The sequence below is a fragment of the Zootoca vivipara genome, chromosome 17 (genome assembly GCF_963506605.1).
Source record: "Zootoca vivipara chromosome 17, rZooViv1.1, whole genome shotgun sequence".
Classification (NCBI taxonomy): domain Eukaryota; kingdom Metazoa; phylum Chordata; class Lepidosauria; order Squamata; family Lacertidae; genus Zootoca; species Zootoca vivipara.
Window position 1 is genome coordinate 16,467,097 of NC_083292.1, and position 570,011 is coordinate 17,037,107.

Below are 570,011 nucleotides of genomic sequence, written 5' to 3' on the forward strand. Positions count from 1 at the left end.
GAAAAGGCCGCGCCTGAGGGGGCAACTTGGGCACTGAGGGTCGCCAGGCTGATGAGGCGGCCAGTAAGCTAGCCTAGCGGGCGAGCCCCGCGGCTGCCCCACGAGCGAGCGAGCCAGCCAGCCAGCCGGCCGGCCACCCTCCTCCTCCCTCAAGCGCGCCGGGCCCCCGCCATGTCACATGCTGTTTATTGTTGCCGGCTAGATGGGCTTTAACCCTTTCCTGCGTGGGCTCCCCCGCTCCTGCCGCCAAGCCGGGTTCCAGCGGCGGGGCGAGCGAGGCATGAGGCGCCAGGTGGGCCCATGCAGCGGAGGGAGGAGGGCGACCCTGTCCTCCGCCCGGCGCCCTTGACCATGGACGCCGCCGCCTCCTCCGTGGCCGCCTTCAGCAGGTAGAGCAGGACTAAAGCCCCGCCGGCATCCCCCGGCACGGCCCCCCGCCTCCGGACCCGCCTGAGAGGCCAAGATGGGCCCGGGGCCGGCCCCCCGCCCGCCTTTGTTCCCCGGCGAGGCCTTCTCCCTCGCCGGCCCCGTGCGCCCTGAGCGCACAGCGTTGTTGCGCGCCGCCTTTGCCGCCGCCCTGAGCGCGCTGCCCGGCGGCGGGCCGGCTTTTATGCTCACGCCGGCTGCCGCGGGTGGGAGGAGCCGGGCAGGTTGTCCCCGGCGCTGCTGCTGCTGCTGCCGTTGCCCGGCCTCCTCCTCCTCCTCCTTCCCCATCATCATCTCCACCTCCTCCTCCTCCTCCCCGCCCGGCTGAGAGGGGTCGGGGGAGGGGGCAGCATGGCCTGGCCGTCCGGCCCCTTTTCCAACGCTCAGCTGCCCCGGGAGTGTGGCGCTGCGCCTCGCAGGGAGAAGAGGTCCGAATGGAGACAGAAGCCAGCCAGCCCGGCCTCGCCTCCCCGGACTCCCCCCACGACCCCTGGTACTCGGCCCGGCCCACCCTCGCCTCCGACGCTGCTTCCTCCTCCTGCTCCGACGCCGACGCTCTCGGCCGGCCGGCAGCCTCCCCGCCATGCCCGATTGCTGGCGGCGGCGGCGGCGGCCGGGGCAGGCTCGCTCTCTCCTCTCCTCTCCTCCTCTGCCTGGCTGCGGGGAGCCGCCAACATGGCCGATTCCCCCGCGCGCTCGCCTCCTCCATCCACGCCTCCGCCGAGCCGGGCAGCCCACTCGCGCCCGCCGCATCCCCGGGGCGCCCTGCCGCCGCTGCCGCCGCCCCGATCCACCATCCTGAGCGCTCTGGAGGCGGCGCACACACGCCCCCCCCTTTCCCCAACGCCACGCTCGCCGCCCGCCATGGACGGAGGAGTTCCGGGGGTCCCCCAGGCAGTCTCCCGTCCTCTTCCCCCTGCGCCCGCGCCGCCCTTGATCGGGGGGCTTTTCCCTCCTCTCGGAATACGAAACGCTTAACTTTTATGGCCGTCTTGTTGCTCTCGCGTGCTAATTTAAAACCCCGTGTCTCTCTCTCTCTCTTTGTGTTTTCTTCCCTCTCTCGTTAGCAAAATGTTCATCGGGGGATTGAGCTGGCAAACCACGCAAGGTGAGAGCAAGGCGGCGGTAGCGGCCCGGCGTGGGGAGTATTGGGGCGGATGGGGGGGGGGGGAGGGAGTTACTGGGCCGGGGGCAGGGGCTCTTCTGGGTTCGGTTCTGACCGAGTCGCACCTGCAACCCAAACTTTCCCAACTCCTCTGACGCCTGTTCTCCTGCCCTTCCCCAAATCTCTGCGATGTACAGAACTTAGATGCGCCTTTTCATGGCGGGGGTGGGGGGGAGCGGGCTTCTCCCATGTGGGTCTTTGTGATCAGCTTTGGGTAAGGGGCGCTGTTCGGACTCGTTTGCAAGGGTTCCCCCCCCCACTCCCCCTCTCTCTCTGTGTGGGAAGCTTCTCCTCGAGCATGCCCCTCTCCCTCTTCTCTCTCCACCTCCAAGTGTTGTAGGATCTACCCCACTCTTTGCCAGCAGAGGTCGAATAGCCCCCTCCCTCTTTTCTGTAAGCTTTGGGGTGGGGAGGAAAGAGGCATCACCCGGGGACACCCCCCCCCACGGAGCTGCCACCTGCCTAGGGGACCCATTTGTGTCCTTCTCTTGTGCTTTGCAGAAGGCTTGCGGGAGTATTTTAGCCAGTTTGGCGAGGTGAAAGAGTGCCTGGTCATGAGGGACCCGTTGACAAAGCGATCCAGGTGAGATGCCCCCACCTCACTCCCCCCCCCCCCCCGCGATCCCTCCTGCACCAGATCCATTCTTTCTAACCAACTTTCTTTCTCTCTCCTTCCCACCTCCTCTCCCTGGTCCAGAGGATTCGGGTTTGTCACTTTCATGGACCAAGCTGGTGTGGACAAGGTACTGGCCCAATCTAGACACGAACTGGACTCCAAGACGGTGAGTCTCCTACTCCCATCTCAAGAGCACTCTCTCTCTCTCTCTCTGTGTGTGTGTAATAACCAGCGACCTATCAACTATTGACTAGAGCTATATTGATCCTGTCTGGCTATTGGGTTTTGAAGCAGGCAGTGAAACCAACGGCTTCTCCAGTCTGTGCAAGGACCTGATGTGTTTCTTGGCTTAGGGGTTGTGTTTTTCAAAACTTTTTAACTCAGCAAAGTTATCTTTGCAGAGCAGTTCTAGGGAGGTAATGAATTGAAAAGTATTGTACTGGGGCAGGCTGAATGTTGTAGGAAAGCCTGTGTGATGCTGGTCGGATATTTTGGAGGAAAGTCAGTGGTGGGGTGAGGGCAGACCCTGCCTAGGCCTTTTGTCTGGCTTGGCCCATGGGGTGCTGCTGGAGCTTTTGCTGAACCTGAGACATACTGAAGGATGCTTGATTTCTCCCTGAAGATTAGGCCTATTCTTTTGGATCTTGGTTAGGCATCAGAAAGTGGCTGGGTTTTTTTTTTCTTTGAGGGGGGATATTTGATTTGGATTTTGGATTTTCCACCTTGGCCTAACCCTTTCAAGCTGGATCTTCTTCCTCCAATATCTGGGGCCTGAGTGGTTGACTGGCAGATCCCCTTCTCACTTGCAAAATAAAAATAAAATTAAGCTCTTTTGGTCCAAGGTTGTGTGGAATGCCAGCTATGATGTTTCAGGGTTCCCTCCCCATTAATTCTGGGTATTGGAAGAAGATTGACAGTGGCTCCGTTAAAGAGGGAGAGTCACTCTGCATATGGTCAGAGACACAGTTTTCAAACATTCCATGGATGTGGCCCTGGGGCTCATGTTCTGGGTCTCAAATGGAGACATGGCTTTACAATGCAATGTTCTTTGCAGTAGCGAAGGCCTTTTTTTATTATAAGAAACCAGTAATTTTCCAAAATAACATATGCAGCAATAAATACATCTAAACAGCATAGCTAAATATAGCAATGCATGATAATTTCAAATCCCAGGTGCAGGTGAGGAGAAGGATTTCTAGAGTATATACCATATCTCTTTTGCGTTTCTCTAACATTTAGGTCACCTTGGGGATTATTTTTAAAAGTAGCATCTCCTAACTTCTGTTACAAATCAGAATGAACCTTTCGTGTGCATCTGTGTCTGGGCTGGGACTTGTCTCTCACCATCTTCCTGATTTAACGTAAGAAATAAAGTCTTTCGAAAGTTGTTGAGAATTAGTCTGTAGGCTTCGCGTTTCTGAGCAGCTTAAGGAGGCATGTTAGTTTCTCTGTGATTGCCAAGTCCCGAAGTTCAGTGGTTCTTTTTGATGACCAACAGGTGTTGGGGACTTCTCTCTCTCTTGTGAAATTGGGGATCTTGTACACTTAATTTACCTAAATGTTTAAAAGTTATCTCTTGTGTACCTTTGCCGTTGTGGCTGGGAGAGGTACCACAAGAAAGCTGAGGTGGGAAGAGTATGTTTGGGGAATCTGCAACCTTTCACCTGGGAGTCATCCTACTGCCCTTGGCAAATGCCCCTCCTCCTAGGAACTGCATAAATGACTTTCTGACATATTTCACCAATCACCACCCTCCCCTCAAGCCTATTTGCATGTTCAGCGAGCAAGAAGACTTGCCCTGGGGTGTGTGCAGAGGAAAGTAGCAGGTCTGGAAGCAAAGAACTAGGAAGGAAGGCGGGGAGGGGGGTGGGCTATAGAAGTGATCAACAGCCAGCACAGCTGTTCCATTCCTATTCCCAACATATGGTGGCACTTTGGTTGTCTAATAACAGAGAGCTGAGTCCAGATCCAACTAGTGTCTTAGCCCAAGTAGATTTGGGACGCTGAGATGGAAAATCCAGATGAGAATACCCAAATTAAATCCACTCCCGACTTTCCAAATTTGGATTTTCAGATTGTGTTTTCTACCGGTACCTCTAGGCCTTAAAATGACTGGACCCCAAATAGTTGGATTCCCCCCTCCCAATTTTTTTTGGGCCTAAATAGGGACTTAAAATGCTTGTTCAAGTTGGAATAAAATAATAATAGTAATAATAATAATAATATTTATATCCCACCCATCTGGCTGGTTTCCCCAGCCACTCTGGGCAGCTTCTAGCACATATAAAAACATAATAAAATGGCAAACATTGAAAACTTCCTGATACGGGGCAGCCTTCAGACTTCTAAAAGTTGCGTAGTTCTTTATCTTTGATATGAACTGTTGTCACCCAGAGCTGGGTTGAGTGCTCTTTTGACTAGTTTGTGAGACCTGTATTGCATCATAGTATAGCATCATAGAAATATAGAGTTGAAAGGGGACCCTTAGCATCATCTAGTCCAACCCCCTGCATTGCATGAGTATTTTGCCTAATGTTGGGCTTGAACCCGTAACTGTTAGTTTTTCACTCTTAGTTTTTCGGGGTGGTGGTGGTGGTGGTGGTGGTGGTGTTTGTTAATGATACACATTTTGGTGATGGATTACAGTGGCTGGGAGTCTTTTACTGAGGTTACTTTTAAGTCATTTTTCCTGTGGTTGAAATCCGAGATATGGGGCTCAAGGTCAGAACTCTGCCTAGAGGAAACAATGTCTCCCCACCCCTTGCAGGGCATGACTTTTAAAGGAACAATTCTGCTCAAAACCCACAAAAACCAAGGGGAACCTATGCAAGTCCCCCTTCATTTTGGAGTGAGGGGTTAACGAAAGAAAACTCTGCCAGTGGCTAATGTCACACTACGTGCCGTTTTAATCCAATTTCTGGTAGAATTCAGTATCCAAGGTGAACAGAAGGCATTCCAAAGGTAGACCTTTCCTTGAGGCTGCCAGGGGGAGTTGCAGAAAAGTTGATCACTGCCCTCCTTTCTTCAGGGGATTGTTCCCTTTCCTGTGTCCAGGAATCTCCTCTCTCTGCCAAATGCATGTGCCCTGTGTTCCTTAAAAGTGTAATGAAAGTTTATCCCTGAAAGTTAGGCACAAGTTTTCATCATTATTATTTTTTTCCTTTTTAACCCTTTAAAAGGACTTGATACAATGAAGCAGGCCATGCAAGTTGTGCTGTGATAAATGGGTTAGTCTTTCAAAAGTCTCTGTTAGTTTGGGAAGAGGATATGATGGTCTACTACTTGGAAGCAATCCTCACCTAAATCACTGAGGTTGCTGTAGGATTGGGTTTTAATAAAGCTAGTCCTATTGGGGTATGTATGCAGAGTAGGGTTTTTCCGGGGTGGGCCGGGCCATCTCCCCTCCCTCTAAACCAGCCTCCAACCAGGTGTCCCCCAGCTGTTCTGAACTACAACTCCCATCAGCCCCAGCTGACTGGCTGGGGCTGATGGGATTTGTAGTCCAAAACAGCTGGAGGGCACTCGGTTGGGGAAAAGCCTGCCTCTGAACTTTGCTACTGTGCCTAATCAGCTAAGCCCATCCTGGATCTCTGTGGGAGCAGCAAGGTCACCCCACCCCTGAAAGAAAGGAGTGAGTGATGAATGAATATCCATGGCGGCTGGCCTAATCCTTGGGAACTGTTTCCTGGGGATACAAAGTGAGATGAAAGCTGTGGTCGCTGATCCCTATTCTTTTCTCTGCCTCCTCCGAACAGTGCGCTCTGTCTCTCTCTCTCTCCCTCTTGTCTCTCACAACCTTGCTGTGGGGCCTCCCCTTCGAGGTGGAGCGGTTGGGGGGAGGGGTTAAGTGAGCCGAGGGAGAGAACAGAAGGGGTCTCATGCTGTACGGATTGGTGGGGTGGTTGGCCGGCTATTGAAATTTCCTGATGTGTCTGCTTTGCTGGGTTGAGGGGGAGGAGGGCAGGAATTGTGGGGAGCAATTTCAGCAGAGGAGAGCCCTCTTTTTCAAAAAATACCCACCCTCTTTTGTTTGGAGCTCAAACCCTTCTGAGCTATCTATCCTCTTTCTCTGCCCCACCTGGGTCAGCCAGTGTTTCAGGTCCTGAGATGGAAAATCTAAACGGCATTACTTACACACACACACTTAACATCTTCTGGGACATTCTCTTGCTCATACCCCATTGGAATGAATGGGAGTTGCAGGAGAGCACAGACTCCCGCCCACATCAAATCTTTCCTAACAAGGCGTATGTAGAATAACTTCACAGTATAGTGGTACTTCGCAAGACGAATGCCTCGCACAACGGAAAACTCGCAAGACGAAAGCGTTTTGCGATGTTTTTGGTGACTCACAAGACAAAGTTTTCTATAGCCGTGCTTCGCAACACGATTTTTTTTTTGCATTTTTTTGCGTTTTTTTTTTGCCGCAGCAAACCGCCCTTGTGTTTATTTAGTTATTGCGTTTATATCCCACCTTTTTTTCCAAAGAGCTAAGGTGTTGTACATGGCTCTTTCTCCTCTCATTTAATTCCCACAGCAACCCTGTGAGGTAGGATGGGCTGAGAGAATGTGACAGCCCCAAGGTCACACAGCGAGCTTCATAGCTGAGTGGGGATTTAACCCTTATCTCCCAGCTCTCCCATACTTTAATGGTGCCTTGAAACTGCCACCTTGCCTTGTTTTATCGCGAGTACACCTCTGCTCCTTCCTTCCTCTTTTTTCTTTTTCTCTTTTAATAACACTTTTTCAGATGTTAGACAAACATAAAGAGCAATCAATCTCTCTCCTCCTTTTTTAAATTAAAAAAGTCTGTTTGAAAACATTGTTGAAAACATGTGCACAACCTTAGGTTGGTGCAAGTTTCCAATACTATTTATTTGTTAAGTGTATATTGTGTTATCTAACCCATGCTAACCCTGGAATTTAGGAAACATTGGAGTAGGGATGTAGCTCAGCAGTGGAGCATTTGCTTTGCACGCAGAAGGCCTCAGATTCAATCCTCAACACCTCCAGGTAGAGCTGCCTGAAGCCCCGGAGAGCCCCTGCCAGCCAGTGTAGACAGAACTGAGGTACATGGACCCCAAATGGTCTGACTTGGTATAAGGCCACTTCCTGTATTCCTAAAACATCCCAAGGGCATCAGGTTGGCAAAGGCTGGTCTTCGGTGACTTGATAGTGGCTTTCTAGGGTCTCAGACAAAGCTATTTCCATTTACCTCCTACCTGATCCTTTTTAAACTGGAAGTGCCCTAGGGTTAAAGCTGAGACCTCCAGGATGCAAAGCCTGTTTTTGTTTTTTTTACCAAGTTCTGAACCTTTTTGGGAAACCTTTTTGGGAAACCCTGGTCCAGACCTGGTCCAGTCTGAGTTCATTGACCACTTTCATGAGCTTATTAAGCTTGCCCCAGTGTTAGAAACTCAGATAGAAAAGCTAATTGGCAAGTGGCATCTTAAACCTAGGTTGCGGTAGCCACAATGGAATGTCTAGTCGCCTTTTTTGCAGTGACATTTATTATTATTATTATTGTTGTTGTTGTTGTTGTTTAGTCGTTTAGTCGTGTCCGACTCTTCGTGACCCCATGGACCATAGCACGCCAGGCACTCCTGTCTTGCACTGCCTCCCGCAGTTTGGTCAAACTCATGTTCGTAGCTTCGAGAACACTGTCCAACCATCTTGTCCTCTGTCGTCCCCTTCTCCTAGTGCCCTCAATCTTTCCCAACATCAGGGTCTTTTCCAAGGATTCTTCTCTTCTCATGAGGTGGACAAAGTATTGGAGCCTCAGCTTCACGATCTGTCCTTCCAGGGAGCACTTTAAAATACAAAGCGTTAAATTATTATTAATTTCATTTCTGTAACGCTTTGTATTTTAAAGGGAAAAAATCTCACAGCAGTTTACGACACATTAAAGCATCAAATAAAACAAACTCAAGCTTCAAGGAAAATATTTCAGATCCTTCTCTAAGTGACATTCGGCTTTCCCCATATTTATTTACCTACTTAATTTATATAGCTGCCCCGTAGCAGAAGTACTCTAGGGAGCTAGTGTGGGGTAGTCATGAAGCTCACTGCATCTTAACCTACCTCACAGGGTCATTGTAGGGATTAATTGAGGAGGGGGGGTGAACCATGTAGTCCCTGGAGAAAAAGGTGGGATATAAAGGCAATAAATAAACTATTCTGATTACCTGCTTATGAAAACTGGAGGGGCCAACCAGATGGAGATGTCAGTCGCCAGCCTGACACCCAGAGAGATCGCCATGTGATCACAGTTGGACCTGTGCCAGTTGCAAAACGCACCTGGCGCCTGGCTAGTTTTGAACACTGCTTATCCCCCAACCCAAATTATTAGAAATGTAAGTGAAATAACATCAAGAAATAGCAATACAATTTTTTTTAGCAGCATGATGTGACGGTTGTGTTGTGTAATTATCTTATTCATCACAGAGGTTTCTCGTTGGCAAGGGAGTGCACTCTGTACATGCCCATGCCCTTGATTTCTGAGGCTCATAGTTCCCGATTAATTTTTGTTGCGCTGTACCCTGTGAACTTCTTTTTCACCACTAGACCCTTGCTGACCCCCTTTCGACCCCCGGGTCTTTAATCACCCACTGCACAGTCCCATTGGCCACTTTAGAGACCCTAGTCTGGGAGGTGTCTCCTGATAGGAAGCTGAGCAGGTCCACATACACTTCCCATGTGACTTGATTACTCTCCAGCTGACTGGCTGGCAGCTTCACATGTACAAATGGGGTCCTGTTGAAAGGCAGAATTGAACTCAAGTAGGCGAAGTAGGCATTCCTCTCTGGTGATGAATCTGTTCCAGCTCATAAGAATGTAAGAAGAGGCTGCTGGATCAGGCCAGTGGCCCATCTGGTCCAGCATCCTGTTCTCACAGTGGCCAACCAGTTGCCTATGGGAAACCTGCAAGCAGGATTCAAGAACAAGAGCCCTCCAGTGGTTTCCAGCAACGGGTATTTAAAAGCATTGCTGCCTCTGACTGTGAGGGCAGATTAGAGCAGGCATCCCCAAACTTCGGCCCTCCAGATGTTTTGGACTACAATTCCCATCTTCCCTGACCACTGGTCCTGTTAGCTAGGGATCATGGGAGTTGTAGGCCAAAACATCTGGAGGGCCGCAGTTTGGGGGTGCCTGGATTAGAGCCATCATGGCTAGTAGCCGTTGATAGCTTTTTATCCTTCATGAATTTGTCCAATCCTCTTATAAAGCCATCTAGGTTGGTGGCCACTACTGCCTGCTGTGGGAGGGAGTTCCATAGTTACACTATGTATGAGGAAGTCCTTTGGTTTTTTTTCCTTGTCCTGAATCTTCCAACATCCAGCTTCATTGGATGTCCATAAGTTCTAAGGTTATGAGAGAGGGAGAAAAACCTTTTCTTTGTGCCATGTATCTTATTATAAACTTAAATCATGTCACCTCTTACTCTCTCTTTCTCTAAACTAAAAAGTCCCAAACCCTGCAACCTTTCCTCAATGGTGTGTGTGTGTCACTCTGTCCCCTTGATGATTTTTGTTGCCCCTTTCTGAACTTTGTCCAACTCTATAATCTCATTTTGGAGTTGAGGCAGCCGCAACTGTACACAGTATTCCAAATGTGGTTGCACCATTCAGCAAGCCCATTCAGTTTTCAGTGTGGCCGTGAAGTGATGAATGAGCCTGTGTGAACCAGCCCTGATGGCTGCTGGCCTCTGCATTTCCCCCTGCTCCCTAGGAGCCTGGAGTGATTTTGAGGTGGAAGAAACTTAAGTGCAGTGTTTCCTCAATGGCCTTTATTTGTAAGCAACGTAGAAACACGCTGAGGTCTGTTTACGCGGAAGTTGAGTCTTAATAGGTACCTTTGCTAGGCTGGAAGATAACCATTGCTGAGGGGGCAGGAGGAAAGTGGGGCATTTTGGATTCAGGGTGAAGCAATTTGCAGCATAGCTGGCACCACAGGTCTTGCCGACGTGTCTTCCGTGGCTCCGCTTGGCTACGGCATCGATTTGGCAATAGATAACCTCAGAGGATGATTCCAGCAAGTTAAATGTGGTTACACGGGCTTTAACGGTAATTACACAGTGTTTGGAGCGGTAGTAGGATTGCGAGGAAGCGGATTGTGCCCTTGGCCCCCCCCCCTGTAAGGTCACTAGTCTTCATGATTAGAAGTGAGAGCAAAGGGTATTGGTTCAATAAGGTGCCTTTTAAAAAACTCTGCATACAAATAGGGTTCTGGAGGTATTGAGAGTGCTTCACTCAGTAGCCCTTACAATAGCCTTGTGAGGTTGGACAGTCTTATCCCCCACCCCGAGGGAAAAGCCAGACCAAAAATGAGTACTGTGGGTTGTTTTGCAGGGAGGATTGGTCAGAGGACGAAGAGTTAAGGACCTCATCCTGCCTGCCAGTCCTTCCCTGCAAGCAGGAACCCCACCCCCAAAATATTAGTAGCTTTATTTTTTATTATTACATTTGTATCCCATCTTTTTCTCCAAGGAGGTCAAGGTGGCATACACTGTTCTCCCCCATCTCATTTGAGCCCCCACAACAACCCTGTGAGGTAGGTTAGGCTGAAAGGCTGTGACTGGCCCAAGGTCACCCAGTGAGCTTCACATGGCTGCATGTGGATTTGAACCCTGGTCTCCCAGGTCCTAGACCAGCACTCTTAACCACTGCACCAGGCTGAGGGACGCTTGGGTGTGATGTCATTCCTCTCTGATGCCACCTAGTGGTGGAGGCATGACTCGCACCAGCAGCTTCCTGGCGCACATCTCCCCTCCTTATGCACAGTTTTGGGTGCCCCGTCAGATGCAAGGGGAGAGGGCAGAAGTGCCTTCCTCCTGCCCTTTGGGTCTCTGCTGAGTGTCCACCTGGCTGGGTTGAGCTGCTTATTTCAGGAACTGTGGACAGCCAGCCTCTGCTTTCAGTTCCCAGCTAAAGCAATGCACTGGCTGGCCTGTCATAGGAGGTTTATGGGGTTGGTTATAAGGCCACCTGAGATAATGTTTCCAAAAGAACTCCAGGCATGCTGGAACACTGCTGCATAAATATTAACAGCAATTATGGTGATGATTAGGGTTGCTCTTAGCTGGGAGGTGAATAACTTCTCCCTCAGCCCTGGTTTGCATGGATGTATTTTTTGGAGAAAGGAAGGAGAGGGAGGGAAGTTTGCCCAGCCTTGCATATAAGTTACGAAAATGACTAGCCTGCAAAAAAAATAGTAACCAGACAGAGAGCTAAATTTCTGTGCTGGGCTTGTGGAGGAGGGGCTCCACTCCCCCCATCCTGAACCTCATTGGTTTCTATGCTGGCCTGCTGGTACATCTGCCCAGGACGCCATGCACTCACCTGCCTGCAATTCCTTGTTGCCTGTGGCTACCAGCTTGGTGCTTAACCTGATATAACCTTTATGTTTTAAATCTGAGATGGCCTTCACTTTTCATAATCTGTTTGCAACTAAATGCCCAACTTAAATTTCTAGACTTTGCTGCAATCGGATCAGGTGACCCTGAGAAAGAGCTGAGCAAGTAGTAGCCAATATGGTTCCCCTCTAGATGCCGCTGGCTCTAAACCTCCCTTTATTCCTGACCTTTGGCCATCCTGACTGGGACTTGCGGGAGTAACTGTAGTCCAACAATGGCTGGAAGTGATTGGCTCTCACTGCGGGATGAAGACTGGGAACTCACAGCACCGTTTCTGCCAAAGGCTTTAATGCAAAAGTCAACAGGTACATAAGAGGCATGGGGCTTCAAAAGGCTATCTGCGCAGCAGCGTTTGAAATTCACCAGACTCCAGGCACATTTTGCACCTGGCTCTTGGCCACTTGCAACCAAGTGGAGATGCCCAGGCGCCAGGATGTCACCCAATGTCTCCACCATCTGGTGGTGCATGCCTGGGGATCCTTGGATCTTGCCTGTTTTCATACACCGGCAACATATCCTGTAGAATTCTATCCGTTACATTTTATCTGCACAATCAGAATGAATTTCAGGAACTAAAAAGTCATGTTGAAAAGTACGACTTTTGAGCCATCTGGCCCCCAAATTGCAACTAGGCATTCTGTTTTGGCAACTGTAGCCCTGGTTAAAGGAGCCATTTGATGCCTAGCTTATATATCTGAGTTTCTAATACTGTATGCACAGCAAACAATCCAAGTCCCGGGTCTGGGCAAACAAATGGGCACTCCTTTGAGTAGGTCGGCTTTTCAAGGCATCTTCTCACTGGTGCTGACTCCAGCATTTCCTTGGAGATGGGAGTGAAGTCAGGACTGGCTTTGCATTGGTCTTTCAGTTTCATCTCTAGGCGGAAGGGGCTGTTTAATGACAAGAGGCAGCATCAGGGATGGCTCCATTGCAGGTCATTTGGGGCTTGGGATATCTAGTGTCTTGGAGGAAGAAGGTTCTTCCGTCAGCCTGCTTGGGCCCAAACTCCCTCTCCCAGCCCACTGGGCTCCTCCTCAGGCTCAGTCACCGACTGAGGTCCCTATCTATCCTCCCCAAGTTTGCTAGGAGCCTCACAGTGAGTCATCCAGCTCCAGCTCCACAGTCTCCCCATTTGTCTTGCGCATCCGGGTGCCCTCTCCATGGCATCTTTTGCAGCGGACTCATGACAGGAGGGAACTGTACTGGCAGTCCTTGAGCCAGACAGATTCATGGAGGGCAAGTTCTGTGAACAGTTATTAGCAGGGTCAGCTAGTTAGAACCCCTGTGTTTATGACATACTTGTTTCATAAAAATTATATACTGCTTGATTGTTTAAAAACAGAACAAATATTATGTGGCACCTGTAAACAATACCAGTTCCGCAGATTAAAGCCAGATTAAAGACTAGGTGTATGGTGTATGGTGTAAGGTGATCTTGCAGGTGTGTGTAAAACCTTTAGCCTCCCAGATGTTTCTTGGGACTACACCTTCTATGGGCCTTTAACAGGTGATGCACCAACTGGAAACAAAACAGAAGCTTTTGCAGACACAAACAGTGTCAAATGTGGGATTGTGTATAAATTTTCCTGTGCCATTGTGAGCACCAATGTGGTTAGAGTGTTGGACTAGGAATTGGAAGAGACCAGGGTTCAAATCCCCATGCAGCCATGAAGCTCACTGGGTGTGACCTTGGGGGCCAGTCACCCACTCCCAGCCTGTGCCTACCTCACAGGGTTGTTGTGAGGATAACTAAGTACACCACCTTGAGCTCCTTGGAGAAAAAGGTAGGATACAAGTGTGATAAATAACTTAATCATGAGCAGGTGTCGTCAGGAGTGTGCAGTGAAAAGGATGTATGGACAGGCCCCCAAGGGCATTTGAATTTATTTTTTATTTTATTGTGTTTACACCCCACTTTTTCCTCCATAGAGCACAGGCTGGTATACACCGTCCTCCCGCTCCTTATTAATCCCCTGTGGGGTAGGCTAGGCTGAGAGGCAACGACTACCCCACCTCCAAGGTCAAACACACTGAACTTCACGCCCTTGTGGGGATGAATATTGTAGCTGAATTTTGGTGCTTTTAAGTTGAACCCAGGATCAAATAAGGTAACCAATGCAAGTGATACATGAACCCTGTAAGATAATACGTTAAATGATCAGGCGTGAAAGAGTTGAGTAACGCTTTGCCAGGCTGAAGCGGGCCGCCCAACCTGACAGCCATTTCCTGTACAGTTCTTGCAAAAAATGCTGTTTGCTTCTTGGGAGCATCAAACACAACCTTCCTCTTCCCCAAGATAGTTCTTTATACTCTTTGCTTCCATTTTTCCGTGTCCTGACTCCAATCCCTCCAAGCGCACCCTGCATTGCTTCCACTTCTTAAATAACTTGCTCACTTCTTGTTACACCTTCTCTAGCCCCTTCTTTTTTAAAAAAAAAAATAGGCAAAGGAAAACCCTCCCAGCCTCAGTTTGCCTCCAACACTTGCTAGCCTGACGGTCTAGCTGCATAATTTGAATAACAGCCGGCCTCACCCAGCTTACAGCAAGCAGGCTCTCTTTTCTGCCTAGTGAATTGTGCTGGGAAAAGGAAGGCCTGGGTTAACTTTTGTTGAAATAGGGGAGTATCTTCTTGGCAGGAGCTGAATGTCTCTGGCTGGGAACTGAACAAGACAGGGGACAATTGTTTGTGCTTGGTATCTTCCATCAGCCTCCTGCTGTCCCGTGGGGCCTTGGAAACTCACTGTGGGCTTTCGCTAATGCCACAATGCAAAGGGATTGAGTGTGTTTTTGTTTGTTATGTGTTTTAGACACTTGTCTCCTACCTATTCTCCCTCCCTCCCAACCCTCCCTGAACAAGGGTGTGCTTGTGTGATTATAAGCGTTCAGGGATGATCGGGAGCAGAGGTGGCCCTGGTGAAACACAGAAATGATTGAAGAGTATTGGAGCATCTTCTGTACAAGGAAAGGTGGCGCAGCAGCCTTTTGCCAACCTGGCACCCTCCAGTTGTTTTGGGCTACAACTTCCATCACCCTCAGCAGCATATGGCTTGTAGGCTGGGGTTGATGGGAACTGTAATACAAAACACTTTGAGGGCAGCAAGTGTGGAGTTCTTTAGTTTAGGGGCGGGGAAATAATAATTTTGGGGTGGTGAAAAGGTGTCTAAAATCAATGGTGTGGTGAGTGGAAGGCGACTCTGTTTCTCCTCTCACAGTAGCCGGCCACTTGTGAAAACTTATTGAGGAAAGGGGCACAGAGCAACCTACTTCTTCCCCTCCGCACACAATTGACTGATGGGGTCTCCTTGCCAAGCTATGTGTTTTTGGCGGCACGCCTGGATGCTGGTTTTAAACAAAGGATTAGGCAAATCCATGGAGGATAGGCGTAATTTAACGGCTCCTGGCCACAGTAGTTAAATGGACCAATCCCCTGTCGACAGGAGCACTGCAGCTCTGATGGACCTGATGATAGGGATGAAGAATCAGGGCAAGGCTGCTTCCCTACCTGTGAACATCCAGCTGCAGCTATTTGCTTACAAAACCTACAAATTTTAAAACAGGAAGTAGGATGTTAGAGCAATATTCATAGTGGAAAGAAACATAGGAAGCTGCCTATTGTAGCTGGTCCATGTTGCTCAATATGACACTGACTAGCAGAGGCTCTCCAGTGTTTCAGACGGGACTGTTTCCAGCCTCACCTGGAGGTGCTGCCAGAGATCTCATCGGAGACCTTCTGCTGGTAAAGCAGATGCTCTACCGCTAACTTATGGCCTTGCCCCTGAAAATAAAGGTTCTTGAATAAAGCTGCTTCATGCCAAGTCAGACCACTAGTCCTCTAGCTCAGGATTGTCTACGTTGACCGGCAGTGATTCCCTGGTTTCAGGTGGGGATCTTTCCAGGTCGTACCTGGTGATGCTGTTGGGGATTGAACCTGGGACCTTCTGCATGCAAAGCAGGTGCTTGAGCACTGAGCCATGGTGCTCTCCCAAAGACCTACTGAAATAAAAGGTGCCTGAAACTTAGCAGGGCTGGTGGCTGGCTGGTTTCTGATGGGATTGATTGCCGTGGAGTTGGACCCTCTATGGTGCAGGCACAACTCCTTGATGGCACGAGACATGCTTCTGGATCATGGGGGAACCACAGTGCTCCTGCAGGTGTTCTCAGCTTGTGACACAATAAGGGTGAGGCAGTCCTTAAGGTGTATCCTTAAGGCAGAGGTTTTCAAACTTTTCGAGTCCACGGCTCCCTTTACCAACTTCATTCTTTCTGCAGCACCCATGTGGGGCTCAGGAGCTCAGTTATGGCACCCCTGCCTGCAGAGCTGGCAGCCTCTCGCCCTTTTTCAAACACCCTCGCTTGTAGAGTGTTCCCTCTCCTCTCCCTTCTCCTTGGGAGTCCTCTGGGCAGCTGCTGCTGCTGCTGCCTCTGGTCTCTGAGCTGCCCCACCCCACCCCAAAGAGAGGTGCCTCCTCACGCTGCCCCACAGGGGCCTGGGACTTGTCTGTCCATTCCCAGCAGCAAGGGCTGGAGGACTGGCTGGCTGGGATCCCTTACCCGCTTGCTTGCTTGCTTGCTTGCTTACTCACTCTGAGGCCGCCTCAGCTCCTGGCAACCAGCACCACCTGACCAGCCCCAGAGGCACCATTTGCCTGGGGAGCTTGTAGCCAGGGCTGTTGCACAAACAGCCACACAAGTCTTTGGGAGGCAGAGACACAAGAGGACATCAGAGGAGGAAGGGAAGGAAAGAGGAACAGAGGCCATTGTTGCCCACGGCACCCCTGACCATCATTCAAGGCACTCCAGGGTGCCATGGCACACTGGTTGAAAACGCCTGCCTTAAGGTGTATGCAAAGCTGCTCAGGGGGGTTTGTACACTAGTACAAGGACCTTTAATACGGATGAGAAGCCACTGCAAATCTTTTAACTCTGGCTAGTTGGGCACTGTTGAGAACAGGTACTTTCAGCATCGCATCTGTTGCTGTGCCTTTGTTGGCATGTGGCCCTTGGAAGGTTGCCAGTTGGGGAATGCAGCCCTCTGGCTGAAGATGTTTTAACACCCCTGCCTTTACATGCCAAGTCTGGGTGATATCCAGAGCTAGTCATACTCAGATCCTTTGAAATTTATGGCCACGGTGACATTAGGAATTGGTGTAAAAGGTGCCTTAGGGATAAGCAAAACAAGATTGCAATAAGATGGGCAGGTGTATGAACAAACACTACTGATAGCCACTGTTGTGGCTACCTCTTCTATTCCCTGGCGGCAGGCTGTGATTTTCCCGGGCAAAAGAATTCTGCCTTGGTCAGACCCCATATGGAGTCTTGGGTACCACAGTTTAAGATATTGAAAGCTGGAACAGTGCGGGACCAGAAATTCTTGAAAGATTGGAGTAAATATACAAGTTATTTGAAAAACAATTGGAATCAACTGACTACGCTTGTAGGATTACAGGAAGTTTTGTAAGGAGAACTATTTGAAATATTACAGAAAAAATTTAGGAGAATGGACTTTAACTGATGGATTATTAGAAGTAATAGTTAAGATAATGAAATGCAAGATTAAGAGATGAAGGTCAAAAATCACTAGACGTGGTTGATGGAAGTCCTAGGCTTATAGCCAAAATGTTGTATAAGATGAGAGGAGATGTTCTGTTTTGTTTGGAAAATATATGTAAAAACTAATAAAAATATATTAAAGAAAGAAAGCTGGAACACGTGCAGAGGAGGGTGACAAAGATGATCAAGGGTTTGGAATCCAAGCCTTATGAGGAATGGTTGAGGGAACCGGGTATGTTTAGCATGGAGAAGGCAATGGGGTGATATGATAGCTATCTTAAAATATCTCAAGGGCTGTCACATGGAAAATGGAGAAAGCTTGTTTTCTGCTGCTCCAGAGGGTAGGACCCGAACTAATAGATTCAAATGACAAAGATTCCAATTAAACATTAGAAAGAACTTTCTGGTGGTCAGAGCTGTTTCACAGTGCAAAGGATACCCTTGGAAGGTAGTAGACTCTCCTTTGTTGGAGGGTTTTAAACAGGCTGGATGGCCATCTGTCAGGGATTCTTTAGCTGCGACTCCTGCTTTGCAGGGGGTTGGACTAGAATGACCCTTGCAATCCCTTCCAATACTACAGTTCTACGAAATGTGCTTGCGCAAAAGTCCAACCAGGAGCAGCAATGGTTGTAGCAAACTGTGTGGTCTTTGCCGATTGAGCGTTTGCTTGCGTATGTGGGGTACCTGCCCTGTGGGTAAGGTACACACTTGTCTGCCTGTCAAGGCAGGGAGGAAGAGTTTTGGAGCAAGTCACAACATTCTCATATGGCAAAGTTTTTTTTTCCTTTGGGGGTGTGTGTGATCGTGGAGACTGGTACAAAGTGGGAGTGCTGCCAGACTTTGCAATGTGGCTGCCCCCTTCCCTTACTAAACAGTGGGGCCGGGTGCTCTGTCCTGGCACCCCCAGCTTTTAAGAGTGGAGTTGCTGATGAGTGTCTTACGTCTGGAGTCACCCAGCAAGGGTTGTAGGGAGAGAAGCATTTGCAATGTGCTCAATTCCTGGTCTGGAGCCAGGTGGCTTGGTGCAAAGTGTTCTCTTTCCTTTGCACAAAGTGCATCTTCTTTATAGTGTCCCATCACCAGAGTTCCTCCTTGTGTGGCATGAGGGAGGGAGAGAGCAAGAGCATACGGGACATCACCCTGTGTGGGCTCTTTATATACTGGTGCTATGAATTGCAATTGGTTCTTGAATTGCACCATAGCCTATTGTGCATTCAGAGATGTGGGCAGGGTCATCCCTGGGTCAGGGTCCTTACATCATTGTGGGGGTGGCTATTATTATCCCCTCTCCTGAGGCCAGTGGGAAATACATGTCTTGCGTTCAGGGGTGTACCTAGGGGTTGGTTAGGTTGGCCCTGCCAGTGGCTCAGGCCCAGGGGTGTGTGAAAAAATTACGCCTCTCCACTCTGGCTCAAGAGTGCCTAGGAGCCTGCCTGTGTGCTCCCCGGGCTGCTCATCGGCTGTTCTGGGTGGCTGGGAAGGCACAGAGCCTCCTCTGAGTGCCTTGGTAGAGGAATCTGGTCACAAGTGATGGACGGACGGACGGACGGGGACCGATACAGCTCCTTGCCAAGGGTGCAAGGGAGCCTCGGTAAGCCTCTATTTGTGCCATGTCCTGGTTTCTTGTAAAGATACTCTCTGGTGATGGTGATGGAAGGATGTAGCAGCCTTCATCAACCTGGTGCCCTCCAGATGTTTTCGACTACATGTTAGCTGGGTCTGATGAGAGTTCTAGTCCAAAACATCTGGAGGCTGCCAGGTTGATGTAGGCTCGGCTGCAGCATAAATTTGATGTCCCATCCTGTCCGTGACTCCACACCATTTTAGGCACCCCACAGGTGGATCTTTGGTAGAATGTCTGCACCTGTGGAATGTTCTGCTGGCATACCTGGGCAGTCCCACTGGTGCATCTGTCATTGTGGCAGCAGGCCTGGTATTCCATCAGTGTAGCACCCACCAGATCTTATAGCCCTTCATCCAGCACTTGCCAGTGTGGCGTATCAAGTGGTTTTTTTCCTCCCCTAATCAATAGCCCTATTCAAATACCTTTGGGAAGAAAAGGGGAAGAGAGGTAGATGGGGGGAGGGAGAGGTGGGGTGGGGTGGGGCCGGGTGATGATGTTTCTATTTTGCTTAATATATGTGTGGGGTTTTGTCAGCGTCGCTTGTGTAGGTTCTCTGCTGTTCGCTTGTGTTCCTTTGGTGGTGAAAAGTTTTTTAGTTTTTTAAAAAAAGAATACGATACTTTTATATGGTGGATAAATTAATGCGGCATACTTTCTGAGTTTGATTCTTTGTATTAAATATAAGCCCAGTGAATGTGCCAAAACGGAACAGTTTCTGATTCTGGCAAGTTTTTTATTCAAAAATTTCCAGGAAACCCCACAACACTAGGTAAGGTAGTATTTCTGATGCACAGCTTCTCCTCTCTGATATAGGATTACTCTGTAAATCAGTTGAAACACTATTGCAGCATAAGCACCATTGGTTTCTGTAGGACTTCCTCACAGAGAAGGATGCATGGCAGCCTTCACCAGATGTTTGATGCTGTCCAGATGTTTTGGACCCTCCCAGCAGCAAGCATGGGCAGTGGCTAAGGATGATGGGAATTGCAGTCCAGCAACACCTGGAGGGCACCACTTTGACTACCTTAAACTACCAGTGACAGTGAACTTAGAAAACCCAGCTCCTATCTGTGCCCCCTGATGCAAATCAGATCAAAATTTGGGATGGGAAGCATGGTAAGACTTTGCAGCAACTTGGAATGGCTCTGAAGGGCCTGAATTCTGCACCATAAGCGACAGAAAAGGAGACAGGAAAATAAATAAGGGGCAGTGGGAAGCGGGACGTCTACAGCAAGGCATTCCCCCCCACCCTTCAATCCTTTGGAGTTTGCTGAACTGGTCTGAAGGGAGTGAAGGAACCCACAGGATTGTTCTAGCTTCACACTGAGCTGAACCTGTTGTTTCAAAGCACCAGCCTCTGTTTTTGTCTGTCTGTCTGCCTGCCTGCCTGTTTGTTTGTTTGAACCATTTTTACCCTGCTCCTCAGCCAAAAAGACTCCCAGAATGGCTCGCATACAGTCAATTAAAAACAAGACAGTTCTTGCCTGCTGGCTTACAATCTAAAAGGCACAACACGGAGGGAAGAGAGGGGAAAATAAGCAAACTCAGGCACCAATTCTTATACTGTACAGCAGTTCTTATCACGATGAGCTGACATAGAAACAGTTCTGCAATAAGAAGAAGAAGAAGAAGAAGAAGAAGAAGAAGAAGAAGAAGAGGAGGAGGAGGAGGAGGAGGAGGAGGAGGAGGAGTTTGGATTTGATATCCCGCTTTATCACTACCCGAAGGAGTCTCAAAGCGGCTAACATTCTCCTTTCCCTTCCTCCCCCACAACAAACACTCTGTGAGGTGAGTGGGGCTGAGAGACTTCAAAGAAGTGTGACTAGCCCAAGGTCATGTGCCCAGCAGCTGCATGTGGAGGAGCGGGGAATCGAACCTGGTTCACCAGATTACCAGTCTACCGCTCTTAACCAGTACACCACACTGGCTCTGGAAGGAAGTGATGCTGAACTTAGTGTGGACACCTGATCCAAAAGTACCCCTTTAACCCCATCAAGAGCAGGCAAGCTCCCATCCTTCTGGAACAACTGTCTGAGTTAGGGTTGTCTTCCCTTCTAGTTTTTATCAGTCAAGTGGGGCAAGGGTCCAGAGTGCAAGTGGTTGTCCTGGTTGATTACAAGCACCATGTCCACATTTCTCAAGCCTTACTAACTGAAACTCATCCAGCACAACAGGACTAGACAATGCTCTAGACTCAAGATTCATTTGCTGGAACAGTGGAGTCATGGTCCTTGGAGGATGCAAACGAATTTATCTTCAAAATGCTTTGCAAACAAAGTCACGGTGAGCTACCATCGGTTCTGCCACCTTCTTTGAGCCGGAATGTCAAAGCCCCCACACTACCCGCAAAAGCTCTGCTTGAAGGCACAATGAGAATGCAAAGGAGACAGCAACGTATGCCTTCTTTTCTGGCTCGATGAGCTTTCACCAGTGTTGGCTTACCTTCGCCTGGAGTTTTCCTCCATTTGCATTCAAGTCATCTCCCAGCTTTGTTTCCTTGCCCTAAGCTCTGGAATATACTAGGGAACCAAACAGGCTCCACGAAGTGGGAGAGGGTCACTGGCCCAAGCCACTTGGATATTCCAGAGATTGGCCAGGGCTTCAAGAACAGCACCAATCACATCTGCCGGAAATCCCCAAGAGCCATCTGAAAATCCGTTGGACCCATCAACTTTAAAGGATGGTCTCCGACCTGATACTGAAAGCCTAAATCTCAGCAGGAAGTGATCTGACCATGACAAGTGACTGGCGTCAATATCCCCTCTTCCTGCCCAGTTGAGAAAACAAGGTCCAGAGTTTGGCCTGCCACGTGTGTTGGGCTGATGAGAGGTTGGCACAGCCCCATGGTCGTCATGGCAGCCATGAAGTCCTGAACCATCCCAGAGCAAGTCGCCTTGGCATGGATGTTGATGCCCCCCCCTCCAGACCAGCAGTCTGGGAGTCCGCAACACCCCCTCTGAGACCAGTTCTGTCAGTTCAGGCAGGGAGATTGATGGGCAGCAAGGCAGGTTGTAAACTAGCAAAGTTACAACAGAAGGACATGTTCTACGCCAGGGGTCAGCAAACTTTTTCAGCAGGGGGCCGGTCCACTGTCCGTCAGACCTTGTGGGGGGCCGGACTATATTTTGAAAAATATATATGAATGAATTCCTATGCCCCACAAACAACCCAGAGATGCATTTTAAATAAATACATTCTACTCATGTAAAAACATGCTGATTCCCGGACCGTCCGTGGCCGGATTTAGAAGGCGATTGGGCCGCATCTGGCCCCCGGACTTTAGTTTCGGGACCCCTGTTCTATGCCTCCTGGTTCTTACAGAAGCCCTATTCTTAAGGAAAGAGGGATACCCCGTATACCTGCCCCAAAGTATTTGGGGTAGAAGAACATTAAATCTGACCATAATAAAGGCTCTGCGACATTCAACAACATGCAGATTCCTAAGGTATGCAGATAAATGGAATGGATGCTCAGAAGAGATGCCCAAGGAGTGGGGTGAGCAGGTTGTCCCTGAACAAGACCTGTATTGTCTAATCCTCTTTTTAAAGCATCCGAATCAGTGTCCACCACTTCCTCTCTTGTTGGAGTGAATTCCATAGCTGAACTATACGCTGTGTCATTCTCCAATGAGGGACTATGGTGCTCTAAGCAAGAATAAGAACATCAGAAGAGCCTGCTGGATTGGGCCAATCTAGCATCCTGTTCCCATAATGAACAACCAGATGCCTGCAAGAAGGACCCAAGGACAAGAACCCTCTTGCCTCCTGTTGTTTTCCTGCCACCGGTATTCAGAACCATTAATTCCTCGGAAACCTTTCAGAAACTTGGTTTAGTTTGGCTATCCTGTAAGAGTCAATATCGACCCCCTGGGGTCGATGGGATTGTGCAGGGGGTGGATAAAGACCTAAGGGTCAACAAGGGCCTATGAGGTATCGTTGGGAAATTTTAAATTAGATATTAAGAAATAAGGGGTGTGGGCACTGTCAGAGTGATATTGTTACTATTTTGCTTGCTTTACTTCCCTATTTTTTAAAAAACTTTTTATGATTCCTCGTATGATAGTGGTCTATGATTTATAAATATTGATGTAAACATTGATATTTCTTGTTTTATTTCATTTACATTCCTAAGAATCTGGGCTGGAGTTGATGGTAACTTTGTAAGCTCATCAAGGAGTCAATGAACGCAGGGGTCTGGGAAACCCCGATTTAGTTGAAAGACCTATCCGCTTGCCCAGGTATCTGTGGGATGTTTGCTGCAAATTTGGAACCAGCGGGAGGCTGTATGTGTATTTTTATCATTGAAATTTTAGCGCTGTGGTCTTTCTCTGTTGTCTGCTCTTAATTCTCCAGAATTGATGATGATGTTACTCCCCCTGAGATTATGTGATGAACAGGGTGCTAAAAATATACTTAATAAATAAATCCCCCTGGGATCTTTGGTTGGTGGAGGAAGCTACATGTTGGAAGATACAGGGCAGATAAAAGAAAGGGCTTCTTCATGTAGCACATAGTGAAACTATGGAACTCGCTTCCACAGGGGCCAGCAATGGCCACCAACTTGGATGTCTTTAAAAGAGGATTAGAGCAATTCATGGAAGAGAGGGTCATCAATGGCTACTAGCCAAGATGGCTATGCTCTGCCTCCCCGGTCAGAGGCAGTAATGGTTCTGAATGCCAGTAGCTGGAAACTACAGGAGGAGAGAATGCTCTTGTGCTTGAATCCTGCTTGCAGATTTCCCTTTGGGGCATCTGGTTGGCCATTGTGAGAACAGCCTGTTGGACGAGGTGGGCCGTTGGTCTGAACCTGCAGGCTTTCCTTGCTTGGAGTCATAGAGGCTAAACTGTTTCAAAACAGATTTGGATTTCTAGCGTAGATGTGCCTTTTCTCACGCAGTTAAGATAGCCTTCCTCTTGTGGAACAGGGATGGCGAAACTGTGGCCTGCCAGCTGTTTCTGGACTATTGCTCCCAGCATCCCTGACCACTAATTGTGCTGGTCAGAGTTAATGGGAGGAGGAATCCCACAGTACGTGGAGAGCCAAAGGTTTCCCATCCTTGTACTTGAGCAGTCTTCCCTAGCCTGATGCCTTCCAGCTGTATTACAGGTCTGGTCATGCTTGTGGTGCGGATGATGAGACCATAAGATGAGCCTAGTGGATCAGACCAATGGCCCATCTTGTTCAGCATCTTCTTCTCACAGCAACCACCCAGGTGCCCCAAAGTGAAACCAGAAAGCAACTGTGGTTTCCAGCAACTGGTATTTATAAATGTCCACCAAGTCGACTTTTAAAGAATAAAACAAGGATGAAGTGATTGACGGCAATGTTTATCTTCCTCACGCCTTTCTATACACAGCTGGGGGGGGGGTAGTTTTATAAGTTGTGTGTCTTCGTTTCTTTTTTAAAAATGATTTTTATTAAATATTTTCTTAGTTTACGAAAGTACATGCATTGTCTCTTTTTTCAGGTTGTGTTTCTTTGTTTCTCAATTTGTTCCTTTTAACATGGTTTTGTATGTATTGTGGTGTTTTATGAATTGTTCCTTGCAGTTATTTTATTGATCAATTATTATTCGTAATTGTTAAGAGTGAATTTCTGTTGAATTATCATTTGCTGATGTTTTCAGAGTTAATTTTACTCTGTGCTGTTACATGCTAATAGATTATTGAATATTACTTTATTTGATATAAGTCGTTCCATTTTAAAGTTATGCTTTATTATGACTTTTTTGTGTTGAATCAGATTATTATAAGCTGTGTGTTCCTTGTTGTATATTTTGTGGCTGTCAACCAGCTTCTGTATAGCAATACAGTATAGAAAGGCAGTATGCAAATTAAAAGTGAAAAAATGAAATCAAATGTAAAAACTGAACAGGAAATGGGTACCATCTCCAGGAATTGCTCAGCTGCTAGCCCCAATAATATGAATGGGAACCTTGCAAAATCTTGTCTTTGGCTAGCTCCACTTAATTTCAGTGTAGCTTGTGCACAAGGAGTGTGACATCCCAAAAATGTCCTTTCCATTGACATGTTTCTTGTTGCTTTGTTCTATTATCCCGTAAGGTCTTCTGGCACACTAGAAAGCTTTCATTGTCCCAAGAGATGTTACCTCCACATGTGTGTGCTCTGTTATTTCTTAAAGGAAAGTTTTGTGTAGTGTTTTTTTTTTACCTGCCTCTCCTTGTCTTTCAGATTGACCCAAAGGTTGCATTTCCCCGCAGAGCACAGCCCAAGGTAGGTACTTGTTTACAACTTTTGAGAGTGACCCCTTCAACCAATCATACAGGTGCTTTGGGGGCATCAAGCTTTGGAACCACTTCTTTGGCCACAAGGCAGATGCTGGGTGCTGGAGCTCTTCCTCTTGGGTTCAGGTACAGATCAGCCCTGGACCTTTCCAGCCCCTTGCAGCCGAAACCTCAATGTTTTTAGAGCCTGCTGGTTTTCGGGTTTATGCCTGTTATTTCAACCACCGGTGGTGTTTCCTGATGATGGAACAGCGATGGAAACCACCCAAGAAGTACCTTTCAAAGCAGGACTCTTCACCTGGGTCTACCTTGCAGTGTTCCCCATGCAGGGCCGGTGCTAGGGATTTTTGCGCCCTAGGCAAGATCACCTTCTGGTGCCCCCCCCACCGGTGTCTGCCTCCTCCCTGCGGGCCTGGCCTAGCCTTCACCCCTTCTCTTCCCAGCGCCCCTCCCGCTTACCTGTGACATCGACGGCTGGATTGCTCTGGCCGCCCTCGGGCTTCAGCCACGGACCCCCGGGCACAACAGCAGCTGCTCCCACCTGCCCGAGGAGTAGAGCGCGGCAACGGCTCCTGGAGCTGAAGGCCAGACTCTGGCGTGCACGCCGCGGGAAGGGGCTGCTCTCACCCCACGTGTCCTCCACACGCTGCTGCCCTCAGAGCTCCGGGCATGCCTGGGCTGCACCGGTGCCGCTGCTGCCTCCCGCCCTGGACGCGGGTAGGTGGCGTTGGGGCGCAGCGGCCGCGTGGCAGAGCGAGTCCTGCGAAGCCAGCAGCGCTCCCCATTGTACCAGCGCCCCCTCCATTTTGGCGCCCTAGGCAACTGCCTAGTTCGCCTTAATGGATGCGCCGGCCCTGTCCCCATGCTTTTCTTTTGAGTGTCCACACTTCATTTTTCTAACCTTCCCGTGGCTCCAGTTTGTGTTGGTCTTGCTTCTTTTTGGGGTTAAGATGTCCACTTGCATGCACTGGAAGCCTTGCTGCCCTCTTCTTAAGTAAGACCTTTGTCCTTGGCTCCTGATGGAAGGAAACAGTTTTATATGTGACCTGAAGAGAAGCTTAGAGGCAATTGCTTGAGCTGTGACCCGCTGCAAGCTTGAATGGTCTATATTTTACTTTTTACTAGAAACCAAAGGTTTAACCTAGGGGTCGGCAACCTAAGGCCCATGGACCACAAGTGGCCCACAGGGGTCGTTTAACCAGCCCCCGAACCGAGCCGCCCACTCAGCGAGTCCCCGCACGCTGTGCTAAACAGCACGGTGCAGGGACTCACTTCCTCAGCACCGAAAAATGCATCTGTGCATGCACAGACACCGGAAATCACGGGTGCATGAGCACGCACGATCCGGCCCATGGTGGGATCTCCACTGGAGTGAACCAGCCCAGGCGAGATGAGCCTTGCCGACCCCTGATTTAACCATTTGGATGCAAAACGGTGACTTCAGCAGAGGTGTGAGGTGTAAGACAGCCCCGTACCGCAACCTGTGATTCCTATACTGGGCTGACCTGAATGAGTTCAGGAACCTGTGGCCCTCCAGAGAGCGAGCTTCATCTAGCAATATATTGGCTTGCACTGTGGTTTGTGAAAGTTCAAAGGGACAAGTCCTTGCTCCAGGGGACTAATCATCTAAAATTTGACATTGGGGGGAGGGGAGGGAGAACTGAGGCGGGAGCGAAACGAGGAAAGAATATACAGTTAGCTTGAGTTTTATTTTGTTGGGTTATCGCTTCTCTTTCCCTTGCTACAGACGCTTTACCTGCTGACATCCCCTCTTCTACCCAACTCTCAAAACACCCAATTTTCATGCTGCTCTTAACTTCTTTTAATCAAAATGTTAAAATATTGCATTTAAAGCTTGTGAGGTGCCCTGAGAACATACGCCGTTGGGTGGCCACAGAAATGTAGGAAGTAAAATGAAGGCACCTTTCCTGCCCCTTGCCTTTGGGCTTGATGCACAGATGAAGAGGGTTGGGTGGATGGGGGAACCCAAGGAGAGGGAACGTGATGTGTGCTGGCCAGCGAAGCGGGGATCAGGGCAGCGAGTGCTCAGGTATCCCAAGTAACCAGCACCATGAGCACATGGTTGGAATTGGGTTAATTCCATTAAGCAGTTTTGGTGACAGAAGGTGCTTTGCTGTTTGGGCGGGCTGTTCTCTAAGGCTTGGAATTGCTGCGGATTAGCTCTGTGCACTCCTTGGGGTAATTAGGAGCATGTGTTTCTTGCAAAGCGGGGACACAGCCATCCGGGGGGGGTGGGGGTGCAGCAGTGTGCAGAGAGAGCCTATTTGAAAAGAGCATCCCGGGCCCCTTCTGAGAGTTCTGCAGGGCTGAAAGGACCAGGAAGATGTACAGAGCAGTCTCTTTCCACAAATGCCCTTTCTGAGCGTCTCAAAGTGAATGTTCTGCCAGCCATGCTTGGTGTGTGTGTGTGTGTGTGCGCGCACGCGCCTGTCTCTCTTGCAGTGACTTATCAGCACTCCTGCATCAGATGCAGGGCCTTGTTGTGAGTCTCAGGTGGAAGGGAGGACACACACACAGCGCCACAGACCAGCAGTTCTCCTATGCAAGTCCTGCTGAAGTGAATGGGATGAGCTGTTCAAAAGCACCCTGTTTAAAAGCTGTTCAAAAAGAATTTAATGAGTAGGCAAAGAAAGCAAAGTGGCGGGGGAATAAGTAGTTTGCAAGCAGACATTTCATGCAGGGGGTGTCACGGTGAAAATTCTGGGTGAAGCGAAGCAGAATTCTGCAAATTGTATAAGCTATGCAGATTAAGTTTTTAGGCTGCATAGCCCCCTGCAATGCAGAAGTATCAACGAAAGCTAAGTTATTCTGCATAATTTAATTATTGGAATGGGCAAAGAGCTAAGCAGAGGTCACCAAAGCACCACCTGTAACTGCTTAAAATTGCACAAGGCAGCAAACCATCGGAACCTTAAGAACTGGAACTTGGCTTCTTCTTCTTGGTGTTTTTTTTTTTAAGGGAAAAAGAATATTAGGCGGTGTTCTTTTCTCAGGAAGTGGGATTCTTAATATGCATGGGATAGTGGCACATGGAAATGTCTTCCTTTAAACCTGCACATAAATCACAGGATGGCGATAGACAGCATATTTTCTTTAGCTGGCAAAGTGAAATGAAGTTTTTGTAGTTTTGAAGGAGTAGCCCTTTTTGCTGTCCTGCTGCCTTCTTGTCCTTCTGTTTTCTAGATGGTGACACGGACCAAGAAGATATTTGTGGGCGGCCTCTCCGTGAACACCACCGTGGAGGATGTGAAACAGTATTTTGAACAATTTGGGAAGGTATGTGTTTTGGGTCCAGTTAAGCAACCAACTGCATCCCTCCTCCGGGTATATCTAAACTGCAGCCATAACCTGGTTAGCAATCTGGGAAATGTAGTTCACTCAGTGGAGGCGGGGATGTGTTAGGAAGCAGAATTTTCAGTACTCTCACCAAACTTGCAATTCCCAAGATACTTTGCAGGGAAGCTGTGATTGTATAAAACCAATATTACACCTTTTGGGCTTTGCTGAAGGAAAGGATTAGGAAATGCAATGTTTTCCTTGCTAAGACATCTGCAGATAGCTTGGTGTTCTGTCAGCTGACCTGGGAAAAAGCTGCCTGGCCTGTTCTTCTGCCTTTAAGACTAGTCTGAAGTGCAGAAATTAGCAGGTGATCAGTGGTACCACTTCCTGCTAATCACCAGAGCTGCTAAAGGCAGAGCTACAAGGACTGCTTGTAAAGTTGGTGATTCCAGCTTCATGGGAGGTTTATTTTAAAGGTGTTTTGCCTTTGGGTGCCTCACAAATTCACAGAACTGTGAAGTAACCAACAAGTCAATACTTCTTCTCCAACCCAGATTCTCCTGAGATGAGGCTGAGGACTAGTAGCATGGCCAGTTCATAGTTCAAGGTGATTTGTATTTTCATTAGAGCCCTAAACCATGTGATCCTCAACTAAGTTTGAAGTTCTGACCCTAAGAGTCATCCATTCCTAAGCCTTATAGTTGACTGAACCCCTTCCACACTCTTCAAATAGTCTCTCTCTCTCTTTCTCTCTTTCTCTCTTTCTCTCTTTCTCTGCCCTTCCCCAAACAATAAAGACATTTTGGTGCCTGAGATGGAAAGTGGCCCTCCCTGTTACTTGATGATGATTGATAATAATAAATTCAGCTTGTTGGTTACTGGACACATAAGGATTCTCCAAACAACTCAAAAAACGTTAAAAGCATAAAGCATGATATGAAATCAGAAAAAAGAACAATGCGTTCAAGAAAAGCCGTACAGTAATCCAGTACTGAACAGCACCAAAATCATTCCATCAATAGGGAGCAAAGTCATGATAATCCTCCCAGTGCCTGAGAGAAATTGTAAGTTTTTGACCTGGCGCTGAAAGTCTGTTAATTAAGAGACCCCAGTGCAGGGCTCAATCATCCAAGATGCTCTTCCATGAGCTTGCACAGATCCCCCAGTGAATTAAGTTTCAGGGATCAGGCCTGTTAGCCTCCCACATTGCCACCATAGTCTGATACCTGTGGTGGTCATCTTCCCTTTCAGTTTCATCTAAGTTGTTCCCCAACTCTCAGTGCCGTTTTCTTTTTCTTTTAGTTCTTAGGTAAAGGGACCCCTGACCATTAGGTCCAGTCGTGACCGACTCTGGGGTTGCGCGCTCATCTCACATTATTGGCCGAGGGAGCCGGCGTATAGCTTCCAGGTCATGTGGCCAGCATGACAAAGCCGCTACTGGCAAACCAGAGCAGCACATGTAAACACCGTTTACCTTCCCGCTGTAGCGGTTCCTATTTATCTACTTGCATTTTGACGTGCTTTCGAACTGCTAGGTTGGCAGGAGCTGGGACCGAGCAACGGGAGCTCACCCCGTCACAGGGATTCGAACCACCAACCTTCTGATCAGCAAGCCCTAGGCTCTGTGGTTTAACCCACAGCGCCACCTGGGTCCCTCTTTTAGTTTTTAGTCTTCAGCAACTAGCCTGTTTGCCTGCTTTTGGTTGTTGGGAGCTGAATCTGAGCCAGAACATTGATGCCGTGTGAACTTTTTTTTTGTTAGTGCATAGCCATCCTATTTTACTTTTTTATTTTATAAACATATAAACATTTTATAAACATATAAATAACTTCCAGAGCGTGGCTCAACTTTATCCCCCAACCTGGTACCCTCCAGATACTTTGGATTTGACAACTCCCACCAACCATCAGCATCATGTGCCAGGCTGGCTGATGATCTGAAGGGCACCCAGTTGGGTAAGACTGGCATAAAAACAATATAGTCATCAAAATACAGTCGTACCTCGGAAGTCGAACGCCTTGCGAGTTGAACGTTTTGGCTCCTGAACGCTGCAAACCCGGAAGTGAGTGTTCCAGTTTGCGAATGTTCTTCGGAACCCGAGTGTCCGACGCGGGTTCCATGGCTTCCGATTGGCTGCAGGAAGCTCCTGCAGCCAATCAGAAGCTGCGCCTTGGTTTTTGGACATTTTGGAAGTTGAACAGACTTCCGGAATGGATTCTGTTCAACTTCCAATGTACGACTGTAATAAGAAGTGGTGGAAAGAATAAAACAGCAGGTCAAAAATACAGTGCTGAAACAAAAAAATGGTTGGAAAAGTAGAAAGGTCTTTGTCTGGTATGCTGTGAGTGAGCCTCCCTTAAGAGATAGTTGCCCAGGCAGGATGTCATAGGAACACAGGAGGAACATAGGAAGCTATATTCTACTGAGTCAGGTCATTGGTCCAGCTAGCTCAGTATTGTCTGCACTAACTGTTAGCGGCTTCCCAGGGTTTCAGGCAGGGGGTCTCTCCTGACTGTACCTGGAGATGTGGGGATTGTACCCCCTGTGTGCAAGGCAGATGCTGAGCTATGGCCCACCATTAGTCACATACCTCTGTTCAGAAAGTGGGTTGGCTCCAGTAATGAGCCTCCAAAAATGACCCGAGTCCACGAGCAGGTTGTCCTTGTGGCACAAGTCCCAAATGGCGTGTAGTGCTTTAAAGGCGACCTGCCAACACTCTGAATTCTGCTCGAAACCAGATGGTGAGCTCTGTCAACACTGGCATGGTGATGTGGTCCTAACAGCTGGTCCCAGTTAGCAGCCCAAAGCGGATGTGTTTTCAGGTACTCTCTTCTGTACAGACTTCAAGGGCAGCCCCACAAACAATTGGCATATCTGTTTGCCTGTTATGGTATCTTAATAGCTTATTCCAGTGTGAAGGATTATTGGGGGGGGCACTTTAAAAGGGCTCAGATGGGCTAATTCTAGGAAGTAACCATGTGCCTTTCTATAGCCACCAGGGTCTTTTGGGGGTGGGGAATAGACCCGAGCTTGTGAATGCTTTCTAACTTCTGCCTGGTGATTCTTAGCTGAATGCAGGAGAGCTAAGTGGAAACCTTCTACGGGTTTTAAGGAAAAATCATATAATTGTGCAGCTGGAAGGGACCCAATGCAGGAATCACACCATTGATGACAATTTTGTGAGGTTTGTGAAATGCCTCCCCTACAACCCCCACCATTGTCTGTCCAACCCCACTCACAGGGTGTGGGGTAGTGTGCCTCCTTGAATACTGTTCAATCTGTGGAACTTCCTTCTGAGCAAGTTTTTTTTAAGAAGTTCTTCAGGATTTAATGTGAAATGCATAATTTTTTTAAATGAAAGATTCTAGCAGAGATTAGATACCACTGTCTGTTCTCTTTCTCAGGACCCCCCCCCCCCATTTTTTATTTTATTTACTTTTACTGGTGTGTTTACTTACCATGGTGTGATGCATTTGGATAACTATTCAGCCTCATTGACCCAAATGGCAAAGGGTAGCCTTAGAAATAGTCAGAAGCATTGGGGTCAAGGTATTACGGTACGAGTACTCTTTCTGAGCGTAGGAGGCCATGGGAGGAAGGTTTGGTTAATGGAGTTGCTACCTACTTTTGATGAAAAGAAAACTGGTAACTGGAGGAGGACGGGAATCGCAAGTGAGGAGAGTTGCTGCTGCATTCATGTCCTGCGTGTGGGTTCCCCTTTGGGGCATCTGGTTGGCCACTGCGAGAACAGGATGCTGAACTAGCTCGGCCATTGTCCTGATCCAGCTTCAGGGCTGTTTCTAACGTTCTTAACTTGGGGGTGATGCTGAGATCAGCAGAGAAGGGTCTTCTTGGTAGTTCCTCCGCCCTCAGATGCTTGGGGTGGTGGTGGTGGCTTGGGGCAGGTCCTTCTTGTGTTGGCCCCTAAGCTGTGGAACTCCCTCCCTACGGAGGTGCTCCTGGCACCTTCTGGGGAATGCTGAAGACAGACCTCTTCCCCCTGCCTTTTGACACTTTGAGGTGCATGTTTTTAAGACCCACCTTACGTTTATTATCGTAAGCTGTTCAAAATTGTTTCGTAATATTGTGTTTTAATGCTGTAACCTGCCCTGGGGCCGCAGGGTGTGAAGGGCGGGAATTAACAATACTCAAATTGGCATGATCCAGGAGGAGTGGAACCACACCTTTGCCCAGGAGCTTGCTGTTTGCCCAACTGCTGCCCCATTTCAAGTAGCTGTAATCACAGAAAAGTAGAGTTGGAAGGGGAACCCAAAGGTGCAGGAACTGCAGCATAGTTGTCTGTGCTTGGGAGACGAATCTTCCTGACTGTGGGTTTGAGAGAGCCCACAGCCCTTTTGCTTCCCTTCCTTTGCCCCTGCTACACATCCTGCTGAACTCCTTACAAAATTACTTCCTGGGGCAGGCGGCTCCGGCGTTTGGATGCCATTTGATACTTGGCAGCTGCTGTCGGCCTTTCCTCCTGGTCAGGAGAGCCAGCCAGCCACTGTTGCATGTGACTCTGCGCCCTGTGTGGATCCTAAGCTCTCTTCTATGACGTTGCTTCCACAGAGCCCTCCCTTATGTGGCCATGGATGCTCTTTGATCAGTAGTTGGCAGTGAAGGGGGCACCTTCGTGTCCCAGCATAGATCAAAGGTACAGATATACAAATGTGTAGTTTCCCCCCCTCCCCCTCACTCCCCCCACCCCCTCTGTCTTCTGGCTCAAAGAATCACAAAACCAGCTTCACCCTTTTCGTCTGTTGCTCGCCTAGTCTTGCCCAAAGACTTTTGTAGATAGTTTTTATCATTATCTGTATAGTTAGACTTAGATGTAGGAAAAACAATAATAATAATACATTTCAGCTGTTTATAGTGATTTTTTTTCTTTTTTTACCCTTTTCTTTCCTACTGTTGTTGTGTTTTAATTTTTTGTACGTAGCTTTGAAGGTAGCAGAGTGTAGATGACCGCGGTAGCACATGTGTGTTAGCGACGCTCCATTTTCATGCCCACCTCCAAATCATACGCCTAGCCAATGAATGTAGAACTTGAAATCAGGTTCTGTTTTGGGGGTGGGGGGGGAGAGAGAAGTGGTCGTGTGTATATATCTCCCCTGTAGCAAACTGATTTCAGAATTTGCCTCTGCCAGCAGCAGCTTGGTAGTGAAACGATTCTACAGGACTTTTCTGCATGGAGCTCTTTCTTGGCCTGAGTAATATATGGATATATGGAACAGGTGGGTCAGGGTTTAGTGGAGAGCTGGAATCAGAAGCCCATTCTTTGCCCAAACTTCTGGTTCATGCTGATTTGTTATCCGGTTAGGCCCTGCTAAGGTGGCACAAAGGTACGTGACCTCATCCAGCCTCTGAGACCCAAGTATGTATATATGTATTTCATGAAATTCATATACCGCTAGACTGTTTAAAAAACCCTCAAAGTGGTTTGCAAAGAGATCAGTAAAAACAACTCTTTAAAACATTCAAAAGATAAAACCAGCAATTAAGAAAAAACAAGATTTAAACATACACCAGCTTTCTACATGACTGGGTAGACTTATCTATAAATAAAAATGTTTCTAGCAGTTCTGTACAGTGAAGGTGCCTGCCTGATGTCAATAGGCAGGGAGTTCCACAGTATAGGCGCTGCCACACTACAATTTAAATTTCTTACAAATGCGGAATGGGTATTACGTGGTACATGTAGCAGTGCCAGTTCCGCAAATTGAAACAGTTGTGTGAGCATATATGGGGTAATGAGACCTCACAGGTAAACTGGTCCCAAGTTGTTAAGGGCTTTATATACTAACACCTTGAACTTGGCCTGGTGTAGCTCTCTGTCAGTAATCATGCTGCAGCATTCTACCACAGCTGATCAAGTACAATGGAAACCCCACATGAAACATTGAAGTTATATCAACTCTCTCTCTCTCTATATAAATTACCCATTATTCGCTCTTAAGGTCCCAAGGCAGGTGCCAACAATTTAAAAGACAGCTTAAAAAACAGTTTTTAAAACTTGTACCTACAAAAAGAAATGCAATCACGAAAATAAGGTGGATCCTGAAAATATACATCTCAAGTTCAAAGACCAGGATAGAGGACCCCTCCAGACCAGTGTTTATTTTTTAGTGGGTGTAATTCTGCAACATTCCATTGGCTCAATAACAGTGCATTAGAGGTGGATTCATGCAGGACTGATCACACATCGTTCTGCTTTGTTAGCTGACCTGTTATGCTTCCCCAGTATTACTGCTGTCTGGGGGTGTGTGTGCTTTTGTGCTCTATAGTGGAACTGAACAACAACAAAAAAGCAACAACCCTAGAACATTCACAATATTAAAAAGTTGCATGATTTCAGCAGATAGTTGCAGGACATTGTAAAGGAAGCAGTACAACCTCCCTGGAACTTCTGCAGGTGCAAAGAGTATTGAAAGTGGATTGATGGCCTTTGGCTAAATAGTACAGATTAGAGCATTGAAAGCAGAATTACTTAGAACCACCCTGATACCATTGTGAGCTCAGATCGTAATGGATGCACAAGAAAAAAAGGATGCCTGGAAGGACCCCTAGGCCAAGAAGCTAAGTCACAGTTTCTCCCCTTAAAATTGGAGGAACAAATTGGATAAATTGAGGCTCTGCCCAGTCCTTTATTTGGAGATGAGTCACTCCAAATCCTCCATCTCCTGTATAAGAGGAGAAATTTGAAGCAATTTGTATTTGAAGCCAAATCTTTCAAATTTGCTGTATGCGAAGCACAACTTCCCCTGGAAACCAACACTTAGCTGAATTTTGTGAAGCAGTTTTGCAACCAAAGAGCTTTTTATAAAGAATGCATATATAGGGGAAAGTGTGCATAAAGATGAAGGCGTTAGTGAAAATAACATACAGAAATGCATTGTATTAGGGAAATCTTGTTGCAAAAATGTGTACAATAGTCAAAACTGCATTATAAAGGTGTGTGTTAGAAGACATTTACACTAAAATATGATGAATTTAAAAGAAAGGAAGAAAGGAGCAAATTGCTGCAAAATGTGGAGAGCTGAAATTAAGATGAAGAAGAATAAGAGACTGAGAGAACCGAGATTGACAGATCCTTCCATCTCTATTTCCGTGTATAAGAAGTGTCAGTTCCTGGCAGTTCTTGCAGGAGAGCAATCCGTTGCTTAGCCTGTAAACCTTGCTCAAACTCTGCTTCCTTCTGTTGGGGGGCGGGGCGGGCGGATGGCTCAGAGGATGGTCCTAGGGCCTGCCTTCCAATTCTGCTGCTGAAGATGAGCAGGCTGGCCCTCTAAGCTGCTTGGCTAGGAGCTATAAGCAAGCTGCTCTGAGCTCCTTGAGGGAAAATCAGGGTAGAGCAATCAAACTAAATATATATAGGAGACTGTCCAGAGCTCCAGTGAGACTGATCAAAGCAGCAAACCCTGGGAGCCAGTTTCTGGCAACGACCTGTCATCTGCCTACAAAATCCACATGTGACTGGGGCTAAGAAGTGGGCATGCTGGAGAATGCGCCAACTAATGAACGGCTTCAGATTACTCGAGTAAGTGAGCCAAGTCACTGCAAGGGATTTTTTTTAAAAAAAAACCACACACACACACCTCCACCTCCACCTCGCTCTGCCCTGACCCCTCCAGTTCCTAAGCACATGTAAAATCCCCTGCATCAGGGGGAAAAATTAGAAAAGTCTGTGGGTGGGTGTGCGGGAGAAGGACACAGATTCTATGCTAGTCAGCAGAAACTTAACTGGAGGGAGAAGGACCACCAAGCTTTCCTTCCAGGGAGCATCAAATTGCAGCAGTTTATGGGGGATGTCAGGAATCTGGGATTGGGCTTAAGTACTTTGGAAGGTATGTAGGCATGCAGGGTCCCCTGCAGCCATGAAAGGAAGTAGTCAAGTGCACCACCAGCTCCTGTGATTGGCCGGCAGTATGACCCGCCTGGATTGGCTGGTCCAGGTATAAAGACTGTGAGAATCTTGGCTTTCCCCCCTCTCCACCTGGTCAACAGCATGGAGCATTTTGTTTGCTACGATCCAGCTGCCAACTGAAATCTGATTTGCAGTGAGATCTGGTCGTCTGGCTGTTGGGCTTGATTTTGGTGCCTCTTTCTCTCTTCCACCCTTAATATGACAGAGCATGGTTGACATGGTGATGAAGTGGATGCCACATTGCAGGCTGCTCGGCCGTCCTAAAGCAGATGCTTCTCTTTTTGGCATTTTTAAGGGCGCTCTCCCTGACAACCAGCTCACAAGGGAAAAGTCATTGGCCTTTGTTTTAAGGTCAGGTTTACAGAAGGGTCTTTATTTGCCTGCTTTCCCTTCTCCCTGGAAGAAAACGCTGCTCAGTTATCTCATAGAAGTATTGGCAGATTTTGCTGAAACTCTGGAAAGGAGAGAAAATTCACAGAGTGTGATGCACCTTCCTTCTCGCCTCCAATTTTGCTGGATTTTTAATAATCCCACTCGCCCACACACTCTGGAAACTGGAAAAGGACCGCTTGGTTCTTGGCTGGCAGTGGTTTGCAGTACAAGAACTGACCACAATTTTACATCTACAGTGGTACCTCTACTTACGAATGTTTCTACTTATGAATGGAGCTCCGTTCGCCATCTTGGATGCGGTTTAGATAGGATTTTTTCTACTTACGAATTTTTAGATAGGGTTGCTTCTACTTACAATTTTTTTCTCCCAATGCATTCCTATGGGATTCGACTTACAAATGTGCGTTCGGAACGCATTAAATTTGTAAGTAGAGGTACCACTGTATATCTCATAAATACCTGCTTCTAGATGGGACCATTTCTAAAGCATTCACTTCTATAACTGAATATTCCCCACCAAACATAAATACTTTTTGTGCATAGAGAACTTTCAAGGGTTAGAACCCTTCTCCTTCTAGTTTTCTATAATATATCCCTAACCTCATCGTCTCCAGATATTTTAGACTAAAGCTCTCATGCTCCCTAACCATTGGCTGTGTGGGCTGGGGGCTGATGGGAGCTGTAGTCCAAGATATCCAGAGAGCACCAGGATAGGGAAGGCTGTGTGTGTGTGTGTGTGTGTATCTATACATATAAATTTATATATTGCTTGATTGTAAAACAAAAGAAAACCTCAAAGCGGTTTACAAAAAGAAAGAAACAATGGAATTAATGTGGTTTTTTAAAAAAAAACCCCAGTTAAAAACAACTATTTAAAATATTTAAAAAATTAAAATCAACAATAAGCTAAAAAGCTGATTAAAGTACATGTCAACATTATTATGCATGTGCAAATAGGCTTCCCTAAACAAAATATTCTTAGCAAACACTGAGAAGAATACAGCAAAGGTGCCTGATGTTAATAGGCAGGGAGTTAGAAAGTGTAGGTGTTGCCACAGTAAAGTACCAGGGTACTAAGTTTTTACAAATGCAGAACAGGTATTATGTAGCACCTACAACTGCCAGATCTGCAGATCGGAGCAGTTGAGCAGACGTATATGGAGTAAGGTGAGCTTGCAGGTAAACTGGTTCTATATAGTGGGGGAACTTATGGTCCTCCAGATGTTTTTTGGACCACAACTCCTGTCATCCCTGAATATTGGGCCATTGAGGCTGGGGTTGTTGGGAACTGTAGTCCAAGAAACATCTGGAGGACCACATGTTCCCTATCCCTGATCTGCACAACAGGCAAGGAAGTAAATGTCTTTCTCAGCTATGCCAATTTAGCTATGCCAAATCTATACATTAAATAGATTCCATGTACCTCTGGAGGTATATGTATTTCACACATAGAATCTATACTACGTCTGCAGTGGCACAGCTGAGTCAAAGTTTTCCTTCCTTGCCTGTTGTTTATGAACACGTGTCCTCCAGGGATTAAGAGGTGGAGTCGCTCCCTCTGGGTGGTGTGTTGAGCCTGCAGCTATAACTAGGTGAGAGACTTGGTTGCAAGGAAATTATTGTTCACGCCTGCTGCTACTTATCTTGCCCCATGAGATACCTCCTCACATTGGAGAAGTGGCACATCCCTGCACCTAGATCCCTGCATGTTTGGCTCTCCTGCGATGCCTCCACCCCCCAGGCTTGAACATGTAAACCTGCTGTACTTTGATTGGATTACAGCTCCCGTCAGCCTTAGTATCATATGGCCATTTTGGCTGGGGCTGATAGAAGCTGCAGTCCAAAACAGTTGGGGGGGGGGGCAACCAGCTTGGAGATGATAGGTACATAAGAACATACGGATAACCTGCTAGATCAGGCCAATGGCCCATCTGGTCCAGCATCACAGTGGCAAACCAGATGCTCCATTGGGAAACCTGCAAACAGGAATTGAGCAACAAGCGCACTCTTCCTCTCCTTTGGTTTCTAGCAATAGGTATTAATAAGCATTACAGGCATCATGGCTAGTAGCCATCAATAGCCTTCTCCTCCATGAATTTGTCTAATCCTGTTTTAAAGCCATCTAGGTTGGTGGCCATAACTGCCTCCTGTGGGACTGAGTTCCGTAGCAGCATGAAGATGTCCTGTTCTTCCTTCTACCCTGAATCTTAAACATTCAACTCCATTGGATGTAAAACAAAAACAAAAACACAGTAGTGATGACAGGAGGTTTCCTCCTCCCTGCAAGATAAGTGATTCTGGCCTAGTTTTCTCCGGGATAAATAAATCTTGCAGCTGGGGCTTTGCTTCTCCGTTTGGAAAGCCCCTCCGTGCAGAAAGCTATCCTAGTCCTTTCCCTGACATGCTACCTCAACGAGTCCAGTGAGTGTCTTGAGTTTTCTGCAAAGGATCATTCCATCGTTTATGTCCCCTCTTGTTTTGAAGTGGCCCGGCTCGGATGCAGGTTTCATCCGCCTCAGTGGGCACTAGGCCTCTGCACTAGATTAGAGCTCCCTCCCAAACACACACACGTTCTAAAAATAAAATGCAGTGCACTTCCTCTCCCCCCCCACCTGACTCAGAGTTCCACCTCCAGATAGGATGTGAAGGTGGAACGGAAGTGAGGCTGAGGGGGCGTTCTGCTATTTATACCCTCTGTCTCTATAAGTGAAGGCCTCATTTTCTGAATATGCTCTCTGCCTGCACTCCTCAGTGGCACTGAGCTTCCAGAAAAGCTTTGGGTTGGCTTGCGACACCTATGGCAAGGAGTGCAGGGTGGATTTTATTTGGGATAGACAAGACACAGTTAGTAAGCACCCTCTTGCCGCCAGCTCCTGGGTGTTAAATCATCTAATAACTACACAGTGCTCTGTGGCTCAGCCATCCCCCAACCCGGTCCCTTCCAGCTGCTTTTGGACTACAACTCCAATCAGTCCCAGCCACTGGGAGCTGTAGTCTAAAAGGGGGGACTTTGAATGTCCAGAAGAAGAGAGCCTAGATCACCATGATGGTCACTTCTCTATAACTAGACGACTGCAAAACCGGTTCCTTGTTTGAAAGTCTGGGAAGCTGCTGCTGCTGCCAGTCAGTGTGGACAGTATGGAGCTGGGTGGACTGGCGGTCCGCTTCAGTATAAGGCAACTTGGGGAGGGATGGAGCTCAGGGGTAGGGCATCTGCTGTGAATGCAGAAGGTGCAATCCAAAGCAGGGCTGGGATGCGGCCTAAAGATCATTGCCAGCCGGTGTAGAAAGCATTGTGCTAGATGGGTCAACAGTTCCTAAGCTTCCTGTGTTCCTAAACTGTGGCGCTGACCCGTAGTCTGGTGGAACGGACTTGTGACTGAGCTGAGAGCTTTGCACAGTATGTGCGAGGGCCGATGGGGCCTCCCTCGTAGGAGGCCTTTGTGTGCCTGGAGGAGGAGGGGGGAACGAGTGGCCCTGGCTCTCCCTCACGAGGCCCACAAGGACCATCTCCTCCATGAGGAGGGTCTGTCCCCAGCAGGGATGCCTTTTGTGTGGCTGTCGAGAAGCGCTTTTTTTCCCTGGGAGAGAGAAAGAGAGAGCATTAGAGCTGGCGCTAATCTGATCCAGCAGCTCGGATTGGAGGGGCCAGGGTTGCCACAGCAACCAGGCCCCAAGAGAAGCCATCCCCAGCCAGCCTCTTTTGTTCCGGGGCGTTGGCAAAGCCAGCCACTGCGGCGGCGGCGGCGGCGGCCTCCCTCTGGAGAAGAAAAGGGCTCTGGAGAATGGGGCCCAGGGGAGCAGCGGGGGGTCTCCCCCCCCCAAGCAGGGGGATCTGCCCAAAGAGGCACCCAACGGGCAGCCGCTACAATAGCCGCCCGCCGGGGGCTGCCACTCACACTTAGCGCTTGCCCGCCTGAACTTGGCGGCTCCGCCATAATCCCGCCTCTCCCCTGCCCTGGGTTTCCATGGACACCGGAGCCTATTGAGGACACACATTTTCCGCCTGTGAAATTGAATGCCCACCCGGTGTCAGGGAAGGCCTCCCTCATCAATGGGGACGTGCTTGGAGAGCTGGGGGGGGGGACCGGCTGGCTGGCTGGCTGGCCATTCCCAGTGATGCTGCTGTCCACCATCTTCTTCCCTCCTGGCTTTTCATCCCAGGCTTCTTTGACACAGTGGAGGAGAGGGCCATTGATGGCCTACTAGCTGTGGTGGTTGTGCTCCACAGTCTGAGAGAGCAATGCTTCTGAATACCAGTTGCTGCAAGCCATGGGAAGGGAGAGTGCTCTTGTGCTCGGGTCCTGCTTGTGTGTTTCCCCCGTAATGGGCATCTGGTTGGCCCCAGTGAGAACAGGATGCGGGACTCAATGGGCCATTGGCCTGATCCAGCAGGACTCTTCTTAGGTTTTATGTTCTTGAAGCCTGCCTCCATTTCTCCGGGGCTTAGTGTGCTCGCTGACCACTTTGTGGAAGATTTGGAGCTTTATTAAAACTTGCCTTCCTGTGAATAAAAAAAAAACCCAGGGAAGTGTATTTCTGTGGCGGCTCAGTTCCTCGGCCTCTGCACTGGAGCACGGGGCCCTTTTCTCATAATTATCAAGAACTCCTAACGAATTTTATGTCCTTAATTCAGGGTCCTTTGGTTCTGCAGAGTCTTTCTCCTTTGGGGGTTGGAATTGTTCCTTCTCTGCTGTTTTAGGTGGTCTACCCAGCCTACAGATTATGCTTTTTAATACATACAGGAAGACAGTGGTTTTTTTAGTTAGGTCCTAAGGAGGGTGCCTTTTTCAAAGACAGAGTTTCCGTTCTACAGTGTTCTCGTCTTGGGCTTGTTCGTTGAGAGTGTCATTTTGCTACCTGAGCAAAGAAGAATTTTAGTGAGTCCCCAGGAAATCAAAGAGGTAGACAAATAGGTGATGATGATGATGATGATGATGATGATGATACCGATACCACCTTATGCAGGGGTCCCCAGACTATGGCCCGGGGGCCACATACGGCCCCCTGAGGCTCCTTTATGCGGCCCCAGGGAACGCTCGCTGCTGCCGCCTGCTCTTACCGGCGCGGTGTGGCACGGCTGCTGACTTCCGACCCAGAAAAGCAACGGAAATAGCTTGTGCACACGCGCAAGCGTCATTTCCGGTGTACTTCCGGGTCGGAGGAGGCTTCTGCACATGCGCACAAGCTATTTCCGGCGCTTTCCAGGTTGGGAGTGTGCCAGAAATAGCGCTCCCACCACACAATCGGTGCGGCAGGCATCCGGCCCAAAGCCGGGTAAGTTTGGGGACCCCTGATTATGTGAAGGAGTACCACTTCCTCCAGAACAGGACCGAGACCACAAAAGTGTTAGGCGACTAAATGTGCACAGTGTTGTGTAGTGGTTAGAGTGTCTGGTTAGACCAGGGTTCATATCCTCCCACTCAGCTATGAAGTTCACTGGGTGACCCTGGGGCGTCCACACGCTTTCTGCCTGACCTACCTCGCAGGGTTGTTGTGAGGACAAAATATTGGGGACACGGAGGTATGCCACCTTGAACTCTTCTGGAGACCCCCCCCCCGGCCTTGGCAGAATGCCCCAGTGGCATTGGAGCCGGGAGGGTTTTGCCCCTGTCCTCGGCACACGTTAACGCCTGCTACCTCGGGGTTAATCAGGCCGGAACAGCGAGTGCCCTGTGCTCTATCCCTCTGCCAGACGCTCTACTCGAGACGTCCGCTGGTAAAGTGGATAATCTCCTTTTCTCTCTTGCCCTGCTTTCTTTGCCCAGCGCACGTCAATCTTGAAACCCTTGCAACGTTGACTGCCAGGCTTGCCAATTGACAGCGGCCCTGACCCTGAACACAGAAAGCCCATTGTGAGCACCTTCTCCCCCTCTCCACCCGCCCCACCTCCTTCATCCCGGCCTGCTGACGTTATGGAAGGGCAGTTTCTGTGTCCTCCTGTGACACAAGGTAGACAAGGAAGCAGAGCACGGTTAACAATCCTAGCAAAACCCTCCTCAACTTCCTTAGCTTCCTCCCACAGGGATGCAGTCAGGCTTCTGGTCTCAGGCCAACTGAAGGGGCTAGCAACCTAGTTTTCAGGAACGGGCCCAGGGGTGCCGACTGTAGAACTGCCACGCTCTGGTGCCTTGGTTCCTGATTCCAGGCTTTCGCCTCCACGACAGACCAGCTCTTTTGCAGAATCATGCCACTTTTTCGAAGAAGCATGTTGACCGTTTGGCCACCGAACACCCCGAAAACAGGGCAAATATGGTTATTATTGCTGAGGGATAATTCATTAACAGTTACTTGCTTATCAGTTTGGAAACAGTTTGGAAACAGAACTGGGCTATCCATTTCCAAATAACTTAAATTGGACCTTCAGGTAGGACTGGGAAATGTCCCTGGCTTAATATCCTGGAGAGCCGCTGCTGGTTGGTTGGTGTAGACCAGGGGTAGCAGCTGTGGTGGTTTCCAGATGTGGTTGTACTATAACTTCCATTAGTCCCAGCCAGCCTGGCCAGAACATCTGGAGGTCACCACATAGGCTACTCCTGGTGTAGACAACACTGAGCTAGATATACCAATGGTCTGACTTGGTATAAGGTAACTTCCAGCAGTAGAGCACCTGATATTCATGCAGAACATCCTGTGTTCGATTCCCAGCATCTCCAGGTAAGGGCTAGGAGAGACCTGAAAACTTAGACATGCCACTGCTGGCCAGTGTAGAGAATATTGAGCTAGAATGGATGAATGACCTGACTCATTGAAAGGCAGCTTCCTATGTTTCTACTTAAAATAAGGTTAATGGTTTCTACATAAATGTAGAGGGCTGCTTTGGCTTGCAGAAAGGATATTGGCTTTATTTATTTTATTTTAAAATATATATATATTAAAAAACAAACTACAACCATTGAAAATGGCCCAGCAAGAACCTGTGAGCTTTCAGGAAATAAATGGATTGCAAGGGTTACTTACAAGTGTCAGCTTGGGTGGGAGGGAATAAACGGAAAGGGGGGGGGTTGGAAGAAGGAATTAGCCTTCTCAAGATCCTAACAGATTATAGTAAGCATCCTGGATTGGGGAGGGGTGGGAGGGATTAGGGTGGTGAGAGATGTGTGCTGTGAGGTTAATAATACATTTTTAAAAAAACAAACAAACAAACCTCACCCTCCCCTGCACTGTACAGGGTTGTTTCAGGAAGAAAGAGAAGGGGAATATGTATATTTTCCCTTTTCACACTCTGCAGAACCTTCCTGGCTGTGTAGATACCTGCCTTGAATATGTGATAGAAATGGTTAGTAAAAAATGCAGGAAGCAAATGTCTTAGGGGTTTGGGGTGGCATTATTATTAACAACAACAACAACAACAACAACCGTATGAACAATCAGGGTACAAAATAAAAATAGAAGGAAAAAGTTACAAAACAATTTGTTGTTATTTGTTGAATTTGCTGTATATCCCAGCCTTCCTTACACTCCAGAAACAATTGCAATTAAATCCATCTAAAAGCAGTTACAGTAGAGTAAATTTTATTTTTTCCATTCAGTTATTCAATTGATATTGTGTCCTTCCTCCCAAAGGAGCCCAGGGTGACAAACACATGCATAATAATTTGTTTAAGCATTCTGAAAACAGTTAAAACATTCCAAAAAGCAGTTACGATTAAAAACATCATTCTATCCGGTGATATTAGGGTAGGCATGAACAGTATTCTACATCCACAAAATGCCTGGGTAAACAAGGAATGGTTTCAAATTCCTTCTGAAAGATGATAATGAAGGAGAAAGGGTCACCACACTGGGGAGGGCATTCCACAATTGGGGAGCCACCACCGAAAAGGCCCCGTCATGGGTCAGCAGCAACCATCAGCAGCGTCACCACCAGCTGCTGGCTGTAGGATCTGAGATAGTTGGTATTGGGGAATGCACACTTTTAGGACTTTATATGCTGATATTAGCATCTTGAATTTAGCCCTGTAGCTCAGTGGCCACCTCTACAAATTCTAAATAAAACTATTTGTACACGTGTGCAATTAATATTCCATAAATGGCTGGATCACATCTGGGAGAAAGCCTTATTCAAAAGAAATGTCTTCCATAGGCACCACTTGGGAATAATCCTCACACCTCACATTAATGTAGAGTCTGAGGGGGACAGTTACTTGTCTAAGTTAGTGGTGTCATCATGGTGCCTGGACTACAACTGCCATCATCCTTGACCTTTGGTTGTTGTGGCTGATGGGAGTTGGAGTCCAACAACATCTGGAGGCCACCTCTGCTTGAGCTCTGAACTGGGGCCATCCTAATTCATAGCTCTGGTTTCTTTGTTACCCCACAAAAAGAACCTCTGCAGCCTGCTTACTACAGTGTACTTGTGACAGCATAGACATGCTGGGCTTCCCTCCTCTCCAGCCAAGTGGGGAACCACTTGCTTTCCTGGATTTTTAATCCGAATTGTGTTAGAATTCTCCTTGCCTCTTTGGAATGGCATTACAGATGAGCAGCTTACTAAGCGATTACATTTCCAAGTGGCATGTTAGCACTTGATAAACCATCATCTGTGTGTAACCGGAGTCTCTGGCCTGGAGGATTTTTCTGGATGCAGTCATAATGTTAGCAGTGTACAGGCTCAGTGGCAGAGCATCTGCTTTGCATGCAGAAGGTCTCAAGTTTAATCTCTAGGTAGGGCCAGGAGAGACATCCCTGCCGGAAACCAGTGTTGGAAACTCAAATATATATGCCAGGCGCCAAATGGCTTCTTAAACCACAGCTATGGTTGCCAACCTCTTTTTCTTAATGGTGACTGCTCCTGCTCAGGCTGCACAGAAGAAGCATTTGGGTTCCCGAAACTCATTCCAATTGTGCAGATAAAATATAATTGATAGAATTCTTCAGGATGGGGTCTGAGGATGGGAAAATAGTTCAGATCCAGTGATCTCCCAGGCATGATGATGGGGATGTCAGGCGTCATCCTGGTGCCCAGGCATCTTCACTTGGTTGCAAGTGGTCAATAGCCAGGTGCAAAATGCGCCTGGCACCTGGCTAATTTCAAACACTGCCCGAACCCCCAGAGAACTGCTGCCAGTGTATGTTGACAATACTGAACTAGATGGACCAACGGTCTGATTTCTGCCTAAAGCGGCTTCCTAGGTTATTATGATTTTGTTTGTTTGTTGAATGATTGGTGGCCATTTAGGGCAGTTCCACTTCTTTGGGATTTGGGTGACCAAAGTCAATATCCAGAAGTGCCCAGCGAAGGGGCTGGTGGTCTGCCTAAGATTCGGGCAGGATGGGGGCGAGAGGCATGGGCAGCACAGGCTGTCCCAGGACCCATCTCAAGACACACAGGCGCCTCTCTCCCTTTAAAGAGACAGTGAAACAGCTTTGGCGCTTGGCTGCCCTTTTGTAGCACCCCAAACCTAGATACCTGGATCCAGCTGCCTTGCTTTGCCTGACGATAGGCAGAGAAGTCCTAAGGCTTTGGGGGATTAAGTATGGAAACTGTTCCTTTCTGACCCCAAATTCAATTCCACTCCTCCCATTTGTCTCTTGCAGGTGGACGACGCAATGCTCATGTTTGACAAGACCACAAACAGGCACCGAGGTGAGGCCCGGTATTTTGAGGAGCCAGGCTTTGGGGTGTTTCATGAGAACCCAGGCACCACTTGTGACTGCCTCCGCCCTCCTGCTCTGCCCCACCCTGCTTGCAGCTCCTTCCCACCCCCTTCCCTCCAGCCTCTTCCTTCCAGATCCACTTTCCTTCGTCAGCCGTGTCCTTTTACCCGGCGCGTCCCCTCTCAGCACAGAGGGCTTTTTGTCTGCCTGCTTCCTGTGCCGTGTAACTCTTTGCCGGCGGGGGGGGGGAGGGAGGGGGCAGCCTCTTCCCCTTCCCCTCCCTGGTCACCTACGTGGCTCCATCTGTCTGTGTGTCTTACCTTGTCCTGAGTAATTTGAGCCCCTGGGGAAGCTGACACGAAAGCCAGGAGGCTGCCTCTCCTCCTTTGCCGCAGCGGGGGGGTCGGGGGGGGGGGTTGGGACTGCGACGGCGGCTGCTCCGACTCCTAGGTCACCTTTTCCCAGAGCCTCCCTTGGGGAGTTGGGTTACAGAGCGGGGAGCCTTCTGCAGGCTGCTGGCAGGAGACCACTCTCCTGCGTGGTTGTGGGTGGGTGTTGTGCCATCCAAAGCAAGGCTCGTCCTCTGGGTTGAAGATGACTGATGTTACCCAGCCCCCTCCCCCTGGCAGCCCCTAGATACCTGACTCCTTTGGGAATAAAGAATAGGCCGTCCCTGCTTTCATCTTTCACATTTGGTTCCCAAACTGTTTCGGCAACCGGCCTCTTGGTTCCATAAACTCATCTCCATTGCCCTTTACCTTACCCTGCAGAATAATGGTTTGCACAACTCACTAAGGAATATAACAGCAGAATGAAATTCAAAACAGAAACAGTTAATTGCACATTTATTCAAAATCTGTTGAAAACCATTTAGTTTAATGAATTCAGGGAAATTGGTGGACTTGAGCCAATGATACTAAGTTTTCAAAGTCTGGTGGTCATTTACATCCCATGCCACCCTCTTGCCTGCTTGGCACTCCCCTGGGCAATCCACTGCCCCCTTGGGGAAAGACTGGTCTAGGATGCTGCTTGCTTTCCCTGACGTGGGACTCTACTACAAAATGATTTAAAATAATAAGAAGTATTTGTTGGTGTTTTCATGCTGCCTCAGCAGAGAGATGAAGGGTAGTTGCTTGTTGTTTTAAACAGACACACACACAGCCTCAAATTTGCCTTCGCCCTACCTGAAGGGGTTGCCAACTTCCCAGTCGCTTCCAGCGCCTGTGACTTTTAAAACACATGTTACCATGTGATGTGGTGCCTCCCTCTTAGTGCTGTAAAGGCTTTTTTTTTGCCTTCTGGCTTCAGCAGATCAAACTGCTCATGGAGACCCAAGTGCAGACTTAGGCAGGTCCCCCGTCGCCCCACAGTTCCTCAGTCAAGTGACAACACTAGGCCTACCTGTAGAAATACTTTGGTTTTCTACATGTGGCAAGGTTGAAAGCTGTGTTTTGCACAAGAAGCAAATAAAGTCCTTTCCCCCCACCCTGCCTGCCCTGCATTCACACATGTGGTGGAATCCAGTGGGATAGCTTTTGAAAACCTGGGGCCCTCCAGAGGCTTTAGAGTACATCTCCCATCAGTTCCTGCCAGCTGATGGGAGTTATAGTCCAAGTCCAAAGCAGTACAGTGGTACGTCGGGTTACAAACTTAAATTCGTTCCGGAGGTCTGTTCTTAACCGAAGTGTTCTTAATCCGAGGCGCGCATTTGCTTCATAGGCCTCCCTCGGCCCCAGAAGCGGATTGCGTTCATATCCCGGGGCAAAGTTCGCAACCCGAGACACCTACTTCCGGGTTTGTGGAGTTCATAACCCGAAGCGTTCGTAACCAGGACTGTTCGTAACCCGAGGTACCCCTGTAGTAAGGTAAAGGTAAAGGGACCCCTGACCATTAGGTCCTGTCCATTAGGTCCAACCGACTCTGGGGTTGCGCGCTCATCTCGCATTATTGGCCGAGGGAGCCGGCGTATAGCTTCCAGGCCATGTGGCCAGCATGACAAAGCCGCTTCTGGCAAACCAGAGCAGCACATGGAAACGCCATTTACCTTCCCGCTGTAGCGGTTCCTATTTATCTACTTGCATTTTGACGTGCTTTCGAACTGCTAGGTTGGCAGGAGCTGGGACCGAGCAACGGGAGCTCACCCCGTCACAGGGATTCGAACCGCCAACCTTCTGATCAGCAAGCCCTAGGCTCAGTGGTTTAACCCACAGCGCCACCTGGGTCCCTTTACCACTGTAGTAGTACTCCTGAATACCAGTCGCTGGAAACAGCAGGTGGGGGAGAGTGTTCTCCAGTCCTGCTAGAGAGCTTCCCCATTAAGGCATCTGGGTGGCCACTGTGAGAATTGGACTGGATGGGCTACTGGCCTGATCCAGCCGGTTTCTTTGTATGTTGTGTTTGTGTCTTGACATTCTGACAGGACCTGAGCAGGGGTAGGATCCTAGCCTGGCCTTCATTCTGCCATAGAATGTGATTCTGCAGCATCTTGACCAGGCCATCTGTTTTATTTCTCTTTCAGGTTTTGGATTTGTCACATTCGAAAGTGAAGACATTGTGGAGAAAGTCTGCGAGATCCACTTCCATGAGATCAACAACAAAATGGTTAGGAGGAGGAAGGTTGGGTTGTGGATTCTGTAATGTGTGTGTATACGAAGTGTTAGATGGGTCTTCCTTTGTATTGCACAGCACAGCCACCTGTCTGTGATCTATGTGGCCAGTGATTCCTAGTGTTGTCAACTATACATGCACTGGGAAAACTTGACTAGATTGGAGTTGCTGATTTTTTTATTGTTTTATTCTGGCAGGAATTGCATGCCTTTAAAAGTTGCATGACGGGTGGTAATTCAACAGGTGCAGCTGCCACCACCCAAATATGGGGATGCAATGAAGGGGAACACTCCACCCATTGTGTTTCTGTCAGTTGCGCCACTTTTAAAGAGCCGCAGGAGCCTTGTAAGGGGGGGGGGAGGAGAAGGAAGCGGCAATGGGGTTCCACATTTAATAGGGGATGGGGTGGAAATGAGCAGGAAGAATCCAAGCAGGAAATGCTGTGTGCAAAGAACTGTTCGATCCAAACTAGTTTAGGGCAAACTTTTTAAAAAAGATGTCATGACGGGAAACCAGCCTTTTGTGGCTTAGAAAGGAGACATAAAAAGAAAATAACGGAGCCGTCTTCGCCCTTTAGAAGTTCTGGACAACTCAAATTGGCCGCAGCCAGCACAAAGTTGGGGAATGGTTTTGCAGGCATGGTTATGGAAGGGAGGGGGGGGATGCAGCAATTTTTACAGGGCTGGGCTTGAAGAAAGCTCTTCTGCTTGTAAATCCGACTCCTGGGTGGGAAGTGAGGGGTTCCCCTACAAGCTTACATTTCCTGCACTGTTAGGGGGGCTGTCAAACAAGCGGTCTCCTTTCTGTGTCTCATGTCAGGTGGAATGTAAAAAAGCTCAGCCAAAGGAAGTGATGTCCCCCACTGGCTCTGCGAGAGGGCGGTCCCGGGTGATGCCTTACGGAATGGACGCCTTCATGCTCGGGATTGGCATGTTGGGTAAGGACGGCAAAGGAGCTCTCTTTAACTGCCTGCGCCCCCTTACTCTTTCTCTCTGCCCCTGTTGCTCTGCAGCAGGCAGCCTGTGCTAAGACCTGTGCCCGAGTTGTGTAAGGATCAGCTCTATGATGTCAGAGGTCTTGTGATTGGGGTAATACAGTACATTTGGGCGGGTGGGCATTTGTCATCCCACATTGCCCTCTTCTGGCAGAATGGGCGCACTGCGGATAATTCCAGTGCTAGAGCAGAGTTTCCCCACGAAGGAGGTTACACCTTCCCCTACAGATTAAAATTTGACACGCACATTGCTCTTGCACATTAAGAGCATTCCTTTTGCATGGTGCAAAAGTAAGAACGGCACACACTGCTTCCTGTTTAAAGGAGGTGAGGCGCCACCAGAGCACTTAAATCATGCAGAGGTGCAGTATGGAGACCGGCTCCGCTTGAAGGTGTTTCGAGCACAACACAGGATCCTTTAATGACTGGACTAAGTAAACGTGTGCTGAAAGATTCTTTGTTCTTCTTATCTTAATTTTTCCACAAGTGCTGTTTTGCCATAATTTTGTTGTGCCGACTTGTCAGAGAAACAGTCTCTGAAGTTCTTCCAGTGTCTCGTTATTGTGAGCCTGGCTGCTAGTAAAGGACAACTTATTAAGGGTTTGAACTGTAAGTGAATTTTGTCTCCCCTGAAAAGATTGAGGAGAGCGAGATCCGAACATTTAGAATATCCCTTCTGCTGCCTCTCATGAATGAGGGAATGAGGGGTGAATCAGTGGGGTGTGTGTGTGTGTGTGTGTGTGTGTTCGCGTTGCTGTGAAATAATCTAACTTTTCTCAATGCTTTTGTCTCTGGGAACAGGTTACCCAGGTTTTCAGGCTGCCACCTACGCTAGCCGAAGTTACACGGGCCTTGCGCCTGGCTACACTTACCAGTTCCCTGGTATGTCTCTCTCCCTTTTCTCGGTTGTTGTGCCTTTGTGCTAAGGGTGGGCTCCCCAGTGACCCCAAAATTCATCCCTACAATCCCGGCGGGTGGTGGAGGACGGATGACAGACCTCAGTCCCAGAGTCCTAATGCAGCCCGCAAGGACCTTCAGCCCTTGGGACTCTACCCTAGCCACACACCCTCTCCCTAGGCCTCGAACTCTGATAATGCTTCATTCTCGTCTGGATGGAGATAAGAGAGGGGGTCCATGCGAGTGTGTGTAGAAACTAGCTTACAGCACAAAGATAAAATTCATGCATGATGCTCCGCCCACTTTTGCCTCTGGCCCCGCCCACCAGCAACACGTGGTGTTGTCCAGGAGGGAATGTGGCCCTCGGGCTGAAAAGGGGATTCACCGCCTCCTCTCTAAACTTTTGCCAATTGTCTCCACTCAAGAAGGAAGTGAGAGAAACCTCTGAGGTTTTAATAGGAGCAGGACGCTGATGTTGTGGTTCCCTCCTTGGCCCCATTCTCCTTGGAAACTTGTTAGTCCTGGAAAGGGCAGCTTGCAAGCCTCTCTCTCCCTCTCTCAACCTGTTTTTCTAAGCCCCTCCTTCCCTCCCTGCTTCTGATCCTCAACCCCCACCCCAGAGTTGCCGCCTTCCTGAAAACCGGAACACAAAGCCCTCAGCCCCACCATCTAAAAGCCGGGTATTAATTGAGACTCACAATCAAAAAATCTAACGGGCTCCAAACCTCAAGGACTGAAAAATAATTTGTTATGTCAGTTGAATTTGGGGGGGGGGTCACAAAAAGCCTGCGAGGCAGGTCACCGCTGCTGTTTGCAAAGGGGGGAAATCCTTTGTTTAGGCGGTCATACTGAGCCAGGGCATCTGGTGCCGGTTTTGAAAGCAGTGGTGGGTCTTCCCCCACCTGCTCCCCACTCTGTTAAGTCCAGGCAGCAACTCTGAGGATTTGCCTCACCAAGAATATTTGTGTTTTCTGCTGCTGCGCCTCTTCTCTCCCCACCCCACCCCTTCCGCTCTGTTTTCTGGATCCTCTCTTTTGGGGACAAAACTGACCACATATCCTAAGTTGTCTTGCCTTTCGTTTTTAGAATTCCGGGTAGAGAGGACCCCCCTCCCGAGTGCCCCAGTCCTCCCTGAGCTGACAGGTCAGTCCCACCGATTTCCTAAACCTTGCAAAAAGCTGGAAGGGTGGGGGGCACAGAGCTTTGGGCGGCTCCAGCCCAGTTACCGCCTTGCAGCTTGTTTTGGGGGAGCGGGTGGGCGGGGCAGTTGGAAATGATCCTCGTTTCCTCTTCCATTTGCGTGAAAATTCAGGCTCTTGTGTTGTTCTGCAACGGCTCCGCGTTCAGGGAAATGTGTTTGTTGTTACATCCTTACTTGAATGGCGCAGCCATTTAACACCACCGATAAGGCACCCACCCACACAACCCTTTTGCTCTTTCTCTCAGCGCTTTTTCACCAAGCCTCACTCTGCAAAGCATAACAGAGACACCACTGGTCAGAATAAATGTTGCTGGTCTGTGTGGATTGAGGAGAAAAGGGGTCGCCTTCAGCCCTCCCCTATGTTGGTTGAGGACTCTGACTCCCATCAACCCCAGCAGCCAGCATGGCCAATGGGTAGAGCCAAAGGCAGCTGTAGGCCCAGAGTTTCCCCCTCCTCTGTCTTCTACTAAGGGAACTTCACATGTTCGTAGGCAGTTTGGAAATCCCTGTTCTGCTCCGAATTCTGGTGCCTCCTCCTAGAACTGTGAACTACTTAGCTACGCTTCCTGCATTGCAGGGGGTTGGTCTAGATGACCCTCGGGTCCCTTCCAGCTGATTCTGCTGCATTATTCCTTACTCTTTGCCCTGCTGAGGCATTCCCTGAGAAAACAGCCATGCCAATGCTGGAACGGCACAGCACTGTTTCACCCTATTTTTCTGGAGATGGAATGGGGTGGAATTTTTTAGGGGGTGCTCCTTCCCTGCACCCACTGTTCACAAGGGAGCAGAGGGCACCTTCTCCCCACCCTCCTCCTCCTCCTCCTCCTCCTCCTCTCTGAGTCTAATGCCTCCCGCCGCTCCCTCCCCATGGCCCTTCCACCCTTTGGCCTGGCCTCGCACTTGCATTTCAGGGCGCACCCCCTGCCCCCCACTGCCATTTCCCCAAAGCTTTGTAGAAGCTGCCACGTGTGTCTCCTGCCCGGGCAGCGCTCTGCTCTTCCTCTCTTTTCCTGAGCTAATGGACTGACAAGCCCGCCTCATCCTCCGTAACATCCCCTCACTCGCCACACTTCCCTCTCTTTCTTCTGAGGTTTGGAGCTTCAGGGGTGGGGGAGACCTTATCCTACTTCCTGCCACGGCTTTCCAAGGTAATTTGTTATAAGCATCCAAAGACCCTGTAGCACAGGTATTCTGATACCATAGGTAATAATAATAATAATAATAATAATAATAATAATAATAAGGCCTTTCCCCAGGCTTAAAATCTTGATGCTTCTCACCTATTTTATTTTCTTAACATGGGTATTGAAAAGCTTTATTCCATTGTGGAACTCTCTCCGAGGTGGCACCTGTGTGGTTCTCAGGTGGTCATCCATACAGGCCTGCCTGACCTACCTAGCTCCATCAAGTTGGTGGCCTTGTGTGCCTTCAGACGACGGCCACAGTCTGGAGCTGACAGGATGCTGAATCCAACCACGCTGGCTATCCCAGGTAGACCACAGTTCAAGGTCACATCCACACCATAAAGAGCTATGATACCATGGCCTCCCCCCTCCAAAGAATTCTGGGAGCCATGGTTCATTAAGAGTGCTGAGAGTTGTTAGGAGACCACCCCCATTCCCCTTCCGGAGCCGCTACCCCCTAAGTGGTTTAATAACCAATCCCTTTTCCCAGGGATCTCTGGAAACGGCAGCTCTGTGAGGGGGCTAGGGGGTCTCCTAACCAGTGCTAGAAAAATAGGAGCCCAGTACTCACCATGAAGCTGTTACAGTAAGTGGCACATTTTAAAAATTACAACAAAAAGAACTGCCGGTACTACGAACCCTTGAGTACCCCCTGGGGGGAGCACTTGGCACCCTTAACGAATCACAGCTCCCAGAATTCTTTGGGGGAAGCCATGCCTGTTTAGAGTTCTTTAAATATATGCTGTGGCTGTGACGTTGAACTGCTGTCTGCCTGGTGCACGGAGAGCCGGAGTGGTTGGTATTCAGCCCCAGCCAATATGGCCCAATGAACTACAACTCCCATCATCCCTTGACCAACATTGCACCATGTTGACTATCCCTGATGTAATTAGACAGTGATGTGGGAGGAAACCTATGAAAGCTTCTGAAGCCAGCAGAAGGCGGCTTGTTCCCCCGCCATCCCAGAGATCTAAGAAGAGGCGTTATTCCCTCTGTGGAAATTCTACTCAGAGAGCAGGGATGCGGGAATACCAGTGACTCCCACTCCCATCAGCAGGCGAGGGTCACCGCCTCCCCCACCCCTGGCTTATGGGCACTGGGTGCTCTTCAGATTCACCAGCCACCGACTCCTTCACCACCCCTGCGGGGAAGCCCAGGCCTGCTCTGACGTCTCTCCCTTTCCTTCCAGCCATCCCTCTCACTGCGTATGGACCCATGGCGGCGGCAGCAGCAGCAGCGGCTGTGGTGCGAGGGACAGGTAACTGCCGTGCTCCCTGGGGGGTGGCCACCTTGCTGGCTTTGGGGAAGCTCGATATTTGTTCTGGGTGAGGGGTGGGGCGGGGGGACAAGGGGGCCTTCATTTTGGCATCTTCACTGGCTAGTCCTGCTTCCTCCTGTAGGGTCCACCCCGAATCGCACCGGTGGATTCCTGGGCACCACCAGCCCCGGGCCAATGGCGGAGCTTTACGGAGCAGCCAATCAGGATTCAGGAGTCAGCAGCTACATCAGCGCAGCGAGTCCCGCCCCGAGCACTGGCTTTGGCCACAGCCTAGGGGTGAGTGATCAGCAGGAGGGCCCCATGGGGTGGAGCAAGGGGCTCTCTAAAAAGCAGCCTCCCCCAGCTTGGTGCCCTATGGATGTTTTGGACTACAGCTTCCATCAGCTCCAGCCAACTCGGCCATTTTGGGCTGCAGCTCCCATTGTAGTTGTAGTCCAGGATATATGGAGCGCACCAATTTGGGGATGGCTGAATTAAAGGATGTGAAGGGCTAAGCAAGACCCAACAGAGCCACTGCCAGACAGGAAAGGCGGGCCAGTGACTCACATTCATTTATGTTCGCTTTTTAAAGAAATGTCAGGACTTCTTTAGCTTTGCCTAAAGTCATACTGTATATCCTTCAGTAACAATCATAATTATTGAATACTGCTAAAGCACATAGCATTTTTTTTTTTAAAAAAGCACTGTGCGTATATTAAATTATGAGACTGTCCCTGCCTTCCAGGCTCACAATTTAATAGGTACAGCACGTAAGGAAGTAGGAATGCGGCGGGAAGAGGAAAGCAAGCGTTAGAACAGCTGCTTTTTCACTGGCCGGTGGATGGGTCCAAGTTGGTCTCCCCACTGCTATGATTATCTTCCTAGGAGGCAGTTTGTGCAGCCCTGCCAGTGGCCCTTTCTGATGACAAAGGCCAGAGTGCTCTGCGCTTCAATTCTGCAGCACCAGATAACTCAGTTGGGTTATTTGATATATTTCTTTAATTCATAAAATTTATATACTGCATGATTGCAAAGCAAAAAACCCTGAAAAAGCCACACTCTTTTTTTTGTTCAGTATTTTACCCCCTTAAGGAGCCATTTTCTGTCAGTCGTGTTATGAAATATGTGAGTGCAATAAAAAAATAAAACGTTTTTAATTTATAAAACAACAACCCCAGATTAAAATATACACCAACATTCTACATATCTGGGCAGGTTTTTCCTTAGCAAAAACATTTTTAGCAAGCACCAAAAAGGGTACAAAATGAGGCACCTGCCTGCTGGGAGCTCCAAGGTGCTGCCACACTGAAAGTTCCATTCTTTACAAATGTGGAACGAGAATTTTGTGGCACCTGTAACAGTGCCAGTTCTGCAGATTGAAGCAGTCAAGAGGGCACATGTGGGGATAAGGTCATCTTGTAGGTAAACCTGTTATAGTGAACACACACACACACACACACACACACACACACACACACACACATGGTACATTGTGAGTGGTTCAAAGCTCTGCAGATAATGTCCAATCAATGTCATTTCATTGTTTTGAAGGGACCTTTGATTGCAACAGCGTTTACTAATGGTTACCACTGAAGCTGAGGACCAAGGAAGGAGGAGGTAAGGTGGCCAGTGGGGCCTAGGCTACCACCGTGTGTTGTTCATAGGTCTGTCCTTGAAGACAGTTTTCGAACTCTTAGTTGAACTGTAGGGTGAGGTGGCCATAGTCCAAGATATTAGAGGGGATGCCTCCTCCCATAGATAACTGTCTGTACTTCAAAGTCAAGTGGTAAGACCTGGGGTGGTTCTCTGCATCTTCTGGCTTTAACAGAGGATCGGGCAAATTCATGCTTTCAGCGGCTAATAGCCACGATGGCTGTGCTCTGCCTCCATAGCCTGAGGGAGCAATACTCCTCAATCCCAGTTGCTGGAAACCACAGGAGGGGAAGATGCTTCAGCGCTTGCGTCCTGCTTGTGGGGCTCTCAGCCATCTGGTTGGCCACTGTGAAAACAGGAGGTTGGACTGCATCAGCCATTGGCAAGCTCTTCTTATGTTCAAAGCCTGTCTCCTCCTTTCTACATGAGGGGAAAGGCGCGCCCATTGTCTTGACACAGATGCTTGGCTGTGTGAGAAAAAGTCCTTCCATTTGTCTCTCATGGGGTGTTCCCATTGTGGAGTCTAGCATTATGTTGGGCATTGTAAAGGATTCTTTAGCTGCGATTCCTGCATTGCAGGGGGTTGGACCAGATTAGCTTTTGGGGTGCCTTTCATCTCTACGCGGGTGGACACTGTGGTCTAAACCACTGAGCCTCTTGGGCTTGCCGACCGCAAGATTGGCGGTTCAAATCCCCGCGACGAAGTGAGCTGCCATTGCTCTGTCCCAGCTCCTGCCAACCTAGCAGTTTGTAAGCACACCAGTGCAAGTAGATAAATAGGTACTCCTATGGTGGGAAGGTAAACGGTGTTTCCGTGTGCTCTGGTTTCTGTCACGGTGTTCTGTTGTGCCAGAAGTGGTTTAGTCCTGCTGGCTGGCCACATGACCCGGAAAGCTGTCTGTGGACAAATGCCGGCTCCCTCGGCCTGATGAAAGCAAGATGAGGGCCACAACCTCATCATCGCCTTTGACTGGACTTAACCATCCAGGGATCCTTTACCTTTACTTTTTACCATTGAAAGGTTCTATGAGAAGGTGTGCCTACACACTCTTAAGACAGCTGTGAATGCAGAATTCGGGGGGGGGGGCTAATCTTCACGATCATTCTTTTTTTCATTATTTCCATCTCCCCGCACCCTTTGTTCTTGCAGATTCCCCAGTGAGCAAACCAAGGACAAGCAACCTGGAGGATCCGGCAACACTTGAGGGATGAGCCAAGATTTCATTTTTAGTAAATAAAACTGCACACTCGTGGCTGTTTGCTGGGCTTCTCCCGGCCTGCCCTGATCTCTCCATTGACCAGATCTTGAGCACTGGATTTGAGCGCAAGGAGATCTTGTCTCCTCTTCTTACTAACCGCTGACCGTTTACACTTCTCCCCAAACCCTCCACCCCGACAATTCTTCTTTTATTTATTTTTGTTAGCTTGTTAGCTTTTATTTTTTAATCTTTTTGGGGGGGGGAGGGAGTGGGGGGGGTGCTGGGGAAGGAGGACCGAGGAGGTGTGAAGTCAGTCCTCTCATTGTCATTGTTTTTTCGTTGTTGTGGTTCTTTTTGCTCTTTTGCAGAGCCTCTCAGAAGAACCGTTTTTATGAATTTGGATTTTATTTTATTGTGATTGTGAGTAGGGGGTAGCTTTTATTGAGGAATATTTTTATTTGGCTTTGAAATCTTTTTGTTTTGTTTTGTTTTTAGATATATATTATATAAATATATATTTGGGGGGGGCAGGGCAGGAGGATGGAACAGGACTCGGTCATGAGAAAGCAAAAGGTTATCTCGGAAAAGACGCATTGAGATGTCAAGTGAAGGCAGTTCCGAAGGGTAGGCAGAGAGCAGGGAGATGTTGCAGATTCTCTTTCTCTCTTGTCTCTCTCTCTCTCTCTCTTTTTTTTGTAAAAGAAGAAACCTTTTCTTTCTATCAAGGGTGAGGCTTTGAGAAACATGCCGAATTAGCAGAAGGCAATTGCTATGGAACGAATAATGAACTGTATATTTTGCTAAGTGGGAGAAGAAGAAAAAAACACTATTCCTTATGACTGAATTCCCCCCTCCCCTCCTTTCCCCTCCCCTAGATTTTAGGCTTCTGTGGGTTTTTATTATTGTTATTTTGTTCTCCACCCCCTTCCCTTCGATCTTTCCTGTATCATATGTAAATATTGCAGGGCGGTCTTCGGCCTTGTTGTGCACCGAGCAAACTCTGGGTTTCTTAAGCTTCCTTTCTTTTTCCTCTTCTCATTCTGGGCCTCTTGATGCCGAAAACGTGAGCAATACTCTCTCCAGTTGGACCGTGATGAACCTCTTTTCCCTTCCCCTTTTTTATACCTTTTACTGTATAAGATTTTAAGACCTCTGGGAGTCTGGTGGGATGGGGAGCAGGAGGAGGAGGAGGGCGCTTGGTGGGTGTTGGGTAGGGGTGGGGGGGAGGGCGGGTTTGGAAAGAATTGGGTGAGAGCTACTTGCATCATCTGGTGCGGAGGGGGGGCTGCTGTGTTGCTGAGCGGCTTGCGCCAGGCTCAGCGTGCGGGAATCGTGCCCCCCCTCTCATGACGGTGCCAGCGCCCGCTTTAGAAAATGGCTTCTTCAGCCACCACTGCTGGTCTCTGTTGACGCTTTGGGTGGATGTAACTCTCCCAATATTTACTGCTTCCTGCCAAGAGGGTGGGCAATAGCTTGGCGGAAGGGCGGGGGGGCATCGAGGGCGTCTGTTCGCCACCCCCCCATCCCCCTCACTTTTTACTGTAAAGGTGGGTGATGATTCAGGCAAAAAAGGTGTGTGTGTGTTTGTGTGTTTTGCTAGTGAGGGAGACTTAGGCTGTGATCCCACACCCTCCTAAACCCGGCCATCAAACCCAATGGGCATTATTTCTGATTAAAGGCCACATCCATACCATACATCGAAAGCACATTGAATCCTGGGGACTGTAGTTTGCCAAAGGGCGCGGAGAGTTGTTAAGAGACCCCCCTGTTACCTTCCCAGAGCTACAGCTCTCAGAGTGGTTGAACCACCGACCCCCTCTTTCCAGGGGAATTGGGAAGGGAAGGGAAGGGAGGGTCAGCTCTAAAACAAACTATGGTTCCCAGGATTATTATTATTATTATTATTTTGTAGGGGCAGGGGATTCTTGGCTGTTTCGAGTGGCTTTAACTGGTATGGTGTGAATGTGGCCCAAGATCTGCACCGGTAGAAAGGTTCTCAGGGATCCTGTGAGTGGGGGGGGGGGAGCCCTGGATCCCCACCCTGTTTTACTATGCCAGGATACCGTTTGTTCTTAAGAAAGGCGCATTTGAATCATAGAATTGTAGGGCTGGAAGGGTCCCGAAGGGTCATCTGTAGTCCAGCCCCCTGCAATGCAAGGATCACAGCTAATCTTGCTGTGACCGACCCCATTGGGAACCCCGGCTTCCTGTCAGGGGTGAGGTGAGCAAAGTTTGCCTCCTGCGATGGAAGTGGAAAGTGAAGGGCCACTCTGCACACGTTCAGTGCTCTCTTTGAAGCAGGAAGTTAAATCCCCGTTCATTTCCCCTTGCACGTGGCCCTCTGCATCCTCCTTTGACTCTCATCTCGCGTGGGCCTTTCTTCGTCTTCCGCACCTCTTCTATCAAGATTTGCTACTCCACAGCCAGGGAGAGGCTGGGAAGTGTGACGTGTCTCCCCTTGGAACAGGCATGGGCAGTCATGCTCTCTGGGTGTGACTGGACTACAACTCCCAGCCTTGGCCTGGCTGCCTGCTGGGGCTGCTGGGAGTTGGAGCCCAAGCGCAACTACGCTGGCTATCTACTCCCTAGGCCACATTTGCATGCCTCACTTTCAAGCTGCTTGCCTTTTTTGTGGGACTCTTCTCGCTACCATGAGGAAGAGCCGTAGCTCAAGAGGCACAGAGTGCCTGCTTTGGGTAGAAGGTCCCAGGTTCATACCTTAGGGTCCGCGTAGACAGGAATGAGCTAGATGACCGATGAACTGACTTGTGCAAGGGAGCTTCTTTGTATGTGACATTCTGTGTGGTGAGGTGCTGCCCCAGAGTGGGCTTTTGGGTCGCTTCTGACTACTATACTTGAAACCCCTCCCCCAGACCCATTTTTGGGGAACCAGCGTCCTTGCAGAGGCAAGCTGTGGCTCAATCCAGATCTAGATGTGGCCTTTCCAATGGATTTTGGGCATCACTAAGGTGGGAAGCAGGCAGACCCGACCCCTGTGAGGCCTCCTCCAGAGAGCGAAAGTGTGCGATGCGAAAGGATTCAGACATGCTGCAGCCATGTCCCTGCATCTCTGCTTCAACCTTTCAATAAGGCAACATTTTGGTGCCTGAAGGGGAAGATCTCAGTGGTGCCCACTCTCTCTCTCTCCATACGCCAATCAATGGAGCTATCAGTCCAGTGTGATGATCTCCCATGCAACCTCCATTGAAACGAACAGCATCTGTGCAAGAGTACCATAGTTCGTGACATTACAGGCACTAGCCACTGCGCTCTGTCTACTACTAACTGAAGGGCTCTTTCGCAGCTCCTGTTTCTTCCAGGGAGGCTTGTGCCAGGGACCTTCCTTCTGGATCGATTGCATGTAGGGAATCTTGTGGATAGCTGTTGTGTCATCTACATTTGGGGGACGGACGGAAATGCCTTGGGCCCACCCTTCAAAGAATTGCCACTTTGGCAAGGAAGGAAGCTGTGGGGTCCGCTGAGCCCCTTTGAGGTGGCAAGAGGAAATCTATCTATATATGTTTTGGGGATGTGCAAAATCCCGCTTGTCTCAGGTTCCTTTGTCCTGGCGCCTTTCTCCTGCACAGCCAACCAGGAGGGGGTCTCTCTGCCCATTGCATTATTTAGGCACAAAGTGCACTGTACAGGTGTGGCAAATGTGCAGTTTGCGTAAGGGCCATGGTAGAGAGCATCTGCTTTGCATGCAGGCGGTCCCGGGTCCAATCTCCCCCCATTATTGCCAAGTAGAACAAAGGCTCCTGTCCCAAACCATTGAGAGCCTCTGCCTGTCAGTGCAGACAATACTGAGCTACATGGACTAAGGGTCTGACTCGGTTTCAGGCAGCACTCCATCCATCCCTTGCTTGCAGCTTCTTCTTGGTGTGTGCATAATTAGTTGCAGGCCTAATTTCCTCCCTGCGTGTGTAATGCAATACTCCATGGGTGAGAATTTCCAGTTGCAATAAATCAATACCCTTTTGTTGCCGGGGGTGGGGTGGGGAGCTTACATTTTCCTCTTCCGGGGCTGGGTCTGAAATCTGTTTAAACTTGAACCAAAGACCTTGTCTGAGCCTTTTCTTAAGATGCAGTCTGACACTTATGCCCAGGGAAAATAAAACACAGCTTCATCTTAAGTCAAATAATAATAATAATAATTTTTTAGCGCCTTTTCTCAAACTTAGCCCCTATGAGCAAGAGACAAATCCAGCCTTCCCCAACCTAGTGCCTTCCAGATGTTTTGGGCTCAGCCCTCAGCCAATACAGCCACGGCATCTACTCGAGCATGCCCATGCTGGCTGGAAGCTGATGGCCATTTTCCCCCAAAAGAAATGCAGAGAGCACCAGGTTGTGGAAGTCTGAACACACAACAACACCCCAAACAGGATCTTCGCTTCCTTAAGACTGGTGACTAGTGACCATTTTTTCAAACAGCCTTGAAAGTAGCAGAAAAGAGCCAGCGCCGTTTCCTGGAGGTCCTGCTATAACAACTTCGCGTTGAGCAGGTTTTTGACCAGGATCAGTTTAAACTTCATGCAGCCTGCAGCGGCTGCTCCGAGTTGGGGAGTCCAGCAATATCTGGAGGGAAACAGGTGTCCCTTATCCCTGCACTCACTTCAGAGTGCATGTTTTAATGCTGCTTTATCCGGGGGGGGGGGGACAACTTCATGGAGGATAAAGCTGTCAATGACTGTGTTTTACCTCCACTGTTGGAAGCAGTGAATGCAGGTGAGGAGAGTTGTTATTGCGCACAGGTTCTGCCCGTGTGCTTCCCCAAAGAAGCACCTGGATGGCCACTGTGGATGGCTGGACCAGATGGGCCCCCTTTGGCGTGATCCAGCAGGGCTCCTTGTGTTCTTATGGAGCCTCCAGGTCCAGAGGCAGTCTATCTAAATTCCTAGGGGCATTTTGCTCTACTTGTGAGAGAACAAGAGGCCAGACTAGATGAGCCTTTGGGCCTGATCCATCTGCAGGGCTCCTCGTACATTCTTATGCATATAGAAAACCAGTGCGTTGTGCTTTGTGATGTACCCCAGCCCTCCCTCACCTGCTAGTTTTCATGTTATTAGGGAAGACTTCCTCAACTGGAACCTCCAAACCCAAGCGGCAGAGACATCCACTATGCATGCAGGTTCAATCCTTGGCATGCGATCCTGCAGGGGCAGGGCTAGGAGGGGCTCGGCCGCCAGTGTAGACAGTACTGAGCTAGACGAACCAATGGCTTGACTTGGTATAAGGCAGCTTCCTATGCTGCTATTTAACTCGGAACCATGAGGACTAGCACCTTGTCAAAAGAAAGGGCCCTAGGTCACTTGACAGAGCACTTTGCATGCAGAAGGTCCCGGGTTCTGTCCCCAACGGCATCTCCGGGCAAGACTGGGAGAGACCCCTGGCAGAAACCCTGGAGAGCCACTGCCAGTCAGTGTAGGCAATACTGAGGAGACGGACTCAGCGATCTGACTCTGTATAAGGCAGCCCCCCCTGCATCCTGAAGTGGAGCAGTCCAGGTGTGAAGCCTTTTGACTGCCTATCAGCGCCACCCACCCCTTTCTGCTCTCTCTCTCTCTCTCTCTGCCTCATGTCTCCCTCCCTCTCTTTGGGGTGATGTCCTTGCTGCCTTGTCCTCAAACCCCAAGTCCCCACCTGAAGCAGGTCATAAATATTGGGAGAGTTCTCTTTTTTTATTCTTTTTTCTTCTTTTTTTGCGGGGCGGGGGGGAGAGGGAAGGAGCGGGGGGGTGGGGTGGGATAACTTAGTGAATTAGTACTGGAAACACAAAGCAATAATTTTTGTTACTGAGACGAGTCTGTATGTCCTTTTTTTAAAAAAAGAAGAAGTGAAAGTGCGGCCGTGATTTATTGGGTTTATTTTTATTCCTGAGTCTTCAGCCTTGGGTGGCTGCAGAGGGGGTGGGGGGACACACACAGCCGTGCCTCCCCCCTCGGTACACGCGCTGAGCTGCTTCTCCGACCACATCCCTTACCTGCGGCACCACCAAGATCCAGAGTTTGCATTGCGACTCTCTTGGCAACAGCCCAGGTGTCAGGGGGGTGGGAGGGCCTGTGATTTGGGGGGGGGGAGCTACTGCTGCTGTGTCTGTTCTTTTTTTTTAAAAGAGAAAAAAATAAAGCTGTGGTTTTTATTAAGCCAGTTTTATTATACGTCAATGTTCTCTCTCCATACCTGTAACCCCTTTTTCCAGATTTTCAGTTTTAAATTCCTAATAAATTATTTGAAAACGGCTTTTGGCTTTGTTGGTGTGGTTTGGAGGTGGGCGAATGCTGCCGCGGATGTGTGCTGAGTTTGCACCTAGAAATCTCTCTGCGGGGAGAACGGGCTGTTGGGGTGTGGCTCAGCAGCAAAACGTCTCTTCATACAGAAAGTTCCCAGTTCGATCCCCAGCATCTCCAGGTAAACTCCTGCTTGAAATTCTGGAGAGCTGCTGCCAGTCAGTGTAAGCTCAATAGGCCAGTGGCGTATCTCAGCATAGGGCAGCTTCCTGTGTTCCTATTTGGAAAGGGCCATCCTTCAGTGGCGGAGTGCCCGCGGAAGGTCCCTGCTCCAATCTCTGGCACCTCCAGGTAGAGCTGGGAATAGATCTGAAACCTGGGGAAACTGCTGCCAGCCAGTGTTGACATCACTGAACTAGACGAACCAACAATCTAATTCAGTGTAAAGCGATGGGGGGGGGGGAAGGGCTCCTGCCTTGCATGCAGAAGGCCCCAAGTTCATTCCCCAGCAGCACCTTCAATGTCCCCTGTCTGAAGCCCTAGAGACCCACTGCCAGCCAGTGTAGGCAGCACTAAGCCAGATGGATCAGGGATCTGACAGGAAACAGGCAGCCTCTTAAGTTGCTATGTTGTGGTATGGTGGAGATGGTCCAATGACATTTGATGTTTTCTACCTGAGACTCCAAAACCTGAAGAAAGCCAAGAAGCAGAAGAATTGGGAATCTGTGGACCTCAGTCATCCCTGACCACTGGGCATGCTGGCTGGAGCTGATGGACTGCGGTTTCCCAACTCCTGGCGCAGATCGAGGCCTACATCTTCTGATGACAAACATATTTCAAAGCAGAAACCCTGTATTAAACTGCAAAACCCCATTTATCCTCACAACAACCCTGTGAGGAGATGAGAGTGACCGGCTCCCAAGGTCACCCAGTGATTGTGTGTGTGTGTGTGGGGGGGTGTTATTTGTTGCTTTTTGTTTTGTTAACGCATTTTCTGTCCTCGTTTTGTATTTTCATGTCGTGAACCGCCCTGTGATCTTCGGTTGGGGGGTGGTGCACCAATTTAATAAACGGAAATATTCCGCCTGCAGAAGCCCCACCGAAATCAATAGGCGTGCATTTCAACCTCCCCACAAGAAAGCCTTGAGCCAGCCTGCTCCTTCACAAGTGCTGCTCTCCCAGGGCTTGGGGGTCTGCAGATGGACTCGAACTGGATTGCCGCCAGTGTCCTATTACGTCTTGGAAATCTGGGCAGCCGCCAATGTCCTGAGAGCAGGCCCTCCTGGCCACTCGAGCTGATGGGCTGTTTAGTAAAGGGAAACGAGGACATTCTTGGAACTGAGGAATAGCTACGTGGAGGTTCTGGTGTTGACCCTAAATTGGAGTGAGTTGCCCAATCGGAGGCGTTCTTAAAACAGCCATTTCTCCTTCCCTTTTAGCCTGGCACAGCAGTAGGGGGGGGGGGAAGAGGGCACCTGTTGATTTTCGCACAATAAATTTACGAACCACGCTTTCCATTTGCACAGGTGTCATTAATCAGCAGAATGCAGCTTAGGTGCTGCCGGGGGAGGGGGAGAGTGCTTGCCAAGCACCCAAGCACCCCCCAAGCCATCTTGGGGTTGCTTTTGTCGCAGCCAAGGCCAACGAGACCCAGCGTGGAATAGTGGTTAGAGTGCTGGACTAGGACCTGGGAGAGACCAGGGCTCGGATCCTGACTTTGCTGTGAATCTCACTGGGTGACCTTGCGTCAGGGAGTCACTAACTCTTAAAAACCCACCCTACCTCACAGGGTTGTTTTGAGGATAGTATGGAGAGCTGGAGAACTCTGTAGGCCATCTTGAGCTCCCTGGATGAAAGGTGAGATAGACATGTAATTAACGAACAGATAAAATCTTCTGTTATTCTGAAAATAAATTCTCAAATTGATAGTGTAATGTCTCCAGGAAACCCTGGACTTCGACAGTGAGGAAGCAATGCTGCTAAAACAGTCTTTACTAAACTGCAGTCATAGTTTATTAGTTTATTAAAGAGTTACACACACAGGAACGACATCCTCCCTGCAGCCCTAACTGTTCACCTAACTGTCACAGCTGTGCCAACTGCCATAACTGTCACATACATCACAGATGACATCCTATTTCATGTGCCACGTATACTTGAAATGATTTTGCGGTCGTATCCACAATATCATTTCCATGAATGGAAAACTTCAAGAGGCTCCCAAGGTTCGTGGTCGAGTACATTTCTATCATCCACCCATTCATTCATTCATTCATTTGGTATGGCACCCTTCTTTCAGACGGAGTCCAGCGTGGCAAACACAGCCACAGTAAATCTTTTTTTTTTAAAGAGCATTCTTAAAACATTGTAAAAACAGTTTAAAACACCTCATTCCATGATCTCGGAGTTTCCAGAAACAGTGCATATCAACCATCAAATGCCTGGGCAAAAAGATGCTTTCAAATCCATCCTGAATGTCAGTAATGAGACAGGCATGCATACCTCACCAAGGAGGGCATTCCAGAACCAAGGAGCCACCACCGAAAAGGCCCCGTCACAGGTCAGTGCCAAATGGGCAGCCCCTGGTGGCATCAAGGCCTCGCTTTTTGATTGTAGGTTCCAAGACAGTGGTTAATGGTTGAACACGTGTACCCATTCCATCCCTGGTGCCTTCAGCTGGGTAAGGTAAAATCTTTCCAATAATGAGCCCTTGGGGAAACTGAACAGACCATCCTTCTCTAGCCACCCAGAGTGGTTGGGGCAACCCATTCAGATGGGCAGGGTACAAACAATAAAATGATGATGATGATTGCCTGGAACCATCAGTGCCTTCCATCAGTTGGGATGGCTCTCTTATTCAATCCAGTTAGGTTAGGAAATATCCTTCGATCACTCAGGGTGCTGACAGAATTAGCTAGCCTTTCTCCAGCCTGGTGCCCTCCAGAGGTTTCCCACTATTAACTCCCAGCAGCCTCCGCAGCATATGACTCTCCTGGCCTGGGTCTGATGGGAGTTGTAGTCCAAAACAGCTGGGGGAGGCGGGCAGGGGCAACCCGGTCCTTATAATTCTAAAACAGACAACCTGGGGCAGGAGTAATTTGGGATTTGCTTTGCCCGCTGCCCAGGAATCCTAATTTAAACTGTTTTGCATCCAGCGACTCTTCTCCCTTGCTATTCCTTCCAGGATTAGTCCTGGCAGCAAAAACTGGCTATGTGGGTTGAGTCCTGGTTGAGTCCCAGCTTGAATCGTGGTGGAAAGACCACCAGGGTTATGTTTTTAAAAGAGGGTGTTTTTGAAACGAGATCCCTCTCTAGCGAAGGCTAAGCTGTGCATTGGAAAGGGAAACGGCTGTTTCCCCACAGGCCTTGCTTGACACTCAAGCAACACTCCCCCCCATCAACCTCTGACGGAAAAAGGATGCATATAGAAAGGTAAACAGGACACTCTTATCTAGGATCCAGGTGCCAAGGGGAGGGCAGGGTATAAAGATGCAGGGAATTGAAGGACGGCCACTAGGAATTGGACGCCTGACGAAATGAACCTCGCCCTTCTCCTAGTCCTCCTGGCATCAGGTGAGTTGCAACCCAGTGAAGTTGTGAATTCCTTGCTTTGCAGATGCCTTCTGATTGGCCTGGAGAGGTGGGTTTTTTTGTTTTGCTTTTGCTATTTGGGTGGTGCAATAAACTTGTGGATTTAGAGGAAACCACCTGCATGTCTGGTTCAGACAGTGGGTGCCTTTAAAAATAAAAATAAAAAAGTCATCTTGGTGGCTCCTTCCTCCTTCCCCATTTTTTGCAAGCGATATATTGCAATCACAAGTATTTGGAGTGTAAACGGCTGTGTGTGACCTAATCTCTGTAATATTGCACAAGCACCTTCACGGGGGGAACTTCCTAAAAATGTTTTTGAGGTGGTCTGGAAGACCGTTTTCTTGTTTTTCTTTGAAATAATTGGATACAATTTGCCCCAAGCAAGAGTTTTATAATATTTAAAGCACCCTGGCCTGTGAATGGTGTTCTGGGCACCTCTTGAAGCATGGGTGTGTCCAGGATTTATGTTGGCGGGGGGGAGGCAGGACTTTTGTTGGGGGGTGCAGAACTGAGCTATCTGCGATGCGATTGGTCAGTTAGTTATTTTTATTGTTTTACTTGTTTTAGGGGTGCAGCTGCACTCCATGTACCCATCCCTCTGCTATGCCCATGCTCTGAAGTCTTCTCTTTTGTTCCAGCATTGCATGCCTTCCCTTCTTGCTTGGCCAGCTGGGAAGAACAGCTCTAGCCTGGTAATTCCCAGACTTGCACTCTGGGGGCATTAAATGCGATGCATTAAATCTGCCAAAGAGCTCCGAGAAGCCCAAACTGTAAGCCACATCTCTGTATGAGTTCCTGCTCCAGTCCTCTCTCTCTCCAGTTAGTCTCTACCTTAAGCAGGCTTCCTCGACCACGGCCCTCCAGGTGTTTTGTGACTACAATTCCCATCATCCCTGACCACTGGTCCTGCTAGCTAGGGATCATGGGAGCTGTAGGCCAAAAACATCTGGAGGGCCGAGGTTGAGGAAGCCTGACCTTGAGCATGACTGGGCCATTCCATTGCTCCTGCTGCCCAAGCTCAGCAGAGTCCTGTGCTTTTCCAAGGAGTGTGCCTGTCGCAACCCGGCATGTCCATTGCAACCCTGCATGCCCAAGGTTCAGGCAGAAATATTTAGCTTGTTTCTGGCATTGTTCATGGCTTGGACAGCTCAAGTCCGTACAGCATAAGACCCTTAGCTTCAAGGTGGTGAGTTCAAGCCACTGGAACAATAAATACATTTTAAAGAGCAAAGGAACTGAAATGCAAAGTTAAACATACAGCCATTAAAAAGGTGGGGAAAACTACCTTAAAAAAAAAAGATACGTACTCACAGGAGCTTTTGAAAGGCCCTCTGAGCATGCATCATCCTCTGAGAAGTTTTTGTGCGAGTGTGTGTCGCTTTGTTTCCTAGCGGGCACTGCCCATGCTGCCGTCCTCCGGAACCTGTGGCAATTCCGTAACATGATCAAATGCACCATGCCATCCAGTGACCCCCTCAGGGATTATAACAACTACGGCTGCTACTGCGGCTTGGGGGGCAGCGGTACGCCAGTTGATGACCTGGACACGTAAGCAGCCATCTTTCTTAAAGCACTCAAACCCTCTGCTCGGCGTTGTGCATTCTCATTGTGTTTTTGAGATGTCTGCTATGAGGTAGGTCCCGTTGGAGCAAACGTCCCCCAACTGTCTGGCTTCCAAAAGTTTTGGACTACAAGAACTTCCTGACAGTAAGAGCTGTTCGACAGTGGAACTTGCTGCCAAGGAGTGTGGTGGAGTCTCCTTCTTTGGAGGTCTTTAAGCGGAGGCTTGACAGCCATCTGTCGGGAATGCTTTGATGGTGTTTCCTGCTTGGCAGGGGGTTGGACTGGATAGCCCTTGTGGTCTCTTCCAACTCTATGATTCTGTGATTCTACAACTCCCATCAGGCCTGGTCATCGCAGCATAATGGGAGTTGTAGCCAAAGCACCTGAAAGGCATTCGGTTGCAGAAGTCTTATCTGGAGGGTATGATAGCATGAGTCAGGGTTGGAGAACCTGGCCCTTGTGACTTTCTCCCAGGCCAGGCCCTTTGCCAGGCCTACTTAATAACCTCCTTGTGTTTATTTGGCTTCCCTGGAGTGTTTCCTTGAGTGTTGGGGTGTGTGTGGGAATTAGCCTACGGCGGACAAGGGTGGAATCCAGACACATACCGTATTAAAAATGCTTTGAAAATGTTTTTTTTTAAAAAAAAGTTTTGAAAAAATATATTGAATTTGCCATAGCTCGCCATCACCATCTAGTGTCACATTTGTATAATGCACAACATACTTGAAATGTTTTTATTTGCAGCTGTATAACTGAGTCCAATGTTTTCTCCCCATCACATCCACACACACACCCCGCCCACTGCAGTTGTAGTTCAGCAACATCCAGAGTGCAAATAGTTCTCTGTGCTGGTTCGCTTCTGCCCAGCCTACCTCACAAGGCTGTTGTGAGGCTGAAATAGAAAGACAAAGGAAAGATGTCTTCACACAACACAGGTCTTGGAATTCGCTGCCACAAGTAGTGCCCCCTACCTTTGACTCTTTTCATGAGGTGGCGATTAGCCATGTCCGCTACCTGGTTCAGAGAGAGTACTTCCCTGGGTTGGGGGGAGCTGCTTCTTGCTTGTGGGGCTCCTCGAACCATCTGGCTGACACTGGGGGAGGACAGATCCTGGACTAGATGGACCTTTGGCCTTAATCCAAGATGGCTGCTCTTCAATTCTTTCAAGAGATAAGAATGGAACACCCTCAGTCAAGGACAGTCTACCTGTAAATTCCGAAGGCTGGTTGCCATCATGTCCTGCTTGCAGGATTTTCTGGGAAGAACCTGCCTTGCCATGCACTCTTTTAAAAAATAAAAATAAAAAACTATTTATGCTCTTCAGGTTTATAAATTTCATTAATTTTACAATCATTTTAACGTTTCAAAACTTGACTTCCTTCTGCAGTTCTTTAAATTTATTTTTAATATCTTCTGCATATCCGAGATTAACTTAATTGGCTCATTTATCTACTTTAAATATATACTCTTAGAAAACTGCAGGTTATTACAATAATCCTGCCAATGTTCTTATCTGTTTACAATTTATCTGTAAATATTCGGCAAACCATTTTCATTCTTTTATATAAAAAAGCTTGTTGTCTTGATTTCTTATTCTTCCAGATGCCTTGCCACTCTCTGGATTAGGTAGAGAGCTTGGTCTCTTTCAGCAAGAAAGCTTTCTGAATTTGTGTCAGGCGCCCGGAGAATCATTCTGAATCTCCCCCCCCCCCACTTCATTTTTCTTTTTGCTTCCTGAGCAGCTGCTGTCAAATCCACGACAACTGCTATGACGCAGCCAAGAAGCACCCGGCCTGCACTTTCATCCTAGACAATCCTTACACAAAGACCTACTCCTACACCTGCTCTGGCACCGAAATCACCTGTACAGGTAAATGCACTTCATATGCCATGCTTAGCAGAGGCTCTGGCGCAGTTGGTAACGTACCTGCTTTCTTCCTCACAAGTGGAACAGACTCTCATTCACTTGAGGTTTTGAAACAGAGCTTGGATGGCCAACTCTACAATTCTATGATTCTAAAACCTTGGATCTGGTCCCAGGCTTGTGCCATCAGACCCACCTTTCCCAAAGCTGGTGCTGGTCCCAAATACATGGCTGAACTACAACTGCCATCATGCCTACTCTGGCTGGCTGATGGGAGTTGGAATCCAGCAACATCTGGAAAGCCAGTTTCCTGGTGCCTGGTCTAGGTAAAGGTTTATGCCAGGGCTTCCCAAACTGGTTGGGTCTCCAGCTGGTTATGGACTACAATTCCCATCACCCCTGGCCACTGGTCCTGCTAGCCAGGGATGATGGGAGTTGTAGTCCAAAAAAGCAGCTGGAGACCCAAGTTTGGGAAACTCTGGTTTATTCCTATGATTACAAATCAGATGTGGTCGGAGAATATGTGAGGACGATACAGAGACACTGACAAATCAGATGTGGTTGGAAAATATGTGTGAGGACGATACAGAGACACTGGCGTGCAAGCGTTTAACAATGTGATCAACTGGATCTGCCTTACAAAGGGAGTGAGCCAATGAGGGCAATTTTAGGCTGAAGGGTTTGTGTGGATTAGTGGAACCACTATTTAAGATCCAGGACACCGAAAAGGAAGCAGCTCTTCATGCAACACATAGTTAATCTATGGAACCCCCTCCTGCAGGAGACAGTAACAGCCACCAACCTAGACGGCTTTAAAACATGCAAATTCATGGAGGAGGCTATAAATGGCTATTAGCTCTATTGGCTATGCTCTGCCTTCACAGTTGGAGGCAGCAATGTTTCTGGACACTGTGAGAGCAGAATAGTGGACCAGATGGGCGATTGGCTTGATCCAGTAGGCTTTTCTTAAGTTCATTCATTCATTCAATGTATATTCTGCGCTTCCTCCCAAAGGAACCCAAGGTAGCAAACACATCCATTCATTCTCTCTCCAAAACATGGGCATAGCCAGAATTTATTATAGTGGGAGTGATGCAATTGGTCAGTTAGTTAAGTATTTTTATTTATTTGATTGGGGGGGCAGCAGCTGCTCCCTCTGCACCCTGCTGGCTACGCCCATGCTCCCAAACATTCTAAAAACAGTTTAAAACGTTTTCTCATCCAGTGATCTCTGGGTTCCCAGGAACAGTATTCTTCACCCACCCAGCGCACTTGGGGAACAGGGATGTTTTTAAATTCCCCTTGAAAGTCAGTAACAAGGGAGCCAGGTGCATCCTCACCAGAGGGAGGGCATTCCACAAACATGGAGCCACCACTGAAAAGGCCCTGTCAGTTGGGGAGGGGTCAGCAACCGCTCATGGCAGAGGCACCACCACCAGGACCTCACCTGCTGATGGTTGATATTGGGGAAGGGACTTGTTTGGTTAACTTGCATCCCAAGCCACTTACGACGTTATATGCTCATGCTACCACTTTGAATCAAACTCAGAAGTCCACTGGTAACCAGCCTAAACTCTAGCAGTTTCAAAGGTATTTGGGGACTGTGTCCTCAGGCGGTCATGGGCAGTATTTGCTTTCCTAAAAGGGAGAGGGGCTGGGTTACCTGGGCTCAGGTGCACCTGAACTCCTGATTCACCCGCCTTCTCCCAAATTTTCTTTCTCCAGAAAAGAATAATGAGTGTGAGGCTTTCATCTGTAATTGTGACCGCAACGCCGCCATCTGCTTTGCGGGGGCTCCGTATAACAAGGATTACAAGAACTTGAATTCCAAACTCTGCAAGTGATGTTTGGGGCAACCCAGTTCAAAAGGCCCTTTGCAGGCTCCTCAAGCAGGGAAGCTATTGGAGACCCGGCTTAAAAGAAAGCTTCGTGCTGAGTTTGTTTGCTGCTGCAAATTTAGGAGGATTGTTTCGTGTGATTTTTTTTAAATGAAGGTGTGCTGGTGGGTGGGTGATTCCCTGAAATCTTTTAAATGTGCAAATAAATAAATAATGAATGAATGAATGTGCAAATAAATACCAGTAATAAATGAATAAATGAACAAACAAACAAACAAACAAACTGGGGCAGGGGCGGGGGTTGTGAATGGAGTCTTCTACCACAAGGGGGCTCCTGCCTCCATCCTGAGTAATAAAATAATTCCATTTTATTTGGAATTACATGCACACGAAAGCTCATACCAAAGCTCATGCACACGAAAGCTCATACCAAAATATAAACTTAGTTGGTCTTTAAGGTGCTACTGAAGGAATTTTTTTATTTTGCTTCGACTCAGACCAACACGGCTACCTACCTGCAAAATAATTCCATGTTAGGAGTTATCATTAGGAAAGGAATTGAAAAATAAAACTGCTGTTATGAAAGGGTTGTTGTACAAATCTATGTTGCAGCTGCAGTTCTGGGCGCCTCGTCTCAAAAAGGATATCGCAGAGTTGGAAAAGGTTCGGAAAAGGGGAATGCAAATGATGAAGGGGATCAACTCCCCTGTGAAGCAAAATAAAAAAAATTCCTTCAGTAGCACCTTAAAGACCAACTAAGTTTTTATTTTGGTATGAGCTTTCGTGTGCATGCACCTGTTTCAGTGTATCTGATGAAGTGTGCATGCACACGAAAGCTCATACCAAAATAAAAACTTAGTTGGTCTTTAAGGTGCTACTGAAGGATTTTTTTATTTATTTTGTTTCGACTCAGACCAACACGGCTACCTACCTGTAACTCCCCTGTGAAGAACAGCTGTAGCATTTGGGGCTTATAGACTCATAGAATTGCTTTAAAAGAGGATTGGACAAATTCACGGAGGAGAGGGCTATCGGTGGCTCCTAGCTGTGGTGGCTGTGCTCAGGCTCCAAGACTGGAGGCAGCAATGCACCTGAATCCCAGTTGCCAGAAACCACAGGAAATGAGAGTGCTCTTGTGTTCGGGTCCTGCTTGCTGGTTTCCCATGGAGGCATCTGGTTGGCCACTGTAAGGACAGGATGCTGGACTAGAAAGGCCATTGGCCTGATCCAGCAGGCTCTTCTTATGATTGTATGGAGCATCAAAGCCCATTTTCTGCATAAGAGGAAAGGCACGCCCATTGCCTTGACACAGATGCCTGGCATTCCCAACTTCTGCAGAGGGTTGCCGGCCTGCCCTGCTGCCACAGAGAGGACAGGAAGGGTCAGAGTGCAGTGGGAGAGCATCTGCTCTGCATCCAGAAGGCCTCGGGTTTAACCAAAATGGCATCTCCAGGTAGGACTGGGAAGTCCCATCTGAAAACCTGGGGAGTTTGAACCCGGGACCCTCCTAATCTGCCATGGAGCCACGGCCCTTTCTCTGTCTTAGTAAGCCGCCTTAACCCAGTCACACCACAGTCCATCTAGCTCAGTATTGTTAACACTGACTGGCAGCGGCTTTCCGGGGTTTCAGGCAGGGGGACGTTCCTGGCTCAACCTGGAAGGTGCTGCTGGGGGCTGCGCTTGAGACCTTCATTGGGGAAGGCAGATGTTCTGCCACTCAGTTACAGCTCTTCCCTTAAAAATAAATGGGAGATTCTAGTCCTTATGGTTCTAAAAGAGACACAGCTGAATTAAATAGGCCTGACTTGGTATAAGTCGGTTTCCTGTTATTCCATCTGGCTGAGCATTGCAGACACTGACTGGCAGCAAGCTCTCTAAGTCCAGGGTTTCACAGAATCATAGAATTGTAGAGTTGGAAGGGACCCCCAAGGGTCATCTAGTCCAGCCCCCTGCAATTTAGGAATCTTAGCTAAAGCACCCACGACACATGGCCATCCAACCTCTGCTTAAAAACCTCCAAAGAAGGAGAGACCACTACTGTACCTCCCAAGGGAGACCATTCCACTGCCGAACAGCTCTTCCTGATGTTTACATGTAGCTGGAATCTCCTTTCTTGTAACTCGAAGCCATTGGTTCGGGTCCTACCCTCCGGAGCAGGAGAAAACAAGCTGGCTCCATCTTCCAAGTGACAGCACTTCATTTGAAGATGGCTATCATATCTCCTCTCAGTTTCAGGTATGGGATAGTGTCCCAGCCTTATCTGGTAATGCCATTGGAGATTCAACCTACAGCGAGACGGCCTCGGAGCACACGCAGAGTGTATTCTGCCTCCTCTCTACCGGCATAGCTGCCAAGTTTTCCCTTTTCTCGCGAGGAAGCCTATTCAGCATAATGGAAAATCCCTTAAAAAAAGGGATAACTTGGCAGCTATGTCTACCGGTTGCAAAAACGGGGAAAGGGGCGGGGCGTGGGATCAGTCCGCACATATAATCCGCTGGGGCGCTTTTGCGGCTGCATTCCCGGAGCCCCGGCACCTCTCCGTCTGGAGAAGAGAGAGGGTGGGTCGGGGTCATTGATTCTCCTCCCGTCACCTTCCAACCTCCCCTACCCTCGGTCCGGGGGCCTGATTTGCCCGTGACGAGGAGCCGACGGCAGGCAGAGCAGAGCCCCCCCCCCCGCTCCTCCAGGACTGTGTCACAATGTGGGGCGGCCCGACGGGGCGGGAGCAGCAGCTGTTGCTGGAGTAGGCGGAGAGGGCAGGACAGGGGCGGGCAGATGCAGCGCCGCCCACCCATCAGCCGCCCACCAGGCACCAACCCAGGCAGCGCACGTGGGGGAAAAGTAAGCCACGCCCCTCTCCTGGGAAACCCCGATAAGCCACGCCCCTTGGGTTGCACAGGGGGCCGCCCACTTGCCAGGGTTTACCGTAAGCGGGGGCTGTTTGCAAGCCACGCCTCCTCGGAACTGCTCTCTGAGTTTCAACCAGCGCCACTCAGAATCTTCTTCTTCATCATCCTCATTAAAATTGGTTACTCTCCCTTCAGCATCAGGTCCCAGGGAGCGTTGCAGCAATTTAAAATTAAATACAGTTTTTGCAATGCTCAGCAGGGTTTCGCTATAGGATATTTTGTTTGGCTGAAGTACCTGGAGGCGCGTCTTGATTCTAGATACAGTAATGGCTTCTGTGGCCCTATCTGGACATTTTTATTTTATCCTGCAATGGGTTGAGCTGGATGACCCTCTGGGTCTCTTCCAACTCTACGATTCTGCAATTTGGCAAACCTTTGCTCCGTGGGCGGAATAGATCTGGGTTACTGGGTTTTGAGGGGTGTGTGCTCTCAGTGAGCTGAGAGGTACTTCCCCACCACCTTCGTTGATTCAGTGCGCAACCCTGGGGTGTCAGAAGCTGCTCTCCAGACTGTGTTGGACTACAACTCCCATCAGCCCCCAGCATCATATCGCCACGTGGGCTGGGGCTGATGGGAGTTGTAGTGCAAAGCATCTGGAAGCTGCTAGGGTAAGTCCAATTTGCCCTAGCCAGATGATTGCAAAAGGTCTTGGACCCTTTTAAACGCAGACTGGTGTTCCTGAGGGATTTTGGCAGAGTGACAACAGGCCTGAGGAGGTGATTCATCTCAATGAGGCTGGCCTGGCCAGGAGGTGGGCTGCTGATCTGTTTATTTATTTGGGGGGTTTGGGGTTTAGAGAAAAAGCAATAAAGAGGCGACAGGATATAGAAGTGTATTGAGTATGCATGGTGTTGAGGAAGCAGACAGAGAAAAGCTTTTCTAATAATGCTAGAACTTGATGGATATCGGATGAAGCTGAATGGTGCAAGATTCAGGACAGTGTGCAGTTGAACTATGGAACTCACTGCTGCAGGATCAGTGGTGGTCACCAGCTTGGATGGCTTTAAAAGAGAGTTTGCGAAAGACTCATGGAGGGGGATTTGTTAGTCCCATTATCTTGCCCAAGGCAACTCAGAGTGACTTTCAACCAGAAAATCTAGCCAGTTTGCATTGCACAAAGTTCATACTGGTTTTCATTCAGCTTTTTTCATTCAGCTTTTTTTCATACTTCCTTTGCACCTCTTACATCGCCCCATCGATCCTCACCCCAGCGAAACACTCAGACAGTCACCAGCTAATAATTATCAGAGCTTTGCGCTAAAGGGGATCACAGCTCAGTCGGTAGAGCATGAGGCTCTCCATCTCAGGGTTGTGGGTTCGAGTCCCAAACTGGGCATTGTAGGGGGTTGGACTAGATGACTCTCACGGTCCCTTCCAACGCTATGGTGCAACAGGCTCGGTTTCTCCTCTTCTTACTGAGTGCTCTGCCTGAACTCTTGGCGTCCCTCCCCCTCCTCCTCCTCCTCCTCCTCCTCCTCCTCCTCCTCCTCCTCCTCCTCCTCCTCCTCCTCCTCCTCCTCTTTTGGCCTAGTGCAGGATGGAGATCCTGGACGAGTTTGACAACGAGTGCCCGCTCATCATCTCCTTCTGCGAGCGGATCTCCCCCCAGGACTTTGACAGCCAGGCTGTGAGCTACACCCAGAAATCCCTGCAGGACCTTTTCACCCAGATGGAACAGAACCCGGGAATCTGCGAGCGGGTGGTGAGGAAGAGGAAGCAAGCTGAGAATGAGGGAGCCAGCTTGGCCCAATATTTGAAGGTGAGCGGGAGAAGGGATCCTCCAGGGGACCCCCCAGAAGGGAGTTATCACATGACCTGGTCAGGGCAGGATGGAGGGGGCAGAGAGCACCCCAGCCTTCTCCTGCCCTTTCAACTGCAGGGATCTGCAAGGGAAGCTTTTCATGGAGACAAAACATGCCTGTTTGCATCTTCAGAAGAAGCTGCTGTGCATGCAAAGGAACAAAGTTGGCAGTCTTAGGCTAGTAAACCTACCCTCGTGCCTCGGGGGTAATACATCTACCCTAATTTTGCAATGTGCCCCTTTTATTGTGCATTCATGGTGATCTGTGCTCATGATCGTATTGGGGCGGTTATACACGATCCCATTTTCAATACAGTTTCCACCTGTAAAAGTTTCATTCCCCCACCCATCAGTATAATATTGATTTATTAGTTACTAGCTGGCCCTGCCACGCGTTGCTGTGGGTAATCCCTGTGACTGTCCCCACCTTGTCCCGATCCATGATGTATTATATTTGTTCCCTTTCCTCTCTGTGAATGGTGTATCTAATTCTGGAGAGTGGCATGGATCGTTGTGTCCAAATTTCAGGACGATCGGTCAAGTGGTTACGGAGAAAGGTGTCTTCCGCACTTTCACCATTTTTACATTTTTATATACAGTGGTACCTCTACTTACGAATTTAATGTGTTCCGAATGCACATTCGTAAGTCAAAAAAAATTGTAAGTCGAATCCCATAGGAATGCATTGGGAGAAAAAAATTGTAAGTCGAAGCAACCCTATCTAAAAATTCGTAAGTAGAAAAAATCCTATCTAAACCGCATCCAAGATGGCGGACGGAGCTCCGTTTGTAAGTAGAAACATTCGTAAGTAGAGTTATTCGTAAGTAGAGGTACCACTGTATATAGATAATATTCTGTTGGGAGCCACCCAGAGTGGCTGGGAAACCCAGCCAGGTGGGCGGGGTATAAATAACAAACAACAACAACAACAACAACAACAACAACACCCCTTGACTATTCTGCATGACCCTCTACCATGTGTCTGTCTGCCCTGAACCTGTCTGGTTGAGGACAGACATATGGCTTTGTTTCCATTTGGGGCATGTTCCGTAACTTCCTCCGGAAATCCTGTAACATTTGACAGATCCAAGCCACGCATTTAAAGCGCATCCGATGCACATTTAAAGCACATGACTCCTCACCCTCGTAGAATTTTGGGAACTGTCGTTCTCCCCGTACAGTGCTACAACTCCAGCATCCTTAACCGACTACGGCTTCCGGGAAGTCATGTCCTTTCCATGTGCGTTGGATGCCCTTTAAATGTATATTTACACCACAATTGTTCCAGGTGTCCCCTTCCCCTGTTTTTTTGTTTTTGTTTTTTACAGTGCAAGAGAGCCCCCTGTAGATGGCAATTGTGCAATAACATTGGGGAAGCATTGCTAAACAGCTAACAAAGTGGAATGATGGGTGGATGGTCTGGTATGAATCGACCGCCAATGTGCTATTCCTGTGCCGATGACGTGTTTCAGAATGCACTTGCCTGGAGGCGGGCCTTTTAACATCAATCAGTGATTAGCTAGGGGTGTATAAAGTCTGCTGTTAGCCTCTTTTGAAGTAAAGTCCATAGCTCAATCTCCTCACTGCTGTCCCCAGTTTTAAAAGGGCCAGAGTGATTGGAAATACATCTCTGTTTCCAAGATCCACCAGCCAGCCTGAGTAGCCCAGCAGTCCCCAACCTGGCGTGTCCCAGATGTTGGGGGCCGATGGGAGTTGTAGTTTTGGCCCCACACCATCTGGAGCAGGCTTCCTCAACCTCGGCCCTCCAGATGTTTTGGGACTACAATTCCCACCATCCCTGACCACTGGTCCTGCTAGCTAGGGATCATGGGAGCTGTAGGCCAAAAACATCTGGAGGGCCGAGGTTGAGGAAGCCTGATCTAGAGGCTGTCAGTGCTCACAAAGGCTGAGCCAATGTGTCTGAAATTCATAACTGAGGCTGATGAAACTCAGTTGAAGCCTGGAGCTGAACGAGGATGTGGTAGAAAGGGCTGCTCCACTTCACACTGCAGGAGGAGGTCACATTCTTAAACACTGTCATCCTCCACGTTAAACAAGCAAGCAAACAAACACACATCCTAACCATTTTCCTTATCCCCGTTTGGATATTTTAAAAAGAATATTAAGTGGGCCATAAACAGAGTGAGCATGGTGCAGTGGTTAGAGTATTGGATTGGACATGGGAAACCAGAGATCATATCCCTTCTCAGCCATGAAGCTCGCTGGGTGTGACCTTAAGCCAGTCAAACTGCCCCTCTCAGCCTAACCTACCTCGCAGGGTTGTTGTGGGAATTCAATGAGGAGTGGCAGAGCCTTCCTTGAGTTCCTTGGAGGAAAGCAGGTGGGATGTACATCCAATAATAATAACATTTAAATGAAATGAATATATGAAACTATTTCCCTGTGAGTAGAAATCTAGCACACCAGGGAGAGGGTTGGCAAGAACCCTGTCACAGTGGCCGGAGTGGACTACTTCAGAGTAACGACGCTACGCAGCTCTGCATTTTATTCTTTTATTGGTGCTGCGTATTTACAGTGCTCAAGTCATTGCTATTTACACGGAGCGATGTTGTCAGTCGGTTTCAGAACCTCCTAATGGCTTTTGGCGCGTCTTTCTCCAACACAAAAGCTTTGGCAGACCCATCCTCTTGCCCCTCCTCTTCCTGCGTAATTCTGGAGTTGGGGGGATGGGTCTTCCCCCCTTACTTGCCCCTTCCTGTCCCACCTGGGACCCTGGCTCCTCTACCTTGCCTGAGCCTCGGACACGACTTCCTGCTTCCCCACTGGAATCGGAACTCTCCCTGCTTTCCCCTTTGCTCGGGGACGGGCTTGAACTCAGGAGGGGAGGGACTTCGCGATATCCCCTGTCCCTCACATCCACCCCCCTCCCAAGCTCTCCTTCACCCCTCCCCAGGCCCCCCCCATGTGTCGGTGACGACTGGAAGCCTAAAAACTCGGTGCTCTCCGAGCCCGTTGGTGTGAACACCTCCCCCCAGTCCTGCGAGCCCCCCCCTTCCGCCTGGGAGGACGGGAATCCCAAAAAGTCCGTGGCGTCAGAGCTGGTGGGGGTAAAAATGTTTTGCCAATCTGCTCCTTCCTCTGACTGGGTGGATCTTGGCGACACCCATACCTCATCCTCTGGTTCCTCAAACTCCGCTTCCCAGCGCCATGGTGAGCTGTTCTCCCGTGCCTCCTCCTCCTCCCCCTCCCTTTCCATGTGCCAGGGCTTGGGTCTGTGGGGAAAGAGGGCGTGAAATTCTTCCACCAAGAATTCCTCCTGTATCTGAGTGGCGGGAACCCATTCATTCTGGGACGGTGGAGCATCCTCCCATGCCATGAGGTACTCCAGGCCCCCCACCCCCCACCTTGAATCCAGGATGGCCGTGGCCTCATTGAGTTGCTCCCTGCTTTCCCTCTCCCCCCCTCCCTCGGGGGTTTGTTCGCTGTCTCTGAGCCTGCTGCTTTCCCTGTACGGCGACAGCAGCGATCTATGAAACACTGGATGCACCCTCATGTCCTCTGGCAGTGCCAGCCTGTATGCCACCGGGTTGACCTGTTGCGTGACCGTGAAGGGGCCCAGCCATTTGGGTGCCAGCTTTTTGCACCTCCCTCTGGTGGGAAGGCCCTCCGAGGACAACCACACCTTGTCCCCCACCCTGATGACCTCCCCTTGTCGCCTGTGGCGATCTGCCCCCTTTTTGTACGCTTCCTTGGCCCTCTCCAAGTGTTCTCTGAGCTGCTGGTGCACCGTCTCCAGTTCCTCTGCCCAATCCTCAGCCTGTGGGCCCTCCTCCTCCTCCTCCCTCTCCCTCTCTGGGAAAGATCTGAGGTCGCGCCCGTAATTGGCCTTAAAGGGCGACACCCCTGTGGAGACGTGCACTGCATTGTTGTAGGCAAATTCTGCTAGTGGCAAGCGATCCACCCAGTCCGTTTGCCGCTGGCTGACGTAGCATCTCAGGTACTGCTGCAGAATGGCGTTGACCCTCTCCGCTTGTCCGTTGGTCTGCGGGTGTCTAGCCGTCGACAAGCTGACCTCCACCTGCAGGAGGTTCATGAGCCGCCGCCAGAACCTGGAAACAAATTGGCGGCCACGATCCGAAATAACCCTTAAAGGTAATCCATGCAGTCTGAAAATGTGATCAACAAACAGTTTGGCTGTCTCTTCTGCCGAGACTGCCCTGGCACACGGTATAAAGTGACACATTTTGGACATGAGGTCCACCACCACCAACACTGCAGTCTTACCCCTGGACGAAGGCAGATCTGTGATGAAGTCCATGGACACCACTTCCCACGGCCTGTGTGGTGTGGCTAAGGGCTCCAGCAACCCTGGTGGCGCTGCTCTGACCACCTTCGCCCGCTGGCAGGTGGTACAGCCCCTTACATAGTCTCGAACATCTTCCCTCACCCCTGGCCACCAGAAGTGTCTCATGACTAGGTGAGTGGTCTTGTCCCTTCCAAAATGCCCCGCTGTAGGGTTGTCGTGCATCTGCTTGAGGACCGTACGTCGAAGCTGGGTGGTGGGTAGGTACAGCGCACCCTTGTAGAAAAGCAGCCCTCTGCGTTCTGCAAAGTCTTTTGCCTGCTCCCTCCCCCCTCTCAGTTCTCTGAAGATGCGGTTGGCAAATTCATCCGCTGCCGTCAGTGCTGTGAGTTCTGCCTCGCTCACCACTGCTGCTCCGCAGGACCATGCCGACGGGGGGAAAATGTGCCTTGGGGCTGGTGGCGCCTCCTCCTCCATGTACTCTGGCTTGCGGGAGAGGGCATCCGCCCTGACATTCTGCTCTCCTGGGATGTAGTGTATGGAGAAGTTGAAGTTCGAGAAGAACTCCGCCCACCGTATCTGCCGCTGGTTGAGCACCCTGGCAGTTCTCCAGAACTCCAGGTTCTTGTGGTCTGTGCACACCTGGATGGGGTGCTTGGCGCCCACCAGGAAGTGTCTCCAGTGCTGGAACGCCGCGTGGATCGCAAGAAGTTCCCGATCAAAAACTGTGTAGTTTCGCTCGGGCTGGGTCAACTTCCTGGAGAAGAAGGCACAGGGTCTCCACTCTCTGTTGGCGTCCAGTTGCAACAAAATGGCGCCCACAGCCTTATCAGAAGCATCTGTTTCAATGCGTAGGGGCGCGTCCTGAACCACGTGGAACAGGTTCTGGTCTGAGGCGAACACCCTCTTGAGCAGGGGTGTCAAACTCAAATTCATCGGGGGCCGCATCAGCAGTTTGGTCACCCTCAAAGGGCCGGTTGTGTCTGTAGGACTATGTGTCCACTCACTCTTTATTATCATAAATTGTTGTCACTGCATTCAATTATTACTGTTTTTTGTAATAATGTAAGCTCATTCCTGCCCCCACGCGGATCACATTCCTGCGTCGTGGCGCGTTTGTGGGAGGGGATGTAAACGAGGGAAATTTGAACAAAAGGTGGGGATTGACGGCTTCCGGGGGGGGGGCTCAACTAAACCTTCGGCAGGAAGGAGAAAGCCACTGCTGGGATTAAAAACCTGCAGATGGAAAGAGGGCTTCCCTCTCCCGTCATGCGCACACCCAAACCCCGCTTGGCAGGATGCCACACGCTGCAACCCACTCCATGCTTTGGAGAGGGGCAGGAACATGCGGTGCAGCGCCAACTCCCTGCTTTGCTTTTGCATCCTCCCTCCTCAGCGCCAGAGTCCCTTCCCCTCGCGCTGAGGGAGGGCAGCGGATTTCCTGAGGAGGAAGGCGGCGGCAGCCCCAGCGGACGTGCATCTTCGCCTCAGAGCTGCTCTTCCCCCCACCTGCGCTGTTGTCTTCGCCGCCGCCTCTCCCTACCGGGACTGCAGGCAGAGGAGGCTTGAAAACCTCCCCCCCCCAATCCCCCTCCCACCTACTCAAACCGCGAGGCGACTCCATCTGGAGCCCTACATCACGAGGGGCTGAGAGGAGGCGGAACTGAGAAGCCAAAGGGCGGCTCGGGGGTGGGGGGCAGAGCAAAAGCCAGACACCCTCCCGAGTGTCTATGAGGAGAAAACGGGGGAAGAGGGAAGAGAAACCCGGCTCCATCAAGAGAACGGCTGTTGCGCTTCACCTACTTCCCGCCTCAGGCTCACTCTGCGTCCCTTTCGCCCGCTCGCTCGCCCACCTCCCGGATGCAGCCGAGGAGAGGAAGGGAAGCAGCGGGCGGCGGCTCCCCAGTGCTGCCTCACTTGCTCTCGGAGACAACAGCAAAGCCCGCCAAAAAAAAATCCAGCGCTGCTCTGTCCCGGCACCAACTTTGCCAGCGGCGCCTGTAGGGCTTTCCTACCTCCTCGGTGGGCTTCCTCCTCCTCCTCCTCCTGCATCTCACTTCCCCGTCTGGCCGCTGTGCCACCGCCTCCCTCAGCCTCATTCGAAATTGAAATTCCCTGGCCAAGGCTGTCAGCGCGGCTCCAGCGCCCCGGCCTCCGCCTGCAGCCCCGCCCCCGGTTTTGACCCTTGGCCAATCGCAGGCTCCAGAACTACTGTCAGCGGTTAGTGTCGGCGGCGGCTACGTGGGCCACATGACGAGGTCTGGCGGGCCGGATTAGGCCCCCGGGCCTTGTGTTTGACACCCATGCTCTTGAGGCTTTCGAACGCTGCTTGCGCCTCTGGTGTCCACCTGAACTTCTGCTTGCCTCTCAGGCAGTCAGTGATGGGAGCCGTAACTCGAGAGAAGTTCTTGATGAACTTCCTGTAGAAGTTGGCAAAGCCTAGTAGGCGTTGGGCATCTTTGCGCGTCCTGGGGCTGTGCCAGTCCAGGATGGTCTGCACCTTGTCCTTGTCCATTGCCAGCCCCTTGTCTGACAGCTTGTAGCCCAGGAAGTCCACCTCCTTGGTGTGAAACTTGCACTTCTCCAGCTTCACATACAGGTGGTTCTCCTTCAGGCGCTGTAACACCTCCCTGACGTCCTTCACGTGCTGCACTGGGTCGTTGGAGTAAATAAGGATGTCATCCAGAAAGACCAAGCATTTCCTGAAGAGTAGGGACCCCAGGACGTGGTGCATGAAGGCCTGGAAGCATGCTGAGCCCCCTTGCAACCCGAAGGGCATCACCAGATATTCAAAAGAGCCCAGAGGCGTGAACATCGTGGTTTTCCACTCATCGCCTTCCCGGATCCTGATCAAGTTGTACGCCCCCCTCAGGTCTAGCTTGGTGAAAATCTTGCCTCTGCGTGCCGCTGTCAGGAGATCATCCACTCTGGGCATGGGGAAAGCCACTGGCTCTGTCACCGAATTCAGCCGTCTAAAATCCACCACAAGACGGCGCTGTTGCGTGTCTTTCTTGTCCACCCAGAAGACCGGGCTGCCCCCTGCTGCCTTGCTTTCTCTGATGAACCCCCGCTTGAGGTTCTTGTCGATAAAAGCGCGCAGATCCTCCAGTTCCTGGTCTGACATGGCGTACAGCTTGGCTGGGGGTATAGTTGCCCCAGGCACCAGGTTGATCTGGCAGTCAAAAGGCCTGTGTGGGGGCAGGTGGTCGGACTCCGCTTCACTGAAGACCTCCTGCAGGTCCCAGTATGGTTTGGGTATCGCCTCACCCCCTTTGACGTGCATGGTGGCCACCGTGGCTATCGGAGGCCCCTCCCCTGGTTGGTGCTGCATGCAATGTTCCAGGCAAAAGTCCGATCCAAAAGTGATGCATCTCTGATGCCAACTTATGGAGGGGTCGTGGCGCGCCAGCCAGCTCATGCCCAAAACGATTGGGGGGTCTGAGATGGTGGTGACGTTGAATGCCAGTGTCTCTGAGTGCCTTCCAACCGTCATTCTCATGGGGGGGGTTTGATGAGTGATGGCCCCTCCCAGCAGCTCTCTGCCGTCAATGGTTGCCACGTGCAGAGGAAAATCCAGCTGCAGAAGCTGGATCTGGTGCTCTTCTGCAAAGTTTCTCGAGAAGAAGTTGGCTGAGGCACCACTGTCAATTAGGGCGAGGACCGTCAATGGATAGCCATTTGGGAGCGTGAGCGTCACTTCTAGAACCACTCCTGCTCTGGGAGGGGTGGGCTGGCTCTGCTCCTCTCTGTGCGGGTGGGTGGGCTGGGGCTGTTGTCTGCTGACTGTGCCTGGCTGCCGCCCCTTGTCTCCTGCAGCCAGGCTTTCCCGTTTCCCTGCTGTGGTGCTGCGTCAGTGGGGGAGGGCACAACCGTTCCCGCCTTTCCTTGCCACTCCCTGCGATGTGGGCAGTCTCTGACGAGATGCTGGGGGGAGTTGCAGAGAAAGCAATTCCCACCCCTTCCCTCCTTGCGTCTTGGCGCCGCTGGGGTTTGAAAAGCCCGCGCGCGCGCGCTATCAATCTGCATGGGTTCCTGGTCCTGACTGGCCCCAGGCGTGGCTTGAAAGGGTTGTTGAGGGAGTGGCTTCTCCTGCGACCGTGGGAACCAAGCCCGCTTTGCGCGCGTTGCTTGCTTGTCGCTCCATCTGGATTCCTGCCTCACCCCCACCGCCAGAGCCGCTTTGCTCAGTTGATCCATATTACTGGGCTTTGGACCTCTCGAGAGCTCATCCTTCACCTCCTCATGCAACCCCAAGTAAAACGCCGCTTGCATTGGGGCAGACTCCAGATCCCACCCCAATCTGTGCACCAGCATGGTGAATTTCGCCCAATACGCGCGAACTGTCATATTTCCTTGGCGTAAATTATGAAGTTCCTCCTTAGTCTGGTCCATATGACTATCGGACGAATACATCGTTTTCAAACCTTCTAGAAATAGTTTGACATTCTTCATGCAAGGATTCCTTGTTGCAATTAACGGTCTTAGCCACTCCCTGGCCGCCCCTGTAAGGTGCTCCACAATAAACGCTACTCTGTGCTCATCATCAGGGAACTCATCGTGGTGCAGCTCAAGAGCATACACAATCTCAGTCTCAAAGCCCTGAAACTCCTTCGGGTCTCCATTGAACTTGCTTACTAGGGTCCCGGCTCTCCTTCCTGGCAGCACTTGGACTTGGGGTGCCCCTCCCGCCTTGTTTTTCTCTGCATCCAGCTTGTTTTGGAGGTCTACCGCCACCGCCCTTAAATGCTGCTCTTTTTCCTGGAGCTCTCTCACCTGTTCCGCAAGTTGTAGCCGGTCGTCCTGGACCTTCTTAGTCTCCTCTTTAGCTGCCTTCAATTCCCCCTGCGCCTGCAGCGACAGCTGTTGCAGTTCTAGCTGGGCTTGCTCAGCGATCTGCCGCCACTTCTCCGCCTCTGACACGCTCATCCCGGCAACTCCAAAGTAGCCCAAAAATGATTAGGAGGTTGCTGTCACAGTGGCCGGAGTGGACTACTTCAGAGTAACGACGCTACGCAGCTCTGCATTTTATTCTTTTATTGGTGCTGCGTATTTACAGTGCTCAAGTCATTGCTATTTACACGGAGCGATGTTGTCAGTCGGTTTCAGAACCTCCTAATGGCTTTTGGCGCGTCTTTCTCCAACACAAAAGCTTTGGCAGACCCATCCTCTTGCCCCTCCTCTTCCTGCGTAATTCTGGAGTTGGGGGGATGGGTCTTCCCCCCTTACTTGCCCCTTCCTGTCCCACCTGGGACCCTGGCTCCTCTACCTTGCCTGAGCCTCGGACACGACTTCCTGCTTCCCCACTGGAATCGGAACTCTCCCTGCTTTCCCCTTTGCTCGGGGACGGGCTTGAACTCAGGAGGGGAGGGACTTCGCGATATCCCCTGTCCCTCACAAACCCCCTCCCTGATGCACTAATTTTCTTACTGCAGGGGGTTTTCTTTTTCAAAACATTTCGGAACGGAACTAACATCGCCTTCCCATCTCAAGGAGCACGGTCCGCTGTGTTACTGGGTCTCACTGCCTGAACCAGGCAGCTGTTTCCAGGCTCACAAAACCTGCCAAACTTTCCCATTCTGCACTCTCTTTTTCCAGGCCAAGTTCTTTTCCATGCTTCAGGGAGACGTGAACAACAGCAACTCACTGGGGGAAATAGAAATGGAGGAAAAGGTGGAGCAACTGAAACGTGAGATGGAGAAGGTCAATGACTACGCTCGTGGTAAGTCTGGCTGTTTTCCTCGCTCTCTCCCTAAGCTCCTCCTGGGTTTTGCCCCTCCACCCAATCTCTCACAGGGCCATCCAACCTCCGATTAAGAACCTCCAAGGAAGGAGAGTTCACCACCTTCTGGAGGTGTCCGTTCAAACCGTTTTTGTGGTTTAAAATGAGCCTTGCTTCACAGCATGTTATTCTTTGAAGGAGAATTACCTGAAAATGATTTATAGATGGTATTTAACTCTCTAAAATGTATAAGTCCGAATCAGATAAGTGCTGGAGATGTAACGAGGTTGAGGGTATGTTTTATCATATGTGGTAGATTTGTAAAAGGGTAAAAGAATATTGGGAAATGATATATAATGAACTGAAAAAAATGTTCAAAAGTACCTTTCCAAGAGTCCTTTTTGTGGGGGTAATTCAGAGGGAAATTTCCAGGTGTCAAAAAAAAAAGACTATTTATGTATGCCACTACTGCAGCCCGTGTCTTGTTAGCCCAAAAATGGAAAACGAGCGAGGTCCCAACCAAAGAAGAATGACAACTTAAACTGATGGAATACGCGCAGCATGCAGATTTAACATGTAGAATAAGAGAACATGAAGAATGCATATTTAAAGAAGGCTGGAAATTGTTTATGGAATATATGAGTAAAAACTGTGTTCATTTAAAAAGGCTGGTAGCATCAAGATAAATTCAACAGTGTAAATAAGTTTTGATAGATGTAACAATGGATTATTGAATGGTTTATTTCAGGGCTGGCCACCTCCCAAGAGACTCTGATCTACTCACAGAGTTAAAAACTGGGAGTGATCTACCCCCTTTTGGGGGGTTCAAGTCAAAGCTGTTGAGGTTTTTTTAAGGAAGGGAAGCCCTGTTTTGGGGGGTTTAAGTCAAACCTGTTGAGCTTCTTTTAGGAGGGAGGGAGGCCCATTTTTGTTTAGGGCTTCAGGTCATAGTTCAGCTTTTTTTTAGGGAGGAGGAAAATTTTGGGTGAGCTTTTTTAGGGGTGCCAGTGATCTAGCAATGATCTACCACCGACATCCAGTGATCTACTGGTAGATCACAATCTACCTGTTGGATGTGCCTGGTTTAGTTCATGTAAAATATGCAGGGTTGCGTGGCATGCAAAATGAACCACTGAAAGAGAGGAAGGGAAGCCATTGATTTAAGGTTGTTTAAATGAATGTTTTGAAATGTAATTTAGAAAATTTAATAAAAAAACCTATTAAAATAGAGAAATAAAATAAAATAAAATGAGCCTTGCTCCGTTGCAGCTGCCCAGAGTGCTTCCTGGAGGTCGTCGGCAATGAGGCCATCAGAGATGAGGCCCAAGAAGGCTATTCCATCGGGGGGATTCAGCCCCAGCCAGACCAAGCTTCTGGACTCGAGTGTTCTCTCCATGCCAAAGGTCTTTGGTTCCTTCCCAAAGCAGGTTTGTTCTTCTGACTCTAGACCTTGGTAATCCCGAAGGCTGGACTGCTGCAATGTGCTGTCTGTGGGGCTGCCCTTGAGCCTGGGAGCTTCAGCTGGTTCTCTCAGCCTAACCTACTTTGCAGGCTTGTTGTGGGGGGATTAGATGAGGACTTGGACCTGGGAGACCAGGGTTCCAGTGCCCACTCGGCCATGAAGCTCTTGGTGGGTGATTTTGGACCAGTCACTGTCTGGTGACTCCCTCACAGGGTTGTTTTGAGGGTGAAATGGGAAGGAAGACACCTTGAGCTCCTTAGAGGAAAAGTGAAATATAAATGCAGTCAGTACAAGAAATAAACATGCCCAAGCGTTTCAGCCATTCCACATCAGGCTGAATGAGCAAGGGGAGCTCACTTCCCATCATCACAGCATCTTTCTGAGAAATATCCACCTACCCCAAAATGCTGCTGGGAGGAGGTGCCAGCAACAGTCATAATTTTTTAGGAAGACAGTTTCTTGCAGCTCATAATAAGCTTTTTAATTTTACTTTGCACTCCCCCTACAGATGGAGAGATCGATGGGATCCAGCGTGGACTTGAAGCAACTCTGGGCCGGCATGTCATCTGTCAATCAAAAGAGGTGCAAGGGGCTAGAAGGCGAGGGGAGAGGCTGGATACATACTGGTTGGCCCCCCCCACTCCGGACTGGTTTCGTATTGGGGTGTGGCAGTGCTTTTTCTGGGGGCATGCAGGGGTACCACACACCCCTGAACATAGAATCATAGAGTTGGAAGAGACCACAAGGGCCATCCAGTCCAACCCCCTGCCGAGCAGGAAACACCATCAAAGCATTCTTGACATATGCCTGTCAAGCCTCTGCTGAAAGACCTCCAAAGGAGGAGACTCCACCACACTCCTTGGCAGCAAATTCCACTGCTGAACAGCTCTTACTGTCAGGAAGTTCTTCCTAATGTTTAGGTGGAATCTTCTTTCTTGTAGCTTGAATCCATTGCTCCGTGTCCGCTTCCCTGGAGCAGCAGAAAACAACCTTTCTCCCTCCTCCATATGACATCCTTTTATATATTTGAACATGGCTATCATATCACCCCTTAACCTTCTCTTCTCCAGGCTAAACATACCCAGCTCCCTAAGCTTTGTACTTTTGTCCATTTACTGTATTTATTTCCCCCAATTTGAACTATAAATGGTGATTTTCTTGAGTCAAAATGAGAGTAGCCCTAAACAGAAAAAAAAGCACTAGGGTGTGGTCTGCAACATGTCCCAGGTACAAGAGTGGCATACAGTCATACCTCATGTTGCGTCAGCTGCAGGTTGCGTCTTTTCGGGTTACGGACACGCCAAACCCGGAAGTCCCGGAACGGGTTACTTCCGGGTTTGGCGCGTCCGTAACCTGCGCGCATGTGCAAAAGCGCTAAATCGCGCTTTGCGCATGCGCAGAAGTGCCGAATTGGGTTGCGTGTGTGCGCAGATGCAGCGCTTCAGGATGCAGCCTTTTCCGGTTGCGAACGGGCCTCCGGAATGGATCCCGTTCGCAACCAGAGGTACCACTGTATTTATTCTGGTTTAGTTTTTTAGCTTGTGGTGTTGATTCATGGAATCATAGTAGAGATGGATGGTACCTTGAGAGTCTTCTAGTCTGACCTCCTGCAATGCAGGAATCACAGCAGACAAACCCCCAACAGGTGGCCATCCTGCCTCTGTTTTAAAGCCTCCACCAAAGGAGGGTCCACCATCTTCCGAGGGAGTCTGGCCCATTGCCAAGCGGCTCTTGCCATCAGAATGTTCTTCCTAATGTTTTGTTACAATCTCCTTTCTGGTCATTTGAATCCATTGATTCGGGTGCTGGCCCTCCAGAGCAGAAGAAAACAAGCTTGTTCCATCCTCCCTGGGACAGATATTTGAAGATGGTCTATCATATCTCCTCCCGGTCTTCTTTTGTCCAGGCTAAACATACCCAACCAGTGTTAGAAACTGAGGTATGGAAGCTAGGAGCTGAAATGCACCTTAAACCAAGGTTTTGGTTGCAACAACGAAATGCCTAGTCGTGCCTTTTTCATAGCAAGAATACAAAGCTGAAAATGAATGAACTGCAGCTAAAATATTACGTTCATTTTTCACATGGTCTAGTCCTTCCCCTGCCCACCCCCTAATATTGTCTCTTCTCCAGTCTTCAGAGAGTAGCTGGAAGTGGGGAGGTAGAAAAAGCTCCTTCTTTCCTTCCACGCTGCAGTTTTAATCTGAAATCACAGGTGCAGCACTGCGCCCAGACCTTGGAAGATGCTTGCGCTAATGAAATTACTTGTTGCAAAACGCGCCTAGAACAATGGGAGTTTCGAACTCTGCACTCAACTCCCTCAACTGTTCCTCATGAGGCTAGTCAACATCCTTCTTAAATTGTGGTGCCCAGAACTGGAAGCAGTAGAATCATAGAATCATAGAGTTGGAAGAGACCACAAGGGCCATCCAGTCCAACACCCTGCCAAGCAGGAAACACCATCAAAGCATTCCTGACAGATGGCTGTCAAGCCTCTGCTTAAAGACCTCCAAAGAAGGAGACTCCACCACACTCCTTGGCAGCAAGTTCCACTGCCGAACAGCTCTTACTGTCAGGAAGTTTTTCTTATGTTTAGGTGGAATCTTCTTTCTTGTAGCTTGAATCCATTGCTCTGTGTCCACTTCTCTGGAGCAGCAGAAAACAACCTTTCACCCTCTTCTATATGACATCCTTTTATATATTTGAACATGGCTATCATATCACCCCCTCAACCTTCTCTTCTCCAGGCTAAACATACCCAGCTCCCTAAGCCGTTCCTCATAAGGCATCGTTTCCAGGCCTTTGACCATTTTGGTTGCCCTCTTCTGGACACGTTCCAGCTGGTCAGTATCCTTCTTGAACTGTGGTGCCCAGAACTGGACACAGTACTCCAGGTGAGGTCTGACCAGAGCGGAATACAGTGGTACTATTACTTCCCTTGATCTAGATGCTGCAGCCCAGAATTGCATTGGCTTTTTTAGCTGCTGCACCACACTGTTGACTCATGTCAAGTTTGGGTCTACCAAGACTCCTAGGTCCTTTTCACATGTACTGCTCTCAAGCCAGTATTCCAGGTGTGGTCTGACCAAAGCAGAATAGAGCAGTAATATTAATTCCTTTGATTTACTAACATCAGGGAGGAGTCCAGAGCAAGGAGACCTCACCTCCCATGATCTCAGCATCCTTTTCACAATCTTTTTTGCTTCCCAATGTCATCATGAGTCTAATCCTGTTTTGTCTCTCCTCCAACAGCATGGTTGACCTGCGCCCTATGATGCTGAACCCCGGCGGTTTCCGCCCTTCATTCCTGGGGAGCACCCCTGTCAGCAGGCTGAAATACACCAGTTTCCCAAGGTACAGGAACCCTTCTGAGATCTGGCATGACTGACACCTTTTGTTCTCACGGGGAAAATACACACTCGCGCAAGAGGGGGGCATTTCATTCCAGGGAAGGGGCTGGAAAATGGGCCAGAGGTTTCCTGGAGGCAAACCTCCATGGTTCCCCACGAGGCCTGAACATGTGGCTCTCCAGAAGTTCGTAGAATCATAGAACTGTAGAGTTAGAAGGCACCCTAAGGTCATCCAATCCAGCCCCCTGCAATGCAGGAATCACAGCTAAAAAGCCCCTCTCCCATGGCCAATCTATGCAAGAGAGAGAATTTTGCCCTCTTCAATCTCTTGCATGCTACATTTGGTTTCATCGCATGGAAAGGCACCCCCCCCCCCAGTTTAACATCACTGTTCAAAATTGCGGCCACTTCACCAAAAAATAATTTTTAAAAAAGATAGGAAGCTTTAAACAAAACGGAGCTGAGCAGTTCTGTCCTGTTTCCACTTGCTATTTTTATTTAATCCCCTCCACTTGGGTTTATTTAAACCAAGGACTTGTATATTAACCACTAATAATGAATCATATGTTGTAGATATTATTGCAAATTTATTATGCTGTTTTTGCAATGTACAAATGACGTTAAGAAAAATAATTGTGGCCACTTTCTGCAAACAATCTTCAGACATCAAGTTTGTACTCGGGCATAGCTGTCAAGTTCTCCCTTTTTTAAAGGGAAATTCCCTTACGCTGAATAGGCTTCCTCGCGAGAAAAGGGAAAACTTGACAGCTATGCACTCGGGTCCTGCTGGTGGGCTCTCCTTGGGGGCACCTGGTTGGCCACTGTGGGAACAGGATGCTGGACCAGATGGGCCACTGCCCTACCGCAGCAGCTGGGTTCTCCTTATGCTCTCGTGGAACCTCCAGGTCTAGGGGCAGTCTATCCTGAATTCCTGGGGGGCATTTGGTCCCTCCGAGAGCAGGAGGCTGGACTAAGACAGGCCATTGGCCTGATGCAGCGGGTCTATCCTTATGTCCTTTATGCTGTTTAGTTTTCTTTGCTAAACATCCACCTACCTGGGGGCGGGGGGGGGGCCAGCCTCACCACCTGCCGTGTTTTCTCCTTCCAGGGCCACTGCCAGCAACTCTGCCACATCTTCCCAGAGCTCGTCCAGCCCCACGTCTGCTTTCAACACGCCTGTGCTGGCCAAGTTCAGAGGCAGCAAAGATGAGGAGAAGGACAATGAAAACCCGGGTCCTGATTCTCATCCGACGGGGGCCTAAACAACTTTTGTGTACGGGGAGATGCTGTGTGAATTAAAAAGAAACATCCGGTGCACGCTGCTTATGCCTTAGGGGGAGGGCATGCCTCAAAATGCTCTTCTTTTTTTAAAAAAGGATACGGCGGTACTATAACTCCCATCATCCCTAGCTAGCAGGACCAGCGGTTGGGGATGATGGGATATGTAGTCCAAAAACAGCCGGAGACCCCTGTTCGGGAAACACTGGGATAGGGGAAGGGCTGCAGCTCAGTATAAGGCTAGTACCTTTTGAAATCTGCTCTAAATGAGAGCCATGAGGACTAGAAACTTACTTCATTTTCAGGGGAAGGGTGTAGCTCAGTGGTAGACCATGAGCTCTTGGGGTTGAATCTCCAGGTAGGGCTGATGGACCTGACTTCGTATAAGGCAGATTTTTATTTAAATCTGCTACTTCTTTTTTTTAATAATAATTTTTATTAGTTTTATAGGAACAAGACAAACAAAACATGCAATGTAGACTCTGTCCCTTCATTTTCCCTCCACCCACCAGTCCACTTCTGCCACCAGTAGCACCCGCGGGCGTTGAGAATCAAAGGGGTCCCTTGTAAGCTGGGTTTAACCTCCCCCCTCCCCCCCTCATCCCCTCCCTGCCACTGAGAGGACAGGGATGGTGGAGCTCTGAGGTTTGGTTTTCCCCCAGCTGTTTCTTCAGCACAACAATACACAAGAAAAAGAAAAAAGAGAAAAAAGAAAAATACAATAAAATATCCAATTCTTATTTTGTTAACATTATAATTCTGACTTCCTCGACTCTCTTCTTCCTGGTTTTCCTAACTTCTTTAATTAATTATGGCGGGTTTTCTTTTCTAATTCAAAATCTTAAATCTTATAATATTAACTTAATCCTCCTCCTTCTTCATGCTGCCCCCCCCCACAAGTCCCCTCCTGCCACAAGAGTAACCTGCGGGGCACAGCACTTCAAAGGATCCATTTTTTGTGTCTGGGTTTCCCTCCGCCCCCTCCCCTCCCCTCAGAGCACCCCCTGCCACTAGGTGCCTCCGAACAAGGAGGGGAAGACAGGCAGCTCTCTACCGAAACACCTATCTAAACACAGAAATATTCATACTTATCTAAAATTTATTTCCTCAACCATTCTTCTACCTCCCTCCAGAAAACTCTTAACCTTAAACTTAAAAACACTCTCCTTCTCCTCTCCCACTGCCTTTTCCCCCAATTGGATCAGCATTTCCTTTAACAAGCCAAGATTTCAGAAACCGTTGTTTAGCAACCAAAAAAGCCTTTTAACTAAAATTGTCACCCCACACCAGTTCTTTCCCACTTCCAACTCCAGGCCCTTGTCCCCCCCTCCCCCTGCCTGTCCCATCCCTCAATAACACCACTCCACATTTCAGTCTCTCCAGGCTCCTCATTTTCGTTAATGTTCATTTCACTTTGGTTCTCATTGTCGGCCTCTTATTCCTTTTCCAGTCCTTGTTTTACCTCGTCCAGGAGAAATTTTTTATGGTCCAAGTCATTTTCCTCAAATTGTTGCTCCTCACACCCAGTCTCAAAATCAAAATTATCCTCTGTGTCCTGATCTTGAACCTCAATCTCCAAGGATGATGAATTAAAATGTAGCCGTTCCTTGTATATATCCTCCCATATTTGTAGATAGTTCAGCACAGCCTCCTGGAAAGCTCGAGAGTACTTTGTTTTCATACTTCTCTTAACCACAGGCAGGCAGAAGATAGGGGACAAAGGGTGCTGGAAAATTCCTTCCTACAGCACGGCCGCCTCCATCTTGGCTGATCTTCTCCTTTGTCTTTAAGTCCATCACAAATCCACTCAAGTCATAATTCCAATAGCTTACTTCTGTCTCATCTTCACATAAATTTTGCCATCCACGGTCAATATAATGAATTTTCTTGATCTTTTGACAGCTTGACAGCTTTTGACAGCTGTCAAAACACTTTCCCCTTATTAATGCTGAGCCTCAAAAAAGTCTTTCTCTCGGATCCACAGTCCAGAAAACTTTTCCCCCTTCGGCTTGGGAATATTTAATGCGCCTCCTGATTAGCCATTAGGAAGAGATCGACTTCCGTTTTTTAAAATCTCTCCCTATTTTCCAGATTAAATTTTTTAAAGTCCAAATGGAAATTTCACTTACTTTCTAAAAATCTTTTATTTTCTTGGAAGAATCCGCCGCTTGCCGGGTAAGGACTCGGAGCTTCGCTTCTAGGAGGTAAGATGTAACCCAAAATGGCTCCCGCAATTCCACTCCGCTGGCTCTCGATCGCTCTACTGAGCTCTCAGGCAGCAGAGGATTCGCAAAACGGAGCAGCCGCTGGGTGCGTAAGTCACCGGGACGCTCTACCCGGTGTTTCTACGGGGAGTCCGCTCGCTCTGCGGACTCCCCCCCCTCCGCGAGGCCAGGGACTTCGGAGCGCGAAGTCCCTGCGTCCTTCTTCGACGGCGCGACGAACCGGAAGCCAATCTGCTACTTCTTTAGAACAATGAGGACTAGGATCTTACTTCATTTTTGGGGAGGGGCATAGCTCAGTGGTAGAGCTTTGCGCACCAAAGTTCCCAAGTCCAATCCCTGGAATCTCCAGATAAGTTTGGGATTGTCTCTTCCCTGAAACCATATGTCGTTTGGTTAAGCAAAAGAAATTGGAAGACCATAAAAATGCATGCATATATTAGGGGAAATGTGTATGTTAGTTAGAACTGCACACACACACAAATGTGTTTATTAGGAGAGATTTGCACTTAAAACGCTGGCGAGTTTTCAAGAGAGAAAGAGAGAGAATGCATCGGGAAGCAGCCCCCGATGTTTTGCAGCACTGAAACTCGTAGCTTTTCCGTTCATCCCACAAATAATTCTCAGAGGATTTTCTCCAGAAAGTAGCCGTTGCCAATGATCTGGTCCAAGACTCCTGGCAGCCAATCTCTGAAGAGCAGCACAGGTTTCGTGCCCCAGTAAGGATAGAAAACTTCTCTCACCCTCATGACGCCGCCCCTCACGACTGCCTGGGCGCAGAGCTCTTTTGAACTTGCCTTCATAGAGATCTTGCCTTCTACCGACCTCACAGCTGTGTCTGCGGGGAAAAAGCACGGAAGGCAAGTCAGTGTGGAAATTACACCAGGCACCCTAGGACAGTGATGGACAACCTTTTGAGCTTGGTGTGTCAAAATTCGCCAAAAAACCGAGCATAACTCGGGTGGTGTGTCACTTCAAGAAAAAAGCCATAATTTCACGATATTTATAGTTTAAATAACAAAAATGTATAATTGTAATATATAACTGTATTTAATAAACCAAAAACTAATTATTTAACCTAAACTAACCAAAAACCCCTTATTTATCACAAAGTGCCCAGAGTTGTTGAGCTTCTTGGGAGGAGCTGCTGACCAAAGTTTTGGAGATTTTTTTGGGGGTGCAAAAGTTGCTTTGCTTCTTTTGGGGGGGTGCCCCAAAGCTGCTGCACTTTTTGGGAGGGAAGGAGAACAGAAATAAATGACGAATAATACCTTCGCTGGAACTACGTAACACGCAGCACCGACATAGTCTGCCAAAGCGCCAAAAAAACCAGCACAGAACGGGTTAAAAAACGAATGCTGTTACACCCAATCATAGTCTGCCAAAGCACCAGAAAAAACCAGTCTCTGGCTACCAACAACAACAACAAAAAAGGGATCCAGGTTTTAACAGCGGAGACAAGCTCTAGCGGAGACAAGCTGTAGGAGGAGCGGGAGAACAAATGGAGGGGGAAAAACAACAACAGCGCGAATGGGCCAACGGGGTGCCTGCCAGCAGTGAGGGCTCTCTGCCTGTCATGCCTGACGTGCGTGTTCGCCACCACTGCCCTAGGACATTGGAAGTTGCTGCTGGTCTGTCTACCTTGCTGCTGCCCACAGGGGCTGACGGTGGCTCTCCAGAGTTTCAGGCTCAGGAGTCTCTCCCAGCCCTTCCACAAGACGCTTCTGGGGATTGAGCCTGGGACCTGTTTCCTTAAAAATATATTAAGATTCTAGTCCTTAGGGTTCCCCTCCAAAAGAGCGGATCAGAATCTTGATTTACTTTTAGTGATTTACTTTTGCAATTCGGTGGCAGAGCGTCTCCCTTGCATGCAGAACGTCTCAAGTGCAACTCCCCAGCAGCATCTCCAGGTAGGGCTGGGAATGTTCCCTGCCTGTATATCACAATGTTTAAAGGTAAAGGGACCCCTGACCATTAGGTCCAGTCGCGGACGACTCTGGGGTTGTGACGCTCATCTCGCTTTACTGGCCAAGAGAGCCGACGTACAGCTTCCTGGTCATGTGGCCAGCATAACTAAGCCGCTTCTGGCGAACCAGAGCAATGCACAGAAACGCCGTTTACCTTCCCACCGGAGCGGTACCTATTTATCTACTTGCACTTTGACGTGCTTTCGAACTGCTAGGTTGCCAGGAGCTGGGACCGAGCAACGGGAGCTCACCCCGTCACAGGGATTCGAACTGCCGACCTTCTGATTGGCTAGCCTAAGATGTTCTCTGGTTTAGACCACAGTGCCACCTGTGTCCCATCACAATGTTTAGATGGTGTTATAAGAAAAAAAAACCTGCTCCTTTTCCCTTCTGGGGTATCCAAGAGCCCGTATACAGTAGAATCCTTAAGTGGGTTCCCTATCAGTAGGAGAAAAGAAGAGTTTGAAGAAGAGTTTGGATTTGATATACCACTTTATCACTACCCGAAGGAGTCTCAAAGCGGCTAACATTCTCCTTTCCCTTCCTCCCCCACAACAAACACTCTGTGAGGTGGGTGGGGCTGAGAGATTTCAGAGAAGTGTGACTAGCCCAAGGTCACCCAGCAGCTGCATGTGGAGGAGCGGGGAAGTGAACCCGGTTCCCCAGATTACGAGTCTACCGCTCTTAACCACTACACCACACTGGCTCTCCAGAGGCCAACCAGAGAATATCGAGAAGCAAAGTAGCTAGTAAGCCTGATCTTTATTCCAGTTGAAAAGTACTTGTTGCAGCAGGGTCCCTACTCCCCACACACAGGAGGGAGGAGAGAACCCTGAACAATGGTGCCCAAGCCCTTTATATATAGATTTCTGAAATTGCCCACAATGTAGCACAAGACCACCCCCCGGAAACATCATACCGTACATACATCACAGAAGAAGGTGGTCTACAGCAGAAATCCTGTTTGCCAGGATACCCGAGATAAGTCACTGGTTACATTGCCTGGGCAGCCTGGCCATTCTTTTGTGATGCTTTAGTTTCCTGAATCCCAGGTCACAGGCTAACCCTATTCGTACACAAATACGTCCTCAAGACAGGATTTGCAAGCAAAAAGACAATGGGAGACAATGCGAAGGCTTCCCCCATTTTCCTCCCTTACTGCGGAGGAATATTTAAGGCCACTGGGAGTGTCAGAATGGCTTCAGGATTGCTCTCCTGTACCATTTCAGACACATGGTTTATATACTTATGTGTGTGTTTGCTTTGTATATTTATGAACATTTATTTTATATTTTTTTGAGACCTTCGAATTCTTCACTGGTGATATATCACGACGTAGAAAACCGGATTATCACCCAGCCCTACTAAGCGGCTGCCCTACCTGGGGCTGCTTACCTGTGTCAATGTACCCCAACACGGCAACCGTGATAGGCATGTTGATTTCCCGAAGGCGCAGCTCTGTCCGCAAGGAGCTGTAGAATCCTTCCAGCGCAGCTTTGCTGGCGGCATATGGAACGGAGAAAGGGGCTGGAATGCGGCCTGAGAGAAAACAGGAACATATTCCTACTTGGAAGGCTGCAGAATCTACAGGTGAAACTCAGAAAATTAGAATATTGTCGAAAGGTGCATTTATTTCAGTAATGCAACTTATTATTTTTTACCTTGCCCATCAGGGAGGGATCTGGCATAATTCTCCCCCCCCCCCAAAAAACCACACCTTTCACACCTAAAATAATGATTAAACACAAAAAGTGGCGCCCAAATTAGACATCACCAGCAGAAGGTCTGAAGACTCCAGCAGCATCCAATAGAAAGACAGATCGCACGCTGCTGCCTCCAAAGCCGTGCCACCAGATGACATCACAAACTTCCACAGCAACCAACTGGAAACAGGCCTTTTGCAGCAACAAGGCCCAACATTGCCCAGCAGACTGAATAGGCTGCAGCAGACTAGGCTGCTTTCCAGACTAGGCCAAGTGGAGGTAGGGGCCTGCCTGGGGGGGGAATGGGGCCCCCGAATAGGGGGCAGGGGTAGGTAATGGGTCAGAACAGGGTGGGGGGAGACACAGGGATGAAACCTGCCCTCTCCATAGTATCTCGCCTCGGCTTTGCAGACCAGGCCACTTTCCATACTAGGCCAAGTGGAGGTAGGGGCCTGCCTCGGTTGGGGATGGGGGGGGGGCGAATAGGTCATAGGTTGGGACAGGGTGGGCCCAATCACAGGGATGAACCGGGGGATGGGGGAGGAGGGACAGAACAGATTGGGGGGAGACACAGGGATGTGTCTATGTAAACATAACACACGAAAAACAGGGACTCTGAAGGTGAGGGGAGTCTAAGGCTCCATTTAACAAACTGAGCCACTGCAACGCGTGGCAGGGCCAACTAATAATAATAATAATAATAATAATAATAATAATAATAATAATAAATTACTGTTTATACCCCACACATCTGGCTGGGTTTCCCCAGCCATTCTGGACAGCACCCAACAGAATATTAAAAACACAATAAAGCATCAAACATTAAAAATTTCCCTAAACAGGGCTGCCTTCAGATATCTTCCGAAAGTCAGATAGTTGTTTATTTCCTTGACATTGATGTAATCAAAGTGTTGGTACTGACCTTGAAAGCCCGAAATGGCTTCGGCCCAGTATACCTGAAGGAGCATCTCCACCCCCATCCATAGCTGCCAAGTCTCCCGTTTTCCCTGGGAAACCCCCGTTTTTAAAACCGTTTCCCGCTGTCATCCTGAATGGTGAAATATCCCGTAATTCCCCCGGATTTCTTCCGGGGGGAAATCTTCCGATTTCTTCCGCATGTCCGGACATGCGTAGAAACGACTTCTGGTGCCGGCGCTGCTGATCCTGTATTTTTCTAACTGGGACTTGGCAGCTATGCTCCCATCGTTCAACCCAGACACTGAGGTCCAGCACCGAGGGCCTCCTGGCGGTTCCCTCATTGTGAGAAGTGAGGATACAGGGAACCAGGCAGAGGGACTTCTCGGTAGTGGCACCTGCCCTCCCATCAGATGTCAAGGAAATAAACACCTACCTGACTTTTAGAAGACATAGGGAAGCTTTTAATGTTTGATGTTTTATCGTGTTTTTAATATTCTGTTGGGAGTTGCCCAGAGTGGCTGGGGAAACCCAGCCAGATGGGCGGGGTATAAAAAATAAATTATTATTATATCATGATCAGAAGCTAATAAATTTGGACCTCCCGAGATCTTAGGCCAGGAGGCCGCCAGTCGCCTGCCCATACCAGCCATGGAGGATACCACAATGATGTTGCCACGGGACTCTTGCAACATGCTCAGGGCCGACACGGTGACCTGGATGTAGCTGAAGAAGTTGACTGTCATGGAGCTGATCACAGATTCCATGTCTCCTTGGTACGGGCCAAAACTGATTTTTCCACCGACATGATTCAGAACCAGCAGATCAAGCCCCCCTGCAAGGGAAAAGAGCACAGAGACACTGAGTGGAGGTGAGAGAGCCGTACTTGGAGATGGACGGAGCTCAGCCTCTTCTCATGTTTTCAGGCTGTCCTTGAAAATCAGCCTGTGCAGAGCTCAGTCCTTTCATAATTTAGCTGTGGTTCCTTCGTTCCAGGGGTTGAGCTAGATGACCCTTGGGGTACCTCCCAACCTTACAATTCTCTGATACCAGCCTTTGCTAGCTTGCCGCCCTCCCAATGTTTAGGACACCAACTCCCGGCCGCCCCTAGCAGCATGCAGCCATGTTGGCTGGTAGGAACGCAGGAGAAATTTGGTTAGGTTAAGACATCTAGGTTAAGACAGCGGTTTCCAAACTTTTTTCTCCCTACCAAATAAAAAGCATTATTCAGAACTCTGATTTCCGTGCACCCCAGTAAGGAAGATAGTAACACAATGGCATTCAAAATGGTATCTATGAATTGCCCATGTATTCAAAACTCACTTCAAACTATTTAGGTTAACCATGTCAACAAAACGGATGAATGTAATCCAGTGGCACCAGCTTTCACAGAATCACAGAACGAGAGAGCTGGAAGATACACCCAATCAATGAGAAATTGGAAACAAGACATAATCTATTAATCTCAAATGACTGGGGCTGATGGGAGTTGCTGTCCAAATTATCTGGAAGGCCAATCAGGTTGGGAAATGCTGGTCAACCCCCTTCCTTCCCTCCCTCCCTCCCTCCCTCCCTCCCTCCCTCCCTCCCTCCCTCCCTCCCTCCCTCCCTCCCATATACCACCCTTCATCAAAAAATCTCTGGGCAGATCTTTGCCAAGATGCAGGCAGACAAGGCCAATAGCTGAGGTGTCCCAGGGCAGAAGCTGGCAAATGCTTTTGGAGCTATTCCCCTCAAGAGGAAAGGGTTTAGGAGGCCTTTTCCTGTGCCTAAGGCAGCTTGCGTTGCAGCCTTTTGGGAACTGGAAGAACAATTGCCATCCCTCCAAGACTGGCTAAAGACTGGCCTTCCATCTTTACCCAAGACGTTCCTGGTTTCTTCCACAACATTCCGGGCAGAAGCCAAGTCACTCATATCTGAAGCGACGTACGAAGCAGAGGCGGCTCCCAGTTTAAGACACTTCTGGACTACCTGGAGGAAACAAATAAATGGAAAACGAGCCCCAAAATGGAAAAAACGAGCGAGGTCCCAACTAAAGAAGAATGGCAACTTAAACTGATGGAATATGCGCAGCTTGCAGACTTAACTTATAGAATAAGAGAACAAGAAGAGTATACGTTTAAAGAAGATTGGGAAATGTTTATTGATTACATGGGTGAAAATTGTGTACACTTGAAAACGTTGGCAGCTTTAAGTTAAATTCAACAGTGTAAATAAGTTTTGATGGATGTAAAAATGGAATACTGAATGGCTTAGTTTGTGTGAGATATGCAGGGATTTATGTTATGCAAACTGAACCATGGAAAGAGGGAGGGAAGTCATTGATATTTTAAGGTTGTTTAAATGAATATTCTAAAATGTAAAATAGAAAAAAAACAATAAAAATATACCAAAAAGAGAAAACAAATAAAAATAAAGAGGGAACTTGAAAATGGCTTCTAAGCAGTTTTCAAGTATAAAATCCATTGTAAAATACTACAACGCACAATAAAACAATCCTATCCGAGCAGTAAAAAACAGCCACAAAATTTATTATACAGCGAGCCAGTTTAAAAGCACCATAATTTTTAAAAGTCAAAATAAAAACAGTTGGATCAGGAAGTTCAAGCTCAGGGGAATGTTAATCGAAAAGCCAGCAGAATAGCAGTAGTGGTGGGGAGTCATAAAATCACAGAATTATAGAGTTGGAAGAGACCCCAAGCCCCTGCAATGCATCAGGAAAAAAGCCTCCATGTTCCCACAAGCCAATGTTAATCATCAGGGCATGGCTAAACTAATCCGGTTTCCATTATAGAACAACGGATTCTCATGGGAGGGGAGCTTGATCAGAAGGAGGGCCAGATGAAGAAGGAAGAGATGAGGGGGGTGTTTTTGAGAGGGGAGGGGAGGCTAAGGGTTGTAGCCAAACTAAGACTATGAAATCAAGGAACCTGTGATGCCCATGATCATTAACTACGTTGGGGTCAAGGGATTAACAGTTTACCTTCTGGAGGCGTGTCTCGTTCCTCGCTGTCAGCATCAAATGGGCCCCCATCCGTGCGAACTCGTAGGCCATTTGTTCTCCTATCCCTGAGCTTGACCCCGTCACCAGGATCCGTTTCCCTCGCACCATTTCTGGAGACAGAGAAGGAGATGGTCAACATCAGCCGCCCGCGATCCAGATGTTTTGTACTGAAGTTCATAAGAACAGAAAGGTAAGGACAGAAGGAGAGTCAGGCCAAAGGGGCCCCCATGTAGTCACAGAATCATAGAGTTGGAAAAGACCCTTAGGGTCATCTAGTCCAGGCATCCCCAAACTCGGCTCTCCAGATGTTTTGGGACTACAACTCCCATCATCCCTAGCTAACAGGACCAGTGGTCAGGGATGGTGGGAATTGTAGTCCCAAAACAGCTGGAGGGCAAAGATTGGGGATGCTTGTGTTAGGTTTTTCCTTTAAGACTGATGTGGTCAATGGTGCTACACAGAGATGTGTGTTTGTAACCTTGTTCTGAATGTTAACACACCCTTGAGCTTTTGCTAATTTGAATAATTGAAGGTAGAGTTTGCTTACTGTAATGTGATTGGGTAATTGACTATTTTGAATTCTGTATTTAAGCTTCCCAAATGGTTCATGGGTGTGGTGGTGATGTATTGTGAAATGAGAGGAATGGAGTAGAGGTGTGTGTTGTATATAATTGTAAATAAAAGCAAGCAAATATACTGAAGACGACTTTGTTATTTCGTCGACCCTGCCGCTGTTGCCACTCGGTTGGTGCGTATTGCCCAACAGCTTGATCTAGTCCAACCCCCTACAGTGCAAAGGGTATGCAGCTGTCCCCATACAGGGATCTAACCTGCAGCCTTGGTGTTATCAGCGCCACGCTCTAGCCAACTGAGCTATCCGGACTATCCTTTTCTCGCAGTGGCAGACTAAATGCCCCAAAGGGAAGCCCGCAAGCAGGATCTGAGCGCAGCAGCACTCCCCCCTCCTGTGGCTTCCAGTAACAGGGATTTAGAAGCATTACTGCCTCCTCCCTAGTAATTGATTTTATTTCACAAGATTGATATCCGGCTGGAATGTAACAGAACGTTGACACCTTCACAAAACAACAAAGTTGATGAAAACAATTCTTTTAAACATTCAAAAATTAAATCAGAATAAATGATCACTACCCCAGAGTCTCAGGGGTGGTGGCAGCCCAAGGGAGGGTCTTTTCTGTGGTGGCCTCTAAGCTACAGAACTCCCACTTCACAAGAGATGCACTTTCATTATACAGCTTTCAGCAAAGACTAAAGACACTCTTTCCCCTGGCACCTGTGTTTTTAGGATCCACCTTTTTTTCACAGGGATTGTAAATTGTTTTAAACTGTTTTTTAAAGTTGTGTTTCGTTGTAACCCTCTCCGGAACATTAGGGTGAAGGGAGAGTTAATACTAATACTGTACTAATACTAATACTATTTTAAATTAAAAACACTAAAACATAGGCCAGGTTCTGCATATCTGGCTAGGTGGTCTAAACAAAAAAAGTTTTTAGCAAGTGCCAACAACAACAGACCCTCCAAGCTTCCCTATTATCCAGGGACAGTCCCATATTTACAGAAGCTCTCCCAGTTTCTGATCTGATCCCCAAATGTCCCTCTGTTCCTTAGGACTTCCCTATTTTCTTTGGAGAAATGTTGGAGGGTGTGATCCGACGCCCGAGCCATCTGAAGGTAGCCCTGTATAGGGAAGTTTTTCAATGTTGTATTATGTTTTCATATATGTTGGAAGCCGGGTGGGTGGGGTATAAATAGTAACTTCTTTGTTGTTGTTATCGTTATGATTATGGAACAGGACGTCCCTATTTTCATCGGATAAATGTTGGAGGGTATGCAACAAGAGCAGAGCCGAAGGTGCTTGTTTGGTGTCGCTAGCATGCCATGTGCAAACATCCCTGAGAACGGCAGAACCATTTATGTGCAAGAGACGATCAAGGCCACGTTTCAGAAGAGGCAACCCTTCTCCCTTGGCTTACCTTCAGAGAAGCTTTCCCAGGTATAGGCATAGAAAGTGAGGACAGCGACAAGGACAGGTGCGACGATCTTGAGCACCGCCATGGTTGTCTCTGCAGCCAATCATTAACCCCGACTAGCTGGACTTGTTTGGCGAGGTTCAGAAATCCACCCTCTGCCCTGTGGCCGCCTGAAGCCTTTCCCCGCTTCAAATTGTGCAATTTCTCCTAGCCTTGAGCAACACGGCTCTCCTCCTCGGCTCCAGCGCCTTTTGCAACCAGCTGCAAAGTCTTAACTTGTGAAAGAAACACCCTTCGTCTCCTCAAGCGATCAGTGCCTTAAAAAACCCTGTGTGGTTGGAATCTGTCAGATCACGGCATGCATCACACGCCCCTCTCCGCAGCCTCAGGTGTGGGTTAACCATGGCACAAAGTGTGAAGTGAGGAAAGGCTTTTGAAAGATTCCATCAACAGTGTCTCTGAAATATTTTACACATCACTTGGGAAGACAGGCGAACTAATATCAGTGTACTGGAAGAAGCAAAGATCACTAGTGTTGAAGCAATGATTCTTCAACATCAACTTCGTTGAACTGGTCATGTTGTGCAGATGCCTGATGATCGTCTTCCAAAGCAACTACTCTATTCCGAACTTAAAAATGGAAAGCGTAATGCTGGTGGTCAACAAAAGAGGTTTAAAGACTGTCTCAAGGCAAATCTTTAAAAATGTAATATAAACACTGACAACTGGGAAACACTGGCCTGTGAGCACTCCAGTTGGAGAACAGCCTTTACCAAAGGTGTCATGGAAACTTGATCTCAGGACGCAAGGGAGAAATGTGCTAAGAGGAAGGCAGGCTTGGCAAATCCACACTGTGATCAACTCCGGCCTGGAAACCAATGTCCCCACTGTGGAAGGACATGTGGCTCCAGAATTGGCCTCCACAGTCACTTACGGACCCATTGTTAAAATTGTGTTTATGGAAGACAATCTTACTTGGCTACAAGTGATCGCCAAAGAAGAAGGGTGTCAGCAGCAAAGCTCACAAATGCCATGGAGGTGAGTCTGTTGGTGCTAATGCGCTATTGGCCCAATACTCTCAACTCATTGGGGACTTTTAATTATTTACTAGCTGTACCTGGCCACGCGTTGCTGTGGCTCAGTCTGTTAAATGGAAAAGAAAGAAAAGAGAAAGCGCACGTTTCTAATATGTTTAATTTCACAATGGTTGTGGGTATACAATATTTTTGTTGTTCCATTGTCTGTGGAGATTGTCTGGTTTGCCGACTCTAGAACACGCAACATAGAATTGTCCATGTGAGAAGTAATCAGTGTCTGGATGTAAACCGTACAATTCCAAAGATTGGCCCTGAGCTTTGTTGATAGATAAGACACACACACACCAGGCTTCCATTGAAAGCAGAGCCCCCCTTCATTTTGCAGACAATCATTCCCCCCCCCAAAAGACTTCCACACCCACACGTGTTCTGGAAAAAAACCCCACCCCACCCACCCCCGAAATAACCGTGGGCAAACCCCGCCCTGCCCCATTCATCCTCCCCAAAGCCACACCCCTCCTCCACTCAGCGCCCCCGTTCCCCACCCCAGCCGCATGACATCATGTGTGTTGCTTTGACGTCCAACAGATTGTGCTGTTTTTCAAAAAAGCATGCTATTACCTGTCACATGTGTGACATCTATATAATATAGGTATATAAAAACACATGTGTATTCAAATGCAACATTGTGTCAAAATTTCAAATCAATCAGTGAAGAACTTTCAGAGATTTAAGTTTTTGAACATACGAACATTTACATTTTTATTTATATAGATTGCATTCAGGGCCGTCTCTAGGTTCGGGCTGGGTGGCGCAAGGCGCCAGGGCGCCTGGCCACCAGGGGCGCGGAAGGGGTACCGAACGGCTGGTGTCTGGGAGCAGCTGCTGCCGATGCCCCCCCACCCCCCACGGCAGCAGTAGCGCGCGGCCATTGAGCTTCCTCCATGAAGCAGAATCAGCGAGACTGCTGCCTAGAGTGGCACCACGCGCCTGCTGCCTCTCTAGGCAGGAGTCTCGCTGATTCTGCTTCATGGAGGAAGCTCAATGGCCGCGCGCCACCGCCGCGTCCCGGAGCGGCCGCTGGAGGGAGGCGCCAAGGAGGGGCCGGTCCAGGGATGATCAAGGGTCTGGAAACCATGCCGTATGAAGAGCTGTATGAAGAGCGGTCGAAGCAGCTGGGTATACTTAGTCTAGCCTAGAAAAGAGGAGACTGAGTTCAAATATCTGTGGAAGATGCAGCAAGATTGTTTTCTCCTGCTCCCGAGCTTAGGACTCAAACCAAAGGGTGCAAGTTACAAGTTGTTTGAGAGTCTGCTGCAAACAGGTCAATCCCCTGCGGATATTTCTTCTTAGATAATACCATTCCTATTGTTTTAGTCATAGGGACATAAGAAGAGTCGTGCTGGATCAGGCCAAGGGGCCACCTAGCATAGCATTCTGTTCCCATGTACGTTTCTGAGCACAATTCAAAGTGTTGGTACTGACCTTTAAAGCCCTAAACGGCCTCGGTCCAGTATACCTGAAGGAGCGTCTCCACCTCCATCGCTCTGCCCGGACACTGAGGTCCAGTGCCGAGGGCCTTCTGGTGGTTCCCTCGTTGCGAGAAGCCAAGTTGCAGGGAACCAGGCAGAGGGCCTTCTCGGTAGTGGCGCCCGCCCTGTGGAACACCCTCCCATCAGATGTCAAGGAGAAGAAAGAACTATCTGTCTTTTAGACGACATCTGAAGGCAGTCCTGTTTAGGGAAGTTTTTTATGTCTGATGTTTCATCGTGTTTTTAAAATTCTGTTGAGAGCCGCCCAGAGTGGCTGGGAAAACCCAGCCAGATGGGCGGACTATAAATACGGTAATAATCTATTGTTGTTGTTGTTGTTGTTGTTATGATGATGATGATGATGCCTGGGATCAAACCCGGGACCTTCTGCATGCGGAGCAGTTGCTCTACCACTGAGCTACGGCTCTCCCCTCTCAACCAAAGGGCTGGTTGGCTGGGCAGAAACAAGGCCTCCTGGGATTCCTCTGCTTTCGTTTCATTGGGCAGAGCAGAACCATTCATGGGTGCAGAACAGGGAAAATACAGTGACGTGCCAGCTTCCGTTTTGTCAGGTCGCACCAAGGAGCAGAACCGGTCATAGTTGAACCCGAGAGGTTTTATAAAGAGACAGGGAAAGAGTTTTCCAAAGCTGTGCTAGGAGGAAGGTGAGCGGGCCTGCGTCCTTGGAGACGTCCTCTTCTTGCAAGATGCGCCTCTTGGCAGCTTTGCCAGAGAAACAACTTTCTGAATGAGCCTTGGGTCAGCGAGGAACCTGTAGGCATCAGAAGAAGCAGGCACTGAATGACTGAGACCTTATATGTGGTCTTCCGGCTAAGCTGTGGTGTGTCCCATGTCCCCACCACCGCCAGACATGTGTTTGCCACCCTGGGCTCCTTTGGGAGGAAGGTGAGAGATGTAAACATAATAACAATTAGGGCAGCCCTGTATCCAGAAGCACAGAATGTGGCAATGCAGGTTTTTTCCTGAGCATTTCTTTTGCTTTAAAGGATGTGGCCAGTGCCTACCGAAGAGGGCAGAACGAGGCTACAAAGAAGGTTTGGTTCCTTGCCCCTTCCTATGACTAGCAGGGCCAGAAAAAAAAACAACCCAATCAAAATTAGTTAACATGTGAATTTAAGAAGAGTGTGCTGGATCCATACCTGCCAAGTTGCTGTCAGAGAAATAAGGGACCGGGCCGGAAATAGCAGACCGGAAGTAGCGCTGCCGCCATTTTGGAACTGGGCGGAGCATGCTCAGAAGTGACTTTTGATGCTGCTTTGCCCAGTTCCAAAATGGCCGCCGCGCCAGAAGTAGCACTGCAGCCATTTTGGAACTGGGCAGAGCAGAATCAAAAGTCGCTTCTGAGCATGTTCTGCCCAGTTCCATAATGGCCGCCGCGGCAGAATAAACCGGGGAAAAACAAAAAAATCCGTTTTTTCAGCTAGGAACAGCTGGAAAAACGGGGATTTCCCGGGAAAAATGGGAGACTTGGCAGCTATGGCTGGATCAGGCCATGCATCTTGTTCTCACGGCGGTCCAGCATCTTGTTCTCACGGCGGCTAACTAGATTTTCTGGGAAACCTTCAAGTGGGACCCAAGCACAAGAGCCCACTTCCATCTTGTGTTTCCCTGCAGCTCATATTCAGAAGTATTACTGCCTCCCGCTGCCTAGGCAGAATATAGCCTAGCATCCATTGCTGGCCTCCTCCTCCATGGATTCATCTACTGTAATCATTTTTTAAAAAGACATCCAAATTGGTGACGGCCATTGTATCCTGTGGCGGTGAGTTCCGTAGTTCTGCCTCACTGGTCTCCATGCTCCTTCACCTTTGCCTGCATTGCAGGGGGTTTGACGAGATGACCCCCGGGGTCCCTTCCAGCTCTACTATTCTATGATTCTAAATTCTGATTCTTCCCCGGCATCATGCCCTGTGGGTTCCAACATCAGACATGTCCAACTGAGGGCCTAACTCTGCTGGGCTGCAACACTGTGGGGATACTTACCTACCCCAGAGAGGGGTTGCTCCCCTGGGGTGTCGATTTGGGTCACTTTAGGACAATCAGAGGCAGCAGCTCCCCGCAACGAGAATTCAGTTTCAGAGTCACAAAGGAATCTGCCCTTGTCGGGCCAATGTTGACGACGGCAATCGGCAGCTTCCCATCGCGGGCTGCGAGTGCAAACTTGTACGCCGAGTACACCTGTTGAGACACATGGCAGGAGTGAGAGAGCAGCTGAGAGGGCCAAAACTGAACTTGGAGGGTTCAGCAGTTGGTTTGACTGTCAACTGGCAGCCTTCAGCCTGCGATCCCTCTCTTTCGCTCTGCCCTGCAACCAGTCCTGCTCATACAAAACTCTGGGGTCAGTGCCAAAATTGCAGCCAAAACATGGCCAGAGAAACAGAGCATGCTCAGGGGAGGCCCAAGGTTTCGAAAAGCACAAAACCCCCTCTTTTTAAATTAATAACTCTTATTATTTTTAGTACAGATATAAACTATTACCATGGAGAGAAAGGGGAAGGAGGGGAGAGAGACTTTCTCCTGTCCATCAGGCAATGACTCTTCCCCAGGGCCGTCTTAAGCCCACCCAGCGCCCTGGCGCTAGGTCCCTCCAGCGCCCCCCTCCAGCGCCTCTCCAAGGGCCCGGGAGTGCCAAGCGGATCGCGGCAGCAGCGGGAGGCCACCTCCGAGGACTCCGCGCTGCGCCTCCTTCTCGTTTCCCCAGCGCTGGGTTCCGCTCAGTCAAGCTTCGCCACCAGCACGCACACCGCGGGACCAGCAAGTGCTGCTTGGGCGCTGGTGGCGAAGCTCGACTGAGCGGAACCCAGCGCTGGGGAAACGAGGAGGCGCAGCGCGGAGTTCTCGGAGAAGGAGCGCAGTCCTGGCCAGATCGCCGGAACCCTGCACTCACTTGGCGCCCTTCCAGCGCCCTCCAGCGCCCGGCGCCGTGGTTCTCCGCGCCACTAGCCTCTATGGCTAGGACGGGCCTGCTCTTCCCACCTGCCTTGACCCATCCTCCAGTCTTGGAAGCCTTTCCCCGATCATGACTTTGAGAACAGCAGAAGCAGCTGGGAAGAGAGGAGAGGAGTTCAGGGTTTGTTTGTTTTTTAAATAATTTTATAAATTGTGTTTCCTTGTTTCTCAATTTAATCCTCTTACGGGGTTTGTTTGTTTTGCGGTATTTTATGCATCGTGACCTGTCGTTACTTTTATTGATTGTAGTTTAGTAATTATTTATTGTCATGGATATGTGTAAACTGCTTATTACAGTCAAACCTTGGTTGTTGAACATATCAGCTGCCGAACGTTTCAGAAGCCGAACAGTGACAACCCGGAAGTGACTGCTTCCGTTTTCGAACGTGACTCAGAAGCCGAAGGGCTTCCGTGGCGCATTTCTCATTTTTTTCAGTTGGATTTGCCAGCAGCCCTTGAATCCTCGGTTTTCAAATGTTTTGGAAGTCAAACGGGCTTCCAGAACAGATTACGTTCGAAAACCAAGGTTCCACTGTATTTGCTGATATTTAATTTTAATAGTTACTTTTAGATTCCAATGGATTATTGAATGTTGCTTTATTTGACATAAGTTGTTTATTTTAAAGTTATTGTGACACTTTTTGTATTGGATCAGACTGCTATTATTAATGTTTGATGTTTTATTATGTTTTTATATGTATTGGAAGCTACCCAGAGTGGCTGGGGCAACACAGCCAGATGGACGGGGTATATATAAAATAATAATAATACAGGTGAAACTCGGAAAATTAGAATATCATCAAAAAGTGCATTTATTTCAGTAATGCAACTAAAAGGTGAAATCAATATATGAGATAGATGCATGACATGCAAAGCAATATATGTCAAGCCTTCATTTGTTGTAATTGTAATTATTTTTCGTTAGGCGGGTCAACTATAAACGGAATGTAATTAATGCAATGTAATAGCGATGTTTATTTCTGTATTATTGTAACTATTTGTTTTATTACTGTGGAATTTCCAAAAGAAAGCATTTGTAAAAATTAAAAGAAAAAGAAAAAATAATAAGTTGCATAACTGAAATAAATGCACTTTTCGACGATATTCTAATTTTCCAAGTTTCACCTGTAATATTATTATTATTAATAATAATAATAATAATGGAGGGAAGGGAAAGAACAGGTGCATTGCTGTGAGTTGGGTCCCACCAACTTCACATTTCTATGATTCTATGAAATAATACATTGTGGCAGACAATTAAATTAACATAAAGATGTTCTATGGAGAGCTATCATCTGCTACTTTGTCATTCCAGAATTGCATGAACAAAGGCATGGATAATCATTGTAATTTTAATCTCTACTATGTGCTTGCTTTATATACAAGGCTGTGTCCCTGGTTTTCTTCCGTAACTGTGGGTGATTGATTCTTTTAATTGATTTTTTTAAATTTACATTTCCAAGATTGGGCAATGCATAGTTTTGCTGTTGTCAGCAAAGTTTGCAGTAGTTGGAGATCAACAGCCATGACCTTGAACAGAAAACACTTTCAACGAATTGGCCCAGTGGGGACTGAGCATGCATAGCACCCGTGAAATACTGGCTACCAATCAGAACAGTCCTCAAACTTCTTGGAGCCGGGCACACATTTGGAAATCTAAGCCACTGTCCTGGGCATTGCAAAAATATCCATTTCACAGAAGAGAAGCTGATAATGGAGAATATTGCTCCCTGCCCGGAAAAAAGCATGGGAAATGCATAGGAAAAAAAGCAAAGAAAAGGCCAGATATAAAACAGACCCCCCCCAAAAAAAAGGAAAAAGAGAGATGGGCAACGGCATTCCTGAAATCAGGCAACTACCACCACCGATCAAACAACAAAAAGTTATAAAATCTAATTTTTTAAAATTGGGAGACTTGGGGGAAACAGTCTCTCTCTCTCTCCCTCTCCCTTTCTCTCTCTCCCTCCTTCCCTCTCTCTCTCTCTCTCTCTCTCTCTCTCTCTCTCTCTGTGTCTGTCTATCTGTCTGTCTGAAGGCGGTGCCCACAGCTGCTATGTTAGGGACCTCAAAATTAGAGAAGAGGGAGGTGGGGGAGAAAACCAGGGTGGGGGCAGGGAGAGATTAAAGAATGAATTGACCTACCCAGTCCTCTACAGCAGAAGGGGCTGTTTAACTGGCTGGCAAAAGCTCCTGAATGTGAGATAGGGAGTGTGGCGGCTGTTGTTGTTGTTGTTTAAACAAACAAACAAACAAACAAACAAACCTGTCCTTCACCCTAAGCTCGCAGCAATTAAATCACAGCTGTTTAAAACAGTTTAAAACAATGGCAGAAATAAGGTGGGTCCTAAAAATATACACTTAGATGTCCAACAACAGGGTGAAGAGGTGTGTGTTTCAGAGCTTAGGAGCCACCACAGAGAAGGCCCTCTCCTGGGCTGCTGCCATCCTGAGCCTCTGAAGGCGGAGGAACTACCAAGAGAGTCCCCTCTGCCCGTCTCAGCACCCAAGAGGGTCTGTAGGGAAGGAGGTGGCCTTTCAGATATTGGGGGCCTTGGTCATGTAGGGCTTCAAACACTAAAGTGAGCACCTTGAATTGAGCCCGAAAATGGGCTGGCATGTTAACACTGCAAGATTTCCCAGCAGATCTCACTTGCCTATAAGAATACTCTGCAGCCAGAGAGCCAGTGTGGTGTTAGGGGGTTGGACTAGGAGACCAGGGTTCAAATTCCCCACTCCACCACAAAGCTTACTGGGTGACCTTGAGCCAGTCCCTGCCTCTCTCAACCTAACCTACCTCGCAGGGTTGTTGTGGGGACTGAAAAAGAGGAGGGGGAGAACGACGAAAACGCCACCTTGTGCTCCTTGGAGAAAAAGGTGGGATGTGAAAGCGATAAGAAAAGGTAAACCTTACAAGGTTTTTGGGCAGATAACCAAGACAAATTTTGGGAACGTGGTATATAAACACCGCGGTTCTGATTCAGAGAACTGTATGCTCAATGCAGCTGAATCTGCCTTTGCGGGGTGGGGGGTGGGGAGAAAGAGACTGCCTCTCCTCTGTTCCCAGGTCGAGCTCCTCACTGGCTGTGGGCACCCACCTGCAAAGAGGACCCTGCCACCAGGACCGAATCTGCCTCGCCCAGGCGCTGGTACACAAAGTCCACTTTCTCTTTGCTCACAGAGTCTCCGAAGAACGTCACGTCTGGTTTGAGGTTCCCGCCGCACTTGCCACACGGGGGGACGAGGAATGTGCGCACCTCTTCTTCGGACAGGAAGACGTCGCCGTCCGGGGCCACCCCATGCGCCTCGGCTCTCCAGGTGGGGTTCAATGCCTCAAAGCGCTCCTGGAGGTCGGTGCGGGGCGTCCGGTCTCCGCAACTGAGGCACAAGACCCTGCGAGGCAACATAAAAACATGAGGGCCTGCTGGATCAAGCCAAATGGGGCCTATGTAGTCCAGCATCCTGTTCTCACAGTCGCCAACTGCACGCCTATTATTCCGTTTAATTCAGCTCTGAGTTCTTTGTTATAGCCATAAGGACTAGAGCAGGGGTCAGCAAAATTTTTCAGCAGGGGGCCGGTCCACTGTCCCTCAGACCTTGTGGGGGGACAGACTATATTTCTTTTTTTTGGGGGGGAGGAAATGATGCAAGAGCACCATGAGCCCTGGTGGCTGCTTACCTGTGTCTTGCAAACGGCAGGGGCTGGCGGCGCGGGGGACGATGAGCAAGGGCTCCAGAGACGGGCTGCTTAAAATGGCGGCCGCTTGAGTGCTGCTGCTGCTGCTGGTGGTGGCACCAACAAGGCCCAGCCCCCTTCCTCCTCTAGGCAGGGCAGGGAGAAGCCAGGAGGAGGGAGGGAGGAGGTGCCACCGCCGCCGTGTGAGAGAGAGGGAGAGAGAGGGGGAAAACGTGCACGCTGGCGATCCATGTGGCGATTCCTGGACCGTCCACTGGCCAGATCCAGAAGGCAATTGGGCCTGATCCGGCCTACGGGCCTTAGTTTGCCGACCCATGGACTAGAATCTTTATTTTAGGGGAAGGGCTGTAGCAATACAGACAACACTTAAGTTCAATGGACCAGTGGTCTGATTCAGCCTGGGATAGGTTCCTATTTAAATCAGCACTTTATAAGAACGTAAGAAGAGCCTGCTGGATCAGGCCATTGGCCCAACTAGTCCAGCATCCTGTTCTCACAGTGGCCAACCAGATGCCTGTGGGAAACTGGCAAGCAGGATTCGAGCACAAGAGCCCCCTCTCCTTCCAGCAAGCAGTATTCAGAAGTGCTGCTGTCTCCCACTGGGGTGTGGCAGAGCCTAGCATTCACGGCTAGTAGCCATTGGCAGCCCTCCCCTCCATTAATTTGTCTTTTAAAGCCATCTAGGTTGGTGACCGTCACTGCCTCCTGTGGGAGAGAGTTCCATAGTTCAGAACCATGAGGACTGGAGTCTTGCTGTATCTATAAGAAAAGGACCACTGTACTATAGCAGACTGCCTACTCTGCGTGCAGAAGGTCCCAGGTTCGATCCCTGCCATTTGCAGGCTGTGGCGGACCTACATTTTGGGGGGCCCTGAAGCTCAAACTGTCCTGGGGGCCCCCTTCACAACCAGCAATGAGGTCTGGGTAACTGTTGTTTTCTTCTTCAATGAGGTTGTTCCACCACAGATCACCCCACTTTCGCAACGTCTGTGCTAATGCCTTTCAAACTTTGGGATTGTTGAAATACATGCAACAAAAAAATAATCAATTGTAGTCCTGTGACTTCAAGCACCCAGTCAGATGGGCAGCATATAAATTGTTGTTGTTGTTGTTTTCCCATTCAAGATCAAATTGTAAAACAGCAACAATAACAACCACAGTGTGCCTTTTATTTTATTTATTTGGTTTCTCAGCTTAAAATTGTATAGAGATATATCAAACGTAAATCATAAAAACAAGATTCCAAGGAATCTCCTGGACTTCCACCCTCCCTTTGTGGGTCCTATTATTAATCATTTCCTCCTGCATCTTTTATGATAATCCAAACCCTTTACCTCTTCCATTGTGTCCAGAATCCACCATTAAACTACAAGTGATATTCCAATCCTACTAACGATTTTAACTGTTTACAATGGTCTTTTAACCATTTTTCATCAAGGGGATCTGTAGGGCGAATAACCTGCCCTTCCCCGCTTGCATCTATAGGACGTGCTCATCCCAGCTGCAAAGTTGCACTCCCCTTTTTCCATCAGCCAACCTTCCCACCCCACTCTCCCCAACCTGTGGATGCAGCCGTGCAGCTCCGTCAAACGCTGGCTGCCGGCCTTGGCGTGGAGGGCGTCCACATTCTGGGTCACCAGCCAGTGCAGTTTCCCCAGTGCCTCCCAGTTCCTCAGGGCCAAGTGGGCGACGTTGGGCTGGTGGGCCGAAAACTGGGGCCAGCCGACAAAGTTCCTGGCCCAGTACTTCTGGCGGGCCCGGGCACTCCGCAGAAATTCGGCGTGCTGCACGGGACGTCGATCCGTCCGGGAATAGAGGCCCACGCCTTCGGAGCGATAGTCTGGGATTCCAGATTCGGTGGAGATTCCTGCTCCGGTCAACACAAAGAGCCTCCGGGCCCTGCTCACAAACTCCTGCAGCTTCTGAACTTCCACCGGGTCCAGGGGAGGACTGGCAGGAACAAAGGCCAGGGTCTGGTCAGCCTTGGCCACGGAGGAGTGGGAGCCACGGCAGTGAAGGCCACGGATGGGCCGTCCTTCCAAGACCTTCAGGAGAGAGGTAACGCTCATCTAGGTGAGGACAGAAGAGGACAGGTGAGGGCTGCTGTTTCCAAACTCTGTTCACATGGCTTTTTGTTCGGAGCCGGCCTGACCTTTAGGCAGAGTGGATACTTGGGGTGGAGGCTCCCGAGCTTTGTCTCATGGAACGAAACACAATGGGCTGGCCCTGGTTTTTTTGGCCTCAAAGGCTCATGGTGGTCCCCAGAATTTAAATTCAGAGTTGGGGTACGTCCAGTGCGATCATCCCCTAGCACTGGCCACACTGAGAGTTGAGCCGTATCCGAAGGTCCACAGATTGCTCACCCCAGCATTAGGCTGAAAAAACAACAAGCTCCAAGCTCACTAAGTGGCCAAGGGTGGGCTTGGACCTAGGGTTCCCTGAACCATGACACAGCCCTTGTTTAACTGTGTGGCACAAGGGGACCACTGTGGTCTCCAAGCCTGGATGGTTAGGGGAAGGTGCTCAAAGCTTTAAAATGGTTTTTAAGTTCCGAAATTGGACTGTGATCTCAATGGGAGGTGCTGAGCCCATGCGACTCCCATTTGTTTCTTTGTTTTATTGAATTCATCTCCCAGCTTTTGCTCCAACTTGGAGCTCAAAGTTGCGTGCAGTACATACTTCTCCCCATTATATCTTCACAACAACTCTGTATGGTAGGTCAGGTTGAGAGCAAGTGACTGCCCCAAGGTCACCCAGTGAGCTTCACGGCAGTGTGAGGATTTGAATTCTGGTCTCCCAGATCCTTGCCTAGCCACTAAGCCAGGTGTCAGCAAACCTTTTCAGCAGGGGGCCGGTCCACTGTCCCTCAGACCTTGTGGGGGGCCGGACTATATTTTGAAAAAATATATGAATGAATTCCTATGCCCCAGAAATAACCCAGAGATGCATTTTAAATAAAAGGACACATTCTACTCATGTAAAAACATGCTGATTCCCGGACCGTCTGCGGGCTGGATTTAGAAGGCGATTGGGCTGCATTCGGCCCCTGGGCCTTAGTTTGGGGACCCCTGCGACTACCGGTAAGCCACAATCATTCTCTCTTGCCTACTCAGATTGCAGCTTAAATTGGCTACATTGTTGTTGTTGTTGTTATTATTATTATTATTCATAGCTCTGTTGGTTAGAGCATGCTGCTGATAATGCCAAGGTTGCAGGTTTGATCCCCAAATGGGACAGTTTTATATACCTGCTTTGCAAGGGGTTGGACTAGATGATACTCAGGGTCCCTTTCAACTTTACAATTATCATCATCATCATCATCATCATCATCACTTTCCCTCTATAGATGGGCTAAATCGAGTGGACAGAGAGACACCCCGTTTCAAAGTTCTTTTATTATAATGTTACCTATTCCATTTCTTCACTGCTTTGCACAAGAAAAGGTCTCCGAAACCCACTTGATAATCAGTTAAAACCCTTAAGAAGAGGGAGAAGGAATGAAATGAAAGATTCCTAAAAGTGCTCATCCAAGCAACGAGAACTATAGAAGGGCTTAGGATTTTAAAAAGACATGTCCCTCGGTAGAATACGCAAAGGTTATAGGGCGGCGACCCCATTAAATCTGAGGTTGCCTCTGGAGCGCTTGGGGGAGGCAGCTCAGAATTTCCCTTCTCTATCCCCCAGCTGCATTTTGGACTTGGATCTATTTTTGTCGGTGCAGCAGCTTTCTGTGAGCGCAGAGGATCCCCGCCTTGTTATGTAACTCTCGACCCGATACATCTAACCAGCCAGGGGAGGGGCAAGCAAAGCAGGATAAATGGGCATCCTCTGCAAAGGGGACCTGGGCCATTTCTCTCCCTCCCTCCGAATGGCGCGTCCTGGGTTTCACCCCGCGGTAAGCGACACGCGACCCTCACCTCGCGCTGCACCCCAAAGGGCGCAATTGACCTCTATTGCAGCCGCGCGGACGGCCACCGAAACACAGCCTACTGGGGGATGTAGTTCCCGCAGGAGGCAGGGGGAGGAAACTACAACTCCCACAATGCACCGGGTGCGTGAACAGCTGCAGGCTGGTCGGGCTGGGAAAACCTGCCTTTGCCCGGGTGTGGTTTTTGATTGCATTTTAAAGCCCGGTTGCATTGTGAGATCAGAGGAGCCGCCGGGTTCTGCGGAACTTGGGGAGGTTCTGGAACGGCCTTCCCCGACCTGGCGCCCTCCGGACTTCGCCTGCCATCACCTCCAGCCAGCATGGCGAGGGGGTGGTGGGAGTTGCAGCCGACAACATCTGGAGGGGAGTTTAAATTTGTTTATTTAATGCATTCTCAGACCCCACTTTTTCTCTCTGAGGAGGTCGAGGTGGTGTGCGTGGTTCTACCCCCTCCTTACTTAATCTCCACAACAACAACCCTGTGAGGTAGGTTAGGCTGGGATGGACTAAGGGAGACCAGGGTTCAAATCCCTGTTCAGCCGTGAAGCTCACTGGGTGACCTTGTGGGCCAGTCACTGCCTCTCAGCCTAACCTACCTCTCAGGGGTGTTAAATAAAATATGGGGGAGGGCACATAATTGCCCTGCACCACATAATCGATCACAAGACTCTGCGAGGACACACCATTTGAATGGCAATGCCCATCAACTTTGGTGGGTTCGGCCCTCTCAAATATTTTATCGAGGGGCAGCTGAAGAAGGGACCTCGGCCCCTAGGAGTCAGCTCCTGTGCTGCCTCACAGGGAGGTTGGGAGAATGAAATGCAACCAGGGTGGAATGGGGGAAGGCAGAGAACTGTGTACGCTCATCAGAGGAAAGAGGGGAGATAAAGATGGAATGAAAAATCAGCTCATTAAAAATATAGGAGAGACACTGGCCTTGGAGGGTGCCAATGTTTGCGTGGGGTGTCTGAGAGAGCCATGACACACCACTTTGGGTATCCCAGATGCACTGGCTGGAGGCAACCCAGAGGGCATTTTTGGGTACATCAAAGACAAATCAGCAAGGGATCAGAAGCACAGCTTTGGGGACTGGCTCTCTTTTATATATACATACGTATATATATAATTTTTGGGGGGACCCAGGTGGCGCTGTGGGTTAAACCACAGAGTCTAGGGCTTGCTGATCAGAAGGTCGGCGGCTCGAAGCCCTGCAACGGGGTGAGCTCCCGTTGCTCGGTCCCAGCTCCTGCCCACCTAGGAGTTCGAAAGCACATCAAAGTGCAAGTAGATAAATAGGGACCGCTCCGGCGGGAAGGTAAACAGCATTTCCGTGCACTGCTCTGGTTCGCCAGAAGCAGCTTTGTCATGCTGGCCACATGACCCGGAAGCTGTCTATGGACAAATGCTGGCTCCCTCGGCCTATAGAGCGAGATGAGCGCCACAACCCCAGAGTCGGACACGACTGGACCTGATGGTCAGGGGCCCCTTTAGCTTTATATATAATTTTAATCAAATTTTCTGTTTTACAATTTCAAATACTCATTTTACATCCTTAAGATATCCATGACTTCCCTTCTTCTCTCTCCATGGTTCATTTTACACACAGTATCTTAAATCCCTACATATTTTACAAAAACTATACCAATCAATATTCCATTATTGCATCCATCAAAACATATTTACACTGTTGAATTTATCTTAATGCTGCCAGCGTTTTCAGCTGTACACAATTATTTTCCGCATATTCAATAAACGTTTTCCAATCTTCTTTAAACGTGTGTTCCCTTGAGGAAGAAAAGGAGAATGTTAGAGGCTTTTATACTCCTTAGGGTAGTGATAAAGCGGGATATCAAATCCAAACTCCTCCTCCTCCTCCTCCTCCTCTTCTCTTATTCTATATGTTAAGTCTGCACATTGTGCATATTCGGTCAACTTAAGTTGCCATTCTTCTTTGGTTGGGACCTCACTTGTTTTCCATTTCTGGGCTAAAGGACTGGCTCTGTTTATTTAGGGGTGCTCTAAGCCTGAGGAAGGGACGCGGGTGGCGCTGTGGGTTAAACCACTGAGCCTAGGGCTTGCCGATCAGAAGGTCGGCGGTTCGAATCCCCGCGGCGGGGTGAGCTCCCGTTGCTCAGTCCCAGCTCCTGCCAACCTAGCAGTTTGAAAGCACGTCAAAGTGCAAGTAGATAAATAGGAACCGCTACAGCGGGAAGGTAAACAGCGTTTCCGTGTGCTGCTCTGGTTCGTCAAAAGCGGCTTTGTCATGCTGGCCACATGACCTGGAAGCTGTACGCCGGCTCCCTCGGCCAATAACGCGAGATGAGTGCCACAACCCCAGAGTCGGTCACGACTGGACCTAATGGTCAGGGGGTCCCTTTACTTTTACCTAAGCCTGAGGAAGAAGCCATAGCTACCGTAAGTGACAGAAGAGCTGCTTCGCATGCAGAAGGTCTCAGGTTCAACCCCAAGCAGCATCTCTATGTAGGGATGGGAGAGGGAGGATCCCTCTATAAAATCCCGGAGAGCTGCTGTCAGTGTAGACAGTGCTAAGCTGGATGGACGAATGATCAGACTCAGTATAAGGCAGCTTCCCATTTAATTCAGCTCTGGGTTTTTTCTTAATTTATTTTAGGGGAAGGGCTGTAGCAGTACAGACAATACTTAAGTTCAATGGACCAGTGGTCTGATTCAGCCTGGGATAGGTTCCTATTTAAATCAGCACTTTATAAGAACATAGGAAGAGCCTGCTGGGTCAGGCCATTGACCCAACTAGTCCAGCATCCTGTTCTCACAGTGGCCAACCAGATGCCTGTGGGAAACTGGCAAGCAGGATTCGAGCACAAGAGCCCCCTCTCCTTCCAGCAAGTGGTATTCAGAAGTGTCGCTGTCTCCCACTGGGGTGTGGCAGAGCCTGGCATTCATGGCTAGTAGCCATCGACAGCCCTCCCCTCCATGAATTTGTCTTTTAAAGCCATCTAGGTTGGTGGCCTCGGTCCAGTATACCTGGACGGTATACTGCCTCCTGTGGGAGAGAGTTCCATAGTTCAGAACTATGAGGACTGGAGTCTTGGTTTATCTTTAAGAAAAGGACCACTGTTCTATAACAGACTGCCTACTCTGCATGGAGAAGGTCTCAGGTTCAATCCCTGCCATTTCCAGGTTGTGGCGGACCTACATTTTGGGGGGCCCTGAAGCTTAAACTGTCATGGGGGCCCCCTTCGCAACCAGCAATGACGTCTGGGTAGCTGCTGTTATGTTCTTCAATGGGGTTCTTCCACAACAGACCACCCCACCTTTGCAACATCTGTGCTACCATAGGAAACAACTCCTAGGGTCCAAGGTCCCTTCCTCCCTCCCATAAAATATTTGAGGGCCCCGGGGCCCCCAATTTGATGGGCATTGCCATCAAATGGTGTGCCGTGTCTTGTGATTACCTGAGCTTACCTGGAGCTTACCTGAGCCTCAAGTTGGCACCCTTTTGTGCTACTGACTCGCAGATTTTGGGATTGCTGAAATACACACACACACACACACACACACACAGAAAATCAATGTGAGTTGTGCGACTCAAGTTGAGTCTACTAGACCCATTCCTCCCCCCCCCCACAAAAGAAAATGTTTAGGGGTACTCTCATTTTCCTACTCAAATTGAAATAACGCCCCCTCAATGAGGCCAAACTTAGGTTCACAAAATGTTTAGGGGTATGCGTACCCCTGTGTCCGCCCCCCCGAAAAAAGCACTGAGTAGACCCCAAAAATTTAAGCCGTGTGGACTCAAGTTGCTTCGGGGGGGGGGGTCCTCTGGGATCGGGGCGCTGAAGCTTAAGATTCATTAGTTTCATAGTAAAACTGCCTCCGTCTCCAGGAGACTCCCGAAATCACCGGACCAGTCAGCACAGACTATTGAGCCCAATGGACCAGTGTTGTGACTCAGGCAGCTTCTTGTGGCCTTATGTAACCTCTTGCCTCTCTCTCTCTCTCTCTCTCTCTCTCTCTCTCTCTCTCTCTCTCTCTCTCTCTCTCTCTCTCTCTCTCTCTGCCCTGTGTTCCTCTTACGAGCAGGGCTTTTACTCTTCCTTGCCAAGCACCAGGAGATGCTCCCTCGTTCTCTGCCTGTCCCGCTGCAGCGGTGAAGCGGTTAAGTCACAGAGAGCACTCCTGGGTCCGCTTCTGACCCTGGAGCCTAGGGCTCTCTTCTCAGCCACCGCCAGGGGGGCTCTGAGCTGTCAACAGCCTGCCTTCTCTCTCTCTCTCTCTCTCTCTCTGCCTGCAGGTGCCTTGGAAGTTTCATGCAAGACCCGGAGTCTCCCTCCGTCTTTCCCCAGCCTGAAGTTTTTTGGGGCTGCAGATGAGCAGCAGCTGCTGGCGCCGGAAGGAAGCCTTGCGGGACTCCGGCCAAGTTGGCACCCCCTTGGCCCATTTGGATCAATACTGCAGGGCTGGAGGGAGGGAGGGCGAGGGGGGGGGGAGAGAGGAAACCCGGCCTCCCTCTCTGCAAAGACCCAGAAGTCCAGGCAGGAGCGATAGCAGCCTCTTCCACAGAGCCTCCATCCTGCAGCTGATGCCCAGTTCCTTGCACGCCTCACTGCTCTTCCTGCCCAGGTAAGGCGAAACCCTCCCAGCTGGAGGAAACAGGCAGGCAATTAACCGGGCAGGTGGGAAACCAAGAGGCTTTTCCTTTGCAAACCTAACAACCCCCCGCACCCCGGGTTCTTGGTGTGTGTGTGTGTATGGGGGGGGTGTGGAATCTAAGGAAATGATTTACAGTCTTTCTTTTTGGAAATCTCAGCTAAAACACAGCTTCAGTGGTGCATACGATGAGAGATGCCTTGATTGAAATATTCCGCTGCTGGGGGGAGGAATAATCCAGCCTCTCTCTCTGTGCGCTCCAAAAAAGCTGCAGTGGTTCTCCCCCCCCCCGCTGTTGTTTGAGCTCAAAACCTCCCCTGTGCTGCAAACAGCTGTGCTGCAACAAGGACAACATTTAAATTGCTTCTTCCACCCCCCGCCACTTTTTTTTTCTTTTTCTTTTTCTCCTCTTGCTCTCTGCTTTCCCTGTGACTGACTCTGACCCGTCCGCTTCCAGCCGGGTAATAAACAGGATCCGTCGAAAGGATCTCTCTCGCCTGCGGTTCATGATGGTTACCGCTCCTGCGTGAATCATCCTTGGTGTGTCACGAAGTAGGAAGTACGGTACACAGGAAAGCTGCCTTGTACGGACTCAGAGCGCTGGTCTATCTAGCTCAGTATTGTCTACACTGACTGGCAGCAGCTCCCCAGGGTTTCGGGGGGTGGGGGTCATTACCTGGAGGTGCTGTCGGGGGTTGAACGAGAGACATTTTGCATACAAATCAGATACTCCTCCATTGAGCTACAGCCCTTCCCGTAATGCATACATGCATAGGAACCTGCTTTGTACTGAGTCAGAGCAGGGATCCTTCAAGCTCAGTGTTGTCTGCACTAACTGGCAGCAGCTCTCCAGGGTTTCAGGCATCCCTACCTGGGGATGCTTCTAGGGATGGAAACTTGTTCCTTCTGCTTGCAAGGCAGATGCTCTACCAAGGAGCTACAGCCCTTTCCTTAAAAACAAATCAAGATTCTAGTCCTTATGATCCCTTTTTTAAAAAAGAGCTGAATTAAATAGGAAGCTGCCTTATACCTTATGAGGCAGACTATTGGTCCATCTGGGTTCAGTACTGTTTACTCTGTCTGGCAGTGGCTCTCTAGGGTTAAAGGCAAGAGACCCTGCCCCGGAGATGCCATTGGGGATAGGACCTGGGACCTTCTGCATGCCAAGCAGGTGCTCTGTAAAGTCTTTCCCCAGAAAAAAAGAGTCAGGAAGGGAAAAGTGAGTTAAAAACTCTTCTTTTTCTCCTGCCCGCCTTCATCATAATCAATTATTATTTTGATTACTGTTAATAATAATAATAATAATAATAATAATAATAATAATTTAAAAGCCCACCCCACGGAATTGTATTCTTAAACATCTATGCATCAGCCCAAAATACATGACCTGATTTTAGAAAGATCTGAGCATTCCTTGACTCAATGATGCCTCTGGGTTTGCCAGACTTTAGGAGGGCTGTGTGTGTGTGTGTGTGTGTGTGTGTGTGTAGATTCTGGCTGAGTATTGAAAGGACTCATGGATTTGTTTGCTGGGGATCCCAGCACTCCACAAATAACACCTCTTTTCTTGCTTCAACCTCAAATATGCTTCCATTACCAGAGGATAAGCCTGATGTTTTAATGTGCAAATGATGTTTTGGCTAGTGATAGGGGTGAAACTAGATTTAGTTTGCTTTTTGGAGGTAAAGCTTTTAATTATTGTTCCATTTTACAACAGATATAAAACTGAGAGAAAGTTTAGTTTGTACCTAAGTCACACTTTCTGAAACACAGCAATCCTTTGAAATGTGCACATCTCTGAATCCTGCAATTGGTGTGTATAAAAAGGCATATACTACAGTAGATTAAAATCTATATCTATCTATCCAACTATCTATCATCTTCTATCTATCTATCTATCTATCTATCTATCTATCTATCTATCTATCTTCTATCAATCTGACTGTCTATCACTTATCAGTGAAATTAACATACAAAAATGCATTTTTGTATCTGGAAAAATTGCTTGCAAAAATTTGCATATTAGTCAAAACTGCAAACGAGGTACCACATTTGCCCTAATGGCCCAGCTTCTACTGTCCTGTAGGTTGAACTTATGTGATGCTAGAATGGGCCTACTGCAAGCAACCCAGGAGGAGGAGAGGCAGGGAGCACTTTGGAAAAAGTGACTGAGGGTAACCCAGAATCCTAGAAGAATTGGGAGGAAGCTCAAAGATCATTTAGTCTTTGCCAATGAAGGAAGCTCACTTTGATGGTATCCCTGATATAGGACCTTCCATTATCTGCTTAATAGCTAATAATAATAATAATAATAATAATAATAATAATAATAATAGTGGAGTGTCCACCACTTTCTGAAATCATCTGTCCCCCTGAAGAACATCTTGTATGGCCCAGTAGTTTTGGAGTATGTTTTTATGTTTTGGAGTATGTTGCCAGCAATGCTGAGGTGTGGCAGAAGATGTTTTCCTGCATCGATAATGGACCGGATGAGAGACAACATACTGCAGCTCAATCCAGATAAGACCGAGGAAGGAACTGTTAGATGGTGGTTCCCTAGACCAGAGTTTTTCAACTTTTTTTTAGTCCGCAGCTCCCTTGTCCAACTTCATTCTTTCTGCGGCACCCCTGTGGGGCTGAGGCGCCCAGTTATGTCACCCCTCACCTGCAGAGCTGGCAGCCTCTCACCCTTTTTTGAACACCCTCCCTCAGCCTCCTCTCCTCTCCCCTCTCCTTGGCAGTCCTCCGGGCAGCTGCTGCCACCACCCCTGGTCTCTGAGCTGCCCCCCCCAAAAAGAGAAGTGCCTCCCAGAGACATCATTTGCCTGTGGAGCTTATAGCCAGGGCTGCTGCAACAAACAGCTGTGCAAGCTTTTGGGAGGCTGAGACGTGAGAGGGCACCAGAGGAGGGAGAGAAGGAAAGAGGGCCAGAGGCCAGTGTTGCCCGCAGCACCCCTGACCACCATTCAAGGCACCCCAGGGTGCCACGGCACACTGGTGGAAAACCACTGCCCCAAATCATATGGATGGGAGGCTGCCTGCTCTTGATGGGGTTAGAGGCCCCCTGAAGGAACAGGCACGTAGCTTGGGGCTGTTTCTGGATCCACTGCTGTCACTTGAGGTTCAGGTGGCCTCGGTGGTGCCTTCCATCAGCTTTGGCTGGTGGCCCAGCTGTGCCCCTACCTGAACAGGGATATCCTAACTTATGTTGTCTATGCTTTGATAACCTCTAGGTTAGATTACTGCAATGCGTTATATATGGGGCTGCCTCTGAAGATGGTTCGGAAGCTCCAGCTGGTGCAGAATTCAGTGCCAGGTTGCTCATTGGGGCAAGACGGTTTGAGTATATTACACCGATCCTGGCCTGACTGCCATGGCTGCCAATTAGCTTCCGGGCCCAGTTCAACGTGCTGGTTTTGACCTAGGGAGACTTCAACGCCTCAGGACTGCCATACCTCAAGGACCACCTCTCCCCTTATGAACCAACCTGGACCCTGCAGTCATCTTCTGAGGTGCTTCTTTGTATGCCTCTTCCGTGAGAGGTCCGGAGGGTGGCAACATGAGAACGGGCCTTTTCTGTGGTGGCTCCCCATTTGTGGAATCCTCTCCCCAGGAAGCCTTTGTTACATATCTTTAGATGTCAGGCAAAAACATTTGTCTTCTCCTAGGCCTTTGGCTAATTAAACAATCTATGGCCCCCACCTGGGACCCAGGTGGCGCTGTGGGTTAAACCACTGAGCCTAGGGCTTGCTGATCAGAAGGTCAGCAGTTCGAATCCCTGCGACGGGGTGAGCTCCCGTTGCTGGGTCCCAGCTCCTGCCAACCTAGCAGTTCGAAAGCATGTCAAAATGCAAGTAGATAAATAGGAACCGCTACAGCGGGAAGGTAAACGGCGTTTCCGTGTGCTGCTCTGGTTCGCCAGAAGCGGCTTTGTCATGCTGGCCACATGACCTGGAAGCTATACGCCGGCTCCCTCGGCCAATAATGCGAGATGAGTGCGCAACCCCAGAGTCGGTCACGACTGGACCTAATGGTCAGGGGTCCCTTTACCTTTACCTTTACGGCCTTTTAAACTGTGTGTGTGGAATACTGTTTTTGTTTATTATGCATGTGTGAGGGTGCCAGCTTGAATCGAATATTTGGTGGGGGGGGGCAGGTAAGCCCTGCCCCACATAATCAACCACAAAATGCGGTTGCACACACACCATTTAAATGGCAATGCCCATCAACTTTGGGGGAGCCCAGCTGCCTCAAATATTCTATTGGGGAGGGGGCAAAGACACCTTGGCCACAGGAGTTGGCTCCTTATGTGTATGTTTGTGTTTTTAGATTGTAAACTGCCCTGTGATAGTTGGATGAAGGGTGCTATAGGAATTTAAATAATAATCATGTGCTATAATTGTGGTGGTCAGTCCCACGCTAGACTTCAGAGGGCCCACATTGCCTCTGCCACCACTCAAAATAGCAGCAACTCGTGCTGAGCTGCACTAGGCAGCCTCCCTGAGAGCAGTGAATGCTTCCGAGTCCCTGTGTGGAAAGAGATGGCCTAGAGGCCCTGACGGATTGCCCACCTCTGGAGGATCCCAGCAGAAAGGAGGTGGTCTCCCCAGGCTAGTGACTCATGCAGGAGGACTCCTCCTTGCCAGTCACAACCTCTGGGGTCTGCGACTGCTTTGGAGCTCACAGGAGGAGCCTTTAATTATTCAGCTTCTTTCAGCACATGATATATTCTCTCCAAGTGCACCGTTAGGGTATCACGAAGGCAAGCAGGATTTATTTTCTCTTAATTGAGAAAAGCAGCGTTAAAAATGACAACGTGTTAAGCCAAAGTCAAGGTAAGAGGCCTGAGGGGGATCTAACAAGGCTTCGAAAATGTTTTCAAACATAGAGGGGTTTATATATATATATATATATATATATATATATATATATTTAAAAATACGAAACGTCTCTGACTGAAATCCAATGTTTTGAAAAGGATGCTCCATGTGAAATGGGCGCCTGATGTAGAATCATAGAATTGTAGAGTTGGAAGGGACCCCCAAGGGTCGTCTAGTCCAACCCCCTGCAATGCAGGAATCTCAGCTAAAGCATCCATGACAGATGGCCATCTAACCTCTGCTTAAAAACCTCCAATGAAGGTGAGTCTACAACAAGCATAGGCAAACTCTGGCCCTCCAGATGTTTGGGACTACAATTTCCATCATCTCTGGCTAACAGGACTAGTGGTCAGGGATGATGGGCATTGTAGTCCCAAACATCTGGAGGGCCGGAGTTTGCCTATGCCTGGAGAAACTCCCGAGGGAGACCGTTCCACTGTCGAACAGCTCTGTCAGAAAGTTTTTCCTGATGTTTAGTCGGAATCTCCTTTCTTGTAACTTGAAGTCATTGGTTTGAGTCCTACCCTCCAGAGCAGGAGAAAACAAGCTTGCTCTACCTTCCATGTCAGGGGTGCCGACGTGGGCCCCAGGTTATGGGTCATGATGTTGTGCGCCCCACAGCCTCAGAACCTGACTTCTGGTGGCACCAGAAGTCAGGTTCCGAGGTTTTCGCAAGGCCTCGGGCAGCATCTCTGAGGTCTCATGAGGCCTTGGATTTGACTTCTGGCACGTGGGGGGCCCTGCGGCAGAGCCGTCTCTAAGCCCGGGTCCGGTGGCGCGGGGTGCTAGGGCACCAGTGGCGCCACTGCGCCCACTGAGATGCGCGTTGGAGGCCGCCCCAGGCGCGCCTCTCAGCTGTTCAGCGGCTTCAGGCCGCTCTCCGGTGGTGCGCGGGCCTGGGGCCACCTCCGCCACGCGCAAGGGCGTCGCAACAGGGGACGGGCAGCGCCCCCTGGCCCAGGGCCAGCCCTACGGCCAGGCTGGGTTGCGCAGGGCTCCGGACCTCCAGGCGGCAGCTGCGCTGTGCGCAGCGCCCGCCCGCCACACTGGGAAACAGGGTGGGGGCACCGGAGGGATCCGTCGCACCACGGCGCCATGGCGCCAGGTATGCTTAAGACGGCCCTGCCCTGCGGTGTGGGTGCTGAGCACCCATAACAAAACATTTGTGGGTGCTTGGGCTCCCAGGGCCCCCTATAGTTGGCGCCCCTGTTCCATGTGACAGCCCTTGAGATATTTGAAGACGTTTATCGTATCTCCTCTCAGCCTCTTCTTTTCCAGGCTAAACATACCCAACTCCCTCCGCTGTTCCTCATAAAGCTTGGCTTCCAGACCCTTGATCAACTTGGCCGCCCTCATCTGCACATGTTGCAGCTTGTCAACATCCTTCCTAAATTGTGGTGCCCAGAATTGGATACAGTAATTCAGGTGTGGTCTGACCAAGGCAGCATGTGTTCCTTTAACGGTGGGATTTTGCTTTCTGAATGGAGTGAGGCAGCAGCAGCAGCAGCAGCTGGTGAGCAAAATGTAAGAAGACAGAAAGAGCCCGCTCAATCCGGCCACTGGACTGTCCAAGCTCGTGTCCTCTTCTCACAGTGTCTGACCAGATGCCCCAGAAGGAAACCCGCAAGCAGGACCCAAGCACAAGAGCACTCTCTGCTCCTGTGGTTGCCGGCAACTGGTATTCAGAAGCGTTGCTGCCACCAACTGTGTGGGCAGAGCACGGCCATTGTTGCTAGTAGCATCTGACAGTCCAAGAGAAGGGAAGAGAACGAGGCAGTGTCCTTTTTTTCCTGGTGGGGCTGCCTCAGGACAGTGTAAGAGAGGTCAGAGCACCGCAAGCCAAAGACGCTTGGAGAGAGAGATTGTATACAAGTGTTTATGCACCAATGCTAAGAGCCTCTGAGGAAAGATGGCTGAATTGGAGCGCTTGGTCTTAGCAGATGGCATTGATAGGTAACAGAAAACTGGTGGGACAGAAAGTACACAGTTGTCTCTGGAGATAAACTCTATAAGAAGGACAGAGAAGGCTGTCCTGGAGGTAGTGTCTCTCTGTACATCAAAGACAACATTTGAAATCCCCAAAGGGGTGCACCCCTACAAAGAATTGTTGTGGGTGGTGATACTAGGCCCCAATAGTAATTTAGTGCTGAGGATGTCCTATCGTTGCCTCCCCCCCCCCCCCGATCAAAACACTCAGGGAGATCTTGAGACGAAGATGGAAACCAAGGAAGCCCCCAAAAGAGAAGGAGGTGTTATAGCAATGGGTGACTTCAACCAGTGGCATAGCATGGGTTGCCAGTGCCCAGGGCTGCATGGAGGGGGGTGGGAGCGTGAGAAGGAGGAAACGGACGGAATATGCATGTGCAATCCGCTGCCTAACAGCGTCCGTGTCACCCAGGAGATCGCAACCACAGAGATAAGAAGAGAAGAGTCGCTCCGTTCTCTGGAGAGGTCGGTTCCTGGTTCTCTTTTTTTGTGTAATAATTTTTATTGAGATTTTACCATTTTTTAAACATCAAAATATCATAACATATAACAAAAATACCATTCCCCAATTTCCCCCTTCCCTCCACTTCCTCTTCTGGTTTTTTGGCATATTATCTTTCCCTGCTTATTGGTTATTTCTTATTCTCTAATGTTTTTCAACGTAATTATTCTTTTTCTCTTATCATTTTAACATCCTCATTCTATTTTCTACATTTATTTTATTAATTGCAAGTGTTTAATCAAACCCTGCAAGTGAGCCCATTTCTTTACATTGATTCTGTAAATATAACATGAATGGTTCCCATTTTTTCCTAAAGTCTCTATTCTCCTTGTCTCAAAGTCTTTCCGTTAGTTTTGCCATTTCAGCATATTCCATCAATTTTCCTTGCCATACTTCTTTGGTTGGTATTTCAACACTTTCCCATATTTGTGCTAGCAATATTCTAGCCGCAGTTGTAGTGTACATGAAAAGCCTTTTCTTCTCTTTTGGTAAATCTTGACCTGAAATGCTTAGCAGAAAAGCTTCTGGACTTTTCACAAAGGTTATCTTAAACATTTTTTTCAGTTCGTTATAAATCATTTCCCAATACCTTTTGATCAATTTACAATTCTACCACATACGAAAGAACGTACCCTCTTTTGCCTTACATTTCCAATGCTTATTGGAGCCTGTTTTAAACATTTGTGCCATCTTTTCCTGGTTCTCACGGAGAAGCCGTTTTCAAAGGAGCCCAGCAACGGAAGCGCATAGCTGTGTTGAAGCAGCACCGGGTGTTGAAATTTTGCACCTCCTAACAATTTTGCACCCGGGGCAATTGCCGCCCCCCCCCCCTGGCACTCTATGCCACTGACTTCAACTATCTTCACATAGACTGGCTAAATATGTGTTCCAGTCACAACAAAGAGGCAAGATTTCTTGATACCCTTAATGGTGTCACTTAGAACAGTTGATGTTTGAACTGAACAGAGAGGCCTTGGTCCTTCTGGGCAGATGGTGCCTGTTTAGCTTTGGCTGCTAGCCTGTGACCTTGGATTTCACGGCTCCTTAGATAAGTGCACCGTAACACTCTGCACTTGTGGAAAGCCCTTCAGCTATGATTCCTGCATCACAGAGGGTTGGACTAGATGACCCCTTTGGGTCCCTTCCGACCCTACAGTTCTTTGGTAGGATGCTTGGAGAGGATTTTACTCAGAGCTTTCTTTCAAAATACCCCCCACCTGCAATATTCAAAATGGTTTCCCCCCCTTAATTTATCCTTAGGATAAATATTTGATTTTTAAAAATAAAAACAAAAAATATAGTGTGAAAAATCAAATATTTAGGGTCATAAGAATTGCCCTGATGGCTAGGGACCCTTGCAAGTCCTTGGCCAATGGGATCCCCCTTAGAAATGCATATTTATTTATTTATTTATTTATTGAACTTATATCTGGCCCCTCCTCCCCAAGGAGCCCAGGGTAGCAAACAGATACGCGGTTTAGAAAAGAAAGCAGAAACATTCCAAAACAGATTTAAAACATTCTAAAAGTGCTTACAGTTAAAAACATCTAAAAGCAGCTCCTATTAAAAACATTCTAAAAGCCATTACAGTTAAGTGTTCTTTCACCCACAGATTAGCATATTGCCAGGAACAGTCTTCTTTAGCCACCCCATGTCTGGGTGGACGGGAATGTTTTCAGATTCGTTCTGAAAGTTAATGGGGAGAGTTTTCTGCAACTGGAGACCCAACACTGAAAAGTCCCTGTTGTGGTTCAGTACCAACCAGGCAGCCCCTGGCGGCGGCATTACCAGCAAGTCCTCACCTGCTTTTTGTAGTATAAGCAAAGTTTGAGAGCCGCACCCCTCCTATGGCAATGAGAGGTATACTGCTGTTGAACATGGGGGTTCTACTTGACTATATCATGAACGACCCACCCTTGTCACTGAGCTTATTTAAGCGTCTTAAAAATCTGATGGCTAGCACTACATCTTGAGTGGAAGGGATTCCTATAACTTGTTCTGAATGAACCCTTGATCACTTTTGTTGGGTGATCCCTGAATCCCTGTGTTTATACGGCGGATAAACTTATCTCCAAGCCAGCCTTCGCAAATCTGTTCAGATGTTGTGGACTACAACTCCCATCAGCCCTGGCATCACCCAGCCCTGCTGTGTGATGGGAGTTGTAGTCAAAAACATTTGGAAGCATACCTGCCAAGTTGCTGTCGGAGAAATAAGGGACCGGGCGGAAGTAGCAGACCGGAAGTAGCGCTGTTGCCATTTTGGAACTGGGCGGAGCATGCTCAGAAGTGACTTTTGATGCTGCTTTGCCCAGTTCCAAAATGGCCGCCGCGCCAGAAGTCGCACTGCAGCCATTTTGGAACTGGGCAGAGCAGCATCAAAAGTCGCTTCTGAGGATGCTCCGCCCAGTTCCAAAATGGCCGCTGCGCCAGAATAAACCGGGAAAAATAAAAAAAATCCGTTTTTTCATCTAGGAACAGCTGGAAAAACGGGGATTTCCCGGGGAATACGGGAGACTTGGCAGCTATGTTTGGAAGGGTTGGACCTGGCTGAGGAAGGCCACCCCTCTCTCTCTCTCTCTCTCTCTCTGTGTGTGTGTGTGTGTTTGTGTGTGTGCCCTTATCAAGTCTTCTCGTTTTCTTCTCCATGTCACCTGCATTTATCTTGGCTCACCTGTTTCCGTTCAGAGCACCAGAGAAGTGTATCAGCTTTTTATTGATGCACCTTGGACATCTCAATTGCATCTCTCCTTTAATGATTAATTCGGGGAGATTGTTTCTAACTTGGGAAAGGAGATAAGGAGTTATCCTGACAGCACTTGCTGCTGTGCTGACCAGATCTAATCAGGAGGCTGCAATTTGCTGAAACAGCAGGCCAGAAGGAGCTGAGTGTGCAGGCAGTATCTGTCCTCCAGTGGCCTCCTCGCCTCCTCTGCCAGCTGTCCCACGGCACTCTGGACATCCCAACTCCTTGAGATGAAATTAGGGATGAAGAAGAGGGGAATCTGTCAATTCCACTTTCTCTCCATTTCTTTTTTGCCCATCTAAAGTGCCACATAAAAATTCACCGGCAGGTTTCTCCTAGTAATATGCATTTTTGTACGGAAATTGGCCTAATGTACACATTTCTGCAAGAACTTTTCACAAATTTATGCGCCTTTCTTGCAAAATTCAGAGAAGGGCAAATTTCGACAGATGGCTCTCCAACATCTCTTATACAGATGTACCTTGGAATTCGAACAGAATCCATTCCGAAAGTCCGCCTGACTTTCAAAATGTTCAGAAACCAAAGCGTGGCTTCTGATTGGCTGCAGGAAGCTCCTGTAGCCAATCGGAAGCTGCGGAAGCCGCGCCAAACGTTCGGCTTCCGAAAATTATTCAAAAACCAGAGCACTCACTTCCGGGTTTCGATCGTTCGGGAGCCGGTTTTTTGGGGATCCAAGGCATTTGAGATCCAAAGTACTACTGTACCATGCAGTTAACATCGAGGAGAGATTCTGTCTGAATCAACTCGCTCATGCATGATCAGGACTAGCTAGAAATTCTGAATCAACAAACACAAACAATTTCACTGTCTTTCTACTCATCCATCACCAATGTATACAGAGGCATCCGCTTCTGAACACGGGGGCTCCATTTACTGGTACAATTCCTGGTTTGGGAGGCCACTGGGCTCAGTGGGCCCCCTCCCTCAATGAGGTCATCTCCTTGCTGCAGCTTTTTGCTCACTGCTGCCAATGGGCTTAGGTGGTGCCACCTCCCAGAGGGAGTGAAGACAGAAGTTCCTTCTCCTTGCACCTCTGACTGCTCAAACACTTGGAGTGGGCAGGTGAGGAGGAAGAAGAGGAACAGGACCACCGGGCTCCAAGGGTTAAAGGGGGAAGCTGTGTTTTGGGGGAGTCTGCCCAGCCTTGTTACTCTTCCTTTCCAGGAACTCCTGTTGAAGTTCCAAGGGACTGCAGGGTTCCTTCCATGGGATGGTTTGAAAGCCACTGGACCAGTCTTCCTCAACCTGGTGCCCTCCAGATGTTTTCAACTGCATCTCCCATCAGCATCTGCCCCAGCTTCATATGGCTGCACTGGCTGGGGCCAAGGGAACTGGGAGTCCAAAACATCTGAAAGGGGCCAGATTTTGGGGAAGGCAGACCCACACACCGTATACACTGAAACACACATTTAAATCACATGACTTCCCCCAAGAATCGTGGGACCTGCAGTTTCCCCAAGCAGAGTTAACGTTCCCAGGAATCCTGAAGAACGTTTAACTTTTCTGCTGAGATTTTTCTTTTTTGTTTAATTACCCTTTCTGTTTGTTCTTTGCAAAGGGAAAGGGTATAAAAAGTGTGTGCTTCGTTTGACGATTGCTCAGGTTGCACCTGGGATACGGAGGTTAACTTTTGAGAAGTGCGCTTGTGTTAGTTTTACCGCTCGCTAAATAGAACTTTTTGTTTGATTCAGGTCATGAGGGAAGGCCGAGCCTGGCGATGACCGGCGTAGACTGAAGGGACCAATTTGAGCAGAGGCTCCTGTACCGCTCCTGCGTCTGCCATGGTGGGGATGAATTGTGGCTCCTGATCTCTCCCTTGCTGGCTTGGGCACCCATGTCTGCCAAAGACGCCGCTTTCTGACCCGCTTCTTCTTCTTCTGGGACCTCTTCCTCTCTGCGTGGCTCACAATGGGAGGATGCTTCTCCAAACCCAAACCAGGTGAGCTCTCCTGAATCGTCCCTCTGCTCAAGCCCTTCCACCTTTCCCTCTCTGTGCGGAACTGGGAATTAAACTAGGTCATGCGAGCAGCAGGGCCACTCCGTGGAGAGAACTCTGCGGAGAATGTTAATTCTCTGGACTTCTACGCGGAGGGATTATTAAAGCGATTGGCTAATCCTCCCCAAAAAACAACGAGCACAATGCACAGCGGTGACTTTAATGGAACATTTGGGGCTTGGAAAAGCAGCAGGAGGCATTGCTAAACAAAGAACTGGGACCTCGAGTATGGGGTCGGGCAGCAGGGAAGGAATCTTTTGCCAAGAAGTTGCCATAGTCAAGGACAAAATACGGGATCTGGGGTTCCTGCAGGCTCTTTCTGTTCCCAGGTGGGATCCAATCGCATCCCAGAAAATTCAGGTTGCGCAATTATAGTTGATTGGGAGGTCTTGGCAAAAACAAGAGCCAGGGGCAGTGCAATGGTTAGAGCGACAGACTAGGAGACTAGGACCTGGGAGACCAGGGTTCAAATCCCTACTCAAGCATGAAACTCACTGGGTGATTTTGAGGGCCAGTTGCTGCCTCTCTGACCTTAACCTACCTCGGGTAGTTGTGGGAATTAAATGAGGACGGGGAGAACTGTGTATGCTACCATGAACTCCTTGGAGGAAAAGTGGGATAGACATGTAATAAACAAACAAACAAACAAACAAACAAACAAACAAACCAACCGTGGTCAACCAATCACTACAAAACCTTTTTAAAACACACATTCTCCATCACAATGGCTGGCTGTTAACCAGAAGGTTGGTGATTTGAACCCACCTGGGGATGGCTGCGGGCAGGTTTCATGCATTGCAGAGGGTTGGACTAGATGAGTCTCAGAATCCCTTCCAACTCTACAATTCTATGATCTCTAGTAACCTCAGCTGTGCCTGTTGTCCAAAAAAACCCAATAAAGACCTGAAATTCCTCAAACTGTAAGGGGTATGTCCACAGTCATTCATGTCGCTTGTTAATGGCCAAGAACAAACACCCAGCTGGCTTTGACTCTGGATTCCAGCAAATTAAGCTTCCTTAATTTAGCCCCGCATCGCCTGCAGCAATTATATGCCCCCTATGGAGTCAGCCAGCCCATGCCCTCGTGGAGTCTCTCGCTGGCATGCCAGACCAGAAAAGGATTTTCCTAACAAATACCCACAGTTTTGGGGTGGGCTGCATTTCCTAACGGGGAACTTCCCAGAGGTCGCATGGTGCTGGTGTAGTTGGGAAAAGAGCCGAAGATGGTTTGGGGCATGGGTGAAAGCCATAGCTGCCAAGTTTTCCCTTTTCTCGCGAGGAAGCCTATTCAGCATAAGGGAAAATCCCTTTAAAAAAGGGATAACTTGGCAGCTATGGTGAAAGCTGGTGGGGCAGAGGGCGAGATCCTGTCTTTGTGCAATTGTAGGCTACAGCTCTGCGAAAGGCAGTGGTTTCTGTACACAGGCACACACCCATATCCATCCAGACAAGACAGTGGCCTTATCACAGGCATAGACCCATGAGCATCATCTAGTCCAACCCCCTGCCATGCAGGAACCACGGGTTCTCTGCCTTCCCATTGGATCCTTACAACAACCCTGCAAGGTTGGTGAGGCTGGGATTAAAACTGCCCTGCTCAAGAAACATCAACGCTCCAAGTCCTTTGACTTCAAAGGTGCTGGTTGGACCATTTGGGACTTTTACATTTATTAATTTTTTAAAAAAAGAAGATGTTTATTTTAATTTGCAGGCTTCCCCCAAGTATGTAGAAACTACTCCTTTCTTTGAAGTGGCCCCCTTTTGTCACTTAAACAGATTGTCACACCGCCACTGGAGTTTCCTGTTAGAAGAAATGATGTGGCAAGGAGAGAAAGGGCGTTGCTGGGTCCTTTACTTCCCTTTCTCTAATTATATATAATTTTATAATTATACTAGCTGGCCCGGCCACGCATTGCTGTGGCTCATCCCTGTGATTTGCCCCACCCTGTCCCAACCCACGACCTTTCCCGCCCCCTCCTCCCCCCACCCCCAGCCAGGAGAGCCCCCACCTCTACTCAGCCTAGTCTGCAAAGTCAAGCCGAGATGTTGTGGAGAGAGAAGCTTTCCTGCCTGCAGTACCAGTGTAGCCGCTGCTAGAGGCCGCTGTTGTGCAACCTCTCCTGTACTTCCAGCATCCCCAGCTGTTTGAGTTTTGTGTTTGGAAACAGTGGGTTTTACCTGCTTTACCTGCCGTAGGTGTGACATCTGTCTACGCAAATGGTATGCAAACCCTTGGATATTCACATGTGACGTTGTGTCCAAATGTCAACGCAATCAGTCAAGCGGTTGCGGAGAAAGGTCATAAAACACAAACATGGACCTTTTACATTTTTATATACAGTACTGTATATAGATATGTTGTTGTTGTTTAGTCGTTTAGAAGTGTCCGACTCTTTGTGACCCCATGGACCAGAGCACTATATTTTCATCCTGCCATTCCTCCAAGGAGCTCAAGGTGGTGTCCAAGGTTGTCAGCCCCCCCCCCAATTTTATTTCCCCCCAACCCTGTGAGGTAGGCTAGGTCGAGAGATGGCAGCTGCCCCCAACCGTCCAACACTGGAATGGACTCCCTCGGAAGGTGGGGAACTCTCTGAAGGTTTCAAAACAGGGTTTGGACAGCCATCGGTGAGGGATTCTTCAGCCGTGATTCCTGCATTGGAGGGGGTTGGAATTGATGACCTTTGAGGGTCCCTTCCAACTCTGCAATTCTTCGCGTGGCTGAGTCCTAGTCCAACTTTCTAACCACTGCAGCACACCGCCTGTGCTGCCCTCCCCCTCTATCGCAAGGTTGCCGCATTTCCCCCAAACGCCTAGGAGACGTGGCCTTGCGTGGGAAGGAATTGTGTGCTGCAGGGAGAGCTCTTGGTAAGCGAGCCTTGCGTGTAAGGTTGCAGCCTTAGCTGCCTGGAATCGTGTTGGCAAGGCTGGTGCTGTTACTTATTCATCTTGGCCGTCGTTACTTATTTATCTCCATATTTTCTTAGCTCCAGTGGCGCTCTGCAGAAATGCAAAGGCAACCGGACGTTGCAGGTGTGACTCTGACATTTTAGGTTGCCTTGCATTTTGGATGTTCTGTCCTTAATGCCTTCAGGATGTGCTATTCCTCATCAAATCAAGGCAACTTAGCTTTAAAAGAGGACTAGGCAAGTTCATGGAGGAGAGGGCTTTTGGTGGCTACAGGCCATGATGACTTTGCCCTGCCTCCATCGTCGGAGGCAGTAATGCGGTTGCTGGAAACTACAGGAGGGAAAAGTGCTCAGGGCCTGCTTGTGGCATCTGAGTGGCAACGGTGAGAACAGGATGCCCGGACTAGATGGGTCATTATTCTGATCCAGCAAGCTCTTCCTATGAGGCAGACAGGCAGAGACCACTTCATAGGGGGTTAGTGGGGGTGATATCAGCCAGATTTCAGAAACGCTGGATGAAGCCAGTCTGAATTATGGCAGTTTATGTACATGCTGAAGTGTGAGGGTCTTCTGCTTGCAACTATTTTGGGGGGAGATAGGAGGAAGCACCCCAAAAACATGAAAAAACCTCAATCCTCCTCAGGTAATTTCCTAAAAGCAAGGGTATCGTCGTACCTTGGTTCTCGAACGCCTTGGTACTCGTATGTTTGGCTCCCGAACACCAAAAATACGAACACAAGTTGTCGAGTAAAGACGCTCCAGTCCACACTGTCTTTAAGAGTTTTATTGTGCATACTATTTACAGTGCAGAGATAACAGAAAACATGACCGCCTAGTCCGATTCAGAACCTGGCAATGGCTGCCGCCTGCTTTTCGGCCAGCATAAAAGCCTGGGCACCCCAAAACGCCGCCCCTTCACCCTACGTGAGGGCGCGTGCCTCAATTTGGGCACCGGAAGGAGAGGTCTCCCCTCTTGCTGGCTGGGGCGGCGCCTGGGCTCCGGCGTCTCGCTGCGCCCCTCATCTGCTGACCCTCGACCAGAGCGGTGCCAAGGCTCTGAAGCGTCTCTGAGCCCCTCCTGCACACTCTGTGCCCCATAGTGTTGCCAGGGCTCAGACACCTCACTGAGCCCTCTCTCCAAACTGCTCCATTCCTCATTCCCTCCTCCTGACTCGCTGCTTGTGCTGCTTCTAGGCGAAGTGCTGGTCAGGATGACAGGGGGAGGCTCCCTGTAGGGAGTCCCCCGACACAAGTGTTCTGGTTTCCGAACATTCTTTGGAAGCCGAACGTCCGATGCGACTTCCTCGGCTTCTGATTGAGTGCAGGAAGCTCCTGCAGCCAATCGGAAGCTGCGCCTTGGTTTTCAAACGTTTTCAGAAGTCGAACGGACTTCCGGAATGGATTATGTTCGAGAACCAAGGCACAACTGTATTCCATCCCTTTTACTGACTGGTGAAAATGCACTGCATATTTCTAAAGTGATGAAGTTTCAAAAGTCTCCTTTTCAGGATAAATTATGCCACCCATGTCAGATGGATTCTTCCCTGGGAGGGCTCTGTTCCCCCAAAGACAAATGGCTGATGCTTTGAGATTGGGAGAGGGGGCAGGAAAGACGCCATCCTGTGCTCATCTGTGTGTGAGAGAGGAGTGCTCTGTGCGGAACAATTTTACAACTAGCGATTTATCTCTGTCCCTGTCCCTTATCTGTAGAATGCACAAATCTTTTCTACCTGTTTAATCTTTTGACTGTTCAATAGCTTCAGCTATTGTCTGCTTGGTTCACACCCTTGAGAGATCTGCTCAATAAGTTTTGAGCGATGGGATGGGGGACCCTCGGCTTGACAGCAGTACGCGTGAAAAGGATCAAGCAGTCTTAGTACACCACAAGCTTAACACGAGTCAATTGTGTCATGCAGCGGCAAAAAGGCTAATGCATTTCCAGGCTGCATCAATAAAAGTATAGTGTCCAGGTCAAGGGAAGCCATAATCTGTTCTCCCAGCTGGAGTCTGCCACAATTTAAGAAGCATCTTGACAAGTAGGAATGTGTGCAGAGGAGGGCAACCAAGATGATCAAGGGTCTGGAAACCGAACCGAACGCTTGGAGGGCATTGGGTCTGTTTAGCCTGGAGAAGAGAAGACCTAGAGATGATATGAGAGCCATCTTCAGACATCTAAATGGCTCTCCTATGGAAGACAGGGATGTTTTCTGCTGCTCTAGAGGTAAAGGTAAAGGGACCCCTGACCATTAGGTCCAGTCGTGACCGACTCTAGGGTTACGGCCCTCATCTCGTGTTATTGGCTGAGGGAGCCGGCGTACAGCTTCCAGGTCATGTGGCCAGCATGACAAAGCCGCTTCTGGCGAACCAGAGCAGTGCACGGAAACGCCGTTTACCTTCCCGCTTACCTTATCTACTTGCACTTTGATGTGCTTTCGAACTGCTAGGTTGGCAGGCGCTGGGACCGAGCAACAGGAGCTAACCCTGTCACAGGGATTCGAACCGCCGACCTTCTGATCGGCAAGCCCTAGGCTCTGTGGGATGGTGTCACCTGCTGCTCTAGAGAGGCAGACCCAAACCAACGGATTCAAATGACGAAAAAGGAGAATCTGACAAAGCATTAGGAAGAACTGTCTGACGGTAAAAGCTATTTGACTGTGCAGCAGGCTACCTCAGAAGGTGGTGGACTCTCCCTTGTGTGAGTTTTCAGACAGACGTTGGATGGGCATTTCTCAGGGATTCTTTAGCCATGCTTCCTGCCTTGCAGGGGGGTTGGACTAGATGACCTTTGGTGTGCCTTCCAATTCTACAGTTCTCTGCAGTCTTGGCTTTGCTTCCTTTGCTGTGTTGCGGTTGGGCCTGCTTTGAGGGTAATAATAATAAAAAAAGCTTGAATCACAACTTTAACGTCAAGAGATTACAGCTGACTTGGACTCTGTGCTCGTGAATCCAAATTTCCACCTATAAAGTTCTGATGAGTCCCATTCTAAAGAATCACTGCCTTTAACTTCCCCCTTGAATTGCTTTGACATTTTTTTTATTTTTAAAAAAGACCCTCATATTTCTACTTCCATTTTAGATCACTTTTCTTAAGGTGGGGTAAGAGGATTACGACACTTAAGCCTGTGTGTGGGGAGGTTCCCCCATCAGGTGCTGCTGCAATCCTGCTCTTGATGCCGGAGAATAAATTTCTAAGAAGTAAGAGCTTTACCAAAACCACGTTCTTTAACTTTTCCTCAATCCGATTGGCAGGGCAGAGTTGTCCTTGGACTCTGTTCTGAGAGGTTAAGCCCTCTTTGGAGTTACTAGGGGAAAACGTTGGCTATGGGAACACAGCTGGCAAGGGTTTAATCCATGGCATGTGACTGTGATTTTTTGTTTTTTGTTTTTGCTTATTGGCCCATTGGCTGGCTTCTTTGAGGCCTCACGAGATTTAACTGGAGCCAGGGCTCACTCAGCCCTGCAATGCACAAACCAGCATGGCAGGGGATTGGACTGGATGAACTTTGGGGGTCCCTTCCAACTCTACAATTCTATGATTCCCATTTTACCCATACATGCAGATTTTGTACAAATTGGTGTCCTCCTCCAGCCTCTTTTTAAAGGGGTGCTGTCAGGGTTGTTCAGACGACTCCTGAGTAACGACCTTCCACATACTTGTCTTTCAAAAGTCTTTATTGGTGCGCGCTATTTACAGTGTAGTGAGCTGTCACTTCATGTCTTCTCATTCCGTTTCAGAATCCGGCACTGCCCCTTTTCGCGACTTTGACCAACATAAAAGCCTCGGGACAGTGAATCTCCTCCCCTTTCTCCTCCTCCTTAATTCTGGTGTCGGGGAGGAAGGGTCTACGATCTGTTTTCTCTCTGTCCACCCTTCCCGCCTCTCTCTCTTCCCGCCTGTGGAGCAGGGGCTCTCCCATGCTGCCAAAGACCTGGTACTCCTTCTCTGTCTCCTGACCATAGCTGCCAAGTTTTCCCTTTTCTCGTGAGGAAGCCTATTCAGCATAAGGGAATTTCCCTTTTAAAAAGGGATAACTTGGCAGCTATGCTCCTGACTAGCCCCTTCAGACCCCGCGCTTTCATGACTGCCTGGAGATGGACTGCTCCTGATGAGAGGGGGGGGGTTCTCTATAATCCCTCCCCCTTACAGGTACGGATGCATAAATAGCTACCCTACTGAGAGCAATGTGGCCCCTCTGCTCCCAGGCCTAGGGCCTTGGCCCAGTATACCTGAAGGAGCGTCTCCATCCCCATCATTCAGCCCAAACACTGAGCCCTCTCCCCTCTTGTAGTTTCCAGCAACTGGCATTCAGAAGCATTGCTGCCTCCTACTACGGAGGCAGAGCACAGTCATCGTGGCTAATAGACATCGTTAGCCCTTCCCACCAGGAAGCCAACCAAGCTGGTGGCCATCTCTGCCTCCAGTGGGAGTGAGTTCCACAGGTTAATTATGCACTACACGGTTGGGCAACTGAGAACTGCACACCTTTTCTTATTGATTGTCCCGTGGTTGTCCTCAGATAATCTTCAGGGGGGAACCTGGGTCAGCGTGTACTTTACTTACCTGGTAATCGGAAAAACAAAGATTGAAGTCACAATATTGACAGAGGTTAAGACACTTGCCCACATCTCCAAGGTGTCTAAAGTTTACTTCAGACTTAAGTGCGGCACCCTTTCACACCTTTTGTATTCTTAGATGTTAATGTTTTATCTGTCTGCCAACTCGTTTACATCAGAAATGGAGAAATAAAGATGCAATGGGGGGTGGAGTCAAGGCAGTGGTTTATTTGTTTATTTAGAAGGGGGAACAACAGAACTTTAGAGCCCGGGGTGGGGAAATTTGGATTCAAGGGTACAGAGTCCGATCCAGCAGGGTTCTTTTGTTCCATCACTGTATGGTTCATTTGCTTCCTTGTAGAGAAATCAGGGCTCCTTGATCACTGCAGATGGTGACAGCAGTCACGAAATTAAAAGACGCCTGCTTCTTGGGAGAAAAGCAATGACAAACCTAGACAGCATCTTAAAAAGCAGAGACATCACCTTGCCGACAAAGGTCCGTATAGTTAAAGCTATGGTTTTCCCAGTAGTGATGTATGGAAGTGGACCATAAAGAAGGCTGATTGCCGAAGAATTGATGCTTTTGAATTATGGTGCTGGAGGAGACTCTTGAGAGTCCCATGGACTGCAAGAAGATCAAACCTATCCATTCTGAAGGAGATCAGCCCTGAGTGCTCACTGGAAGGACAGATCGTGAAGCTGAGGCTCCAGTACTTTGGCCACCTCATGAGAAGAGAAGAATCCTTGGGAAAGACCCTGATGTTGGGAAAGGTTGAGGGCACTAGGAGAAGGGGACGACAGAGGATGAGATGGTTGGACAGTGTTCTCGAAGCTACGAACATGAGTTTGACCAAACTGCGGGAGGCAGTGGAAGACAGGAGTGCCTGGCGTGCTCTGGTCCATGGGGTCACGAAGAGTCGGACACGACTAAACAACAACAACAACAACAACAACAACAACAACAACAACAACAGAGAAATCAGGGCCTCTGGAACTACACTTGTTCCGCATTTGTAAGAACTCGATCTTTTAGTGTGGAACTTTGGAACTCTCTGCTTATTGATACCAGGCAGGTGTTTTTGCGGGCACACATGCTAATCCCTGTCTGGGGTGCCTATCCCTTCCCCCCAAAGAATGAGACCAGAGACCAGAGACCAGAGTATGGGTTCAAATTAGCCACAACTTTATTGAGCTTCAGAAGTGGGAAACTTGGCAATTATGTGGCAAGTATTCCTGTCCTTGTAAAGTGTTTTGTCTATCTTTTCCTGGTTGCTGCTGTTTTCCATCATGCCTCGGGCAGAGCAGTGAAGAGCAAATCTCTTAAGCGGACAAAAGGTGTTGATGGGCCATCTGAGAGGACATAGGTGCTGACTTTATGGGGCCCTGGGTGAGCTAGCACCCACAAAATTCCCCATGAAGGGGCCGGACACCCACAAATTTTGTTGCCAGGGCCATACACGCTGCATGGCACCCATGGGCCCAGGTACCCACAGCAGGGAGCCCAAGCTGACACTCCTTTGGCCTGGGGAGACAGATGTTGCCAAGGTGATAGGGGGTGTTTAAGGTGATGAAAAGGGAGTCGGGTAGAAGGGGTTATGGGAAGAAGAACCAGGGAGTCAGGCTGGGATCCATCTTTTGGGCAGGCTGGCTGCAGAGCTGACTGGGAAAGATGCCTTGGAGAGTTCCTTAGCAGGGTGTTCTGGGAAGAAGAAATACTGGGATCCATCTTGGGCAGGCTGGCTGAAGGCTGGCTGCACTGCTGTAGGGGACAAACCCCCCTTGAAAGGACCATACTGTAAGATCTGGACTCCCTCCAGGCGGACTGCAGGTGTAAATAGGTGAATAAACTCTATTTCGTAAAACTAGCAACAGTCTCCGCCGTGTCTCAATTCTCCAGAGGAACACAGACCCTGAGGGGCAGGCACCCGACTTTTGTAACAGTATTCTCATTTTAGCAGGGCCCCCGTAACATTCCTGCCCCAGAGGATATGAAACCGCAATCTACTAAAGCTGACCATTTTTAAATCCGCAGGACCGGATAACTCGCACCCAAATGTTTTAAAAGAATTGGCTGAGGAGCTCTCTGAACCGCTGAGGCTGATTTTAAGTAAATCATGGAATACTGAGGATATTTCAGAGGACTGGAAAAAGGCTGATGTCAGTGTCCCAGTGTTTAAAAAAAGTAAACGGAATGAACTCGGTAACTATAAGTCAGCCGCTGTTAACATCAATCCTGGGTGGAAATAATTACATAATGCATTAAAATGAGGATCCACTTAATCAAATAATTACAGGGTCTTAATACCAATAATTAGGGCTGGCAAATGATTAAAGCCCTCTCCCATTGATTAATAATTTGCGTTTCATCCAATTAATTATTTGATTAAATCTAGATTTTTGCATATCAGCAAAACCTCAGCAGAAGAGCCCGTTTGAATTCCTGGAGAATTTAGTTTAACCACTCATAGTTCAAAGGAATATCTAGAACTGATATGGCTTTTTATCATCCAGTACCTCGGGACCAGAAAAGCTTTGGGAAAGGTTTGTTTTCAATCAAAATCGCTCATTAAAATTGGCACCATCATTGAATCCACCCAGTGTACTGATCAGCCACTGATTAATATCTCCATCACTGATGATAATGCAAATCAATAAGGTTTTAGTGGGGCGTTTTGCCCCTCCCAAGCAAATTTGATACACACTTTGAAATTGGAGTACAAACATGATTGATGTACCGTAAGTTGCTGCTTTAACATTATACACCCCCCTGTAAAGGGTCTGAAACAACTCAGCATCACATTCAGTTTGGTGACTGGACAAGGTAATGTGAAAGTCCACCCAAAGGATAATATAATTCAGTGCTTTATAATTCTGGATTCATAGAATTGTGGAGTTGGAAGGGACCCTGTGGGTCAACTAGTCCAACCCCCTGCAATGCAGGAATCTTTTGCCCAACATGGGGCTCGAACCCACGACCCTGAGATTAAGAGTCTCATGCTCTACCGACTGAGCTATCCCAGCTATAAATGTCATGGTTGCCACTTTTTTAATAGCGTCCATGGGAGCCATTTAAAGCATGGCAGGACAGCCAGATCCTGCTGGACTATAACTCTGTAGCTTGTTAAGGGCACTGAGAGTTGCTAGGAGATTCCTATTCATCTCCCAGTTTCTGGAAATCACGGGAGGGACGAGTGCTCCTGCGTTCGAATCCTGCTTGCAGGTTCCAACAGACATCTGGTTGGCCATTATGAGAACAAGATGCTGGGCCTTTGGCTTGCTCCAACAGGCACTTAAGTTCTTATGCAAAAGCACTTAGCCATGGCAGTGATCATTTCACCTGTTGTGTCTGAATAAGCAAAGGCTTTCTCCATTCAGGTTTTTTTTTTGGTGTGTCCTCTCTCCAGTTATGTGTGTGTTTCTGCTTGTCCCTTGGAGCAAAATATCAAACATCAAACACCCTCAAAATAGCTTAAACTGAAGAGGATCTCCCTCTAAGCATTTTTTGTCTTACAGCAGAATCTCTCTCTCTCTCTCTCTCTCTCTCTCTCTCTCTCTCTCTCTCTCTCTCTCTCTCCCTCCCTCCCTCCCTCCCTCCCTCCCTCCCTCCTGCCCTCACACACAAATTCATGTCAGAAAACTGTGCAAAGGTTATTCTGAGATGGAACCAATATTTGACACCAGTCCCCCTTCTGTCTCTTTTCCTCTCCCTCCTCCCTTGCTTCTTTAAGAAGCCCATTTGTTTATAAGACCGTGATGTCAGGCTCTGGTTTAGTTTAGTTTCCTGCTCGGGGTGTCATTTTTTCTTTCTCTGCATTTCTCCCTTTTCCAGTCATAATTACGGGTATTTATCCAGCAATCTGTGATTTATTTCCACCACCACCCCAGCTCCCAAACTTGATAGCATTTCAGTGCAAACTTCTCCTGATAAACACATTTTTGTATGCAGCCTTGGCTGAAAATATGCACATTTTTGCAAGGCATTTGCCTTAATAATATGATGCATATTTTTGTATATTAATTTTCACTAATTTTTAATGCACATTTCCCACAGATACATGCATTAATTGGTCGGTTGCTGGAAACCTCAGGAGGAGAGAGTGATGTTGTGCTCAGGTCCTTTTTGTGGGTTTTCTGTTCGGCCACTGTGAAAACAGGAGGCTGGATTGGACGGGCCACGCGTCTGATCCAGCAGGCCTGAAACTGGCGAATGTTAAGACATTTTGCAAATTATCAGTTGAAATGTTAATTTTATTGTTTATTTTTTTAAAAAACAAACAAACACAATACTGCTTAATATCATAAAAATCTCTCGAGTGCTTTACAGGAAAAACAAACAAACAGTAATAATAACAATTGAAACAGCAATGATTTCACTTAATATTTTGAGCTGTTAATCTCTTTCAGAAAGAATTACTACACCATTCTGAGTCGAAAAGCTTTTGTGCCCAGGCTAATTCTCGGGAATAATTTCCTCCAATTTATTGGCGCTAATTGATATTGATATGGATAGATATGAAATATAGACTATGATATAATGTGCAGTTGGGAACATTGACAATAGGACCCAGGGAGGGGATGGGCGGGGGGAGGTTTCGAAATTCAGAGAAATCTCTTTATGTGAAAATGTATTTGGTTTTGTTATAAATTTATATTTGGAAAATCAAATAAAGGCGATTTAAAAAAGATATTGTAACATTTGCACCAGGCAGTTAAACTGATTTAGCTGTAGTAATTTGGTATAAAGCTCTTGTGATCATTAAATGACAAAAAAGGCAAACATTCAATAAGATCACCATATATATACTTGGTCCACCCAGCTCCATATTGCTTACACCGACTAGCAGCAACTTTCCAGGGTTTCAGGTAGGGAGTCTTTTTCCCAAGCCATACCTGGAGACGTCAGGGAATGTGTACCTGGGACTTTCTGCATGCAATATCTTTGAGCTTCAAAAAGATGACCTACCAATGGGCAGAGCCCAGTGCTGGGAGGGACATTTGACCACGATGTATAACGGAGAGAGGGTTTCTCTTTGCTTCCGCAGTTGAAGTGAAAATCGAAGTGGTCCTGCCAGAGAAGGAGAGAGCCAAGGAGGAGATGTCGCCCAACGGGAAAGCTAGCCCCATCATCTACAAAGCCAATGGTACTTCTCGCCATTTCCAGCTGGAGGAATACCCGGTCGCAATCAACCCTTACCGGAACCTGAAGGACGTGGTTGAAGCCTCTGTTTGTTATGTGAAGGACCTCGACAATGGACAGTGAGTATCTTAGGCACATTGCGACTGTTACCATACACTTCATACTGATAAAGATAGGGAAATCCTGTTCAACAGCAGCAACGATAATAGTAATACCCTTCTAAATTGCAACCCAGCCAGATGAGTGGGGTATAAATATTATTATTATTATTATTATTATTATTATTATTATTATTAAATCAGGACATTACCAATATTTCTATCTCTGCAAAATCCTTCAATCTAGTTGTTGTTTGCTTAAATTTGGACCTAGAACGTCCAGTGGGGTTTTTGTTTTTTTTAACTTAGCCAACAGATTCCTGTCCCGTGTCACCACCTGCATTTTGAAAGTCCTCTCGTCTTCAAAACTGGTTTGCTATCTGATGTGAGGCACTGGTGTTTGATAAGCCCAAACCCCAGTGCTTCCCTGGGTATTCAGAGCTACCTGTGTGGGTTTTTATTCCAGACTTCCTTCAAAAAATAAGTCGTAGGGGTTTTTTTTTTTTTTACCATTTGTCTGTGTTGTCATAATGAAATTACACACACTTTGCGGTTTTTTGTCTTGAATTGTAGCAGGGTTTCCTGCCCCCCCCTTCCTGGTGCGGGTTAATTCTTTGCATAATTCCTGACACTATTTCTATGAGGTGCATTTATTCAGGTTGCCAGACTCAATAGTGGACAGGACTTCTGTGCCTTTAATTGCCCTGCTCTCTTTTGAGTCTGGAAACCTTAAAGAGAAACCAGCAGACCGTTTGCTTGGAAATTAAACAGAGGGTCTGCTAGTTTCTCTTTAACATTTCCAGACTCAAAAGAGAGCAGGGCAATTAAAGGCACAGAAGTCCAGTCCACTCAGGGCCAGCCCTAAGGCAAGGCTGGGTGGCGCAATGTGCAATGTGCCAGGGTGCCGGGCCACTGGGGGGCGCCGTGACCGCTAGACAGCCGTGCTGAGAAACGGGGCGGGGGGGCGCCGGAGGGATCTTTGCACCACGGCGCCAGGGCGCCAGACATGCTTAAGACGGCCCTGTGTCCACTATTGAGTCTGGCAACCCTAGCATTTATTTTTCTGTGTCTTTGCTGGAAGCCGCCCAGAGTGGCTGGTGCAATCCTGTTGGATGGGCGGGGTATAAATAATAAAATGATGATTATGGTTATGATTATACCCCACCCATTTGACTGGGTTGCTGCAGCTACTCTGAGCAGCTTTATATATATATATATATATATATATATATAACATACATATATAAATATATATACACACAGTATATATATAAAACATAATAAAACATTAAGAAACTTCCCTATACAGGGCTGCCTTCAGATGTCATCTAAAGATTGTATAGTTACTTATCTCCTTGGTTCGAGGGTTGCATAACTCCATACCCTCCAACATTTCTTTGATGAAAATAGGGGCATCCTAAGGAAAAGTAGGGCATTTCAGGATCAGTTCAGAAACTGGGACAGCATTTGTAAATCTGTAAACACTTGGAGGGTCCATGTTACATACCACCTGTCCCTCCTTATTTGCAAGTAAGCTCGTGTGATTTTCATTTAAATCAGCTTCTTCTTTCTCTTCTCCTTCTTTTCTTTTTCCTTCTCTTTGTTTTGGTGATATCTCCAGCTTAGGTGGTTTACATGCAATTTCTCGCTTGAAGATAGATCAGTATTTATAGTCCCATTCTGCAGATCAGGAGACTGAGGGATTATCCTGTCTTCACATTTCTAGGCACAGGTCTGGGCTTTCCAGGTCTGTGTCTAAGCACTTTCTTTTTTTGCCCTCGCAAAAACCTGTTCTTTACTGCTAAATCGGAACAAACAGCAATCCCTGGAAAACCCAAATTGCCATTTGCTCTGATTCAGCAGTAAAGATTGAGTTTTCCTGGGGAAAGTGGCAGGCTGTAAGAAAGAAAAAGTCCTTGGATATGGACCAGGAAAGTGCAGACTTGTGCCTAGAAAGTGTGGGGCAAAAGGAAAATGTAGATTACTGTGATAAATGTGAGACTGAAAGAGAGAAGTCTGAAGCCATCTCAAAAGATTTGAGGCGTGATTTGAACTGTGGGCCTTCCTGGCTCCTGGCTCCATTGCTTAGTCACAGAAGGGCTCCACATGACTCTCATTCTCAGCCGAACATCCTTGACTTTGCTAGTCTCCCTGTTAATCGTGCACATGTAAAACTCAGGTTTCCTTTGAGAAAATATTGACGCTGTTTTAATTCTGCCTATCTAGGATGCGAGAGGTGGATCTAGGCTGTGGGAAAGCACTTCTGGTCAAAGAAAACGGGGAGTTCTATGCCATGGGCCACAAATGTCCTCACTATGGTGCTCCGTTGGTGAAAGGTCAGTTTGCCCTATTATGAAAATAACACTTGTTCATTAAAAAAAAGCTTTTTATAGAACTGCAGACTTGGGGAGTCCTTGTGCTTTCTGCAATTCTGTCACTGGAGTGCTGGGAAAGGTGACTTGGTTGCAGAATGCAGAATCCTGGCTTTCATTTTTAAAAAGAAACATGCAAGTTTCTAGCCCTCAAGACGTGCTTGAAAGTGTTTGGGCAACAGCTGTTGAAGGCTTGGATGGGTGGCTGAAAAGAGTATTGTGAAGGCACCGGCTTGATATCAGTAAGCAGGGAGATGCTGCCACACTAAAATATAGGGTTCTTACAACTGTGGGTGTTCTGTGGCACCTCCAACAGTTCCAGTTCCATAGGGCTGGGAATGTCCCCTGCCAGAAACCCCGGAGAGCTGCTACCAGTCAGTGTAGACAACACTGAAGAAGATGGACCAATGACAGCTTCCTATGTTCCCATGTAGACTCATTTTGACTTGTGTTCCTCACCTCCTTCCTGCAGGGGTTTTGTCCAAAGGACGGATACGCTGTCCCTGGCACGGGGCTTGCTTTAACATCGGCACAGGTGACATTGAAGACTATCCAGGCTTGGACAGCTTGCCGAAATTTCAGGTAAGACCTCCAGGGTTAAGCAACTGCACTGCTTTGAGAAAGGCACAGCAGGGTAATCACAATCTCCAGCATCTGCCCCAGGGGGCAAAATGCCTTCAGTGATCTCCCTTTGTCCCAGAAAGGGTAGAAGGATTCTTTACTGGTGAGTCTGCTCTGTGCAAACTGAGTTTGGTGTCCAAGGTGCCGCAGTAGAGATCATACTGTCTGCAACTCAAGGGTTAACTCTGTTAGCGTTGAAGTCAGTCAGCCAACAGGGAGAGGGGGTGGTGGTGATGTTGTTTAGCAGAGTGGCGTGATGTTCCCTGAGGTAACACTCTGATTGGCTATGTGGCACTGAGGGAGTTTCTCCTCTGTATGTTAGGTTGAATGTCTCTCTGCTACATAGAAGTAAGACAAAACCACTTTTTTTTCATTCTCCTCAACTTATATACACTGTTCTGTTCACTTTCTTCAGAGCACTTTTATATACTGTAACAGTTTGCAGGTGTGAATTGCTTTTGGTGGGGCAATGTGTGTGAGGCATTTTGCCAGTCTTTCTGAATCTCATTCTCTTATTCTTATTCTTATCCTGATTCTTATTCTTATTCTACCGCCCTTCGTCCTAACATCTCAGGGTGCTGATAAAAACAAATAAATAATCAAAACAAATATGATAAACTTTGATTATAAAACCATTTTTAAAAAGAGGAAATCGATTTATATTCCCAGGTGAAAATCGAGAAGGAGAAAGTGTACATCAGAGCAAGCAAACAGGTGAGATGACCGTTGAGATCCCTGTAAGGTGAAACCTTACCGCATGTGCCTAAGCCTCTTTACTCAGAAGTAAATCCCACTGAGTCGTCCAATGGAACTTGCTGCTAAGTAAGAACAAATGGGTCGTGCCAGTACTGTACAGAGCACCGCCCAAAGCCAAAGCTTTATCGGGGATGCTTCTCCTGAACAAAAACAGTGTGGGTGTGAGTTGGCAGAGGAATTGCAGAACTGTAGATTTGGAAGGGACCTCGTGGGTCATCTAGTCCAACCCCCTGCAATGGGGAGGGGGGAATCACAGAAGTCTAAATGCTTTCATTGCCATTTGATGCAGTCTTCTTAATGGCCCCGCTTCAGGCTCTTCAGACCCAGAGGCGGACTAAGATGATGGCCAAATGCATCTCTCTCAGCAACTATAACATCAGCAGCACAAACGTACTCATCATCGGGGCAGGTACTGTGAGGCAGAGTGGGCTGCAGAAGCAGCAGGGGGGGGAGTGTTGGGTGAGGGGTGGCTTCACTGAAGAGATGGCACCCCCTTCAGGTCAGTTGCTGTACTGCAGGGGTGTGTGGACCTTTTCCAGCTGGAGGGCCACATTGGCTACTGGGAAACCTTCTCAGGGCCAGAAGTCAGTGGTGGGCGGGGCCAGAGGCAAAACTGGGCGGCGCATTAGATGTGAATTTTGCCATTATTGTTGTTGCTGTTGTTCTCATTATTTTATTTTATATACCGCTTACGTTGCAAAATGGTTTGCAACTATACATTTAATCCATAATTAAAATACAGACGATCCTCGTTTTGTACAGGGGAAACGTTCTGGACCCCCACGCATGTCAGTGGGACCTGCATAAAGCGTATTACCCCGCTCCACCCCCATCCCACCATTTTAATGACATTTTAGGGATGTTTTAGCCATGTTTTGGGGTGACTTCCGGGTTCGGCGCCATGCACACATCCATCGGACGCGCATCAATTGGCTGTTGCCTGTACACAATAGCATCAAGGCATTCTAAATTAAAATATACAATTTATTTATTTTATTTCATTGTTAGAGTGTCAGGCTTGGACCTGGGAGACCAGGGTTCGAATGCCGCCACTCAGCTAATGAAACTCACTGGGTGTAACCAGGGACCAGTCACTGCCTAATGAACCTCGTAGGGTTGTTGTGAGGAATAAAAATGAGAAGGGGAGACCCACATACAACACCTTGATCTCTTTGGAGAAAAATGGGAATAATAATAATAATAATAATAATAATAATAATAATAATAATAATACATGAACAAATATACTTCTTTCACAGGCCCCGCAGGACTGATGTGTGCGGAGACGTTACGGCAAGAAGGCTTTTCGGATAGGATTGTGATGTGCACGATGGACAGGAACTTGCCCTATGACAGACCCAAACTAAGCAAGGTTGGTATTCTCCACTTCGTTCTCCTTGCATCGATTAGGGCAAATCCTAATCGAGGAAGAGCTAACTTGGTGCCATCTAGAAATTGTCGGACTACAAATCCCATCAGCCAGCATGGCCGATGGTCAGGGATGATGGGAGTTGTTGTCCAGCAGTATCTGGAAATCCCCGCATTGGCTACCACTGGCATAAGCTCTTGTAGACTACAGTCCTCTTCAGCAGATGCAGGAGGTGTTATCTTGAGTTACAGGCCTAGAAGAAGATGATATCGAAATACAAAGAGGTGAAGGAAGAAATGGGACATTTGTCCTGTGATTTGCAGGCACGGGTCTGAAAGCTTCTCCATTCATCCTGCTGCTTTTCCTGGGAAAACTCTATTGTTTACTGCTGAATCGGAACAAACATAAATCGGGTTTTCTGCAGGTGGACGTTTGCTCTGATTCAGCACAAAACAGAAGGGACTCAGCTATGCAGCTGCGAATACAGTGGTACCTGTGGTTACAGGCGCTTCAGTTTACAGAAGCTTCAGGTTACACTTCCCAGTAGTGATGTATGGAAGTGAGAGCTGCCTGGACCATAAAGAAGGCTGATCGCTGAAGAATTGATGCTTTTGAATTATGGTGCTGGAGGAGACTCTTGAGAGTCCCATGGACTGCAAGAAGATCAAACCTATCCATTCTGAAGGAAATCAGCCCTGAGTGCTCACTGGAAGGACAGATCCTGAAGCTGAGGCTCCAGTACTTTGGCCACCTCATGAGAAGAGAAGAATCCTTGGAAAAGACCTTGATGTTGGGAAAGATGGAGGGCACAAGGAGAAGGGGACGACAGAGGACGAGATGGTTGGACAGTGTTCTCGAAGCTACGAACATGAGTCTGACCAAACTGCGGGAGGCAGTGGAAGACAGGAGTGCCTGGTGTGCTATGGTCCATGGGGTCACGAAGAGTCGGACACGACTAAACGACTAAACAACAACAACAACAACAACAGGTTACACACTCCGCTAACCCAGAAATAGTACCTCGGGTTAAGAACTTTGCTTCAGGATAAGAACAGAAATCGTGCGGCAGCAGCGGGAGGCCCCATTAGCTAAATTGGTACCTCAGGTTAAGAACGGACCTCCAGAACGAATTAAGTCCTTAACCCGAGGTACCACTGTATAACATTTTAAGTGAGTTTTAAGTACATTACACAAATGGGACTGTCACGGTGGCCGGAGTGGACTACTTCAGAGTAACGACGCCACGCAGCTCTGCATTTTATTCTTTTATTGGTGCTGCGTATTTACAGTGCTCAAGTCATTGCTATTTACACGGAGTGATGTGGTCAGTCGGTTTCAGAACCTCCTAATGGCTTTTGGCGCGTCTTTCTCCAACACAAAAGCTTTGGCAGACCCATCCTCTTGCCCCTCCTCTTCCTGCGTAATTCTGGAGTTGGGGGGATGGGTCTTCCCCCCTTGCTTGCCCCTTCCTGTCCCACCTGGGACCCTGGCTCCACTACCTTGCCTGAGCCTCGGACACGACTTCCTGCTTCCCCACTGGAATCGGAACTCTCCCTGCTTTCCCCTTTGCTCGGGGACGGGCTTGAACTCAGGAGGGGAGGGACTTCGCGATATCCCCTGTCCCTCACATCCACCCCCCTCCCAAGCTCTCCTTCACCCCTCCCCAGGCCCCCCCCATGTGTCGGTGACGACTGGAAGCCTAAGAACTCAGTGCTCTCCGAGCCCGTTGGTGTGAATACCTCCCCCCAGTCCTGCGAGCCCCCCCCTTCCGCCTGGGAGGACGGGAATCCCAAAAAGTCCGTGGCGTCAGAGCTGGTGGGGGTAAAAACGTTCTGCCAATCTGCTCCTTCCTCTGACTGGGTGGATCTCGGTGACACCCATACCTCATCCTCTGGTTCCTCAAACTCCGCTTCCCAGCGCCATGGTGAGCTGCTCTCCCGTGCCTCCTCCTCCTCCCCCTCCCTTTCCATGTGCCAGGGCTTGGGTCTGTGGGGAAAGAGGGCGTGAAATTCTTCCACCAAGAATTCCTCCTGTATCTGCGTGGCTGGGACCCATTCATTCTGGGACGGTGGAGCATCCTCCCATGCCATGAGGTACTCCAGTCCCCCCACCCCCCACCTTGAATCCAGGATGGCCGTGGCCTCATTGAGTTGCTCCCTGCCTTCCCTCTCCCCCCCTCCCTCGGGGGTTTGTTCGCTGTCTCGGAGCCTGCTGCTTTCCCTGTACGGCGACAGCAGCGATCTATGAAACACTGGATGCACCCTCATGTCCTCTGGCAGTGCCAGCCTGTATGCCACCGGGTTGACCTGTTGCGTGACCGTGAAGGGGCCCAGCCTTTTGGGTGCCAGCTTTTTGCACCTCCCTCTGGTGGGAAGGCCCTCCGAGGACAACCACACCTTGTCCCCCACCCTGATGACCTCCCCTAGTCGCCTGTGGCGATCTGCCCCCTTTTTGTACGCTTCCTTGGCCCTCTCCAAGTGTTCTCTGAGCTGCTGGTGCACCGTCTCCAGTTCCTCTGCCCAATCCTCAGCCTGTGGGCCCTCCTCCTCCTCCTCCCCCTCCCTCTCTGGGAAAGATCTGAGGTCGCGCCCGTAATTGGCCTTAAAGGGCGACACCCCTGTGGAGACGTGCACTGCATTGTTGTAGGCAAATTCTGCTAGTGGCAGGCGATCCACCCAGTCCGTTTGCCTCTGGCTGACGTAGCATCTCAGGTACTGCTGCAGAATGGCGTTGACCCTCTCCGCTTGTCCGTTGGTCTGCGGGTGTCTAGCCGTCGACAAGCTGACCTCCACCTGCAGGAGGTTCATGAGCCGCCGCCAGAACCTGGAAACAAATTGGCGGCCACGATCCGAAATAACCCTTAAAGGTAATCCATGCAGTCTGAAAACGTGATCAACAAACAGTTTGGCTGTCTCTTCTGCAGAGACTGCCCTGGCACACGGTATAAAGTGGCACATTTTGGACATGAGGTCCACCACCACCAACACTGCGGTCTTACCCCGGGAAGAAGGCAGATCTGTGATGAAGTCCATGGACACCACTTCCCACGGCCTGTGTGGCGTGGCTAAGGGCTCCAGCAACCCTGGTGGCGCTGCTCTGACCACCTTTGCCCGCTGGCAGGTGTCACAGCCCCGTACATAGTCTCGAACATCTTCCCTCACCCCTGGCCACCAGAAGTGTCTCATGACTAGGTGAGTGGTCTTGTCCCTTCCAAAATGCCCCGCCGTTGGGTTGTCGTGCATCTGTTTGAGGACCGTACGTCTGAGCTGGGTGGTGGGCAGGTACAGTGCACCCTTGTAGAAAAGCAGCCCTCTGCGTTCTGCAAAGTCTTTTGCCTGCTCCCTCCCCCCTCTCAGTTCTCTGAAGATGCGGTTGGCAAATTCATCCGCTGCCGTCAGTGCTGTGAGTTCTGCCTCGCTCACCACTGCTGCTCCGCAGGACCATGCCGACGGGGGGAAAATGTGCCTTGGGGCTGGTGGCTCCTCCTCCTCCATGTACTCTGGCTTGCGGGAGAGGGCATCCGCCCTGACGTTCTGCTCTCCCGGGATGTAGTGTATGGAGAAGTTGAAGTTCGAGAAGAACTCTGCCCACCGTATCTGCCGCTGGTTGAGCACCCTGGCAGTTCTCCAGAACTCCAGGTTCTTGTGGTCTGTGCACACCTGGATGGGGTGCTTGGCGCCCACCAGGAAGTGTCTCCAGTGCTGGAACGCCGCGTGGATCGCCAGAAGTTCCCGATCAAAAACTGTGTAGTTCCGCTCTGGCTGGGTCAGCTTCCTGGAGAAGAAGGCACAGGGTCTCCACTCTCTGTTGGCGTCCAGTTGCAACAAAATGGCGCCCACAGCTTTATCAGAGGCATCTGTCTCAATGCGTAGGGGCGCGTCCTGAACCACGTGGAACAGGTTCTGGTCTGAGGCGAACACCCTCTTGAGGCTTTCGAACGCTGCTTGCGCCTCTGGTGTCCACCGGAACTTCTGCTTGCCTCTCAGGCAGTCAGTGATGGGAGCCGTAACTCGAGAGAAGTTCTTGATGAACTTCCTGTAGAAGTTGGCGAAGCCTAGTAGGCGTTGGGCATCTTTGCGCGTCCTGGGGCTGTGCCAGTCCAGGATGGCCTGCACCTTGTCCTTGTCCATCGCTAGCCCCTTGTCTGACAGCTTGTAGCCCAGGAAGTCCACCTCCTTGGTGTGAAACTTGCACTTCTCCAGCTTCACATACAGGTGGTTCTCCTTCAGGCGCTGTAACACCTCCCTGACGTCCTTCACGTGCTGCACTGGGTCGTTGGAATAAATAAGGATGTCATCCAGAAAGACCAAGCATTTCCTGAAGAGGAGGGACCCCAGGACGTGGTGCATGAAGGCCTGGAAGCATGCTGAGCCCCCTTGCAAACCGAAGGGCATCACCAGATATTCAAAAGAGCCCAGAGGCGTGAACATCGTGGTTTTCCATTCATCGCCTTCCCGGATCCTGATTAAGTTGTACGCCCCCCTCAGGTCTAGCTTGGTGAAAATCTTACCCCTGCGTGCCGCTGTCAGGAGATCATCCACTCTGGGCATGGGGAAAGCCACTGGCTCTGTCACCGAATTCAGCCGTCTAAAATCCACCACAAGACGGCGCTGTTGCGTGTCTTTCTTGTCCACCCAGAAGACTGGGCTGCCCCCTGCTGCCTTGCTTTCTCTGATGAACCCCCGCTTGAGGTTCTTGTCGATGAAAGCGCGCAGATCCTCCAGTTCCTGGTCTGACATGGCGTACAGCTTGGCTGGGGGTATAGTTGCCCCTGGCACCAGGTTGATCTGGCAGTCAAAAGGCCTGTGCGGGGGTAGGTGGTCGGACTCCGCTTCGCTGAAGACCTCCTGCAGGTCCCAGTACGGCTTGGGTATCGCCTCACCCCCTTTGACGTGCATGGTGGCCACCGTGGCTATCGGAGGCCCCTCCCCTGGTTGGTGCTGCATGCAATGTTCCAGGCAAAAGTCCGATCCAAAAGTGATGCATCTCTGGTGCCAACTGATGGAGGGGTCGTGGCGCGCCAGCCAGCTCATGCCCAAGACGATGGGGGGGTCTGAGATGGTGGTGACGTTGAATGCCAGTGTCTCTGAGTGCCTCCCCACCGTCATTCTCATGGGGGGGGTTTGATGAGTGATGGCCCCTCCCAGCAGCTCTCTGCCGTCAATGGTTGCCACGTGCAGAGGAAAATCCAGCTGCAGAAGCTGGATCTGGTGCTCTTCTGCAAAGTTTCTCGAGAAGAAGTTCGCTGACGCCCCACTGTCAATTAGGGCGAGGACTGTCAGGGGATAGCCATTTGGAAGCGTGAGCGTCACTTCTAGAACCACTCCTGCTCTGGGAGGGGTGGGCTGGCTCTGCTCCTCTCTGTGCGGGTGGGTGGGCTGGGGCTGTTGTCTGCTGACTGTGCCTGGCTGCCGCCCCTTGTCTCCTGCAGCCAGGCTTTCCCGTTTCCCTGCTGTGGTGCTGCTTCAGTGGGGGAGGGCACAACCGTTCCCGCCTTTCCTTGCCACTCCCTGCGATGTGGGCAGTCTCTGACGAGATGCTGGGGGGAGTTGCAGAGAAAGCAATTCCCACCCCTTCCCTCCTTGCGTCTTGGCGCCGCTGGGGTTTGAAAAGCCCGCGCGCGCGCGCTATCAATCTGCATGGGTTCCTGGTCCTGACTGGCCCCAGGCGTGGCTTGAAAGGGCTGTTGGGGGAGTGGCTTCTCCTGCGACCGTGGGAACCAAGCCCGCTTTGCGCGCGTTGCTTGCTTGTCGCTCCACCGGGATTCCTGTCTCACCCCCACCGCCAGAGCCGCTTTGCTCAGCTGATCCATATTACTGGGCTTTGGACCTCTCGAGAGCTCATCCTTCACCTCCTCATGCAACCCCAAGTAGAACGCCGCTTGCATTGGGGGGGACCCCAGTTCCCACCCCAATCTGTGCACCAGCATGGTGAATTTCGCCCAATACGCGCGAACTGTCATATTTCCTTGGCGTAAATTATGAAGTTCCTCCTTAGTCTGGTCCATATGACTATCGGACGAATACATCGTTTTCAAACCTTCTAGAAATAGTTTGACATTCTTCATGCAAGGATTCCTTGTTGCAATTAACGGTCTTAGCCACTCCCTGGCTGCCCCGGTAAGGTGCTCCACAATAAACGCTACTCTGTGCTCATCATCAGGGAACTCATCGTGGTGCAGCTCAAGAGCATACACAATCTCAGTCTCAAAGCCCTGAAATTCCTTCGGGTCTCCATTGAACTTGCTAACTAGGGTCCCAGCTCTCCTTCCTGGCAGCACTTGGACTTGGGGTGCCCCTCCCGCCTTGTTTTTCTCTGCATCCAGCTTGTTTTGGAGGTCTACCGCCACCGCCCTTAATTGCTGCTCTTTTTCCTGAAGCTCTCTCACCTGTTCCGCAAGTTGTAGCCGGTCGTCCTGGACCTTCTTAGTCTCCTCTTTAGCTGCCTTCAATTCTCCCTGCGCCTGCAGCGACAGCTGCTGCAGTTCTAGCTGGGCTTGCTCAGCGATCTGCCGCCACTTCTCCGCCTCTGACACGCTCATCCCGGCAACTCCAAAGTAGCCCAAAAATGATTAGGAGGTTGCTGTCACGGTGGCCGGAGTGGACTACTTCAGAGTAACGACGCCACGCAGCTCTGCATTTTATTCTTTTATTGGTGCTGCGTATTTACAGTGCTCAAGTCATTGCTATTTACACGGAGTGATGTGGTCAGTCGGTTTCAGAACCTCCTAATGGCTTTTGGCGCGTCTTTCTCCAACACAAAAGCTTTGGCAGACCCATCCTCTTGCCCCTCCTCTTCCTGCGTAATTCTGGAGTTGGGGGGATGGGTCTTCCCCCCTTGCTTGCCCCTTCCTGTCCCACCTGGGACCCTGGCTCCACTACCTTGCCTGAGCCTCGGACACGACTTCCTGCTTCCCCACTGGAATCGGAACTCTCCCTGCTTTCCCCTTTGCTCGGGGACGGGCTTGAACTCAGGAGGGGAGGGACTTCGCGATATCCCCTGTCCCTCACAGGGACACTAGATGGTGATGGTGAGCTTATGGCAAATTCAATATATATTTTTTGCGAAATGCTTTTTTAAAAAGCATTTTCACAGCGTTTTTTAAATATGCGTCTAGATTCCACCCAGGTTTTCCTGGGGAGAGCAGTGAGACAAAATAAAAACCCGTGTCTTGAAATCATGGGACAAATGGAAGTGTCGATAAGTCCTACATGTCACTCTTCCAACTTCCTCCCTCAGCTCTGTGTAAGGAGGAAGTTGGAGCAAGGATGCTCTCAGTGATGGAATTTGGGCTCTCAGATTTCAGCAATGCTAAAATTTGGCATCCCCCTCTCATGCTCCATTCTGCAGCCTTGTTGTGGCGCCCCCTGCAGCATGGTGCCCAGTTCAGCTAAACCAGTTCCATCACCATAAAACCGCCTCTGATGCTCTGCTCCATTTCTCTATTGGCTGGCTCTCTGTTCTTTTTAAGACTCAGATGAATAAATACAATGCCACCTTGGTTCCCGAACGGCTTGGCTCCCGAACACCACAAACCTGGAAGTGAGTGTTCTGGTTTGCAAACATTTTTCGGAAGCCAAACACCTGACGCGGCTTCCGCTTGAGTGCAGGAAGCTCCTGCAGCCAATCGGAAGCTGCGCCTTGGTTTTTGAACCGTTTCGGGAGTCGAGCGGACTCCCGGAACGGATTAAATTTGAGAACCAAGGTACCAGTGTAATATTGGATCTGACTGTTGCCCAGATTCCTTACAAAAAAGTTCCCATGTTCCCATGTTCTTTCTTTCAGTCTCTTGAGGGGTGGGCTATTGGGGGGGGGCTGATCTGGTGCCGGGGGGGGGGGAAGAGAAGTGATCAAAGGGGGTGGGCAGTCATTCAAATATCCAAAAGTGCCCTAACCCTAACCCTAACCCTAACCCTAACCCTAACCCTAACCAGCAACCCCTGCTTTTGCTAAGGACAAAAATGGATTTTCGTTTCAGTCGATGGATTCCCACCCCGATCAGATTGCCTTGCGACCGAAGGAATTCTTTCGTACGTATGACATCGAGGTCCTGACAGAAATGCAGGTGTGTGTGTGTGTGTGTGCGTACAAGGGGTGGAAGTTTTGTATCAGTGATATTCTAGACTCCCAGTTTGAATTATCAACTTTCGTCGGGAGCTTCCTCATACCGTGTAAAACCATTGCTTCCATCTAGCTCAGTGTTGTTTACACTGGCTGGCAGCAACCCCTCCAGGGTTTTTCAGGCGGAGGACTCTCCCAACCCTAACCCTAGAGATGCTGATGGGGATTGAACCCAGGACCTTCTGCACAGTTCGGTCCTTAATAATAATAATAATAATAATAATAATAATAATAATTTATTATTTATACCCCACCCATCTGGGCGGCTTCCAACAGAAATATTAAAATACACTAATTTCTTAAAGATTAAAAGCTTCCCTAAAGAGGGCTGCCTTCAGATGTCCTCTAAAAGTCTGGTAGTTGGTTTTCTTTTTGACATCTGGTGGGAGGGCGTTCCACAGGGTGGGTGCCACTACCAAGAAGGCCCTTTGCCTGGTTCCCTGTAACTTGGCTTCTCGCAGCGAGGGAACCGCCAGAAGGCCCTCGGCACTGGACATCAGTGTCCGGGCAGAGCAATGGAGGTGGAGACGCTCCTTCAGGTATACTGGACCGAGGCCGTTTAGGGCTTTAAAGGTCAGCACCAACACTTTGAATTGTGCTCGGAAACGTACTGGGAGCCAATGCAGGTCTTTCAAGACCGGTGTTATGTGGTCTCGGCGGCTGCTCCCAGTCACCAGTCTAGCTGCCGCATTCTGGATTAATTGTAGTTTCCGGGTCACCTTCAAAGGTAGCCCCACATAGAGCGCATTGCATTAGTCCAAGCGAGAGATAACTAGAGCATGCACCACTCTGGAGAGACAGTCCACGGGCAGGTAGGGTTTCAGCCTGCGTACCAGATGGAGCTGCTAAACAGCTGCCCTGGATACAGAATTGACCTGTGCCTCCATGGACAGCTGTGAGTCCAAAATGACTCCCAGGTTGCACACCTGGTCCTTCAGGGGCACAGTTACCCCATTCAGGACCAGGGAGTCTTCCACACCTGCCCGCCTCCTGTCCCCCACAAACAGTACTTCTGTCTTGTCAGGATTCAACCTCAATCTGTTAGCTGCCATCCAACATTATTACACTTTCGGATGTTCCTTAAGATGTTCCATTGAATGATCCTTTGGAAATTGTTTCAGGTGGTGGCTGTGGACGTCAAGAACAAGACAGCCGTATTCAAGGACGGGTTTAAAATGGAGTATAACAAGCTGCTACTTGCCACTGGGAGCACGTAAGTGATGAGCAGGACGTTTTGGGACACCCAAAGTTTTGACCTTAAGAGAAAGGTCATGCATGCTTATTAATTTATTATGTATTACTTGTTTCATTTATATACCACCTTTATCTCCTAAGGATCTCAAGGTGGTGTATATAGTTTTCCTCCCCGCATTCCATCCTCACAACAATCCTGTGAAATCATAATCATAAGTTATTATTTATATCCCTCCCATCTGGCTGGATTTCCCCAGCCACTCTGGGTGGCTCCCAGCAGAATATTAAAAACACAATCAAACATCAAACATTAAAAACTTCCCGATACAGGTCTGCCTTCAGATGTCTTCTAAAAGTCAGATAGTTGTTTATTTCCTTGACATCTGATGGGAGGGCGTTCCATGGGGCGGGGGCCACTACCGAGAAGGCCTGGTTCCCGGTAACCTCACTTCTTGCAGTGAGGGAACCGCCAGAAGACCCTCAGAGGAGGACCTCAGTGTCTGGGGGTGGACGATGGGGGTGGAGATGCTCCTTCAAGTAGGTTAGGCTAAGAATGGTGACTGGCCCAAGGTCAGCCAGTGAGCTTCGTGACTGAGAGGGGATTCGAACCCTGCTCTCCCAGTCCAACACTCTAGCCATTAACAGCACATTGGTTGTCAGCTCTCTTTCCATGGTGTGTTGAATGTGGTGCAAGAAAGTGTGAGACTGCCATATACTTAGATCTAGCTCAGTATTGTCCACACTGACTGGCAGCAGCGGCTGTCTAGCGCAGGGGTCAGCAAACTTTTTCAGCAGGGGGCCAGTCCACTGTCCCTCCGACCTTGTGTCGGGCCGGACAATATTTTGAAAAAAAAATAATGAACAAATTCCTTTGCCCCACAAATAACCCAGAGATGCATTTTAAATAAAAACACACATTCTACTTGTGTAAAAACACCAGGCAGGCCTCACAAATAACCCAGAGATGCATTTTTAAGAAAAGGACATGTTCTACTCATGTAAAAACACACTGATTTCTCGACCATCCGTGGGCTGGATTGAGAAGGCGATTGGGCCGCATCTGGCCCCCGGGCCTTAGTTTGGGGAACCCTGGTCTAGCGTTTCAGGCTGAGAGTCTCTCCCAGCCCTACCTGGAGATGCCATTAGGGATTAGATCTGGACCTTCTGCATTCCAGGCAGGTGCTCTACCTATGTGGAATGACCAGGACTTCGGGGCATCATGGAGTGGTTGTGTATTTTGAGGACGTTTTTTCCCTGTGATCGGTATTCCCTGTGATCGGTATCTGGACATCTGCCAGACTTTGATCTTGTAGAATTCTGTTTCGGCTACAGTCTTGCTCTGACATCATGTCTTTTCAGGCCCAAAACCCTTAGCTGCAAAGGCAAGGAAGTGGAGAACGTTTTTAACATCCGGACGGTGGAGGACGCCAACCGAGTGGTGAAGCTGGCCACCAGCAAGAACGCAGTGGTGGTCGGAGCCTCTTTCCTGGGTGAGCAACTCTCTGCGAAGAAGGATGGTCACTCAGATCAAAGAATTTATGTACCTGGGAGAAGGCTTGGCCTGCCTACATTTTTGACCAGGGCTTTTCGTATTTCTTGTTGCTATTGGAACGTATCCTGTGTGTCCCTATAGCAGAAAATGTGCTGCTTTTAGATGTTTTAAACTGTGGCGGGGTGAGGTGGGATTCGAACCCTAGTCCACACACACTAACCGCTAATTGTACTGGTTCTATCTTAAATCCAGTTTGATGCATTTATACGCCTGACTGTGGATTATTACCATTTTTATTTCAAGTCCCCGTGAAAATTCACCAGCGTTTTTATTGCAATTTCTCCTCCTTATTCACCTACACAATTTGGTGTAATATATACGGGTGTTGTTGTTGTTGTTTTTTGCAAAACAATATCTCCTTATGTAAAGCATGTTAGTATTATATTTTCACAAATACTATATATGCATTTCTATCCATGCTTTCACCTAATATATGCTTTGCGTATGCATAATTGAAGAATCGCACCATAAAATTCAGGGAAGGGCGAATTTTCAATGGATAGTTGCCCTTCATTTCATGTATTGTTTTGGGAAGTGCATTCCTTGGCATGGTTTCCTCCGTGGAAAGTTTTACCTTTTCTTGTTTCTGTTTTCCAGGCATGGAAGTTGCTGCTTACCTCACGGAGAAGGCACATTCCGTCTCCGTGGTGGAGCTGGAGGAAGTTCCATTCAAGAAGTTCTTTGGGGAGAAGGTTGGCCGAGCCATCATGAAGGTAGCAACAGATACGGAATGTTAACCTGTGAGAGTTCCTAGAATCATAGAATTGTAAAGGTGGAAGGGACCCTGAACAGTTATTAAACCACTTCTTTTTTAAAAAATAATCTTTGGACCCAGCCAATATGGCCAACTATCACCCAATCTCAAATCTTCCATTCTTGGACATTCCATTCATATGTCAAGGAAATAAGCAACTCTCTGACTTTTAGAAGACATCTGAAGGCAGCCCTATTTAGGGAAGTTTTTAAGGCTTGATATTTTTATTATGTTTTTAGATATGCTGTAAGTCACCTAGTGTGGCTGGGGAAACCCAGCCAGATGGGCAGGGTATAATAATAATAATAATAATAATAATAATAATAATAATAATATCCAGCCACCTTCAAGGCAGGAATATGCAGTTGTCCCAAAACCTGCAATCTTGGCATTATCAGCACCATGCTCTAACCCAGGCATCCCCAGACTTTGGCCCTCCAGATGTTTTGGACTACAATTCCCATCATCCCTGACCACTGGTCCTCTTAGCTAGGGATCATGGGAGTTGTAGGCCAAAACATCTGGAGGGCCGCAGTTTGGGGGTGCCTGCTCTAGCCAACTGAGCTATTCAGGCTGACTGTGGCTTTCTTTTTGAAAAACGTCTGTGAGGAAGGGAAGGGAAGTTTTGACCGACTGTTCGATAATTCGAGGATCCATTATAGAATCTAGTATGGGGGGTTATGCTTATTTTATTATCTTTATTTAATTTTATTCTGTAATATTTATTACTTTTTATTTATTGCAAACTTATCTGGTTGTTATTATTATTTTAAATAAAATTAAAAAGCATATAGTGTTGTCTTCCAGGACAAATGCATGTTAAGTTTTGTATGCAGTCATGCATATAAACATCAAAACAGACTTGGGAAATCTTCTACTTTACAGACTGAGCTCACCTCCACGCAACTTGATCCGTGTGGTTGACACAGAGAATAAAACAATAACATAATCAGTAAATACATTTAAAAGCAACTATTTGTTATTTTATATACTGCTTAATGCCCAAAAATAGACTTCTAAGTGGTATACAAAGTATAAAAGCAATAAATATACTAACAAGGCATAAAACCAGTTAGCTACACAAATTATTCAAATATAGAATCGCATATTTGTGGAGTTGGAAGGAACCCTAAAGGTCATTAATCCAATTCCGTGCAATGCAGGAATCACAGTTAGATAATCTCTGGCAGATGCCCCCACCCCAACATCTATTTAAAAACCTCCAAGGAAGGAGAGCCCATAATTAAAATACGCAGGGAAGAGGGCTTTAACCCTTTGTATCCCACTGTAGTCCTGATCTGTTGGGGGTGGAGGGGAGGGGGCCAGCAATTTTATGTAACTGTGTGATTTCCTGGCACTATGTGAACGGTTAAAATCCCTCCACCTGCCATGCTAGGGTTCCGATCTGGATTGGGGCCCCAACTGCTGGCCATTTATCTTTAAAAAGAAAATCCTATGCTTAAGAGCACCAGTACAGAGCTAATGCATAATCTTTTCCCTCCCTGTCCCTCTCCTTCTCTCTCCTTCTCTCTCCTTCTCTCTCTCTCTCTCTCTGACAGATGTTTGAAAACAATCGGGTGAAATTCTACATGCAGACGGAAGTCTCGGAACTGCGGGAACAGGAGGGCAAGGTAGGTTTGTGTGCAATGACCTTTGGGCACCATCTGTTGGATTTCCAAGGTCTTTGCCTTTGTCCTAGAGCAGATGCAGTCATTCTGTGCTTCTTGGCCTGCTGGGGCTGATGGGAAGGCGATTCTATGCCTTGCATTGATCTAGAAAGAGTCTAGTCCCATGCAGCATCGGGGCTGAGAGGTGTAGGACACTCCTTGAGAGTCTGTGGCTGGGATTGGGGGGGGGAAGAGACATCTGTGTAGGCACTGCTGCCTACGTTTGCTTGTGGAGGTCTTCTTTTTTCTTCCTATATACATAGAAATGTAACGGTGTCGTCACGCTCTGCAATTTGCAGAGCGGCTGGTGGGTAGTCAATCCAACTGCAGCAAGGGTTAGCTGCAGAGATTGGGAGGGGGCTTCTCACACAGTAGTTGAGCAAGCTGTTGCGTGAAGACCCTGCTTCCTTTAAGTTAGGGAAGGGGTAGAGGAGGAATGGTGGAGACCGCCTCCCCATCCTGAACCGTCCAGGAAGGAGGAAGGGGAAGACAGTATAGATGGACAACAGAGGTTTGAGGGAGGTCACAGCTCAGAGGCAGACGAAGGGAAAAATTGAGAAATCATGAGAGAGCCAGAACAACACCCAGCTGACACATTGTCATTAGAAAGCATTCCAGACTCACCATCTCCTGGAACCCGGCAGGCCTTAAAAGTAGGAGAGCAAAGAGCTCAAAGACAGAGGGCATGTAGCAGCACCCATAGAGGAGGCGATGAGAATGACGAATGACGAAGTGGGAGAGAAGGAGGGTGGAGAGTCACTTGGGACAACGCCATTATCCAAGAGGCTGGGTTCTATAGTCTCTCTCTGTAAACTTTGAAATAAAAAAGGACTGTAAGAAACTTTCCCTTGTCTTTATAATTTCCTGGGCAACCAGCTGGGAGCCGCTGGGAGCCTCCTGACACTCACTTGGGGTGAGCTGTGGGGGGAGAGGGGGGAGCTGTGGAGGGGATAAGTGAGGTGTAAAAGGAGGGGGAGTCTGGTCAGGTGAGGGGGGGCCAAGGGGTAGGCAGGCTTGCCGAGTGGAGAGAGCAGGGGTAGCAGCCCCTAATAAAAAAAACAACCCATGTGTATACATACGCAAACTGTTCCATAAGAGAGAGCCAGCGTGTTGTAGTGGTTAAACTGTTAGAACTAGAACATGGGAGACCGCGGTTTGATTCCCCAGTCAGCTGTGAAATTCACTAAGTGAGCTTGGGCCAGTCACTGCCTCCCTCGTCCTACCTCACAGGCTTGTTGTGGGAATTAAATGAGGAGAGGGGGAATCATGTGTGCCACTTTGAGTTCCTTGGAGAAAAAGGTGGGAGATAAATGCAAATGGCAATGGAAATAATAAATGCACCCTGCAGGGCCTAGTGGACCCTGGGAGAAGTAGGTGTGCAGGGTGCTGAGAGATGAGCAGTAGGGGCTCAGTGGGTCTGATGATGGAGGTGGCCATTTTAATGATAAGAGTTTGACTGCGGCTTCCTTGATTCAAAATGGCAGTGCAGGTTAGGGCTGCGCCATATATTGATATATCATCCAGAACCGGTTGGAAGTCCATATCATGATATCAGTTTCATCACTTTTGACCTGGGAACACATTGCAATTCATGGTGTGTGTGTGTGTGTGTGTGTGTGCTATGCAAAAATCACAAAGTGGGAAAAACTGTGAAGCCAGCCAATGCCTCTACATAGCTGTAGCTCCATCCTTATTTCAGTATATAGGTAAATCGCGATGTTTAGCTGGTGATATATCATGATGTTGAAAACCAGATATCGCCCAGCCCTAGTGCAGGTACAGCCACATTTCTCACTAGACCCCCAAATGGTATAGCTTACAGCAGCCTTCCTCAACCTGGCACCCTCCAAAGGTTTTGGACTACAACTCCCATGCACCCAAAACACTCAGAGGGCACCAAGTTGGGGAATTGTTTCATAGGACAACTTTTCCATTCTTTATTTCCTGGTTTCGCAATGTGGGGTGGACTACCCTGTGAATGAAAGAAAAGGGTGTAAGATCTGGGCAAAATGGGCTGTGGCTCGTCTTTCCAATTACCACCATTTCCTACTTTTTTCTCTCTCCCTTGAAGCTAAAGGAGGTTGTGCTGAAAAGTGGCAAAGTCCTCCGAGCCGATGTCTGCGTCATAGGCATAGGTAGGTAGCTGTGCAAAACTTTACTTCCCTGGGATTCTTCTCGGGGGCTGCCATACACCCTACCTACGGACCATCCATTGCAATGATATCTCAACAAAACACTTTTGCATTTCCCTTTCTCATTCATTGATGGAGAATGGTTGGGTCAGGGAACACATTCGGAAATTTTGGCGCACCACTACTGTAAATTTCTCATCAACTAGGTTGCTTATCTATTTCGTAAAATTCATATTACGCTGGATTGTAAAACAACAACAACAACAACAGCACCTCAAAGTGGTTTGCAAAAAGAAGAAAACAATAAAACCAACAGTCAAAACATTCAAAAATATACAGCAACATTCTACATGTCTGGGTAGGTTTGCCTAGACATTTTTTTTAGCAGGTGCTGAAAAGAGTACTGTCAAGGTGCCTGCTTTTGGCCAAGAAGCCGAGAATTGTTGTTGGAGGCAGGGGACGCTCAGACGCTGGGACTTAGGGCCAGGCCGGATAGCTCAGTTAGTTAGAGCGTAGTGCTGATCATGCCAAAGCTGCAAGTTCGATTCCCGTTTGGGACAGCTGCATATTCCTGCAGGTTGGACTAGGTGATTCAGAGGGTCCCTACCACCTCTAGAATTCTGTGATTCTAGGGAGAAGTTGCTTAGGTGCAGCCCACTCCCACTGACACCATTCCTGTCTCCCTTTCTGGGCAGGTGCAACCCCAGCGACAGGCTTCTTGAAGCAGAGCGGCATTAATGTGGACTCCAAAGGTTTCATCGTGGTGAACAAGGTAAACCCGGGGCACGGAAGGCAGGCTGGAGCCCAGTGCGAGTGCTCTGGCACACACAGCAGATGTGCTGTCAAACCACGAGGATCTTTCCCCCTCCCTTCCAGATGATGCAGACCAGCATCCCAGGAGTTTTTGCAGCCGGCGACGCTGTAGCATTTCCGCTGGTGCTGAGGAACAACAAGAAGGTGAACATCCCTCATTGGCAGATGGCTCACATGCACGGTGGGTGACGCTCAGTTTCTTCTTTTGTCATTTAAAATTTTCATTATAGAACGTATGCAAAGCAGAGAGAACAGTTATAGCAACCGCTGAAAATTAAAAGGTGAAAAATAGGTAGTTATGTCATTGAATCCTACTCAGTATTGATTCCAGAGCAGATTCCAACATATAGTTAGCAGAGTTAAAACATGTTGCAGGAGTCACCCAAAAATAGACCACAGGCAATTGTATTTCATCCAGCAGAGCTTTATTGCTACTGAAGGCAAATGAGCATAACGGTCACAAATCCAATACATTCAGGATTGGCACTGTCCATAAGAAATCCAGTGGCAGCAGACTTAACTTAAACTTATAATAAGACCAAAACCTTAACACTAAGCATACTATGTACAGAACACCACACTAGAAGGAAAGAGAGATAGAAAGAGAAAGTGAAACCCAGGCTCCTTCTGGCCTTATTTTTATAGTCAGGATAACCTTGACAGAAAGAGATAAGAGAACCAGTTTAAGCCAGCTGTGCTCAGCTTCTCTGAAGGAATAACCCAGACATCATGAACCTTCTGCTTGTTTCTTTCACACAGAGCAGCTTCCAGAACCCTCTCGAATTAATTAGAATAGGAAAGATCTCTATACGTCAGATCAATACTTTCTGTACTAAGAAATGCAAAATGACAAGTTACACATGGGTTAAAATAGCAAAGTCCCAGACTAACAGCTGGCCTAAACCACCCCTAAAAGAGAGGGCAATATCAGATTCCAGGAGGGTCAACACAGCTGGTTTGGGGAATCAGGAAGGGCTTAATCGCTGGGCGGTTGGTGCTGTAGATATCAACTGTATGGAGCATTGGGCAATGTGCTCCTGCTCTTCCTCTACATTCCAGGACGCATTGCTGCGCTGAACATGTTGGCACATGGGACCGAAATCAGCACAGTCCCTTACCTGTGGACAGCCATGTTTGGCAAGAGCATCCGCTACGCAGGTGAGTGAGTGGCCCACCCAGGTCTGACGGTAAGAGCAAGGCCATGTCTTCCACACTGCAAGACTTTGGAGGAAGATCTATCCCTGGCCATTGGCTGTCCTTGCTAGGGCGGTTGTACTTCAGCAACATTGGGGAAGGGGGGTGCCACAAGTCCCCCCCCCCCGCTTGCAATAAATCAGTGTTATTTCTCTTTTCATTTCCCAGGCCATGGAGAGGGGTTTGATGATGTCATCATTCAGGGGGACTTGGATGAACTGAAGTTTGTGGCATTTTACACCAAGTAAGTGCTGCTTTCTCTTTCCAGAGATGTAACTGCACCCAAGTTAAGTAAGGATGGGCTGTGCTCCACTTAGTGGCATTCATCTGCGACACGAGTCAGCAGTGTGATGCAGCAAAAAAAAAAAAAAAAAAGCTAAAGCAGTTCTAGGCTGCATAAACAGAAATCTATTGTCCAGATCAAGGGAAGTCATAGGCATAGCTGCCAAGTCTCCTGTTTCCCCCGGGAAATCCCCGTTTTTCCAGCTGTTCCTAGCTGAAAAACCGGATTTTTTTGTTTTTCCGTGGTTTATTCTGGCGTGGTGGCCATTTTGGAACTGGGCAGAGCATGCTTAGAAGCGACTTTTGATGCTGCTCTGCCCAGTTCCAAAATGGCTGCAGTGCGACTTCTGGCGCGGCGGCCATTTTGGAACTGGGCAAAGCAGCATCAAAAGTCACTTCTGAGCATGCTCCGCCCAGTTCCAAAATGGCGACAGCGCTACTTCCGGTCTGCTATTTCCGGCACGGTCCCTTATTTCTCTGACAGCAACTTGGCAGGTATGGTCATAGGACTGCTAAGTTCTGCCCAGGTGAGACCCTAGCTGGAGTCTTAGTTATGTCCAGTTCTGGGAACCCCAGTTTCAGAAAGATATTGACAAATCGGAGTGTGTCCTGATAAGAGTGACCAAGATGATCAAAGGTTTTGGAAACCAAGCCTTATGAGGAATGGCTGAGGGAGTTGGGTAGGTTTAGCCCAGAAAAGAGAAGACGGAGAGGGGATATGAGAGCCACTGTCAAATATCTGAAGGGCTGTCACATGGAGCAAGCTTGTTTTCTGCTTTTCCAATGGATTCAAATGACAAGAAAGGAGACTCCAACTAAACATTAGGAACAAAGGTGCCAGCTTGCCTCCCGCATGGGGTGGGGTGGGGGCATCACATGACACATCACATGACACATCTGCCCTAGTGGGTCGTGCGGTGGGGAGATGGAGGCGGAACCATCGCCATGCCCTGCCTCCCCGCCCAATGTCACGTGAGAAGGAGGCAGAGCTCAGTGCTTGGCTCCGCTGCTTGGCTTCCTTCTTCCCATGGCTTATGCTGGGGTGGGACACGCGGAGGGCAATCTTTGCCCTCACTCGTCCCAGCCCCCTCCTGGGTGCCAGGTGGAGGCTGGGGTGCACAGAGGGCACCCAACGGTGACAGGGGATATCGGCCCCCTCAATCTTGGGAGGGCTGGGTTCACCGATTCAAAATATAGAGCCCCCAGCGCCCCCTATACATTGCACCGGTGATTAGGAAGAACTTTCTGATGGTAAGAGCTGTTTAGCAGTGGAATGGACTCCCTCAGAAGGCTCTCCTTCACGGAGATTTTAAGGAGAGGTTGGGTGGCCATCTGTCAGGGATTCTGTGGTCTCAACCTCTCCTTCTCCATCAGCCTCGGATCTTTCGTTGCAGGAATGAAGAGGTGCTCGCCGTGGCAAGCATGAACTACGACCCTCTGGTCTCCAAGGTTGCAGAGGTCATGGCAGCCGGCAGGGCCATCCGGAAACGAGATGTGGAGTAAGTTGTAACCGCTTGTTTGAGACCGGCCTTTCCTTCAAAGCACCCAGTGGTTTCTTTCGTTTCTTTCCTCATTGCAAAGTTGATTGACAGCCCAGAAGGGGAAGGGAGGCTGATCCATCCCCAAGTTTTAAAGGGCACCAATCTGGGCTGGGCTGTCTGTGTCCCACAACTGCCCCACAAACAGAGCCTAATGCGGGGTACAACAGACTGCAGCATTTGTGGATCTTGTCATTCATTTTAAATGCAAGGTTCTAGTCCTCAAGCTTTTGAGTATCAGACGGAAAGTTTGCCTGCCGCTTCTTTGTTTTTCTTTTCTGGAAGAGCTCTTGTCCATCTCCCACTTGTGAGACAGGTGAATTCCCCCCCCCCCAGGAAATGGATGTAGTGATATTGGGCGGGGGAGCTCACTTCCTTGATCAGCATTGGGCCGGCCCTGAGTGAAATATCCGGAGCTAGGTTGACTGATTTTCCAGAGGGAAAATGTGGGCTTTATTGCCCTGTTTTTGCCGTTTTAAAAAATTCTCTCTCTTCCTGTGAGCAACGTTTACTGAATAAACTTTGGGGGGAACACCCCCCTGGGAAACCAACAATATGTATCCTGCATAACTTTCAAAGTGGAAGCCGAGATTGTCAATATTATAAGCTCAGAATTTGGGCTATAATGTCGATAATTTCTATTTGAAAAAGAAAGCCATTATGGTTGTAGAGGGAAGCCAGAGACGTGGACTAGCTTTGTGCAGGACATTAAATTTTTTAGAACTGAGGAAGAATATGTAGTCCTGAGTGCGAGCTTTGAAGCCCGTCAGTCCCGCTGGTAGCAAATATTGAGTCTCTCCTCTCCTTTCTTACTTTCTTTCTCTTTCTCTTTCTTTACTGCTGCAATTTAAGGCTCTTCATCCGCTATGGCAAGTAGGTATATTTTAGTCAGTGTCTCTTTAGCTTGCTAATTTGGGGGGAGTTGTTCTCTCCCCCCACCCCAACTTTCACTTTTTCATCTGTTTAAATCAGTGGTTCTCAAACTTTTGGGGGTCACTGCTCCCTCGCTTCCACAAGCTCATCCCCAGTGCCCCCTACCATGCCCTATAAAAAGGATTATTCACAACAGCAGTTTGGACAACCCACTGAGGAAGACTTTGCTAGAATAATATTCAAAATGGTGCATGTTCGTGCAAGATTCAATTAAAACTATTTGGTTTAATTAATAAAATAGATGAATTTCATCCAGTGATACATTAGTAAGAACTTTCTGGCACTAAGAGCTGTTGGACAATGAAACAGATGACCTCAGAAGGTGGTAGGGTTGCCAGACTCAATAGAGGACAGGACTTCTGTGCCTTTAATTGCCCTGCTCTCTTTTAAGTCTGGAAACCTTAAAGAGAAACCAGCAGACCCGTTGTTTAATTTCCAAGCAAAGGGTCTGCTGGTTTCTCTTTAGGTTTCCAGACTCAAAAGAGAGCAGGACAATTAAAGGCACAGAAGTCCTGTGCTCTATTGAGTCTGGCAACCCTAGAAGGTGGTGGGCTCTTCTTCACTGGAGAGGAAGTTTAAAAACACTCAGCAGCAGCAGCAGCAGCAGCAGTATAGTTAAACCCTTTTGCTTATCCTGATTAGTCTGCCTTAAAACGCTTGCCCCTCCCTCTACCTTTCTAGCAATGAACAGACCACACACTCTTAAAGGTAAAGGGACCCCTGACCGTTAGGTCCAGTCACAGACAACTCTGGGGTTGCGGCGCTCATCTCGCTTTACTGGCCGAGGGAGCCGGCGTACAGCTTCCGGGTCATGTGGCCAGCATGACTAAGCTGCTTTCTGGCAAACCAGAGCAGCACACAGAAACGCCGCTTACTAAATCCAAAGGTCTGGTTCATGTCTTGTTGTTCCATGCAGCACCCAAGTTACTCTTGGGCACAAAAGACACAATATAGTTTCAAATATGTGGTCTCAACTTGGATCAAGTTCAGACATGTCCGCCCTGGTCGGTTACATGGCTGGAAGAGAAGTGAGAGAAAGGAAGAGAAAACAGCTCCACTTCCTCCCTCATGGAGGAGAGGGGTCATGACCTAGCTGAGTCTAGGAACAGAACTCTGTGGTCTTAACCCCTTCATGCACTAACTAGCGCCTGTGCATAGTTATGTTTGACTGCAATTTCCCACACCCTCCAACTCGACAGTTCTATGATTCTTTGCTCTTTGTGCTTTCAGTCTGCTTCAAAAATATTGCCTTCCTCCACTCCAAGGTTTGTGCGGCTGGTTTGGGAGTTGAGGAAGCATTCCTACAACGATCCTGCTTTGTTTGTTTGTTTTGTCTTTCCTGTAGAACTGGAGACATGTCCTGGCTAACCGGAAAGGGCTCCTAACATCTCTAGAAACCACTGGCTTCCTACAGACCCTGCAGTCACCAGAGGGCAAGATGCTACCTTTCTCCAGTGACTTTGACAAACCTGGCACTGTTTCCATAACCGTTCTCCTCCTACGCCTTCCGAGGGCCCCATTCATGCTGCGATCAACTGCTGTTGCCTCAGAGTGGTTTAAACACACTCTCTCCCTGGAGCAACCGGAAGGAAAAGGGGCCACTTAGGGGGTCATTGAGTTGCCACGGCTATCTAGGGCCAAGTCAGAAAAGTGCCGTGAAGTCAGCGGAGCTGTGGGGTGGGGTGGGGGAGAGGAAAATGTGAGTCACACTTGCACACTTGCTTGGGAGCAGAGTGGAGAGCTGGTGGACCTCAAAGGCTTCCCTTTCTACAGGGATAAATCTCCATGGATTGGTGATGGCCGCATCCCACAGTGGCTGACTGTGCTGCTCACCGTCCACATTCCAACCGCCCTTCCAGTCTACTCCATTGCTGCTGCGGTTCCTTTGAACCACATCCTTGAGGCAATTCCTGCAGGCCTGTTAAGCAGTCTTCCTTTATGCGAGCCATAAACCTGTGTGTGTGTGTGTGTGTGTGTGTGTGTGTGAGAGAGAGAGAGAGAGAGAGAGAGAGAGAGAGAGAGAGAGAGAGAGAGAGAGAGAGAGAGCAGCGATCAAAGGGAAACTAATATGGAGGACTGGCTCACCTTTCTTTGTTCCCTTTGGAACAGTTTTGCCCAAGTCTGCTGTGCCAAAGATCTGTTGGTCTTTTGCATAGGGACCCTGTGTGTGTGTGTGTGTGTGTGTGTGTGATTCAGTTCATGTGTCAAGGCGAATGTACCCAATTTGCACTTTCTGAAGGCAGCAGGTGAACCAAACCACAGCCATCTTTCAAAATTTGCCCGTCTCTGAATTTTGCAATGCAGTTCTCCGGTCAAGCGCAGAAATCCATAACTGTGCACATAAACATGCATATACATTAGAGGAAATTACATACAAGAATGCATTGTGTTGCTAAAAACCGAGCACACGAAGCTTTGCAAAAACCGGACACATGAAGCAAAATTGCGTAATAGAACGTTGCGTGAAAATGCTGCCTGCGAATTTTCACGAGGACTTAAGGAACAGCAACACAACCCCTTGTGGACTGATGTGGAGATATGGTTAACTCCACTCAAGACTGGAAAATGAGGACCTGAAATGGACAGATTCACCCACATTTCCTTCCCCTGCATCAAGCCCTATCTTGCCAAGCCTAGCTGTGCCCGCTCTCTGCTGTTCTTCCGGAACGCAGAAGAGGCACAGGATCCAGCTTCCAGATCACCGCAACATTTTCTTTCCTTTTGTTTTGCCTTAAACAGGTTTCTAGTCCCTAAGGATTGCCAAGATGTGCTTGAAAGAGTGCCAGAAGTCAGAGAGGTTGGAGGAGCAAGCGAGGGGAAGGGTCAGCCTCCTTGGTCACCCCCCAAAATAGTACGCCAGAATAAATTCTGCAATGCAATAATGCACGTGTTCCTCTGGCATGGTTTATTCAGTCTGCAGAACTGTCTCTTCTCCTCGGCATGGGGTGTCAATTTTCTTTTTTGCAACGGGCAAAACAAACCCCTGAGTTATCACTTTGCTCATCATGGGACAAGGGGACCTCGAGGGCGATGGAGGTAGGTGGCACCTCTCCTAATAATCCAGCCCACCGAATCCTAGAATTGTAGAGCTGGAAGGAAACCTGAGGGTCACCTAGCCCAGCCCCCTGGAATGCAATTTCCTAATTCAGGGCAATCAGCTGCATTTTCTAGGAACCAGTAGCCACCATTTCCTTGCAACTCGGGGGCAGCGGAGGAGAACATCGCAACAGAAATGAGAGGGCCGTCGTCATGGGTGTCAACACTAAAGTGGAAAATCCTTGAAACCTGAAACTCCAGGTTCTGTTCATGTGGCTGGAACATGCTAAATTTCTGTCCCCAAGAACCAGTCCCCTGGCGAAGTTGTAGCCGAAGCTCCTCCTCCAACGGGACTAGCCCCTTTCCCAGACTTTGATGTTCCTCGCCACTAACAGGGTTGCCAATCATAGGTCTGCTACCTTCCACCTTCCTGACAGAGGCCTGGGGGTGGTTTAGAAATGCTTGCAGCCAGAAATTTGGCCACGGTGATGGGTGTTGTTGTTTCTTTGGTGCTGTGGGGCTGGAGGAACAGGAAGCACCTGTTGAGATCATGCGGGTGTTTTCTTAAGGGTGAAAAGAAATGCTGGCTGGATTTTGCCCGCCCTGCATTTCAACTGCCCACATTTGCTTGCATTTCAGTCGCTTTGCCACAGAACGTCATGCAAAATAAATTAGCCATCTCATGTTTTGCCCTCTTCCCCCACCCTCCTAGGTTATTAATAAACACATGTATTAAACCACAAGGCTTGTGTTATAACTGCTCTGGATTGTGTGTGGATGCTTCAGCCAAAAATAGCCCCCTCCTGGGGTTGCTACCTTTCCCCTTTCTTTTTACTTCCCCTGTTCTTCTGCCTTTAAATCAGGCATCCCCAAACTGCGGCCCTCCAGATGTTTTGGCCTACAACTCCCATGATCCCTAGCTAACAGGACCAGTGGTCAGGGATGATGGGAATTGTAGTCCAAAACATCTGGAGGGCCGAAGTCTCGGGATGCCTGCTTTAAATTCTGCCTAATTTAACCAGGGCAAATGTCTTTCCCCGTTATTTAATGCTGGGGGGCAGGGAAAAGCTTTCTGAATTATTTCCTATAGGGAGAGTGTGGGGTTCCCCCCCCTTCAGTTTGCTTTTTGATGTGAACATAAATCTCACTTCCCGAAACACTTTGTGAAACGACACACAGATCTTCTTCCAAAGTTTCACCTCTCTGAATTTTTTGCGATGCAATTCTCTGGGAAAAAATGCCTGTATTTTTAAAAAGGAAAGCGCTGTGCTGTTTGTATTACCAGTATTTTTTAAAATATTGCTTTAATTCTACTAGAGTTTAATTCCATTTTTAATTATTATCTTTGATACGTTTTTAGCTTTTTGTATTTTATCTGTGTTGTTTTAATTTGTGTAAGCTGCCTGGAGTCCCAAGCTGGGGAAAAGGCTGCTATAAATAAATATAATGATGATGATGATGATAATAACAACCCAGAAATGTTCACAAATATGCCTTTACTAGGGAAAAGAATGCCACAAGTTGCATACGTTTGCATAAGAGGAGAGCATTAAGTTTAGGCTTATCCGGAAGGTCAGCAAGCCTCTCCCGTTGGGGGGCATTGGTATCTCTGCGTACCTCGTCATAAGGTAAAGGGGCCCCTAACCATCAGGTCCAGTCGTGTCCGACTCTGGAGTTGCGGCGCTCATCTCGCTCTATAGGCCGAGGGAGCCGGCGTTTGTCCGCAGACAGCTTCCAGGTCATGTGGCCAGCATGACAAAGCTGCTTCTTGCAAACCAGAGCAGCACACGGAAACGCCATTTACCTTCCCGCCAGAGCGGTCCCTATTTATCTACTTGCACTTTGATGTGCTTTCGAACTGCTAGGTGGGCAGGAGCTGGGACCGAGCAACGGGAGCTCACCCCGTTGCAGGGATTCGAACCGCCAACCTTCTGATCAGCAAGCCCTAGACTCTGTGGTTTAACCCACAGTGCCACCTGGGTCCCATAAAAGTCATAAAAGGGCATCTAAAAAACAAATGTTCGGGGCTTCCCTTTCCCCCTAGTGGGCAGGCACAAAGTCTCTGGGCATATGGGACTTTTCCAAAAGATCCTTCCAAAACCGGCGAGGGCAACACCAAACTTCAGGTGAAAGTAAAGGTCCTTCTTGTGTTTCTGGATTCGGGGAAATAGAGGTATCTTGCCGGGGCAGCAACTCATTTTCTGCAATTATAAAATCAGGGGACCTCAAGCAGTCTTGTTGTCTTTCTGAATCCGTGATTCTTTGCCTGACCTCAGATCTTGCTTGACCCAGGCCCAAATTTAAAAGGGCTTGAACCAAAAATACAAAAATGCATTATATCAGAGAGAAAAAAAGCTCGCAAAGAAGTATTGATTAGAAGAAAATGTGCAGTAACGTGCTGATGAATTTTCATGAGAACTTTTTTCTTCTTTAGCAAAACAGTTACAACCGAATGCACAAATGTGGTGAACTGAATGCAAGACTGGGAAACTAAGAAAAAACTGAAATTGAGAAAATCACCTATCCCTACTGGGCTGATCCAGTACAATTAAGAAAGTAAGAAGAAACCTGCTGGATCCAGCCCATAGCCTATCTGGTCCAGCATCCTGTTCTCACTTTGGCCAGACTGATATCTGCGAAAAACGGGCAAGCAAAATTTGAGTCCTCCTGTGGTTTCCAGCAACTGGAATTCAGAAGCATTGCTGCCCCAACTGTGGAGGCAGAGCATAGCCATCATGTTTAGTAACCATTGATAGCCTTATACTCCAGTGAATTTGTCCCATCCTCTTTTAAAGACACCCAAGCAGGTGGCCATCACTGTCTACTGCAGGAAGCGAGTTCCTCAGTTTAACCCTGTGCCACTTGAAAGACTTACTTCCTTTCAGATAAACAACTATCTGACTTTTAGAAGATATCTGAAGGCAGCCCTGTTTAGGGAATTTTTTAGTGTTTGATGTTTTATTGTGTTTTTAGTATTCTGTTGGAAGCCGGCCAGAGTGGCTGGGGAAACCCAGCCAGATGGGCAGGGTACAAATAAAATAAAATATTATTATTATTATTATTATTATTATTATTATTATTATACACAACCACCTTCAGATGTCTTTGGAAAGTCATGGAAATTGGTCATCTACTTGGAGGGGATTCCACAGGGTGGGTGCCACTACGAAGAAGGCCCTCGGCCTGGTTCCTGTAATTTCAAATCTCGCAGAGGGAACCGCCAGAAAGCCCTCGGAGCTTGACCCCAGTGTCCGGGCAGAGCGATGGAAGTGGAGACGCTCCTTCAGGTTTATAGGACTGACGCCATTTAGGGCTTTAAAGGTCAGCACCAACGCTTTGAATTGTGCTCAGAAACGTACTGGGAGCCAATGTCATTCAGCCCGTTACGTGGTCTCGGCGGCCACTCCCAGTCACCAGTCTGGCGTCTGCATTCTGAATTAGGTGTAGTTTCTGAGTCACCTTCAGAGTTAGCCCCATGTAGGGCACATTGGTGCAGCCCAAGTGGGAGATAACCAGAGCATACCCCCTTCCTTCTGGATCCTGGTTAAAATCTGTGTTGCAGAACTGCACATTTGCAGAGATCCGCCCTTTACCAGCAGCTGGAACATGCTGATGTGAGCAGATTGGCTGTGTTTATCTCTGTGCTGTGAAAATCTTAATGGGCTCATCGCTGCAGATCTAGCTGTTCTTAAAGACAGAAGAGCAGAGCAGGCTTTTTGGGTGTTGAGGTCCACAATTTCATCACAAGAGGTTTGCAGCTGGGCTGGGCAGACTTCTGGGTCCCAGAATCCACTTGTTTTGGGTTTTGCTAGCATCCCAGAATCTATCAACTGGAGTCATATGCAAGGCAAGCAGTTTGGAGGGAGGATGTTAGCATACTGGCAGAATGGAGGAATGGGGTGACTCTGAGCATGCACTGATCACAGGAATTTGTTTTCAGTTCGAAAACTGGGTTCAGAGTCCTATCACTCAAAAAAGACATTCCTGGTTTCAAGCTTTATTCATCTCAGCAGCCTGATTTGGGAGAAGAAAGTCTTTGGGGGGGGGGTCAGGTTTATTGTTGAAAAGTTATTATTGCACATTCCCCCAAGATCAACCAATAGATCAATAGATCCCAATCTACTTCTGTCATGGCCTTGTTTTACACATTGCAGAAGGTTCCTGCTCCGAGGAGCTGGCACACTAAAGTTTAAAGCAGAAGGGGTTATGGAAGAAGAATATGAAATTTACTGCCTGCACTGTTTTAAGAGAAAATATGATGAAAATGATGTACAGATGGTATTTGACGCCAGTGAAACTTTCTAAGATATACCATAACCAGGATAATAAATGTTGGAAATGTAAAAAGGTGGAAGGAACATTCTATCATATGTGGTGGATGTGTCCATTAGTCAAGGATTTATGGGAAAAGATTTATAATGAATTGAAAAGAGTGTTGAAGAACACCTTTGTTAAGAAACCAGAATCCTTCCTATTGGGCATTGTAGGAAAAGAATTGCCTAGTACAGATGTGAATTTGTTTTTGTATGCCACAACTGCGGCGAGAGTATTACTAGCAAAGTACTGGAAATCGCTGAAGATACCTACAGTGGAGGAATGGCGAATGAAGATGTTGGACTATATGGAACTTGCTGACCTGACCGGAAGGCTACGCGACCGGGGAGAAGAGAAGACGGAAGAGGAGTGGAAGAAATTCAGAATTTATTCTAAAAAATATTGTAGAATACATATTTGAAGAGGATTATAAGCAATTGTGTAGGTTGTAGGTTAAGAAATAAGGGTGTAAAATTATATAGGTTAGATATGTAAGTCAGATAGTTGAATAATTTGATTAGAACCTGCGAAGTTGGAGATGTATTGAACCGTTAGAAAGCATGCTCGTGGAGGTCGATTATTGAATTATGAAATTAGGATATTGGAATGTTGATTTGTATTCTTATTTTTATTGTTAATTATTCTTTTCTTCTTCTTTTTTCTCTTAAAGTTGGATGTTTGAAGAGGATATATGTTTTAGGAGAACATTGTTTCTTTTTTCTCTTTTTTCTTGTTTAAATGTTCGAAAATCTTAATAAAAATAATTTTAAAAAAATAAAGTTTAAAGCAGAAGGACTTACAAGAGGAACAAGAGGGAGAAGAGGCAGGGTGTGAACTGGGAAAGAGCATGTAATTATTCCACTTGCAGGCATGTGCCCTCCAGATGTTTTGGACTACAACTCCCATCAGCCCCAGCCAACAGGAGCATCTTAAACTACAACTACCAACAACCCCAGCCAGCCCTACCCAGGAAAGAATTGCACTGGGTACCAATTACCTACCAGGCTAAGGTGTTGGATTCTGGTTTATAAAGGCCTGTACAGCTCAGGACCAAGATACCTGAAATATCACCTCAGCCCTAATATACCCAGTCAATCGCTGCTCTGCGGGTGAGGGGCTCCTGCTGACAACATCTTATCAGGAGGTTTTCTCCTCATGAAACAGAGCCTTTAGTGTGGTGGCACCAACCCTTTGAAATTCCCTTCCAATAAATATCAGGCCTCCATTGTCTTTTCAGTGCCTACTTGAAAACACCCCTCTTCCAACACGGCTTTTCAGTAGAGATCTCTCCCCTGTCGGCACCTGCAGTGGAATTTTCAGATGTTTTACAGTAATTACTTCAGCATTTGTGTATCTGAAAACCTGGGCTCCTTTGGGAGGAAGGTCAGGACAGAAATTTAATAAATAACAGAACATAATAAAACAGCCCATGAGACTTTTGCATCACTTGCGAGGATCCATAGACAGAAAGTGCTCTTAAAAGCACAGGAGCGCCAAAAAGTTGGCAACATCTCTCTGAAAATGCGGTGGAAAGGGGGCAAAGAAAGATGTGACAACTATAATAATAATAATAATAATAATAATAATAATAATAATAATAATAATTTATTTATACCCCGCCCATCTGGCTGTGTTTCCCTAGCCACTCTGGGCGGCTTCCAACAGAAAAATGAAATAAAGTAATCTATTAAACATTAAAAGCCTCCCTAAACAGGGCTGCCTTCAGATGTCTTCTAAAAATCTGGTAGCTGTTTTTCTCTTTGACATCTGATGGGAGGGTGTTCCACAGGGCGGGCGCCACCACCGAGAAGGCCCTCTGCCTGGTTCCCTGCAACTTGGCTCCTCGCAACGAGGGAACCACCAGAAGGCCCTCGGTACTGGACCTCAGTGTCTGGGCAGAACTATGGGGGTGGAGACCCAGTTTACCCAGGAAACTTTGGGGTTTCCCCCCCCTCTCACAGCACAGCAGGATTAACCTCCTCCAGACATATGGCTGAGTGACAGCTGTGCTGCCCGGCCTACTAATGCAATTAGCAGATCTTCTTTCCTAGCCTGCCTGATTCAGGTCAAGAGCAGCAGGGCGACCCCCCACATTGGGAGTGATGGCGCTGCAGACTCCGCTGCCTCCCAACTTGCGGAGGGGGCTGACAACTTTCAGCGGGTCCCTCTTCATCAACAACAAGACTGGCGACTGTGGCCTGGCACACAGCTACCACCCAGGTACGATGGGATTTGAGGAGTGGGCTTTGGTAAGATCTGGGAAAGCTTTTAACATTGAACTGGGGCAAACAAGGACTCATATAGTGGTCTCCGTGGCTGTAGCTCAGTGGCAGAGCATCTATTTACAATTTTATGATTCTACCATTCTGTGGTTCTACAGTTTATTTCATCTGATTTAATATTTGGAATAATAAAATTGCCAGAGTTGGATGGGACCACAAAGGCCATCTAATTCCAACCCCCCCCCCTACAATGCAGGAATATTTTCCCCAACATGGGGCTTGAACCCGCACCCCTGAGATTAAGAGTCTCATGCTCTACCGGCTGAGCTATCTCAGGACTGTGTTCTGCTTTTCCAGCAACAAATGCTGAGCTCATAGCGGCTTGCAACAGCATTGAGACCAACAAACACTGCAATCGCTATAACAGCAAAACGAGGCAGCATATTGAAAAAGCAAAGAGCGGAAGCAAATTAAACGGTTGGACTATGCCGAAATGGCAAAACTGACCGGAAAGCTCAGGAACCAAGAAGACCAAAACTTTAACAAAGAATGGAGAATTTTTAAATAATTTATCGCGGAGACCACTGTAAGCAGATGAAAACATTAGCAGGGTTGCAATAACACTTGTATGGTGGCAAGTACTAGGGAGAAAATGGAGTTATATAAAGTATGGACTATTGAAAAAGATGCAGTAGAAAAGGTTTAATAATAGGACCCACTGAAGGGAAGGTGGGAAGTCCAGAGATTCGGAGGAATCTTTAAATGTGTATGTGTATGATTGTATTGTTATAATTTTATATTTGTAAAATCAAATAAAAATTATTTTTTAAAAAGAAAGCAAAGAGCAAATGCAAACTCATCAAAACAATTAATATGATTTAATAAAGTGGCCGTGATTCAGTTCAGTTTAATAAAATTCCTACCGTAGATACCGCTTGATATACAACACTTCAAAGCGGTTTCCGAAAAGAATGAAATTACCGGTTAGAAGCAGCTGTTTAAAACATTAAAATAACTAGTGTCATTCAGCCCGTTTAATAAACGGGCGCTAGAGCATTCAGCCTTTCTCGGCGGTGGCGGCGCGTGGGGGGGGGGCGATTAGCCCCTCCCACGGCCGCCGCTTCGTCGGGACGCTCCGCAAAGCCCAGCTGGCCGGCGGGCGCCCAGGAGAAGGCCGCGATTCTTCTGAGGACTGCGAGGGAAACGGTAGGCAGAGGGGTGGGGTGGGGAGAGCATGCGTGTGTGTGCGCGCGTCAAGTCTCTGCGTCCAATCCCTGTGTCCCTGGGGCACATGCGCAGTAGCGCGGACACAGGGACACAGGGAATCTGGACGCAGAGACACTTGCACATTATTATATAGGATGATAAGAATAAGTCAACAATAAGTGAAAACCCAGAATAAAACACAGGTCACCATTCTACATGTCTGGGTAGGTTTGCCTAACCAAAGTGTTTTTAGCAGGTGCCAAAAAGAGTACCATACCGGGAAGATGCCTACTTGATGTCAATTGGCAGGGAATTCCAAAGTGCGGCTATCACTTAAAAACCTGTAAAAGTGCTAGTTCTGCAGATGTGAGCAGTTGAGTGGGCAAGCATGGGGCAAGGCGGTCTCGTAGGGAAACTGTAATCCAAACCAAGTTGACGTTTGTAAGGGTGGGATATAAATTCAATAAGTGAAAAGCTATGCAAGAGCCCCTGTTCGCTTCACCGTAATTTTGAATTGTATTCACTGCCGACCTTGCATTCAACCTTTGGGCAATCCCTTGGCAAGGTGCCTTATCCAAAGCTCTAATGAAATAACAAAATGCCACTGGCAAATGGGTCCAGGGGAGGCTGTTTTCTCCAAGAGATGCTGCTGATGCTGATGCTGCAAACTTTCCTTGCTCTTTGTCGGCGTCTTTTCCAGACCACACGGTGCTTTCCAGCCTGCCGTTACAGATGATGCTGTACTTCAATGCCTTCTTCTTCCCCTTCTGGTGCCTGTCGGAGGGGGTCATGCTGGAACTGAAGGTAGTCAGGGTTCCCCCCCCCTTTTCTTTTGTATGGTAAACTGGAGCTGTGCATCTGCCTTACATGTGGAAGGAGGAGACCAAGATTCAATTCCTGGCATCTCCAGGTGGGGAGGGACAGACCAGCCTGAAACCCCAAAGCTGTTGGGGTCAAGTGGGTTCCCCCCCCCCGGGGGTGTCATCTGCCAAGGATTCTTTAGCTGTGATCCCTGCATTGCAGGGGGTTGGACTAGATGACCCTAGGGTCCCCTTCCAACTCTACAATCCCATCTTTCAAAGTTAGATGAAACAGGATTGTCCTTTGCAGCTAGTTCTCTCTCTTTCTAATCTCCTTCCCAGTATAGCCTACTGCCCACTTACTACCAGTTCTTGCTGGTCAGTGCGTACCTGATGATCATCTCAGCCGAAGGCCTGCGGCTCTACCTGGGGTTTATCGGCAATCTGCAGGAGAAGGTAAGGCCTCAAGGCAGGGATGACGAACCTCAGGGCTGAGAGCCAAGTGTGGCCCTCCAGACCTCTTTGCCTGGCCCCCAGGATTTTCCCCAGGCCACTCCCCTCTCTTCTTCGCACCCTCCTTCAATGTGTTTTGCCTTGCTGGGATGTAGCCTTAAACTCTCACCAGGTAGGGATAGAATTTCCCCTATCTAGAACCCTGCAGAGCTTCTGCCAGTCAGTGTAGACCAGGCGTCCTCAACCTCAGCCCTCCAGATGTTTTTGGCCTACAACTCCCATGATCCCCAGCTAGCAGGACCAGTGGTCAGGGATGATGGGAAGTGTAGTCTCAAAACATCTGGAGGGCCGAGGTTGAGGAAGCCTGGGGTAGACAATACTGAGCTAGATGGATGGGTACAAGGCAACTTCCTCTGTTCCTTGGCTCCTGCAGGTCCCGGAACTGGCTGGCTTTGTCCTTCTCTCCTTCCTGATTGAGACGCCCGTCCTGCTGTTCATCCTGACCGACGAGCACATCATCCGCCTGCCGCTGGAGATGGCCGTCCACCTGGTCCTCCTCCTCTTCCTTGCCTCTGAGATCACGGCGGCTGTCTTTGCTCTCAAGGGGATGACCAGGCAGCTAGCCAGGCAGTTCTACCTGAAGCAATTTGAGGAGGGGCCCGGCGGGCTGGGTCCGGGTGCGAGGGGCAGCCAGCAGGGGGCTCGGCTGTCCGTCAGCATTGACTCCGCCCTGCTTTCTGCACAGGGGCGCTAAATGAGCGACGGGGTGTGTGTGTTTTCACTTCAAGGCGGTGGTCCTCACTGAGAGCTAGTGTGCTGTCATTAAGTAACACCTAAGAGATCAGAGTTCAAATCCCCACTCGGCCATACAAAGCTCACTGGGTGACCCCAGGCGAGGCACTGTCTCTCAGGCCAACCCGCCTTGCAGGGTTGTTGTAGGGACTGAACTGAGATGGGGGAGGGCTGTGTGTGCTGCCTGGAGCTCCTTGGAGAAGGAGGTGAGATAGAAATGCAATAATTAAGTAAGAAATAAATATGCAGGCGAACCCTAAAAATGTGGAACTCCCTCCTTACAGAGGTGTGTCGGGCATCATCATTGCACATGATTCATCATCATATATCAAAGATGTTCCTCTTTATTCTGCCCTTTGCACAGCATGGTTACATTTGAAGCTGTTTGATACTTCCACCAAATAATCCTGGGATGTGTTTGTTTGTTAAGGGTGCTGTCGAGAGTTATTAGGAGAGCCCCTCTTCCCCCTCCCAGAGCTGCAATTCCCAGAGTTCCTTAGGAAAAGGGATTGATTGTTAAACCACTCTGGGAATGTATGTGTGCTTTAAACTGTGTTTTTAAATTGTACATCGCCTTGAGAGGATTGTGTAGAAGGTGATTAATAAACTGACGATGGTGATAATAATAATAAATTGATTTTATTAATTGACCTGGGACCTGAGTACTTGATGGAGCACTTGTCGCCACGTGCCCCAATACACAGTTTACAGTCAGAGAGAGAGAGAGAGAGAGAGAGAGAGAGAGAGGGAGGGAGAGGGAGACCCTTACAGAATCATAGAATTGGAAAGGACACAGAAGGTCATCTAGCCCAACCCCCTGCAATGTAGGGACCTTCTCATTGTATGTAAGCTGAGCACCTTTTCAGGGAGGCATGGTGGGGTATAAATTTAAATAAATGCCAAAAAATGCACCAGTTCCCCAAGTAAGTAAGGAAAACCTGCAAGTCCCGCAGCAAAGGGTAAAAAAAAAAAGCAGGTTTCATCTAAAAGTGATCTTTAGGCAGAAGCAGGAAAAGAAACTGATGTGGGGAGGTTTTGATTCCGTCGACAGAAGTGTGGCTGAGAATTATTCTAAGTGGAATATATATATCTGAGAGCGAGAGCGAGCGAGAGAGACATGGGGGGTTTGACGGGCTTCCCCCACCCTGGTATCTGAGACCCTCTCCAAACTACAACTCCCAGGGTTGTTGGGAATTGTAGTCCAAAACCTCTTTAAGGCATCTATTTGGGAAAGGCTGCCCTGGGGCTTTCTACCTCTGTGTTGCTGCTACCCTCTGGAGGTTTTGGACTACAACTTCCACCAACCCCAGACAGCACAGCCCTGGGGTTGATGGGAGTCCAAAACACCTGGTTGGAGGAATAAAGCGAGACATCAGTTGCGACGCCAAAGTCTCGGTTTCCTTGAGGGCCAAACGCACCCAAAGCAGGGAGGAGAGATCTTGCCCGTCTGCTGGAGCATCTACCCCACATTAGGTCTCTCCTGAGATCTCTTGCCCGTGGTCTGTAGGGCTATGTGGCTGCGTCAACTTTGGTTTTCGGTGGCTTGGCCTGGAAAAGTAGAACAGGGATCATATTAGAAAGATACTGTGGGCACTGGAAAAGGTTCAGAAAAGGGCAAGCAAAATGAAGAATGGAACTAAAGAAAGGTTGCAGTGTTTGGGACTTTTTAGTTGAGAGAAAAGTCACGCAAGACATGATCGAAGGGGACCAAAGCAGATTATGAGTCCACTATGAGTGAGGCTGAGAAGTGTGACTAGCCTAAGGTCACCCAGCAGCTACATGTGGAGGAGCGGGGAAGCGAACCCGGTTCACTAGATTACGAGTCCACTGCTCTTAACCACTACACCACACAGCGGAGAGTTAAAATGTGGAACTGTCTCCTGTAAGGGCCTCCAACTTGGATGGCTTTTAAGCATGATTGCACAAATGCACATGGGAGATCAGGCTATCGATGGCTCAATGGAGGCACTGCGTGGCTGGAGGCAGCAATGTTTCTGAATACCATTTGCTGGAAACAGCAGGAGAGAGAGGGGTCTTGTGGTCGAATCCTGCTTGTGGATTTCCCATTGAGGCATCTGGTTGGCCACTGCGAGAACAGGATGCTAGACTAAAGGGGCCATTGGCCTGATCCAGCAGGCTCTCGTCGTGTTGTTTTATTTTTAATCTGCCCCCATGATCTGAGGGCTGTGTTTTAGCAGCAAAGCCTGAGGAAAAAGCCTGCAGAAAAGCCTGATTTTACCAGGTAAAAGGTAAAGGACCCCTGGACAGTTATGGTAAGTCCAGTCAAAGGTGACTGTGGGGTTGTGGCACTCATCTCGCTTTCAGGCCGAGGCAGCCAGCGTTTGCCCACAGACAGCTTTTCGGGTCATGTGGCCAGCAGGACTAAACCGCTTCCGGCGCAACGGGACACTGTGACGGAAACCAGAGCGCACAGAAATGCTGTTTCCGCCACCTATTTATCTACTTGCACTTGTGTGCTTTCGAACTGCTAGGTGGGCAGGAGCTGGGACAGAGCAGCAGGAGCTCACTCCGTTGCGGGGATTCGAACTGCCAACCTTCTGATCGGCAAGCTCAAGCGGCTCAGTGGTTAGACCACAGCGCCACCCATGTCCCTCTGCTTTTACCAGGGACACCCCCCAGAAATGAAGTAAAGGCTTGGGGAGTCAGACACCGTCAGATGCACAATCCCTCTCAAAACCCTGACCAGTCGCTGCCGGTCCCCCCAGGGAGCACAAGGGGCTGCTGAGGTTGCGATTCCCCACAGCGGGATGATGGGGTGCGACAGCGAGTGCTAAATGGGACAGAACCGGAGCATGCAGGCAAGGCAGCAGCAAAGGGATGCTTACAACAAAGGGCATGGTGGAGAGAAAAGGAATTCAAAGGCAGCAGCACCAGGCCAGCCCACATCCAATCCCTGTTACCTCCTCGTATTTCTCGCTCCGATAGAATTCGGCTTTTGTATCGAGGTACAACAGGACGAGGTCGCAAACCACGGCAGCCTAGGATGGCAAGACATCATTCAGCATCCAGACCATACCTGCCAAGTTGCTGTCAGAGAAATAAGGGACCGGGCCAGAAATAGCAGACCGGAAGTAGCGCTGCCGCCATTTGGGAACTGGGCGGAGCATGCTCAGAAGTGACATTTGATGCTGCTTTGCCCAGTTCCAAAATGGCCACCGTGCCAGAAGTCGCACTGCAGTCATTTTGGAACTGGGCAGAGCAGCATCAAAAGTCGCTTCTGAGCATGCTCCACCCAGTTCCAAAATGGCCGCCGTGCCAGAATAAACCGGGGTGGGAAACAAAAAAATCTGTTTTTTCAGCTAGGAACAGCTGGAAAAACGGGGATTTCCCGGGGAAAACGGGAGACTTGGCAGCTATGATCCAGACCAGCCTTCGCCAACACAGTGCTCTCTGTTTCTCTGGATCTACAACTCCCATCAGCCCCAGCGGCATCGTACAGCTGCACCACCCGGGGCTGTTGGGAGTTGTAGTCCAAAAGGGCCTCTTTTTTTACTCTACCGGTCATACTTACAGCTCCAAGGAAGGCAGCTCCTGTTCCCAAGTTGACAGCGGTGGGAATGATGCTAAATTTCCCAGCCTGAGTCATAAAAAGAGTGTAGGGTATTAGGGGAGGTGTAGCAACTCGGGTGGGGGGGACACATGTTGCACTCATTCTGGGATTTTTTTGTCTGTCTTTCGTCCTGACCCTGCACTCAGCTCTCACCTGTGGCTCTTAGAAGCTGCCAGCATGCGACAGAAACCACACCCTGGGAAAGGCTTCGGCTGGCTAGCTAAACCAGGTGAGGGTAGCCGACGGGTCTCAAACACTTGGTGAGTTAGGGATTTCCCCTGCATTAACCTACTAAGTCAGGCCACTGGTGCACTGAGATTCTGTGGGCATGGTAAATAAAAGGCACAAATAATTGGGAATATAAGCTTCCCCCCCAACTTTCTGCCTGTGGCGCAACAGAATATATTTTTTTAAAAAATAATTTGTATTGAATTTTACATAGAGAAAAAAGAAAAAGAAAAGAAAAAAATTGAAAGAGAGATACAAAAACACAAAATGCAAAAAAGAAAAAGACAATGTATATCCCCTCTTACTTCTTCCAGCATCTTCCCTTCCCTATTCTTACTATCCTAGTTTATAGTTAACTCTTATCATTTCCAAATCTCATCTAAATATCATAAAATTACATCTTATCTCACATTTCATAACCTTATTTTTAAATCATTCTTACTCATTGTATATAAAAGAGTGAAGGAAAGGTAAAGGAAAAAGAAAGAAAAAAGGCCCAAATTAAAAATAAAAAGGCATAAAACATTATCATCTTCTCCCATTTCTAATCCAAATATTTCGGACTTCCTCATTTCCCCCTCTTGAGTTCCTTATCAATCACTAATTATTGCAGTTTCCAAATCTAAAATTACCTCCTTTCATCCAATTTATAGCTTCTTTTTAACCTTTTACCCATCCTACTTCTCCTTACCTTTATTACCCAATATTCTCTAACCTTTTACCCAAAAATATTCATAATTAATTTTCGAAATCTTCTTCCCCCTTTTTCTTGCTGCCCTAAAAACTAGATCTCCCCCCCTTTCCTTGGAATCGGTGTCTCCAGAGATTTCAGCCAGCTCCGGCGCAACAGAATATTAGGGGGGTGGGCAGGGGAAGGACTAGACCGTGTGAAAAATGAACATAATATTTTAGCGGCAGTTCGCTCATTTTCAGCTTTGTATTCTTGTTATTAAAAAAGCGTGCCTAGACATTCCATTGTTGCGCCCACAACCTCAGTATAAGGTGCCCTTTAGCTCCTAGCTTTCATATCTCAGTTTCTAACACTTGGGGGGCAATGAATGGGATCCCTGCAGAGCACCTCCTCCCCTAGGGATCTGCTGCACATGGGGCCTCAGAGGTCCTTACCTGGCCATGGACTGAAATGTCAAAGCGGATACCATAGAGTTTTAACAGGCTCCGAGACTGCTGGTTCAGGGGGTCCCAATAATAGGAGGCAGTTCTGAAGAAAGAAAGCAGGCAGATGAGCAGTGTATGGGCAGGAGCTGTGGCTTGGTCCACATGCTACTGGACCACGTTTGAGGTTCTTTTAACGATTGTCAGGGCCCTTGACGACTTGGGTTCAAGATACTGCGAGGAGTGCCTGACCTCTCATATTATTTATCTAGTTTTTGAATATATTCACATCCCTCCTTTCTGCCAAGTTGGGGTGCAAGTTGGCTTAATAGCAACATAATGAAATGCAAAGTGGTATCAATGAACTAGCTAAAAACAACCATCAGAACACATCAGAACACATGCAGAACCAGCTATTAAAATGCCGTTTGCCCTGACAGCATCACCTGCGCTTCAGTTTCCAAAGGCTTGTCTGAATAGGAAGGTATAGGAGCGTGGGTGGCGCTATGGTCCAAACCTCTGAGCCTCTTGGGCTTAGCGATCAGAAGGTTGGCGGTTCGAATCCCTGTGACGGGGTGAGCTCCCGTTGCTCTGTCCCAGCTCCTGCCAACCTAGCAGTGCGAAAGCATGCCAGTGCAAGTAGATAAATAGGTACCACTGTGGCGGAAAGGTAAACGGCATTTCCGTGTGCTCTGGTTTCCGTCACGGTGTCTTGTTGCGCCAGAAGCAGTTTAGTCCTGCTGGCCACATGACCCAGAAAGCTGTCTGTGGACAAAGGCCGGCTCCCTCGGCCTGAAAGCGAGATGAGCACCGCAACCCCATAGTCGCCTTTGACTGGACTTAACCATCCAGGGGTCCTTTACCTTTACCTTTTTTTACCTATTAGCCTGCCAGTGGGAGGATAACCAGGAGGGAGCCAGTCTAACTTCTCTGGTCTTCCGGGGAGTCGTGGTTAGTGAGACCCAATAGTTCAGATACCTCCTCATATACATCAGGTGCTCTGTGTTCAGGATTGTGTGCCCAAGGACAGTTAAATAGGAAGGACTTCTTCACGCAGCACACAGTTAAACTCTGGGACTCACCCCTGCAAGAAGCAATGACAGCCACCAACCTGGATGGCTTTAAAAGAGGATTGGGCAAATCGCTGAAGACTATTGATGGCTACTGGGTAGCTTGGGGGTGGGGAGCTTTCAGTGACCTGAATAATGGTGAGTCCTTTCTCTATGATGAGCAGCAGCAGGAAATGATACGGAAAGTGGCAAATGCTGTATGTACAGTAAACCATGCAACATAAAACTAGGAGGGTGAAGGTGGACAGAAAGTGCCTGCAAAAAATTCCAGTTCGTATGGTTTCACTTGGTGCCAAAGTATGTTTTGATAGGACAGACTGGGAAACAGTAGCACCCTGGCAATGCTCCCTGGCAGATCGCTAAAAGAAGGGGATTACCAGACTCAGTTCTAGAGAAAGAGAAGGGCCCTGTTCACATCAGTCTAGAACCAACACCCTCCTACGCAGGAAACCCCCACCATCACCACCTCCCCAACCCCTGATCTGCAGAGGGGATTCGGTTACCCACTGGTGAAAGAAATGCACTCTGCATCTGCTCAGGGGCACTTGTGTCTATCTTTGCTTCCTAAGATGAGGGATGGGGGGACCTTATCTATCTCATTTCCCCAGTCTCGAATTCTCCACATTTCCACATCGGTTTGCATTTTTGGAAAAAGAAAATATTCAACAGTTTTTTTTAGCACGGCTCTTTCCCAATACATATGCAATTTCCCCCAATATACAAATTATTGCAAAGTAGTTTCCCCTGATGCATTTGCGTATGTTGTTGTTGTTGTTGTTGTTGTTGTTGTTGTTGTTGTTGTTGTTCTTCTTCTTCTTCTTCTTCTTCTTCTTCTTCTTCTTCTTCTTCTTCTTCTTCTTCTTCTTCTTCTTCTTTTGCTAACATATACAGTTTTCTGGACATTTCTCGGCATTGCAGAATTCAGAGAAGTGTAGATTCTGAAGGGTTGCTGTGTTTTGTTTCACGTACTGTTTCAATAAGCGTGAATTGGGCGGGTTCGCCTTTAAATGCAAGCAGAATTGAATTCCACAACACCCCCCCCAATCCCTACTTAAGACAGAGTGGCTTGCGCACTGCTTCCTTCACACCCTCCCACCTGCTCCTGTGCCCACCTGAAGTTAAATTTCTTTTCCAGCAGAGTGAAGGAATAGCAGGGCCTGCATTGCAAAGGAGGCTGGTCCAAGTCACAATCCCAGTCGATCCGCAGGCCGATAGCGCCCCCCTGTGTGGGATTCACCAAATGCCACAAGATTAATGGAGGAGAAGGACAGAAGGCACTGGTTAGTCTATTAGTATTGAGCAAACGTTGCTTCAGCATCTCCCCTTCTCACATTGTTCTGAGATAAAGGTCACATCTACAACGCATATTTAACACTTCCCCCAAAGAATCCTGGGAACTGTAGTTTATGCCTCACAGAGCTACCATTGCAGTGCCGGATTTATGTATAAGCTAAACAAACTATAGCTTAGGGCCCCACTTTCTTGGGGGGGGGGGCACAAAAAATACAGGGGGGGGGACTGGATGTACATTTCCAAAATCTATATACCGTATATAAAAATGTAAACTGGGCATGTGGGTGTGTTTCCACTTTTCACCAAAACCGCTTGACCGATTGAGGTGAAATTTTGGCACAACATCACCATGCAAATGTCTGAAGGCTATAGGAAAGTTTGCTAAGACAGATGTGTCACCTACGCCAGGTAAAAACCCCCAAACCCCGTGTTTCAGAACTCACAAATCATACGAAAGTGCATGCTGGGAGCACAGGAGAGGTTGCAAACCAGTGCCCTCTAGTGATGGCTACACTGGTACTGCACCTAGGAAAGCTTCCCTCTCCACAGCATCTCGGCTTGGCTTTGCAGACTAGGCCGCTTTCCAGACTAGGCCGAGTGGAGGTGGGGGCTTGCCTGGGTGGGGGATGGGGGGAGGAGGGGGCGGGATAGGTAATGGGTCAGAACAGGGTGGGGGGAGTCACAGGCATGCGTAAAACAGGGGGACTCTGAAGGTCCCCTGTTCAGGGAGGCTTTTAATGTTTAATAGATTACTGTGTTTTATTTTTCTGTTGGAGGCCGCCCAGAGTGGCTGGGGAAACCCAGCCAGATGGGCAGGGTATAAATAATTTATTATTATTATTATTATTATTATTATTATTATTATTATTATTATTATCTGAAGGGGGACTCTGAGGCTCCATTTAACAGACTGAGCCACAGCAACGCGTGGCAGGGCCAGCTAGTATAAGGTTAAAAAAAACAAATAAAATAAAACCTACATACAGCAACAGTGTTTTGTGTTGTGTAGGCTCCTATGATGTAAATAATGGGCCCCGCCTGCTAGCCTTTTGTTACGTGCAAAGGGCTTTAGATACCTATTTGGTCCATAAATTACCATATAGCATATGTTCAACACAAAAAAACAGTGACAATTTGTTGTTGACAAAGGACAGCTGAACATATAAAGGGCCCTATTACCTTCAGTAGCTTAGGGCCCCATCAAACCTAAATCCGGCCCTGTACCATTGCCAGCACACTTAACAAACTACAGTTCCCAGGATTCTATGGAGGAAGCCACGAGTTTTAAAGAACCAAAATGTAGGTGCTGCAAGCTGTTTAATTATCACAGAATCATAGAATTGTAGAGTTGAAAGGGAATTTGAGGATCATATCGCCCAACCCTCTGCAATGGAAGAACTTCAACTAAAGCATCCCATTACAGATGGCCAGCCAGCCTCTGCTTAAAAACCCCCAGTGAAAAAGAGCCCACCACCTTCTGAGGTGGTCCGTCAAACAGATCTTACCATTAGAAAGTTCTTCCTGATGTTTAGTCAAAATCTCCTTTCTTGAAACTTGAAGCCATCAGAGCAGGAGAAAACAAGCTTGCTCCACCTTCTATGTGACAGCCCTTTAGATAGTTGAAGATGGCTTTATCATATCAAGTCTCAGGCTCCTTTCCCCCCAGGCGAAACATACCCATTTCCCTCAACCATTGCTTTTAAGGTTCGGTTTCCAGACCCTTAATCATCTTGGTGGCACATGTTCCGGCTTGTCAATATCCTTCATAAATTGTGGCGCCCAGAACTGGACACAGTACTTCAGGTGTGGTCTGACTAAGGCAGAATAGTGCTATGACTTCCCTTGACCTGGACACTATACTTCTGTTGATGCAGCCTTGAATGGCGTTAGCTTTTTTTTTTTTTTTGCTGCCTTATGCTGAATCAGACTGTTGGTCCATCTAGCTCAGTATTGTCTACACTGACTGTCAGCAGCTCTCCAGAGTTTCAGGCAGGGGGTGTTCCCATTGCTACCTGGAGATACTGCTGGGGGCTGAGCATGGGATGTTTCCCAAAGAGCCCTGCCCCTCCGCGCCTGCATTCATGGGATGGGTTGCTGAAGCAAAAGGGGAGACCTACCCGGTGAGCCAGCTCCTCAAAGCTCTCCCCAGCTGCCTCGACCATGTCACGAATGCGAAACACGGGGCAATAAGGGTCATCCACGGCATCATATCGACACCCCTTGAAGTAGGAGCCATCCATCGTCTTCAGCGTGTTTGTCCTGAATGAAAGCATGAGAAAAACTGAAGTCTTTGGGAAATGTGTTGTAATAGCAGCATGGGAGAAAGAGCCTTGTGGCACCTTTATTTGCAATAGAATTGTTTCCTATATTTATATGCCACTTAATACTAAAATAGTCGCCAAACAGATGACAAAAACTGCAAATAGCGTACACATGGAGAGACACGCCATGAAGTTGAAATGATGCCATATCATATAACACACAAAACTGGGAATTATAGGGACAGAACTACCTAAATCGTACAGAAACTTATTCATGTATGCTACTACAGCAGCAATAATGCTACTCGCCCCAAAATGGAAAGAAGCAGAAGTCCTAGCAAAGGAAGAATGGATACAAAAACTTATGGAATATGCAGAAATGGCAAAACTTACCTGAAGAATAAGAAATCAAGTTAACAAACTTTTAAAGAACGGAAATGGTTTGTTGGAGATTTACAGATAAATTACAAACAGATAAAAACATTGGCAGGATTATTGTAATAACCTGCAGTTTCCGAAGAGTACTGTATATATTTAGATAATTAAATGAGCAAATGAATTGAATTTGGATATGCAGAAGTTGTATAAAAAAATAAATTTAAGGAACTGCAGAAGGAGGGGGAAGGAAGTTACAATGATTGTAAAATTATTGAAATGCATAAACCTGAAAAGTATAAATAAAAACTTTTTAAAAAAAACTGCAATACAATATATGGTAAAACAGTAACATCCCCCGAAAGCAAGAATCTGAAGACATCTTTTGTGGCACTGCTACAAACTTTGCAGAGTTTCTAGACCACACAGCAACCTGCACAACTTATCTAACCTGTGTCAACAGAGGGCTGGGTGTTGGTGCCATGACTGACATTCCTGTTTGCAAACAGTATCCCAAACCCTCTCTGAAAACCGTCCCCACCCTGCTTTAAAGATCTCGGCCCTTACCTGGAGAAGTTAAACTTGGAAAAGTTGACGGTGTTTTTAATAAAGAGAGTGAAATTCTCCGCTTCAGCCAAGAGTGGTTTCCTAGGTGGGAAACAGAAAATACGTGGGCCTATGAATGCATTCAGGGATGTGGGTGGCGCTGTGGTCTAAACCACAGAGCCCAGGGCTTGCTGATCAGAAGGTCGGTGGTTCAAATCCCCGCGATGGGGTGAGCTCCCGTTGCTTGGTCCCAGCTCCTGCCCACCTAGCAGTTCGAAAGCACATCAAAATGCAAGTAGATAAATAGGAACCGCTACAGCGGGAAGGTAAACGGCGTTTCCGTGCGCTGCTCTGGTTCGCCAGAAGCGGCTTAGTCATGCTGGCCACATGACCCAGAAGCTGTATGCCGGCTCCCTCGGCCAGTAAAACGAGATGAGCGCCGCAACCCCAGAGTCGTCTGCGACTGGACCTTACGGTCATGGGTCCCTTTACCTTTTTATTAACGCAATCAGGAAAGGAACATGACCATTTGGTTTTTGCAACCTGTAGGCTGTTGGGGAATACGTTAAGCTACCTTTCCATGAGAAAGGTGGATGTCTGATAATACGTGGTGGCTGATTTTTTATTTATTTATACATACATCATGACATTTACATGTTGCTTAGTTGTAAGAAGTAGAAAAAAACCTCAAAGCAGTTTACAAAAGAATGAATCAATAAAACAGTTAAAAGCAGCTATCTAAAACATTCAAAAAGTAATTAAAATCAAAGATTAGCTAAAAACAATGGCACCAGCCTACATATTTGTTAGGCTTAGGTAAAGAAGTTTTTAATTTGTTTTCATTTTTTAAAATGATTTGGGCAAAGTTCTCTCTTGGAAACCAAAAATAGTGTTAATTCCACCACCCACCACCCTACCCCGAAGGTGGCTTGAAAGAGGAGTTGGTACTTTTTCCTCTGCCTAAACAGGTTCTGAAGGCTTCTGGTATCATCTGGAAAAAAACCCTGCAATGCCTATTTGACCAGCAATACACCTTGTGGGAAGGGCCACCAACTCTCAACCAAATTTCTTCTTTTGTTAGCAGCTACTGCCTGTTCCCTATCTGAAGATGTCTGCCTGGCTTGCGGTGGGTTTGGGGGACAGAGATACAGATAGCCATTAAAACAGGATCAAAGAGGACAACTTCCATACCTGGACAAGCTCTTGTTTTCCACCGGACACCACCCATAGATCTCACAGGAATTATGGGATGCATCGAATGGGACACACTTCCCTGTTTTTACTCCTGCAAGAGAACCGAACCACATCTCAGTTATGTCTTCTTTTTACCGAAGCCCTTTATTCCTTTCAAGGTGCATTGCAGCCCAACTCCCTCGTGTAAGGTATTGCTTTATCCTATATTTTTGGAAACCACTTAGAGGTTTTCTGACACTCAAGCTATATGTGCATGCTGTTAAATGAATGAAATTGGGAAAAGCAGAAACTGAGAGATACTGAGATTGACATATTTGCCCATTAGACCCTGAAAAGCTCAGATAATCCTGAGCTAGATGGGCAAATGGTTTAATTCACCATGAAGTGGCTTAATCTGCTATATGTTTTAGAAAATATTTGCTATGCATTTCGACACCTCTTGGAATAATGTGGCCAAATTTTGCCTGCTGGTTCCTGAGATACAACCGGGTGCTGTTTTGAATCAAGGTGGCTGACTGAGCCTTTCCAAACTGCACTGATTTCCTTTCCCCCCTATAGTTTGTATTAAATTTTCTGTTTACATTTTAGAATATTCATTTAAACAACCATAAAATATCAATGACTTCTTCTTTTTCGATGGTTCATTTTGCATAACATAAATGCCTGCATATTTTACATAAACTAAACCATTCAAAATTCCATTATTCTGTCCATCAAAACTTATTTACACTGTTGAATTTATCTTAATGCTTGCCAACGTTTTCAAGTGTACACAATTCCCCCCCCCATATAAACAATAAACATTTTCCAATCTTCTTTAAACATATGTTCTTCTTGTTCTCTTGTTCTATATGTTAGGTCTGCAAGCTGCGTATATTCTATCAATTTAAGTTGCCATTCTTCTTTAGTTGGGATCTTGCTCGTTTTCCATTTTTGGGCTAACAAAACACAGGCCGCAGTAGTGGCATGCATAAATAACCTTTTTCGACACCTGGGAAATTTCTGTCTGAATTAACCCCAACATAAACTGCACAGATTTCCAATTGGCATCGATGGTTTGGAATCCTTCAGCAACAACAGGTAACGAGGCTGGTAGTAAGAAATCGAGCGGTTTTTGTAACTTGTGGCAAGGCTGGCTGCTTTTGGGGAATGGAGGGAAGCATGCAGAGGAGAAATCTAAAAAACAAGAGAGAAGCTTCCCCCTTCAGATATTATTGGACTACAACTTCCATTGGCAGGGCCGGCCCAGTACATTTTGCCGCCTGAGGCGAAACGGAAAACGGCTCCCCCTGCTGCTGGTTGGGGAAGGCTGCAAGAGAGAGCCTTGCAAGCTGTAAATGCTGAGAAACTGGTGCTAAATTCGCCGTTCTGATGTGGGTGATGTGGAGAGCAGCGGGTAGGAACCATAGCTGCCAAGTTTTCGCTTTTCTCGCGAGGAAGCCTATTCAGCATAAGGGAAAATCCCTGTAAAAAAGGGATAACTTGGCAGCTATGGTAGGGACCAGGATTGAAACAGACCTCCTTACCGTTTCCGTGGACCACCGGCTGTCCTGGAGAACAGTCCTGATCTCTCCTGCAATACCCATCGGGGATGGAAGGGTGCTGGCGGAGAAGACAATTGTTGAGAAGGAAAAGCATCTGCAGGGGAACCCTGTGAGAGGGTCTGCTTGGCATTCCATTATAAAGCTCTAGTGGGACCTGTCACAGGGTCTAAGGGCAACTTGGTCGGCCCCTTGCTGCTGCGATGATGTTGAATTATCTGAACCAACACACAATAAGCTGGTGTGACGCCTAAAGGTAAAGGGACCCCTGACCATTAGGTCCAGTCGCATACGACTCTGGGGTTGCGGCGCTCATCTCGCGGTATTGGCCAAGGGAGCCGGCGTACAGCTTCCGGGTCATGTGGCCAGCATGACTAAGCTGCTTCTGGCGAACCAGAGCAGCGCACGGAAATGCCGTTTACCTTCTCACCCGAGCGGTACCTATTTATCTACAGTGGTATGTCGGGTTACAGATGCTTCAGGTTACAGACTCTTCAGGTTACAGACACCGCTAACCTGGAAGTAGTACCTCAGGTTAAGAACTTTGCTTCAGGATGAGAACAGAAATCGTGTGGCGGCGGCGCAGCAGTAGCGGGAGGCCCCATTAGCTAAAGTGGTACCTCAGGTTAAGAACAGTTTCAGGTTAAGAACAGACCTCCAGAACGAATTAAGTTCTTAACCTGAGGTACCACTGTACTTGCACTTTGACGTGCTTTCGAATTGCTAGGTTGGCAGGAGCAGGGACCGAGCAACGGGAGCTCACCCCGTCGCAGGGATTCGAACCGCCGACCCACGTGTGCTGCCTACAATGATGCAATATGGTTATGATTTGGGCTGAGAGCAGGCAAATGGTTGGGAGGCTCGGGCAGGGAGGTCAAACTGCACAGCAGGGGTGGGGGAGCTCCAGACTGAATACGGCCCCCAGAACTCTCTATCTGGCCCTCCAGAAGCCACACAACCCCTTCGAGGCCACGTCTCTCCCAGGCCTTGCCTTGCACTCTCCTCAAGAGTTTTAGTCTAGCTGGGACAGGTCCTGTTTTATAAACAAGAAAGGTTTGTTTTCATTTCGTTTAATACTGTATATAAAGCAGAGAGGACAATTATAATAACCGATGGCGATCAAAAGATGAAAAACAAAACTGTAAAGTAGGGACGTAGAATGTGTACGGTTGCACGTGGGTTAAAATAACAAAGTCGAAGTAAAATCATGTATGATCTAGTTGAGATTCTTGAATTGCATGGGGTTGGACTAGATGACCCTCAGGGTCCCTTCCAACTACTGCAACCCCTCCAACAACTAAAGGACATTATTGGCATTTGCAAAGGAGTGCAATACTACCTGTGTAGTAATTTCAATGAGTTTCAATTGGTAGTTTTCTGCAAGAAAACTGAAAGCAGATTTTAAGGGTTGCGATTCCCAAATTTTAGTCCAGTCCTTGGGAAGAATTTGTGTGCCAATTCTAATAATTTTTCTATTTGTCTATTAATCTAGTTTCCATATCTTTTTAAGGGGCTGGGGCGTATCCTTGAACCCTTGCTTGCCTGGATAGAGAATGGCATCAGATGTGATCTCTGCCTTGGATGCGACCTCTGCACTGGAACCAATTTGTTGTACAACAGTAAAATTTACATTTGTTGCTCCACCCACTTTTGCCTCTGACCCCGCCCACCACTAGCATGTGGCTTCCAAAAGGTTCCTCCCTCCTTGCAACTGTAGAGTAAGCAAAAAATTACCTATAAAGAGAAGCCAGCAACGTACCTCTGGACATGATCCTTGCACTTGCTTTGGAGTAGCAATGAAATTGGTCACCACAAATAACATGTTTTCCCCCTGTGAAATGTTTCAAAATACATACATTCAGTTGTTGGTTGTTGTTGTTGTTGTTTTTTTTTATTGAAAGAAAAAAAAAACATAGGAAAATTCCATAATGTTACAAGTATTACAAAATAAAATCTATCTACATTACCAGTTTTTCCGTTTCTTATCTCTTTTTCCTTGTTGCAATATTCCTCAAATCATATTCTTGGTTTGACTTCCAGTCGCTGTCCGCTGTGAGACTCATTTAGTTTCTCTATGTACAATCCTTTCTCCTCAAGTTCTTATAATTCCTTTTGTACACAGTATCACCGATCATACCCATTTATCTGATTCTTTAATACATACCAATCAATCCAAGACTGTCCTAAAGACTTCGTCATTATTATAAGTTTCTTGTAAATATTTTCTAAACTTATCCCATTTTTCCATAAACTTTTGTTTCGAATTCCCCCTTAGTTTATCTGTTAACTGAGGTTGGTTGTTGTTTTTTAATGCCCCCAATTTTTTTTTTTTGATATGCATCTTATTGGTTTTATTTTTGGCTTAATGCTATTGTTTGTTTTTATATGGTACAGTGCTGAATTTTTAAGAAACAAAGTGGTTTATAAAGGCTTTAAAGTAAATAAACAACACAACTTTACCACTATTAGTAACTTTACCACTACTTTACTACTGTTTGTAACTTTTACTCCTAGTAGTAGTATTAGTACCACAAACTTTCATATGGCCTGATCCAGATGGGTAATTCTTTTGCAGTCACAAGTCCAAAGAAAGGATACCTGGGGGGGTTTCACGTAATCTGCCACATCCCAGAGTCGGTCCCCAAGCTCTCGGACGCGTGTGACAGAAATCCCTTTCAGTTTGGTGATCACTGAGATGTGAGGGTCAGTATCTTTCTCCTGGTAGCCCTTTTTTGCTAGAAACACCCACCTGCGAGGCAGCAGAAAGAACAGGGGTCCAAGATGCTTAACACGCACGCTTAAAAGAACCCTCCTTCCATGCTCCAGATACATTGCCCCACCCTTGGAGATCATCGATACAATTGCCTCAGCATTTCCAGGTGGCTGCAAGGAGCAGGGCCTTTTTCTGTGGTGGCACCCCTGCAGTGGAACACCCTGACCAAGGAGCTCCTCAACCTTACTCATTTTCATCCCTTCAGAGATTAGACTATTATTTAGTGTTCGACTATGTGTACAAAGGATTCTGCCCTTTTGAAGGCCTTTTCTAACTTTACAATACCATAAATAAGCATGAATTTAAGGTCCTCTGCAGTAGGGAACCCCAGGAATGAATGCAGCCCTCCACTCCTCTCTATCTGGCCCTCGGATGTCTCCCCAGCCACATCTCTCCCCAGTCCTGATTCATGCACTGCTTGGGCTCAGCTACGTTAGTCAGAAAACAGCGTCTTGAATGTGTTATAAACATGCTACACCAGAGGCTCCAGAGAGCAAAAATAAAACAAAAAAAAATCTATGCGATTTTCCATAGCGGTTTCCCCCCCTTTTGTTATAACAATTTAATTTCTGACTTCTTTATAGCGTTTCCCCCCTCCCCTGTGTGTAGATCCACCCCTTGAGTGTGTTTTGCCTGTCTTGAACTCTTCGTTTTGTTTTATTTTATTTTATTATTATTATTTTATTAGTCTTTCCTTATTTCTTGGATGGAAAAAAAAGAAATGTAATAATGTAATAATAAGGGATAATTTTTTTATTTTTATTATTTTGGTTTATATCAATTAAGTGGCATTTGTGGTTGTATGGTTTATGATGTATGGAAAAATGCAATAAAAATTTTTATATATATAAAAAAGAGACTCTTTGTTTGGGAGGAAGGTTGCGAGAGCTGCACAAGTGTGTGTTGAAACTAGCCTACTGGGAAAAGGGGAAATTTGCATTTGTTGCTCCACCCACTTTTGCCTCTGGCCCCACCCACCACTTTCATGTGGCCCTCAGTCTGGAAGAGGTTCCCCATCCCTGAGCCTCAGCATGCACGATTGCAATAACTCATATCAGCCAGATGGGTGGGGTATTAAAAAAAACAAAACTATTATTATTAAGCCCTGAACTATTTCCCTTTGCAGCCTTCCTTGAACCCGGTGCCTCACAGTTGTTTTGGACTGGAGTTCCCATCTTCACTCAGCACTGGCTGTGCTGGCAGAGGCTCATGGGAGCTGTAGGCACCACACACATACTCCATAAAAGACGCCTGGAACTGTAGTTTGTTGAGAGTGTTGGGAATTGTAGCGCTGGGGTGGGTAATATGCTTGGGGGAGGGAGGGAGGGGGAGGCTTTAAATGTATGGTGCGTGCACAGCCTGAGTCCAAAAACTGCTTTGAGGTGTTTTTTTGTTTTACAACCCAGGGTATATGAATGTTACCAAATAAATAAATGAAATTATTTACTCATTTCATAACATTTATACACTGCTTGATTGTAAAAAAAAAACACAACCCTCAAAGAGGTTTACAAAAAAAGATAAAACAATAAAATTATCACTAAGAACAGTAAGATTTCCAAAAAGGTAAAATAACAAAAGACTAAAAGCAGATTTAAATTTGCACCAGCTTTCTAAGCACCTGGGCCAGCTTGTCTAAACAGGAATGTTTTTGTCTTTTATAGCAGGCATTGAAAAGAACACAATACAGAGAAGGTGCCGGCCTTATGTCAATAGGCAGGGAGTTCCAAAGTTCCAGGGAGGGGAAGACTGTGTGTTGCTTCCCATTCAACGAAGATCCCTCCTCTTCAGGGAGGGGGGACTTTGCGGGCGGGACCTGCTCTACGCACCGAGCAGGGGGGCGTGTTCGGCCCCCTGCTCCACCTATACCTGCTGCCGCGCTCAGGGCCCTGGCTGGCCAATAGGGCCAGCTTGTGGGCGGGGTTACCGGCTTCAAAAGAGCGCGGCAGCCTACAGATCTCCCCTTTTGCTGCTGCTCCTCATCGGATCTCCCGCCCACCCTCCCTTTAGGTCTTCCTTTAGGGTGTTCGCTTTGACCTTGCTATGGACTTGGCACCGGCCTCTTGGTTTTTTCGCCTACCTCATAGCAATTCGTCACAACTTCTTCGGTATTTGGCGGTAGGCATTGGAATATGGAGTTGTCTGGTGTGTTCGAGGACTGGTTGTGGTCATCATCCAACCCTCCTCTTATAGGGGTATCCGCCTAAGGGATCCGGCGGTCGTGGATCCCGTCCGACGCCCTGCTGGTGGCTAGGGCCATGGCACGACCCCGGTGACACCAGGGGGAGCTTTCAGTTGTATTTGCATCAACAGGCTCCTTGCTTGGGGTGTTAACCTGATTCGACCCCCCGCTGAGCGGGGTGGAGTCATGCTTGCTAGAGAGTCCAATGCCTAAGCCAATACCTCTCACTTGCTCTAACCAATAAAGTTGTGGCCTTATTCTACCCATTAACTCAAATACCCTGTGTCACTGTGTCTTTCTTTCTCGCGGGGGGGGGGGCAGGTCCTCGAACCGCAATTCACCTCCAAGCTGGCTGCTGCCGTCCACCAGCTCACTAGCAACATCTCAGAAATGTCAGTGACTTGCGATTTCGAAGGCTTCTCAACACCCGTCTCGTTGCTTCTGCAGCTCTTACCCGAGGATGTAGCCCACGATCCCGAGCTGGATCAGGCGGTGCAAGACTCCGACCTTCCTGTTCCTGGTGAGTGCAAACTTCTCTGTTTTATAATCCAGAAAGCCGAAGCAGGGATGGCTCCAGGAATCCCCCATGGCCGGCTGTGAAATCCCAGCAGCAGGAGCTGAGGAAGGACGCCACCTCCTCCTGGCCTGCTGCCCAGGTAGAGAAGAGCAGGCAAAGAGCAGGCAACTTTTCAAAAAATGTCGAAGACTTGAGGATCTGTGTCAGCATCTTCCAAAGTAGCAAGGAGGGGAGGGTAAAATGAAGCTGGCCTGCTAATGGGCTGCTAAAATTGGAAATTGGGGTCAACAAGGACGTGGCTGTTGTCTCAATGGGAGAACTGGGATCAGAACTGTAGAGATGGAAGGGATCCAAGGGTGATCTAGCCCAAACCTCTGCAATGCAGGAATCTCAACTAAAACATCTGCTTAAAAACCTCCAATGAAGGAGAGGTTTTTAAGCAGGTAGTCTGTCGGGGGCCCGATTTAGGTTTGATGAGGCCCTAAGCTACTGAAGGTAATGGGGCCCTTTATATGTCCAGCTGTCCTTTGTCAACAACAATTTGTCACTGTTTTTTGTGTTGAATATATGCCATATGGTAATTTAGGGACCTAACAGGTATCTAAAGCCCTTTGCACATGTTGCCATGCAACCAGCCCATGTAGAATGTAGGCACCCTATATATAGAAATGAGCCAACCAGTGATATTTTAGGGAGCAGGCTAGCAGGCGGGGCCCATGACTTACATCATAGGAGCCTACACAACACAAAACACTGTTGCTGTATGTAGGTTTTATTTTATTTTATTTGTTTTTTATTTTTTATTTTGGAAATGTACATCCAGGGGTTTTTTTTCCTTTAATTTTTTTTTGGGGGGGGGCCAAGAGAGTGGGCCCCTAAACTATAGCTTGTTTAGCTTATATGTAAATCCGGCACTGAGTCCGTCCCACTGTCAAACAGATCTTACCAACCCCGAAACCCGCTTCCGAACGGATTACAATTTAAATTCGAAATAAGCCTCGTGGTTTCCGAGGGGGATTCGAACTCGATCCCCAGAGCAGCTCAGAACAAAGCTTCCAACCCCATATGACAGGGCGAAGCTTGGAAGCGACCTTTCGTCGCCCACAAATACTTGATAGGCTCGCTTCGTCACCTCCCCCGTCCAATCGGCTTCCGCGATGGCGGGCTGCTCCCGCCCCTCCCTTGCGCGACGCCGTTGCCACGGCAACCGGCGGGTAGACAAGGCCCGAGCCGCGCCGATGCCGAAGCTGCCGCTGCCGCTGTCGCCGGTGCCCGAGCAGGAGACCGACGTCGGGGATCGCCTTCCCAGTCGCGGTACTCCTGCTCCCGCTCGTCTGGGCAGCGCCGGCTCCGGCGGCTCAGCGGTGAGGAAAAAAGAACCGAGGAAGAAGGAGGAGCGGGGGGGGCATGCGGGCTGGTGGGCGGGGACTAGCGTGTGACGTTAACCTTGGGGGTTTCTGGGAATTGTAGTTCTAGAGCAGGGGTAGGCCACTTAAGGCCCGTGTTTGGGAAATGCCGGGGTTTGGGAAGCTAATGCAGCGCCTTTCTCTCAACGCGGCCGCTAAAAATAAGCAGCTAGGAAAAACCCACATGCAAAATGACAACACTTGTAGTATTCCTATAGCTCTGCTCTTTAGATGCGATTGGACTACAACTCCCATCATCCACAGCTGCCAGCATAGGCAAGATCAAGGATGAGCCAGTGCTGTGTAGTGGTTAGAGTGTTTGACTAGGACCCAGAAGGCCAAAGCTCATACTGTACTGTACCAATATTCGGCGTGTGAAGCTCATTGGGTGACCTTGGGCTAGTCACTCACTGCCAGCTTAGCCTACCTCACAGGGTTGTTGTGAAGATTAATTGAGCTCCTTGGAGAAAAAGGTGGGCTATGAATGCCGTGGGTTAGAGTGTTGGACTAGGTGAGATTTTAAAAGATTCAATCAATAAATCCAGCAACATCTGATTAGCAAAGCACTACAACTCCCATCATCCCTGGCCATTGGCCATGCTGGCTGGGGCTGATAGGCATTGAAGTCTAGCAGCATCTGGAAGCCAATCTTGCTTTAGAGCCCTCTTCCCCCAACTGATGCAACCTGTCCTACATTTATCCGATGAAAAAGGGGACATCCCTATTCCATAATGATAATTTTACTGTTTATACTCCACACATCCTACTGGGTTGCCCCACCCACTCTGGGCAGCTTCCAACATATATAAAAGCAGAATAAAACATTAAACATTTTTGCCTAAACTACTAAACGGTTGAGCCAAGAGATTTAATAAGAGGATACAATGTTATGTATTGTGATTATATGTAAAACTATAATAAAAAAATATAAATATGTAAAACTAATAAAAAAAATTAAAAAAAAAAGTTTTAAAAAAACTTCCCTGTACAGGATTGCCTTCAGGCGGCTCGGGGGTCCGATAACTCCGTACCCTCCAACATTTCTCGAATGAAAATAGGGACATCCTAAGGAAAAGCGGACATTCCCTGTTCAAATCAGAAACCGGGATGGCTTCTCTAAATCAGGGATGCCCCTGGAAAATAGCGACACTTGGAGGGTCTGGAAACCATCCAGATGTTTTGGGCAAGAACTCCCATAAGCCATAGCCACATGGCCATATGATGTTGGGGCTGATGGGAATTGTAGTCCAAAACACGTCCTCAGTAAGTCTGAACAGAAACAATGTCCTCCTGTGATTGTTCCAGTTCATCACTCAGCACTGGCTATTTGCTGTCATTGTTTTCAAATCAACTTTCTCCTTAGTTCCCAGGGTATGGGTAGGTGAATTTTGACATGACTACTTGCTTGGAGTAAAATCCTATCCATATGTCTTTCCTCAGACTTTTTCAAGGCCCACTGACGAGCCCCAGACTGTACATGAGGAAAGTGGTCCCTGTTACCCAGAGAATGCTGGGAATGATTCTGAAGAGGAGATGGAGGAGGAGGAAGAGGAGGAGGAAAGGGATGAAGACTGGGACACAGACCTTGAAATAGAAGGTATGGGTTAGAGCAGCGTTTCTCAACTGCTGTTCCCCGGCACACTACTGTGCCGCGAGACGCTGGCTGGTGTGCCGTGACGTGAGAAGGGCGATTTTGCAGCATCGTGGTCCCCTTTCGCTCTAGCTGCAGGAAGCCGGCCAGAGCCTCCCCTTTTTTTTTTGCAAATAAATTTTGGGAGGGAGACCGAGGGAAAGCCGCCCGCTTCTCTCTCACGCCGCTTTACGGCTGCTGAAACCCCCCCCCCAGAGAGAGCAGCACCGCCATACAGCGCCCAGGCTCCCTCCTCTCCCAAGGTAAAGGGATCCGCCGCCGAGAGTGGGAGGGGGGAGAGGGGGTGGGGGGAAGGAGGAGCGCAGGCGAGAGCTGGTGGGCAGAAAAGTTGGCCAAGTCGCGGCAAGGCGAGGCAGGCGCGCGGGGGCGCGAGCGCGCAGGTAGCGGCTCGCGAACTGCGAGGCGCCAACCCGGCAGCGGAGAGCTAGAGCGAGCGAGGAGGGAGCGCACACAGGCGCCGCCGCTGCTCTTCCAGCCCAGCTGCCATTCTCCCAACACTAAGCGCTCCCCTCTCCCCTCCTTCCTTTTATCCCACACCCCCATCTTTGCCTCGCTTTCTTCCGCCCTGCCTGTGGCCGCAATGAGCTTGACCCGCCGGAAAGCAATATTTGGCAAGTGTTTCTTACAGTCATAATTATAATATAGGGCGGCAAAGAGTTAATTTTTAAAACTTTTTTAATGGTGGTGTGCCTCGTGATTTTTTTCATGGAACAAGTGTGCCGTGGCCCAAAAAAGGTTGAGAAACACTGGGTTAGAGGAGAGGGATTGATGGCTGATCTGCGGCCCTCCAGATGTGCTTGGACTGCAGTTGCCATTGGCTAGGCTTCATTGGGTACGCTCTATTTCTAGAATTATGAGAGAGGGAGAAACAACTATTTCTCGCCTTGTGACATGCAATACATCTTTTGTGATTCTGAAGGTCATGATGCCCTTGGGTGGACTGTCTATCAACTGAGATGCTTTAATAGCTTGCCTTGCTTCTAAATAGCTTTCTTGCTTTGCAGAGTTATCCCTCCCTACATTGACTCTTTTTTTCTCCCTCCCAACATTAGATTCTAAGACATCTCATGATCCAACAGGAAAAGCCAAATATCTCAAAACCTGCCGGATGCAAGGCGTCGTTCCCATCTCGTATTTTTTACGCCACATGAAAGATTCTGAACTGACCCTGAAGCACTACGGCCTTGGACCCAAGGTATCAATTCCCAGCTGCCCCAGTAGGCTGGGCCGTTTTGGACTACAAGTCCCATCAGCCCAAGTGAGCGCTAGCTTTGATTGTCAAAGGCAGTAATGCTTTTGAATACCACAGGAGGGGAGAGTGCTCTTGTGCTCGGGTCCTGGGTGGCAACTGTGAGGACAGAAAGCTGGACTAGATGGGCCATTGGCCTGATCCAGCAGGCTCCTCCTATGTTCTTATGACCACAGCCATGTGTAAGAGCGTTGGAGGTCCCAATGGGACTTTGCCCTGATCCAGCGTAGATAATCCACGTATTTCTTCACTTTTCTGTATCTCAGGGAGCCATAGCTCTAGCTCCTTCCTTGGCGAACAACACATCCATTGTGAAGTTAAACCTGAGTGACAACTGGCTGAATGGAGATGGAGCAGCAGCGGTGGCCGAGATGTTGAAAGAAAATTGTTACATTTCAGGTGTGTCCCTTAATTTTGAGGTTTCAAGAAGGTCTTTGTAGCAAATACGTGGCAAAATAGAGGCCTTGTGACAGACAGGCCCGAGCTGCTTTTGCTGTGGAGGTTTTTTTTATGGTATAGCATGGTGTTTGCTGACCTAGCGTCCTCCAGATGTTTTGGACTACAATTCCCATTAGCCCCAGCCAGCACAGCCTCACACCCATCATATAGGCATGCTGGCTAGGGTGGATGGGATTTGCGGTCCCAAACATCTGGAGGGCACAGATTGGTGAAGACTGGGAAGAGTGGTTACCTATACTGTAATGTCAAGACTAGGACCTGGGAATCTAGGATTCGAATCCCCTGTTAGTCGAAGTTCTGTAGGTCTCCCTGAGCCAGTTTCTGTCTCTGTCTTCCATACCTCGCAGGGTTGTTAGGAAGATAAAACCAAACACTCTCTCATGAGCTGCTTGGAGACGAGGCAGGAAATAAATGTTACAAATAAATACAAATACAAGTGCCTAGTCCTCAGTGAGACCTAATAATGCAGTGGCAGAGCCCTAAGAAACCTATCCTCTCAGGGTTTATGTTCTGTATCCTGAGTGTGGTTATTCCTCCCCCCCCCAGTGTCCATGAGATAATATAATTGATATCTTTATGGCAAAGTGGGATTAGGGGAGGTGATTTTCTCCTTTGAGGAGCTGTCAACACATTCAGTTTTTCAGAGGTGACCACTTCTTGACCTCCTCCGATCTGAGATTGTTCAAGGGACCAAGTGAAGGCACAGGAAAGGTGGAAGGGGAATGGGTCTGAAATGAGAGACGGTTTTTATTTTGTGGGGGTCGGGGGCTAAAAGTCTGTCTTGTTCTTCCCTCTCAGATGTTGATTTGTCAGAGAACAGGCTTGGAGTGAAAGGGGCGAAGGCTTTGTCCTCCATGCTTGGGGAGAATAGGACACTACTAACCCTGAAGCTCTCTGGAAATGAATTAGATGAGCGTGCAGCCAAATACCTAGCAGATGCTTTTGTGATCAACAACAAAGTGGAGTCCCTCGATCTGAGTCATAACATGCTTGAAGAGCTGGCAGGTAAAGCAGCTTTCCTTGCAAAGAAAGGCAGAGAACGGCCTTTGCCAACTTTGTGCTCTCCAGATGTTTTGGACTACAACACCCATCAGCCCCTGTCAACAGTAATGGCGCTGCCTGCTGAGGCTGGTGGAAGTCGTAGTCTCTCAAAAGAACTGGAGGGCACGAGGTTGATGGAAACTTAGTTGTTCTGAACTTCCCCTTTAAGAAAGAAGATATGGAGTGGGGGAACTTTTTCAACCCAAGGGACACATTCCCTTATAGGCCACCTGCCAGTGGTGGGTGGCGCTTGGAGCAAAAGTGGGTGGGGCTATGGGTGTGACTCCATCTGTACCAAACAGTACATTAAAGAAGCTGTATCATACCACTTTTAAACAGCCATGGCTTCCCCCACAAAATCCTGGGAGATGTAGTTTGTTAAGGGTTCTGAGAGCAGTTAGGAACCTCTATTCCTTTTTAAAAAAAATTGATTTGATTTTTCAGATAAAAATTTTACAATCATATATCAAACATAAATCATAACAACAAGATTCCAAGGAATCTCCTGGACTTCCATCTTCCCCTTTGTTGGTCCTATTATTAATCATTTCCTCCTGCATCTTTTATGATGATCCAAATCTTTTACATCTCCATTATATCCAAAATTCACCATTAAACTACAAGTGATAGTCAATCCCACTAACGATTTTAACTGTTTAACATAAGTTATAATTTTTTCCCATTCTTTATTACAATTTTGGTCTTCCTGATTTCTGATTCTTCTGGTCATTTTAGCCATTTTGGCATAGTCCATCAGCTTCATCTGCCATTCATTTCTGGTAGATGAAGCTTCCATCTCTGGGCAGGAAACCTCTATTCCTTTTCCAGAGCTACAATCCCCAGAGTTCCCTGGGAAGAGGGTTTGACTGTTAAACCACTCTGGGAATTGTAGATCTGGGAGGGGAATAGGAGATCTTCTACCAACCTGGCATCCTCCTGATGCTTTGTACCCCCTCCAAAAAAAGCTCCTGTCAGGCCCAGTCAGTACAGCCATAGGATGCTGTGACTGATGGGAGTTGTAGCCCAAAGCATTTTGAGGGCACCAGACTGGCAAAGTTTGTTTCAGTGACAATTAATATTTGATCAAGAAGCTGTGCTCTATTTACAGCTGAGAACTCACCTGCATATTTTTTCCAGTAAAGGGAGGTCCAGAAGGAAATATCACTTGATCTGCTTTTTTTTTTTTAGTTATTTGCAAATGTGTGCTAACAGCTGTCAATATTATTTTCCAGGGTGCAACAGCCATGATTGTTCCCTCCTCTCCCTCATCCTCTGTACCAGCTCCTGTTCTGCTATTTAAATTTCTGCACCACTCTTGATTTTTCTTGTGCTATAGTAGTCGCTGCCTCCTACTCATTCCCCTTTTGCTATTCTTACAGCTGCCTTTCCCTTGTCCTCGGCTCCTTCCCTGCTGATACTTGGCATTCTCTCCTTCGCCTCCCTCACTGAAGAAAACGGCTTTCTGTGGCTGATCAGGTCTTTCTCCCTTCCCATTTACCTTGTGATGAGGTCACAGGGAGTTGATGGAAAACAGGAGGGGACAGAGAGAGAGATTGAGAGAGAGAGAGCACAGGAAATAGAACAGTCTAAGCTGAGTGGAGAAAGAGAGAGAGAGAGAGACAGCGAGAGAGAGAGACAGAGACAGAGAGAGAGACAGAGAGAAAAAGGAAGAAAGGTAAGACTCAAAAGAGGTTTTAAAATTTATGTATTATTAATATTGTTTATTTATTTAGAGCATTTGTACCCCACTCCAAGCCAAAAAGACTTCCTGGATAAGACACCTACCCACAGGCTTACAATTTAAAAAGCCACATGCAATACATAAGGGAAAAAGGAAAACATACAGACAATAATAAAAATGATTTTCTGTACAAACAACATCGATGCAGTATCAAAAACTTTTAGGGCCTTGAGTTTATCGAGTATATGGAAAATAACTGTGTACAGCTGAAAACGCTGGCAGCATTAAGATAAATTCAACAGTGTGAATAATCTTTGATGAGTGTAATAATGGAAAACAGATTGGTATAGTTTTTGTAAAATATGCAAAGATATAAGATATGCAAAATGAACCACGGAAAGAGAAGAAGTTGTTGATATTTTAAGTATGTAAAAATATTTCTTTGAAATTGTAAAACAGGAAAGTTAATAAAAATTATATAGATAACAAAAAACTTTTAGGGCCTCGAGCTTGCACCAATTTCCTCCAAATACCTCCAAAGGCCCAAGAAAATTGGTATGTTTTTACTTAGAATCATAGAATTGTAGAGTTGGAAGAGACCACGAGGGCCATCCAGTCCAACCCTCTGCCGAGCAGGAAACACCATCAACGCATTCTTGACATATGCCTGTCAAGCCTCCGCTTAAAGACCTCCAAAGAAGGAGACTCCAGCACACTCCTTGGCAGCAAATTCCACTGCCGAACAGCTCTTACTGTCAGGAAGTTCTTCCTAATATTTAGGTGGAATCTTCTTTCTTGTAGTTTGAATCCATTGCTCCGTGTCCGCTTCTCTGGAGCAGCAACCTTTCTCCCTCCTCTATATGACATCTTTTTATATATTTGAACATGGCTATCATATCACCCATCAACCTTCTCTTCTCCAGGCTAAACATACCCAGCTCCCTAAGCCGTTCCTCATAAGGCATCGTTTCCAGGCCTTTGACCATTTTGGTTGCCCTCCTCTGGACACGTTCCAGCTTGTCAGCATCCTTCTTGAACTGTGGTGCCCAGAACTGGACACAGCACTCCAGGTGAGGTCTGACCAGAGCAGAATACAGTGGTACTATTGCTTCCCTTGATCTAGATGCTATACTCCTATTGATGCAGCCCAGAATTGCATTGGCTTTTTTAGCTGCTGCATCACACTGCTGACTCATGTCAGGTTTGTGGTCTACCAAGACTCCTAGATCCTTTTCACATGTATTGCTCTCAAGCCAGGTGTCTCCCATCCTGTATTTGTGCCTTTCATTTTTTTTGCCCAAGTGTAGTACTTTACATTTCTCCTTGTTAAAATTCATCTTGTTTGCTTTGGCCCAGTTGTCTAATCTGTTAAGGTCATTTTGAAGTGTGATCCTGTCCTCTGGGGTATTAGCCACCCCTCCCAATTTGGTGTCATCTGCAAACTTGCTCAGGATGCCCTCAAGCCCACTTCACAGCAGAATCCCCAAACAGTAGTTTCCATCCACCTGACTGTCCAGAGGGAGAAAGTTCCACAGGTCTGGTGCCATGAAAGAGAAAGTCCTACCTCAAAATGTGGACTAAAATCACCAATGGAGAATAAGGGCACCCCCTGTCACCTGACCACAGCTGGAAGAGTCAGGGTGGAAGAGCATTCCTACCTTCCCCATCCAAATTAACACACACCAATCCACCAGGAAAGTCTCATCTGCAAGCCTTATCCTTTGGTTTTGTTTTTTTTTATTTGGTGGAGCACCTGCAATCCCCTGGAATGCAGGAATCACAGCTAAAGCATCCATGACAGGTGGCCATACAATCTCTTGTTAGCGTTCCTTTTGGTTGGAGAGTCATGGAAGCTGCTTTCTTTTCTCCAAGGTGCAGAAATCTGAAGTCCATGAATTCCTGCATTGTAGGGGGTTGGACTTGATGTCTCTTTGGGTTCCTTCCAACTCTGCAATTCTACGATTCTTTGAACTCCCCTGAGTTTTTTGTTTCATACATACCTGCTTCCTGCAGAATGCTTTCTCTTCGCTTGTGGTTTCTACTCGTCTCATCCTTCCCCCTTTTCTGCTCCATGGAGAGAGAGATCAATAGCGTGGGGGATATTGGGTCATGCTGATCTCCAATTGTGAGATTTCCAGCTCCCTAAGTCAGGGGGCACATTGGCAAAGATTGGAGGGGGTCCTTCTGGATGTTGCGGTTGCTCTTAGCAAAGGCTTGTGCTTCTAGGCCCATTTCTTGTGTTCTGCATTTAACCAGGCGTGGTTCTTGGAGCAGCGATTGCAGAAAACGTCGGCCTGAAGGAGCTTGATCTCAGCTGGAATCACTTCCGGGGCAAAGGAGCAGTTGCTATTGCCAAAGGCTTAGGGGTAGGAGAACTGCCTAATTACAGTTAGGCTACAGTTGTAATGTCATGTCTTAAGCATCTGTTCTGCATTTAGGTCTCAGGTTAAATCCCCAGCATCTCCAGGCAAGAAGGCTACTTCCTGAAATCCTGGAGAGCTGTTGATAATTCTGACCTAGCTGGACCAGTGGTCTGAAGTTTGTAGTCCGAGTAGAAGCCCCTGCTTTGCTTGCAGAAGTTCTCTGCTTCGTTCCACAGCAGCATCCCCAAGTACAGTGGTACCTCAGGTTACAGACGCTTCAGGTTACAGACTCCGCTAACCCAGAAATAGTACCTCGGGTTAAGAACTTTGCTTCAGGATGAGAACAGAAATCAAGCAGTGGCGGCGTGGCGGCAGTGGGAGGCCCCATTAGCTAAAGTAGTACCTCAGGTTAAGAACAGTTTCAGGTTAAGAACGGACCTCCAGAACGAATTAAGTTCTTAACCCAAGGTACCACTGTAGAGCCAGAATGTCCTCCTGCCTGAAACCTTGGAGAGCTACTGTCAGTCAGTGTTGCCAATACTGAGCCTGATTCAGTACAGGTCAGCTTTCCATGCTTCTTGCCACTGAAAATATATTCTCGCCAGTGCATGAAAACGCCTTGTGCCATGTTCAAAGGGATGCTTTGGTTCTCGCTGTTCCAAATCCTTCCAGATTACAGCATTCCTATTTCCTTATTAAAAGCTTAGGAAAGTCTGTTTATGCGTCTCTGTTGTGAACACAGCAAGGCAACCCCAGCTGGCCCCTGGCGTAAAGAAATCAGGAGTGGGGAGGACCTTAGCACATTGCCACATTCTGTTTCAAAAAGGTTGGAGGAGGCGGAGGAGGAGACTTAAGCAAAACTATTCTTCCTTTCTGGATCAAAATAGACCGATCTGAGTGATTGGGGTGGCAACTTGCTCAGCGAGTGCCAGGATGCCCTGAGACCCACCTCCCTCCAATGTAATAATTTTTATTTTATCTTATTTGCCAGATTTTTTACCCACCCTTCACCTTAAGGTCTTAGGATGGGCTACATCGTTACAAAAGCACAAGTTTAAACAATTTGCAGTCAAGCAGAGTGGGCCCTAAAAATGTGCATCTCGGATGTCATATGACTAAAGCTGTACAGTGAAAATGCCAGATGCACTTCCATGGGGAGGGAAATCCACTGCATAGGAGCATTCCCTCTCATGGGCTGCCAAGCTTAGTACACAAGAGGGTCTGGAAGGAAGAAGGTGGTCTTTTAGATATTTCAGATCTGTTTAATCCTAGAGTGTCTGAGCAGGTAGGACATCAGAACATCAGAAGAGGCCTGCTGGATCAGGCCAATGGCCCATCCAGTCCTGTTCTCACGGTGACCACCCAGATACCTGTGGGAAACCCTCAAAAATGTTGAACCCAGAGCCCCAGAGGGTTTCCCCACCCAGAGCTTTGCTAAGGCTGCCTCCCTCCTTCCCTCCTCAGGGCAACATCTTCCTTCGGGTGCTGGACCTTTCGTACAACGGCTTTGGCAACGGCGGAGCGGCTGCCCTGGGTGAGGCCCTGAAAGTCAACAACGTGCTGGAGGAGCTGAACATTGGGTAAGCGTGCTCAGCATCCAGGTTCCGCTTGGCATCCTGGGTAGATCAGAGAGAGATAAGAGAAAGGGAAACGAGACGGTTGAGATGGTTTCCTCTTCTTCTCAGGAACAATCGTATTTCTCTGGAAGGAGCCCTCTGCCTAGCTTTGGGCCTGAAAGAAAACAAAACCCTGAAGATCTTCAGCGTAAGTTGCTTTTCAGAGAGTGTCTGATCCTCTAGTGCAGGAATGGGGAAACTGTGGGCAGTGGTAGACCTTGGGGGTCTCTATTTCAGTGACGCCAACATTCTGTGATCCCCGCTTCTTGCAATCCATTCTAAATAATATTTGTGGTGCCCCGAGGCTCTGTGCCCAGTGCGACTGAACCGATCGCCCTCCCCAAATCCGCCTCTGCTGTGGGCCTCCAGGTGTGGTTAGATATCCAACTCCCATCAGCCCCAGCAGGCAATGTCAGGGATGATGGAAGTTAGAGCCAGCAGCTTTTGGAGAGCCACATGTTATCTGATCTAAGAAGTAGCGTTCCATACCACATGCAAAAGATGGAGGAATTCCTCTAGAGAGAAGAGAGATTGCTTCTTCTACAATCGGGGAAAGTCTGCGACCCTCGCCAGGTGTCATTGGACTCCGTCTCCCATCAGCCCCAGCAGGCAGCATTGCCAATGGCATCTGGGAGTCCAGTTACCCAGCCCTGTTCTTAGTGCTTTGCCCTAAACAAACCCGGCATGTTTCTGTTCTGTGACCTGCAGGTGGCCAGGAACCCCATTCAGAGCGATGGCTGCATTGGGATCCTCAAAGCCCTCCAAGCAAATCCTAGAGCTGCCTTGGAAGTCTTGGATTTTTCAGTAGGTATCAGTCAGTCAGTGGTTGGAAGAGAGGTGTGGTGTGCTTGTGATGTAGTGGCCCAATCTTCACCAGCCTGGTGCTCTCCAGTGTTGTGTTGTGTTGTGTTGTGTTTTGTGTTGTGTTGTGCTGTTTTTACTAGATCTTTCAGCAGCTCCACGGTCGCACAACCACACTGAGGCCGCTGGGAGTTGTAGTCCAAACCATCTGGTACAGGCACCATCTTGGCAACGTGGGATTGGAGAAATATTTATGTACGCAGTGAATCTTCTCCAACAAGTCCATGCAGGGACTGGTGTGCCCTGAGGACAGCACTTTGAATAGAGGTTCACATTTCATAGAAACCTAGGCTATAACTGCACAACCTGGATTGGCTGGAGCCCCTGCCACACACCTCTTTGAGAACCGTCTCCACCATGCTCTTGATGTGGGAATGGAGAGGGTATCTTTTCTGTCCTTTTCAGGAGATTGTCGTCAAGCAGGACTTTGCAGGGCTTTGCGATGGCGTCCAGGTAATTTTCCCGAGCCTTCAGATCAAGCACAACTGGAGCAGCCGCTCGTTCAAAACAGACCCGTCTAAGGTACAGAAAGCCAAACCCCTCTGCTGGGCTGCAGGGTCTTTTTTGATGGCTCCCGGTGGGTTCTCATCATCCCGTTGCTGCCTCTGATCAAATGGGTTTTTCTAGCATTAAAAAAAAGCAAAACACAGAACCTCCTGAACTGCAGGAGACAGAAGAGGAGAAAGGGGGGAAAGGGTGTCCCAAGAACAACAATGCCCCTAGCACACCTTCAGCTCTCGGGGGGGGGGGGGGACGACGACCCAACTATCCTCAGCCATTGAGCAAAATCCCCGGGGGGCGGGGGGGATAGGGGAAATAATGCAACATTTCCCCCCAAAAGCATTTCATTTGTTCTCCAGACCCTCCCTCCCTCCACTAACTGGACAACATATGGCAGTGTAATAGATATTGGAAGTGGCATTTGAAGCAGTGGTCGCTCTCAAGGACCCCATATGGTTAGCCTAACTTTCTCCACCCCCATTGACTCCTGGGGCATGTCTCCCAGTTCTTTAGTCCAGAGACATAGGGGTCATCTCCTTCAACTCCCTACAGTGCTGGTCAGCACTGGTCCGCCTTGTCTGCACTGGGTTTCTACAGCTGGCCCCGGGACTCTCACACGGCACATTGGTGGATTTTAGGCCCGGGATTTCTCTCCAAGTGCCATTAAGCCAAATCTGGTGCTTCGCAACTTCTTGGCTGGGGAAAATTGTGGGAACAAGAGCGATGCCAGAGAGGATTGCCACTGACTTATGGGATCCTTCTTTTTGTAGGTTTTCTGAGAAGACACCCCAGCTATGGACAGCTCTGGGAAGGATTGCTCATCTTTCCTTCCTTGGCTACCTGCAAAGTGAGGAAGGAGCCCATTAGGGGACCCTCTGCGCTTCCATTTGCTGACAAATAATGGTGTGTGTGTGAGAGGGGGGGGGCTGTGCTGTTTCTCCCCGTCTTTTAGCATCTGTTAAAAACACTTTCGTTTAGACAGGGCTACTCAGATGTTTAGAAGTTCGATGTGATTTTTAATCTGCTTTTGATCTATTGCTATTTTAACTTTTTGAAAGTTGTAAATCATTGCTGTTAATATTTCTTATCCATAACATTATCATTTTGTCCTCTTTGTAAATTGCTTTGAGGGTTTTTGGTTTGTTTCCTTTTTTAGAATCGAGAGGTGTATACATTTTTATGCATAAAAATAAACTCGCAGCCAAGGAACAGGAAAAAAAACCCTTTATATTAATTGGCTTCTTTGCCACAAGCTGTTGCACAGAGCATAGTCACAGCATGACAGGCGAAGACAGTAGCAAGGAGGGCAATAATCCCCACTGCTATGAATCTAGTGATGGGGGCAAGCAAGCAAATGTCAGAGCACGGAGCAAAACAGCAGGCGCTGCCCGCCTGGGATTCACCAGCAAACCAGTGTAACAAAACCCAGCTTCCAGCGTCTCATAAGCAGCTGCACAACCTCCATCCATCTGTGGGTGAGAGCAAGAAGAGACTTTTGCTCTCCGGGCTTCCATTGCCAGCAATCGGCTAGAAGAAAACCCTGCCTTCCTTCTCAGGACCTCTCTTGGCCTTTCAGTGTTTTTGCCCTGACCTCTGAGACAACAGAAGCTGATGCATCCAAGAGTCAGCGTGAGCAACAAGTAAGTGAAGCCACCCCTGATGGCGTGTCTGGCACAGCGGCAGCGGAGGTCCCCAGGCAAACTATTTTATACGGGAAAGATTGGCCCTTGGGATCTGCTTCTGGGAAAGCCAAATGCACACAGGTGAACACAGCCTGACAAAGTCGGGCTGGCAGGGGGCGGTGAAGGGCAGTTGCCGTGCTCAGATTCATGCTAAGCAGTTGAGCAAATACTCCGACGGTTTTTTGGAGAAGGAGGGCAGCTTCATGAGAGCAGGGAGGCCGTTTTGAGATTCCTAAGCAGCCTGCGGCCTGTGCTGTGGCAGGAGATTTGGCCCTGAGTTAGTGTGTGACCCGGTGGGCGGCAGTATAAACGGTCCTTTTAAAAAGGCTGTGAAAACTTTGCAAGTCTGGTGCCCTCCAGATGTTTGGGGCTATAATTCCCGTCAGCCCCAACCTCCATACCCATTATGGACTATAACTCCCATCAGCCAACATGCAGAGGCATACCTAGGCTACCCTTGGTAATCGGTGCTCCCCACGCATCTTTAGAAATAAATACATGACATAATTCAGTAATCACAAATGACTCTTAAACTGGGTGTTTTTAACAGCACAATCCTATAAATGTCTACTCAAAAGTCAATCCCACTGAGTTCAATGGGGCTTACTCCCAGGAAAGTGGGTACACAGGACTGCAGCTTAAATCTGGCAAGCCAGAGGTAGGGACTTTGGACAATAATTCGCTTGCCTTCCTGTTACTTCTGGCAAGGTGCCAGCAGAAAGGCAGTAACTCGGAGGTTGCGCCCCCAGTGCACACTTTACTTGGAAACAAGTGTCCTGGACCGCTGGGAGGCATCAGCTGGGGGACCCCCAAGGGAAGAAGGCTCAGGTCCTGAGGAGTGGTGGTGGGACAACAATGAATGGTCAGGGGGAGGAGACTGGGAAGAGGCAACAGGGCTTGGTGAGAGGAAGAGTTGGCAGAGAGAAGCCCAGAATCAGAGGCAGAAGCTGAAGTGGGTGACGGGGAGAAGGGAGGCCAAGAGGCAGAGAGGAGTAAGGCTGGTGAAGAGTCCCTCCTGCTGTGACAAGCTCCCTCCCCACCTTGTCTCCCAGAACCAGAAGAGAGCTGAAACAGGCAGAACAGTGGCAGGCTGCACCCGGGCATAGTCTCTGGTTGCTTGGGAAAAGCCGTGGAGTGGAGGGGACTTTCAATCTTTGATACATGGGGCCAGACCTACTGGGGATGAGCTGCTATGCTTATCAGGCCTGACACTTGTCCGACTCTGAAAATTGTGTTTTTGCTAGGAACAAGTTAACTCCCACTTTGCCAGTGCAACTTACAGCCGGCTGGTTCTTTGACATTAAGTCGACGACCTTTGCTTTCTGGGTTAAATCCGCAGCGGCACTTGCCCCAGAAATTGGTCGAGGCGGGAAAGAAACCAAGGAAAAGCAACTCGGCTGTGCTAAATGAAGAGCCTCGCCTGACATTTCTTAGCCACCACATCAGCTGAAAGTCCATTCTGGGAGCATGCATGGGAATGGAGGGTGGGACACGGTGTCTCTGCTAGGACAGAGGGCCAGGCAGAGGTGTTCTCATGGGGAGCCCCACTGCACAAACTAACCGCCAGCGCTGCCATCTGACTGGGAAGGAAGCTCTGCAAGGCTGCTGTGACGGCATCCAGATTCCTCTGTCAAGGCGCTGAGAGAGATGCCATTTTTGTGTCCCCTCTCTCTGCCTGTGCAGTTGGCAGGGGCCAACCTGGCCAATCCCTAGGTATGCCCCAACCAGTGTGGCTGTGTTGTCTGGGGCCGATGGTGGTGGTTGTCCAAACCAAGCTGGAAGGCACCACGTTTGTGGGGGGGGGGGGAGAGACGCTGAGCAAGTGTTTTCCTCGCTCAAAACTGAACGAAACAATGCCATTTTTCAGAAAGACTTAGCTGTGCAGCCCCTTCCACATCTACTCAAAAGCAAAACCCCTCAGAGTTCAGTGAAATGTTCTCCCAGTTATCTGCTGTTGTGAGTTATCTGCAGCAACCCTTACGTTCTGTGCTATGGAATGAATTAAAAACAAACCTCTAAGTGGCCATAGAGGAGGCTCCCTGCTGGATTTGTGCACAAGTCCGTGGCTGTGGCCTTGCCATGAGCTTCACTATGAGCTGGTGGGGCTCTCTAAAATAGGTACAATTGGATGGTTTAGCCACTGCTACCTCAGAAACCTGCCCCGGAAGAGTCTCTGACATGGAAACAGGGTATCTACTTTATGAACCAGTGGATTCAAGTCACAAGAAAGGAGGTTTCAACTAAACTTCAAGAAGAACTTTCTGATGGTAAGAGCTGTTTAACAGTTGTTGATTCTCCTTCCTTGGAGGTTTTTAAGCAGAGGTTGGATGACCATTTGTCATGTATCATTTAGTTGAGATTCCTGCTTTGCAGGGGGTTGGATTCGATGACCCACAGGGTTCCTTCCAACTCTACCATTCTATTATTTCACCTTTTTGTATATAGCCATCTGGGGCTGAGAAATGGTAAGTTGATTTGGTGGAGAAGGTGATAAATCCCTTCCCTTCTTCACCAACCTGGACTTTAACACCTACCCCCAAGCTCTGTTAACTTCCAGACTGGATTACTGCAATGCAGTCTCTGTGGGGCTACCCTTGGAGATGATTTGGAAACTTCACTTAGTCTAAAACACAGCAGTCAGATTACTGGGTGGCGTAATCCATCTATATCTCCCTCGTTCTAAAACAGCTGCACTGGTTGCCAGCTCGCTTCTAGACCCAATTAAAGGCGCTGATGTTGGTGTTTAAAGCCCGAAATGACTCAGACCCCAAATAATGACAGACCACAGTCTCCCCTACAGACCATCGGGTTCTGAGATCAGCAGTCCCTCTGCCCTCAGGGGCTTGGGGTAGGGGCGGTCTGGGAGAGGGCCTTCTCTGTGGTGGCCCCTAAACTGGAGAAGTCCCTCGCCACAGAAGTGCATCTGGCACCTTCATTGTGCAGCTTTTAGAGGATCCTGAAGATGCACCTCTTTACTCTGGCTTTTGACATGAGGTGTATATTTTTAGGACCCAACTTATAGTTATGGTTGCAAGTTGTTTGAAATTGCTTTTAATGTTGTGTTTTAATGCTGTAAACCACCCTGGGACCTTAGGGTGAAGGGCAGGTTGTCAATCAATCAATCAATCAATCAATCAATCATCATCACCACCATCAGGCTGTGCCAGCTGGGGATGATGGCAGTTGTGTTCCATGCTTTCTGGCATAAACAACCCACCAGGCAACCCACACACTCACAGTGCGAAAATGCCTACTGCTCGTTCCACGCAGAGTTGCCGTTTACTCTAGTGTATTTTGTGGCAGGCAAGGGACAGCCTTCCGTCAAAGCAGAGCAAACACAGTCTCGCCTAGCGGTCTGGGAATGAGAACCGACCCCTGAAGCTGGCACAGCGGTGCCCCTCCCATCTTTCACTTTTGTATGAACCCGTCAAACAGGAGCCACCCTAAAATAATCTAAATGGGACGGGACACCTGGAATGAAGGTTGCAGGCAGCCAGGGCAGGAGCCTGGAGGAAAGAAAAGGGGGGGGGGACACACGTAGATAATGGAAAAGTACAAAGACAGCCCCACCCTCCCCTGCTGCGGGTTGAGACAGTCTGTCTGCAGATCAGCTCTTTGTTCCAAGCTGGAGGGCAGGATAGACGGGGCAGTTTTCAACGGCAAGATGGGTCCAGCTTTCCAGAGCAGAAATACGGACCAAGCAGGAAAGCAGAAGCAGTAGGTCTCTGCTCAGAGTCTTCCTGGCTGAATCAGACGAGGGCTCTTCTTCTTTCTGCCAAAACACTGGAGAGTGGTGGGTGGGCTGGGGGGTGGTGGTCAAAGGGAAGGGTCTCCTCCAAGTTAGGCCTTTCCGCATCACCTCTTGGCTTCTTCCTCGCCTGCCATTTCCTCCAGTCCCTGAGAGGGCTGAGTGCTGGGCTGCACAGCCTGGACTGTCTCTTCCAGGCTGCTGCTTGGGAAAACCACGTAGCGGGCACAGACGGAGTGTGCCGTGGGCTCCCGGAGGTTCTCTTTGCTGTGCCAGATGCCGTAACCAAAATAAACCAGCAAACCTGGAGATGAACGCACAAAGAGACAGATCAGCAGCCAAACCCAGCACCAGAGCCCAAAATGGTGGCATGCATCTAAGACCAACCTTCCCCAACCTGGTGCCCTCCCCAGGTGGTTTGAATTACAACTCCCCATCAGCCCCGGCCAGCTGGCACAGACTCTCATTGCCCCCCCTTTTCCCTGGCCGATGGGGAAAGGACAGACTCTGCTTTTTCTACTTGCAGGCTTTTGGTGAAATATGATGGCCTGCTTTCTATGTTACTAATTTCCAATTTGTTCTCAGTTATTGATTATCTTGCTGGTGTTGATTTCCTTTTGGGGTTGTGTGATTTTCAATACTTTGCAGAGAAATTGTTGTTCTACTGTTTCATTTTTTACTTTTTGCACTTTGTATTTCTATAGGGAGAAAGGAGTCTAACAAATTTAATAAATGCTCATTCAAATAACATCTGAAGGGCACCACTTTGGCCAGCCCCCAGTTGCAATGCTTAAATCCAGCTCCACCTGCCATTATACATATGTCAAGGACCGCCTATCTCCAGATGAACCAACCTGGACCCTGTGATCATTATCTGAGGCCCTTCTTCATGTGCCCCTTCTGCGAGAGGTCCGGAGGGTTGCAACACGAGAACAGGCCTTTTCTGTGGTGGCTCCCCATTTGTGGAATATTCTCCCCAGGGAGGCTCATCCGGTGCCTTCATTACATATTTTGAGGCGCCAGGCAAAAACATTCCTCTTCTCCCAGGCCTTTGGCTAATTAAAGAAGCTATGGCCTTTTAAACTGTGTGCGTGGATTATTGTTTTTGTTTATTACTACAACTCCCATTAGCCCTAGCATGATACAACTGCTGACTGAGGGTGATGGGAATTGCAGTCCAAACCGTCTGGAGGGCCCCAGGTTGGGGAAGGCTGCTTTAGACATTAAGGGGGGGGGAATATTTGTCAAATCTGGTTTCTCCTTTTTCCAGCCTTAAGTTCAGTTCTCCACCTTCCCATATTTATTTATTTTTTAAGTCCTCATGAACATTTATCAGCATTTTGGTGTGAATTTCTTCGAATGCACACATGTTCTCAAAGCCATTCCCCCCAGGGGAATGGATTTTTGTCTGCTATCCTCATTAATTACAAGGGTGCCAAGTACAGTAGAGGGTAGGCAGCCCCCCAAATTTCCAATGAAAGGGTCAAGGTCCGCAAAGTTGATGGGCATTGCCATTCAAATGCTGTGTGTGCGTCATGTCATGTGATCAATTATGTGGAGCGGGGCTTACCTGTCCCCCAATATTTTATTTAAGTTGGCACCCCTGATTACAGTGGTACCTTAGTTCTCAAACGCCTTGGTAATCAAACAACTTGGAACCCAAACACTGCAAAGCCGGAAGTAAGTGTTCTGGTTTGCAAGCGTTTTTCGGAAGCCGAACATGCTCCATTTTGAGTGTTGCACTTCCGTTTTGAGTGCCACACTTCCGTTTTGAGTGTTACGCTGAGGTCTGTCTGGTTTTTGCTATTTCTTTGGCGTTTTTGTTTTTGCGGCTCTTTTTGTTTTGTTTTTGTGACTGTGTGGAACCCAGTTCAGTTACTGTTTTGATTGCAGCACGTTGTGACTGCAGTACATTGTTTATTGCTTTCATTTTATAGATCTATGGTCTCGTTCGATAGTAAATTTCATGTTAAATTGCTGTTTTAGGGGTTGTTTCTAAAAGTCTGGAATGGATTAATCCGTTTTGCATTACTTTCTATGGCAAAGCGCGCCTTGGTTTTGGAACGCTTTGGTTTTGAAACAGACTTCCACAATGGATTAAGTTTGAGAATCGAGATACCACTGTAATTAAATTCATTTTTAAAGGCATGTTTCACCCCAATATATGCACTTTCCTTCCACATTACTCCTCCCCATTTCTCTCCTCGCTCTTGGGCGCATCTATGTGCACCTGATCCCCAAACTCACCTGCGAGCAGCCACACAGAGAACCGGATCCAGGTCATGTAGTTGAGTTTCAGCATGAGGTAGACATTGATGAAAATGCTCAGTGCTGGAGTCAGTGGCACCAGAGGGAGCTGAAGAAAAAGAAGACCCAGGGAATTGAGAGCAGGAAAACAGGAGGAAGCACTTAGAGGTCTTTTCCAGCAGGGCTGATGGAAAGAACACGGGGTGGGACGAATGCCATCCCTTACATGGGTGGGTTAACCTTCTCTTAAGACTCTTTGCACCCCTTCTTCTCTGAATGTCCATTGATAACCGGTGGCCAGTGATATAGCATGGTTTGCTGGTGCCCGAGGTGGGATGAAAAGGAATTTGAAAACATCCCTGTTTATCCAGCTGTTGGGCGCTGAAGAATACTGTTCCTGGCAATCCTAAGGTTTTTGGAAGGGAAGAATGTTTTTAACTACTATTAGCTGTTTTAAATTGCCCTTGTTTTTAGAACATTTTAACTGTTTTTGAATTTTTATTCTTTGTTCTTGTTTTTAATCTGTGTAACTGATCGCTTCCCTGGGGCTTCTTTCAGAGAAAGGACAGGGTATAAATTTAATTGTTGTTGTTGTTGTTGTTGTTGTTAATAATAATAATTCCTGACTGGAGAACTAGCATTGCAAAATTCAAAGATGTGCGTATTTTGACAGCAAGCTGTGTTTGGGTTGGTGTACAATATGATCGCATCTCCCATGCATCTAATTTGTGTGCTTTCAACCGTATGCAGCTGGAGGCCGGCTAATTAAGACGAAGCAAGTTAAACCTAAGCAAGGCAAGCAGCTTAAAAGTTCTTTTTTTGTACCATACCCACTCAGTGTGCTGGCTCTGCGAGTATGGATGATACTGTTTTATTTGGAGGGTGGGGCTGTTTTAAATCATTGTTGAATGTTACATGTTAATTTAGATGTTTGTACGTGTGGGCTGGAGTATTGCCTAGGGGCTTTTGTTGGGGAGGGTATTGTTTATTAGCATTGTTAATCGTTTTGATTATTTTTATGATTTATTTTGTGCTCCATATATTGCAGCTTTGTGTTGTGAACCACCCTGAGATCTACGGGTATAGGGCGGTATACAATTAATAAGAATAATAAATGCAAATGGTGTCAAATCTCTCCCCCCCATCTCTACCTGGAATGTCTGGGTGCTTTGCTGCTGCTGATGAACGCTGATGAGGACCACACTGAACACAAAGGCCAGGCTGAAGAGGAGGACCAGCAAGGCATAGCACCAAGTGGGGAGGTGGAGCTGGTTCTGCCCAAACACCAGGATGGAGGATAAGCAGATTGCTGACACCATGAGGATGATCACGGCCACCGTGACCACTTCGCCAGGGTCGAAATCAGCCAGGAAGCCCAGGTAGGGTTCAAAAAAGGCCTTCATCTGCCCTCCTTCCCGCCTGCTTTTCGACTTCTCCTTGCCCACCAGGTGGAGCTTATCTGAGAAGGATTCGTATTCCTTGGGTTCCGTGGCGCTGATGCTCTCGGTGGATGCTGGGGCAGAAGCCTCACTCCTGGCAGATGCGTTGGAAGCTCCCTCCGTCTTGACCCGCTGGAAGCGCAGAATGATCACGCTGGCAGCCACAAAGGTGTACGCCAAGAGGGTGCCGATGGACAGGAACTGGACCAAAGCCTCAAGGTCCAGGCTGAGGGCCAAGAGAGACATGAGGATGCCAAAGACCACAATGGCCACCACGGGGACCTGCGTCCGGGGGTGGACACGTGAGAAGACCTTGAAGAAGAGCCCGTCCTCTGCCATGGCGTAAACGATGCGAGGGAGAGAGAAGAGGTTGCTGAGGAGGACGGTGTTCATGGCTGGAGAGGGAGAGAAGAAAGGGAAAGGGCAGGTGAGCAACTGAGATGCCACCCACAAGGCAGGCAGTCCCTGTTAAAGCTTGCTGGGGGAGCAGGACAGCCCTGGAGGGGTGGAGTGGGGAAAGCAGAAGATCAAGCCAAAACAGAGTAGTCACCCCATCCCTTAATGTAGCCGGCTGGCACCTTAGACCAGGGGTACCCAAACTAAGGCCCGGGGGCTGGATGCGGCCCAATCGCCTTCTAAATCCGGCCCGTGGACGGTCCGGCAATCGGCATGTTTTTACATGAGTAGAAGGTTTCTTTTTATTTAAAATGCATCTCTGGGTTATTTTGGGGGCATAGGAATTTGTTCATTTCCCCCCCAAAATATATTCCGGCCCCCCACAAGGTCTGAGGGACAGTGGACCGGCCCCCTGCTGAAAAAGTTTGCTGACCCCTGCCTTAGACCCATAAAGGCAAAAGGCATCCATGGGTCCCAGCAGCCATCATGTTAGGTCACCCAGTGAGCCAAGACAACAACAACAACAACAACAACAACAACAACAACAACAACAACAACAACAACAATTGTTGTTGTTGTTGTTGTTGTTGTTGTTATTATTATTATTATTATTATCATCTGCTGTTGCTTGAGGCTCAGGTGGCCTCAGTGGCCCAGAATGCCTTCCATCATCTTTGGCTGGTGGCCCAGCTACACCCCTATCTGGACAGGGATAGCCTAACTACTGTTTTCTATGCTCTGGTAACCTCAGGGTTAGATTACTGCAATGCATTATCCATAGGGCTGCCTCTGAAGACGGTTCGGAAGCTTCAGCTGGTGCAGAATTCAGTGCCAGGTTGCTCACTGGGGCAAGACGGTTTGAGCATATTACAGTGATCCTAGTCCGACTGCACTGGCTACCAATTAGTTTCCAGGCCCAATTCAAAGTGCTAGTTTTGACCTATAAATCCTTGAATGGCTCAGGACCACAATACCTCAAGGACTGCCTCTTCCCATATGAACTTACCTGGATCCCGAGATCATCTTCTGAGGCCCTTCTTCATGTGCCTCCTTCTCGAGATTTCCGGAGGGTGGCAAAACGAGAACGGGTCTTCTCTGCAGTGGCTCCCTGCCTGTGGAATGCTCTCCCCAGGGAAGTTTGCCTGGCGCCTTCATTAAACACCTTTAGGCGCCAGGCAAAAAAGTTCCTATTTAATTCCTTTTGTCTGGCTGGAATGTCTCCCAAAATGGCATCAAAGCCCTCTTGCTGGTGTGGATGGAGAGAGCAGAAATCTAGCCTTCTGTGGACAGGGAACAGTTCTGTCCATTCCTCCACCCACTTTTGCCTCTGGCCTTGCCCACCAGTGGTGTGCGGCCCCTGGAAAGTCGCACACAAGGGAATGCAGCCCTCAGGCTGAAAGAAAGCTCCCTCGTCCCTGGTTTAGAAAAAAGCCCACATCCTGGAAATGTAGCTCTGACTCACCGCAGATGGACCCGACAGCCACGATGAAGCCAGCCCAGGAATAGCCCCTCTGGTAAAAGGCGTCAGCCAGCGCCGAGTCGGGATTCAAGGAGTGCCAGGGCACCATGAGCGTCAGCACCATGGAGACCAGGATGTAGGCTCCCGTGGCGAGGCTCAGCGAGATGGCGATGGCTCTTGGGATGGCCCTCTGCGGGTTGCGGGCCTCCTCACTGCACGTGGCGATGACATCGAAGCCCACGAAGGCGTAAAAGCAGGTGGCTGAGCCAGCCATGATCCCCGAGACACCGTACGGGGCAAACCCCCCTTCGGCGGCCCCCCAGTTTTGAGGCCGGGCCAGGACGAAGCCCATGATGAGGATGAAAAGGATGACCCCCATGCTGATGGCAGAGAAGACGTGGTTGAGCCAGGAGGAGACACGGGCGCCGAAGGAGATGAAGGCCGTGGCCACGAGGAGGATGCCAAAGGCCAAGAAGTCTGGGTAATGGGCCAAGAAGGGGATGTGCCAGCTGCCCACGTGGGTCTCTGTGAAGTTCTTGATCCGGTGGTCAAATATGGCATCCAGGTAGCCGCTCCAGGCCCTGGCTACGGCTGCTCCCCCTATCATGTACTCCAGGATGACGTTCCACCCAATCAGGAAGGCCCAGATCTCGCCAACGGAGACATAGGTGAACATGTAGGCAGAGCCCGTCTTGGGCACGTGAGCGCCGAACTCAGCATAGCAGAGGGCAGCCAGCAGCGAGGCAATGCCAGCGATGATGAAGGACACAACGATGGCCGGCCCGGCCGTCTCCTTGGCCACTGTGCCCGTGAGGACATAGAGGCCGGACCCTACCATGGCCCCGATGCCGAGGAGGGCCAAGTCGACGGTGGTGAGGCAGCGGTTGAAGGAGGTCTCCATCATGTCGTCCTCTAGGGTCTTGACCCGGTTGAGCTTTTGGCAGAAGCGGGCCAGGTCCGCCGAGCGAGGGAGGCGGGTCACCATCTTGCTGCGAAGGACGGAGGGCCGTTTCCTCTGTTTGAAGGTTCAGGGGAAAGGCAGAAGCGCCTCCGACTCCTGGGCAAAAGCGAGGAAGGAAAGGGTTATGAAATCAAAGGTGCTCATCAGGGCTTTGTGCTTGACCAGCCGTAGAACCCAGCTGGGTTGCGGCTTGGGGCAGAGATTTGGGGTGGAGGTTGGGACTCATGGCTCTTCCTCCCGTTGTGAATGGAAGCAAACCAAGGGCACTGTGCCTAAGTTCCTGCAGAACAGGTTTAGCTTTTTAAAATATCCTGTTTGATGGGCTAGAGTGTTCCTGTGCAGAAAGTTTTCCTTCCAAGCTGGTTGTGCGAGGCCCTGGGGGAAGGGGGAGATTGGAGAAAGATCCCAGCACACATAGGACTTCAGTGTGGAAACTCATTTTCACTACCATAGCTTGCCTTCAGCGTGTAGGAACAAAAGCACAACTGACCCTCTGCCATTGCACACTGATACTCTTGCGTGCTGCCTGATTTTCTGTACTATGGAATACTTTTTTCCCTTTTCTCTTTACCTGCTCTGTAACGACCTGTCTTGCACTGGCTGTTAAACTTTATTTTTTAAAGGAACTATTAGCAGTTTTTAGGAATGCACACTGCCTTGGAAGCCTTTCCACTCAGGGCTTGGTGTTTTGATATGAGGATGCATCTCTCTCTGACACACACCCTCCAAGAAACTTAACTCCTAGAGGACGGGGTTGAAGACCCATAGCTTGGTGACTAGGGTTGCCAGACTCAATAGAGGACAGGACTTCTGTGCCTTTAATTGCCCTGCTCTCTTTTGAGTCTGGAAACCTAAAGAGAAACCAGCAGACCCTTTGCTTGGAAATTAAACAAAGGGTCTGCTGGTTTCTCTTTAAGGTTTCCAGACTCAAAAGAGAGCAGGGCAATTAAAGGCACAGAAGTCCTGTCCTCTATTGAGTCTGGCATCCCTACTGGTGACGGAACCTCTGTCCTGCAAGCAGAAGGCCCCAGGTGGCAGCAGTCCCTAATGGCAGCATCTGCAGGTAATGCTTGGAATGTTTCCTGACTGAAACCCCAGAGAGCAGCTGCTGCCAGTCAGAGTAAGAAACACTGTGCTAGATGGACCAATGGCCTGACTCCGCATAAGGAATGGAAAGACAGGTCACAGACAGAATCCAACAAAAAGTGATAGCAATATAAGCAAGTACTGTACATGAGAAGCCAAGGCCACTGTGTAAACAGCAGTGCAATTCTCCAAACAATAAAGAACACTCCTTTTTGTACTTCTTCAAATGTCAATTGCAGAAAGTGCATGGGCGGTGGATAATTAACCCTTTACTGCCTCCATTTTTGTTCCTGGATTTTTTTTTCTTCCTTTCAAGGCAACAGCATCAGATTGAATTTCTGTCTGGCGCTTCTGTGCATCTGAGCTTAACCAGGAAGGCTATAACTCTCCATGCATTGTGGTCCAAAATGGAAGAATTCTCCATTCATAGATGAGGGGCAAATGTATTTAAAAGGCTATAATTCAGTGGCAGAGCATCTGCTTTGCATGCAAGTTCAGTCGCCCATGGCATCTCTGGGTAGGGCTGGGAGAGAAACTTCCCTAAAGCTGCTGCCAGTCTGTGCAGACAGTGCCAAGCTAGATGGGCCCATGGTTCTGACTCAGTAGAAGACTGCTTCCTGTATTCCTGTGAAGCTTGCAGAATAGCACAGACACATCCGTACACACTTAACACTCTTTTTTAAAAAAAACACAAAACAAAACAAGGCAAGGTCGTCATCCAAAGAAAGCTGTTGACCTGGGATTGGGGCCAGAAGATTGGAGACTGCCCTTTGGTAACTGGGGACCAGTTTGCCTGAAGAAGGAAAACTCTTTCCTGAGGGAAGAATTCTCAGCAATTATTGTAGGATATTTAAAATGCAGTCAAACCAACCATTCATGTTTTGCCAGATAGGTACATGATAGGAGCTGAAGCTTACAGTGTTTTTCTGTAAATTTGCTGTAAGTTTTAAGCCTCCTGAATCTGTTACTCTTCAGCAGGTATTCTGAGCGAGTAAATGTTACATTTTATGAGACTGTTTGTGTGATTATTGTTTGACGGACCGGCGGGGGGTGGGGGGAATACCAGGAGAGTCCTATCTGCCTTAAAGCACTCTGGATTACTTAAACTGAAAAGCTAAAACTAGACTATCTAAGCTTCCGTTGAAGCTACAAAGGAGTGACAGTCTGCTGAAATCACACATGGGAAGGAAGGAAGGAAGGAAGGAAGGAAGGAAGGAAGGAAGGAAGGAAGGAAGGAAGGAAGGAAGGAAGGAAGGATAATATCTAATATATTTATCCTCTCCTAGCATCTATTCACATCCCAACAATAATAACAGCTTGGGTGGGTGGGGCTGCAGGGATGTCAACAAAGCAGGCATGAAGAAGAGAGGGTGCAGCAGAAGGGGAGAAACAAGAACTCCATGGACAGGGGGTGGGAAGTCAACAAGAATAAGAGAAAATACGAAATTGTGTTTTGATATGTTTAAAATGTTGACATATATATATATATATATATATATATATATATATATATATATATATATATGCAGACATGAGGGAATTAATTATGTGCATGGGGAATCACAGAAATAGAGTTGGAAGGTATCCCCACCAGGCTCTGCAATGCAGAAATGTTGCCACCAGCCCACCTATTAGACTACATGTGTTTACTTCTCAGGAGAAGCAAGCATATTTCTTGGATTATAAATTATGTGTATGTACGTGTGTGTATATATATACACACACATAAAAATGCTCTTAAAATTGACCCTTTACAACTGAATATTGAATTTCTCTCCCCCCCTCACATTCTATATACTGTATTCTGCAAGCTGTGAATTCCCTCCTACACACTGAAAATATCACCCCCCTGCCTCAAATCCCAACACTTAGGCATATGTTCACACACACGTGCACCCACCCACCCACCCACCCACCCACACAACCTTCTGGGAAAATATGTCCAAGGCCTTGATGGCAAAAGAGTCCAGCCCTGAGTCAAGGGTATGTGTGTGTGTTTATTACATATTCCTAAGGGATCCCTCTGACATGCAGGATACAATCTATGTCACATCAATTTGACCCTAGATCAAGGGCGTACCCAGGATCAAAACTGGGGGGGGGGGCAAAGCCATGGTCGTTTATTTTATTTTTGTTGCTTCGTGGGGGGCAGCTGCCCCCCACCCCATGCTGGGTACGCCCATGCCCTAGATCTAAAATGGTCCTACTCCCCCCTCCCTCCTTGCCCCAAATTGGACAGGATGACTGGTGCCCACTGGGATTGGTAGGGCGGAAGGCAGGGAGCCCAACAGTAGGGGGCGCCAGAGCCAGGGACAGACAGAGCCAACTCAGGCAAGTTTTCTCCCCCTCCCCTTTCTCCCTGCTGAGTTCTACAAAGGCAACAGGAAAGACCAGGCACCCCCAAACTTCAGCCCTCCAGATGTTTTGGACTACAATTCCCATCTTTAACTGGGTCCTGTTAGCTAGGGATCATGGGAGTTGTAGGCCAAAACATCTGGAGGGCCGCAGTTTGGGGATGCCTGGGAAAGACTAAGGAGGAAGCTGACAGCAGGTGTTGCCACACCTTGGATTGGGTGGCACTAAAGAAGGCAGGCAGGTAAGAGGGCAGGCTGAGGTTTGTGGGTCAGTGCCCCCCCTTTGCCTTAATGAACTGGTGAGCAGTGCTCCCTTTTTAAACGGGGGGGGGGGGCGCCGAGCGTGGGGAGAGGTGCTGGAGCTCAGAGCTGCCTTGGGTTTGTGCCTTCCTTCCCCAGAAACCCCTGCCTTTGACTCTGGTGCGCAAAGGGGTGTCAGCTCTTCAGGCTGCCAGGACAGGAGTGAAACTCTGCACATGCTCAGATGCACCACTTTTGTCACACCTCCCGGAAAACGGGGCTTGTTTTGGATCACAATTTCAGGGCAGTGGACAGAAACGTCTCCGTTGTTGCTCATGAGAAGCCTGGCGGTGGAAGTCAGTGGCAGAGATAGGCATTTTGGGTAACCAACTGTGGATATGGGAGGAGGAAGGAAAGCGAGCGGGTAAGAAGACTGATGTTGAAATTAGACACAAGTGAAGCCAAACAGGAAGCCTTAGACCGAGTCAGACCATCGGTCCATCCAGCTCAGTATTCCCTACACTGACTGGCAGCAGCTCTCAAAGGTTTCAGGTAAAGTCTCCCCCATCTTTACCTGGGAATTGAACCTGCAACCTTCTGCATGCACCACCACGGAGCACTGACCCAGTATTCTTTTCCCCATTGAAGACAACCCAATCCAATTTGAACCACAAGATTCCCCCTTTCCATATTTTTTTTGCCCTTGGGGGAAAAAAACCCTGTCCCCGTCCCCCAAATATTATTGACAGGAGGAGGAGGCCGCACTCTGCTCAGCACTTGCCCCACCCTGGACAGCTCCCCGCTCTCCCGAAGGCAGAGCAGCGCCTGGGTTAGCGGAAGCACCTGTGCGGGTGCTCAGCCGATCCAAAAGGGCACCCGGGACAGCTGCTCGCGGTTAGACACCCTGAAGCAGGTGCTCGAGGTTAGGCTCCCGGAGGCGGACGCGGCCCGATGGCGCTGCCCTGCGGGAGCCTCCGCCCAGTCCCGGGCCCTGCTGCCGCCTCTCTGCTCTTTCTCACCTGCCAGGCTGGCGGATGCAAGCGCACCTGGCGCTGGCCGGGCAGCAGGTGGGACCTTCCCCGATGGGGATCGCCCTGCAGAGCCGTCCTGGGTCCCCCTCTCCGTCCCCCGGTTGCTGCTCACCTGCCCGAGGCTGCTCCGCTCGCTGCACCCGGCGAGGGCCTTTCCTGCTCGGCGGCAACGGCGCCGCTGCGTCACGGCCTTATTTGTTCTCCAGGATAGGAGGGAGGGAGTTGCTTTTAATCCGCCCCCCCCCTCCCGCCGCCACCGGCACCAGCTGCCCGGGCGAGCCCGGATGGGGCTCAAAGGAAGGAGGTGGGGGGGGGGGGAGAGATGCTCTGAAGCAGCCCAGGTATTGGGGGGAGGGGGGTGCTCTGCAAAGGGAGGGGGGCAGATCCCTCAGGGCGGGGCTCTCTGCAAAGGGTGCCCATCCCACTCCAGCCCCAAAACAAGGACAAACTCCCTACCTGCGGTTGCTACTCTGCCCGGGGAGTCTCGTTTGCAGATAAAATGGCAGAAATCCAACCGGTGGAGCTTTCTCTCGCCCGCTCCCCTGGGGAATGGCGTGGGAGGGGAGGTGGGGGAGCCAGGCCTGACGCTGTGTTTTTGAAACAGCCTTCTTGGTTAGAATCCTGATCTCATTGCCTGGGGAGTAAGCCCCATTGAATTCACTAGGCCTTAACTTCTGAGGTGTGGTTAAGGTTACCAGATTTTTTTTCAGTGAACCTGGGGACACTTTTCACCTTCAATGGATTTTGTACGGGACAGATTTGTAAATCCAGGGGCTGTCCCCAGGAAACGGGGACATTTGGTAACCAAGGGTTAAGACTGCCTATGGGACGTATGTGAGGTGTATGGATTTCTTTAAACACGCCCTGGCAAAATGGACTCAGGCTTGGCTACTTAGGAGTAAGCCCTGCTGAGTTCAGGTAAGCCTGGAGCCTCAGCCTGCATTTCCCCGTTATCCCCACCAATGTTTGGGAGGTGGGATGGTAGATTGCCTTTCCTCCGGAGGTGGCAAGATGGCTTTTAAAGCAGCTTTTAGGGTAGCCTTTGACAACCAACCTGGTCTCCTCGATGTTTGGGTGACTGCAACTGCCATCACATGGGAATTGTATTCCAAAATGTCTGGCAAAGGTCAGAACATGCTTGGCAAACTGATGCTTTTTAGCTGATCAGCGCTACCGTATCTGGTTTGGTCTAGCATGAATTTTGTGTTTGGAAGCAAATGTACTTGATGAATTTGTATACAGTACTGGATTAAGACCTATTTGGAGATAGTAGGACTTGCTGAATAAACTTTGCATTGCTGTGGTCTCTACAAATTGTTTATTTTTAAATCCTTTATATATGCCTATAGATTGTTGGCTAGGGAAGATTTTCCTTTTGTCTGTGTAATTACCCCCCCCCCAAATAGACAATTTCATGGAAGAGGATCTATCAATGTATATTAGTCTTCCTAATTAAATGGTGCCCCCACATTCAAAGGCAGTCTACCTCACAATGTTGGCTGCAAACGGGGGGAGATCATCTACACATCCCACCCGTGAGCTCCCTAGAGGAACCCAAAAAACTGGATGAGACTAAGGTGTTGTTACCTACCCTGGCACAAAGGGAACAATTCTTCTATTTATTGATTTGCTTAGCCAAGTAATTCTCTTAAGTGGTACAGAACCAAAATTGTAGATAAAGCACATCTAAGATTTACCAAACATTCCCTGGCACTAGACTAGGCAGAGGGTCTTCTTAGTAGTGGCGCCTGCCCTATGGAACGCCCTCCCATCAGATGTCAAGGAAATAAACAACTATCTGACTTTTAGAAGACATCTTCTAAATTTAGGGAAGTTTTTAATGTTTGATGTTTTATTGTGTTTTTAATATTATGTTGGGAGCCGCCCAGAGTGGCTGGGGAAACCCAGCCAGATGGGCAAGGTATAAAAAACAAATTATTATTGTTGTTGTTATTTCCGTCCTGAGCTTTGGCTAAAAAAATGTTTACTATGTAAATCTTTATAACATCTATAATTCTCAATAGAGGTCCTGAAAACTCCCAAACTAACAGCAGAAGGGGCTTGGCTGAGCTAATTTCTCCGTTTAAGATACAACACCCCTCCAGTCAAAGACAAAAAGCATTTTCCTAAATATCAGCCATCTCTGGTTGATGACCAGTAGGGGATGTCCAGCTGTTGGTGCTTCCTGGCTGGTACTGACAGGGCCTTCTCAAAGAAACCCTGCTCCAGCGGTGTCCAATCAAACACTGAGAAATTATCCTGCAAAGCTGACCTCCTGTCTGGCAGCATAGACAGCCCCCTTCAGGGTGGACATGCCGACCCATTAAAGAATCTCAAAAATAAAATTCCACTGTTGCAATAAAGAGGTGTAGCCTTGCTGAAGGAGTGGACACTTGATGGCCTTCCCCGAGCCAGACTATTAACCCCCTGGTAAGCACTCTGAACCACAGGTCCAGTATCTCCACCCTGTCATCACCCCAAAACTGAGTGGGTGGGGAGAAACTAATGCTGCTGCCTTCTTTCGAGCTCAGAATTCCTTGGTCAGCATTGTAAAACAACAACCTTGAGATAAATGGAAAATCCACAACAGCTATATGTGTGTGTTGTGTGTGCGCATATATATTTTTTAAAAAACAAGATAATAAATAAACACAAAGTCAAACCGAACTTTGGGGCTTCCACCCCACACTGAAAAGGGGGCAACTCTCCTCCCCCACCCCACGGAGCCTCTTTTCTTTTGAGGTCTGGCAAGGGAACTGGCTGTGCCAGCCTATATATAAATACTGAGTAATCTTGTTCAGCACCACTCCCACAGAGGATCGTGGCTAGAAAAGAGGGAGAGGGAGGAAGAGCAGTTATTGTGCCCTTGTGTCCTTTGCTCAAGAGAAAGGCTTTCTTGATTGAGATTCCTTTTGCTGCAGTTTTCGGATCAGCTCCAGCAGATTCATCTGGAGAGTCAGCTCCTGTAAAGAGGAAAGAGTTGTTTGTTTGACACCACAAAGAGCCATTTTCTTCCACCCACCCCCCAAACTACTGTATGAATTTTAGGATGCAATATGAAGCTATCCATTGGGTTGGGAAGCAGCCAAAATGCACCAAGCCTTAATACAGCCTCTCTCTTAAGTAGCTGCTTGCCTAGTCGCTTGTGGAACCATCTCTAGACAACCAGGAAGGTGTGTCTCTCTCTCCCCCCCCATACTTTTAGGGCTCAAATAACTAACATAAACTTGTGGGCCATGGATTTATTTGCAAGGCAGCTTGGGTACCTTGGATTACACAGGTATGGGGCAGCATCTGTAGAAAAACCCACCCCGTTCTACACACAGACCTGCGGGTTTGTTGTGATATAAAAGCCAGAGACGCCAGCTTTCTCCAGCGTGTTCTGCTGGTCAACAACTTTCTGATCCAGTTCCAGGACAATCTTCTCGTCCATCATCTGCTGCTCATCATGAATCCGCTGCTCCATGGCCTGAGTTAAAAGGTGGAAATGGGGGTGGGGTGTAAAGCGCAGAAAACCCGGCTGAGAAAAAGAGACATCTCAGAATCGAACGAGAGGGGGAAACACCAGCCAGTTCAACAGGGCTCGCAGTGAAGGACTGCCCGCCATCGTGGTCACATTGGGCTACTCTTGCCAACGAGCCAAACTGTGTACTACAGAAGGAGGGAAATCCCCCAAAGCGGCCGCTAGCTAATGACTGCACAAGCACGAGAGGCAACGTTCAAATAGGGAGGCTGCTCTCTAAGAACGTAAGGGCCTTACCTCCAGCTCCCTCTGCTGAGCTGCTTTGAGAAGAGGCAAGTTGTGAGGCTTGCAGCCTTGCTGGGCTTCTTTGTGCTTATACAGCATCTCCTGCTTGAGAACTGCGGAAGGAACAAGCAGCAAAACATTATGTGCTCCAAGCTCCTAAAGACCAGCCCACTCCCCCTCCCCCACCCAGGAGCTCTGCTAAATATGAACAACATCCCCAACTGCTCCATTTTTCTCCTCTGCAAAGTGTGTCGTGTGGGAGCACACATGTGCCTCTCTGGTCGTGCACAATAATTTGGAACAGCCATCAACCACTTCCTGATCCTGTACTCATCAGCTGGAAAACAGCTCTTGTCTCACTTATTCAGAGGAGAATATCACTTCCTGTATTTTAACCACCCCTGACTGGCGATTGAGGGAGGCTGTTTGATGAAGGTCTGGCCAATTCCTACAAGGGATCAAGCCCCTCTAACCTCGGTGCTCGTTGTGGAGCTTGAGCCGCTGGTTGTAGAGGTTTCTTTCCATCAGGTGCTGGATGTCGAGCAGGCCCTGGACGATCTCGAAGACCGTCCCATCAATGAGCGCCAGGGCCAGGTCACTGAGAATGGTATATGACAGCCTCTGCTGGGAAGAACTGCCAAGAAAGCACAGCAAAGCGTCACGGAAACATCGGGCACCCCTGTGCCACTCAGAAGTTAAGAGTCAGGATGGGAAATTTGTGGTCGTCCAGAGGTTGCTGAGCTCCAACTCCCATCACGTCTGTTGACTCTGGTTTAGGGGTAAAGATGCCTCAACACAAGGGTGGCGTTGGGACTGGTAGGGCAGAAAGCAGGGATCCCAACTGTAGGTGGCGCCAGAGGCTGGTTGTTAAGTAAGAGGGCTGGCAGATTGGGGCTGGCTGAGGACAGACCAAGGTTGGTGGGAGCACTGGGGCAAAGCCCCCCATTTTTCCAGATGGTAAAGGTTAAAGGAACCCTGGATGGTTAAGTCCAATCAAACTTGACTATGGGGTTGTGGTGCTCATCTCGCTTTCAGGCCGAGGGAGCCGGCATTTGTCCACAGACAGCTTTCCAGGTCCGATGGCCAGCATGGCTAAACCGCTTCTGGCGCAATGGGACACTGTGATGGAAGTAAGAGCGCATGGAAACGGCGTTTACTTTCCTGCCACCTATTTATCTACTTGCACTGGCATGCTTTCAAACTGCTAGCTTGGCAGGAGCTGGGACAGAGCAACGGGAGCTCACTCCGTCATGGGGATTCGAACCACCGACCTTCTGATCTGCAAGCCCAGGGCTCAGTGATTTAGACCACAGCACCAGCCGTCCCTAATTTCCAGATGGCTAAAGAGGAGGTAAAGGTTTCTTGTCTCTTTTCAATTTAGAAACTGAAAGCAACTTGCCTTTTCAGCAGCATAAGCAGCTCCAGCGGAAACATCAGAAATTTTTTTGCTCCCCTATGCAATATTTGAGGCTTTTGAGTTTTTACGTTCTCTAGTGGCATGAGAAAAGGAGAAAAAATTATTTCTCCACCCCATGCATAAATTTATCCACCTTTGCCTATTCTTCGCCTTATTTGCTTCCCCTGCCTAAACAAAAAAGCATCAAATATCACCAACTTTCCCCATAGGGGTGTTGCTGCAGCCGCCATGATCTTTTTAACAACAAATCTGCCACAATAAATATTTTTATACAGTAATATAGAAATAAATGATAAACCCGTTAAATCCTGAAGGCCTCCTCTGATGGCCTTATGGTGATTTTGCTGGACCTTTTTCTGCAGAACTGACTGCAGTTATAAGTTGCTTCGAGGCGTTTTTAAGTAGCGAGCAGCTAATAACTGTAATAGCAGTAGTAATAATAACAATTAACAGTTTTGTGGTTTTATGTTAGAATTGTGAGCTGCCTCGAGTATCATTTCTGCAGAAAGGTGGAGACACAAAACACTGCAACAAAATTATTATTTATTATTTGATTATTATTATTATTTAAATATGCGTAATAAATGCATATTAAGCATTTACACCTTATCTTTTCCCTAAGGAGCTCAAGATGGCTTCCTCCCCATTTAATCCCCACAACAACCCTGTGAGGTTGGTTAGGCTGAAAGGCAGCAACTGGTCCTACGTCACCCCAGTGAGTTTGATGGTTGTGCAGGGATTTGGTCTCCCATGTCCTATTTTGACACTCTAACCACTACACGACACTAATAATAACAATTTGCTGGTTTTGTATTAAAGCAGCGAATTGCCTCGCACACGGTTTCTGCGGGAAGGTGGAGACACCACCAACAACAACTTGCCACTTTGTGGTTTTAAAACGAAAACGGTGAACTGCCTTGAGGGGGGTTTCTGCAGAAAAGCGAGACACCAACCATTGCAATTAATTATTATTACTACTACTGTTACTACCACTGCCTGCTGCTTTGCGGTTTTTCAGATTAAAACTGTGAGCTGCCTCGAGTACCATTTCTGAAGAAACACAACACACTGCCATTATTATTATTATTATTATCATCTGCAGTTTTGCATTAAAATTGCAAGATGCCTCGAGCAGTTTCTGCGGAAGGGCGGAGACGCACACCAGAGCAGCGAAATAAGTAATAGTAAACTATGACCGGAATGTAATTGAAATTAGTAAGATTTTGGAACGCAGAATGAAAGAAAACCATCAAACCATCCATTCTAGCACGCGGGGGCCCACCTTATCTAAATTATACAATTTGCTATTTTTTGATCGATTGGTATTAGTAATTGTATTATAAATCGGTATTGTTATAACGAGGCTGTTATTGGATTGTAATGGAAAACCGATAAACGTGATTACAGTATCCGAAGATAAATAGTAGTAATAATTTGCAGTTTAGTGGTGGTGGTTTTTAAAATATTGAAATCGTGGGATGCCTTCATTCCCGTTTCGGCAGAAAGATAGAAAATAACACTGCAATAATAATAATATCAATATCAATAATAATAATAATAATAATAATAATAGGATGCAATCTCCTCCAGCAGCATCCTGCCCCCCTCTCCCTTCCCCCTTTTTATGGGGGGGGGCGATTTTCCTTCCTCAAGCCCCTTAGGTGTGGGGATCCAAGGAAGGAAAGGCGGCCCCCCGTCCAGTCCGGGCCCTTCCCTGCGCGCTGCCCACCCGGCGGGGGTCCGAGGCGAGGCGGCCTCCGCTTCTTCTCCCCGCACCTGGGCAGGTCCTTGACGAGGGCCTGCAGCTCGGAGAGGAGCTGGTAGTGGCGCTCCTGCTGACGGGCCAGCCGGTCGCCCCCGCCGAAGCCTCCCAGTCCCCCGACTCCGGCTCCTGCTGTTCCGGCTCCGGCGGCCAGGCTTTCACCGTCGTCGTCGTAGGCAAAGCCCGCGCCGAAGCGCGCCATGGCTGAGGGAGGCGGCTAGGCCCAAGCGCCGGACTCCGCCTCCCCTCGCGCCTTCTCCTCGCGCGCTCTCCCTCCGTGAGGGGCCTGCCCTTAAAGGCCAGGCGCTGCTTTGCCGTGCCCGCCCCCTGTGCCTCTGGGCGTGGGCAGAGGGCTGTCCCTCTCTCCTCCGCTGAAGCAGAACCTGCCCTGAAGGGCTTCGCTTTTGGGTGTACAGAAATGAGGGCTGGGTGCTTTTGAGCTTGGGCAGAGCGCCCTGCTAATCCCGCCCGGCCAAAAGCAGAACTTTAAATGTTTTCTGAAGCTTTTAGGTGTGTAGAATGAGGGCTAGGTGCCTCTGAGCATGGGCAGAGCGCCCTTCTACCCCGCCCATCAGAACCTTAAGTATTTTCCCTGGTTTTGGGTGTGCAGAATGTGGGCTGGGTGCTTCTGAGCATGGACAAAGCGCCCTTCTCACCCTCCCTTACCCAAAGCAGAACACGAAGGATTTTCTCTCGCTTTTGGGTGTGTAGACTGAGGGCTGGGTGCTTCAAGTTCTGAGCATAGACAAAGCGCCATTCTAACCCCCTATCCCAATCCCAGCAGACCCTGAAGGGTTTTTTCTGGCTTTTAGAAGTGCAGAATGAGGGCTGGGTGTTTTTGAGCATGGGCAGAGCGCCCTTCTAATCCCCCCCCCCCAAAGCACAATCCGATGTGTTTTCTTTCTCTTTTGCCTGGGCAGAATAAGCACTGGATGCTTCAAAGCATGGGCAGAATGCTGTCACCCCTAAAACAAAAACTGAACAATTTCTCTTCCTTTTGTGTATGCAGAATAAGTACATAATGGCTAAGTGCCTCTGGACACGAGCAGAGTGTTCTCACCCCTTAGCAGAATAGCAGGGTGACATGAAGATACAGGGACGAATTATTTCTGAGCATGTACAGATAAGAAGTACCGTAAGGTAAAGGTAAAGGGACCCCTGACCATTAGGTCCAGTTGTGACCGACTCTGGGGTTGCGCGCTCATCTCGCATTATTGGCCGAGGGAGCCAGCGTACAGGTTCCAGGTCATGTGGCCAGCATGACAAAGCCACTTCTGGCGAACCAGAGCAGCGCACGGAAACACCGTTTACCTTCCCGTTGTAGCGGTTCCTATTTATCTACTTGCATTTTGACGTGTTTTCGAACTGCTAGGTTGGCAGGAGCTGGGACCAAGCAACGGGAGCTCACCCCGTCACAGGGATTCGAACCGCCGACCTTCTGATCAGCAAGCCCTAGGCTCAGTGGTTTAACCCACAGCGCCACCTGGGTCCCTACAGATAAGTAGTAGCATTTTAAAAAATAATCATGGCAAGCAGAGAGAGTATTTGAGCAGAGTTCTACTCAGAAGTAAGTCCCATTGAATTCCGTGAGGTCTACTCTCAGGTAAAAGGGGTTAGGACCGCATCCTGTTGTGTTCAGGTTTGAGGCCTACCAGCCAATACAGTGGTACCTCCATTTAAGTACACAATTGGTTCCGGAAGTCTGTACTTAACCTGAAGCGAACTTAACCTGAAGCGAACTTTTCCATTGAAAGTAATGGAAAGTGGATTAATCTGTTCCAGATGGGTCCGCGGAGTACTTAAACTGAAAGTACTCAAACCAAAGCGTACTTAAACCGAGATATGACTGTATTTATCACTCTGGCCACTTTTGCTTCTGGGTGTTGAGCATCCTTTGCCCATGTTGTGTCCACTCTGGCATCCCCTGGGCCACTGCTGGCAACCACAGGCTGTTCCTTTTTGATGCTCTCTTGCTTCCTTGGTGCCCACCAAAGTCTCCTTCCTCCAAAACCACCACTTGTGTTGCCTCTTGGAGTCATCCTGACACCAGGGAAAAGCCTCCCCTCTCCTCCCCCACCGAAGGATATTGTAGAGTTGGAAAAGGTTTAACAAAGGGCAGCCCATATCATCAAGGGGATGAAGAAAGGTTGTGGCGTTTGGAACTTTTGAAAAGGTAAGAGCTGACATGATAGAAGTTTATAAAACGATGTGTGCTATCATTTAGAGAGGGTGGCTAGAGAAAAGTTTCTCTCCCTCTAGAGGTGGTGGACATCCAATGAATATGAATATTCAGGACAGATTTAAAAAAAGAGTCCTTCACACAACATATAGTTAACCGAGGAACTCTCTCCATGGATGGCTTTAAAATTGGATTTGCACTTTTGTGGAGAGGGCTTTCAGTGGCTACTAGCCACAATGACTGTGGTGGAATCTACACACATTTTTAAAAACACTGAAATGTTTTTTAAAAAAACGTTTTGAAAAAAATATATACATTGAATTTGCCATAGTTCACTGTTGCCATCTAGTGTCACATTTGTATATTGCACTTTAAAACACACTTAAAATGCTTTATTTGCAGCTGTACCGCTGAGTCCTGTCTCTGTGGTCAGAGGCAGCAATGCTTCTGAATACCAGCTGATGGAAATCACAGGAGGGGAGAGCACTTGCACCTGAATCTTGCTTGGGGGTTTTCCACAGGCATGTGGTTGTCCACTGTGAAAACAGGATGCTGGACTAAATACGCCACTGGCTTGATCCAGCAGCCTCTTCTTATGTTCTTAAACCTCTCAGATCACCCCTCTGACTCCCTTTGCACTTTGTAGACCACTCTTCCCTAATCCAGTGCCTCCTGAGGCTGATGCCCCCAAGCAGCCAAAGAGCACCAGGTTGGGGGAATCTGCTGTAGGCTGTATTGAGTCTCCTACAATTCCTTGCACTCCTCTCTCCCCCTCCTCTCCCCACAACCCCACTCAATAGCTACCAGATGTAGGTCCCAGGCGTCTTCCTAATTCGTCTGGCAAGAGCCTCCATGCAGTTCTCGGCTGCCTGCCTGTCTCTGGGAAGGGCTGGGTTCCTTGTGGGAACCGCAGCAGTGCCCAGAGATGTTTAATTTGGCAAGGAGCTAGCGGGGTACTGCTAGAGTAACACTGATGCCTCTCGCAGGCCTTGTTGAGGTGCTCTTGGCAGGCCTGGGCAGTGGGGGAAATTGGGCGGTGGAGGTTGCAGCAAAGGGCCCGTCAAAACATTTGCCGCCAGTCCAGAAAGCCCCTTCCATTTCCCGTTGTGTTGCGATGTGCAGGCACCAGGAGGCGCACAATTGGGATATGCTGGAGTGAGAGCTGCTCAGGGGCAGGATTAGTTCTGTAAACTGTGGGCCCGATCCATTGGGAAGTTTATCCTGTTGCAGTTTGCCTCAATCCTTTTCTGTTACATCACTTCTCCAGGAGTGTTCGATCCTTTGGCTGGAGGGTTTCCTGTAGGATACATGCTTGCTGAAGCAGCACCCACCATCGCCTGGGGAAATGGCCTCAAAGGAATAACTCCAGTCTTTTATTTCTAGTGCAAATCTGAACTCATGGTTTCCTTGTACGGTAGAGAAGAACGGGGCAGGGAGGTGGTGGTGAGACAATTTGGCCTACCAAAATGGGAGAAGCATTTTAGAAAATGTGCTCGGTGCTGCGTTTTTATTTTGAATACCAGTTGCTGCAAACCACAAGGGGACTGGGAGAGGGCTCTTGTGCTGCTTGTAGGCTTTCCCCCCTGCAGGGCCAGCGCTCCAGCAACGCGGGACCTCTTTGCTCCTCAAAGGTTGAACGGAGGCTTGTGCTAGCATCTTCCCAGGCCCACTCACTCTGCACCTTTCAAATCTCATAAGGGATCGCTCCTCCTGGCTATGCTGTCTCCACGACTGGAGGCAGCGATGCTCCCGAATACCTTGCTGGAAGCCACAGGAAGAGAGAGCATTCTTGAGCTTGGGTCTTGCCAGTTTCCCACAGGCATCTGGTTGGCTGCTGTGACTACAGGATTTCGGACTCAATGGGTCATCGGCCTGATCCAGCAGAGCTCTTTTTATGCTCTTCCAGTGGCTGGCTATGTTGCAGGGGTGATGCTCCACCAGGAAGCAAACAGACATTGCTCGCTCACTCTGGGGGCTCCTGCAGAGAACCAGGTTTATACAACATTCACCTCGATTTGCTTGCACAGAGAATGGAAAGGTGTCGCTGTGCTGCTGCGTCCTCCACAGCACATATTTTGGGTAAGGAGGCCAAGGCATCAGCTGAGGCGGCTCACGTGGGCCCTAATGGAAGCCAGACCCTGCCATAGTGATGATATTGGGCTGTGATTTGTGCTCTGCACAGACTAAACAGGCAAAAAAAAAAGAGGAACTTGGAACAAGCCACATCTCAGCTCCAAATATAAACCAGGAAGCAGCTGACGGCTGCCCAGTCTCCAGCAAGGGGGTCTGTCCATCTTTTTCCAGTTTCAAATACTCATTGCCTCAGCTGGATTTTGATGGCTACAGAAAAGGGTGTGATCATTGCTCCGAATCTTGCTTATAAACCCAGGAAGGGACACGGAGAGCCTATGAAGGAAGATTGCAGCGTTTGGGTTTTTTTTAATTTAAAGAAAAGGCGAGCAAGAGGCGACTGGGTGGAAGTTCATATGCATGGCATAGATAAAGTGCATAGAGAAGAGTTTTTTCTGTTATAATGCTGGAGCTTGTGGACCTCCAATGAAGCTGAATGTTGGAAGATTCAGGACAGGCAGAAGAAAGTAGTACTTCATGCAGTGCATAGCTGACCTACGGAACTCCCTTCCACAGGAGGCAGTGATGGCCACCAACTTGGATGGCTTTAAAGAGGTCTGGGCAAATTCATGGGGTAGAAGCCTGCCAAAAGTCACTAGCTAGCTATGATGGCTATGCTCTGCCTCCATAGACGAAGGCAGAAACACTTCTGAATGCTAGTTGCTTGGTGCATTTGAGGAGAGGTTGCTTGGAGTATTATGTAGCATGTCAGGGGTGTGGTGGGAAAGGTCATTTCTTAAGAGTTTGGTGATATACAGTGGTGTAGTGGTTTGGGGAGTTGAAGCCCTGTTACTATTTCTGCAGCAGGGTCCCCTGTCTCCAGCATCTTAGAGCTGCCCAATCAGCATTAAAGGGAAGCCTTTTAGCCACTGAGAGGAAGCCTCCTCACCCTTTTGTGCTGGCTGGAGCCAATCAGGAGGCGAGTCAGCCTCTGAGGATGGGCTCCTAGGGTCACTCCGAACACTGAGTTGTTGTTCGCTCCAGAGCGAAGCATCTAGCAACCCTGAAAACACACGGTGCTTCAGTTGCAAGAGTGCAAGTTCTGCTCCACACAGTAGAGTTTCACGTTAAACACAACTTGGGTCTCTCTGAGAGAAGATAATGGAGCACTAAAAATTATTTGCACAGAAAATAGCAAGATCTATCTGAAAGGCAGCACATGGAGATCGGCAATGCATACCTAATTATTGGAAGAGTAGCAGGTAATATTGCATGGCTGTGGCTATCATGAAGGTACCCTGCACATCTGAACCTGCAGCTACTGGCAATATAGCCCTGCAGGGCTTTTATAGTTCTGTGAAGCTGAGGATGTGTATATTTGGCCACATACCTGCATTTAGGACCATAGGAAGTCAGAGCATGGGTCCATTTAACCCAGTATCGACATCAGGAGTCGCCAATCAGGGGGCCTCCAGGTTTCTGCAGAATACAATTCCCCATCTTCCCTGGCCATTGGGCTATGCTGACTAGGCCTGAGAGGGCTTGTAGCCCAACACTCATGGTGGTTGTCACTGGCTGTGGTTCTTCAGGATTTCAAAAAGGAGCCTAGTCCCAACATACCTGGAGACACCATTTGGTTGACGACCATATCCTTCTAATAAAGCTCTTTTTCTCGGGAGGTGGCTCTTGGGTCGATAAAAGTGGAAAAAGTGCATTCTTGTGGGCCTGGACATTGCTTATGCACTCATCTCTGCAGCAGTGGTGGGCTGCTGTAAGGCTCCATTTGGAATGGCCAAACCAACATGGTGATCGCCCCAGGGCACTGTGGGAGATTCAGCACAGCGCCACCCCACCTGCCATGGTTCCTTGAGGGTGCTGATTTCTCTTACCAGATTGCAGGGAAGGGCCCAAACAGTTGGCAGGAGAGTAGACAGCTGCCAGGGAAGGCCAAAGCACAGGGACCAAAACCACACATGGATATAGAAATACACCGTTTCTTTTTAATGAAGGAAGCTTTCAATGGAGACGCTAGACTTGTGTACCAAACTGCCCTTGTCGTAGCCGGACAGGTGGCCTCTTATGGCGGCCAGAACCATTGATGCAAAAAAAAAGGGGGGGGGAGAGGGCGTCCATCGAAGCCAGCTCGAGGCAGCACGGCTGCAAGGGAGGACGGTGCCCATATTGGCATCACAGGGTGAAAAAGCTCCAGCAGAAGGCATGCCCAGTCAGGTCTGGGATGCTATCCCAAGACTGGGTGTGCTGAAGCTCCAAGCCAGTGCGAGGCCTGCACACATGGCCAGCTTGAAAGGAAAGTTGCCTCCCGCATCTATGCCCGCAGAGCAGCCTCCTTTGCCAACCTGATGCCCCCTTGCGCACCTCTGGCCTGCAGCTCCCATCAACTGCTAATGCAATTCTAGGTTGCGGCAACAGAAGTCCAGGGTTGAGATCAAGGGAAATCGTAGCACCACACTATTCTGCCTCGGTCAGACCCCACCCGTAGCCCTGTGTCCACCACAGTTTAAGAGGGATAGTGGCAAGCTGGAATGTGTGTAGAGGTGGGCAGCCAAGATGATTGAGGGTCTGGAAACCAAGCCTTATGAGGAATAGTTAAGGGAGTTGGGCATGTTTAGCCTGGAGGAGACTGAGAGGTGATATGAGAGCCATCTTCAAATATCTAAAGAGTTGTCACATGGAAGATGGGAGGAAGCCTGTTATCTTCTGCTCAAGAGGGAAGGATCTGAACCAACGGATTCAAATGACCAGAAAGGAGATTCCGACTCAGCATTAAGAAGGACTTTCAGACGGTGAGATCTGTTTGACAATGGAATGGACTCCCTCAGAAGGTGGTGGGCTCCCCTTCATTGGAGGTTTTTAAAATACAGGTTGGATGCCCATCTGTCAGGGATTCTTTAGCTGCGATTCCCACAGGGCGTTGAACTGGATGACCCCCTTTGGTCCTTTACAGCTCACCAATTCTATGATTCTACAACCAGCTCTGGTCAGCATGGCCCCATCGCAGCCCCAGCATCAGGCGGATATTTAGCTCGGGGCTTTATGTGAGCGACAGCCCAGGACGTCGGGAAGCAGGGCAGCAGATTGGCAAAGGTCTCTGCCCCGTGGAGCTTATGCCATGGCCCTTTTGCAACCACCATGCTCAGAACCTGAAAGCCAGCGACTCCATTTATGCAGGCTATAGCAACTTGGAAATCCCTAGGGGAGAGAAGCATGGCATATGCAATTATAATACTGGTACAAATAAAAGCCACCCGACCCACCCTGCTAAGCCCTCCCCCACCCCGAGCCCCAGGCGCCCAGCGCTTGGTCCACAAAATCCCTTTCCCGCTCCACAAAGGGGGGAGCAAAATCAGAAGTGCTTTGGATCTGCTGACGGTGGGGGGCGAGGGAGAAGGCCTTGGTTGTCAATAGGGTCCGCGTCTCACTGTGGGGGGGAGCACACTCAAAAGAGTCTTTGCCAGTCTCCTGGCTTCCCCCGAGACAAGTCCTGTGCTTCCCCCGCAACCCCCAATTCTCACTTCCTTTGTTTTTGTGTGTGTGTGCAGTCCTCTCTTAGTAACGTGGCCTCCTTCTACTGCACGGTTTGAGGTGACGTGGCGGCGGCTTTGGGCTGCTGCTCCATGGCGGCTTCTCTGCTCTTCTTCCTGGGAGGCTTTTTGATGGGTGTTTTCTTGACCACCTGGTCCCCGGCCACAGGCGTCGTTGGCTCTTGGCTGCCACCGGAGCAGGGCTTTTCCGCCTTCCTGGGCTCGCCAGCTGGCGCCTCCGCCACGGGGCTGATCAGTTTCTGCAAGTTCGGGGAGGTCGGCAGCACAGGCTTGCTGGACTTCTGGCTGCCGGCGGCCACGGAGCGCTTGGCCTTCTGCGGCGGGGTGGGCTTCTCTCTCTGGGCTGGCAGGGGGCTTACCCCATTCTGCCGGGCGCCCCCATCGCCCCGGTTTAGGCTCTGAGTCTTTTCCTTCAGCTGTGCCGCCAGCAGCGTGGCCGCCTCCGAAGACAGGTGGGGGTGAATGACTTCAGAGCGCAGCTTGCTGTGGCTGGGGCTTTTTGGGGCATCGCTCCCTTTCCGGTCCGGAGGGTAACTGCTCATCTTCTTGATCACGTTCTGGACAGCCCCGTTGATGTTCTCCATCTGCTCTGCACTGGCCTTGTGCCTCTGCTTGAGCTTGGACGGGGACAGCTGCTCCCCAGAGAGGGAGAGGGCCCTGCCTTCGGGGGAGCTCAGCTCCCTCGGGTGCTTCGGGGCTTTCTCTTTGCCCCTGGTGGCAGGCACCTTGCCATGGACCCCGGCCAATGTCTCACTGGGGCTCCTCTTTCTCTTCGCCAAGCCCTGTTTGTGCTCCGTCAAGTCGGTCATCCCGATGGCAGGCAGGGAGTTGGACTGGTTGGAGCTGTACTTGCTGTGGATCCAAGAGACTTTGGGCTTCGTCGAGGGGTCTGGCGGAGGGGGCTTTGCTCTCTCCGGCGACGGGGGCTTGGCGGCACCTGTGTTGTCATCCTCATCTCTGGACTGCTTGGAGAGGCGAGCGATTCGGGCGTAGAGGGCCCCGCTGACTGAGCCAGACCCGGAAGAGGAGCGCTCGCTGTCAGAGGATTTGAGCAAGGGCGTCTCACTGCTGTCTACTGGGATGGAGGGGCTCTCTTTCAAGACGGTGTACTCTCCGGCTTCCTCCTCGCTGATGGGGGGTGCCACCTTCTCCACTGGGTTGCAGGGAGCGGAAACTCTATCCTTGCTGTCGCTCACACTCTCTGCAGAGGGAAAGCAGGCGGGGGTCATTAGGGGTCAGTGTGGAGCCATGTTTTAAAAATCCCACAAGGATGGAGGACTCTTGTGGCCCTCCAGAAGAAGAAAAGTTTGGATTTAATATCCCACTTTATCACTACCTGAGGGGGTCTCAAAGCGGCTAACATTCTCCTTTCCCTTCCTCCCCCACAGCAAACGCTCTGTGAGGTGAGTGGGGCTGAGAGACTTCAGAGAAGTGTGACTAGCCCAAGGTCCAGGTGTTGTTGGGATGTCAGGGACTGACAAGTGTGCACTGATGAAAGGGGGTCTGGAGTCTGTCTCAGGGGGGGGGGCAGTGATTTGTGGGGGTCTGTATCAGCCAGCGGGCAAGAATCAGAGGCAGGGGAAGATTCAGAGTTAGAGGAAGAGGAGGAAGTTGCGGGGCTGGCAAATGAAGGGCCGGGTGCTTCCCCACCTTCTCCTGCACCCCTATCTCCCAGAACCAGGAGGGGATTGAAGAGGGAAGAGCAGAGGCAGTTTCCATGCAGGCGTAGTCTCCAGCTGCATGCATGCAGTCCATCAGGAGGAGGTAGTTAACTATCTGCTGTGTCTGGGGTGCGCGTGCGCCTGTGACATGGGACTACAGATGGGATTGCTGCAATGTGCTCTAGGTGGGGCTGCCCTCGAAGACGATTTCAGCCGGTTAAAAACGCAGTAGCCGAGTTACTGGCTGGGTAGTATATAACCCCTGTTTCTAAACAGCTGCAGTGGTTGCCAAGTTTGTTTCCAGAACAAACTTAGGTCCCAAATATCTGAAAGGTAAACTCCTTCCTGACAGAGCCTCTCGCGTTAAGTTCAGCAGAGGGGCCCTGTTGGTAGTTCCAGTAACCTGGAAGCTTGCGGCTATCTGCAATTTGGGAGAGGTTTTTCTCTGGGGCAGCCCCTAAGTTGTGAAACTTCCATTCCACAGAGGTGCAGCTGCCACGTTCACTGTACAGTTTTTGTTGAGTGCTGAAGATGCACCTCTTTACCCTGACCTTTGGCACTTGAGACGTATATTTTCAGGACTGAACTTATTCTGGTGATTTAAAAACTACAGTATTTTTAATCTTTCATTTTAAATAGCTGTGGCTCATCCTGGGCCCTTGGGGTAAGGGCACATAATAAATGATACATCATACCCCTGACTATGCTGATTGGGGATGATGGGAACTGGAGTTCAACCATCATATGGAGGTCACGGGTTTCCCATCCCTGCCATAAATGAAGCTATGCATGAATTATGGAGAGTGCAAGTTCCTCCCCACCTTCTGCTTGAAGGGGGAGCACTTGATCCACCCCACCCCCCGTTTTGTAAGATGTGTCAAGGCAGCCTCTCTCTCAAACCTTGAGGTACTTCTGCTGTTTTGGACTACAACTCCCATCAGCCATAGAGCTGCTTTTGGGCTTTCTAGAAGAGGCATCTGGTCGGCCACTGTGAGAACAGGATGCTGGACTAAATATGAGCCTTTGGCCTAATCTAGCAGCCCCATTCTTTGGCTGGGGCTGGTGGGAGTTGGGTGCCTCGTTGACTTTTTCTACCTGTGGAAATAAAGGACTGGGATCCCAGGAGTTAATTTCCACTGGTGGGAAACTCTCTGCCTGGCAATTATGGTTTTCTGTTTTCTTTTTTCTCCCTCTCTTTCGGAGTCACGCATGTGTGGCCTTAGAATTCTTTAGTCATTACAGGGCTATTTCATGAAGGCCTGCTATTTGCTGCAGAAGGGTTGCGGTGGAGCTGGGCTCACGCCAAATTCCTTTGCTCTGTAACGATTGCCAAAATTAAAGGAAGAGGGGAAAGAAAAGAGATCAGCGGCTGGTACAGCAATTTAACCTCCTGGCTACGGTTAGGCTGCAAGATGGAAATGTGGGCTTCGAGCATTATAAGCACCAATGCACCCATCCCAGTTCAAGACAACCCCAGCTCTTTTTTTTAAAGGGTTCTAGTCCTCAGTGTCGCAGATGAAAGCTTAGAGATGACATCAGGGTCTGCTGACGTCATCTTCAGAAAATATTCATTGCAATGAATGGGATAACTCCTTAGGTACATTATGAGAGTCTTAATCTCAGGGTTGTGGGTTCAAGTCCCATTTTGGGCAAAATATTCCTGAATTGCAGGGGGTTGGGCTGGATGGTCCTCGTGGCCCCTTGCAACTCTACAATTTTATGATTCTATGACTTAAGGTAGGAATGTAGGAAGCAGACAACTGGGCCCATTAAGTTCAGTATTGTCTATACTGACTCGCAGCTTCTTTGCAAGATTTCAGGGGGGTTTCCTCCAGCCCTACCTGGAGATGCCATTCGGGATTGAACCAGAAACCCTGTGCAAGCAAAGCAGAAGCTCTACAAGTGAACCACAGCCCTTCCCAATACTGAATCTTATACTGAGCCAGACCATTGTCTCATCTAGTCCAGCATTGTCTACACTGACTGGCAGCAGCTGCCCAGGGTTTTACGCAGGGTTCTCTCCCAGCCCTACCATGATAACCACTGAGGACTGAACCTAGGCCATTCTGAATGCAAAGCAGATGCTGTACCACTGAGGTGCATCCCTTCTCCACAAAGCAGTTGTGTTCATTAATTTAACTACCAGTGGGTCAACGCTGAATATGACATTATTAGCTACAGCTCAAAATGTTTTTTTATACAGTGGTACCTCTACTTACGCGCACCTCTGGTTAAGTATCCTTTGGGATTTGCACACAGCAAACCCGGAAGTGTTTTTCCGGGTTTCGCCACGTGCACATGTGCAGAAGCGCTCTACCACGCCGCATGCATGCGCAGAACAGGCACCTCCGGTTGCGAAAACCTAGGGATCGGACCAGAGCTCCAGAACGGATCACGTCCGCGACTGGAGGTACCACTGTATTACAAATGTTCAAAGTATCACTTGACTCATATCACCTCAACACACACAAGGAAAATAGCATATATGGTTATGCTCCAGTTATCTCCTGCTTAGACTACTGCAATTCGCTCTACATGGGGTTACCTTTGAAACTACAACTAATCCAGAATGCAGCAGCTAGACTGGTGACCGGGAGTGGCTGCCGAGACCATATAACACTGGTCCTGAAAGACCTACATTGGCTCCCAGTACGTTTCTGAGCACAATTCAAAGTGTTGGTCCTGACCTAAATGGCTTCAGCCCAGTATACCTGAAGGAGTGCCTCCACCCCTATCGTTCAGCCGGGACACCGGGGTCCAGCTCCAAGGGCCTTCTGGCAGTTCCCTCACTGTGAGAAGTGAGGTTACAGGGAACCAGGAAGAGGGCCTTCTTGTTAGTAGTGCCCTCCTTGTGGAACACCCTCCCATCAAATATCAAGGAGATAAATAACTTTTTGAAGACATCTGAAGGCAACCCTGTATCAGGAAGTTTTTTCATGTCTAATGTTTTACAATTTTTATGTGTTGTAAGCTGCCCAGAGTGGCTGGGGAAACCCAGCCAGATGGGTGGGGAATAATAATAATAATAATAATAATAATAATAATAATAATAATAAGCCTGGCCTAAAGATCTAGGGTGATGTAGTGGTTGGAGTGTCAGACTAGGACCTGGGAGACCAGAGTTCAAATTCCCACTGGGTGCAACTTTGGACCAGTCCCCATCTCTCAGCCTAACCTACCTCACAGGGTTGTTGTGGGGCTTAAATGAGAAGGGGAAGAAGTGCAATGTGTGCCACCTTCAACTCCTTGGAGAAGAAAGGTGGGATATAAAAGCAATAAATTAATTTCAACTAAGGATTTTACTTTGGGAGAAGCCATGGCAGCAGGGGATGGTGTAAGAAGGTGGCAAGGTTTTATGGCAGATGAGCACCTTGAGGCTCAAAAGTCTGCACTGCCGTTGTACTGGGGTTCCCCAGAACCCTGCCTTTCTGCCCCGCTCACCTTCATGTGGCACACAGTAGACGGGGCCCTCATCCGTAGTGTCGAAGGACGAGAAGGAGCCCCGGGAGGACCACGAAGGCGACGGCTGCTCCACCACTGATGGGGGCTCAATGAAGCTGCAGTTCATGGTGTTCTCCAGGTCATGATGAGCCACTGCAACAAACAGAGAAGGTTGAGAAAGAGGTTCTTGGTCTGCATCTGAAAAAAGGCAGGGCCGGATTTAGGTTTGATGAAGCCCTAAGCTACTTACTGAAGGTAATGGGGCCCTTTCTATGCCCAGCTGTTCCCTTTGTCAACAACAAACTGTTGCTGTTTTTTGTGTTGAACATATGCTATATGGTAATTTATGGACCTAATAGGTATCTAAAGCTATTTGCATATAACAAATAGGAGCCTACACCACACAAAACACTGTTGCTGTATGTAGGTTTTATTTTATTTGTTTTTTTTTATCTTATTTTGGAAATGTACATCCAGTTTTTTTTTCTTTGACTTTTTTTGGTGCCCCCAAGAGAGTGGGGCCCTAAGCTATAGCTTGTTTAGCTTATACGTAAATCCAGCACTGGAAAAAAAGCAATGAAAAGAAGAAAAAGAAAGGGGGGGAGGAGTAGTCGTGTTGGCTCAAAAGGAAATGAAATCCAGACCCGAGAGACCAGATTCCCTTGATTATTAGGCCAACTAAAATCTCACCAAAAATTAGTGTGCAAGCTTTTTAGTTTTCCAGAATTCTTCATCAGGCTAGAGCAGGCATAGGTAACCTTGGCTCTCCAGATGTTTTGGAACTACAACTCCCATGATCCCTGACCACTGGCCCTGTTATATATATAGCCCTATATATATGTGTGTGTGTGTGTGTGTGACTGATTTTTTTTGTTCTTTAACTGCTTTGAGATTTTTTCTGTTTTTGTTTTACAATCAAGCAGTGTACACACACACACACACACACACACACACACACACACACACACACAATGTATACACCACTTGATTGTAAAAAAAAACCCTCAAAGCAGTTAACAAAGAACAAAAAAAGTAAAAAATATTTAAAGCAGCCAAGTAAATATATATATATATATATATATATATATATATATATATATATATATATAATATAAATCAGCAATAAACTAGAAACGGCAAAACATACACCCACATTCCACATGTCTGGTAGGCTTGTTTAAACAACTTTTTTTTTTTTTTGCTGGTGCCAAAAAGAGTGCAGTCAATAGGCAGGGAGTTCCAGATTGCATGTGCTGCCATGCTAAAAGATTTATGGAACAGGTATTATCTGGCACCTGTGACAGCCACAGTTCCACAGATCGAAACAGTCGAGTGGGCCTATATGGGGGAAAGCGATCTCATAGGTAAACCGGTTCCAAGTTGTTAAGCGCTTTATTTAGTAACACCTTGAACTTGGCCCAGGTAGCAAGTTGGAAACCAATGCAGATCTTTGAGCGCAGGTGTTATATGCTGATGAGGCCTCACTCCCTGACTGCTGGGCAGAGATGATGGGAGCTGTAGACCAAAACATCTGAAGGCCATCAGGTTGAGGGGGAAATGGCCTATGGTGCCTTCAGGCTGATGCTGCCCGCAAACACTGTAGCCTTCAAAGGTGTTTCAACTCTCATTTGATTGCCGCTTTTTGCGCCTCTTCCAACCAGTTTACATTCAGTATTGGCAAAGTAGCCACATTGGACTTTCTTCGTTCCATGAATTCTAAGAACAGCTCTTCAAAACCCCCAGAAAGGGAGGGAACCTTGAATATATCACAAACTCCTGCAAAAGTTACCAGCCCACAACAATTCTTGGGTGGTTCCCCCTCCCTTTTGTACCAGCGTAAGCATTTGGGATGGATGAAGAGCCCCAAAAGGAGGAAATTCATTTGCATCATGCTCACCCAGAGGCAGATTCAGGTAGGTAGCCGTGTTGGTCTCACGCAGTCAAAATAAATAAAAAAATAATTTTTTAATTTTTTTTTGTAGGGTTTGGCCTATTTTGCCAAAGGATAAATGGACATAAATCTGACATCAGGAATCACAAGACAGGGGAGCCAGTAGGAGAACACTTCAGTCTCCCAGGACATTCAATACAGGATCTCAAAGCAGAAATAGAATTGAAAGAGAAGTTGCTGAATTGCAACTTATTACTAAACTGAAAACTATGGAGAGACCTGGTCTCAATAGAGATATTGGATTCTTGTCTCATTACATATGCAAAAGCTATTTTTGGTCATCTGCATACTATCCCTTGCTTTTTCCAGTAGGACTAATTGCAGTCGTTAACAGTCGTCAACAGGTTTTTCATACCCATTGAGCCAATCACCCATCTCCTACTACCCTTCTGAGAAAAACCCCCACCCCACCCTCCCAGTCTGGTGACTTCCGTTTCAGTGTATCTGAAGAAGTGTGCATGCACATGAAAGCTTATACCCAGAACAAACTTAGTTGGTCTCTAAGGTGCTACTGGACGATTTTTTATTTTTTATAAAAAATTTCAACCCAGAGGCAGAGGCAAGGATTACAGGCCATAGGCAAGCCTCTATCTGGACCTCGCAGACGCTGGCTTCCAAGAGAGTTGAAAGTGGTTTAAGGGAGTGGTGCAGTTTCTCACGGTGTGGAGACATGCATATACATCTCTTTTGACCCACTGCAACCTGTAGTCAAGGTTTTTGGAATACAGTAATACAAAAACCTGCAGAACTTATTCAGCCAGAAGCAAAAGGGGGGTCAGCGTATGTACCCATAAGTAGCAACCTCTCATTCAAACTGCCTTTGGCTCCCTGGAAGAAGAGGGGGGGGGAATGGCACTTGTGCTCATGTGCATTGAACATGAAGTAGGAAACTGGGAATTTTCTTTTTCTAAATAAGATATAGCTGATGGGAGTTGCAGTCCTCGGTTGCTAATTCTTAATATTGAACTGCTCGATATTTTATATTAGTATTTTGACAGGAGTTTCATTGACAGCTATTATATTTGTGCTAATTTTTTAGATTGCACTGCTCGGTATTCTTTGAATAATACAGTGGAACCTCGGTTTATGAACACCTTGGTTTACGAATTTTCGGTTTGTGAACGCCGCAGACCCATCTGGAACGGATTAATTCACTTTCCATTACTTTCAATGGGAAAGTTTGCTTCAGTTTATGAACGCTTCAGTTTATGAACAGACTTCCGGAACCAATTACACCCATGCTTCGGGTTAAGTACACTTCAGGTTGAGCACTCCGTGGACCCGTCTGGAACGGATTAATCCACTTCCCATTACTTTCAATGGGAAAGTTTGCTTCAGTTTATGAACGCTTCAGTTTAAGTACTCCGCGGACCGTCTAGAACAGATTAATCCACTTTCCATTACTTTGAATGGGAAAGTTTGCTTCACTTTATGAACGCTTCAGTTTATGAACAGACTTCCGGAACCAATTGTGTTCATAAACTGAGGTACCACTGTAATGATTCTGGATTTTTACCGAGAGCATTTTCATTACTCCCCACAATCAGAATGAATGCTCAGTGAAGACCAGGCACTGCCTAGCAACCAAATCAGGATGAATGCTGAATAAGAAGGCTGGATTCAAGGAGGGTCCGCCGTCCTAAACTGGTTAAGAGAGACCCAGAAGTCCTCAGAAAGAAAATTAAAACTTTTAATTTCTTCTAACAGCAGAGGGTGCCCTCTCACTTTCTGGCTAAGGACTGCCTCAAGAGGGTTATGCCTCCTGCTGAATTTGGTTGTCCTAGGAAATGAGAAGGTGCAGGCAAGGCACTGAAGCTTATCCACAAGAGATAAGAAAATTGGGCTTGGGCTGACAGGGGATGTGAGGTCAGGGGCAGCAATGCTTCTGAATCCCAGTAGCTGGAAACTATAAAGGTAAAGGTAAAGAGACCCTTGACAGTTAAGTCCAATCGCGAACGACTCTGGGGTTGCGGCACTCATCTCGCTTTACAGGCCGAGGGAGCTGGCGTTTGTCCACTCTGCAGGCAGTTTTTCCAGGTCATGTGGCCAGCATGACTGAGCCGCTTCTGGCACAACGGAACACCGACACCAGAGCAGTGCATGGAAACGCCGTTTACTTTCCCGCCGGAGCAGCACCTATTTATCTGCTTGCACTGGCGTGCTTTCGAACTGCTAGGTTGGCAGGAGCTGGGACCGAGTAACAGGAGCTCACCTCGTTGCAGGGATTTGAACCTGCTGACCTTTTGATTGGCAAGCCCAAGGCTCACTGGTATATTGTGCTCCAGTCCTGATTCTGGGTTTCCCATTGAGGCATCTGGTTGGCCACTGTGAGAACAGGATGCTGGGCTAGATAGGCCATTGGCCTGATCCAGCAGGCTCTCCTTGTGTTCTTAACTGATATTCGGGGGGCACACTGCCTGCAACAGTGTAGACAGAGCACAGCCATCGTGGATAGGCTTCTCTGTGAATTTTTCTAGTCCTCTTCTAAAGCCATCCAAGCTGGTGGCCATCCCTGCCTCTTGTGGGAGCAAATGCCATAGTTTAACTCTCTGCTGTGTGTAAAAAACAACACTCTTTTTTCATCTGTCCTGAATCTTCCAGTGTTCAGCTTTATTGGATGGGTCTTGTACGGTTCTGGCATTATAAGAGAGGAAGGAAAACTCTTGGCAGCCGGCATAATGATAGATTATGCCGAAATGGCTAAAATGACCGGAAGAATCAGAAATCAGGAAGATCAAAACTTTAACAAGGAATGGGGAAAATTTATAACTTATCTTAAAGACCATTGTAAACAGTTAAAATTGTTAGTAGGATTGGAATATCACTTGTAGTTTAAGGCTGGATTCTGGACACAACGGCGATGTAAAAGACTTGGATCATCATAAAAGATGCAGGAGGAAATGATTAATAATAGGACCCACAAAGGTGAGGATGGAAGTTCAGGAGGTTCCTTGGAATCTTGCTTTTATGATTTATGTTTGATTATATCTCTGCAGAATTTTAATTTGGAAAAAACCAAATAAATAAATTTAATGGAAAACTCTCGGCAGCCACTTTACAGTGAGAATGAAGATGGCGGGAGAACGAATCGCAGCTCACTTTCACAATAACATGGTCGTTGAGCCTCCCCCATAACACTTTGCAAACGAGACTGGGACCTGCCTGCCTGAACAGCCCCTGGGCCAAAGAGACCCCAAACAGGGCGGCTTCTGTGCAGAGTGAGCCCCCTGAGGGATGCAGAGTTTCCTGTAGCTGCTCAGCACTCAGACATCTGGTTCTGGGTGACTCGTTGCCAAATAAATCATGCCAAGAGTGGCTGCAAAAGTGCCGTGCTGCTTCCTGCAGGCCTCTCGCTTCCAACCAGCGTCCCACCCCCAAGCCACAGCGTTTCTCCCCACAGATCCCCGTTTTCACTGGCCTGCCTCCTGGGCTAGTCAGAGGAGGTCTCAGCCCTTGTTTCCTAAAGTTAGAGAAGAAGGGCAAAGGTGGGCGGCAGGGGGGGGGGAGGATAGCAGCACACCTGCTTTGCAAGCAGAAGGTCCCAGGTTCAAACCCTGGCATCTCCAGGAACCAATGGTCTGACTCAATGTAAGGGAACTTCCTGCCTCCTTATCAACATAGATATCTTGCCATATGGTTAGATTACTGCAGAGCATTATACGTGGGGCTGCGCTTGAAGACAGTTCGGAAACTGGTGCAGAATTCAGCAGCCAGGTTGCTCACTGGGGCAAGATGGTCTGAGCACATCACACCAATTCTGGTCCAACTGCTCTGGTTGCCAATTAGCTTCCAGGACGAATTGAAACTGCCGGTTTTGACTTATAAAACCTTATGTAGCTCAGGACCCCAATACGTCAAGGCTCCTCTTCATCCTGGAGAGAAGTGACTAGTGGGGTGCCACAGGGTTCTGTCTTGGGCCCAGTCTTATTCAATATCTTTATCAATGATTTGGATGATGGGCTTGAGGGCATCCTGAGTAAGTTTGCAGATGACACCAAATTGGGAGGGGTGGCTAATACCCCAGAGGACAGGATCACACTTCAAAATGACCTTAACAGATTAGACAACTGGGCCAAAGCAAACAAGATGAATTTTGACAGGGAGAAATGTAAAGTACTACACTTGGGCAAAAAATAATAATGAAAGGCACAAATACAGGATGGGTGACACCTGGCTTGAGAGCAGTACATGTGAAAAGGATCTAGGAGTCTTGGTAGACCACAAACTTGACACGAGTCAGCAGTATGATGCAGCAGATAAAAAAGCCAATGCAATTCTGGGCTGCATCAATAGGAGTATAGTATCTAGATCAAGGGAAGTAATAGAACCACAGTATTCTGCTCTGGTCAGACCTCACCTGGAATACTGTGTCCAATTCTGGGCACCACAGTTCAAGAAGGATACTGACAAGCTGGAACGTGTCCAGAGGAGGGCAACCAAAATGGTCAAAGGCCTGGAAACGATGCCTTATGAGGAACGGCTTAGGGAGCTGGGTATGTTTAGCCTGGAGAAGAGAAGGTTGAGGGGTGATATGATAGCCATGTTCAAATATATAAAAGGATGTCATATAGAAGAGGGTGAAAGGTTGTTTTCTGCTGCTCCAGAGAAGCGGACACAGAACAATGGATTCAAGCTACAAGAAAGAAGATTCCACCTAAACATTAGGAAGAACTTCCTGACAGTAAGAGCTGTTTGACAGTGGAATTTGCTGCCAAGGAGTGTGCTGGAGTCTCCTTCTTTGGAGGTCTTTAAGCGGAGGCTTGACAGCCATCTGTCAGGAATGCTTTGATGGTGTTTCCTGCTTGGCAGAGGGTTGGACTGGAGGGTCCTTGTGGTCTCTTCCAACTCTATGATTCTATGAATACCTTCCCCCATATGAACTGGCCTGGACATTGTGTTCATCATTTGAGGCCATTCTTTGTCTGTCTCCTCCATGGGAGGTTTGGAGGGCGGCAACACAAGGACGGGCCTTTTGAGGGGTGGCTCCCCACTTGTGGAATGCTCTCCACAAGGAGGCTTGCCTGGTGCCATCATTACAAATCTCCAGGTGCTAGGTTAAAACATTCCCTTTCTGCCAGAGCTTTGGTTTTTAATTTTTCTGCAACCTCCTTCAGTGGGTGGAATGTTTCAATCCTGCCTTTAAAAAAATAAGAGTCTTTTTAGTTTTTCTATGCTTTGTTCTACACCAGTTTTAATGACTATTTTTGTTTGTATGTGTATTGTAAGTTGCTTTTGTCAAAAAAGGGGGCAACTAATTAATTTAATAAATAATCAAAATCTGTAATTTTCAAAATATTCTGTTTTTAATTTTTAAAATATTTCAATTCTGTTTTTAATATTTATACAACAGTAGTCATACACAATACTCATAATGGTTTTGTGCCTTTACTTCCAATGAGGAAAAGTTTAAGCATTTGGGACTTTTAAGTTTTGAGAAAAGCCAAGTACGAGGCGACATGATAGAAGTTTAGAAAAAGATGCTTGGCATGGAGAAAGTAGAGAGAGAACATTTTCCACAATGCTAGAACTGGTAAAAGGTCAAGGACCCCTGGATGGTTAAGTCCAGTCAAAGGTGACTATGGGGTTGCGGCGCTCATTTTGCTTTCACGCCGAAGGAGCCGGCGTTTGTCCAGACAGCTTTCCAGGTCATGTGGCCAGCATGACTAAACCGCTTCTGGCGCAATGGTACACTGTGACAGAAACCAGAGTGCACAGAAATGCCGTTTACCTTCCCGCCACAGGGATACCTATTTATCTACTTGCACTGGTGTGCTTTTGAACTGCTAGGTTGGCAGGAGCAACGGGAGCTCACCCCATCGCAGGGATTCAAACTGCCGACCTTCCGATCGGCAAGCCCAGGAGGCTCAGTGGTTTAGACCACAGCGCCACCCTCTCCTTCCCGCTAGAAGTGGAAGACATCCAATGAAGTTGAATGTTGGAAGATTTAGGACAGACAAGATGGACCAGCTTCTTCACACCTAGCAAAAACTCCCTCCCACTGTAAGCAGTGATGGCTACCAACTTATATGGCTTTAAAAGAGGATTGGATAAATTAATGGAGAATGAGGTTACCAACGCCTACTGGACAGGATGGCTATGGCTCTGTTCTCCACAGCTGGAGGCAGTAATGTTTCTGAAGATCAGTTGCTAGGATCTGCAGGAAGGGAGAGACCTCTTGTGCTTACAGGTTTCCCAAAAGAGCCATCTGGTTGGCCACTGTGTGAACAGGATGCTGGACTAGGTGTGACTAGATGCACTGACTTAAGCCAGCAGCCTCTTCTGATGCTTGCTCATCCTCCATAGTTGCTGCATTCATGTTGCAACCTTGCCGCTGGATATGCTCTTCCAAAGAGAAGGCTGGCACCATCTTCCATTTCCTGCTCGGAGGAGGAGGAGGAGGAGCTGTCGGGCAACCCCCTTCCTCCTTCTCCTCACTTCCCTTCCTCCTCCTGGGGAAACTGAAAGGCTTTCATAGTGAAAGCGCCACCAGATCAAAAGCAGCTTTGAAGGCCACAGGAGAGCTGACCCACTCCGGGCAGAACAAGCAACTTCCTCAGCTACTGCATAAACAGAGACTTCCTTTGCCGTCAAACAGGAAGGTTAGGCCTGTTCAGGAGTCTGCTTCTACGTCACAAAGCCAGGGCAAGTGGGCACAAGAACTGGGAAGGGCACTCCAGGGCAGACCCTGTGTGAGCCTGGAGGTGTTTCTGCATCGAGGGGCTTTTTTTATAGCTCCCAGGTGCTTGCAGCTCGTGCTTCCTACGAGCGATGAGATAATCCCCTCCCCCAAGTGAAACCTCCATGTGCCAGGGCAGTCTATCTTGGAACACCAGGCGCTGGAGACAAACACAGGAGGGCTGTTGCTGCACACAGAGGAGGTCATAGTGTGTGAGAGGGAGGGAGGGAGGGAGAGGCAGGCAAGTTGCTCCCTCTCTGAATAATCTTGCTTGGGCTCTGCTGCTCAGCTCCATCCCAACAAGGGGATTTGGCAGCCCTTTCCGCCATTTTTAAAGAGCACTTTTGGTCAATGTGTTGAGGCTTTAAGAGCGTGCTTTACTGGATGCATCCCATGGCAGGACAAAAGTACAGTAATCTCATTTCAGAAAATGGCCTTGAAGATACCTAATGGTGAAAGACCGGAAACCTAAATCTATTATAAGTGGCTGAATGAACTAATAAAAATAATTCATGTGCTGGTTGCTTGCTCGGAACACTAACACACAGAAAACCCACAACGTGTTGCTCTATCTAGCTTAGTATTGCCTACACTGACTGGCGGCAGGGGTTTCAGGCAGGGAACACTGGAGATGCCACTGGGGGCGGAACCTGGAACCTTCTGCATGCAGAGAGCAGATGCTCAGCTACTGAGCTGCTACGGCCCTTTCTGTAGATCGGGGGCTGGCTTCTTAAAAACTGTGCCAGTTTTGCAGAAAGAAAGGGGCGGGGGAGAAGGGAAGATATGGAAACCTAAAAGGGGTGGGGGGGGGAGAGAGATGGTCCACTTGCCCTGGTCTCCCAGTGGCTCCATCCTGCACCCCCCCCTGCCCTCGACTACAGCTGCGCGGGACCTCAGCCCTCCGCGGTCAGGGATGGATAAAAAGAACATATGGCGAAGCCTGCGTGCCAAGGCAAACAAAGGAGCCTGTGACCAAAGCATTTCATTCCAGTGAAATAACAGCCCCTCTGGCAGTCGAGCGAAGCCGCGGGAAGGAAGGCCAGCCTCCGAGAGGGTGTCCGCAGACAGGAGAGAGCGAGCCGATGCAAATCAACTTCTTCATGTCACAGGGTCTCGGCTGCCAGGGTCGGTTGTCTGGTTTTCAAAGTGGGCGCGTCCCCTGTGGGGTAGTGGGATTCCCTGTGTGTGTGCGTGTGTGTGTGCGCGCGCTAGGAGGCAAGGAGGGGCAAAGGAATGCCGGAGGTGCAAATGACTATCACAGAACCATATAGACTAGAGTGGGAAGGGACCTCCAAGGACCATCAAGTCCAACCCCTTGCCTTTTCCTCTACGCCAGGCATGTCCACTTAAGAAAAGTGATCGCCTGTTTGCTCCTGATCGATCGTGCCATGCCCTGCCCCTGGCTCTATGTCCCACTGCCGCTGCCGCCACTGTGAAAGCTTATCTTCCCAGCGGCGGTGGCATAGTGGGGGAATGAGGGAGGGCGTCGGACTGTTTGGAGATTGATTTAATGCAACCCCCCCCCCCAAAAGCTCAACAACAAAAGCTCAACAGCTCTTGTCAATCCTTCCTAAAAGGCTCAACAACTCTGGGCAATGCTCTGCCAAAAAAGCTCTGGTCTGCCCCACCCCCTCTAAAAAAGCTCGGCAACTCTTGGCAATGACAATGGGTAGATCACTGCTAGTTTTATTATAGTTACAGGTAGGTAGCCGTGTTGGTCTGCCGTAGTCGAAACAAAATAAAAAAATTCCTTCCAGTAGCACCTTAGAGACCAGCTAAGTTTGTCATTGGTATGAGCTTTCGTGTGCATGCACACTTCTTCAGATACAGGTATCTTCAGGTATCTGAAGAAGTGTGCATGCACACGAAAGCTCATACCAATGACAAACTTAGCTGGTCTCTAAGGTGCTACTGGAAGGAGTTTTATTATACTGGGAGTAGATCGCAGTCTCTAGAGAGCTGGACGTGCCTGCTCTACGCTAAAAACTCCCAAACTCTGCAACCTTTCCTCACCGGGGAATCGCCCCATCCCCTTGATGGTTTTGGTCGACCTTTCCTGAACCTTTTCCAACTCGACCTCAGCCGTGTAGCCAGGAGGTGAAGTTTCCCACACTTGGTGCTGATGCTGTTTTTACTGCATGCATCTTCATCCTCATCTAGGGGGTCTCATGCTGGGAGGAAGTGTGGCACTGTTCCTATTGCTTTTACCGTGTTTCCCCCTTTTTAATACGTAGTCAAAAAGTAAGCCATGGCAGGGTTTTTAATCATTTGAGAAATGTAAGACATACCCCGAAAATAAGCCATACTTCCGCGATGTGCGGAGCAAGACCACTGAGCGCCCCAACCAGCTAGCGGGACCCAGCATGCTGGCTGCAACAGGAGGAGGAAGCCTGCTGGGTCGGGTCAGTGCCCGGAAGCGGTGGCTGCTGCTGCAGCGCCGATAAAGCGTGCAGCAGTGCCGCACGGAGCACCGAGGGCACAAGCCAGCAGGACCCAGCTCCTGCAATGCCGGCGATGGCAGGAGGAGGAAGCCTGCCAGGTCGGGTTGGCGCTCGGAAGTGGCGGCGGCTGCAGCGCTGACAAAGTGCGAAGCAGCGCTGCACACTCTGTGTGTGTGTGTGTGCGTCCGTCTCTTTCTCTGTGTGTGCGTGCGCGTCTCTCTCTCTCCCCGTGCGACTTTCTCTCTCTCTCCCCCTGTGTGCGCGTCTGTCTCTCTCTGTATGTTTGTGATCGCGTCTCTCTCCCCCCCCCCTCCCCGACAGAGAAAAGGTGCCGCGCAGGTTCCTCTTTGGCTCATCATTCAGCTGCCCTGGCCTCCTTGCCGAGAGCTGACGCCGCTCCTCTCCCCCTCCTTCCCGCACGGAGCACCAAGGGCACGAGCGTCAGGAGGAAAGAGAGAGGGGCTCGTTGCTTGCGGAGGGAAAAGTGTGGGCTCGTTGCAGGTTTACCTCACAGCTGAGGGGGCAGCAGGGGCCAAGCACCTTCCCACCCCTCCCCAGAGCCCAGCCCGCAGGCTGTTCCCCTCAGGAAATGCGGCTCTTCCCGTCCCCGAGGAGAGCCGCCGGCCCTGGAGCGCCTCTCTGCCGCCCGAGGCTCTCGAAAGGCCGCCTCAGAAGCAGGCAGCTCCCTTACGCCATCTCCGTATCCCGCCGGCGGGGTTACTCAACCCGTTTGGCAGGACTGCCCCCGCCCCCGCCTCTTTGCAGAGTTTGTGCAGCTTGTGCGGCTCTGCCTAACTTCTTGCGCGGCAGGCAGGCGGGCGTCCTCCCATCGGCGCGGCGAGCTTTGCAGAATCGGGTGCTGCAACTCGGAAGCCGGCCAGGCGAAGCTTAGCTGCCAATCAAAAGGACAGGGGTGTACGCAAGACGTTCTCCTTAGTTGCTTGGACCAGTTTGGTGATGGTGATAATGATGCCCTTTGTTGAATCGGTAGAATTGTAGAGTTAGAAGGGACCCTCGGGGGTCATCTAGTCCAACCCCCTACAATGCAAAAATCTCAGCTAGGTCATACATGGCAGGTGGCCATCCAGCCTCTGCTTAAAAGCCTCCAAGGAAGGAGAGCCCTTGACTCAGGATGGGTAGGAGGGGAAAGGGAGAGAATAGAAGAGGCAGAAAACGGAAAGGACCATAACAAAGTGGCAGAGCACCCTGTGCTCTGTATGCATAAGGATCCCAGGTTTAACCCCCAGGTACCCCCAAGTTTGAAATCCTGGAGAGCTGCTGCCAGCCTGGTTGACAGCAATAATGGTAGAGGACACACGTAGCATTAAAAAATCCCAGTTTCAATTGCTGCAATTGCTTGCTATGTATTATGTATTGTATTTAAATAATCTCCTTATTTTCTTGTTTCATTTAATGGATGTTATGTACATCATGTTGTGCATTATGTTACAGTATTATGTTGTAAAACCTGGATAGCTCAGTTGGCTAGAGTGTGGTGCTGATAATGCGCGTGGAAGAGAGCGCTGAGCATCCTGAGCCAGTGGGACCCAGTTGTACCGGCACTTTAAAAAAAAAGAAAGAAAAAAAGACACCCCCTGAAAATAAGCCACCGTGTGTTTTTTTGAGGGAAAAAAGTTATAAGACGGTGTCTTAAAAAAGGGGAAACACGGTAGTTTAGTTTAGCAGACAGCAAAAAACAAAGCAGAGAGAGAGAGAGGAAGGGGGAAGGAGCAGAGCTGCTCTGAGCTGGGCTACCCACTTTTGCACAAATGGTCTTTCACCCCCTTTGGGAATAATAATAATAATAATACGGCAATATATTTATAAGCCACTCATCTGACTCATTGCCCCAACCATTCTGGGCAGCTTCCAAGAAATTAAAACACAGTAAGATATCGAAAATAAAAAACTTCCCTATACAGGGCTGCCTTTGGGTGTCTTCTAAACAACCGAATAGTTTTTTAAAAAAATTTCCTTGACATCTGATGGGAGGGCATTCTACAAGGCGGGCTCCATGACGGAGAAGGCCCTCTGCCTGGTTCCCTGTAGCTTTGCTTTCTGCAATGAGGGAACCGCCAGAAGGGCCTTGGAGCTGGACCTCAAGTGTCCAAGATGAACATTGGGGGTGGAGATGCTCCTTCAGGTATACTGGGCCGAGGCCGTTTAGGGCTTTAAAGCTCAGCACCAGCACTTTGAATTGTGCAAGGAAACGTACTGAGAGCCAATGTAGATCCTTTAGGACTGGTGTTATATAGTTCCAGCGGCTGCTCCCAGTTACCGGTCTAGCTGTCACCTTCTGGATTAGTTGTAGTTTCCGAGTTGCTTTCAAAGGTAGCCCCATGTAGAGTGCATTGCAGTAGTCCAAGTGGGAGATAACCAGAGCATGCACCACTCTGGCAAGACTGTGCAGGCACCTAGGGTCTCAGCTGGCATATCAGATGGAGCGGTAGACAGCTGCCCTGGATACAGAATTGATCCAGAAGTGCCTCTGTCCAAACCCGGGGTGCTCTAGGCTGATTCCGGCAGAGGCAGCAGTCAGCAGCTCCAGCCTCCAAAGTCAGTAGAGGCCAGGAGGGGAGCCTCTCACTGCCCCGTTTATACAAAAGCCCCAAGCAGCAGGGAAGTGCCAGGAAATGGGGAAACACAGGCCCATTCAGCCTGGGCCTCTGCTTCACAGAAGGAGCCTCTATTCAGAGAAGAGGGGGGGAAACTCAACCCAGCGGCGCTTCTGTAAACACAGCGCTTGTTATCGTTTCAGTGGGGAAATGGTTGCTGCTGCTCTGAGCCGCAGGCTTTTTAGTGCCAGGGATGTACCACTGTGCTCCCCTGACCGAGATGGGGGGTGGGAGGGAGGCAGCTCTCAGAAAAGCTGAGTGCAGAAGAATCCTGACCAGCTTGAAATTACTTAAAGACAGGACAGGATCATGTTTCTACCAGAGTTGAGCCAAAGGCTTCACAAAGTTTAATCTTTGGAGCAAAGACTGCGGCAGAGAGGTCCATGAGCCCTCCCCTCTCTTTTTTTGCAAATTTCCCATGCCTGTTTGCAAGCCATAGTTTCCCTAGTCTGCTGCTGCTTTGTAGCCATTAAACCTTCCCAATTAAATCTTGAAAGGGCTTCCTCACTGCTAAAATCCCAGCCAATCAGGGATCACATAGTGATCACGTTGAAATCACAGTGCCAAGCCGCCTGTTTGATAGTTGTATTCTCACCCATATTTAAGACACGGCTGCCTCAACTGTGGTTTGTTCAAGCCAACAAACCATGAATTGTCTCGCAGACCAGCCATGGTTTCTTTCTCCAAACCCTTTTGCCTTGCGCCTCTGCAGCTTGATTGAGCATCTTGGTGGAGCAAAAAACAACAACACACAGGCAAGACTGACGATGCGCTGTGACATAACACAAAGCCATAGCTAAGAACAAGCCATGGTTTGTGAGCTAACAGCAAACCATGGCTTCACACTGTGGTTTGCTGCAAGAAAACAAACCCTGATTAATTCTACCAGGCTGGGCTTAGCCATTCAAAGACACAACACAGGGGCACTGACTGAACTGTAAGAATGGATCCTGACACATTTGCAAACCTAGTTTAAGTCTCTGTGCCACCGTGACAAGAATTCTGAATCTCGCACGCCTGTTCATCATTCGTTTGTCTACACTGGGATCGTGATGCCACGCAGTCAGACATGCAAACCGTGGTTAGTTGTGGGGCCCTTAACAGAATGTGGGGAACACATAATGACAGAGCTTGTATGGGAGAGAACAACCGAGGCTGGTCCTTACCGACAACCTTTGGCAGCTTCTGGCGGCGAAGAGGGATGCGTGGAAGTTTCATGCTGATGCGGCTGAATCTCCCACAAAGACGCCTCGGGGATTTCTTGTGGGGTGGGTCTTGGTTTGAGCTGCAAGGGAGGAAGGTGGGCATTTTGGGTTAGACTCCTGGCAGAAGTTAACAGCGTCAATGCAGATGGACTGGGACCAGGGTTGTCCTGGTGGGTAGCATGACGAAGGCCCCCATTACTTCGCTTTACAGTCCTGTTAGGGTTGCCCCCTCTTCCTGCATTACAGAGGGGTGGAGTAGATGCTCCTCCAACTCTGCAATTCTGTGATTCTCCTGGCACTGTGTCGGGTCAACATGGGCAAGCACAATGAGGAAGTAGTAGAGTTTTGAGGTGGCAGAAGGGGCTATACTATTTTCAGCTGCTGGAAAATCCATTATTTGAAGCTCCCACCCCATGTGAAAAAAAGCTCCCTGCAACTAAAAAAGGAGCACAACCTGATGGGGCTGGGACCTCTGCAGTGCTAGTTATTTAGTTGCAGGGATATGGGTTCAAAAAAAAAAAAACACCTGCACACAAACACCAACAAATAGAGTATTAAAAATGGCCATCCTATTCATTCATTCTCTGCCTATCCGGCTGGGTTTTCCCAGCCACTCTGGGCGGCTCCCAACAGAATATTAAAAATGCGATAAAAATTCAAACATTAAATACTTCCCTAAACAGGGCTGCCTTTAGATGCCTTATAAAAGTCAGCTAGTTGTTTATTTCCTTGACATCTGATTGGGGGGCGTGGGCGTCCCACAGGTTCCACCACTGAGAAGGCCCTCTGCCTGGTTCCCTGTAACCTCACTTCTCGCAGGGAGGGAACCGCCAGAAGACCCTCGGAGCTGGACCTCAGTGTCTGGGCTGAACGATGGGGTGGGGTGGGGACGCTCCTTCAGGTACACTGGGCCGAGACCCTCGGACCTCCCCCCCCCTCATCCATTACACACATTTAAAGCAGCATCATGCCACTATAAATAGGCATGCTTCCTTCAAAGTATCCTGGGGACTGTAGTTTGTAAAGTATGCTGAGAGTTGTTAAGAGAGACCCCTGTCCTCCTTTCACAGAACTACAATTCCCAGAGTCAAATCCTCTTCCCAATCCCAGGGGAAGCCAGGTGTCTTCTTGCACGCAGTCTAGCAAGCTTGGCAGCCTGTCAATGGCCCATCTAGTCCAGCATCCTGTTCTCACAGTGTCCAACCCCTGTTCCGCTCGCTTCCCTCCCTGCTCTCGCGGCGTGGCTGGTGGAGGGAAAAGGGAGGCCGCCGCGAAGCTCCCCCACTTGCTGGGGCACCCCTCAGCGCCCCCTGATCGCCCAGGCGCCGTGGTGCATTGCGCCACTAGAGTCAATGGGCGAGCCGGGCCTGTAGAAACAGACCAGGCCCCCTCAATAACCCTCCCTCCTGCCCACCAAGGAGCTTGGGTAGCTCCCCTGCCAATGGGTTTAGGGTTGATGCTTACTCCCGAGAGTGGTCTTTCTTGCGGCAAACGCAGCAGCAACACAGGAGGGAGAGGAGGAGGAGGAGGAGGAAGGCCAAGAGGGCACCAGCTCCAATGACACCCATCCGCTGGTTAGCCTCTGAAATGGAATCAGGAGAGAAACAAACCCCCCTCTTATTTCATTTTATTCATTTAATGGAAAGTGCACACCACTCCATTGTAAAAAGAACCCCCCAAAAACCCCTCTCAGCAGTTCCCTGAAATAAAACATGCATTTAAATGATTGATCAGTCAGAGTTAGTCAGAGTTAAAAATTAAAGCAAGCAGAAACGACAACCTCGCATTTAAAAAAATATAGACATTATAAAATAAAATTAACCTATTAAAATGCATGTCAACTTTACACATCCGGGTAGGCTTGCTGAAATAAACAAAATAGGTTTTTGGCAGGTGCTGGAAAAAAACACACAGTGGTGGCAGCTACCTGGTTGTAAAGGAGCAGGGAGTTCCAAAGTGTAGGTGCTGCCACACCAAAGGATTATCTCCTTGAAAGTTCAGAACAGACACTGCAGTTCTAACCAGTTCGGCGGGCATATAATTCCAATTGCTTTCGGTTTCTCAATCTTAAATTCAGTTCTCCACATTTCCACATCAGTTTGCATTTTTTTTTAAAATTAAAAAATAAGAAAGTCCTCATGCCAATTCAACAGCATTTTGGCATGTCTTTCTACTTAAACTACATTTTTTGGACGCAAAATGGCCTAATGCGCCTATTTTGTCAAAACAGTTCCCCCTAACATGATGCATTTTCCTACGTCACCTTCACGAACTTATGCATTTGTCCAACTTGGCTGAAGAACTGCATTGCAAAATTTAGAGAAGGGCGAAAATTCGTAGCATAGCTGTGTTTCGACTCGCCTATTTTTAATTTTAAAATAAAGGGTGAATTTAGTTACATTTGCCTTTGGATGCAGATGGAATCAATTGTATCTCTCATCCCTAGTTAGGTAGGAAGGAAACTAGTCCCGAGCTGTTAGCCTGTTAGCTGTTAGCCTTGCCATAGGACTCTGCAGACTCCAAACTTCCCAATGGGAACAGTTTGGAACTAGCAGCCCAGGACTCAACTCAGCCAATAGATGCTGGTGATGTCTGTTCCCCCAAGCCACTTACCCATGTAGCAGGATCCGGTCAGTGGGTCGCAAGAATCTTCGTGGCACTTGCAGGATTCTGAACAGTTCACCCCATAGTGACCAGTTTGGCACGTCACGTTACACCTGTGGGATGTGATACAAAAGCAGCAGTCAAGTACAACATTCCTTGTTTGCCTAGAGTGGACATGCAAAGGGGATGTTTGTTCCAGCCAGTCGAAAACTTCCTGTTTCCTCCTGGGCTAGGACATACTTCCTTTTGCATGTGACTAGAGGTGGGCATGACCTTACCTGTGCAGGTAACAAAAGCACAAGGCACGCAGCACACACTCTCTCTTTGACTTCCTCTCTTCATTGGAGCGGCTTCTTTCAGCCAACAGAGGACAAAGAGACTATCTCCATATGGGATAGACTCACATGTATATGTTGTTGTTGTTTAGTCGTTTAGTCATGTCCGACTCTTCGTGACCCCATGGACCATAGCACGCCAGGCACTCCTGTCTTGCACTGCCTCCCGCAGTTTGGTCAAACTCATGTTCGTAGCTTCGAGAACACTGTCCAACCATCTCGTCCTCTGTCGTCCCCTTCTCCTAGTGCCCTCAATCTTTCCCAACATCAGGGTCTTTTCCAAGGATTCTTCTCTTCTCATGAGGTGGCATGTATATATCTGTAACTAAGTCTGTCTTCAGCAATCCAACTGATAACTGATGATGATGTGAGTAAACTTCTTTTATATACCTTAAATAAGATTGTGGCGTGTTTATTCTTTTAACAGGGAAATAAGGGATCTTACCAGGAATCTATATTGAGAAGCTTAAACAAGCTTACAACCAGCTACCCGCTGCACGTTTAAAGGGGAATGTTGAAACTCTGCTAACTTATAGAACTTGCTAGCATAATAATAATAATAATAATAATAATAATAATAATAATAATATATTTATACCCTGCATATCAGGCTGGGTTCCCCCAGCCACTCTGGGCGGCTTCCAACAAAACATTAAAATACAGAAATCCATCAAACATTAGAAGCTTCCCTAAACAGGGCTGCCTTAAGATGCCTTCTAAAGGTCTGGTAATTGTTGTTCTCTTTGACCTCTGGTGGGAGGGCGTTCCACAGGGTGGGTGCCACTACCGAGAAGGCCCTCTGTCTGGTTCCCTGTAACTTGGCTTCTCGTAGAGAGGGAACCACCAGAAGGCCCTCAGCGCTGGACCTAGCGCAAGTTAGGAATGATATTATTAAACAATATATCCTCTCCTGCCTCCCTGAACATTTACCCACAACAACTGAGGAAGGAATTATCAGGTGAGTGGGGGAAAAGAGAGAGAGGAGGCAGGTAAGTCACCCTTTGCTCTCCCCTCCAGAAGCAGGGGTGGCTATAAAATCACCCAAGAGTGTTCTAATGGAAAGCATATCAGAATGTCGTCGTTTCCAGCTGATGCCAAAAGACAAAATAAGGGTTAGGAGAGACAGAGGGAAATGGAATGATAAGACCATGCCTGGCCATGAGGACTAGAAACATGCTTAATATCAGAAAAGAAAACTGATATACTCAAGGCCACAACTCAGCCTTCAAGGTCTATGATCACCTGTCTAAAGCTGACTGAATCCCCAGAGGTAGCAATTTACGATAGGGTGGAAGGTTCGCAGGCTAGGAAGGACTTGCTCACAAATTTATTGACAGCTGTACGAATTTATGATAGCTAGAAAGTGGAAGGAGCAAGCAGAATATAAAATGGAAGAATGGTATGAAGAGGTGTGGGATATAGCTATTGATGATAAATCAACATGTGCCATTAAGGTAAGATGGGGGGAATAAGCAGAAGAAATTATTTTGAGGAGATATGGAGGGTGTTTGTAGAATTTGTACTGTTAAAAAGGAAAGGGGTCAAACCATTGCAAGAGGTTGGATGGAGTACGACAAGGTTGTATATTGTCTCCCTGCTTATTTAACTTATATGCAGAATTCATCATGCGAAAGGCTGGACTAGATGAATCCCATGCAGGAATTAAGATTGCCGGAAGAAATCAACAACCTCAGATATGCAGATGACACAACCTTGATGGCAGAAAGTGAGGAGGAATTAAAGAACCTTTTAATGAGGGTGAAAGAGGAGAGCGCAAAATATGGTCTGAAGCTCAACATCAAAAAACCCAAGATCATGGCCACTGGTCCCATCACCTCCTGGCAAATAGAAGGGGAAGAAATGGAGGCAGTGAGAGATTTCACCTTCTTGGGCTCCTTGATCACTGCAGATGGTGACAGCAGTCACGAAATTAAAAGACGCCTGCTTCTTGGGAGAAAAGCAATGACAAACCTAGACAGCATCTTAAAAAGCAGAGACATCACCTTGCCTACAAAGGTCCGTATAGTTAAAGCTATGGTTTTCCCAGTAGTGATGTATGGAAGTGAGAGCTGGACCATAAAGAAGGCTGATCGCCGAAGAATTGATGCTTTTGAATTATGGTGCTGGAGGAGACTCTTGAGAGTCCCATGGACTGCAAGAAGATCAAACCTATCCATTCTTAAGGAAATCAGCCCTGAGTGCTCACTGGAAGGACAGATCGTGAAGCTGAGGCTCCAATACTTTGGCCACCTCATGAGAAGAGAAGAATCCTTGGAAAAGACCTTGATGTTGGGAAAGATGGAGGGCACTAGGAGAAGGGGACGACAGAGGACGAGATGGTTGGACAGTGTTCTCGAAGCTACGAACATGAGTCTGACCAAACTGCGGGAGGCAGTGCAAGACAGGAGTGCCTGGCGTGCTATGGTCCATGGGGTCACGAAGAGTCGGACACGACTAAACGACTAAACAACAACAACAAAAAAATAATAGTATACGATCACCTGTCTGTGTGTAGGAATGGGTTACATCCCAATTAATCCCAACTAGGATATGGGTTGCTCCCTTTCTCTACAGCAAAGCTATGCAAAGACAGCTGTCAAAAAATAAAAAAGGCATTCTGGAGAGCTGCTGTCAGTCAGTGCAGACAGTATTGAGCAGGTTGCAGCTGAAGGCCAGCTGCTGGGAATCAGCAGTGGGGAAGGGGCTGCCCTCGTGTTCAGGTCCTGGTTTTGGGTTTCCCATAATGGGCGTCTGGTTGGCCACTGTGAGCAGAGGATGCTGGGCTAGTTGGGCCATCGGTGTGATCCTGCCGGGCTCTACCAATGTTCTCATGGACCGAGCTTCTGACTCAGTATAAAGCAGCTTCCCATCGCTACGATCCCTTTATTGTATTTGGTTGGCACAACACCTCACAAAAAGGTTGGATGGTCACCTGCCAGGGATTCTTCAGTTGCGATTGCTGCATTGTGTGGGGTTGGGCTGTGTGGCCCACGGGTTTCCTTTCAGCTCTACAATTCTGTATTTTCAGCTAAAGGAAGAGCCAGGCTGCAAAGCTGCTGGACGAATGTCAGGCGAAAGCAGCTGCTGCCGTTCCACAGCCTTCAGATTCTCTCCGGGATTTTCATGCCTCTTGAACATCCAAAGCTCTCCTGCTGGCTGGGGTCCCTGCCTCCCTGGTGCCACGTGCCTGTTGGCAAAGAAAAGGGTACGGGGCACTCACTGCCCGCAGAGCAGCTGCAAGCAGGCCTGCTCTAAAGGACTTCGCATAACGTGGAATTTGTTTGCAGAATCTGCTGCCACAAAAGGTGGCGACGGTCAGGAGTCCAGGTGGTTTTCAAAGCAGTATTTGCTGTGGGCTAAAAGGATGCTTTTAGTCCAGGGATGGGAAGAAGGCAAAAAGTCCCTACCAGAGAGGAATGGCAAACTAAATTGCTGGAATATGCAGAAATGACAAAAATGACTGGAAGAATCAGAAATCAAGAGGACGAAAGCTTTAAAAAAAGAATGGGAGGAAATTAACATTTTATCTGAGAGACCACTTGTCACAGTGGCCGGAGTGGACTACTTCAGAGTAACGACGCTACGCAGCTCTGCATTTTTATTCTTTTATTGGTGCTGCGTATTTACAGTGCTGAAGTCATGCTATTTACACGGAGTGATGTGGTCAGTCGGTTTCAGAACCTCCAAGTGACTTTTGGCGCGTCTTTCCCCAGCACAAAAGTCTTGGAAGCCCCATCCTCTTTCCCCTCCTCTTCCGGCGTAATTCTGGAGTTGGGGGGATGGGTCTCCCCCCCTTACTTCCCCCTTCCTGTCCCACCTGGGACCCTGGCTCCGCTACCTTGCCTGAGCCTCGGACCCGACTTCCTGCTTCCCCACTGGAATCGGAGCTCCCTCTGCTTCCCCCTGTGGTCGGTGATGGGCTTGAACTCAGGAGGGGAGGGACTTCGCGATATCCCCTGTCCCTCACATCCACCCCCCTTCCAAGCTCCCCTTCTCCCCTCCCCAGGTCCCCCCCAGGTGTCGGTGACGACTGGAAGCCTAAGAACTCAGTGCTTTCCGAGCCCGTTGGTGTGAACACCTCCCCCCAGTCCTGCGAGGCTCCCCTTTCCGCCTGGGAGGACTGGAATCCCAAAAATTCCGTGGCGTCCGAGCTGGTGGGGGTAAAAATGTGCTGCCAATCTGCTTCTGCCTCTGACTGTGTGGATCTCGGTGACACCCATATCTCGTCTCCCGAGTCCTCAAACTCTGCTTCCCAGCGCCATGGTGAGCTGCTCTCCCGTGCCTCCTCCTCCTCCCCCTCCCTCTCTGGGAAAGATCTGAGGTCGCGCCCGTAATTGGCCTTAAAGGGCGACACCCCTGTGGAGACGTGCACTGCATTGTTGTAGGCAAATTCTGCCAGTGGCAGGCGATCCACCCAGTCCGTTTGCCGCTGGCTGACGTAGCATCTCAGGTACTGCTGCAGAATGGCGTTGACCCTTTCCGCCTGTCCATTGGTCTGCGGGTGTCTAGCCGTCGACAAGCTGACCTCCACCTGCAGGAGGTTCATGAGCCGCCGCCAGAACCTGGAAACAAATTGGCGGCCACGATCCGAAATAACCCTTAAAGGTAATCCATGCAGTCTGAATACGTGATCAACAAACAGTTTGGCTGTCTCTTCTGCAGAGACCGCCCTGGCACACGGTATAAAGTGGCACATTTTGGACATGAGGTCCACCACCACCAACACTGCGGTCTTGCCCCTGGAAGAAGGCAGATCTGTGATGAAGTCCATGGACACCACTTCCCACGGCCTGTGTGGTGTGGCTAAGGGCTCCAGCAATCCTGCTGGCACTGCTCTGACCACCTTTGCCCGCTGGCAGGTGTCACAGCCCCGTACATAGTCTCGAACATCTTCCCTCACCCCTGGCCACCAGAAGTGTCTCATGACTAGGTGAGCGGTTTTGTCCCTTCCAAAATGACCCGCCGTTGGGTTGTCGTGCATCTGCTTGAGGACCGTACGTCTAAGCTGGGTGGTGGGCAGGTACAGTGCACCCTTGTAGAAAAGCAGCCCCCTGCGTTCTGCAAAGTCCTTTGCCTGCTCCCTCCCTCCTCTCAGTTCTCTGAAGATGCGGTTGGCAAATTCATCCGCTGCCGTCAGTGCTGTGAGTTCTGCCTCGCTCACCACTGCTGCTCCGCAGGACCATGCTGACGGGGGGAAAATGTGCCTTGGTGCTGGTGGCGCCTCCTCCTCCATGTACTCTGGCTTGCGGGAGAGGGCATCCGCCCTGACATTCTGCTCCCCCGGGATGTAGTGTATGGAGAAGTTGAAGTTCGAGAAGAACTCCGCCCACCGTATCTGCCGCTGGTTGAGCACCCTGGCAGTTCTCCAGAACTCCAGGTTCTTGTGGTCTGTGCACACCTGGATGGGGTGCTTGGCGCCCACCAGGAAGTGTCTCCAATGTTTGAACGCAGCGTGGATCGCAAGAAGTTCTTTGTCAAACACCGTGTAGTTGCGCTCGGGCTGTGTCAACTTCCTGGAGAAGAAGGCACAGGGTCTCCACTCCCTGTTGGCGTCCAGTTGCAACAAAATGGCGCCCACAGCTTTCTCAGAAGCATCTGTCTCAATGCGTAGGGGCGCGTCCTGGACCACGTGGAACAGGTTCTGGTCCGAGGCGAACACCCTCTTGAGGCTTTCGAACGCTGCTTGCGCCTCTGGTGTCCACCTGAACTTCTGCTTGCCTCTCAGGCAGTCAGTGATGGGAGCCGTAACGCGAGAGAAGTTCTTGATGAACTTCCTGTAGAAGTTGGCGAAGCCTAGTAGGCGTTGGGCATCTTTGCGCGTCCTGGGGCTGTGCCAGTCCAGGATGGCCTGCACCTTGTCCTTGTCCATCGCCAGCCCCTTGTCTGACAGCTTGTAGCCCAGGAAGTCCACCTCCTTGGTGTGAAACTTGCACTTCTCCAGCTTCACATACAGGTGGTTCTCCTTCAGGCGCTGCAACACTTCCCTGACATCTTTCACATGCTGCACTGGGTCATTGGAATAGATAAGGATGTCATCCAGAAAGACCAGGCAGTTCTTGAAGAGGAGGGACCCCAGGACGTGGTGCATGAAGGCCTGGAAGCAGGCTGAGCCCCCTTGCAACCCGAAGGGCATCACCAGATATTCAAAAGAGCCCAGAGGCGTGAACATCGTGGTCTTCCATTCATCGCCTTCCCGGATCCTGATCAAGTTGTACGCCCCCCTCAGGTCTAGCTTGGTGAAAATCTTGCCCCTGCGTGCCGCTGTCAGGAGATCATCCACTCTGGGCATGGGGAAAGCCACTGGCTCTGTCACCGAATTCAGCCGTCTAAAATCCACCACCAGGCGGCGCTGTTGCGTGTCTTTCTTGTCCACCCAGAAGACCGGGCTGCCCCCTGCTGCCTTGCTTTCTCTGATGAACCCCCGCTTGAGGTTCTTGTCGATGAAAGCGCGCAGATCCTCCAGTTCCTGGTCTGACATGGCGTACAGCTTGGCTGGGGGTATAGTTGCCCCTGGCACCAGGTTGATCTGGCAGTCAAAAGGCCTGTGTGGGGGTAGGTGGTCGGACTCCGCTTCGCTGAAGACCTCCTGCAGGTCCCAGTACGGCTTGGGTATCGCCTCACCCCCTTTGACGTGCATGGTGGCCACCGTGGCTATCGGAGGCCCCTCCCCTGGTTGGTGCTGCATGCAATGTTCCAGGCAAAAGTCCGATCCAAAAGTGATGCATCTCTGGTGCCAACTGATGGAGGGGTCGTGGCGCGCCAGCCAGCTCATGCCCAAGACGATGGGGGGGTCTGAGATGGTGGTGACGTTGAATGCCAGTGTCTCTGAGTGCCTTCCCACCGTCATTCTCATGGGGGGGGTTTGATGAGTGATGGCCCCCCCCAGCAGCTCTCTGCCGTCAATGGTTGCCACGTGAAGGGGAAAATCCAGCTGCAGAAGCTGGATCTGGTGCTCTTCTGCAAAGTTTCTCGAGAAGAAGTTCGCTGAGGCACCACTGTCAATTAAGGCAAGGACTGTCAGGGGATAGCCATTTGGGAGCGTTAGCGTGACTTCTAGAACCACTCCTGCTCTGGGAGGGGTGGGCTGGCTCTGCTCCTCTCTGTGCGGGTGGGTGGGCTGGGGCTTTTGTCTGCTGACTGTGCCTGGCTGCTGCCCCTTGTCTCCTGCAGCCAGGCTTTCCCGTTTCCCTGCTGTGGTGCTGCGTCAGTGGGGGAGGGCACCACCGTTCCCGCCCTTCCTTGCCACTCCCTGCGATGTGGGCAGTCTCTGACGAGATGCTGGGGGGAGTTGCAGAGAAAGCAATTCCCGCCCTTTCCCTCCTTGCGTCTTGGCGCCGCTGGGGTTTGAAAAGCCCGCGCGCGCGCGCTATCAATCTGCATGGGTTCCTGGTCCTGGCTGGCCCCAGGCGTGGCTTGAAAGGGTTGTTGGGGGAGTGGTTTCTCCTGCGACCGTGGGAACCAAGCCCGCTTTGCGCGCGTTGCTTGTTTGTCGCTCCACCGAGATTCCTGTCTCACCCCCACCGCCAGAGCCGCTTTGCTCAGCTGATCCATATCACTGGGCTTTGGACCTCTCGAGAGCTCATCCTTCACGTCCTCATGCAACCCCAAGTAGAACGCCGCTTGCATTGGGGGTGACCCTAATTCCCACCCCAATCTGTGCACCAGCATGGTGAATTTTGCCCAGTACGCGCGAACTGTCATATTTCCTTGGCGTAAATTATGAAGTTCCTCCTTAGTCTGGTCCATATGACTATCGGACGAATACATCGTTCTCAAACCTTCTAGAAATAGTTTGACATCCTTCATGCAAGGATTCTTTGTTGCGATCAACGGTCTTAGCCATTCCCTGGCTGCCCCGGTAAGGTGCTCCACAATAAACGCTACTCTGTGCTCATCATCAGGGAACTCAGCGTGGTGTAGCTCAAGAGCATACACCATCTCAGTCTCAAAGCCCTGATATTCCTTCGGGTCTCCATTGAACTTGCTCACTAGGGTCCCGGCTCTCCTTCCTGGCAGCACTTGGACTTGGGGTGCCCCTCCCGCCTTGTTTTTCTCTGCATCCAGCTTGTTTTGGAGGTCTACCGCCACCGCCCTTAATTCCTGCTCTCTTTCCTGTAGTGCTCTCACCTGTTCCGCCAGTTGTAGCCGGTCGTCCTGGACCTTCTTAGTCTCTTCTTTAGCTGCCTTCAATTCCCCCTGCGCCTGCAGCGACAGCTGCTGCAGTTCTTGCTGGGCTTGCTCCGCGATCTGCCGCCATCTCTCCGCCTCTGACACGCTCATCCCGGCAACTCCAAAGTAGCCCAAAAAAGACTTGGAGGTTGCTGTCACAGTGGCCGGAGTGGACTACTTCAGAGTAACGACGCTACGCAGCTCTGCATTTTTATTCTTTTATTGGTGCTGCGTATTTACAGTGCTGAAGTCATGCTATTTACACGGAGTGATGTGGTCAGTCGGTTTCAGAACCTCCAAGTGACTTTTGGCGCGTCTTTCCCCAGCACAAAAGTCTTGGAAGCCCCATCCTCTTTCCCCTCCTCTTCCGGCGTAATTCTGGAGTTGGGGGGATGGGTCTCCCCCCCTTACTTCCCCCTTCCTGTCCCACCTGGGACCCTGGCTCCGCTACCTTGCCTGAGCCTCGGACCCGACTTCCTGCTTCCCCACTGGAATCGGAGCTCCCTCTGCTTCCCCCTGTGGTCGGTGATGGGCTTGAACTCAGGAGGGGAGGGACTTCGCGATATCCCCTGTCCCTCACACCACTGTAAACAAATGACAACATCAGCAGGTTTTTAACAACACTTGCAACGTTAACAAAATCTTTGGATAATAAATTTAAAATATGGAGGATGAAATAATAAGCAGTTGAAAAGGATAACATAAAGATCCATGGAGGGAATGGGGAGAAGTCTTGAGAGTCAAGAGAATCTTGCATTTTGAGTGTAGTTGTGATATTGTTGGAATTTTGCATTTTAAAAATCAAATAAAATGTTTATACAGTGGTACCTCTGGCTGTGAACAGGATCTGTTCCGGAGGCCCGTTCGCAATGTGAAAAGCCCGCAACCTGAAGCGCCGTATCTGTGCAGGTGCGCGACGCGATTTGGCGCTTGTGCGCATGCGCGAAGTGTGATTTTAGTGCTACTGTGCATGCGCGAGTGGCGAAACCCGGAAGTAACCCTTTCCGGTATTTCCGGGTCGCCGCGGGACGCAACCTGAAAAAACGTAACATGAAGCAAACGTAACATGAGGTATGACTGTATATATAAAAAATAAAGCAATCTTTGCTTACCTGGCGACCACCGCATGTTTTGGACTTTGTCTCCCATCAGCTCCAGCCAGTATGGCTGTATGGTGCTGGGTTGATGGGAACTATGGTACAAAACATGGTGCTGAATGGAGAGCTGCTGCCAGTCAGTGTGGACAAAACTGAGCTGGGTGGACCAATGGTAAGACTTGGCAGATGGCAGGTTCTTATGTTCCCATTTAAACCAGGTTTCTGTTCTGAACCATGAGGACTAGAATCTTGGAGAGGCATCCAGTTAAATAGAGCTACTAGTGCAGTATTTCCCAAACTTGGGTTTCCAGCTGTTTTAGGACTACAACTCCCATCATCCCCAGCTAGCAAGACCGGTGGTCAGGGATGATGGGAATTGTAGTCCGAAAAACAGCTGGAAAACCAAGTTTGGGAAACACTGTACAGTACTAGTGCAAATGTTTTTGCTTGCACAAAAGAAGTTCCTCTCCCTCTCCTCCCTCTTTGCCACCCCAAAACTGCTCCAGAGGGTTGAAGGAACACCCAAAACAAATTTGGAGGGTCATCGGAAGAAGGAAGCTCAGCTAAAATGCAAGCAGGTCTAGATGGATATTGCCTTTGCTTTATTTTAAGAGGAAAGAGCATAAGCCCCAGGGTCTTATGTTATTGTTGTTGTTTGTTCTAGAAAGGGGCAATATAAATATAAATTCTGTTCAATAAATTAAAAAAACATCACTGCCCATTCTCCTTGGTACAAATTCTGTTCAGTGCAATGGCTGCATGGCGGGAGGCAATGAAACCAGCCGCAGGAGGTCTATGAACTATCCTTTAGCTTTTTGTGATGGAAAAACTCAAATTGAAACAAAGATCCCTCTTCAGACAAACGGGACACTTTGCTCTGTGTTCCTTTCCAAGGAAGCTACGCAAAAATCTCTACTTCCAACTTTCATGGTGGAGAGAAAAGAACCGCAAAAGGAAGAGAGGAAGAGCTTTCGCTTGCAAAACAAGCCCGTTTGAACACACAGTCATTCTCGGTAGCCAGCAAGCAAGCTGATGAGTAACTCCTGACCAACTCTTATTTTTAGCATGCTCAGGGCTTTCCATCTGCTGACACAGCTCTGAAGCCACGCAGGTTCCTCCGTTTGCCAGGGCAAGAAGCATCAACATCTAGCCTAGTGGTGTCAGCACTGACTGGCAGCAGCTCTCCAGGCAGGGATTCTCGCCCAACCCTACCCGGAGATGCCAGGGATTGAACCTGGGACCTCCTTTATATAAATCATGTGCTCGGTTGCGACTCTTCCCCTGTCAGTGTATAAGGCAGCCTTATACTCAGTCACATCATTGGTCCTTCTACCTCAGTATTGCCAACTCTGACTGGCAGAGGCTCTCCAGGGTTTCAAGCAGCGGGTGCTCCCAGCCCTCCCTGGAGGTGCCATTGGGGATTGAAGCTGGGACCTCCTACATGCAAAGCGGATGCTCTAACCACTGAGCAATGCTCCTCCTGAACGCTAGAATGCTGGATACGAGGACTCTTAACATCGCACAACAAAAAAATGGAACGGCTCTCATCCGGTGACAGACAGATGACTTTTGGCATATATACTAAGATCTGAGAAAGTGGGAGAGAAGTGCTTGCTGTGCTGAAAATATACCAAGTATTTGTCAAGAAATGGAAAAATGCAAGCAAGGCCCCGCTGCAGATTGGAGCTGACAGAGGAAGTGATGAGTAATGGTCTGAAGGCAAAACTTGCAGAGTGGGCTGTGCTTACAGAGCTAAGGAAGAAGACAGCGAGACGCCCCACTGGAACTACCCCCCCCCCCAAAAAAAAACCTGGTATGGTTCACTGAGCCCAAATTGAGCCTTGGAAACAGCCTAAGCAGCCAAATGTAATCAGGCCAGCTCTTGGTAGAACTGCAGCAGCAATAAAAGGCTGGTTTCTCCCTTAATTCCCAGGAGGCAAAATATCCAGATCCGGAGGCAGAGAGGAAGAACATGATGCCGTTTTTGAAAACGTCTTTTAAAAAGACTTATATCATTGGTTTTCCCAGTAGTGATGTATGGAGGTGAGAGCTGGACCATCAAGAAGGCTGATCGTCGAAGAATTGATGCTTTTGAATTATGGTGCTGGAGGAGACTCTTGAGAGTCCCATGGACTGCAAGAAGATCAAACCTATCCATTCTGAAGGAAATCAGCCCTGAGTGCTCACTGGAAGGACAGATCGTGAAGCTGAGGCTCCAATACTTTGGCCACCTCATGAGAAGAGAAGAATCCTTGGAAAAGACCTTGATGTTGGGAAAGATGGAGGGCACAAGGAGAAGGGGATGACAGAGGACGAGATGGTTGGACAGTGTTCTTGAAGCTACGAACATGAGTTTGACCAAACTGCGGGAGGCAGTGCAAGACAGGAGTGCCTGGCGTGCTCTGGTCCATGGGGTCACGAAGAGTTGGACACGACTAAACGACTGAACAACAACATATCATTGGGAAATGACTTGGGATTCAGCGGGGCAACCTTGCAATTTGCTCTTTTTTCCTGCAACTTTGTAATGTTTCCAGCGCATAGTTAAACTGAGGGACTCACTGCTACAGGAGGTAGTGACGCTCATCAACTTGGATGGGTTTCAAAGAGGATTGCAGGATAGGGCTATCAGTGGCTACTAACCATGATGACCATGCTCTGCCTCAGCAGAAATACTTCCAAACTTAAAAAATGTTAAGCGTAATGCTGGTGGTCAGCAAAAGAGGTTCAAAGTCACTTACCAAATTCCTTGGAAGCCTGGCCGGCAGAGGCAGCGCCCCGACTCGAAGTCGCACGTGCCGTTGAAACAGTCGTTGCAGACAAAGGCGCAATTCTCGCCGTAGGTCCCGTTGCGACACTTCGTCTCACACCTGGAGGAAGTTCAAGATGGTGAGCGGGGAGTGGGGGGCAGCAAGAAGGAACAGCTGCTCTCAGAGCAGCTTTCAGCACAGCAGCTCTTGTACGTTTCCAAGCGCAATTCAAAGTGTTGGTGCAAACCTTTAAAGCCCTAAATGGCCTCAGCCCAGTATACCTGAAGGAGCGTCTGCACCCCCATCGTTCTGCCCGGACACTGAGGTCCAGCTCCGAGGGCCTTCTGGCGGTTCCCTCACTGTGAGAAGCGAAGTTACGGGGAACCAGGCAGAGGGTCTTCTCGGTAGTGGCGCCTAGCCTGTGGAATGCCCTCCCATCAGATGTCAAAGAGAAAAACAACTACCAGACTTTTAGAAGACATCTGAAGGCATCTCTGTTTAGGGAAGCTTTTAATGTTCGATGTTTTGTCACATTATTATTATTATTATTATAATCATCATCATCTATAAATAAAAATGTAAGCTGTCCATGTTTGTTATATTCCACTTTTCTCCGAAACTGCTTGACCGATTGCGTTGAAATTTGGACACATCACATACGAATAGGTGCGTGTTTGTATAAACCTAGATTATACAGATGTCACACCTATCACAGGTAAAAACATGGGTTTTTTTTGGGGGGGGGGGAAACCAGAAAAACAGGAACATGAGAGGTTGCAAAACATCGCTCTCTAGCGGCGACTCCACTGGTACTGCAGCTAGAAAAGCTTCCCTCTCCAAAACAGCTCAGCTCGTGTTTCCAGGGAAGAACGAAACAGCAAACTGGGCTGAATGGAGGTGGGGACTCGCCTGGGTTGGGGGTGGGAGCAGGACGGGTTTGGGATGGGTCATGAGTCACAGGGATGAGCCACAGCAACGCGTGGCTGGGTACAGCTAGTTGTTATTATTATTACTATTATTATTATTAGATTGGGGGCTGCCCAGAGTGGCTGGGGAAACCCAGCCAGATGGGCAGGGTATAAATAAATAATAATTATAATAATTGTTACCTATCCCTCCCCCAACAGCATATAGATCAATATGGCTGACACAACAACTCCCCCCCCCATACAAACAAACAAACCATACTGCAACTAACCAAACACAACCAAGCAAACCCTGGACCCTCCAATCTCTCACAACACCAAAAAGATGACTATATAAATAAAGGACCGACCCACGAGACGCTGACATAAAAACCCTGCACAAACACTATGCTATAGAATGAACAGATAATCATCCCCCAACCCCTCTCTTCTCTTCCCCCCCCCAAAATCTATGACAATAGTGCCCCATTCCAAATGTAAACACTGTAAAAAAGACCCTATGAGCTGAAAGTGGAGGTGCTATATGTACTTTTCCTTGTTTATTTGTTTGTTTTGTATCACAAAAACCTTTAATAAAAACATTTTTTTTAAAGAACAGCTTTCTGCTTCTGCTTCTTAGCTTATTGACACGGCTTTTCACATCACCATCTCCAGCAGTTCATTGCCTTGACCACAAGTGGGTGGAAAACAGATAAGGATCTGCTGTTAGATCTCTGCCTGGTTTGCAGTAGGTTAGTAAGCGTTTCCAACTCTTGATAACAGCAGCAGCAACATTTATACATTTCTAAATCGGGCTGCTGAAATTGAGACCTGGACGCTGGAAGATTCATGATGGATTTCTTAAATTATTATTTTAAAAGCACTTCTCTACGCAGCACGTAGTTAAACTATGGAACTCGCTCCCACAGGAAGCAGTGATGTTGGGTGGCTTTGAAAGAAGAATGGACAGATTCATGGCGAATTTGGATAGCTATTAGCCATGACGGTTATGATCCAACCATGGAGGCAGCAACACTTCTGAAGACCAGTTGCTGGAAACTGCATGCAGAAATAATAATAATAATAATAATAATAATAATAATAATAATAATAATAATAATAATTTATTATTTATACCCCGCCCATCTGTCTGGGTTTCCCCAGCCACTCTGGGTGGCTTCCAACAGAAAAATAAAATAAAATAATCGATTAAACATTAAAAGCCTCCCTAAACAGGGCTGCCTTCAGATGTCTTCAAAAAAATCTGGTAGCTGTTTTTCTCTTTGACATCTGATGGGAGGGCGTTCCACAGGGCGGGCGCCACTACCAAGAAGGCCCTCTACCTGGTTCCCTGCAACTTGGCTTCTCGCAACGAGGGAACTGCCAGAAGGCCCTCGGTACTGGGCCCCAGTGTCCGGGCAGAATGATGGGGGTGGAGACGCTCCTTCAGGTATACTGGACCGAGGCCATTTAGGGCTTTAAAGGTCAGCACCAACACTTTGAATTGTGCTCGGAAACGTACTGGGAGCCAATGTAGATCTTTCAAGACTGGTGTTATGTGGTCTCGGCGGCCGCTCCCAGTCACTAGTCTAGCTGCCGCATTCTGGATTAGTTGTAGATTCCGGGTCACCTTCAAAGATAGCCCCACGTAGAGCGCATTGCAGTAGTCCAAGCGGAAGATAACTAGAGCATGCACCACTCTGGCGAGACAGTCTGCAGGCAGGTAGGGTCTCAGCCTGCGTACCAGATGGAGCTGATAAGACTGCTGCCCTGGACACAAAACTGACCTGCACCTCCATGGATAGCTGTGAGTCCAAAATGACTCCCAGGCTGCACACCTGGTCCTTCAGGGGCACAGTTACCCCATTCAGAACCAGGGAATCCTCCACACCTGCCCGCCTCCTGTCCCCTACAAACATTACTTCTATCTTGTCAGGATTCAACCTCAATCTGTTAGCCGACATCCATCCTCCTACCGCCTGATGGTAAGGAAGGGAGAGTGTTCTTGTGCTCGGGTCCTGCCTGCCTTCTTGGCTACTGTGCAAACAGGATGCTGGACTAGATGGGCCAAGCATCCCCAAACTTCGGCCCTCCAGATGTTTTGGACTACAATCCCCATCTTCCCTGACCACTGGTCCTGTTAGCTAGGGATCATGGGAGTTGTAGGCCAAAACATCTGGAGGGCCGCAGTTTGGGGGTGCCTGTTCTTAACTCTAACTAGGAGTGGACGGTTGTATCTCCACTTCAGGACCCAGTTTTGGTACTGAAAACTAATTGCTGGGCTCAGAATGTGCTCAGAGCCACTCTGCACTTGAATCCTCTCTGTCTTTTAAGGTTATCAGAAGGGCCCTGACCTGATGCTGAATCAGGCCAGCTAGTCCAGTTTCCTGTTCTTACACTGGCCAACCAGATGCTTCAACGGGAAGCCCCAAACCTGCTCTCCCTCCCCGCACCCCAGTTGGCGTTGAGAACCATCCTGCCTCCGACAATATACATTTTGCACCAGGTGTTTCAGAAGTTGGAAATCTAATATAAAACAGAAATCTGACAAGCCTGAAATCTGCCTGCCCTGTAACCATCAGGCAAGCAGGTACAGAGATTATTATTACTGTTGTTATTGCAATAACACTCTACCACTGCACTGTGTAATTAAGATGCAGGTAGGGCAACTAGGGTTGCCAGACTCAATAGAGGATGGGACTTCTGTGCCTTTGATTGCCCTGCTCTCTTTTGAGTCTGGAAACCTTAAAGTGAAACCAGCAGACCCTTTGTTTAATTTCCAGACTCAAAAGAGAGCAGGGCAATTAAAGGCACAGAAGTCCTGTCCACTATTGAGTCCGGCAACCCTAAGGGCAACTCACAGGCTGGTTCTCTCAGGGCCCTTGACAAGCCCAAGCCAAACTCCCTTGCTAAACTCACCTGTCCCCAATCCAGCCAGGATTGCAGTGGGAACACTTGCCGTTGATGTGGTTGCAGGTGTGGCCGTCCTTGCAGGGAGGGCAGGTCTGGTCACAGCCCTCCCCGTAGAAGCCTGCTGAGCAGATCTGGTCGCACTTGGTGCCGTTCCAGCCAGCTTCGCATGCCAGGCAGCGCCCGTCCGCAATGGTGCAGGGCTGAAGCTCCTTGCATTGCCCACACCTGGAAAAGCCACAGAGAGGCAGGTCAGTCAGAAAGGAGATCAACAAAGCCCTGCAAAGCAACTGGTCCTCCCCAAGTGTAGCGGGCTGGGATCACAGGGGGTGGAAGACCTGTTACTATTTCTGCAGCAGGGTCCCACCCTCTAGCATCCTAGAACTGTCCAATGAACATGGAAGGAGAGGGTGTTTTTTTTTAGCCACAGAGAAGAAGCCTCCCCTTTTAGTGCTGATGGGAGCCAATCAGAATTTAAGGCTGTGAGTCAGCCACTGAAGATGGGCTCCTAGGGTGATTCTGGAGAAGATGAACGGGGTGAGCCAAGGAGGACTTGTTCTGGGCACTCCAAAATGCTAAGCATTTAGGAACCTGGCGCTTCAGTTTCCAGAGATTGTTTTGAGATAACAGGAAGCTGGACTAGATAGGCACCTTTTATCATATGTGGTGGTCATGTAAGGTAATAAAAGCATTCTGGGAAATGATATAGAATGAACTGAAAAAAATGTTTAAAATAACTTTTGTACAACAAAACCAAACCCAGAAGCTTTTATATTAGGAATTGTAGATACCAAGATCACAAAAAAAGCAGAAAAGACTTTTTATGTATGCGAAAAAAACAGCACGGATGCTACTAGCCTAGAGGTGGATGTCCCAACCAGGGAGGAATGGCAAATTATGCTGTTGGGGTATGCCGAAATGGCAAAACTGATCGGAAAGCTCAGGAACCAAGAAGACAAAAAGTTTAAGAAAGGATGGGGGAAATTTGCAACTTATTTAGGAGACCACTGTAAGCAGATAAAAACATTAGCAGGATTTTAATAACACTTGTAATGTAACAAATGCTGTGGACAAATATGGAGAGATATTAATATATGGATAGCGAAACAATATGTAGCTGAAGATGGACCCACGGACGGGAAGGGGGGGAAAGTCGGGAGATTCAGAGAAATCTCAATGTATGGTTATCTATTTGGTATTGCTATAACTTTGTGTTTGTAAAATCAAATGGAAATTATTTCAAAAAGAAAAGAGAAAAAAAGATGGGCCCCTTTCGGCTTGAACCAGGTACAGAGCTCTTCTCACATTCTAGTTTACAGGAAAGCTAAAGAAGAAGAAGAAGAAGAAGAAGAAGAAGAAGAAGAAGAAGAAGAAGAAGAAGAAGAAGAAGAAGAAGAAGAAGAAGAAGAAGAGTAGTAGTTGTTGTTTGGACTTGATATCCTGCCTTTCACTCCCCTTAAGGAGTCTCAAAGCGGCTAACATTCTCCTTTCCCTTCCTCTCCCACAACAAGCACTCTGTGAGGTGAGTAAGGCTGAGAGACTTCGGGAGAAGTGTGACTGGCCCAAGGTCACCCAGCAGCTGCATGTGGAGGAGTGGAGACGCGAACCCAGCTCACCAGATTATGAGTCCACCCTCTTAACCACTACACCACGCTTGCTCCCATGGTGGGAAGCTGAGGAGGAGTGACTAAGTGGGAGGAGTCAGGGGCGGGGCTTGGGGATATTATTCTGTGCCCTCCCTCCTCCCCCCCCCAAACCAGAGCACTGATCCCCCTTTCGGAGCGTGAGTTTCCGCTGGGCACAATTTGCAATTCTGCCACACACTTTTCGCAGGGGACTCTTGGCCAAGGGTTGGGAGTCTCCTAAGGTTCTATGATTCTATGACCGCTGCCCCCCCTTCCTTACCTCCTCCGGCAGCCTTGCCCGTAGAATCCAGCCGGGCAGGGCTCCCTGCAGAACTTTCCCCGGTATCCCGGCTCGCAGGCGCAGGTCCCGTCCAGCTGGTTGCATTTGCCCATGTGGCACTGGCAGTAGCGGTCGCAGCGGGGACCGAAGGTGCGCCCCCGGCACTGGCAGCGGCCTGTGAACTGCTCGCAGGGCGAGTTGTTGCAGGAGCACTGGTTGTTGCAGCTGCGGCCCCACCAGCCCGGCTGGCAGATGCAGGTGCCCACCTGCTGGTCGCACTGGGAGTTGAGGCTGCAGTAGCAGGCGCTGGAGCACTGGGGGCCCCACCAGTTGGGCTCGCAGGTGCACTTGCCCGTCTTCTGGTCGCACTTGCCGTGCTTGCACAGGCAGGCATTCTCGCACTTGGGCCCCCAGCGGTTGGCGTTGCAGGTGCACTGGCCCGTCACGTCCTCGCATTGCCCGTTGGGGTGGCAGTGGCACATCTCCTTGCAGTCGGGGCCCCAGAACTGGCGGGGACACTCTGTGGGGGGGAGGAATGGGGGACGATGACGACAGCAAGGTTAGAGCAGGAGCTGGGGGAGTGGGAACCTTTTTTTTAAATAAATAAAAAAATCGAGGCCGAGGGCCGCATTCCCTTCTTCTGAGGGCCGCATGGAGGTGGTGGGCGGAGCCACGGGCCAAAGTAGGCGGAGCAACAGGTGTAAATGTACAGTGCATTGTATATTGGGCATGAGTAAGCAATGCATGTGAATTTCAATGGGTCTACTCTGGGTAAAACGTGGGTGACTACCACCCAGGAGGAGAGTCTTGTTTAAAATATATTTGATGCAGTTGTGCTTTTATGAACAGTATAATAATAATAATAATAATAATAATACCCACCCATCTGGCTGGGTTGCGTAAATCGTCTTATTGAGAAGGCAAATAATAAATCAATGGTAATAATAATAATAATAATAAACATTCAATACAGAGGTTTTAACATAGAGGTTTTGTTGTATATATATATTATGGAATACTGCTTCATATACAGTGGTACCTCTAGTTGTGGACACGATCCGTTCCGAGATGCCGTTCACACCCCAAAAATTCCACAACTAGAGCGCCACTTCTGCGCAAGCGTGGAGTGCGACAGAGCGCTTCTGCGCATGCAGCGAAACCCGGAAGTATACACTTCTGGGTTTGCCGCGTTCGCAACCCGAAAATCCGCAACATGAAGCGAACGCAACAAGAGGTATGACTGACTGTATGTGTCGTTTCAATTTTTTAAATGTTCAATAGATGATATTCAACCTTTAAGAATTGAAACGTCACAGGTCAAATCTGAATAGCCCTTTTATTTCATATTTAACAAAAACGAGACACCATGTACCAGAACAGAAGGCCTCTAAGCTGTTTACAGTGGACCGCTTAGTAAAACCATAAAAGTGCTAAAACTGCTGTCAATGTGTTTAAAAACACACACAAATACAAAAACAAAAATCTGACAGGCGTAAAGCTGTCTGTCAGCTGGGGGGGCAAATTTCAATTATTAAGTTCAAGCCCAATTCAAAAAACAGAGGGTGTGTATGTAAATCTGTCAGTCATGATTTAAAGCACACATTTATTTCGTTATTTGCTGTACAGTGGTGCCTCGCTTAACAAATGCCCTGCTTAACGAAATTTCCGCTTAACGAAAGGTTTTTTCTAGCGGAGGTTGCCTCGCTAGACGAATTCGTTTTACGAAAAATTCATCTAGCGAATTGCGGTTTCCCATAGGAATGCATTGAAATTCAATTAATGCGTTCCTATGGGCAAAAAAAAATTCAAATTTTTTTTCAATGCATTCCTATGGGATTCGCTAGACGAATTTTTCGTTATAAGAAAAGACCCGTGGAACGAATTAAATTCGTCTAGCAAGGCACCACTGTATTTATATACCACCTTTTCTCCCAAGGAGCTCCCCCTCCTCATTTAATCCCCACCAACCCCTCTGTGAGGTAGCTCAGGCTGAGAGGCAGTGTCGGGCCCTCAAGTCTCTCCTGGGTCCTAGTCTGGCGCTGTAACCACTACACGACCCTGTCCTCTGTACTCACTGGTTTCACAGTTGGCACCAAAGTATCCATGGCGGCAGCGGCATTCGTTGGGCCTCACGCAGACCTCGTTGTCCTTGCAGGTGAAGTTTCCCTCGCACGCGGCTACGAGGGGGAAAGAAAGAGAGCGGATAATTGAGAAAACGGGGACATGCGGAACTGACGGTTGGCAGGACACCCATGAAAATATCCCCTACCCTTGCGCACCCAACAGAGGTGTCACTAAGCCAGAGACCCCCTAGCAGGCGTCAGCTGGAGCGTCAGTTCAGAGAGGGGTGCAAGGCGTCTAATTGGAAAAAACACGCCCAACAAACCTGGAAGGAATGCCTACAGAAAAGGATGCCTGTTCGCCAGCTACGACCGTTCCTACACTGGCCTCAGTTGCGCATGCGCTAGTGACCTTCTGCTTGACTACGGCAATGTGTTGAATGTGGGGCTGCCCTTGAAGACGGCCTGCAGGCTGCAGCTAGGGCAGAATGCGGCTGGTAGTGGCGCATGTTCTTGAAGGGAACATGCGTCGCTGATCCTGAAAAGGCTGCACTGGCTGCCGCTGAACTACCAGGCCCGATTCAAGGCCTAGTACGAGCACATCAAGTCCTAACCGAATTGGGGCTCCGAGTCCCTAAACGGGCACTTCCCCCAATATCGACCACCTTGAAACCTACAATTGGTAGGTGAGGACTCAGTGGTAGTGGTGGCGCCACTGGGTGCTACCCAGTTGGCACTGACCCCCCCCTGACAAGACCTTTTCAGTGGTGGCTCCCTGTGTGTGGAACGCCCTCCCTCGTGAGGTACGCCTATCTCCCTCAGGACTGGCATTCAGGAGACGTTTTAAAACATTCCTGCCCACTCAGGCATTGGGTGTCTGCAAGACACTGTTCCTGACAAACCTTGAGAGAATGGCTTTAAACCTTTCGTAATAGCGCTTTAGGTGGCGCTGTGGGCTAAACCACTGAGCCTAGGGCTTGCTGATCAGAAGGTCGGCGGTTCGAATCCCTGCAACGGGGTGAGCTCCCGTTGCTCGGTCCCAGCTCCTGCCAACCTAGCAGTTCGAAAGCACATCAAAATGCAAGTAGATAAATAGGAACCGCTATAGCGGGAAGGTAAACGGCGTTTCCATGTGCTGCTCTGGTTTGCCAGAAGCAGCTTTGTCATGCTGGCCACATGACCTGGAAGCTATACGCCGGCTCCCTCGGCCAATAATGCGAGATGAGCGCGCAACCCCAGAGTCGGTCACGACTGGACCTGATGGTCAGGGGTCCCTTTACCTTTAATAGCGCTTTAAACTGTGTTTAGAATGCTATTAGCAGTGTTTAGGTTTTCAAGAATGTATTAGTGCTGCTGTGTCTGGGTTACTCTGGGCTCCGGAGAGAATTAATAACCAGAAACAGGTTTACTTGGGAGTACAGTGGTACCTCTGGTTACGAACTTAATTAGTTCCGGAGGTCCGTTCTGAACCTGAAACCGTTCTTAACTTGAGGTACCCACTGTATGTCACATTGTGTTAATGGAGGTTTCTCCCAAGTAAGTGTGCACAGGTCTGTCCTCCTGCTGCTGGAGTCTCTGTGGGGAAACTCCAGCAGGTAAAACCATAGTAAAGATGAACTGCAATGAAGAAATGCAGGAGGCCAGGCTAACTCTTGGTTAAAAGAAGGTAGCTCACTTTGGGCGGACAATGCAGAGTTTTAAAATGGAAACTAAGAGAGTGACAGGGACAGTTTGGGAGGAAGGTTTTAAATTTGATTCGGTATTCTAACTTGTGTAAGTTTTAAAGTAGGGTTGTAAATTTTTCCTGATGTGACTGTTTTATAAACCGCTTTTGAGGCTTTTTCTTTCTATCTATCAAGCAGCGAATCAATTTCATGAAGCAAGCAAACAAACCAAAAACCCGAACTAAAATAAAATATTTTCCAGGGTGGTAAAATGGCTCCAAATAAAACCAGGCGGGGTGTGTCAGAAGCTAGAGAGTGTTTCGCTTCTCTGGGTTACTTTGAAAACCAAACACAAGACATTTTTATTTTTTGGCCTCAACAGGTTAATAATAGTGGGGTAGGCAAACAAACACCACCCTATTTGTAGAAGTCGGATGGTTTTTTGGGGATGTGTTTCGTTTACAGAACAAAAACCGAAAATGGAAAGTGGTTGAAATTTGGGGGGCGCTCTTTACTATTGCCCAGCCAGGTGACAGGAACCTAAAAAGGTGTTGTTGTAGGGCTAGTTCACTTACAGCATCATCAACCTTCCTTCATGAGGACATGGGTCTTTAGCAGGCTGCACATTGAAGATTTCCAGACTAGGTCACTCGTGGGACAGGGAACCGCAAACAGGGGGGAGGCAACCCTCCCCTGGCCCAATACAAATGGAAAAGGCTGCTGGGTTTCCAGTTCAAGCCTTTGCTTCTTAAGAACCAGACTCATCCCTGAGAAAGGTGCGCCATTCCCCCCCCCCCCGGGAACGGACATTGGCAGGTACACTGTCACCACATAGGAAGGAGGCAGGAGGTTCCAGAACGCCCAAAGACAGACACCAGAAAGAAATCTAGAAAAGCACAGAGACATTATTAGGCAACAGCAGGCTAAGCCGAGAGAAGGAAAGAGTTTTGCATGCAAACAGGAAGATTGTTTTAAAAAAATACCCCCCCCCCACAGAAACCCAGAGAGCAACCAGTTCCCAACACCTGTGAGATGGCAGGCAAAGCACTTACTTACCCCATGGACGGTGGAGACACTAGTCTGGCCCCAGTGGAAGTGTTTTGGGTAGGATCCGGCCAAGGCGCTACAGACATGCAAAGGAGGAGTTGAGGGAGGGGGGAGTTAGTTAGAAGAACTCTGAGGTATTAGTTGGTTATTCAGCCTTTTAAATACACAGGCAAAATGCAGAGGAGCATCGCTAGTTTTCCCGTGTGGCAACCGTTTCCAGAGGGGGCGGCAAAAAAGAAGAGTCCTGGGGCACATTGAGGACTAAGCAATTTGTGACGGCACAAGCGTTCGGGGACTGCCACTCCTTTTGTCACACAGTTTGTGAAAGCTTAAGCCTTTAAAAAAAACAAAAACAAAAAACCACCCAGCCTTCAGCTGTTTTGGACCAGAACTCCCATCTTCCTCATCAGAAGAGCCTCGAGATTGGGCCAATGGCCCACCAAGCCACGGCAGCTGGATTGGTGATTGGGAGTGGCCGCCGAGGCCATATAACACTGGTCCTGAAAGACCTACATTGGCTCCCAGTACATTTCGGAGCACAATTCAAACTGTTGGTGTTGACCTTTTAAGCCCTAAATGGCCTCGGCCCAGTATACCTGAAGGAGCGTCTCCACCTCCATCGTTCTGCCCGGACACTGAGGTCCAGCGCCAAGGGCCTTCTGGCGGTTCCCTCGCTACGAGAAGCCAAGTTACAGGGAACCAGGCAGAGGGCCTTCTCGGTAGTGGCACCCACCCTATGGAACGCCCTCCCACCAGAGGTCAAAGAGAACAACAATTACCAGACCTTTAGAAGGCATCTTAAGGCAGCCCTGTTTAGGGAAGCTTCTAATGTTTGATGGATTTCTGTATTTTAATGTTTTGTTGGAAGCTGCCCAGAGTGGCTGGGGAACCCAGCTGGATGGGCGGGGTATATGGACATGTCCACTGGTGAATGACTTCTGGAATAAGATTTATAATGAACTTAAGAAAGTGCTAAAAGGCACATTGGTGAAGAGACCAGAGGCATTCCTAGTGGGCATTGTAGGGAAGGAGATTCCCAAGAGAAAGGTATCCTTTTTCATGTATGCCACTGCAGCTGCGAGACTGTTGATCGCTAAATACTGGAAGCAGCAAACGTTACCAACGATTGATGAATGGCAGATGAAGATGATGGAATTTATGGAATTGGCAGAGATGACCGGACGAATCCGCAACCAGGGAGAACAAGCAATTGAAGAAGAGTGGAAAGATTTTAAATTGTATTTAAAAAAATACGCTAAAGTAATATTTTAAGAATAGAAATTAAGTGGTAAATAAATCTGTGGATTAGGTAAAAGAGGTTATTTTAGAATAGAAAATAAGAACTTAGTATTAAAAGTGAATATTTAGAGGTAGAATTTGCTAAATTGGAAGTGTGTTTGAGAAACACAGGGACGGGAACCCGAGGAGGTCCCAATATACACTGTGATAAAGATAAGTTATATAGTTTTCTATTTTTTCTTTTTTCTTTTCTGTTTTTTTCTGTTTTTCCTGACTTTTGTATTTTTGCTTTTTTGTATCTCCCCCATCCTTTCTAAACCTTTGTAAATCCCTTTTCTATTGTGAAAATCAATAAATATCTATTCAAAAAAAAATGGATGGGCGGGGTATAAATAATAAATTATTATTATTATTATTATTGGTATTCAGAAGCATTGCTGCCTCTAACTGGAGAGGCAGAGCACAGCCATTGTGGCTGGTACCCATCGATAGCCTTTTCCTCCATTAATTGGTCGGATCCTCTTTTAAAGCCATCTAGGTTGGCTTTAAACTTAAGACGCAGGTGGCGCTGTAGGTTAAACCACAGAGCCTAGGGCTTGCCAATCAGAAGGTTGGCGGTTCGAATCCCCGCGACGGGGTGAGCTCCCGTTGCTCGGTCCCTGCTCCTGCCAACCTAGCAGTTCAAAAGCACATCAAAGTGCAAGTAGATAAATAGGTGGTACCGCTACAGCGGGAAGGTAAACGCCGTTTCCGTGTGCTGCTCTGGTTCGCCAGAAGCGGCTTTGTCATGCTGGCCACATGACCTGGAAGCTGTACGCCGGCTCCCTCGGCCAATAACGTGAGATAAGTGCCGCAACCCCAGAGTCGGTCACGACTGGACCTAATGGTCAGGGATCCCTTTACCTTTACCTAGGTTGGTGCCCATCACTGCCTCCTGCGGGAGGGCGTTCCATAGTTTCGCTATGCCCTGAATGAAGGACTTTCTTTTTTCTGCCCCGAAGGAACCATCACCAGAGGAGGCAGAAGCCCCTCGGCTCACAGCAGGTCTGCTGCCGGCCTGGAGATGTGAACACTGATCTGGACAATTGTGTGCGTGCACACACACACACAGAGGCTGGCTGCTCCCGAGGCAAGGAGGCGGCCGCTGTTGATCAGCACCGAGAAATATTACTCCACAGGAAAGGAAGGGGGGGCCCTCAGCCAACTGGAACGGCGGCGGATTTAATAGGCCTCCAAAAATAGCTCCTCCAAGTTTCCCAGCAGCGCCTTGGGACTCCAAGTCCCGAGAACTTGTGCAGCCTCCCTCTCCCCGCTCGGCCGAGTTCTACAAAGGATTCCAGCCGGAACCTCAGGATGCCAAGTTCCAGCGCCGAGGGGGGACCTTCTGGCTACGGACAACAGAGAACAGTGAAGGAACGGTGGAGAAACTGCTGCTTCTTTTCTTCCAGCTTTTTGCCTGGGCAAGCAATAATTCTGCTAAGAGCAAACGGGGGGGGGGGAACCCTGCTCCCCGCACCCAGGCTGTTCAGGGGGCGTTTGTTTATTTACTGTACTTCCACCGACCCCTTTTGTCCAAGTAGCTCAAAGTGTTCTGCTCCCCCTTCCTCATTTAATCCCCAAAATGACCCTGAGAGACAGCAACTAGACCCCAAGATCACAGCCGGTGAGCTTCATAGCCAAGTGGGAGGATTCGAATCCTGGTCTCCCAGGTCTTAGTCCAACACTCAAACCCCTACGCCCACCACTGGCCTTGCCTCGGAGGAGCCTGATTTAAAATAAGCTGTGTTGGGGCATTTGTTTGCTGCATAAATAAATTGCATACAGTATGTGGAATTGTATCTCACCTTCTTTTACTCCCAGGAGCTCAAGGTGGTATACCTGGCTTCCCCCCCCTCATTTAGCCCCCACAATAACCCTGTGAGGTAGGCTAGACCGAGAGGCAGAGTCTGGCACAAAGTTGCCCAGTGAGCTTCATGGCCAAGTGGGGGTATGAACTCTGGTGTCGCCCAGGTCCTGGTCTGACACTCTAACCACTACACCACCGCTGCCTCTCACATATGGTGCATCCTCGCTTGTTCCCTCAGGTGGCCAACAGCCAGGGCTGCACGCCACGCACTGGCAAATTCAAATTCTGCCGCATGAAAAGCTAATTCTGCAAACTGCACCAAATCATGTGAAATCCATCCAGTTTCTACCAGCAATCAGGGTAAGAGCAAGGAGCTAGAGAATACAGGGTGGTGAAGCTGCCCCCCCCCACTGTAAACCACTGAAAAGCTTCCTCTGCAACTATCTGTCTCCTGAGACTTCTCCCAGGTGATGCCCTCAAATTTCCAGGCGACTCTGGGCAGTCATGAGGACTAGTAACTTGATTAAACATGGCATGGAGAAAGCAGATAGAGCAGTTTTGTGTGTTCAGTGGACCAGAAGGACTAGGCTATTCCCCTAAATGTCTCCAGTAAGTATTAAAGCATAGCGCCTCCTTTCCAAAAGCCCGGGGAGCTTCTGCCCACATAGGGTGGGAGGTGCGATGCTCATGTGAGCAACATCCCACCGCCATCCCCTCACAAGCTGGTGCCTCTGGCCCTCACTGTTCCTCTGCAAAAAAATTCACTGCATACCACTGAGATAGAGAATAGTTTTCCTCTCTGTCTTGTAACACTGGAACTTATAGGCACCTAGTGAAGCTGGGCGTTCTACCAAAAAGCATATCAGAACGTTGTCATTTTTAGACGGTGGCAAAAAGCAGGACGTGGGTTAGGAGAGAAAGAGGGAAATGGAGCAATAAAGCCATGTCTGGCCATGAGGACTGCAAACAAGCTGAGTTTTAGAAATGAAAGCTGACACACCCAGGGTTTTAGTCAAGTTGCTGGAGTCTGCATTTCAAAGCCCAACCCCAGGGGTTAGCAACCTTTTTCAGCCGTGGGCCGGTCCACCGTCCCTCAGACCATGTGGAGGGCCGGACTATATTTTGTATATTATGACAATCCAACACAAGGCTACAGGCTGCTCCCCTTCTCGATAGCAAAGCTGTGCAAAGACAGAGCCATCGGAAAATTAAGAAAGGCATTCTGCAACCCAGGAGAGCTGCTGCCAGCCCGTGCAGACGATACTGAGCAGTAGCAAGAGTTGACATGAGAGAAGAGCCTTAAATTTTGCACGGCATGGAGAAAGCCACCAGAGAAAAGCATTTCTCCTTCTCGCATGACTCCAGACGTCATGGGGCAGCCAGTGAAGTTGAGTGTTGGGAGATTCAGGACAGACAAAAGAAAAGGAGTTCCCCACACAGGCTCTTCTAAACTCCATAGTTGCCATCAGCCCTGGCAAGCACAATCCAGTAGCCAAGGACGATGGGAGTTGTAGTCCTATCTGGAGGGGCAAAAGTTCCCCACACTTGATATGAACTACATGAAGATGAAACAGGCAAAGTAGATGAATCGAGAGAGAGAGAGAGAGAGAGAGATCGGTGGAGAGATAGACGAACGGGGTAAGGTGGCTTCCATCAGAGGCCTGGAGAGGACCCTCGAGAAGGAGGGCATTAAACCGTGCATGCCAAGGACCCTCACCTTAGGATCTTGGGAGATGGAAGGGAAAGGAATCCCCTCCTCAAGCCGAAAAGGGAAGGGGTTATTCATTTGGGCAGCCTTGAACCTGCGTAGAGACGGAGGAGGAAAGCGGGGGAAGGCTTGCTCTTACCTATCAAACATTCCTCGCCCTGTTGCCTCCATCCTGAGCAGCAGACGAATCCAGCAGAGCTGTTGGCAGAGAAAGAGAGCGGGTTAGAAAAGGCTCGGCGTGGGGGGGGGGAAACCACCGCAAGCTTTTTTTTTCCAGTCCGAGGGCCGCACTCCCCCAAAGGTGACTTTATGGGGGCCGCATGCCAGCGGATGAGAAGGGTCAAAGGCCCATGAGCCAGGGGCAGTGTAGTGCTTAAGAGTGTCAAACTAGGACCTGGGAGAAGCCAAGGGTTCAAATCCTCCCACCTGGAGATATAAATGCAGCAAGCAAATAAAATAGCAGGGGCAGAGGTTCTTTTGGTGGTTATTTAGGCTGCATTTGCGGGTTGGAACCCTGGTCTCCCGGGCTGTAGTCCTCATTTAATCTCCATAACCACCCCGTTCCTTAAATGTGAATAAGAGAAATTCACCTTTAATTGGGAAAGGGATTGAATTTCTGCTGCATCCTGAGTCAGTCACAGGGGCTGTTTCCAGATTTCAAAAAAAAGAGGTAGTGTGAAACCCCTTTCCCAGATTCTGTCTGGGTGCACACCCCAATAAAGCTCTTACAATGCTGATCTAAAGCACCGTTCCTTTCACATGGCAGCAGAGGAACTGGAATCAAACTGGTTAAGCGACAAGATTCCCACCAGCTAATGCCCACAGTGATGTCACTGGCTCCCTCTTGAATTACGCAGGCTGCATTCCCCCCCCAACCCCCAACATCGAACATATATATTAAAATCACATGGTGAGCCCCACAGCCTGGCCCCATGATGTTTTGCCATCCCAGAAAAAAATATTCTTAGGGGAGCCAGAATAGAAGTGGACGAGCAAGCGATGTGGGCAATTTTTTTGGGGGGGGGGGAATCCCATGCAAATTAAGATAAGAGTAATTTTCGAATCTGCATTGGAAGATTTCCCGATAGCCTAGAAAAAGATCTCATGCAGCATGCTGAGTTTAGTAAACAGCTGAAAGGTTGCCTGATATGCCATTATTTTAAACCCTTGGTGTTCACAGCTCTCTCTTACGCCAAAAACAGAGGGGGAGGTGAAGGCTTTTGGGGATTAAAAAATAATAATTAAATGAAATGAGGCTGGTACTGTGTTTGTAACTGCCATTTGTTCTGATCAGAAGGTCGGCAGTTCGAATCCCTGCGACGGGGTGAGCTCCCGTTGCTCGGTCCCAGCTCCTGCCAACCTAGCAGTTCGAAAGCACATCAAAATGCAAGTAGATAAATAGGAACCGCTCCAGCGGGAAGGTAAATGGCGTTTCCATGTGCTGCTCTGGTTTGCCAGAAGCAGTTTTGTCATGCTGGCCACATGACCTGGAAGCTGTACACTGGCTCCCTCGGCCAAAAACGCAAGATGAGCGCCGCAACCAAAGAGTCGGTCACGACTGGACCTAATGGTCAGGTAAAGTTACCTTTACTAATGAACTTAAGAAATGGATTTCCCCCACATTTTGGAAAATGATTTTCCCATCCAAAAGGAGCACCCCTGGCCTTCCAGAATTCCCGAGGGGCACATCTGGGAGGATATAGAACCGCAGGATTGACTCCACAACACAGACTGGCAGCAAGCACATCAATGGCGGCTTGGTGTGTACAGTATTAAATACTGTACAAGCAAAACACAACTTATTTATTTATCTGTTGTATTTATAGCCCACCTCTGTCCCCACAGACCTCAAGGTGGCGTACATGGTTCTTTCCCTCTGCAAAATCCCCAGGTAATAGCTTAGTTAGTTACAGCATGGTATTGATAATGCCAAGGTTGCAGGTTCGGTCCCCGCATCGGACAGCCGCATACTCCTGCATGGCAGGGGGTTGGACTAGTCACTAGATGATCCTCAGGGTCCCTTCCAACTCCATGATTCTAATTCACACCCCGCAACAACCCTGTGAGGTAGGCTAGGCTGAGAGGCAGTGACTGGCTCCCAAGGTCACACCCAGTGAGCTTGGTGGCTGAGTGGGAATTTGAACCCTGGTCTCCCAGGTCCTGGGCAGACACTCTCTAACCACTACAACACACAGAAATAACTTGTCTAGGAAAGGGATCGCGGTGTGCTCCCAAATGACCCGTTTATTAAGCATTCATCCTGATTTTCTTGTACAACATTTGCAATGAGTTTTGGTGCCTTCAGCTCTTTACCGAGCGTTTGCAGGGAGGTTAGATGATGTTGCATCAAAAGTGTTATCTCACCCTTTTCAGTCCCCATCACTTTCCTAACTGCAAAGAAGTCTGATCTTTTTCAGGGGTGGGTCTGTTGCACAAGGCCTCCTACCCAGTTGCCACTGTACTGCACAACCTGAATTTTCTGCAACACCATTGGATTCCATTACAAAAGCTAGTGATGGTCAGGAAGCGCCTTTGGTATAGACTCACAGCTGAGGACAAAGGCAGATTCCACGCCACAGGGTTGGACAAGCAAGACTGCCGGTATCTGAAATAAAGGTAAAGGGGACCCCTGACCATTAGGTCCAGTCGTGACCGACTCTGGGGTTGCGCGCCCATCTCGCATTATTGGCCGAGGGAGCCGGCGTATAGCTTCCTGTGAGGTGGGTGGGGCTGAGAGACTTCAGAGAAGTGTGACTAGCCCAAGGTCACCCAGCAGCTGCATGTGGAGGAGCGGAGACGCGAACCCGGTTCCCCAGATTACGAGTCTACCACTCTTAACCACTACACCACACTGGCTACTAGCACCTCGAGGCACTGCCCTTGCATCTCTTCTCTATCCTCTCCCCTCAATTTTATCCTTACAATGACACCATGAGGCAGGTTAGGCTGCGAGAAAAGTTTTGGACACCGTAGTCATCTACGGCAGAGCATCCGCTCTGCATGAAGAACGTCAAATCCCTGGCATCCCATGGAAGAGCGACTGAAGGTTAAACAACCCCAGGAATTGTAGCTCCGAGAGCAGAATAAGGGTCTCAGCATGCTTAACAAACTACACTTCCCACAATTCTTGGGGGGAGGCCATGAGTGCTTAGAGTGAAAATGCTGCCGCACGATTGCTGGCAGGAGTGTGTCTGTGTCATATATTTAAATAAGAGTATTCATAAGAACATAGCAAGTGCCTGCAGGATCAGGCCAGTGGCCCACCTAGCCCAGCATCCTGTTCTCACAGTGGCCAAGCAGATGCTCCAAAAGGAAGCCCTTGGGCATGACCGGAGCACAACAGCCTCTCTCCCCTCCTGCAGTATCCGGCAACTGGTATTTAGAAGCATTGCTTCCTCTCACCGTGGAGGCCAAGCAGAGCCATCCATCATGGATGGTCTTCTCCTCCATGCATCTGCCCATTTGTAAACCGCTTTGATATTTTTTTTTAATGAAATGGGCATTCTACACGTTTTAATAAAAGTAAAGAAACAAATCCTCTTTTTAAAGCCATCCAAGTTGGCCGCCGTCACTGCCTCCTGTGGCAGTGAGTTCCATGGTTTAACTATGCACTGTGGTTTAACTATGGGGACCCAGGTGGCGCTGTGGTTAAACCACTGAGCCTAGGGCTTGCTGATCAGAAGGTCGGCGGTTCGAATCCCTGTGACGGGGTGAGCTCCCGTTGCTCGGTCCCAGCTCCTGCCAACCTAGGAGTTCAAAAGCACGTCAAAGTGCAAACAGATAAATAGGTACCGCTACAGCGGGAAGGTAAACAGCGTTTCCGTGTGTTGCTATGGTTCGCCAGAAGCGGCTTTTTCATGCTGGCCACATGACCTGGAAGCTGTATGCCGGCTCCCTCAGCCAATAACGCGAGATGAGCGCTGCAACCCCAGAGTCAGTCACGACTGGACCTAATGGTCAAGGGTCCATTTACCCTTTTTAAAATGCCTCTTTTTAGGGTTTTTTTATTGGGTTGCTGTTTGTATTTTGAATTTATGTATGTGATCTTTTATGTCAGGCATGTCTAACATGCTCGATTTTGGGGTGTCCCTGGTCAATCCTGGTCGATCCCAAAAAAAGCAACACACACACACAGAGAAACAAAAATAAAAAGTTCAACAATTTTTGGTCCCTAAAAAAAGCTCAACAACTCTGGTCAATTCTCCAATGACAATGGCTAGATCACTGCCAGTTTGGTTTTTTTACTGTGAATAGATTGCAGTCTCTAAGAAGTTGGATGTGCTTGCTTTATGTGAAGCGGCCTGAGACCTTCGGGTATAGGGTGGGATAGAAATAATAATAATAAATAATAATAATAATAATTAATAATAATAATAATAATAATAATAATCTATAACACTCTCTTCCAGGAAGGTTACTGAAAACTGAGAGGAAATTGGAGGGGAGTATGTGGGACCAGCTTCCACAAGACCTCCCTGCCTGCATAGTGCCCCCTCCTCAAACATGTGCTGTAACATGGGGAGGGGGTGTAGCCCAGAGCTCTTTCTCTGAATGGAGCTATTATCCAAAGACCTGCGTGCACACGCACACACACACACACAGAGGGATGGATGACTCTTGTCAATTTCTGTTCTTTTCTCTTTCTCAAATCTTAACTTCAGCTCTCCATATTTCTTCAGCCATTTATTTGCAATTAAAAATATATATATATCGTGGAAAGCCACCAACTTTTCAGTCCGAATTTTCCCCCTAATAATACGCGTTGACTGCCAACCGTTTCTCCCCTAACATAATGCATTTTTGGAAGTGAACTTCACAAACACGGGCATACTTTAACCAGGATGTAACACATTTTGGGCTGTAGAACTGTACTGCAAAGGGTGACTTTTCAAAGGGTGGTTAGTGTAGGCTTTTGGAGAGTTCAGGAAGATTGCCTTTAAATGGGACCCAAACTGGCACTGTTACAGGCACCAAATAATACCCATGCCACGACTTTTAGTGCTTTAGCACCCAATACATTGGAACTCTGCCTCTTGACATCAGGCAAGGAGACTTTGCTGTCCTTTTTTTTCCACCGCCAGTTTAAAGCATTTTCATTCAGGAAAGCCTATCCAGGCTCCCCCCCCCCGATGTTCTGGACTACAATTCCCATCAGCCCCAAAATCGCACCGCCATGCTGGCTGGGGCTGATGGGAGTTGTAGTCTTTAAAACATCTGGATGGCTACTCTAAGCACATGAATTTGTCTGGAGGACCGAAATGGAAAGCTTCCAGTTTTCCATACAAAAACCCACTCCCCAAATATTCTGCATTTCGACAGCCTAACCAGGGGGAGAGCTCAGTTGCTGTTACTGCTGAACAACTGGAAGTCCGAACGTTTGGTCACTCTAAAGAAACACGGAAATCTACTAACAGGTTTCAAGCTGAGGCAGTGTGGTGCAGCAGTTAGAGCGTCAGACCTGGGAAAGCAGGGTTCAAATCCTCACCCAGCCACCAAACTCACTGGGTGGGAAGGCCAGTCACTGCCTCTCAGCCTATCCTACCTCGCAGGGTTGTTATGGGGATTGAATGAGGGGCAGGGAGAGCCATGTACGCCGCCTTGAGCTCCTTGAAGGAAAAGGCAAGAATTAAACATGATCCAATACTTTGGCCGCCTCATGAGAAGAGAAGAATCCTTGGAAAAGACCCTGATGTTGGGAAAGATGGAGGGCACATGGAGAAGGGGACGACAGAGGACGAGATGGTTGGACAGTGTTCTTGAAGCTACAAACATGAGTTTGACCAAACTGCAGGAGGCAGTGCAAGACAGGAGTGCCTGGCGTGCTATGGTCCATGGGGTCACGAAGAGTCGGACACGACTAAACGACTAAACAACAACAAAATGAAATAAGCTCCTTTCTGATCGCCCCTAGAGTTGGAGGCCAATTTTGATACTGGGTTTTGAGGTCTCGGCTGCCATACATTTAAAACAGCCATCTCGCAAGAATCCCAGGAACCGTAGTTTGTTAAATGCGCTGGGAACTGTAGCTCTGTGAGGGGTAAACGATTATTTTGGGTCTGTGTGCTTTAACTGTACGGAAAATCTTTATGTGCCCTTCAGCCTGTGAGCAACTACAGTTAATCCAAGTCTGCACTTGAGCAGTTGGCTTTGTGGATCCCGCTGCTTGATGAAGCCCCTTTCGGAGGGCGCCCACCCAAATACCCTAAAAAAGAAGAAGCTACCATAAACCACATTTCTGCCCCTCTCCCCTCCAATTTTGACCAGCTTTTTCCTTCATCACAAAACAGACTTTGTCTCGGTCAGGAAAAACGAGGACCAGAGAGCGCTTCTGGTGTGTGTGTTTGTCTGTGTTGGGGGGGGGGGCGGTTATGGTAAAAGCGCGAGAGAGAAACCTCATCCAGAAATTCCACAGCAGAGCCTGCAAAGCCCTCTCGCCTAAGCGAGCTTGTTTGCAAGAGTTTAAATCGAAAACAGATGTACCGTCTCTTTCCATCGGGTTTTAAGTTACACTTGGAAGGGGGATGGCGGGTGGGTTTCTTTTCCTTTTTTTTTGGCGTGCGTTTTGTTCTTTGATGGAAAAAAATGGGGGGGGGGTTTACCTGTCAAGAAGGGGAGGGGATCCCCTGAAATGTCAAAAATGGTTTTTTTGCTCTTATTGCCATACAGTAATTTTTTTTGGGGGGGGGGAGCAGCTCTGGCACGATATGGCTCTCAGTGGGCAATGTGCCCTGTGGAGGAAGGAAGATGGGGGAGGAAGGGGGAACCGAAACCCCCACATCTTGAGACCGTTAGGTATAGGATGGGGTTAATCCTCTGGAAAGCGGTTTTTGCTGGAGGGTTAGGGGAAAGCAGAGGCTTCCAATGGAGAGCCTGTTGCTGCTGTTGCTGTTGCTGCTGCTGTTGGCATCATCCACAGCTTAAATACAGGTTTCCTATAGACTAAATCAATTAACACCCCCCACCCCTAGGGCCCCCTTTAATCCCAGTGAGGTGGGGGGTGGGCTTTAGGTTAACCTCCCCCCCCCCGCCCATCCTTGCAAGCAAGCCTAAAAGTGACCATCGTGCATACCTAAAAGAGGGGATTCTCTCAACTCTCGAGGGATGCCCCCTCCCGAGAGGAAATTGGTTCAAGCAGGCATGGGAGGTCTCCAAGCGAGGAGGGAAGGGGTTGGGGAGGAAGCTGTCGAAAACGCCTGAAGGAAATCCACGCGGGGCGACAGAGGGGGGAGCCTGTCCAGCCAGGATGAGGGAGGGAGGGGATAGGGACCCCTTGTTTGCACCCACCCTTTGGAAAGGAGCACACAACCCAGCTGACATGATAGGGAAGGGGGGGGTGTCACCCACCTGTCCCAAAAGCCACTAGCACTGCCCAGCAAGGAGAACCCACCAAACTTTTTTTTTAAAGGGGGACATAATGGTAGTCGGGAGGCCCTCCATCAATCTCCACATCTGGTTCAAGAAGGGACATCTTCTCTGCCCCGTCTCTCCTCCTACACACGTCCCATGCCAAGAGAGACTGGTTGCGGCGGTGGGAGGGGGGGAGAAGCTTGCGGGACGGGTGGAAGGAAGAGACATCTTCTAGGAAGTTTGGGGGGGGCAGGCATCATGTACGGAAGGGATTAGAAGGCATATCCTATCTCCTTAGAAAGGCCGGGGGCCAGATGTGGTGCAGCATCACACTGGTGGACCAGGATATTCTATCCATCCAGCCCCAGTAATAAAGGAAAAAGCAATAACCCCGAGCCGTACTGTAGACACCCGCGCCCCAAATGAATGTCTAACACAACACAATAGCGCCCCTGCGCCTCTTCCAAGGGCGCGGGTGCACGAGACGAAACGAAATCCAAGCCTTTGGCTGCTTCAAACGAGCCGGGTTGGGGGAAAGTGGCTTCCCAGAAGCGCCCCAGCGCACCCCATGGAGCGGAGCCCTCTCCGCGCGTCCCCATTCCCCGCGCGTAAAAAACTTGGCGAGGGGGTCTCCTTGGCGCGCCCCGGACCTCTCTCCCCGCGACGGCTCGCTCTTGCTTACCCCGGCGCCGGACACACGTTCCTCCCGCGGGGATTCAGCTCCTGGGCGGCCGCTGCCGCCGCCCCGCAACCCAGCAGGAGAAGGAGAAGCAGCAGTAGCGAGAGGAGGAGCGCGCTGCAGCCGACGGCGGCGTCTCCATCTCCGGCGCGCCGGGCCCTCCGCGGCGGCTTCTCCATGCGCTCTGGGGCCCTCCTCGGGCAGCCTGGCTCCCCAGCGGCGGCTCCGGCTCCTCCTGGCTGCTGCCTGCTGCAAGAGCCCGGCCGGAAGCTGCAGTGCGAGCGCCGCCGCTGCCTCCTGCTCGCCCCTCGCGGCGGCGGCAGGAGGGGCGGCCGGCCAGCCAGGAAATGCCGCATTGGTCAGGCGCTCCGGCGGCGGGGAGAGAGGGAAGGAGATCCAGGGACTGAGGCGGCTGCTGCTGGTCCTGGCTGGAGAGCTGCAGCTCCGAAGGAGTTGGCGGCGGTGGGGGTCCTTATTTGGGGGCCTTCAGCGGGGTGCATAGGAGCCAACTCCTAGCCCCCCCCAAAAAACTGATAGGCCTTGCCATTCAAATTGTGCGCGCGTGCCACGTCTTGTGATCGATTATACAGGGTGGGGCTAACTCCGTGGTTTAGGATCGCACGGTTTGATTCTCCGCCAGTGGCTCCCAAACACCTTTTCTGGCCACCTCCCAACTCGATTCCATAAACTCATCCCGCTGCCCTATAAAAAGCATTATTCAGTGCCCGCTGCTCTATAAAAAGCATTATTCAGGATAGTAGTTTACACGAAGGAAGAAAATAACGCAATAAAATTCCAAACAGTAGAAATTGGTTAGGTTGAATGAAAATAAAATTATTGTAAAACTGTTCACTTTAACTCATTCAACAAAACTGATGAACTTGATACAGTAATACCAGCTTTTCATAATCATTTGCACCTGTGGCATCCTCTTGCATGGAAGAAGTGGTAGGGTGCCTCTGTTCAGAGAGCAGGATTCTTTTTTTAAAAAACCTTAATTTCGTTTAATTATTAAAACATGGAATATATGTTCTAAGCCTTATAGAGTTTAAATTATGACATTGATAAAATTCCCATTCTGTATCTATCTTACTCTATTATTGTGACTTCCCTCCACCACAGCACGACATCCTTTAATATATTTTGAACTTGTCATTATATTATACTGTATATATCAGTTACTTTGGCCCCCAGAACAATCTTACAATAATTTTACCACTCCTTTACGAACTTAGTCAGTGCATATCAATAAATTTGTTTTGGAACGATGTCTTGTCATATATTCTTCTAAGCAGTTCCATTCCTTCTTAAGTTTTTGATTTGACTGAAGTCTAATAGCTGCTGAGAGAGCAGGATTCTTCAGGCACTAAATGCAGCTGGGTAGAGATGAATGCTTTCAGACTCCTCCTAGAATTGTAGAGCTGGAATGGATGCTGAGGGTCATCTAGTCCAGCCCGCTGCAATGCCGGCATCACAGCTAAATAACCCCTGACAGATTGTGCAAATGAAGTGCAAATGAAGTGTCGTGGAGCATTGTGGGGCAGCACTTTCTGTGCTGTGCTCGCTGTGACTTGAAAGAGTGTGGGCTGAAGTTAGCCCAGGTCCAGGTTTCCTTCAATGGAGGCTGCTGCCTCGTTTTAGTCACCGCTGCCATTAAAGGAGCGGGCGAGGCAGGAGTGCAAGCGCGGGTGGCTCTGTGTGCTGCCTTGCAAATGGCCCCCTTTTCTCTGGGGGGTGTGCACGTTGACCATGCCTCCTGGGGGGATCCTGGCCACATCATTGCCAGCTAGCCAATCGGGTGGCTGGGGGCGTGGCTTGGGGCGTGGCTGGTGTGCCCCCCTAGCTTTGTCCTGGGTACACCCATGGTTCTAGGTTGTCAATATCCTCCTTAAATGAGGGTGACAGGACACCGAAAAGTGAATCGGGATGGAGACAGGCGCAGCTCACTAGGGAGGGCATTCCACAACCAGGGAACCACCACCAAAACGACCCTGCCACAAGGCAGTGCCCACTGGGGAGACCACCAACTAAGCCTTGTGTGCCAGTCGTAGGGTGAGCCTTGAACTGGCTCACTGTTGAGTATTGTCTGGTTCCTCTTTCAACACCAGCCAGCTTGCATGCTTCTTTCAGCTCTTTAGATGCCAATGGACTCAAGCTTCCATCAGCCCCAGCCAGCATGACCAGTGGTTAGGGTCAGGTGGCAGTGGATCCAACTTACATGGTAGGTCACCAGGAACGGATAAGGCAAGCAATAGTTCCTACCAACTGCTTTTTATTCAATATTCACAGAGAGGGGCTTGGAAATGCAGCCTCTTGGGGATAATGGCATTGCCCTGAGTGAGTCTCCACTCCCTCCCTCTCTCCATGCGTCATCACTATGGGTGCTGAGAAGTGCCCTTTGTCTCTGCTCTACTTTCAATGCTCACCGGGTTCTGTGGGGGGGGGGGTCTGGAATGCTTTCTAAAGACACTGTCCACTGTTCCCCCTCCTCTCCCATTATTTCCCAGCTCCCCCCCCCATCTGCCTCTGAGAGCTGTGATCTCCCTCAAACCCCTGTTGTAATTCCAAACTGTCTTCTTCTTCTCTGGAAGGGTCAGGCTGGAGAGGCGGTCTCCACCATTCCTCTGCCCAGTCCCTGACAATTAGGGATGCTGGGGAGCAGCACGTATAGAGCCACAGATTCCCCACTGCTCATGTGATGGGAGAAGAATGTGTGTGTGTATGTATAACAATCAACCTCTGTTACAGGGAGTTGTGCTATGTTGCATAGAGCTCGGTGGTACGTCATCTGGTCCTAGGTTCAATCCCTGGCATCTCTGGGAGAGACCACCTGAAAACCTGGAGAGCTGCTGCCAATCAGTGTAGGCAATACTGAGTGAAATGGACCAAGGGTCTGCAGCAGCATAAGGGAGCTTCCTATGTTCCTAGGACCACTGGTCTAAGGTTACCAGATTTTTCTCAATGAATCTGGGGACACATTTCAGTTTCAATGGATTTTGTATGGGGACTGATTTGTAAATCCGGGGACTGTCCTTGGGAAACAGGGACGCCTGGTAACCTTACACTGGTCCCTATAGCTAAGTACAGTACTGTCTTTGTGATAGATAGCCAACATAGCATCTTCCAGATGTTGTGGAATGCAACGCTCACCAGCCAATAACCAGGTATGATGGGAGTTGTAGTCCCAAACATCTGGAAGGCTCTACATTGGCTGTCCCTGGTCTACACACAGGACTCTTGGTGGCACTGTGAACGGTGCAGGGCTTTTCCAAGTCTTGCTTATGTTGTCAAGCAAACCATTTACCGCATGATCGCTGTACAAGAAAATTGGAAGACGCTTGATCTCCTCTGCCCTCTAGCGGACAAGATTTGTAACTTTGCTTTGAGAGATTTCGTTTTCCCATTAAGCTAAAGGTAAAGGGACCCCTGACCATTAGGTCCAGTTGTGATCGACTCTGGGGTTGCGGCGCTCATCTCGTGTTATTGGCCAAGGGAGCCGGCGTACAGCTTCCAGGTCATGTGGCCAGCATGAAAAAGCCGCTTCTGGCGAACCAGAGCAGCACATGGAAACGTCGTTTACCTTCCCGCTTGTAGCGGTACCTATTTATCTACTTGCATTTTGGCGTGCTTTCGAACTGCTAGGTTGGCAGGAGCTGGGAACGAGCAACAGGAGCTCAGCCCGTCGCAGGGATTTGAACCACTGACCTTCTGATCGGCAAGCCCTAGGCTCTGTGGTTTAGACCACAGCGCCACCCACATCCTATTAAGTTACGCTGCTTTAAATAGGGATCTTCGTTGCATGACACTTTCAATTGTCATGTTTCAATTCCAATACTTTGCAATACTCTGGCTGATGTTTTAAGACCGTGGTACGGTGGAGAGGCCACACCAGCCCCCACCCAACAACCAGACAAACTTAGTTGGTAAGGTGCTACTGAACAATTTTTAAAATTTTTTTATTTATTTATTCAGAGGAGCAGTTTCTGCTTCCAACACTCAATTTCCTCTTCCCTTCACCTCCCCCTTTCCTCTTGCATTACGGTATGTCTCTTTCCATAGTGAGCTTTCAGGCGGGGACTGCCTTCTACGTGCACAAAGCTGTAGAAAATTTTAGACACTTTATATTGAAAATGTTAAAATGAGAACGCTGAGCCATAGCCAACACTCTCTGTCCACTAGTGCAAGAGTTCTTGTATTAAGGAATGGCAGGGTTTAATAGCTGCAGAAGAAAGGAATCCAACACAACAGCTGCAAGAGCGGAAGCTTCTTTTGCATCCATCTTTGGTTATGCCTTTTGGTTTCCCCTTGTGCGACGGCATTCCATCGGCACAACACATATACCATTGAGGGCTGGATCAAATGCAATCCCAAATCCCCGTGCTCCTGTCCCCCCCCTTCCATCCTACCCTCCCTCTCCCCGATCTGTTCCCCCACCTCTCAAGTCAGCCGTCATCCCATGCTGTTGAGATCTTAGGGAGCTCTTAGCACGGGTCCCCCCATTTTTCTGTACGTTTTTGGTACTTTACCTTGTGTATAACGCCGCCACCGCTGCCAGTACCTCTCTAGTGGTTGGTTACTTTTGGTTGCATAAACGGAAGTTCACATTAATATGCAAACAGGCATAGCTTGAAACAAAAGGGTTGCAGCATGGAGTAGTTTCCAGTCACACTGTTCCATCCCATCTTCCCATTCATTCATTCATTCCATTCATATCCTACCTTTTCCTGGAAGGAACTCAAGCTGGTTTAGATAGGCTTCCACCTCCCCATTTTATATGGGACGCGGGTGGCACTGTGGTCTAAACCACTGAGCCTCTTGGGGCTTGCCGATCAGCTCCTGGCAACCTAGCAGTTTGAAAGCACACCAGTGCAAGTAGATAAATAGGTGCCGCTGCGGCAGGAAGGTAAATGTGCTCTGGAACTCGTCACGGTGTCCCATTGTGCCAGAAGCGATTTAATCCTGCTGGCAAACATGACCCGGAAAGCTGTCTGTCTACAAATGGCTGGTTCCCTTGGACTGAAAGCGAGATGAGTGTCGCAATCCCTTTGACTGGACTTAACTGTCAAAGGGGTCCTTTACCTTTACCTTTAACCCCATTTTATGCTCACATCAACCCTGTGTGGTGGGTTTAGGCTGAGAGTGAGCAATCAGCCCAAAGTCACCCATTGAGTTTCATGACCAAGTAGGATTCAAACTCTGGTACCCCAGCTTCTAGCCTGACAATTAACCACTCTGGCTCCTCAATTTCTCAGTAATCTGCTTGTCCTTTGAGTACAGTACTTCTCTCTCCCTATCAGGTGTTGGCTTTGCGTGTACAAATGTTGGCAAATTCCAGCACATTAGACCACTGGATACCAAGGAGAATTCAAGGAAGCTCAACAGTGGAACAGGCAAAACAAAGTACTTCTTCACACACACCACCTAGTGAAACTATGGAACTCACACCCGCAAGATGCAGCCAAGGCACATATACTGGATACAAGGCACAAAAGTTTTTATTTTGCAGCTCCCCCACAATGGCAGTAAAGTGCAAACTGATATTTCAGCATCCCCCCCCCCCAAATTCACATTTATCCAGTTTCTGTTGGGCGAAACCCCAACTGTTGCCAATGACTTGTTTGCAATGTTAAGCCCATCTCACCCCCCCTGCAAATCTGGAATCCCTCAGTGTGCCAGAGGCAATGGGTGGGAGAGAGACCTGCCGGAAGGAGGAAGAGGCTCATGCTGCGCCCATCCCCATAAGCGCATCAGAAAAAGCCTTGCTGGATTAGAGCAAAGGAGGTCTGTTCAGTTCAGCATCCTGATCTCAGAGCAGCCAGCCAGAAGCCTATTATTATAGAACTCCTGCAAGCAAAACAGCTGCGAGGCAGCAATGCTTCTGTATATGCCAGTTGCTGGAAACTGCAGGGGGGGGGGGAAGAGACGCAGTTGTGCTCCAGCCTTGCTTGTGGGTTTCCCACCGGGATCTGCTTGGCCACCGTGAGAACAGGATGCTGGACTAGATGAGCCATTGGCCTGATCCAGCAGCCTCTTATGATGTTGATAAGTTACAACAGTGCTTTCTTCCACTTGAGATTCCCAGCCAGCCTTTACTGCCCCCGACAGTGCAGGCAGAATATAGTCACACTGACTAGTAGCCACCGATTGCCGTAGCCCTCCTGGGATAAACTTGTCGAGGTTTGTGAGTTTTAGGGATGCAAAACTTTCTCAAAAAATGCTTGCAGCTATTGTTTATCTGCTTAGTCTGTGAGACTCAAGGTCAATGCTCAGAGGCAAGGTAATCAATCTACCACTGAGCAGTTCTGTATTCTTTTCTATGTCTATCGTGTGTTTTCTATGTCTATCATGAGGGTTTGTACCTTACTGGGGAGATCCAGTAAGACCTTTTACACTTTCAAACCCCAGCAAACTATTACTATAGGGATGCAGTGACGCTGTGGTCGAAACCACTGAGCATCTTGGGCTTGCCGATCAGGAGGTCGGTGGTTTGAATCCCCGCGATGGTGTGAGCTCCCGTTGCTCCGTCCCAGCTCCTGCCGACCTAGCAGTTCGAAAGCACACCAGTGCAAGTAGATAAATTGGCACAGCTGCGGCGAAAAGGTAAACTTGTGTTTCCGTGCGCTTTGGTTTCCGTCACGGTGTTCCGTTGCACCAGAAGTGGTTTAGTCCTGCTGGCCACATGACCCAGAAAGCTGTCTGTCAACAAACGCTGGCTCCCTCGGCCTGAAAGCGAGATGAGCGCTGCAACCCCATAGTCACCTTTGAGTGGACTTAACCACCCAGGGGTCCTTTACCTTTTGTACCTAAACCATTACTGATGAATTCTGCCGCTTCCATGTATGTCTCTTTGAACTCAGCACAGGAATTGCAGCCCACACATCCAGCTATTCTGCTGCTTTCTGCCCATGCTCTGGAACTGCTATACAGAGACAGGGGTGTGTGTGTGAGACTGGATTTGCACACCGGCCCCTGTCAAAGCCTGGGCTCACAATTCAGGAGGGCTGGGAGTCCTTTCCCCACCAACGCCCATAATGTTAACATTGCAACAGACCAAAGGAACTTTTAGCAGAGTTTATTTTATTGACAGACATCTCCATCTTGGGTGCTACGGAGCCTACGGTTAACCCAGAAGTGGCAAGTGGGGCTCAGAGGTGATCCTTCCTACCTCCTTACATTCCCACATGCATGTAAACACTCACAATCCATCAAATGGCAAAAGGCCATTGGTGCCGGAACAGAAACTTCAATTCCTGCATGGCAAGGGAGGCAGTGGGGTCTCTTCCCACTCTACAAAGTTCACCCGCTCCTCTCTTATGTACAATCCCAGCATGCAATGCACCAGGACTGCTGTAATGTCCACTGCCAATGGGGGCAGCACAGTCACTTTGTTTTGTTTTTTTAAAGAACGGCAAAATGGCATTGGATGCTTTCAAGCCTTCTTTGCCCCGCCGGGGCACCTTTGCTCCAACAGTTCCACCCTAACCCACCTGCCCAAGGAAGTGGGTCCCGGAAGGCAAGTCTACGACAAAGCCGGGGTGGAGAGAAGGGTTCCCGCAAACAATCGCCTCTTCAGCTCCATCCAGAGCAGGTCCTGCTCCTCCTTGGCTCTTGCCATGAAGCCTTGATTCTCCTGGGCTCTCCGGGAAAGGTAAGGGAGGACTTCGTTGACGGGCCCGTAAGGAACGTACTTGTACACGGGGTACCCTGCCTGACCTGAAGAACAAAAGAGGAGAGTTGGTGCAGGCACAAGTCCTCCATACAGAACCATCTGCAGTGCCAGGTGAACAGATTTGAGGGCAAACATAGAGCTTCAGGAACACTGCATTCCATGCTTAAGGCAGGGGTGTGGAACTGGCGTTCTGTGAGCCTCATCAGGCCTGCCAGACCTTTGCCCCACAAGCTGGGTGCCAGGGGTTTGGAAAGTTATGTGCGTAGCTATGTAAAACCCCCCCCCTTTAAAAGTTGGTATTTTACTCTTTCCCCGCCATTTCTTGGAGTAAAAAAAAAGTTTTCACAGTTCAATTCAAAGAAGCAGCTGATCTACCAGATATAACAATCTACAAGTAATACAGTTGCACCTTGGGCTCCCGAACGCCTTGGGAGTCAAACTTTTTTGGGGGCTTCCGATTGGCTGCAAGAGCTTTCTGCAGCCAATCAGAGGCTGTGCTTTGGTGTGTGTGTGTGTGTGTGTGTGTGTGTGTGTGTGTGTGTGTGTGTGTGTATACACATATATACACACACACACACAATTTTTACATATATTTTCATTAAACATTTATCATTCATTCAATCTTATACAATATTTTTGGACTTCCATCAACCACATCTCAAGATTCCCAAACTTTTCACTTCTTATATTTCTTCTCTCACAATAATAATAATAATAATAATAATAATAATAATAATAATAATAATAATATATTATTTATACCCCACCCATCTGGCTAGGTTTCCCCAGCCACTCTGGGCAGCTTCCAAAAGATTAAAATACAATAATATATTAAACATTAAAAGCTTCCCTAAACAGGGCTGCCTTTAGATGTCTTCTAAAAGTCTGGTAGTTGTTATTCTCTTTGACATCTGGTGGGAGGGCGTTCCACAGGGCAGGCGCCAATACTGAGAAGGCCCTCTGCCTGGTTCCCTGTAGCTTTGCTTCTCGCAGTGTGGGAACCGCCAGAAGGCCCTCGGCGCTGGACCTCAGTGTCCGGGCAGAACGATGGGGGTGGAGACGCTCCTTCAGGTATACTGGACCGAGGCCGTTTAGGGCTTTAAAGGTCAGCACCAACACTTTGAGTTGTGCTTGGAAACGTACTGGGAGCCAATGTAGGTCTTTCAGGACCGGTGTTATGTTGTCTCGGCGGCCGCTCCCAGTCTAGCTGCCGCATTCTGGATCAGTTGTAGTTTCCGGGTCACCTTCAAAGGTAGCCCCACGTAGAGCGCATTGCACAATTACTTTTAATGATCACTAATCCATTTCCATCTCCTTAAATTTATCTCTGTAATATTTCCTCTACTTCTCCTTAACTGTGCTTTGCTTTTCGAACATCTTGGAAGTCGAACGGACCTCTGGAACGGATTCTGTTTGACTTCCGAGGTATGACTAATTTAGAAATAATGGCAGTGGCCCCCACCTGAAAGGTGCCGGAACTCAGTTCCGGCTGGAAAAAAAGCCTCTGGTTTTGGGGAACCCCTGGTTCACAGCGACAGTTCTCTAACTTGGGGGTGGGGTGGGGGTCCGTGAATACACCCATTGCTCACTTACCAAGAGGGAAGGTGATTTGGTCGCACATGCCCAGGAGCTGGCCAAAGCAGATCTTGTTCTCTGAAGGATGGATGCCAAGATCTGCCATCCTGCACAAGGGAAGGGAAGAGGGGTAATTAAGGTCTATGCAGCAGCCTTTGTATTTCCCCTCCCCAAAATGCTGCCCCTTCAAGAGGCTTTGCTGGCCTGGAGGCTCCCAGCTGCCAAGAGACACAGGGTCTACAATGTGTCCCCCCACCCACCCCCAATCCCCAGTACCTGCGAAGGGTGAACTTCACCGTGTCTTTGTTGTGGGAAGCCACCATCACATTGGCCTTACGGCTGTGCCGGATCTCCTCGAGGATGTAATCCAGGCACCTGCGGGGAATCACAGTATTGTGGAGTTGGAAGGGAACCCCAAGGGTCATCTAGTCCAACACCCCTGCATGAGGGGGATTGGTAATCATGCCATTGCTACTGAGCCTGCCTTTTCCCTCCTGTGGCTCTCAAAAATCTGAAGATGCACGTCAGAGGAACATTATAAGATGCATTTTCACTGATTCAGACCGTCGGGGTACATCTAGTTCAGTACTGCCTGCACTGGCTGGCAGTGGCTCTCCAGAGCTACAGGGAGGAGACATTCCCAGCCCGACCTGGAAGTGCCATTTGAGATTGAACCTAGGGCTGCCTGCATGCAAAGTTGCTGCTCTACCACTGAGCCTCAGCCCTTTCCCTAAAAATAAGATTCTAGTCCGTATGGTTCAAGAAAGAGCTGGATCAAATAGGAAACTGCCTTATACTGACTCAGATCCATCTAGCCCCATACTGTCTACACTGACTGGGCAGCAGCTCTCTGGGGTTTCAGGCAGATGATATGCCCAGCTTCAGCTGGAGATGCCATTGGGGAATGAACCTGGGAATAACAAGCAAAGCATAAAAGGAAAAAGGAATGTGGAGGGAAGAGGAAAGTGAGCGTTGGGACGGCAAATCCTCTGGCACTGAGCAACAGGCCCACCTGTGGTACATCTCGCTGGTCGCTTGGTAAGTCGGGTTGATGGGATCCTCGTAACCCACTTCGGCCGCCCGGCTGCGCTCCTGCTCCATGTAGGCACCTCTCACCAGCTTGGCACCAAAGTGCCAGGCTTCCCGGCGTGAGAGCTCCACGTCCACCGTCACCGTGTCGTAAGCATCCTGCTCACAGGGAGGCAACACAGAGATGTTGAGTCAGACCAACCACTTTGCCTATGCAGTACACTCAGTATTGCCCACACTGAATGGCAGCACCTCTCCCAAGGTTTCAGGCTGGGGATTGAACCCGGGATCATCTGCATGCAAAGCAGGGGCTCAACCACTGAGCTAAGATTCTGGTCCTCATGGTTCCCAATCAAAGAACAAAGCTCCTTTAAATTGAGTCAGGCCATTGGGCCCCTCTACCCTAGTGTCCCCTACACAGACCGCCAGCGGCTCTCCAGAGTTTCAGGGTCTGCTGCACAGAATCTCTTGCACCAGCAGCAACCTTGCACGGATCCTGAGGATGCCCCCCCCCATGTGCAAGAGCAAGCCCTCTTGAACCAGTACTCCCGGCCTGGCGCCTCACCTTCAAGTAGCACTGGTAGGTGTTGAAGACGGCGGCTCTCTCCTGGTTGAACTTCCGCTGCATCTCCAGGGTGAGGCGGCTGATGGCTGGCTGGAAGTAGGTCTGCTCGGCATCTATCATCAGCCTCACGCCCCTCTCTACGGCTTTCTGGAAGCAAACAAGGCGGTGGAGTCAGTCACAGCAGCACAGAGGACATCGCCAGAGGTCGGTTCTGCTATCTAACCTAAGCTACTATCTAGAGGAAACTCTTGAGAGGCCCATGGACTGAAAGAAGATCAAACCTATCCATTCTGAAGGAAATAAGCCCCGAGTGCTCACTGGAAGGACAGGTCCTGAAGCTGAGGCTACAATACTTTGGCCACCTCATGTGAAGAGAAGACTCCCTGGAAAAGACCCTGATGCTGGGAAAGATGGAGGGCACAAGGAGAAGGGAACGACAGAGGATGAGATGGTTGGACAGTGTTCTCGAAGCTACGAACATGAGTTTGACCAAACTGCGGGAGGCAGTGGAAGAAAGGAGTGCCTGGCGTGAGTCGGACACGACTAAACGACTAAACAACAACAACTATCTAGAGCAGAGATGGAGGATTGATAATAATAAATAAATAATAATAATAATAGGCTTCTCACAGCGAGGGAACCACCAGAAGGCCCTTGGCACTGGACCTCAGTGTCCGGGCAGAACAATGAGGGTGGAGACACTCCTTCAGGTATACTGGACTGAGGCAGTTTAGGGCTTTAAAGGTCAGCACCAACACTTTAAACTGTGCTCAGAAACGTACTGGGAGCCAATGCAGATCTTTCAAGACAGGTGTTATGTGGTCTCGGTGGCCGCTCCCAGTCACTAGTCTAGCTGCCGCATTCTGGATTAGTTGTAGTTTCCGGGTCCCCTTCAAAGGTAGCCCCACATAGAGCGCATTGCAGTAGTCCAAGTGGGAGATAACTAGAGCATGCACCACTTTGATAGATGTGTGTGTCGTTGTTGTTTAGTCTTGTCCGACTCTTCGTGACCCCATGGACCATAGCACGCCAGGCACTCCTGTCTTCCACTGCCTCCTGCAGTTTGGTCAAACTCATGTTCGTAGCTTCGAGAACACTGTCCAACCATCTCGTCCTCTGTTGTCCCCTTCTCCTTGTGCCCTCAATCTTTCCCAACATCAGGGTCTTTTCCAGGGAGTCTTCTCTTCTCATGAGGTGGCCAAAGTAGTGGAGCCTCAGCTTCAGGATCATTCACATAGGCATTCCAATATATAATATTTTTTTCTTTCCTTTCCTTTCATCGGCTTCCCAACCCATTTTCCATGGTATTTTTTTTATATTCCTCCTGCTTACTGCACCCTATCTTTCCTCTTTTATATCATAACAATAACACAAAAATCTCTCGTTCCTTCTGTCGCTCCTAGTTCAAATCCTGCTCGTAAATTCATCACCCTGTAATATTTAAACAGTCCAAAAAAAGCTTCCATTCTTCCATAAAGCAATCACCGTTAAGTTCTCTTATAATAAATAATAAATAAATAAATAAATAATAATAATAATAATAATAATAATAATAATAATAATAATAATACCTTTATTGTCATTGTACAACCTGTGTACAATGAAATGATTTTATTTTAGCTAGTTACAGGTAGGTAGCTGTGTTGGTCTGATGCAGTCAAAACAAAATAAAAAAATCCTTCCAGTAGCACCTTAGAGACCAACTAAGTTTGTCATAGGTATGAGCTTTCATGTGCATGCACACTTCTTCAGATTTTAGCTGTTAACTTGGCTGATTTCAGCATAGTCCTTTACTTTACCTATCCATTCTTCTTTGGCGGGAACTTCTTCATCTTCCCATTTTTGTGGGCCGCATGCTATTTTTAATGGGCGCATGCTTCTCCACCTCACCCAAACAGCTCACCTTTCTCTCTCTCAAGGGCAGACCCAAGAAGAGAAGAAAAAGATAAGGGGACCCCCCCCCCCCAATTATTACCTTGGCGAGAACGTCCATCCTCTGCAACATTCGCTTCATCTGGCGCTCTTCCTCCTCAGTGAAGCGAGAGAGAAGTGGCTCTAACTGCCCTGTCTGGATGAAAGGGAGACACTGAGGATGCGGGGCAGATTTTTTTTTTGGGGGGGGGAGGGCAGGGAACACCCACTGTACCCACATAAAGAGGATTGAGCGTGGCAGCGTCTATGCGCAAAGCAAACCGCTCTTAAGATCCTCAACATTCAGAATAAAGGGATTTTTTTTAAAAAAAAGGTATCAGGATTCAGAATTGTAGCGCTAGAAGGGAAAACACGTATACTCAAAACGTTGGAAAACCCAGCACAAAAGGAGCTTTTAAGCGCTCCCCCTTGTGTGCGATTAATCTGTGCAATTTCAACCGTGCAAGGCTGAAATTGTGCAGGTTAAATGAGTGCAAGATGCAATCATATAGCACAATTTTTTGGATCCAGGGTACCTTACGGAACCCTTGTATATCCCCAGTGCTTTTTTCTGGAGGTACGCAGACCCCTAAACATTTTTCAAATCTTTGTACTACAGTGGTCCCTCGACTTATGAATTACTTGACATCTGAAGTTTTCGACTTACGAACAGGACAAATGGCCGCACGCTTACGAATTTTACTACATCCGAACGGAAACCGTTGGCGGTTTTATTTTTATTTTTTTTATAAATACTTTTTATTAAATTTTCCAATTAAAAAAAAACAATTCAATTATTTCAATTATATCCAATTATACATATACATCAATTAAGCCAAATATTATGCCAAATCCTTGACTGGATAAAATATTATGCCAAATCCTTGACTGGATAAAAAACCCACACAGGAAAAATGGACAGTGTTAAATCTTGTTTGATGCTTATCTCAGAAGCTGCGACGAAAGATAAAAGAGAGAGGAAAACATCTAGAAGGATTATTGAAAAGATTGGGACTATGATGGATAACAGCAAGATTTTGACAATAGGATTAGGATGGCAATGTTAACAGCTGCTTAAAATCCCAGGACTTTGGAGCATGGGGAGTCGAAAAAAAAATTGTTTTAAGGAACCGTTGGCGGTTTTAAATGCGGTTTCCTCGACTTAAGAATTTTTCCGAATATTTTTTTCCCTATGGGAAAACTGCCAGAAGGCCCTCAGCGCTGGACCTCAGTGTCCGGGCTGAACGATGGGGTGGAGATGCTCCTTCAGGTATACTGGTATACCATAGGTAATTGAATACCTATCTGCACTTTTCAGAAGCATTGAATCATAGAATCAAGAGTCCACAAGGGCCATCCAGTCCAACCCCCTGCCAAGCAGGAAACACCATCAAAGCATTCCTGACAGATGGCTGTCAAGCCTCCGCTTAAAGACCTCCAAAGGAGGAGACTCCACCACACTCCTTGGCAGCAAATTCCACTGCCGAACAGCTCTTACTGTCAGGAAGTTCTTCCTAATGTTTAGGTGGAATCTTTTTTCTTGTAGTTTGAATCCATTGCTCCGTGTCCGCTTCTCTGGACAAAAAACAACCTTTCACCCCCTTCTATATGACATCCTTTAATATATTTGAACATGGCTATCATATCACCTCTTAACCTTCTCTTCTCCAGGCTAAACATGCCCATCTCCCTAAGCCATTCCTCATAAGGCATCGTTTCCAGGCCTTTGAGCATTTTGGTTGCCCACCTATGGACACGTTCCAGCAACTGAAGACTTGTTCCAACAGAATTTCCCAGCTGAATAAATGGGTCTACATTAGCATTCAGCTTGTTAGGGTTTTAGTCTTGCTTTCAAATTATTTGCTGTTTTTGTCTTTTAAAAATTGGCTTATGCGTAGATTGCTTTGAGATGGTGGTTCAGAAGGCGATTAATACACCAAAGACAATAGCAATAATAAAGAGCAAATAAGGGACTGATTATGGGACCCAGGTGGCGCTGTGGGTTAAACCACTGAGCCTAGGGCTTGCTGATCAGAAGGTCGGCGGTTCGAATCCCTGCGACAGGGTGAGCTCCCATTGCTTGGTCCCAGCTCCTGCCAACCTAGCAGTTTGAAAGCACGTCAAAATGCAAATAGATAAATAGGAACCGCTATAGCGGGAAGGTAAACGACGTTTCCGTGCGCTGCTCTGGTTTGCCAGAAGCGGCTTTGTCATGCTGGCCAAATGACCTGGAAGCTGTACGCTGGCTCCCTCGGCCAATAACGCGAGATGAGCGCCGCAACCCCAGAGTCGGTCATGACTGGACCTAATGGTCAGGGGTCCCTTTACCTTTTTAAGGGATTGATTAATGTGTGCTTGCTTTGCAGCCAAAAGAGGGCGCCAGCCACGCACTAGCTCTGGGATCAGCCCTGCTGCAGATACCTGCTACCTCCCAACCTGGTTACTCCCTTGGCTGGAGAGGAGAGATTAAGGCACAGTTGGCGATATAGAAACTGGGTGACTGTTAACATGCATAGGCAGATCTAGTGCAGCCTTGGCCAACCAACTGGTCCTCAGCTGCTTTGGGTTAAGCCTCAGCCACTTATGGCCATATGATGAGGACTGACCGAATCCGGAGACCAAAACAATGATAATTTATATACCGCCCATCTGATTGGGTTACCCCAGCCACTCTGGGCGGCTTCCAACAAATTAAAACACAGAGAAAAACCTTTTCTCTATCCAGTTTGTGCCATGCATCATTATATGTTGCCCTCTATCATGTTGCCTCTTCCTTGCCTTTTCTCTAAACCAGCTATTCCCAAACTTGGGTCTCCAGCTGTTTTTGGACTACAACTCCCATCATCCCTAGCTAGCAGGACCAGCTGTCAGGGATGATGGGAACTGTCCAAAAACAGCTGGAGACCCAAGTTTAGGGAAATTCCCAAACACTGCAACCTTTCCTCGGGGCGGGAGATGATCCAACTCTGTCAATCATTTCAGGTGCCCCAAGGATCTCACCGCTTCACTTTTGATAGTGGAAAAGATGACAGGAAGGGTTACTTTTTTCCAGCACCCTCTAAGGCAGGGTTTCCCAACCAGTGTGCCTCCAGATGTTTTGGGACTACAACTCCCATCATCCCTAGCTAGCAAGACCAGTGGTCAGGAATGATGGGAGTTGTAGTCCCAAAACATCTGGAGGCACACTGGTTGGGAAACACTGCTCTAAGGTACCTATGTATGCCTCCCCTGCCCCTCCTTGCAAGCCATTTACCTTAATGTTTGGAGTAAGCAAGAGTTTGGAGATCTCCGTCCGGGAATCAATCAGGCTGTTCCAGTCGAGCAGGTCCACTGTTCTGGGGGTGAAGGGAAGAAAGAGAAGGGAATTGTTGCAGGACCAGGCTTTGGCAAGCAAGCAATTTAATAGTAACAATAATAATTATTATTTATATGCCTCCTATCTGACTGGGTTGCCCCAGTCACTCTGGGAGGCTTCCAACAAATAAAAACACAGCAAGATATCAAACATTAAAACTTCCCTAAACAGGGCTGCCTTCAGATGTCTTCTAAAAGTCAGATAGTTGTTTATTTCCTTGACATTTGATAGGAGGGCATTCCACAGGGAGGGCACCACTACCGAGAAGGCCCTCTGCCTAGTTCCCTGTAACTTCACTTTTCGCAGTGAGGGAGCCACCAGAAGGCCCTCAGAGCCAGACTATTGGTCCTTCTAGCTCAGTGTCGCCCGCACTGACTGGCAGCAGCTCTCCAGATTTCCACACAGGGAGTCTTTGCTAGACCTTCTGCACACAAAACCGATGCTCTACCTCCAAATTATGGTCCTTCTCTGAAGACATAGGAAGCAGGCCCACTGGGGCCACCTAGTTCAGTACTGTCCACTCTGACAGGCAGCAGTGGCTGTGCAAGAGAGATTTCGAGGTGGGAGCCTCTTCCGTCCCTACATGGGGATTGAACCCGGGGTCTTCTGCATGCAAGGCGGCAGCTCTGCTCCTGAGCTACAGCCCACCCCTGCCAGAATGGGGAACAGCAGCCTCACCCAACCTCAAAAAGTTCATGCAGGGATGTGCCTTCTCTCAAGACACCAAGATGCCTAAATCCACCTTCAAGGGAGGGCGGCTCTGGATTTTTGCAGCTGGAATTCATCATACGTGACATGGCTTTATTTTCATTAGAAAAGCAACGCCTAAAATTCCAGGGTAGGGAATTATAGGGACCCTGAGATGTTGATGGAGTTCAGTTCCTATCAGCACTGCTAGCACACAGATGGGAGTTCGTGTCCAATAGCATCTGTTAGTCCACATGGTGACCATGGCTCTGTGGCAGAGCTTTGCATGCAGAAGGTCCCAGGTTCAATTCCTGGAATCTCCTGGTAGGGCTGGGCGAGACTCCCTGCCTGAAACCCCGGAGAGCTGCTGCCTGCCAGTGTCGACAATATTGAGCTGGATGGCCCGCACAATAGAAACTCTGCGTGTTCAACATTGGTTCCCTATCCTTGTGCTGACCTTTTCAAGATTCGTTCTAACCCTTTTGTGTTAATGTTCCCACTGCCCCAGAAACAGCCCAGCAGATTCTACAAAGCCAACCCCCACCATAGTATCGTTCCTTGGACTCAGAAGAGAGGGGGCTTACCCTGACACGCCCAGCTTCTCGCCTGTGAACCAGTGCTGACTCTCTGCCTTAGTGGCAACCCCCAGCTTGGCCAGTGCCTCCTGCCAAGAAACCAAAACGAACCCATTTTAATGGTTAATTATGCATATTTAAGACGTTGCTATGGTGTTTATCGCTCCCCCAAAGGGATTCCAGAATAGCTTGACAAGACCCATGATCAGGCTTGCAATGGTTTAAAAAAAGAGGAACATTGGGGGGGGGGAGACACAACACACAAAAGGAAAAAGGATTGAGAAGGGAGGAGGAAAAACGAAAACCAGGCACCACTTCTGAAACTTACAAGGTTCCGGTTTGCAAACGGTTTTTGGAAGCCGAACGTCCGACACAGCTTCCGCTTGAGTGCAGGAAGCTCCTGCAGCCAATCAGAAGCCACGCCTTGGTTTTCAAATGGTTTCGGGAATCGAACAGACTCCCGGAATGGATTAAGTTCGAGAACCAAGGTACCACTGTACTTACATTTTCCTGCCCACCTCATGCTGCATATGACAGGTGTATGTTGTTTTAGACCAGGCATCCCCAAACTTCGGCCCTCCAGATGTTTTGGACTACAATCCCCATCCTCCCTGACCACTGGTCCTGTTAGCTAGGGATCATGGGAGTTGTAGGCCAAAACATCTGGAGGGCCGCAGTTTGGGGATGCCTGTTCTATCTGATGTCAGCCTTACTCAGAGGATATCCACTGAAGATAATTTCAGTGGGTTGACTGAGCAACCAGCTTTGGTGGAAATAATCCAAGCACCTCCTAAGCCCTGCGTCATAAATTTATCTCCCCGCAAACCTTCTCCCTCGCACATGGTGCTAACAGCGGCCTTGTAGGTGTGGACTTTCGAGCAGGGAACAGACACAGCTTCTCAAAACCAAGTTGGCTTTGAATAGAGAAGAGAGCTGGAAAGGGGGTCTTGCTGCAGCTCTCCTGACCCCCAGAAGAGCTCCCTCCAAGCTCCCTCTTTAATCGGAGACTCACCACAGCTCTGCGTGCCAAGACAGGAATGTGAAACCCAGCGGTGAATTCCAGAAATAGTCTCTCCTGCCTCCCCCCCCCCGGCTCCTTTTACAGAAGAGGAATGAACCCCCTTCCAAATCACACCCAAGGGTTTACTATAGTTCAGGCTCTTGTTTCTATCTAACAGGCGCCTCCAGGAAAATACTACAGATGGTGCATGACGGCAAGAAACTCCTCACACCCTCCCATAATCAAGTTTTCAGAGATACGCAGGGAGGTATGATTTTGCTACCGGAACTAATAAGGCATCAATAATCCATCTACTCTAGGTAAAGGGACTTCAGCTTGTTTCAGGTTCAGATTTGCTCTTTGTCTGAAGCCAGAGAGCGTGCTTCATCACAGCAAAGGAAGAATGGATACAAAAACTTATGGACTATGCAGAAATGGCAAAGCTTACTGGAAGAATAAGAAGTCAAGGTAACAAACTTTTTTTTTTTATAAAACAATGGAAATGGTTTATTGAATATTTTCAGATTAATTGTAAACAGATAAGAACATTGGCAGGATTATGGTAATAACCTGCAGTTTCTTAAGAGTATATATTTAAAGATGAATAAATGAGCAAATTAAGTTAATTTAGATATGCAATTTGGATATAAAAAATAAATATAAGGAGCCTCAGAAAGAGGGGGAAGGAAGTCAAGTTCTGAAATGTCTAAATGATTGTAAAATCAGTGAAATGTATAAACCTGGAGAGAGAGAGAGAGAGAGAGAGAGAGAGAGAGAGAGAGAGAGAACACACACACACACACACACACACACACACACACATGCTGGCCCGGCCACGCGTTGCTGTGGCTCATCCCTGTGATGAGCCACAGCCTGTCCTGGCCCATGACCTTTCCCGCCTCCCCCCCACCCCCGGTTCATCCCTGTGATTCCCCCCACCTTGTCCCGACCCATGACCTATTCCGTCCCCTCCTCCCCCCAACACCCACCCATGCAAGTCCCCATCTCCCCATCTCTATTCGGCCTAGTTCAGCCTAGTCTGTAAAGGCGAGCCGAGGTGCTGTGGAGAGGGAAGGTTTTCTAGCTGCAGTACCAGTGTAGCCGCTGCTAGAGGGTGCTGTTTTGCAACCTCTTCTGGCTTCTTTTTCCCAGCATGCACTTTTGGGTGAGCTGTGTTCTGAAACACGGGGTTTTGAGGGTTTAACCTTGCGCAGGTGTGACAACTGTCTACGCAAACAGTTTATGCTTCCTCTCACAGTAGCATGGGACGTTGTGTGCAAATTTGAACGCTATCGGTCAAGCGGTTTCGGAGAAAAGTGGAAACACACCCACATGCCCTTTTATACATATGTAAAAAGGGCAGATATGGCATGCTTTTTCTTAGCGATTTTAACATTTTGGTTTTTAATGCTTTGGCTTTTTTAAAAAATGAATGTTTGTTGTATTTTGCTTGGTGCCCAGTTATTTGCCATGTGGCACTTGCACGCCTCGCCCTGGGATCCTTCCAGTGACTGATCAACCCGGCCAATAGAATCACAGAATTGTAGAGATGGAGGGGACCCTGAGGATAATCTCTGGTCCAACACTCTGCAAGCAGGAATATGCGGCCATCCCATATGGGGATCGAACCTGAAACCTTGGCGTTATCAGCACCGCACTCTAACCAATGGAGCTAAGAAATGAACAAATCAGAGGTTCAAGCGTGAACAAGCCTTTTCTGCAACCTGAGGCCCTCTGGATGTCTTGGACTACAACTCCCACCAGCCCCAGCTTCACATGGCTGCTGATGGAATAAGCACAGTACCAGCTGGGGGCTGATGGGAGCTGTAGTCCAACAACATCTGCAGGGCCCTAGGGCTGGGGGAAGCCTGGCCTAGCACCTTTGCGGAGGGGCAGTGAAGCCTGGATTACGGAGCCCAATGCTGCCCCTGATCTCAGCCCCCTTTTTAACCACAGAGAAATGAGGCAGGGTCCTCTGGAAGAAACTCCATCAGCCCCTGCTGCCCCCGCAACCATCCCACCAGGGACCAGAGCATCAAGACTCACCTGCAGCTTCTCAACCTCCAGCTTGGTCTCCAGAGCAGCCAGACCCACCTTGCCCTGCTCGGCGGCCAGCTGGTGGAAAAATCGCCTCCATTTCACCAGCACTTCTGAGAATTGCAGCTGGAAAAAGCAGCAGAAGAGGGAGGGAGGGAGAGAGAGGAGCATGTCAATTATGTGCAGGCATCAGCAATGTGGCCTTTCCAGAAAAAAAAAAAAGAACTGCAAAATTTCACATGCACATTTTTTCGGTTCTGCTTACCAGGAAGTGAGGCCTCCCCAGTGCTGTCAACTTAATGGCAGAAAAGCCATCTTCCGAACTGCCACCTGCCAAAGAAAGGCAAAGCATGTTCACCCTCTCTGCCCCTTCCTCCATGGAGACGGAGGCAGCACCCTGTGGGGGAAGCTTGCATTTCGTCCTCACAACAACCCTAAGAGGTAGGCCAGGCAGAGATTAAAATCCAGAGTCCTGTAGTCCATATCTGTAAGGGTGTTGTTGCGGCTACTCTTGTGTAAAGACGCCCAAGTCTGCTCTGTCTTTAAGAGTTTTATTGTGCATAGTATTTACAGTGCGGAGATAGCAGAAAACATGACCTCTCGGTCACTCGCAGAACCCGGGAGTGGACGTTTCCGGCTACGGGACCAGCATAAGAGTTTGGGCACCCCGAAATGCCTCCTCCTGACCTTACGTTTGGTGGCGCGCCTTAATTCGGGCGCCGGAAGGGGCTGCCTGCTCCCCTCGACCTCTTGGTTCTGGCGGCACAAGGGCTCTCCAACATCGCTGAGCCCTGACACCTCCGTCCCGCTCACTTCCTGATTCCCCTCACCCGACCCACTGCTGCTGCTCTCACTGGGCAAAGTGCTGGTCAGCAAGAGGGGAGGAGGCTCCCTGTAGGAAGGCCCCCTGACAATATCAGCCGCTTTTAGCCACATCACATTGGGCTGCTTTGTGTACCACCATTATGAAGACGCTGGGTTCACTGCAGAGGCGGCTAGCCGTTTTGTGGACAGCGAGCCACATTCAACGTTAGCCAGCCCTCCGGGGGCTCCAAGGCAGCAGCAGCTGGAGCAGCCACAGGCACCCACTCTCAGCTGCTGGGTTTTTGCACGCCTCCTAAACCAGGGCTTGTTTGGCGCTCCTGGTGCAAGGTAGGTGTGATTCAGCTGTGTGTGCTTATACACTGCTCGTTCACTGGGAAGAGCAAACCACGGTTTACTGTGACGTGAAAAAAATCAACCCCCTGCCTCTCATACGGGTACCCAGGCATGGCCTATATGAAGTGGAGTTGACACCACAATATAGCAAGTTTGAGTTCTTTAAAAGGTAAAAGGCGAAAGATTTATACGATCTGAAGAGAAACCAGAGTTTGATTTCTGGCTCATCTCCCCAAGCAACCCGCTGGCTGTCCAACTAGGCTACTGCAAGAGTTGGTGCAGGATTTATTGTGCTATTGTTTCCCAGAGGGCTTATCCCACCTACCAGAGGCCTCGATACACCCCAGGAAGGTTTCCATGTGCCGGTCGCATTTGGCTTCATCCGCGTAGAAGTATGTGCGGGCGCTGATGACCCCGTCCCGCCGGTCGCCAAACTTGCGGTGCACGCTGTAGCGCTTCTCTCTTTGCTCTGGGGTGGGGTGGGGGAAGAGAGAGAGACGAGACAGGAAGTGACTACTGCAATGCACTCTGCGTGGGGCTGCCCTGGAAGACAAACTTGGAAACTTCAGCTGGTCCAAAATGCAGCAGCTGGATTATAGGCTGGGGTTCCATTTGGATCTCATAACTCCCTGTTTGAAAACAGCTGCAGCAGTTCCTTTCTAGGCCTCTTTGACACTTGAGGTATACGTTCCTAACACCCCCCCCCCCTTAGTCTTAGGGTCGTAAGTTGTTTTAAATAGATGTGGTGATGTGTTTTCTGCAGCAACCTACCCTAGGACCTTAGGGCAAATTCTGGAATGAAGCAGAAATCACTTTGATACTGTTGAACTATGCTGAAATGGCAAAACTGACCAGAAAGGCTCAGGAACCAAGAAGACAAAAATTTCAAGAAAAAAATGGGGGAAAATTTATAATCTTTCAAGGAGACCACTGTAGGCAGATGAAAACATTAGCAGCATTGCAATAACACTTGTAATGTAGCAGGCACTATACAGTTAATAGAGTTATATAAAACATGGACTATTGAAAAAGATGCAGTAGAACAACAACAATAACAACAAAACAATAACAACAACATTTATTATTTATACCCTGAAAAGGTTTACTAATAGGACCCATGGAGGGGAAGGTTGGAAGTCCAAAGAATCAGAGGAATCTTTTAATTGTTGATGTGTATATGGTGGTATTGCTATAATTTTATATTTGTAAAATCAAATAAAAACTATTTCAAAAAAAAGGAGAGGGGGGGGGGGAAAGAGAAAACACTTTGATCAGCCCAGCAGCTCGCGTTGGATCACAAAACAAGGGTGTAAGAGACTCGGCACTGGTCAAGGTCCTCAGACCAGGGCTTGCTCTGCTTATCCTAGGGGCACCCGGCATGCAGCCCTCCAGCTTTTTTGGACTACAGCTCTCTCCACCCCCAGCCAGCATGGCCAATGGCAGAGGATGCTGGGAGTTGTAGTCCAAATGGTCAGAAAGGCGCCACACTGGCTTGTGCCTAAGATTGAACCTTGCTGCAAGAGGGGAAATAAATCAGCTGAGAGCTTGTGGGGGGGGCACTTATGCATCGTAATAGACTGACAGCAGCTCTCCAGTGTTTCAGGGAGGGGGCATTCCTAGCCCTACTTGGAGAAGGGGAAATTGAATCTGGGACTTTGCTCTGCCACTGAACCACGGCTTTTCACTAGACTCAGTCAAGCCACTGGTCCACCTGTGGCCCTTCCCCAAGATTCTAGTCCTCATGTTACTGACTCATTATCAGGCAGCCTCCTAGGACAGGAGATGGGGCTGTGACTCAGTGGTAGGGCATTTATTTAGGACGTATAACATTCCCAGGTTCAATCCCCGACCTCTGCAAGGAGGCCTGGGAAGAAACTCCCTGCTTGAACCCTGGACTGATGCTACCAGTCAGAGGAGACGATGCAGAGCTCCAGAGACCAAAGGCCTTCGTTTGGTGGCGGCATAGCTGCTCCACACGCCAAAAAGTCCAGGAACTGCCCCTGCCAACCAGTGCAGGTACTACCTAGCTAGATGGACCTTTAGTCAATAAAATGGCTGTGTGGTTTTCGTTGGCCTTTGGGTCACCCAATTAAAAGGAGATTCCTCTACCCCAGGTATAGGCAAACTCGGCCCTCCAGGTGTTTTGAGACTACAACTCCCATCATCCCTGACCACTGGTCATGTTAGCTAGGGATGATGGGAGTTGTAGTCCCAAAACATCTGGAGGACCAAGTTTGCCTATGCCTGCTCTACCCCCAAAGGAAATACAAAAACGAGGTTGCTCCATTTCTCTGCCCTGGGAAAATTTCACATTAATGAAGACCCCGGGGGGTGGGTGCGTGGGTGGGGGGGGGAGTGATTTGGAGAATCAAGACCCTTGGCAGGGGGAGGAAGAGAAGGCAAACACTAAGGACTAGAAACATGAAAGCCTCTTTACTTACTGCCAGTCTCCTTCTCAAATGCAGAGGTACAGGAGCTGAAACGAAAAGATGAGCACAAGCCTTATTTCAGCAACCAGAGGCAGGCAAATGGTAGGTCTGTGTGTGGCTTGCAGCCGATTTCTGACACCCAGTTGTTTAAATGCAGCCTCCCTTCTCCCGGCTGATCTGCTGCCTCTTCCAGATGTTGGACTCCAGTTCCCATCAGCCCCAGCCAGCACGGCTGATGGTCAGGGATGATGGGAACTGTAGTCCGACAACACCCAGAGGGAGCTAGGCTGGCGAAAGCCTATTGAACATTAGCAAGAAGGTAGCTTCCTTCACCCCTCCTTTTCTAAGTTAGCCTGCTGAGATTAATCAAGCTTGGTGGGAAATCCAGGAGTGGATTATTGCACGGTGGGATTGAGTGTGGCACAGCTCTGGTGTGGAACACTTCTCCTCCACTTGTGCTTGGAGGACCTTGTGGTTCTAATGAAACAATGACATAACAAATCCTGCAAGCCTGAAGTGTGCTCGCCCCCATTCTTTGCAGACTCGCCCCAGGCGACTGATGAGTCACTGCAAACAACAAGTCCAGCCAAGCCACAGTATGGGAGGGTGCAGGCAGGCTTTTACACACTCCAGGCTTGCTGTGGGAGCAGCCAGCATGCTGCTGTCAGTGATGAAGCCACAAGTGCCTGGCCGGGGTCATCAGCAACATGCAAATCTATTGTGATCGTATAGCCCAGGTTTCTAAACTTATGTGCAGTTTCTAAACTCTGCTGCCCCACAGTGCAATTTGTGGACAGAGAATGCTGCATACAGCCCGCTAAAATCAAGCACAGGGATGCACTCATCCAGGCTTTGCAAACAAAACCACAACTCTTTGCCATCCCCATTTAACTTTTCTCCTGCTTGCCTAAGCACAAAAGTTCCCAAGCGGCCGGGATTCTATGTGCTCGCAGCCAGCTTTTCCGCTCCGCGGAACGAATTCCAGAAAGGCAGGAAGTGTGGGAGGGGGGGGGCTGCAGTTATGAAACAGCAGGGAAGGGTTAAAAGGAACCATGCGGACAGGGCTAACTCAAGTTCACTGGACGGGAGCCCGCCTTACAGGGAGCTCGCAACCCAAGCACTGGGCAGAAACCTGACCTGTTCCGTTATTGTAAGGCAATAACAAGGATTAGTGAGGCTGGCTGAGCTCATAAAGCTTGTACCTAAGCAGAAGGGAATTTTGGAGGGTGGGAGAAGAGGAAGGGAGGCAGATTTTTAGAGCGAACTTTAGTAAGGCAACATGCAGCAGTTCAGCTGATGCTAAGCAGCCTTATACTGCGAGTTGGTGACAAATCACTGGCCCACCTTAGTATTGCTTATACCAGTGTTTCCCTAACTTGGGCCCACAGCTGGTTTTGGACTACAATTCCCATTATCCCTGACCACTGGTCCTGCTAGCTAGGGATGATGGGAGTTGTAGTCCAAAACAACTGGAGCTCAAAGTTTGGGGAACACTGGTCTATACTGACCAGCAGGAAGGATTTTAGGTGGAGATGAACGGGAAGGGCAGAGGGAGAAAAACTTATCCCTATGCGTTCTCCATGCCATACCCCATAACTGTGCAGCAGCACACAGTAGCCATCAACTGCCTCAGCCTCCCTGAATCTGTCCAATCCTCTTAAAGCCACCAAGCTGGTGGCCGTCACTGCCTCCTGTGGCAGGGAGTTCCACAGTTCAACTATGCAGCGCATTAAGAATTCCTTACTTTTATTTGTCCTGAATCTGGGATAGCTCAGCTGGTAGAGCATGACACTCTTAATCTTAGGGTTGTGGGTTCGAGGCCCAAATTGGGTGAAAGATTCCTGCACTGCAGGGGGTTGGACTAGATGTCCCTCAGGGTCCCTTCCAACTCTACAATTCCAGGATTCACCTTCATTACATGTGTCCAGGTTCTAGAGAGGGAGAAAAAGCTTTTCTCCATCCACTTCCTCCATGGCATGCATGATTTTATAAACGCCTCTCCTGTCGCCTCTTATTTGCCTTTCCTATAAACCAAAATGTCCCAAAAGCTGCAGCCTTTCCCCTCCCCAGCGGGGGCTCTCACACAGCCTCTGCACATGTTACAGCCAGCTGCTCTGTTTGCATAAGGGACCTGCCTTCCCATCAGCAGACCTAACGAAAGGGGAGGCTCGCCCCATCCAATCACGCTGCCCGAGTGTTTGGATTTCCTCCCCTACTTTGGCAAGCCCCAAGTTGCACATTGCGTACCAAGCAGAGAGAGAGAACAATCCACCTTGTGACGCAAAGGCAGCTTCGGTTTCACCACGGCTTCCTGCCAAACAGCTATGGCCACTGGGTTCATAGCCTCATAGAGCTGGTAGTCCCCCAAGCCCAAGCCCTTGCAAGGCAGGAACAGCAGCTAAAGAATCCCTAACAGGTGGTCGTCCGACCTCTCTGTTTATAGGAGAGTCCGAGGTAGTCCTCCAAGTGCCAGAAAGTTATTCCAAATGATAGCTTCCTATCCTGCCGTTTGAATCTACTGGTTTATGTCCTCCCCTCTGGGAGCATCAGAAAACAGGCTTACTCCATCTTCTGTGTGACAGCTCAGAGCTTTCCAAACTGTGCGTCGGCTGCAGCGTGTAGCCGTGTCATGCAAATGCTCCCTGCGCTCCTCCCGGGGCTGGAAAGGGGTTAGTTTAACCTCCGGTTTGCTAGGAAAACTGAATTGCTGTGTTGCAAATGATTCACGCTGAAAAGTACGGAAAGCTCTGCTCTAGAGTTTCAGGCACTGAGTAAACATACCTGAGAATGCCAAGGGTTGAACTTGCACGCTAAGCAAGTGCTCTACCCCCCGCCGCCCCCCACTATACAGTGGTATCTTGGTTCTCGAACGGCTTAGTTGTCGAACAAATCAGCTCTCAAACGCCGCAAACCCAGAAGTGTTCCGGTTTGGTCTTTTGGAAGCTGTGCCTTGGTTTTCGAATGGTTTCAGGAGTCGAACGGACTCGCAGAACGGATTAAGTTTGAGAACCAAGGTACCACTGTACATACTATTCATCCATTGAGCTCTGCACTGCCTACACTGACCGGCAGCCCCTCTCTCAAGGTTTCAGGCAGGAGACATTTCTAGCCTTGTAACCTGGAGGTGCTGGGGAGTGAACCAGAGACTTTTTTTGCGCAGAGCAGATGTCCTACCGCCGAGTTACGGCACACCCGTTTTAAGCTCTCCTGTCAATCATCCCTTTGGCATGGCTTGCGTTACCAAAAACAATCCACGCAAGGCGTAGTCGTTTCCCTCTCCGCCCTGCTTGAAGGCTCGAGATACGCTCGCAAGGAAGATAAGTTTGCCGAGAGAGACAACGCACAGGAAAAGAAGGAGGAGGAAGGAAGGGGTAGACATGAACTTGGCCGTTGCACATTGATGAAATAGTTGACTTGTGGGTCTGCCTTCCTGCACTGTCCCCTGGGCAGCCCCAAACATGCACACCGTCTAGATTCCTTCATCACTCAGCTTGTCTTCGGCTAAACATCCCCCCAAACCGGTCCTCCTTCTTGCTGTGGGGCAGTTTCAACCCGTTGCAGCTGCCTCCAGTTGGGGAAACCACCGGCGAAGACCACTCCTATCTTTCAGCAAAGGTGACGGAGCAAAGCAGCTGACCTATTCCTTGCAAGCAAGTCAACACTTGGAAATTACATAAGCCACATCCTCCCCCCCCCCAACCAAGGGCACACACACCTCTCTCATGCAAAGCCAAGACCTCTCCGCCTGCCTGCCCTCTGCCTCCTTCCTCTCACATTTCCTTCTGATGCAATGCGACACGCCCAAGGAGGAAGCTCCCCTTGCAACATAGCAGTTGGCTTGAGCCCAGCCACACAAAAACACCCTCCGGCTGAGCCGCCACAAAGCACCCTCTCACTCACTCCAGTTCCTTCTTCTCGGCCTCCTCGGTGGTCAGGTCCTCTTCCACGCTGTAGTCCAGCACGGAGCCCACGCCGCAGGCGCTGTGGCGCCGGATGAGAGGCTTGATGGCCTCCTGGTCCTCGCCGGCCACAAACTGCCCGTAGAAGGTCAGTTTCATCAGCTTCTCAAAGAGCCACTGGCCCAACAGCTTCCGGCTAAAGCTCATCACCTGTAGGAAGGAGAGTCAGAGGGGTTAAAATGGAGGAGGAAGCACAAAGGCAACTTTGCTCTAAAAAGGACCCGCTAAACTTCGGCAGGTGTACTAGGAGCCATTGGGGCTGCAGTCACAGCAGGGCTGGCTTCTTCCACGAGCATTTACTTTCACAAAAACAGACATGCAAGCCACCTATGGTAGCTTTTTCACATGCCCATAGGTCAGGAGAAGAGCAGATAGGATTACTTCACAACTGCTCAGGAAGAAAAAATACATTTTCAGGACTTTGTTTTTTTTTAAAAAAATAACATTGTGAAATCAAGTAACTGGCTGGCCCTGTCTGCGTGTGCTCCTCTGTCCTCCTCATCCACTTTTCTTTTTGTGCCATGCCTTTTTAGATCATAAATCCAAGGGAAAGGGATTGCACAGCTTTTATGCATTTGTAAGCCACTCACTGGGGTTTGGTGGGGGCAGTGACTGAAAGGCAGGGTGCAAATGCTTTGAACAAATACATCATGTATTTTAATATAAACCTGCAACATTCAGGGTTTTTATTGTTCCCCATTCTAACAAGGCAGCTTGGGATATCTCTTATTCATTGCATTTTTCTCCAAGGAGCTCAAGGTGGCAAACATGGTTCTCCCCCGCCTCATTTTATCCTCACAACAACCCTGTGAGGTAGGTTATGCCGACAGGGGCAGGCTGGTTACCGTAAGCTTCATGGCCAAGTGGGGATTTGAACCCTGGTCTCCCACTATAGGCTGCTCTGGTGGGGCAAATGGGGGTGCTGTCCCACCAATCTCAGCTGCCACCACCCCACCTTCCTTTTGACTTACAAGGAGCCCGAGGGGGGCTCTCACCTGCCATTGGCTCTGGCGCCACCTACTGTCGGTCTCCCCACCCTCTGCCCTACCATTCCTGATGGAGCATCAAAGGGCAAGCAGGTTCTCATGGCAACAGCCTTTGTGTGAGCGGCACCAGAGTGCCCAGCAATGGGAAGGAGCGAAAGGAAAGATAGAGAAGGAAGCAGGGGTGACAACTTGAATAAAATATGGGGGGGAGGGGCAAGCAAGGCCCGCCCCTTATAATCGATCACAGGATGCGGCACATGCATACTAGCTACAGGTAAAACTCGGAAAATTAGAATAACGTCGAAAAGTGCATTTATTTCAGTAATGCAACTTATTATTTTTTCTTTTTCTTTTAACTTTTTACAAATGCTTTCTTTTGGAAATTCCACAGTAATAAAACAAATAGTTACAATAATACAAAAATAAACACTGCTATTACATTTCATTAATTACATTCCATTTATAATTGACGCGCCTAACGACAAATACAACAAATATGAAGGCTTGACATATCTTGCTTTGCATGTCATGCATCTATCTCATATATTGGTTTCACCTTTTAAGTTGTGTTACTGAAATAAATGCACTTTTCGACGATACAGTATTCTAATTTTCCGAGTTTCACCTGTAAATGGCAATGCCCACCAACTTTGGGGTTGCCCAGCCCCTTCAGATATTTTATTGGGGTGGGGTGGGGCTGAAGGGATCTCGGCCCCTAGGAGTTGGCACCTATGGAAGGAAAGAAGGAAGGAAAGACAACAAAGGGGAAACAGAAATGGGTGGGAGGAAAAAAGAGATATTAAAAGAAAGGAATTGACGAAAAGAGAGCGGTGAAAGGAATGAATAATAAAGAGATGAAAGGAAAGCGAAAGCAACGCAGCGCGTATCCTGCGCGGCGTCCCCTGCTCGGCCCCCTCCTCACCTTGTCGCCGTGCTCCACCAGCGGCTCGATCGAGCAGAGGCCGAGCACCAGGAGCCCCCGGGCCAGCTCGCCGCTGCTCTTGCTCCGGAAAGCCTCTTGCGCGTCCGCGAAGTCCACCGCGGGGGGCGGAGGCAGCGGCTGTTGGAGGCGCGCACCGGCGGATGAGGCTGGGGGCGGCTGGGCAGGGTCAGCCAAAGGCTGCTCCGGAGGTGCCGGCGCCGGAGCAGCGGCCGTGGCAGAACGCGGACAGCTCCGCAAGGCGAAGGACTGGGCTGCGCGCAGCGCCAACAACGCGCCTTTGGAGTTGCGGCAACGCCCGGCCATAGCTGCTGTAAAAGACGGCGGGTTAAACCCCGGCGAGTTTAAATAGGCTCCGTTGTCCTCTAGCCACGCCCACCGCGCCTCTCCATTGGCTGGAGCGCACGCTTGGGGGGGGACACACCGCCCTCCGGTGCCGCGCCCACTCGCTTCTGGTTGCCCAGCGGGCAGCTTCCTTATTGGTCAAAGGAGACTCGCCCCCCCCCCGCGAGACCACGCCCACCGCGAGCCTTCTGTAGCGCAACAGACCCGCTTGACGTTTGCAGCGATTCACGTGAATCTGGATTAGAATGCGTAGCTTTAGGACCGGAACTCAAGCAGGCATCTTCCAGGGCGTCGTCACCCACCTGGGAAACTGCACCCCTGCCTCATAGGGAAGGATTGGCAACACTTGCCCTAACTATGGGGCAGGGCAGGAGCTGCTGCTCTGATGTTTACTTTCCTCTTCCCTCCGCAGACCCCTTTCCTTTTGTAACATGTCTACTGAATCGAGAGCCTGCGGGTAGGGACTGTTTTGTCTTCTAATAATAAATGTACTCTGTGTGTGTGTGTAAGTGTAAGCCACCTTTTTTCTTCAATGAGCTCAAGGTGGCCTACATTCCTCTCCCCCTCCACAGCCTCTCTAGTCTAGCCTCCTATTCTCACAGTGGCCAATGAAATTCCTGTGGGAAACCTGGAAGTGGGATTCACAAGAGCACTCTCCCCTCCTGTGTCTTCCAGCACCTGTTATGAAGAAGCACTTCTGCCTCCAGCTGTGGAGACCGAGCATAGCCATGGTGGCTGGTAGCCATCGATAGCCCTCCCCTACATCAATTTGTCTAATCCTCTTTTAAAGCTATCCAGGTTTTTGGCCATCACTGCCTCCTGTGGGAGGGAGTTCCGTAGGTTCTCTCTCCTCTTAGCTCCCCCCCCCACTGCCATTGCCACCTTCCGCGCCTGCCCCACCGTGTGAGAGCAGCGAAAGGAGTATTTCAGCGGGAGGTTATCTGTGCTCCTGGCTCTGGTATCGCAACACCCTTGGGAGGTGGAGAGGAGATAAGGGGGGAAATCTCTTTGCATTGGCGTAATCTGAAGGTCATTTTGTGAAGCAACGCGGTTAGGTCATCTCAACGGAGAATCAATATGGACCATTTTGAAGTCTGGTCTGGAAAAAAGTGTCATGTCCAGCCTTGACCCTATTAAGCAGACCCTATTAACCACTTCAGACTGGTTGGTTCCAGAGAATGGCGTATATACCGGTAATCATGCCAGATGGGAGATAAGAAAGGTGTTAGTGAACTCTGGTTCATGAGGGCAAATAGAAGCACTGCCCCACCAACTTCAGCCTTGATTCTGCCAAGCCCACCTGCTGCATAGTGGCACATTCATAAGTGTCTTCTTCTTCCTCTTCTTCTTCTTCTTCTTCTTCTTCTTTAAATTTATATACAGCCCTTCATCAAAATATCTCAGGGCAGTTCACAAGATAGAAACACAAGATGAAAGCACAAACAAATAAATAGTCAAAACAGAAGCAACAAAACACTAACCCCTCCCCTCCACAACCCATTTAAAAGACTGTAGAATATTAATCTTTTGAATTATGGTGCTGGAGGAGACTCTTGAGAGTCCCATGGACTGCAAGAAGATCAAACCTATCCATTCTTAAGGAAATCAGCCCTGAGTGCTCCCTGGAAGGACAGATCGTGAAGCTGAGGCTCCAATACTTTGGCCACCTCATGAGAAGAGAAGAATCCTTGGAAAAGACCCTGATGTTGGGAAAGATTGAGGGCACTAGGAGAAGGGGACGTCAGAGGACAAGATGGTTGGACAGTGTTCTCGAAGCTACCAACATGAGTTTGACCAAACTGCGGGAGGCAGTGGAAGACAGGAGTGCCTGGCGTGCTATGGTCCATGGGGTCACGAAGAGTCGGACATGACTAAACGACTAAACAACAAAAGAATATTAATCAGCCAAAGGCCTGGTTGAAGAAGAATGTTTTTCCCTGGGGCCTAAAGATACGTAACGAAGGTGCCCAGTGAGCCTCCCTGGGGAGAGCATGGCACAAACAGGGAGCCACCCCAGAAAAGGCCCGTTCTCATGTTGCCACCCTCTGGACCTCTCATGGAGGAGGTACGTGAAGAAGGGCCTCAGAGGATGATCTCAGCCAGGGTCAGGTAGGTTCATATGGGGAGGGGCGGCCCTTGAGGTATTGCAGTCCTGAGCTGTTTAAGGCTTTATAGGTCAAAATCTATATAATTATAACCAGTGCTTTTTTCTGCGGGTATGCAAGTGTACGCATACCCCTAAACCAGGCATCCCCAAACTTTGGCCCTCCAGATTTTTGGCCTACAACTCCCATGATCCCTAGCTAACAGGACTAGTGGTCGGGGAAGGTGGGAATTGTAGTCCAAAACATCAGGAGGGCCAAAGTTTGGGGATGCTTGCCCTAAACATTTTGTGAATCTAAGTCTGGCCTCATTGAGGGGCAGTATTTCAATATGAGTAGGAAAATGAGAATACCCCTAAACATGTTATTTAGAAAATAAGCATTGATTATAATTAGGGGTGCACTTCAAGGCTCTATGTAACTTTTACATGGGTTTCCATCACCATCACCATCATTAATTTATTAAATTTGTATACCACCCTTCATCCATCGATCTCATGGTGGTTCACAACATAAAAATACAATATAAAACGCCCAAGATGACCAGGAGTACACTTGGAGGCTCCTGATTGTTGATTTGCAAGGCATGATTTCGAACAGCTTGGCTCCCAAACAAATCAGCTCCCGAACACCACAAACCTGGAAGTAAGTATTCCGGTTTGCAAACGGTTTTCGGAAGCCGAACGTCTGACACAGCTTCCGCTTGAGTGCAGGAAGCTCCTGCAGCCAATTGGAAGCCGTGCCTTGGTTTTCGAATGGTTTCGGGAATCGAACAGACTCCCGGAATGGATTAAGTTCGAGAACCAAGGTACCACTGTACCTTACGAATTTAATGCGTTCCGAACACACATTTGTAAGTCGAAAAAATTTGTAAGTCGAATCCCATAGGAATGCATTGGGAGAAAAAATTCGTAAGTTGAAGCAACCCTATCTAAAAATTCGTAAGTAGAAAAAATCCTATCTAAACCGCATCCAAGATGGCGGACGGAACTCCATTTGTAAGTAGAAAAATTCGTAAGTAGAGTTATTTGTAAGTAGAGGTACCACTGTACTTGCATTTTCCTGCCCACCTCAAGCTGCATATGACAGGTGTATATTGTTTTAGACTGTGACCTAAACAGAGTGTGTTTTGCTAGGGAGGAGGTTCAGCCTGGAGAGAGTGTTGGAAGCCAGAAAGAGGGGTCTGGACCATTTTGACTCCCAAGCCTGAGGTTTCCCCACCCCAGTATAAAGGGCTGTGGAGATAATGTGATGCAAAGCACATTGAACTTTCAACAAAACACCGTGATTCATTAACCCACCCTGGGCACTTCAGAAATGTAGTGCTAAATTTCTAAATGTGCATTCCTGTGCTGAGAAGCATGACCTCTCCATCTGCTAGGCTGGCTTCCCGAATCCCCTTGACCCTTACCCTCGCATTTCTAACCTCCTCACCTTTGCTGTGATAAACGCCACGGGCTAAGCTCCTTAATGCCTGCTGTGGAACCCGGAACATACTTGCACATGACCTGATAAGAACATGAGAAGAGTCTGCTGGATCAGGCCAATGGCCCACCTAGTCCAGCATCCTGTTTTCACAGTGGCCAGCCAGATGTCTGTGGGAAAGCCCTCAAGCAAGACTCTGAGGGCATGAGCACAGTCTCCTCCTGCGATTTCCATAGCTGCCAAGTTATCCCTTTTTTAAAGGGATTTTCTTTTATGCTGAATAGGCTTCCTCGCGAGAAAAGGGAAAACTTGGCAGCTATGGATTTCTAGCAAGTGGTACTCAGAAGCATTGCTGCCTCCAACTGTGGAAGTAGAGCATGACCATCAAGGCTTTTAGCCATTGATAGACCCTCTCCTCCATGAATTTGTCCAATCCTCTTTCATAGCCATCCAAGTTGCTTCCTGTGGGAGGGAGTTCCACAGTTCAAGTATGTGCTGCCTGAGTAAATACTTCCTTTTATCTGTCCTGAATCTTCTAACATTCAGCCTCATTGGCTACCAGCCCCCAAGCTTCTTGGAGTCAAAGGGCCCCTTTTTATAAATTGTTTTTATTTATTTTTATCTATGTCATTTTAAATTGTTAATGACATTAATGTTGTATTTTTAGTTTTAGATTTTATGATTTATTTGGAATTTGTTTTCCATTTGGTTGTATACCTTTGGATGTGTTTTAAATATTGTTTATGGCTATTGTTATGTTTGTACCCTCCAGCTACAAACTCCAGGTAGAAAGCCCCCACCCCCGCAACTCCCAAGCCGAGCCTCCAGCCTCCCGGTAAAAAGTCTGCTCGGTGCAGACTCGGTGCTCGGAACCCAGGGTGGGCTGCCCCCATTGCCCCCCCATTGCGACGCCCCTGATCATCCCTCCACCGCTGCCGCCGCCGCCGCCACTACCACTGCTGCCGCCAGCCCCTGCCGCTTGCAAGACACAGGTAAGCAGCCCCTGGGGCTCGTGGGGCTCTTGCATCATTCCCCCCCCACAAAGAAATAGTCCGGCCCCCCACAAGGTCTGAGGGACAGTGGACCGGCCCCCTGCTGAAAAAGTTTGCTGACCCCTGCAACTAATGTGTCAGGACGCACAGATTGGAAAGCTCTGCTCTAGTGTCAAGAATCAGCCAAGGTAAGATTAATTTGATTTGGGCGACTTCTAGTGGTCAGAATGTGAACATCAGTAAAGGGGGGGGAAAACCAATTTTCACAAATGAGAGTAGAGAGGGAGTGATATCTTCGCAACACTTTCCACCTGAGAGAGGAAGAACAGGAAGACCTGTCTCCAGCTGAGATATTCACTCTTGATCTGATAAAAGGCTGTTAAGACCAGGGGTACATGGGACTGCCCTTGAAGATGACGCGTATAACAACAACAACAACAACAACAACAACAACAACAACAACAACAACAACTTATTATTTATACTTGGGCAGCTTACAGCACATAAAGAATGGTAAGACATCAGACATTGAAAACTTCCTGATACAGGGCTGCCTTCAGATGTCTTCTAAAAGTCAGATAGTTGTTTATTTCCTTGACATCTGACGGGCATAGCTGCCAAGTTATCCCTTTTTTACAGGGATTTTCCATTATGCTGAATAGGCTTCCTCGCGAGAAAAGGGAAAACTTGGCAGCTATGCTGACGGGATGGTGTTCCACAGGGCGGGTGCCACTACTGAGAAGGCCCTCTGCCTAGTTCCCTGCAACCTCACTTCTCGCAGTAGGGAACGGCCAGAAGGCCCTTAGAGCTGGACCTCAGTGTCCAATGGGGGTAGAGACGCTCCTCCAGGTATACTGGGCCGAGGCGGAAACGTCATTTGGTCCAAAATGCACCAGCCAGATTACTGGATGGGGTTCCGTTTAGACCTCCTGTTTTAAAACTGCTGGTCTGGTTGGCAGTTTGTTTATGGGCCCAATTCAAGGTGCTCACATTGGTGTTTGAAGCCCGAAACGACTCAACTCCCAAATATCTGAAAGGCCACCAGCTTTCCTACAGACCCCCTTGGGTGCTGAGAATCCTCTTGGTAGTTCCTCCACCCTCAGAGACTCAGGGTGGATGAGGGTAGCAGTCTGAGAAAGGACCTTCTCTGTGGTGGCCCCTAAGCTGTGGAATCTCCCTCCCCACAGAGCTGAATCTAATACCTTCTGGTGAATACCTTTTACCCTGCATTTTGACACTTGAGGCATATATTGTCGGGATCCACCTTTTTATGATTGTAAGCTGTTTAAAATTGTTTTTTAATATTGTGTTGTGTTTTATTGTTGCAAACCACCCTGGTACCTTAGGGGGAAGGAAGGGAAATAAATTAAATAAGAATAAGAGTAATATTCGGGGGGTGGGGGGGTGGATTTCATAGTCTAACTATGTCCTGCATGAATCTTTTCTGAATCTTCCAACATTCAGTCTCATTGGCTGACCCTGAGTTCTGGTGAGAAAAGTCCCCCCCCCCCTGTATTTGATTTATCCATGACCATTCTTTGCCATTTTTGCTTACTTACAGCAGCATTTCCTCCTCCCTGGTGTGGAGACCAAGTTGAGGAAGGGATTCTGCAATATTGGGTGGGGTTTCTTTTTGGCAACATTTAGCCATCTGAAGCAGGGACCCAGGTGGCTCTGTGGGTTAAACCACTGAGCCTAGGGCTTGCTGATCAGAAGGTCGGCGGTTCGAATCCCTGCGGCGGGGTGAGCTCCCGTTGCTCGGTCCCAGCTCCTGCCAACCTAGCAGTTCGAAAGCACATCAAAGTGCAAGTAGATAAATAGGAACCGCTACAGCGGGAAGGTAAACGGCATTTCCATGTGCTGCTCTGGTTTGCCAGAAGCGGCTTTGTCATGCTGGCCACATGACCTGGAAGCTGTACGCCAGCTCCCCTGGCCAATAATGCGAGATGAGCGCGCAACCCCAGAGTCGGTCACGACTGGACCTAATGGTCAGGGGTCCCTTTACCTTTAGCCATCTTAAGCAGGGCTGGATTTAGCTTGGATGAGGCCCTAAGCTACTGAAGGTAATGGGGCCCTTTATATGTCCAGCTGCCCTTTGTCAACAACAAATACGGTAGTCACTGGTTTTTGTGTGTGTTGAATGTATGCTATATGGTAATTTATGGACCAAAAAGGCATCTAAAGCCCTTTGCACATGTTGCCATGTAACTAGTCCATGCAGAATGTAGGCACCATATATATATATATAGAAATGAGCAAACCAGTGATATTTTAGGGAGCAGGCTAGCAGGTGAGGCGTCCATTACTTACATCAGAGGAGCCTACACAACACAAAACACTGTTGCTGTATGTAGGTTTTATTTTATTTGTTTTTTATCTTATATTTTGGAAATGTACATCCAGGTTTTTTTCCTTTAATTTTTTTGGGGGCCCCCAAGAGAGTGGGGCCCTAAGCTATAGCTTGTTTAGCTTATATGTAAATCCTGCACTGATCTTAAACCAGGGTTGCTTGGGCAGAAGGAGGGTGATTTTGTGCTCCAAGAACTGCGGGCACCAGCTGTGACATCAGCAAGGCATCTGCCAAGCAAAAACCCGATTCCTCTTTCTGCATCCATAGCACCTTCCCCAGAAAACCCCCAGCTAAGTTTCAGACAACAATATTATTGATATCTTTGGAATCAATCACAGTTTCTCCTTCTCCTAAAAAAAGAGAGAAAAGAATAATTTTAATTCTAGACTGATCTGCTGCTGCAAGAAGCTTTAAGACTTGAGTAGGAGAAGGTTTGGGAAGGGAGGAGAGGCATCCTCATCATACATATTTCATAGGCTGTTTGCTCTTAGCCTGACGCGGCAGAAACCTGACCCCCCCCCCCAAAAAAACCAAGCAATGTCTGGCAGATGGTGAGAAGTTCCAGGAATCTCACCTGGGAGAAGGAGATGGATGAGGCAGAAATGCCTCCCTTTGCATTTCAGCAGAAATGTCAAGCGTGCCTGGAAAGTACAGTGGTACCTTGGTTCTCAAACGCCTTGGTACTCAATCACCTTTGTCAGGGGTTCTTGCGACTACTCTAGAGTAACGACGTTCCGCGTGCCGGTTTTTAAAACAGTTTTTATTAGTGCAGTCTATTTACAGTGAGACAGGTGTGTAAAAGCATGTCTGCTCATTCCGATGCAGAATCCGGCACTGAACCGCCCCGTGACTTCCTCCAACGTAAGAGTCTTGGGACAGCAAACCTCCTTCCCCTTCTTCTCCTGTGTAATTCCGGAACCGGAGGAAAGGGTCTACGCTCCATGTTTTCCTTCTCCCCCCTTTCCCCCCTCTCTCTTCCTCCCTCCTCTTAGCAGGGGCTCTCCCGTGCTGCCAGAGCCCTGGCCCTCTCTCCCCACTTCCTGACTGGTCTCCTCAGCGTCCTCACTGCCATCGCTGCTTGGGGAGGAGCTGCTTCTGATGAGAGGGGGAGGTTCTCTATACTCTCTTCCCCTTACATCCTTAGTTCCCAAACCCCGAAAACCTGGAAGTAAGTGTTCTGGTTTCTGAACGTTTTTTAGAAGCCGAACGTCTGATGCGGCTGTCGGCTATTGTTTCCAGGGTGCCTGCACCAATCAGAAGCTGCGCCTTCTGAGGTCAAACGGTCTTCTGGAACGGATTAAGTTTGGTGCTTTTGTTTTTGCTATTTATTTTGTGTGGAACCCAGTTCAGCTACTGATGGATTGATTGTGTGACTGCAGAGATGGATAAAAGCCCCCCCCATCCAAACAATGACTATCATCAGTGCAGGTAAGAAACATTTTTAATGTTGATTTTTATCATCTACAATACTGCCTTATTTATTTTATAGTACAGTACATTGATTGTTGCTTTTATTTTATGGGTCAACAGTCTCGTTGGATAGTAAAATTCACATTAAATTGCTGTTTTAGGGGTTGCTTTTAAAAGTCTGGAACGGGTTGATCCGTTTTGCATTGCTTTCTATGGGCAAACACGCCTTAGTTTTGGAACGCTTTGGTTTTGGAATGGACCTCCGGAAGGGATTATGTTTGAGAACCAAGGTACTGTACCACTGTATGTGTATGCTCCCCCCCTACACACACACACACACACACACACACACACACACACACACACAGTGTGACCGCCTTTGGAATGCTTGTGTGCAGTTCTGGTTGCCTCCCCTCCAAAAGGAGATTGAAGAGTTGGAAAAGGTTGAGAAAAGGGTAACCAGGGCAGAGGTGACGAATCCACTGTCCCACAGGTCAGATCAGGCCTGCAGAGACATTCCTAGCAGCCCATCAGCTCCCATCTTTGAAGCTACTTGCACGCTGCAGCATCACGCCACTTTAAACAGCCGCAGCTTCCCCCAAAGGATCCTGGGAGCTGTAGTTTGTTAAGTGTGCTGGAAGTTGTTAGCGGTACCATTCCCCGGGATCCCTGGGAAGAGGGGTCGATTGTTTTAAACAACTGTGGGAGCGAGACAAATGTCATTTGAGAACGATGCTAAGGATTGGTCATGTCATTCAGGAATATCACCAGCAGGTGGCAGCGTTGGAACAACTATAAAAATTCCATTTTATTTTTAAAAATGGTGAGTGGTGGTGGGCCATCGTATGGTGCGTTTTTTCCCTTAGAAAAAGATCCTATCTTTGTACTTGTCTCTCTCCCTGCCTCTCATGCCTCCGCTTCCAGCTTTACACTGGTCTCTCTGTACGTTGCATATACAGCACGGGTCTGCCCTTGCGGCTCTATGGAAGTAGAAACTGCCTCACATGTGCTTTTACATTGTTGTTTGTATGAAGATATATGTTTGACTTTTATTACACCTGTCTTGCAAAAGTCCATGAAAGAATCCGAACATCATAGTTTAAAACTACTGCTAGAGGACAAGAATCCCAAGACTACATTAAATGTAGCCAAATTTTGTGTGTCTTCAATCAATCGCAGGAAGCAAGTGGTATCCTGTAATGATCCAACCCCTAAATGTTAACTACAGGGGGCTCGTTAATAAGTAATTTTAATTTCATATTTAAATCCTTGTTATATTCACACTGCCCTTTGTATTTTTGTTATGTTTTATGATCTGTGATATTGTGCGTGTTGATGCTGGTCTGCGACCGTATTAATAAATTCATTCATTCATTCATACATTGCATATAGCATGTTCTCTTCTGATGTCCCCAATTTCTAACCACCTTCCCCACCTGCTGCTACTTGTTAGGATACCCGCTAGTCCCCTCCAAGAGCTACAATTCTCATAGTTACCTGTGAAGAGGGATTGACTGTTAAACCACTCTGAAAAGTCTAGCTCCCCTTAACTACACCCAGTTCCCTTAACAAACTACAGCTCCCAGTATTCTTTGAATCATACTCCTTTAAATATATATATATATATATATATATATATATATATATATATATATAGTATATAATGTTCATAAATGTACAAGGCAAACACATAAACCACGTGTCTGAAATAGTAAAGGTAAAGGGACCCCGTGACCGACTGGGGTTGCAGCGCTCATCTTGCTTTATTGGTCGAGGGAGCCGGCTTCTGGCTTCCGGCTTCCGGGTCATGTAGCCAGCATGACAAAGCCGCTTCTGGCGAACCAGAGCAGCACATGGAAACGCCGTTTACTTTCCCGCTTGGAGTGGTACCTATTTATCTACTTGCACTTTGATGTGCTTTCGAACTGCTAGGTTGGCAGGAGCTGGGACGGGAGCTCACCCTGTGACGGGGATTCGAACCACCAACCTTCTGATCAGCAAGCCCTAGGTTCTGTGGTTTAACCCAGAGCGCCACCCGCGTCCCTGTCTGAAAGACGGTAGTACAGGAGAGCAATCCTGAAGCCATTTTGACTCTCCCAAATTGACCTCAAATATTTCTCTGCAAGGAGGAAGGAAATGGGAAAAGCTTTCCTATTGTCTTTGGACTGGAGGGGCTTACACCTCCCTTTTTGAATACAGTCTGGCAAGTATCTGTTAAGCTGAGCAAACTATCAATATCTGTAAGAGATTCAGGAACTAAAGTATTTACCATCTCAGAGGAATGGCCAGGCTACCCAGAAAATGCAACCAAGTAAGGCATTATCAGGTATCCTGGCAGACGGGGAGAGAAGCAACACACTCAAATTTCTGCTGGGGACCACCTCTTTCTGTGATGTATGTATGATGTTTGGGGGAGTGGTCTTGAGCTACAGGCAATTTCAAATGTCTATATAAAAGCTTGGACACCATTGTTCTGGGTTCCTCTCCTCCCTCCTGCGTGGGGTGAGTGAGGACCTTGTTGCAACAGCTTTAATAAAGATTATGCTTACTAGCTGCTTTGCTTCTCAATATTCTCTGGTTGGCCTCTGTTATTTTCTCCTACTGATAGAAAACCTATATAAGGACTCTATATGGACTCTCGGGTACCCCATAAGGGATAAAGGAGCTGTTTTTTCTTATAAGAGCCTCAGTCTGATATTTCAACATTACCACAACAGGCAAACCTTTACCAGGGAGAATGGCCATTCGCTGCACTCCCATCCCTCGTAATCGTAGAATTGTATAACTGGGAGGGTACCCCAAGGGTCATCTAGTCCAACCCCCTTCAACGCAGGAGTCACGGCAAAAGAATCCCAGACAGGTGTCCCCCCCAGCCTCTGCTTTAAAACTTCCAAGGAAGGAAAAGCCATTAATTTCATAACATGGAACAAGCTCCCTTGGAGGCTCTTCTTCCTCGGGAGGGCTTCCAACAGAGGTCAGATGGCCACCTGTCAGAGATTCTTTAGCTGTGATTCCTTCATTTGGAGGGGTTGGACTAGATGACCCCCGGGGTCCCTTCCAACTCGATGATTCTGTGATTACCAGGGATCTGTGTGCAGACCGCAGGCCTCAAACAACACTGGCATTCTCTTTCCATGCCTCCCCTCGTGTAGCAGCATAGCTGCCAAGTTATCCCTTTTTTTAAAGGGAAATTCCCTTATGCTGAATAGGCTTCCTCGTGAGAAAAGGGAAAACTTGGCAGCTATGTGTAGCAGGCGGGCCTGGAGGCTGGTCAGACAACCTGTCCTGCTGCAGCCCAGCAGGAGAGGCTTCCCTGCCTGCCAAAGGAAATGCCTGCAAATCTATAAATAAGCAATTAGCGCTTCTTCTCCCATCAAGAGGGGCATGCGGTGGGGATGCGGGCGCTCCCCCCCCCGCTAAAGATCTTCGCTGGCGGAACAGACAGCTGCATCTGTGGAGCGTTTCGCGGTCGCTTAGTATTCCCCAACAAAACGTCCTTCCACAGCGAAAACTTTAATTGCATTAATCTTCCAATGACTGCACATTTCCAACCCCCCCCACCCAAATCCACATCTCTGCTTCCCTTCCCCTGACAACCCGTTAAACTGAATCTCCCCGCTAATCACAGCTGCAAAAGCACAATAACGATCTCGTGCTGGACGTGCGTTTGCTAATTAGACAAGCGTGGAAAAATAGCTGCTGCCCCCCCCCCTGCGGCCGATGAGAGTGAGGGCCTTTCATCTTGGAAGAGGGCCAGCTGCCAACCTGCGACTGGGTGACGTTCTCCTGCTTCAGGAAACCGCCTTATATGCAGTCAGATCAATGGTTTATCTCGGCTCAGGGCTCATCCACACTTAGCTTCCGGCAATTTCTTGGCACAGATCCACACTTTAAAGCTCTGCATCTGAGCGCTTCCCCTTTCTGCATGGAAACCTGCTCTTTAATGCTGAATTGGAACCAACGGCTGTTTGGGTTTTCTGCAGATTGCTGTTTGCTCCGATTCAGCGGCAAAGAGCGGGATTTGCAGAAAGCAGCAGGGGGAAAGCCCTTGGACACAGTGCTTAAAAAGGGCAAACCTGTGCCTAGAAATGTGGCACAAGGTGGTGGACATGTACACTAGTAAAAGCTTTATGGGAAACGATCTACAATGAAAGAAAGAAAATGTTTAAAAATACATTTGTTAAAAAACCAGAAGTGTTTTTGTTAGGTATACTAGGTGAAGAGATACCAAGAGAAGATAAAAGACTTATTATGTCTGCAATGACGGCAGCGAGAATGCTATTAGCCCAGAGATGGAAGGAAGGAGAAGTACCAACAAAAGAAGAATAGCAGACGAAACTGATGGAGTATGCAGAGATGGCGAAACTGACGGGGAAGATCAGAAACCAGGAAGATCAAGTATTGTTAAAAGACTGGAGTCAATTTTTAATTTATTTAAAAGACCACTGTAAACAGTTAACAGTGGTCTTTTAAATACGTTAAAAAGTTAAGGGGCACGGGTGACGCTGTGGGTTAAACCACAGAGCCTAGGGCTTGCCGATCAGAAGGCTGGCGGTTTGAATCCCTGCGACGGGGTGAGCTCCCGTTGTTCAGTCCCTGCTCCTGCCAACCTAGCAGTTCGAAAGCACGTCAAAGTGCAAGTAGATAAATAGGTACCGCTACAGCGGAAAGGTAAATGGTGTTTCCGTGTGCTGCTCTGGTTCACCAGAAGCGGCTTTGTCAGGCTGGCCACATGACCTGGAAGCTGTACGCCGGCTCCCTCGGCCAATAATGCGAGATGAGCGCCACAACACCAGAGTCGGTCACGACTGGACCTAATGGTCAGGGGTCCCTTTACCTTTTTTAAACAGTTAAAATCATTGGCGGGGATGTAATGTAATGTGGAAAAACTATGGTAATTATGGATATATAACAGATGAATAATGGTAAAAGATGCAGGAAATGTAGAGTAATTATAAATATGGAACCCATTGGGGGGGGGGAGGTCCGAAGGTTCAAAAGAACCTTTTATTTTACTGTTTGAAATGGTTAAAGTTAAAATGTATGCATTTCTTTTCTTTTCTTTTCAATAGAAGCGTGGCACAAAGAGGAAGTCTGGATGGGCCCTCAGTATTGCCTACAATGACTGGCAGTGGCTCACATGAGAACAGAAGAGGAGCCTGCAGGATCAGGCCAATGGCCCATCTAGTCCAGCATTCTCTTCTCACATGGGCCAAGCAGATGCCCTGGTGGGAAACTTGCAAGCGGGACCAGAGCCTAAGAGCCCTTTCTCCTCCTGAAGCTTTCAGCAACTGGGATTTGAAAGCATGGCTGCCTCTGATGGTCCTTACCAATCAGTGATGGCGAACCTATGACACGCGTGTCAGACATGACACGCAGAGCCCTCACTGCTGGCACGCGCCCCATCGACCCATTCGTGCTGTTGTTGTTGGTTCCCCCCATTTGTTCTCCCGCTCCTCCTACAGCTTGTCTCCGCTACAGCTTGTCTCCGCTGTTAAACCCCGGATCCTTTTCTGTTGCTGCTGTTGTTGCTGGTAGCCAGAGATTGGTTTTTAACGCATTCTGTGCTGTTTTTCTGTGCTTTGGCAGACTATGTCAGTGCTGCGTGTTAGTTCCAGCGAAGGTATTATTCATCATTTATTTCTGTTCTCTTCCCCCCCCCCCAAAGCAAAGCAACTTTTGCACCCCCCCCAAAAAAACCTCCGAAACTTTGGTCAGCAGCTCCCCCCAAAAAGCTCAACAACTCTGGGCACTTTGTGATAAATAAGGGGTATTTGGTTTTGTTTTGTTAAATAATTAGTTTTTGGTTTATTAAATACAGTTATACAGTGGAACCTCGGTTTATGAACACCTCGGTTTATGAATTTTCGGTTTATGAACGCCGCGGATCCATCTGGAACGGATTAATTCACTTTCCATTACTTTTAATGGGAAAGTTCGCTTCAGTTTATGAACGCTTCAGTTTATGAACAGACTTCCGGAACCAATTACACCCATGTTTCAGTTTATGAACGCTTCAGTTTAAGTACTTCGCGGACCCGTCTGGAACGGATTAATCCACTTTCCATTACTTTCAATGGAAAAGTTCGCTTCAGTTTATGAATGGTTACTCCGCGGACCGTCTGGAACGGATTAATCCACTTTCCATTACTTTCAATGGGAAAGTTCGCTTCAGTTTATGAACACTTCAGTTTATGAACAGACTTCCGGAACCAATTGTGTTCATAAACCGAGGTACCACTGTATATTACAATTATACATTTTTGTTATTTAAACTATAAATATCGCAAAATTATGGGTTTTTTTCTCAAAGTGAAACACCATCCGAGTTATGCTCAGTTTTTTTGCGAATTTTGACACACCAAGCTCAAAAGGTTGCCCAACACTGTTACAAATCCTTTGAATCTGCTCCAAGTCACCACACTTCCACGTTCTCGGCCGGAGAATCAGCTAACAGAATAACCAGCCAACCCCCCCAGCTGCCACCACACCATTCATTCTTTGCGATATGCATTTACAATGGGAATGCAATACAAATACTAACAGCGTCCGTCCACCAACCTGGACAGCTTCCAAGGAAGATTAGAGAAATTCACGGAGGAGAAAGCGAACAACACAACGGCTCTGCCCTGCCTTCGCAGCCGGAGGCAGCAATGCTTCTGAATACCAGTTGCTGGAAACCACAGGAGGGGGAGAGTTGCTCTCGCACTCAGGACCTGTTTTCCTTTTGCTGCACTAGATGGGTCATTGGCCTGATCCTGCAGGCGCTTGTTATGCTCTTACGTTCTTCGTTGGCAGGCACTGTGTGTACGTTTCAGGAAATGGCTGCAGGGTAAACGGGCGAGGATTAAATTTGTACGATACGTTGTAAGAGGCGTAATTATTAACTTCATTCAAAGGGTGCAATTATGCTGATAAATCTCACCGGGCCACACTGATCAGGAAAACAGATGAGCATATTTGCGTGTCTCCCTCCCTCCCTCCCTCCCTCCTTCCTTCCCATCCGAAATGGGTTGAATCAGTTATGTCTTGGGAAGAAAATGATTTGCCTCCTCCCTTAATGGTAATAAATTTTGTCTCTCTCTAATATAATCGCTGTTGTGTTGTTACTGCCTGTGAGAAACCATTTATCGCTTGCAGTTTTCTCCCCTGAAAGAGACAGGTTGTGACCTTCGTGAAGGTTAAAACTAATTAGAGAAGCAATTCAGGTCTGGTCCTGGAAATAAATTCTAACAGGTTGCTGGGTGGTTGTTACAGCAATGATTCAATGGCGGGCTCTGTTTCATTGCATCGGAAGCATTTTTTAAGCAGTGGGGGGAGTTGGAGGGAGTGGGGCAGGGGGTCTTGCATTGGGGAGGGGCACTGAAAGAAAAGGGCTCAACTCCACCTCTGACCTGAGGCAGGGGTGACCGGATCTGTCAATTTTACTTTCTCACAACTTCTCATTTTCCCAGATTTTTATTATTGCTATTATTATTATTATTATTATTATTATTATTATTATTATTATTATTATTGTCAGAGATGCAGATGCGGCTACTCTAGAGTAACGACTCCTCACAGCATTGTCCTTTTAGGCTTTTATTAAGTGCTGATTATTTACAGTGCTCGGAGCGATCTATATACATGTTGTCAGTCAGGTGTCAGTACCTCCGAATGGAGGTTGGCGTGTTTTCTTCCAGCAAAGAAGTTTGGGAAGACCTAATCTCCTCCCACGACGTTTCTTGCGTAATTCCGGGGTCGGCGGGATCGGCCTTCCCCCCTTGCTCCCCCCTTCCTGTCCCACCTTGTGCACGGGCTCCGCTACCTTGCCGGAGCCTCGGTCACCACTTCCTGAGTCTCCGCTTGAGGCGGAACTCTCCCTGCTTTCCCCAGCGCTTGGCAATGAGCTGGTACTTAAGATGGGAGGGACCTCCCGGTATCCCCTGTCCCTCACAATTATTATTATTATTATTATTATTATTGGTGTTCATTTATTACCTGCCCTTCGTCCTAAGGTCTCAGGGTGTGCTGTTGTGTGTTCAAATGTTTCCCAAGGGGAACTCAATTCCTGCTCTCCGACCACCAACATTAACCCCGTGATCTCGGTAGACAACAGAAGAGTGTGCCTTCACAGGTAAAGTCAAACCATTGGAGAGTCACAGTGCTCGCTGTGGCTGCTGTAGAGACTGATAGTGGGGGGAAGACATGTTTTGTTGCAGCTGGGGCAGATGAAGACATCCGGTTTTGCTGCTGCAGGTGCACTCTGGGGCTTCTTCTCTCTGCACTCCTCCCAGTGATCATTCCTCCTCTGGTCACTGCTGTCTCCAGGCACTGCGGCCGTCTGCAAGGGATTGCCAACCTTCATGCCATGTTTGCAGATGTCTTTGTAACACAGAGTTGGTCTGCCAATTGGCCTAGTTGGTGCCAGAAGCCAGAAGCTCCCCGAAGAGCAGGGATCCTGCCACCTTCCATTCTGTGGACATGACCAAGCCGGTGTTCACTTCGCTGAGACAGCAGTGTGATCATTCTGGGAATGTACTAATCCAGAATGCGGCAGCTAGACTGGTAACTGAGAGTGGCTGCGAAGATCATATAACATCGGTTCTGAAAGACCTACATTGGCTCCCAGTACGTTTTGGAGCACAATTCAAAGTGTTGGTGATGACCTTTAAAGCCCTAAATGGCCTCGGTCCAGTATACCTGAAGGAGCGTCTCTACCGCCATCGTTCAGCTCCATCTTTCACTGAGGTCCAGCTCCAAGGGCCTTCTGGCAGTTCCCTCACTGAGGTTACAGGGAACCAGACAGAGGGCCTTCTTGGTAGTGGCGCCTGCCCTGTGGAACGCCCTCCATCAGATGTCAAGGAGAATAAAGAACTATCTGACTTTTAGAAGACATCTGAAGGCAGTCCTGTTTAGGGAAGTTTTTAATGTTTGATGTTTTATCGTGTTTTTCATATTCTGTTGGAAGCTGCCCAGAGTGGCTGGGGAGACCCGGCCAGATGGGCAGGGTATAAGTAAATTTTACTACTACTACTACTATTTCTGATGCAGCACATGTGGAAAGGCATTCAGGTGTCACTCCTGGGGGTATAAGTTCCCCACGACTCATTTCCACAAAGCAGTGTGCTTCCCATGGAACCCTAGTAGACCTTCATCTTGATATTGGTGTTAGCATTGCATTCTCCCACACCCTTTTGGAGAGGCGAGCCACTGCTGCAGCTGCCTTGCTAATCCACATGTCCAGGTTTAGCGACGATGGAAAGGTTGCTGGTTATGGTGGAGCCCAGGAAGACAAAATCGCCTATCACCTCAAGCATGAGGTCACAAGTGCTAATGAGTGGAGTGCTGGTGATGTCCCGACAGGGGTGGACTTGGGTCTTTCAAATTTCAGTGGCACCCTGTGTGGGGCCAACCTTTGCCTCTCGCCTTCTTTTCTGCTCAATTCACCACATCCTAGTTGCAATTCCCTGTAGTGCTCCCAATGCAACAGAACTGGCTGCGTTGCCCGAACTCCGCCTCTGGTCTTGACCCAGGATATTGGTATACATCAGGATGCTGGTGAGGCCGAACTCCATGCAGGCTTGGGCAAAAATGGCTGATGTGTCTCTGTAGAGCTTCCTCGGAGTGTTCTGTCGAGGCTGTGTCATCTGCAAACAACATCTCAGGCTCCAGAGAGGGTTACAACATCAGCACATTTACTACACGTTCCTCTGAATGCACACCTTTTAACAAGCAATTTTCTCTAATACAGTTTATTTTTGTATGTTTTTAGCATTGATAGATGCATTCTTATACACATTTCTACCTACACACACACATTCTGTGTGCCCTTCGCCTTAATATAGTGTATATTTTTTGCATGTAACGCCAATTGCTGGGAGTTGCAGGAGGGGAGAGTGCTGCTGCTGTTATCAGGTTCTGCTTTTGGGCTTCCTAGAAGAGGCATCTCGGTAGTCACGATGAGAACAAGGTGCTGGACTAGATCATAGAATCACGGAGTTGGAAGGGACCCTGAGAATCATCTAGTCCAAACCCCCAAAATGCAGGAATATGCAGCTGCCCTATATGGGGATCGAACTTGCAACCTTGGTTCAGCAGCACCACGCTCTAACCAAGTGACATGGCCCTCTTTTGGTCTGATCCAGCTGCAGGGGTGTTTTCCAGTAATTTGCCAAACTTTAGTTTGTTTTAGACTGTTTTTCATATCGCCTTTTGAAATTGCAACGACCATACCTGGGACCTTATGGGGAAGGGCAAGTCATGCACCAACCAGCCAACCAGCCAACCAACCAGCCAACCAACCAACCAGCCAACCAACCAGTCAACCAGCCAACCAACCAGCCAACCAACCAACCAGCCAACCAGCCAACCAACCAGCCAACCACCACCACAAGAGGAAACTTCCATTGTAAGAGCATGAAAAGAGCTCTGCTCATCTAGTCCAGCATTCAGAACTAACCTGGGCATGCAGCTGTTACGGAAAATTCTGGATGCGAGGCTGCTCAGCCACCCAGCTCATCAGGCAAGAGCCCGCGGTCCACTGCGGAATAAAGGAAGGAGTTCAGCCACAGACTGGAGCAAAATAGCAAGGTTTATTGCGCAATAGGTTCAAGCCAAGACTGAACACTGAGAACAGGGTTACAAGAACTTTTAAAGCTTCCCACCTGGATCCCATAATGCATTCCAGAAGTGTTATTCCTACATCATAGTTACATAGCTTTTGTTGTTGTTTAGTCATTTAGTTGTGTCCGACTCTTCGTGACCCCATGGACCATAGCATGCCAGGCACTCCTGTCTTGCACTGCCTCCCGCAGTTTGGTCAAACTCATGTTAGTAGCTTCGAGAACACTGTCCAACCATCTCGTCCTCTGTCGTCCCCTTCTCCTAGTGCCCTCCATCTTTCCCAACATCAGGGTCTTTTCCAAGGATTCTTCTCATCTCATGAGGTGGCCAAAGTATTGGAGCCTCAGCTTCACGATCTGTCCTTCCAGTGAGCACTCAGGGCTGATTTCCTTAAGAATGGATAGGTTTGATCTTCAGAAAAGGGGAGGTACATACAATATTAACATACTGGTAAACAAAATTAACATAAGGGTAATGGTTCAGGGCAAAAGTAAATGCGTGATAAGTACCGGGAGGAACTTCTTGAGTATTCGCAGGAAAAGAACAATAAGGTCCTGGTTTTACATCACCTGCCACCTGGGTGGGTCTGGTGATGGGATTAGGCTTGGCCAACAAAGTGCCTCTGGGCACTTCCTGGAGTCCCTTTTCAAGGGCAAAATAGCGTTGGAATGGAGGAAACTGGAGTTGATTTTATATGATTTTTAAAACTAGGTAACTTCCCTGAGCTGTCAAGTCGAAAGGATACATTTATGCATAATATTTATAACATTTAACAACTTTAAAGATGTGCCCCCCCTGATTTCCATAACACAGCCCTTTCATAAAAAATTCCACACCTGGTCCTCCTCCTTCATTTTAGCAGCTGGATTTCGGTGGGGAAAGTCCTTTGCTTGCTTCTGCTACGAGAGTGTAGGGAAGTGATGCCAATCACCCTGAGATCTATCAGTACATCCTGACTGACTTTCTGCCTACCCATAGCCTAAAGTATGGTAGTCTTTGCAAACCTTTTGTAGTCCAAAACTGCTAGAGGACTGCAACTCCCAGCATCCCCAGCCAGCACAGCTGTATGACGCAGGTTTCTCTGACCACAAATAGGGTTGCCATATGTCCTCTTTTTCCAAGACATGTCCTCTTTTTCAGGTTTGGTTGCCATATGTCCTCTTTTCCCTGGGCACACTCTCTTTTTCAGGATTAAAAATTCTGCCCAGGCAGATTTTAAAAATTTGTTTGTTTGGACTTTTTGTTTTGTTTAAGGTAAAGGGACACCTGACCATTAGGTCCAGTCGTGACTATCACCCCTCCCAGGTGTGAATTCCTAAACACAAAGAGAAATTAACATTTTCGTAATAGTTGATCACTGTCTTTTGTTCAGAGGAGTCTTCCATTGTGAATGAGGTACCATTGACAGGGAATTATGGCTCCCAAGTTGCTAGTCTTGTGGAAATGTGTGCATATGCTGATCCTTAAGCCTTCCTTAAGGCAGGGTTGAGTCCAAGCGGGAGGGGTGAGGGTCTTTGAAGTGGAGCGGAGACAGGGAAGATGGCGTTGAACAGGATTCTGGGTATTGCAGCTGTCAAATTTGGTCACCCCTCTCTGTTCATTAATAATGGTGTCCTGATTCCCCCCCCCCAATAATATTCTATAACACGGCACTCATCTCGCATTATTGGCTGAGGGAGCTGGCGTACAGCTTCCAAGTCATGTGGCCAGCATGACAAAGCCGCTTCTGGCGAACCAGAGCAGCACATGGAAATGCCGTTTACCTTCCCGCTGTAGCGTTACCTATTTATCTACTTGCACTTTGCCGTACTTTCGAACTGCTAGGTTGGCAGGAGCAGGGACAGAGCAATGGGAGCTCACCCCGTCACGGGGATTCAAACCACTGACCTTCTGATCGGCAAGCCCTAGGCTCTGTGGTTTAATCCACAGCGCCACCCGCGTCCCTTTGTTTTGTTTACAGTTACCCCACAAATTTTTTCTAGTGCATTAGACTCAGATCTAAGGCACCCAGCTAAGCTAGTCTGCAGCAAAGAATCACAACAGAGCAGCATCTTAAACTAGCTGTATACTGTATAAATCCCTTCTCTTGTGGCTGAACTAGAAGGACGCTGGCTCAGCTACAAGTTCTTGGAGAAGGCGTCTGGGAGGGCAAGAGTCAACCCCCCGCCATCTGTACATGTTAAACAGTTTGCTAAATTGTTCTGTGCACACTTAGGTTCACAAAGATGTGAACATGAGCCCAAATACTTTCATGTGGCAAGTGAAGGAGCAATATGCATCATTATTATTTTTTTGCTGAAAGTTAAGAACATTGCTACCAGCAATATATCACAGCTTCTGTAGCCTACATGTTTAAAATGAGAGTTGTCATAGTGATCCATAGTTAGAAGTCGGCAAATGTGTCCTCTTTTTTGCTCTTCAAAATATGGCAACCCTACTGTTATAAGATCATGAAGCTGAGGCTTCAATACTTTGGCCACCTCATGAGAAGAGAAGAATCCTTGGAAAAGACCCTGATGTTGGGAAAGACTGAGGGCACTAGGAGAAGGGGACGACAGAGGACAAGGTGGTTGGACAGTGTTCTCGAAGCTACGAACATGAGTTTGACCAAACTGCGGGAGGCAGTGCAAGACAGGAGTGCCTGGCGTGCTATGGTCCATGGGGTCACGAAGAGTCGGACACGACTAAACGACTAAACAACAACAACACTGTTATAAGAAAAAACTGCTCCTTTTCCCTTATGGGGTACCCAAGAGCCCGTATCGAGTTCTCAAGTGGGTTCCCTATTGGTAGGAGAAAATAACAGAGGCCAATCAGAGAATATTGAGAAGCAAAACAGCTAGTAAGCAAGCTGAAGAAGTGTGCATGCACACGAAAGCTCATACCAATGACAAATTTAGTTGGTCTCTAAGGTGCTACTTGAAGGAATTTTTGTTGTTGTTTCGACTACGTCAGACCAACACGGCTACCTACCTGTAACTAGCTAGTAAGCATGATCTTTATTAAACTGTTGCAACAGGGTGCTCAAACCGCCCCGCCCCCCCCCCCCACGCAGGGAGGGAGGAGAAGAACCCCGGACAATGGTGTGCAAGCTCTTATATAGACTTTTGAAATTGCCACCCTGTAGCTCAAGACCACCCCCCAATACATCATACATACATCTCAGAAGGGGCGGTCTACATCAAAATCCTGTCTGGCACGAAACCTGGTTTACCTGGACAGCCGGGCCATTCTTTTGTGATGATAAATACTTAATTCCTGAGTCCAGGTCACAGGCTCACCCTATTCATACACAAATGTGCCCTTAAGGCAGGATTTGTGAGCACAGAGACAATGGGGAGGCTTTCCCCATTTCCATCCAAACTACAGAGGAATATCTGAGGTTACTGAAAGAGTCAAAATGGTTTTAGGGCTGTTTTCCTGTACTGTTTCAGACATGTGGTTTATATGTTTATGTATGTGTTTGCCTGGTATATTTATGAACATTTATTTTATGTCTTAGACCTTATAATTCTCATAACACCCACCATAAGTAGCGCCTGCCAGATCGGGCCAATGGCATCTTCCGCTCTTAGATTCAAACACTCAAGAACTGGAAGGCACTCATACGGTAATAACAATATAATAATAATAATTTATTATTTATACCCCGCCCATCTGGCTGGGCTTCCCTTGCCACTCTGGGCGGTTTCCAACAAACATTAAAATACATCAAATATCACAGATTAAAAACTTCCCTAAACAGGGCTGCCTTTAGGTATTTTCTAAATGTCAGGTAGTTGTTTATCTCTCTGACCTCTGATGGGAGGGTGTTCCACAGGGCCGGTGCCACTACTGAGAAGGCCCTCTGCCTGGTTCCCTGTAGCTTTGCTTCTCACAGTGAGGGAACCGCCAGAAGGCCCTTGAAGCTGAACCTAAGTGTTCGGGCTAAACCAGGGGTGTCAAACTCAAATTCATCGGGGGCCGCATCAGCAGTTTGGTCTCCCTCAAAGGGCCAGTTGTATCTGTAGGACTATGTGTCCACTCTTTATTATCATAAATTATTGTCACTGCATTCAATTATTACTGTTTTTTGTAATAATGTAAGTAATAACTAGCAGAAACATAGTCAGAATAATGGCAAGTAGATATTCAAATGTACAATTATTGTACAATTTATTGAAAAATGATTTTTGGTAACTGCACTGGGTGGTGGAGGCTCGCTAGGGTTTCATGCAGGACCTTTGCAGAGCTACAAGTACCTGGAGATGCTGGGGTCCTTCTGCATGCAGGACAGATGTTCTGCCAGTGAGCCACCACCCTTCACCAAAGGGACTGGCTGAGGTTGACTCACTGGAGCTGCTCTCCTGGTTCCAGGGTTTAAGGGCCAGAAGTATAAAGCAGCATCCTATGTTTCTGATGAGAGGGAGGGGAGGGGAGGGAGGGAGGGAGGGAGGAAGGGAGGGAGGGAGGGAGGGAGGGAGGGAGGAAGGAAGGAAGGAAGGAAGGAAGGAAGGAAGGAAGGAAGGAAGGAAAGAGGGAGTGGGAGGGAGAGAGGAAGCAAGGAAAGAGGGGAGAGAAAGAAGAGTAGGAAATAAGGAAGGGAATAAAGAAGGAAAGAAAAAGAAAGAGGGAGAGAAGACGGAAAGGGAGAAAGATGGAAGGAAGTAGAGGGAAAGAAAGAATAAGAATGAGGGAGAGGAAGAAAGTTGGGAAGGACGGAAGGACGGAAGGAAGGAAGAAAGAAAGAAAGAAAGAAAGAAAGAAAGAAAGAAAGAAAGAAAAGAGGGAGCAGGAGGGAGAGAGGAAGGAAAGAGGTGAGAGAAAGAAGAGTAGGAAAGAAGGAATAAAGAAGGAAAGAAAAAGAAAGAGGGAGAGAAGACAGAGATAAAGAAGGAAGGAAGGAGAGGGAAAGAAAGAATAAGAACAAGAGAGAAGAAGGAAGAAAGGGAAGGGGAGGGTCGCCGCCTTGATTCAGCGCCAGAAAAGAGCGTGAAGGGACCCAGGGGCAAAAAGCATTTCCCCGGCCCCAGCTGTTTGTCGGCGCTTTGTTGGCGCGGCGCTTCAGCAGCAAGGTCCCACTGCTGGGTCCCGCTGGCTGGGGCGCTCGGGGGGCCACATGACGAGGTCTGGCGGGCCGGATTTGGCCCCCGGGCCTTGTGTTTGACACCCGTGGGCTAAACGATGGGGGTGGAGACGCTCCTTCAGGTATACTGGACCAAGGCTGTTTAGGGCTTTAAAGGTCAGCACTCAATTACTCAAACTGGAAGGATTCAGGAACATAGGAGGTTGGCACGCCCACCTATTAAAAGAAAAGAAGGGAGAATACTCATCATTCACCAATCATGTGTTCAAAAAACCTCTACTTGACATATGGGAAGAATTTAGAAACCTGCTGGAACCTAAGGTCCCATGGTGGCTCTCACCTCTAGAAATGACGGCGATGAGCAAGGAACCGAAAGGGGGTAACTGGCCAACATACAAAGATTTGATTAGGAAAACTAATAATCAATATGAGCTCAAACCATATAACCAGATTAAGCAATACTGTCAAAGTTGGTTACACTACCTCCAACTGCAGTCGATATTTAAGGAACACAAGGCGATAGGATTTGATGATAAGAGATCGAAGTTGCAGGAATATCTATTGGAAAATCAGGGGAAACCATTAGCGAAATTGTACAAATTCTTACTTGAATGGGAAATGAAAGATGAGCTAGTCAAACACGCAATGATAAAATGGGCCCAAGATATTGGGAGGTCAATTTATGTTGAGCAATGGGAAAAGCTATGGAGGGAGGACATAGATTTCTCAGCCTGTATGGCGATAAGAGAAAATATATGGAAGATGGCACACAGATGGCATCTGACCCCAGCTAAATTGGCTAAAATTTACAGAAACGACCAAAACAAATGCTGGAAATGTAAAGAGATTCTGGGGGATTTTTATCATTGCTGGTGGAGGTGTGATAGGATTAACAAGTACTGGTCAGAAATATATGATGAGCTGAAAAAAATGCTTAGATTTACATTCGAAAAAAAACCAGAGATCCTGCTATTAAGCATGATCCCTGAGGATATACCATCGGATAGGAAAAATATACTCCTCTACGCCTGCGCGGCAGCTAGAGCGCTGATCGCCCAAAACTGGAAAGGAGATAGGATTCCAACTATACAGGAGTGGTATATAAAATTAGCTGAATATATGACCCTAGCGAAATTAACCGCCCTGATTAGAAAGATACCCAAACAAAAGGTGAAGAAAGAATGGAAATATGTGGAAGAGTACTTCTATAAACAAAAGATAAGCACAAAGATGGTGATATGTTTAGATTAAGAAGCACGAGATGATAAGAAATAATGAAATGGGAGAGTAAGGAAAATGGTTTATGTTATAAGATAAGGAGAAGCCTAGTAGAACTTAATTATGAAATGTAACCGATTATAAGTGTTGGGAAGTCGAAATTTTATTCTGTCTTCTATAACTGTACTTTTTAACCCTCTTTATTATTTATCTACTTCCCTTTTCCTTTCCTTTCCCTTTCCCTTTCCCCTCCCCTCCCACCCTATCCCATCCCCTTTCCCTTACCTTCCACCCCGTAATGACTTACCTTAGAGATCCTCTTTGTTCGTCCTTTTTCTTCCTTTTTCTTCCCCTCTTCTCTTCCTTTTTCGTTTCCTTTTTTGATTCTTATTATATTAAAGGTCTGGAGTACCTAGATCTCGAAATTTATTGAATAATGCCATAATCTTTTCTTTGAATTTGTGTAAAGCGTATACCTGTTGTTTGTTATATGTATTTTTTTGTGTATTTTTCTTTTGAAATTTTAATATACAATAAAGGCTTTTTTCATAAAAAAAAAAAAAAAAAAAAGGTCAGCACCAACACTTTGAATTGTGCTCAGAAACGTACTGGGAGCCAATGTAGGTCTTTCAAGACCGGTGTTATGTGGTCTCTATGGCCGCTCCCAGTCACCAGTCTGGTTGCCGCATTCTGGATTAGTTGTAGTTTCCGGGTCACCTGCAAAGGTAGCCCCACATAGAGCGCATTGCAGTAATCCAAGCAGGAGATAACCAGAGCATGCACCACTCTGGCGAGGCAGTCCACAGGCAGATAGGGTCTCAGCCTGCCTGCGTACCAGATGGAGCTGATAGACAGCTGCCCTGTACACAGAATTGACCTGCGCCTCCATGGACAGCTGTGAGTCCAAAATGGCTCCCAGGCTGCGCACCTGGCCTTTCAGGGGCACAGTTACCCCGTTGAGGACCAGGGAGTCCTCCACTCAAGGCATCATCCACCCGAACTCACCTCAAGGTGTTCAATAAACAGTGGTGTTAACTGACTGACGATTGGATGGACTGTCCCCAATCCTCTTGGCAGAAGCACCCCTAGGCATCCCATGTGCCGCACCACACTCCTGCCCACCTGGGGGAGGAGCCACCTGCTGTTTCCTGGCATGGCGCACATGGTTCTCCAGACCGGATCAGCTCCTCCAAGTGGATGTTTAAGCAGGCCTGTCTGTTTGCTCGAGGGATTGGAGCCTGACATGATAGGAAGTGATTTAATAATAGCAATATTTTCTTCAAATATTTGCACTGTGCTTTATTTCTCCCTGAGCAGAGCAGGCAAGGAAAAGAAGTTGTCCTTCAGATCGCGGGGACTTTCCATTGTGGGTTGCGTTGAGGCGTGGTCAGCCAGAGTTGGCTTGGCTGCACAGTTCGCCTCCATGTCTGCCCCCCCATCAGACCCTCTCACTTACCTGGAGTGGGACATCACAGAATGTAGCGTAGTGGGGAATGGGGCAGTTCCTGCTTTCAGGCTTCCTTAGGCGGCATCTGAGTGGCCGTTGTGAGGACAGACTGCAGGAATAGATGGCATACCCTCCCACATTTCTCCAATGAAAACAGGAATGACGCAGGTGGTGCTGTGGTCTAAACCACTGAGCCTCTTGGGCTTGCCGATCAGAAGGTCGGCGGTTTGAATCCCCACGACGGGGTGAGTTCCCATTGCTCTGTCCCAGATTCTGCCAACCTAGCAGTTCGAAAGCATGCCAGTGCAAATAGATAAATAGGTACCACTGCAGCAGGAAAGTAAATGGTGTTTCCATGTGCTCTGGCTTCCATCACAGTGTCCCCTTGCACCAGAAGCGGTTTAGTCCTGCTGGCCACATGACCCAGAAAGCTGTCTGTGGACAAATGCCTGCTCCCTTGGCCTGAAAGCAAGAAAAGTTCCGCAACCCCATAGTCGCCTTTGATGGGATGTAACTGTCTTGGGGTCCATTACCTTTTGTTATCTTTTACTTATAATTATAGGGAACCAAAGGCCAACTCTACCTGACGAGATCTTGTTGGGCTCTACTTCTTCCCCCACCCCCAGAAAATTGTGGTTGTAGTCGGAGTTCATCCTCCTATCGGTTGATAAATCCGGGGTTGGAATTCTGAACATGAAGTCAGCTCCATGTCATTCTCGCTTTGCTTCAGCGGCCAAGTAATTGTTGGCAGCACTTTTAAAAAATCCACCAGGGAGCTCTTTGGAAACCACATGCAAAAGGAAATCAAGTTTCCACTCTGGAGTAGGATATTGAAAAGGCGGCGGTGGGGGGGGTGGGGGATATGTTTATGGAACATTTTCTCCAGCTCTCCTTGGATGGGGCAGAAGTGTGGCTGTCACTCACAAACTATTAATTTTAACTTCTCTCTCTCTCTCTCTCTCTCTCTCTCTCTCTCTCTCTCTCTCTCTCTCTCTCTCTGCATTTCCTCTGCTTGCAAACACCAGAAGACAAGGGAGGGTTGTCTGCTAACAGCAGTGAGTGCTGCTTCATCCAAAGCATGGGTCACCCAATGAAGGAAGATTCAGGACAGACTTTTTAAAAACCCTTCTTTATGCAGCACAGGGGACCCAGGTGGCGCTGTGGGCTAAACCACTGAGCCTAGGGCTTGCTGATGAGAAGGTCGGCGGTTCGAATCCCCGCGACAGGCTGAGCTCCCGTTGCTTGGTCCCAGCTCCTGCCAACCTAGCAGTTCGAAAGCACATCAAAAAAATGCAAGTAGATAAATAGGAACCGCTATAGCGGGAAGGTAAACGGCGTTTCCATGTGCTGCTCTGGTTTGCCAGAAGCGGCTTTGTCATGCTGGCCACATGACCTGGAAGCTATACGCTGGATCCCTTGGCCAATAATGCGAGATGAGCGCGCAACCCCAGAGTCGGTCATGACTGGACCTAATGGTCAGGGGTCCCTTTACCTTTACCTTTATGCAGCACATAGACAAACCACGGAACTCATTCCCACAGGACGCAGTGATGGCCACAGAATAAGGGGATCCATGGCTACTACGGTAGCAGCAGTGGCTATGCTCTGCCTCCATATTCAGAGACAGTGTTGCTTCTGAATGCCAGTTGCTGGAAACCGCTGGAGGGGAGAATGTTCTTGTGCTCAGGTCCTGCTCAGAGGCTTCCCTTTGAGGTATCTGGTTGGCCACTGTGTGAACAGGATGCTGGTGTCAGGCTTCAGGAAATCCGATCCCTCTCCCGGGGGCAGCCAAAAAGCAGAGGAACAAGAAGAGTCCTTACCATGTAATTTATTCAGTGTTCACAGAGAGAGATGAAGGAATGCAGCCTCTGTCAAACAATGGCATTGCTCCGAGTTAAGTCCCACCCGCTCCATCTCTCCTATTATACGTCATCCCTGTCTGACCTGTGCTTTCTGCATCTGAACTTTCTGTTCTACTACCCTCAATGCTTGCCTGGTCCTAGGAGAGAGGGGCTCAGGAATGCTTTCCAAAGACACTGAGTCTGTCAGCTGTCTCTCCCCTGGTTCTTCTTCTTCTTCTTCCTGCTGTTCCTCTTCCAATATTCCCCAGCTTCTCCCCTCTGTAGCCTCTGAACTGTGACCTTCTGCAAACCACTGTTCTAAATCTATACTGTCCTCCTGTCCTCGGGAAGGTTCAGGGGGAAGGGGGGTGGCCCCACCATTCCTCCTCAGTCCAGCCCCTGACAGCTGGACTAGATGTTCCCCTTTGGCCTGATTCAGCCAGGTCCTTAATTCAGCCCAGGGGCTGAACACAGTTCACAACCCTTGAAGAGTTTGGATTTGATATCCCGCTTTATCACTACCTGAAGGAATCTCAAAGTGGCTAACAATCTCCTTTCCCTTCCTCCCCCACAACACACACCCTGTAAGGTGGGTGGGGCTGAGAGACTTCAGAGAAGTGTGACTAGCCCAAGGTCACCCAGCAGCTGCATGTGGAGGAGTGGAGACGCGAACCTGGTTCCCCAGATTACGAGTCTCTTAACCACTGCACCACACTGGCTCTCCTTGCTTCACAGCCTAGGGTATTTATTCATTTATTCCCATCTACACCCCACCTTTTTCTCCAAGGAGCTCAAGGGGGTGCACATTGTTCTCCTCATTTAGCCTCCGCGACAACCCTGCCGGGTAGGTGAGGCTGAGAGGCAGTGACTGGCTCTCCAGGACACACTCAGTAAGCTCCATGGCCAAGTTTGGATTAGAACCCTTTCTTAGTCACACTCTAACCACTACACCACACTGTCTCCGGGCTTTCCAGGCTGTTCACCATTGCTGCGATATTGTCACACAGACACTAGGTGTCCCGCTTGCCATTTCCTTGCGCAAACAGACGTGGCCGAAACCAGCGGTGGAATGCTAAGAAGGTTTTGTTCCAGAGAAAAGAAGAAATGGACACTGAAAAATGGGTGTCAGGTGTTCAGGACATAGAGAAATATTGTCTCCTGATAGGGAACAACCCCCTTACAATCTGAGAACCCATCCATCACCAAATAAATAAAACTTATAATCAAAGAACAGAGTGACTCGGAAACCTGGAAGGCAGGTGATAAACTCACTTTCCGCGAGAGGCGATAAATCAGTGAGCTAAACTTTTTTTATTCAGTGTTAATGCCCAGGAACTGGGGCCCCAGGTAAGCGGAATAGACAAAACTGCGTTGCAAGAATGGGGTGCCAAATGGTTTTCCCCACCTCCTTCCTATAATTGGAGGCGGCATCCCTGAACAGGCAGCGTCGCTCAATGGACACCATCCAAGCGCTGGAAGGTTTGTGTGGTGTCACCGCTGAGCCTAATGGGGAATTGCAGGGAGGGGGTTGGGGTGTGTGTAAAGTAATAGCATTGTTGAAAGCAGTTAGGATCAAGGGCGGCTTGTCAGTGGTGTGGATTTCAAGGCAGGCTGCAGGGCGCAGAGGTTTCCTTCTCCGGACTGGATGCTGTTCATCGGCTCAGGCGCTGCTCTCTCAGGAAACAGATTTTAAAACTTAGCAAAAGAGGAAACAGAGAACCAGGCTTTCTGGGAGATTGATTTAACAGGCTGACTTAAAAAGTTGGGATATAAATGCAATAAACAAACATATAAACATATAAAATTCAGCAACTGGTGGTCTATTTTCCTTCAGACCAGACCCTGAGTATGACACTGAAATCTAGCATTGAGGGCCTTCTGGCGGTTCCCTCATTGCGAGAAGCGACTGTTATAGAAAATTATAAGGGGGGGGATCAGGACACCATTATTAATGAACAGAGAGGGGTGACCGAATTTGACAGCTGCAATACCCAGAATCCTGTTCAACGCCATCTTCCCTGTCTCCGCTCCGCTTCAGAGACCCTCACCCCTCCCGCTTGGACTCAACCCTGCCTTAAGGAAGGCTTAAGGATCAGCATATGCACACATTTCCACATGACTGGCAACTTGGGAGCCATAATTCCCTGTCAATGGTATCTCATTCACAGTGGAAGACTCCTCTGAACAAAACAGTGATCAACTCTTACGAAAATGTTAATTTCTCTTTGTGTTTAGGAATTCACACCTGGGAGGGTGGTAGGAGGACTAGGAGAGGTGTCAAAAGTGCTCAGATTTCTACCTTGAACCCTCCTTTTTTGTGAGGTATTGATTACATAGCTGTGATGTAGGAATGATGTATTGGGGGCGTTTCTTGGTGATGGGAAAACTGATAAAAGTGGAGGTTCTCTTTTGTTCTGGGTTCCTTCCTTGTTCTCCTGCGTGAGGGGAAGGACCCTGTTGCAACAGCAAATAAAGGCTTTGCTTCTCAAACTTCTCTGGTTGGCCTCTGTTATATATTCTCCGACCGATGTTACAGGGAACCAGGCACAGGGCCTCCTTGGTAGTGGCGCCTGCCCTGTGGAACGCCCTCCCATTAGATGTCAAGGAAATAAACAACTCTCTGACTTTTAGAAGACAAGAAGAAGAAGAAGAAGAAGAAGAAGAAGAAGAAGAAGAAGAAGAAGAAGAAGAAGAAGAAGAAGAGGAGGAGTTTGGATTTGATATCCCGCTTTATCACTACCCGAAGGAGTCTCAAAGCGGCTAACAATCTCCTTTCCCTTCCTCCCCCACAACAGACACCCTGTGAGGTGGGTGGGGCTGAGAGACTTCAGAAAAGTGTAACTAACCCAAGGTCACCCAGCAGCTGCATGTGGAGGAGCGGAGACGCGAACCCGGTTCCCCAGACTACGAGTCTACCACTCTTAACCACTGCACCACACTATACAGGCAGCCCTGTATAGGAAAGTTTTTAATGCTTGATGTCTTACTGTGTTTTAATGTGTTGGAAGCCACCCAGTCAGACGGGCGGCATATATAACAACAACAACAACAACAACAGCCACAACCAGAAAAGGGGGTTATTTTGTCCACGTTGTAAGCAAGAAGACCAAGGAAGAGGGGAGATGGAGAGAAGGTGGAACTTCTCAACTCATATTTCTGCCTTGGTCTTCTCCAATGAGGGGAATTGTGGCTGGGGAAACCCAGCCAGATGGGTGGGGTATAAATAATAAATTATTATGGTCTGGAGAAAGTACAGTAACAATCATATCCCCTGATTCATCGATTAGTGTTCACAATCTGGGAAAGCATGGTGGTAATGTAGACTTCTGCCCCCTACGACAAAAGTTGAAGATGGAGCAGGCTTTTTCTCTGCCGCTATGCACACACAGGACTAGAACCCTGCGTGGACATTGTGGGGAAGGAGTTTTCCGTTTGTTGGCAGGAGAAGCTTCCTAGCAGTTAGAGCTTTTCTGACAGTGGAGCAGTCCATCTCAGCAGGCAACGGCTTCTTCTTCCCTTGCCACATGTTCTGTCAATGCATGGCAGAATCCGCAGTGAGCCGGGGGTTGCTATAGATGTCCTCCGGGGTCCCACCCAGCCCGATAATCCTGCAATCCCTTCTCTGCAGCTGACAGTGCATCCGATGGAGACAGAAACTCTCTTTTTTCTCTGTGTTGCACATTATTAATAGGAGGAGGAAGCAGCTAACCCTTTGACCTCAGATTCTCCACCTACTGGCTAATTGAGGCTCCGGCAGCAGTCCGTAGCCCTGGGGCATTGCCACGGAAGGGAGTAAATGATGGAGAGGAAGCTGCAATTTCCAGGGATTTGGGAAGTGTTCTCCGCCTCCTATTATAATGTGCGAAGAATGGTCAAGTGCCTGAGTCCCCCGTCAGCAGACGCGGCTCCGCTCCTCACCCTCCAGAATGAAACGGATTACAAGTGTATCATTAATACACTGGGCCCCTGACAGTGCTCGACAGATTTAATTTTGGTGCCGAGATGAGTGGCACCGGGATTCTCCCTCACCTCCACGCTGGAAATGAAAAACAGATTCTGCTTGCAACCAGTAAATATTGGGGGCTTAAGCAAATAGAAAGTCAAGAAGGAAAAAAGCAATTTTCCTCCAGCTTCAGTCTCAATATGTCTAATGTGAAAGGTTGTGTGTTGCCTGATGGATTCATCTTCAATTATATCATGCCTTTGAATTTATGTGGCCTTGGCTCTTTAAAAGCAGATAGAGAGAGAGAGAGGAGCAGAGTGCTGAGATCGAGCAAGGCTTTCAGGTAACCTAGGGATAGAGCTGCCCTCGAATGACTCAGAAACTTCCCTTGGCCCGAAATGCAGCCTGGCTTCTGTTTAGATCTCATCTAATTGCTCAAGACCTGCTCCCATTGGAGCATGTGGCTGGCCACTATGAGGCAGGATGCTGGACTGATCCATCAGCTAGACTTGTCTGAAGTTCGCCTCTATACATTTTGTTGTTGTTGTTGTTTAGTCGTTTAGTCGTGTCCGACTCTTCGTGACCCCATGGACCATAGCACACCAGGCACTCCTGTCTTGCACTGCCTCCCACAGTTTGGTCAAACTCATGTTGGTAGCTTCAAGAACACTGTCCAGCCACCTCGTCCTCTGTCGTCCCCTTCTCCTAGTGCCCTCCATCTTTCCCAACATCAGGGTCTTTTCCAGGGAGTCTTCTCTTCTCATGAGGTGGCCAAAGTATTGGAGCCTCAGCTTCAGGATCTGTCCTTCCAGTGAGCACTCAGGGCTGATTTCCTTCAGAATGGAAGGAAATCTTTTTACCTGGGTGTAATTTTTGAAGTGTGGCGTATTATTTGCTGCAAGGAAAACGTCAGCAAAACAATTACACTGGAGGGATGAACAGGTTGGGATAAAGGAAAAATCCCCCCACCCTTTGCTGCATATCTCCTATCTCTATATCTCTGCCTCCTTCATTGGGGGGGATCTGTCCCCCCCCCAAAGGGAAGACACGCTATGAAAAAGGGAGGATGACTGGGGGCAGGGCGGGTGTTTTTTTGTTTTTTTTTAAGAGGTGAGCCTTGAAGGCTTGACATCACTCCCAGTTACAGGAAATGATAATGATAAAACTCAGTCTGATCCTTTCACGAAGGAAGGTTGATGGGGCCATAAACAACTCAATCCCATTAGTTAGGAGAGCTTTACAGCTCCGCCTGGTCAAAACTTCAGGAGAGAGAGCCACGGTTCAGAGACCCAATGGCTGACCTCAATATGCGCAACCATGTCTTGGTTTTATGGGTTGGGATTACAGCTTGCGGACAGCTGAATTGGAAAGCCTGAAAAAACCCTGAGTGCTCAGCAGAGAGGAGGAGGAGGAAGAAGAAGAGGAGGATGTGCCAGGTGAGGCAGGGGTGGCATCCCAGAGCCCTATGAACACTGGGTGGTGGTGGTGGGATGACCTCTGCTGTCCCCCACTGCCTATGACTACTGGAATGGGGGACCAGTGGCTGGGTCAAGAGGTTTATCTTCATTCTCAGCTTCAGCTTCACCTCCACCCCTCAACCATATGGTGGTCATAATGCTCGTCTAGTCAAAGGGAAAGGGGAGGCTGTTGAGTCAAGAGGCCACCCCTCTCCTCTATCTGGTGCGATTGTGCGGGGGAGGGGGAGGAGGCCACCCCTCTACATCTCTCTGGCCACAGGGCAGGGGGAGATTGCCTGGTCAAGAGGGTGACCCAACACCGCTAGGGCAGGGGGAGGCATCTGGGACAAGAGGCTGCTGCTGCATCATCTGGCTCTGGTCTGCCTCCACAGTGGCTTCTGAATACCAGTTGCTGGGGAGTTTGAATCCTGCCTGCAGGTTTCTTTTGGGGTCATCTATTTGCCCACCACAAGAACAGGATGAAGGACTAGATGGGCCACTGGTCTGATCCATAAGGGCTCTTCTTGGTGCTATAGGGGGTTGATAGCTCCCACATCTGTCTTGTTGTTTAGTCGTTTAGTCGTGTCCAACTCTTTGTGACCCCATGGACCATAGCACGCCAAGGCACTCCTGTCTTGCACTGCCTCCCACAGCTTGGTCAGACTCATGTTCGTAGCTTTGAGAACACTGTCCAACCATCTCACCCTCTGTCGTCCCCTTCTCCTAGTGCCCTCAATCTTTCCCAACATCAGGGTCTTTTCCAGGGAGTCTTCTTTTCCCATGAGGTGGCCAAAGTATTGGAGCCTCAGCTTCAGGATCTGTCCTTCCAGTGAGCACTCAGGGCTGATTTCCTTCAGAATGGATAGGTTTGATCTTCTTGCAGTCCATGGGACTCTCAAGAGTCTCCCCCAGCACCAAAATTCAAAAGCATCAATTCTTCGGCGATGGGCCTTCTTTATGGTCCAGCTGTCACTTCCATACATCACTACTTGGAAAACCATAGCTTTAACTATACGGACCTTTGTCAGCAAGGTGATGTCTCTGCTTTTTAAGATGCTGTCTAGGTTTGCTGTCTACTTTGCCTTAATACCCCACTGCATTTGCTAGACACATTCAAAAGTGCTTTTAAAGAGAGGAGAGGGGAAAGGAGCTGTGCTATGGAAGATTTAGGGCGGCCGAGACTTGCATGGGTGTACCCAGGATCAAAACTAGGGGGGGCAAGGGGAGGGGCCAAGGCACGGAAGGGGAGGGGCCACAAAGTGGGCGGGAACAGCGAACTCGCGCTCCGCCGGGCTGTGCCCCTCCCTAGAAGCAGGGCTGGTGGGCGGAGGCGGAGCCCAGCCCAGCGGAGCGCGAGTTCAGCGTTCCCGCCTGCCGCGCCGCGCTCCCTGGTTCCCCGCCGCGCTTGGCCTTGCCTGAGGGCGCGGCGGGGAGCTGGAGGGAGGGTGCGGCGCGGCGCGGCGGGAATGGCGAACTCGCGCTCCGCCGGGCTGTGCTCCGCCTCTGCCCACCAGCCCTGCTTCTAGAGTAGGGCAGCTGCCCTAACTTGCCCCGTGGTGGGTACGCCCTTGGAGACTTGGCTATGTCCTTTTTTAATCATGTGTTCATGATGATTAGTGCTGATAGTGGCAATAGGCCAGTTATACGTAGTTCTGCTTTCACTTTTGGGGCTGGCTGGGGCTGATGGGAGTTGTAGTCCGAAGCGTCAGGAGGGCACCAGGTGGCAGAAAGTTGTGCTAGCATCCTGACTCTTCCTAGCCACATTATTTCGCCGATCCAAATTCCTTTCCTTGGACCCTCCCCCTCAACCCTCCCTTATTAATCAAACTCTCCCAAGCCTTAAATCATTGTTAAAACCACCTGGTTAGAACTCTCCCCCCCCCTCCCTTCCCAGCCTGAAACTTCGAATAAAGAATCCCTGTTATAAATAATTGGGTACAAGCATGAATACTAAGTGGCTTGGCATATTTCACAGGAAAGGGATAATGGGGGATCTGTCTGCTCCTTGTCTTGCTTACCGTAAAGCACAGAGAAATCCCGGGCCTCGTAGATCAGTTAGGACCAACAATTCCCTCCTGTGTTCTTCTCTTTCACAGCATGGGGAAGGGGAAGGAAGGAAACTTCTCAAGCGTTTCCCACAGCCATCTGGTTGGTGCCTGTAAGAAGGCGATGCTGGACGAGGGGGCCATTGGTCTGATCCAGCAGGCTCTTCTTAGTTCTTATGTGTTGTAGTGAGTGCTCCCCCCCCCCCAAATAGGTGCCCTAACTCACCACGAAGTTGTTACAGTAAATTGCTGGGCGACTCAGGGCAGCCCTGAACAGATGCTGGTTTGACAACAGCCATGTTCACTGCCTGCGGAGGTGCTAAAAACTATGGCAAACTGTCTCCCTAGCTGGTTTGGGAGTCAACCTTGGTTCTGGCACAGGTCAAAAAACTGCGCCCCTGCCTCCCTTATTCTCTTGAATTCAGGCGGATGGCTAGGATAGCTAAGAAGGGTCCTGGCGCAAACGCACGTGCGGGCCATGGTAGAGGCCTGGCTGGAAGGCTTAAAGCCCCCTGCACAGGAGAAGGGGTTGAAGGAAAAGAAATACAAATTTGGCCCTACCCTGTAGCTTGACCAATTGTGGCTAGGAGCTAGATCTAAAGGCACAAAGTGGGTTGGGGGGGGGACCACTGGCCTGAGTGGTGCCAGACCTATGCTCCAGCTGGAAAAAAAAACACTGGTTGTGGTTTTATGGTTTGCTATTCTACATTTTGTGATTGCGTTTTAGTTTACATAACCCACCGTTTGACCTTAGAGAGTAGGGCTACTTACCCTCCTGCCCAGCCGCAGGAGGGTGGTACCAAGAGCTCGCTGAGTCCACCGTAGCAGAGCCTTTATTGTTGTGGCCCCTTTGGCATGCAATTTGTAATAGCCAGAGATAGGGCATGCTCAATTGTCTCAGGCTGAAGAAGGCCTCAGCGTCTGCTACCTAGTACTTAAACAAAATGGAGAAGTTGAGTATTGGTGAAGGTGTGCCCTGTGCACTAAAGGAAACTTAAATTCTGTGCTAAGCTCATCTGAATTCTGTACTTAAAAAAGAAGAGTGAGTTCAGTTCTGCAATTCATTTGGCCATGGGGAGAGACAAGGCGCTATGCAAGCTTCTGAAAGCACTCCTCCCATGCATTTTCTGTTAAATACATAAACTCCACCGACATCTGAGGACCACCTCCCCTCCAAACGTCGTTTGCATACTTTCAAACATAGCTTCACAACATTAAGGACTAGAAACTTGCTCTATTATTATTTTTTTATTTTATTTAAGGGAGAAGATTCCCATGAAGCTGTATTCCCAGCTGTGAGCTTTCTGTGCTGCTGGAGAACACAACCTTGCTGCCGGGTATTTAAATGCAGGAGGCTTTCAAGCGGATTTCCATATGAATGAAGCATTACCACAGCTAGGAGGGCACTGCGGAAATGATTGCCCGGATGGCAGTGCTGGCGCGATAAAACGCTGCTCATGCATTTTCATCCTAAGGCCACCTGCCACCAAAGACAGGCTTTCCATTGCTTCCCACCACATGCCTGATATCCATCTCTGGAATATATTGCCACCTCGATAATGCACCGGTCGGGAGGTGTGGGTCCGTGTCTCGAAGCTGCAGAGATAGTGCCTCTTATGCCCCAATTAGGCAGTGTCAGACGAGGGGTTATTTATACCCTGGAGTGCAGGGCGTAAATCTCCTCTACCATTGCTTCTCTCTGGGCTACTTTGCAGTGCCACAGAACACACAGGACTGGATGCCATTCCTTCCAATCTGTCTCCCCTTCCCCTCCTCATTAATGTTCTCCGCTCTGACTGTTTGCACTGGCCAGACACCCCAACCCCACCTGCAAACACTGCTAATTTTTCCACAAACTTCATTTCCAAGTTTTGACATTATTAAAATTATTTTAAGCTATTGATTGCATTTATATCCCAACCTGTTTTTAGTTCAAGGTGGTGTACGTGTTTCATTAAGTCGCTGGCCGTGGTCCTGAAACGCGCACCTAGATCCTTGTCCAAGGTGCTGATCCCACATCGCCTTCCTTGATTTCTGCTGCTCGGGTAGAGCCCGAACCAATGGATTCAAATGGCAAGAAAGGAGATTCTGACTAAACGTTATAAAGGACTTTCCAGTGGTAAGAGCTGTTCGATGGTGGAACAAACTGCCTCGGAAGGTGGTGGATTCTCCTTTGCCGGAGGTTTTTAAACAGAGGTTGGATGTCCGTCTGTCAGGGATCCTTCAGCTCTGATTCCTACGTTGGCTGGGGGGTGTACTAGATGACCCTTGGGGTCCATTCCAACTCTACAATTACATTATTCTATGACTCCTCTCTGCCTGGGACTACTGACTTTCCCCTTGCTTAGGCCATTATTTGTGCTGGCTGGTGGTCATCCCCAATGATCAGGACACACACACACACACACGGTCAGATACACGGCTCCTATTTATTTTGTTTATTACTTACTGATTGTCTATCCACCCCAACTTATTCTCCAGGAGCTGAAGGTGGTGTACATGGTTCTCGCCTCTCTGCATTCAGTCTCCACAACACTCCTGCGGGGAAGGTTAGGCTGAGAGGGAGTGAGTGACCCAAGGTCACCACCCAGCGAGTGCCACATGGCTGAGTGGGGATTAGAACCTTTGTCTCCCAGGTTCTGGTCCAGTGTTCTGATTCAGTGGGGAGTACTACCCCCTGAGGGGACAGCAAGGCTACCTAGGGGATGCAAGGGGGGCAGCAGCGGCTGCTGGAGGTGTAAATGACTACCAGACTTTGAAAAGCTGGTATCAAGTTCTGCTGGTCATGAGGAATGCCTGTTCTGTATGTATGTTTGCCTGATGTCAGACCAAAACTGACTCCGCCCTCTGACCTGCTAGAACCCTCCTCCATGTTAGCCAGGCCCCACCTACTACCCCAATACAATTCCACCCACTGATGCCCAGACCTGCACTGGCTCCACCTACTATATCTAAAATCACAAGATAGGGTAGTTAGTCCAGGTTTGTATCCCTTGGAACTCTTAGACAATTCAACCACTGTAGTGTATCATGATAGCTCAGTTGGTAGAGCATGGGACTCTTAATCTCAGGGTCATGGGTTTGAGCCCCACTTTGGGTGAAAGATTCCTGCATGGTAGGGGGTTGGGCTAAATCATGGGTAGGCAAACTAAGGCCCAGGGGCCGGATCAGGCCCAATCGCCTTCTAAATCTGGACCGCAGATGGTCCGGGAATCAGTGTGTTTTTACATGAGTAGAATGTGTCCCTTTATTTAAAATGCATCTCTGGGTTATTTGTGGGGCCTGCTGCCTGGTGGTTTTACATGAGTTGAATGTGTGCTTTTATTTAAAATGCATCTCTGGGTTATTTGTGGGCCATAGGAATTCATTCATCCCCCCCCCTAAAAAAAATAATCTGGCCCCCCACAAGGTCTGAGGGACAGTGGGCTGGCCCCCTGCTGAAAAAGTTTGCTGACCCCTGGGCTAAATGATCCTCATGACCCCCTCCAACTCTACCGTTTTATGATTCTACGTTCCTGTATGAGGTGAGACGATAGAAGGATGGCTCGGAGAAAGTGGGTAGAGGAAAAAGGTTTTCTCCCTCTCTCATAACACTAGAATCCAATGGGCACCCAATGAAGTTGAATGAAGCTGGAAGATTCAGGACAGACAAAACTCTTTCATGCCATACACAGTTAAACTCTGGAACTCACTTCCATAGGAGGCAGCGATGGCTACCAGAAGTGTCCTGCTTGTGAGCTTCTTATTGGGGCATCTGGGTGGCCACTGTGAGAATGGGAGATGGGCCACTGGCCTGATCCAGATGCTCTCAATAGGCAGAGCGATCAGTACCCTGCTGTTCACTGTATCCCTTTAAGTCCCCCAGTTCCCCATATCGCTCATCTGTAACAAGAAGCAGATATTTATCGACACGTCTTCCAAGGATCCTTTGGATTTATTGAGCTGAGAGGCAAATATTGACAGCTCTGTGCCCCATTGAGACATGGAGTCGATTTGCATATTATTTCTCCCCTCATTTGTTTTCGTTCGAGATCAGTGAAAACCAATCTCGCCCCGAGCTTTTCAGCAGAGCCGTCTCCCACCCCCCTCGAAGCTGAGAGAGAAGAAGAGGCCAATTTTATGACCTTTGCAGATTTAGGAAAAGGAACTTGTGCCAAGCGGGTTTATTTAGAGATGTTTGTCAGGCTCAGCAGGGCCCATTGTTATTGCTGTCCTCATTATTTTACTAATCTGCCCCAATTTGCAATGAAAAGTGTTTTATTCTTCATATCTCCAAAAAGCTCTCTGTAGGAGTTATGATTCTGTCCGAGGGGCACACAATCCCCTACTGAGGACTGAGTCTATTCAAAACACACACACAATCACAAATGGAAATTATGAACCTTCATTTTTTGCTTTTAAGTGGATGTATTTTAATATAAGATGCTTAGAGAATGTAGTTATTAGGAGACATCATATAAATACCACTGAGAAATGCATGATAAATAAACCTGTGTCATCCAATGTCTTTGTTATTTTGCATTATTTAGGGAGGTTTTGCAACGCACAGGAGGTCCAGAACAGCAAAGGCCCCTCCCCAAATAATGGAAATGTAATTCCATCATCTCTCGACTGGCCATGCCTGCACTTTTCCATGCAGATCTCTGCAACCTTAAGGACTAGAAACTTGATTCTTTTTGAATAAAAAATGAAATATGAGTTTCCCTGAAAGCTGAATTCCGCATCTATTGCATTTTCACAGCACCGCTCTGGAATTATTAGGACAACTTCCATAGGCCTGAATATATTGAGCATTTGTTCTGAGCTATTCTCCTGCTAGTACACAATTGATGAAAGGGTAGATTTGATCGCATGTAAAGATCCCTCCAAACTAAAAAAAAAAAAAAGCACTAAGGTATTAACAGAAAAAAGTACTCAAACAAGATTCAGTCTTACCTACTAGCTTGTGGGCTGGCGTGGAAATGCCTTTTCATTAACCACTATAACCACAATAGGGACTCAGGTGGCGCTGTGGGTTAAACCACAGAGCCTAGGGCTTGCTGATCAGAAGGTCGGCGGTTCGAATCCCTGTGACGGGGTGAGCTCCCGTTGCTTGGTCCCAGCTCCTGCCAACCTAGCAGTTCAAAAGCACGGCAAAGTACAAGTAAATAAATAGGTACCACTAGAGCGGAAAGGTAAACGGTGTTGCCGTGCGCTGCTCTGGTTCGCCAGAAGCGGCTTTGTCATGCTGGCCACATGACCTGGAAGCTGTACACCGGTTCCCTCGGCCAATAATGTGAGATGAGCACGCAACCCCAGAGTCGGTCACGATTGGACCTAATGGTCAGGGGTCCCTTTACCCTTTACCTTTTATAACCACTATACCATACCGACTCTCAAATAATAATATAAGTAGATTTGCCTTGAGAAGCTGGGTTGAAAAGCAGGTTATGATTTTTAACACTAAACAAAGAGGGGAGAGTGTGTGTGTGTGTGTACAGTGGTACCTCGAGTTAAGAACTTAATTCGTTCTAGAGGTCTGTTCTTAACCTGAAACTGTTCTTAACCTGAGGTACCACTTTAGCTAATGGGGCCTCCCGACGCGGCTGTGCCACCGCCGTGCGATTTCTGTTCTCATCCTGAAGCAAAGTTCTTAACCTGAGGTACTATTTCTGGGTTAGCGGAGTCTGTAACCTGAAGCGTCTGTAACCCGAGGTACTACTGTGTGTGTGTATGTGTGTGTGTGTGTACACACACACACTACTAAAGGTGGGAGGTAAAGGGTCAGGCACGCACCATGGGCATAGCCAGGGGCAGCAAAAGTTGTTGAGCTTATTTTGGGAAATCATGGCTAAGAAGGGAGCATTATGGGAGGCAGGCTTCTCCTGGGGGGGGGGTGCAGAACCTCCCCTGCCCCCCCTATCTATGCCCATGGCGACCACTCCTTCCCCTTAGCAGCATCTCTGCTTGAAACTGCACCCTCTCCCATGCTCCTTTGCAGTTGCTCAGCAGAGACCCGGATTCCCAGCTCCGGGTCCCTGCCCGGATCCTGCCCAGAGAGTGTAATTGGAAATGTCATAGAAAAGAAGCGAGTCTGGCAAAGGAGTCTCTGTGTAATGCAGATGCACTTCCTTCAAAGAACGCCTCTTTAATGAGATTGAATTCTAAGGAGAGAGATAGGCATGCATGAGAGAGAGGACAGTTACTATAGCAGATATTTCAGCACAAATGCCAGAGAAGAAAGAGAAAAGGAGCATTGTGAGAAGCCTTTGTGTTATTGCCAGGCTCTCCAGTTTCATTGAACTGAAAGTGAGGCTGCATTGAAAGAGATGAGAGAGATGGCGGAGGTGGTGGTGGGAGTGGGGGCGGTGGGAGAATTGACAGCCTCTCATCCCCCACCCCCATTTTATTTTATTTTATTATTATTTTGCCCACTAAAATATCAAACTGCTTTTCTTTAAACTTGGTAAGCGAAGTGGGGACGTGGAAACACAGGAGGCATTCTGCACAACAGCCCTTTCCTACCATAGTACAACATCAGGGGAAGAGTTCAGTGGCAGAGCACCTGCTTGGCATGCAGAAGGGCCCAGGTTCAATCCCAGTGGCATTTCCAGGACTGGGAGAGACCCCATCTGAAATCCTGGAGAGGTACTGCCGGTCAGTGGAGACAATACTGAGCGCAGAAGGACCAACAGCTTGACTGAGTATGGTGAATTGTTGTGGCTCAATGGAAGAGCATTTGCTTGTAAGGCAGGAGCCAGGTTCAACCCCCAGGTAGGATGGGGGGGAGACAAGGTCTGAAATCCTGGACAGCTGCTGTCCATCAGTGTAGAATTTAAACAGGGGTATTTCTGGGGCCTAAGTGGGGAAAGTGCTGTTGGCCTCAAGTCTAACTTTCAGGCTTCCCATAGTCTAGTCAGCTGCTGTGAGAACAGGATGCGGAACTAGATGGGCCATTGGCCTGATCCAGCTCTGGGCACCATACATACCCATCAACTCCCGGATTGAAAAATATGGGATCAGCAGTGGCGCGGCACCGGAAGCCGCTTCTACACATGTCCAGACATGCGTAGAAACGACTTCCGGTGCCGCTCTGCCCAATTTCCGGTGCCCAGACATGGACAGAGTGGCACCTGAAATCGGTTCCAGACATGCGCAGAAGGAGTCTCCCTGGCCGGCAGTTAGCTGCTTTGAAAATCAGGGGGAATTACGGGATATTTCGCCATTCGGGATAGCAGCGGCTTTAAAAACGGGGGTTTCCCACGAAAAACAGGAGACTTGGCAGCTATGACACCATAGTTTGAGGCGATATTGACAAGCTGGAACATGTGCAGAGGTGATCAAGGGTCTGGAATCCAAGCCATATGAGGAACGGTTGCAGGAACTGAGTATGTTTAGCCTGGAGAAGAGACTCCAGATATGAGCAAGCTGGAATAGCTTTCTGGCTGGAAGAGCTGTTTGACAATGGAATGGACTACCTCCAAACAGGCGCGGTGCTAGGCTTTTTGAGCCCTAAGCAAAACACTTTCTGGTGCCCCCCGGGCGCATGCGTCATGCACGCACGCCGCTGATGCCCCTGCGTCCTCAGCGGCGGCGCTCTGCTCTGAACAGCTGAAAGGCGGCCGAGGCGGCCCCAGGCTCACGCTCCCCCTGCGCGCCTCCGGAGCTTCGCGCCCGGAGCGCGAGCTTGGGGCCACCTCGCCGCGCCTCTCAGCTGTTCAGTTGAGGCGGCCCCAGGCTGCCGCTCCCTGCGCAAAGCTCTGAAGGCGCGCGGGGATCGCTGGGAGCGCGAGCCTGGGGGCGGGGCTGCCTCCTCCCGCTCCCTGCTCCCCTGCTCCGCTGCAGCCTGCAAGACCCTGCTGACCATGCTGGCTGGCGGGCCCCGCTCGCCCTTCTGCCGCTGCCGCTTCTCTGCCGCTCCCCGCACACCTCCGGAACTTCTCGCCGGGAGCGTGAGCCTGGGGCCGCCTTGCCCGCCTTTCAGCTGCTCAGAGGAGGCGGCCCCAGGCCCATGCTCCCTGCGCGCCTCTGGATAGCGGCCTAAGGCAGCACCGGTGGGCGGCGGCGGGTGGCGGACGGCCTGGTCAGCGCCCCCTCCATTTTGGCGCCCTAGGCCATGGCCTAGTTTGCCTTAATGGAAACGCCGGGGCTGCCTCCGAAGGTGGTGGACTCTCCTTCCTTGGAGGCTTTTAAACAGAGTCCGGGGGCGGGAGGAGGTTTGCACCTGCCAGAGATTCTTTAGCTGTGATTCCTGCATTGTAGGGGGTTGGACTAAATGGCTCTTCCAACTCTACAATTCTATGACTCCTGACATCAAATTTGCAGGCGTTCTGGGGGGTGAGGTGGGAAAAGGCGTCTAGGTTCTGTGTCACCAATTGTGCTGTAGGGAATGTATCCGAGGGAAAACACAAGGCATTAGCTTGCTGGTTTTCTCATTTGGAGGAAATGTACCCAGTGGCCCCGAGAGGCCTTGCGTTTCATCTTGGCCAGTCAAGGGAGAGGCTTGGAGGATGGAGGCTCCATTTACCGGTTGGACTAGCAAGCAGCGCATGAATATTCATGTCCGAGGTTCTCGCCTGAATAATGATGGCATCCTTAGTCCGATTAAGTGGGGCATGCAGATACATTTGTTAGCCACTTTTGAGATAACACCAACCTCTGCACAGGGCACATTACGTATTCCAGGGATCACGGAAGGAAGGTGGTAATTAAGGCATGATATGCAACTGGATCTGCTGGAGAGCAAACACAGGGGAAAGGCAATTCTGGGCTTCCGAGCAAGAATTTCTCATTTTGCTGCTCTTTGCTCAGTGCTCTAAGTTTGGGAGACATCTCTTTCATATATAAAAGGATGTAGGGGCAGGCAAAGGGAAAGTGATGATATATGGGCAGACATGGACTGGGGCAGAGGACAGCAAGCAAAGTTTGATGGGGGCTTTTCAGGAGATGAAGGTGCCCATTACTAGACAGGATAGATAGATAGATAGATAGACAGACAGACAGACAGACAGATAGATGAGACATGTCTGGACATGCGTAGAAGCGACTTCTGGTGCTGCTCTGCCCGATTTCCGGTGCCCAGACATGGGCAGAGCGGCACCCAAAATGGAGCCTCCCTGGCAGGTAGGAAATCCGGGGGATTTCCGGGATTTTTTTTCTATTCGGGATAACAGCGGGAAACGGATTAAAATCCGGGGGTTTCCCGCGAAAAACGGGAGACTTGGCAGCTATGCCGCAACCACTTTGATCAGTAGAACTGCCATTGTTACAGGTGCCCCAGTATACCAGTTCTGCATCTGCAAGAAATCAATCTCTTAGTGTGGCAGCACATGAACTTTGGAACTCCCTGCCTATTGACATAGGGCAGGAGCCTTCATGGTACTCTTTTCTGCAAAAAACAAAACAAAAACAAAATCCATTCAGACAAGCCCAGATGTTTAGAAAGCTGATACAAGCTTCAGCTGAGATGGCTCAGCTGGTAGAGCATGAGACTCTTAATCTCAGGGTCATGGGTTTGAATCCCACACTGGGCAAATGATTCCTGCATTGGAGGGGGTGGGAGTAGATGGCCCTTGTGATCCCTTCCAACTCTATGGTTCTGTGAAGTTTTAGTCTGTTGTTATTTTAACTTTCTGAAAGTTAAATCATTGTTGTTAATCTTTCTTATTCATAATTTTATTGCTTCATCCTTTCTTTTTTTTTTTTTGCAAACTGCTTTGCCTGCAAGACAGAGCTGTTCCGCCTGGCCTTTGGGTTAGACTCAGCCTGACCCCTGTGTTTTCCTCCCTCATGGCTTGGATTTATGGCCTACTTGAAATGAGGCTGCACTTTAAATTTTAACACTGTATTTTAACCTGTATTTTAATTAATTGTTTTTATGTTTTATTGTAATTCTGTTGGTGTCAGCCGCCCTGAGCCCGGTTTTTGACTGGGGAGGGCGGGGTATAAATAAAAATTTATTATTATTATTATTATTATTATTATTATTATTATTAGGGGGTTCCTTTTTTAACCACCCCCCAAACAAGTGGCATACGAATCTTATGGAATAAATAAATGATAAATAATTGGATGACTGCCCTTTGTGTGGTGCCCTTATGACCCTCCTCTTGCTGGTTCATGATGGTATCGGCAGGCAAGGTGTCTTGGGCAACATGGTGCAGCTGTCTTGCCTTAGCGTTTGGGCCCAGCCTGATCTGATCTGACAGAAGCCGAGCCCAGATTACATTCCGGACTGGAGGTTAGTGTGATTTATTATCCCCCAAGCCCCTTTAACATGACAGAGCTTGCAAGCCGGTCCTGCAGAAAATGGCCTGCGTTTCCACCGCTCGTATAAATCATTTTACTGCGGGAGGAATGCAGGAATGGAAAACGTTAGCACAGAATAAAGAATCCCCCAGGTTTCTCGCTAGTAAGCAGCAAGACACGATAATCAATTTCTATAAGACAAAGCACCGGAGTAAAAAAAAAAAAAAAACAGGGAGGGGCAGAAATAGGGGGAAGGAGAAAGGGCAGAAATAAAAATGAAGCAGCAAAACAAATCAAGATACACGGCTCTCTCCCTCTCTACCCCCCCCCCCACCCCACCCCTCAAATTTGCTGTAAAAATGCCTTATCTTTGCATTGGCTGTCAGAAATGAGAAGAAGCAGTTAAGAGACAAAGGGGAAGAAAGAGCTCAGGAGGGAGCGAAAGAGAGATCCATTGGGGCTGGCAGGCAAAAGTGCTGTCTGTTTTGCCCAAACACGGTTTGAAGCCTGCCAACATTTTTATTTATTTATTTTTTCACCAGCAGGGACGGAGCAGGAATCGGTTTAATCCAGTTTCCACCATCGGCGGAAGTCAGGACTTCTACTGATTCAGACAACGTTCGCCCATCAAGCCCTGCATCGTCTGCACTGGCTGGAAGGGTTTCTTCAGGGTTTCATGGGATCGGAGAACCGTAGAGCTGGAAGGGACCCAGAGGGTCACCTAGTTCAATTTGCCGCGCTGCAGGAATCAGAGCTAATTTCAGGCAGGGGGCGTCCTTAACCCTCCCTGGAGATGCCATTGGGTATTGAACCCATTGTGGGAATGTTGTGGGTAACAGGAGAGGCTATAATGATTAATATTATCCTTCCTAACTCGCGCTAGCAATTTTCTTTATACAGCAGAGTGCATTCCCCTATTACACAGCAGAAAGCTGGTTGCAGACTCGTGTGAGTCTCAGTCTGGCTTGCCCAGATTGAGATGTTCCTGGTAAGACCCCTGAATCCCTCCTAAAACAATGAAGACACCCCACAGTCTTATTTGTAAGTAAAACAAAGTAGTTTTTACTCATGATCAGGCAGAGCACAGTGCGATCCCTGAAGGCAGGCTTTAGGCTAATAATAATAATAATAATAATAATTTATTTATACACCGCCAATCTGGCTGGGTCCCCCCTGCCACTCTGGGCGGCTTCCAACACACATTAAAATACATTAAAATATCACAGATTAAAAACTTCCCTAAACAGGGCTGCCTTTAGGTATTTTCTAAATGTCAGGTAGTTGTTTATCTCTCTGACCTCTGATGGGAGGGCGTTCCACAGGGCGGGTGCCACTACCGAGAAGGCCCTCTGCCTGGTTCCCTGTAGCTTGGCTTCTTGCAGTGAGGGAACTGACAGAAGGCCCTCTGCGCTGGATCTCAGTGTTCAGGCTGAACAATGGGGGTGGAGACGCTCCTTCAGGTATGTACAAACAGGTTTAAATATTAAATATGTACAAACAGGTTTGCCCCATATGGGAGATGGGCTGGTGCTAGGGTTTTCTGCGCCCTAGGCGAGATCACCTTCTGGTGCCCCCCCTGGGTGTCTGCCTCCTCCCTGCGGGCCTGGCCCAGCCTTCACCCCTTTCCCTTCCCAGCGCCCCTCCCGCTTACCTGCGACGTCGACGGCTGGGTTGCTCTGGCCGCCCTCAGGCTTCAGCCACGGACCTCCGGACGCAACAGCAGCTGCTCCCACCTGCCCGAGAAGTAGAGTGCGGTGACGGCGCCTGGAGCTGAAGGCCCGGCTCTGGCGCGCGTGCACCGCGGGAAGGGGCTGCTCTCGCCCCACGTGTCCTCCACATGCTGCTGCCCTCGGCGCTCCGGGCACGCCTGGGCTACACTGGCGCCGCTGCTGCCGCCTGTCCTGGACATGGGTAGGTGGCGTTGGGGTGCAGCGGCTGCGTGGCAGAGCGAGTCCTGCAAAGCCAGCAGCACTCCCCTTCGTGCCAGCGCCCCCTCCATTTTGGCGCCCTAGGCAACTGCCTAGTTCGCCTTAATGGCCCTGTATGGGAGATAACCCAGTCCAGGTGAAGCAGGAAGCAGGCAGGACGAAAAAGAAGAAGGGAAGTGGCTACGTGACTTGGCCTTTTACCAGGTCTGGAAAGGTCACGCCCACCTACTGTAAGTTTGACTGGCTGGACCAACATCCCCTGCATGTCCACTCTAGGCAAACAGGAAATGTTGTACTTGACTGCTCCAGTGGATTACATCCCACACCTGTGACCTTTTGCATGCAATGCAGATACACTGACACTGTGCTGCAGCCCTTCGTTTACAAACCAAGCAGAGGTGTGTGGTGACATTTTTCGCAGCCTACTTGCAAGGGTGATGGCCTGAGAATCACACCTCTCTCCCTAAGCTGGGCAGAAGCTTCCCAGGCTTTGGGAAGGAGGTGGCAGGCCTCTGACAGGATGCTTTGACATGGGCTTTGGGAAGGTGGTAGGAGGGCTCTTGGATCCTTTAGGGGACTAGCTTAGTCCCCCTAGTCCTCTGACTGTATGCCACTGAAACAAAGAATTATTATTATTACAGTGGTACCTCTGGTTGCAAACGGGATCCGTTCCGGAGGCCCATTCGCAACGTGAAAAGCCCGCAACATGAAGTGCTGTATCTGCGCAGGTGCGCGGCGTGATTTGGCACTTGTGTGCATGTGCGAAGCGCGATTAAGCGCTACTGCGCATGCGCAAGCGGCGAAACCCGGAAGTAACCCTTTGTGGTACTTCTGGGTCGCCACAGGATGCAACCTGAAAAAATGCAACCTGAAGCAAACATAACATGAGGTATGACTATATTATTATTATTATTATTATTATTATTATTAGAATTTATATACCACCCTATACCTGGGGGTCTCAGGGCGGTTCACAGAATAAAATCAAGATATAAAACCACAAAATACCTAATAGCAATAAAAACAACAACCCAATAGGTCGCCCCCCCACACATTTGAAAAGGGCATAGGATCAACCAAAGGCCTGGTTAAAAAGGAACGTTTTGGCCTGGCGCCTAAAGGTGTGTAATGAAGGCGCCAGATGAACTTCCCTGGGGAGAGCATTCCACAGACGGGGAGCCACTGCAGAGAAGGCCCGTTCTCGTGGTGCAACCTTCCGGACCTCTTGAGGAGGAGGCACACGAAGGAGGGCCTCAGAAGATGATCTCAGGGACCAGGTGGGTTCAAATGGAAAGAGGCGGTCCTCGAGGTATTGAGGTCCTGCCGCGCCATTTAAGTAAGAATCAGAATCCTGTTTTCATGTTTTGGAACAAAAGGATGGTTTAAATAGGAACACAGGAACTTGTCTTATACTGAATCTGACCATTGCAGCAGCTCTTCAAGGTCTTCTTCTTCTTTCCCAACCCCTCCTGCAGATGCCATTGGGGATTGAACCCGTGACCTTCTGCATGCCATGCAGGTGCTCTCCCACTGAGCTAAGGGCCTTCCCAAAGAAGAGCATAGGAAAACACCTTACCATAGCTGCCAAGTTCTCCCTTTTTTTTAAGGGAAATTCCCTTATGCAGAATAGGCTTCCTCGCGAGAAAAGGGAAAACTTGGCAGCTATGCACCTTACAGTTTGACTTTGGGTTTCAGCTAGCTCAGTATTCTCTGCACTGACTTGCAGTAAATCTCTAGGTTTGTTGGCAGGAATATTCCCAACCCTGTCTGCTGGGGTTTGAACTTGGGACGTTCGGCTTGCAAGGAAGCTGCTCTCCCACCTGCATAGATTTCTCTCTCCTTGGCCCACTCACACCACTCACTGCCTCTGGGCCAATTTCATGGGGATCTCGCTGTGACGGCTCCGCAGCAATTTCCATTTCAAGCCAATGATTTTGCAGCAGGATCCATCCCCACCGGAGCCTGCTCAGCACCTACAAGCGCTAACAAGGCAGAGGTAGCCTCCTCAGCAAGCTTCCTGGGCATCCTAGAGGTGGCGAGAAGCATCTTTTCACCACGTCTAAACCTTTCAAATATTTCAAGCTTGAACCACTCACAAAGCAAAGGACCCCTCTATATTGCATAACTGGTTTAAACCTTACAGATGCCTCTAAGCAACCCTAGGAATCGCTCTTTTGTGAGTCCTGGACAATTCCTGGACAATCTGGAAAGGATGTTAATACAATTCAGTTTTTATTAAATGCAGTAAAGTAGATAATACTCCTTGCATTACAACAGGCTGAAAGCAGCACAAGCTTGAGCATTATCATCAAACTTATTATCCCCAAACATTACAAAAACACAATTTTCCCATAAACCTATTAGGCTGGCTTATATGCATTCTGTTACAATAAGTTCATTTAATCATTGTTACTGTAGAGTGGATTTTTCCCCAGACAATTCACATATAATAGGAAATATGCTCCCCCCCCTCTCCCCCCAGTTTTTAGCTATCTTCTCAGCAGTTATAAGATTGAATACCAATTTTTGGGGTCTTTTTCTGGGATAACATCCTTCAGATAGCTGAGCGTCCGTTTTTTAGGTTCTAAGGGTATGTGACAGCCCAACATGTCGGAAATATTAGCCTATACAGATTTCCTAAAATTTTGTATTTGGAAAGGCGAGTGTACAGTAGTATCTCGGGTTACAGACGCTTCGGGTTACGCATTTTCAGGCTTCGTACCGCGGGAAACCCAAAAACATACCTGCCAAGTTGCTGTCGGAGAAATAAGGGACCAGGCCAGAAGTAGCAGACCGGAAGTAGCGCTGCCGCCATTTTGGAACTGGGCGGAGCATGCTCAGAAGTGACTTTTGATGCTGCTTTGCCCAGTTCCAAAATGGCCGCCGCGCCAGAAGTCGCACTGCAGCCAGGTCGCTTCTGAGCATGCTCCGTTCCAAAATGGCCGCCGCGCCAGAATAAACCGGGAAAAAACAAAAAAAAAATCCGTTTTTTCAGCTGGGAAAACGGGGATTTCCCGGCGAATACGGGAGACTTGGCAGCTATGCCCAGAAGTACCGGAAAGGGTCACTTCCGGGTTTCTCCGCTTGCACATGCGCAGAAGCACCAAATTGTGTCACACGCGTGCACAGACGCAGCGCTGTGGGATACAAACACTGCGGGTTGCGGACGTGCCTCCATCACGGATTACGTCCGCAACCCGAGGTTCCACTGTACAGTCAGCTTTGCTCAATTCATGGTCTCTTCCAACTCTTCTATGGTTTTGTGATTCACATTTAAGCATTTGTCTGGTGTTGTCTTCAAGGGCAGCCCTACGTAGAGCGCACTGTAGCAATCCAATCTGGAAGCTACCAGTGCACAGAGCGTGACAAAACAATCCAATCCAGCAAAAACATGAAAAGGATTGTTTGGCTTGATCCAGCAGCCAGAACCTTCTTATGTTCCTAAACTACACATAAATCTTCTGCTCAGGACCATGTGATTCCCCGCTCCCATCCTCTTCATCCCCAGGATTTCTTTCTCCAAAATGGCTGTTTCTATTGCTGTGATCGCCAAGGAGAACTGTCTTCTTTGCATCGAGAGTATCCCAACAGAAGATGAACTGAAGTTTCACTTCAGGGCCCACACATCTCTTGATGTTGTGGATGAGAAAATATCTGCTATGGGGAAAGCTCTTGTGGACCAGAGAGAGCTCTACCTGGGGTTGCTCTACTCAACTGAAGGCTACAAAATACCGGTATTGTCAGGGGCTGGAATGAGGAGGAATGGTGGAGACCGCCTCCCTCCCTCTGAACCTTCCTGAGAAGAGGAGGACAGTACATATTTACAAAAGTGGTTTGCAGAAGGTCATAGTTTAGAGGCTGCGGAGGGGAGAAGCTGGGGAATATTGGGAGAGGAACAGCAGGAAGAAGACGCACCAGGAGAGAGACAGCTGACAGACTCAGTGTCTTTAGAAAGCATTGCTGACCCCCCATCTCCCAGGACCTGGTGGGCATTGAAAGGAGGAGAACAGAAAGCTCAGAGGCAGAATGCACAGATCAGCTAGTGCAGGGATGATGTAGAATAGGAGGGATGGAGGGGGTGGGACTTTACTCGGAGCAACGCCATTACTGCAATGGAGAGGCACTTTTCAAAGCCCCCCCCCCTCTGAATATTGAATAAAGGACTTGGTAAGAACTCTTCTTGTTATCTACTTCTTGGCAGCCCACCATGGGAGGGATCAGATTCCCTGAAGCCTGACAGGTATATGGCTATACCTGACCAATTCCAAGGTGAATTTTGCAGTGGTGGTGGATTCATAGAATCATAGAGTTGGAAGAGACCACAAGGGCCATCCAGTCCAACCCCCTGCCAAGCAGGAAACACCATCAACGCATTTCTGACAGATGGCTGTCAAGCCTCCGCTTAAAGACCTCCAAAGAAGGAGACTCCACCACACTCCTTGGCAGCAAATTCCACTGTCGAACAGCTCTTACTGTCAGGAAGTTCTTGCTAATGTTTAGGTGGAATCTTCTTTCTTGTAGCTTGAATCCATTGCTCTGTGTCCGCTTCTCTGGAGCAGCAGAAAACAACCTTTCTCCCTCTTCTATATGACATCCTTTTATATATTTGAACATGGCTATCATATCACCCCTTAACCTTCTCTTCTCTAGGCTAAACATACCCCGCTCCCTAAGCCGTTCTTCATAAGGCATCGTTTCCAGGCCTTTGACCATTTTGGTTGCCCTCCTCTGGATACGTTCCAGCTTGTCAGTATCCTTCTTGAGCTGTGGTGCCCAGAACTGGACACAGTACTCCAGGTGAGGTCTGACCAGAGCAGAATACGGTGGTACTATTACTTCCCTTGATCTAGATGCTATACTCCTATTGATGCAGTCCAGAATTGCATTGGCTTTCTGGCACTCAGGGACAACAAAATATGCAGTATGTTCAGGAAGCTGCATAATTCCTTCGCAGATGTCATGTGCAACCCCTTTTTATAATCCTGGGTACCAGATCCAATCCAGGGCCTTTGACAACATAGTGAGGTCCATGATGGTGCAAGTTAGTTGAAGCTTCTGCCTCTTCCTCCAGCTGCCTTCCCCGAGACAACTTGCCCCTGTACAGAATTGTTTGTTGTGTATCTTCTGCCTTCCAAAATCCCACATTGTTGGCACATTTTTGGGCATCAAAAGATTGCTGCACTGTACATGAGCTAGAGACCAGCCTGGGCATGGAAATAACACAAGGCCAAGAGGCGGCATCCTGCTCCAGAGATGCTTCAAAGCTGGATGAGTGGCGTTTGCAGCTAATTGGATCCAGAGGCCGTCAGTCATCTCGGGGGTTCATGTGTCTGAGCTCGCCTCCTTTCCCCCAGAATCTTTCCGCCCTCTCTTGGAAGGAGAGATCCCTGAGAAACCACTGTGCTCCCTTTCATTCCATTCAGGCTCTCATCTTTTATTGCTGACTTTGTCCTGCTGCTGTATTTTTAGGCTGGCCAAATGCGGCAGACTCTCCTCTGCCAAATTGGCCACTTCCTATTGTCCGCTATTAACAAGACTTTCCTCCCCTAATTGGAAGTCTCTCTTGTTCGCCAAGCCAGACTGTTGCTTTCTGATTGCAGGAGATGCTCTCTCTCTCTCTCTCTCTCTCTCTCTCTCTCTCTCTCTCTCTCTCTCTCTCTCTCTCTCTCTCTGTGTGTGTGTGTGTGTGTGTTCTTGTGCTATGCTGTGTGCATAAGACAGAAATTTGTGTCTGAAATGCACCATAAATTCTCCGGCTGTCAACCCTGCTCTAGATAAGCACTTTGAATGCAAAGATACTGAAATCCACTCGACTGCAGACTTTTCCCGCTTGCGTCACACTGAGCCCCCACTTAAGGGGCACTTGCGAGGCAGCTCAGCCTCCAGGGCTGGGTGAAAGCACTGGACAGACACACCTGGGTCCTCTGGGGATGGGCTTTGACATTCCAAGCAGGGGTAACTTCCAGATTGCCACAAGCAGAAGGCGCTCCTCTGTTGACCAAGCAAGGAGAAATGGAACGCAAGGACAAAAAGGAACTGCTTTATCCTGAGCAGACTGCTGGTCCATGTAGCTCAGTATTGTCTACACTGACTGGCAGCAGCTCTCAAGGGTTCCATTCTTCCCTAGCCCTACCTGAAGATGCTGGAGATTGAACCTTTCAAGCAAAGCAGATGCTCTCCCACTGAGCCACAATGGCTATGCTCTGCCTCCATGGTTGGAGACTGTAGTGCTTCTGAAGACCAGTTGCTGGAAATGACAGGAAAACTGCGGCAATCTTCAGGGAGGCAGGAGAGGATATATTGTTTAACCTTCCTAACTTGCATTAGCTAGTTCCTTTACTTAGCAGAGTTTATATTCTCTTTTTAACACGCACAGCGGATAGCTGGTTGCAGGCTTGTGTAAGCCTCTCACTATTTTATACAATTCAATATTGAATTGTATATTCCTGGTAAGTTCCCTTTTATCCCTCTTAAAGGAATAAACACACGACAATCGTATTTAAAGTCAATAAAAGAAGTTTACTCACATCAGTTCACAGTTGGATCCCTGAAGGCAGACTTAGTTTTCGACAGGCTGGACCAAACATCCCCCTGCATGTCTTCTCTAGCATTACAAAGAATGTTGTACTTGACTGCTCTCTGTGACAGAAACTGGCACTGTGCTCAAATCCTGTTTGAGGCATCTGGCTGGCTACTGTCCATTGGTCTCATGCAATAGGCTTTTCTTATGTTCTCTGGGGCATGGGACGGGGACTGCCTCCCTGGTAATATTTATTGACTCGGTGTAAAACTTTTCTTTTCTTTTTTTAACCCTTTGCTAAAATAAATTCCAGGGCAGCCTACAGTTTCCTATAATTGACTTCCGAGACACCATTTCTCAGGTCTCGCCTCTTCCAGTTCCCCTTGGTCCAGTTTTGAAGAAGCAGGATTGGCAGCTCAGAATTCAATTCATGATTCACATCAACCCAGGCAGCCTTTTGGATTCTCCACATTTTCCAGACGGGGGAGGCTTAGCATTCCCAAATAAAGCTATTCGTATTGACTTCATCAGCGGATCCATTTAGGAACCATAGGACACCTTCACAAAGATAGGCTAGCTCCAAACGTCATTACAGTATGTTCCAACAGGAGCAATTCTCTTCCTAAGCCATAGGTCAGGAGCAGGGGAATCTCTCCCCCTCTCAGCCTGAGGGCCACACATAGAGTTAGGTTTGTGTCTGAAATCTTGGAAATCGGTGGAAGTGTGAGAGAAGTCTCAACCAGGGTGATCTATGAGTGGGGACAACCACAAGTACCAAGCAACAGCATAATAAATTGATTTGTGAGACTTGTAAGAAATCTCTCTTTTAGTGTGGCAGCACCGACACTTTGGAACTCCCCGTCTTTTGATACCAGGCAGGCGCCTTCATTGAAATCTTTTCGATGCCAGTTAAAAACATGTTTGTCTAGGCAAATCCTACGCAGCTATGTAGAATGTCGATATGTGTTTTAATCTGGTCTGGAGGTTAGTGTTGATTTTATTTCTTTATGAACATTGTTTTTAACTTTTTAAAATTAATGATAATGTCATTGTTTTATCATTCTTTTTGTAAACTGCTTTGAGGTTGTTGAGGTGCTTTTTTATTAAAAAAACAACAACCAGAAGAATATATGATTTTTATAGAATAAACAAAGAAATACCGTATTGGCCCGAATATAAGCCACACCCGAATATAAGCCGCACTTTTAAAATTGGAGGGGGGGGAGAAAAAAGAAAAAGTACCCAAATATAAGCCGCTCCATTCCTGACTGCATACTGGGCACTTAGGGGGGGGGGAGCCCCACTGCGTTGCCAGTGGCCTTTCCCCTTCCTCACTGTCTTTCCCACTTTGCCGCGCTCCTGGAGCTGTTTGCCCCGCGCTCCTGGCTGCATACCATAAGGTCGCGAATATAAGCTGCCCTTTAACTTTTCACGGTCGGTATTTGGGGAAAAAGTGAGGCTTATATTCAGGCCAATACAGTAAATACAAGGTTCGGTACAGAGGTTGCCAACACGGTGCTCTCCAGCAGACCCAAAATCCAGAATGGCCCCAAGCCCAGGGATAATGGGAATTGTAGTGCCAACAACATTTGGCTTAGTAGGAGATGATGGTTCTAAAATGCAAACCAGACTTCCCCAGCCTGGTGCCCTCAGCTAAGAATGTGTGAACCTGTCATCTTCTGTGTCTTTCGCTTTCTCATTTCCCCCAGTTTTAAGTTCAGCTCTCCTCATTTCTGCATCACCTCTGCCCCCTTCGCTCCCTGCTCTGATGACTTTGAGAAGTAATGCATTTTCCCTCTTCCCTCCCTGTCCTCTTTTCCTTTTCTGCTGCATCTTGTAGATTGCAAATCTAGGGGCAGGGAGTGCCTTTCTTTGATTGGTTAAAACCTAAGCTGCTCTGGGCACCTTGACACCCACTCTTGGATGGAAGACTTAGGCTCTGAGCTTCGGAAAACCCAACTATGACAGCTTGTCTGCAGCCACGGGCATAGCCAGAGAGGGGCGGTGTGTGTGGGGGAAATCTGCTCCCACACCAAGTAAATAAATAAATATACTTAACTAACTGACCAATCCCATCACAGATAGCTCAGTTCTGCTCCCCCTAACAAAAGTCTTACTCTCCCAACAAAAGTCCTGCCCCCCCTGAAAACTCCTGGCTACATCCAGGAGCATAGAATCATAGAGTTGGAAGAGACCACAATGGCCATCCAGTCCAACCCCCTGCCAAGCAGGAAACACCACCAAAGCATTCTTGACATATGCCTGTCAAGCCTCTGCTTAAAGACCTCCAAAGGAGGAGACTCCACCACACTCCTTGGCAGCAAATTCCACTGCTGAACAGCTCTTATTGTCAGGAAGTTCTTCCTAATGTTTAGGTGGAAACTTCTTTTTTGTAGCTTGAATCCATTGCAAATTCCAGTCCCAGGATGTGAGATTCAACGTTCAACAGATACATCACCAGAGCTTCTCATTTTTTAATCATAAGTTAGGCTCTTCTGCCTAAATTTTCTTTAACAATAATAAATAGTCCTCATGAAAATTCATTAGCCCTCTTAATGCAAATCTCTCCTAACAGATGCATACATTGCGTGCAATTTTGCCTAATACACACTGTTTTTGCAAAGCAATCTTCTCTTATACAAAGCGTTTTTTGCATGCTGTTTCACTCACTATGTCTTTTCACTCACTATGTACCCACGGCTGTTTCACTCACTATGTACCCACGGCTTGGCCACGAAAACTGCATTTGGAAATTCAGAAAAGCGCAAATTTCGAAAAATGGAGGCATTTCAGCTCATGTATTGTTTCAGGAAGTGCAGATTGGGTAGGCTGGCCAGCAAATGAGAACGAATTCTCCCTCCTCGCTCTCCATCTCATCTGCAGAAATTGCTTGAGGCGAGCATCACAGGGAAAGGAGGGAGCTACAGAGAGATAGCTATTTGCATAAATCTGCATGTGAGGGTGAAGGGAACATTTGCAAATAAATAGCCTGATACCTAACAACAGCAGGCTGATGGGAAAACAAACTATTCTCTGGAGAAAGAAACAGAGGAAGAAGATCAAAACATAATATAAGGACTTAAGGATATCCCTGCTGGATCAGGCCAATGGCCCATCTGGTCCAGCATCCTGTTTTCACAGGGGCCAATCAGAGGCCTCTGGGAACCCACAGGTAGGAGCTGAGCACAAGAGCACTCTTATCTCCTGTGGACTTCAGCAACTGGAATTCAGAAGCTTTGCTGCCTCTGACTATGGAGGCGGAGCATAGCCCTCCTTGAATTTGTCCAATCCTCTTTTAAAGCCATCCAAGTTGGCAGCCATCGCTGCTTCCTGCTGGAGTGGGTTCCACAGTTTAACAATGCGCTATCAATCCATCTCTCTTGTCTAGTAGGGACGCAGGTGGCGCTGTGGTCTAAACCACCGAGCCCCTTGGGCTGGCCGATCAGAAGGTCGGCGGTTCAAATTCATGTGAGCTCCCGTTGCTCTGTCCCAGCTCCTGCTCCATTTCGGAAGCACACCAGTGCAAGTAGATAAATAGGTACCGCTACAGCGGGAAGGTAAACTGTGTTTCTGTGCGCTCTGGCTTCTGTCACGGTGTTCCATTGTGCCAGAAGCAGTTTAGTCCTGCTGGCCACATGACCCGGAAAGCTGTCTGTGGACAAATGCCAGCTCCCTCGGCCTGAAAGTGAGATGAGCGCCACAACCCCATAGTTGCCATTAACTGGACTTAACCATGCAGGGGTCCTTTACCTTTTACCTTTTACCTTTCTCGTCTAGTGCTGGTCATCTTCTCCTCCAGAAAAGCCCCCATCGAGTCTCACTCACTGATTTGAGAGCTTTCTGTCCCAATCCATATCTGTCCATATCTTATCACTTTGCTCTTGCCTTCTCTATTATTATTATTATTATTATTATTATTATTATTATTATTATTATTATTAAAAAGAAGTTTCCTAAACTTAGAGCGCTGAGCAAAGAGCAGCAGAAGCATCTGAACATATGGTCAGTGGATCAGGCCCATCAAGCCCAGCATCCTGTCCTCACAGTGGCCAACTCACAAGTAGGGCTCCTGCACAAGAGCACACCCCCCCCCCCCCGTGGCTTACAGAATCTAGGATTCAGAAGCCCTACTGACTCTGACTGTAGAGGCAGGGCATAGCCATTGTGGCTAGGAGTCATTTAGAGCCTTTGTCCCATGGCCTCCTATGGGAGTGTGTTCCATAGTTTATGTTAGAGAACTTGCATCTTGGGGAAATGCTGAGATTGTGCACTGACTTCTTAAATAAAACCTTTGGGCTCCCCCCCCCCCGCCAAAAGTTCGAGTCTTACATCTGAGAGTGGGAACCAGTGTCTCTGGAGCATATTAGATTACAAACAATTAAGACAAGGCAATCTACAATCGAAAAGGCACAGCACAAAAGGGAAATGGGACAGGGAGGGAAGAGGAAAAATGTAAACACGGGCACCAGTTCTTAAAGTGACCATTCTTGCAATGGCCAGGTGAAAAACAACTGATGGAGCTGAGCCCTGGAATGAGAGTGCTTCTCATCTTATTTTTCTGGTTGCCAGTTGTTTTAAACTGTTTTTAATATTGCGTTTTCATTGTTGTAACCCGCCCTGGGTCCTTAGGGCAAAGGGTGGGTAATCAGTAAATCATAATTATGTCTCCCAGAGTGAGTTCTGCAGTGAGTTCTCCTTCCTGCAGGCTGGAGTCAAAGCTCAATATCAGGCTTGGAAAGGTGGAAAGCTATTAGAGGTATAAAAAAAACACAGGAAGGAATGTGTGACGAGGTAGCCCAAAAATAAAGGAAAGAGAAAGTTGTAAGGGCCAAGTGGCGCCAGTAGGGGGCAGTATTGCACAACTCTGAGACAGCCTCTTTCTCTCTACTTGATAGTAGAATGGATTTCTTTGGAAGGTGGTGAACTCTTCCTCTTTGGAGGTTTTTAAACAGAGGTTGGGTGGCCAGCTGTCTGGGATTCTTCAGCTGTGATTCCTCCATTGCGGGGGGTTGGACTAGATGACCCTTGTCTTCAGTGCTGCTCAGGAAACCCCAAGGTTCTCAGAAGAAACAGACCTGGACATGCTCAGTAGGGCCGGAATGCCTATATGTCGGGGGGGGGGGGGGCTGAACAAGTTTGGAGTCTGCCTAAAAAAACTCATCAGCTTTCGGTTTTTCTTGGTGGTTTCCTTAAAAGAAACCAAAACTTCCGGGGTGTCCTGGTTTTTACTTTTTGAAATATGGCGACTCTAAGAATGCTGTGCTCATGGTCGGCCCTATGGCAAGGCTGGGTGACGCAGGGCGCCAGGGCGGCGGGCCGCCAGGGGGGCGCCGAGCGGCTGTGCCCACAACAGCCACTTGGTGGACACTGGGAAACGGGGTGGGGGGGCGGGGCGCCAGAGGGATCTTCGCACCATATGCGCCTGATATGCATAAGACGGCCCTGGCTGTGCTTGGAGAGAACGGCTGTCTGAGACCCAGTCAGGGAATACTCCCATTCAAGCACTCCTCTTACTTGGGAAGCTACACTGCAACATTTCATTGCAGAGCTGTTGGATTTGTACCTAATGATAAAAGCCGAGGAGTTTTAAAGCTACTCAAGATGGGAGTTTTAGATCCACCATGCTTGCCTCGGCACTGTAAATACCCAGAAGCCGTCAGTAAAGCAGCACTTCCCATTGCCTTATTATTCTTACTCTGCTGGGGGAATCATTTTGGGATGAGGCGGGCAGGGGATAACTGCTTGCCTGGCGGAGCCTGTGGAGGGAAGCTGGTCTCTCCTGAAGGTTAACTGTCCTCTGAGCAGCTGTTGACGGCAGCCGCTGCGGCTGATTCCGGGTTTCTGGATGGCACCTCATTTAGCTTTACATGTGTTGCCACTTTGCTTTAATAATAAAATGAGGCATCGAATGAACACGGTTGATGCAATTACAGGACGAGCGCCTTGTTTCCCAAGCACTGAGCGCCTGTTTATGGCATGTACAGCTTGGCGATGAGCCACCCATTATGACCGGATTAATGCACCGCTAATTAGACTGAGAGTGAGGCGGCCAAATTTTTTTATTCCTTTAAACAGGTGTCCGGACAGCCGTAAGCACATGATGATGCTGTCCTGGCACTCAAGGCAATGCTGAGCGATGGTTTGGTTCAGTGCAGTGCAGGGCCGTGGCTCAGTGACTGAGCTCCTGCTTGTTATTTGATTTATTAAATTTCTATACTGCCCTTCGTCTGAGGCTCAAAGGGCGATTTACAATATAAAAACACACGCACAAAAGAATCATAGTAACAAACAAAAGCAACATCCCCCAATACAGACATACCTCAGTTTAAGTATGCCTCGGTTTGAGTATTTTCAGTTTAAGTACTCCTGTCTGGAATGGATTAATCCACTTTCCATTACTTTCAATGGGAAAGTTCACTTCAGGTTAAGTACGCTTTAGGTTAAGTATGGACTTCCAGAACCAATTACACTCATACCTCGGGTTAAGTACGCTTCAGGTTGAGTACTCCGCGGACCCATCTGGAACAGATTAATCCACTTTCCATTACTTTCAATGGGAAAGTTCGCTTCAGGTTAAGTACGCTTCAGGTTAAGTACAGACTTCCGGAACCAATTGTGTTTGCAAACCGAGGTACCACTGTAGTATAAAAGGCCATAGATTGTTTAATTTGCCAAAGGTTTGGCAAAAAAAGCCCTAAATGCAGCAACCGTTCTTCAAACGGGAACCGCTCCACCCCTTTGCTCATTTGGGCTGCCTTTTTCTGAAGCCAAATGAGTGTCAATAAGAGTAGCACAGTGCTTTGGAGTCAGGGCGCGAACAAGAACCAGCCGTGCTTGTTTTTATCTGGTACCAACCCAATTTATACGCATCCCTAAGTTTTAACACTCTGCTCCAACCCTTTTCACTAAATTGGCTGGAAAAAGAAGCAACAGTGTGTGGTTGGTACCTAAGTGGGAAAGAGGTTTCCAGTTTAAACTGGAGCATTGTTGTTTGGTGGGTGCTTAAGAATAACAACAGATGTTGGAGTAATCAGGAACAATTTGCACACTGTTCGGGAGGAGAAAGAAGAGCTGCCTTTGCAAGGAAGATTATTTCCAAATAATAGATTGAAAGCAAACAGTTCAAATGCTTTGCTCTTCACCCAAAGGAGGTTTCAACCCACTACTTTAACTCCAGGTGTGCCACACCTGGAGGTACAAAAGTTCCAATGTTCAGTTAATTGGGACACCAGAGTCAGGTGGCCTGAAAGACCACATTTTCTGATATAAAACTGTCCAAGATCCTTGTCCCAAGATCCTTGGGAGAACACCTCCTCTCCGTCCCATCAACATCATGGCATGAGAGAAGAAGCCTTCTCTGTGGCTGCTTCCAGATAATGAAATTCCCTCCCAAGAGAGGCCAGGCAGGCTCCGTCCTTGAAATCCTTCCACTGGCAGGCTAAGACTTTCCTGTTCAGACAGGTATTTAGAAACTAAAATGCAGGCGATGTTGATGACTGGGCTGCTGTCTGGGCAAACTGGATTTTAATTGCTGGTTCTATTTTATTTATTTTTAAATCATTTTTATTTGATTTTACAAATGTAAATTAGTTACAATACCAAATACATATCCATAAAATGAGATTTCTCTGAATCTTGAGACTTTCTCTCATCCCTTCCATGGGTCCTACTGTCAACTTTTCCAACTGCATACTATTTCATAATCTATGTTTTGTATCCATACATATTGTCCATAGTATTTGTTACATCGCAAGTGAAATTAAAATCCTGCTAATGTTTTCATCTGCTTACTGTGGTCTCCTAAATAAATTATAAGCTTTCCCCATTATTTCTTGAATTTCTTGTCGTCTTGGTCTCTGAGTTTCCTGGTCACATTTGCCATTTCAACATAGTCTAACCACTTAGTTTGCCATTCCTCTCTGGTCGGGATTCCCTTTTCCATCTCTGGGCTAATAACATCTGTGCTGCTGTTGTCGCATACATAAATAGTATTTTCTGCTCCTTTGGAATACTGGTACCTATAATTCCTAATAAAAAGGCTTCTGGTTTTTTTTTTAAACAAAGGTTATTTTAAACATTTTTTTCGATTCATTATATATCATTTCCCAGAAAGCCTTTATTACTTTACATGACCACCACATATGATAAAAGGTACCTCCTTTTTCTTTACATTTCCAGGAGATATTTGTACTTGTTTTGTACATTTTTGCTAATTGCTGGTTCTAAATGTGTTGTGATGTATTTTAGTAATTGTTTTTAACTAGTTTGTTTTTTTAGTTATATTGCATTTTATGATGGATGCCTTTCAATGTTGAAAGCCACCCAGCTTGGGAGAAAAGGCAGGATATACATGCATACATACACATATCATTTTAGTTGTATGCCACCTTTCCATAGTTACGGTAATATCATGCTCAAGGAGTCTTACAAAATGAAAAAAAAAAGAGTAATAAAAAATGGCTGCTGGGGTAGCTCAGTCAGTAGAGCATGAGACTCTTAATCTCAGGGTCGTGGGTTCAAACCCCACGTTGGGCAAAAGATTCCTGTATGGCAGGGGGTTGGGTTAGACAACTGCTGTGGTTCCCTTTTTAATTCTATAACAATATTTCTATAACAAAATTAGTCACAACAATAAATAAAGCATCATGGAGTACACAAGCAAATTGGACAATTTCCACACAAATCGTAAGATCTAAAATAAAGATACAAAAATGAATATCAGTAGCCCTCCTCTCCTCATGACAAAATCCCTTAAATACCCCAATAAAAGTCTGTTCAGCAGCCTCGGCTTCTTTTTCTTTACATTTCCAGCAGGTATTTGTACTTTGTTTTGCACATTTTTGCTAATTGTTGGTTCTAAATGTGTTGTGGTGCGTTTTAATAATGGTCAGTCATGGCCAGGCCAGGAGGAAAAGGCCTGCAAGGCAGGGAGCGGGTCTTCCAGGACTCACAGCCAAGATGGTCTGCATATAAATATATTAAATAAGCAGACTAACAAATTGACAGGTGGGAGGCCCAGATGAGCTCGTTGGACCAACACTGAGCTAGCTGGATCGATCATCTGACACTGTACAAGGCAACTTGGGGCTGGGATGTTGTTTGACGTTTTTTGTTGAAGGGGTTTAGGCTGCAGGTTTTTTGTATCTTTTATCATAGATCTACTTGTGGAAATTGTTCAGCTTGGTTGTATATTTTTAAAATATTTCATTTATTGTTTATGACTGCATTTGTTATGTTGTAGGCATGCATTTTTTTCTACGTTGGAAGCCACACTGAGCATTTCTTTGAACTGTGGAAAAGTGGCACGCAAATAAAATTATGTACGTATGTATGTAACTTCCTGTGTTCCTATCTTGATTTCAGTAGGGCTTTTGATATTCTTGCATGATATTCTTGCAGAGACACTGGCAAAACGTGGGCTGGATGAGGTAACTGTTAGGTGGATTTGTAGCTGGTTGACTGAACGAACCCAAAGAGTGCTCACTAATTGTTCCTCATTATCCTGAGGAGAGAGCCAGCCTGGTGTAGTGGTTAAGAGTGGTAGACTCATAATCTGGTGAATCGGGTTCGCGTCTCCGCTCCTCCACATGCAGCTGCTGGGTGACCTTGGGCTAGTCACACTTCTCTGAAGTCTCTCAGCCCCACTCACCTCACAGAGTGTTTGTTGTGGTGGAGGAAGGGAAAGGAGATTGTTAGCCGCTTTGAGACTCCTTCGGGTAGTGATAAAGCGGGATATCAAATCCAAACTCTTCTCTTCTTCTTCTTCTTCTTCCTGGGGAAAAAGTGGCAAGGGGGATGCCGCAGGGTTCTGTCCTGAGCCTGTTGTTGTTGAACATCTTTATAAATGACTTGGACAAATTGATCAGACCTGGGGATGACACCAAACTGGAAGGGGTAGCGAATGCTGCAGAAGACAGAATCAGGATTCAAAAGGACCGTAACTGATTGGAGAACTGGTCCCGAACCAACAGAATGAATTTCAATAGGGACAAATGTTAGGTTCTACACTTAGGTAGGAAGAACCAGCTGCACAAATATAAGCCGGGGACATGTGGCTTGTGAGTAGCACGTGTAAAAAGGATCTAGGGGGTCTTAGTGGACCACAAGCTGAACATGAGTCAACAGTGTGATGCAGCAGTGGGGGAAAAAAAAACACAAACCACTAGGTTGCGACAATAGAAGTAGAGTGTCCAGATCAAGGGAAGTCATAGTGCTACACTATTCTGCCTTGGTCAGACCACACCTGGACATTTAAGAGGGATATTAAGAAGCTGGAATGTGTGCAGAGGAGGATCCTTCCAGTCATCTTGGCGAGTTCCATATAGTCCAACATCTTCATCTGCCAATCATTTATTGGGGGCATCTCTTGCAATTTCCAAAATTTCGCTATTAATAATCTAGCTGCTGTAGTGGCATACGAAAAGAATATATAATCTTTCTTTGGGATCTCATCTCCTACCATTCCAAGCAAAAAGGCCTCTGGTTTTTTTAAATAAAGGTATTCTTGAACACCTTTTTCAATTCATTACAATTTTTTCCCCAGAAGTCTTTTATCCTGGGGCAAGTCCACCACACGTGGTAAAAGGTACCTTCTTTTTCTTTACATTTCCAACCTTTATTATCAGATGCATGGTGCATTTTTGCTCTTATGAGGAACAGTCGAGGCAGCTGGGTAAAGGTTCCAGGCACCTTTAGGCAAAGTTGGGAGAGGCTCCTTGCCTGAAACCTTGGGAAGCTGCTGCCAGTCAGTGTAGGCAACCCTGAGCTAGATGGATCAATGCCCTGACTGTATAAGGCAGCTTCCGATGGTCCTATGATGCTCTCTTTTGCTTCCTGCTGCACATCACCCTTCACTTCTCCTTCCTGGGAAGGAAGTGACAGGGCAGAGTAATGGCAGCAGACGCAGTAGACTCTCTTTACTCGAAGGCCTGTCACTTCCCATGCCAGCCAGCCAGTGAAATGGGACAAGGATGCCCCACGCGGAGTGTATAAACCTGTCAAGCACATGCCGTTCAACCAGCCCCTAGCTCTGTTCCCGGGGGGAGGAAAACAGGATGGATAAAATGCATGCAGGACAGCTTTTCCCAGGTACAGAATGCCCCTAAGGCCAGGATCCCATTGGAGCTTGTGGATAGTCTGCCTAATTTATGGATTGCTAGAGGGGACCTGCATGAGTTGCTAGTCATTCTGATGAGCTGATGGAGCAGCCCTTCTCTGCTCCTCTCCCTCTGATGCAGCCAGTGCAACGGTTACTGCCAGTTGATAGAAGGAGGGGCCTGATTAGACGACTGTACTGCAATGGAGCAGGACCGCTCCCCCCCTTGTAGATGGTTCAGAAACTACAGCTAGTCTGAGTGAGGAATGGATGAAGGTCTTAGGTGTGCTTAGCCTAGAGAAAAGAAGACTGAGAGGTAATATGAGAGCCATCTTCAAAAATCTAAAGGGCTGTCACATGGAAGATGGAGCAAGCTTGTTTTATGCTGCTCCAGAGGGGAGGATCCATATCAATCGATTCAAGGTACAAGAAAGGAGATTGTGACTCAATGTTGAACAGGGTCGTCTTAAGCCCATCCAGCGCCCTGGCGCTAGGTCCCTCCAGCACCCCCCTCCAGAGCCTCTCCAAGGGCCCGGGAGTGCCAAGTGGACCGTGGCAGCAGCGGGAGGCCACCTCCGAGGACTCTGCGCTGCGCCTCCTTCTCATTTCCCCAGCGCTGGGTTCCGCTCAGTCAAGCTTCGCCACCAGCGCGTGCACCGCGGGACCAGCAAGAGCTGCTTGGGCGCTGTGCGCGCGCTGGTGACGAAGCTCGACTGAGTGGAACCCAGCGCTGGGGAAACAAGAAGGAGGCGCAGCGCGGAGTCCTTGGAGAAGGAGCGCAGTCCTGGCCAGATCGCCGGAACCCTGCGCTCACTTGGCGCCCTTCCGGCACCCGGCGTTGTGGTTCTCCGCGCCACTAGCCTCTATGGCTAGGACGGGCCTGATGTTGAGATGAACTTTCTGGCGGCAATAGCTGTTTGACAGTGGAAAGGACCCCCTTGGAAGACGGCGGGTTCTTCTTCATTGAAGGTTTTTAAGCAGAGGTTGGATGGTCATCTGTCAGGGATTCTTTAACTGTGATTCGTGCATTGCAGGGGGTTGGACTAGAGGACCCTTGGGTCCCTTCCAATTCAATAATTCTATGATTCTATAATCCGGCATAGCTGACTAAGTAAAAGAACATTTCGCTAGCGCTTAGACAACCACACTGGGTCCGGGTCAGTTTCTGGTCCCAGATCAAAGTCCTGGTGTTGATCTTCAAAAGCCCTTGGTGGTTTAGGGTTTGAGTGCTTGTCTGTGGAATGTCCAATTACGCACCACCCAAAGAAGGGAGAGGACAAAACTGGGTATAGATTTGCATAAAATTTGCACATCCTAACATAGCATCTTTCCTCTTCCAACAAGCTTTCCAGTGGTGGTTTTCTATCCTAGCAGGTATTGAATTTGAAATGGTTTATACGCAACAGTTGTAATTGTTTCTATCCATGCAATTGTTTAAGGTATGTTATTACTGCATCATGAAATTGCATCAAGTTGCTTCCTAGGAAGTGATTCATGAATGGAAATAACCATAAATGATTGATCTGCATTTTTCAAACAATGGCGTGGGGCTTCCCCCCCCCCAATCTTTGGAGCACAATGCTCACCAGGGGTGCATTCAGACACAGGCAATATTGCATTAGTTTTCTTGATTACATTGCTAGCACTTCTGATCTATTTTCTAATGTTTCTTCTATACTGAAGTACCAGTTGTGTTATGAAACAGTGGCTTTTTGATATACCGATATACCAGCATGCTGCTCTGAATTTCATTCCCATTGTGTTGTAGCACCAAAAACAGACATCACTGGAAAATGTCACTGCTCTTCCACCCTTCCTGCGTATGGAGTCACAGAATTGTAGAGTTGGAAGGGACCTGGGGGTCATCTAGTCCAACCCCCTACAACGCAGGAATCCTGCCCACAGCTGTCCCTAGTTAGACTTAAACCACTAACCTTCTGGTTAACAGCCAGATGCACTGACCCATTGATTCTGTTTTCCCATGATTCCCCCATGAAAATGGTAGGAAAGGCACAGGCCTGGCCACCGCCCCAACTGTCACCATATTCATACCTGCCAAGTCTCCCGTTGAAAAATGCAGGATCAGCAGCTGTGCGGCACCGGAAGTCGCTTCTACGCAACTTCCGGACATGCGTAGAAGTGACTTCCGGTGCCGCTCCGCCCATGCCTGGGCACTGAAAATCGGGCAGAGCGGCACCGGAAGTTGCTTCTACGCATGTCTGGAAGTTGTGTAGAAGCAACGTCCGGGGCCGCTCTACCTGATTTTTGGTGCTCAGGCATGGGCGAAGCGGCACCGGAATGAGCTTCTATGCATTTCCAGACATGCGTAGAAGCAACTTCCGGTGCCGCACTACCCATGTCTGGGCACCAGAAATCGGGTGGCGCCAGCACCCAAAATGAAGCCTCCCTGGCAGGTAGGATTTCCGGGATTTTTTTCAATTTGGGAGACCAGTGGGAAACGGATTAAAATCTGGGGGTTTCCCGCGAAAAACGGGAGACTTGGCAGCTATGCATATTACACCTGCATTTTCCTAGGTTAACAGGTTGCTTGCAGATTTTTTTTTTAAGAACAAAGTAGCATGGAAATGAGTGCTAAGGATGTGCTGAATTCCATAAATTTTTACAGAACCCTGTGAGAAGTGAGGTTACAGGGAACTAGGCAGAGGGCCTTCTTGGTAGTGGCTCCCTCCCTGTGGAACGCCCCTCCTGTCAGATGTCAAGGAAATAAACAACTCTCTGACTTTTAGAAGACATCTGAAGGCAGCCCTGTTTAGGGAAGTTTTTAATGTTTGAGGTTTTCTTATGTTTTATATATGCTGTAAGCCACCCCAGATGGGTGGGGTATAACAATAACAATAACAATAACAACAACAATAATAAATTGCTGCAACAATAAATAAATTGCTGTGTGTGTGTGTGTGAAACAAGTGGCTTGGAGGAGGGATTAAAAGGCGACATTGCCATTTGCACTCCATGCAAAAGTAAAAAGAACCACCTCTCCCTAGAACTGGGTTCTGTTTTAGTTTGCAGCTTTAAAGAGCTGCACTTTTTGCAAAAGAAATAAATATGTGAGGAATGAGGTATGCACATGACCTGTGTTCTCCTTTTGTTTTTTTATGTCGCGATCTTCGGATGAACGGCTGTGTACAAAATTAACAAACAAACAAATCAATAATAGTATAGCAATAATGACACTGTTGTTTGGCTGTGTCCCTGCCCACATGCAAAAAGGCTTGGAATGCCCTAGACCAGCTCTCTATAGCTTTGGGCAATCCATCACTACCTAGGTGAGTCAGAGGAAAAACCGAAAAGCCCCATGGAGAGAAATTTCACTTTTCTGTTTGCTTGGTGTGATATTCCGTTATTACCAACACATAAATTTGCAATGGCTGGTATTGCAGGCAGTCAGGAAAGACGGGGAGGCAGGGAGGGAGGCGGGGAGGGAATGGGCTTCTGTGAAAGATGGACTGACAAGTATAATCCCAGGGAGAAAAAGATAGAGAAGATTGTTGTTGTACTAGAGTTAAAGCTGTAAATATATAAACCCTGCACACAAAAGAGATGAATGGGAACAGGGGCATCTAAACATCTCCAGCTCGTTACATTGTAGGGAAACACAAGGAGAGGGATGGAGACTCCTTGGGTGTAGTATAAACCTGGGAAGGTTGGTTGCTGGCCTGCAGACCAGCTACGGACCACCAATAAATTTTCTATGCCTTTGCAGCTGCAGCAAAAATATTAAATAACAAGCCCCCTGTCGTTACTGTTGCTGATTCTGTCTTCTTGTGCCACGATGGCTTAAACCTCTCTGCTCAGCCCAACATCCTGATAGGGATAGAAATCCCCCCTCCTGATAACCTCTCTCTTCACCAGATCTCTGGTGTGTACTCAGGAGAGAAGGACCGCAGCTCAGGAGGAGAGCACTCTTCCCTCCTGCAGCTTCCAGCAGCTAGCATTTAGAAGCATAGAATCCTAGAACTGTAGAGTTGGAAGGGACCCCCAAAATCATCTAGTCCAACCCTCCACAATACCAGAATTCTGCCCCCCCCCCACAGAAAAGGAAATTGTTGCAGCACCCATATAACAACAACAACAACAACAACAACAACAACAACAACAACATTTTTTATTATTTATACCCTGCCCATCTGGGGTGGCTTACAGCATATATAACACATAAGAAAACATCAATTCTCTGGTGGGTTTGAACCACCAACTTTCTGGTTAACAGCCAGACCCACTGACCCACTGCGCCACAGGATAAACCATTACTGCTTCCAACCTTGGTGAGTAGAGCATAGGAACAATAGGTGGTAGCTATAGCTGTTGATAGCTTTCTTTTCCTTTGCCTGATCTTCTTTTAAAACCTGGGATAGCTCCATCAGTAGAGCATGAGACCCTTCATCTCAAGGTTGTGGATTCGGGCGAAAGATTCCTGCATTGCAGGGGGTTGGACTAGAGGACCATTGTGACCCCTTCCAACTCTACAATTCTATGATTCTACTAGCTGACCCGGCCACGCGTTGCTGTGGTTCTTTCCTGTGATTCCCCCCGCTCTGTCCGGACACATGACTTATCCTGCCGCCTCCTCCCCCCACCCCCGGCTCAGCCCTGTGACTGCCCCCATCCTGTCCCGACCCATGAGCTATCGAGCCCCCACTCTCATGGCACATCCATGTGACTTGCCCTGCTCTGTCCCGACCCATGAGGTATCAAGTCCCCTTGTGCTGTTTGTAACTTTTTTTTTCTTTTTATGGTTTTTATTGTGGATATAATTGAGGAGTATTTGGTGTTGAGGAAGGTTGGGGAGAGGTCCGTTTGGGCAAAGCCCAAAGCCAGGGGAGAGAGGTCCGTTTGGGCAAAGAGAAGGATCAGGGGTGATGATGCGTCCCGGGACACAGAGAACTACTTTAAAAAACCCGATGGGGGGGGGGACAAATAGCGAAGCCCCACAGCCCTGTAGCAGCAGAAGGCATATCCCGAAGCGCCCAAGCTGTTTGGTTCCATAAAAAACCCAGGAAGTGGCAAGGGGAAGGTAGGGGATTGTAAATCGAGGGGGGGGGGGATTGAAGCCTAGGTTAAAAGCTGCACGACTGCCCTTACTTAAAATGGTCATCGGAGCCTCGCATGTGACACAATGCCCACTAAATTAAAAAGCAGAAACCCCATCGGCATGCCCCCAAGTGCGTGTTAGGGGAAATGATGAACGACTGACCCATTACTTATCCCTGCCCCCTATTTGGCCCCCCCAGTTCCCCCCAGGCAGGCCCCTACCTCCACTTGGCCTGGTGTGGAAAGCTGCCTAGTCTGTTGCGGCCTATTCATTCTGCTGGGAAATGTTGGGCCTTGTTGCTGCAAAAGGCCTGAAAACTCCCCAGGAAGGCCCCTACCTCCACTTGGCATAGTCTGGAAAGCTGCCTAGTCTGCTGCGGCCTATTCATTCTGCTGGGAAATGTTGGGCCTTGTTGCTGCAAAAGGCCTGAAACTCCCCCAGACAGGCCCCTACCTCCACTTGGCCTAGTCTGGAAAGCTGCCTAGTCTGTTGCGGCTTAGTTGGGCCTTTTGCAGCAACAAGGCCCAACATTTCCCAGCAGAATGAATAGGCCGCAAAAGGTGCAAAAGGCCTGAAACCCCCTCAGGCAGGCCCCTATCTCCACTTGGCGTAGTCTGGAAATATGCCTAGTCTGCTGTGGGCTAGTTGGGCCTTGTTGGTGCAAAAGGCCTGAGACCCCCCTAGGCAGGCCCCTACCTCCACTTGGCCTAGTTTGGAAAGCTGCTTAGTCTGCTGCGGCCTATTCATTCTGCTGGGAAATGTTGGGCCTTGTTGCTGCAAAAGGCCCGAACCCCCCCCCCCCCAGACAGGCCCCTACTTCCACTTGGCATAGTCTGGAAAGCTGCCTAGTCTGCTGTGGGCTAGTTGGGCCTTGTTGTTGCAAAAGGCCTGTTTTCAGTTGGTTGCTGTGGAATTGGGCGTATTAGGATGATTGAGGGAGTTTGAGAGGGAAAGGTATAGTTATAGAAGATTTTTGGAGGCTGGTAGGAGGTAAAGATGCTGGTGTCGTTTGTCTCCATTGAGGTCTTCGACACCTCTGCTGGATGGATATATGTGAGTGGTGGATCTCGTGGTGGAGGCGGGGTTTGTGGGTGTGGTTTAGATTTCAGAGGAAGGGAGGGGGTGTACTGTGGGAGGAATTCCACTTGAGGGCGCTGTTTTACTTTGTGGAAAAACAGGTTTTTGCCTGCGGAGGTGTGAGATGTGAGGGATTTCCCCCCCTAACAACACTCGGGGAGTGGCCTGGATCGTTGTGTTGAAATTTCAGGACGATCGGTCAAGCGGTTACAGAGAAAAGTGGAGCCCGCACTTCCACGATTTTTACATTTTTATATATATGTAGAAGATTCTGTGATTCCCCAGTCAGGTTGGTGGCTGCCACAGGCTCCTGTGGCCATGAGTCCCACATTCTATTTTTATTGATTGCCCTTCGCCTTAAGGTCCCAGGGTGGTTTACAACACTAAAACACAGTATTAGCAACAGTAAAATAACTTGCAATCACAAAAATAAGGTAGGTCCTAAAAATATACACCTCTAGTGTCAAAAGCCAGGATAAAGAGGTGGTTCTTCAGCATTCTCTGGAAGCTGGAAAATGAAGGTGTCAGATGCACACAACGTAACCAGCTGCACTGAAATAAAACTCTTCAATGTATATAGCAAAACGCTGAGAATATATTCATAAAGTAGCAACAAATCAAGAGCGACAAAAAGGGTAGAAGTCCCAATAAGCCACTTCATATGCTAGCAACCATTGGCCATTATTACTACGATCTTGTTGAACATTAGACGAAGCTTATACCACTGAAGACTCCCAGATGGGCGAAACAGGATGACTATTCTGGAAATCCTTGTTTGTGGAACTGGTGGAGCTGCAACAAACTTTCATTTGCGAACCTGTCGGCCCTTTGAACATACAGAGGCTACAAGCGAACCGAAATAGTTCACATTTGGAATACTTGGTCTTTACGTATGAACTGGCTTATTGGGACTTCTACCTTTTTTGTCGCTCTTAATTTGTTGCTACTTTATGAATATATTCTCAGCGTTTTGGTATTAACATTGAAGAATTTTATTTCAGTGCAGCTGGTTACGTTGTGTGTGTTTGCCTATGCATTTTACGTAACCTTGGTTTGTTATTGATTGGACATTCCTCTGCCATTCAGCTGTTTGGGATAGCCCCAAGTTCTGGGGTTATGAGAGAAGGAGAAAAACTTATCCCTATCCTCTTTCTCCATGGCATGTAGCATTTTATAAACTTCCACTGTGTTGCCTCTTACTTGTCTTTTCTCTGTACTAAAAGGTCCCCAAATGCCGCAGCCTTTCCTCATAGGGGAGTTGCTCCAGGGAAGGTCATCCTGATGATAAACAAGCCCACCCAATCTTGATTCTTGCACATCTTCCCAGCCCTGACACTTGACCTTCCTTCAGTGCTGCTTTCAATTGCCCTCCCCTCCCTTGTCAATGGCGGCAATGGTACTTTCCCTGCAAATCTAACCAGCACAGCCAGAGGCTGAGACTGTGAGCCACTCTGAATTTCTTCCTCTGTCAGCAACAAAGATGAAAGAGAATTAGAAAAGCAAAACAAAAGGAGGTTGGGGGAAGGAGGAGAGGAATAAGAACAAAAGAAGAAGAAGAGGGGGGAGGGGAGGAAAGGGAGGGAGGGGGGGGAGAGGTGGGATTTGCAGAGATAGCATTGATCTGTGCCAATGCTGCCAGGAGCATCATCTGCCCTGGAAAACCCAAAGGCCTAGGAAGCAAAGTGCTTCCCTAGTTGCTACAAAAGGGCTATTAACGGCTCAATGCTGTTGTTCCTCATGGCTGCATTGTTGGGCTTTAGGGTGGGGAGACCTGGGTTCATCTCCCCTCTCAGCCACACACACAGCCATGCTCCAGTCAGGTCGGGAGCTCTTGGGATACAATGTTTGAGCAAGACCTGCTGTTCTGTTTTGAGGCAAGGCTTTAACAGTGCCCTGGACAGTTCCACACAGGGCTCAGGCTGAAGACTTCATAAGCACAGAGCTCAAATGTTGTTTCAGCACCAGTCATCCTCAGGCTGTGTCAAGCGTTGGTCAGCAATAAAAAAACACGGTGTCAGTGAAGTGAACTCTTTATTCAAAGAAGCTAAAACAGCGCAGGCCTAGTGATCTCAGTAACTCTTCCCAGTAGGTCTTGCCTCAACCATCGCTCTCTAGGGCCTTCCCATCACTCTCTAGGGATCCTCCTCTCCAGGGTCTTTTCCAAACTATGTCTGTGCACAACTAATCTTTGTTCTGTTCTTTTCATTTCTCTGTGTGTTCTAGGAGACCGGCAGGAAGGGGAGCTGGTTGCAGCAGGAGGGGGAGACTCCTTGGATTCTTCAGCAGTCTGTCTCAGTACTGCCTCTGGGTCATTGTCTTCTCCAGCCTCCACTTCAGCCTAGAACTGCTCATTAAACCCTGTTATCTCTTATGCTTCTGACACCTCATCCTCACAGGCTCCCCCCTCTTCTCCCTCTGGCCACTCACCATTGTCCCACCACCAATCCCCTGGCTCTGATCCTTCTTCCGATGGGGGTTCCCCAGCTGATGCCTCCCACCACTCCTCTGCATCCAGGCAATGCATGAAAGGCTGAGCCTTGAATAAGAGCTGTAGCTCCATTTCAGTACCCTGGAGAGCTCCCTGTAGGGCATAGAGGGGGAGCCAGCATACAAGCATGTTGCTTCAGCACCAGTCATGCTCAGGCTGAGCCCTAAATTGGAGCCGCAGCTCTATCTTGGTAGCTAGCTCTTGCTTCTGTGAGAGGAGCCTCTTCCTTTAAAGGGACACCACCTGCTCTGTTGAAGTCACAGAGGCGATGGCTCCATTAGTGCTTCTGAGCCTCATCGCCTTTAAGCAGTCCTCATTGCCTTTAAGCAGTCTCAGACAAGACATTCACAGCTTTAGTTTCCCAGCTGTAAACACTGCAATTGGAATGGAATAAAAGGAGCTTGGTCTGTGATCCAGCAGGGCTATTCTTACATCCTTTCCAAAATAATATCAGCAGCGGCTGCCTCCCTGCTGCCTTCCCAAAGATCTGGTCATGCAAAGATGACCTAACCTTTCTTTAGAATATTGCATGTTCTTTGGGGTGTGTGTGTGAAGAAGAGTATGTGGAATCTCCCACTCTTAGCCATCTGGCTGCTTGGCTGGGTGGGCGTCCTTCAGCCCCCTCCACCTGGAGTCTCTCTTGTGGGGTCCAATGCAGACCAGCCTTTCTGCCTCCAAATCATGATCGGGGCATGAGTTGGAGGAGAGGTGGCTGAACTGAGCTGTCTGGGAGCACTGGAGGGAACTGAGCTCTCCTCCACCTCTTCCAGATCCCTCCCCCATCTCCCGCCCCTCTGTTAGGTTCAGGCAGCTGCTGCTTCCAGCTGCAGCATCACACTTTCTCTGAGCGAAGGAGAATGTGGGTAGCTTGATAATGAAGCAATAAAAAGGGTTTTAGCTGAGGAGCTGGGAATAAATCAAATGTTTCTGCTCTGTCTGTGACTTGCTGGTTTGGAATTCATGTCTCCTGCCCGCTCCTGATCCCCTGCTCTTTATGCTAGGAGGGGTAAACCAACAGATTCTCCAGTATTCTTCTTCTGAAGTACGGATGGGGAGCTGTCACAGGACCCTTCAGAGCAGCATGCTTTATGTGTTAGATTCATAAAATAGTAGAGCTGGAAGGACCCCAAGTGGCCATCTAGTCCAACCCCCTGCAGTGCAGGAATCACAGCTAAATAATCCCTGACAGATGGCCATCCCACCTCTGTTTAAACACCTCCAATGAACAACATTGAGTGTGTTGCACCCTGCATTGCTGATCCTTTGATCGGGGTTGAACTGGAAGACCTCAGAGGATCCTTCTGATTCTACAATCCTATGATTCTGTAGCCATGTGAATTGATTTGTTAGTGATTGTGGCAAAAGTGGGTACCTTATCTGCCTCACGTTAGATTTGTGATGGCCAGAAATCTTTGCTTCAATATCAGATTGAGAGAAAGTAGGGAGTGATTTCTGGTGTTATACGTGCATTTGTGCTGGCTTATGGTTGGTGGGAGCTGCCATTCCCAGCCTCAAGAATTCATCCCAGAAATTCTGTTAGCCCAGAAATGGAAAGATGGTACAAATCTGCCCAAAGAAGAGTGGCAGACAAAATTGATGAACTCTGCTTAGATGGCAGAACTTACAGGAAGAATTAGAAACCAGGAAGAGGAGGTCCTTAATAAAGAATGGGGGAAGTTTATGATTTATTTGAAAAGCTCTTGTAAACAATTACGTACATTGCTAGGATTGACAGAAAACTTGTAGTAAAAATTTGAACTATGGGGTGACAAAGGATTTATAAAAATAGAGTTATGAAGAGATGCAGAGGGGGAAATCATTTCATTAAGATCCATAATGGGGTGAAGGGAAGTCAAAAGGGATTATAAGTTTATGTATTTACAGTCATACCTCGGTTTAAGTACACCTCGGTTTGAGTATTTTCAGTTTAAGTACTCTGTGGACCTGTCTGGAACGGATTAATCCACTTTCCATTACTTTCAATGGGAAAGTTCGCTTCAGGTTAAGTACGCTTCAGGTTAAGTACAGACTTCTGGAACCAATTACACTCATACCTCGGGTTAAGTACGCTTCAGTTTAAGTACTCCACAGACCGTCTGGAACGGATTAATCCACTTTCCATTACTTTCAGTGGGAAAGTTCGCTTCAGGTTAAGTACGCTTCAGGTTAAGTACAGACTTCCGGAACCAATTGTGTTTGTAAACCGACGTACCACTGTAATTCATTGGTTTATGTAAAATAGAAAATGCAAAAATATAATAATAATAATAATAATAATAATAATAATAATAATAATTCATCCCAAGTCATTCAAGGGCCCTAACTACCTGCATCATTAATCAATGACATAAATTGGTCAAGTTAAGTAATTTTGCCAGAGCAGACAGTGAGATGAATAATGTAGTTTTTGGCAGAAGGTGGATTGCAGTAGAACAGAAACGCTGTTGTGTGTCATGGGTGAAGGACAGCAGGGAGAATATACCTCCACACACCCTACTCACCAACACTGCCTCCTCAAAAGTAAGAAAAGGGTAACAACTCCCTCTGCATCGCACCCACGATCATATCCCCAAATCCCCCACTCGCTGGCTAATATTTATCAAATGCAATTTCTTTTCTCAGTAATATATGGAGAATTAATTTGCTGGCAGGGGTGGGGGCGGAGTGGGACCTAGTGGCCTGGACGATTCTCATTTCCTTTTGCCAGAAGTATAAAAGCTGTCCGGGGTGAGGTTCTCAGAGGATTCTTTTTTGCTTGTTTCTTCCAGATGGGGTCGCTGTGATGCCAACAGAGGCCTCCTTGCAGCGTCATTGGCGTTGTTTAGAAGACAACAGCACCTGCAACTCTTCAGAGGCAAAGAGGAGGATTTAAGAAGAAGTCAATACATGGATTAAAACTAATCAAGGAGATTGCTGGAAATGTTTCTTTTAGAAAGAAAAGTGGAGTGCAGAAAACCCTATTGCAAATGGGCATGGTTGCAGAAGGCAGAGCTAATTCCTGGGGCATGAAACCTAAGGAAGGAGGTGCGGAGGAGGAGGCAGCTGCCATCTCAAGCCAAGGCTGACTGGCTCGATGGAGCCAAGAACATTTACTGGCCCGGGTAACAAGGTGAAGCTGTGGCAGCAGGACAGCTATGCTCTCCCTCGACAGCTGGAGGCAGCAATGCTTCTTAATCCCATTTGCTGGGAACCTCAAGAAGGGAGACTGCTCTTGTGCTCAGATCCTGCTTGCTGGTTTCACTGTGGGGCATCTGGTTGGCCATGGTGAGAGTAGGATAAGAACTCTTGCAGCACACAGTTCAGCTATGGGTCTTGATCCCATAGGAGGCCACCAATTTGGATGACTTTAAGAGAGGATTGGACAAATTCATGGAGGGCAGGGCTACCAATGGCTACTAGCCACGATGGATACGCTCTGCCTCCACGTTTGGAGACAGCAGTGCTTCTGAATCCCAGTTGCTGGAAGTCACAGGAGGGGAGTGTTCAAATCCTGCTTCAGGCATCGGCTTGGCTACTGTGAAAACAGGTTGGTTGTTTTCAACCAGTGTCCTGTGGCACCCTGGGGTGCCTTGAATGATGGTCAGGGGTGCTGCGGGCAACACTGGCCTTTGTCCCTCTTTCCTTCCCTCCCTCCTCTGATGCCCTCTCACATCTGCCTCCCAAAGGCTTGCACAGCTGTTTGTTGCAGCAGCCCTGGCTACAAACTCCGCAGGTGAGGTGAATGGTGCCTTCAGGGCTGGCCAAGGGGTGCTGCTTGACAGGAGATGAGGCGGCCTTGGAGCAAGCAAGCAAGCAAGCAAGCAAGCAAGCAAGCAAGCAAGCAAGCAAGCAAGCAAGCAGACACAGGAGGCTGGCCAGCCAGTCCACCAGCCCTTGCTGTTGAGAATGGACAGACAAATGGGAGGCCAGACAGGCAGGTGCTTGCTGACCTTTCTTGTGCTTGCTGTGTGCAAGGCCTGCCTGGGAGCTGAGTGCCCAGGCTGAAGGGGAGCCTTTTTGTCGTGCAGCCCCAGCAGCTCCTGCTGCTGCCACGGCTGCCTCCCAAAGTAAGGTGCTGGCCTCACGTTCACCTTTGGCCAGTCTCCGTTGGGCCACTAAGGCTGGGGGCATCCCCTTCCCAGGCCCCTGTGGGGCAGCGTGAGGAGGCACCCCTCTTTTTCGGACAGGGTGGGCAGCTCAGTGACCAGGGGCAGCAGCTACCCAGAGGAGTCCCAAGGAGAGGGGAGGGGAGAGGAGGCTGAGGGCACACTCCACAAGAGAGGCTGTTCAAAGCAGGGTGAGAGGCTGCCAGCTCTGCAGGCAAGGGGTGACATAACTGGGCTCCTGAGCCCCACAGGGGTGTTGCAGAAATAATGCAGTTGGTCAAGGGAGCCATGGTCTCAAAAGGGTTGAAAACCTGACCCAGCAGCCTCTTATGTTCCTATGTTACATACTGTCCAGTGGACCTTCTTTGCCAGGGACTGCCTATGGTATATTATTATTATTATTATTATTATTATTATTATTATTATTATTATTATTATGTCCTGCACTGGAGCCCTATGTAGGTGTTCATCCCACCTGTAAACTGGCTGATTCATTTGACAGTCCCCCTGATACCAATTTGCCACAGTTGTTCAATGCCACATTCACACCACACATTTAAAGCGTTGTGATACCACTTTTAAACAGTTACAGGTAGGTAGCCGTGTTGGTCTGCCGTAGTTGAAAGAAAATAAAAAAAAATCCTTCCAGTAGCACCTTAGAGACCAACTAAGTTTGTCATTGGTATGAGCTTTCGTGTGCATGCATCTGAAGAAGTGTGCATGCACACGAAAGCTCATACCAATGACAAACTTAGTTGGTCTCTAAGGTGCTACTGGAAGGATTTTTTTTTTGCTTCCACTTTAAAACAGCCACAGCTTATGCCAAAGAATCCTGTGAGCAGGAGGCAAAGCATAGCCTTTGTGGCTAGTAGGCACTGATATCCTCAATGAATCTGTCCGGTCCTCTTTTAAAGCCATCCAAGTTGGTGGCCATCACTGCGCCCTGTGGAAGTGAGTTCCATAGTTCAACTCTGTGCTGCATGAAGAAGTCCTTTCTTTTCTCTGTCCTCAATCTTCAGGCTCCACTGGATGTCCATGACTTCTAGTGCTAGGAGAGAGGGAGAGGCAGCTTTTGCACTGTCTGCAAACCCCCTCCCTGCCTTCTGCAATCCCACCCTTAAAAAGCCCCTCTCCCTTCCCTCGGGGAGCTGCCTCAGCTTCCTGCTGATGATGAGAAAGCCACACGCATAGCAAATGAATCCCCCATAAATCACCCCTCACAGACCCTCCACTTGCTCATTCCTCTGGTGTCTGGTTTTATAGGTGTTTAGGTGCCATTGCTCCTATCCCCTGGAAAAGCGCCCCCCCCCGCATGGCACACATTGGAGGGGGGTGGGGAGAGTGTGAATTATTGATGTGCTGTTCGTTCTCCTCTTTGTTTAGCCATTTGCAGCCTTCCCTGATTTATTTGAGGATTTGTCTTTCCAACGGGTGTGGAAGCCTCCAAGCCTGTTAGGTGCTGGGTTGCGGTCCAAGTTTGCTCCCTGGGAGCAACGAGACTCTTCCTTTCTGACAGGTAGAGTGTGGATGATAAAATGCCTCTCCTCTCACCCACCCCACCCCAAATTGGGAGGAAGGATGAGCTTCAGGTGTCTGTGGAGCTGGCCCGACGTTCCGCTTTTTCATGTCTCACATACTTTTACTTTGCAGCATCATTATTTATTCGCAGCTGACTGGGAAAAAAAGATGGGTTTGTTTGTCCCGGTGTTTCAAAAATGGTCAAAAGAGGAACCGTGATGGGAGTGAGGGTTCTGGATTGGCTTTGATGCTCCCCTCACTGAGCTGCTTAGCTACGTCAATCAAAGTGAGTGCGAGAACATCAGAAGAGCCCTGCAGGATAGCCCTGCAGCAGGATAGGACCAAAGGCCCATCCAGTCTAGCATCCTGGCTTCTCCCCCTGGACAACCCACAGCAGCTCTTTCCACCTGCACTTCCCAGAAAATGCTTTTCAGTACACCAGAAAAAAACCATTAAGGGGGATCATTTTGGTTGCCCTGATCTGCACCTTTTCTAACTCTACAATCTCCCTTCTTTTTTCTTTCGTGATGCGACGATCAGAATCGTTCACAATATTTCAAACTTCTGAGTCAGGCTTAGTCTTATTGCCTGGGCAGCTACCAATGTGGTCTCTCTCGGTTCTTTCTGAGGTCCTTTCTTTCTGGACTGTTGATGGGCCTGTCGCTGGAACACGGCATGATTCCTTTTCTTGTGGTGCATCTGAAATGTTTAATTGCTCGCAGTTATATATTCTTGGTGGTGCTTCAAGGTTATTAATAAACTTGACAAGGAATGAATGCTAAAGAAAATGGATTGATATAGCACAAGTTGCAGCGCATGCCCTGGGAGTCTTGCGGACCAGGCATTCTGTTCTGGTTCGATTAAGGAGCCCAAGGCAGTAAGGCAAGTCAGTTATCCCAGCACAACGGAGAGCTCTTAGTTTGGTCCAGAACCATGGAGAGCTCCTCATCAGCAATTTTGACTAGCACCATGGCCCTCAGGCTATAAAACAGGCACCCCCAAACTTCGGCCCTCCAGATGTTTTGGACTACAATTCCCATCATCCCTGACCACTGGTCCTGTTAGCTAGGGATCATGGGAATTGTAGGCCAAAACATCTGGAGGGCCGCAGTTTGGGGATGCCTGCTATAAAAGGTTCTTTGCCTCCAGTCTATGAATTCCATTGCCAATTGGTCATCCATGCAGCACATACATTCATCCCTTGATGAACACAGTGCCAAGTGATGCTTTGCAGGGGTGGGCTTTTGTATTGTCACCTTCTAGCATGAAAGCAAGCATGTGCAGCAAGGAGATATCAGGACAGGACAGGAAATGAAATCCATTGCCCTCTGCTACCTTGAGAACGTCCATCCTCGGCCGCTGTCCGAATTGACCCAATAGCAGAGATAGCTGAGGTTGCTTTGAATCTATTCCTTGCTAAAACTCAGCTGTTTATTTCCAGCTTCCTGATTGCTGATTTCCCCTTTTCTTTTTAAACTCTCGGTTCTCGGAGAATCTTTGTCTGCTGGTTGTGACAGATGGACCTGTCAGCAACTCATACTCAATAGAGTTATATTAGTAACAAGCAGCTCCATGGGAGGAAAAAATGTAAATATTTTTTTTCCCCTCTCCCTCTTTAAAGGCAGAGGCTGAATTTCTCCTGTCAGGGCAGAAATAATGGCTCAGTGCTCACCGCTGTGGCCATTGTTGTATCAACATTATTTTTGGACATCTGACGAAGCGGAATGTTGGAAGATTCAGGAGAGATAAAAGAAAGAGCTTCTTCATGCAGCACATAGCTAGGCAACTTGCCATCACAGGAGGCAGTGATCGCCACTAACCTGGCTGCCTTTAAGAGGATTAGACAGATCCATGGGGGAGAAGGCTATCAATGGCAACTAGGCCAATGATGGTTATGCTCTGCCTCTACTGTTAGAGGCAACGTTGCCTCTGAATGCCAGTTGCTGGAAACCGCTGGAGGGGAGAGGGCTCTTGTGCTTGAATCCTGCTTGCAGGTTTCCAACGGGCATCTGCTTGGCCACTATGAGAACAGGATGATCGGTTAGATGGGCCCCCTTTGGCCTGATCCAGGAGGCTCTTCTTATGTTCTCAAACAGGATCAGAGCAGGATGGTCGTCTCCCGGGTTCATTGTGGATTTTTGAGGGTATATTTACCCAGATCTTTCACACCCTGGCACCTGGGGGCGGCTGGTGACCCCTGGCCTAGCATGAGAAAGCAATTGCAAAGTTTTCATGAAATAGAGACAGCTTTTCTTCCCCCCCCACCTCCCTGAGAAAGGCATATAATTCGATGCCTCTAATCGTGGAGAGGCAACCTCCTTCAGACTTTGTCACACACTTCCCCCCATGTTTAATTCATTGTCACAGAGCAGCCTGCGAGGAAGCACCTGAGGTTTCCATTCATCTCTGCTGTTGCCTTTTGAAGCGGACACACCCAGGTGTCCCTTGCTGTCTAGATGAGCAACCTCCCCACGCAGCATGTGACTCCAGCCCTGGCGCCTGCCCCAGGCCCTTCCTCCCCTGGGACTCTCCAGATCAGTGTTTCGGCAGAGTGTGCCTCAGGGCCTGAAGTTGGGGGACTCTCTTAGCTCACCCGCCCACGCCGCTTTGCCCGGGGCCTGCTTTCAGTTGGAGGGATTTCTGTCTGGGGGTTTCCAGTGAGTCAGGAAACAGAAAAGGGATGGCTGTATATTATTATCCTTACTGTGAATGCATCAACGACATCACTGGACTAGTGGCCAGGTTTCCCCTTTCCTTTGTTTAAGGAATGCTAGCATGCCTTATGAGAAAGAAAAGGGAGGCAGAAGAAAAAGCTTTGGAAACTTTTAGACTTTGCTCCAGGCTGTTGATCTCAGCATCAATTAGGAAAGAGAATTGTAGCGTTGGAAGGGACCCCGAGGCTCACCAACTCCAACTGCCTACAATGCGGGAATCTCAGCTACATCATACATGACAGGTGACCACCCAACTTTTGCTGAAAAACCTCTAAAGAAGGAGAACCCACCACCTGTTCCACAGTTGAACAGCTCTTAAAGTCAGAAGGTTGTTCCTGATGTTTTGTTGGAATCCCTTTTCTTGTAACTTGAAGCCATTTCTTGTAACTTGAAGACCCAGAAAGCTGTCTGTGGACAAATGCGGACTCCCTTGGCCTGAAGCGAGATGAGTGCCGCACCCCACAGTCACCTTTGACTGGACTTGACCATCCAGGGGTCCTTTACCTTTGTTGTTGTTGTTTAGTCATTTAGTCGTGCCCGACTCTTCGTGACCCCCATGGACCATAGCACGCCAGGCACTCCTGTCTTCCACTGCCTCCCGCAGTTTGGTCAAACTCATGTTTGTAGCTTCAAGAACACTGTCCAGCCACCTCGTCCTCTGTCATCCCCTTCTCCTTGTGCCCTCCATCTTTCCCAACATCAGGGTCTTTTCCAGGGAGTCTTCTCATGAGGTGGCCAAAGTATTGTAGCCTCAGCTCCAGGATCTGTCCTTCCAGTGAGCACTCAGGGCTGGCTTCCTTCAGAATGGGTAGGTTTGATCTTCTTGCAGTCCATGGGACTCTCAAGAGTCTCCTCCAGCACCATAATTCAAGAGCATCAATTCTTCGGCGATCAGCCTTCTTTATGGTCCAGCTCTCACTTCCATACATCTTTCTTTACCTTACTTTTACCTTTACCTTGAAGCCATTGGTTAGAGTCTTACCCTCTGGAGCAGGAGAAAACTAGCTTGCTCCATCTTCCATGTACCACTCCCTTGAGATGTTTGAAGATGGCTATTATATCGCCACTTAGTGTCCTCTTCACCAGGCTAAACATACCCAACTCCCTCAACTGTTCCTTATAAGGCTGCTGACTGGGTTTTTTGGTAAGTTTTTAAAATTTGGTTTTACATATAGAATATACATTCAGACGCAAGTCATAATCCAAAATGAAATATAGAGTTTCCATGAACCCGCAGACTTCCCTCCTTTTCAACTATTCATCTTCGGTAGGGACTTTTTCTTCCTTCCATCTCTGGGCTAAAAGTATCCACGCAGCTGTCATCGCATACATAAATAACCTTTTTTGCTCCTTTAGTATTTCTGCACCTATAATTCCTAATAAAAAAGCTTCTGGTTTTTTCACAAAAGTTACTTTAAAGATTTTTATTTTTTTTAAAAAATGAATGCTTTTGTTCTTTTACACGTCCACCACATATGATAAAAGGTGCCTTCTTATTCTTTACATTTCCAAAAGGTATTTGTAGTGTTCCTATACCCTTTATCATCTTGGTCACCCTCCTCTGCATATGTTCCAGCTTGCCAATATCCTTCTTGAATTGGACCCAGGACACCAGGTGAGGTCAAACCAAGGCAAAATAGAGCAGTACTATGACTTGAAGGGGAAGAAATGGAGGCAGTGACAAATTTTACCTTCTTGGGATCCATGATCACTGCAGATGGTGACAACAGTCACGAAATTAAAAAGATGCCTGCTTCTTGGGAGAAAAGTGACGACAAACCTAGACAGCATCTTAAAAAGCAGGGACATCACCTGGCCAACAAAAATCCATATAGTTAAAGCTATGGTTTGCCCAGTAGTGGTGCATGGAAGAGAGAGCTGGACCGTAAAGAAGGCTGATCGCTGAAGAATTGATGCTTTTGAGTTATGGTGCTGGAGGAGACTCTTGACAGTCCCATGGACTGCAAGAAGATCAGTTGTCTGCACAGCAGTGGTCACCTACATAAATAGTCTTTTCTGCTCCCTTGGGATTTCGGCACCATATTTTTTGTGTTTCTATATTGTTAACTGCCCTGTGATCCTCAGATGAAGGGCACTATAGACATAAAACAAAATAAATAAATGTGGTTACAATTATTAAGGGTACCTGGAAGCTTACACTTTGCATGAGGAGTAATTGGCTCCTGAAAGGTGAGCATGGAACGTCTACCCTGCCCATGGACCCCTGTCCCAGCCCACCATCTCCTGAGCACATCTCACGTTGGGGGTTTAAATCTCTCGCCAAGCACACACCTGTTTCCTATTGCTGTTGCTGCATGATTTTAACTGTGCGTGTATTAAACGTCCTTAAAATTTATGCAATTCATTTTTTTATGTGCCCAGCTTTGCGATAAGCCGTGAAAGGTGCATCATAAAAATGTGTAATTGTGCCGTATTTTTCTCCCTCCATAGACACACGGTTTTTTAAAAAAAAGGAAAAAAGAATTACTTTATCAGAGGAAATGTGGAATGGGCAGATTGCAGGAGAAAGATGGCATGGAGGGAATGTCGCCAGTTAGCATAGTGCAGGGGTGAGGAGGATGGAAGCTTGGTTCCCAAGGGCCAGATGCAGGCCTCTATCTGGCCCTTGGACTTCTCCATAGGCAAGACCCCTCACCTGTTTGACTTTGTACCCTCTTTGAATGTTTGTGCCTGGCTGGAATTTTTCTCTAAGGAGGTCAAGGTGGCATATGTAGTTTTCTTCCTCCCCACAACAACCCTGTGAGGTGGGTTAGGCTGAGAGACTGCAATGTCCCAAGAGTCACCCAGTGAGGTTCTTAGCCGAATGGAGGTTTGAACCTAATCTTAGCTTGGCACTTGAAACCAGGCAAGCAGAACCGATTTAGGAACCTGAAGACGGCATTCTTTCCTGCGTGCCAGTGGGGGGTGGGACCAGAGCCAAAAGGTGCAGGAGGAATGACAGAGGTGACTTGTTATTTTATTTTATTTTATTACAGTGGCCTACAAAGGTAAAGGTAAAGAACCCCTGGATGGTAAAGTCCAATCAAATGCGGCTATGGGGTGTGGCACTCATCTCGCTTTTCAGGTCGAGGGATCCAGCGTTTGTCCACAGACAGCTTTCTGGGTCACGTGGCCAGCATGACTAAACCGCTTCTGGCGCAGCGGGACACCGTGGCGGAAGCCACGAAAACACCATTTACCTTCCCACTGCTGTGGTACCTATTTATCCACTTGCACTGGTGTGCTTTTGAACTGCTAGGTTGCCAGGAGTTGGGACAGAGCAACGGGAGCTCACTCTGTCATAGGGATTTGAACCATCAACCTTCTGATCAGCAAGCCCAAGAAGTTCAGTGGTTTGGACCACAGTGCCACCCGCGACCCTAGTGGGCTACAGCTCAGCCATGAAAATATCAGGTTTGTTTGTTTGTGTGTTTATACCATTTACACCTCATTTTTCATCCAAGGAACTCAAGGTGGGGGCACATGATTCTTCCATCTTACCCTCACAGCAACCCTGTGAGGTAGGTTGGGCTGAGAGGCAACAATTGGCACACCTTGTGTGCTTCATGACCGAGTGGGAAGATTTGAACCCCGGCCTCCCAGGTTTTGGTCCAACACTCTAACCACTACACTATACTGCTTTTACACACCCACCCACCTCTCCATTCTCCCTCCAGGCCATCAAGAGGGTATTATCACCATTCAAGGACATATTCCAGCCATGCAGGGAGGTTCAGCAGGCATGGTGTCATAGAATCATAGAGTTGGAAGAGACCACAAGGGCCATCCAGTCCAACCCCCTGCCAAGCAGGAAACACCATCAAAGCATTCTTGACATATGTCTGTCAAGCCTCTGCTTAAAGACCTCCAAAGAAGGAGACTCCACCACACTTCTTGGCAGCAAATTCCACTGTCGAACAGCTCTTACTGTCAGGAAGTTCTTTCTAATGTTTAGGTGGAATCTTCTTTCTTGTAGCTTGAATCCATTGCTCCGTGTCCGCTTCTCTGGAGCAGCAGAAAACAACCTTTCTCCCTCCTCTATATGACATCCTTTTATATATTTGAACATGGCTATCATATCACCCCTTAACCTTCTCTTCTCCAGGCTAAACATACCCAGCTCCCTAAGCCGTTCCTCATAAGGCATCGTTTCCAGGCCTTTGACCATTTTGGTTTCCCTCCTCTGGACACGTTCCAGCTTGTCAGTATCCTTCTTGAACTGTGGTGCTCAGAACTGGACACAGTACTCCAGGTGAGGTCTGACCAGAGCAGAATACAGTGGTACTATTACTTCCCTTGATCTAGATGCCATACTCCTATTGATGCAGCCCAGAATTGCATTGGCTTTTTTAGCTGCTGCCTCACACTGTTGACTCATGTCAAGTTTGTGGTGTACCAAGACTCTTAGATCCTTTTCACATGTACTGCTCTCAAGCCAGGTGTCTCCCATCCTGTATTTGTGCCATTCATCCCCCCCCCCAAGTGTAGTACTTTACATTTCTCCCTGTTAAAATTCATCTTGTTTGCTTTGGCCCAGTTGTCTAATCTATTAAGTGTGATCCTGTCCTCTGGGGTATGTCGGGAGAGGGGTATGGCTTAAGGAGAAAGTATATCCTGGAGAGAGTGCTAAGAACCAGGCAGAGAATGTTGGAAGGTCAACGTTCAGTATGTTCCTCCCTGCTGCTTTAACCACTATAGTGTACTACACTATAGTGTACTACCAAGTCCTGCAGCTGGAAGCAAGCTGGCTCACCTTGGCTCTCCTTCTCTGCCCCCAAGAGCTCCCTGCTGCCAAGATATGCAGAATCCTAAATGTGCGCACATCACCAGCCTGGCGCATTTGTGATTAATTGTTTATGGGAAGCATTTACATATTGTTTGTGCATCGGATTTATGAAGTGTGCCTTCTCCATTTGCAGGATAAACACACAGACACACATACACATGCGCCTGCCGGTGTCCCCCGGAGGCCTAATGGCAATACAATGAGCAAGAACGTGCATTAAAAACGAGCTCGGAGTCATTGCCTGGTCTGAGCTGCGTGAAATCTTGGTCAGGTGGCATTTCTCCTTTGGCAATCAACTGCCTTAACTGCGACGGAGGTGCGTTTGCCGCCCGCCGCCCCAGCCAGCGCCTGAGATTGCTTCTTCAGGAAACAATGTAATGGGCATCTTAATAACTATTGGGCTACAGAGGGAAATAACTCGCAGAGGTTTCAACTGTCCTGACAGCCACAACAGGCAATAAAAAGAAAAGCTTTAATAGTTTTGTCACGGAAGCTCCTTTTGTAATGATTGATTCGACTTTCTGGCCCAGACTCTCCCCGAGTTACCTAGTGGCCTTTGCAACACACAAACAGAGAACCACGTTTATTCGCCTGCTCATTTATTCGCTTGCTCGTTTGTTTTTGGCGTTTATGCGCACCATCTAATTAGCCAGGCGGTTTGCAGGCTTTTTTAAAATAAAAAATTGTTATTGTTATGGTTATTAATTACCTGCCCTTCACCTGGGCGGGTTTTAACAACAGTCAAAACACAATTTTAACAACAGTTTAAATCCACTTGAACAGTTTTAAAGCTGCTTAAAATCACAGAAATAAAGTGGGTCCTAAAAATATACATTTCTAGTGTGAAAAGCCGGGCATCTCCAGGATCCGCCGTGCTTATTTGCTTGCTCATTTATTTATTTATTTTGCATTACTGCACACTGCTTAATTAGCTAGAGACGGTTGAACATTTCCCCCTCCCCCCTGGAAAATGACAATCAAAACCACAATGAAAATGAAGTGGAGAAAGTAAGAGAAATTAGCAGAAAAACTAGCAGAAATGCAGCATAAAATGATCACGAAAGCATTTGTTTTGTTTTACTTTCCTTTTATTTAACAAGATTTATACAATACTTAATTGAGAAGAGACAAATTGGCAAATTTCTACAACTTTGGTCAAAAAAAAGCTCAACAACATTTGTGTCTGGATTTTCATTTTTAGAAATATTTCGATGCTAGACTAGCTGTGACACACCTATATGCTCTCCTTCCAGTTCTGAAGATGCCGGGCAAAGTCCTTGGTGTCATTCGTAAGGGATGCCCCATGCCTAGACATGTCCGGGAACTCTGAGGCCAGGTCACAGACAACACACCTGAAGCAAGGTCTGTGTGAAGTCGGCATTTGAGAGATGAACTTGGAAGCAGTCAGCTGCATCCAGGACAAGACCTGCATGTCTCCATTCAACACAGGAAATCCCAATGCTCGAGTGATCTGTCATTTCAAAACCTGTGTCCTTTTGAACATCTGAATCGGCTCTCATTTCCCTTTCAACTCCCTGCCAAATTTAAGTGACTTGCTTCTCCTTTCAGATATTTCCAGGACAAACAGATTTCATTTCATTACAACTATTTTTTAAAAAAAATGCTTCTCTTTAAAGTATCAGATAAAACAAAAGAAGAAATAGGAAAGGCATCTCTTTGATCACTTTCTCCAGCGAGGTTCTTTGCTTGGTGTGGGCCCAATCCCCAGTGTTCAAAAGGAACCCTAGAGATCTAGGGTTGTGCAGAACATCCGTCCTATTCAGAGTAGACTCATTGAAATTAATGGACGTGGTTCCCTTTGGGTCAAAACGCAAATGAAACATTATTAATAATGTTCCCAATCGGCCTACTCTGAGTAGGGTTGCAGTCAGATCCAACCTGTGGTTGCTGGTGTGTTGCTAATTGACTTGTATTTGATTAAAAGAAGATTTCTAAGGCCCTGAGAACAGAGAGCCTTGTTGACAGAAACTGATGAGATTTTCCCTCTGTTCAAAAAAGCCCCAAAGAGGACTTGATCGGACCCATCAAAGACTTCTATGAAAGCCACATTCAGGAAAGGGAGATTGAGGGGCAGGTGAGAAAGAAACTACCCCCCCCCCAAAAAAAACAGGCAGTTTTCCGGCATTGAGAAAACATGAAAGAATCAGGAGCTATAATCAGCTCCAGGGATTTATTGTGCGTTTGACCCAACTGTGGTTTCCGTGGTGCTTGAGGAAGATCTCTTTGAAGGTGTGGGCTTTATTGATCCTGAAGAAATGTCAATGTGTCACATGCCCAATTAACTTGGCACTTCTCGTGATCAATACTCTAATTGCCTCCTCTTTAGAAAGGCCTTTAATTTAATTAACCCTCCACCTGCTTAGGGTTTTAATTTTTTTTCTACTTTTTGTTTTTACCAACCATCTTTTTTTTTAATAAAGTGTGGACCAGGAAGCGGGGGTGGGAAGCAAGGTGGGGGGGGAGGGGGGAGGATAATGGATGGATGAACCCATCAGTTTTCATTTGAGTTACTTGTCCCCCCCCCCGGTCTTTAGCTCTTCACATCTCTGCAACCCCCCCCACCTTTTAAGAGGCCTGGCAAAAAAACACACAAAAAAACACCAGTGTTTTGGTGTGCAAATCTCAGAAGACACTCATTTTTGCGTGGAATTTTTGTCTCTTTGTAAGAGGTGTCAAAATAAGTAATCATACCTTTTGCACACACTTTTGAAAAAATGAGTCCCTCTTATTGCTCTACCTCAGGGGTCAGCAACCTAAGGCCATGGCTGCCAAGTTCTCCCTTTTTTTAAAGGGAAATTCCTTTATGCTGAATAGGCTTCCTCGCGAGAAAAGGGAAAACTTGGCAGCTATGCCTAAGGCCCATGGGCCGGAAGCAGCCATGGAGGTCATTTGACCGGACCATGAGCCGCTCCCAAACCTAGCTGCCCACTCGCACACTGCGCTAAACCAGCACAGCACTGCGGGGGGACTTGCTTCTGCGGCGCCAAAAATCGCGTCTGCGCATGCACAGATGCTGAAAATTGTGGGCACACACACTCACTCATGTAGGCAATCCCGCCCATGGAGGGAACTCCATGGGATCTATCTGGCCCAGGCAAGATAAACCTTGCTGACCCCTGCTCTACCTGGAAGCTCAGTTGTTTAGAGCATGGTGCTGATAATGCCAAGGTTGCAAGTTTGATCCCCATGTATAAGCTAAACAAGCTATAGCTTAGGGCCCCACTCTCTTAGGGCCCCCCCAAAAAAATTAAAGGGAAAAAAACATTGAATGTACATTTCCAAAACATAAAAGAACAAATAACATAAAACCTACACACAGCAACAGTGTTTTGTGTTGTGTAGGCTCCTATGATGTAAGCCTGCTAGCCGGCTCCCTAAAATATCACTGGTTTGCTCATTTCTATATATAGGGTGCCTACATTCTGCACGGACTGGTTGCATGGCAACATGTGCAAATGGATTTTGATACCTATTAGGTCCATAAATTACCATATAGCATATATTCAACACAAAAAAACAGCGACAATTTGTTGTTGACAAAGGACAGCTGGACATATAAAGGGCCCCATTACCTTCAGTAGCTTAAGACCTAGAATCATAGAATCGTAGAGTTGGAAGAGACCACAAGGGCCATCCAGTCCAACCCTCTGCCGAGCAGGAAACACCATCAAAGCATTCTTGACATGTCATATGCCTGTCAAGCCTCTGCTTAAAGACCTCCAAAGAAGGAGACTCCACCACACTCCTTGGTAGCAAATTCCACTGCCAAACAGCTCTTACTGTCAGGAAGTTCTTCCTTATGTTTAGGTAGAATCTTCTTTCTTGTAGCTTGACTCCATTGCTCTGTGTCCGCTTCTCTGGAGCAGCAGAAAACAACCTTTCTCCCTCCTCTATATGACATCCTTTTATATATTTGAACATGGCTATCAAATCATCAAACCTAAATCGGGCTCTGGACAGTAGCATATTCACTCCTGCATTGCAGATGATCTCAGGGTCCCTCCCAATTCTACGATTTCCCCCCTTATTTATTACAAGCATACCCCATGTTTCCTCCAAGGAGCTCGAGGTGAGGTACATAGTTCGCCTCCTCTCTGTGTTATCGTCACAAGAACCCTGTGAGGTAGGGTCATCTGAGAGCCAGTGACTTTGTGGCTGCATGGAAGTATTTGAACCCTGGTCTCCCAGGTCCTAGCCCGACACTTCAACCACTATGCCGCAATGGCATTGACACTTGAAGTGTATATTTTTGAGACCCACCTCATTTTTATGATTCTCAGTTGTTTTAAACAGTTGTTTTAAATGTTGTTTTTTAAAATGTTTTAACCTGCCCTGGGACTTTAGGGTGCAGGGCAGGTAACAAATAAATAAACAATAATGGTGGTTTTTTGTTTTGGTATAGTGTTTTCACTAATAGATTACTTTTAAAGGCAAACTTTCCCTTTAATATACAGTGGTACCTCGCAAGATGAATGCCTCGCGCAACAAAAAACTTGCAAGATGAAAACGTTTTGTGATGTGTTTGGTGACTCGCGAAGTTTTCTATGGCCGTGCTTTGCAAGATGAATTTTTTTTGCATTGTTTTTTTTTTTGGGCCGCGGCAAACCACGCTTCGCAAGACGAAATTATTGCAAGACGAAGTGACTCGTGCAACAAATTAATTTTGTTTTGCGAGGCTCCACTGTACACATTTCGTACCTACATGTTAGTTGGTTGGGAACAGCATTGCAAAAAAAGGCAGAGAAGTGCGCCCTTTGAAGCACAGCTGCATTTTCAATCTGTGTATTGTTTTGGGGGGTTGTGAAATTGGGGAGGTCTGCGTTAAAACCAAATTCAGAAGAAAGACGAAGCCCACCACCACTCAGAGGTGTAGCTGGAGGGGGGCACTGTGTGGCACACCGCGGGGGGGGGCATTTACCATGTCTGAGCCACGCGTCTCTCCTGGGAGTAACACAGTGGCTCGGGTGCCTGCAGGCTCTGCGCTGCTGTCAGGGGCTGGTCTGGATCGGAAGATTGGGGAATGCAATCGCAGGGAGATCAGCTCCTAACAGAAGAGGAGGGGGAATACCCGCTCCCTCCGCTTCCAGCTTTTCCAGAAGCAGAGAGACAGGCAGACACAGAAGCTGCTCAGTTGAGAGAGGAGCTACCCAGCTATGAGATAGTAGCTAAGCAACCGGAAGGGAGGGAGCAGCTGGGCGTTACAACAATTGAGAGTGGGGGAGAACTCCCTCCCTCCCCCCCAACTCGGAGGTCTGAGTGTGTCAGAGAACAAAGGAGATGCGGGGGGGGGGAGGAACTTCCTGTTGGCGTGCTTCTTGCTGCGGAAGTGGGGAGGAGTCAGAGCAGGCAACTGATATCCTTGCGGAGGGTTGCCTGTTTGTGCTTGCAGCATAATGCTGTAATAAAAGAACTATAAATCTGCCAAATGCTCGTTAATTCTTATTGCTGAATTACCAGAAGGGAGAGGGAACTCCTGTACTTGACAGCTGCTCAAAAAAGCAATGCGGGCCTGTGGCACCTCATCCCACCCCTGTGCCCTGGCGCCCAAGTGGCTGACTACGCTGCTACCCCCACTACACCAACTGGACTCAGAACACATGCCTTCCACCATCTTGAGAAAACCCCTTAATGCTGATCCTATTTTATTTGTTAGATTTACCTAAAGAAAAATGCACACCAACAAATGCATTATAGAAAGGGGCAAGATTGGATACAGATGCACAAAGCATTTCTGTTTTTTAATCAGGACTCCTTATGCTCCGCTCTGCTCCCCCTTTCTTCCCACCCAGGGCGGCCCTGTCCTCTGCCTGCTCTTCAGAGCTGGCACGCCATGCAGTGCCGGGCCTGGGTGCCTGCAGCCTCCCCCTCTCCTCCAGCAGCTGCTATGAGCTGCCCAAGGTAGGATGCCGGCAGCAGCGGCCATGGAGAGGCCACGGAGAAGCGATGAGATGGTCCCTCACAGCTGCAACCACTTGGGACAAACGCTGACTCATCCACTTCCCTGAGCTCGGCACTGGCAGGGGAAACAGGGACTTTTCAGGATCAAACCAGAAGCCAGGGTGGCTTTCGTAATTCTGGGACTGTCCTTGGAAAATAGGGACACTTGGAGGGTATGTTGTTGCTTCACCCACCATTGCCAGTTGGCCTATAAAGGGTTGCCCATAAGTAGGGTTGTCATATTTCAAGAAGTAAAAATTCAGACACAAAATTGGTGAGCTTTTCCGGGGGTGAAATTGCAAAGAGTGATACTCAAACACACACTTCCTGGTTCTGTTGGAAAAAAACCCGGACATTTTGCCAATTTTTCGAAAATCCGCCAGTACGCTTATTTCACCAATTGAATCCCAGACATCCGGACGTATGACAACCCTGCTCCAAAGCGATTGCAGCCCTTAGGCTGAGAAAACATTCCCCACCTCCATCAAGAATATATATTACCTGTTGTTCTGCCCCCTTTCCATCATTCATAATTAAACTTTCTCTGTCCCAGCTATGATTTGCCACCCACGGCCCACCTGGAGTTGGGTGGGATGGCCTCTTTGAAAGTTCACAGCTTAGCTCCCTCCAGCTCTAAAATGAGATCTCCGCGTTTGGGCCGTGTGTGAACACCCACCCCTGCTATCCATATGGAGAGGTAAATGGCAGATTGACAGCAGAGCAACCCGGCATGCCATCCTATCCACCCCCTCTGCGCCATTGCCTGATTCACTAGAACTTGAGGCGTGGAGCTCATACATCCGTATATAACTGAGATTTGCATTTCAACCTGTCTTTGATTTTGTACACTGCTTAGCTTAGATGCGCCGCTTGGAAGCGGTACATTAACCAACTTCCCTTGTGAGGAAAGGTTACCAAATCTGGGGCGGTTTTTTTCCGTTTAGAGAAAAGCTGAGTAAGAGGTGACGAAACAGTGGTGCATAAAATTATGGAAACACTGGATACATGTAATAGTAATGAATAAATAAATCTCCATCTACAAGGATCCCAGGTGGTGACAATGGATAAAGCCTCTATCTGAGACCTTGAAGATCTAATGCAGGGATCAGCAACCTTTTTCAGCCATGGGCTGGTCCACCATCCCTCAGACCATGTGGTGGGCCGGACTATATTTTGGAAAGAAAGAAAAAAGAACGAATTCCTATGTCCCACAAATAACCCAGAGATGCATTTGAAATAAAAGCACACATTCTACTCATGTAAAAACACCAGGCAGGCCCCACAAATAACCTAGAGATTCATTTGAAATAAAAGCACACATTCTACTCATGTAAAAACACCAGGCAGGCCCCACAAATAACCCAGAGATGCATTTTAAATAAAAGCACACATTCTACTCATGTAAAAACACCAGGCAGGCCCCACAAATAACCCAGAGATGCATTTGAAATAAAAGCACACATTCTACTCATGTAAAAACACGCTGATTCCTGGACCGTCCGTGGGCCAGATTGAGAAGGTGATTGGGCCACACACCACGGGCCTTAGATTGCGTACTCCTGAGCTAATGCATGTTGGAGGGGGCAGTCCTAGGCTAGAATAAAGCAGCAGATTGGCTTAGGGTAGGGGTGGCCAACTTCCCAGAGACTGCGATCTACTCATAGAGTTTAAAACTGGCAGTGATCTACCCTCTTTTTGGGGGTGCAGGTCAAAGTTGTTGAGTTTTTCTTAGTCGAGGAGGAAATCCCTGTTTTGGGGGGTTCAGGTCAAAGTTGTTGAGTTTCTTTGGGGGGAGCTAGTGATCTACCAGTGATCTACCACAGACGTCCACATGTAACACCGGTCTTGAAAGACCTACATTGGCTCCTGGTACATTTCTGGCCACAAATTAAAGTGTTGGTGCCGACCTTTAAAGCCCTAAATGGCCTCGGTCCGGTATACCCGAAGGAGCGTCTCCACCCCCATCATTCTACCCGGACACTGAGATCCAGTGCCAAAGGCCTTCTGGCGGTTCCCTCGCTGTGAGAAGCAAAGTTACAGGGAACCAGGCAGAGGGCCTTCTCGGTAGTGGCACCCGCCCTGTGGAACGCCCTCCCACCAGATGTCAAAGAGAAAAACAACTACCAGATTTTTAGGAGACACCTGAAGGTCGCCCAGAGTGGCTGGGGAAACCCAGCCAGATGGGCAGGGTATAAATAAATTATTATTATTATTATTATTATTATTATTATTATTATTAGGCAGCCCTGTTTAGGGCAGCTTTTAATGTTTAATAGATTATTGTATTTTATTTTTTTTGTTGAAAGCCACCCAGAGTGGCTGGGAATGCCATGGACTGAACCTGTGAGACCTTCTCTAGTGCAGAGCCTGAGGATGGAGCCCAACACTCTGTTCCTCTTCCTTCTAACCCATCCGTGGACCTTTTATTCTCTTATTCAAAAGCAGAGGACCATGAAGGAGTTTGAGCAGGCTCATGTCAGAGCGTTAAAGCAGTAGATTCCCTTCACTAGGCTTGAGACTGACAGTCTTTCCTATAGAAATATCAAGAGATCTGCACTTTTTCCAGTGGCTGCTTCTCAAGATTTGGGTCAGGTGGTTTGTGGAATAGGCTTTGTCCCCAGCTGGCTGTTTTAGTTCTGGAGGAGCAGAGATGGAAATGGGAGTGCCTTTGGTCCTCTCTGCTGCCATTTCAAACTTGGCAAATCTACCACCATTTCAAACTTGGCAAATCTACGATGAAGTAGAACATTTGGGGTGGATTTCTAAGGAAAGGACAACCCTTTGGGCTTTTGCATATCGGAGCATGAAAACATTACATTAGCCTAGGATTGATCTAGGGCAAGATGTGGGGTGTGTTTCTGCATGGTGGATGGCATGTCCCCAATCCACTCAAGGTATCTCTAACTTCATTTGCCATTATTTTCAGACCCTCCAAGTACCCCTATCTTCTAGGAGTGTCCCTGACTTAGAGAAGCTGTCCTGGTTTCTGATTTAATCCCAGAATGTCCCACTTTTCCTTAGGATGTCCCTATTTTCATTGGAAAAATGTTGGAGGGTATGGAGTTATCCAACCCTCAAGCTGTCTGAAGGCAATCCTCTATAGCGAAGGTGTTTTTTTTTAATTTTTAATATTTTATTATGTTTTTATATTTGTTGGAAGTTGCCCAGAGTGGCTCGGGCAACCCAATCAGATCTGTGGGGTATAAATACAGTGGTACCTCTGGTTACGAACTTAATTCGTTCTGGAGGTCCATTCTTAACCTGAAACCGTTCTTCACTTGAGGTACCACTTTAGCTAATGGGGCCTCCTGCTGCCGCCGGTGCGCGATTTCTGTTCTCATCCTGAGGTAAAGTTTCTAACCCGAGGTACTATTTCCAGGTTACCAGAGTCTGTAACCCGAATTGTTGTTGTTGTGTTGTTGTTTAGTCGTTTAGTCATGTCCGACTCTTCGTGACCCCATGGACCATAGCACGCCAGGCACTCCTGTCTTGCACTGCCTCATGTTCGTAGCTTCGAGAACACTGTCCAACCATCTCGTCCTCTGTCGTCCCCTTCTCCTAGTGCCCCCCATCTTTCCCAACATCAGGGTCTTTTCCAGGGAGTCTTCTCTTCTCATGAGGTGGCCAAAGTATTGGAGCCTCAGCTTCAGGATCTGTCCTTCCAGTGAGCACCCAGGGCTGATTTCCTTCAGAATGGAGAGGTTTGATCTTCTTGCAGTCCATGGGACTCTCAAGAGTCTCCTCCAGCACCATAATTCAAAAGCATCAATTCTTTGGCGATCAGCCTTCTTGATGGTCCAGCTCTCACTTCCATACATCACTACTGGGAAAACCATAGCTTTAACTATACGGACCTTTGTAGGCAAGGTGATGTCTCTGCTTTTTAAGATGCTGTCTAGGTTTGTCATTGCTTTTCTCCCAAGAAGCAGGCGTCTTTTAATTTCGTGACTGCTGTCACCATCTGCAGTGATCAAGGAGCCCAAGAAAGTAAAATCTCTCACTGCCTCCATTTCTTCCCCTTCTATTTGCCAGGAGGTGATGGGACCAGTGGCCATGATCTTGGTTTTTTGATGTTGAGCTTCAGACCATATTTTGTGCTCTCCTCTTTCAACCTCATTAAAACCCGAATTAACCTGCGCCTAATGGACCATTCTCGACTGGCAGCACCTAAGACTCAGTCTCAGAGAAAAGGGTTGTTGTTGTTGTTGTTGTTGTTGTTGTTGTTGTTGTACGTGGGGCAGGCTGTTTCCAAGGACAGTCCTCCTGTTCTCAAACTGCTATTTCCAGCTTTTCTTGAAACCATTACATGCAGAAGAGCTAACAGTCAACACACCTCCCCCTCCTTGCTGACAACTCATCAGATTAACAGCTGTGAGGATTTAATCAGCTGAGAAATCATACAAAAGGCGAAAGGGGGCTGCTTGCAGAAAAGTAATTTATTATCTGTGCATGAAATCCAACGGGTGGTCATCAACCACATTCCCGCTAATGGCAAACTCAGGGGATGCACACCGACAGGGATGGAGATGAAAGTGTAGGAGACTCATTCCCCGTGTCTGCAGTCATGGGATTGTTGTCTATCACATGGTGGTATATGTTTTTCATTCCACAGAGTCGGAAGTGACGGAAACAGGATGTTTGTGTTACTGTGTTTCCTGAAGTGGGGCTATTGTCCTTTGTTCATTCTCTTTGCTGCCTGATGCTAGAGAGAGAGGGAGCCATGTTGCAGTGCTCCGTGTGTGTTTATATGTAAATAAAATAGATTAGCCAAATGCTGAGTTGCTGAGGTCTGTTACACAGTTGTGAAGACTCTGCGGGTCCCTAAGCGTGCTGATGTTTCTTGGCATCAGTCGCTGTGATGTTTGGGCTGAAGAAAGCTTCTGAAGCTCCCAAATGATTGACCAGGAGGGAGGGAACATGCCAGTTGGGCATGTGTCTCTGCCAGGGCCCTACTTGTGAGTAAGAGATCTTAACAGAAAGAAGGCCACTAAGATGCAAGGGGGAGGCACATGAGCATGTTCATATGCACCCTGAGGTATGCATAAGAGCAAAATGTTAGGAAGGGACAACATTTTCAATGGGATAGCCTTCATTCCCCGCCCCCCACCAGCAGCCCATGGAGATAGTCTGACCTGATGGTCAAAAGTCTCCAGGAATCGTAGAAAGTTGAGTTTCAGTTTTAAAAAAAGTATAATTGGGGTGAGGTGGTGGAAGGAGGAGCATGAATTGGCCTGATGATGCCTCTTAGACGAGTGTAACATTTCCAACGGATTCAAATTGCAAGAAAGGACATTCCCACTAAATATTGGGAAGAATGTACTGGTGGCAAGAGCTGTTGGACATTGGAATGGGTGACCCTGGAAGATGGCGGACTCTCCCTCATTGGAGGTTTTTAAACAGAGGTTGGATGGCCATCTGTCAGGGATTCTTCAGCTGTGGTTCCAGTATAACGGGGGGTTCGACTACATGACCCTTGGGGTCCCGTCCAACTCAATACAGTAATTCTATTATTTTGTCCTCAAGGATTGAGAAATATGTCATGGTCTAAGCTTCCCTGGGCTAGATGGGTGGGGTACAGATAATAAAATGATGATGATGATGATTTCCTTTATCTTGTACCTGAAGGAGCGTCTCCACCCCCATCGTTCAGCCCTGCGACGGAGGTCCCTCACTGTGAGAAGTGAGGTTACAGGGAACCAGGCAGAGGGCCTTCTCGGTAGTGGCGCCAGCCCTGTGGAATGCCCCCCTTTCAGATGTCAAGGAAATAAACAACTATCTGACTTTTAGAAGACATCTGAAGGCAGCCCTGTATCGGGAAGTTTTGAATGTCTGATAGTTTTATTATTATTAATATTCTGTTGGGGGCCGCCCAGAGTGGCTGGGGAAACCCAGCCAGATGGGAGGGTATGTATAAACAAACAAACAAACAAACAAACAAACAAATAAATAATCTGTCCTGAATCTTCCAACGTTCAGCTTCATTGGATGTCCACCAGTGTTAGGAGAGAGGAAGAAAAGCTTTCCTCTATCTACTTTCTCCCTGCCCTGCCCTAATTTCATACACTTCCATCATGTTCATAGAATAATAGAATTGTAGAGTTGGAAAGGACCATGGGGGTCCTCTAGTCCAACCCCCCGCAATGCAAGAATCTTTTGCCCAACATGAGCTATGCCAGAGGGGAGTCACTCCATCATCTTTTGGTTGCCCTTTTCTGAACTTTTCTGCATACAGAAAGATGGATCTGAGATCTTAATGCTTCCAGAATCCTTGACATACTGTTGGCAAAGCGACTTCATGGAGGCCCAATGGAGATTTCAGTTCCTGGCAATGCAAAGCCATGCATTGCCGTTAGAGCAGAAATGCACTATGGCTCTCCAAATTCTCCCCTGGCAACGTCAGTCTCAAACATTTACTGGATATGCTCTGAACGTTTGCTGAATATTTGATACTGGTATCTGACCCCCGGGGAACCCACTCCACCCAAGGATGTTTGCTTCTACTATTTGATATTCATCTTTATTTGATTTCAGCACTTGGTATTTGAAAATATTTGGCTGCTGGAATTGTATGATATTAATGTGTTTGACAGCTTTCGTGCAATCATCTTTCATATCTGACAGTGTTTTCAGAGTCAGGATGCTGCAGCGATTCCTGTTTGGCTTTATTTGATACCTCGCATGCTGCAGTGCTTAGCGATTCTCGAGCACATTTGGCAGTTCAGATGTTTGACAGCTGACGAAATCAAAGTGATCTGAAGGAGCCCACAAGTCTAAGGTACTCAATTTTCAAGATAGTTGACCAGGGATATGAGGATGAACCTGCCCCCTTGGCTCAGTCTGCACTGGAGGTTTTATAACTGGAGGTTATATGTATGTAGGCCATAGCTGCCAAGTACCCCGTTTTCCCCGGGAAACCCCCGTATTTTCTTACCGTTTCCTGCAGGTGTCCCAAATGGCAAAATACCCCATATTCCCCCGGATTACGGAGCTCGTGCTGCGCCGGCACCGGAAGTCGTTTCTACGCACTTCGGGACATGCATAGAAGTGTCTTCTGATGCCGCAGTGCCCATTTCCAAAATGTCCGCAGCGCCAGAAGTCGCTTCTATGCGCTTCTGGACCTGCATAGAAGCGACTTCTGGCGCTGCGGACATTTTTGAAATGGGCACAGTGGCATCGGAAGTCGTTTCTACGCATGTCCGGAAATGCGTAGAAGCGACTTCCGGTGCTGCGGCACTGCTGATCCTGGATTTTTCAATCCAGAACTTGGCACCTATGATGTAGGTAAGGCAGACTGAATTTGGTGGGGCAGTATCTCATTTGCCCTTGTGGACCAGCCTCCACTGTCCAAGACCACAAGTGGTGTATGGACAGAGTTTGAATTATTGTTGTTCCTGGGAAGGGGGTTATTTGCTTGTTTATATGCTTGGGTCAGTATAATTAATGAAATAGATTCTTATTACGTGCCTTCCTAGGCTCAATTCAAGGTGGTTACATTAGTGTTTAAAAGCCCTAAATGACTTGGGCCCTAAACATCTGCAAGATCCCTTTCATCCCCACTGAGCCCCTTTAATGTTAAGATAGGTAGAGGGGGCTCTCTTGGCAGTTCCACAACCCTCAGAAGTGTAGGGAAACATTGGCACGGGAGAGAGGTAGTTTTCTTGGTGGCAGCCCCTAAATTGTGAAAATCCCTTTCCACAAAGGTGCATCTTTGCTGTGTCTCCCCTCCCAATGTCCTACAGGTGAAACTCAGAAAATTAGAATATCGCCGAAAAGTGCATTTATTTCAGTAATGCAACTTAGAAGGTGAAACCAACATATGAGATAGATGCATGACATGCAAAGCAAGATACAGTATGTCAAGCCTTTATTTATTGTAATTGTAATTATTTGTCATTAGGCGGGTCAATTATAAATGGAATGTAATTAATGAAATGTAATAGTGATGTTTATTTTTGTATTATTGTACCTATTTGTTTTAGGCGGTTCCCTCATTACGAGAAGCCAAGTTACAGGGAACCAGGCAGAGGGCCTTCTCGGTAGTGGCACCCACCCTGTGGAATGCCCTCCAACTAGAAGTCAAAGAGAACAATTACCAGACCTTTAGAAGGCATCTCAAGGCAGCCCTGTTTAGGGAAGCTTTTAATGTTTGATGGATACGTATCTGTATTTTAATGTTTTGTTGGAAGCCGCCCAGAGTGGCTGGGGGAACCCGGCCAGATGGGCGGGGTATAAATAATAAATTATTATTATTATTATTATTATTATTATTATTATTATTATTATTATTACTGTGGAATTTCCAAAAGAAAGCATTTGTAAAAATTAAAAATAATAAGTTGCATTACTGAAATAAATGCACTTTTCGACGATATTCTAATTTTTCGAGTTTCACCTGTAATCTTCTAAGTGTCCAAAACCACCCTGATAGCTCCCAGTTCAGCTGGGGGCTCTTTTGAGAGATCCTGCTTTGCTTCAAATCTTTCTGAAGCATCTCGCTTTCGCTTGGCGTTTGGGGTTCATCTGAATCTGATGTGCACTTTTCATAACTAGCATCTTTTGCTGGTTTGATTCATTCGCGTCCCACCTGCTTCCCTTGAAATTCCTCTGATGGTTGCCCTGCTCTCTAAATTCAAACTTTTGTCCGGGACAAAGCTTGGTTTAGAACTTAAGAACATAAGAAGAGCCTGCTGGATCAGGCCAATGGCTCATCTTCAACAGCATCCTGTTCTCACAGTGGCCAACCAGATGCCCCACTGGGAAACTCGCAAGTAGGACTCGAGCACAAGCCCACCTGCAGCAACCTGTAGACCTTCTGACCTGGAAGTCCAGGATCACCACTCAAAAACAGGTGATGATTGGGACTGAGCCCCACCAAGTCAACCCTTGATTTTTCAGTCACTGGGTACAGTGGTACCTCGACTTACGAAGGCGTTCCGTTCCGCGGCACTCTTCGTAAGTCGAAACCTTCGGATGTCGAAGCACCCATTTTGTGCATGTGCAAAGTGCAATTTTGCGCTTTGCGCATGCACAGACCACACACGCCGCTTCTGCGCAGGCGCAGAACACGCACGCGGCGAAAATACTTCGGGTTTGCCAACTTTGTAAGTCGAAATCTTTGGAAGTCGAGGCACCACTGTAATTCATTCCTTGCCGAACTCTATTGATTTATTCATTAGTTCTGTTGCTCGTAGGAACCGCTTCTGCGAATTACTGAGCCAATAATCCTGGAAAGCTGCCATCTCCTGGGCGGCGAGCCACCATATGAGAAAGCTGCAAGGAGTGACTTAGAGGCATCACGCTCCGTGAGTCATCGGCAAACCCTCCTAATGGAAGACCAACGCTACACAGGTTGATGGAGTCTGTTTGCAAAATTGAAAAATAATAACACAAGCTGGTTGGAGATGCAGAACTTGTCATGTTGGAAAAGGCCCAACACGAAGCTGATTCAATGAGTTCTCTCCAAGAACAGTTCATCTCCGGTGGCTCTGAACACAAAGGAGCCTTGTTCAGCTGGCGAAGAGGTGGCAGAGAGGCTTGTGGCAGTGTTCAGAATACGAGAGTAAGATTCACCTTCCCAGGCTGGAACAAAAGCACTACCTCATGTTTTGAACAGTGGCAAGATAGAAGTGTCAGCCAGCTGGGGTGAGGAACCCTTTTCAGCCTCAGGGCTGCATTCATAAGAACCTCAGAAGAGCCTGGTTGATCAGGCCAGTGGCCCATCTAGGCCAACATCCTGATTTGGGAAAACCTCAAGCAGGACCTGAGCACAACACACTCTCCCGTGGCTTCCAGCAAACTGGGGTTCAGAAGCCTTACTGCCTCCAACCATGGAAGCAGAGCATAGTTATCGTAGCTAGTAACCCTGGACGGTTAAGTCCAGTCAAAGGCGACTATGGGGTTGCAGCGCCCATCTCACTTTCAGGCCGAGGGAGCTGGTGTTTGTCCACAGACAGCTTTCCGGGTCATGTGGCCAGCAGGACTAAACTGCTTCTGGTGCAATGGAACACCGTAACGGAAACCAGAGTGCAAGGAAACGCCATTTACCTTCCTGCCACGGCGGTACCTATTTATCTACTTGCACTGGAGTGCTTTTGAACTGCTAGGTTGGCAGGAGTTGGGACAGAGCAACGGGAGCTCACCCCGTCACAGGGATTCGAACCGCCAACCTTCTGATCGGTGAGTCCAAGAGGCTCAGTGGTTTAGACCACCACAGCGCCACCCAAGTCCCTACGCTGCTCCCCAGAGAGTAGGGCCTGAACCAGTGGAGTCAAATAACAAGAAAGGAAACTGAGTAAACATTAAAAAAAATCCTTCCAGTAGCACCTTAGAGACCAACTAAGTTTGTCATTGGTATGAGCTTTCATGCAGACTTCTCCAGATACACCTGAAGAAGAAGTGTATCTTCTTGGACTGTATCTGAAGAAGTGTGCATGCACATGAAAGCTCATACCAATGACAAACTTAGTTGGTCTCTAAGGTGCTACTGGAAGGAATTTTTTAATTTTGTTTCGACTACATCAGACCAACACAGCTACCTACCTGTAATCTGAGTAAACATGAGAAAGAACTTCCTGATGGTCAGAGCTGTTCAAAAGTGAAATAGTGGACTACCTTGGAAAGTGGTATACTTTGTCCATTGGAAGTTTTTAAGCAGAGGTTGGATGGCCATGTGTCAGGGATTCCTTAGCAGTGATGTCTGCATTGCAGGGGGTTGGAATGGATGACCACAGAGTTCCCTTCCAACTCTTCAATTCTATGATCCTATGACATATGGGTGCAGTCTCCAAAAGCATGGTTGTTTTCATGGACCTCTGTCTTTTCAAGAAAATGCTGATGCTTTGAAAGAATCTGAATGTAATTGATTTAAATTGCTCCATCTTGTTATTAATGCATTTTCCTTCAACCGATCATAGCAAAACGTACGTTCAGCTAAATGGATATTTTTTGCATGTGATCATTCCTGTTTATGAAAGGGATGCCCCTCCTCCCCGTTTATCAAGGACATTTTAATTGTAAGCTTCTTGCCATCTTGCTAATGTGGATTTAAATGTTATTGTAGTGAAATCTGTTTAAGATGTTTACGGTTGTTTTGGTTGTACCTGCGTTTTCATTTGTTTGCTGTTTTGTGAGCATTTTTTTTTAGGGGGAGGAGGAGGTGGAAATGGTATAATTAAACCTGATGGTGACGATGAATGGGACAAGCATGTAAGAGTGTTAAGGGAGAATAGACACAAGGAAAGCGTCAAACATTGTCAAAAAGTTTGTGATCTAGTAGCTTTGTTTATGTAACATCGCAGACACACTCCCTGTGGGGCTGCTCTTGAAGAAGACTTGGAAGCACCAACTTCCAAATGAAGCAGACAGCTTCCAGCAGACAGCGCCCAGTTTTAAAACAACCACCTTGGCTGCCTGTTCATTTCAAGGTCCAATTGAAGAGCCTCATGTTAGTGCTTAACACATTTAGGGAGGTTTTTAATGTCTGATGTTTAGTTGTGTTTTAATTTGTTGGAAGCTGCCCAAAGTGGCTGGGGCAACCCAGTCAGATGGATGGCATACATACATTCTTCTTCTTCTTCTTCTTCTTCTTCTTCTTCTTCTTCTTCTTCTTCTTCTTCTTCTTCTTCTTCTTCTTCTTTTCATCATCCTAAACAGCTCAGGCCTCAAATCTCCAAAAGACCCCTTTTTCCACCACAGACCCCATTGGGTGTAAAGATCATAAGAGGGAGTCCTTTTTTCACGAACTGAAAAAGTGCTGAACTGGACATAAAATTGGGAAAATATGAAAATTGAAGTTGAATTTGACAGGTTCTAATTTGTGCAGTGGGGGACACGGGTGGCGCTGTGGTCTAAACCTTGCTGATCAGAAGGTTGGTGGTTTGAATCCCTGCGACAGGGTGAGCTCCTGTTGCTCGGTCCCAGCTCCTGCCCACCTAGCATTTCGAAAGCACATCAAGTGCAAGTAGATAAATAGGTACCGCTCCGGCGGGAAGGTAAACGGTGTTTCTGTGCACTTCTCTGGTTCACCAGAAGCGGCTTAGTCATGCTGGTCACATGACCTGGAAGTTGTCTGCGGAGAAATGCTGGCTCCCTCGGCCTATCGAGCGAGATGAGCGCCGCAACCCCAGAGTTGTCCGTGACTGGACCTAATGGTCAGGGGTACCTTTACTTTTACCTTTAACTTGTGCAGTGCGTAGTTAAAAAGTGGATGGCCACATACCTGAATTGCTTTAAAAGAGAATTGGACAAATTCAAGGAGGAGAAAGCTATCAATGGCTACTAACCACAATGTCTATGCTCCGCTTCCATGGTCAGTAATACTTCTAAATACTGGTTGCTGGAAATGACAGGAGGGGACAGTGCTCTTGGACTTGGGTCCTGCTTGAAGGTTTCCCACAGGCATCCAATCCAGCATGCTCTTCTTATGTTCTTAAGCATTTTTAGACATGGGTGTGGTGTATTGGGATGGGTTCACACACACGGTCAAACAAGTATCCCTCTTTTAGTCCTGAAATCTGCTAGGATGTAGGGTGTTGTTGTTTAGTCATTTAGTCCTGTCCGACTCTTCATGACCCCATGGACCATAGCACGCCAGGCACTCCTGTCTTGCACTGCCTCTTTACAGCATCGGACTTTTCTTTCGCTTCCAGGCATATCCACAACTGAGCGACCTTTCGGCTTTGGCCCAGCCGCTTCATCAGCTCTGAATCTACTTGTACTTGTCCTCCGCTCTTCCTCAGTAGCATGTTGGACGCCTTCCGACCTGAGGGGCTCATCTTCCAGCGTCATAACTTTTATATGCCTGTTGTCTTTGTCCATGGAGTTTTCTTGGCAGGGATACTGGAGTGGCTTGCCAGTTCCTTCTCCAGGTGGATCACGTTTAGTCAAAACTCTCCACTATGACCTGTCCATCATGGGTGGCCCTGCATGGCATAGCTCATAGCTTCTCATAGCCCCTTCGCCACGACAAGGCATTGATCCATGAAGGGGCGGATGTAGGGTATCCAGTTGATTAAAAAATCCATCTTTCAAGCGTGTCGTAAAGATAAAAGCATGGGAGAACATAGGCTGCTCATTGGGGGAAATCTGGGGTAAAACTGAAGTTCTTCTTCTTCTTCTTCTTCTTCTTCTTCTTCTTCTTCTTCTTCTTCTTCTTCTTCTTCTTCTTCAAAATAAAGCAAGATCTAACATGGCAGACAAAAAAGGGAGGGGAAAAAAGACAAGAATGAAAGAGCAGCAACTCAAAGCAGGCTAGTCGATAAACTCAGATTAATTGATGTGCTTTCTGATTGAAGTCCTCTGCCAGTGATCATCACAGCACATCCCTGAATGAGATGCAAAACAGTGTCTTTTGTACACTGAGCATTCATACCAGGCACTGGTGTGCTCTCCATTGATGTGATGTACTTAGGCAAAATACATATTTCACATCCAAGGAAAACCGGTAACAAAAACCACTTTCCCCAGCTGGATGAAGAATAGCTGGGTGGCATTGTCCTGGGAAGAAGGATAACTGGGTTATCCTGCAAGCCTGATGGTTCCTGCCCCTGCTCTAAAAGGACAAAGCTGGAGAAAAACCAACTCCTGGGTTACTTAATGAAACCTGCCTCTAGTTTTTCCATGCTTCAGCTGGAGGTATTTGATTGCTAGTAGCTTCCAGCTATTGGACACAGCTCACCTGCTTATCTGGGACTCAGAGACATCCAATGAAACTGAAGGGTGGAAGTTTGAGGACAGATGAAAGAACTGACTTCTTCACGTGGCACATATACCCTGCCCACCTGGCTGGGTTTCCCCAGCCACTTTGGGTGGCTTCCAACAAAAGATTAAAAATACATTGAAACATCAGTTATTAAAAACTTCCCTAAACAGGGCTGCCTTCAGATGTCTTCTAAATGTCAGGTAGTTATTTATTTCTTTGACATCTGATGGGAGGGCATTCCACAGGGTGGGCACCACTACCAAGAAGGCCCTCTGCCTGGTTTGCTGTAACCTCACTTCTTGCAGTGAGGGGACCACCAGAAGGCCCTTGGAGCTGAACCTAAGTGTTTGGGCTAAATGATGGGGGTGGAGATGCTCCTTCAGGTATACTGGGCTGAGGCCATTTAGGTCTTTCAAGGTCAGCACCAACACTTTGAATTGTGCTTGGAAACGTACTGGGAGCCAATGTAGGGCTTTCAAGACCAGTGTTACGTGGTCTCGTCAGCAGCCGTTCCCAATCACTAGTCCAGCTGCCGCATTCTGGTTTAGTTGTAGTTTCCAGGTCACCTGCAAAGGTAGCTTCTTCTTATGTACTTATGGGAGCAGGAGTGGAACCATTTTCAGCAGCTAGAATGCAGCCAGCTCAGGAGACAGAAATTGTTGGGTTGTTGGGTGTTTTTTTTTGCAGATGACTGGAATGAAGTGGCTTGAAAAAGCTGCATGCTGTTTGCTTGTGGGGTGGTGGTGGTGGATGGGTGTGTTTGTGTGTGCAGAACGGCTGGTGCTTTGCAGACTTGTCTAGGTGTCTGCTTGCTCACCCCCCCCCCCGTGCTTAATTTGTAACCAAACAGGTTTTTCAGAAAAACACTTGAAGCTGCCAACGCTTTCTCCACTCAGGGAAACCAGCCTCGTGAAAGGAAATGTGCCCTTGGAAATCTACGCCGCTGGGGGAAGGCAAAGAGCTCTGAGACTCTATATTAAAATCTGAAGCCCACACAGAGGAGCCTTTGCAATCGAGCCCCATGCTTGTGAGAGCACATGCCTGTGTTTTGTATGTGCAGCTTTGTGTGTGAATGCTTATTGAGTGGAGAAATGTGCATGGTTGCCTCCGAAATTGAAATGAGAGCATAAGAGGAGTCTGCTGGGTCAGGACACAAGGACACACTCCCCTCCTGTGGTTTCCAGCAAATGGTACTCGGAGGCATTGCTGTCTCTGACTGTGGAGGCAGAGCATAGCCGCTGTGCTTAATAGCCACCGATACCCCTCTGCTCCACGAATCATTGGGTCATCCAATTTTGGTTGGCCAAGCAAACTGAGGCATCTTGGCAAATTGGCCTGCTCCTGAATTTCCTGAGACTGGCTCCTTTTGCCTTGCTTCTCTCTCTCACTGTGGAATGGGCGCATTCCCAGAAGAGCTTGCAAAACCATTTTTCATCATTTGTCATCCTGCTGGCAAGCGTTGCACAACTCTTCTCTCCATTTGAACCTCTTCAAGTCAAAGAGAGAGAGAGAGACAGAGAGAAAAAAGAGGCAGTTTCCCTAGCAACTGGAACAAGTGTGAAAAGCCCTGGAAAGGAGGCCATAGCCTCCCATGGTGCCATCGCTGAAGGCCATGCCACTGCCACTGATCTGGGACAAGTGTGTGTTTGGAGTCAACAGAAAGCACCAGGGGAGGGTGGTTTTGGGTGGACGGGCTCTCAGAACTTCTGGCCTCGCCAGATCTCCTCTTGCCCTGAGCTGAATTCTTGTTGTTTCGTTGAGGTTCTTCTCAGACACACTAATTGCAGGCTTCTGCCGAGTTCTAATTGAGGAACAAAGAGGTCACTTTTCAAAAATATAGTGATAAATATAAACTGGGCTGGTTCCAGTTTTCGGAAGTGGGTCAAAGGTCCAGGCAGTGTTGTGAAGCGAGGCTCCCATCTGCTCCATATTCATCTAAAGCAGCATCCTAACAAGCAGTCATAGCTTCCCCCAAAGACTCCTGGGAATTGTAACTTGTTACAGACCCTCCAAGGACCCAGGTGGCACTGTGGGTTAAACCACAGAGCCTAGGGCTTGCTGATCAGAAGGTCGACGGTTTGAATCCCTGCAACGGGGTGAGCTCCCGTTGCTTGGTCCCAGCTCCTGCCCACCTAGCAGTTTGAAAGCACGTCAAAGTGCAAGTAGATAAATAGGGACCGCTCCGGCGGGAAGGTAAACAGCATTTCCGTGCGCTGCTCTGGTTCGCCAGAAGCAGCTTTGTCATGCTGGCCACATGACCCGGAAGCTGTCTGCGGACAAACGCTGGCTCCCTCGGCCTATAGAGCGAGATGAGCGCCGCAACCCCAGAGTCGGACACGACTGGACCTGATGGTCAGGGGCCCCTTTACCTTTACCTAAGTGTCCCTATATTCCAGGGACAGCCCTGGATTTACAGAAGCCATCCTGGTTTCTGATTTGATTCCAGAACGTCCCACTTTTCTTTAGGATGTCCCTATTTTCATCGGAGAATTGCTGAAGAGTAGGGAGTTATGTGATCCCCCAGAGCTAAGGAGAGAAGTAACTATACAATCTTTAGAAGACATCTGAAGGCAACCCTGTATAGAGAAGTTTTTTAATGTTTAATGGGCAGCATATAATAATAATAATAATAATAATAATAATAATAATAATAATAATAATGGAATAGGACACCCCTATTTTAATTGGAGAAATGTTGGAGGTTATGTTGTTAAGGGTGCTGAGAGTTCTTAGGAGATCCCCTCATTCTCCCTCACAGCACTACAATTCCCAGAGTGCTTTTCAGTCAACACCCACTTCCCAGGAAACTCTGGGTATCATAGCTCTGTGAGGGGAGCAGGGTTGTCTCCCAGCAACTCTTAGCACCCTCAACAGACTATAGGTCCCAGGAAGCTTTGGGGGCAACCATGACTGTTTAAAATGGTATGATAAAACTTGAAATGTAGGGTGAAGCTGCCCCCCCCCAGATTTCCCATGCTTCTCCATGCATTTCTGAGTGCCCTCATTAACATCCACAACACCTCCAAATTTAGTAGTACTCATGACAGTTCATGAGAGCAGTTGCAAAACTCCCGGTTGTTAATAAAGATAAAGTAAGGCCAGTGTTTTTATTTATTTTAAGGAGCCATGTAACTTCTGCCCAACCTGTGTTGACTCAGTCCACAGAATAGGCAATGCTGCTTGTTTCTCCTTGATGCAAAAGCAAGGAGGGTGTCGCTTGAAAGCAACACATTTGCAGCACTTCACATCTGATGAGAGCTGTCAGATAACAGGAGTGTTGAAGTCTTTCAAAGAGCTGGTTGTGGGAGCTGCTCTGAAGTCACACACACTGTCTTCCCAAGCTCAAGCATTTCCCTGTGCTCTGGATGAAAGAGTTGGCCAAGTCCTAGAAGGCTCCTTTCTCCACCAGACAATACCACTCCCACTCTGTGGTGTGTGTGGGGGAATATTTACTACACCCCAAGAAGAAGAGTCAGGTAGGTTGGCCCTGGGGAGGAGTGGTGGGCAAGCAGGTGAGGATTAGGGGTCAATCTTAGGTGGGGATAGGTTGACTTATAGGGGGGGGTCTTCTAACAACTCTCAGCACCCTTAACAAACCACAGCTCATGGAATTCTTTGATGGAAGCCATGACTGCTTATAAGGCGGTATCTCAGTGCTTTAAATTTGTGATATGAATGAGGACTAAGACTAATGTTTAAGATCTACCTGCTCCTCTCCCAGAGTTACAATTCCTAGAGTGGTTTAGCAACCAACCATTCTTACCAGGGAACTCTGGGATTTGTAGTTCTGGGAAGGGAATGTGTGTGTGTGTGTGTGTGTGTGTGTGTGTGTGTGTCCTAACAACTCTCAGCACCCTTTACACTACAGACTACAGGTCCCAGAATCATAGCTGCCAAGTCTCCCGCTGAAAAATGCGGGATTAGCAGCGGCGCGGCACCGGAAGTCGCTTCTACGCATGTCCGGACATGCGTAGAAGCGACTTCCGGTGCCGCGCTACCCATGTATGGGCACTGGAAATTGGGCGGCGCCGGCACCGGAAGTCGCTTCTACGCATGTCCGGACATGCGTAGAAGCAACTTCCGGTGCTGCTCTATCCGATTTTCTCAGCCCCACTCACCTCACAGAGTGTTTCTGTGGGGGAGGAAGGGAAATGAGAATGTTAGTCTGGACATGTTAGTCCGGATATGCGTAAAAGCGACTTCCGGTGCCGCGCTACCCATGTCTGGGCACCGGAAATCGGGCGGCGCCAGGACCCAAAATGGAGCCTCCCAGGAAGGTAAGAAATCCGGGAGATTTACGGGATTTTTCCCAATCCGGGCTGCCAGCGGGAAACGGTTTAAAATACGGGGGTTTCCTGCGAAAAACGGGAGACTTGGCAGCTATGCCCAGATTTCTTTGGAGGCAGCCATGACCGTTTGGAGTGGTATCGAAACACTTTAAATGCATGGTGCAAACGTGGCCTTAATGTGCATTTGACCTGATCTCACTAAAGGGAATTTTGGGTAGCACTTGCTTTTCTGAAGAAAGCACCACATCCTCCAAAACGGCCCCTGCTCCTTCTGAAAAACAAACATTTCAGAAATTCGACACGGCCCCTACAAGTCAAGACTCTTAGCTGGGCTGCATATCTTTCCAAGCCATGCTTTCCCCCTCCCAGTCCTTTGAAATTAATTCCCCTTCCCCTTCCTGTATGGTTTCACGAGGCACTTATTTCCAAAGCCCGAAATAAAATCCAAATAGATTACAGCTACTGAGTCACCTTCATCCGCTCATTATAATTATGAGATTGTATTTTATTTGTTCTAAAAAAGCAATCAAGCTTGTCTGGGACGACTTTTTATGATCCCTGGGCTCTTTATCGCTTGTGCCTCTGCCTTGCTTTGGGTCTTTATAATGGGTGCCCGTGTGTGTTTTATGGGGAGGTTATCATTTTACTAGGGGACACTGAGCAACCTAGTTTGGGATGGTTTCAGACTTGCTCTGTTTCACATTCCTGAGAGCAGCACATGTCCTGCAGCTGGGTGTCCTGCCTATTCCTAATGAATGTGCAACTCGTAAGAACATTGGAGAGTCTCTTTGCGGGATCAGGCTACAGGGCTGTCTAGACCAGGCATCCCCAAACTTCGGCCCTCCAGATGTTTTGGACTACAATCCCCATCATCCCTGACCACTGGGATTCAAATGACAAGAAGGGGATTCTGGCTAAACATTAGGAAGAACTTTCTTCATGTAGGACAGGCATCCCCAAACTTCGGCCCTCCAGATGTTTTGGACTACAATCCCCATCATCCCTGACCACTGGTCCTGTTAGCTAGGGATCATGGGAGTTGTAGGCCAAAACATCTGGAGGGCCGCAGTTTGGGGATGCCTGGCCTAGACCAGCATTCTGTTCTCATGGGGTTGCCATACAGTATTTCAAAAAGTAAAAGCCCTACTTCTCTTGGCAAGCATGCCAACCAGATGATTGCCGCTTGCAATGGTCACCGACTTGGATGGCTTTAAAAGAAGATCGGACTAATTCATGCAGGAGAAGGCTATCAATGGCTGCCGGTCCATATCCTCCAACATTTCTCCGATGAAAATAGGGACGTCCTAAGGAAAGGTGGGGCATTCTGGGATCAAATCACAACCGGGATGGCTTCTGTAAATCCGAGACTGTCCCTGGAAAATGGGGACACTTGGAGGCTCTGCCAACCATTATAGCTACTGGTAGGCTCTGCCTCCACAGTTGGAGGCAGTAATGCTTCTGAAAACCAGTTGCTGGAAACCACACGAGAGAAGAGGACTCTTGTGCTCAGGTTTCCCACAGGCCATTGTGAGAACAGGGTGCTGGCTTGGATGAGCCATTGGTCTGATCCAGCAGGCTCTTCTTGTGGTCTTCTGTGACATGCCTCTTCTAGGAAGTCCACAAGTACAACAGCAGCTCTCTCTGATTTTGATTCCCCAAAATTGGTATTCAGAAGCAACACAGCAGTAGAGACAATGCATTGCCACCATAGCTAGTAGCCGGCGACAGCCTTCCTCTCCTTGAGTTTGTCCAATCCTCTTTTAAAGCCATCTAGTTCCTTGCCTCCTGCAGGAGTGAGTTCCACAGTTTGCGCTGCATGAAAAGTCCTTTCTTTTCTCTGTCCTGAATCTTCCAGCATTCAGCTGCATTGGATGCCCCCAGTTCTAGTGTTGTGGAACACACATAGTCCCTGCAACCATTATTGGCATCTTGCTCACGAGTTGATAGTGATAATCGTAACAAGCCTAGTTGATATTGTAACACAAGTTCTGGAAGGCAACCGGATTCTCCTGGAAGCTTCATCCATTCCACACCCCTCCTTTGGAGTGGCAAGCAGTCTGAGTGGATGCTTCGGAGCACATGGAGTAGCTCCAGCTTCCAGAGCCCTGCAGTTATTAATTGAAAAACTCAATTGTCTTTCAAAACAAGGGCTGTTTCAAACATGCTGTTTCCAAAATAAAAGGACCTGAGCCCGCCGGGGAGGGGGGGAGGGAGGTTTGGAGATTATTGTGTTTAATTACCATCTGCAGTTCAAAAAAACCCCATCCTTTGCCAGTTCCTCGCATCAACACAAAAGGGCCCAGTGTGTGTTTCTAGTGATGGGTGAAGGAGACATACAATACCGTTCCTGCCGCAGCGGTGTGATCCAAACTCTGTACGAGAAACAGAGGTGCATTGTAAATGCAGTAAGTGAAGAGGGATGCCATCCAACTTCATCAGCTCAGAGCCTCTCGTTCAACCTTCATTAGATATCTATCCTGGAGCTCTTCAGGAAGAGGTTCTGTAGTCCAAGAGGCAACGGGCAAAATCTGGCTTTGGCTGACCCTCCCAGAGCGAGGGGTAGAATCAATAGCAACAGGTAGGGCAGGGTGAACTGCAGAGGTAGGAGAATGGTAGAACGACACACCGACGACCACTTTATCTCAAATTATTGAAGGCCACATCCATGCCATATGTTGAAAGAGGCATTGTTTATTGACGTGATTTCATAAAATTTATATACAGTACCAGGTTTTTTTTTGGGGGGGGGAAGCAAGCAACAGAGCAGTTTACAAAGAGATTAAAGCAATAAAATTCTCAGTAAAAACAACTCTTTGAAACAATCAAAGGATTAAATCAGCAATAAACTAAAATCAGGTTAAACCATACATCAGGCACCCCCAACCTGCAGCCCTCCAGATGTTTTGGTCTACAATTCCCATGATCCCTAGCTAACAGGACCAGTGGTCAGGGATGATGGGAATTGTAGTCCAAAACATCTGGAGGGCTGAAGGTTGGGGATGCCTGCCATACACCAACATTCCACAAGTCTGGGAAGGCTTGTTCTGCAAAGAGTGCAGGTCTGCAAGGCAGGGAGCAGGTCCCCCAAGACTCAAAGCTGAGGTGGTGATAAGAACATCAGAGGAGCCTGCTGGATCATGCAAATGGCTTATCCAATCCAGCATCCTGTTCTCACAGTGGATCCCTAGATGCTTCTGTGAGAAGCCTAGAAGCAGGACCCGAGCACAGGAGCTCTCTTCCTTCCTGTGGTTCCAGCAACTGGTACTCAGAAGCATCACTGCCCCCTACAGTGGTGGTATAACATATCCATCAGGGTTCATAGCCGTGGGTAGTCTTCTCCTCCATGAACTTGTTCAATCCTCTTTTAAAGCCATCTAAGCTGGTGGCCATCACTGTCTTCTGTAGGAGTGAGTCTCATAAACTAGGCATGGAGTGAAGAAGTCCTTCCCTTTATCTGTCCTGAAACTTCCAACATTAAACTTCATTGGATGTCCAGGAGTTCCTCTGTTTGCCCCTAGGATGCTTGTGTCTGCCAGCAGGTGAGGGTGCAAAGCTAGAACTCCAGGGGTCAAGAAGATAATAGAATCACAGAACCACATTCTGAGGTTGTCCATTCTACTATCAAACATGTCCTACATCAGGCAACCCCAAACTGCGGCCCTCCAGATGTTTTGGCCTACAACTCCCATGATCTCTAGCTAACAGGACCAGTGGTCAGGGATTATGGGGATTGTAGTCCAAAACATCTGGAGGGCCGAAGTTTGGGGATGCCTGTCCTACATGAAGAAAGTTCTTCCTAATGTTTAGCCAGAATCCCCCTTCTTGTCATTTGAATCCATTGGTTTGGGTCCTACCCTCTGGAGCAGCAGAAAACAAGCTTGCTCCATCTGTAGGGCTGCTAGAAAGTATTTCAGAAAGTAAAAACCAGGAAAGTGGTTTAGGTTTTTTAAAGGAAACCACTAAAGTCCCAAGTAGAGATGGGAAGGCCTGGAAAAACTCCAGAAAAATTGGGGGAAACTCCCCAGGTTCCCCCCCGTCCCCCCCCAAAGCTGTTTTTTTTCCTGGAAAAATTGAAAAAAAAGTGGAATATTCAAACTATAGCAAACTGTTTTTTTCATTTTTTTTCCAGGGGAAAACGGCTTTGGAAAAAGACGGGGGGGGGGGAACCTGGACCCCCTCCCATTTTTTCTGGGTTTTTTCCAGGCCTTCCCATCTCTAGTCCCAAGGTTTTGAGCTTTTTTTTACAAGTACGCAAAAGAAATCAAACGTGATTTAGCGATTGCCTAATATCCAGAACAAGGTGCCACCTTTTGGAAATCCCCCCCCCCCAGTTCCGCCTTTTAAATCCCGCTAATGACAGGATGTATTGCAGCCCTATCCACCTGCCATGTGGCAGTCCTTCAGATATTGGAAGATGGCTATTAGGTCACCTTTCAGTCTTCTCCTCCAGGCTAAACATACCAAACTCCCTCAGCTATTCCTCACAAGGCTTGGTTTCCAGGACACAGGAACTCCAGATGGAGTCTAAGCCAAGGCAGAACACAACAGTATGGTGACTTCCCTTGGTCTGTATACTAGACTTTTTATCTGACCCTCTGGGGCCAATGGGAAAGGGGTGAGCTATCAAACTTAATTTGAAATTCAAAGATTGGATTGAGATGCTCCGTTTGTTTCCACACAAGCAAATGCATGGCTTTTCCTCCCGACGCGAAAACAGGAAAAAAAGGGGCTGTGCAAACAAGCCCTCCTTTCTCTGTCGGGCTCACTTAGCAGGTGAACAATTTGCAGGCCCATTATCTTCCTGCTCCGTGCAATTGCTGATAATTGACACGAGGAGATCCATTCTGCCTCTCCTGATCCTGCCAGGGACGCTGCAAGCTTGGCTTCGTTTCTTTAATTAGTTTTCATTCTTGGTACTTAATGAACGGTCCCCTTTTCTTTCTTGCTTAGAGTATTCTCATTGTGGAGTCCGCTCGCACCAGCCCCGCCGCCACAAAATAAATAAACAAATAAATAATCTGGCAGCAGGCAGGCCGGGAGCTCCCGTGTAGGAGGAAATGTTTGACAGGAGAAAAGCAGGTTCTTTGCAATGAATTTCTAACACTGCAATTCCTTGGGGGGCACCTTTCAGCTTTTATTCGGAGAAAGCGAGCTTGATTGGCAAAGCAACTTCCTGGGAATTTCCCAAAGCACACGTCGACTCCCCTCCCTTGAGCCGACGATTCCGACGAAGGTCACTTCATTTGCATGCGATGGGGATGTAATTTGCATAGATTTGCACATGCCACCTAGGTGGCCCATTTCAAGAATTAATATTCCACCCCCGATTTGGTGCAATTTTTAATTGCCACATACAAACCTAAAGGGAGCAAGGGTATGGAGAGATTGTCTGCTGCAATTGAAGCATGGAATGAACTCAAGGAATTTGCTTCCAAAGGATCGCAATAACAGCCACAGGCACAGACTGCTTTAGAAGGAGATTAAGTAGATTAACAATGGATAAGGCTAATCAACTAATCAACTACCGGTAGTTGTGGGAGTGAAACAGTACCGCCTGCTTTCAATACAATGTACCTCTGGATATGACTTGCCTTATAAGGGTGAACAACATTTTGTCTGCCAAGGCAAGGGATGGATTAATCTGTCAATTTTGGTTTGTCTCAGTTTCACATTTTCTAATCTTAAATTCAGTTTGCAACATCCCTGCCTAAGTTGGCAATTTCTTAAAAATAAAATAAAAAAGACCTCGTGAGAATTGGTCAGCATTTGAGCTTTCGTTTCTTTTAATACACAGATTTTTAATGCCATTTGGTCTAATATAGACACATCTTGGCAGGCAATTTCCCCTTAATATAATGCAGCTTCATATTGATGAATTTTATATACACTGATCCCTAACATCCACTCCCCCTCCTATGCTTTTTAAGATGAGCAAGCGGTACTGCAAAATTTAGAGAAGTGCCGATTTTGAAGGATAAGCAGCGTTTGGGTTCCTGCATGGTTTTTGGGAAGTGCAAATCAGGCAGGTTTGCATTAAAATGTAACTCATACCAAATCTCCCCACCCTCCATAGCCAAGGGCTTCATTCCCTCAGGACTAATGTGTCTGGGACTGGTGGCGGGTGGGACAAAGACACCCATATATTCCCTCTGTCTTTCCCCCACCCTCTATTTCCTAGTGGAAACAGTTGGTAACCGCCTTCAATTTTAACCTGAAGATTGCCACTTGTCCAGTTTGTTTTTTTTTATATCATTTTTTATTTAAACATTTCTGAGTTAGGTACATACAGCAATGAAAATTAATACATATACAGAAATAAAAGCAAACATACAATCCTGTGTACCTCTCAAATAAACTTACATTTATACAATCAAACTTTAGTTGTGTCGTATTTATCTTTACTTCTCTTATAACGTTCATCTTCTCCACTTGTTCTTTCGAACTGGACTTCCTCGTGTTTTCTTTCTTGGTTTTATTTCCAATTCCACCATTTTCGGTGCCATACTTTTTCTTGCCTGTCCTTACCTTACTTAGGATTTCCCTTTGTATATATTTATGTATTCCTTCCATTTGTTCTCACCTGTATTTAACATATAATTTTACTTATATTTTTGTGGACAATGGCTTTATAATTCTTTGTTGTATTTTAAATGTAATTCTACTAGTGTTTTTAATCATTTAACATAATCCTTCAAATATTTCATAAACTTATTCCACTCCTTTCGGTACCTTTGTTCTTTTTGGTCTCTTAGTCTTCCTGTCATTTTTGCCAACTCTAAGTATTCTGTCATTTTCTCTCTCCACTCATCTACATTTGGAACCTCTGGTGTCTTCCACCTTTGAGCTAAGATAACTCTCGCTGCCGTGGTAGCGTACATGAAGAGGTTTTGATCTTCCTTCTTAATCTCCCTCCCCAGTATACCCAACAGCATTTCTTCAGGTTTCTTTGGGAAAGTATAACACAATAATCTTTTTAATTCATTGTAGATTAATTCCCAATAAGTCTTTACCTTGTCGCACGTCCACCAAAGATGGTAGAAGTCCCCATCTTTTATATTACATTTCCAACATTTCTTATTGTTTGTTTTATATATTTTAGCCAATTTGACGGGCGTGAGATGCCACCTATACATCATTTTCATGATGTTTTCCTTCAGTATTACGCAGGTGGTGAACTTAATCTGGTGGTTCCACAACTTTTGCCATTGATCTATATTTATATTATGACCTAGGTCCACTGCCCATTTAATCATACATTCTTTTGTCGCCTCGTCTTTCGTGTGCCACTCAAGTAGAAGGTCGTACATTTTGGACAATAATTTCTCGTTACCTTCCACTAATTCTAATTGGAATTTGGATTTTTTGTTTTCAAATCCGTGGTTCTTCCTATCTTTCATGAACAGGGCATTAATTTGATGATACTGCAGCCATCCTATTCCTTTTTCTTTTAGTTGTTCGTATGGCTTAATTTTCCAGCCTTCTTTCGAGTCTATAAGGATGTCGTCATACCGTAGCCAATTGGCCTCCATATTTATCTTTTTTATACTTAGGACCTCTGTTGGCGACAGCCACCTTGGAGTTTTCCTTTCTAGGAGATGTTTATTTCTAACCCAAACCTCATATAATGGTTTCCTAATTACATGGGTTATAAAGCCTTTATGTCCCATTTTTTTCTCATATCAAAGGTAACTGTGCCAACCAAATACGTTGTTAAACCCCTCGAGGTCCAGGAGGTCAGTATCTTTAAGTGTGACCCATTCCTTCAACCATGTAATACAGGATGCCTCATAATACATTTGGAGATCTGGTAATGCGAAACCACCTCGTTCTTTTTTGTCAATTAGTAGTTTATGCCTTATTCTAGGCGGTTTCCCCTGCCATATATATTTCGAAATCTCCTTTCTCCACTCTGAAAATTGCCCGGTACCTTTTATAACTGGTACCATCTGAAATAAAAACAGGAACCTTGGCAAGATGTTCATTTTCACAGTGGCAATCCTGCCCCATAACGACAGCTGTAAATTCTTCCAGATTACCAAGTCCTTTTTAATTTCATTCCATGTCTTGTTATAATTATCGTTGAACAGATTAATATTTTTGTTGGACAACCAGATTCCCAGATATTTTATCTTTTTAACCGAATCAATACCAATTTTTTTCTTGCAATTCAATCCTTTCACTCTTCAGTCCTAGTGGAAACAGTTGGTAACCGCCTTCAATTTTAACCTGAAGATTGCCACTTGTCCAGTTTTAATTTGAATTTGTTTAAATTAATTGTGGGATGTATCTTAATTTATTGATACTTGTTTTTATGCAATTTTTATTGTCTTACTTGTATGATGTTACTTGTTTTTATTGTCTTACTTGTATGATGTTAGCCGCTCTGAGCCCGATTTTGGCCAGGGAGGGCAGGATATAAATAAATAAATCATTTATTATTATTATTATTGTTATTATTATTATTATTATTATTTCTCCCTGTTGAGTAGGCTGCAAGAGTGTGGGAAAGGACAACTCCCTATTGCCTGAGGTCTGAACTGAGAGCTGAACTGTTTTAAATATCTTTGCAGAAGCTTACGAAAAGCTTGGCCTATCACTCAACACCCCCAAAAAACAAAGTGCTGCATCAACAAGTACAAAATAACCCCTCTGCAGTGCCACAAATCCAACTCAGTGGTGTAACATTGGAAAATGTTGATCACTTCTCCTACCTAGGCAGATACCTTTCCACAAGGGCCAACATTGATGCCGAAATCCAGCATCGCCTGAGCTCTGCAATTGCGGCTTTCTCCCAATTGAAGTGCAGAGTGTTTGAGGACCAGGACATTCGCAGGGAAACCTAAGTGCTCATTTACAAAGCTATTGTACTACCAACCTTACTATATGCTTGTGAAACATGGGCCTCAGCCAACTCCTTGAAAGATTCCATCAACGGTGTCTCCGAAAAATGTTACACATCACTTGGGAAGACAGGCGAACAAATATCAGTGTACTGGAAGAAGCAAAGATCACCAGTGTTGAAGCAATGATTCTTCAACATCAACTTCATTGGACTGGTCATGTTGTGCGGATGTCTGGTGATCGTCTTCCAAAGCAACTACTCTATTCCGAACTTAAAAATAGAAAGCGTAATGCTGGTGGTCAAGAATAGAGGTTTAACAACAGTATCAAGGCAAATCTTAAAAAATGTAGTATAAACACTGACAAATGGGAAACACTGGCCTGCGAGCGCTCCAGTTGGAGAACAGCCTTTACCAAAGGTGTCATCATACCTACCAAGTTTCTGTGGGAGAAATAAGGGACCGACCGGAAGTAGCAAACTGGAAGTAGCGCTGCCGCCATTTTGGAACTGGGCGGAGCATGCTCAGAAGTGACTTTTGATGCTGCTTTGCCCAGTTCCAAAATGGCCGCCACGCCAGAAGTCGCACTGCAGCCATTTTGGAACTGGGCAGAGCTGCATCAAAAGTCGCTTCTGAGCATGCTCCGTGCCCAGTCCCAAAATGGCCGCCGCGCCAGAATAAACCAGGAAAAAACAAAAAAATCCGTTTTTTCAGCTGAGAACAGCTAGAAAAATGGGGGTTTCCCGGGAAATACGGGAGACTTGGCAGCTATGGGTGTCGTGGGCTTTGAAGAAACTCGATCTCAGGACGCAAGGGAGAAACATGCCAAGAGGAAGGCACGCTTGGCAAATGCACACCGTGATCAACTCCCGCTTGGAAACCAATGTCCCCACTGTGGAAGGACGTGTGGATCCAGAATTGGCCTTCACAGTCACTTACGGACCCATTGTTATTTTATGTGAAATTAGGCCACCTTCGCCTAGGGCAGTAGTGGGGAACCTTCTTCACCCCCCCTCCCAAGGACCACAATACCTTCTGGGGAGTCACGTGCTGGTGGTGGGTCAGGGCCAGTGCCAAAAGTGGGTGGAGCAAGAAATGCAATCCCCCCCCTTTGCACAAGAGGTTAGTTTCTAGCGATTTCATGCATCTCTCTTTATACTCCATCCTGAATACGACCAGAATTCAAGGGTGCATTCCAGCAAAACTACTTCAGGCACAGGGCAGGGGGCTCAGGTTCTGCTTGAAAACTTCCCATTGCTATAGAACCATAGAATTGTAGAGTTGAACCTTGCAACTCCCTGCAATGCAGGAATCACAACTAAAGAATCCCTGACAGGTGGCCACCCAATCTCTGTTGAAAGACCTCCAAGGAAGAAGAGCCCACCACTTTCCGAGGGAGCTGGTTTCACTTTTGAGCAACTCCTACTGCCAGAAAAGTTCCTCCTAATGTTAAATCACAATCTCCTTTCTTGCCATTTTGAGTTCTACCCTCTGGAGCAGCATCTGGTTGGCCACGTTGGGCCTGATCCAGGCTCTTTTTATGATTTTACATTTGAGCCGAGGACTGCACCGCAGCATTTTGATATGCACAAAGTAAGAACGTAAGGTGAGCCTGCTGGATCAGGCCAATGGCCCATCTAGTCCAGCACCTGATTCTCGCTGTGGCCAACCAGGTGCCCCAATGGGAAGCCCACAAGGAGGACTTGATCCTGACATTATTCAGATCTGCACATCAGCCCAAGAGGTGGGCCAGGTCAGTTCTTATGAGGATTCCAAAAGATTTGAATTTTGAAAGCGTCTGTACTGCACACACATGGAGCAAATCAGTCCCTGACCCATCCGGAGTTTAGCTTTAATGTGGAGAAATTGTACACTAAGTAAATTAGTTACTTGGCATTATTTTTACGCAGAGCAATTGAATTACTTGTTAATAGTAATTACTAGGCAAATCAATTATCCAAAACCCCGAAACAACCCAGCGTTGTTCAATTACAGGTATTAGATGTGAATTACTGCACTCTTTAGCAAATGGAGTTTATCTTTACTGCCCCATAGGAATTACTACATTTCAAGCTAGCCATAGTATTTCAGAATAAGTTAGGGGGCAGTTCACCCAAACACACAGGAACAAAGCAGTGCCTTTGCTTCTGGGCATTGAAATGTTGAAAAACTCATCTGTAACCCCCCCATATTTTTTTTGCAAAAAATGTAGAGGATCTCTTCCCCTCCTCCCTTTTCTGAAAGGGTATGATTACATGAGGCATTGAGGGCTACATCCAGTTTAGCTTGATACTGTCATGCTTTTCAGTTGGGTTCAGGGCCTCTCAGAGAGAAATTGGGATCCAGAACCAGGAAGGGATGGGTATTTCCTAGTGGAGCAATTAGGCTGCAACATTTGACTAGGGGGGAAAGCTGAAATTGTAGCCTAGAGAGTCATGCTGCTCAATTTCCAGAAAATAAAATAAAATACAGAAATGTAGAAGCAGGTAATGGGAAGAAAGAAAAATGTGTAGCTCTTTGTGAACCAGTTGTAGATGTTGCCATTTGTATTAAAGAATTGTCTATTTAAGTGCTTAATAATAATAATAATAATAATAATAATAATAATACCTGCTCTTCATCATAAGGCCCCAGAGTGAGTTACAGCAATTAAAACACTAGAACCTATGGCCATTTAATGAAGCTGAAGGTTGGAAGATTCAAGACAGATGAAAGAAAGGACTTCTTCATGAAGCACACAGCGTTAAACTATGGAACTCACTCCCACAGGAGGCAGTGATGGTTACCAACTCAGATGGCTTCAAAAGAGGATTGGGCAAATTCATGGAGGTAAAGGCTATCAGTAGCTACTAGCCACAGTGTTTATTCTCTCCACAGTCAGAGGCAGTAATGCCTCTGCATACCAGCTACTGGAACCCACAGGAGGGGAGAGTGCTGTTATGCTGGGGTCCAGCTTGTGGGTTTCACAAGTGCATATGGTTGGCCAGTGTGCGAACAGGATGCTGGACTAGATGGGCCACTGGCCTGATCCTGCAGGCTCTTCTTATGCTGTCAAGGCTCTTCTTCCTCCCAGCTATTCATATCTGTCTATAGACGGAACTCATGTGACAGAGTAACAAAGGAGGCACAACAAGCTGCCAGTTTCAGCACTCTGGACAGCTCTTTCTTCTGTTCTTATGAGTGTTAACCAGGAACTCAGACTGGAAATGTCAGACATGCATTGAATGGCCTGACGTTTAATTGGTGTATAGTCTGCACACCAGATGTGCAAAAGGAGTGAACAGTCTTTTATTATCGCTGACCTTCCTGCTGCTGCTCTTACCCCTCCGAGGAACCTTATTAGTCTGCATTGCCTTGACTGCTAGGGATAGTGGGCCGTCACAACTCTCCACTCACGTACGGTTTATGTGTATGGTACGGAAGCTGTACTTCTCATGATAGAGCAGGGCTGTGTAGAATTATTAAAACAGCAGAGAGCATTATTGGCTGCTCACTCTCCACCTTAGAACAAATCTACACCACCAGGTGCCATAGAAAAGCACTGGACATATCAAGAGATCCAACGCACCCTGGTCACCATTTCTTTGAGCTCCTGCCATCGGGACGGAGATACAGAACAATGCAGGCAAGAACGAGCCGTCTCAGGAACAGTTTCTTCTCTAGAGAGATTCTGGCCTTAAATGGAAAGCCTGGACTTTGAAGTCATCTTATTTTACTTGTTATTTTGTATTATATTTACTGTTTTTAATTAGGTTTTGTAATTTTGGATTGTGCGGAATGCTTTATCTGAGTGGATGTAGCAACCGAGTAATTTTGTTGTTCCCGCAAGGGGACAATGACAACAAAGCTATCTTATCTCTTGGCCTTGTGCTCGTCTTCCTGGCTCGGGAACCCTTGTGGCTGTCCTCCTCCCTTCTCTCCCTTGTTTTCCCCAGGAGGCATGGTGCCAAGAGCCCTCTATTGGCAAGCTATTGCACTCTTGATCAGCACGACAAGCTCCTTCCTGCATCCCAGCTGCAAGGTGACTGCCACAGTGCAGTTGGCTGCGAGGAGCCAAAATAATGAGCTACACCAAGGCCAACTGCCAGTGGAGTTGCATCTCAGTGACAGATGGAGGCCTCTCATAAGATGCCTCTTGCAGCACTTGTTGCGCCGTCCTGTGGATACAGGGTACAGATCAGCCTTTGCGTTAATGAACCAGTGACAGCAGAAGATCAACCCTTGGTTGGAGGAGGGAGCAGGGAAGATACCAGCAGTTTATGAAATAACGGAATCCTCATTACCATTCTGATTTTGACCTCTGAGCTTCCCTTTCCTCTCCTCCAGGATAGCCTGCTGCTCGACTGGATGTGTTGCTGTCAGATCGCAATGTAATCCCTGCCACTGCCGCCTTTCACAATGCCACAATGTTGGGGAGAAACCAATTAAAACTGAAACGCTACACTTTGCTTAATGTGGTGCAGGGAGATGGATAGGAATTCAGACCAGTGCTGGGTTTTCGCAGGCTGCAGGTAGCTTTTATAATTAGGAATGTGTCAAAGTTTCCTTTTCAGGAAAGCTAATTCTCCTTCCCATCTTCCTGGGCAGGGGCACAAATGCAACCTCTGTTGTTTTAGGCTGGGAGCATGGAGATGAATGAGGGGTCCTTGGGTGGCTGTAGAGGTGATAGAGTGGTGGCAGATCCCAGGTCCTCATTTGAAGAGTCTGGATCCCTGGACTTAATGGAAGTGCCAGGGATCAAATTCTGTTTCTCCTGGGTAGCCAGCAGAGTGTTCTGCATCAGATGGAACTTACATCCTGTTTGGAGTCTGCAGAATTCCTAAGCAAGGGGTGGGAGCTGTATTCAGTCCAGGGCATCATTATTTCTTCTTCTTCTTCTTCTTCTTCTTCTTCTTCTTCTTCTTCTTCTTCTTCTTCTTCTTCTTCTTCTTCTTCTTCTTCTTCTTCTTCTTCTTCTTCTTCTTCTTCTTCTTCTAGAGAAGTGTGGGCTAGTCACACTTCTCTGAAGTCTCTCAGCCTCTCTCACCTCACAGAGTGTTTGTTGTGGGGGAGGAAGGGAAAGGAGATTGTTAGCCGCTTTGAGACTCCTTCGGGTAGTGATAAAGTGGTATATCAAATCCAAACTCCTCCTCCTCCTCCTCCCCCCTCCTCCCCCCCTCCTCCCCCTCCTCTTCTTCTTCTTTCTTCTTCTTCTTCTTCTTCTTCTTCTTCTTCTTCTTCTTCTTCTTCTTCTTCTTCTTCTTCTTCTTCTTCTTCTTCTTCTTCTTCTTACCTCAAGGTCCCAAGGCTGGTTACAGCAATGAAAACACAATATTAAAACAGTTTAAAACAACTTAGAATTACAGTAGTACTTTGGTAGTCGAATGGCTCGGCTTCCGAACAAATTGGCTCCCGGATGCCGCAAACCCGGAAGTGAGTGTTCCGGTTTGCGAACGTTTTTCAGAAGCCGGACATCCGACACGGCTTCTGTGGCTTCCAATTGGGTGCGGAAGCCACACCTTGGTCTTAAAACTGTGTTGGGAGTTGAACGGACTCCCAGAACAGATGAAGTCTGAGAACCAAGATACCACTGTACAGAAATACGGTGGAGTTTAAAAATATACATCTCAAGTGTCAAAAGCCAGAGCAAAGAGGTACATCTTCAGCACCTCTGTAATGAAGGTGGCAGACGCACCTCTGGAGGGGGAGGAATTCCACAACAATACTTTGGCAGAATGCCACCAACCCACATCTGTAGAGGTCTCGTGTAACTAAGAATCACTGTTGAAATCAGGTGGAGTTTGGAAGAAATCAAAGTTTAAGGGGGAGGGGGAGCTCCCCAGAACACCCAGATTGTGATATTCTGCAGATATTTCAGGAAGGGATGCTGTGCTGCAAATGGTTTCTCCCCCCCCCCTCTCTGGGGGCATTTGAAACAATCGTGCCAAGCATGGGGCAAACCACTGGAGTGATTAATGGCTCCTGTATTGTTATAAAATGATTTTTTTAAAAAACCATTGTCAATCTTCCCGAATGCTTCCTGAATTTATGATTGCTTTGTCGCCGTTGCTATGGACAACAGCTTGTTAAAACCCCTAGCAACATATAGATTGCAACATACATGGAAATTAGGTGCATGCTTATCAACCTCGGAGCCGTAAAAAGGCCCAATTTATTAACTATATGGCAAAAGTGACACCTTAACAGCCAAAGGATATGAAATGACATGGAGGGGGGGATTCATCTGCATATTGGGAGGGGGCCCCTTGGCCTGCCGCCACCAATGCTAAAAAGCTGAACTTTTATGACTGACATCAAATTAAGATATATTGTGGGGAGCATCGTTAGGGATATTTGAGATGGACTGAATTTTAAATAATGTCTTGAAGATGCAGGCTTCCTGTGCCTTAGAAAATGCAGCCGATCTGATCTCTGACAGCAACAAAGTAGGACTTTTGAAGCCCAGGAGTTCCATCAATGAGCCATCTGGCTACAAAGGTCCTTCTGCAAGGTCTAGTTTCCCACAATCTCCTGCTCATGCTTAAGAACAAGTCCTACGTTTCAAGGACAGAGGGGTAAACTTTGGTACAATCGCATACCCAGAATTCTCTCTGGATAGTCCCATTAACTAGCTTTTTAAAATTAAAGCTGTGTGTGTTTTTGTATTTAATTTTCGAGGGAGTGGTGGTGGGTTGAATGCACTCCAGGCACAGCGCAAGTTTCACTGCGGGGAATGAAAACTGCTGCCGTGAGTAAAGCTGCTAAATTGAAGCAGTCTCCTCTGGAACATAGGAAGCTGCTTTATACTGGGTCAGTCCATTTGTATATGTACCGTAGCTCAGTACAGTGCTACCTTGGGTTATGAACTTAATTCGTTCCGGAGGTCCATTCTTAACCCGAAACCGTTCTTAACCTGAGGCGCTCTTTTGCTAATGGGGCCTCCTGCTGCCAGCGCGTGATTTCCGTTCTCATCTTGGGGTAAAGTTTGCAACCTGAGGTATTACCTCCGGGTTAGCGGAGTTTGTAACTTGAAGTTTTTGTAACCTCATCATCATCAACTGTATTGCACTAGCCAAAGGCCATGGCATCATTCACAAAGGGAACAAAAGAAAACAGATTAGACAACTGGGCCAAAGCAAACAAGATGAATATTAACAGGGAGCAATGTAAAGTACTACCCTTGGGCAAAAAAAAATGAAAGGCACAAATACAGGATGGGTGACACCTGGCTTGAGAGCAGTACATGTAAAAAGGATCTAGGAGTCTTGGTAGACCACAAACTTGACATGAGTCAACAGTGCGATTCAGCAGCTAAAAAAGCCAATGCAATTCTGGGCTGCATCAATAGGAGTATAGCATCTAGATCAAGGGAAGTAATAGTACCACTGTATTCCACTCTGGTCAGACCTCACCTGGAATACTGTGTCCAGTTCTGGGCACCACAGTTCAAGAAGGATACTGACGAGCTGGAATGTGTCCAGAGGAGGGCAACCAAAATGGTCAACAGCCTGGAAACAATGCCTTATGAGGAATGGCTTAGGGAGCTGGGTATGTTTAGCCTGGAGAAGAGAAGGTTAAGAAGTGATATGATAGCCATGTTCAAATATATAAAAGGATGTCATATAGAAGAGGGTTAAAGGTTGTTTTCTGCTGCTCCAGAGAAGTGGACACGGAGCAATGGATTCAAGCTACAAGAAAGAAGATTCCACCTAAACATTAGGAAGAACTTCCTGACAGTAAGAGCTGTTCGGCAGTGGAATTTGCTGCCAAGGAGTGTGGTGGAGTCTCCTTCTTTGGAGGTCTTTAAGCGGAGGCTTGACAGCCATCTGTCAGGAATGCTTTGATGGTGTTTCCTGCTTGGCAGGGGGTTGGACTGGATGGCCTTTGTGGTCTCTTCCAACTCTATGATTCTATAAAAAGCAACAATACTGCAACCATAAAAACATCAGGCACTGCAAATACGATAAACCACGGTTGCGTCTCCTATAAATTGTTTGTTGCATATGATTGAATCACAGGGGGTACTCAGGAAGAATGTGCCAGCTTAAATGTCTGAATCACCTTTGCAATTGACCACTATTTTATCTAGTTCTTTTCTCCTGATCTTCTTAGCTGCCAACGCATACAATGCTACTTTATAAGTTATGAAGTTATCAGTATCACTCAGCAGCCATTTAACCCTTTCCACCCTGTTCGAGTGTGTTCCATTAATAAATAGGGGTTTTATAAATCGGTCTCTTGGTTCTATATATAGCAGGCATTACAATAAATAGTAGTAAGTACAGGTCCTCTATGCAAGGTTGCCCACACAGACAAAGTCTCTCCTTGTACTGTACTTTGCCATACCAGCCATCCACCACCGCCGTGGGCATGTTCGTAACCTGAAGCATTTGTAACCCGAGGTACCACTGTACTGTCAGTATATATCCAGGAAAGATAAAAGAAACACCAGTGGTGATGGTCTGAAGAGGCAGGCTACTATAGGTCAGAGGTGGGGGCTGAAGTTGATTCATATTTCCAGTCAAAAATTCTCCGTACCTCTTAGGAGGTCTCTCTCTCTCTTTGGTGGTCACTCGTAGCCAAGTAAGATTGTCTTCCATAAACACAGTTTTAACAATGAGTCTGTAAGTGACTGTGGAGGCCAATTCTGGATCCACACGTCCTTCCATAGTAGGAACATTGGTTTCTGGGTGAGAGTTGATCACCGTGTGGGTTTGCCAAGCATGTCTACCCCTTAGCACATTTCTCCCTTGCATCCTGAGATCGAGTGCCTTCAAAGCCCATGACACTTTTGGTAAAGGCTCTTCTCCAACTGGAGCGCTCGCAGGCCAGTGTTTCTCAGTTGTCAGGGTTTACAAACACTTTGTAACTAAGCTAAGTTTTACTGTCTGTGCAACTTTTCTGAAGCACATGAATGGAGGGTTTGTAAGTAAACCAATTTTTAACATCCCTATTAGCTAACCTATTCTCTGTACCATAGTTCAGTGATACCGAATCTGTTTTACATGCAAATAGAACCCGAGTTCAAATTCTGCTGGCATCTCCATGTAGTAGTAGTAGTAGTAGTTGTTGTTTAGTCATTTAGTCGTGTCCGACTCTTCGTGACCCTGTGGACCAGAGCATGCCAGGCACTCCTGTCTTGCACTGCCTCCCGCAGTTTGGTCAGACTCATGTTGGTCGCTTCGAGAACACTGTCCAACCATCTCGTCCTCTGTCGTCCCCTTCTCCTTGTGCCCTCCATCTTTCCCAACATCAGGGTCTTTTCCAGGGAGTCTTCTCGTCTCATGAAGTGGCCAAAGTATTGGAGCCTCAGCTTCAGGATCTGTCCTTCCAGTGAGCACTCAGGGCTGATTTCCTTCAGAATGGAGAGGTTTGATCTTCTTGCAGTCCATGGGACTCTCAAGAGTCTCCTCCAGCACCATAATTCAAAAGCATCAATTCTTCGGCAATCAGCCTTCTTTATAGTCCAGCTCTCACTTCCATACATCACTACTGGGAAAACCAAAGCTTTAACTATACGGACCTTTGTCGGCAAGGTGATGTCTCTGCTTTTTAAGATGCTGTCTAGGGTTGTCATTGCTTTTCTCCCAAGTAGTAATAATAATAATAATAATAATAATAATAATAATAATAATAAATTACTTATACTGGGAAAGTCTCTCTGCCTGAAAGCCTGAAGAGCCACTGCTAGTCAGTGTGGACAACATTGAACCAGAGGGACCAATGGCCCAACTCAGCAACTGGCAGCTTTCTATGCTCTGTGTCTTCATTATGGGATCTTCCATGGCCATCTCAAAGACAGAGATCAGCTCAGCTCTCTCCTCATACAACCTAGAGCAGCCAAATCACTTGACCTGAGTGAGTCTCCAGCACAGTCTAGGGTACGAGAGGATTGGCCAGACACCAAGAATGGGGCATGGTCCAGGAGACATGTGAGTTACCATTTGTAACGCATGGCAGAACTATCTGAACCGTGAAACAACATTTCAAAGCAAAAAGAGCCTTAAAAGCTCCACTACCTGCAGTGCAAGGTCTCGGGTGATTCATGGGCATGCTTTCTCCCATATCCTGGGCATTTCCCCCATTCAGAGCCAGCTTGGATATTGTAGTGCTTTCCTGCGTTCAAGCTAAGCACTCGGCTTAGCTGGAAATGCCAGCGGTCATGCTGCCGAGTCCTCTGCGGTCGCTCCACCATCCTGTCATTTCCCTCTCAGCTAGAAACCCTAGTAGCACAGAGTGCTCATGTTCAAAAGGGTTTTAATTTGCACAAGTGAAAAAGAGCAATGGGGAAACTTTGACCTGGAAACACACACACAGAGAGAGAGGGAGGGAGGGAGGCAATGGCAACTAATGAGCCTGTCTGGAGACCCCGTGGGATTCAGGATACTTTTTGCTTTGTCATGATTTTTTTTCTCCTTCCTCTCCTCAGCTAGTATGCACAGAAGATCTGACCCCGAGCCACTCTCCCAGGAGCACCACACCACAGACTTGCTGATTGAGGTTACAGCTATTTCCCAAGCAGCAGGGAGACCCCCCAGAGAAGCAGAAGGGGATGAAAACATCAAATGAGGATGCCAACTGCCAGCCCACCTTTCAAGAAGACTCAAGAAACCCATCACTGTGGTGAAAAAGGTTATAATTTTTTTTAAAAACACAACAACGCAGAGGAACTGCAGACAACCAAATAAACATAATTAGCCAAATGCAGTCCAGACAGAGAAATTTATTAAGGTGGGAGGGATCAGCTCCCTCCCCACTGCTGGGCATGACAATCTTCCCCCTTTCTTAAGCAAACCTTAGGGGTGGGAGCCTGACAAGCATTCAGTGGCCCTGCTAGGTTGTCATCTGCCCCAGTTTGCCTGCCAATGCTAAAGGGCACCCTAAAGGACTCAAGGATAACAAAGAGTGCCTTTCACTCAATAATGCATATTGATATTTACCCCACCAGATCTTAACTTGTCTTTGCTGCTTGGAGTGAAAGCCTATTAAAGCAATCAAAAGCATCACTCCAAGAAGAGGACTATCAGCAATGAGGTGAAAAGAGGAGTCCCAAGGCCAACTGTTAGCTCCCCCCCCCAATCCCTACTAAGCCCTCAAACAGGCAACTAACAAAGGCCATAATGCATAGGGAGGGAGGGAGCTGCAATGTTTGGGGGCAGAGGCAGCTTCTCCATCCTGATTGGCCTGGTGGCCCTTTCCTAACTCTTCCCCCGAGCAAAACCATGTTGAGTCTTCTTCCCAGGAGATTTGGGGTGTGGCATATTTGTCCCCACTTGTCAGAGACCAGGCTAAGGAGTGCTGCTCTGATGAGGAATGGTGGGAGCCTCCCCCCTCCCCCTCCCCCTGCTCCTGACCAGGATCCTGAAGCTGCCCAGGAGCAGTGGAGCAGTATAGATTTGGAACAGTAGTTTGCAGAGGGGCATAGTTCTGAAGACAAAAGCTGGGACGAACTGGGGGGTGACCAGCAAAGTAGAGAAGAACTGGCGAGAGCTATCAGACTCTCTCTCTCTCTAGAAAGCACCCAGCCTATCATTCCAAGGTCACGTCGAGCAGATAAGGTGGCAACACAAAAAGCACGGTGGTTGTGAGATCAGGTTGCAAGACGCGGAAATGACTAGAGGGGAAGTGGGTGGTAAGGGCTGTGAGAGTGGGTGGTAAGGGCACAGAGAGTCCCCTCGTGTTGTCCTTTTGTAAGGTTCCATGTGCTGGGTATATAATTCACGAGGACATTTTGCTCTGTAAATGAAAGGTTGTTCTGTACAGTTCTGTTGATGGTTTCAGTTACCTTCTGCCAAAAATCTTTCAACACAGGACAATGAAAAAAACCCATATGTTTTAGAGAAGCATCCACCAGGGATTCTTTAGCTGTGATTCCAGCATTGCAGGGGGTTGGACTAGATGACCCTTGGGGTGCCCTCCAAATCGACTTTTTCTGTGATTCTCCAGAAATTTTGTAAAGAACTATTTTGAAAGTAAGTGACTGTCACTTTCCATCTGTGTTCCACCATAAAGCAGTAAGCACCTCGGCTGGGACCCATATGTCCTCCGCTCCCTTCAGGTCTCACTGCACACTGAACTGATTAGACATTCCTTTCTGAGGTGATTATTTGTGTTCTGTATGCCATCCCTCATCACCTGCACAAGCCGATCTGGCTCTATTTATTAGGCTCCCTATTTGCACATTCAGCTAATATGCATTCAATATGCGAGGAGTGTTCCTGCCCAATTCGCAGGCTTCCCAATGGCTGGAGTCTCAGCAGGGATCCAATAGCCGCAGACCAGCTTTTGCCAACCTGGTGCTCTCTGAATGGTTTCCTAAGGACTGGTGTAGGCTGACAGCCTGAGTCCAGTTCAGCATGCCCGTGGAGGAGGAAAGGAGTCAAACGATACCGGGTGTTTCAGAGAAAAGAACTTTTTATTTTTGCAATGCTAGCAGAGCAAAAAGGTGGTGCGTGATCATTCACAGCAGCACACTGTGCAGAATTTGTAGCTACATTATATACCCTTGTTCCTATGGGGTGGGGCAACCCAACTCCTCCGTTTTGGACTGCCACGTTGAAATATTCCAGCCTTGGCTGCGTTGGGCAAGTGAGGCCCCTCCTAGCCCCACAGTGGGGGTCTTGCAAGTTCCCATTAAGCAAGATGATGGGGCAAAGTATTTCCTTCTTATATTATTTTACAAGCTCATATATTGTTCATGTGAGAGACGTGGCCTGCGAGCCTCCAGAAATGTGTAGCCTGACAGGCATTCCTTTCCTATCTTTCTGCAGGCTTGTATACTATAAGGAATGCCTTATGAGGAACGGCTTAGGGGGCTGGGTATGTTTAGCCTGGAGAAGAGAAGGTTGAGGGGATACCATATAGAGGAGGGTGAAGGGTTGCTTTCTGCTACTCCAAAGAAGTAGACACAAATCAATGGATTCAAACTAAAAGAATATTCCACCTAAGCATCAGGAAGAACTTCCTTACAGTGAGAGCTGTTTGGCAGTGGAATTTCCTCCAACTCAACTCCTTTCTTTAATATGAGAGAATATTTTGCCAATAATTTGAACTTGATGAAGTGGGGAGAAATAAGATTCAGTTCTTGCTTAAGACAAACTTAGCATGCACGTATACTTTATGAAGATTCTCTGATTCTATGTTATCAGCTCATGTCTGGGGCTCTATGCAACTGCTTACTTTGTTAGGAATGTTGTCCCTGCAAGGATGACTATGCTTTGCCCACTGTCGCTGCCAAACCTGTTTGGCAGCTGTTCTTGCGAGGGTAGGTATGTGATGATCTTATCTATAGCCGAAGGCTAACTACTTCCTTCATTGGGAAAGATCTGAGTTTTCGCTGTACAGCTGACTGGCAACACGAGATTCTTGACCGGCTTTCCCCAATCGGGTACTGTCCAGTTAATTGGGAGCACAACTCCAATCAGCCACCATTATGCACAGTTTTCACCTAAAACACTAGAACTCGCTGGCATCCAAGGAAGCTGAATGTTGGGAGATGGCAGTGCAGAGCTAAACAGGGAACTTGCTTCCACAGAAGGCAGCAATGGTCACCCACTTGGATGGCTTTAAAAGAGGATGGTGCAACTTCATGGTCCATCTATTCTAGCATCCTGTTCTCACAGTGGCCAACCAGATGTCCCAGTGGGAAGTCCTCAAGTGAGAGTCCCAGGGGAGGAAGGGCCTGGGGCAGGCGCCAGGGCTGGAGTCACATGCTGCGTGGGGAGGTTGCTCATCTAGACAGCAAGGGACACCTGGGTGCGTCCGCTTCAAAAGGCAACAGCAGAGATGAATGGAAACCTCAGGTGCTTCCTCGCAGGCTGCTCTGTGACAATGAATTAAACATGGGGGAAGTGTGTGACAAAGTCTGAAGGAGGTTGCCTCTCCACGATTAGAGGACCAGGTGTGCAGCCTAGGAGTCATTTTGGACTCACAGCTGTCCATGGAGGCACAGGTTAATTCTGTGTCAAGGGCGGCTGTCTACCAGCTCCATCTGGTACGCAGGCTGAGATTCTCTGATTCTGCCCACGGACTGTCTCGCCAGAGTGGTGCATGCTCTGGTTATCTCCCGCTTGGACTACTGCAATGCGCTCTACGTGGGGCTTCCTTTGAAGGTGACCCGGAAACTGCAATTAATTCAGAATGCGGCAGCTAGACTAGTGACTGGGAGTGGCCGCCGGGACCACATAACATCGGTCCTGAGAGATCTACACTGGCTCCCAGTACGTTTCCGAGCACAATTCAAAGTGTTGGTACTGACCTTTAAAGCCCTAAACGGCCTCGGCCCTGTATACCTGAAGGAGCGTCTCCACCCCCACCATTCAGCCCGGACACTGAGATCCAGCACCGAGGGCCTTCTGGTGGTTCCCTCATTGTGAGAAGTGAGGTTACAGGGAACCAGACAGAGGGCCTTCTCGGTAGTGGCACCCGTCCTGTGGAACACCCTCCTAGCAGATGCCAAGGCAATAAGTAACTATTTTACCTTTAGAAGACAACTGAAGGCGGCCCTGTTTAGGGAAGTTTTTAATGTTTAATGCTGTACTGTTTTAATATTCGGTTGGAAGCTGCCCAGAGTGGCTGGGAAAACCCAGCCAGATGGGCGGAGTATAAATAATAAATTATTATTATTATTATTATTATTATTATTATTATTATCGAATTATATGCCTTTCTCAGGGAGGTGGGGGGAAAGAAAAGCTGTCTCTATTTCATGAAAACTTTGCAATTGCTTTCTCATGCTAGGCCAGGGGGCACCAGCCCCCTCCAGGTGCCAGTGTGTGAAAGATCTCGGTAAATATACCCTCAAAAATCCGCAATGAACCCGGGAGACGACCATCCTGCTCTGATCCTGTTTGAGAACATAAGAAGAGCCTCCTGGATCAGGCCAAACCTAGCATTCTGTTCTCATAGTGGCCAACCAGATGCCCATTGGAAACCTGCAAGCAGGATTCAAGCACAAGAGCCCTCTCCCCTCCTCTGGTTTCCAGCAACTGGTATTCAGAAGCATTACTGCCCCCTACTGTGGAGGCAGAGCAAAGCCATCGTGGCTAGTAGACATGGACAGCCTTCTCCATCTATGTTCTCTGCACATAAGGAGAAATATGTAGGAAAAGGAATACCCCCCCCCCTCACCTTCCCCGGCCCCATAATATTTTTTTAAATTGATTTTCATACAATTTAACACATTAATTCCGTTTCAATACACTATCCCCTTAACATTTTGAGATGCCATCCTTACTTCCATGATGTTTCTGTTCAAATCCTTTATCTACTGCCTTAAAATGTAATGCTTATTTCTGTAACACATATCCTACATTGTTGTTGTTGTTTAGTCGTTTAGTCGTGTCCAACTCTTTGTGACCCCATGGACCATAGCATTGATCCCCTTCATGGGGAAGGGGCTTGAATAACTCAGAGAAGCTATGAGCTATGGCATGCAGGGCCACCCAAGATGGGCAGGTCATAGTGGAGAGTTTTGACTAAACGTGATCCACCTGGAGAAGGAACTGGCAAGCCACTCCAGTATCCCTGCCAAGAAAACTCCATGGACAAAGACAATAGGCATATCCTACATTACATTTCTTTAATTTTCATCCCCATTCCTTTGCTTATATTTCCAGTCCTACCTGCTACTGTATAACATTTTCTCAGATAGTCCAAAAAGGGTCTCCACTCTTCCAGAAACATTTCATCTGCTGACTTTTATTTTTTTTAAAATGCAATGGAACACAGAAATGTGGAGTTGATATTAAGAAGGGGGGGGGGAACCACAAGGAAAAACTGAACGGGATGGATTTGTTCATTCCTATCCCTGATATCCCTTTGGCTATGATGTGGCTGATAGATTTTGAAACCTGGGACCTTTTATTTTCATACAGCTGTGCTCTAACATTGAGTTATGGTTCTCCCACCAGGGATAATTGTCTGCTGAAGCCATGTAATCAGTGCCAGATTTACGTATAAGTTAAACAAGCTATAGCCCCCAAAAAATGTAAAGGAAAAAAAAACCCCTGGATGTACATTTCCCAAATATAAGATAAAAAACAAATAAAATAAAACCTACATACAGCAGCAGTGTTTTGTGTTGTGTAGGCAGGGGCGTAGCGAGGTGCCACGACACCCGGGATGGCAAATTGCCATGCACCCGGGGGGGGGGGGAAGCGTCGCTATGTAACAATGCATGCGTTGCTACGTAACAACGCATACGTGTTACGTAGCGGGGTACCGCCGCCCCCGGAGACTCCAATCCGTGCACCTCTAGCTACAAACTCCAGGTAGAAAGCCCGCTCAGTGGGGCGGCGGCGGGGGGTGCCCCCACCTCTGCGACTCCCAAGCTGAGCCTCCAGCCTCCCGGTGTGCTGAGCAGACTTTTTACCAGGAGGCTGGAGGCTCGGCTTGGGAGTCATGGGGGTGGGGGTGCCACTTGGAACCTGCCCAGAGTGGAACCTGGGGCGAACCACCCCCATTGCCCCCCATTGCGACACCCCTGTGTGTAGGCTTCTATGATGTAAGTAATGGACGCCTCACCTGCTAGCCTGCTCCCTAAAATGTCACTGGTTTGCTCATTTCTATATATAGGGTGCCTACATTTTGCATGGACTGGTTGCATGGCAACATGTGCAAATGGCTTTAGATACCATCTATCTATCTATCTATCTATCTATCTATCTATCTATCTATCTATCTATCTATCTATCATCTATCTATCTATCTATCTATCTCTATCATATCTCTCTCTCTCTCTCTCTCTCTCTCTCTCATCTATCTGTCTGTCTGTCTGTCTTTCATCTATCTATCTATCTATCTATCTATCTATCTATCTATCTATCTATCTATCTATCTACCATGTTTCTCAGAAAATAAGCCATACTCCGAAAATAAGCCATATCCCAAAAATAAGCCATAGTGATAGGCAAGGTTAAACTGTACCTACAAGGTTAAACTGTACCATACTTAATAAAAAAAACTAAGACATCCTCTGAAAATAAGCCACCGTGTTGTTTTTTGAGGAAAAATAAATATAAGATGGTGTCTTATTTTTGGAGAAACACGGTATCTATCATCTATCTATTTATATCTACCTATTAGGTCCGTCAATTACCATATAGCATCTATTCAACACGGGAAACAGCGACAATTTGTTGTTGACAAAGGACAGCTGGACATATAACGGGCCCCATTACCTTCAGTCGCTTAGGGCCTCATCAAACCTAAATCCGGCCCTGCATGTAATACAAGAAAACTGGGAGCACGGTTGATGGGACTCTGTCTCTGAATGTGAAAATGCACTGGATCTTAGGACTGGAGAAGAGCGAAGGGACACATTCTTTTCTGGGTGGAGTTATTCCAGTGAGAATGTGTTATGATCAGCCAGAGTGCTGTTGCTTAGCATGGCTGCATGAAGGAGGAGCAGGCACGATTTGGTCTCCAAGGATTGCGCTGCCGTGGTCGCCTGGAGCAGTTCCCAAAAGTAATTATCAGTGAGGAGCTGCTGCTAATTAAAAGAGCTGGTGCCCATCGAAGCGACTGGCAGCCGTGATGCTGTTTGTCCAATTTGGAGCTCTATAGGTGGGATAGACCTAATTGCTGAAGCTGTTGGATGAGTCCAGAACATCCTGAGCACCGTAGGTCTAGTTTAGAGAGCCCATGCTGATGGGGGGAAAAAGGGTTTTGTTCCACAAAAGTTTTCCTGTGATCCATCTCCCACTCTTCCCATCTTTCTTCCTTCCCCTTAAGACATAATGCCTTTCTGGGGCTGCAGTAGCTCTTTTGCTGCAAACAACTTACACAGAAAGAGACCCACGGAAGATGAGGAATCCTGATCTGGCATATGGTCAGGGGTTTGAGAGAAGGGACTGCATTCCATGGCGGAGCATCTGCTTTGCATGTAGGTCTTGGGTTCAAAAAAGGGCATCTCCAAGCAGGGCTGAGAAAAGACTCCCTGACATCAAATAACTTTTGTAATAGTGGATAGCTCAGTTGGTTAGAGTGTGGTGCTGATAACGCCAAGGTTGCAGGTTCGATCTCTGTATGGGGCAGTTTCATATTTCTGCATTGCAGGGGGTTGGACTAGATGATCCTCAGGGTCCCTTCCAACTCTACACTTCTATGATTCTACGAAATCCTGAACAACCATGGTCTGTCAGCGTAAACAGCACTGAGCTGGATGGATAGTATAAGGCAGCTTCCTATTTAATTCAGCTCTATTAAACACACTCACACAGAGAGACTAGAATATTAATTTATTTTTAGGTGAAGGGCTGTAGCTCAGTTGAAGAGCACCTGCCTTGCATGCAGAAGGACTGAGGTTCAATTCTCAGCATCTCCAGGTACGGCCGGGAATGTCCCTTGTCTGAAATGCTCGAGAGCTGCTGCCAGTCAGTGTAGGTCTCTCTGAGCTAGATAGGCCAATGATCTGACTCAGATTACCCCAAATTCAATAGGCATATCTCAAAGGTAGAGCATCTGATTTGCACGCAGAAGGTTCACCCCCTGTCTCTACAAGTAAGGCTTACATACCCTCCAACATTTCTCTGATGAAAACAGGGACACCCAATTCCATAAGGATGCTGCTGCTGCTGCTGCCGACAACAACAACAACAACAACAGCAACAACAACAACAACATACTCCTCCCATCTGACTGGGTTGCCCCAGCCACTCTGGGTGGCTTCCAACATACATAAAAACATAATAAAACATTAAACATCAGGGCTGCCTTCAGATGTCTTCTCAAAGTTGTATAGTCACTTATCTCCTTGGCTTGGGGGTCGCATAACTCCATACCCTCTGATGAAAATAGGGATCTCCTACCATACCCTCCAACATTTCCACAATGGAAATAGGGATGTCCTGAGGAAAAGTGGGTCATTCTGGTATCACACCAGAAACCGGGATGGCTTCTGTAAATCTGGAAAACAGGGACACTTGGATGGTCTAGGCCAGGCATAGGCAACCTTGGCTCTCCAGATGTTTTGGAACTACAACTCCCATGATGCCTAGCTAACAGGGACAGTGGTCAGGGATCATGGGAGTTGTAGTTCCAAAACATCTGGAGAGCCAAGGTTGCCTGTGCCTGGTCTAGGCTTAGGATAGACCCCTGTCTGAAACCCTGGGCAGCTTCTGCCAGTCAGTGTAGACAACGCTGAGCTAGATGGACTAAGGCAGGGGTCCCCAAACTTACCCGGCTTCGGGCCGGTGCCCACCGCGCCGATCATGCGGCGGGCCGGAGGGCGGGGGAGTGCATGCCCATGCACCGTGCCGGTAAGAGCGGGTGGTGGCAGCGGGCGACGGGGGTAGTCACGGTCGTTGCGGGCTAGATAAAAGAGGCCTTCGGGCCGTATGTGGCCCACGGGCCTTAGTCTGGGGACCCCTGGACTAAGGGCTACACTCAGTATAAGGCTGAGGTGGGCTGATCCAACATGGGTTTTGTACAGCTTCAATTCCTAGAGTATTCCCAACCGAATATCTTCTCCTGTTCTGTTTGTTTGGACAATCCTTTCAGCATGCAGAGCAGAGACAGCAACAAGCTTCCGTCCCCGACATGAAGCACGTCGGGAGACAGAACAACGTCCTGATACATCAGAAGAGATGAAGGTAACAAACAAAAGACATCAAGGACAGAGAACTAAGCATATGCAAATGCAGGCGCTCCTCTCTCTCTGAAGTTGCCTGCCAAAGCTGTTTGGCACCCACACGGCAGAATGATGTGGGCGCCCGTATGAAAAAACGATAACTGATCAGATGAGTTATCAGTTGTGACTGATAAGCTCGTCCTTTATCAACAACTGGGCTCTGTGGGCAGGCTCCCCCCCCCAATAGGGAACATCCAAATGAGCAGAAAATAACCCAGTGTTGTGGCCCAGGAGTAAGATTCCTTGCTCTCATCCAGGATATGGAAAAGCTGAGATTAGGAATCCGCCACCCAGGGAGACCTTCTGAAGCAACTGCTCCACCCAAGATGGAAGGTGACCTCCAGAACCCAGCAATGCCTCTGTTCACTTTGCACAAGGAGCTGCTTCTGGACTCTCTTCTGGCTAATGAAAATATGAAAATTCATTTGCAGTTTAGTGGACATTTCTCCTTATAGACACATTTTTTTTGTAGGCAATTTGGCCTCAAATGCACTTTCTTGCAAGTCATTCCCCACAATTTAATACATTTTGGTATGCCCAAATATGTTGATGTTGATGTTGTTGTTGTTGTGAGTCGAGAACCCGCCACCCGCTTGGGGAAATAAAGACACAAGGACACAATTTATTTAAGTTAATGGGTGGAAAAGGCCACAGCTTTATTGGTTCCAGCATGTGATTGGTACTGGTTTAGGCATTGGATTGGACAGACTAGATGACTCCCCCCGCTCAGCGTGGAGTCATCAAAGGTTAGCAACCAGAAGGTGGAACCTGTTGATGCAAATACAACTGAAAGCTCCCCCTGATGCCACCGGGGGCCGTGCCATGGCCCTACCCACCAGCAGGGCATCAGACGGGATCCACGACCGCCGGATTCCTTTAACGGTATACCCTAAAGATGGAGGGGTAGTCGATGGCCCGAACCTTGGCCCCTCCGACACATCATGGATATACCAATGCCTAACCGCCAATAAAGTTGTGACGATTTGCTACGAGGTAGGCGAAAAAACCAAGAGGCATGAGCCAATTTTGCCAAATGGACAAAAAACTCCTACCAACCAAGGCGACCAACCAAAATCTGTAGCAATGTCAAAAACATAGCCTGACCTAAAGGGAGGGTGGGCGGGAGATCCGAAGGAAAAACCTGGCACAAAATGGAGGCTGAGATCTGCCGCGGCTGCAATAAGTGCAGCTAAACCCCGCCCCTGAGCCAGACCTATTGGCTGGCTACCGGAGGCGTGGTGCAGCAGCAAGGGCAGGTAAGGCAAGGGGAGAAATGCCCCCTTGCCTACGCGGGAGAGGCTTCCACTCACAACCCCTCCCCTCTGTAAAGAGGAGAGACTTTGTTGTATTATTGCTTTTCTATCCCACCTTTTCCACCAAGGAGCTCAAGCTGCTCTACATTGGTTCTTCCTATCCTTATTTCATCCTCACAACAACCCTGCAAGGTGGGTTAGGCTGGGAGGCCGTGATTGGCCCAAGGCCACACCCAATCAGCTTCATGGCCAAGTGGGGATTTGAACCCTGGTCTTCCAAGTCTTAGTCTGAATCTCTAACCACTACACCACACTGGATCTCTCTGTTGCATGCACTTCAATCTCCATGCGGCGAGAGACTCCAGAGGTTCCTGCACTTACCCAGGGATCAGTTTCCTGATGAAAGTTAGTGGAGACTGTTGTGTCTTTAGGAAGTCTGGTTTTATTCACACATATATACAACCTGAGCCTGGAGGAGCTCAAAGCATTTCCACCACAATAGATCTTGCCTCCCTATTAGGTTTTCAGGGAAATCCCCAAAGCATAATTTGGGGTCTAGCATAGGGCAAGACAAATCAGCCAAAACTCTCACACCAAAACTAACTTCTCATCTTATTATTCTCCTTCCCAGGATGAGGTGGCATCCAGCCAGCTCAGGTGGTGAAAGGCCCATCCATTTGTCTCTATGGCAACAGGGCAACCTTTTTGGATATTTAAATGGCAGTACTTAACTGGCCAGCTGAGGCCGTTCTTTTACAAAGTAAGTGGACTACTTCTGCAGGTTCCCTCTCAAAGATTTTAACCTCTCTCACACAAGTTCATAGGTTTGTAAGGGATCCCTGGATGCCATCCAGACTGACCCCCAAACCCATAACACCATGCATTTTGGAGAACTGCATTGCAAATTTGGGAGAATTCTGAATTTCGAAGGATGGCTGTTTCCATTCATATATTGATTCAGGAAATACAGATTAGGTAGAATCACGATAAAATGTGAACGGAAGCTGCTGTGTGCCGAGTCCACCCTGCAACATCTACACTGACTGCCAGTGGCTCTTCAGGGTTTTCGGCAGCAGACATTCAGATGCTCTGTCATGGAGTTATGTCTCCTCCCGATCTGGATCAGAGCAGATCCAGGTCCACCAGGCTCTGCATTGTTTGCAAGAATTCCAGCCACAAATCAGCTCAGGAATTGAGAACCTGTTGTCCTGCAGATGTTGATGGACTGAAACTCCCATTTCTTCTGATTATTGGCCCTGTTGGCTGGGGCTGATGGGAGTTGTAGTTCAAAAGAACTTGAGAAAGGCTGGTCAATGGAATGTGGATGGGAGAGGAGCTGTGCCCAGGAAGTTGCTCTGATGCTTGTGGCTGTTTCTTTTCAACACTTCGGTGATGCTGAATTGTAGAATTTACGCCTATCACTTAAATGATAACTAATCAGAGGCAGCTACAGTTGCAAATGGCAACAAAATATCTGTAAAAGGAAGAGGAGCAGTTTTGCTCAAGTGTGTTGCAGGTAGAAATACTGTTTGTAATGAAGTGAGAGCAGTAGTTTACTTGCTCAAATTAACAAATAAGAAAGTTTTGAGAATTTAAATTCTAGATTAAAATTGATTACTTCATTGAGAAGGGGATTGTAAGAAAATCCCTGGGGCCTAATTTGAAGAGTAGAGTGGCTGGTATCTGGTGGGCAATCTCATCCTTTATTTCCACACTATGGCTGCAGACCAAATCACCTGTCAGGAGAGTTATGAGATTCAAGTGAGAGACAGATGCCTTGTCAATCCCAGCAGGTATATAAGAGGCCTTCGCGCTGGCCAGGCCTTTGGTTTTTTTTTTTAAGAATAACATTACAACTTCATTTTTTCCCCTAAAAATAATGCTTATTCCACAAAAGGTTTACAAAGTTCAGTTACTGCAAAAGTTTTTCAGTGTTAATTTTATGCATTTTTTAAAAATCACCATGGTATTTAACAATAATATCTAATGTCCTTTAGAGGAGAAATTGTGAATTGCAGAATTTTAAATACCCGTCACCATCCTTGGCTTCACACGATTTTGTTTATAACACTCTTCCATTTTCTTCTAGTTGTGAGGGTGGGAGATGGGGAGGGGCCTCACAAGTGGAGTGGCCTAGCCCTCTCTTCATCTAAATCCGGCCCTGCCCATTCCCATAATCCTTTCAACTCATGTACTAATGGAGTTGACAGGGGTGGGGCTGGGTGAAAAGTAACAATCTACTATTGTTGCATGGAGAATGATGAATGGCTGTATGGCTGGGCTAACTAAGGGGGTGGATTATTGGGTTATAAATCAATTGAGTGATTCTGGAGAAACTGCAAGGCCCATGGACTGAATGCAAAGAAGGTGGTGGGGAGAATCTGTTCCTGGGCATATTTTTGGAGCTGTTGGGGGCTACCTCCCCCATCTATTATTTTGAATGTTTGTAGAAACTGGCAAAAATGCACACCACTGCCAGTCAGTGCAGACAGTATTGGGCTTGATGGACCAGTGGTTTGCCTCCATAAAAGACAGCTTCCCATATTCCCTGCTGAATGTCCCAACCTGCAGCCCTTGCCAGTGAGTGCAGATACAGTAATATTGAATTAGATCAGGGGTTAGCAAACTATGGCCCGTGGGCCGGATGCGACCCACCAGGCTTGTAAATCCGGCCTGCAGACCATAGCTGCCAAGTCTCCCGTTTTCCCCGGGAAACCCCCGTTTTTCCAGCTGTCCCCAGCTGAAAAAACATATTTTTTTGTTTTCCCCCAGTTTATTCTGGCACGACGGCCATTTTGGAACTGGGCGGAGCATGCTCAGAAGCGACTTTTGATGCTGCTCTGCCCAGTTCCAAAATGGCTGCAGCGCGACTTCTGGTGTGGCAGCCATTTTGGAACTGGGCACAGCAGCATCAAAAGTCACTTCTGAGCATGCTCCGCCCAGTTCCAAAATGGCCGCCACGCTACTTCCGGTATGCTAATTTCAGTCCGGTCCCTTATTTTTCAGAGAGGAACTTGGCAGGTATGCTGCAGACCCTGCCGCTCGCCTGGTCCATCCCTGCGCTAAACCGGCGTGGAGGCCTCTCCACGCGGGGACTGACTCCCGGGATGCTGGTACGGCTTCAGATTGTCTGCAGGAAGCTCCTGCGGCCAATCCAAAGCCGTGGACGCCTCTGGGCGGGTGACGACACTGCAGCCAATCCAAAGCCACGGATGCCTCTGGGTGACACCCCTTCCTTCCCGCTGAGGCGGCCGTGTATGGCCAAGAGCCGAGCGGGAGGTGTGAGAAAAGGGCGTGCTTCCAACAATACAATGTAAACAGCAGTCCGGTGACTGCCCAACAGCTGCACAGTGAGATGACAGAAACACAACAGGAGGAAGCGGTGGTGGCGGGGAGGCTGCCTCCACCACCCAGGCCAGTGGCATGGGCTCTATGCTCCGCAGACCCCTGGCTGAGGCAGAGGACAAGGACAACACTGCTGAAGACGAGGCAGCATTGGCGGCGGTGGCCTGAGTGGCATTGGCAGGTCCTTTCAGGGGTGTGTGTGTGTGTGTGTGCTTTCGGGAGAGGGTGGGTCCGGTCCCCCACAAGGTCTGAGGGACAGTGGACCAGCCCCCCCCCTCCTGAAAAAGTTTGCTGACCCCTGAGTTAGATGAACTAATGGTCTGACTCTGTATAAGGCAGGATTCCAGCATAAGTGTGGGGCCATAATTCAGTGGCAGAGCATCTGTCTTGCATGCAGTAAGGCTGGGAACTGTCTCTTCTGAAACCCCAGAGAGCCACTGCCGGTCAGTGCAGACTATACCGGGCTAGATGGAGAAATGACCTCGCAGTAGCTCCCTGTGTTCCATTGGCACCAAACCAAAAATGGCTTCCTTGAGGAGCCAAATGATCATTTCCCTCCCCACCCCACAAATTGGGTTTATCTTAGAGGTGACCTTGTTTCCCCCCTACCTTTGATTTATGGAAGCATGCTATGACTCTGGGAGTGCAGCGATGAGACTACGGGCATCCCATAATATATGGCTCCTTCTAACAAGAGCTAGACTATAATTGTATTTATGAGCGGAATACTTATACAGGCCTTCGGGGGGACTCTGAGAATAAAAACATTCATATAACAACATATAGGCAGCCAGGAGGCAAGCAATTAATTTCGTGGCTATAAGTAGTGTTTGGGGCTTTCTGAGCTGGGTACAGTTCATCCATTAGAGCCCAGACATGCTGCTGATGAGGGAACAGCCACTGTGGAGACTGGTAAATGAATTGGGGAGGGTGGGGAGGAGGAGGAGGAGGGGAGGGCTTTCACTGATGGAACATGCCTTTAAATGCTCTTCTTAAATAAAACTGATCAGAGTTTACGTGGGCCACATTACTGACTTGGCGATATAGGCAGGAAAGGCCTGCTCTGGGGCGCCCCGTTACTGCATGATTTCAAACAGCACTGGTGTGGTCCTCAAGAACTCCACCTTGGATACATTTGAGGATTCAGCGGGATAGAGAATTGCTTGACAGGGAGGAAGGTATGTGGTGTTGTGCGTTTGCTGTGTTTGGCACAGGGGTTATGACAAGGGTAGGTAATCTTTCTTTCCATTTTGCAATGGAAATATTTTGTGGCCCGTCTACTGACAACTGGTTGGTCCAAAGCCAAAGATGGATGAGGCTACACTCTTTTTAATCTCCCACCCCGTTTCTCTTATCTCTTCCTTGCACCCCTTTTCATAGCTGCCAAGTACCCCGTTTTCCCCGGGAAACCCCCGTTTTTACTTACCTTTTCCCGGTGGTCCCCCGTATCACTTCGTCTCCTGTTTTTCTCTGTTATTTTCTCCTGCTGGTGGCCATTTTTTTCTTTCCTATTTGCCCTTCTATGGGCACCAAAAATGGCCGCCGCGGAGCGATACCTGAAGTTGCGTCGACGCATTTCCTGACATGCGTACAAGCGACTTTCGAAGCTGGCGGCAGCCATTTTTGGTGCCCATAGAAGGGCAAAGCGACACCAGAAGTTACATCGACGCAACTTCCGGTGTCACACGGCTGCCGGTCCCGGATTCTCTTGTCCGGGACTTGGAAGGTAAGCCCCTTTTCTATCTCCATCTTGACCACCCATTTCCCCTCTTTCTTGCATCCCGTTTCTCTCTTGTCGCATCTCTTTTCCCCCACCCCATCCCCTCCACCATACCACTTGTGTGAAATGGGGCCAAGGGTGGCCGATTCTCCCACCTGTAGGTTATTGGGCTCCCTGTTGTATATGAAAGATGTGCCTCGATTTAGCATGTGTGACAGCACCTGCTTGACAGGGCTGCGAGAGAAGAAGGCATTTTGCTGCCTGAGGTGAAGGACAAGAGGGAGCAGTTGATTGCCCAGGATAAACTAATCCAAGTGCAGTGGTACTTTGATTCTCAAACGGCTTAGTTGTCGAACAAATCGGCTCCCGAAAGTAAGTGTTCCTGTTTGCAAACGTTTTTCAGAAGCTGAATGTCCAATGCAGCTTCCGCTTGAGTGCAGGAAGCTCCTGCAGTCAATCGGAATCTGCGCCTTGGTTTTAAAACGGTTTCGGGCATTGAACGGACTCCCAGAATGGATTAAGTTTGAGAACCAAGGTACCACTGTATATGATATTTGGCCATCACTCATCAATCAATACACAGATGTCAAAATAGATGGACCACAATGGAACAGCTTTGTACATACAGATATTTGGACATTCTCTTTGAAGAACCTCTATGAATGCACTTGCCTAGCTGGGATGCATCCCTGGACCCTGCTAATGCCTCTTGCTTGCCTGAGTGGAGAAATACATGTGTACAAATTTATGGCTTTTGCATGGCTGGGATGCAGCCCATGGTACAATGGTCAGTGTCACACCTGTGGCTTCCCTCAGTTTGCTCTTGGCCCTGTTCACCATTGGCACATGGCCCCCTGAAGGCTGACGGAAAGGTTTCCCTGGCCCTGCTCTATGATGTCATCTGAACACATCCACTAAAATCCATCCTGACAGGCTGCAGAGAGGGGGTGGGAAACGGAGCATCCTGCTCCAAAATCTGCTGCTAATTGGGGCTGATTAAAAATTGATGCCTGTTTTACAATAAAGCCGAAGCATTTATCATCCTCAAGCAAGCCTTTAATTAATAAAGGCATGCTTGCTCACTTGGAGAGGGGAGGGAGGTGGAGTCTAGGGCTCCTTTTCCATGGGGGTCTCCTCCTCAGTGCAGCATTCTTGCTACGTGTCATAATAATAATAATAATTAATAATAATAATAATAAGATTTATACCCCGCCCATCTGATTGGGTTTCCCCAGTCACTCTGGGCAGCTCCCAACAGAATAAAAAAGTGATACAGTGGTACCTCGGTTTAAGTACACAATTGGTTCTGGAAGTCTGTACTTAACCTGAAGCTTCCTTACCTGAAGCAAACTTTCCCATTGAAAGTAATGGGAAGTGGATTAATCCGTTCCAGACAGGTCAGCGGAGTACTCAACCCGAAGCGTACTTAACCCGAAGTATGAGTGTAATTGGTTCTGGAAGTCCGTACTTAACCTGAAGCGAATTTTCCCATTGAAAGTAATGGAAAGTGGATTAATCCATTCCAGACAGGTCCGTGGAGTACTTAAACTGAAAGCACTCAAACCGAAGCACACTTAAACCAAGGTATGACTGTATAACATCAAACATTAAAAACTTCCCTAAACAGGACTGCCTTCAGATGTCTTCTAAAAGTCAGATAGTTGTTTATTTCCTTGACATCTGATGGGAGGGCATGCCACCACCGAGAAGGCCCTCTGCCAGGTTCCCTGTAACCCCATTTCTTGCAGGGAGGGAACCACCAGAAGGCCCTTGGAGCTGGACCTCAGTGTCCAGGCTGAACGATGGGGGTGGAGACGCTCCTTCAGGCATACTGGGCTGAGGCCGTTTAGGGCTTTCAAGGTCAGCACCAACACTTTGAATTGTGCTCGGAAACGTATTAGGATCCAATGTACGTCTTTCAGAACCGGTGTTATATTGTCTTGGCTGCCACTCCTAGTCTCCAGTCATAGCCCTGCCCTGTCCCAATAATGCTTCTGAATACCAGCTGCTGGCAACCACAGGAAGGGAGAGGTGCTCTTGTGCCCAGGTCCTGCTTGTGAGCTTCCCACAGGTATTTGGGTGGCTGCTGTGAGAACAAGATCCTGGACTAGATGGACCATTGCCTCTTGTTAAGTTCTTACATCCACTCTTTGCAGAAGCACAGGGTTGCATTCAAAACACACAGTGTGAATAATAAAAATAATTTATATCCTGCCTTTCCTACCAAAGGAGGAATAATAACTCTTTGACATTGCTACGGTGCTTGAGGGTGTCCGAAGCACTTCACATACTCCGCCACTCTGCAATAACCTTGCAATAACTATGCAACGCGGGCTGCCTGGGAGACTGAGAGAAAGCCGGCTTGCTTGTGGGAAGTCTACAGTTGGCAGAGTGACAATGCACCCATTTACACTGAAGGAAGACCGCTGTGATCAGTGGGATTGACCATCAGGTACATGTGCATAGGGCTGTGAAGCAAGATTTGAAGCAGAGCTTTCCCGCATCACAACCCAAGTGTTGTTGTTGTTTTTGTTGTTGTTGTTGTTTAGTCGTTTAGTCGTGTCTGACTCTTCGTGACCCCATGGACCAGAGCACGCTAGGCACTCCTGTCTTGCACTGCCTCCCGCAGTTTGGTCAAACTCATGTTCGTAGCTTCGAGAACACTGTCCAACCATCTCGTCCTCTGTCGTCCCCTTCTCCTTGTGCCCTCAATCTTTCCCAACACCAGGGTCTTTTCTAGGGAGTCTTCTCTTCTCATGAGGTGGCCAAAGTCTTGGAGCCTCAGCTTCACGATCTGTCCTTCCAGTGAGCGCTCAGGGCTGATTTCATTAAGAATGGATAGGTCTGATCTTCTTGCAGTCCAAGTGTAGACGGTGAAATCCAATATTTGATTAATTTGTGCAGTTGGGGACCTAAAGCCTTCAATTTCATTTGAAACAGATGTAAATGCCTATTCCTTGAAGGAATTCCTTCCCTGCTACCTGTCGGGTCAGCCGGGGACAGGAACGATCCACAGGCATAATGCAGGAACGAATCCAGCCCGTCTCTCCCATCAGCGTTCAGCGTGCAGCTCTAGGGAGTTCTGACAGCCCTTCCTGAGCACAATTCAAAGTGTTGGTGCTGACCTTTAAAGCTCTAAACGGCCTCGGTCCTCTATACCTGAAGGAGCGTCTCCATCCCCACCTCCACCCCACTGAGATCCAGCGCCGAGGGACTTCTGGCGGTTCCCTCATGCAAGAAGCAAAGCTACAGGGAACGAGGCAGAGGGCCTTCTCGGTAGTGGTACCCGCCCTGTGGAACGCCCTCCCATCAGAGGTCAGAGAGATAAACAACTACCTGACATTTAGAAAATACCTAAAGGCAGCCTTGTTTAAGGAAGTTTTTAATCTGTGATATTTTAATGTGAAATACATTAATATTTAATGTATTTTAATATGGGTTGGAAGCCGCCCAGAGTGGGTTGGAAGCCGCCCAGAATTATTATTATTATTATTATTATTATTATTATTATTATTATTATTATTATTATTATTCCCGACTATTTATTATGACCCATGTCTTGGAGACACTGAGTACATATTCAGAGTCCAGCAGAGATAAAGCGCAGACGGAGCCAGGCTGAGGTTGTGTACTAAAAGCTACTGGTACTTTATTAAGCGTGAGGCAGAACAAAAGAAAACATGTCTCCTCTCGCTGAGAGAAGTCCGAAGAAAAACAAACGGAAACAGAATACAGCAAACATCCGCTCCCGTGATTCCAACAATCTTTGCTGGAATGCATAACACAGGCATGTGACCTGCACAGTGAGAGGAATAGAAACCTAACCACCCCCCTACTAGGACATTAAGATCATTGCGTAAAGCATTGGATGAGCATTGAAAGCATGCAGTGTGACAATGAGGACTGGGGACAGTTTTAGGAGCCTCTGACCTAGTGAAGCCTTAGGAGCCTTGGGAATAGAAAGTTCCCATGTGTATTGGAGCCCAGGACACTCTCTGCAACCTTTTAGGGTCCACTTAAAGCTTCCACACTGCCATGTCTCATGGAAAGGGGAACACTCCATGGAGGCTTAAATAGATTTATCCAGCAGGTAGTTCAGAAGGTTGGTTTTGCAAACATCAAAAAGCTGACATGGTGCATATTCTGTAGAACGTCGTATCAAAAATGCTTGGTTGAAGATGGAGGTTCTGTTCGATGCTGAATTTTATTGGGGGTATGTGGAAGGAATTAGATCCGACTCAGAGAAAGAATTATAATATTATTTACTGATAGCAGCAAAAAATTTAGTAGCCCAAGGAGAGGTAGAACAAGTGATGGATTGGGAAATTAAGTGTTGGACTCTAATTAAATTTGTAAAGTTAACTGTATGAAGAATAGTGAGAGAGGAGGAAAACGTATTAAAATTCATTGTTTGGATTTCTTTTTTTTAAAAAAAAAGAATAAGAAGTAAGACCGTGTATTAGGCATAATGAATTGGATTACATTAATGAACAATTAAGAAATAACTGGAGTACTTATTGTGAGTCAATTAGATGCAGAGCTCCTCAAATTATTCGAGGGCAAGAGGTAAGAAAGAAGGACAATTAATATTATGGATAACTTAATAGTAAAGATTGAAAACGGATATATGTGAATTTCAAAGACATTGAAATTGTAAATGAGTAATTTTTGGAACAATTATTTATGTGTGGAATTGATACAGGTCATAAATAAAATATATGATTAAATCTTCAATAAGATGGAGGAGTGAGCTTCAGGGCAAGTGGATGCTGTGATGGTGGTAAGAGATGCCTACAACCTTGGTTGTGTTCCCAGTGAAAGCATGAAGGGTATAACAAGGCCTGAGGTTTTAGAATGGCTGCCTTGGGCATGTGCCAGGGCCCCAGCCTGCTAGCAGGACTCATGACCAGCCCCATGCTCCAAGCAGGACCTAGTGGTGGCCCTTTAATTTCCCATAATGACTCCAACATAGCATCATGTCAGAGCAATGTGGAAAATAAAAATGGCAGTGTTCAGCTACCTGTACCTGCTTGGAGCATTGCTGCTGACTGCCACCATAACATTCATGTCTCCTGCTTTAGGGTTCAACCTGAGGACGATAATTCACCAGTTGATCCACTCCAAGGGGAATCCTTAGCATCCCACTCCACGTTCACCAGGTCTGAGGATGTGCCATTCTTGGGATCTGAAAATGATTCCCTGCCACCTCACCCTGTTCCACCACCATGCAGAAGTAATCAACGCAGAGTCCTTGGAAGATCAAGCTTCATCAGCCTCTTTAGGACTTCCCAAACTCACTTATCAGGGCCAAGCCGGAGCTGTCCAGAGTGCTGAATTGCCTTGCCTAATGGAATCGGCTCTGATATTTATTTACAGGATGTGGGTGGCACTGTGGGTTAAACCACATAGCCTACTAGGGCTTGCCGATCAGAAGGTCGGCGGTTCAAATCCCCGTGATGGGGTGAGCTCCCGTTGCTCGGTCCCAGCTCCTGCCAACTTAGCAGTTCAAAAGCACCTCAAAGTGCAAGTAGATAAATAGGTACCGCTACAGTGGGAAGGTAAACAGCGTTTCCGTGTGCTGCTCTGGTTTGCCGGAAGTGGCTTTGTCATGCTGGCCACTTGACCTGGAAGCTGTACGCCGGCTCCCTCGGCCAATAACACGAGATGAGCGCCGCAACCCCAGAGTCGGTCACGACTGGACCTAATGGTCAGGGGTCCCTTTACTCCAAGGGACCCAGGCCCCCAGCAGAACAGGGCGGCTCCCCTTCCCTCTGCTGCTCGTGAAGCAGCCACCATCAGTTGCTCTAGCTTGAGGAAGCATTCTAGAGAACCTGAAAGTTTGGTCAGTACTTTGCAAAGAAACCTGAAAGCTTGCTCACTCCTTTGGAATGTTACACGTAGGTAGCCGTGTTGGTCTGATGTAGTCAAAACAAAATAATCCCCCCCTTCCAGTAGCACCTTAGTTGATCTCTAAGGTGCTACTGGAAGGAAAAAAAATATATTTCCTTAATTTCAATTGGCTAACTCTAACTTAGTTGGATACAGCAGAATGGAAACTTTCTATAGGGTAGAGAGAATAAAATAAAAAAAGGAATGTGTTTGTGTGGGGCGGGGCGGGGCGGGTAGGGGGTCCTCATATGGACCAATGCTCCCAAACTTGCTTGTGGACTGGATTTTGGAAAGCATTTCCAGTGTGCAACACACGCCACATGCCACACGCACAATAAACGTTGTATCAAAAATGCATGTTATATGGACAAATGCATTGAAAAGTGCATTTGGTGTAAAAAGTTTTGCCCAAAATGTGTACGGCAGAATGGAATGGGTGCCGACTGTCATGCGACAGGATGGAATGGACCTACAACTGAGACCAAAAGGGGATGGAAAGAGCTGCTTAGCCCACCCCTCAATAGAAGGATGCTCAGTTCTTTTGTGGAAAAACCTTCTGTGAGCCTCCCTTTTGTGGCAACTTCCCAGCAAGTTTTTCACAAGGCCAAATGACTGAGAGAGTGTGAGAGAAATCGGTGCATATTTCTTGCCATTCAAACTCCCCTGACCAAGGCCATTTGCAAAAATAATGAAATAGTGTTATTTCCTAGGAGACACGATCTCCTTTTGGTTGTACAAAACATTCAAATCTATATGTTCCTAGAGTCTGCGGGTTTATATGCTAATAAAATGGCAATCAATGCAAAATTCTCATCATTCCTCAGCCTCTTTTGAGCTAGTGTGGGGGCAGGGTTTTTGCTGGGGGAGGAGGAGGGTGGGGGTCTTGAAGTGTTGGGAAGAGGGACTGTCAATTTGATCAACTGCTTGTGGACTGATGGATGTTTGCTTAAAGGCAGTTACCAGTTGCAAGCAGGCAAAGTTGGGGCAGAGGACTCTAGAATTGTCAGCACCTTTGTCAAAGCTACTGTTCCCAAAATGCTTTAGGGGAAGCCATGGCAGTAAAATTGATCTCGCCTTATAGCGGTAGAGGTTAAAACTTTTGGGACTGAGGAGACAGTAACACCAAAGTCCACTCCTTGGGAGAGGGTATACTGTGCACACAGCATGCACTTTTAAACAAAGAAAGCTGCCTTATACTGAGTCAGACTACTGGTCCATCTAGCTCAGCATTGTCTACACTGACTGGCAGCTGCTCTCCAAGGTTTCAAGGAGGGGATATTCCCCAGCCCTACCTGGTGATGCTGAGGATTGAACCTGGGACCGTCTGTATGCATCAAGACCATCGGTCCATCTATCTCAGTATTATCTGCATTGACTGGTGGAGGCTCTGCACAGTTTCAGACAAGGGTCTGCTGCCCTGGGACCTTCTGTATGCAAGACAGCCCCCCCCCCCCACAATTAGCTATGCAGTGCAACAATTATATTATTTGCTGAGCAATTTCCATGGCTGGTGTGTTCAGGGACATTGACATAAAGAAATTAGCTTGAAACTTGAAACTTGAAGTCAAGGGTAGGAGATCATGTGGCAGCTAGACTGGTGACTGGGACTGGCCACCGAGACCATATAATACCAGTCCCAGTACCGGTACGTTTCCGAGCATAATTCAAAGTGTTGGTGCTGACCTTTAAAATCCTAAATGGCCTCAGCCCAGTATACCTGAAGGAGCATCTCCACCCCCATTGTTCAACCCGGACACTGAGGTCCAGCTCCGAGGGCCTTCTGGCGGTTCCCTCCCTGCAAGAAGTGAGGTTACAGGGAAGCAGGCAGAGGGCCTTCATGGTGTTGGCGCCCGCCCTATGGAACGCCCTCCCATCAAATGTCAAGGAAATAAACAACTGTCTGACTTTTAGAAGACATCTGAAGGCAGCCCTGTTTAGGGAAGTTTTTAATGTTTGATGTTTTATCATGTTTTTAATATTGGGAGCCACCCAGAGTGTCTGGGGAAACCCAACCAGATGGGCGGGGTATAAATAATATATTATTGTGTTGTTGTTGTTGTTAGCTGTCTTCTATTGTGTCAGAATATTGGGTCCATATAGCTCAATATTGTTGACACTGACTGTCAGCAGCTCTCCAGGGTTTCAGGCAGGAAGTCTCTCCCGGCCCTGCCTGGGTGATTGAACCTGGAACTTTCTGCATGTAATTCAGATGCTCTACCCACTGAGAAATGACCCCTTCGTGCTCCATAGTTCCAGCTTCCTGATTTATTCCTCCATGTCAGCTCTTTCCATATGTTATATTTACAAATGATGGCAGAAGACTTCTTAATTTATTTGCAAATACATCATAAAATAAACATATGCTCAGTTAAGAAAAGAACAACAGCTCCTTAGCTATTAAATTCCACAATACAAACATTTTATCATACTGAACGTGAGTGAGTTTACAATGCAGGCTGCTACACCAGCAGCCACACAGTTAATATTGGTGAAGATGCCCAGCCGCTGTCAACAGCTGTTATTATTTCTGATGATGCCATTTCATCTCCCAGGGAACAGCCACAACAGGCATGGGGAAGGGAAAAAAACCACCCCAAGTTCAACACCTTTACTCCATGAAATTGGGTAAAATGATAAAGCGAGATGCAGCAATTTGATTAAAAGAAGACACAGAACTGAATAAATTGAATGAAAGTCCGTACTACAGTCATGTGGTGAGCTATGAATAAATCCTATAGTTTAACTTGAACAGTTCCTTCCTCAAAGGTGGAACCTTTCTCAGCCTGGTGGCTACATTCCCTTTTTGGCAAAATTCTGTGGCCCACATGATAATAGTAGTGGTTGGGGCTATAGGTAAAAGTGGGCAGGGCAATGAATGTAAGGGTATCTGTTGTAGCATGGAGGAGAGGGCTATCAATGGCTGCTGGCCAAAATGGCTGTGCTCTGCCTCTGCAGTTAGAGGCAGCAATACCAGTTGCTGGAAGCCACTGGAGAGTAGAGTGCCCTTGTGCTCAAATCCTGCTAATAGTTTCCCAGAAGAGGCATCTGGTTGGCCACTGTGAGAACAGGATGCTGTTGGAGACCGTGCTGAGGAGGGCTGCACTGAGGAAGAATGGTGGGAGCCACCCCCTTATTCTGATTTTTCCCAGTAGCAGGGGGGCAGTATAGATTTGGAACAGTGGTTTGCAGAGGGGCATAGTTCAGAAGGCAGAAGCTGGGGAATACTGGATGGGGAACAGCTAGGAGAAGAAACACTAGAAGAGAGAGAGTTAACAGATTCACATCTCTGGAGAGTATCCACCCCTCTCCCCCAAAGTCCTGGAGAGCTCCCCAAAGTATCAGAATAGAAAACACAGTGGCTCCAAGCTCAGATTACAAGGCGTAGGAGTGATGTAGTTTAATAGGGATGGAAGGGGGAGTGAACTTAATTGGGAGCACCGCCATTTCTAGGTGATGTGTTCTTTGTTCTCTTGCTGTGATTATTAAAGTTTCTAACTGGTAAGAAGACTCATTTTCTTTTGTTCTGCTTATCTACTGCCATGGGGGGAGAAAGCCGATTCCCTGAAGCCTGGCAGATGCTGGACTAGATGGGTTATTGGCCTGATTCAGCCGGCTCTGCTCATGTTCTTATGTTAGTGTGGCACCTCTACCATCTGCAATGGTCTGGAGTCACAGGAGGGGAGGTGTTGAAGATCCACGACTATTGCTGCAGCAGGGTACCTGACTCCAGTGTCCTAGCTCCACCCAGGAGGCATGAAAAGGGAACCTTTTAGCCACGGAGAAGTACTTGTGTTCTTTTTGCTGAATGGAGCCAACAGAGCGAAAGGCAGTGAGTCCTAGCCACTGAGGATTGGCTCTTAGGGTCACTCGGGGGAAGGCATATGGGAGGAACAATTAGGAGTTGTTCTGTGTGTGCCAAAGCTAAGCATTTAGGAATGCTGAAAACATCAAGGGAATGGGGTGCAAGTTCTGTTACGTACAATGGAAAACAAAATGTTAGCCTCTCTGAAAGAAGGTATTGGAGCCCTCCAAATCATTTGCCTCTGAACATGCACAGGAAATAGAAGATCTGGCCAAAAGGCAACACATGGAGCTCTGCATTGATAGCTGAAATGCATCCCTAATTATTCTTATTGTATAATTACAATATTATGGTATAATCTTACAAGGGGTGTAGCTGTGATTATCATGCAGGGACCCCACACTTCTGAACTTGCCACTATACTACTGCTGCTGCTGCTGCCTGAGACAGCAACCATACCCTGCCTAATGGTAGAGCTGGGTCAGTCACTATGTTCCAGAAGCACCCCTTCTCCTTACAACCCTTTCTTAGAGCTGAGGCTTGTTTTTCTCTATCCATTCTGATACTTACGGTAAATATTAGACAGGCAACCAGAGCAATAGAAGCTCAGCATTTATTTGACCTGGCCTGAGCTCCGCTGTGATCTGAAAACTGAAAAGAGGTCCGGGGGAGGGGGGGGGAGGAAGAAGAGATTGTCTTTACCCAAGTAGGTTATCCACTCATGAATTCCTACAACAACCTAGGAGACATTTTGCTGACCTTCAGGTCACAAGAAACATGCTGTAGATCTACAAGCAAAGCACATTACATGGCTTTACCTGTCCATTTTTTTTTAAAAAAAATTGATATAGGAGTGCAGGCAAAATGCTACCCTTGTTTTCAGACACAGTATGAAACTTCGACGAGGGCCAGCTTAGATGAGTAGGTTTGCCAACACAGTTTGCCCTTGTGTGGTTGTTTATTTGAAAATAAATGAGGAGTGGTCTTGTTTGGACTGTGGGGCAAGGGAATTGGGTTTAATTCTCTGCCTCTGTTATGGCTAACATAACTCCATCTTGGTAACACTCCTGAAGCAGACAAGAAGATTCATACCCATCTGGAGACTGGCAGTAGTTGCAGTGGGTGGTCCAGCAGACCAGAGGGATGGTGGCATCTCCACCTCCATCTCATGGGTACCTGTCAGACAAAGGGTCCAATAAAGACCTAAGGCAGCTGTCGGAGCTCTTTTCTCCCCCACCCATTTTTTGGGGACAAGTGTTTAAATAAATGAAAATAATAAACAAACAAACAAACAAACAAACAAACGTGGGCCAAGTACACACAACATTTGAGTTTCACCTCTTGATTTCCCTGTTACGGTTGCTGTGCATGTGTCAGTTTTGGCTGCCAGTAATCTCAGTCCTTGAAATATCAACAACCTCAGATATGCAGATGACACAACCTTGATGGCAGAAAATGAGGAGGAATTAAAGAACCTTTTTAATGAGGGTGAAAGAGGAGAGCGCAAAATATGGTCTAAAGCTCAACATCAAAAAAACCAAGATCATGGCCACTGGTCCCATCACCTCCTGGCAAATAGAAGGGGAAGAAATGGAGGCAGTGAGAGATTTTACTTTCTTGGGCTCCTTGATCACTGCAGATGGTGACAGCAGTCACGAAATTAAAAGACGCCTGCTTCTTGGGAGAAAAGCAATGACAAACCTAGACAGCATCTTAAAAAGCAGAGACATCACCTTGCCGACAAAGGTCCGTATAGTTAAAGCTATGGTTTTCCCAGTAGTGATGTATGGAAGTGAGAGCTGGACCATAAAGAAGGCTGATCGCCGAAGAATTGATGCTTTTGAATTATGGTGCTGGAGGAGACTCTTGAGAGTCCCATGGACTGCTAGAAGATCAAACCTATCCATTCTTAAGGAAATTAGCCCTGAGTGCTCCCTGGAAGGACAGATCGTGAAGCTGAGGCTCCAATACTTTGGCCACCTCATGAGAAGAGAAGAATCCTTGGAAAAGACCTTGATGTTGGGAAAGATTGAGGGCACTAGGAGAAGGGGACGACAGAGGACAAGATGGTTGGACAGTGTTCTCGAAGCTACGAACATGAGTTTGACCAAACTGCGGGAGGCAGTGCAAGACAGGAGTGCCTGGCGTGCTATGGTCCATGGGGTCACGAAGAGTTGGACACGACTAAACGACTAAACAACAACAATCTCAGTCCTCATCTTGTGGTTTGGTGCTGAGATAAACTCATAAGGCTGAGCAAACTATTTCAGCTCAGATTGTCTATTGAGGGAGTTGGACGTTCCACAGCTTCTAATTTGGTTCCGGTGCTTTGGAGCCTGTCTGGATTTGACATGCTAATGTACCTGCTAAACATGAGCTGAGTTCTGGTGGCGTGGCAAGACACATCTAAAAGCATCTGCATGAGCTTGGCTGACACTCTTATCAGTTAAAAAAACCCCACACTCCCAATTATCTCTGGGCAGTTTGTCTCTTTGGATAATTGGCTTCTCCTAGCTGCTGAGGCGCATTGTCAAGAGGAGCCTTTCCCCTTGAAGTGTGAGGGACTGTGCGGTCGACAAGGCTGAGAGAATCAGGGCAAAACCAGTGTTCAAGGAGATGATGTTGGCTGAGTGCAAGAGGCGATGATATGCCATCTCTCAAGACATGAAGTGACTTCCAAGTACTGAACTTGCTAGTTACCTGGTTCAGAATACAAAACAGAGTCTTATTCAAGCTGTAAGTTCTCACACCATGATTATATATTTGATTGTACTTGAAAATTTATTATGGCATGCACAGAGGATCCACAAAGCTCTTCCCTCATGTACTTGGTGGCTGAACTACTACCGGTAGCATAAGAATATAGAGCCTGCTGGATCAGGCCAATGGCCCATTTAGTCCAGCATCTTGTTCTCACAGTGGCCAAATCCTGAATGAATTTCCCCAATCTTCTTTTAAAGGAATCCAGGTTGGTGGCCATGAGTGGCTTCCGTGGGATGGAGAAGGACTTCCTATTATCTGTCCTGAATCTCCCAATGGTCTGCTTCATTGTATGTCTGCAAGTTCTAGTGTTATGAGAGAGGGAGGAAAACTTTCCCCTGTCCACTTCTCTATATCCTGCATAATTTTATAAACTTCAATTTGACACCTATTACTTGCCTTTTCTCTAGGCTAAGAAGTCACAAACTCTACAACATGGCTATGTTCTACCATCTTCAAATATCTCAAGGGCTGTCACATGGAAGAAAAATAAAAGGAGGAGGAGGAGGAGGAAAAAGAAGAAGAAGAAGAAGAAGAAGAAGAAGAAGAAGAAGAAGAAGAAGAAGAAGAAGAAGAAGAAGAAGAGGAGTAGTAGTAGTAGTAGTAGTTTGGATTTGATATATCACTTTATCACTACCCTAAGGAGTCTCAAAGCGGCTAACATTCTCCTTTCCCTTCCTCTCCCACAACAAACACTCTGTAAGGTGAGTGAGGCTGAGAGACTTCAAAGAAGTGTGACTAGCCCAAGGTCACCCAGCAGCTGCATGTGGAGGAGCGGAGACACAAACTCGGTTCACCAGCTGCTGAATGCCAGTTGCTGGGAATCACAAGCGGGGGAGGAAGCTGATTTTGTGCTCAGGTCCTGCTTATTAAGGTCTACAAATAATAACATACTGGAGATCCCAAGTCACAAGGTGGTTAGACTGGCCTCGACCAGGACCAGGGCCTTCTCAGTACTAGCCCCGACCTGGTGGAATGCTCTCTCTCAGGAGACTAGGGCCCAGCGGGAGTTGTCATCTTTTTGTAGGGCCTGCAAGACAGAGCTGTTCCGCTTGGCCTTTGGACTGACTCAGTCCGACCCCGGTGTTACCCTCCCCGAAGGCTTTATCCTACAGACATTTAAATGAGGTTGCACTTGGAGATTCCTAATTTTAAAATTGAATTTTAACATTGTATTTAATCTGCATTTTAATTGAATTATTTCTTTTATGCTTGCTTTGATATTCTTGTTGTTAGCCGCCCTGAGCCCGGTCTTGACTGGGAAGGGTGGAGTATAAATAAAATGATGATGATGATGATGATGATGATGATGATGGGCTTCCCATCGGATCCCCTGGTTGGCCATTGTGAGAACAGGATGTTGGACTAGATGGGCCATTGGCCACATCCAGCAGTATCATTTTTTGTTTTTAAGTTCCTACTACCACATCTCCGCTGCCTGGTCCCATTGCCCTCCATGCACAGGGGGAGAAGATATGCAGTAAGCAATCCTCATGTAGGTTGCCTGCAGAATCTAAAACATTGATTATGCATGGTTAGAAATCATGTGTGAATGAGGGGGATGTCAGAGGATGCAATGGCAGGGCAGGTGAGCATTGTACTGATGCTTCTCTTATGTCAGGGAGTGAGGAACCTCACCCCAGTGAGCAAATATAGCCCTTGGAGCCTCTCCGACTGGCCCCTGGAACACTTTCTGGGCCACACTTCAGGCCACCGCCCTCATGGATCTTGCTTCATACCCTCCTTCATTGTATTTGCTTGGCTGGGATATGTCCTTGACCCCATGGATGAGGCTAGAGCAGGGGTCAGCAACCTTTTCAGCCGTCGACCGGTCCACCATCCCTCAGACCATGTGGTGGACCAGACTATATATTTTTTTTTTGGGGGGGGAAATGAACTAATTCCTATGCCCCACAAATAACCCAGAGATGCATTTTAAATAAAAGCTGAAGGCAGCCCTGTTTAGGGAAGCTTTTAATCTTTAAGAAATTAGTGAATTCTAATATTTCTGTTGGAAGCCACCCAGAGTGGCTGGGGAAACCCAGCCAGATGTGCGGGGTATAAATAATAATAATAATAATATTTTATTATTATTATTATTATTATTATTATTATTATTATTATTATTATTATTATTATTCTACTCATGTAAAAACACCAGGCAGACCCCACAAATAACCCAGAGACAGCGGCGGAGCTTCATGCTTCGCCACCGGGGGCAGAGAACAGGCACGCTGCCCTCAGGGATGTGGCGCGCGTTTTGGGGGCGGGACGTGCCGTGCGCAGGGGGCGGGACGTGCCGTGCGCACGTTTTTGGGGCTGGGCCGGGGTGCACGTTTTGGGGGTGGGCAGCCGCGATGGCGCCCCTGGGATCGCACCGCCCGGGGCGCCCCGCCCCCACCACCCCTATCTTCCTATGCCCCTGCCCAGAGATGCATTTTAAATAAAAGACACATTCTACTCATGTAAAAACATGCTGATTCCTGGACTGTCCGCGGGCCGGATTGAGAAGGCAATTGGGCTGCATCCGGCCCACGGGCCTTAGGTTGCCTACCCCTGGGCTAGAGTGTTGTGGAAACTAACCTACTATACAAAGGTAAAATCTCCATACATTTAAGGGGCCTTATAGAGAGCTCTGGTTGACCACATTCATCCCTAGTTTCCCCACCCTTGCTATAGAGAAAGGCTTTTCATCTCATATTAATCTCAAAATATATATATTAAAAAATGATACTCATTCAGATGGAATTTTTTTAAAGAGAAGACAGAATGTTACTAGCTTTAACATATCAATCTGCTTAAAATCCCACTGAAGGAGAAAGGTTCAAGAAGGTGAATCTTGCATAGTTAATGGCAATAAACGGTGGAAGACAGGGAGGAAAGAGTCGTTTGAAAAGGCCTGATTTCCTTTTGTCAGCTAAATGGGAAAAAATGTTAATTTGGAATTATTTGACTCCCCCTTTTTGCTGCTGCTATAATAAATGATTAATATATTATGTATCATAGTCACACAGATCTCATGGAAAAAAACTAAGATACTTATTTATGTATCTGTTTAAAGTGATTTATTGCAGTTTTGATGTAAATCTATGTGGATGGAATTACAGAGCCATAATTAGGGAGAGAGAGTTTTGATTTCTGAATATGATAGATGCTTTATATGTTGATTTTTTGGGGGTGTGCTTACATTTGTTATTCTGTAAAATAAAATTAAAATAGTGCTGGAAATAGGCATCTCTCTCTCTCTCTCTCTCTCTCCTACACACACACACACACACACACACACACACACACACACTGCTTGCTACAAAGCCACCAGATTCCTCCCCACACCCCGCCAAGTGCAGATGAAGTCCTTCAGAAGATTTTCCGTCTGTGGGCCCAGAAGACCAATCTGAGCACTTGCTGCTGAACGCAGGAAAACTTGGCTGAAAGGCAAGATCAACCCAGCTCAGCTGGCAGGAGAATTAAAAGTTTGCTCTGAGCAGGATTTACTGCTGCTTTTCACAAACATGAAGAATTTACCAGATGAGCATTTCCTACGGGGTTGCCAGATGATTGATTTGGAATACAAATTCCAGAGCCTTGAATTCCTCAAGTCTTCATTGGAAACCTCAAATGGGAGGAGGGATTTACTTCCATTCTCCTCATACACACGACCACTTTATTTTGTATTACAGTTATATCCAACCTCTCCTCCAAGGAGCTCTCCCTGGCCCCATTTTCTCATCACAATAACCCTGTGAAGTCAGTTAGGCTTAGAGACAATGGCTGGCCCCAGATCACCCAGGGAGCTTTGTGGCTGAGTGAGGATTTGAACTGTGGTCCTAGCCTGATGCTCTAATACAGGGGTCAGCAAACTTTTCAGCAGGGGGCTGGTCCACTGTCCCTCAGACCTTGTGGGGGGCTGGACTATATTTTGAAAAAAAATATGAATGAATTTCTATGCCCCACAAATAACCCAGAGATGAATTTTAAATAAAAGGACACATTCTACTCATGTAAAAACACCAGGCAGGCCCCAGAAATAACCCAGGTAAAGGTAAAGGGACCCCTGACCATTAGGTCCAGTCGTGACCGACTCTGGGGTTGTGCGCTCATCTCACATTATTGGCCGAGGGAGCCGGCATACAGCTTCCAGGTCATGTGGCCAGCATGACAAAGCCGCTTCTAGCGAACCAGAGCAGCACACGGAAACGCCGTTTACCTTCCCGCTGTAGCGGTTCCTATTTATCTACTTGCATTTTGACGTGCTTTCGAACTGCTAGGTGGGCAGGAGCTGGGACTGAGCAACGGGAGCTCACCCCATCACAGGGATTCGAACCGCTGACCTTCTGATCAGCAAGCCCTAGGCTCAGTGGTTTAACCCACAGCCCCACCTGGGTTCCAGAAATAACCCAGAGATGCATTTTAAATAAAAGGACACATTCTACTCATGTAAAATCATGCTGATTCCTGGACCGTCTGCAGGCCGGATTGGGCCGCATCTGGGGACCCCTGCTCTAATAACTACATCAGGGGTAGGCAACTAAAGGCCCGGGGCCGGATGCGGTCTAATCACCTTCTAAAAACGACCCACTGACGGTCCGGGAATCTGTGTTTTTACATGAGTAGAATGTGTCCTTTTATTTAAAATGCATCTCTGGATTATTTGTGGGGCACAGGAATTTGTTCACCCCCCCAATATAGTCTGGCGCACCATATGGTCTGAGAGATGGTGGACTGGCCCATGGCTGAAAAAAGTTGCTGACCCCTGGACTACATCTTATTGGCTCTTTGCTTAATGGAGGTATTCAGGAGCTACAAGGCCAGCCGTGTTCCTTAGCATTCCATTCCAATAAGGACTCCCCCACACCTCCATTTGTGTCATGGTTTCTAGGCACAGAAATCATTGGTAGGCATGGGTCCCAGCAGGCTGTTTTGGTCCTCCAGCATTTGCTGGTTCCTGCTTAATCAGAACAAGCATCAATCCATAGGAATACCTGATTGACATTTGTTCTGATTAAACAGCAGGGTTTCCCAGGCAGGGCCGTCTTAAGTATATCTGGCGCCCTGGCGCCGTGGTGCGAATATCCCTCCGGTGCCCCCCCGCCCCGTTTCCCAGCGTGGCTGTCTGGCGCCACCCAGCCTTGCCATAGGGCCAGCCCTGTTCCCAGGGAAAGTAGTGTAGGGATATGTATAGATGCTGGGAGAGGATATATTTATTAGATATTATTCTTCCTTCCTCATGTTCATCACAGTGTCATCCCTTTGAGCTTAAAAGGGAAGCATAGAGTGGCTAGTTTTAGCCTTTTTGTTTAAATAAGCCAGGATGCTTTAGGGCAGACTGGATTCTCCTGGTATTTCCCCCCTTTCTCCCCCGTAACACAACAACCACACAAACAGTCTTGTAAAAGCTAAAACCAAAATTTACTCACTTGGGATATTTGTCAAAGAGTAACAGATACAGCAGCTTTGTGCAGGCAGTTTTTAAACACTATTTTTTTTTAAGTTTTCAATTACAAAAATCCAATGTAAGCCTTCTTATATCAATACCAAATTACAATACCAGTTCAAGTACCAATCAATCATATAGCCAATTACACAATTTAGGTGCCCCCCCCCGTGTGCTAGATTTCAAGGTTTAATAGTTCCCTTTAATTCTGCTTTTAAATTCTATCCAATCACAATCCAATCGTAATAATAATTATGGTAATTCAGTTACAAAGGCATACTTAAGTCTAGCTTAAAATGGAGTCTGAGCTGCAGCTCAGGCTTAGCCATTTATTTCTTACGTTTCTGGCTTGGTGGTGAGGTGAAAGAGGTCAGAGTGAAGAGAGGCAAAACAGAGGATGTGTCCAGGCAGGTAAGAGAATATATATAGCTATGCTCTCCTCCTGTCAGAGCACAGTTGGGAGTGTGTTTCCCAGAGCTCTCTCTAGCAAAGTTACAGGAAAACTCTATGAGCTTCAGCTCCTTTCATGTGCCTATCTAGCAAACCTGCATTGTTGGTTTGACTGCATTATAAATATCCCACAAGCGGCACTCAGACCAGTGCCACTCACCAGAGTGGTGCATGCTCTGGTTATCTCCCACTTGGACTACTGCAATGCGCTCTACATGGGGCTACCTTTGAAGGTGACCCGGAAGCTGCAATTAATCCAGAATGCGGCAGCAAGACTAGTGACTGGGAGTGGCCGCCGGGACCACATAACACTGGTCCTGAGAGATCTACACTGGCTCCCAGTATGTTTCCGAGCACAATTCAATGTGTTGGTACTGACCTTTAAAGCCCTAAACGGCCTCGGTCCTGTATACCTGAAGGAGCGTCTCCACCCCCACCATTCAGCCCAGACACTGAGATCCAGCACCGAGGGCCTTCTGGCAGTTCCCTCATTGCGAGAAGTGAGGTTATAGGGAACCAGACAGAGGGCCTTCTCAGTAGTGGCGCCCGCCCTGTGGAACACCCTCCCAGCAGATGTCAAGGCAATAAGCAATTATTTTACTTTTAGAAGACAACTGAAGGTGGCCCTGTTTAGGGAAGTTTTTAGTGTTTGATGCTGTACTGTTTTTAATATTTGGTTGGAAGCCGCCCAGAGTGGCTGGGGAAATCCAGCCAGGTGGGCAGGGTATAAATATTATTATTATTATTATTAAAACCACCACAGCACAAAAGGAAGTGTGGTCAGAACAGCATGGTGGTTCCAGGCAAGACCTGCAGTTCAAATCAGGACCCTGGACAGCTCCAAGTGGAAGCCAGGCTGGAGAATCACTGGGGAGCAGACTGAAATACTGCTTCATGAATAGAAAACCCTAGACCAGTGGTTCCCAACGTTTTTTTGGGCCACCTCCCCCTTGGTTCCAGAAACCCACCCCCAGGGCTCCCTACTCTACCCACCCTCCCTACGAAAGCATTTTTCAGAACTGCGGTTTTCAGAACCCACTAAGAAAGAGAATAATAGCATAATAAAGTTCAAAACAGAGTCAGTTAATTGCACATTTATTTAAAATCCAGTAAAAAGCGTCCAGCTTAATTAACTCCACAAAAACGATGAACTTGATCCAGTGATAGCAGTTTTTCAAAGTCTGATGGTCAACACACCCAAGAAGACTCAATACAAGAAAGATGGGCAACGGGTTGTATTTATTGGAATATAACAGCTATGGAATCTATAATCCGAATAGTCCGACCAAATGAACCAAAACCAATGAGGTCCAGGAGATGAGGGGGATTGATGAGAAAATTTAAACTCTCCCATCTCCTGTGTCAGCTGCCAGCTGCATGCTGTGGCCCAAGGAAACGCCTCCCCCTACTGCGTGCTCCTTGGGCATATGAACCTGACATGCACACCGTGGCCCTGTGAGCCAGCATTCACCCCAATGCATCTGACAGGCCCAAACGCCACTCTGGCTCCAATATTAGTTGTGGCAATTCCAACAAACGCCACTCTGGTCACTCAGACAACACCTAACTTTGTGAAGTAGGTGAAAAAGATATGACACAGATCCATTAGTGTCAACCCCCCCCCAAAAAAATCCTGCTCAGGGTGGGCGTCTCAATGAGAAGAGGGGAGAAGGTGGTGTGGAGGGGGATTAAATAGCCCATTATCCACTTCTCCCCAATAGGGCAAGTCTCCCCATGTGGGTGTTCGCATTACCCCTGTGTAGGGTTGCCATGTGTCCTCTTTTTCCAGGACACGTCCTCTTTTCCAGGGGCAAAATTCGAGACCAATTGCATTTATTTGCCTTGAATGGCCATCATGCTGTCATCTTTTATGCTCTTCAAAATATGGCGACCCTATTTCTTGCAGGGGAGGAGGGTGGGCCAAATGGATTCCCCACCATAAGGGGAAGGAGTGGGAATATAGCAATATCTAGTATAAACCTGCAGCAGTAACTCTTCATATTGGAGTTCCTGTGACAACTTACTTGCTGAACTAAGAATACATTAAAGCTGAGGCATGATGGAAATGAAAATTGCATTTTTTATCAACAAACACTCAATGAAGGGTAAAGCTGTTGCCATCCAGAGTTTCACCATTAAATACACAGTACTTATTTTCTGCTAGAAGTGTCAATTCAGGTTTAAACAAAAACTCTACTCATAATACTGCACAACAGAACTGGATCTCTTCAAACTATTTTTCCCCTTCTAGAATGGCTGTCCACTTTTACTCTGCCTGTAAAACACCACTAGCCCATTTTTTAAAGTCCCTTGCCTTACCCCAAGGCAATTAAACAGACTTAGCCTGCCTCTCAGACCCCCTAGGCACACCTACAGTAGCTACTTCACTAGCCAGGCCCTATCTGCTAGTTAAACTGTCAAATTCTACCTTTATCATCTTCACTCTCTCCTGATTGGAGATTTCTCCTCCCTGCCATCATTGGCTGAGGGGCTCCCAGGAGGGCGACCCACTTCTCTGGCCATCACTTTGGCAACAGAGAACCTCAGACTAAAGCTTATATAGGGCTATAGCTTAGGCATGCTGTTAATACTGGGCCAGGCTACTGGTCCATCTAGTTGCCTATTTTGACTGTCAATGTGGTTCTGCAGGGTTTCAGGCAGGGAATCTTCTCTGACCCTACCTGAAGATGTGAGGAATTGAACTTGGAATCTTCTGCGTGCAAAATAGGTGATCTACCATACTGAGCTATGGCCCTGGGGGGAATTGATGGGTCATGCTGGGTTATGGATACTCTTTCCTGATTGCATAAAAGCTTAAAACACCTCCAATGCTTTCCCCCACACAACATTTTCCTTACTCTTCCTGTTCCGTCTCTAGTACTGGGAACCTCGTTCAGTAAAAATAAAAGTATTTTTTCTTTTTTCTTTTAATAATAATAATAAGTTTATTGGGATAAGCATTTCTGATAATTCGCAAGATATCACTCACCTGCTTCCGAGCACAACTTCATGAGGACTAGACACCTGTCCACATTTACTTTGTCTGCTTTTGCTTTTGCAAATGAAACATGACATCCAGGAAGCCAAATACCAAGAGCATAATAAGAGTCCTGCTTGATCAGGCCAATGGCATCCTGTTCTAATGGCGGCCACTCATATGCCTGCATGAAACTGGCAAGTAGGACCTGAGCACAAGAACACTCTCCCCATCTGCATTCAGAAGCTTTGCTGCTTCTTATTCTAGATGCAGTGCATAGCCATTGCAGCCAGTAGCCACTGCTAGCCATATCCTTCATGAATTGTCTGGCCTCTTAGGCAACTGCAATTCATACAAGCCTTGGGAACAATCTGGCGTTTCTCCATGCAATGGCACGATGCTTGTATACCGAGCCCCCTTGCAGAGGGGGAGGGGAGAGAAAAAAGCTAGCAACTCCCCATAATCATAATTAGCTATGCAAGGACGCAAGTGCAATATTTTTTTAATCAGGTGGACGGCTATTGACTTGAACATTTGCAAGATCAGAGACAAACAGAATGATGTCGGCACTGCGCTTAATTGCCATTTATTCAGTCTAAGCACATGGACACAGGCAAAAATCCAGATAATAACCCAATGCTTGTGTTTTCTGGCTGGTGAATTGTAGCAGGGGGAGGTGCAGCCCAAATGAGGCTGGCCCCCAACTAGTTGCATGTTGATATCCCTTGACTTGAAAGGCACAAATACAGGATGGGTGACACCTGGCTTGAGAGCAGTACATGTGAAAAGGATCTAGGAGTCTTGGTAGACCACAAATTTGACGTGAGTCAACAGTGTGATGCAGCAGCTAAAAAAGCCAATGCAATTCTGAGCTGCATCAATAGGAGTATAGCATCTAGATCAGGCATCCCCAAACTTTGGCCCGCCAGATGTTTTGGACTACAATGCCCATCATCCCTGATCACTGGTCCTCTTAGCTAGGGATCATGGGAGTTGTAGGCCAAAACATCTGGAGGGCCGCAGTTTGGGGATGCCTGATCTAGATCAAGGGAAGTAATAGTACCACTGTATTCTGCTCTGGTCAGACCTCACCTGGAGTACTGTGCCCAGTTCTGGGCACCACAGTTCAAGAAGGATACTGACAAGCTGGAACGTGTCCAGAAGAGGGCAACCAAAATGGTCAAAGGCCTGGAAATGATGCCTTATGAGGAATGACTTAGGGAGCTGGGTATGTTTAGCCTGGAGAAGAGAAGGTTAAGGGGTGATATGATAGCCATGTTCAAATATATAAAAGGATGTCATATAGAGGAGGGAGAAAGGTTGTTTTCTGCTGCTCCAGAGAAGCGGACACGGAGCAATGGATTCAAACTACAAGAAAGAAGATTCCACCTAAACATTAGGAAGAACTTCCTGACAGTAAGAGCTGTTCGACAGTGGAATTTGCTGCCAAGGAGTGTGGTGGAGTCTCCTTCTTTGGAGGTCTTTAAGCGGAGGCTTGACGGCCATCTGTCAGGAATGCTTTGATGGTGTTTCCTGCTTGGCAGGGGATTGGACTGGATGGCCCTTGTGGTCTCTTCCAACTCTATGATTCTATGACTTTCTGCTGCTTCTCAGGGTGACATGGATGTATCTGTGTTGGTGTGTGTGTGTGTGTGTGTGTGTGTGTGTGTGTGTGTGTGTAAAAGGAGACTGTGTGATAATTTTACTGATTGGGAGGGGATGAAGCTTCTTGCCCTATCTTGTTGCAAAAGTACACAGAAAGCCTTCCTTTCAACCATTCTTTGCCATCCTCGGACAGACCCCACCTGTCCAGGTCTGAGCACAACTGTTTAAGAAAGATATTGACAAACTTGATTGTATGCAGAGGAGGGTGACCAAGATGACCAATGGTCTGGAAACCAAGCCTGATGAGGAACAGTTGAGAGAGTTGGGTATGTTTAGCTGGGAGACGAGAAGGCTGAGACAGGATATGACAGCCATCTTCAAATAGCTGAAGGGCTGTCTCACGGAAGATGGAGCAAGCTTGTTTCCTGCTGCTCCAGGGGGGAAGACTCGAACCAATGGATTCAAGCAAGAAGAACTTTCTGAGAGCTGTCTAACAGCGAAATGGACTCCCTCAGAAGCTGGCTGATTCCGAATGGCAGACCAAGCTGATGGACTATGCAGGGATGGCGAAAATGACCAGGAAAATCAGAAACAAGGAAGACCAAAATTTCAATAAAGAATGGAGGAAATTTATAGTAGACCTTCGAGACCACAGTAAACAATCCAACTCTTCAGCAGGACTGTAATAACACTTGTAATGTAACAAGAACTATGGACACAACGGAGAGTTAAAAATAGGAGTGACTTAAAATATGCAGTGGAAAAGGATTAGTAACGGAACCCATGGAGGGGTGGAGGGAAGTCCAAAGATTCGGGCAAATCTTTGTGTATTTGTTTATATTTTTGATTAGGAATGTAAGTTTCAATTTGTAAAATCAAATAAAATGCATAAAATAAAAAGAAGAAGCTGGTGGATTCCCCTTGTTGTTGTTGTTTAGTCTTTTAGTTGGGTCTGACTCTTCATGACCCCATGGACCAGAGCACGCCAGGCAGCAGAGCATGCTAAGGGATTCCCTTAGTCTGAGGTTTTTAAACGGCATTTGGATGTTCCATCTGTCAGGTATACTTTAGTTGTTATTCCTGCATTGCAGGGGGTTGGACTAGATGGTGCCTGGGATCCCTTCCAACTCTGCAGTTCTATGATCCATTTTTCATCTATTACTCAGTTTATACCAGAAACAACAACAACAACAACAACAGAGGAACATTGTGGAACATTAAAGACCAGCCGATTTATTGCACCAGAAGCGCCTGCTGTAATAAATCTGTTAGCCTTCACAGTGGCACAAGTTACATGGTTATTTTTTCCCCTGCAGCAACAGAAGAATAGGGCTGCCCCCTCTGGAATCCTTCACAATTTATACTTGTCCCCGTGCTTTTGACTGTGGAATAGGATACACAATTATGCATGCAGCGCACAGCCGTCATTCGGATCTCTTCTTTCCGGATTTTGAATGGGAAATATCACAAGCCATTTCAGGTAATGACATGCATGCAGAGCGCCAGGCTAGAATTCCCTGAGTGGTTGGGGAGCACCAGTACACAGGGCACATCGGTGAAATGAATAGGCATCCATAATAATAATAATACAGCTGTCAGCACCGCTGCAAAGTCCTCCTTCACACAGTTAAACTATGGAACTCACTCCCACAGGAGGCAGCGATGGCCACCAACTTGGATGGTTTTAAAACTGGTTTAGACAAATATATGGAGGAGAGGACTATTGATCACTGCAAGGCATGAGGACTACGCTCCGCCTCCGCAGTTGGAGGCAGCAATGTTTCTGAATCCCAGTTTCAGCAAACCACAGGCGAGGAGACAGGTAGGTAGCCGTGTTGGTCTGACGCAGTCAAAACAAAATAAAAAAAATTCCTTCCAGTAGCACCTTAGAGACCAACTAAGTTTGTCATAGGTATGAGCTTTCGTGTGCGTGCACACTTCTTCAGATACTGTGAAACAGAAGTCACCAGACCCTATGTATAGTCAGAGGGTGGGGAGGGGTATTACTCAGAAGGGTGGTGGGAATGGGTGATTGGCTAATAGGAGTGGTAAACCTGTTGATGATTGTTAACGACTGCAATTGGTCTTGCAGGAAAAAGCAAGGGCTGAGGTGCTAAAGAAAGCTTGATCATGTATAATGAGATAAGAATCCAGTTTTCACAGGTGAGGAGAGTGCTCTTGTGCTGGGGTCAATAGACTTTTATTATTCAAATACAGTCGTACCTTGGTTGCCGAATGCCTTGGAACTCGTATGTTTCGGCTCCCGAATGATAAAAAACCGGAAGTGAGTGTTCCGGTTTTCGAATGATTTTCGGAAGCTGAACGTCCAGCACGGCTTCCACAGCTTCCGATTGGCTGCAGGACACTCTTGCAGCCAATCGGAAGCCACACTTTAGTTTCCAAACAGTTCCTGGAGTCGAATGGACTCCCAGAATGCATTCTGTTCGAGAACCAAGGTACGACTGTACCACTGTTGGCGACTTTTGCATGTGTTCGCTCATAAGTTGTTTCTGTCCCATTTCATTATTAAGAAATCTACATGAAAAAGCACATTTAAATTGTGTGTGTGTGTGATGCCTATTTCAAAAGACATTTTGGTTTTCTTTTCTGAGCCAAGAATTGCAGTGGAACATTTGGAATGTGTGAAAGCTGGTGAGTAACTAAGTCCTAATTTGCATCTTGGTCTAAAAGATAAGATCAGTTCAAACTGGGAAGGGCAAAGACTGAATTCCTCGGGGATCTTGAATTCAACAATCCAAGTGGATTTGCGGTTCGAGGACCCGTCCCCGCAATAAATAAAGACACGGTGACACGTGGTATTAAGGTTAATGGGTAGAATAAGGCCACAACTTTATTGGTTAAAGCAAGTGAGAGGTATTGGCTTAGGCATTGGACTCACTAGCAAGCGTGACTCCACCCCGCTCGGCGGGGGGGGGGGCATATCAGGTTAACACCCCAAGGGAGGAGCCTGTTGATGCAAATACAACTGATAGCTCACCCTGGTGCCACCAGGGTCGTGCCATGGCCCTAGCCACCAGCAGGGTGTAGGACGGGATCCACGACCGCCGGATCCCTTTAAGGGGATACCCCTATAAGAGGAGGGTTGGATGATGGCCACAACCAGTCCTCGAACACACCAGACAACTCCATATTCCAATGCCTACTGCCAAATACCGAATATGTTGTCACGAATTGCTACGAGGCAGGCGAAAAAACCAAGAGGCCGGTGCCAATTAGCCAATTGGAGAAAAAACTCCTACCCGGACCCTTTGGGCAACCAAAGGCGACCAACCGAAGTCCATAGCAAGGTCATCCTAACTAAGGGAAGACCTAAAGGGCGGGTGGGTGGGAGATCTGATGAGGTGCAGGGGCGAAAAGGGGCGATCTGGAGCCTGCCGCGTTAATTTAAAGACCTGATAGCCTATTGGCCTATTGGCCAGCCCTGAGCGCGGCAGGTAAAGGTGGAGCAGGGGGCGAGACCCGCCCCCTGCTCACTGAGTAGAGCGGGTCCCGCCCGCAAATTCCCCCCTCTCTGAAGAGGAGGGATCTTCTCAGAGAAGACATGAAGGTACTGCTATGTAGCCTCTCTGTTGTGTAGAGGGCTTGTGGTGAAGAAAATAAAATTAAGCAATTCATGCCTTTCTCTCTCTCTCTCTCTCTCTTTTTAAAGAAATGATGTTTGGTGATGGAGTATTATATTATTACTTTGAGGAAACACTTTGCCTTACCCTATTTGCGTATTTTTAAACTGAAAAACAGTCCAAAATAGTCCCAAAACAAAAAAAAATCATGGTGTCATTTCAAAATGTCAGCTGAATATGACAAATTGTTTTCCCACTTCTTCCTAGTAAACATGTTTTGTTCAGATTGATATGTATTTCTGCCCTGCTGTAACAAAATGTGTTACTGATTAACTTGCTATCTGAAGAAGCGTGCATGACCACGAAAGCTCATACCAATAACAATAACAATAGTTGGTCTCTAAGGTGCTACTGGAAGGAATTTTAAAATTTTGATTAACTTGCATCATGCATTGAAGAGAAACGATTCATGGTGAAGATTTTGACTATGTAGACCAAGCTCTGCCAATCTAGTCCCCTCCAGATGTTTTGAACTCCCATCAGCCCTAGCCCCTCATTAAGAACATAATAATAATAATAATAATAATAATAATAATAATAATAATAATAATATATTTATACCCCGCCCATCTAATGTCCAACAGAACATTAAAATGCAATAATCTATTAAACATTAAAAGCTTCCCTAAACAGGGCTGCCTTCAGATGTCTTCTAAGAGTCTGGTAGTTGTTTTTCTCTTTGACATCTGGTGGGAGGGTGTTCCACAGGGTGGGTGCCACTACCGAGAAGGCCCTTTGCCTGGTTCCCTGTAACTTGGCTTCTTGTAGTGAGGGAACCGCCAGAAGGCCTTCAGTGCTGGACCTTAGAACGATGGGGGTGGAGACGCTCCTTCAGGTATACTGGACCGAGGCCGTTTAGGGCTTTAAAGGTCAGCACCAACACTTTGAATTGTGCTTGGAAACGTACTGGGAGCCAATATAGGTCTTTCAAGACCGGTGTTATGTGGTCTCGGTGGCCGCTCCCAGTCACCAGTCTAGCTGCCAATGACCAATGACTCATCTAGGCAAACACTGGGTTCTCACAGTAGCCAACAAGATACCTGAGGGAAGCCCGCAAACAAGACCTGAACACAAGAGCACTCTCCCCTCCTATGGTTTCCAGCAACTGGTATTCAGAAGCCATAGAGTCTCTGGCCATAGAGGCGGAACATAGCCATTGTGGCTAGTGGCCACAGATAGCCTTATTTAAAGCTCTTGTAAACCCATGGTGCTATGAATGGAGTTGATGCTGGTCAAAGTGCAGGGAGATGCTTACTGAATTATTTATCTTATTACATTTCTACCCCACTTTTCCTCCAAGGAGCAGCATGCATAATTCTCTTATAAAATTTATTTATTTGGTTTTTCAAATTAAAATTTTACAAAGATATACCAAACATAAATCATAAAAACAAGATTCCAAGGAATCTCCGGGACTTTCATCCTCTCCTATTATTAATCCTTTCCTCCTGCATCTTTTATGATGATCCAAGTCTTTAACATCTTCATTGTGTCCAGAATTCAGCCTTAAACTACAAGAGATATTCCAATCCTACTAATGAGTTTAACTGTTTACAATGGTCTTTAAGATAGGTTATAAAATTTCCCCCATTCCTTATTAAAATTCTGGTCTTCCTGATTTCTGATTCTTAGAATCATAGAGTTGAAAGAGACCACAAGGGCCATCCAGTCCAACCCCCTGCCAAGCAGGAAACACCATCAAAGCATTCCTGACAGATGGCTGTCAAGCCTCCGCTTAAAGACCTCCAAAGAAGGAGACTCCGCCACACTCCTTGGCAGCTGCCGAACAGCTCTTACTGTCAGGAAGTTCTTCCTAATGTTTAGGTGGAATCTTCTTTCTTGTAGCTTGAATCCATTGCTCTGTGTCCGCTTCTCTGGAACAGCAGAAAACAACCTTTCACCCTCTTCTATATGACATCCTTTTATATATTTGATCAAGACGATCATATCACCCCTCAACCTTCTCTTCTCCAGGCTAAACATACCCAGCTCCCTAAGCTGTTCCTCATAAGGCATTGTTTCAACACCTTTGACCATTTTGGTTGCCCTCCTCTGGACACGTTCCAGCTTGTCAGCATTCTTCTTGAACTGTGGTGCCCAGAACTGGACACAGTAATCCAGGTGAGGTCTGACCACACAGTGGTACTATTACTTCCCTTGATCTAGATGCTATACTCCTATTGATGCAGCCCAGAATTGCATTGGCTTTTTTAGCTGCTGCATCACACTGTTGACTCATGTCAAGTTTGTGGTCTACCAAGACTCCTAGATCCATTTTACATGTACTGCTCTCAAGCCAGGTGTCACCCATCTTATATTTGTACTTTACATTTACTTATATAGTACTTTACATTTCTCCCTGTTAGAATTCATCTTGTTTGCTTTGACCCAGTTGTCTAATCTGTTAAGGTCATTTTGAAGTGTGATCCTGTCCTCTGGGGTATTAGCCACCCCTCCCAATTTGGTGTCATCTGCAAATTTGCTCAGGATGCCCTCAAGCCCATCATTCAAGTCATTGATAAAGATGTTGAATAAGACTGGGCCCAAGACAGAACCCTCTGGCACCCCACTAGTCACTTCTCTCCAGGATGAAGAGGAGTCATTCTTCCGGTCATTTTAGCCATTTCGGCATAATCCATCCACTTGATCTGCCATTCTTCTCTGGTAGGGACTTTATCTTCTTTCCATCTCTTGGCCAATAGCATCCGCGCAGCCATGGTCGCTTACATAAACAGTCTTTTCTGCTCCCTTGGGATTTCAGCACCTAGAATTCCTAAAAAATTCTCCTAATTCCTTTTAGGACTTAAACTCTCTCTCTCTCTCTCTCTCTCTCTCTCTCTCTCTCTCTCTCTCCAAGATGGTTTAGCACTGGGATGTACCGACCTCTGGCTTGTGGGATCTACCTTATTGTTTTCCTAGTGCCCTGGAGCTCACTACCAGTTAGGTAAAGGTAAAGGGACCCCTGACCATTAGGTCCAGTCGTGACCGACTCTGGGGTTGTGCACTCATCTCGCATTATTGGCCGAGCGAGCCGGCGTATAGCTTCCAGGTCATGTGGCCAGCATGACAAAGCTGCTTCTGGCAAACCAGATCAGCACATGGAAACGCCGTTTACCTTCCCGCTATAGCGGTCCCTATTTATCTACTTGCATTTTGATGTGCTTTCGAACTGCTAGGTTGGCAGGAGCTGGGACCAAGCAACGGGAGCTCACCCCGTCACAGGGATTCGAACCGCTGACCTTCTGATCAGCAAGCCCTAGGCTCAGTGGTTTAGCCCACAGCACCACCTGGGTCCCCTGTTAGGAGGATACTATAGTAAGAATTAAGTAACAGGGTCCCTCTGTGCATTTATGAGCTTTCCAGAGGCATCTGCTTGACCACTGTGAGAACAGAATGTTGTCCTAGAATGGACCTGACCCCATTTTTCAGACGTTCCCCACTATATCTGACTCAGAAATGGAATGAGGCTGGGAAGGAATTGGAAAAGCTGCCTCTTTCCCAAAGCCCTGACCCCTTTCTGTCCTTGGTGTGCACCGTCGCCCTCCCTCTCTGGCCCAGCCAAAGCTGCTGGATCAAGCGGTGGAATGGCAATCTCTTCCGAAAGCACGGCTGAATCACCAAGTCATCTCTCCCCCTTCATGTCATGTAGCGACGCCAGTGAGGAACAGGGAAAGCTTCATCTGAGCCTCCCCAGCGCAGCTTAAAAGAGCCGAGAACACATGTTTGAGTTGCTAATTAAAAGTCTGAACCGAGGTCTGCGGTAGAAATTGTGATCCCTCTCGTGTTCCTGGGAATGAAGACCAAAGGAGTTTTCATCCTCTGAAGGCTGGGTTTTTATATAGGAGAGTGTCTCTCCACAGATTGCTGAAGAGGAGGTTTGTTTAGCTGCGATTGTAGGGATTATCTGGGGAATAGTCTCGCGGTCAGAGCGGAGGATTTCCTGCTACACCAATGAAACCCACGGTGGGGGAGGGAGATGGGGAGGATAAAATGGAAATTGAGACACTTTTCATTTTTCAAAGGGAGGAAGAAAGCCAGAATGCGACCAGCAAGACCCCTTTGTCAGCTGGGTTTACCAGCTGATGAGGAAAAGAACAGCTGGGCCTGCTCCTCTGCACATAATGCTCACTGATGCGTGGAAATCACAGAGTGAAGCATCATGCGCAGTGCCGGATTAAACCCTGTGGAGGTCCCTAGACAGTTGAAATTTTGGGACCCCTCCTCACAAACGATCTCCAAGTACATTATTGATTTTACCAACCAACAATTTTAATAAACCAGTTTCAAGATCAAATGAATCTTATTTTGATCCATTGTTGTGGGGCCCCTAAAAGGTGTGGGGCCCATAGGCCTCTGCCTCTTTGGTAATCCAGCACTTATCACATGATGTGGAGATAAGGCATGATCGCTTCCTAATGTTGATGATAGATGGTGTGGGGTGGTGGTTAAAGTGTTCAGATCAGAGCTGGGAGAGAGCAGGGTTTCACTTTGGCCGTGTGAAGTCTTGAGGGCCCGTCACTGCCTCTCAGCCTAAACCTACCTCCCAGGGTTGTTGTGGGGATTAAATGAGGGGGAGGGGGAGAGAACCTTGAGCTCCTTGGAGAAAGAGGTGGGAGGTAAAGGCAATGAATGAATGAATGAATGAATGAATGAATGAATGAATAATATTAAGAGCAGAAGTGTAGGGCCTGGTTTAAAAAGAAGAGAAGGAAGCCCTACATGGAATGGGAGGGGTGCAGAAAACATTCAGGACAGTCCTGCTGCTGGTCTCAATCAGTGCCTGCCTGGATAGGGAGGCAAGGAGGGTTGCCAACTGACCAGGGAAAAAATAATCATGCCTGCTGTTGTGCCTAGCTGTTTTTCAGAAAAACACCCTCCCCGCCCCACATGCTAATGCCTGCATAGTGGAGCTGTAGTCCAACAGCATTTGGCGGGCCTGCAGACCCCTACCAACTCTCCCACAGTGTCTCCAGACATACAGTATCTGAGCTGTGTCAAATAAAGATGGATGGATTTGTCCATTTAGTTGGAGAGAGAGCTGGATGGAAGTCTTTTTGAAGGCCCCTGGTGGACAGAGAAAAAAAAAGATGATCAAAACCTAGAATGAGATACATATTCTATTTTTGACTAGGTTTTCTCTCGCTCATTCCCGGTATTTTTTGCTGTTATTTTTCATGGTTCTTGAAGGACAAGGAGCTGTCCAAAATATCGGTGGATCCTCCACTTCCTGCCTTCATTGGCAAACATCCCCCTCTCCCACCCCCACGATGTCCTGCATTGGATTTCCTTAGATCTCTTTTGGAGAGTTTGCAGTGACTCATCCCCCTCTGGCTCAATGAGGGCAGGAGAGAGTTTGCGTCCCTTGGGAGTTAGTCACACAGGGCTCTCTTGGGAAGCTGCAATCCGCAGAGCGAGGGCTCTGCTTTCGGCACCTATAAAAATAGATTTCCACGCGGATACATTTTTGAAGGCTGAAGAAGACAAAGTCGAGCATGTGGAGGACTTATTGAGGATTAAAACTGTCAGCTGGCATGCCGTGAACGAGGCGACGTTCATTAGCAAAGTGGGGGAGCCTGCCAATCAAAGCTCAGTGTCTTGACACCTGCCACCTGTTGAATGCACTTTCTCCCACTGGGGGAACGAGGCCCAGTTATTAATGACAGGTGAGCCCCGCTCCATCTCATGTGCTCTGGCCTTAGCTCAGACAAATTATTTCCACACACTTCAGAAACAAGTAAGGTGCATTACTTCTGGACCCAATATGATGTTTGAGGCATGACAAAACTCAAGAGTCTTCTCCCAACCTTCCCCTGAGATCCTCCCACATCCCTTAGAGACCAGCCCACCACTGCCTCTTCCCATTCCTCCGTATTTACCAGTTGATGGTAGTGACAGTACCAAGAATAATGACCTACGCGTTAGCAAAAATTAGGGCTATGATGAAGCTGGTCCTCAAATTTTTCCCAAAGTCATAAGGGCACAAGAAGAGGCTCCTGGGTCAGGGCAGTGGAGCATCATGTCCTTACCATGGCCAGCCAGATGACATTTCTAAGAAATCTGTAAGCAGGATTTGAGCACAAGAGCAACTCTCCCCTCCTGTGGTTTCCAGCAACTGGTATTCAGAAGCGTTGCTGACTCCAACTGTAGAGGCAGAGCACAGCCAATGTAGCTAGTAGCTATTGATAGCTTTCCCTTCCATGAATTTGTCCAAGAAGTGAGGAACAGATGGGGCTCGTCCACCTGGGAAGGTAGCCCATCTAGGAGAAGGAAAACTTTGATCCTAAAACTCTGCTGCCTTGCAGGATGTCTCCAGAAGAAGAAAAGGCTAAATAATAATAATAATAATAATAATAATAATAATAATAATAATAATTTATTATTTATACCCCGCCCATCTGGCCGGGTCTCCCCAGCCACTCTGGGCGGCTTCCAACAGAAGAATAAAACACAACAATCTATTAAACATTAAAAGCCTCCCTGAATAGGGCTGCCTTCAGATGTCGTCTAAAAGTCTGGTAGTTGTTTTCCTTTTTGACATCTGTTGGGAGGGCGTTCCACAGGGCAGGCGCCACCACCGAGAAGACCCTTTGCCTAGTTCCCTGCAACTTGGCTTCTCGCAACGAGGGAACCGCCAGAAGGCTCTCGATGCTGGACCTCAGTGTCCGGGCAGAATGATGGAGTAAGCCCTATATAAATCTCGAGTAGAGTCTCTAAGACAGTTGGATGGTGCCTTGTATGCCTCCTCATGGCAATTCCTGCAGCCAAGCTGGTGCCGAATGTATCGCTCTGCTTTTCTTTGGATGCCAAAGAGGGGGTGTTGTCATCTGGGCAGCCCAGGACTTCCATACACACTGGCCAGTCTTGCACCCTGGGGAAGTCGCTTTGGTACTGCTAATACAGCAGTTTGACTTCGCCTCTGGAGGGACATTCCCTCTTGAGAAAAACAGATGCCAACAACAGCAACACCTTCCAAAGTCTTCCAAGTTGGTGGACATTAGCGCTTCCTGCAGGAAGTCATCTTCTTCTGCCAAAAGGGCTCCCACTTTTCTCACAGCACTTGAGAATTTCTTTTGAATTTTCTTCGTTGCCGGGTTTGGAACACACTTTGTCATTGTAGAGCAATGCACAGGAAAATAATAATAATAATAATAATAATAATAATAATAATAATAATAATAATAATAATAAATTATTTATACCCCGACCATCTGGCTGGGCTTCCCCTGCCACTCTGGGCGGCTTCCAACAAACATTAAAATACATCAAATATCACAGATTAAAAACTTCCCTAAACAGGGCTGCCTTTAGGTATTTTCTAAATGTCAGGTAGTTGTTTATCTCTTTGACCTTCTGTAAATCTGGGACTATCCCTGGAAAATAGGGACACTTGGAGGGTCTGTACCTGTGCAGAGAATAATAATAATAATAATAATAATAATAATAATAATATATTATTATTATTATTATTATTATTATTATTATTATTATTATTATTATATTTATACCCCAGCCACTCTGGGCGGCTTCCTACAGAAATATTAAATACAATAATTTATTAAACATTAAAAGCTTCCCTAAACAGGGCTGCCTTCAGATGTCCTCTAAAAGTCTGGTAGTTGTTTTTCTCTTTGACATCTGGTGGGAGGATGTTCCACAGGACGGGTGCCACTACCGAGAAGGCCCTCTGCCTGGTTCCCTGTAGCTTTGCTTCTCGCAGTGAGGGAACCGCCAGAAAGCCCTCGGCGCTGGACCTCAGTGTCTGGGCAGAACGATGGGGGTGGAGACGCTCCTTCAGGTATACTGGACCGAGGCCGTTTAGGGCTTTAAAGGTCAGCACCAACACTTTGAATTGTGCTCGGAAACGTACTGGGAGCCAATGTAGGTCTTTCAAGACCGGTGTTATGTGGTCTCAGTGGCCGCTCCCAGTCACCAGTCTAGCTGTGTGCATGTTCAAGGGAAGTAACAGCATCACTCTATTCTGCTTGGTCAGACCCCCACCTGGAGTCCTCGGTCCAGTTCTGGGTACCACAGTTTAAAAGCGATAGGGACCAGCTGGAATGGGTGTGAAGGTGGGCAACCAAGATGATCAAGGTTCTGAATTAAGAGATCTGGGTATATTTTAGTCTGGAAGGGAGAGGACCGAGAGCTAATAAAAGAGTTGTCTTCAAATATCGGAAGCGTTGTCATATGGAAGATGGAACAAGCTTGTTTTCTGCTGCTTCAGAGGGTAGGACCTGAATCAACACATTCAATTGACAAGAAAGGAGACTCCGAGTAAACATTAGGCAGAACTTTCTGAGTGTAAGAGATAGAATCATAGAATCATAGAGTTGGAAGAGACCACAAGGGCCATCCAGTCCAACCCCCTGCCAAGCAGGAAACACTAGTCACTACTCTCCAGGATGAGGAGGAGCCATTGATGAGCACCCTTCGGGTTCGGTCAGCCAGCCAGTTACAAATCAACTAAATGGTAGCATTGCCTTGGCCACATTTTACCAGCTTCTTTACAAGAATATCATGGGGCACCTTGTCAAAGGCCTTGCTGAAATCAAGATAGGCTACACCCACAGCGTTCCCTTTATCTACCAGGCTTGTAATTCTGTCAAAAAATGAGATCAGATTAGTCTGACATGACTTATTTTTCAGAAACCCATGCTGACTTATAGTGATCACAGCGTTTCTTTCTAGGTGCTCACAGACTGTTTGCTTAATGATCTGCTCTAGAATCTTTCCTGGTATTGATGTCAGGCTGACTGGGTGGTAATTGTTTGGGTCCTCTCTTTTCCCCTTTTTGAAAATAGGGATAGCGGAATGAACTCCCTCAAAAGGTGGTGGACTCTCCCTCATTGGAGGTTTTTAAACAGAGTTTGGGTAGCCATCTGTCAAGGATTCTTTAGCTGAACTTCCTGCATTGCAGGGGGTTGGACTAGATGCACTTTGAGCAGGGGTCAGCAACCTTTTTCAGCTGTGGGCCAGTCCACCGTCCCTCAGAGCATGTGGTAGGCTGGTCTATTTTTTTGGGGGGGGGGGGAAATGAACAAATTCCTATGCCTCACAAATAACCAGAGATGCATTTTAAATAAAAGCACACAGTCTACTCATTTAAAAACACCAGGCAGGCCCCACAAATAACCTAGAGATGCATTTTAAATAAAAGGACACATTCTATTCATGTAAAAACACGCTGATTCCCGGACCATCCGCGGGCCACATTGAGAAGGCGATTGGGCCGTATCCGGCCCACGGGCCTTAGGTTGCCTACCCCAGGCTTTGAGGCTCCGTCCCAACTCTACAGTTCTATGATTCTATGTAGCTATGGGGAAATGCATTGGAAATTGCAGATTTTACAGAAAAAGTGTGTGCAAATTGCATATCATTTAAATGCCAAATTCTGGCCCATTTGTTCAACAAACTCCTCACCAAATGGGACAGTACGGATCTATGACTGAGTGCCAGCTAAACTGAAATGGGGTGGAGTGCGGCTGCTGCAGCTCAGTCCATCCCAAGCCTTGCCAGGAAGGACGACTACCATCGACTAATGACTAACAATGCCTACCATTTGCATCTACCCTTGCGAGTTTATGGTCTCTTGAACAGGGCTGCTCTTTTCAGATGTTCTCACTTGGCTGCTCCCAGAGGGCAGTTAAAAACAGCAACCGAGGCCCAGTTTGAGCTTGCTCCATCCCCACCGTCTGCCTTAATACAAATAGATTAGGGAGGGATCGGGTGGATTAGATAACGAGATTAGCACATCAGCTGCATCGAGCATTAGCGCAAAGCTCTTTGATCTCACTTAATGCCTGGGGGATCTTCCTGTTCCGGCGCCTCTCCAATGTTGGCAGGTCAGCCGTTCAGACAAATGGTGACAAGACGCTAAGAGAATCCTCCTGGGGTCTTCCGAATGACAAGGGTCTCTTACCATGGCCGTTAGGTTCCTGTTTCTTTTATTGCAACACACATATTTAGCATTTTTATGAAGCATTTGGAGGAGGCAAATATTTCACATACATTGACATGGATTGAGGAATGTGCCGAACCTTGTGCATACTGGTTTTGGAATATGAATTTGTCACGCTCCTGGTTTGTGTCTGCATTCTGAGCACATTCGCCTTCCACTCCAATAGCTATTCTCTGGATTCAGGAGGAGAACACAGGAAGTCGCCTTATACCAAGTCAGACCATTGGCCCATTTAGATCAGTACTGTCTACACCAGCGGTCCCCAAACTACGGCCCGGGGGCCGGATGCGGCCCAATTGGCCTCCCAATCCGGCCCGCGAAAGGTCTGGGGATCGGCATGGCCATTATGCACTTTTTTAAAAAAATTCCCAGTGAGAGCCATTTTACCCCCCTGCGTCACCTCTTCCTCGCCGCCAGGAGCCTGCGCCTGTCCTGAGCGCAGCAGCAGCGCCACGGAAGGGAAGCATGGCACAGGCTCCTCCTGGGCGCCGCCTGTGGCCGCTCCTCCTCACGCTGCTCCTCCACGCAGGCCCATCTAGGCTAGTGGCATCACATCTCTCTCCTCCTCCGAGGACTCAGTGCCGCACCTCCTTCTCCTTTCCCCTCCTTTCCCGCTCAGTCGAGCTTCACCCACCGGTGCATGCACAGCTCTTGCTGGTCCTGCGGTGCGTGCGCTGGTGGCGAAGCTTGACTGAGCGGAACCCAGGGCTGGGGAAAGGAGGAGGCGCAGCGCTGAGTCCTCGAAGAAGAAGAGAGACGCAGCGCAGCCTCTCAGCCCGGAGGAGAAACCTTCCCTCCTCCACAGCTCGCTTTAAAGCAGCGAAGCTGGGCAGGAGCCGGGCTGCTCGTTCCTCCCCGCCCCTTTGCTGCCTCCCCCAACTGCGGCTCCTGTGCCTGCACTTGTGAGAGCCAGCAGCGGGACAGGAGCCTTTTCGGGCTTTCAAGAGCAGGCAGAGGAGCCCAGGGAGTGCCCAGGAAGGCGGTGGGAAAAAGCGGCGCTGCGCCTTTAAGGGACTCTGAACGGAGCTCCTGGCTCGCCCCGCCTGCCTCCACTCAGCTTCTTCCGCTGGGCTGCTTCAGCTGCCTCGGCTCCTCAGCCCCAGAGCCCAGAGCCCAGTCCAAAAGGCAGCTCCGCTGACTTTTCTCCTCCTGGCTCCACAGCCCTGGGCAGCAACAAAGGAGACCTGCCTAATCTGCCCTAGGACCCCAAAATATCAATCTCCCGCTGTGTGTGTGTGTGTGTGTGTGTGTGTGTGTGTGCGTGTGTGTGTTCATCCTGGTGTTTACCTCATTCATCTCTTAAGGCAGCTGGGTCTCCCCCACTCTCTCAGTGCCAGGCTAAGAGCTCACTTACTTTGCAGTAAGTTCAACGGGAATCAGGTAGGGCTCCCCATGAAACGTGGCTAAAGCCATTTGTCTCTTCCTATGTTTTTTATGATGATCAAATTCAGTTTTAAACTTTCAGATACAAAGTTCCCCCTTCCCCTCTCCAGACGCCAAAGACCAGTACTGTACAGTTATAGTTTTTTGCCATCTGTTTTTAGAGCAATACTGTATTATAAAGAATTAATGGTGTCACTTTGGACTGCCTTGAATGAATGTGGCAGCATCTCCCTCCTTGAACCCACACCCCCAGTCTTCCCTCCGTGAAGGCAGCATCTCCCTCCTTGAACCCACACCCCCAGTCTTCCCTCCATGAAGGCAGCATCTCCCTCCTTGAACCAACACCCCCAGTCTTCCCTCCATGACCCCACACCCGAGGGAGAGGTGCACCCGTGGGGGGCTGAGCCGCCTCTCAACAACTCTGGAAAATGGAAAATGGAGTCTCTGTCCCTCCGGACTCTCTATCTCTGCTGCGCACCCAGAGAGAAACATGGGGTGGGGTGGGGCACGGCAGGCGTCCTTGTGCCACCCCAAAAAATAAAAAAATAGTCCGGCCCAGCACAGGGTCTGAGGGGCGGTGGACTGGCCCCCGGCTGAAAAAGTTTGGGGACCCCTGGTCTACACTGTCTGGCAGCAGCTCTTCAGGGTGTCACATTCCCAACCCTACTTGGGGATGTGGGCGACTTCTCATTTCAAAGAAAGCACTTGCATCAAACAGGCTGCTCCTGTTCCCACCAAAACATCAGGAGGGCATCAGGCTGAGGAATGCTGCATTCAGGCAGGGGTTAATCCCTGGTAGTGTCAGGCGGATGCCAGCAACTCCCACAGCCGGTTGCCCCAGGAAAGCACAGAGACAAGGAATGTTTCTTACCATCCGCTTTTTATTCAATATTCACAGAGAGAGGCTTAGAAATGCAGCCTCTTGGAATCGTGGCGTCGCTCCGAGTGAGTCTCATGCATCATCATTACGGGTGCTGAGAAGGGCCCGCTGTCTCTGAGCTCTCTGCTCTCCTACTGTCAATGCTCACCGTGTTCTGTGAGAGGGGGCTCTTGAATGCTTTCTAAAGACACTGTGTCCATCAGCTGTCCCCCCCACCCCGGTGCTGCTTTTTCCTCCTTTCCCATTATTTCCCAACTTCCCCCCACATCTGCCTCTGAGCTGTGACCTCCATCAAACCCGTGCTGTAATTCTGAACTGTCTTCCTCTTCTCTGGAAAGGTCAGGCTGGGGAGGCGGTCTCCACCATTCCTCCTCTGCTCAGTCCCTGACAGGTAGGGAACCTGCTGGCCCTCCAGATGCTGTTATATTACAATTCTCATCAGGCTCAGCCAGCATGGCCAAGAGTTAAAAGCAATGTGGGCTGTTGTCCAGAAACATCTGGACAACCCTCAGGGTCTGCCTCTCTGGCATAAGTGCACACCAGAAGTTTATAAAACGATGTGTGACCATACCTGCCAAGTTGCTGTCGGATAAATAAGGGACCGGGCCGGAAGTAGCAGACCAGAAGTAGCGCTGCCGCCATTTTGGAACTGGGCAGAGCATGCTCAGAAGTGACTTTTGATGCTGCTTTGCCCAGTTCCAAAATGGCCACCGCGCCAGAAGTCACACTGCAGCCATTTTGGAACTGGGCAGAGCAGCATCAAAAGTCGCTTCTGAGCATACTCCGCCCAGTTCCAAAATGGCCGCTGCGCCAGAATAAACCGGGAAAAAACAAAAAAAATCCATTTTTTCAGCTAGGAACAGCTGGAAAAACGGGGATTTCCCAGGGAATACGGGAGACTTGGCAGCTATGTGTGTGACATGGAGAAAGTAGATGGAGAAAAGTCCCGTCGCCCCATAACACTAGAACTTGTAGACATCCAACAAAGCCAAATGTTGGAAGATTCGGGACAGATAAAGTACTTCTCCATGCAGCACAACTGTGGAACTCACTCCCACAGGAGGCAGTGATGGCCACCAACCCACATGGTTTTTAAAGAAGATTGGAGGAATTTATGGAGGAGAGGGGTATTAATGGCTACCAACCATGATGGCTATGGTCTGCCTCCACAGATGGAGGCAGCAATGCCTCTGAATACCAGATGCTGGGAACTGCAGAAGGGGACAGAAGGTATTACTTGATTGTGTTTTGGAGACACCAACACACTTCTCACAGTTGTCCTGTGTTTTGGGTGACACTCTCTTCTCTCGTTCCCATTAGCTGAGCAAGCTCACCACTCAAAAAAGCTGTGAGGGCTTGCTTCAGTCTGATAGGCTTTCTCTAAATGAAGTTGGAGTTTTTCCGGACAGCCACAGCATGATCACATCTTAATGATTCTTTACACCTTCTCTCAGGTTAGCTGTGTGTCCTCCACCATCTCACTAAACTCAGAGGGGAAATGAAGTCCTCCAAATCAGTATAATTCAGGTTGCACCTGTTATCATAAGAGAATTACATGATGCACAGTGTTGGAGGCTGTGGTGTTTGTGAGTGACAGAGCTTCCGACAAAGAGCTAGGAAATAACATGCATGATACTCTTGCCTCTTGCTTCTCAACACTCCACAGAAAAGCAAAAAATAGTGGGGGTAAAGGTGACAAGGAAAGGGGGGGGGATTGATCAATGTTTTTACTGTTGAATACATTGTCTGACTAGCAAGAGACTTCAGGAGTGCCTGTGTTTATCCAGGGTTTCTGAATCATCAGAATGAAGGTCAATGGAGACTGTGGTGTCCCACCCATTTGTCTGTATGGCAACAGAGCAAACCCTTTGGATATGTAAATGGCAGTGCTTAACTGGTCAGCCATTACCTTAACAAATTAACTATTTTGAATGAACTCAGGCTTGCGGGAGAGGATAAAAATAATATTTAAAAAGTTTCTTTACCTATGTTTAAAGAAAGAGGAGGAGCAAGCAATTAGCAAGCAAGAAGATGGAGAAATGCTATCGACAGAGAGAAGACAGAACTGCTCAGCACCTACTTTGCCTCTGTCTTCACCCAAAAGGAAAACAGTGTCCAAACTGGTGATAAAAAGAATAAACAATGCAAGAAGCCCAAGATAGGAAAAGAGGTGGTAAGAGAACACCTAGCTAGTTTTAAGGAATTCAAAGATCGAGTGTGGTGAACAGCATCAAAGGGTACTAAATGAGCTTGTGGATGTAATCTCAGAGCCTCTGTCTATGATCTCTGTGAATTCCTGGAGAACAGGTGAGATCCCAAAAGACTGGAGGTGGGCAAATGTTGCTTCCATCTTCAAAAAAGGGGGGAAAGAAGACCCAGGTAACTACTGGTCGGTGAGCTTGACATTGATATCAGGAAAGGTCCTAGAACAGATAAGTCAAGGGTCAGTCTGTGAGCATTTAGAAAAGGATGCTGTGGTTACAACCAGCCCAAAGGGTGACCCTGTCTGTCAGCTTCCTCCTCCTTAGTCTGCTGCCTCTGTAGAACACAGTAGAGGGGAACAACGGATTCTGGAAAACTAGAGTCTACATGCATTACAGCAGGAATGTCCTTCACTTACCCAAGCTTTAGGGCCCAGAGAGCAATAAAGATAAAAATAAATTCAATTGTGAAAACCTGGGGTGCACAGCTAACAACCATTTGGTTGGTTGATGCACAACATTTCCCTTAGTCTCCGAGAGGTTCTCACCCTCTCCAGTTTTCAAATCCACCCTCAATGGAAGTGCGAGGTCTTCCAGGCAAGCTCTATGTACACAGCCATTTGAACATGTGGTGCTAAGATGTTTCTGCTAATGGTGTGAAAAATCACACTCTCCTTCTTTACAAGCTGTGTGAAGCATGGAACTGAGACTTTAGCAATTTGGTAGCGGGTGTCACTCTGGCTCCTGCAGCCATCCATTTGGCACCTAGGAAAAAACACTTTCCAGTGAGGAGGGCTGGCAAGGTGAGAAGTCAAATCCCCTTCAGCATTCATTCAGTTCCTTCTCCCACCCCTCCCAATTACAAAGCCACAAAGAAGAGCATTATGCATTGTATAGAGAGGAGGGAGGGACCTCTCCATCTGTCCCTCAGGACTGTCCCCAGGCCACACCTCTCACTAGCCTTATTTTGCAACCTCCTTGAGTGTTTTTTCCTGATCATGATGTGTCATAGAAGCATAGAACTGTAGAGTTGGAAGGGACCCCAAGTGTCATCTAGTCCAACCTCCTGCAATGCAGGAATCTCAGCTAAAGCATCCATGACAGATGGCCATCCAACTTCTGCTTAAAAACCTCCAAGGAAGGAGAGTCCATAACAGGGGTCAGCAACCTTTTTCAGCCGTGGGCCGGTCCACTGTCCCTCAGACCATTTGGAGGGCCAGACTATATTTTGAAAGAAAAAAAATATGAATGAATTCCTATGCCCCACAAATAACCCAGAGATGCATATTAAATAAAAGCACACGTTCTACTCAGGTAAAAACATCAGACAGGCCCCACAAATAACTCAGAGATGCATTTTAAATAATTCCACTCATGTAAAAACACCAAGCAGGCCCCACAAATATGCAAACCCAGAGGGCTTCCCTCCCTGTATTTCAAACAATCCCACGCCCATGGTTTCTTTTCTCTACCCCACAAACTTCCCAAAGGTCAGACTCAATCCTGCCAATGTTGAACAAATTACTCCAAACAGCACTGTGTCCTATAAAAATCCGAAACAGATTGAAAGCAAAGTTAGCTACGAAAGGAAGTCATTTAATTATACTCCGCCCACCCTAGGAGAATCCAATAGCCTGAGAGGGCGGAGCTAATCTGGAAAGTTCTCCACTGCCTGCAGTTCAGTCACCTGCCACATGGGGCAGACAGAGAGAAATTTCAGCATCTCCTGACACCACTGGCCTACATGAGCCCAACTCAGGACTGACTTCGCGGAAAGCGTGTATTTGCTAGCCAAATTGTGTTGGCTGCATTGAGCAGGCTAGGCTAATCGCTCAGGGGAACCCAAAGCTTGTGTGTCTAATCGGATCCTTAGCTGTCCTGGCCGCAGATGGGTGATCCATGAATGACTGGCCACCCACAGAGACCTTGCCTGAGCTCAAAATATTCCTGAAAAACATTGCCCCTTCTTTCTCACTAGGAGACTTCCAGCAAGTTTCAGCCATCCATGAATGAGACCTCATGATCCGCAGGCCTTATGCTGAACGAGACTCCAGCTGAATCCCTGGGACCCTATTCCAATCAGCAGTTTGGAAGGCTCTCACGGTGTGCAGGTGTCTCTCTGTTATTAATATTGTTATTATTATTAGTTAAATTAAATGTATAATGTAGCTTATGGCCCCAGCTGAGCTCTCAAGGCAATTGGCAAAGTACAATTTCACAGAGCTGCCAAATGGATTGAATGCAGAAAGAAGAAAGAGGGAAAAGAGACAGCTCCATGGTTTGCATTTCCAAGCTGAGGTGTCTGTTGGGACCCTCCAGCCGGAGTAGTTGCCTGTGCTCAGATGCCAAAGGCATGAGATCAGCAGCTGGAGTCAGGCTGCTAAAAACCAGCCTATGAGCAGAACCATAGAATCATAGGATTGTACAGTCGGAAAGGGTCCCCAAGGGATGATACCCAGCTCTACCTCTCTTTTAAATCAGAACCAGTGAAAGCAGTGAAGGTTCTGTGTGAGTGTCTGGAGGCGGTTGGAGGATGGATGGCGGCTAACAGATTGAGGTTGCATCCTGAAAAGACAGAAGTACTGTTTTGGGGGACAGGGGGTAGGCTGGTGTGGAGGACTCCCTGGTCCTGAATGGGGTAACTGTGCCCCTGAAGGACCAGGTGTGCAGCCTGGGAGTCATTTTGGACTCACAGCTGTCCATGGAGGTGAAGGTTAATTCTGTGTCCAGGGCAGCTGTCTACCAGCTCCATCTGGTACGCAAGCTGAGACCCTACCTGTCCACAGACTGTCTTGCCAGGGTGGTGCATGCTCTAGTTATCTCTCGCTTGGACTACTGCAATGCGCTCTACGTGGGGCTGCCTTTGAAGGTGACCCAGAAACTGCAATGAATCCAGAATGTGGCAGCTAAACTTATGACTGGGAGTTGCCTCCAAGATCATATAACACCTGTCCTGAAAGATCTTCATTGGCTGCCGGTACGTTTCCAAGCACAATTCAAAGTGTTGGTGCTGACCTTTAAAGCCCTAAACAGCCTCGGTCATGTATACCTGAAGGAGCCTCTCCACCCCCATCGTCCAGCCCAGACACTGAGGTCCAGTGCCGAGGGCCTTCTGGCGGTTCCCTCGCTATGAGAAGCCAAGTTTCAGGGAACCAGGCACAGGGCCTTCTTGGTAGTGGCACCCGTCCTGTGGAACGCCCTCCCAGCAGATGTCAAGGCAATAAGCAACTACGTATTTTATTTTTAAAAGACAACTGAAGGTGGCCCTGTTTAGGGAAGTTTTAAATGTTTGATGCTGTATTGTTTTTAATATTCGGTTGGAAGCTGCCCAGAGTGGCTGGGGAAAACCAGCCAGATGGGCAGGGGTATAAATAAATCATCATCATCATCATCATCATCATCATCATCATATTCATCTAGTCCAACCCCCTGCAATGCAAGAATCACAGCAAACCAATACCTGTCAGATGGCCACCCCACCTCTGTTTAAAAACTTCCAATGAAGGAAAGCCCACTGCCTTTTGAGGTAGTCCTACCCCCTGTTTGAGCTTTGGCATATTGCAATGTAACAAACCACTGTTTAAGAAGGATATTGACAAACGTGTGCAGAGGAGGTTGACTAAGACGATCAAGGGTCTGGAAATCAAGCCTTAAGAGGAATGGTTGAGGGATTTGTGTATGTTTAGAGCTGTTCAACAGTGGAATGGACAACCTCGGTAGGTGGTGGACTCTCCTTTGTTGGTGGTTTTTTAACAAAAGTTGGATGGCCACCCGTCAGGGATTCTTTTGCTGTGCTTCCTGCATTGCAGGGGTTGAGGCCCCTTCCAACTTTACCTTCCAAGTCCCGGACTGCAGAATCCGGGACCGGCAGCCATGTGACACCGGAAGTTGCATCGACGTAACTTCCGGCGTCGCTTTGCCCTTCTATGGGCACCAAAAATGGCCGCCGCCGGCTTCAAAAGTAGCTTCTACGCATGACCGGAAGTGCGTCGACGTGACTTCTGGTGTCGGCGGCGGCCATTTTTGGTGCCCATAGATGGGCGGGGTGACACCGGAAGTTGCGTCGACGCACTTCCGGTCATGCATAGAAGCTACTTTTGAAGTCAGTGGCGGCCATTTTTGTGCCCATAGAAGGGCAAATCAGGAAAAAAAATGGCTGCCGACAGGAGAAAATAACGGAGAAAAATGGGAGACGAAGTGATACGGGGGACCACCGGGAAAAGGTAAGTAAAAACGGGGGGTTTCCCGGGGAAAACGGGGTACTTGGCAGCTATGCTTCCAACTCTACAATTCTGTGATTCTATGCGTATAGTAAAGGTGTTTTTCTAACAAAGGAAAAAAGAAAGACAAGGAGAAAAGAAAGAAAGAAATCTGCCTGGGCCATACCCAATGTATATCGGGCCTATTTCCATGAAAAACACATTCTCTGTTGCCAGCAAATTCTAACATCAGATCCTCTTCCTAGCGGCTCAGAGCCACCTCTCACTTTGGTTTTTGCATTTTGTCCACTTTGGTAGCCCAATCTCCACTGTAGCCTCCCCACAGACACACACTGCTCTGCAGCAAGCAAGGGGGCGAACGAGGACGTGTGCATCCATTGGCATCCAGGTGAGCTCATCTGAAGCCCTGAGCTCAGCAGGTCCCGGGCGCCAGGACGCCACCAGCACCTGCCCCTCACGCTGCTTTTCCCCGGTCTTAATTGGGGCAGCTCCTCCTTGATGTTGGCAGGGAGCCCCCAACAAAGAAAGGTCAGGATCAATGTGACCGGCAGATGCAGATCAGAATTAATGATTGCAGGAATGGAGTGACGGCAAAGAAGGTGGGGATGGGGCTGTTGTTAGGGGAGGAACGGCAGCTGCCGGGTGAGGCAATAGCCCTGATTAATCCTGGGACAGCAGGAGCAGCAAGGAAAGAAACAGGGAACTCTGGGAGCAAAAGGAAGCTGAGACCAGATAGAGGAGAGGTGGGCAACCTCAGGCCTGAGGGCAAGGTGGGCCCTTGGTGCTCTCCCCCCAAGCCACAAACCCATTCCCCAGACCACATCCTCCTTTGGCTTTGATTTGCACTCAATGTATACAAAGTATCAAAGTGGTGATAAGAACCTACGGTAGCAACATAGGTGCCAAGTTCCAGATTGAAAAATCTGGGATCAGCAGCGCCGTGGCACCGGAAGTTGCTTCTACGCACTTCCAGACATGCGTAGAAGCAACTTCCGATGCCGCCGTGCCCATTTCAAAAATGTCCGCAGCGCCAGGAGTCACTTCTACGCACTTCTGGGCATGCGTAGAAGCGACTTCTGGCGCTGCGGACATTTTGGAAATGGGCACAGCGGCATCGGAAGTCGCTTCTACGCATGTCCGGAAGTGCGTAGAAGCGACTCCCGGTGCCGGCGCGGCACCAGAAGAACATGGCCGCCGGCAGGAGCTCCGTAATCCGGGGGAATACGGGGTATTTTGCCATTCGGGACACCTGCGGGAAATGGTAAGAAAATATGGGGGTTTCCTGGGGAAAATGGGGTACTTGGCAGCTATGCCTAGCAATAAACCAAAACAAACCACCACAAACTGGCTAATAAATATAAAATGGAATTTACTGGGATAATAACTGGACTAAAGATAGACTAAAGGCCATTCAAACAAACAAAAACATGTTACAATGCCAGGTGCAGATCAATACTAGTTCTGCCAAAAACATGGAATGAATTATATGCTCGGTCTGAATAAATGAACCATTCAACAAGTGGGTTAGGTCCATGCATTGAACAGCAACCTGACGCCAATAGAAAAATACAGTGGTACCTCGGTTTATGAACACAATTGGTTCCGGAAGTCTGTTCATAAACTGAAGCGTTCATAAACTGAAGCGAACTTTCCCATTGAAAGTAATGGAAAGTGGATTAATCTGTTCCAGACAGTCCGCGGAGTACTTAAACTGAAGCGTTCATAAACTGAAGCGAACTTTCCCATTGAAAGTAATGGAAAGTGGATTAATCCGTTCCAGACAGGTCCACGGAGTACTTAAACTGAAGCGTTCATAAACTGAAGCATGGGTGTAATTGGTTCCGGAAGTCTGTTCATAAACTGAAGTGTTCAGAAACTGAAGCGAACTTTCCCATTGAAAGTAATGGAAAATGAATTAATCCGTTCCAGATGGGTCCGCGGTGTTCATAAACCAAAAATTCATAAACCGAGGTGTTCATAAACCGAGGTTCCACTGTAAAGAATGTTCAAGATAGTTTGTAAAATCTGAACTGGATAGAAAACTCTTCAGTTGGTCTTAGGTTGCCACCACCCTGGTGAAGTTAACACAGGTGGATGAAAGAAAGAGCTGGATGAAATGTTCTTCAGTAGGTCTTATATAACCACCACCATGATGAGATAAACGCAGGTGGGCAAAATGAAGGAAGACCTGTCCTCTGGATATGCAACAGGTTTCGCCACAAGCTTCATCAGTTCAAAAGGCCAGTCAGACATAACAGTTCGCACAAAATAAGAACGTATTCACAGACACAGCTGTGAAGGTTTTTGCCTGGCTGGGCTATGTCTGGAGAGCCTGGTATAGTTGTTAGAGTGTCAGACTAGGACCCTCAACTGTTCCTCATAAGGCTTGTTTTCCAGATCATCTTGGTCACCCTCCTCTGCATGCATTCCAGTTCGTCGATATCCTTCTTAAACAGTGGTTTGTTACATTACAATATGCCCGCGCTCAAGCATAGCCATCACATACAGAACATCGAAAATATAAAAGAGAGAAGAACCAGAGGGCATCCTCAGTGAATTCAACTTCAGGTCAAAGCTTTAAGTCTCCAAAGCAATTTAGAGCACTAGGCATAGGCGCCAACTCTCTGGGGCCCTGGGAGCACTCACAAAATTCCCCATGAAGGGGCTGGGCACCCACAAATTTCTGTGCCAGGGCACTGCATGGCACCCATGGTCACAGGCCAAGTTGGCACTCCTGGCACTAGAATCTGCAGAGTAATAAACATACAAATGTGGGCCTACACTCTTCTATCTCTGGTCCATAGAGGTCTCCCCTGTGTTCCCTCCCCACACAAATGTTTCTGCCTGGCTGAGGTCATATCCCGAAAGTGTCCCAGAAAAACCAGGGCATCCCATTTTTTCCTGCGAGAACATGGTGGCCATTTGGGTTGCCATGATCTGGCGTGTTGTTGTGTCGAGATCTTGCCCCGAACAAGCATTTCTTTGGGCTGCAATCTCGTGTGGTGCCCCAAAACATGCATTGTTGGGGTGCTGTGAGAGCACGGCCCTGGAAAAAGTGCACCTTTGTGCTCGGTGATCTTGCACGGGTCACATGATTCACATGGGAATGCGGACAGGAAGTCATGCAGCCTGGTTTTTGGACTCAACATGTGGGAGGATATGGGAGATGTTGTCCATGAACTCTGACTGTGCCTCTTGCTTGCTCGGATGGAGGATAGAGAGGGGTTTGTGTGAGTGTTTGAGAGCTAGCCTGTTGCATAAAGGCAAAATTCACATTTGTTGTTCTGTCCACTTTCGCCTCTGACCCTGCCCACAACTAACACTCAGCTTTGGAAGGTTGCCCAGAATGGAAGGTGTCCCTTGGGCTGAAAAATGTCTCCTAGCCCAAATGCATACCATCCAACATTTCTGTGATGAAAATAGGGACACCCTATTCAACAACAACAACAACAACAACACCCCACTCATCTGACTGGGTTGTCCAGCCACTCTGGGCTGCTTCCACCACATATGAAAACATAATAAAACATTAAACATTAAAAAACTTCCCTGTACAGGGCTACCTTCAGATGGCTTGGGAGTTGGATAACTCCATACCCTCAACATGAAAATAGGGACATCCTAAGGAAAAGCTACAGTTAGAACTGGAAATGGAACAACTGGATTGGTTCAAAATTGAAGCAATTAAGATTGCCAGAAGAAATATCAACAACCTCAGATATGCAGATGACACAACTTTGATGGCAGAAAGTGAGGAGGAATTAAAGAACCTCTTAATGAAGGTGAAAGAGGAGAGCACAAAATATGGTCTGAATCGCAACATCAAAAAAACTAAGATCATGGCCACTGGTCCCATCACCTCCTAACAAATAGAAGGGGAAGAAATGGAGGAAGCGAGATATTTTACTGTCTTGGGCTCCATGATCACTGCAGATGGTGACAGCAGCTTCGAAATTAAAAGACGCCTGCTTCTTGGAGAAAAGCGATGACAAACCTAGACAGCATCTTAAAATTAGAGACATCACCTTGCCAACAAAGGTCCATATAGTTAAAGCTATGGTTTTCCCAGTAGTGATGGAAGTGAGAGGTGGACCATAAAGAAGAATTGATGCTTTTGAGTTATGGTGCTGGAGGAGACTCTCAAGAGTCTCCCATGGATCAAACCTATCCATTCTGAAGGAAATCAGCCCCGAGTGCTCACTGGAAGGACAGATCGTGAAGCTGAGGCTCCAAGACTTTGACCACCTCATGAGAAGAGAAGACTCCCTGGAAAAGACCCTGGTGTTGGGAAAGATGGAGGGCACTAGGAGAAGGGGACAACAGAGGACGAGATGGTTGGACAGTGTTCTCAAAGCCACCACATGAGTTTGACCAAACTGCGGGAGGCAGTGGAAGACAGGAGTGCACGAAGAGTCGGACACGACTAAAAGACTAAACAACAACAACAACAAGGAAAAGCAGGGCATTCTAGGATCAAATCAGAAACTGGGACAGCTTCTGTGAATCCATGACTGTTCCTGGAAAATAGGGGCACTTGGAGGGGCTGCTAATGTACATTAACCCCCTTTTGAATTTGGAGCTCTTTGCAGCCACCGATTTCCTTGTTCTGCACCTGACTTTGCATGGCATCAAGTGCTAGGCAGATGCCTGATATCACATGGTGACAGTTTGGTTTGCTAAAGAGCCTTTTGGGCCAAATGGAAAGGTTAGGCACGACTCATTAGGCAAACGGGTCAGAGTCTCCCTCTGCTTCTCTGCAGAATCTGACCTACAGTGCAGCATGAAAGTGCATGGAAACTGATCTTCGTCTTGATTTGGATCAGCTTAAGAACATAGGGAGAGGCTGCTGGATGAGGTCAAGGGCTCATCAAGTCCAGCACCCTGTTCTCACAGTGGTCACCTAGGAAGTCCCAAAGGCAGAAGCCCAGAACAAGTGCTCCCTCCCCTCCTGTGGTTTCCAGCAACTGGTATTCAGAAGTATTGCTGCCTTGCACTATGGTTCTAGCCTTCCCTTCAAGGTTCTAGTCCTCCTTTTAAAAAAAAACACTGCTTGAATGATAAATCAACACTCTTCACCATCGGATTTCTGCTTAGGGTTCAATCCACCAGGAAGTTTTAATTAACTGTCCCTCACTCCTCCGGAGGGCCGGATCACGTGCTTTCCTGCCAGCTCGAGGCTTTTGGCGATGCTGTATTGGGCCAGGAGTACTTAAGAAGCACTTTAAATCTTCTGTGTTTCACTGCTTTGATGTTAATTACAATCCAGGCTTTTAAATAAAGGCCTCTGGCCTATTTTCCATAGAAATCACTCGGAATACATATTAGGCAACTATGGAATAAGGGGGGAAATGGTAACAGTAGAATAAAATGAAATCCAAAGGGAATCAGAAATCCTTGACATTTACTAAGTGAAAATGGTTCATTTTTGCCCTCCTGAGTGGTTTAAAAGTCCTTCCTAGGGAGGAGAAACCTGTTGATAAATGGCAAAAAATATGTTCTTTCTATTGTTTGGGAAGGAAGGTTAATGTGCAGAGGAAAGGGATGTTGCTGCCTATGTTCCCTCTCTTTGTGGCTACAGTGGGTGCTCAGAGCACCAGTCGCTAGGTGGCTCTCTACACTGTACACAGCCCCTATCTCCCATCAAACAGGACCCCTAAGATTTCTAATCAACTAGTACAGGTGCAGGGAACTAGATGCTGACAAACTACAACTCCCATCAGCCCCAGCAAGCATGGCCAAGGGCCAGAGAGGATAGGAGTTGCAGTTCAGCAACATCTGGAGGACCAAACATTCCCCACGACTGAGCCAGGGTTTTGGTGCTGCCATCTTTACCACTGAACATAAGAAGAGTCACCGAGAAGCCCAGCAGAAATCCTCTAGCAGGAGCTGAGCACAAGAGCACATTCCCCTCCTCTCGATTCCAGCAACTATAGGGTTGCCATATTTCGAAAGGTGAAAATCCAGACACAAAAGTAGGTTGTTGAGCTTTTAGGGCTGCCATATGTCTGGTGATGACTTTTTTACAACCTCATTGATGAGCTTTCATTAAAGATTAGATAGAATCTTACTTTCAAAGAGATTTGATTAAAAAAAAAACCTCACACACAAAATGATTTAATTTTTTAAATTTTTTTGGTACACATTATTGACCTGGAGAACTGCATCACAGAGTCCAGAGCAGTGTCCAACTTCAAAGGAGATATACATTTCTGCTTTCCTGTTGTTTCCGGAACTGCAAAATTTAGCTAGACTTTGCATTAAAATGCAAACTGAGCCGAATCCCACCCACCCATGCCCGCCCTGGCTGGCTGGCATATATGATGCCTGGCATTTCAGATTCTGTTCCATATGCCCACCATTCTGGCAAAGGCGATCCATTGTGCGATGCTCAGATGAGGAGGGTTATTTGCGTAGTTTCATGCCTGCAGATATGTGACAGGTGCAGCGTGTCATGGCTGTGCATCCCTTTCAGCTTCTACATTGCAACACAAATGCCAGGAACCACATATTGCTCTATTTTCCTCACAGCAGGAGCCTCCTCTGTTCGCTGTCCTGTCCTCTACCGCTGCTCAAGAAATGAAAGCTTCAAGCATCAGGTGTTTGGAAAGACAAAGCTTGCGGCTCGGAATACTGACACTGATATAGCTAAGCAAATGTTGGTTTAATATGCTGGTGAGCTTCCGTAAGAACATGCAGCTGTGAGCAATGCGGCACACCTCTTCAGTGCAATGTGATCCCTTAAAGCAGAATCTTAATACAGTGGTGACTTGGTTCTCAAACGCCTTGGTGCTCAAACAATTTGGAACTCAAACACTGCAAACCCGGAAGTAAGTGTTCCCATTTGCAAACTTTTTCTGGAAGCCGAACGTGCTCCGTTCTGAGTGTTACGCTTCCGATTTGAGTGCCACACTTTCGTTTTAAGTGTTACACTGAGGTCTGTCTGTTTTTGCTATTTATTTTGCATTTTTTGTAGTTCATTCTCATGCCTGCGTGGAACCCAGTTCAGCTACTGACTGATTGTGAGACTGCAGTACATTGTTTATTGCTTTCATTTTATGGATCAATGGTCTCGTTAGATCAGGGGTCAGCAAACTTTTTGAGCAGGGGGCTGGTCCACTGTCCCTCAGACCTTGTGGAGGGCCAGACTATATTTTGGGGGGGAAATGAACTAATTCCTATGCCCCGGCCCCAAAATAACCCAGAGATGCATTTTAAATAAAAGCACACATTCTACTCATATAAAAACACGCTGATTCCTGGACTATCCACGGGCTGGATTGAGAAGGCGATTGGGCCGGCTCCAGCTCCCGAGCCTTAGTTTGCCTACCCATGCGTTGGATAGTAAAATTCATGTTAAATTGCTGTTTTATGGGTTGTTTTTAAAAGTCTGGAATGGATTAATCCATTTTGAATTACTTTCTATGGGAAAGCGCACCTTGGTTTTGGAACACTTTGATTTTGGAACAGACTTCCAGAACGGATTAAGTTTGAGAACCAAGGTGCCACTGTATACCAATCAGTGGAGGGTGGTCAGTTAGGGCCAATGTGTGGGATGTATTGCTAGAGCAGTCAAGTACAACATTCCCTGTTTCCCTAATATAGACATGCAGGGTGATGTGGCTCCAAACAGGGAGGACTTGTTGTCATGCCTGTTGTGAGCCACCTCCCTCTGAGTGTGATCAGGTAGATGTGCATGACCCTAAGGTAAAGGGACCCCTGACCATTAGGTCCAGTCGTGACCTCACGTTATTGGCCGAGGGAGCCGGCGTACAGCTTCTGGGTCATGTGGCCAGCATGACTAAGTTGCTTCTGGCAAACCAGAGTAGCGCATGGAAACGCCGTTTACCTTCCCGCTTGGAGCGGTACCTATTTATCTACTTGCACTTTGATGTGCTTTCGAACTGCTAGGTTGGCAGGAGCTGGGACCGAGCAACGGGAGCTTACCCCGTCACAGGGATTCGAACCGCTGACCTTCTGATCAGCAAGCTCTAGGCTCTGTGGTTTAACCCACAGCACCACCTGTGACCCTAGCTGACTCAAATAAAAAGGCAGGGCATGCGGCCATCTTTCCTTTTTTTCTCCATTTTCTCCTTCTGGATCTCTACAGCTCCTGGCTCTTAACCAGCACATGGCTCACCCTTTACAAAAGGATGGAGCCCACATGTTACAAGCCTGAGATTTAGCTCAGACTTCTTTTCTCTACATGTTTTACCCTGCAAATGTAACTGTGATCACAAGTTGAAGCCTGCCTTCAAATTACTACCGTGAACTGAATGTGAGTAAGACTTTCTTCTTCTTTTGATGAAGACTGTTGTGTTATTATTATTTTAAGAGGGGAAATAAAGGGGAAATTACCAGGAAGAATCCAGTCTGCATAAAAGCATCCTGAATTGCTTAATAGAAAGACTGAAGCCAGTCATCAACAGTTTCCTACAAGCTGCAAGGGAATGTGCTCTGCTGTTTGCTCACCAACATGAGTGAGGAGGGATCAGGGCCAGCGCCTCCATTTAGGCAAACTAGGCCTTGGCCTAGGGCGCCGAAATGGAGGGGGTGCTGTCGAGCCTGCCCGCCGGCCGCCCGCACTGCCGCCAGCGCCGGGAGCAACGAGCGAGCGGTGGCGGTGGTGGCGGCAGCGCCCGTAGCAGAAGCCTTCAGCTATGGGCGCTGTTGCTGCTGCCGCCGCTCGCTCACTCACTGCCGCTGAAGAGCTCACAGAGTCCCCTCTATAGGCGGGAGGCGCGCGAGCCGAAATGAGAGCTCAACGCCCTCCCGCCAATGGAGGGGACGCTGTGCACTCCTCAGCGGCTGCAATGAGGGAGTGGTGGCGGTGGCGGCGACAGCGCCCGTAGTTGAAGCCTTCAGTTATGGGCGCTGTTGCTGCCAACGCCGACCCTTGCTCGCTGCTGCGGCCGCTGAAGAGCTCACAGCGTCCCCTCCATAGGCGGGAGGCGCACCGCCCTCCCGCCTATGGAGGGGACGCAGCGGCGTCAGCGGCGTTGTGCACACGTCATGTGCCGGGGGGAGGCGCCAGGAGGTGATTTAGCCTAGGGCGCAAAAAGCCCTAGCACCGTGCCTGGGAGGGATCATAGCAAAACAATATATCCTCACCTACCTTCCTAAACATTCCCACACAATGGGGCAGTGCCTTACCAACTAAGTCTAGTTTCAACCCCTTCCTCCTCCCTGATGAGTTCAACAAAGGGGCAACACCGAGACTGAGATTGGTGAGATTACACCAGATTTGGTGTAAGAATATAAGAAGAGCTTGAATATAAGAAGGCAAGTGGCCGATCTAGTTCAGCATCCCATCCTCACAGTGACCAACCAGATGTTCCGTTGGAAACCCCACAAACAGGACCTGAGCACAAGACTCTTCTCCCCTTCTGCAGTTCCCAGAGATTTTTCTGCCTCCAACAATCATCACATACAGGGAAATGTGTATGTTGGAGTAACAGTCATGACCGCTTAAAAAAAAAGTTTGCAAACTGATGCAGAACTGTATTTAAGAATGGAAAAGATAAGAAACCGAGAGAACCTGAAATTGACAGATTCAACCATTCCGTCAAGAAAGTCCTACTTCTGTCTGCAGATCTTGAACAGCAGGTTCCCACAGAAAACCCATCAGCCACTTTCTGTGAAGTAGCTCCTCTATGACAAAAGGTTATGACATTTGCGGATAGTTAACCTAGAGAAAATTTGAGTAGGAAGAGACAAGATAGAGGCATATAAAATGATGCATAATGTGGAGATAGGCTTCTGAAAACCAGTTGCTGGAAACCACAGGAGGGGAGATGGCTCCTGTGCTTGTTTCCCACAGGCATCTGATTGGCCACTGTGGGATCAGGAATGGATGCTGGGTTACATGGGCCATTGGCCTGATCCAAATTCATGGGAGATAAGGCCTGAGGTTCCACTTTGTGTTCTATCATCCACCACTAATTGTTCCGAACACACAGTGCTGGCTTGTCCCTGCAACTGCGGGTGCCCAGGGCCGTGTGCCATCACTGGGGCATGCGCAGATGCTGCAGGGTGTGCATGATGTCATCACACCCCCTGGTGTGTGTGTGTGTGTGTGTGTGTGACGTCACCATGCTTCTGTGGCGGGCTGAAGTCACTCGCGTACATAGTGGGGCATGGTGATGTCTCGGGGACATGCTGCAGGGCGCGCAGGCATGGCTGCTGCTGCGCTTTGTGGGGCCCAGCCCCTTCATTAAAAATTTCATGGGAGCTTGGGCACCCATGACCCCGGGGAGATGGTGCCTATGTGCCCAACTCAGCAAACCAAACCCAAATGCTATATCCTTTCCTTGCACCCCCTTGATTGTTCAACGCCCCCTTCTGTCAGGAAAGCCCTGCTGGAGATGGCTTTGCAGGCATTGGCTTGAGTTGACTAGATCAAGCGTCTCTCTCCCTATCCATTTCACTCCTGTGGCCTGTGACAAATTGCCCTGACACTTTTGCACGTTGAGCAAATCCCCTCTCCTGCCTCCTCGTTTGCCAGAAGAGAGCCAAACTCGGCACTCAGCTTGCTCTGTTTCAAGGGGAGAGTTGCTGTATTGATCTGCAGAAGGACAGAGATGTCACCAATTATTCCCAGAGGGCTTTGGGAAAAAATAAAGATAAAAATTAAGTGCCCATCGCTGCAGCGACCTGCAAAATGAAGCTGGCGTAGGGGCACAACCTGCTTCTCAACAGGGATCCCAGATGTTTCCTGTGACCGGCTGCACTGAAATTATCATGTACCCAATGCTTAGGCTTGGAGGCAAATGCTACAACTTGGGCTAGGTTAGCAGGAAGGCCATGGATGGTAGCAGAAAGCATAGCTGCCAAGTCTCCCGTATTCTCCGGGAAACCCCTGTTTTTCCAGCTGTCCCTAGCCGAAAAAACGGATTTTTTTGTTTCTCCCCGGTTTATTCTGGTGTGGCGGCCACTTTGGAACTAGGCGGAGCATGCTCAGAAGCGACTTTTGATGCTGCTTTGCCCAGTTCCAAAATGGCTGCAGCGTGACTTCTGGTGTGGCGGCCATTTTGGAACAGGGCAGAGCAGCATCGAAAGTCGCTTCCGAGCATGCTCCACCCAGTTCCAAAATGGCGGCAGCGCTACTTCCGGCCTGCTACTTCCGGTCCAGTCCTTTATTTCTCAGGCCGGAACTTGGCAGCTATGGCAGAAAGTCACCTATGCTGTTGGTTCCCCTCACACATCTCAGTGCTGGCTGGTGCCCACTGGAGCTAGTAGGGTGGAAGGTAAGGAGCGAGCAGCAGGTGCTGGGCCAGCCCAATATATGTTGGCACCTGAGGCAAACCACAAATGGTGCCTCCTCCTGCCCCACCGGGGGGAAAGTGGTGAGTGAAGATCTACATCAGGAACAAGGGGGAAATAAAGATCTACAATGGGAGCAAGGGTGGGAGGAGACCAGCAGTGCCTCCTATCAACCATGAGGCAGCTGCAGAGGTGGCACAGGGGAGGTAGGTAAGGTGGTGGCAGATCCAGCTTCCAAGGCACATACAGCAACTGTTACTAGCATCACAGCAGGGGCAGAGAGCAGCGGCAGTGGGTGATGCATTCCTTGGAGGCCAGATCTGCTGCCTCTGTGGATTCTGCTGACCGAGGCAGATGCCTTACCTTGCCTCATAAGTGGGCCAGGCCTGAGTAGGTGGCACCAGAGCCAATATCAAGCAGAACCTACTCCTTCTGGGTTTGTCCCCATTCTCCTCCCCCCTGGCGAGTTTTACAAGGGCAACACTGAGAGGAAGGAGGACAAGGACAAGGCTGACAGACAGGACCACCCCCCGGACTGGGTGTAAATAAGCAGGCAGGCAGTGGGGAGCAGACTGAGGCCGTTAGGTGTGTTATGTCTGGGGAAGACTGAGATTCAACCATTCCATATGGCAGCCATCATCAGATAGCTGAAGGGCTGTCACATGGAAGATGGAGCAAGATTGTTTTTCCGGAGGGTAGGACCCGAACCAACGGATTCAAATGACAAGAAAGGATGTTCCAACTAAACATTAGGAAGAACTTTCTGATGGTAAGAGCTGTTTGACCATTGAATGGACAACCTCAGAAAGTGGTGGACTCTCCTTCACTGGAGGTTTTTTAAGAGGTTGGCTGGCCACCTGTCAGAGATCTTTTTGCTGCCATTCATGCACTGATTCTCACTCTTCTCTTCTCCAGGTTAAACAGATCCAACTCCTTCAACTGCTCCTTGGTTTCCAGACTCTGGAATATCTTGGTGACCCACTTCTACACATGTCCCAGCTTGTCATGCCTCAGGTTACAGACGCTTCAGGATGCGTGTTTTCGGGTTGTGCACCGCGCTGAACCTGGAAGTACCAGAACGGGCTATTTCCATCTTTTGGTGCTCACGCATGCACAAAAGCACTAAATTGCACTTTGCGCATGCGCAGAAGTGCCAAATTGCAACCCGCGCATGCACAGGCGCAGCGCTGTGGGTTGCGAATGCTGCGGGTTGCGAACATGCCTCCCGCGCGTTCACAACCCGAGCGTCCAATGTATCCTTCTTAAACTGCGGTGCCCAGAACTGGATATAGTATTCCAAGTGTGGTCTGAGCAAGGCGGAACAGAGTGGTGCTATTACTTCCCTTGATCTGGACATTAGATGTCTGTAGATATAAATATAGACATATAGATTCTTTTCTCAGGAACCAACCACAGGAGGACAGATACAAAGAGAGTGGAGTTCCGCCACCTTTCTTTCTGGGGGAAAAAAAACAGACTGAAGATCAAATTGTATATGACTTCCATTGTCCCTCTGGGTCGTAATACCCTGAATTGCAGGGAAATGCAACCCGATGTGTGTGAACAATCCATTTATCAGTCGCCTCTCTATTTGAAGCTTGGTTAGCTGGTTTGTATTTGTGATGCCTATTGGGTTGTTTCCTCGTGGGCTTGTTTTGCTAAGAACCATCAACCTGGAAAATTTAAACAGACAAATCCAATCAGTGATAATCTGTTCACAAATACCCGAGCAGAGGAACGCACAAAAAATGTCGGGAGCTCAGCTCTTTTGCCAAGTTTAGGGCTTTGTGGCAATGAGGTCATTTTGCGACTACTGCTTAACCCATCTCCTCTCCCCGAGAGGCATATTGAAACCTGTTCGGGGATTTCTTCCTCCTCAGGAATTTCCAAGGAAGGGTAAACATTCGCCCCATTTCTCAAGCCCTCCCCACATCCTCGGGTGGCCAGTGGCTCTTGTCTGCACTTGGATGTTCCTATTCAGATGAAAGATCTGAGAGAGGATTCAAGGGGAACCTGAAAGGGTCTATTCCATCTTGACCTTGGCTGGCCTTTGCCTTCCAAGAGCAGCTCTCTTTCTCCTTCGAGCCACCAAGAAACAAACACAGCGGCTCGGTTGGTTGAGGGGACATGTTTGCATGTTGGGACGGGCAGTCAAAATTGAAACGTTCCATACCGCTTGACCTCCCCATTAACGAGACTTAATTTTGTCTTCCCAAAGAACGTCTCTTTGATCAACTCCCACCTGCTCCACAATGAGGAGAGATGATGTGTGCTATTCTGGAAGCTAATGTGAATCATCAGGAATGCTTTGATGCAGGACCCGGCCCTCCAAAAGTCACTTCAAAGATGGCTCTGCATCCCCCTAGCTCAGTGCAATCAGATCCACCGCTGAATCACTCTCCTCCTCCCACTTCAAACCTAATTCAGCTATCGGGTCTCTGAGGTTCTGATAACCATCACTTTCCTCCTGGAGGAAGCCAATGCTCAAATTCATTGCTCAGCTTTCAGTGCTGTTCCTTGCACCATCTATGACACAGACTTTGGCATGACCAATAGGGTTGGTAGCCCAACAACATCCAGGTGGGGGACACAGGTCCTCCATCCCTGCTGTAAAGTCTGGTTCTTTATTTATTTTACCATTACTAACAGTCAAAAAGTGTGGTAGCAGGTATTACATCATACTATATGCAAAGCAATAAGAGAAAGAGATGGTGTAAGGGGCAGGGAGTACAGACAGCCCCCTCCCATCCTGAGGAGCAGCTCCTCCACCAGCAGCGAAGCCAGCGGGGAGGGGGAAGAGTCGAGTGAGGAAAGAGAAAGGAGGAGACAGGGCTCTGGCAGCATAGGAGAGCCCCTGCTACACATAGGGGAGGAAGAGAGAGAGGAGGAAAAGGGGGAGAAGGAAAACAGGGAAAGGAGGCCCTTCTTCCCTCCAGTTCTGGAATTACGCAGGAGAAGGCGGGGAAGACGATTTGGCGTGCCCAGACTCTTATGCTGGAAGAGAACGCGGGGCGCGCCATTCTCGGGTTCTGGTTCGGACTAGAAGGATGTACCCTGTATAGCTGGATCACTGTATATAGACTGCACTTAATAAAACCTTAAAAGGCAAGAATGTGGAGAGTCGTTACTCTAGAGTAGTCACAACAAGCCTCCTGTGACAGATGGTGACCCACCAATATTAATAAAGATATACCATTCCTGGCATGGATGGTGAATATTGGACGTCTTAAGTCCGGAGCGTAGGAAATAAAATCTCACCAGATGACACAAAAGGATTCTGGAGTGGCTGTGGAAACCCAGCCAGATGGGCGGGGCATAAATAATAAATTATTATTATCATAGATCCTCCATCCCCCTGGTGACAAACAGTTTTTGTGTAATTTGTTCCCACAACAACCAAAGTCCATAAGTTCTTACATCACACAGAGAATTGCAGATTTTTCAAGGTTTTCCAGTGTTGGCCCATATAAATCCTAGCTGCAGCAACTCCCATGTCGAAAGCTCTTCAGAGTGACAAGGTTTCATACTGCCCACCCACATATTCAGTAATGACAGTTGTGGGGAAGCCTGAACAGGTGATTTAATTATTTTAGATATTTCTTGATATACCTGAGGCCAGAATAGTGAAATCCAAGGGCATTCCCACCAAAGGTGGAGGAATGTCCCTCAGAGCTCACAGCTGCCCCAGCAATCTTGTATTGACTGTGATGTAATCTGAGACAATCACAAGATTTATATCCCACTTGACTTTAATAAAGTCTCAAAGCAGTTTACAAGATTCAATAAATTTATCAGTAAAAGAACAGTTAAAAGCAACTATTTAAACCATCAAAAAATAGTTAAAAGACCAAACCTGGATAAAAACATGTGCCATCATTTTCTACATGTCTGGGTAGGCTTGTCTAAAGAAAAATGTTTTTTTGCAAGTGATGAAAAGAGCACAGCAAAGGCACCAGCCTGATGTCAATAAGCAGGGAGTTCCAAAGTGTCGGTGCCATAGCTGCCAAGTTCTCCCTTTTTTAAAGGGAAATTCCCTTATGCTGAATAGGCTTCCTCGTGAGAAAAGGGAAAACTTGGCAGCTATGGTTGGTGCTACTATACGAAACAATCAAGTGCAGAAGAAGTCTTACGTGGCACCTGTGAGAATGGTCGTTTTTGCAGACTGAAGTGGTCAAGTGGGCCATTCTCAATCTCACAGGTCAACTGGTCCCAAGTTGTTAAGGGATTTATATACTAATAGCAACAACAACAATTTGCCCAGTAGCAAATTAGCAACTGGTGCAGGTCTCTGAGCACAGTTGTTATATACGCTGAGAGGCTCTCGCTCCTGTCCTTCCCAGTGAGAAACGAGGTTTCACTCTGGGATGAAGGGGGCTGACAAATTGATGATGCCACAAGAGTTTCTGATGCACAGCTTCTGACTGAATTGGTGAGTTGCATTCACGAGAACGCCACTGATGCCAGTATGTTTACCTGCAAACATACCAGAGCAGCGAGGAACCTCACATCTCCTCTCATGCCATCCGGATCAGGGGGCAACAAAAAAAGCATGTCGGACATCATTCCTTTGGGTCAATAACAGAGCTCTGTTAAAGTGAAGGGGAGGAGTCACTGTGAATTGATTGATTGCTTGTTTGCAGCACTGGCTGAATCCAGAGAGGACCCCATTCATGACATGAAGCTGCTCAGGGAGCACTGAGGGCTCTAAGCCAAGTGCTAGGAGTACAGATAATGAACACTCCGGTCCAATTAATGGAGCAGTTGAAGCCAATTAGAACTAATTTCATAGCAACTATTTTATACACAACTGATCTATTATCTGGGTAATTCCCCCGCCCACCTGCCCTCCACCACATTTGCTCTCCAAACCTCCTCACTGCCTGGCAGCAACCAGCTTCATTCACTCAGTTGTGCTTTGTAATGGAGGAGCTAGTTAAATTTAACCACCCATTGAAAGGGTGCAGAACAATTGCTAAGTATGCCACACATCTTGAGCTCAGTGGCGTGCAGTCAGTGGACTAGAGGGATTAGGCTAGTCCCTTAAATGTTCCCGATAAATTAGAGCAGGCACATCCAACAGGTATATCGTGATCTACTGGTAGATCACTGGACATCTGTGGTAGATCACTGGCTCCCCCCAAAGAAGCTAAACAACTTTGGCTCCCCTAAAAAAGCCCTGCAACCCCCCCCAAAGAAACAGGGCTTTCCTCCTACCTAAAAAAGCTCAACAATTTGACCTGAACTCCCCAAAACAGGGCTTTCCTTCCTAAGAAAAGTTCAACTTTACTCTTGTCGTGAATATGGATCACCAAGAGTCTCTCTAATTAGAGATTAAACTCTTTCTCTGAATGGAACTCAACCCCCGGTGTCATTATTGACTCTCTCTCTCCCTGCCTGGGTGCAACTTAAGAACCCTTAGTAGCTAATAAGGCTACATAACAACTTTGACCTGAAGCCCCCCCCCCCCAAAAGGGGTAGATCACTGCCAGTTTTTAACAGCCCGGGAAGCTTCTGCCTGTGGGATGTAACGTAAGCAGTCAAGTACAACACTTCCTGTTTGCCTAGTGTGGACACAGACAGGGGGATGCTGATCCAGCCAGTTGAACCCATAATCCATCACATTTTTAAATAGGACTTCCTCGAGTCCTTCTTCTAGCGGCTCACTGCAAATCATTTTTGGCAAATTCTAAATCTTAATTTCCTTAACCTAATTACATCTTCTATTTCTTAATCTATATCTCATTATATCATTCCACACCTAATTCAAAATCAATTTCACTTATTTTTTCAAATCTGCAACTTCACAATTACTTATAATTCTGTTAATACTTCAATTCTACAATGCTTTTAAAAATAAATTCTAAACTTCTTCCATTCTTCTTCCACCGTCTCTTCTCCCTGGTCACATAGTCTCCCAGTCAGCTCGGCAAGCTCCATATAGTCCAACATCTTCATTTGCCATTCTTCCACCGTTGGTATCTTCTGTGTTTTCCGGTTCTTTGCTATCAATATTCTAGCTGTAGTTATGGCATACAGAAATAGATTGACATCTTTCTTAGGAATTTCTTTAACTATTATGCCCAATAGAAAGGATTCTGGTTTCTTAATAAAAGTGTTCTTCAACACTTTTTTCAACTCATTGTAAATCTTTTCCCAGAATTCCTTAACTAATGGGCAGGTCCACCACATATGATAAAATGTCCCTTCCACCTTCTTACATTTCCAGCATTTGTTATATTGGTTATGGTAAATCTTAGCCAACTTTACTGGTGTCAAATACCATCTGTACATAATTTTCATAATATTCTCTCTTAAAATAGTACACACAGTAAATTTCACATTCTTTTTCCATAACCTTTCCCAGTCCTCCATCATAATATTATGTCCCACATCTTTTGCCCAATCTATCATAACTTTCTTTGTTCATCTTTCATATGCCACTCTAACAACAAATTATACATCCTGGAAAGATTTTTTTGTCTTTGATTCTAATAATTCTGTCTCCAACTTGGATTTTTCTGATAAAAAACCATTTTTCTTATCAATCTTAAACAACTCATTTATCTGATGATATTGGAGCCAGTCATCCAGATTGCTTTTTAACTGCTCATATGTTTTTAGCTTAAACTGTCCTCCTTCTTCTATCAAAATATCTCTATATTTTGGCCACCTGGTATCCATATTTAACTTTTTTTGAACCTTCACCTCTAGAGGTGAAATCCATTTGGGTGTTTTCCGTTCTAATAAATCTTTATATCTGTTCCACACATTGAACAATGACTTTCTGATTATATGATTTTTGGAACCTTTATGACCTTTGACCTTATCATACCATAAATAAGCATGCCATCCAAATACATTGTCATACCCTTCCAAATCCAACACATCTGTATTCTCCAATAAAAACCAATCCTTCAACCAGCAAAAGGTAGCTGCTTCATAATAAATTCTCAAGTCTGGTAGGGAGAAGCCCCCTCTATCTTTGCTATCTGTTAGAAGCTAATATTTAATTCTGGGTTTCTTCCCCTGCCATATAAATTTCGATAATACCTTTTGCCATCCCTTAAAACACTCCATTTTATCAATGACTGGCAATGTTTGAAACAAAAATAACATTTTTGGCAATACATTCATATTTACTACCGAAATACGACCTGACAAGGACAATTTTAAATCTGACTATCTGTCTAGATCTCACTTAATCTCATTCCAAACCTTTACATAATTATCTTTATACAAATTCGAATTTTTCGATGACAAATTCACACCCAGGTATTTCACCTTTTTCACAAAAGACAAACCAGTGGCCTTGATGCCTTTTCTTCTCTTGGACTACACTGCTGGCTCTCTGCCAGCAGCACGTGGGCCCATCCTTACAAGGATATAAGCCACACTGTATCTGTAACTGCAAGCTAAAGCCTGCCTTTAGGGATCCAACTGTGAACTGAATGTGAGTAAACTTATTGTTACTTTTTTAAAAAGTTTCTTGTATCTTTATTCTTTTTAGGAGAGATAAAAAGGGGATTTACCAGGAACAAAACCCAAAATGAACAAAGCAAGATTGGATTGCTTAAGTAAAGAGATTCAAACAAATCTACCAATTAACTTCCTGCTATATATTGGGGAATGTCACTCTGCTGCTGACTCACAAGCGTGAGTTAGGAAGGATACTATTAAATCAATATATCCTCTCCTAGTATCTACAACATTCCCACACTGCCCAGCTTAGTGAGGGAGGCACGATGTTCATGAGCATGACGTCAGGATGCCATATGTGTGATGTCGTCCCCCCCTGTCCTCACAAGCTGGCACCTCTGGCCCTGTTCCCCTATGAAAATTTCACTGCATGCCACTGTTGAGGTCCTTGGAGAACAGGTGGGATGTAATGCAATAGACAAATAAATATGATGGAAGCCATGCAATGATGACGCCAGACACATTTCTGTGGGGAGGGGATCTTACCACTGAGAAAGTTGGCCAGCCCAGTTGGAGGGACAAAGGAAGTGTAGGTTTTAATGAACTAGAGATTACTTGGAATAGGCATGAGTAAGTAAAGGTAAAGGGACCCCTGACCATTAGGTCCAGTCGTGACCGACTCTGGGGTTGCAGTGCTCATCTCGCATTATTGGCCAAGGGAGCCGGCGTACAGCTTCCAGGTCATGTGGCCCGCATGACAAAGCTGCTTCTGGCGAACCAGAGCAGCACACGGAAACGCCATTTACCTTCGCGCTGTAGCGGTACCTATTTATCTACTTGCACTTTGACGTGCTTTCGAACTGCTAGGTTGGCAGGAGCTGGGACCAAGCAACGGGAGCTCACCCCGTCCTCACCGGGATTCGAACCGCTGACCTTCTGATCAGCAAGCCCTAGGCTCTGTGGTTTAACCCACAGCGCCACCTGCTTCCCAGGCATGAGTAATCAGATGCACAAATATAGTGTGGGGGACACTTGGCTTGACATCAGGGCCTATGGAAAGGATCTAGGGGTCTTAGCAGACCACAGGCTTAACATGAGTTAGCAGCAAAAAAAAGGGGGGGGGGAGAGCTAATGCTATTCTAGGCTGCATCAACAGAGGTATAGTGCCCAGATCAAGGGAAGTCAAAGTCGTAGAACCACTCTGTTCTGCCTTGGTCAGATCCCATCTGGACAACTGTGTCCAAGCTTCTCCAGGTAGAGCTGGTAGAAACCCTTGCCTCAAACCCTGGAGAGCAGCCGGCTGCCAGTCATTGTAGACAATACTCAGCTAAATTGTCCAACAGTCAAACGTGGTATAAAGTAGCTCCTCATTTAAATCACCCCTTTATTTAAAACCACAAGTTCTAGAATCTTAGCTCCCAGATTCAACCCCTGGCATCTCTAGGTAGGGCTGGAAGAGTCTCCTGCCTGAAACACTGGCAAGCTGCTGCTGCCACTCAGTGTAGACAGCACTGAGCTAGATGGGCCACTGATTGAGCACATGGTAGCTTCCACTGCTTCCTTCCAGCTAGGCTTGACCACCTCTCCAAGCTGCACCTTTTAAGAAACCTTAGAAAGGGATCACTACGCAGACCAACTCTGTTTCAGGCACTTTGCAACAGGGGTGGAAAAAAATAGTTCTGGGTTCCCCTTTCTCCGGAAGACTGTTGCTGAGATTGGCAGTCTCCACTTTCAGGTTTTCCAGAAAAACAGAGCCCATTATTCATTGTCTGAAGCAGTTTCCTTCCTCAACAGCAGCAGCTGCAGCTGCTGCTTCTCTGCCAGGAGTGGGAACAAGACCCAGTTTACTTAGCGAGAGCCAAAATCGCTCCTAGACATTTCAAAAGGAGACAGACAGCAACTTGGCTGCTGCAAGGCAATGCCTGCCGAGAGCTTCATTCCGGCATGGATTGACCTATTCTCCTCCTCTCTTCCTTCTTTGCAATCGGCCAATGGGGCCACAAACGCTCACTGAGTTATCTGCATATCTCCCAGAATGCACTTGGGAGGAATATTTCGACTTGGGTTGCATTGATTAAGAACTAGTTCCTTTATTGAGGGTGGGAAAACTGGACATTTTGGCTGGGTTGGGAAATCCCTAAAAAGATTGGACAAATATTCAGCCATATCCCCCCCCCCCTAATAAATCCAGTTACGTAAGCATCCAGTTAGCCCCACCCAGGTTCAAATAGCTCAGTGATTGGAATGGCATCACAAATTTTATTTATTTATTGCATTTATATCCCACCTTTTTCTCCAGGGAGTTCCAGGTGGTGTACATGGTTCTCCTCCTCCTCATTTCAACCCCACAACAACCCTGTAAGGTAGGTCAGGCTGAGAGGCAGTCATGGCTGACTGGGGTTTTGAACACTGGTCTCCCGGGTCCTAGACTGATACACTAACTACACAATACTGCCTCATGTGCTGCTGGATAACTGTAGAAAGCTATTCGGATGGCTGAGAGTCTATTATTTGAAGTTATACAGTGGCATGACCTCATCTGAAGTAGCTTTGGAATATCTTCCAAATTCCTTATGTTCGGGATCTCCGTGGGCTGGGCTCTATTTGCATGTAGAAGGTCCCAGGTTCAATCCAGGGAGGGCTGACAGGGGAGGTCCCCTGGCTGAAACCCTGCAGAGCCACTGTCAACCAGCATAGATCAGTTGTGTGGAACCCTGGGTTCTCCAGATGTTGGTGACCTACAGCTTGTATCAACCCTGATCATTGGCTACACCAGGCATCCCCAAACTGCGGCCCTCCAGATGTTTTGGCCTACAACTCCCATGATCCCTAGCTAACAGGACCAGTGGTCGCGGAAGATGGGAATTGTAGTCCAAAACATCTGGAGGGCTGAAGTTTGGGGGTGCCTGGGCTACACTTACTTGGGCTGATAGGAGTTGGAGTTCAGCAACATCCAGAGGATCAAAACACACACACAAGTAGAGCCTACTGGGTCAGGGCAAAGAAGACCCATCTAGTCCAGCATCCTGTTCTCATGGTGGCCAACCAGATGCCGGTAGGAAACCCTGAAGTAGGACCCAAGCATAACAGCACTCTCCCCTCCTGTGGCTTCCAGCAACTGGTATTCAGAAGCATCACTGCCTCTGACAGTGGAGGTGGAACACAAGAGTTCATGGCTAGTAGCAATTGATAGCCTTCTCCTCCATGAATTTGTCTGAAGCAGGCATAGGCAACCTCGGCCCTCCAGAAGTTTTGGGACTACAATTCCCATGATCCCTAGCTCATAGGGCCAGTGGTCAGGGATGATGGGAATTGTAGTCCCAAAACATCTGGAGGGCCGAGGTTGCCTATGCCTGGTCTAAAGCTTCCCCATACCTGGTTTAGACAATCCCTATTGATCCATAGGTGGATCAATGGTACCTTCATTTGTACCTTTGCAAGATACGATCCTTAAAAGTCTCCCCAGTTTGGACTTGCAAAAATCCGAAGGCTTCAGGCAGTGCACTCTGTCCTCATAAGAAGGAAGGTGAGTCCTGTTCTTACAGTGACCAACCTGATGACTGTGGGAAACCTATAATCAGGACCCAAGCAAAAGAACTCTCCACCTGTGGCTTTTTGCAACTGGTATTCATCAGATCAATGGTCCACCCAGCTCTGTATTGTTTACTACTAGCAGTGGTTTTCTAGGATTTCAGATAAGGATCTCTGACCCCTACCTGGAAATATTGGCAGATGGGGAAAATTTATAACTTATCTTCAAGACCATTGTAAACAGTTAAAATCATTAGTAGGATTGGAATATCACTTGTAGTTTAAGGCTGAATTCTGGACAAAACGGAGATGTAAAGGATTTGGATTACAGTGGTGCCTCGCTAGACGAAATTAATTCGTTCCACGGGTCTTTTCTTATAGCGAAATATTAGTCTAGCAAATCCCATAGGAATGCATAGATTTTTTTGCCCATAGGAAGGCATTAATTGAATTTCAATGCATTCCTATGGGAAACCGAGATTCGCTAGACGAATTTTTCATAAAATGCATTCGTCTAGCGAGGCAAGCTCCGCTTGAAAAATCCTTTCATTAAGCGGAAATTTCGTTAAGCAGGGCATTCGTTAAGCGAGGCACCACTGTACCATAAAAGATGCGGGAGGAAATTATTAATTATAAGACCCACAAAAGGGAGGATAGAGGTCCAGGAGATTCCTTGGAATCTTGTTTTTATGTCTGATATATCTCTGTAAAATTTTAATTTGAAAAACCAAATAATTTTTTTTTAAAAAAAGGAAATACTGGCAGATGTTCTGCCATGAGAATGTAACATGAACCTGCTGGATCCAGCCAATGGCCCATCTAGTCTAGCTCAACAGCACTCTGCCCACCTGCAATTCCCATCAACTGGCATTCAGAAGCATTCCTGCCTCTGACAAACCTGGAGGCAGAGCCTAGTCATCCTGGCTAGCAGCCACCCTTGTTTCCGAGGCTTGCAAACACAGCTTCCCGCCGTCGTGGCTGGGCCAATTTCATTGCAAGCCAATGGCATGTCCTTGCTCAGCCTGATAGTTAGGATTGATGGCTTCTTCTTCGCTCTCCGAGCAAACAACTCCATGCTGGTACCCATCCCGAGGCTCAACAGACCAACTGGGAGGTGATCCAGAGATGAGGAGGGCAAGGGGGCAGGTGTCCTCTCCTCCCCAACCTCCATCCATTCATCAAGAACCCCTCTAGGCAGCAGTGAAGCTGTACACCAGCAGCAAATGGGTCCAGAAGGGGATGAAGGGAGAGGTGGTGGTGTCGCACTCAGCCGGAGTATCTCGTTGCTCCATCCACAATGGCTGGCATGGACACCTTGCCAGCCTGGGGCCTGTGCCAGGCCGGCACGCTTGGCTACACCCCGCTTTCGGGACGACGTTGGGCGCTTCCATGCAAAAGCAACATTTGGCCGGACATCCCACTAATTGCATTCCTTTGGCACCCCTCTTCACTCTCCCCTCGCTGCGGAGAGCCAAGTTGAATGCTAATGTGCGGGAGCATCGCTCGGGCAGCGTGACTCCCCCCACCACACCTGCCAGCTTCCGAACGCCTGTGCCCAGAGTATTAATTAAGCAATTAAGTCCAGAGAGGTGCCCATTAGATTGTGAGCCCTGGTTAAATGCTTCCTTTCAAGGTCACGGAATTCTAGTGTGGTGCCAGCCATTAGAGGCTGCCCAGTTTCACTCCAGGGGTCACATACCGAGAATGAGGATGCTGTTATCTTTAGTACTGGCATCCATCCCTTTTGGACTTCTGGCTAATGTGGAGGATGGGCCTGGATGTTTTCCATTTCCCTCTTCCTTTCTCTCTCTCTCTACCACCCCTCCCGTACTTTCTCCCCACTGCCACAAGGGCTTTCTCTCTGTACTCAGAAGAAAGGGCCTTTTGAGCAAAATAATAAAAAGCTCAAAGGAGAATAGTATCGATGAAGCCTTCCCAGGATCTCTTTTGTCACTGCCCTTTCAGGGGAAAAACGCCCTCCTTCCTTCCTCCCCCGCCCCTCCATACTGTGACTCAGCTTAGATGCTGATCAAAGCCCAGGTGAAAAAGCAGCCACCCTCCTCCTTGGTACCCCCAAATCACCACATATCCAGTTCATGGCTGAGCTTCAGCATTGCTGTTTCATAGGATCAGTTTTTCGTAGTTTCTTTCTTAAATTTGTTTTTTATTTCCTTATTAACTTAACAAACTGTGACCAACTATATATGCATACTTAGGGCTTGCCGATCAGAAGGTCGGCGGTTCGAATCCCCGCGATGGGGTGAGCTCCCATTGCTCGGTCCCTACTCCTGCCAACCTAGCAGTTCAAAAGCACATCAAAGTGCAAGTAGATAAATAGGTACCGCTACAGAGGGAAGGTAAATGGCGTTTCCATGTGCTGCTCTGGTTCGCCAGAAGCAGCTTTGTCATGCTGGCCACATGACCCAGAAGCTGTACGCCGGCTCCCTTGGCCAATAATGTGAGATGAGCGGCGCAACTCCAGAGTTGGTCACGACTGGACCTAATGGTCAGGGGTCCCTTTACCTTTACCTTTATACATGCCACTAGGCTGGGGAAGGCTGCTCTAGGCCCTCACAAGTAGTGTACAAAGCTGATGGACTTTTGGTAGAGAAGATTCCAGGTTCAATCCCAGGTGGGTCTGGGAATGTCCCCTTTCTGCAAAACTCTGGAGAGATGCTGCCAGTCATTTTTCCTCTAGAGACTTCTCGCTCTCTCTGTTTCTGTTCATAAGGATTGTCTCCGGAGACTGCCAGTCAAAATAATGGACCATAACATCTGCCGTGCACGACATTCCCAGCATCTCCAGGTGTGTTGGGAGAGGGAGAATCTCCTGCCTGAAACACCAGAAAGTGCTGCCAGTCAGTGGAGGCCACACTCAGCTCAATGGACCAGTGGGCTGACTTGGCATAAGGTGGCTGCTTATATTGAGAAGGGCCATGGCTCGGTAGTAGGGCATCTGCACCGGTTCCAGCATCTCCAGCATCCCTAGGTTGGGCTAAGAGAGAAGCAGGCAACCTAGGGTTGCTGGGAGGCTGCCCTCCCTGTATCCTAAGAAGATCGTCATGTCAAGGGGGAGAGCAACTTAACCCCTTCAGTTGGCTTTTGCACTTTTGTATCATGTCTATTAGATTGTGAGCTGAGGACTGCCTTAAAAGGTAAAGGTACCCCTGACCATTAGGTCCAGTCGCGGATGACTCTGAGGTCGCGGAGCTCATCTCACTCTATAGGGAGCTGGCGTTTGTCTGCAGACAGCTTCCGGGTCATGTGGCCAGCATGACTAAGCCACTTCTGGCGAACCAGAGCAGTGCACGGAAACGCCGTTTACCTTCCCTCTGTAGCGGTACCTATTTATCTACTTGCACTTGACATGCTTTCGAACTGCTAGGTTGGCAGGAGCTGGGACCGAACAATGGGAACTCACCCCATCGCGGGGATTCGAACCGCCAACCGTTTGATCGGCAAGCCCTAGGCTCTGTGGTTTAGACCACAGTGCTACCCGCATCCTTTGAGGACTGCCTTAGCTTACTGTTGTTGTTGTTTAGTCGTTTAGTCGTGTCCGACTCTTCGTGACCCCATGGACCAGAGCACGCCAGGCACTCCTGTCTTCCACTGCCTCCCACAAACATGGTCAAACTCATGTTGGTAGCTTCGAGAACACTGTCCAACCATCTCGTCCTCTGTCACCCCCTTCTCCTTGTGCCCTCCATCTTTCCCAACATCAGGGTCTTTCCCAGGGAGTCTTCTCGTGAGGTGGCCAAAGTATTGGAGCCTCAGCTTCAGGATCTGTCCTTCCAGGGAGCACTCAGGGCTGATTTCCTTCAGAATGGATAGGTTTGATCTTCTTGCAGTCCATGGGACTCTCAAGAGTCTCCTCCAGCACCATAATTCAAAAGCATCAATTCTTCAGCGATCAGCCTTCTTTATGGTCCAGCTCTCACTTCCATACATCAGCTTACTATATAATATCAATTGTAAGGGGAGGGGAGTTGCCACACTTCACTTTGTAAGGTTGGCAAGCAACATGAGCAGTGGCAGCAACCCGTAGTGTCCTAATACAGCAGTAGCTAACCTTGTACTTTTCAGATATTTTGGACTACAGCTCCCATCAGCTATGATCATGGACCATGCTGGCTGGGGTGGAAGGGAGGTGCAATCCAAAACACCTGGCATTTATGCTCAGACTACCCCTGCTTTAAAACAGGGACAGCGCTTAGATCGTAGGTGCTCTGCAAGTAATGATGATAATTCATTTCACACTCCTCCCTAATGAGGTAGTTGAGACTTTATTTTCAGCATAGGCAGGGCTGGGGAGGAGATGCCTGCAGCTAAGCATCTGCATGCCCAGGCCTTGCATCCTGCTGCCCTGACTTTATGGAGCAGAAACAGACAGGACAAAATACTTTGGATCAAATGAGGCCACAACTTTATTTTTTTTACAGATGTTAGAGGTTTGGCATGAGACAAACCATTGATATCCAGGCTTCCTGCTGGAAGCATTTCTTTTTGGGTCAACCCTGAAGTGAGGAGGTCCTGTGACTTACATCAAATAGGAACGGCTCTGCAGGATTGCCACCTTGAGAAGTGCTATGGCCTTAGCCCCTGCCTGGGCATCCAGACAGAAAAAGCTCCTCCTATACCCCTTAATGCAGGGGTCAGCAAACTTTTTCAGCAGGGGGCCAGTCCACTGTCCCTCAGACCTTGTGGGGGACCGGACTATATTTTGGAGGGGGGGGGGAATGAACGAATTCCTATGCCCCACAAATAACCCAGAGGTGCATTTTAAATAATAGGACACATTCTACTCATGTAAAAACACCAAGCAGGCCCCACAAATAACCCAGAGATGCATTTTAAATAATAGGACAGATTCTACTCATGTAAAAACACCAAGCAGGCCCCACAAATAACCCAGAGGTGCATTTTAAATTAAAGGACACATTCCACTCATGTAAAAACACCAAGCAGGCCCCACAAATAACCCAGAGATGCATTTTAAATAAAATGACACATTCCACTCATATAAAAACACCAAGCAGGCCCCACAAATAACCCAGAGATGCATTTTAAATAAAAGGACACATTCTACCTATGTAAAAACACGCTGATTCCCGGGCCGTCAGCGGGCCAGATTTAGAAGGCGATTGGGTCGCATCTGGCCCCTGGGCCTTAATTTGGGGACCCTGCCTTAATGGGGTACCCCCTACCTTTTGAGGGGCAGGCAGAGGCTACAACCTGCCCTCCAAGGAAAACCAAGGCTTACCCACTGCCTAAACCTCCAAAAGCTGTGATGATTGCTATGAGGACAGTGAGGAGGACTGTTTGGCTCCCTGCCAACCAGAAACTCTTGCAAGCAGCCATCCATTGTTGGGTTGCACCAGGGCTGGGCTAGGGGACACTGGTCTGCAGTACACCACAGCTAAACGGACATACAGCAAGAATACGGGATCTCAGACCTGGAGTCAAATGTGGCCCCCCAGGATTCTCTATCTGGACTGCAGAAATTTTGCAAGGCCAGACCCTCTCTCCTTGGCCCCCCCCCCCCGGGTCCTGCTTCACACCTTCCTTGAATGCTTTTTTCCTGGGTGGAATGCACCCTTGAACTCTGTTTCTGCCTTTTGCTTGTCTGGATGGATGACAGAGACAGATGTGTGTGAGAGTATGTGTAGAAACTAGCTTATTATAGAAAGGTACAATTCACATTCTTTGCTCTGGCCACTTTGCCGCTGGCCCTCCCCACCACTGTGGCTATGTGCCCCCAACCCAAGGGGATATAGCCCTCAGGCAAAAAAGGGTTCTCTGCCCCAATATACAGGATGCAAAATATGTAAGGCAAAGGTAAAGGACCCCTGGATGGTTAAGTCCTGTCAAAGGCTACTATGGAGTGTGGCGCTCATCTTGCTTTCAGGCCGAGGGAGCTGGCTTTTATCCACAGACAGCTTTCCGGGTCATGGGGCCAGCATGACTAGACTGCTTCTGGCACAACAGAATACCGTGATGGAAGCCAGAGCACACGGAAACGCCGTTTACCTTCCCGCTGCAGTGGTACCTATTTATCTACTTGCACTGGTATGCTTTTGAACTGCTCTGTTGGCTAGAACTGGGACGGAGCAATGGGAGCTCACTCCATTGCAGGGATTCAAATTGCCGACCTTCCAATCAGCAAGCCCAAGAGGCTCAGTGGTTTAGACCATAGCGCCGCCCCTTCCCTTTTGCAGAAGATGTATGTCTCCATGAGTCACTGGAGTCAGCTCCCAAACAAATCTAGGGCTCGTGGATCAAAGGATGGGGTTTTGAGGCAGCCTTGAATACCCTCACCTGTCTTTTAATACATTGAGCCTTGGTTTGGGTGTAAGAAATCTCACCCTCTGGTGTGGGGTAGTGGTGGGGAGAGGGTGTCGGAGCTTGGATTTCGACAAGATTTATTTCGGGAGTGCTTTGCAGCTTCAGTCATTTCCAGATTTAGAAGCTGAGGCAAGGACAAAGAAGGAGTTCAGCTCTACTTGAGAAATGGAGGGGTGTGTGTGTGTGTGGGGGGGGAAGGAATTGAAAACCTGGTAGGGATCAAGTCCCTTTCCCCCTCCTCCGGTGCAGGCTCATTAACAGGAAAAGCAAGGTGCCAGCTGGTTTCATGGATAGAAACCAAAGAAAAGAGGAAACCATCAGGCAGGCTCCTTGGAAATGGGCAGGGAGCCCATCCAGGTGTTTGCATATCTGGAAGGAGAGGCACCCACCACCATTCCTGCCCCCCCCCCAATGTCAGTCATCTCAAAGAAATCAGGTGCTCCTAGTTTTCACAATCAAATTGGAGCATAGGAATTCCTGGATGCTTTGAAACAAGAACATCTGGAAAGAACAAGGAACAGCATGAGAGAGATTTTGGCCATGGGGCAGAGGAAGGAATGAAAAGAGGCAAGTCTGAAACCCCTTTCAGCACCAGGCATTTAGGTTCAGAACATGAGAAGAGCCTAGTGGTAGCACCATAGCCAGGCACTGGAGGGACCTGTCAGGAGTGAACATGGACAAACTGGGAAACGGCCCTACTAGAAAAGCTAAGCAATAAACAGAAACTAAGATAGGGACAAATAAAAGAAGATGACTTCACCCCAGTGTGGCTCCTCTTTACAGTCATACCTCAGTTTAAGTACACTTCGGTTTGAGTACTTTCAGTTTAAGTACTCCGCGGACCCGTCTGGAACGGATTAATCCACTTTCCATTACTTCCAATGGGAAAGTTCGCTTCAAGTTAAGTACGCTTCAGGTTAAGTATGGACTTTTGGAACCAATTACAGTCATACCTCGGGTTAAGTACGCTTCAGGTCGAGTACTCCGCGGACCCGTCTCGAACAGATTAATCCACTTTCCATTACATTCAAAGGGAAAGTTCGCTTCAGGTTAAGTACGCTTCAGGTTAAGTACTCCATGGACCTGTCTGGAATGGATTAATACACTTTCCATTACTTTCAATGGGAAAGTTCGCTTCAGGTTAAGTACGCTTCAGGTTAAGTATGGACTTTCGGAACCAATTACAGTCATACCTCGGGTTAAGTACGCTTCAGGTTGAGTACTCTGCGGACCCGTCTGGAATGGATTAATCCATTTTCCATTTCTTTCAGTGGAAAAGTTCGCTTCAGGTAAGGAAGCTTCAGGTTAAGTACAGACTTCCAGAACCAATTGTGTACTTAAACCGAGGTACCACTGTATTATACATACAGGCCCTATTATACATACAGCCCCACAAGACAACAACGAGAACCCACCAATGGCATAGGAATCAATATGGCTATCTTGACCCAACAACCCCTCACACATGTAAACAAAGCCCAATGCAGTCAACTGAAGGCAGCCACCCATGCCCTGGGCCCCCTCAACCTCTCTCACTGCCAATGAAAGCTAATAAATGAATTAGAAAAAGAACTGACCCACATGACCCTGAGACAAAAACCTTGCACATACACTATGAAAGAATGAAAAGAATGAAAGTTTAATACCTGCCCTCCACTCTCTTCTTCCCAACCCTATACCGTATACAACCTTAAAGTCTTACATTGAATATAACTGATCTGTAGAAAGGACTTTATGATCTGAAAATAGAGACGATGCATGTATTTTTGTAACCCAAGACAACCTTTAATAAAAACCATTTTAAAAAGAAGAAGGTTGGATCAAGCCAAAAGCCGATCTTGTCCAGCCTCCTGTTCTCCTGATGGCCAATCAGATGCCACAACAGGAGGCCCACAAACAGGGCTTGAGTGCAGTAGCAGCACACTTCCTGCTTCTGATTCCCAGCAACAGGAATTCAGAGGCACACCACCTCAGACTACAGGTGAGAACATAATAACACAATGTCAGGGGCTGGACTGAGGAGGAATGGTGGGGACTGCCCCCCCCTTTCCTGAACCCCCTCGAGAAGAGGAGGACAGTATAGATTTACAAAAGTAGTTTGCAGAAGGTCATAGTTCAGAAGCTGCAGAGGGCAGAAGCTGGGAAATATCGGGAGAGCAGCAGCAGGAAGAAGAAGCATCAGGGGAGAGACAGCTGACAGACTCAGTGTCTTTGGAAAGCATTCCTGAGCCCCTCTCTCCCAGGACCTGGCATGCATTGAGAGTAGTAGAAGAGAAAGCTGAGAGGCAGAAAACACAGATCAGCCGATGCAGGGATGACGTATAATAGGAGAGAAGGAGGGGGTGGGACTTTACATGGAGCAACGCCATTTATCTAAGAGAGACGGCATTTCTACGTTCTCTCTCTGTGAATATTGAATTAAAGACTTGGTAAGAATTCTTCTTGTTTGTCTGCTCCTTGGCTGCCACCGTGGGAGGGATCAGATTCCCCGAAGCCTGATGCACAATAGGAGAACAGCAGCACCATAAGAACACAATAGGAGCCTGCTGCATCAGGCCAAAGGAAGACCCTCTAGTCCAGCATCCTGTTCTCACAGTGGCCAACCAGATGCCCACTACCTGTGGGAAACATGCAAGAGGGATTTGAGCACAAGAGCCCTCTCCCCTCCTGTGGTTTCCAGCAACTGGTACTCAAGGGCAATGCTGCCTCCAACTGTGGAGGCAGAGAGTGACCATCATGGCTATGAGCTCTCTATAGTCCTTTCCTCCATGCATTTGTCTGATCCTCTTTTAAAGCCATCTAGATTGGTGACTTTCAGAGGGGCAAAAACATTTAAGGAAAAAAAGAAAGTCAAGTAAGGTTCAACATACCCTCCAACCTCTCTCCAGTGAAAATAGGGACATCCTAAGGAAAGGCAGGTGGGATGTGGGTGGCGCTGTGGGTTAAACCACAGAGCCTAGGGCTTGCCAATCAGAAGGTTGGCGGTTCGAATCCCCATGATGGGGTGAGCTCCTGTTGCTCAGTCCCAGCTCCTGCCAACCTAGCAGTTTGAAAGCATGTCAAAGTGCAAGTAGATAAATAGGTACCGCTTCAGCAGGAAAGTAAATGGTGTTTCTGTGCGCTGCTCTGGTTCGCCACATGACTTGGCCACATGAACTGGAAGCTGTACGCCGGCTCCCTCGGCCAATAATGCGAGATGAGCACCACAACCCCAGAGTCGGTTACGACTGGACCTAGTGGTCAGGGGTCCCTTTACCTTTACCTTTAAGGAAAAGCAGGACACTCCGGGATCATGTTAGAAACTGGAATGGCTTCTGCAAATCCAGGACTGTCCCTGGAAAATAGGGACACTTTGAGGGTCTGGGAATGGAGGGCCGGGGGAGGGTATGGCCTGGGGAAAATCACAAGGGCCAGATCGAGAGGCCTGGGGGCTTCATTTGGCCCCTGGGCTGGAGCTTCCTCACCATTGCTTGAAGAGAACATGGCTAGCTTGATTATGTCTCTGCATTTGTAGAAGGCTTGATTTAACAACGGCACTGCTGAACATTTTTCTAAAAACCTTATTTGTGTTCAGGCTCCCTGTGGCCGCTGCCACATTTAAACTGAATTGGCTGCTGACCAGGCCCTGTCTGCCATCAGGTCAGGAACCTCTTGGCTTTATGCTGGGATTGGCTGGCGATCCATTTTAAACGGGACGCCAGTCTCAATCAGCTTTGCACAGCTACATTTTCTCTCTGATGCCCGCTTTTAAACTGGGCCTTGTTATGGCCCCCGTGGCCCAAATGGGATTTGCAACCTCAAGCGCTGCGCTTTGTTGATAATAAGCAACACTCTTTCCGAGGGTAAACTCAGCTCTTAAGCTACTCAAGCGATCCCTGGATAGGAAGCAGAATGGAAGAGCCTGTGTCAGGCCTAGTCAGTTCGGTAATAGAGAATCCGAATGGACGTCCAGGGAGTGATGTGGATGCTAAGTGGGCCTCATTTAGTCTCCAAGAGGTCGCCATTGCTTGCCCTTCATTACACAGCACTTGTTAACAGGCAGGAATTCCAGTCTTTTATGAATGAGGGGGAGATAGCAATCCTATTTATGCCTCCCTTGGCACCAGGGCTGACTTGATGAAGGTTCCTCCTTAAGGAGGAGAGGATTTAAATGACAGGGAGGTGGATTTGACGGCAATTCCCAGATCGCATCGGATGCCCTTCCAGAGCTTCAGAGGGGATCCTTGGGTACTTGCTTCTGATGTAGCCACCCCACCCGGTGCTAGTGGATTGATAAATGTTTGTGTCCCTCTCTGATAATGCTAGAGCTCGTGGTCATCCAATGGCACTGGATGTTGGAAGATTCGGGCAAGATAAAAGGAAGTACGCAGCACATAGTTAAACTATGGAACTCCCTCCCACAGGAGGCAGAGATAGCCACCCACGCAGATGGTTTTCAAATAAGGAATAGACAAATTCATGGAAGAGAGGGCTATTGATGGTTACTAGCCAGAGTGGCTATGCTCTGCCTCCATGGTCAAAGACAGTAATGCTTCTGAATACCAGTTGCTGGAAACTGCAGGAGGGAAGAGGGGTCTTCGGCTTGGGTCCTGCTTGAAGGTCTGAGTGATCTGGGTGGTCACTGTGAGAGCAGGAAGCTGGGTTAGATGGGCCATTGGCCTGGTGGAGCAGGCTCTTCTCTCTTTTGCTCTTATGGTACTAACCCCCCACAACCCCTGCCTTTTCTCTTTTTAAAGTAAATCATTTGTTTTCAAACTTTTTATTGATTTTGTTCCATACTGCTTTGAGCTGCTTCAGGGACCCCATAAAAGCCTTCCCCATGCAGCATAAATAGAGACAGCAAAAACGACAGAGTTATTCAGAAATATTTCACAAAGTGCCCAGGACTTTCCTTAGGGGCAGCTGGAAGCTAGAAGGGGGTCACTAGGTATTTCCAAGTCATGTATCACCACACTATAGCTTGAACCTGTGGTTGTCCAGATGTTGGTGGACTCCAGCCTAGTCATTGGACTCCGGCCAATGATCAGAGGAGTTGTAGTACAGGAATATCTGGAGGGCCACAGGTTTCCCACTCCAGACTCATAGTTTCAGGAAATCAGATCAGCACCTTGGAGAGCTCCCCATTCATTCAGGTTCCTTCTTAGACAACACAGGGAAGATGTTGCTGTAGTAGAGAGCTGGAGACCATCTGATCAGGTAAGACCTGTTGTGCTGTAGGCTCTGCCCTCTGGAAAGAGCTGTCTGTGGTGCTTAAATAAGCCTTGAATTTATAACCTCTGCAGCTTTGGGCTCATTAGCCAAGGAGGGTGGAGTGGAGTATGTCTTCAACTCAGTACAGTAGCTGCCTTCCCTTCTGAGCAACATTCCAGGGGCCACATGCCATCATTGGAAAAGAGTGGGTAGAGCGGTGTTTCCCAAAGTGAGCAATACCACCCCCTGGGAGGCGCTGGAATGATCCAGGAGGGCAGTGGTGCTATTGAGGGGCATTGAATAAAAATAATGGGGCAGTGGAAGCATAAAGAAAGAGGAGAGAAAAATTTGAAAAACCATTCATACATGTTTCATCTGTTGTGTAATGATGCTTACCAGCAGGTCAGGTGCCGTTGCAGGACAGTGACAATATCTTCCCGGGATCTGGCAGTCATGCTAGAGGCGAGGTTGTTTTCCCATCCCTGGGAAAACCCTGTGTGCAAGGTGAATGTGACTATGGTTTACTTCAATAATTAATTTTACGGTTCCGGTTTCCGCCTGCAGGAATGGCGGACCTGTTTTCCATCTCTCTGACCTTCGTAAGGAATTTGGCGGTTGCTAGGGGAGTAAATGGCAACCCCCTACCCTCTCCGGGGGTTACGGAGAGGGGCCGCTGGCCCGCGATGCCCCCAGACCCACTCCGACTGTTTTTGGAGTGGGGGGAGCTTGGGCCGAGCACTTACGAGGGCCAGGACTCCCGGACGCTAATCTGCATGGCGGGGATTTCCATGGTTAAAGAAGATAATTAGGCTTAAATCTATGGACATACTTCAGAAGGAGGGGAAGAAGCGCTGTTTACTGCTGAGAAATTTATGCTGCTGAAAGGAGAGGAGTCAAAGATTGTACTGCATCTGGAAGAAGGATTGATGGGGACGGAGCGATAAGGGAAGCGAGTTTTTATTTTTTTTTTCTTCATATTGTTGCCTCGTACCTTCCCGGACGCGATGTCCTGGCTTGTTTGGAGTGAAAGAGAAGCAAAAGACTGTGTGAGTTGAACTTTATAACTGTTGTTACTGAGCATATTTTTTTAAAGATGTGGAGTTGCCGATGAGAAAAGCCTCCCCCTAGTTGGGCGGAAGGAGTTCTGGACGCGCTCGGAGGATTTATGAGTTGTGACGCACTTTAAATTGGAGCAGCGACCTGAAGCTAAGTTCAGCTATAGGGCAAGGAGATCCATTAATTTACCAAGAGTTTATGGTTTGATGTTTGGGTCTCCTGCCTGAAAAAGCTGTAAATTCTATAATGATCGTGAATCTTCATGGCTATGAGAGAAAGCGAAAGTGATTTGAGCTTTTTGAGATGGCGCTGCTTCGGGCTGCTTCGACGCAACAAGGAGCTCCATTAAGAAGATTTATGGGGAGGCTGGACTGATTAACTCACACAGGAGAAAGAACATCTGTGAAACTTTGTTTGATATTTACTCAGCGGCTGGGAAACAATCGGATGAAAGTGGAAAACATCTATGTGACTGTAAGGGGAAGATCTGGATTATTATGAATTTGGAGGACGATTTGAACTTTAGAAAAAAGACGGCAGTGGACAGTTGCGAGGAATTCCCAATTTCTTGAAGCATGGGAACCCAAATAAAAAATTCTTTAGATGATTTGGCATAACATTCGGTTTGATTGATATATATATGTGTATAATTTGAAATATTGAATGTGATATAATTGGTTTTAATTGGAAAATTAATAAAAATATTTTTATAAAAAAATAATAAAAAAATAATAATTAATTTTACAATTTCAAGCTTCAAGGTGTCATTTTACAACCACATTTTCTTTACCATGTTGTAGGACGTACAGTAGGTAGAAATATAGGTACATAAAAGAATGCAAAATTGTCACTGCATCTTTTGGTTTGTTCGCTTAAAGAGGGTAGATTTCCTGGGTGTGTGTGTGTGTGTGTGTGTGTGTGTGTGTGTGCTGAGTGCCCCCCACAAAAGGGAGGGGTAGGCCAAAAAAGTTTGGTGTCAGGCGGCAGAGAAACCAACCCCCACGTCAGGTTGCCACGAACAGATATGACAAGGAAAAGTCCTTACCATATGCTTTTTATTTAATATTCACAGAGAGAGGCTTGGGAATGCAGCCTCTTGAAATACTGGCGTTGTCCTGAGTGACTCTCTGCCCCCCTTTTCTCCCACTTCTTCATTGTCCCCTGGTCCCCTATGGGTGGGGCTGAGGGCCCTTTGCTTCTGTGCCCTTTGCTTTACTACTTTCAAGGCTCACCAAGTTCTGGGAGAGGGGGAGTGTCTGGAATGCTTTCTAAAGACACTGTGTCCATCAGATGTCCCCCCTCTGGTGCTTCTTCCTCCTCCTCTCCCATTCTTTCCCAACTTTCCCTCTCAACTGCCTCTGAGCCGTGAACTCCCTTAAACCCCTGTTGTAATTCTGAACTGTTTTCTTCTTCTCTGGAAGGGTCAGGCTGGGGAGGCGGTCTCCACCATTCCTCCTCTGTCCAGTCCCTGACATTTGGAAACCTCTGGGGGTAGAGTATTGGATATAGATTTTACTTCTGTACAATTTAACACTCACAAACCCCTCTCTCTCCTCCAACCAGGCAAGCACTTTCCAGCCAGGACTAAACACTCAAGGAGAGGGTGAAGGGGAGGGATGGCTGGTCGATGAGAAGGGATAGCCTGGGAAGCTTCTCAAGGGCCCTCAGGCCTCTGAATCTTCACTCCTGTTTTAGCATCAATAATGGGAGATGGCTCCATCTTATGTCTCTGAAAATCCACTGAAATGATTGCTCTGTGCATGTATTCCCTGAATACCTATGTAGGTTTTGGAACCCCTTAAGCACAGTTGGCCTCTTTCTCAGCAGATAACTTTCAGGTTGTCACAGAATTGCCTCTCCCTCCTTCCTTCCCCACCCAGAGCAGATTTTTCCACCTCGCTGCTGGCTTTTGTGTCTTGGGGACTTATTTATTCCCGGGCACAGCTCCTGGCTGATCTCATCCCATAAACACGAAACTCTATTAAAGCAAAGCCCCACACTTTTATTCTTTGCTGCTAGCAAAGACCAGATGAGGATTTGGGAGATTCTCACCTTGCCAAATGAGGTGCGCAGGAGCCCAGCTTCGAAGGCACTCTGGAGCAAATGAGATATTTTCCTTTCTTCCTCTTTATTGCCATGTCCTTCTGAGAATTGCCTTGGCACCAGTGGTGGCCTGCAAATGCAATCTGTGTCCTGAGTCTTATGCTCCCAACAGGGGGAAGCCAAGAGTCGAGAAGGGGATGAATAGAAGAGGCCTAGCAGGAATCTGGCTCCATTTCCCCAGTGGGCAGATTCTCATTTCTTTAGGAAGGAGCCCCCAACAAACTGGTGGAGAGATTCAGCTTAGGCGAAGGGAAAGGAAAGGAAAGCAGAGAGTTTCAGAAATGAGTGTGCAGATTCAGGAAATGGAGTCCTCCTGGGCGCTGTGGAAGAGCAAAGGAAAAAAAAGAGAGAGAAGTGCTAGGAAATGAGGAAATAAATGACACAGTCCTTGCAGAAAGGCTGACTCAGAGGAGCTAGCAGGGGATCCAGCAGCAGGGAAATCTATATTAACGCTGAGGTTGGAGGGAGAGGCAAAGAGACAAAAAAAAGATGAAAGGGGAATGGATTCATTTGTGAGCCACTTGTTAACAGCTTCAGCTGATGCCCCTGGGAAATATGAAAAGAATACGATAAGCCAGGAGACGGTTCTGCTTTCTCTCCATCTTATATTTTGAGCTCATTTTTCCCCTTGCAGGGTCATCAAGCGAAGGTCAGCTGGCTTTGATTCTAAGTCCACATTGTCTCGCTCGGCTTTTTCTTTCTTCTTTTTTTCCCCTTCCAGGTCCAAAATGTGAAAATAAAATAAAATATAAAGTTCATTATTTCATCAGCTTGTCGGCCTCCCTTTCAAGTTCTCTGAGCAAAGCCACAAAAGGCTTCTCTCCCTCCCTTCCTTCCTCCCTCTCTCCTGCTCCTGGTTAGGTTCCCCTAAACTGTGCAAATTGCCTGCGATGTAAAATTTTAAATGCAGCACTTTGGTTTTAAGCCTGGCTCCTGGTTCTGTCTGTCTGTCTGTTATTTCAAGGCTTGTTTATAGATCAGTTTCATACAATATAGTGACCACTTAATATATTTTTTTAAAAAACAAAAACACCAAAACTCTCAAAGCAGATCGTAAAAAGGACAATAAGATTATCTGTGAACACTGTTAAAAACAGCTATTTTAAAAAATCAAAAAATCATTTAAATCAGTGATAAACTAAAAACAGATTAAAACACATGTCAGAATTCTACATATCAGGGTAGGCTTGTCTAAGCAAACATGTTTTTAGCAGGTGCCAAGAAGAGCGCAGTGAAGATACCTGCCAGATATCAAGAGGCAGGGAGTTCCCTAGTGTAGGTGCTACCACATGAAACAACTGATTTCTTACAAATGTGGAATGAGTACTGTGTGGCAAATTTAACAGTGTGAGTTCCTCAGATCAAAGTGGTCAAGTGAATGCATATGGGGTAAGACAATTTGGCAGGTTGGGGAAGTTCAGGTCCAGGAGCCAATTGTGCCTGTCCACACTTCTCCATGTCTCAGGATTCTTCCCAGGACACCCCCTTTCTAGCCACACCCTATTCTCCTGAGGTCACATCCTTTACTGGCCTTGCTAAATATGCTCCTTCAATGATTTTGCCCAGCTGAGATGCGTCCTTGAATCACTTGTTGTCAGGCTCTGGGGAATCGGATCCCTCCCCCGGTGGCAGTAAATGAGCAGTTCAAATGAAAGGAGCGCTCTTACCAGATAAGTTCTTTAATAATCACAGCGACAGACAAAAGAATGCATGCCTCTCTAAAAAATGGTGTTGCTCCCAGTTAAGGTTCACCCCTCCGTCCCCATTAATCTATGTCACTCCTACGTTGGGTAATCTGAGCTTGTTGCTTCTGCACTTTCTGTTCTATCACTTTCAAAGCCTGTCTAGTCCTTGGCGAAGGGGCATCAGGAATGCTGTCCAAGGACACTGAATCTGCCAGCTGTCTTCTCTCCTGGTGTTTCCTCTTCTAGCTGTTCCCCACCCAGTATTTCCCAGCTTTCCCTCTCTGGACTTTGTCCCTCTGCAAACCACTGTTCTAAATCAATACTGTCCTCCTGCCCTTGGGAAGGTTCAGAAAAAAGGGATGGGGCAGCTCCCACCATTCCTCCACAGTCCAGTCCCTGACACTTGTAATGCTTCATGTTTGCATGGACAGAGCACAGAGTGCTTTGTGTGTGTATGTGTGCCAAAACTAGTCTACCAGATAAAGGTGAAATTTACAATGCCCCACACAATTTTGGCCCTGCCCACCACTGGCATAGGGCCTCCCAGAAGGTGGCCAAGAAGGGAAGGTGGTCCTCACTGTGAAAAAGTTTCCACATTGCTGGAGTATAACTCCTGGGAGTTGCAAATGTGGCGCCTGGAAGGGAATGTTGCCCTCAGATTGAAAATGGGTCTCTCATTGCTTGATCTATCTATCTATCTATCTATCTATCTATCTATCTATCTATCTATCTATCTATCTATATCTATCTATCTATCTATCTATCTATCTATCTATCTATCTATCTATCTATCTATCATCTATCATCTATCTATCATCTACCTACCTACCTACCTACCTATCTCAAATACAGTAAAAGGAGCCTACCTGCTGGATCAGGGGCGCAGGTAGCACTGTGGGTTAAACCACAGAGCCTAGGACTTGTCGATCAGAAGGTCGGCGGTTCGAATCCCTGCGAAGGGGTGAGCTTCCGTTGCTCGGTCCCAACTCCTGCCAACCTAGCAGTTCGAAAGCACGTCAAAGTGCAAGTAGATAAATAGGTACCACTCTAGCAGGAAGGTAAACATTGTTTCTGTGCGCTGCTCTGGTTCGCCAGAAGCGGCTTTGTCATGCTGGCCACATGACCTGGAAGCTGTACGCCGGCTCCCTCGGCCAATAACACGAGATGAGCGCCGCAACCCCAGAGTCGGTCACGACTGGACCTAATGGTCAGGGGTCCCTTTACCTTTACCTGCTGGATCAGACAAATGATCCATCTCACCCAACACTCTTTTCTCATGCTGGCCAGCCAGATGTCCCTATGGGAAGCCTACCAGTGGGACCTGAGCCCAAGAGCACTCTTCCTTAGTACCATTTCCAGCAACTGGTATTCAGAAGCATTAAGAAGCTAAGGAGAGCCTGCTGGATCAGGCTAATGGCCCATCCAGCCCGGCATCCTCTGTTCTCACAGGGATCAACCAGATGCCTGTGGGAAACCTTCAAGCAGAACCCAAGCCCAGGAGCCCTCTCCCCTCCTGCAGTTTCCAGTGGAGGTGCAACAAAGCCCTAGCAGCCAGTAGCCACTGATAGCCTTAGCCCTCCAGGAATTTCTCCACTCCTGTTTCGAAGTCCTCCAAGCTAGTGGACAACACTACATCCTGCGGATGCAAGTTCCACGGGTTAACACTGTGCTGTGCCTCTGTGTCTAATGGTAGCTCTCCTTCTGAGCCATGCATTAGCTAAGCTTATGCTTCCATTGGGGGCCTCCTGTGCTCTCCAGAGTTGTTCGGCATTCTGAGAAGAGGGAGAGGAAGCTCTTTGTTCATCTCTGGTCTCCTCCTCTGACCCCGCTAACCCTGTCCTGTTAGCCGCTTCCTTCTGGGTCAGGCAAATCCCCAAAGTGCAGTTGTGGAGGAGCAGGGGGCTCCCATCAGGAAGCCCGTTTCAATTAATATTAGTTCAATTAGCCTCCAACACAAAGGTTATTTCCTGCAATTTTATGGCTTTTGAATGGTATTTGGGCGGGCATAATTCACTCCTGGCTCAGTTAACTACTGGAAATAAAACTGGCATCTGGGGTAATATATTCATTACGCCTCTCCCCTGGAAAGTGCCATTAAAAAAAGTCTCTCCCTGGCACTGTTCTAACAAGTACAGATGACTTGTCACGCTCTTTCCTGGCAAAGAGGAGCCGAGCCGAGATGCCTGCTTGGGATTCTGGCCAGCAGTGGAAGAACCAGCAGGCTGCCAGAGCATCATTCTCAGAACTGGGGTATTGCTCTCAGCTGGGCATGAGGTTCACACTGGGGAAGGAGAGACTCGGGTTTGAATCCCCAGAGTGCAGCAAAGTCTCCCACCTGGTGTCAATAGGCAGGGAGTTCCATTGTGTGGGTGCTACCGCTCTAAAATGCCACTTTCTTACAACTGCAGGAGTAATAGGTGGCACCTGTAAGAGTGCCACTTCCACCAATCAAAGTGATTGAGTGGGTAAGGCAATTTCATAGGCAAACTGCTTCCAAATTATTAAGGGTTGTGTGAGGGTGAAAGAGGAGAGCGCAAAATATGGTCTGAAGCTCAACATCAAAAAAACTAAGATCATGGCCACTGGTCCTGTCACCTCCTGGCAAATAGAAGGGGAAGAAATGGAGGCAGTGAGAGATTTTACTTTCCTGGGCTCCATGATCACTGCAGATGGTGACAGCAGCCCCGAAATTAAAAGACGCCTGCTTCTTGGAGAAAAGTGATGACAAACCTAGACAGCATCTTAAAATGTAGAGACATCACTTTGCTAACAAAGATCCGTATAGTTAAATCTATGGTTTTCCCAGGAGTGATGTATGGAAGTGAGAGCTGGACCATAAAGAAAACTGATCGCTGAAGAATTGATGCTTTTGAATTACGGTGCTGGAGGAGACTCTTGAGAGTCCTATGGACTGCAAGAAGATTAGACCTACCCATTCTGAAGGAAGCCAGCCCTGAGTGCTCACTGGAAGGACAGATCGTGAAGCTGAGGCTCCAAGACTTTGGCCACCTCATGAGAAGAGAAGACTCCCTGGAAAAGACCCTGATGTTGGGAAAGATTGAGGGCACAAGGAGAAGGGGACAACAGAGGATGAGATGGTTGGACAGTGTTCTTGAAGCTAACAACATGA

At 48.0% G+C, this 570,011-nt stretch overlaps 13 protein-coding genes, 2 non-coding genes and 1 pseudogene across 29 annotated transcripts; 8 read left to right on the forward strand and 8 right to left on the reverse strand.

Annotated features, from left to right (window-relative positions):
* Nucleotides 1-266: 266 nt before the first annotated feature.
* MSI1 (musashi RNA binding protein 1) lies at nt 267-58,449 on the forward strand. 8 transcript variants are annotated; one of them, XM_060269591.1, is made up of 15 exons: nt 268-389; nt 1,494-1,534; nt 2,093-2,174; nt 2,289-2,373; nt 24,986-25,027; nt 28,243-28,335; nt 46,197-46,245; nt 48,775-48,857; nt 49,683-49,800; nt 50,659-50,739; nt 51,841-51,897; nt 54,329-54,397; nt 54,522-54,694; nt 55,949-56,014; nt 57,201-58,449. In XM_060269591.1, the coding sequence occupies exons 1-14, from the start codon at nt 301-303 to the stop codon at nt 55,988-55,990; spliced, it is 1,104 nt and encodes a 367-aa protein (XP_060125574.1). In that variant the 5' UTR covers nt 268-300; the 3' UTR covers nt 55,991-56,014; nt 57,201-58,449. The 8 variants fall into 8 exon arrangements, with proteins under 8 accessions (XP_060125576.1, XP_060125574.1, XP_060125577.1 ...); XM_060269592.1 differs by having other exon boundaries at nt 269-389; nt 54,540-54,694; XM_035098724.2 differs by lacking the exon at nt 268-389 and adding an exon at nt 699-919.
* An 8,452-nt stretch (nt 58,450-66,901) lies between these two features.
* On the forward strand, nt 66,902-73,063 carry PLA2G1B (phospholipase A2 group IB). Its single transcript, XM_035098662.2, has 4 exons — nt 66,902-67,049; nt 68,459-68,615; nt 70,373-70,500; nt 72,220-73,063. The coding sequence occupies exons 1-4, from the start codon at nt 67,013-67,015 to the stop codon at nt 72,336-72,338; spliced, it is 441 nt and encodes a 146-aa protein (XP_034954553.2). The 5' UTR covers nt 66,902-67,012; the 3' UTR covers nt 72,339-73,063.
* Nucleotides 73,064-76,778: 3,715 nt separating this feature from the next.
* On the forward strand, nt 76,779-92,886 carry LOC118076108 (uncharacterized). Its single transcript, XM_035098661.2, has 5 exons — nt 76,779-77,000; nt 86,902-87,025; nt 88,295-88,452; nt 88,996-89,069; nt 91,737-92,886. Exons 1-5 carry the CDS (start codon nt 76,779-76,781, stop codon nt 91,870-91,872), a joined length of 714 nt encoding a protein of 237 aa, XP_034954552.2. The 3' UTR covers nt 91,873-92,886.
* A 1,591-nt stretch (nt 92,887-94,477) lies between these two features.
* On the reverse strand, nt 94,478-105,090 carry LOC118076515 (hydroxysteroid 11-beta-dehydrogenase 1-like protein A). Its single transcript, XM_035099332.2, has 6 exons — nt 104,916-105,090; nt 102,903-103,033; nt 101,779-101,890; nt 100,566-100,754; nt 98,697-98,840; nt 94,478-96,172 (listed from the first exon to the last, which is right to left on the reverse strand). Exons 1-6 carry the CDS (start codon nt 104,995-104,997, stop codon nt 95,958-95,960), a joined length of 873 nt encoding a protein of 290 aa, XP_034955223.1. The 5' UTR covers nt 104,998-105,090; the 3' UTR covers nt 94,478-95,957.
* A 1,396-nt stretch (nt 105,091-106,486) lies between these two features.
* On the reverse strand, nt 106,487-118,159 carry SIRT4 (sirtuin 4). Of its 2 annotated transcripts, none has more exons than XM_035098331.2 (5): nt 118,063-118,159; nt 115,706-116,214; nt 113,547-113,841; nt 109,486-109,680; nt 106,487-108,253 (listed from the first exon to the last, which is right to left on the reverse strand). In XM_035098331.2, the coding sequence occupies exons 2-4, from the start codon at nt 116,212-116,214 to the stop codon at nt 109,528-109,530; spliced, it is 957 nt and encodes a 318-aa protein (XP_034954222.1). In that variant the 5' UTR covers nt 118,063-118,159; the 3' UTR covers nt 106,487-108,253; nt 109,486-109,527. The 2 variants fall into 2 exon arrangements, with proteins under 2 accessions (XP_034954222.1, XP_034954224.1); XM_035098333.2 differs by lacking the exon at nt 118,063-118,159 and adding an exon at nt 117,554-117,624.
* A 4,045-nt stretch (nt 118,160-122,204) lies between these two features.
* On the forward strand, nt 122,205-177,209 carry AIFM3 (apoptosis inducing factor mitochondria associated 3). 4 transcript variants are annotated; one of them, XM_060269414.1, is made up of 21 exons: nt 122,205-122,675; nt 134,526-134,773; nt 144,323-144,472; nt 147,333-147,546; nt 149,752-149,861; nt 150,370-150,479; nt 151,188-151,232; nt 151,587-151,683; nt 152,534-152,646; nt 160,622-160,708; nt 161,886-161,977; nt 163,318-163,448; nt 164,108-164,223; nt 165,824-165,895; nt 168,003-168,066; nt 168,759-168,835; nt 168,940-169,057; nt 169,936-170,034; nt 170,239-170,314; nt 171,747-171,851; nt 174,169-177,209. In XM_060269414.1, exons 2-21 carry the CDS (start codon nt 134,743-134,745, stop codon nt 174,206-174,208), a joined length of 1,947 nt encoding a protein of 648 aa, XP_060125397.1. In that variant the 5' UTR covers nt 122,205-122,675; nt 134,526-134,742; the 3' UTR covers nt 174,209-177,209. The 4 variants fall into 4 exon arrangements, with proteins under 4 accessions (XP_060125397.1, XP_060125396.1, XP_060125398.1 ...); XM_060269413.1 differs by having other exon boundaries at nt 122,206-122,675; nt 144,323-144,490; nt 174,169-177,208; XM_060269415.1 differs by lacking the exon at nt 144,323-144,472 and having other exon boundaries at nt 122,206-122,675; nt 174,169-177,208.
* On the reverse strand, nt 145,239-145,311 carry TRNAK-CUU (transfer RNA lysine (anticodon CUU)). The gene has a single exon. It is a non-coding gene; the product is annotated as a tRNA-Lys (tRNA).
* A 5,066-nt stretch (nt 177,210-182,275) lies between the features above and the next one.
* Nucleotides 182,276-185,608, forward strand: LOC118076179 (transmembrane protein 17B-like). Its single transcript, XM_035098793.2, has 4 exons — nt 182,276-182,393; nt 184,302-184,405; nt 184,744-184,857; nt 185,288-185,608. The coding sequence occupies exons 1-4, from the start codon at nt 182,276-182,278 to the stop codon at nt 185,606-185,608; spliced, it is 657 nt and encodes a 218-aa protein (XP_034954684.2).
* A 1,373-nt stretch (nt 185,609-186,981) lies between these two features.
* On the reverse strand, nt 186,982-204,381 carry P2RX6 (purinergic receptor P2X 6). The gene is made up of 12 exons (XM_035098794.2): nt 204,248-204,381; nt 201,437-201,587; nt 200,598-200,669; nt 198,824-198,899; nt 197,295-197,388; nt 196,125-196,205; nt 195,039-195,180; nt 192,741-192,850; nt 190,571-190,664; nt 189,179-189,244; nt 188,568-188,645; nt 186,982-187,194 (listed from the first exon to the last, which is right to left on the reverse strand). The coding sequence occupies exons 1-12, from the start codon at nt 204,379-204,381 to the stop codon at nt 187,156-187,158; spliced, it is 1,137 nt and encodes a 378-aa protein (XP_034954685.2). The 3' UTR covers nt 186,982-187,155.
* A 1,125-nt stretch (nt 204,382-205,506) lies between these two features.
* On the forward strand, nt 205,507-218,358 carry LRRC74B (leucine rich repeat containing 74B). 3 transcript variants are annotated; one of them, XM_060269367.1, is made up of 12 exons: nt 205,507-205,674; nt 207,157-207,313; nt 208,420-208,562; nt 208,883-209,015; nt 209,874-210,080; nt 214,054-214,163; nt 215,625-215,740; nt 215,846-215,924; nt 216,485-216,580; nt 217,043-217,159; nt 217,498-217,593; nt 217,909-218,358. In XM_060269367.1, exons 1-11 carry the CDS (start codon nt 205,549-205,551, stop codon nt 217,561-217,563), a joined length of 1,350 nt encoding a protein of 449 aa, XP_060125350.1. In that variant the 5' UTR covers nt 205,507-205,548; the 3' UTR covers nt 217,564-217,593; nt 217,909-218,358. The 3 variants fall into 3 exon arrangements, with proteins under 3 accessions (XP_060125350.1, XP_060125351.1, XP_034954940.2); XM_060269368.1 differs by lacking the exon at nt 217,498-217,593 and having other exon boundaries at nt 217,043-217,090; nt 217,909-218,356; XM_035099049.2 differs by lacking the exon at nt 217,498-217,593 and having other exon boundaries at nt 217,909-218,355.
* Nucleotides 218,359-218,466: 108 nt separating this feature from the next.
* On the reverse strand, nt 218,467-233,994 carry SLC7A4 (solute carrier family 7 member 4). Its single transcript, XM_060269366.1, has 5 exons — nt 233,894-233,994; nt 228,113-229,166; nt 225,967-226,649; nt 224,816-224,924; nt 218,467-222,872 (listed from the first exon to the last, which is right to left on the reverse strand). Exons 2-5 carry the CDS (start codon nt 229,092-229,094, stop codon nt 222,676-222,678), a joined length of 1,971 nt encoding a protein of 656 aa, XP_060125349.1. The 5' UTR covers nt 229,095-229,166; nt 233,894-233,994; the 3' UTR covers nt 218,467-222,675.
* A 129-nt stretch (nt 233,995-234,123) lies between these two features.
* On the reverse strand, nt 234,124-240,998 carry DGCR6 (DiGeorge syndrome critical region gene 6). Its single transcript, XM_035099375.2, has 5 exons — nt 240,723-240,998; nt 238,003-238,163; nt 237,542-237,642; nt 237,110-237,250; nt 234,124-236,744 (listed from the first exon to the last, which is right to left on the reverse strand). Exons 1-5 carry the CDS (start codon nt 240,908-240,910, stop codon nt 236,661-236,663), a joined length of 675 nt encoding a protein of 224 aa, XP_034955266.1. The 5' UTR covers nt 240,911-240,998; the 3' UTR covers nt 234,124-236,660.
* Nucleotides 240,999-245,981: 4,983 nt separating this feature from the next.
* Nucleotides 245,982-307,454, reverse strand: SCARF2 (scavenger receptor class F member 2). 2 transcript variants are annotated; one of them, XM_035098795.2, is made up of 11 exons: nt 306,779-307,454; nt 298,889-298,947; nt 291,261-291,362; nt 289,186-289,705; nt 287,290-287,508; nt 283,457-283,585; nt 271,124-271,227; nt 269,975-270,092; nt 268,472-268,590; nt 253,623-253,775; nt 245,982-249,721 (listed from the first exon to the last, which is right to left on the reverse strand). In XM_035098795.2, exons 1-11 carry the CDS (start codon nt 307,129-307,131, stop codon nt 248,544-248,546), a joined length of 3,054 nt encoding a protein of 1,017 aa, XP_034954686.2. In that variant the 5' UTR covers nt 307,132-307,454; the 3' UTR covers nt 245,982-248,543. The 2 variants fall into 2 exon arrangements, with proteins under 2 accessions (XP_034954686.2, XP_060125976.1); XM_060269993.1 differs by lacking the exons at nt 298,889-298,947; nt 306,779-307,454 and adding an exon at nt 293,966-294,763.
* A 6,381-nt stretch (nt 307,455-313,835) lies between these two features.
* PRODH (proline dehydrogenase 1) lies at nt 313,836-336,956 on the reverse strand. Its single transcript, XM_035098323.2, has 14 exons — nt 336,633-336,956; nt 334,666-334,874; nt 330,778-330,812; nt 328,662-328,805; nt 327,444-327,508; nt 327,188-327,304; nt 324,151-324,230; nt 322,778-322,859; nt 319,589-319,681; nt 317,614-317,760; nt 317,032-317,207; nt 316,296-316,394; nt 316,038-316,126; nt 313,836-314,488 (listed from the first exon to the last, which is right to left on the reverse strand). Exons 1-14 carry the CDS (start codon nt 336,954-336,956, stop codon nt 314,295-314,297), a joined length of 1,854 nt encoding a protein of 617 aa, XP_034954214.2. The 3' UTR covers nt 313,836-314,294.
* Nucleotides 336,957-388,574: 51,618 nt separating this feature from the next.
* LOC132591343 (trafficking protein particle complex subunit 2-like protein) lies at nt 388,575-390,100 on the forward strand (annotated as a pseudogene).
* A 9,932-nt stretch (nt 390,101-400,032) lies between these two features.
* TRNAK-CUU (transfer RNA lysine (anticodon CUU)) lies at nt 400,033-400,105 on the forward strand. Its single transcript has one exon. It is a non-coding gene; the product is annotated as a tRNA-Lys (tRNA).
* Nucleotides 400,106-570,011: the final 169,906 nt, after the last annotated feature.

Excerpts from the sequence above, each read along its gene's own strand:
- MSI1 (XM_060269591.1), top strand. The coding sequence starts at position 301 with ATGCAGCGGAGGGAGGAGGGCGACCCTGTCCTCCGCCCGGCGCCCTTG. Across the intron at positions 390-1,493 it reads TCCGTGGCCGCCTTCAGCAG|CAAAATGTTCATCGGGGGAT; the intron begins GTAGAGCAGGAC and ends CTCTCTCGTTAG. Across the intron at positions 28,336-46,196 it reads ATTTTGAACAATTTGGGAAG|GTGGACGACGCAATGCTCAT; the intron begins GTATGTGTTTTG and ends TGTCTCTTGCAG.
- PLA2G1B (XM_035098662.2), top strand. The coding sequence starts at position 67,013 with ATGAACCTCGCCCTTCTCCTAGTCCTCCTGGCATCAG. Across the intron at positions 67,050-68,458 it reads CCTAGTCCTCCTGGCATCAG|CGGGCACTGCCCATGCTGCC; the intron begins GTGAGTTGCAAC and ends TTTGTTTCCTAG. Across the intron at positions 68,616-70,372 it reads CCAGTTGATGACCTGGACAC|CTGCTGTCAAATCCACGACA; the intron begins GTAAGCAGCCAT and ends CTTCCTGAGCAG.
- LOC118076108 (XM_035098661.2), top strand. The coding sequence starts at position 76,779 with ATGGAGATCCTGGACGAGTTTGACAACGAGTGCCCGCTCATCATCTCC. Across the intron at positions 87,026-88,294 it reads GGTCAATGACTACGCTCGTG|CTGCCCAGAGTGCTTCCTGG; the intron begins GTAAGTCTGGCT and ends GCTCCGTTGCAG. Across the intron at positions 88,453-88,995 it reads TTGGTTCCTTCCCAAAGCAG|ATGGAGAGATCGATGGGATC; the intron begins GTTTGTTCTTCT and ends CTCCCCCTACAG.
- LOC118076515 (XM_035099332.2), bottom strand. The coding sequence starts at position 104,997 with ATGGCGGTGCTCAAGATCGTCGCACCTGTCCTTGTCGCTGTCCTCACT. Across the intron at positions 103,034-104,915 it reads CTGGGAAAGCTTCTCTGAAG|AAATGGTGCGAGGGAAACGG; the intron begins GTAAGCCAAGGG and ends CTCTGTCTCCAG. Across the intron at positions 96,173-98,696 it reads GTTGGGGTACATTGACACAG|ACACAGCTGTGAGGTCGGTA; the intron begins GTAAGCAGCCCC and ends TTTTCCCCGCAG.
- SIRT4 (XM_035098331.2), bottom strand. The coding sequence starts at position 116,214 with ATGAGCGTTACCTCTCTCCTGAAGGTCTTGGAAGGACGGCCCATCCGT. Across the intron at positions 113,842-115,705 it reads CTGCACGGCTGCATCCACAG|GGTCTTGTGCCTCAGTTGCG; the intron begins GTTGGGGAGAGT and ends GTTGCCTCGCAG. Across the intron at positions 109,681-113,546 it reads TGGCAGGGTCCTCTTTGCAG|GTGTACTCGGCGTACAAGTT; the intron begins GTGGGTGCCCAC and ends GTGTCTCAACAG.
- AIFM3 (XM_060269413.1), top strand. The coding sequence starts at position 134,743 with ATGGGAGGATGCTTCTCCAAACCCAAACCAG. Across the intron at positions 134,774-144,322 it reads CTTCTCCAAACCCAAACCAG|GACCGGATAACTCGCACCCA; the intron begins GTGAGCTCTCCT and ends TTAAATCCGCAG. Across the intron at positions 151,233-151,586 it reads ACATCAGAGCAAGCAAACAG|GCTCTTCAGACCCAGAGGCG; the intron begins GTGAGATGACCG and ends GCCCCGCTTCAG.
- LOC118076179 (XM_035098793.2), top strand. The coding sequence starts at position 182,276 with ATGGCGCTGCAGACTCCGCTGCCTCCCAACTTGCGGAGGGGGCTGACA. Across the intron at positions 184,406-184,743 it reads GGGTCATGCTGGAACTGAAG|TATAGCCTACTGCCCACTTA; the intron begins GTAGTCAGGGTT and ends TCTCCTTCCCAG. Across the intron at positions 184,858-185,287 it reads TCGGCAATCTGCAGGAGAAG|GTCCCGGAACTGGCTGGCTT; the intron begins GTAAGGCCTCAA and ends TGGCTCCTGCAG.
- P2RX6 (XM_035098794.2), bottom strand. The coding sequence starts at position 204,381 with ATGGGGGATTCCTGGAGCCATCCCTGCTTCGGCTTTCTGGATTATAAA. Across the intron at positions 200,670-201,436 it reads ATTACGTGAAACCCCCCCAG|GGGGAAAACATGTTATTTGT; the intron begins GTATCCTTTCTT and ends AACATTTCACAG. Across the intron at positions 197,389-198,823 it reads GCCGGTGGTCCACGGAAACG|GAGTAAAAACAGGGAAGTGT; the intron begins GTAAGGAGGTCT and ends GTTCTCTTGCAG.
- LRRC74B (XM_060269367.1), top strand. The coding sequence starts at position 205,549 with ATGCCGAAGCTGCCGCTGCCGCTGTCGCCGGTGCCCGAGCAGGAGACC. Across the intron at positions 216,581-217,042 it reads TGGAAGTCTTGGATTTTTCA|GAGATTGTCGTCAAGCAGGA; the intron begins GTAGGTATCAGT and ends TGTCCTTTTCAG. Across the intron at positions 217,160-217,497 it reads TCAAAACAGACCCGTCTAAG|ACCCTCCCTCCCTCCACTAA; the intron begins GTACAGAAAGCC and ends TTTGTTCTCCAG.
- SLC7A4 (XM_060269366.1), bottom strand. The coding sequence starts at position 229,094 with ATGGTGACCCGCCTCCCTCGCTCGGCGGACCTGGCCCGCTTCTGCCAA. Across the intron at positions 224,925-225,966 it reads AAAGCACCCAGACATTCCAG|CTCCCTCTGGTGCCACTGAC; the intron begins GTAGAGATGGGG and ends CTTTTTCTTCAG. Across the intron at positions 222,873-224,815 it reads CTCTGTGTGGCTGCTCGCAG|GTTTGCTGGTTTATTTTGGT; the intron begins GTGAGTTTGGGG and ends GTTCATCTCCAG.
- DGCR6 (XM_035099375.2), bottom strand. The coding sequence starts at position 240,910 with ATGGCGCGCTTCGGCGCGGGCTTTGCCTACGACGACGACGGTGAAAGC. Across the intron at positions 238,164-240,722 it reads CTCGTCAAGGACCTGCCCAG|TTCTTCCCAGCAGAGGCTGT; the intron begins GTGCGGGGAGAA and ends CTTTCTTGGCAG. Across the intron at positions 236,745-237,109 it reads ATATCACAACAAACCCGCAG|GAGCTGACTCTCCAGATGAA; the intron begins GTCTGTGTGTAG and ends TCCTCTTTACAG.
- SCARF2 (XM_035098795.2), bottom strand. The coding sequence starts at position 307,131 with ATGCGGCATTTCCTGGCTGGCCGGCCGCCCCTCCTGCCGCCGCCGCGA. Across the intron at positions 287,509-289,185 it reads GGGCAAGGCTGCCGGAGGAG|GTGTGGGCAATGCAAGGAGC; the intron begins GTAAGGAAGGGG and ends TGGCTTTTCCAG. Across the intron at positions 268,591-269,974 it reads AAGAAAGACCACTCTCGGGA|CTCAAACCAAGACCCACCCC; the intron begins GTAAGCATCAAC and ends CCTCCCTTGCAG.
- PRODH (XM_035098323.2), bottom strand. The coding sequence starts at position 336,956 with ATGGCCGGGCGTTGCCGCAACTCCAAAGGCGCGTTGTTGGCGCTGCGC. Across the intron at positions 334,875-336,632 it reads TGGTGGAGCACGGCGACAAG|GTGATGAGCTTTAGCCGGAA; the intron begins GTGAGGAGGGGG and ends TCCTTCCTACAG. Across the intron at positions 317,761-319,588 it reads GGATGGACGTTCTCGCCAAG|AAAGCCGTAGAGAGGGGCGT; the intron begins GTAATAATTGGG and ends GTTTGCTTCCAG.